Source organism: Diceros bicornis (assembly GCF_020826845.1).
Source record: "Diceros bicornis minor isolate mBicDic1 chromosome 22 unlocalized genomic scaffold, mDicBic1.mat.cur SUPER_22_unloc_1, whole genome shotgun sequence".
Lineage (NCBI taxonomy): Eukaryota > Metazoa > Chordata > Mammalia > Perissodactyla > Rhinocerotidae > Diceros > Diceros bicornis.
The window spans coordinates 782,482-1,359,197 of record NW_026690886.1 but is presented as its reverse complement, the minus strand read 5'-3'; the positions used below and the strand labels follow the sequence as shown (position 1 = coordinate 1,359,197).

Below are 576,716 nucleotides of genomic sequence, written 5' to 3'. Positions count from 1 at the left end.
TATCAATCTGTCCAAAAGTCTTTTTACACAGTATATAGGCATTAAAACACATGTTTACCTGACTTTAAAGTCAGAGCTTATTTCCAAATCTTACGTAGACAAGGAAAGCATTTAGCTCAGATATTTCTAGTGGCAGAATTCCCCATCCTATAAAGAGCGATCACATTTCTGGAAAAATATTAATAAGTGAGGGACGAAGATTTATTAAATGTACTAAGGAAGTATGAACATATATGAAGTATTTATGTGTTGGTGAATGTAGAGGGAACGTGCTATGTTAAGTCTGTACTTTAACAAAACAGAACTATTTGGGATGCATAGAAACAATTATGTCACAACTTTAAAATGGGAAAAAAAGAAAAGATACATTTCCCCATGGTCATGTGATTTTCATCAGAACTATACAATTCAGACCCGCAAGGACTTGCAAAAAATTTTAGCTCTAAAAAGACCAGGAATAAATAAATGAATAACTGCTCAGTTCTACCTCCTGAGAAGGGAGGTTCTGGTCTATGGAAATGGGGAGGACTGGCAACCCACTCCAGAACAAAAAGAAATCATATTTGAGGTGGGTAACTAATCACCCACCACTGACTAGACAAGTACAAATTTTAGAATTCAACTTAATTTACTGTAGTTTTAGAAGCATGTATTTTAATTTAAAATTTCAGTAAAAGTTGATTATCTAATATACACTAAAGAAGAAATATCTGTATTTATGAGTCAGGAATTTCATAGTTTCCAAACTGATTTTCCTTTACATTTAACACTTGTATTGATGATGCAAATTGTGACCCAGCTTGGACCCAGATCCGTTTTTATCGTGTGTGTGTGTGTGTGCGCGCGCGCGCGCACGCGTGTTTAATGATGCAAACACCATTAAAATAAAAGTCTAAATGAAAAGGTATAAAAAAGAAGCATTCCAATTGCAAATTGGCCCTATAGAAAGGGTGTATAAGATGTGATACCAAGACAAGTTGGGGCCATTTTGTGGTCCTTCAATCTCTTGCAGTTACCCTTTAAAAACTTAAAAATTTACTTAAAGGAGAACTAGTAGCCAGTTATTCTGCTTCAATTCACATTTAGCTTACGTTTGAAGACAAACCCTTCTTTTTGCTTTTGCCATTTTACTGCAACAATGTTTTTCTGTTTGCTAGTTCTAGGGTAGCATTCTAATTCTAAAGCATGATCATTAGCACAAAAGAATAACAAAATATTTAATCATTTCTTCCCTCTTGACAACCGCTGTGCTATCTACACCTAAAATAGGACATCCAGTTAGGCTTTTGCTGTAAAAAGGATAAAAACACATCACATGGCATCAAAAGGATCCTAAAGCAAACAACCTACCTGAGATAACTATCAGGGTACATACTTAAAAGTAATTTATTTGCCTTGTTAAAATTTCCCTGGTCAGAGAAAATGTTTCACAGAAACCATTATTTTTTTCTTGCATTCCACTAACCTTACACATTAAGCAAAAAAAATTGTTAATATCAAAAATGCCTATTTTACAAAGCCAACTCTTCAGCATTTTTATTGATCGCATTTGGAAAGCCTTATGCTACTATTTAAAAGGCATCACAGACCAATTCATTTGGCCAAATAATTCTACATCATTAGTTTGAAATAACACTTAATGAAACAGCCACAGCATCAAAAGATTGAAGTTACATTGGAATCCCCAGAAATGATAAAACATTTTGCACTACTTTAAAAAAATATATGGAAAGTTAAGAAAAGAAACCCTGAGAATTACATCAACACTTGCAAGGTAAGCACAGAGCATCACCTGTGAAGTCTGACTAAACTTCAAAAGATCTGTTCACACAGCTTAAAAGCAATGAAATTCAAAATACAATAAACAAAAATAAACTTTTGGTTTCTGTCTGACATGTAAAGAGCTTGGACGTATTCACTCCCATCCTCACAACAAGAATAAAGCTGGACAAAATGAAATCCAACAACTCTTCTCAGAGTCACCCGAGAATTGAGATCATAAGACAAACTGTTGTCCTGAAAACTGACAAACAGACAGGCAATTATAGAGAATCACAGCTTACCGGTATATTTAAACTGTAACTGATAAACTGCTGGAGGCTCAGTGTAGACTAGAGTTAGAGTTAAAAAACTCTGAAGGATCCCAGTCTTAGGGAGGCCCCCACACTTTCCACAGTTTTTCTTGAAAGAACCCTACCAGTTCCTCACTACAAAGATCAGAGAAAAATCCTCCAGTGCCTCCCACAGCGGGGAGGGGAAAGGCCACCATTGTCGAAATATGCCCAGAGGTCTCTCCTCCTTAAACAAGGCCTGCCCTCAAGGGAAACTATTTTACCAGAGCCTAACCTAATGAGATTTTATCAAAGCCTATCCAACCTGGGGAAGGAAAACACCCAACTCCAGCTCAAATACAGAACTCAGGCTCACAAACAGATTGAGACCTAATCATAGGACTACAGAAGGCTTGCCCTCCTCCTACACATTACCCCCAGATCAGTAGCACTCCTGCATAACAGCAAGGGATTATAGCTGAAAGAATTGAAAGCCTCGGACCCTATTTATGGACAAACACAACAGAGGAGACAAAAAACAAGGACACTAGAGGAAGTTTTAGCCTCCGAGCATGTACAGCTACAGCAAACAGTAAATGGCCTAACTCTTAGCCAGATAAACATAAAAGCTCACACTAAAGACCAATCTACTTCAGCTCCTTTTACCTGAGATATCATGTTCATCTTTCAAAATAAAATTGCAATGCATGATAAAACACAAAATCACAGTCTGAAGAAACAAAGCAAGCGTCAGAACTAGACTCAGACTTGGCAGAGATTTTGGAATTACCAGACTTGAAATTAAAGTGACTATGATTAATGTGCTAATGGCTGTAATGGAAAAAGGAAATAACATGCAAGAACAGACGGGTAATGTAAACAGAGAGATGGAAACTCTAAGAAAGAATCAAGTTAGAAAATGTTAGAAATCAAAAACACTGTAACAGAAATGAAGAACGCTTTGATGAGTTCATCAATAGACTGAACATGGCTAGGGAAAAAAAAATCAGTGGGCTTGATGACATGTCAATGGAAACTTCCAAAAGTTAAATGCAAAAAGCTAAAAGAATGAAAAAGATGGAATAGAATATCCAAGAACTGTGGGATAATTACAAAAGGTGTAACATACGCATAATGGGAATGCTAGAAGGAGAAAGAACAGAGAACATAAGAAATATTTGAAGTAATCATGGCTGAGAATTTTCCAAAGTTAGTAACAGACACCAAACTACAGATCTGGGAAGCTCGCAGAACAGCAACTAGGCAAAATGCCAGAGAATCTACACCTAGGCATATCATATTCAAACTTTAGAAAATCAAAGACAAAGAGAATACCTTGAAGGAAGCCAGGGATAGTGGCGGTAGACGGGGAACGTTAGATATAGAGAAATAGGTAAGAATTACTTTGGACTTCTCTCCAGAAACCATTCAAGCAAGAAGAAAGTGGAGTGAAATATATAGTGTTGAAGGAAAAAACCCACTAACCTAGAATTCTGTACACAATGAACAACTCTATGTCCACAAATTTAATAACCTAGATGAAGTGAAACAAAATCTACCAAAACAAACACAAAGAGAAATAGATAATCTGAATAGGCCTATATCTAGTAATGAAATTGAATCAATAATTAATAACCTTTCTAAAAATGCTCCAGGCCCAGATGGGTTCACTGGTGGATTCTACCAAACATTTAAGGTAGAAATGATACTAATTCTCTACAATCTCTTCCATAAAATAGAGCAGAGGAAACAATTCCTAACTCATTCTATAAGGCCAGCATTACCTTAATACTAAAACCAGACAAAGACATTACAAGACAGGAAAAGTACAGAACACATGAATATAGATGCATAATCTCTCAACAAAATATTAGCAAATTGACTCCAAAAATGTATAAAAGCAATCATATACCATAACCAAGTGGGATTTATCCCAGGTACGCAAGGGGCTTTTTCAACACTGAAAATCAATTAATGTAATCAATTGATATCAATGGGCTAAAGAAGAAAAGCACATGATCCTATCAATAGATGCATAAAATGCATCTCACAAAATCCAACACCTATTTATGATGAAAACTCTCAGGAAATAATGTATAGAGGGAACTTCCTCAACTTGATAAAGAACATCTACAGAAAACTGACAGCCAGCATCATACTTAATGCTGAGAAATTAAATTATTTTCCCCAAGACAGAGAACAAGGGAAGGATGTCCCATCATCACTCCTAGTCAACATGCTACTGGAAGTCCTAGCTAACAGAGCAAAACAAGAAAATGAAATAAAAGGCATACAGACCGGGAAGAAAGAAAGAAACTATCTTTGTTCATAGATGACATTATTGCCTATGTCAAATAATTGACCAAAAAAAAAAAAGCCCGGAACTAAAAAGTGATTATAGCAAGGTTGCAGGATACAAAATTATTATACAAAAGTCAATTGCCTTCGCATAAACCAGCAATGAAAAATTGAAATTTGAAGTGAAAAACACAATACTATTTACATTAGCACCAAAACAATGAAATAAATCTAACAAAATACGTACAAGGTCTATATGAGGAAAACTACAACTCAGATGAAGTAAACCAAAGAAGAACTAAGTAAATGGAGAGATGTTCCATGTTAATGGATAGCAACTTTCAATTGTTAAGATGTCAGTTCCAACTAACTTGATCAATAAATTCAACTCAATCTCAATCAAAATCACGGCAAGTTATTGTTTCAGACACCGATAAATTGATTTCAGAGTTTATATGGAAATGCAAAAGATCCAGAATAGCCAACTCAATACAGGCATACCTCGTTTTATTGCATTTCTCAGATACTGAGTTTTTTTACAAGTCCCCCCGCCAGCAAAAAGATTGCCACTCACCGAAGGCTCAGATGATGGTTTGCAATTTTTAGCAATAAAGTATCTTTTAATTAAGGTATGTAGATTGCTTTTTTAGAATAATGCTATTGCACACTTAGACTACAGTGTAGTGTCAACATAACTTTTACCTGCACTGGGAAACCAAAAAATTCACGTGACTCGCCTTATTGCAACATTTGCTTTATTATGGTGGTCTGGAACCGAACCGGCAACATCTCTGAGCAATGCCTGTATTGAAAAAGAACAAAGTCAGAGGACTGACGGTACCTGACTTCAAAAATTACTATAAAGCTGCAGTGGTCAAACCAGTGTGGTACTAGAGAAAGAATCGACAAAAACATTAATGGAACAGAATAGAGAGCCCACAAGCAGACTCACATAAATATTATCAACTGATCTTTGACAAAGGAGCAAAGAAGATAGTCTTTTTAACAAACGGTGCTAGAACAATTGAACATCCACATAAAAAAAAATGTAGACACAGACCTTACATTTCTCACAAATGTTAACTCAAAATGGATCATAAACTTAAAAATATGACGCAAAAGTATAAAACTTCCAGAAGATAACACAGAAGAAAATCTAGGAGACCTTGAGTTTGGCAATGAGTTTGTAGAAAACACCAGGAGCACAATCCATGAATGAACAAAGTGGTCGTTTAAATTCACTAGAATTAAAAACTTCTGCTCTGTGAAGGAACGTCAAGAGAACGAAAAGACAAGCCACGGACTGAGAGAAAATATTTGCAAAAGACATCTGGTAAAGGAATTTTATCCAAAATATATAAGTAACTCTTAAAACTCAACAATAAGAAAATGAACAACCCAATAAAAAATGGGTGAAAGAGTTGAACAGACACCTCACAAAAGAAGATATACTTATGGCAAACAGGCACATGAAAAGAAGTCCGGCATCAGATGTTATTACAGAACCGCAAATTGTGAGATACCACTACACACGTATTAGAATGGCCAAAATCCAAAACACTGACAACACCTAATGCTGGTGAGGATATGGAGCAATGAGAACTCTCATTCGTTGCTGGTGAGAATGTAAAATGATACATCCATTTTTGGAAGGCAGTTTGGCAGTTTCTTATAAAGCTAAATAAACATAGTCTCCACTACACAATCCAGCAATTGTGCTCCTTGGTATCTACTCAGTTGATTTGAAAACTTATGTCAATACAGAAGCCTGCACAACAAATGTTTACAGTAGTTTTATTCATAATTGCAAACACTTGGAAGCAAGCAAGATGTCCTCCAATAGATGAGTGGATAAACAAACCGTGTACATCCATACAATGGAATATTATTCAGTGATAGAAATGAGCTATCAGGCCAGAAAAAGACACGGAGAAAGCTTAAACGCAAATTCTAAGTGAAAGAAGCCAGTCTAAAAAGGCTACTTCCTGTAGGACATTCTGGAAAAGGTAAAGCTATTGAGACAGCAAAGAAATGAGTGGCTGCCAAGAGTTCAGGAGGAGAAAACAAGAAGGGAGAGGTGGAATAGACAGAGCACCGGAGATTTTTAGAGCGGTGAAACTATTCTGTACAATAATGTAATGGTGATTTTACACCATTATAATGACGGATATTACACCAGATGACATTACGCATTTGGCAAAACCCATAGAACTGTACAAGACAAAGAGTGACTGCTAATGTAAACTATGGACTTTAGCAAGTAATAACGTATCATTCATTAAGTGTATAAAATGCACCACACTAATGTAATGTAAGATGTTAATAATAGGAGAAACTGTGTGTGGGGTGAGGAGAGGGGGTATATGGGAACTCTTCGCGCTTTCTGCTCAATCATTCTGTAAACCTAAAACTGCTCTAAAAAAGTCTACTAGAAAAAAATTATGTTATTGTGTCCGTAGGCCTCTAATTTATTAAAAAGTCGACGTGTGCACACATTAATTTTCAAAAAAGGTTTGCTCATGGAAATGCAAAATTGATATAATAATTTTCTTATTTTCAGTTCTATGTATTTTCATGTATTACTTGTGTAAGTTTCAACAGCTAGCTTATTCTCTCTCCCCTCCCAACTACCCGCCCCCACCCCCCTACCCCCCCCACCCCGCCATAAACGCTGCCGGTCACAGATGTTACTCTTTTATGTTAATATTGGCTCCATTTTCTCCTATTTGTTCTATTTCACAGCCGTATTCATAAGAGAGCCTTGGGTGCGCCTTTCCTTCTCTTGGCAGCTTGATTTGAAAAGGTACACTTCTGCAGGGACAGTAAACGCACCCTAACCTCCCTCCATCTCCTCCCCACCCCACCCCCACCTCCATGTCTTCAAACACTCAGAATAGCAGAAATAGTAAAATGAGCATTATATACATGTATTACACAGATTTAATGATTCTTGACCTTTGGCCATATCTGCTTTCTCTAATTGTTTTGCTGAAGTTTTAAAAAGTAAATTACAAATCCATGATTTCATAATTGTAAATGTTTCAGCATGTATCCTTAAAACATAACAATTTCTTACGTCGTCCAAATGTTATCAGTGACCAAAGTAATGGTAATTTTCCTTAATATTTCTAATATCTAGTCCATATTCATATTTCTCCAATTGGCTCCTGCAACTGTTGCTTTTTCCAACCAGGATCCGATCGAGAACCACGCTTTCCAGTGTGTAACGTCATAAAGTAAAAGTCTAACCCATAACCTCTAGGATTCAGGAAAAGTCTCCAGCAGTTAGGTTCAATTGTCACGTCTTCCAACCCGCTCAAGAAGCAGAAAGGCTTCCCAAGCTACTTCCTGCGCTCTCAAGGTGCTATGGGAAATGTAGTCTTGGATGTCGTGGGCGCCCCGCGCAGCACTCTGGGAAGGGTCCTTGGCGCTCACTCTGCGCACGCGCACACCCATCCCGCCTCCTCCCGTCCGCCAGTCCGGCTCGAGACGGGAACGGTGTGGGCGTCTTCGGGTCTAGGCGGGAGCGGAGGCTGCGGCCAGGGGTGAGCGCGCCGGGGACGGGGCTCCGCGCGGCTGAGGCCCTGCCGGGTCGGGTGGGCTCGTGTCCGCGGACGGGAGCGGGGAGTCCTCCCCTCCCCCAGCGCCGTGCGCCCGCCGCGTCCCGGCCCGCAGGGCGGGCTCTCGGTCGGGACTCGGGAGGCGCGGCGCGGCCGGGGCGGGGCTGCGGGCGGCGGGAGGGCTGCGCCCCCCGAGCGTTCGCGGGGAGCGCGGGGCGCCTGGGAGCAGCGCGCGCAGCTCTCCGGGGAACGAAAGGGTGGTCTGGGGACGTTGTGTCCGGGGCTCGTGCTGACCCCTGTGTAGGGGGCTTTCGGAAGACCCCGTTTCCTTCGTCTGGGCTTTCGCATCACCCTCACGACAAGCCTCCTTGTCGGTGTAAACGTGCCGTTGTGCACAGTGGAAGGCAGCTCCTGGCGGCGGCATGGTAGACCCCAGGGCACCAGCCGGCGGGTGGGAGAGGTAGGGTGCCAATACGAATAGGTTTCACTCCCTGCGTCTGGCTCTGCCTCGTCTCCTCCGTGCCCCAAACCCGACGCGGCAGCCCTCGGAGCCCTTAGTAGAGTGTCCTCTCCCCCACATTCCCGGAGGGGTGATTGTGGAGTGCACGCGGACAGAATCTCAGCGCGCGGGAAATGTGTGCTGGGATTTGTGGCTTCTCTCCAGAGCCCCTGGGTCAGACGGCGGCTCTTGACCCTGCCTCGCCGTCCAGGCCGTCTCCGTCCTCAAAGACACCGTCTGGTACCTAATGGAGTGCTGGCCAAGAGAAAGGTAATGCAAACCATACACAATGTAAAGGTTTTCCGTAGCAACGGGAAAAAGAAAGGGATGTGAAGTTAATTTTACTGATGTATTTAATTCAGTACATCCAAAATGTGGTTTTGACTTGTGGCAGTAGCCACACTTGAAGTGTAGTAGTTGCATGCAACTAATGGCAACAGTACTGGGTACTACATTTCTAGTGAATTGCAAAAGAGTCAGGCTTCGAGTGTTAGAGGAAGGTTTCAAATAGAGTGAGTTTGTTTCTCAGGCCCAGGTCCCAGCCCCTCTCGAGCAAAGTAACTCTTTTAAGGCAGGAAAGGGAGTCTCAGGAACACTGCCACTTGGAAGAACAGCCTTTCTGACAGACCCCTCACCGGAGCTTCAGAGCAGAGGCGGAAGGTTCCAGACGGGAGCAGGTCCAGATTTGTTCCACCAGAAGCAGTTCTTGATCCCTGTATAGCATGAATCAGACTGGATGATGTCACCACGTCCAGAAGCCATCACAGACTGTGTGACAGTGGACACTGTGGACCAGCTTGCAGAAGGTGGTAACCGGGCGTTGAGAGGGGTGGGTGACTGTCAGGCTGCCCAGGAAAAGGCAGCTCACTGGATGGCTGGTGAGGACATGGTGTCCGGGGAAGGTGTACCCAGCCAGTGCTGACAAAATCCTCAACAGCACCCTGTTTCCTTCACTCTGCCCTCACTCTTCAGATTCCGAGCTGCCCTCACACCATGTTCATCAGCACGTGTGGCGTCTAGAGTTATGCCGATGCTGCCTCTTTCCTGAACGTAGAGAATAACGAAATGATAGTAGAAGAAGGGTTTTCTACACTGGGCGCCTTTGGAAGCCCAAAACTATCAGGCCTGAAATGAATGGTTTTTGTAGAGTCAGCCAGGACAGAACCAAGAACTAAGCGTGGTGCTGCTGACTTACACGCGTGTGAGTACTATAAGCATCTTATCCGAAGGCCTTTTTTAGAAACTGCAACCAATTTAGAACAAAAAGTTAAACAAATTTATTTCTTGCATGAAGCATCCCATCTGTATCTGGGAGTTTTCTGTGGAAGTTCTAACTCAAGGTGAAAGACAAGAACTTGATTAATAATCCAGCCTGAGTAGTTTTTTGACAACATTAGGTTTAATGAAGGTGGAGGGTTTCACCTCTGGTGCTGCTGACTTTGTTTAATCCTCTGTTGTTTTATTTTGTTGTTGTTAATTAGTCAGAAGAGGATATACATTGTTAATTCGTCAAGAAAAAGCAGTTTACCTTAGTCAGTGAAAATGCAAGGTTAAGTCCACGTAGTCATGTCGAAGATACATATGCACGTTCAGGTGGTGCTACCTCTGTGTGTTCCTTCTTGCCCTTTCTCAAGAATGTCCAAGGGGTATTTTCCCATAGGGAAGGCTTTTCTCCAGCTCGTGTTATGAGAGTTTTAGGCAGATGAATGTAGGAGTTGTAAGACCGACCAGGTTTCTCATGACCCCGTTTCTCTTTCCTCCTCCCCAGCTGAACCTTCACAGTTCTTTACATGCTTCCAGGAGTAGCAGAAAATGAACATAGCTCAGGTGAGTTCGATTTTTGATAACCTGTTTGTGTTACAATGGATTTTATAAGGGCTTAAGTGTCTATACGTTAACGTGGAAAAGTAGAAATAGAAATGGATCAGATGCGTTCAGAGAAGATATAGAAATACAGTTGGAGAGCACAGCAAAGGTGGCGGGTGGATATATGCAGGTCCTCTGACGTTACAAATGTACTATGTTTGGAGTTCCAAATTTATTTCTGAGGTTTTTGATAGCTGTGTCAGGGTATCCGACATGATAATTCTTTAAAGGTTAACATTGGTGAGAAGATAAAGCAAACTGATTCCTCATAGGCTATAAAGACAATTGAAGATAAAAAAATATCTTTGTTGTTTTCGAGTAGGTGATTTAGTTAACAACTTCCAGTAATAACCCTAAAATAATATAGAGTGTTGCCTCTACTTGTTCTTCAGTAAAGGTAGAAGACGTAATGCTGAATGTGAACTCAGTCAATACTATTTTTCGGAAACTCAAACGCAGGGATTGAATGAGACATTTTTCTGATGGATCAAATGACTATCCTTAAAATTACTCTCCATAAATATTTCGAGTACCCGTGATTTTCAGGACGGTTTAAAATCGTCAGCTCAGCAGTTTAAAATCCTGTTAAAATTGTCAGCTCAGCAGTTTAAAATCCTGTTCTCTTTCAAGTGTTTCAACGCTTCCCGTCCCACTCTAAACTTGTGCATGAGGCCTTGGTTTCTCTCCCCACTTGCCTGTGATCTCCAGTGACCAGAGACTTGGTTATAATCAAATCCATTGGGTCTTGTCTAATCCTTTCCTTACTTGACTTTTCTGTAGCACTTGCCTCTACTTCTCACACTGTCCTGGAAAGTTTCTCTGTTACTGTCTGTGACACCCTCCACTGGCTCTGTCCTTCTCCTGCTGATGTCTTCACGGAGTCATCTTCTTTCCCTCGTCCTTTCGCGTGGCTCATCCACAGTTTCCATCTTTGGCCCTTTAATCTTCTCTATTATCTTGGAATGATTTCCTTTTCTCTCATTTTTTCTTTTTTAAACAGCTTTATTGAGATTCAATTCACATACCATGCCATTCACCCATTTAAAATGTAAAATTCAGTGATTTTTTTAGTGTACTCACAGGTATGTGCAAACAGCACCACAGTGGATTTTAGAACATTTTCATCAACTTGAAAAGCAATGCTGGGGGCCGGCCTGGTGGCGTAGTGGTTAAATTCGCGTGCTCCGCTTTGGCGGCCTAGGATTTGCAGGTTCAGATCCCGGGCGCGGACCTACACGCCACTCATCAAGCTGTGCTGTGACTGCCTCCCATGTACGAAAATAGAGGAAGATGGGCACAGGTGTTAGCTCAGGGACAATCTTCCTCAAACAAAAAGAGGAAGATTGGTGAGAGATGTTAGCTCAGGGACAGTCTTCCTCACCAAAAAAAAAAAGAAAAAAGCAGTTCTGTACACTTTCTCTTCTCCCATCATTCTGTTCACCCCCAGGCCCCTCAACTTTTCTGTCTCTGTAGATTTGCTGAACCAGTCCCTGTATTATTTCTCGTAGGGCAGTTTTACCTCTGACAAATTCTGTTTTTTGTTTATCTGGGAAGGTTTTAATTTTTCCACTTTTGCTGGATATAGAATTCTTGATTGACAACCTTTTTCTTTTAGCACTTTGAATATGTCATTCCCCCTGCCTTCTGTCCTCCATGCTTGTAATACTGTTGTATGTGGTGAGTCACTTCTTTCTTACTGCTTTTGAGATTGGTGGTTTGGAGACTTCTTGTCGATTATTTCTTCAAATATTCTTTCAGACCCTTTCTTTGTCTCCTCTCTGTCTGGGACTCTCGTTATACGTATGTCTGTAAACTTGGTGCTATCCCCCGGTTCATTTTCTGTCATTATTTTTTCTTTCTGTTTCTCACTCTGCGTAACTTCAGTGGACCTATGTCCATTTGTTCACGCTTTCTTCCACCCGCTCAAATCTGCTCTTGAATCCCTCTAGTGCAAGTTTGGTTTCAGTTATTGTACTTTTCAACTCTTGAGTTTCTATTTGGTTCCTTTTTATAATTTCTATCTCTTGATTGATATTCTTTGTTCAGTGGAACATTGTTCTCATACTTTCTTTTAGTCCTTAGGCATTGTTTCCTCTGGGTCTTTGACGATATTTAAAATAGCTGATTTAAAGTCATTGCCTAGTAAGTCCAACATCTGCTTCCTCAGATGCAGGAATCAGTTTCTATTGATTACACGTTTTCCTGTGTAGGGGTCTTACTTTCTTGTTTTTTTCTTTGTTTGGCAATTTTTTTATTGATAATTGGACATTTTAAGTAAAACAGTGTGGCAACTTTAGAAATCAGGATTTCTCCCCTCCATAGGGGTCACTGTTGAAATTTATTTGTTCAGTGACTTCTGTGAGCTAATGCTGTGGAGCCTGTATTTCTTGTGATCTGTGGCAGTTGAAGTCTCTGTCCTGAAATGCCTGGAACCAGTAAGTCTCCCAGTCTTTGCTAAGGGGCTCTGTGCGTGTGAGGGTATTCCTACAGCAGTCAGACAGGCAGTTTACAGCTCGGCCTTAGCCGTCACTTCCTTCTTACCCCAAACCTCAAGATCACCCAGAGGTGACAGCTTAGGGCCTTCTCACATCTTTCCTGGACATATGCATGGCTCTCCGCATGTGTGCGGCCTTCTAGATTCTCAGGAATATATTGGAGCTTTTAAAAATCTTTATGGACATCTCATTCTCCAGCTTTTCCTTTTAAACTTTTTGATTAGGACGTTGTTTGCCCCAACTATTATCCACCTCCTCAGGTAGCCACTAAGTTAAGCAAGTGCCTTCAAATGTTTTTGACAAACGCCTCTGAGGATAAGGCTTTTCATTCTCTGTGAGCTCTGAGGTAGCTCAAATAAAGACGTCCTTGCAAGTGAGGTCTTTCAGGGAACCACCCAACAGGCCAAATAAAGAGTTTCCTGGGAGTGGGGCTCTGAGGGAACCTCAGCCCGGTTCTGCCCGCCAGTGGTTGCCACGCTGCTGGTTTCAGCCTTGAGTGCAGACTGTCGGTTCTCACGCCGCCGCCACCACGTTGCAGAGAGAGGAATGGGAACAGGGTCCCTGAAAAGCACACGCTATCACCGCTCTCACTCTGATTCTGCTGTTTTCCTTGTGTAAATGTTCTGTCAATTGCCTTTGTTACCTTCTACAACTTTTGCCGGTTTATTCGTTGCTTTTATGGAGGAGAGAATTTTCTTGGATCCTTATTTCCCCATTTTCACTTAGGTCATTGGTTAGCTTAGGTTTTGTTAATCCGGCTGATTTTTATTAAGCCGGACGTTAGAGAGATTGGCGAAAATGAACACAATGCCGCTTTTCTCACTGATATTTTTGGTTTTTGAAAATATAGTTAAATTTTCTTTACTTTTTTCAGATTAAAATAAATTTCCTTGAGAGGTGTTCCTATTCTTTTACTCATTTGTTTTGGTTACCAGCTCCTAGCACTGATCTTCATGCAGAGTAGGTACTCACTCAGTCATACTGAAGACATGAATGAACAAAGAACTGGATACATAACACTGGAAAAAAGCTTGTTTCTGTCCTCTTGTCTCTTGGTTTGCTTCCTTTCTTTTTATTTTTTATTGTGAAAAGAACACTGAACATGAGATCTACCCTCTTAGAGATTGGGCAGAGTTTTATGTGTACAATATAGTATCGTTAACTATAGGCGTGATGTACAGCAGATGTCTAGAACTTAATGACCTTGCATAGCTGAGACCGAAACTTTGTACCTGCAACTCCTCATTTCCCCCTCCTCCCAGCCCCTTTGAAGTCTTTTGTTGTGGAAACTTTCCCTTTTCTCAGTTTCCAGGACTCCACCCTCTCCTGATCCTATTATTACTTTTCAGAAAACGCCTTCTCTGGCTTTGTGGGCCTTTTTTCTGTCAGCCTCTTCAATTATCATGGTTCCTCAAATTCTACTTTTGGTACTTTTCTTTCCTCAATCCCCTTGTGCTCGGGTTGCTCTCTGATTGCCTCTGATAACTTCAGTTACCGCCTAAATTGCTAGTAATTCCTAAATGCTTGTCTTCGTCCTAGGCCTCCCTTCTATGTTCTAAAACCGTGTGTATACTAGTTTAAGGGACATTTCTAGCTTTATGTTCCGTAGACCCTTCAGTAGCAACCTGAGCAGATCTGTCTCACTACGACTTCTAGCACATTTTTTCCTTTCGTTTCCCAAATATCAGTGTTTGGCACCAGCACTCAAGAAGCTGCGCATGCAGTTAGACTGGGTAGCTGCACGGGAAAGTCGTTGTCAAATTGGTTGCTGCTTCTGCTCTATGATTAAGTCCCTATCCTTGTATCCATTGCTGTTCCATCAGTGTAGATAGTGTTCTCTTATACTGGTCTGTTTGATCGCTCTTAATGAGCTCTAAGAGATTTATATTATATATCTTCAGACATGTACTTATCCATAAGTTTGATCATGTATAATGTCTCCGCAACTTAGTGTATCTCTTCCTTGGCCCCCGTTATTTACAGTGATGATGTCCAAGGAGAGACTGACTATCCTAGAATTCTCTAGAATACCCAGGGTAATCGCTTGGGATGTAGAAGAAGTGTTGCAGGAAGTCTCTTTACATTGAGTTTTTTTTTGTTCTTAAGCAAACCTATAATTCATAAATATATACAAATGAATTATGTTAAGTTAGAAGCCTTTTAAACTAATGGAGTAGCTGTAAAGTTAAAGACAAAATTAGGTCAAAAATTGGCATCTTTTATAGCCATTTGTTTTAGAGCCTTAAGAGTAAACAGGAAAATTAGTAGTTCTCAAAGATATTTTCTTTGTCACGTAATTCTGAACCTTTGCACAAAATGTGCTGTTTCAGGGATCAGTGTCATTTGAAGACGTGGCTGTGGAGCTCACCCAGGAGGAGTGGCGGCAGATGGACTCTGCGCAGAGGGCCCTGTACAGGGATGTGATGCTGGAGAACTACAGCCACCTCGTCTCCGTGGGTGAGCAGACCTTACCATGTGACTCCCTCTAGAGTACATTTCCTTTTGTTAAAATGACCACACATAAACCGTTTTTAGAGATTGGTGGTGTTCCGGCTTTTTATTAAGAGGTCTAAGGTAACTAAAACCTTTAGAGAAACCGAAACGATGTTTGTGTCATTACTTCCGCGTTGAAAATTTCAAATGAGCGCCTTCATTTTGCTGCTCTTGCTGCTGTCTCTTTCTCCACCTTTGGCAACCAAAAGGCCTATGGATCTGGTCTGTTTAGACCCCCAATTGTTATGTTTACAGGGTACTGCATTACTAAACCCAAGGTGATTTTCAAGTTGGAGCAAGGAGAAGAGCCCTGGTCCTTAGAGGAAGAATGCCTAAACCAGAGGTACCCAGGTGAGTGAGCCCTGGCAGAAACACCTGGGTAGTTAGACCTTAGAAGGGAACACTTTTGAAAGTTTTTTTTTTTTTCCTTTTAAACAGCTTTATTGAGATATAATTCACATGTCATACAATTCATCCATTTAAAGTACACAATTCGATGGGTTTTAATATATTCACAGATAGGTGTAAACATCACCACAGTCAATTTTCATCACCTCAAAAAGAAACTCCATACCCTTTAGCTATCACTTCCCTGTCTCCCTGTCGCCTCCAGCCCTGGCAACCACTAGTCACTTTCTGTCTCTATAGATTTGCCTATTCTGGACATTTCATATAAATGGAATCACACATTATGTGGTCTTTTGTGTTGGGTTTCTTTCACTTAGGATTACAAGGTTCATATTGTAGCATGTATCAGTACTTCATGCTTTGTATGGCAAAACAATTTCCTTGTGTGGGTGTACCACATTTGTGTGTCCATTCATCAGTCAGTGGACGTTTGGGATTCCACCTTTTGGCTATTATTGAGTAATGCTGATATAAACATACATTTACAAATTTTTGCGTGGACGTATGCTTTTATTTCTCTTGAGTTTATATCTAGGCATGGAATTGATGCGTTATATGGTAACTCTGTTTGGGGAACTGCCAGACTGTTTTCCAAAGCGGCTGCACCATTTTACATTCCTAATGACAGCATACAAGAGTTTTGATTTCTCCACATCTTCACCAACACTTGTTGTTATCTGACTTTTTGATTCTTGCCGTCCTAGAGGATGTGAAGTGGTGGTATATCACTGAGATTTTGATTTGCATTTCTGTTGTAGTCAGCTGGAGTGGCATAGCACAATACCATAGCCTGGGTGGCTTAAACAACAGAAATTTATTTCTCACAGTTCTGGAGGCTGGAAGTCCAAGATGAAGGTGCCAGCAGGGTTGGTTTCTGGTGAGGCCTCTCTTCCTGGCTTGGAGATGGCTGCCTTCTCACTGTGTCCTCACATGGCCTTTCCTTGGTGCATGCATGGAGAGAGAGAGCTCTGATCTCTCTTCCTCTTTTCGTAAGGACACCAGTCCTATAGAGTTAGGGCCCCACCCTTATGACTTCATTTAGTCTTAATTACCTCCCTAAAGATGTTATCTCCAAATACAGTTACATTGGGGTTTAGGGCTTCAACATATGAATTTGAGGGGAGACACAATTCGGTCTATAACAATTTCCCTGATCACTAATGATGTCAAGTATCTTTTCATGTGCTTCTTTTAGCCTTTGTCTAAACTGGTAAACGATTCCAGGAATTTCAGAAGTTATAGTTTCAATATAATTCCTAGAGCAAAAAAGTACAATCATCTGAAGTAACTGTGTTTACTGAAAGTTTTGTTGTGAAGCCATGTAAACAGATAGCATAACATAAAGATTGACATAATTTAGATCAAGCGTATCTCCCAGTCACTAAATGCAAATGATTGGATCATATTGATTGGCTAAAAAAGATATCCCTAAATGAGGATCTTAGAAAGTTTGTAATAAAATAATAGTAAAGTTATCAAGTTAGTAAAAATAAAATAATTCAGGGTTTCGTGTTCTGTTATTCAGGTTTGAATTTTGGCAATAGATAGATTAATACAGTAAAGGTCCTCTAGCTCAAGAGCGCAGTTGAAGTAAAACTTGAAGCATTTGAATGACTGCACCAAACAAAATGATATCAGTGATCGTAACACACTAAATAAGGAAGTTCTGGGAACTTACAGTTCACTAGGATCAGGAGCTCATAATATATCTCATCTTATTAAATAATAGGTACTGTGGACATTAAAGAAGTATGCCTGTAGAGGAGGATATACATGATATTTGTACTCAAGTGAGTCATGTATTTGTGTATGTGTGTGCTGAAATCAAACAACAAGCCTTCCAAAGTCCCATGGGAGAGTCTTAAATTTGTGAAAATGTAGTGTTAATCTAAAAAGAGAACACCAATAAATCCAACATATTAGAATCACCACAAATAACGTTCTCTCAACATAGTTTGATCCATCTAGAAAATAATGATAAAATGAGTAAACAAAAACACTCTTTCGACATGGTAATTTTAAAAATTGTCTCCCTTAAATGACATATAAAGACGGAAATGAAATCTAAAATTGCACCACATTTATGAAATAAAAAAAGAATGTGCATATTAGAAACCTTGGGATATAGCTAAATGAGTGAACAGAGGTAAATTTGTAGTCTCGTATTTATATTAATAGATTAAGAATTAAGAAGAGTAAAAAATATACTAATGAAAGCAGAAGAATTTAAAGTAAAAGTAAAAATTAGTAAACTAAAAAAACTGAGAAATTGTAGAATGTTTCTTAGAATAAAAAACAATAAAATAGATGAAACTTGAACCCTAACAAAGACAAAAGAAAAGAAGCGCTTACATAATAAATTCAAGTGGGAATATACTTGTAAAGATTTAAAATGCGATATCAGAGTAACTCCGTTCATAAGAGCGATGTGGGACGACTCACTCTACCAGATATCAAGGCTTTATGTAAAGCTCTGAGTAGTTCAGTCCTATGGAGCTGGGGCTGGGATGGTTTAATAAATCAGTGGGGAAAGAATCCTGAGGTAACCTTATGATCAAAACAGAAACTCAGATTCAGGTAGCTTAAAGACCTGATTATCAAAGCAAAATTAGAAATATTCTATGTGATGATTAAGGAGAACATGTTCATGACTCTGCTTAGGGAAGGAATGGGTAAGATCTAAAAAGCATTAACTAGGGAAAAGCTGGAGTAAATGGGGCTTCCTACTCCTCCCACTAAGTATAGTTAAATATGTACTTATGTATAGTACATTTATATAAGACAAACGTAAGATTCTGAAAGATGGAACGAGGAATGAAGATGAGCTAGGGACCTCGGCACCTGATGAAGTACAGGGTGGTTAGTGTCACCGGAAGGCTGGTGGGGAGCCTGATCTCTCAGGTCTGCCCAGTGTTCATGTGGCGGCCTTCTCCTCCAAATCCCAAGGATGTCAGCAGAGGGCTAGTGGGAACCTAGACTTGTCTCCCCACTTGGCAGTAGTGAAGCTGCCCTCCACTTCTTCTGTTGGCGTGGTTTGAGAGGAGACCGGCTAAAACTTAACATTAATTTTGATAAAGTCCAATTCATTAATTTTCTTTTAAGGACCATGTTTTTGTTGTCCTGTCTGGAAACATTGAAACTCAAAGTAAAAACAGATTTCTTCCTATGTTTTCTTCTAGACATTTTTAAATTTCACATTTTACACTTTGTGATCCATTTGGTGTTAATTTGCCTAGAAAGTGTGAGGTATGTGTCAGGTTTAAATTTTTGAAAAGACGAGTGCGGTTACTCTAGCACCATTTGTTGAAAAGATTATGATTTGCCCACTGAAGAGCATTTGCACTGTTCTTGGGAAACGGATATATAGTTGTGTGTGTGTGTGTGTGCGCGCGCGCGCCTATGTACATATATTCCATGTATCTAAGACTTTTTTACTCTAGCTTACTAGTTAGGTCTTGAAATCAGGTAGTGTGAGTCCACCGATTTTCTTTTATATGAATTTTAAAATGAGCTTCTTGATATTTACAAAAAGGCATGCAGGCATTTGAAGTGGGATTGCGTTGAATGTACAGATCAAATTAAAGAGAATCGACGTCTTAACAATATAGAGTCTTTCAGTCCATAAACAACATATACCTCTCCATTTATTTAGGATTTCTTTCATCAGTAGTTTTCAGCATACAGATACCAAGGTTTTCTGGTGTTGTTTTTTTAGTGCTATGGGAAATTATATTGTTTATCTGATTTAAAATTCCAGTTGATTGTTGTTTGTATATGATTGGCTTTGTACATTGGCTTTGTATTTTGGCCTTGCGGAAAACACTTATAGTTTGAGGAGTTTGGGGAAGATCTTCCATGTAGACCTACTCCGTATCTTTCATTTTTGTTCTTGCCTTATTGCATTGGTTGGAACTTCCATTACAGTCTTGAGTAGAAGTGCTGAGAGTAAACACCCTTGTCCTTTTCCCAATCTTAGGTGTAAAGCATTCTGGTTAAAGCATTCTGACTAAGGCATTCATCACTCTTAGGTATGATGTTAGCTGTAGGCTTTTTATAGATTCCCTTTATTAGGTTAATGAATGGATTTTGAATTTTGTGAAATGTTTTTGCCTTAATTGATGTGATTGTGTAATTTTACTTCTTTAGATGATGAATGTGATTGGTTTTTGAATATTGCAACAGTTTGCATTCTTGGGATGAATCCCACTTGATTCTAATTTAATATTTCTTTTTATATATTGCTGTAGTCTTGGGCTACTTTTTCTTTTTTCAGGATTTTTGCATTTTTATCATGAAGGATATTGATCTGTAGGTTTCTTTTCTTGAGCTGTCTTTGGTTTTGCTATGAGGATAATACAGGCCTCATAAAATGATTTAGGAAATAGTCACTCATCTTGTGTTTTCTAGACGAGATTATATAAAATTGGTATTATTTCTTCTTGAAATGTGTGGTAGAATTCACTGTAGTTAAAACCATTTGGTCCTGGAACTGTTTTTTGAAACTGCATATTTTTTGACCACATAAGTCAATTTCTTAAACAGATACTGATCTCTTTGGGTTATCTCTTTCTTCTTGAATGAGTTTGGTAGTTTTTTTTTTTTTCCCCAAGAAATCCGTCCATTTTATTTATATTGTCAAATTTACAGACATAGGGTTTTTCTGTTATTATCTCTTTAATGTCTGTTGTGTCAGTGAGTTACATCCTCTTTCGCATATATCTTTCTGATATTGATAAGGTGTGTCTTCTGTTTTTTCGTCTGTTTGTATCATTAAAGAAAAATCTTTCTAAGCACTAAGCTCAGGTTTGATTGATTTTTCTCTGTTGTTTTCAATTTCATTGTCTAATCTTGGTTATTTTCTTCCTTTTTCTTTCTTTAGATTTAACTTCTCTTTGTCTAGTTTCTTAAAGTGGAAGCTTAAGTAGCTGATTGGGGGTCTTTCTTTTCTCATATAAAAATTTTAAGCTGTAAATTTATCTCTGAGCACTACTTTAGTCGCATCCCACAACTTTCTGTATGTTTTAAACAGTTTTTGTTTTCGTTCACTTCAAAATATGTTAATTTTCTGTGAGACTTCCTCCTTGACCCATGGGTCAATTAGAAGTGTATTAATTTATAAATACTCTGCATTCTCCAGGTAAGTTTGCGCTACTGATTTCTAGTATAATTTCTCTATGGCTTGAGATCACACTTGATATGATTTCTGTTCTTTTATGTTTGTAAAGATGTGGCTTATAGCCCAGAATGTGGTCTGTCTTGGTGAACACTTCATGTGCATTTGAGAATAATGTGAATTCAGCTGTTTTGTAGTGTATTGTGCCCTTGGGTTGTGAGGGTGTGGTTTTCACAAGTGGTATTTCCTCTCTTCTAGCTGTGACTGTGGGCTACCGTGTGTTCCTGCCTCTTTTCTTGTTCCTGTGCTGCCTTTTCTTCCTTCTTTGCTTCCCCTACCTGCCATGAATTGCCACCAGTGCCTTAAAGCAATGGATTTGTTAGAGTAGATAGGAATGTGGTTCTGGGTGGAATTTTGGCTGTGGCTGCTGATACCATCACCCAGAATGTCCTGTGAATGGAACTTTCTCAGGATTTTTGTTGTGAGCTCTTGGTTTGGCTCATGGAGGAAAATTTTGCAAGACGGGACAAATCCTTTATTTCTGTGGGAAGAAAAATCCTTTATTTCACAGGGAAGAGTGTTCCAGGTTTTTTTTGGCTTGAGTAGGGTTGATGCCGTCAGCAAGTTTTTCTGTTCTGTTAGACAACCGTTCTCTCAGACCTTTGGGTAAAAGAAACAGGCTTTTCTTGGAGCTCTTCTGTCTCTGCCTTTTATTGTCTTTGGATTGCAGGCTTCTCCAGCGCCCCATATGGGATATATGAGAAGCAGAAAGAAAAGCCTTGGAATTCTCTGCCATGTCATTTCTTAAGTCCCAAAGTCCACTTTTCCATTTTGTAGCATCTTCATTTGTTAATTTTTCTTTTCTTTGGTCCAGAGATTTTTAATGGTAAGAGGGAGGGACCTAGGAAGATGGGGCTGCTCCATCTTGGCCAGCACTGGAAATAATACCTGTTTTTTTTAAACAACATAGATGAGGAGAGAGAGTATCTGTCTTTCTGTCTGTGTGCATGAAGTATTAATCTTTGGAAACAGGCAAAAGATACGGCTCTAAGCACCTCTTCATAAGTAATGTGAGTCATAGGATGTTTTCAATTTTTCTCATTTTAGGATTTTACCAAGTCGATGTCCACGTTGAGGGGAACCAGGAAAAACAAGAGAAACCTCTGTGGCAAGTACTATTCATGGATAACAAAACATTGAGTACAGAAGTACAGAAAGTTTTAGAAAAACCATTTAATCTGGATTCAACTGCAGATTTTTCGGGAACAATGCCCTATAAATGTGACTCTGGTAGAATGAATTTGCCGGTTGTTTCTGAATTAATTATTAATGATAGAAACTATTCAAGAAAGAAAGCTGATTACCTGAATGTATGTGAAAAGTTGCAGGTTGATGTTAAGCAGGAGAAAACTCATAGTGGAGAGAAGTCTTATGAATGTAATAAAAATGTGAAAGCTCTCAGTTATGAGAAAGATCATCAGAAATTTCAAACTCTGGAGCAATCTTTTGAATGTAATGAATTTGGGAAAGTTTTGCATGATAAGACTGTCGGTGTTACAGCTAAGAGTTCTCTAACAGGAGAGGAATCCTGTAAGAATTTTGAATTTAGGAAAAACTTTGATAAAGCAACTCTATTTAACCACATGAGAAATGGCACAAGGGAAAAGTGCTTTAGTCTTAATGAAGATGGGAAACCCTGTGACAAAACCACCATTGTGGAATACAATAAAGTTCGCATGGCTATGACACGCTATGAATGTCATGAAAGTGGGAATAACTTCAACAGGAATTCACCCCTCACTCAACCTCAGAGAACTGTTATAGGACAGGTTGCTTTTGAAAGCGGTAAATCTGAAGAAAACTTGAGCCAGAGCTCAGCCCATGTAGTACATCAGAAGACACAAACTGGAGATAAATTCTGTGTTTATAATGAATGTACAAATGCCTTCTGTCAGAAATTAGACCTTACAGTACATCAGAGAACTCACACAGAAGAGAAATTCTACCAGTGTGGTAAATATGGGAAATCCTTCCATCAAAACTCAGCCCTCCATGTACTTCAGCAAAGTGACACAGGAGAGAAGTCATTTGAATATAGTGAACGTAGGAAATTCTTTTACCAGAAAGCACACCTCATTCAGCATCAAAAGATCCAGTCAGGGGAGAAACGTTATGAATGTGAGGAATGTGGGGAATCCTTTTCTCCCAATTCACATTCTATTCATTATCCTGGAACTCATATGGGGGTCAATGTCTGTGAATGTAGTGAATGTGGGAAAACTTTCTGTCAGAAATCAAACCTCAGTGAATATCTGTCAGCTGATACAAAAGAGAAACCTAGTGATAACAACGGACGTGGGAAATCTTACAAGAAGTCTTCCCTCACCGTACACCAGAGAACACACAGAGATAGGAAACCCTTTCAAGGTAATGAATATGGGAAAACATTCTCCAAGATGGCACATCTCACAGAATATCAGAGAATTCACACAGGGGAGAAGCTGTATGAATGTATCGAATGTGGGAAAACTTTCTCCAAGACATCGCATCTGAGAGCACATCAGAGAATTCACACAGGCAAAACAGCCTATGAATGTATTGAGTGTAGGAAAACTTTCTCTCACAAGACTCACCTCCTTGCACATCAGAGAATTCATACAGGGGAGAAACCTTGTGAATGTAATGAATGTGGGAAAACTTTTGCTGATAATTCAACCCTCAGAGCACATCAGAGAACTCACACAGGGGAGAAACCCTACGAGTGTAATGATTGTGGGAAGTCTTTTGCCCATATATCTGTTCTCAGAGGACATCAGAGAATTCACACAGGGGAGAAACCTTACGAATGTTATGACTGTGGGAGATCTTTTGCCCATCATTCAGCTCTCAGAGCACATCAGAGAGTTCACACAGGTGAGAAACCCTATGAATGTAATGACTGTGAGAAAACTTTTGCCCATAATTCAGCTCTCAGAGTACATCAGAGAGTTCACACAGGGGAGAAACCATATGAATGTAATCTGTGTGAGAAAACCTTTGCCCATAATTCAGCCCTCAGAGCACATCAGAAAATTCACACTGGGGAGAAACTCTATCAATGTAATGAATGTGGGAAAACTTTTTCCCAGAAGACGCACCTCAGTACCCATGAGAGGATTCACACAGGGGAGAAGCCCTATGAGTGTACTGAATGTGGGAAAACCTTCTCCCAGAAATCATACCTCAGTGGTCATGAGAGAATTCACAAAGGGGAAAAACCTTATGAATGTAACGAATGTGGGAAAACCTTCGTTTATAAGGCAGCCCTCATAGTCCATCAGAGAATTCACACAGGGGAGAAACCGTATGAATGTAACGAATGTGGGAAAACTTTCTCCCAAAGGACACACCTCAGTGCACATCAGCGAACTCACACAGGGGAGAAACCGTATGAATGTAATGAATGTGCGAAAACTTTCGCTGATAATTCAGCCCTCAGGGCACATCAGAGAATTCACACAGGGGAGAAACCCTATGAATGTAATGAATGTGGGAAAACTTTCACCAAGACATCACACCTCAGAGCACATCAGAGGACTCGTGCAGGGGAGAAACCCTATGAATGTAATGAATGTGGGAAAACTTTCTCCCAGAAGTCATATGTTAGTGCACATCAGAGAATTCACACAGGGGAGAAACCCTATGAGTGTAATGTATGTGGGAAATCTTTTGCCCATAATTCCACCCTCAGAGTACATCAGAGGATTCATACAGGTGTAAAATCCTATGAATGTAATGAATGTGGGAAAACTTTCTCCCAGAAGTCACACCTTAGTGCACATCAGAGAATTCACACAGGGGAGAAACCCTATGAGTGTAATGAGTGTGGGAAATCTTTTGCCCAAAATTCAACTCTGAGAGTCCACCAAAGAATTCACACAGGGGAAAAGCCCTATGAATGTAATGACTGTGGGAAAACTTTTGTCCGTAAGGCAGCTCTTAGAGTACATCACACCAGAATGCACACCAGAGAGAAAACGCTGGCATGTAATGAATTTGGAAAGCCCTAAAGGAACTCATATGTTATTAGGTAACACACAGGGGAGAAGCTCGTGTCACATAGACCTGCAGATTATTTCCCTTAACTAATTCCTTTTCCACTAGGCACATACCTTGCCTAAGTTTCCCAGTCTGTCCTTCATCCAGGTGCGGCTGATCATGGAATATGACACTACTACATTTAAGCTAAGTCTGGACTTAAAAAGTCACCTTAGATTCTTCCTGTCCTGTGTTATACTGGAATGGAGAGACTTCCATGCAGACTTGGCTGCTGTGTGTTGAAGATGGTAGAGCACAAGGTGAAAGAGACTAGAATCTGAATAACTGGGTGAAACAGAATTCTCCACTAACATCTTCACCAGTTGGCTTTTTGTTTTTTTAGGCAAGGATTAAGTTTGGCTCTGTTGAGCTCTTACAGATTTTGGTCATTGATTAAATGCAATAGCTTAGCCAATTCTCTGTTAGAGTAGGATGAAAGACTGAATATAATGAATGTCAGAAGACCACCAAGAATTCAACCTGTTATTGTACATCAGAGACTCCACATGAGGAGGAAGAAAACTTCTGTCAATATCATGAATGATCAACCTTCATCAAAAATCAGAGAAATCTCAGGGAAAAACACAAAAGCCTTTTACTGCAAAGTGAACTTCATTAAACATGAAATAATTAAAACTAGACTAAAATCTTATATTTTGATAAGTGAAACTTTTTACAGATACATTTGTGTGTTGCCTAACAATGGTATACGTTCTAAGAAATGGTTGTTAGGCGATTTTGTCGTGTGAACATCATAGAGTACTTACACAGACGTGGGTGGTGTAGCCTACTACACATCTGGGCTGTATGGTACTAGTCTTAGGGGACCACCGTCGCATGTGTGGTCTGGCATTGACTGAAACGTTATGTGTCTTGTGACTGTACTGAGTTTGCTTCAGAGAACTTTTTTCTGAGGAAATAAATCAGTTTCTGAATTGAAGATCAAATCTTCGCCTAGAACTGATGTACCAAAACTTGTGTTTTCCATGTAATACCAAGTTTTATAGAATATAAAAAAGAAAATATTTACCTCTACACAAACTGACTGTGGAATGTGAAGTTTTAAAGATGGAGGAGTAACTTGAATTCTTTGGACAGTACCAATAAATGTTTGTGACTAGTGTCTGAGCTATGTGGTACATCTGTCTGAGTCTCTGTAGCAGAGAATTTGTTATTACTGGTGAGTTCCAGTAGAAGGCAGTAGCCAAACCTGCTCTGGACCTCTCCACTTTCCTTTTCTGTGTGACAGTCTGTGTCCTTCTGTTGGCTTCCCTCAGCTTGATGCTGTGATTTTGGCCTGCCTGCTATGTCTGAATATTAGTCTGGTCCAGTTGTTCTAGGTCCTTGGAAATCTGTGAGATTTCTCAAGCATTCTTGTGTGTATGTGTCTGCGTGTGTTGTGTCTGTGTGTTTGGTGGATGTTGATTTTTGGAAGCTTTTTTGGCCTTCATTTTATGCCACTCTAGTGGTTCATTTTGCACGAGTAATTATAAAGCAAATCCTCCCCTCAGCCATCTTGTATGCATGTAGCCTGAGGATCCTGTCTGGGATCTTTTTTACACCCGTGATGCTTGCTCACGCTGCACTGTTGCAAACCAGTGTTGTTTCTGCCCTGCTTGGGCAACAGGCTTTGGAATTGGGGTGAGAAATCAGGGCTACTTTCATGTCAGAAGCACCGCATTGGTACTGAAAAGCAGACTCACTTTTTGGGAGACTATGTAGTATACATAGTATAGTCTTAGCCAGGAACATATTTGATCAATCTGCCATCATTTCAGGCTACATGGTTTGGTCAGCACAGAGAAGAAAGTAAATGAAACCCTCATTTTTAAAACCTGGACCACTAAAAATTTCTCTGAATCCTGGGCATGTTGCTTTCTGCAAGTGTAAGCTGGTAGATTGAGCATGAGGACAAGTCAGGTGGTTCTCAGGTTAAGTTTTCTATTCCCTATCCTCTGTTGATAACCATGTGAGGGAAAATGATGGTATATCTTGAGCATTAATTGGAGAATAGATATTTCTTCAACACTGGGTTATCACTTAACTTAGTGGCATCACTGCCAGAGAAAGGAGCCAGGAGTAAGAGCCCACCATTGGATGAGGGTTTATCATCGCACCACCGGAGGTGGATCAACACTCCTTGTGGCAGAAAAGTTCCAGCAGCGGAGAGAATATGTTTGCCCCTCCTCAGTTTCTGACACCCTGATGCAACTAGAGCTTATTGCACAGTGCCAAAAGGGAAATGAAAGTCAAGAGATCTCTTTCTACATGCTTGATTTTTCAGAAAACTATAGATGAAAAGGAAACTATCTAACTTGGAGTGCTTTCCAAAAAAAATTTAAAACTAACTTCAGTTTAGAATCGTTTTAGATTTCAAGAAAAGTTACCACCATAGTTCGTGTATACTCCTCACTCAGTTCCCCGTATTAACATCTTATATTGCTCTGGTTCATTTGTCATAACTAAGTAACATTGATACATTACTAACTAAACACATCATTTTTTAGATTTCGCTAGTGTTTCCCTACTGTTTTTGTATTCCAAGATGTCATCTAGGATACCACATGGCATTTAATTGTTATGTCCCCTTAGCTTCCACTGGTCTGTGACCATTTCTCAGACCTTCCATGTGTTTGATTACCTTGACAGTTTTGAGGAGTGCTTGTTGAGTATTTTGTAGAATATCCCTCAGTTTGGGTTTCTGATACCTTTTTTTATGATTGCGCTGGTGTTACGGGTTTTTTTATAGGAAAACCACAGAGATGAGATGCCATTTTCATCACATCAGTAGTATGTCCTGTCAACATGAGTGATCACTGATAATGCCAAGCTTGATCACCTGGTCGAGGTGGTGTCCCTCAACTGAAAAGCACGTGTAGCAAGCACCGTGCTGGCTACTTGGTAAATATTTCTTTTATAAATTATCAATCTATCAAATTGTGCATAAAATAAGATCAGAATCCTTTTTATATGTTTTGATTTCAATGTTGGAAATAATAGAAATGCAGATAGGTTAAAAGTCATAGCACCCAGAATTTAAAAAGAGCCTCAAGCTGATCCTGTTGACAGTCCACATTTTTGGTTTTTAGTGTTTGTTGGAATAAGAATGAATCATTGCTCTCTTCTTTGCTCCCCAGGAATTAACTTCAGGATTTTATGTATCTTCATATCTCATTCTGAGAGTGGTGACCAACTCTTCTATACCTCTTAATCCCTGGCATTTGGACTTTGAGTAATGAAAGGACTGAAAGAAAGTTTGTCTGCATTTCATGAGCCCGTCAACCCATAGATTATTATATTAACTCAGATACCAACAGGAGATAGGAAGAATGACCAGCGGGTTTAACTAAGAAATGTATGACGATAGCAGAAATAAGTCAGAATTGAGAGCAAGGTGGGTTATCAAAAGCCAAATGCCTGTATGGGGTATTTTAAAAGCATTGATAAATTGTGTGGTGCTAGTAAGAATAGTTAGAAAGGAATGGGTGTGTTATCAGACAGAAAGTTAAGTTTAGACATATAGGTTATAGGCAGGTGACATAATGAGAAATATATATAAAAGATGTAGGAGCACATGGTCACTCCCAGGTGGTAGCTTAGTAGCCAAACTGGAAGGGTTATAGAGAAGCAAGAGTTACTGTTGAAGCAAGAACATGTGGGCATATGTTATTGCACATGTACAATGCATATTGTCATCAGACAGTGTAGATGAAAATCTAACAGGAACTCCTACAGAAGTAACACCTCTGGGAGAGAAATATATCGATTGGAGTACATGTGGAGAACACGTGTTAACGGGCAACATGCTCTCAAGACAGGCGTATACCTCTGGTAGAAGATGATAACCCAGCAGCACAGGTAGAATGTAATCGTATCCCTACTGAGAAAGCAGAAGCAAGACTCTATTGTTAGACTGCTCAGGAAACCAGAGGAGATTCTTGGTGGCCAGAGTGCAGGTGGCTCCAAGAGAAGTAGGTCAGAAACCAACAAGCACTGAGAAAGTCATTAGCACAGAAAATAAGGGAAGGGCCAAAAGAGACCACTGAATAAACTGAACTTGAGAAAAAGAACTAGATTATACATGCCTCATGGATAGATAACTTGCAAGGAAGAGAAAAAGTGTACGCATTGAGAAGTAGCCGCAAGGCCGAAAACGACAGAACTGCCACGTTACCAAAAAATGTGGTGCACTAAACAGTGACGGTTAAACAGGGTTGAATGGCTAAAGAAGACTCACAGGACCCAAAATGACAATGCTTATAAATCTACAATTTATTAAGGGGAAAGGGTGCAATATAGCAACAGTATAAAGTAAGGATTTGCCTCACAGCCAGGGGTCTGGATAAGAGGCAGGCATGAGCTCCCATTTTCCTCCATGGTATGGACACAATTTCACTGTCAGAGAAGAACTTACGTGTGCACAGAACACCTCAGAAGCGTAAAATGGATTCACTGCTGGGGTTTTTTGTACCCTGCTGGGCATGTAGGCATGTTCTTGCTGTGTAACCAGCCCCAACAACAAAGGACTCTGAGGGTCTCAGTGAGAACAGGTGCCAGTCATCAATTGCACTGTTAGCAATAAACGCTGCTGATAAGCTGTTAAAAGCTGCCCCCAAAACCTTTTGGACCCGTGGCTACAAGGCAACACTATTAATCAATATATTTCATTCCTTGACCAATGATGTGCAGGATACTTCAGCTCAGGTCTGTTCCAGATCTGCTGGACTTAATTCTCACAGCAAAGTCCAGCCCCCCTGATTTTTGGTGAAAGCCTTTGACAAAAAAAAATCATCACTCTTAGTTTGACGGCAGTCATTTGCCTTTCAGCAGCTTGCAATCAAATAGAGAATCAAAATGCACATACAGACTTCAAAGAGTTGTAATAACAATGGCTCTCCAGAGATATATGGCTATCCCATCCACTAGGCAACCAAACATTTGCATTGTCGGGCCCAATTTGGTGAAATACAGGGAGAAGATTATCCATCCCATTAATCCCTTTGGAATTCTTGCCGTGAGTCAAAGTAGGAGACATAGTCTCTGGTTTTGGAATGTTTCCAGAGTCTTGGACCTTAATTTTAGCCCCATTGTAGAGACTTCCAGATCTGGCATTAAAAAAGAAATTGTTGTGAAGTAGGGATGAGTTGTTTGTAAATTGGAATGCATGTAAATTGGAAAAGAAGTAAAATTGTCTACAGATGACATGAGAGAGAAAATCTGATAGAATCTATGAAAAAGCTATTAAAAACTAAGCAGCTACTATTTATTCTTAATAAGCAAATAAAGCTACTAGTACTAATAAGTAAACTAATCAAGGTTGAAGGATACAGGATGAATATACTGAATGTCTTCCTATATACTAGCAACAAACAACTGGAAATTGAATTTAAAAATTACAGTTTACAATAGCACCAAAAACTATCAAATATCTAGGGAATATGTAAGATCTTTCTACTGAGAACTGTAGAACAATGCTGTGAGTAATTAAAGAAGACCTAAATAAGTTGAGATAAACCATGTTCATTGGTCAGAAGACTCCATCTTGTTAAGATATCAAATCTCCCAAATTATACGTTATTATATGTATTGTATACATTCAGTCCCATCCAATGAATGTATTATATACTTTTAACCCCATCCTTTCAAAAGCCCAAGTGATCCTTTTATGCAGATTGACAAGTTGATACTAAAATTTGTACAGAAACGCGAAGGACCTAGAATGGTAAAACTGCTTTGAAATGTGAATGAAATGAAATGAAATGTAAAGTTAGAGAATTAACATGACCTGATATTGAGACTGCATGTAAAGCTACCGCAATCGAGACAGTGTGGTACTGGTGTAAAGTTACACCAGTATAACAATGGAACAGAATAGAGTCCAGAAATAAACCTGCACACACGTGGACAACTGTCTTTTTAAACTTTGATCCCTACCTTGCGCTGTATTAAAAAATTAAATGGAATGTAGATCTAATCGTAAAAACTAAAACTAAAGAATTTGTAGCAGAAAACATTGGAGAAATGTTTTACCTTGGGTAAGGCAAACATTTCTTAGATACAACACCTAAAGAATGATACATAAAAGAAAAAAATAATTGATAAATTGGACTTCATCAAAACTATAAAACTGCTCTTCAAGAGACACAATTACGTGAATGAAAAGCCACAGCCTGGAAAATTTATATCTGATAAAGGACTTGTACTCTTTTTTAATAATAAGAAAACAGCCCAATTTTTAAAAATACGGACAAAAGAAGATATACAGATGGAAAATAAGCATGTGAAAAGCTGCTTGTGAACATCGTTAATCATTAGGGAAATACAAACTGGAAAGCTCAATGACACATCACCACACACCTATTTGAACGGCAAGGATTAAAAAGAGTGACCATGCCAAGTATTGACAAAGTTGCACAGGAGCTGGAATTCTGGTACATTGCTGATGGTAATTTTTCAATTGGTATAGTTTTAAATTGGTAAATTTTAAAATGGTACAGTACAGACACTTTGAAAATTATTTTGGCAGTTTCCTAAGAAGACAAACATATGCCCACGATTCATTCCAGACATTTCACTCGTGAGTATTTACCCAAGAGAAAAGAAAGCCTATATCTATACAGAGACTTGTACATGAATGTTCATAGCCATTTCATTTGTAATAGGAAAAAACTGGAAGCAACCCGGCTGTCCATCAACTGGTGAATGTGTAATTGTGGTACATCCATAAGATGAATCTCAAAATAATTACGGTGAGTGGAAGAAGCCAGATAAGCAAGAGTACATAAGGATTTCATTTATGTAGCATGCCAGAAAATGCGAACTAGTCTATAGTGATAGAAAACAGATCAGTGATTGCCTGGTTTGGCAGGGAGCAGTAGAAGAGGAGGATTGCCAAAGGGCACCAGGAAGATTTGGGGGGTGATGGATGTTTTTACAATCTTGATTGTTGGTGGTAGTTTCATGTGTTTATTATACATATGTCAAATGTCATCACATCGTGCACTTTCAATATGTGCAGTTTAGTGTACGTCAGTCATACCTCAGTTCTCTTTTGGGATAAGGGACAGATTGACAATACTCACTGAACTCACTCTGTTATTTTCAAGTGCCTCAGACAGAGACGGGGGTGCAAGAGTAGGGGGTGGAGGTGGTTGGCTGTCAACCACAACTCTGATGGCTAAGTTGGCCCAAAGATCTGTTTGAACTCATTGAAGAGGAGGTGTGAAAAGTCACTTTGCTTGTAAGTAATTTCTCTTTTTAACTTCTTTTGTAAACAATTATTAATTTGCCCTTTCCCTCTCTTTTGCCGTTTGATCTCAGAAATATCTTACAGGCAGACTCTGAACATTAACCTTGGTTAGAGTGGCAGGACAGTGTCCTGTAGGGTCTGAACAAACTATGGAACTTATCTCCCCGGCCTTAAAACTCGCCCAGCTTCTTCCTCCTAGGCATTACCTGTGCTACCACACAGAGTCGTTGCCGGCACAGGGAAATTGACGATTCCTCTCAAAGCTGTTAAGGGACTGAAGAATAAGTGAAATTGTTTCTTAAGTACCGAAGAATTTCCTAAAATGTGCAGACCGTCTCATAGACGGCTATTGAATTATTTGTTCAACTGTGTCTGGTGAATGTGTCTTCCAGAACTAGACTTCTTAACATTTCTAATGTAGAGACTAGACTTAAGAGCCACTTTTTATTTCCCGATGACTAATGGCCATAAACTGTGCAAGTAACTAAGGAGCCAGTGGTGAAAATCCTCAGAAATCTCCTTATTTTATTCGAATATGGATGAGACTGATATGGGTGAGGTATGATTCTTCCTGAGGCAAAGTTCCTTTCCAACTGTGAATCTGTGAAACCAAGCAAGTTATGTGCTTCCAAAAACAATGGTGAGACGGGCATAGGATGGACATTCCCATTCCAAAAGGTGGAAATAGGAAGGAAGGAAGGAAGGAAGGAAGGGGTGACGAGTCCCAAGCTCGTCTACAATCTAGCAAGGCAAACTCCAGAGGTCTTAAGCCTCTAGAATCATCCTCTCTGTCTCGATTCTCTGCCTCCCGGACCCACTGGGTGGCAAGGATACCCTCACAGTGGACCGAGTGCCACCCATTCCATAGCTCCCTGCCATGGTCCCACCAAGGCCATTGCTCTCTGCTGGGGCCTTCCCCGTGCCTGAGCTCTGCCAAGTGGGGGTAGGTCCCAGAGGGCCCCACTCCTGTGCCTTTGATTGGAGGCCATCTGCCCTGTTGAAACCTAGGCAGTGGTCCTGATGATCTCTGAATCGCCCTCAGGGTCCTTCCTGCCTTTTCTTGAAGGATAGCACACAATCACAGCCTGCCTTCATTCCATCCCATTTTCTCTGTTTCCTTTAGTCCTAGCTGGAAGTGTTTCTGCTGGTGTAATCCCGTTTCCATTCCTGAATTCTGTTGAGATGGCTGATTACGTCCATGGTTCGCACCCAACTATTCTCCTTATCAAATGCTCAGTCCACCACACCCTTAACTGTTCTCTTCAGGGCACACTTTTTCATTTTTGGTAAGCTGGACAGGCTGAGAATTTTCCACATTTTTCAGTTCTGATTCCTTTTGCTTAAAAATTCTGTGTTCAATTCATCTCTCTCGTCTCACAATTCACTCTGAGTAGTCAGGAGGAGCCAAGCCACTCCTTCACTACTGCTTAGAGAGTTCCTCAGCTAAATATCCAGTGTTATCACGCGCAGGTTCTACCTTCTGCAAACAATAGAACATTAGCACAATTCGGCCATGTGTCTTGCCACTTTATAACAAGGATAGCCTTTCTTCATTGTCCAGTAACATCTTCCTCATTTCCATCTGAGACCTCATCAGAATGACTTTTACCGTCCATATTTCTACCAACATTCTGTATACAGTTATTTGTGTGTTCTCTAAAAAGATGGAAGTTTTCACTACAGCGGCTCTCCTCTTTTCTTTCTCAGCTCTCACCAGAATTGCCTGTAAAAATACTTTCATGACAATATCAGCATTTTCTAGGATGAACTTCAAAACTCTTCCAACCTCTGCCCATTAGCCAGTTCCAAAGCCACTTCCATATTTTTAGGTATTTGTTATAGGAGCATCCCACTTCTCAGTGCCAATTTTTGTCTCAGTTTGGACTGCTACAACAGAATACCATAGACTGGGTGGCTTAAACAACAAAAATTTATTTCTCACAGTTCTGAAGGCTAGCAAGTCCAAGATCAAGGTGTCTGGCGAGAACCTGCTTCCTGGTTTGCAGATGGCCATCTTGTCATTGTATGCTGGCACAGACAGGGGAGAGAGAGAGAAAGCAAGCTCTCTTATATCTCTTCTTATGAGGACACTAATCCCTTTCATGAGGGCTCCACCTGTATGACCTAATTGTCTCCCAAAGGCCCCACCTCCAAATACCATCGTATTGGAGGATAGGATTTCAACATATGAATTTGAGAGAAGGGGGACACAAACATTCAGACCATAGCACTTCCCCAAATTCTAACTGAGCAACTTGGTTGCATTGCTGAAGACACTAGCCTTCTGCAAATTGCATTTAAGATGCCAAGTGTAGAAGACCTTGGCCTCAGGACCTGGCTGGAAAACATTGGCCCCGCTAGAATGTACCCAAAGTTCTCTTCAATATAAGCAAAGAATTGGTTGAGAATGGCTCTTACATAGAGAGATCCTGGGGAGGTTTGATGCCTATGACAAGTGATTATTGGTCCTTTGTTAAGAAGGAGGGAGAAAATTGTAAGGATAGGTAATTGCATTACTGAGATCTATGAACTAACCTAGAATAATTCTCTGCATGAATCGGCTTAGTTTTTTTCCAAATGAGAAAGCAGCTCCACTCCCCAGACCCCCTCACATGTCCTTGAAACATGCCAACAGTCTGGGCATCTGCTGTCTTGATGGGGATTGTTTCTCTTGAATCTTCTGCATCTAATTTAAAACAACAAAATATAGGCCATTTTTATTGTGTTCTGCGTTTGCATCCTGATTTCCTACCTTTCTGTTCTCCTAGTTCTGTATTTTCTCAAGGAAGTAATCAACCACATTCTCCTGTAAGCTGTGATGATTAAGCTAGAAGCTACTTACTCTAGCTGTGCTGATTCCTACCAGGTTTTTTGCACCACCAGTTTTCTTGCTCATGGGCACTATGTTTTCAGTGGTTTGACTTTTGAACTTTGTGTTGATTTTGTACCTGTAAGAGACTTTTTCTGTCTTCATAATTTATTTATTATCCCTTACTATTTCTCTTCATTCCTGCTCATTTTAATCTCCTAACAGTAAAAGTATATAATGATGTACATGGGAGGAAGGAACTCATTGGCTGAGCAGATAACCAGTCAGCTTCAAAGAAAAGAACAGCCCTAAAACCTTCTCGGCTGTTAAGGACACTGTCTATCTAAACATAACGTAGAGTAAACAGAATTGTTTGTTACAAATAGTTTAGGTTAATATGTGGAACTAATTCACACACACACGCACATGCATACATGTGTGTGTCATAGGTCATTTATATCATACATTGTTAGTGTCATGTATTATATTTTTGAAGTTATATGAACTTTAATAATTGAATCACTAGGACTACAGTGGTGTCTGTCATGCTGTGTGTTAAAGCATGCTTAGCCTCTCTATAAGAGAGAGCCCCAGAGACCTGAGGACGTTTATCTATGTAGAACCACAGGGCGTCTGAATGTATGGATTTGTGATACTCTCGAAAATAATCCTGTACTTAGTGAAGGGTACAAGGGACTTCCATGTACGTTTTTGCGACTTCATATGAATCTACAATTATTTCAAAATAAAAAGTGTAAAGAAGAACTCTGTCAAAAGAAATCTGCTGATAAACATGAAACGGTAACTTCATCAGAAACATGCTGATTAGGCTTCTTGTGGTTGCCACCTTGTTGGTTGCTTAACTTGATGCAAAATCCACCTCATGCCAAGTATAACAACTAACGTATCTGTTACATAGTTTACTGAAACAGGTAACATTGATATTTGGGACATAGACAAAACAAGATGAATCATAGCATTTTGATATTCTTAGCTTATCTAAAACAATAATTTATTAAGGGCTAGCTGAAGCTATGGAAAGAGAGGTGTACTTGACAGTAAATGCCTCACCTGCCACCTCTGCCTCCACTTCCTGCAGGGCTCTCTAAAGAAGGACTCCGTGAAGAATTTGGAAGAGCAAGTGCCCCACTTCTACGTATTCATCTCTTTCCACTGATGTGCGGTGCTCCCTCTGTAATAAATCAAGTGTCAGTGGACCCAACGATGGGTGAGTTACTGAGCTTTTATTCTTTTCCAGTAGGATATTCTGTCCATCATGACATCTATATCATGCTGTCTTGATGACCAGTTTTATGAACCTTGATTGATAGTATGGCAATTTCTCCCATCTTTTTTTTTAATTCTACAGTTTTGGTTTTTTTTTTTGTTTTTTTTTACTATTCTTGGACCTTTGCCTTTTGTATAAAGGTAATAATTAGTTGTCAGTGTACTCAGAAAACCTGGTGGAAATTGCGAGGAGAAATGCATTGAGTGTATAGATTAATTTGAGAATTGAAATGCTTACTATAGTGAATGGTAGCATTCATGAACATAGAATAAATTTCCATTTAGCTCTACAAATTGCTGTGTTTCTTGCTCATGTTGATGGGTCAAGGGAATCAATAAATTATTATCTGTCTTTCTCACTGAAGTACTTGAGGAATTTAAGACAGATCAAGGGAGAAAAGGTGAAGGTCAAAACTTGAGCTTCTAATTAAATGGCATGTGGCAGACAGGCTTTAGATGAGTGTCATGTTACAGCAGACATTCCATTAATTACCCCTAAAGTGTTCTAAGGTCTCCATGGACCTCTGAGGCCCACATAAGGCTCCAGAGGAGAGAGTTCTAGGTATTCAGGGACGTGGGCTCTCGGGAGACGTCAGAGGCATTCTGAGACTGGTGGGGCTACCAAGTAAAGGGGATGGTGTGCCGTGAGGGTGAATTTTCTTCTGGTCCCTTGGTGAATAACAACAGGGAACATTTATAGGGGATTTAACTGTGTATCAACCACCATCAGTGCATTTTATACCTATTGTATAAACCAATCATTAATTAATTGTATCAGTTGTATCCTTCGTACCCAGGACACACTTATGATGTGAGGAATATTATTATTCACATTGTAGAAATGATGAAACACTAAATAACTTGCAGAACAACAATCAGTTTCTGGAGGTGCAGCTATCCAAACTCAGAGCTCTGTTCCCATAGCCTGCATTTTTTCCCAATGGCCCTCAGAGTGTGGGAAGGGTGGCCTGAGAAACGCAGCATCTAATTTAGTGGGGCTGTGTGTTTGGTGGAGGCCAAGGGGGAATAGCAGGGTGAAAGGCCCCTGAGTTCCCTTTACCCCCACTAGGCTGACATGAGGTCTACACTGTTCCTGGACATTCCTGCTGACTGTAAACCAGATTGCTCAAGGGAACAGACACCACCTGGGCATGAAGAGACATGCTCCCCATGGCTGCATTTTTTATCATGTAAATTGCCCAGAAGAGCCTTCTTTTCCATATACCTCCCTGGGCATCTTGCAATGGGGAAAATACTTCTGACATTGTTGCTTCCTTCTCCCAAATTTTCTTCTCTCTTGTGCTGGAAAGGTACATATCCTTAAGTAATTCAGTAGTCTGGCAAGTATTAAAACTCTTTGAGAAAGGTGCTTGAATATGCATTCCTCTGCAACTCGCTCTTTTTTCTCTCCAGATTCCATATGTGAGAATCCTATTCTGTGTTCTTTATTTTCTCTCCTGTATGGTATTCTAAGGTAGGCATATACATAGATTATCAGCTGTCAGGTTATTTACGTGTTTATTTTGATCATATAAAGAGGGGTGCTATAAGCTTTCGTGTACAAAATGACCCCAAAAATCTCTTCCACAACAAATGTGTCCATTGTCAATTCTTTTATTTTGTTCCCGTTAGGCCTAGAATCTGAGAGTGTGGAGGGCTGGGGAAAGTGTGTTAAGACAATGGAGGGAGCCTGTGGGTGAATGCTAACTATGATAGCAGACAGACGTCATGCCTGCCCTGTACATGTATTCACGGACACATCCCAGGAAGTTTCTCTGGCGTGTTTATTTGAGGATGAACTGAGTAAAAGAGGGTATTCCTTATCTATTGCTGTATAATACTATTACCATTTACTTAGTGGCTTAAAACAACACAGTTTCCACAGAGGTTAGCCGGGTCGTCTCCAAGACTGCAGTCAAGGTGCTGGCCAGAGCAGATTTCTTGTCTGAAGACCCCAAATGGGGAAAGATTCAGTTCCGAGCTCACCGGGTTGTTGTGTCCAAGCTCACTTCCTTGTGGCTGTTGGACTGAGGGATTTGATTTCTTTGTGGCTGTTGGTCATAGGCTGCCCACAGCTACTTGCCAGTGTGGACCCCTCGACATAGTTGCTGGATTCATCAAAGTCTCCTCACAAGATGGAGGTCACAGCCTATGTGATGGTCATGGAAGTGATACGTCATCACACTTGCTGTATTCTCTTGGTTAAAGGCAAGGGGCAGGTTCCGCCTCCACTCACAGGGAGGGAACCACAAAGGTTGTGAACAATAGGAGGCGGGGATCATGGGAACCACCTAAGAGTCTATCTGCCACAGGGGTTGTATCAATTTCCAGCAATGTATAAAGCTTTGCCTTGTTCAACAGCTTCTCAAAATTTAGTATTGTCAGAATTTGCCAAACTGTTGGGTGGGCAATACCATCTTATTTTAATTTTTTAAAATAGCAATGCAGTGAAGCTTATTTTATATATTTATTTGCCTTTTTGGTAAATGACCAACTTCTGTCTTCCACTTAGTGTTCTATTTATTTGTGTGTCTTTCTCACTGATATTAGAAATTCTTTATATTTTCTGAGTATTCTTTATGGCATCTGGAATATTGCAGATACTTTCTGCCAGTCTGAAACTTGTGACTTTTTGTTTTCTGTAAGGAAGATATTTTTCCTTTCAATGTGGAAGAGTTAAATTATCCCCTCCTGTTGGGGTTTGGTTTCAGACAATATTCATGAGGAAATTCTCTTATTCTTTTTACTAAATGACTGAAATATTTGTGTTTCATGTTTAAGTCTTTAATCGCTCTGGGATGAATTTATTGTAAGGTGTAAGGTACAAATCCGTAGTGTTTCCATATGGATATCTGATTGGTCTAGCTACTTTTTAAATATCCGTATTTCTAAGCTGTCCTGCAGTGCCGCCTCTGTCGTGGATACCTGTGTCCATTTTTCTCTCTTCAGCTTCATTCGGTTGTTTGTCTCTACCTTGCCAAACAAAACTTCCTTAATTTATTTTTATTATAAATCTTAGTATCCAGTACTTAAGTTTCTTCATGTAATTACTGCACAAGAGTGTCTCTTGTCTTTTGGCAGGCCTTTGTTCTTTGATATAAGTTTTATGTCAGCTTATGAGGGTCCTCAGGAAATCCCATTGAGGTTTTGGCTGGAATCACACTGATAATTTGTGTAGAATTGACATTTTTTATGATTTTGGCTCTTTCTATTGATACTTGTCATATAAATCTCCATTTATTTGCTTTTCCTTTTCTCTCTTGTGAATAAGTTCACCTTTGAAATGGTGAGACCATGGTATCTGTTTCGCAGGGTAAGTTATAATAGAAGTGGGGGCTATACTTATTTATATTCTTCAGTCAGTTTGACCCCAAGTTCACAGTATTTCAAGTTGCTATTGAACATTTTATATATTTTAAATTAAATAGTACTTTATTTTACCAATTACTTAATTACCGAGTACCCTAATCCTATGAGTTAAATTATCTTTTCTCACCTCATTGCTATGTATGTTCCCTCTGTAAAAACCAACAAACTGAAAACATGTGGCTGTAAATACTAAGTATGTTTCTAGGGCCTTGATTCTTTTCTTGTGGGCTGTTTTGTCTCTGACTGCACCTACACCATGTTGTCTTGATGATTCTGGCTTTCCAAGCCTTTATTGGTAGCTAGGCACATCCTCCCAATGAATTATTTTCCTCTCCAGAGATTTTGTTAGTTTTCTCGTGCTCACTTTTTTTCTTTCAAATAAATATGAAAATCTAGTCGTCAGTGTCCTCAGTCAACCTGGTGGATATTTTAAGTGGAAAGGCATTGAATATATAGACCAAATTGAGATATGAGATGCTTCATATATGGAATCACCTTACCCATTAACATGGGCCTGATGCCCATTTAGTTTTGTACATTGACAAGTTGGAAGGACATCTTTAGGGTTTGAGGAGAACAATAAAAGACTTCCTCTCTTCCCAGTGGAGTCTCCTAAAAATTGAAACACATTAAGGGAAGAAAGTAGATGAAGTTCCAAATGTTTGAAAAAAAAATGTCTCATTGATAAAGAATGCATGGGATACAACATTTAGCTTTGGATCACAGCTGATTTTAAAGTCCCAGAACTTAAAAGTTCTGCTCAAACCTGAGGCCCTCATGATGCCTGCCAACCTTTGCAAAGTTGGAATGGGTTGGTACTTTGGTCTGGCCACCTTTGCTCCTGGATAGGTGCCCACTTTGCTCTATCAGCCTCATCTGTTCAAAGACCCTATACTGGGCGTATCACAAGGTGCCCGGTACAATGGGAATAGGTTGTGTGGAGTGGAGGAGACAGAGGGCAGTGAGAAGCACTTCAGTATGTGGGACACGTTAGCATCAACTCATTTAGCAACAATACCCTTAGTAACAATGCCTAGAACATGGCCCTTAGCAACAATGTACTTAAAAATCATGCCTTTACCAACAGCATCCTTAACCCCTAGCAACATTACCCTTAGTAGAAATGCCGTTTGTTACAACTCCCTTAGTAACCGTGGCCCTTAGCAACAACAGCCTTAACAACAATCACCTTAGCAACAAATAGCTTGACCTGAACACCCTTGTAAAAAAACTTGTCCTTAGCAACAATCCACTTAGCCACAGTGCTCTTAGCAACCAGGTCGTTAACAAAACTGGTCCTAGAGACAGCACTCATAGCAACAGTATTCTTAACAACAACGCTCTTAGCAACACTGTCCCTTAGCAACAATACCCTCAGCAACAATGTCATGCCCTCAGCATATCACGCTTAGTTAAAACTCCTCAGCGTCGACACCCTTGACAAATAAGGGCCTTAGTAAAATCTTTTATACCAACAATATTCTTAACAAATTCCAGTCCCCAAATTCTCTTAATAAAATTGTCCCTAGCAACAACACTCAGCCACAGTGTGCTTAGCAACAGTTACCTCACAACAGTGGTCATAGCAACAGTGCCATTAACAACAGTACCCTTAGCAAAACTTTCTTTGCAACAGCTCCCTTAACATTAACGCCTTTAAGAACAACATCCCTTTTAAAAGGCCCTTAACAACAACTCTATTAGCCATAACACGCTTGGTCACAATGCCATTAGCAACAACGTTAGCAACAATGGCATTTCTTTTAAAGCACAGCCCTGGCAACATATTCTCTTAGTTTTCTTCACTTTCTTTCCAGGATATTTTCTCTCAATATAGGATTCTGATTTGAGAGTTCCTTCCTTTCAGCACTTTAAAAATGCTTTTCCAGGGGCTGGCCTGGTGGCATAGCAGTTGAGTTTTCACATTCTGCTTTGGAGGCCTGGGGTTCGCCGGTTTGGATCCTGGGCGCAGACCTACTCACCGCTCATCAAGCCATGCTGAGGGGGCATCCCACACAGAAGAACTAGAAGGACCTACATCTAGGATATACAACTACGTGCTGGGACTTTGGGGAGAAAAAAGAAAAAGAGGAACATTGGCAACAGATGTTAGCTCAGGGCCAGTCTTCCTCAAAAAAAAAAAAAAATGCTTTTCCATCGTCTTTTGGCCTCCATACTTTCTGATGAGAAATCTGCCTTAACTTCAATCTTCGTTCCCCTATATGCAATATGTCGTTTTTCTCTGGCTGCTCTCAAGGTATTTTCTTTATCTTGACTGTTCAGCAAATTGACTATTATGTGTTTGGATGTGGTTTTCTTTGAGTGCATCCCGTTCATGAGTTGCTGAGATACTTGGATCTGTAACTTTATATTTGTCTCCAAATTTGGGAAGTTTTCAACCGTTACTTCTTCAGATATATTTTCTGCACCAATCTTTGTCTCCTCTCATTCTGAGATGGATGACATAGTTTTTAGATCTTTTGATGTTGTCCCATGGATTCTTCAGGCTCTGTTCATTTTTTTCAATATTCTTTCTTTGTTTTCAGGATGAATAATTTGTAATAATCTGTCGAGCTCACCAACTCTTTCCTCTATCATTTCATTCTCCTATTAAGCCCCTCCGGTGATTTTTTTAATTTGTGTTATAGTGTTTTTTAGTTCTAGAATTTTCGTCTAGAAATGGATAAATAGCTTGTATTTAATTTCTAAGAACAACTTTCATTCCATTTATTTCAAGAGTGTTTGCTCTCACACATCTTGGAGCAGGTTTATAACAGCTGCCTTAAAAGTTTTGTCTGATTGTTCCAATATTTGGGTCATCTTATGGTTGCCTTCTGTTGATTGCCTCATCCCATGATAAATATTTAGGTTTTCCTGGTTCCTTTTATGCCTAATGATTTTTGGATTGTATCCTGGACATTTTGAATACTATGTTATGAAACTCCAGGTCCTATTTAAATATTCTGGAAATTTTTGTTTTAAAAGTCAGTCATTCTGGCAAGATTTAGACCACAAGTCCTTACGAGGCTTCTGCAGGCTTTTGTTCCACTATTGGCTTAGTTTCCCAAGGCTTCACAATGATATTCTAGTTTGCCCCAGCTGTGTGCCTCCCAGATGCTAGTCTGGGACCTAGGCAGCATCTACACCACAGTTCAGTTCTGAAATCCTTTGCTCTACTTATTCTCATTGTTTTCATGCATGCACAGCTTAGAGATGAGCTTAGGACTTGATAAACACAGGCTCTTCACAAACACAATCTGTGTGTTCCTCCACACACGCTCTTGTTCACAGGGGTACCCTTTCCTGGTTGTCTGGGTAGAAAGCTCTGTGTCACACGCCTCTTGCAACTAGGCTTACCTTGGAGACATGCACTGAGATAAAAGCCTGTGGGGCTACCACAGATGGCCTCACAGCTCCCACTGTCTCTTTTTGGTGTAGGCTGAGGAAAATCAAGGAGAACTTTTCTTCACAGAGACCTCCTTGTTGCCACTCAAGAGTCTAAAAGGTTTCACCCCACAGGGGCTATCTCTGCTTCAACAGTAGAGAGATTTGGAGGCTCTGTCTCATTCCTGGCATTTGAGAGGCCAAAGGACTCTGCCCCATGAGGGCTGTGTCTACTATACTGTTTGGAGTGGTGGGGGGAGCTTCCGTATCTTGCCTCGTGCTAGGGTATCAAAAGGTTTGCTAGCCTTTGAAAGTCAAAACAATTCCATACTGTACAGAACCCCCACTCCTGGTACTCTGAACAGAGATAGTGGGGTTTTATTGGAGCTTCCCTTGTCTGTTTTCAGTTCTGGTTCAGGCTGTTCTAGAGGTCAAGCCCGGATATATAAAAGGAAGAAGAAGGAGGAGGTGGAGGAGGAGGTAGAGAAGAGGAGGAGGAGAAGAAAGGAAGGAAGGAAGGGAGGGTGAAAGGAGACAGGAAGGAGGGAACCAACTCAACACTAGATAATCCTTTTGGAGTCTACCTGCTCTTATGCAACTTTCACAGTCCTCTGATACTTATCTTATGTATTTTATCCAGAATTTTTTGTTGTAATCATTAAGAGAGAGAAGGTGGAGTGTGTTTACTCCGTCTTAACCAGATTGGAACTCTCCAACTGAGATATGTGGAGCTGTGCACTTTCAGTCTGTCCGTGTTGAAATGTTGGAACAAGTGATTGATATGACCAAAACACTTGGAAAAAACATCAAAGCAGTAATTCTAATTATACCATCTATTATTCCTTTTTAATAATGTTTAATGTTTTCATTTCAATAAAATTTAATTTTCACACATATAAATATATATATACATATACAGAGAGAGAGAAATAGTATGTAAAAAATGTATTAACAGGAGAATGCAGTGTTATTTAAAATCACAGTACACATGCTCAGCTCGTACTGTTGTAATTATAGAAAAATCAATTACCTCTTTGTCATTAAAGAGCATTTGATTTTTTTCATATATTTTATCTTTTACTCAGCTACTCAAAACAATATTAAGCTCTCTTCTAAAATGTACTTAGTAGAGGTTTATTTCTTTTCTTTTGTCTAACTAATAGCTTATTATACAATTGAGATCTTTGAATATCGGGAAAGATACATGTCAAAATTGCTTGTGAGGGCCGGCCTAGTGGCGCAGCTGTTAAGTGTGCACGCTCTGCTGCGGTGGCCTGGGGTTCGCAGGTTCGGATCCCGGGTGCGCGCTGACGCACCGATTGTCAAGCCATGCTGTGACGGCGTCCCATATAAAGTAGAGGAAGATGGGCACGGAGGTTAGCCCAGGGCCAGTCTTCCTCAGCAGAAAGAGGGGGATTGGCAATGGATGTTAGCTCAGGGCTGATCTTCCTCACACACGTACAAAAAATTGCTTGTTATTATTCTGTCATGTTAATATTCTTCTGCTATCTGAAATCAAAAGGTCTCTGGTCTTTATAGGTATTAATGGAACCTATTTGTCTGCATTATTACTTTGAAAAAACAAAAAATAAAATTTTTTTCATGGTGTTAACTTTTAAAGAAAGTTTAATTGGCTCTAATTTGTCTGTTGGAATTCAATGCAGTTATTTTATATGTAACATCTTTTAAAAGTCACTATTTTCATTGAGTGTGTGTGGGCCCAGATAACATTGCTATGATAGTCTTCTTTTGCACAGCGCTGAAAAGCTCTGATTATTATGTGGGAAAGGAGTGAGCCAGCACAGTCTTTCAGAAATTAACCAGGCTATACCCCCTCTGCTGGTGGGTGAATGGAGGAAGGCTGCGGCCCTGACTGATGCCTCTGCAATTTCTTAGAAAATATGGACACCCTAGAAAATTACTCTTTTTGACCATACTGCCAGGTGCCTGAAGTAGCTATATCTCTTTACTGAGCTACAACTTGGATCAGACAAAAATGGACCGTCCTTGATGATGTTCAGAAGCAAAGAAAGCTTTGAGGAGAAAGATATGGTTCTTAAGTCCTAAAGGGGCAAGCCCATACCCAGAGGAGATTCCTAGTGACAGAGCCCTGTGAGTATTCCTGTAGAAGTCTGTGTCCACCAGGCTTCCTTGTTTTTATTACAAGATATGAGTCGTTGGAGGAAACAAACTAAGATCGAAAAGGTAAGACCCAATCCTAGAGATACTGTTTGTGCCGTGGATACAGCTGTAACTGAAGCCTGTTCTTGAGCATTCTGTTATGTGAGCTAAAGCCAAGGTTGAAGTATGTCTTTGCCGTTTACATCCAGAAGAGTCCTGGCCATGTTTACTGAATGTACCTATTCTCTGAAAATTCAGGGACATTTATATGGTGACCTGTTGTTTAATTTTTCAATAATATACATGTCAGTTACAAGAAAAGGAAACAAACACTAATAGCTTTCTTTCTCCTAAAAGTTATCCAGAATTTAAAGAAATGAAGAAACTAAACAGAATAAGTACATTGAGTTTATATCTAGTCTGGTCTATATTACCGTCTAGTCAACTATTAGACTAGCAAATATAGTCTCCAGAATGGAAAAATATAATTGTTTTTTTGGGCCAATTTATTTGGAGAAAATTATGAAAACATGCAGGCCATCAATAACACTGATAACTTATTAAATGGACAGTCTGCTGCCAGGTGTTACTATGTTATATTATTATTATTATTATACATTATTGTTATATATGTCATATTATTATATATGTTTATTTCATATGTTTATTTTATAATTCCCTATCTTGTTTTATCCATTGTGTTTTATCCATGAACAGGCAATTATTGTCTTACTGTGTACTTTGCTACATTTTACCTGTAAACCTACTATCCAACATCTTGCACACAAAAGTTGACTTTTCTCCCACTTCTTTCCCTACATCTCAGAATAATCTCGTAGAGACCATAGGTCAGATAGTCTTAGTGCTAAAAGGATTACAAGAACAATTGTTTTATTCCGCGCTCATCTTTGTGAATACAAAACCCTAAATCTCTGAAGTGTTTTGTGTCTATTTCTAACACTATGTTCCTGAGTTATTATTATTTCATTATTAGTTCTGAAATTAAAAACTTGACAAGGTATTGAATAGCTATTGCAGAATACTCCGTGAAGAACTACCATTAAAATAGCACTTATTTTAGTTGTATTTCATCACCTTATTTTGCAGGTCAGTGCACCGTTTCTTATTTCTTTTGAAATGATTGCACTTAACCAGTTCAAGAAGAATAACTATTATCAAGTTAATTGCAGTCCATATATTCATCTTTTGGTGAACTTAGGTTGAGAATTTAGCACTGAATTTCAAAAGATTCAGTTTTTATCTTTTAAAAATATATTTTATGTAATAAAGAATTTTATTATCCTTGATTAAGTCTTATAAGTCTGAAGCTTTCAAGACAGGAAAGAGACAGGGATTTCTGAGTTAAAAAGAACATAAGGATTGAGAAAGGAAATACTAATGTTGTTTTTAACTTTGAGGAAGCCAGTGAGTTAAGACCGTGAATGTGAAGACTGATAGTGAATGTAATGAGAGATTAGCATAGGCCAGAGACCTGTACTAAGTGCTGTATGTAGTATAGGATGCTTCAAGACCATCCCCATAAGGCAGTTTGCAAGTTTTGGGAAACAGGCAAAAGGCTAATTTATTTTTTCGATTCCCAAGTTCATAAGAACAACGAGCTTTCCAAGAGACTACAGTCAACTACGTCTGGCTCTAAGAGAAAAAGTGCTCTAAACGTTACTTAGTTTGTTCTTTCTGTAAACCCTTCAGGAAGGCAAGACTGAATTAGAGAATTGTGGTGAGTTCTTTTCGGAATGTGTGTGTTGCCTGTAATGTCCTTATCTAAGAAGTCACCCCACAGTGGTGGGCCCTGCCTGCCATGTTTGTATCATGTATTCATGCCCAACACCTGAGCTGATTAGTTTAGAGGGAGACAAGTGACCAAGCTGGGCCAGCCACATTTCTTCTCCAGAACTTGGGAATTGGAATTGACGGATACTCGTCTGTCCTCACAGGACGCTTTTTTTTTTTTTTCCAGCTTTACTGCCGTATAATAGACAAATAAAATTGTAAGATATTTAAAGTGTACAACATGATGATTTGACGTACATATACATTGTGAAAGGATTCCTCCCCCGCTATCCAGTTAATTAACACATCCATCACCTCACGTATTTTTTGGGGGGGGTTGAAAACATTTCATTTCTACTCTCTTAACAAATTTCAATTATACAATACAGTGTTATCAACTATAGTTATCATGGTATACATTAGAGCCTCAGACCTTATCATCTTATAACTGAAAGTTTGTACCCTTTTACCAACCTCTCCCTATTTCCCCTACCCCCCAGCCCCTGGCAACCACAATTGTACTCTCTGTTTCTATGAGTTCAACTGTTTTTTTTCTTTTGAGATTCCTTATAAGTGATACCATGTGGTATTTGTCTTTGTCTGGCTTATTTCACGTAGCGTAATGTCCTCCAGGTTTATCCATGTTGTCACAAATGACAGGATTTCCTTATTTTTTAAGGCTGAAAATATTCCATTGTGTGTATATATACCACATTTTCTTTATCTTTTCATCATCTATGGACACTTAGGTTTTTTTCCATACCCTGACTGTTGTGAGAAATGCTGCAGTGAACATGGGAGTACAGATATGTCTTTGGGATAATTGTTTTACTTCCTTTGCATGTGTACCCAGCAGTGAGATTGCTGGATCATATGGTGGCTCTGTTTTTAATTTTTGCGGAAGTCCCATACTGTTTTGCATGGTCGTTGTGCCGGTTTACATTCCCACCAACAGTGCACAAGGGTTCCTCTTCTCCACATCCTCACCAGCACTTGTCATCTCTTGTCTTTTTAATAATAGACATCCTAACAGGTGTCAGGTGATACCTCTTTGTGGTTTTGATATCCATTTCCCTGATGATTAAGTGATGTTGAGCACCTTTTCATGTACCTGTTGGCCATTTGAGTGTCTTCTTTGGAAAATATCTATTCAGGTCTTTTGCCCATGTTTTAATTGGGCTGTTTGTTTTGTTGCTATTGAGTTGTATGCATTCCATGTACATTTGGGGTATTGACCCCTTAGTGGATATGTGGTTTACAGCATATTGTCTCCCATTCCATAGATTGCCTTTTCATTTTGTTGATGGTTTTCTTTGCTGTGCAGAAGCACTTTAGGTTGATGTAGTCACACTTGTTTATCTTTCCTTTTGTTGTCTTTGCTTTTGGTTTCGAATCCAAAAAAATCATTGCCAAGACCAGTGTCAAGGAGCTTACCCCTTATGTTTACTTCTAGGAGTTTTACAGTTTCAAGTCTCATGTTCAGATCTTCAATCCATCTAAGGTTGATTTTTGTGTGTAGCGTGAGATAGGGGTCCAGTCTCATTCTTTTGCATGTGGCTGTTCAGTTTTCCCAACACTGTGTATTGAAGAGACTATCCTTTTCCCATTGCATATTTTTGACTCATTTGTCAAAAGTTACTTGACCATATATTCATGGGTATATTTCTGGGCTATCTATTCTGTTAGATTCATCCATGTGTCTGTTTTTATGCCAATACAATACTCTTTTCATTACTATAGCTTTATAACATAGTTTGAATCAGAAAGTGTGATGACTCCAGCCTCGTTCTTCTTTCTCAAGATGGCTCTGGCTGGTTGGGGTCTTTTGCAGTTCCGTACAAATTTTAGGATTCTTTGTTCTATTTCTGTGAAAAATGGCCTTGGAATTTTGATAGGGATTGCATTGAATCTGTAGATCACTTTGGGTAATATGGACGTGTTAACAATATTATTTCTTCCAATCCATGAACAGGAGTTATCTTTCCATTTATTTGTGTCGTCTTCAATTTCTTTCATTGACATCCTATAGTTTTCAGTATACAAATATTTCACCTCCTTGGCTAAATTTATTCCTACGTATTTTATTCTTTTGATCTTATTGTAAGTGAGATTGTATACTCAATTTCTCTTTCTGATAGTTTGTTGTTGATTTATTAAAATGCAACTAATTTTTGTATGTTGGTTTTGTATCCTGCCACTTTCCTGAATTTGTTAATTAGTTTTAATAGTGTTTTGGTGGAGTCTTTAGGGTTTTCTATATGTAATATCATGCCGTCTGCAAATAGGGACAGTTTTACTCCTTCCTTTCTGATTTGGATGGCCTTTCTTCCTTCCTTCCTTCCTCCCACCCTCCCTCCCTTCCTTTTGCCTATTTGTATTGGCTAGGACTTCCAGTACCACGTTGAGTAAAAGTGGTGTGAGTGGACATCCTTGCCTTGTTCTTGATCTTAGAGGAAAGGGTTTAAGCTTTTCACCATTAAGTACGATGTTAGTTGTGGGCTTGTCATATATGGCTTTATTGTGTTGAAGTACGTTCCTCTATACCCAGTTTTTTGAGAGTTTTATCATGAAAGGATGTTGAATTTTGGCAAATACTTTCTCTGCATCTATTGAGATGATCATATGATTTTTATCCTTAATTTTCTTAATGTGATTTATCACATTGATTTGTAGACATTGAACCATCCTTGCATCTCTAGAGTAAATCCCACTTGATCATGGTGTATAATCCTTTTAATGTACTGTTGAATTCAGTTTCCTGATATTTTTTGAGGTTTTTTTGGATCTATGTTTATCAGAGACGTTGGCCTACAATTTTCTTTTCTTGTAGTGTCCTTATCTGACTTTGGTGTCACACTGATGCTGGCCTCATAAAATGAGTTTGAAAGCGTTCCCTCCTCTTCTTTTTTTTTGGAAGAGTTTGAGGATTGGCATTAATTCTTCTTAAGTGTTTGGTAGATTTCACCAGTGAAGCCATCTGATCCTGGACTTTTTGTTATTGGGAGGTTTTTGATTAATGATTCAATCTCCTTACTAGTAATTGGTGTGTTCAGATTTTCTGTTTCTTCACGACTCAGTCTTGTTGTTTGTTTTTGGAATTTGTCCATTTCTTCTATGTTGTGCAATTTGTTGGTGTATAATTGTTCATAATAGTCTCTTGTAGTTCTTTGTATTTCTGTGATGTCAGTTGTAATGTCTCCTCCTCTGTCATTTATAGTTTTATTTATCTGTGTCCTCTTTCTCTTTTTCTTGGTTAGTCTAGCTAAAGGTTTGTCTCTGTTGTTTGTCTTCTCGGAAAACTCTTACATTGATCTTTTCTATTGTCTTTTTAGTCTCTATTCCATTTATTTCTAATCTGATCTTTGTTTTCCTTTCTTCTACTAATTTTTGGCCTTAATGGTTCTTCTTTTTCTAGTTTCTTAATGTGTAAAGTTAGGTCATTCTGTTGAGATCTTTCTTTCTTAATGTAGGTGTTTATTGCTACAAACATCCCTCTTAGAACTTCTTTTGCTGCATCCCATAAGTTTTAGTATGTTGTGTTTCCATTTTCATTTGCCTCAAGATAAACTTTGACTTCTCTTTTGATTTCTTCTTTGACCCATTGTTTGTTCAGGAGCATATTGTTTAACTCCACATATTTGTGAATTTTCCAGTTTTATTCTTGTAATTGATTTCTAATTTCATACCAATCTTATCACAGAAGCCTTTGGCTGGTTCTTTTTAAGAACCCCAACAGCTTGAGATTCCTCACCTAATATTTTCTTCATGATATTAATAAAATATAAATGCATTAGATTCATTAGCTAATTGTTAGAGTCATTAGATTATCATTCATTTATTTTATTGTCAGTAAATATTTACTAAAGAGCTGTCATATGCCAGAAATTGGGCCAGTTGTTGAGAATTCAAAGATGAAGACAGAGCTCTTGGCCTAGTGTATTTCTCATTTTAGTGATGAGTGTATTAATTCAATTTCTGTTAACAGTGTTTGATTCCCTTCCCCCCAGTATCCTGGCTGGATGCTGGTGATTGTGTTCTTTTATAGTGAAACTACACTGGATCCCTGTTATAACATTAGTTATTGAGCATGAACAATGAATTGACTACTGACAATTCTGTAGAGCAGAATTTACTACTAGCAAAATTGGAGTCCACTAAAGGGAGATCAGTTACTAGAATGTCAAAAGGACTAACCAATCAAGATTCCTCATAATAAGGTGATACAAAGCCTTATATTATGAAAATTATATTATGTTGAGTCTATAATATGACTCTTTATTGTTCTTAACACTGCTTAAAAACATAGTACAAGAAAGTGTAATGATTTTGGCGCTTTTACTTTTCTAGCTTCTCATTGTAGTTTCCTGATTGGCTCCAACTACCCTTCTGACCCCTTTAAACTTTGGGTAATCCACTTAGATTCTCTCTCCCCTCCCTGTCCTTCATAATTGCACAACTACTGTAATCTACATGCCCATTCCCTACCTCACCCACTGAGTTACTAACTATTTTATCTCCCTGTTTTACTTTTCATAGCAATTACCCTTATCTGAAATGATCTTGTTTGTGCATTTAACTTATTTCCTGTCTCCCACACTAGAGTGTAAGCTCCATTAGAGCAGGGTCCTTGTCTGTCTTGTTCACTGCTGTATCTCCAGCACATAATAGGTGCTCAAAAACTATTGTTTGAGTGAGTGAGTGGAGGAATGAATGAGTCAAGAAAGATTTGCTCTGAGGGATACAGACAGAAAACAGGTCATGACTGCAGGATACTAACTATCCAACTGAGGAGACAAGAGGTCTACACATGAAAGGGTGTGATGTGCAGAACAACTGATAGGTGACTACAGTGGGTGATCAGGGGAGAGAGCTGTTGCTGGGGATGGGCCCAATCAGGAACAGCTGCAGAGAGTACATATAACTTGCAGACTTCTCCCACGAAGCTTCCTGAAAGCTGAGATCTATACATGAGTGATTATCTCTGCTTGAGAGACCAGGCAGGTCTGTACAGAAGAAATGTCTTCCATGGCCCTGCCCTCCCAGCCTCTCTAAGAACACTCCAGTTCCCCATAAGTAACTCTTTCCCAGGGACTTTTACATTTGCTGCCTCATTGATCTGGCATGTTCTTCCTCTAGAGACAAGTTGACTCCTTATGTTCCAAATCTCACCCTAGATCACATTCTCTGAGAATATACATCATCTGAAAATTGCTGTCTGTGCTTTTAAAATCTTTATAACTAGAATGGAAGCTCCGTGGAGCACTGAATTATTGTGTCTTGTGCTTTGAATTATTCCCAACACCTAGCACAGTGCTGGGAACTGCGTTAAGTTTTTAATAAATGAATGAATAAATGACTTTGAAGAATGGACTTGGGGGAAAGTGGTGCAGGCAGGAGGAGACTGATGGAAGAAAGATGAGGACATACAAGGAGATGAGAGGGCAGAAGTCAAAGCTTAGAGATAAGAAACAGCTTGGGTAGCCTAGAGTAGGAGCAGCAAGAATGGGAAGGGTGGAGGATAAAGCTGATTACCTGGGAAGGATTGTTCTTAGGTGAATCTCACTATCCTATGGTCTCTTTGGGGGATTGGTTCTCACCCATGTCCAGATGGTAACAGTTGTGTGTGGCATGTTTATGGAACCAGCTCCACATTGGGACTGGGAGCTTCTCCATATGTGCAAACCACAAAGTTAGACCTGGCAAACCTCGTTGGAATCCTATTTCAGCTTTATTTCTGCCTAGTGACAAAGACGCAGAAGGGATGTTAACACGGCTCCAATGCCCTATGGTAATCAGTGGGTCTAGTTTATGTAATTAGGCATAAGTAGTTGCTAACTGCTCCTTTTCTCTAGTATTTGTTTTACAGTTATCCTAATGTCATTTCTTTCCTAATGATGTTAAAAATGTTTAGTACGCTTCAATTGTATTGCAGGTATGAAGATGTTGCCATGGCATCCCCTCTTGTCTGCAGTTGGCAGATCTCACTAATAGTGATTGCTCTCTCTACAGGGCTGAACAGTCATGAACTGAACAGGAATGTTTGGAGGATAGTTGTGATGCTGCGTAAAGGGCGGTACAGCGCTTGAGGTTCCACTTCCACTCAGTATTCAAGATGGTCAGCTTCAGTTGAGATTTTGGGGGGTGATTTCAATGGGCTCTTGTGGTAGATCAGCCATGCCATTGTTTGACAGTAATTTGAGCACATGTCAGGGCATTATTGCTGTTCGTTATCACATTCTGCAGCTGTGTGCATGGAAACTGCTTTGCAGGTCCTCCTGTATCTTTTCTGTTGCAATGTAGTTTCTAATTCTGCATGGCCAGGGACTGTTTCTTTTGTTATTATTGTGTTTTTTTAAATGACTGCAAACACCTCCCCGAAGAGATATTCTTGAACGGCCACCAAGGTGGGTAAGTTTCATTATCCTCATTTTACAAATGGAGATACCGGAGCTCTGTAGAGATGCATTTGCTCATCCAGGGTTTCCAAGCTGGCTCTTCATAGCAATATATTGTCTTCATAGAGCCATAGACTATCCACTGGAAGGCACTGCAGTTGTCAGTGGACATAACTCTCTTCCAGTATGAATTCCTTTTTCATATCCTTTGGTTCTTTATTAAATATATTACTTCTAATATGATGTCAACATTAGCATATATTAAAGAGGAAACAAAGAAAAACAAAAAAATATTTGGTAACAGAAAATGGCTTTGTTCCTTGGGTTGAAACACTAAGTTCTTAACTATAAGTTGTCTATATACATAAACTCTGTGAATCACCCAAACGAAGCCCTTCTGTGTAGATGCAAAAATGACAAGTATAATTCCAGTGGGCAAATGCAGTGAGAATCCCCATAACGTGCATTAATAAAAGTTTCCTGAAATTTACTTTAAGGAATTTTGATCTAATTTTAGATATACTTTATTTTTCAGACTATTTGAGGTACATGAATGATGCTCTTCATTTAAATAATACTAATCTACTTTTTCTGATTATAGCATAATCCATGCATATTATAGGTAATTTAGAAATTCAAGATAGAAAGAACTTTCTATGCATCTGTGTATTTTGTACACTCAATAAATGGTGGTTGTTTCATATATCATTAAATATACTTCGAGATATTTTTAATGGCGCCGTGGCATTTCAGTGTAGTGGTGTATGGACTTGTAGGCTGTTTACACTTTTTCACGGTTATAAGCATGAATGTGTAAAAGATTCATGCTTTTTGTGACTTCAAGATTCTTTCCTCAGTGATAAATCACCAAGTGGAAATTCTTAATGAAGTATGCGCACATTTTAAAGATTTTGATAATATTGTCAAATTGGCTTCCTGGAAATTGCCTCTAAAAGGGTAAAGTGGACACTATCTCAAGCCATCTCTAACACTAGATGTTAACTTTTGTTTATTTTTCTACATATTAATTCATTTTATGGAAAATAGTATCCCTGTTTCATTTTACTTTATATTTTTTGGATTATTAATTTGGCTGAAATTTTTATGTTATATGTGCTGTCTGTATGTCTTCTTTCTATGATACGTTTTGGTACTAAAAATTGCATTCATTCCTGTTATTTTGTGGCAGCTTATCCCCAGCAATAAAAGTATGCATTGCTGCATACTGGCATCATAGCGGCTGTGCTTTGGATTTCATCCCGGCCTTGGAGAGTTGACAAAGTAGTGATCAGAAAGGCTTTGCTAAACCCAGTGTGATGTTTCAGCATTATCTGTGGTGTAGTCACAGCAATATCATAGGCTCTACAGTACCAAATTTGGCAAATGTACAGATATCTTTTTGTGTGTTGGTGAATAAGTATCAGTAGTGGATCAATAGTAGCAGAATCTGTCAGAGGACCCTCAGATGCAATTACAAGATATTTATTGTACCGCTTTAAGGAGATTTTTCTGGCAAGCTAGAATACATTCTATATGCCTATTTAAGAATATAATATGAGTGAACATGTAACTCATTTCAGTAGACCACTGAACAGTGGGAGCTATAGAACATCAAATGGAAGATAAAGTTAGTCTCTTGATATTGCCATTAATATGAGTACTTTGCATTATGCAACAATATATTTGCTTGCAAAGTTCATGAAATAAGCAATGAAAATGTAAAGATATTATAGAATCCCTTGGACTGTATTGCTCAACTTACAGGCCAATGTTAATTTTATCCATATTAATTAAAGAAATCAGTTTTTTATTATGTTACAAAATTATTACAAAATGTGAGAAAGCAATGCTAAAAATTACAAATCAAGAAGCAAAATCACGTGTATTCCAAATGGAATTGCAAACTAACTCTTAAATTACTTAATGTTAAACCTCTAAAATGTGGTTTTGTCTAGTGGATTAAAATTTTACCAGTTATTTCCAATAGCAAGTAAAAGTATTAAAATGCACTTAATATCAATTTTCAACTCTTAGAAATGGGAAAAAATTATGATCCAGGAAAAACTGAGACAGTATTAACTTAAGCTTTCTTTTAAATAAGTACAAAATATTTTCCCCATTCATATAATTGTTAATTAGGCTGCTTTTAAAGAAATCTATATTTGACTTGATGAAAATGGATTTGGAGCATCTTATACGATATGGAATAAAGCAGTTAAATGTAAACGCTTATTTCAAGAGATAATTTTTGATGAATACTTTTCTAGTCTGCTGTGGTCACAGAGGACCTATTAACATGGTTGGGGCTGTGACAGAATTAGAGGAATACAATTGGTACGGCATGCGGAGCCTCCTGGATTCTTTCTCAGTTCCTGCTTCATCCTGTAGGGATCACACTTAGCCTCTGCCCAGTGCAGTCTCCCGTTGAACAGTCTTCCATGTGATTTTGTTCCAGAAGTTCTCGCCCTGGCAGAGATGTCTAAGACAGGGAAGTTCAATTCAGATTTCCCTTTGCCTGCCTTCTTCCCCCTCCACTACGGCCGGCCCACTTACCCTCACCAAGGTGGGGCAGGTCCAGGCTGCTCACTGCCCAACCACACAGCCCGTGAAGGTAATCATGAGAAATTAAAATTGGTCACATCTTTCAGATAAAAGCCGTGTCAATCATTATTTGACTATTTTGTAAAGTTGAAGTGCAGTTTTAAAGGGATAGAAAGGTGACAGTGGTGATTTTAAAGAGTTTGAAATGGCCAAAATGTAAAATAGGGTCTTGCTAGGTCAGCTCAACTTGGTTGAGTACATTCCTCTCCTGTTCTCAAATTTTAGAGAGAACTGAAGTCTAAAATGTATCCTTCTTCTAGTTATAATCCAAATATGTGAAAGTGAAAAGGAATTAAAGTGAGTAAACAAATTCTTGTTTTCTTGCTTTCTTGTGTTCAAGTTGAAGTTCAGGTACAGAATTTACCCTGCCCTCTTATTTGAGAGCTAATGGCAGTCCCTGACTTGTGGATGGCATTATGGCGCACTTTTGGCAGGGGCAGCCTGGGCTGCCTAGAATGATTTTGGACTTTTTCATCTTGGAAGTTGGGTTAATTCAGAGACGTGTCTCTCAAGAGCCTCCTTTTTAAGGAGTCCAAAGTTAATAGGACAAATGAAGTCGTAACTGCTCTGGCTCCGCAGCCATTAAATGCAGAAATTTATCCAATTGCCTGCACCTAGAAGAACTAAACCAGGCAACATTTTGTTCCCCCAACCCATTATGAGGTGTTGCTAAAGGTTATTTCAGGAAGTCGGTGGATCTTAGTGCCGGAGGGAGATGGAGAGACTCTTCTTGGTTTTAGCATTGGCAGGATTCCCATCTGTATTATATATCAGCCTCCACCTCAGACAACTCGCCCAGCAAGAGGTTCCTTTGACACTGTAAATTGACTCCATTAGGATGAGCTCTCTTTCAGAGAGTGGCAGTTAAGCTGTCACTGACTGTCTTCTTGCATAGTTTAAAAACAGACTATGGTGGCAGCTCTAACTTCTTTCCAGTTCAAACCTCTGAACTTCCATTTCCCCCTTTTTGCTCCATCTTTCTGGCACGTTAGTACTGAACTGGACACCAGCTCTAAGTAATGGCACAGTTAATGTTCCGAGTCCTCGAGGGCAGGCGTTTGCGCTCTTGTGCCTCAGTGCTCTTTGAATGCTGTTTTACTGTGGAGTTGCTTAAGCCATTTCACTCATAATCCTGAGTCAACTTGGTGTTGTGTTCTGAGTCCTGAGTCGTGTGGTGGAACATGACTGGATGCTTCCCTGAAACTTAGAGGACTGTACAACCAGAGAGTACATTTTGTTGTATGTAAGACAAAGAGTTAAATTAAATTGCAGACTTACAGACTTGTATTTCTTTTGCTGAAGAGCTAGATTGGGTGTGAGACCCAAGATCTGTCTGTGCTGGCTCAGACACTCCTCAGCCACGCGAGGATTAGATACTCAGAATCACCAGTTCAATCTGATAAATTGTATTTACATATAATAGTGGTCAATTCAGTTGATGAAATCTTTCTCTCAAACTTGTTGGGTTAAGCTTTTACACTGATGGGATTTTTAAAATTTTAAATACCTATTGTTTAAAATAACACTATCCACAGATTACCATTAGTTTATTTATGGAAAAATAATAAGTTTATCAAACAAAAATAATCTTCAGTTTTGCTTTTTTTTAAATCTCTAGATGTAATTTTTTCTTAATTTTCTCATTTTAATATTTCAAATTTCTGTAGTGTTACTGGAACCATTTTTCAGAGATGAAAGTATCTTTGATATTTACAGTAATTATGTTAAATTTAGGTTTATTAACTATTAATACACTAAGAAAAATGCTATTCCTCTGTTGATAAGAAAAATGAGAGCCTATTAACACCGATTATTTTTATTACTCCAGTTCATTAGTTTTCTTGGATAATCAGATCAATATTCAACATATAAAATTACTATTTTTCGTAGGAATGATCCATTGTTTTCTAATTAGTGTCTCGAGGCTCTCCAGGCTGCACACCAAACTAGTTACCATCTTTAAAATAATTCTTTCTGATTTGCAAACTTTTGCACAACAAGCATATAAATATGTAAGACCTTAAATATTATTTTGATAGGGGCAGACAAAGCTCACCTTATCACATAGATAGCCTGCATTTTTCCTGGCACAATGCCGTGTGAAATATACACGATACTGCAATATATACTATAGCTGTAAAAGCCCAAGTGACGCTTCAGTAGAAGTAAATAAATCTTGGCATATTGAATAATTTAAAAGAGTAATACCTGTGAAAAACATTATTTAAATGTGTTTCTTATGATTTTAAAAATTCTTTTAATAATAGATTAACATGTATCTTCACTATTTGTGAAACAAGGACATGCATTCAGTTTGTCCTTCAGCATTCACAGACAAATCCTATGGAATTATTATGTGTTATAAACCCATAGTTGATAAATAAATGAACTAATCAATATCCTCTTGAAAATAAACCTCTTTTTATTTCCATGAAGCCTCGTGATAATTAGGAACCTGAGTGGCAGAGGAGAGTGGCAGATGCTGACAGGGAAGATGCAGGTTATAGAGGAAATTCACCCAATCCAAGGGCATGCAGACCTGGCTGACGCGACTCTTTGGGCTTCAGATTTACTGTTCAGTCCTGATAGGATCCTTGAGCAGTCACGGTATGTAGGAGATGGAAACTGGTCTACATTCAGCATCGCTATGTGCAGGACATAGTGTTTATTAAAGAAAGTAATAGGAATGGGAGAATGTTAAAACATATAGATTGATAATTTAAAGTAATTGAGGCAGTAAGCCTATAGGCATTTTTGTGACCTTTCTTCTTATGTATTTTCATACAGAAAAAAATATTTCAAACAGAAAAAATTACATATAGAATTGTTTGCCACGACACTATTGCATATATCGGTAACATTTTATCATATTAAATTTTAAAGAGAAAAACGAATTGTTACTCCTTATGTTTAGAATCCTCAATTTGCAGTTTATGTAGCTGTCACAATTTGTGATTTTTTTTAGTTTTTAAGGGATTACTTTCTTTGGTACTACTTCTTTGGTAATTTGAATTTGTGGCACAGTAGAACTAGTATTTTGAAGTTAAATTGCTTTTTACTTCATATTTTATAAACAGCTAGCTTTTGCAATTGTTTTTTCCAAAGCTGTAAGGATATTTGTATTTGACCCATAAAATAAAGGCCTTGGATTTAACGATTTGGAAGTTTCTTTATTTCATTTAAATTTGATTATCTTTTCTATTTTACTTTAACAGATTGTTCCCATGGCATTACTTGAAAGTGTTAAAACCTTTCTTATTATATTGGTATAGTTTAGACATAAGGTAGATTAGAGAACATTTATTCATTTATTTGTGAATATTTATAATAATGAGCATTTATTAAACATATACATAACAGACATTATACAAGGTACTGGGAATACACCCTGTCCACATGTTGCTTATAACCCACCTGGAAAAACAATATCAACATATGTGCTGGCTGTCACAGTGAACAAGATACTACTCTCAAATTTAACATAATTTGTTATATTTCAGTATTTTAAAATAACCAAAATGTTGTGCTAGAAGCAGGGCCCCTGCATATGTACTGTGATTTCATGTGCACAGTAAGGCTTGGACTCCCTCACCCTCGCCCACCTTTTCTTCTGTGTATTAAGGTTACAACTTCTATCAGTAGTGGGATTTCTTTCCAGCTATTGACTAAGTATATTGATTCACCTCTCCACTCCCACTACTTCACAGAATCCTACTTTACTAGCAACAACTGAGAGCAAAGGGCACACAGTCACAGAAACACTGCAGGGTGGAGAGGCTGGAATAGCATACAGGACATTCACAAGCGGTTATGGAAGAAAAATGGCAGGTGAGTTAATTTTGCTTTAAAAACCACAGCTCAGAGCCCCCTCACGAAACGGCTGCAGTGTGTAAGGAGGCATCTTTCACAGTGATGAAAAAGCACTGAGCTCAGAGTGGGCCGTATCTGAAAGAACAACTTTCTTTCCAGTATCCCTTCATTTATTCATTGAGAATAGTAGCACAGGCCAATGAAATTTTTCATTTCTGTTGGCAGGGTCTCTGAGAGCAAGTTGCAAGATTTTCAGACCTTCACTGAATCTTCTACTGACATTTAGCTTAATCTTGACAAGCATATCGGAGTACTGCAATGTGTTAATGATCAAGGAATATGTTAAATAATGACATGTCTACTGCAGGAAATTATGGGATAATGCAAACAGCGTGCACTGGATCAACCATTATCTATGCCTAGTACTTAGTACTATGACTAAAAGTGACTGCTTTTGGCATCAAAAATTGAAGCATTCCTCTGGCTCAACTTGTTCTTTGCACATCTTCCTTTACTGTGACAAGCACTGAGAGTTAAGTTGCTGTCTTCAATACAGTCTGTTGATTATTAATTTCAGATACAACATATGCTTAAGATGGCTCCCTGAAGTTGTTCTGCCTGGCATCTGGGACTTGCTCAATATGCCAGTTTGTGAGCATGATTCGATGTTTAATATTTATTCAATGTTTAATTTTATCAAATATTTTTGCAGCGTCCCCTCTGTTTAGTAGTCTAGTCACTACATCTATACATATTAGATGTCAATGACAGTCTACTTTTCTTTTCTCTCCAAAACTGTTTTACATTATCCCAAACAAATAACATCTTCTTGTGGATCTTCCTCATATGTAAAAATGGAGATTTTAAAAATTGGCAAATAAAACTTCTACCTTCAGAATTCTTCCTTTCTTTCAAACCCAATTAAAAAGTTATGAATTTCTATAAAAATGTCAACCATTGCATTGATGTCTTCCATTCATTTCTTGTAAGAAGCTATTGTCAAAATCATGTACAAGTGGCTTTTTGGCCATTCTTTGGAAACATGTCTGGTCAGATCCTTTGCCCATTTTTAAATAGGATTATTTGTCATTTTATTATTGAGTTTTTAAAGTTCTCTATATATTCTGGATACAATAACTTATCAGATATATGATTTGCAAATGTTTTCTCCCAATCTTTGGATTGTCTTTTCACTTTCATGATGGTATCCTTGGAACTACAAAAGTTTTTAATTTGATGATGTCCAATTTACCTATTTTTTCTTTTGTTTCTTGTGCTTTTGGTGTTCTATCTAAGGATATTTGCCTAACCCAAGTTCATGAAGATTTTTTCCTATGTTTCCTCTAAGAGTTTTATAGTTTTATCTATTAAATTTTAGTCTCTGATCAATTTTGAGTTATTTTTTTTTATGTGATATGAGAAAGGGGTCCAATTTCATTCTTTTGCGTGCGGATATCTAGTTTTATCAACGCTATTTGTTGAAAAGACTATTCTTTCCCTATTGAACAATCTGAGCTTCCTTGTTCAAAATCAATTGACTATAAATGTAAAGGTTGATTTCTGGACTCTTAATTGCATCCCGTTGATCTATGTGTCTATCTTCATGCCAGAACCACTCTGTAATGATTACTGAAGCTTTGAAGTAAGTTTTGACATAGAGGAGTGTGAGTCCTCCACATTTGTATTTCATTCACAACATTGCTGTGGCTGTCATGTGTCTCTTGCATTTCTGTATGCATCTTATGATCAGCTTAGCAATTTCTACCAAAAAAGCAGCTGTGATTTTGATAGGGATTGTGGTGGATCTGTAGATCAATTTGGGAAGTATTGCTATCTTAACAATATTGTCTTCCAATGCATGAACATGGATATCTTTCCATTTATTTAGTCCTTCTTTAATTTTTTTCAAGTATGCTTTGTAGCTTTCAGAGTATAGATTTTACCCTTTGTGAATAATTCATTTCTAAGTATTTTATTTTTTTGATGCTATTATAAATGGACTTGTCTTAATTTCATATTTGAAGTCCTCATTGCTAGAGTATAGAAATATAATTTTTGTATATTGACCACGTACCCTGCAGTCTGAATGAACTTGTTTATTAGCTCTAATAATGTTTTAATGAGGTTGTTAGGATTTTCTTATACAGTCAGGTCTTGCTTAAGAACAGGGATACATTCTGAGAAATGCGTTGTTAGGCGATTTCGTCATTGCAAGAACATCATAGCGTACTCACACAGACCTAGCCTACTGAATACCCAGGCTATACAGCACTAATCTTATGGGACCACTGTCCTATACGTGGCCCGTCTTTGTTTGTTTTGTTTTTTTTTTTATAATTTTATTTATTTATTTTTCTCCCAAAGCCCCAGCAGATAGTTGTGTGTCATAGCTGCACATCCTTCTAGTTGCTGTATGTGGGACGTGGCCTCAGCATGGCCGGAGAAGCAGTGCGTCGGTGCGCGCCCGGGATCCGAACCCCGGGCCGCCGGCGGCCGAGCGCGAGCACTTAACCGTTAAGCCACAGGGCCGGCTCGACACGGCCCGTCTTTGATTGAAACATTATGTGATGCATGACTGTACAAGATATCATCTGCAAATAGAGGAAATTTTACTTCTTCCTCTCCAATCTGGATTCTTTTTATTTCTTCTTTTTTAATTGCTTGAGCTAGAACCTCCAGTACAATGTTAAATAAAAGTGTTAAGAGTGAACAGCCTTGTCTTCCTCCTGATCTTAGGCAAGAGCATTTAGTCTTGACCATTTAGTGCTCCACAAGCGTGGCGTGTTGTGACTGCTACTCAGGAACCCACACACTCATGGCCCACCTCCCTCACCCAGAAATGGTTTTCAAAGGCACATTGGCCTTCATCTGAAACTTTAGAAAATGTTTATGAAGTCAATTCAAATCTCAACCTTAAATGGAGAAAAAGTCAGAAAGGGAAGAAGACCTGAAATCGTAGTCATGTCAAATTACAGATCATTCCATGGAAAGCTTGAGTTGAGTTTTTCCTTCTCTGATTCTATGGCTTTTCCTCTTTTCCTTCTGTGAGGAGGTAAATGTTCCTTTACTTGCCTTCTTAGTTATTTCAAAGAAGAAAGTACAATCCCAGCATACACTCATCTATGCTGTTATTCCAGAAAGTGCCGAGTTAAATCTAATTGGCCTCGGTCATATTTAACCATTGCTCTCCTTGACAACTAAAGCTTTATAATGAGAGCAAACTTCTCTCCATTTAGATATTTTCACATTTATACTCATATTGTAAAACCATTAAAATAAAAACCAAACTAATGCAAATGGAGATGAAAATAAATATTGAAAAGTCCCAGACTTATATGGTTTGTGACTGATTATTAAATGTACGAATCTTTCTGGCAGGCTATGCAATTTTTTTTTTTTTTTTTTGAGACAAACTACTGAGGAATTTTACCTCTAATAAACTTTTACCAAAATAACCAGGGGAAGGAGTGATATGCAATAGTTAAACAATGAGAACAATAGTAAATATATAGGTAAATCTAAACAAGCATTGACAGTACTAAAAATATAATAATGACCAATTTTGGAGTTAAACTAAAACACTGGGCAAAAACAACATGGAAGACAAGAGAAGCCTGATTGAATTGAAACAGCTATTTTTAATTGTTTGGATAGGGTATTCAATTTAAATAGTGTCATTAAAATTTTGTCATAATTAAAAGAATAGAAATAAAATAAATATAAAAATAAGTAGAAGAAAACATGGCTGTAACCACGCAATAAAAATGTCTTGCATCTGGCAAAATAATAATCTATATTTACATATTTTATAAATAAAGTAATCCAAGATATTTTGCTAAATGAGTAAAAGAAGACATAGAATAAAAGCTATTGTATAGTATTTATGTGAAAAGATGCCTAAACTGTATGTTTAAGTGAACGTAGATATAAATATGGATATATACTGAGATTTAAAAATATGGGCAAATTTTTCACATCGATTTGGGCTTTTTTCTACTTTATTTTGTTTTATCTGTATTTTATAACAATTATATATATATATGTATGGAATTCAAGTAAGTAATAATTAAAAGAAATACAAAATAGCATAAGCAAAACAGATTAACTAGGCTATGCAATTTTTATTGGTTGATTACAGGAACCATTTTACTCTTCAAAGGAGACACCTGTGCTAAATTTGAAGAATAGTTACAATAGAAGTATTCATATAACTATGTCTTTATGAAGAATGTTCCATAAAACGTTTATGCAATGGAAGCCTGGGAGAGAGGGGACTGTAAAGGCTTAATATCATATTTGGGATAGGTTTGTCGCATGACCACAATGAACTTCCTCCTTCCCCACTTGTGTTCTTGTTAACTGTCCATAAAGAAGTGGTGCTACATAGAGATCTGAGTGTTTGGACCTGAGCACTCACAATGTGAACTATACATATATGGGTGTATGTAGCCAGAGAAACAAAGGAGGAAAGCATTTTCTGCTTTTGATTTCACTTTTTAACAATGACCAAAAATATCCCATATGCTCCCCCCAAAAATCAGTTTTTTATTCTTGTGAGACTAAAAAATGTGGACTGACAATCAGAAGGTAAAAACAGTACAGTGCAACCAGCCTGTGAATCTTTCTGATTGGGTCAGATGGGCCATGGACAATGTCAACACTAGGCAATGCAAAAAGAGCACAGGACTGAATTGGATAGGGAAACATAAAATATGTTATTTTGCCTTTTGGCTGTGCAAATGCAGAGAGATTCTCCACTCCTGCCTCCTGGAGCCCGTGATGGATCCAAAATAAGTCTCACATTGAGAGATTTTTGTTTAAGTGCAACATAAATTCTGTTACAACGTGAGAGTGAAACAGTAGGTTTTCCTGAGCTATATTTTAGTACATAAACGCTAAAAACATCTTGACTGCTAGTGTATCTTAATGATTAGTTTTAAAAATGTTTAGTCTGTTTTCAAATGGCTCCATCATCTGCTGAAGAGCTTTTATGTGTTTTAAGTGACATTTAATTTTGAAAGAGCACCCTAGGCCTTTCTACAAAGACTCAATAGATTTACTTTCTCAAAGAGCTCCAATATTGTAAAGGGAATGTTATTTAGAAAACAAGCCTCCTGGTTGTCACACATGCCTGGTTAAGGTGTTGCTTAAGATAAAAGGGGAAAATCACAGCCAAGGGCTGCCTCATATTCCCCTCTGCGTAGGGACCACGCCATGTGGAAGTAAGTGAATGGCACCACAGGGAGCATCTCAGAATAGTGGTGACTATTTTTCAGTAGCTCTTGCTTCTTTGTGTTGAGTATCTGCTCAACCAAGTGAGAGCAAAAGCAACCTAGGATTAAAGTGAACTCTTTAGTGATCTAGTGCTATATACTTTGCCTTTGGGTATTTTTTTTTCCTGAGATAAAAGTGAGACTTTGGAAATGTTTGTATTCTCAAGTTTTGCCCTCACTATTTTCTGCTGTTTATTAATGAATTACTTCCATTATAGATTTTTTCTGAATTATTTTACCCTGGGAAAGACAAATTTAGAAAAAAATCTGGTAGGTAACCATAAAAAGGAATCTTAAATAAGTATCAGGAATCAAATATACTAAGTTCTTTACCTTTAGAGGCAGTCGACAAGTAAATAACCACTGGGGGTATAGGAGGAATACCTTTTCCTGCCTCTTGTATTTCTCTTGAAAGAAAAAAAATTCAGTAAAAGTGCTTTACTGTACAAAATCATCAAATATTGAAAGAACTATTTTTTCAACATCAAACAAATTTGGGGCAATGTTAGTTTCCACATAGATATAAAACGTTGGCAGCATTATGGATTAACACTGTGAGGTGGGGAACATTATGAAAGCTTTGGTGGTGGTGCAGTTTTCTGTAGGGTCAGGAGAAATGGAGAACAAAGAAAGGAAGGATTGATCAAATCAGGAAATGTGATTCTCTCTAATAGTCTTCTGTCTTGCTTTTTTTGGACTATGAGTCCATTGTTAGATTTTATTTTTATTAAACAACTCTTCCATTTTCTGGAAAACTCTGAGCCATCCTAAAGGAACTTAAGTTGTCACAACTTACAAAGAAGAAGGATGGCTTTAACTTTGTTCATTTCCTATGGTTATAATATAAAATATGAAAAATAGTACAAAAGTCAGAGAAACAATTTATTCCACAGAGAGGTCATGGGGCTCTCTTATAAATCACTTTGTATACCGACAGCCTTGGGTAAGGTGCCTTCAGGTAACGGTCACACAAATAGAGCACAAACCTCTGGGGAGATGATATAAACTGAATGAGGCCCAAGTTTACCAGCTATCACTTCCTATTGAAAAGGCATTTTGATACAAGTCTGCTCTAATCATGTCAGTTAGGAGATAGTTCTAAAGGCCATCCCTGAGGAATCATTACTTCGAGATGCAAACCCCAGGCTGCTTTACTAAAACATTTTAGGATTAATTCTATCCATTGTCAAACAACTCCGGCATTGATATGACCACATCTTTAATACAGTTTACTTCGCTGGATCCTAGATCCTTAACTTTATAGGCCAAAGTCTGTAGTTATGATGTTACGTTATTTTTGGAAATTAAAAGTGTGCTTAATTCAAGGAGAATTCAAAGACATAAGCATCCTGCCACACATTGTTTTCCTCTCACAAAATCCTTCCTGAGATTCCCCTAATGCCTCACCTTAAGCACACACATTATACTGTCTTGGAATTTACACCTTAAGTTGTCAGCTGAAAATATCTTGTCAACTCCTATCAGCTGAAAATAAGCAAACAAACAAACAAAAAAATGGCCACAGGGGCCAGCCCGGTGGCGCAAGCGGTTAAGTGCGCACACTCCGCTGTGGCGGCCCGGGGTTTGCCGGTTCGGATCCGGAGTGCGCACCAATGCACGGCTTGTCAAGCCATGCTGTGGTGGCGTCCCATATAAAGTAGAGGAAGATGGGCACGGATGTTAGCCCAGGGCCAGTCTTCCTCAGCAAAAAAGAGGAGGTTTGGCGTTGGATGTTAGCTCAGGGCTGGTCCCCCTCACAGAAAAAAAAAAGGCCACATTTATAAAGTATGATCATTCACCAATACAAGCACTTTATATGCATTATTTTATCTTCTCAACATGAAATGAGGGAGGTACTTGCATTATCACCATTGTATAGACATGGACCCTAAAGCCTACAGAGGGAAGACCACTTGCCTAATGTCTTCAACTAGGTTCCTTATGGGCAGGAATCATGTGTCCCTCTTCCTTTGTGTTACCATTAGCATCTAGAACGGTCTCAAATCTTTGTTAGCACTCATGAAAAGAGGTTGAATGGCAGATATGCCGGGCCATCCTCAGACCCTTGTTCACGATCCCTTAAGAATGGGCTAAGAAAGCCATATGTTATGATTTAAAGAAGGCATAGACAGAGATATTGTGTTTACTGCATGCTAGAGATTCTCTGATCTTCATTTGAACATTCCTGACACAACAGTGGATGCAGAATAAATACTAGATGAGTGACTAGATGAATAAAGGAATAGACATAGAGTGATAAGGGTTGGCTCTAGGGCAGTGTGGGATCAAGAGAGGGGGTGTATGAATAGGTTAAACTTATAGTTTAACCTGGTCTAGTTTTTTCTCCTGTCACAAATAAGCTTTTTAAAAGAGAACCCACTAGTAGAAACAATTTTTTCCAAAGGTGAAATAACTGCTGTTCAGTGTATTAAAAGCAAATATTTAGGTAATCACATGCCTTGAACACAGGTGCCTGTGGTAACCTGGAATGCTCTTCTTGCTAATTTGTACTTTGGCAGCTCATCTCTCCTCTGTGCAGCTGCAGGGTTCTGGGGCATATGAATGATGAATAAGTCATCAGTGTAGCTTCGTTGATAGAGTTTATTAAAACTGTAAGAGTTATTTGTACATTCCTTCTGGGTAACTTCCTATAAAGTCCAGTATTCTCCAACTAGATGAATAGTGAAGAATGATTGACGTACAAATATATTTGCATGATTGAAACAGTAATTGTTGGGGAAAATTACACCATTATTTATTGCAGACACTGAACAGTTGTCAAGCAATATTAACGTCATTAAATCAATAGACAAGCACAGAACAACTGAAGCAAAGTCATAGATTAACAGATGGCAGCATAATGGAGTTAATTTTTTATTGACTTAACCATTCTCCTATTTATAATGCCCTTTCCATCAAGATTCAGTTCACTTTGGGATGATGTATATATAATGGAATCTCCTCCTATACAGCTGCTGAGGAATAAGTGTTGATGGTTATTATCCGTATTATTTTTAATCAGACGCTTTTCATAGATTCAAGTAGAATGATGACTCTATGGGAAACTGATAAGACATAGCCAAACTTTTCATGTAACTTTTAGAAAAAAATAATCTTCACTAAATAGTTTTGTGGTCAAATGACTGTGGAAAATCTAGGTTGAAACAAGTGAAAAGTCCTTCGTTATCAGAACTGTCGTTATGTTAATGTGCGTGGGTCTCCAAGACGAGTGCTGTGGTGTGCAGCACTATGGTCATGGGGCCTTGTAGAAGCAGATATACTTTTTTAATTACTACTTTAAATATTGGAATTAATGCACTGCTTAATTAAGTGCAGCTTTAGAGAGCTGACATTAGACTTCTCGTGAGTGGGAGCCATTTCACTGTACTAGAAAGATCAAGTGCATGTGCTCTGTCACCCACAGTGAAACAGCAAACCATCGAGCTTCATATTTAGATTTTGGATTAATTGCATTGTATTCGATTAAAGCTTACATGTTATTTTACTTGCTAGGATATACTTTATCTCTTTCATTGCACTGGCTTATCAAATATCTGACTTGAAATTCACACATCAAGCAATATAGTTTTTTTAAATCTACATTTTGCAGGGAGAAATCCTAAGGAAATCACCACTCCTTCTGTTAGCATTACAGTTGCAATAATATGAAGAGTCAGTGCAGTTCCTTCTCCTCCACAGATATGTTTTTGAACATCAGGCAGAGAACTTCCCCATAACTGTGTGTTTCATTGTTTTTTTTCAACCAACCAGCTCAGTGAGGTTCCATCTGAAAAATAAGCATGAGAAAGGCGATTGCTATTTTCCTCCCAACTACGTGCCACCCTAATAGAGTTCCGTCTCCTCCCAGGTCATGAAGTAGGGAAAGAAACTGTTTTGAGTCTCTGCAACAAGATGATATTTCTTTAAGAATACTATTCAGCTTTTTTAAAACTAAAAATGGTTTCTTAGTGATGTTAAACTGGTTTGCTATTTTCCTTTTATTAAAACATAAATAAAGAGTTCTTAATCTGTCGAGTAATTATGTTACACAAATTATCTTCACCATACCAATTATGTAATTTCTTTAAAATAAAATGCAAAGAATGTTTTCATCAAAATGAATAACTGAGTAATGTACACACCGAAGCTAAAATCTGTTTGTGATCATGACATGCCTATTAAAAAACCTAATGCTATGTGGAGATACGATTTACCTCATTATATTCATCAGCTGAAATCACCAGGTGTGGATTGAACATTTAGCATGGTGTGGATCTCCTTCACTGTGTCTTTAACGTCGTGTGGAAGCATGTGCTCGTCCCAAAGTTGTCCAGAGGCATGGCTTGGCTATTTATTTAGAACCGAAGGAAATGACATTGATGGACCTTTCCTGGGGTAGATTTCGCCCTCAACAGCACAGTCTCTCTGAGCCCAGTGTGTGCCTATCTGATGTAGACACACATTATGTCTCCTTAGTGTTGCCCACGAATAAGTGACGCAGTCAGGTGCTGCCTTCCTCAATTCTGCTGTAATTCTACTATTCTTCACGTAAAGTGGAGAATGCTGCCAAAGAACTAGTATGGGGAATGCCCAACACATCTGGGCGAGAGATGTTTTTTAGGAAGGCATACGAGTCATGCAAGGCCTCCACTTTACAAAGGAGGAGAGCAGTGGGAGGTGAGAAGCTCCCTAGGAGGCACAGAAAATCAAAGCACGGAGGAAAGGGAAGTGGCCTTATATCCATTGGTCCCTCAACAATGTTTAGCCACTTTCACATTTTCTTCCCAAACCATAAACTCTCTCCGTAGGTCCCGACTGAATCTGCACACACCTGAACTTCTCCCTAACGTGCACCTGCCACTGCTCATGAAGGCTCCCTGTTGGGTGAGATCTGTGCTTCTGCTGACAACTCTCAGCTTGTAAAGAGATCGTTAAACAGATGGCCACTGGCCGCTGGCCCCAGAGGGGAAGGAAGACAGCAATAACAACAGAATGCAATTCTGGGGACAGTGAGACAGACACAAAGGCATCAATACCTAACAGTTGAAAAAATCATGTTGAAATGTAAAACTAGGTGGTAGAAAAGACTTAAAACAATTATTAGATATTTTTCAAAGACCACTTTCAACTTGATTACTGTGTCATTATATTTTCGGAGATTGAAAAGCCAACATATCATCTGAATGCAAAATTGTTTACGTCTAACTCATCTTCGCCATAAAATAGGAAATAAATTTATAAAGGTACTAAATGTTTCAGGATCCATTCAAGATTTTTAAATGTTCTAAAAGATTTTAGGGGACTGTAATAAAGAGTTAAGAAAATTATGTGGAAAAATTAGACTCTGAAGAAGAGAAATAAGAACAATAAAATGACTTCATCAATTATTTTAGCTTCTGGCTCACAGCCCTCCTCTTTGCCCACAGATACAATCCTTAGGGGCTTTCACAGGCACAGGCTCATTTTCTCATTTGCTGACAGCTCGGTTCCTCAGCATGAGAGGATCTATTTTTGTACGTGCACTTTATGTTGTCTGTTCCTTTTTTAACTACCCACAATCATGACTTAATTTTAGAATGTCTATTGTGCCAACAGGACATTGCTTCTTGCCACAAAGACAATATTATTTGATTGATTCTGCATATTACTTAAAAAAAAAAAAAAGAGCTTTGGAGGTCAATCTTGAACAAAACTGCCATATTTGGAAAGTCAACTCAGCAGAGCTATATGCAATAGAGCCAGATATCACTTCATCGTACAGTGTTGCAAGATGTGGCAGTATCCTCCCATTTCAACTCTACCTTAACCAAGGGCTTCTGGAAATAGTAAGTCTAATGCAGACTTATTTTAGATGTCTGTACAAATTAACTTTGTTTTAAGAATTCTCTAGTGGCAGTTTTGCTGTAGCAGCTGTCAGACATACATCGAGGAAACGTGTATTGAAAGTGCATTGATAAGAGTTGCCTATTGTTTCTGTAGAAAGAGATTTTCAAACATAATTCTTTACATTTCCATCATCCTCTTCCCCAAATTAAAAATATATATATTGTCTATATATTATTCTCTTTAGTCAGTAACTTCCTCATCTCTTTATGCATCTGTTTCTCTCATTTTCAGATAAATTTCCAGGGTATGCATGTTCAGATCATGTGGACTACATGTCATTATAACTCTCTTTGACTAAAAATATGTCCTCCAGTATTGGTAGCTCAAACAAAATGCTTTCAGGTCCCTAATGGTTATGGGAGTGTCAACTGACAAAAATTCTAATATATTTCTGTCACACTGATTACCTACACTTTTTTGGATTAAAAATAAAATAAAATAAAACCTGCTCAATCCTGTAACAGAAGGAAGGATTTTTGGATCCTTTTGTTTTTCGTAGGAGGATTCACCCTGAGCTAACATCCGCGGCCAATCTTCCTCTTTTTTTTTTTTTTTTGCTTGAGCAAAATTAGCCCTGAGCTAACATCTGTGCCAATCTTCCTCTATTTTGTATGTGTGACACCTCCACAGCATGGCTGATGGCTGTACTTTCTCTTAAGTACGGAGAAAAAAAAATTTTTTTTAATGGGTGGAGTAGGTCTGCGCCTGGGATCTGAACCCACGAACCTGGGCTGCCGAAGCCGAGTGTGCGGAACTTAAACCACTTGGCCACAGGGCCGGCCACTCTTGGATCCTTTAATGTTCTAACAAAGACCTAATGACCTCCTGGAGTATTTATGCTGCATTTGTGCCGCATTGTACAAAAGGTCCAAGATTCAGAGGGTAAAAAGTGACTGGCAGTTGTCCTATTTCTACTACATATGTGGTGTCAAGTCACTTAACTTCTATAAAAATGTATTTCATAAAATGCTAAATTTACATGAGTATTTGCCAAATTGGAGGGGGCAGGGAAGAGTCAAATGGAATTTTTTAAAAAAAACTATTACATTTACATTCTTCAGAAATCAAAACAATATATTGAATTATTTACTGAGGAATCCCTTTCTTACCACTACTCCCATCATAGGGAGTTGTGAATGGCCTGACTGCTAAGTTTGCATGAGACGAACTTAACCATCATGGTGCTAGCATATCCCTAACATAACAACAGCAACAGAGAGGCAAAGAAAGGGGATAGAGAGCTACCAGTGCTATAGTAATAACTCAAACTCAGGGTGCCCATGGAGAGCAACCTGTAATATCTAAGTAGGTCATGCAATTTGAAATTGAGAGAGAAGAGGGCTTGTTAGGTCACCATGCTCACTCACTCAGTAGAGAAGGCTGTGAGTGTCCCACAGAAATTTCAACCCAAAAGAGTTTTCCTTTAATCATGTTCTTATATTTTCATGGAAAATGTCTAAAATGTCTAAAATAGACATTTTCCTATGCATTACTCTACTACTCTATATTCACTCTTGGGATTTTCCTCTCAAATGAATCAAATATAAAGGGAACTTTATAGAGTGCTGAGTTGCGCTTTGGAGCTGAACAGTCAAGTGCTATTTTTCTCATGGCTTGTAGCACAGTGGAAAAAATGATGCTCCTGAATAGCTCATATTTGCAGGTGGTCAGTATGATAGACTTCCAGTTACACATGGTTAAAAAATAATAAAAAAAAAAAAATCCTCAGTAAAGAGAAGAGAAGGATTGAGAACACGTCTGTGAAACTTTTTCTTAAGAGGAGAATGATAAGCTGTGGGCAATATGAGAGAAGTGTATGTGTGTAAAATCTCACTGAAGTCTCTGCCTTTTATAAAAATATCAATATTTGAAAGACCCAAGCAAAGACACAGCCAATTATGTTATGTTTCTCTAATTGTTCACAACTTGTTATCTTCCAAGATTATAAGAATATTGGAGCTGGAGAGCAGAAGCAAGACCAAAGAATTATAAGTAACCTGCACAATGGGAAAGTGTATAGTTGATGTTCAGTATCATTTGAATCATGAAATAGACTCGCGGAGATTCATTTGAAGAGAGACTGCATGTGGAACTGGTTTCTCTGGTGTGGTTGAGTCAGACTCTGCAGAGCATGTGTGTCCTGACTCCCTGGAGCCGCTGTGCTCTCACTGGCCCACAGGAGAGTGACTCCTGGCTGACCCTTGTCCACCCTGTAAAGAACACTCACAGAAACATGCAGTTTAGCAAGTTAAATTTTATTATTCGATTGGGTTTAGCAGTTTGCAAACAATAAAATTTAGTGATTATATTATACAAAATCCCACGTTCAGTTCATTTGATAAAAATTACATCCGTTTTGCAATTTTGCAACTCTTTCTTAGACTTCATAACATTCCTGTAAAACTTTGTAAGACATCTTATGTAATCCATCAATTTGATAAGAAAACTGCTTGTTCTATGTAAAAGGAAGATGACCTTGGTTTCTCACATTAGATAAAATCATGCTCATTCCCAAGTTCCCTAGAGAAAAAAACTAAAGAAAATACCAACACCGCTGTAGTTGGTGAGTTCATCATTCATGATTTGGAAATGGACCTCCAAAAAAGTGAGGGAAAAATCTCTCTCAGAGAAGTCAAAAATAATTCCCATTTTTGTCAAAACACTAACTTTAAGAAATGAGGAACACGATTCTGATGATAAAAGGGAATACAAATTATATGGAAATTGGAAAATAACACATAGATTATCTATCCTGTCACATTTTATCTCTGAACTGATCGATGACTTGAGCTCATGCTGGTGAGTAATGAAGGATTGATGTAACAGTAGACACACAGAGATAAACCACATGCTATTTCGTGACTCTGAGAATGTAGTGGCCAAGACAGATAATTTAAGTCCAGAAATATTTCCATTGTACTGCTGTCCAGAGACAAGGACATTGGTTAGCGCCTGTATTTTATCTAGGCCAACCCCCTTGACATAAAAAGGAGGAGACTGAGTCCTAGAGAAATTATTATCACAGAACTATCAAACTGTGCCACACATTTCTGGTTTTGACCTCGGCTGAGTTCTTAGGTTTTGTTCCCAAGAGCAATAACCAGGAATTCTCACTTTAATTTGATTGTTTTGGTTTGAGGATTTTGGAAATAATTAGTGTCTCTTGACAGGTCTTCTGTGTTTCTTTATCTTTAGCACACTGCTGCTCTCTTGGCTCCAAATTTTCAGAACATCCCCATAAAGTTTCAATATTGTTTGGTGATCTTAGCTGAAGCATTTTTACCTCCTAGATACTTTGTGTGTGTATGTGTGTGTGTGTGTGTGTGTGTGTGGCACGCGCACATGCGTGTGTGTGTCTGGGACCTGCTTGGTATTCCACGTCAGTCTTAATTTATATAACCTTAAAACATTGCTCAGCACGCTGAGGGAGAATTGTTTATTTACTCCAAGGTTCTTTATCCTGGAGAATTCTTAAGTCAGGGAGACAAATTTCTGTAAAAACTAATCATCTAAAAGCATTCTAATACAATCTTTTGTTATCAAGTTTCATTTATAATTATTAAAGGAGTGATTTTGAATATTTTCTAAGAAACTATATACATATATTATATATGGTTATAATATATAATATATATTACTAAATTCTTATTTGAAATGTGAAAAATTATTAATAGATGATATTATCACTTTTAGAGCCTCAGACATATCTAATTTTTGAGAATATATGAACTTTAGAATTGGAGATTTATACTTTATCTTGATATATGTGAACAGATAGGGATGTGTTGGGGGTGGAAAGAGCTACAAGTCTGTCCTGGCACAGGGTTAAATCTCACCTACAATTCAGTCTACAGAAACAGAAAAAGCAAGAAAACTGCTTTGACAGCAAAATTAACAAATATATAATACGTCTATTTAGCAATTACACAACTATCAAACTGCACAGCTTAATAAAGCTGCCACCAGGTACATTTCTCCTTGGCCCATTTGATCGTGTATATAAACAGCAGATTTATAGCCTGGTCCCCAGGACGCCACTGCCATCTGCATTGCTATGGTAAAACCTAGGAGGATTCCCGAGGTACTTGTGGGCTTTGCAAGACTACTTGCAAAAAGCTGTAGAACACTGTCCATCAGAAAGAGGGGGAATAGAATGAATCTCTTAATATGTTTTAATTAAGCAGCAAAAGGTTTCCATTTCTGGATTATTAAGTAGAAGAAAATATCGTGGAATTTTTTTAAAATAAAAATTCATTTTTATTACCAAAGGAGAACGAACAGTATTTAGTCACAATGAATATAAATGCCGAATGTTGTTAGGTGTTGAATAAGTATTGGTATCTATTTATATTATGAGAAGGAAACAGTGTATTTGTGTTCAAATGTGAAGGTGTGGTTACAGTGGGAAGGTAACGTGAACATCTAGCGACCTTTGCCAAGTCTTCGTATCATATTTTCTCTAGTTAAGTGTTCTCATTTTATTTTAATTAGGAGGCAGAAGAATTCTGATGCATAGCATAAAAAATCAGAAGAGGTTTCACAGGAAAACCTGTGGATATGAGTCCTACATGCTATAGAAGCACAAGATTCTTCTTAAAGTCATAGTAACTAGACTACAGCATTAAGCACTATAATTACAGAAGTGAATCAGTCAACTGAATATCTGAAGTGCATTTGTTTAACGTCCCTAAATGATCAGTTATTATCCAAGAGACCACTCCATAAGTATTTTTTAAATTATCAGTAATTATACCCTTTGCTTACTTAAAAACAATTTGCAAATGAAAAGCAATTATTTCAAAAGATGGAAATGATCATCAAATGAGCAACTCCTCTTCATGAAAACCACTTAAAGCCAGTTCAAAAAGAAACTTCTTTGACTATTTTGCAAATAAAAATTCAGATAATTAACATCCAGAACCTAAGAGAAAATATTTACATAAAATGTATTTCCACACTATTTTAGTTTGTTCTGAATCATAATTGAATATTTTACTTTGTACAAGTAAATGTTTTACTGTGCACACAATATGGGATTAACATCTGTAGGTGATGGGCATTGCAGATCTTCAGAATCAGTTTAAATGAGAGGTCAGCAGCATGACAGCTCCTGTGCACATGTTGAGCAGCAGGCAAGAAACCACACGAAGACGTAACAGGCAGCTAATGGGTTCCGGGAGAAGCTACATGACTGATGCTGTCACAGTGCATAGGCCCTCTCCCTAACAGCCCTAAGGAGCAGACTTGCCTACTTCAGCCCATTTTGGTATCTTCTCAGACAGGACTTACGTTTGGGGGACAAATATAGTGGAAGGATGAAATCATCCAACAAAAATAAAACCATCATGTGGAGGAAAGGATGAAATATGTTTATGTCATTTATTATCAAGACTTATTTAAACAAAAATTTTCAAAGATTTAAGGGAAACTCAGGAAGGGTTATGAAAATTTATTTCTCTCATTTCAAATAATAAAAAATTTAAAGGAATGTTTCTTTGTATAAAGGAAGATTCTAAGAGTCAACAACTTTTTTGGTAAATATGTACAGGTGCCCAATGAGAGTTGTTTCACAGGAAATTATACCAAATCAATTGTGTGCCTAGTATGAACTTTATAGGCAGAAAGACACACAGATATTCTGCCATGCTTTGATGCCTTTCATGTATACCTTTCTCTACGTACATTCATATGTTCATAAACGCATGGGAAAGAGTCTGAAGGGAAGCCTACAAATGGATTGCATCGCTCCATTTTGTGTGGGGGCGGGGATTTGATAGGGAACATGAATTGAAGAGGGTTGATTAGGGGACTTTTCCTTTACATATACTGCGTGAATAGTTAAGTGACAACATATATACATTAATCGTATAATTAGACTCTTGTTTTTTAAAACCTATACCCACTATTTACCCCCACCAAACAAAAAAACAGGCCCAACCTATTATAATTGGGTGTGTCATTTGGCCTTATGGTCCATTGCTGTGGGTTTGGCAAAATTTTACCTCCCTTTGGTTTACGTGTTTAAGAATTACAATAGAGTCAATTCAATTATTAGATTAATTGTGAGCCACAGTTGAAAAATCCTTTTTATTTATCTTCTGATTTTTTCCACAGGGGTGATTGAAACTATATTCTGGTTACAGTTAATGATCAAGCTTTAGTATGAAAAATTCAATTGCAACACATAAGAGGCGATGCTGAGTGTCATGGGGGATACGAGGAAGTACAAGCTATTGTTCCGAAACCTGCCACGTCACTCAGCCTCCAGCTTCAGGAACTTCAGAGCTCCCGGAAAACACTGAGCAGCTTTAACAACAGGAGCCTTCCTGCACACAGACTCTTACTGGGCGCCTCAGTAGTTAAGAGAGTCGGCAGGGAAGTGCTCTGGGTGAGAGGACAGAGGTGTTTGGAGCTCTCTGGAATGTCACCTCTGCTTGTCCTGCCGAGAGGCTGGAGGCTCCTCTGTGGGCCCAGAGCTGGAGCTCAGGTCCTCATCTTGACCCCACACCAGGCTCTTCAGAGTCAGTGAACACAAGCATCAAGCAGAGTTTTAACAATCTGCACCCTGCCTTCCTCTCCTAGTTTCTGTGAAAATCAAAGTAAATAATTTACCTGACAGAGTTCTTGAAACTAAAAGAATAACCTCAGTGAGGGGATTAAGAGTGGTCCAGTGGCAGACTGTGCATTTAACTCCTTCACTAAAGGCTGAGGGTCTGAAAAGAACGCTAAGGGAGAAGTTGCTCAGAAACAGCACGAGTGAAACACAAAACGCAAGTTAAAGCAGACAAGCAAGCACACATTCAGGAGATCATGGGGATTTCAAGGGGTCTGCCAATTAATTCTGGTTGACAAATTAGTGGTCAATGAAGTGGTACAGATTTTAAACACACAATGAAAGATTACTCAGGAAAGATGTACTATTGGAGAAACACAGTCAAGTGGGCTAGCAGTGGATCTGAGTCAGCTGGTCCAGGGTGGGGTCAGAAACCGGCATTGCTAAGGAGTTCCCAGGTGATGCTTGAGAGCGCAGGCCCGCAGACCCCACTTTGAGTAGCACTGAGCCTGACTTCTGGAGCCTCCTGCCCCCTGCCCAAACCTCACTCTGTCTCTAACTAGCCATGTGTTAACGTGTTGAATTGTGTTGGCCCCCAAATTCAAATGTTAAACTCCTAATGCCAAGTACCTCAGAATCCAGACCATATTTGAAGGTAGAGTCTTTACAGAGGTAACAAGTTAAAGTGAGCTCGTGAGGGTAGGTCCTAATCCAACATGACTGATGTCCTTATAAAAAAGGAAAATTTGGAGACAAGCACGCATACAGGGAAGACAATGTGAGGAGCCAGAGGGAGAAGACAGTGGTCTATAAGCTGAGGAGAAAAGCCTGGAACAGGTTCTTCCCTCACAGCCCTCAGAAGGATCCAACCCTGACGACACTTTGATGTTGGACTATGAAGCTCCAGACCTGTGAGGCAACACATTTAAGTCATCCAGTCTGTGATGCTTTGTTACAACATCACTAGCAAACTGATATACCTCTTGTTCTGTCTTCGCTCATCTGTAAAATGCATTGACGACTCATTTACCTCCTAGGGCTTCTATGAAGATTAGGTGAGTGAATGCATGCAAAGTCCCAGAATAGTACAGATATATTGTAATTTCTCAGTGAATGTTAATTATGATTATTAACGGCAACATCATCATCAAAGAAAATTGGGGGCTGGTGTCTAATCTCCTCAACTATAACTTCACCATCTACTTTTCATGAAAATCTTTTATTTCATTAACCTTGAGAGTTGTAACTGATCATGTTTCAACTTTTCTTTGGCAGAAGACATCTCAGAATTACAATTATTGCCCAACCCAAGCAATTAGACAAAATGTTCACGCATTTGTGTTCACATAGGAATAGGGATCATGCATTTCTTATTTTATTTTTATCCCTGACTCTTTTATTTTCTTATTTTTCCTCTGAAATAAGGTGGAATAAAATTAAAAACCCTATAAAATAATAGGGTGCTAAAGTACTTATTCTTGTGTGTTTTTCCAAATGGTTGTAAACACATGGTGTAAAACGCAACCAATGAAAATGGAGCAATACAGAATCAGAACGGAAACAAGAACCATCAGTGTGTGAGTCCTACAGGAATGGCTGGTCGCTCCCGTGTAAGCAGGGTCTGCACAGTCTCGGCTGAAGATGTTCCAGATTCGTGTTGCTTATGTTCCTGTCAGATGTTAAATGTGTATTTACAGCTACTGCACATTTTTCATAATTGGAAGCGTAACTTGAGCCAATAAAAAGGTGATACATATACTATGCATATAGATGACGTGTCAGTTGATTGACGTGAACCACGACATTCCAATATCAAATACTGCCTTTGCCTCAGCACAGTGTGCCTTGCCCCAGAAGGCAGCATGGCCTGCAGAGTGGGCTGCGGAGTGCAATGGTTAGAGCAGGGCCCCAGAACCAGGGCTGGATCTGAAATCTTGCTCGGCCCCTCCAGAGCAGTGAGACCTCAGTCAATGACTCAGTTTCTTGGCTTGTGTTTCTGCTTTTGCAAGATGAAAAATCCCTAATTGATAGCAGTGTCTTGAACTGAAACAGGTCGTGTGGTTAGCAGAGACCTGCTGACCTGAGTTTTCTCCCTTCACTTTGCTTCTCTTTTCTTCCCTCTTCCTTTCTTTAAGATGATTCTATTTATGGTGTATTGGAAGCCATGTGAATAGTGAAGACATAAATTCAAAGCTAGAATGAAGCTTTTTTACTCCAAAGTAGGAGAACAAGGTAAGAGATGATTTTAGAAGTTAAAACCTAATCCAATGTAAAAGGATATTATTTGTATCACTATCTGTCATCCAAACGGCCTAATGCTATTTTCTTTCCCATTGGGCTAAAGTTTTGATTAAAAAGAATAACTTCTTATCCCACATGTATTCCCAATGTTGGCAAAGATTTCTGAAAATCATTTTTAGGCTTGTTACTTAATTTTTGTTTTTAGTTAAAATAGTTTTGTACTGCAAGAGCTACATGCACAAAGCAGCTATTTGTAAAATGCAGCTTTAGGATATACTCTCATAGCACAAATACTGTAAACATATCTTTGTGAATGAACAGACAAGATATCAAAACAACGTCTTGTTGTGGAGAGAATCAAACACGCATCCCAGAGGAGGTCACAGCCCCTGGGCTCCGTGTGTGCCAAGGTGACCCTGTCCTGCAGGCAGGTCTGCCTCCTGCCCCGCGACCGTGAGCAGGCAGCTGGACGCCTTCCCGACCTCCCTCCAGAGCTGGTGCGGGGACAGCCAGGGAGCGTGGTCACAAGGGCTATGACAAGAAGTCTCTGAGCCCAAAATCAAGACTGAGTGTTACTGGATTAATTCTCACTTATGCATCCATCATCCTTGTGCCAATTTTTTCCTACAAATCAATGAAATGCGTATATGTGGGGAAATTATTCTGTGTTAAAGAAATCAATTTCATATAAGTGAATTTTTAAATTCATAGAAATTATATCCTATTGGTTCAGAAAATGTGGTTTGTAAATTATAACTAATATGGCCGTTATAATTTTTAAGTTAATGTTTAAAATGAGATTGACAGACCCTACTCTACAAAGTAGAAAGATAAAATAAGCTTTTAAGAGGTGCACCATAGTATAGAAAATATTGTTTTTCTGACTGAATTGGTCATAAAAATGGAAAAAGTGTTGTTGTGTGAGTTTGTGGCATTTGTTAATTTATTCAACACCACCACCAGAGGTGAAGGCAATAGATAGGCATGCCATAATATAGAACAAGTTTTGTTTTGTTTTACCTGGTGTGTTAGTCAGAATTCTCCAGAGAAATAGAACCAAGAGGATATATATATCCTTTATCTGCTATCTATATCTATATCTATATCTGTATCTATCTATCTATATCTATCTCTCTCTCTCTCTCTCTCTCTCTATATATATATATAAAATAATTCCTTATGATAAGGAATTCACTTATATATATATATATATATATATATATAGAGAGAGAGAGAGAGAGAGAGAGAGAGAGAGAGAGAGAGAGAGAGAGAGAGAGATATTTATGATAAGGAATTGGATCAAGCAATAATCGTGGAGCCGAAGAAGTCCCAAGATCTACAGTCAGCACGCTGGAGTTCCAGAAGAGCTGATGACAGAGTTCCAGTCTGAGTCCAAAGGCCTGAGAACCAGAAGAGCTGATGGTGTAGCTCCAATCTGAAAGCCAGCAGGCTCAATCAAGGCCCGAGAAGAATGGATGTTTCAGGTCCAGTCTGAATGCAGGAAAAACCCATGTCTAAGCTCAGTGTAGTTAAGCAGGAGGAGTTCCCCCTTACTCAAAGGAGGGTCAGCCCTTTTGTTCTATTCTATTCAGGCCTTCAACTGATTGGATGAAGCCCACCCACATTAGGGAGGGCAATCTGCTTTACTCAGTGTACTGATTCAAATATTAATCTCATCCAAAAACACCTTCACAGACACACCCAGAATAGTTTGACCAAGTATCTTGCACCCTGTGGCCCAGTCAAGATGACACATAAAATTAACCATCCACACCTAGTATGGCCACGTTATTGCGTTTTGCCAAAATAATTGAAGTTACATGGCATGACTGGAAAGATAACTGCAGTTGCAACACTTAATTTTCTCAAGTTTATACAACATTGCTTGTCTTATCTTCTCTATCCATTCCTTTATCTCGTATGGCACAACAGCAGCGAGGCATTCCGCCTATTTCATTGAGTCTAGGTCACGCAAATTGATGCCAAGGCCTAATCCTTTCCCAGAGGAGAGATTCAGTTTTGTTTTCCCTGTGGAAAAGGTAATATGAGTGACCAATGGTGCAAATTAGAATCGCAACCAGTCCGATTCTCCTGCGCCTAAGAATATACTTACAGGGGATGAAGTAGAAAAGAATGGACCAAAGGCATCTTGGACTTCTAGGCCCTAAATAATCTATTTTCCTTTTAGGATGTTCCAATGTGCTTCGTTCAATGATATATGTTTGATACATTGTTAGTTAAAACATCAGCAACATATTTTATGAATTTAATAGCTTTGAGCCACATTAAGATAATATTAATAAATGTCTTCTAAACAGTCTTAAAAAAACCCAATTGTACAAAACTAAAGATGCAATTTCCCATCTTTAAGATGAATATAACTTTTCCCTTCCACGTAGGCTAGACAAGAAAAGAGAGGGGGAGAGAAAGCAGGAGAGGGGAAGGCAAGGAGGAGGGAGCAAGAAGGAGAGGAGGAAAGAGAGAGGGAGATGGAAAGAGGAAGGCAGGAGGGATGGATGATACTTTTCCAATTGTGTATATTTGTTAAATTTGTCATAAACCCTTTGAAAACAGACCCGCCAATGGAAAGCCCGGGATGCCGGGACCTGTTGGTGATGCCACAGGAGTCTGTCTGGAGGTCACTGAAACTCCCCAGTGCCCCCTGCCATCCTGCGATGGGATCCACCGCTGTGTCCCCAATGGAGACGGGTCTCAGGCAGCCCTGAGATGCCCCAGGGGACTTCAGCACCCAGAGCAGAGCCGTCAGGTCAGCCTGGGTGTGGAGACACAAGCGCAGGAGAAAAGCAACCGTTAGGGCCCATAACAATTGCACACACAAAAACTGGCTCTACTGCAATATTATGGCACAGCTCACACGATTTTTAAAAATAGCAAATAGACTATTCCGTAAAAAAGGGAAGAAAATATATATTTTGTTAAAAATTAAAAGCTATTTTTTAAAATCCTATTGCAACCATCTAGTTTCACCCAAATTACAAATGACCATAGCTGGGAAGCAGTTGTCTTTTATTAGTCTGAGATTTGCAGCAACACAATGATCACATAAGAACTCTGAGCAAGGACACGACTTTGATCTTAATCAAGCAAAATTTGCTCTTGATGGTGCTCAGGTCAGGCCACCCCAAGATGCACCACTCTGGTATGCGGATTATTTTGAGCTGAAGACAATAAAGACTCAGAAAACTCAGGAAGAACATTTGAGTTTCCCCTCCCAAACTGCCTAAAAAGAAGTTAAAATAAAAGATCTGTTTCAGGAAGGAGTTATTTTCATGATGGCTGTATATAATGTAAAATAGATGTTACAATAGGAAAGGCACCAAGCCCCTCTTATCAAAAATTCTGTCTCTCCCTGGCCACGTTCTCTATAGGTGGTCCTGAAGAGTTGTTAGACAAACATTTGCATTTCCATCTCCATGTGAATTGCCTTCTTCCCCTCGGAAATCCCAAACCACTACCCCCAACATCTTCCACGCCTTAAGCTACAATACTTAAGCAAGCAGTTTAGACAGAAGGACGAGCTGCTCATTTCTGAGTTTCTCCCATGTATACATGTTATTATACATAACTTACAAAATGGAACTTAGATTTGGTGCTGCAAAATGAGTAACATAAAAGATGAAAATGCACACTCTAGTAAAAAGAAGCTATTTGGCGGAAAAAGTAATGTTGATATAGAACACAGTAACAAGCCATTTATTTAATTAAACATTTTATTTTAATATAGGAATATGAGTCACCTCATTTAATAATAGTTTAATATAAAAACATCATGAGTTAATTTTTATACCATAAAATTTTTGCTTTTAAAAATTTAATTAAATCTTTGCCTGAAGAAAAATCACCACATTTATACTGAGTCCAGAAGAACTATTTTTTTCTAACTCATGGAGTACAATTTCTTACATGATTTTTTTCCTTAGGCCATTTCTACTGTCATTTAATATTAATATTTATGAAATATGATATCCGTATTACTATTTATAACTGAAGATTTGGATTTTCTTGATAATGTCATTTTTTTAATCAAAGTGAAAAAATATTTTAAGAAATATAGAGTTTATCTATTATGCTGATGCATTCTGCATTAATCTTTCTCTTTTTTGTGGTTCTCAATTACTGGTACAATTTCAAAGAGTAGGCAATGAAGATTCAGCCTTTCCTTAGATCCTACAGAATCCACGCTGGTTTTCTCCCTCAGAATTTTTATAACAACCATTTTATTTTCTTTAGATTTTTATATTAACAACAAAGGCCATATCCTGTTAATATCTTAATACTCTAAATTTTAGATTCCTAGAGTAGAAGATTGCATCATATTTAAAATCATTTCCAGGATGCTGAAACCTTATATATGACCTCATGGAAACTTTGAGGTTTCTAATGTAATATCATATTAAAAATTTTTGCACTCTGAAGCCTTTTGTTTATTATTTCTAAAATATATTGAAACTCAGAATCCAGATGCTAAAAAATTCTCCGAACGATGGGATATAGTTAGAATAAACTATATAGAATAAACTATATAGAATAAACATCTCTAAAGGAGACTTCTACTGCACCTCATTAATAATCAAGAACATTGAGACAAAGAGTGAAAGATATTAATTATACATATATATATACATATATATATATAGAGAGAGAGAGAGAGAGAGAATAACTATCATGTTCTAGGAATACCAGTAGTTCTGCTAATCTCCGTTCATCACCCCTCCCACGTGGAAGGGAAACTAAGAAGTAAAGACGAAACCCCCCACTCAATGAATGACATGTGTCCATTACTATTGAGGGAATCAGTGAGGCTGTGATCCTGTGAGGATGGCCAGATAAACTGTCACTGAATATCATTATACTAGAAATGGGATACTACAGTCAGATTTCATGAGAAGGTCGTATCTTACAGAAGTGAATTTACAATTAAATTTTGTGATTGTAATAAATCTACTGAGAACCAGAATACCATGTGTGCTTGTGGTTTGCCCTAAGCTTCCCTCCTTTCAGTTTCATTTTATAGAAATACAGTTTGCCTTTATCTGATGTCAGTCAATTGGTGTTGGTTTGTTTGTCTTTGCCTAGTGTGTTACTTTAGTTTTTAAAATAATCCACATTCTTCCTTCCTGAAAAATGTTGCTCTTATATTGACATAGTATGTCTAGTTTCAATATAGAACTCAAATTAGAGTTTGCAGCTGTGTCATTAAATTTAGGTCATTCTACATTTATATGTTAGTTGGGAAGAAAAAACTGCAAACTGTAAACCTGATTTCCATTTTTGCCTCTCAGTGCCCATATATAACCACTACAGAAAAAGAATTGAAGCGATGAAACAATCTCTTTTATAACAGGATTAATTTTCAACTCTTTGATTTGACTTGTTACTCATAGGAAACTATATTAACATGATAGTTATTTTCAGAATGGCATTGGCACAGTATTCAAGAAGAGAAAATTGGACCTATGGTCTCTCAGGTGCTTGTGCTGGTCATAAGTACCTGTGAACACAAGGTCATTTCTAGGTGCACATGTGACCTGCCCACTGCCAGCGTGTGGACATCAGTTCCACTTCCCCCAGCCTATCTGCTAAAAGGACACATCACACCAGTTGTTCCCCTGTGTCCTCTAATCAAGCTAGTAAACTCAGTTACATCCACTTTGAACAGGAAAATTCAAAAGTCACTCGGAAAAGGAGTCATGAACTGGAATATTCATAGAAGCAATTTTCATAAAAGCCAAGAAATACATGAAAACTATAAAATGGTACTACTAGGTAAATGAAATGTGGTGTATTTATCATATAGTAGTGAACATTAAGGACTTTAATTACATATATCAGCATGCCTGAATCTCAGAAACACAATTTGGACAATGACAGTTTAAAAAAATCACAGAATTCATACATATATTCCAAATATACAGAGTGTTTACAAGGAGGAGATAAGAAAAAAATGTTTTTTAAAGAATCTTACATAAATGACAAATTTATAAATAAAAATAAAGAAATGACTAACACAAAATTTAGGATATGTTTACCTGGGAGACTGATAAATACTAGTGATGTTCAATTTCTTAAGCTAGGAGATGGATATATGTATATTCTTTCATACAAGTTATTATTTTTCTAAATATATGTAATATATATGATAAAAACTAAATATAAACATGGTATAAAATCACTCAAAAGCATTTTTAGTATGTGTGTATATATAGTGTATAGTATATACACACATACTAATAGTATGGATATACTATTAGTACATACTATTAGTACATACAATTAGCATGTGTGTGTGTATATATATATATAGTATTATTTTTGGAAATAAATATACTCTCAAACACGTGGGCATTATTAAATCTGATATGTAGAATATTAAAATATAAATGACGATGTTATATTTATTATTAGACAGTTTTCTCTATTCTATTTTCTTTTGTATCATTTAACAAATTGGTTGAACTCTTTCTTCCTATCGCTTTCAGTGCTTTTAAATATTTTAATTTAAAAATTATAGCTCTTAGGTAATTGCTTTATGTATCATTTTAAGAAATTTGTTCCTATAGATTGCTGGAAATCTATAAGTGGCAAAGCTTTAAAAAAACAATATGAGGCAGAAATGCACAAAGCTCAGAAAATGAGAAAAGGAAATGATCCAACTTTAAGATTGCTAGGCAGAGTTCTACATATCATGGTGACGTTTGCTTGGAGGGAAGGAGGTTAGAGATCAGACAACCTCATTCACGGTTTGTGTGCTTACTGTCTACAGTGGGGAGAAGGGTGGCTTCTGCTCAGCAGGGGCACTCCACGTGCCTTCACATTCAATCAGCCACAGCAAGTCCATGACCAACCCCTACTTCATTGTGTCATGGATGGATAATCTTATTACTCAGAGGGCAGCAAGTAATTGGGAACAATAATATAATCTTCAGAGATTATCCGAGTCAAGAGAAGGGACCGTTCAAGAAAAATTTATTCCCAACTCACAAGAATGTGGAAATAATAATTGTTTGATTTTTTAAAATAATCATGTCTGATATTCTAATAAGCCTTCTTGATCCTAATCTGATGATGTTTACAGAACTATTAAAAAACAGATTATTTAAATAATCTGTGAGTCTAGAGGTCAACCATTATTGAAATTGTTATGACTTTGTAGTCCAGTAGAGTACTTAGCCAGTTAAGAAATATTTTATGGTGAAATAAACCACCAAATAGACCACTGAAATAGACCTCCAAATGACATCCTGGAATCTAGAGAGATGAAGAACTGAAAGATCTATAAACGTTTCTTCCAGAGTCATCATTAGGTGCTTCTATTGAAAGGCTATGAGGGAAAAGATGGCCAAGATCATTCCCTAAACACTGCGACAGAGTTTGATCTATTTCTAACATCTGGTGACATTTTCACAGAATAACCTCCAAAAATTATTTCAGAATATGCTTATAGTACACATTCCTGTACCTAATTGTTAGTAGAGGCCATTTGTCTACATAATGAATGATGCTATATCTCAATAGAATTTATCATTCAAATTTAGAAAATGAAGGGCCTGCATTTATATTCATTTTCTGTATCTTTACATAAAGATGATAATTTTAATTGGATGATTTTCTTTCAAAAGTGTGCAGCCCCTCTTGCTTCTAGATTTGAGAAAGGACAGCATGTTTCACAGTCCATACTACTGCCAAAAATTGGGATTTCGAGAGAGAGAGTGGGAGACTCTATATAATATATTTTTGCTTTTGGTACTCTAGAGATTAAAGCTACCTCCATCCCATCACTCCTCCTCCCAACTCCTGAGACTAATGGTGAGTTGTCGTGGGACGGTTTTGGAATAAAAACAACGAAATGTTACAGAGGCCTGCCTGTCTGACAGCACTGTGCTAAGGGCTGCACAGGAATTCTACTCACCACAAAGTCTCACTGTAAAGATGAAGACACCAAGGCTTCGGGAGGACCAGCTACTCATCCTCTGTGACTCAGAAGCAAAGCATAGAGCCGGCTCAGGAGGTCGTCTGTGCTCTGCCTACCTCAAACCCATGCTCCTGCGTTTCCTTGCAGGGGAGGTGAGTCCTCTCCCCTCACCTCCCGGTTTATGTCAACTCATTAAGTCAATAGCTAAGGAGAGCGTTCACAATGGCCAAGGAAGGGATTGGCGGTGAGGAAGGTGTGGGAAGGTTGAGGAGGAACTTCTCTCTCTCAATCTTTGTGTCTCTCTCTCCTTGTTCATCCATCAGGCACAAGGACACACAGAACACAGTAGGAAGAAAATGGTTTATCTCTATTCCTTAGAACATAAACATTTGTTTCCAGTTCTAAATTTCCACATAAAGTTATTGTGAGAGCTAAACTACCATCACCCTGACCTAAGACTTCACCTGGCAATCCCTAAGGGTGAGATTTCTGAAGGAAAATTATGTTTGCTGTTTAAGGAGACTATTGACAGAGGTGCAAGAGCCAGGTGCTATTATTTAAGGCCTTGTCTATCCCTAAATGTTGCCTTCCCAGGTCTGACGATGCCAGGAATTCCAAAGTTAGGTCATCTGCCTTGACTTAAAGGTGTAGAATTGCTCTTGCCAGGATAAAAATAAGTTTGAGGACTTTCGCTCTTTCAGGGAGCAAGAACCTAAGGAACCAGGTGTGTCACAAGCTGTGAAATGGGAACATTCCACCAGCCAGAAGAGGAAGGGGAGATCAAAGATGGGTTCTCCCAAGCAAGGCAAATCAGAAAGAACCAGACCAGCAGCCATCACTGATTACTTGTGAATGAACAACGCAGAAGAAAAACGTGTTTCGAATTCTGTAATTCTGCCTCAGCCTGACCTGCTGCTGAAATGTTAATCATATGCCTGATCTCCTGTGGGCAAAGGCAGCAGAGTTGCTAAAATCATAGTGGAAAACTGACATTCAAAACCTTTAAGGACAGGTGAGTAGGAAACAGAGCTGGGAGGGATCAGTGTCTATCAGAGGGATTCCTGACTCATTGAAAGAGGGCAGAGGGGATGCCTACCCAGTGTGGCCAGATTGTCTACTTTTTCATAAGAAGCCAGAAATCTCAATTTCTGTGAGATGTCTGAGTTTTAAATCTTGGCAAAACTGTGCTGAGCTGGCCAAATAGAAGGAATCTGAAGGCCAGAGGTAATCCAGGGTAACCATTTACAGAACTAGAACAAAGATTTAGATAGAACAATGACGTGTTTTAACAAAAACAGGGAATATTGTGCTTCATAAATGTCTTCATGCCTTCTAAATGTTCTTTCTCTTGAAATAGATAAGGTGACCTGGGATGGCAAAGTACTTTTTGGCATGAACCACTATACTAGATCTCTAACAGGCTGAAGTAATATGTTAAAATAATTTTTAAATAATCGTATGCAAAGATGTACAGAAAATTAAAATGTTTATTTGAATTTTAACTCAATTCACCCTACATTCAACTCAAAAAATATACACTTTCAAAAGATAATAAAGTCTTTGAGACATTAATGTATATTAGATTATCAATTTACATCCTCAGTAGCTAGGAAAATATTAAGCTGTCCTTCCTTAACGGAAAAATTTATTTTATGATGAAAATAACACATGAATAAAAGTGCTATTATCTTTAGAGAGTCAGTATAATAAATCCTGGTAAATGTGCTCAGAGTCATATATCAAATTTAATTATCAAATGTTGCAGTGTATGTGTCACTTAAGTCAAAAGGCTTTGCTAATAGAGAAATAAAAGCCTACCTGTCGCACAAACCACAGTTTACTTCGTTATCAAATTCAAACTGTACTTGTTTCACTGAATCTGGCAAAAATAAACATTTCAAAAGAATCCAAAAAGAGACGTTAGTAAAGTTGGTAAGAAAATATTTGCTTAGTGAAGAACTAGAGGTTTATTATCTTACCTATACTATTCCTTATATATTTACATTCGCATTAATTGTTATTATTAGCTACCAAGTTAATCATGTTAAAAAATGTGGTACCATAATGCATTGTGTTTGAAGTGGGAACTAAATATTATTTTAAAGATGTAAAAATTACTGAAGGGTATTTTGTATTATCTTACACATACTTGGTAAGATCTTAAAGTCATTTGCTTATAAACTAGTTTAAGAAGACATTAGTTTCATGGGGCTTATCAAAGCAACATTGAATTGATATTTAAGACTAGGCCATGACTGAAGCTGCTGTAAAAGACACTACAATGAACTACCGAGTAATGGCATGTTTACTGTAAACTGTACAATCTGTTCAGTTACTATGAAATCCACATTTTCAGATGTCCCAGGAAGTCTGATAGTCACTCCTGTGGCAATGCACTGCACTGGATTTATTTCCTTTTCAAACCTGCAGTGATATGAATTTGTCACCTTATAAGTGTGCTATCAGTAGTCAGCATAATCTATCTTAAAAATTGAAAAATATTACTAATGTTCTGCTCACTTTAACCTTCAGCAATGTACAAGGCAGAAACTGAGGGACAAGTGACAGGAATGAAAGTACCTATCGCAATACTTGATTTCCTTCATATTTAGCTTCCAAATACTTTTTCTCTCTTTTTTTCCTGTCCAGATCATACCTATATACGCCTGTTGGTCATAGATTAATATACAGGAAAGCAGTGCAGTTACATCTGTACATTTTTCTGTAAAAGATCAGCTATTAAATCGAGAACTATGAGAACCAGAGCCTCCCTTCACTGTCAACATGACCATGACTTTGCTGTTCCACGGTCCCTTAGCATTACGTCACCTTTCCAGGACTGTCCTCACAAAATGGTTTGATTGTTCATTGTAGGAACTTCCCAATGTCCCATCAGCTCCTCAATGGGAGGCATAAACACAGTTTGTCCTCTAAGATTCTCTGAATCTCTCCCCTCAAATCTTCATCTCACTTTTTGTTGCCAATCCTGGACTGTTGTATCACAATTTTTACCCAATCCCAATCAAATGCTCTCCTTAAAAGACCCACCTTAAGCCAAACTTCCAATTCTCAATTAGTTCTGCCCTGACTCTCTCTCCTCTGAGCCCCTGCTGAAGATTTGCAGAGGCCTTCTTTCTCTCATTACAGTGCACTACTTCCCTGTTGCTGCTGTAACAAATTACCTCACACTTCCTGTCTTAAACAATTCAGCTTGCTTATCTTACAGTTCTGTTGGTCAGAAATTTCACATGAGTCTCACTGAGCTAAAATCAAGCTGTCAGGAGGGCTGAATTTCTTCTTGCAGGCTCTAGGCTCCTGTTTCCTTGCCTTTCCAGCATCTAGAGGCTGCCCACATTCCTTCGGCTCCTGGCCCTTTCCTCCATCTGCAAAACCAGCAATGTCACGCTGAGACCTTCTCATGCTGCCATCTGTTGGTTCTCTCTTCTGCCTCCCCCTTCCATTTTTAAGGACTTGTGATTGGGCCCTCCTGAATAAGCCAGGATAATTTCCGTATTTTAAAGTCAGTTGACTAACAACCTTAATTACATCTGCAGCCTTAATTCCCCTTTGTCACGTAAGGTAACACAGTCACAGATTCCGGGGATGAGGACATGGACATCTCTGGGAGGCCATTATTTGCCCACCACATAGATAAGCAATAAACTCAGTTTTCTTTTATCAACAGATTATATCGGTGATATTTGGGGAGCCAGCTTGTGGTGCTGTAACGACTGGACATTCTCGTGCAAAAATATGAATGTAGACAGAGAACTTACACCCCTCACAAAAATTGACTTAGAATAAATCATAGACCTAAATGTAAAACACGACGCTATAAAACTCCTAGAAGATAACATAGGAGAAAGTCTAGATGATCTTGGGTATGGCAATGATTTTCAGATACAACACCAAAGGCATGGTCCATGAACGAAAGAATTAATAAGCTTGACCTCCTTAAAGTTAGAATTTTCTGCTCTGGGAAAGAAAGTGTCAAGAGAATGAAAAGACAAGCCAGAGACTGGAAGAAAATCTTTGCAAAATACATATATGATAAAGAACTGTTATCCAAAGTAGACAAAAAACTCTTAAAACTCAACAGCAAGAAATGAACAACTAGGTTAAAAAATGGGCCGAAAACCTTAACAGACACCTTACCGAAAAAGATATACAAATGGAAAATAAGCATATGCTGAGATGTCCCACATTATATGTCATCAGGGAAATGCAAATTAAAGCAACGATGATGTACCACACACACCTCTTCGAATGGATAATATCAAGAACACTGACAACACTAAATGCTGACTAGAATGTGCAGCAACAGGAATTCTCATTCAGAGCTGGTGGGAATGAAAAATGATACAGCCATTTTGGAAGACAGTTTGGCAGTTTCTTACAAAACTAAGCACACTCTTACCATACAATCCAGTAGTTACACTCTTGGTATTTGCCCAAAGGAGTTGAAAACTTTTGCCTACCCAAAAACTTGCATATGGATGTTCATAGCAGCATTATTTATAATTGCCAAAAGTTGGAAGCAACCAAGATGTCCTTCAGTAGCTGAATGTATAAATTAGCTGTGGTACCTCCAGACAACGGAATGGTATTCCATGAAAAGAATTAAGCAATCAAGCCATAAAAAGACATGGAGGAACCTTAAATGTATATTACTAACTGAAAGAAGTCAATCTGAAAAGATCACATACTGTATAATTCCAACTATATGACATTCTTGAAAAGGCAAAACTATGGAAACAGTATAAAGATCAGTGGTTGCCAGGGGTTGGGGGGAGGGAGAGATGAGTAGGAAGAGCACAGAGAATTTTTAAGGCAGTGAATCTACTCTGTATGACACTATAATGGCAGATATATGTCAATATACCTTTGTCCAAACTCGTAGAAGGCACACCACCAAGAGTGAACCCTAGTGTAAACTATGGACATTGGGTGATGATGTGTCAACATAGGTTCATCAGTTGTAACAAATGTACCACTTGGGTGCATGGTGTCAATAATGGGGGAGGCTGTGTAGGGGCTCGGGGTATAGGGGAAACCTCTGTACCTTCCTCTCAATTTTTCTTTGAACCTAAAACTGGTCTCAAAAATAACCTCTATCTAAACGAAATAAAACAAAACTCTGTTGTCCTTTAGACAATGCCTTGATTTTATCTCCACTGTGATTGCAATCAATTATAAATAGAGATTGAATCATATTATTATATATTTTAACATTAACCCATCCTTCCATTTTTAGACTAAAAGCAGTTGATAACGAAGTATTTTCTGTTATCAAACTTTTTATATTTCATTAGGATTTTTTGCACAGTTAATTGAGATTGGTCTATAATTTTATTTTTTGTGTTTAACCTTTCATTACAAATAATTTGGTTTCAATGTCATACTCATTTCATAGAAATAATTGAAAAGATTTCCCCAGTTTTCAATTCTCTGGAGCAGTTTTTAAAATGCACTGGAATTACCTGCTCTTCAAAGTTGTGGTAGAATTCCCTTAGAAATGTATGGCTATCTAGTATTCTGAGGGGTTGACATCTCTGTTTTTTGTATGGAAGTCAATGTAGATTTTTCTAGTTTTTGTGGGATTAGTTTTGTTAAATTATGTTTTCCCAGAAAAAAATATACTTTTTATTAAGATTATCAAACCAATTTGAATAAACTGAGCTAACTAGATTCTTATGATACTTTTAATTTCTTCCATTTCCATAGTCATTTCCCCATTAGCTGTTCTTGTTTGGTGTATGAGTTTTCTCCATTTTTTTCTTCTCTAATTTAGCTAGTAGTTTATCAATGTTGAAATAGCTCCCCCTGAATTTTCATCATCTCTTCCTTGAGCCTTTTTATTTTTGCCTTGTCAAACATGCTTCACATGTGTTATGAGTTGAATTGTGCCCCTAAATGATGTGTTGATGTGCTAACTCCTGGCATCTGGGAATGTGGCCTTACTTAGAAATAAAGTCTTTGTAGATGTATTCAAGCTAAAGTGAGGTCATGAGGGTAAGCCCTAATCCAATCTGACTGGTGTCCTCATAAAAAGAGGAAAATGCCACGTGAAGATAGACAAGAAGGAGAGAACAGCATGTGGTGAGAGAGGCAGAGATTGAATTACTGCTGCTGCAAGCCAGGGAGCATTGAGGGCACCAGCAAACCAACAGAAGGGAGAGAGAGGCAAGGCGGGATCCTCCCCGCAGGCTTGCCAGGAAGCGTGGCCGTGCTGGCACATTGGTTTCAAACTTCCAGCCTACAGAACTGTGCGAAAAAAATTCTGCTGTTTTAAGACACCCAGTTTATGGTACATTGTTACGACAGCCCTAGGAAACTAATACAACGCTGGTAATCATTTATTAAATTTGGAAAATTTTATACTTAAATGTTTGGTCAAAAATTTCATCCACTCTTTGCCCATAATGTCTTACTTTTTAATCTCTGAACAGTTGCTTCCTTTTTCTTTTGGTATCTTTGTACTGACGCTCTGCCAGGTCATTTTTCATTACTCCTCATGGGAAAAAAATTATATTTTTCTGGCTTGTTTATTTGCAGGAAGTTCCTTCAAGGGTTATAATTTTCCTGGTGTTTTCAGAGACCTATTTTCTCTGAGCTGTTTCATTATTCTCAACTCACCATTCTTGCACTTTCCCCCAGCAAAGTTTCTACTTGATCAAACTCTACCTCGACTCCCAGGTGCCCCAGCTCTTTGTGAAAGTGATATTGGAATATCAGATTGTAGTGAGATCTTCAACCTACAGCAATTCTATCTTGGTGGATTTTCTCAGATCTGCCGACACTAGGTTGATTACTATTCACTTCACTTTGTGTGGCTTTCTACACCTGTCCTAGCTACTTTGGAAATAGTTATATTTTGTTGTTATTTTATTTTGTTTTCTTTGAGTGTAGAGATTGTATCTGTTCCCTGGTTTTCTATGAGTGGAGTCTGTGGCTTGTTTTCCACTCACTTTTTTGCTTTTCGGTGGTGTTGGGGAGAGGGAGGAATCCCCTGCATCATTCCTTCACAACTCTCAAATCTGTTCAATTTTTTCTATTATTTTTCTTCTTCTCTGTCTTTTTGCTTCATTTATTGCTTACTTTGAACTGATAGGTGAGAAAATATGTTCTTATACCATCTTAATTCCGTGGTTTATTTAAAAGTTACTCCTTTATTTCCATTTTTACAGAGGTTATCCTTCAAAAGTTGACAAATATGGTTAGCTCTAAAAAATAGTTGAAATGGATCTTTACTTTCTCCCCAGCACTGTAAAAACTGTGTTAACTCTGCTCACCCACCTACAATTCCTGACTGCCTTCTTTTCTGACTGAGTGATTTTTCTCAGCCTGTCTTTCCCCTCCTAGGCTCACCCGGTTGATTTGGGGTCATTGAGCAGCTCCCCACTTTGTGTGCCTCCCATTCCTCTGCCCACATCCATTCATCCTCAGTGCTCTAGGTTGCTAGGGTAGCTCTTTTCTCTCAGAGTAGCACCAGATTCCTTGTTTTCTGCCACTCTTGTTTCAGTTTAATACTCCCCTGAGTGAACAGGGGGGTGGATCTTATAACTACTTGATTGAAAGCCCATCAGTGTTTTTAAAAGTATATTTGTTGTAATCTATCCAGCATCTGAGTACTTTGTGACATGACACACTTCAGAATATTATGTTCACATGTTATAAGCACTGTATTAGTTTTCTATTGATGCATAATAAATTACTACAAACTTGACTACTTAAAACAATACAAATATACCACCTCACAGTTTCTGTAGGTCAGATATCTGGACACAGAAATTTAGGCTTTCTCTGAGGTGATTTAGGATTTCTGAATCATGCTCCTCACTTTGCTTCCGTCATCCTCCCACTGCCCAATTCCAAAGCCACTCTCACTCTTGATACCAAAATTTGTATTAGTTTTCTCTTGCTGCATAAAAAATTACTGCAAGCTTAGTGGCTTAAAACAATAGCGTTTCTCAGTTGACAGTCTTGTAGGTCAGAAGTCTGGTGTGCCACAGTTGGTTCTCTGTTCAGGATCCTTACAAGGCTGAAATGAAGGACCAGGTTGTGTTCTCATCTGGAGAACTGACTAATGAGGAATCTGCTTCCAACTCATTCAGGTGCTTGGAAGAATCTGGTTTCTTTTTTTCTTTTTACTGAGGAAGATTTGCCCTGAGCTAACATCTGCTGCCAATCTTCCTCTTTTTGTATGTGAGCCACCACCACAGTGTGGCCACTGACAGACAAGTGAAGTCTGTGCCTGGGAACCAAACCCAGGCAGCCAAAACACAGCATGCCAAACTTCACCACTAGGCCACCAGCGCTGGCCTGCGAATTGAGTTTCTTGTGGTTGTAGCAGTGAAGTACCTATTTGCTTGCTGGCCTTCAGCAGAAGCCACTCTCATATCCTGGAGGCTGCCTGTATTCCTTGCCATGTGAGCTTCTCCATCTTCAAAACAGCAACAGCATATTGAATCCTTCTTGTGATTTGAATCTCTGACTTCTTCTGCCATCATCCTGAGAAAATTTTCTGCTTTGTAAGAGCTCATATGATTAGATAATCTCCCTATCTTAAGGTCAATTGATTTGGAACCTTAATTACATCTACAAAATCTCTTCACAGCAGTAGAGATCTATGTTAGTGTTTGATTGAATAATTGAGAGAAGGCGTGTGTATTGCAGGGGTAGGTAATCTTGGACATTGGGGCAGGGGGCATAACTTAGAATTCTGCCTACCATAAACATGTTGTTCTCCAAAATTGTCTCTTGAGTTGATATAATAACACCATGTAATTTTATTTTGGGGGCTATCAAAAGATGTACAAAGTATTACAAATATTAATCTCAATATAAACTTGGACTACCATTAATTATTCCCCATGGCCTACAAAGCCTAAAACCCTGATAATAATCCCACTATAAAACAGTGATTTTGCAATACCCTGAAGTGGTCTATTAACTGTAGTTCAATTCGTATGTTTTCAACATTTAACCACTCAATATAAAATCAGCAAAAGTCTTTATGCTCGACAGAAATGTTGCACAGCCTTGAAGTAAAGCCATTTGTGTATGAGTGTGTATGTGTGTTATCACAAATACCTAGATATATATTAATGTGAAATATTATGGAAGAATATTAGCTTAAGGAAGAGAGAAGAAAAGACAAATGTAGAGACAAAAAGATGGACTTATCCGCATAAGTTTCAGAAGTGAATAGTGTTCTAAATACAACATAAAATCATCATATTCTAGAAAGGGAGAAAAGAGGAAATAAACAGAATTTCCTGTTTTCTTTCGTCTCTACTTTGTTTTCCACGTGCTTTAGGTTGATGCTTGTTTTCTTGACTCAGCAATGCAGAAAAGATATACTGATGGAAGAGGCTACCGCAGCAAACAGTGATTCTCCACTGTGACATCAGACCCTGAATGTCGTTTGAAACGATTTGCAAAGCTAGAAGGATACAAGTTCAGAAGAGAAAATGCGCAAATTGAGTAATGAACTCTGGTCTCAAACTTGAGAGTTCTTCTTGAAGTAGGGAAACTAGATATTCTCCTATTAATTCTCTGAGCACAGCTCCAAATATTTAATAGGAAAAGAATTTTCCCTGATAGGTAAAACACGGATGTTACGTCAACTGAAGGGCAGAACTATGAGCCAAATATTTGTTGGCTGTAACTGAAGTAAACTTTGACCACTAACCATTTTTTATTTTATTCATGATTTCCTGACCATGCCATACAAAGACATGAGAGCCCAAACCTGATTCTAAGTAATAATAATCAGAAAATTATGAAATTATGGAATAATTTGGTAAAAATAATGAAGGATAATGTCTAATGTAGGCACTTTAAATCTACATTATCGGACTGGGATTTTTTCTTTTGGTTTTATGGAGATATAATTGACATACCGCATTGCATAGGTTTAAGGTGTACAGCATAATGACCTGACTTATATATGTTGCAAAATGATTAAGTTTAGTTAACATCCATCACCTCATATAGATACAAAAGAAAAAAGAACTTTTAAAAATCTACTCTTTTAGCAACTTTCACATACACCATACAGCAGTGTTAAGATAGTGATCAGGCTATGCATTCCATCCCCAGGACTGATTTATCTTATAAGTGGGGGTTTGTGTTTGTACCCTTTGACCACCTTCATCCAATTCCCCCACCTCCCACCCTCTGCCTCTGGTAACCACAAATCTGGTCTCTTTTTCTGTGAGTTTGGTTTCTTGGGTCAGGAGGGGTTTAAAGAGACGGAAAGGAGATACAAAGCACTTTAGAAATTGACAAGAACAGATTGTTCTATTTTTGTACAATAACATAAAAGAAAGCAGAGTGATTTAAAGAACTCTGAATTTAAAAGGAATTAAACTTTGTACATTAAAACAAAGAAGGTAGATAACCAAACTGTAAAAACTACTTTAACATCATAGTTTTTAGATTGATTCAGTGACTCATTGTAGAAGATTATGGGAACAGATGTGATGACTGCTAAATAACTATAAAAACAAGTTTTCTGACAGAGTTTAAGTTAGTATCATCTAATGTGCAGAAGACAGTGCCCCTGCCTCTCGTTCAAACCTGCAGCTATTGCAATGTTATGTAGGGCATGTCAACATTCTCAGTTTCTTTATTAGACAATTTGGATAATAAAGCTTACTTTTTCTACAATATGCTACATCAAATGGAAGTATAGATATGACACTGCAATTAAATTAGAAAATTATTATACATGCCATTATTTTTCAAAAACATACACTGCAATCAAATGGTTTCATCCTAAGAGACTGACTCCTTTGTACGAATGTAATAAACTTTTCTAGATGTTCGTTATTTACTCAGTTTTCATGATCTGATCACAGATCAGGTTTTTTTCCTTAATGATTTAGTCTTCCATTTAACAAATAATTGTTGTTCCAAGCTCTTTGCTAGGTGCTGGTGTGACAACAGTGAAGAAAATTCAGCCCTCAGGGATCCTGCTGTGGGAAGAAGGACATCAAGGAACATATAGACACGGGAAAGTGCAGAGTTCTTAGAACTCAGAGATCCAGTTAGGCTCTCAGAAAAGTCATTTCTTGAGAAGTGGCATTTCAGCTAAGACCTAAAGGATGGCGTGTGGCTTTGCCAAAGGAAGAGATCCAGAGAGAGAGAGAGAGAGAGAGAGAGAGAGAGAGAGAGGAAACTATACAAGCAAAGGCCTTGAGTCAGGAAAGAACTTCCTACAAGAGAGGTGTGGGGGGATGACAGTGGAAAGTGAGGTTGGGAAGGCCAGGGGCTAAGTCTGCACAAGGGCCTGAGCCTGGACAAGGAGTTAGATGTTGTCTTTGGAAAAGAGGAAAGCTGTTCAAAAGTTTTAAGTAGGTAAGTGATAAAGTCAGGTTTGTATCTTTAAAAGGTCACTTCAGCATCTTTTAAACAGTCGTTTATGGGAGTCTGCCCATAATGCACTGAATATGCCACACTGATTAACAGCTCCTGGGTCCTATTTCCTACACATAGAAATCACAAAAAGCATGATACACTATGGTGGGGATACTGCAGGACATTGCACATGTAGGAGTATGTAAGAATGACCTTTGACTTGAACATGAGATGTCAGGGAAATTATCAGAAAGGAAGTGACTTCTCTACTGAGATCTGGAGAATGATTAGGAATTAGGTAGTAAGGAAATGATAGGTGGGTGTAGAGGGAATGTTCCAGGTGTCTGGAATATGTGTGCAGAGACTCTGAGTCCAGAAAAATTACATATGTTCAAAGAGCTGGAAATAGGTCAGGGTGTCTGAATAGTCAAGTGTTCTACCTCTCGATCTGTTTCAGAGGGGAGAGCAGCATGGAATATGAGATGAGGTTGAAGGAGTAAACAGACCAGGTCATAAAGAATTTAGAATTGAATCCAAGGGCAATGAGGAGCTCTTGCAATATCTCAGGGGCACCTTCAAGCATAAGAGAGATTATTGTTCAGAGAATTAGATGTACATTTTAGAAAGATACCTCTGATTGCAGTGTGAGTCCAACTAGGAGGGAAGAGGACCCGAGGCAGGTGGCTTGGGTGGAAGGCAGGAACTTAGGCCAAGGATGGCGACACCCTAAGCAAGACAGCAGCCATCAAGATGGAGAAATGTTGGCACATTCAAAACTATGTTTAGACTGTGGTATCCATGGGTCTTGGAGAGAGACAAACATAAGCAGACTCGGGTGCATCGTGTTTGAGTAACAGAGGGGATGTCACTGTCAAGATAGGAGGCACTTAAGAATACACACATTTTGGATGAGAACAAAGAAGACAACAATTTGGTTTCGAATCGATTGAGTTTTAATTGCCTTTGGCCCATCTGAGTGGAGTTGTCTGGCAAGCAGTTTAATGTGAAAGGTTGAGCTCGAGAGATCTCATTTATAAGTTCGGAGTATATTTTACTCAATAGATACGCAGATAAAACTAGAGTCCTGGGATTTTAGAGTCACAAGTGTTGGTGATCTTCTTCCTGAGCACATGCTGGGAGCTCCTCCCCCACAGGAACCCCTTGAGACAGTGCCTGCTCTTGCCATCTTACAGGTTAGAGACCAGCTCACAGAGACTCAGTTAACTGTTCAAGATCAACAACAGGTCAATAGCAGAGCTGGATTTCCACCCAGGGCCACTTACCCCAGAGCCCACAATCTGAGCCATTTTGAGATATAATCACTCAAGATATCTTAGAGCTCATTTGATCCAACTCTCTTCATTTTATTTGATAAATTTGTTTGTTTCAAACTTTGAAGGGTAATAATAGGACAATGATTAAGAACAAAGACTCTGAAACCTTAGAAAGCTCTGCCACTCACTAAACTTGGGTTCTTTGTGAAATTCCTTAACCTACTTGTGCCTCAGTTCCCTCATCTGTAAAGTGATGATAATAGTACTCACTTCAGGGACATGCTGAGACGCACAGTGCCCCACACACTTAGTGCTACATGTTTTAATGTTGTGATTATTATTTTTTTGTAACAACATGAATACATTCTTATCAAAGTTTCAAAGAATATCTAAGTATATACAGTAGAATGTGTAAGTCCTCTTACCTACCTGCCCTCTCTTCCTGCCAGGGTTACCTAAATCAGTGGATGTGCCTCCAGGCCTTGAATGTCATATTTATATACTTTTATATTGAGACAAACACCTCCGTATTGTCTGCCTGAGTTTAGCATGAATGGATTGCCACTTTATGTGTTATTCTCTACCTTCCTTTGTTCCCTTCAGGTATTCATGACTTGGAGATCTCTCCATGTGAGTCATATATAGGTCTCTCTCATTCTTTCCAACAGCTGCACCCCACTATAGAGCAAGGATTCAGAATGATTCACCTGTCTCCTATTGATGAACTTCTAGGGAGCTGTCAGGTTTTTGTTTTGTTATTACAAACAACACAGCAATAAACATTCTGGCACATGTTAGGGGAGGTTTTGTCCTTATTTGAGTATTTCTCTAAGAAAAATTCCTGGTATTGTTGTCCTTAACCCTTCGTGTTTGCCCAAGCCCACACCTTGCCTACGCATGGAGGCATTCTAAGCATCCGTTTGATTCAGTGGTTGATAAGGAAACACAGACTCTGGGCCACAAAATACAGTCAAATTGGCATAATGATGGGTTAAGTAAAAAGAGTTGTTGAAATTCAATGATTTTTACATTAATTGAGATATTTTCCCTAGTTGTGGCAGAGTCTAAGATGGGGTACATAATTTCAAATTCCTTATGTAGTAATAACATGAATAACAATGATTATTATCTCTGTTGCTAATGTTCGTGGAGCACCTCCCTGGGGTTGTGTCAAGCACTTTGTGTAGATGACCTCATTTAATTGCCAGACAAGGTAGTCACTGTCACCTAAATCTAAGCTAAATCGAGCTGGCTGGTTGAAATGCAAGGAGGATTTTGTGGGTGTTCTCTGGTTTATAATCCAAAACTGGCTTTCATTACTTCTCCACTGGATTATTTCATAGCATTAGATTTGCAGTTTTAAAAGTCAATTTCTTGTCTTAATGTGGAAGAATTGATCTTCCTATTGTATGACAATGCTTAGCAACAGAAATTGCAGAAATGCAGATACATTTAGTTATATTCCTTATAAATAATCCCATACTAAAATGTAAATACTCTTTTGTGAGGATTCTTACGGTTTAATAACGTTCATCCATTTCCTCATTTAAAAATATTCTTAAGCCACACTGTGTGTCAGGCACTGTCCTGAGCTCTGTGAAGCAAGTGGATGACAGTCTGACTTGATCCCTGTCTTTGGGAAACTTACCTCTTTGCCTCATTTACACCTGATTGAGAACAACTGCCAGAGATCTAGTTGAAAAATTAAGGACAATGAGAAGGCAAGAGGGAAATTACAAAAACTAATTGTTCCCACTTCACTTTTTTTGCTTCTGGCTCATTCTTGGACAGAACATAAAACACACAGAAAGATGATGCTAGAGCAAGTGGTGCACATAATGAGTGTTTCCAAAATACTGTTATGATTTCATAATTTATTACTTTTATTGTATAACTGCATATTCTCCAAGTACATTCCAGAGGAAAATCTTGAACACACACTTAAGGAAAGCAATAAAAAGTACTACAGTGTGATAAAATGGATCTTTTATCAATTTTTAATTACATTTCTAACATATAAGCTCCATCACACTTCACAAGCTGGGCTTGTCAGGAGTCAGACAAATTCATGAATGTGTGCCATCTTTATTATATTTCTGTCAGGGACTATTTGTTTTAAAAATTGATATCTCAACATTCGTTTCTCAAAGAGAATTAAACACAAACAGCGTCGTCAGCGGATTCTGTGCTAAGGTCTCCTTTTTCTATCATTGAACCTGCCTCACGTCCGTGGTGCCACAAGCAGGATGCAGCCCCTGGCAAGCCCGTTCTCTGTGATTCTTGGTTTCAAAGTTGGACCAGGGAGGAGAGCCCAGGCGGCCAAATGATCTGCTTCACCTGGCTGTCATTGTCACCCCAAGAGAGCAGTGGGAAGATCAAAGGCAGCGAGAATTCTATGGCTGTTGGACTTCCCCAGAGCTGCTCCTCTTGCTTCCTCCCCACAGGCTGAGTCCTGGGCCCCTCTGCACGCCCAGGCAGTGCTGCCTCCCTGGAGGAGTTATGTGTGGCTCAGAAAGCACCGAGTTCTAGGCTTTTCCCATCTCTACTTGACCTACTTTAGCTCAGGGAGGCAGCACTGGATTCTGTGGAGAAAAGAATAATGGCTCTCAAGTTGGAAGATCTAAATCAGTGTGGTTTTTAAGTTTCATTTTACCAAGCTGGATGAACTATAAAACTATGGCCGATCATAGTATCAGTTATTCAGAAGTGATTTATTAATCAGATTAAATGTCAACCTCCTCAAAGAGGATTTAAATGCATCACTGAGCTCTTAGCAACTATAAAGATTTGCTTGTTTATGTCCTTCACCATATGGATAGCTCACATTCAATTCTTCAGTTTTATAATGAATGGCTTTTGTGAATTAAAAATTATTTTGCAAGAAATAAAAACCACAGTTTGCCTTTAGACATTGCTCTGTCGAGGTTATCTTTATGCAATAGTTCAACACCAGGTGATTTAGTACTAGGAATGTCATCTCCCACGAGCATCTCCCAATGTGCACTATACACAGAGAACTATTTCTTTTAAGATTTGCTAGAACAGAGCAGCTAGCTACAATAAATCCTCACATATTTTCTAGAGATTGACTTTGGCGGGCAGCAGAAGAGACATAGAGACCAACTGCGCAGGAACTTGACTCTCAGGATTGTCACAATCTAGTGCCAGACACAAGCGTGTCAACAAAGCAAGGCTGGCAAGTTCAGAAAAGGGAGGAATCACCGTCATGAGGGGAAGTCAGGAGATGCTCCATAGAGAGGTGACAGTTGACCTGAGTCTCAGACAAGACACACGGGATTGCAAAGGGAACTGCATCTGCAAAGGCATCAGAACAAGAATTAATGAAGTGTATTCAGGGAACACAAAGAGTTCCCACTGGAACTTGGCCGTGGTTTAGGGAACATGGGGGTGAGAAGACAAAGATGGGTCTGGAGAGTATGGTTAGGCTCTTAAATATCAAAAGAAGGACCTAGGATTATATTAACCAGGTGTATTCTCTATCGCTGCTGTAACAAATGACAGTGAACTAGGGGGCTCAAAGCAACACAAACGTGGTATCTTATGCTTCTGTACATCAGAACTCTGACACTGGTCTTAGCAGGTTAACATCATTGTGTCACTTGGACTGTGTTCCTTTTTGAAGGCTTTAGGAGAGAATCCTTATTCTTGCTTCTTCCAGCTGCCAGAGGTCACCTACATCCCTTAGCTCATGGCTAATTTTCATTTTCAAAGCCAGCAACCATCTTCAAAACTGTCACATCACTCCAACCTCTGCTTCTGTCATCACACGTCCTTCTCTTTCACTTTTAAGAGTTCTTGTGGGGCCGGCCCCCTGGCTTAGCGGTTAAGTGCACGCACTCCGCTGCTGGCGGCCCAGGTTCGGATCCCGGGCGCACACTGACGCACTGCTTCTCCGGCCATGCTGAGGCCGCGTCCCACATACAGCAACTAGAAGGATGTGCAACTATGACATACAACTATCTACTGGGGCTTTGGGGGAAAAATAAATAAATAAAATTATAAAAAAAAAAAAAAGAGCTCTTGTGATTATATTTGGCCCACCTATATAATCCAGGATAATCTCCCTATCTTCAAATCAACTGATTAGCAAACTTAATTCCATCTGCAGCCTTAATTCCCCTTTGCCATATAAGGTAACATATTCACAGATTCTGGGGATGAGGACATGCACATCTTTGGGGGCCCATTATTCTGCCTACCACATCAGGCCACATGGCATCCACAGAGCATTTGTGGATTTGTTTCATGTGAAGATGGCGGCGGCAGTGGCACAGCAGGTGCTCTAGAAACAGGCAGTGTGGGCCAGCAGAGAGACAAGACAGGGAGTTTTACTTCAAAAAACAGGATAGAAATCTAGTCACATAGGGACTGTCCCATTTTATATGTTGTATTTGAAAGGAAGATAACTAATAAATAAAAATTTAATGACCAAAGAGAGCATTTAATTTGGACTCACAAACTATTTCGTTAAAGGTCTTGAAACTGAAAATTATTTTATCTCCTAGTGCACAGTCAGGTGTTTTTAACCCACCCCCACTTCTTTTCTAAGTAGCTGCAGTTAAATCAAAGTTGTGGTAAGTTTGCAGTAACAATAACTCACATTCACATGTGTGAAGGGTTCAAGTAAGCCACGTTTCACTGTAAGGAAGGTGAACGAGAGCCTTGGAGAGCCTAGAGTGGATGCTGAGCCCCTTCAAAAGTGACTTCTCAGACATTGCTGATTTCATCGGTCCTCCTTCCATTAGCATGAGGTTCGAGTTTCTTAGGTCTTCTCCGCTTCCTCATGGAGTGAGTTGTGCATCTCTCCGAGTCTCTCCTGGAAAGAGGTGTGGGTGTGTGGGGCCTGAGAGGCTGCTCTGAAATGACTTGAGTATCAGCCTTAACAACTCACTTCAGAGGCTGTCAGTGAGTGCCACTGGGTGTTAGAGAATGTCAACCGAGCAGAAATAGTTCCTTTGGGGAGAACACTGGGTGGTAGCAAACACTCAGCATAAAGTATATGTTTTGGGTCTCTGTCATTATTCTAGATGACCCTCAAGGAAAGTCTTGCAGGGTAGTAACTGTGGATGACTGATGAGGGGTCACAGAGGGAAGACGGACTAAAGGGATAGAAGGGGTTGGGGAAGTTGCAGAGTTGAGTGACAGAGGGGCAGAGCAGAAGAAAAGGCCTAGGAGTCAGGAAAAGACATTAAAGAAAAAGAACTCTGAGGCTCAATCTTAATTATAACGTGAGCTACCTAAGGTCCATTTCCTGGTGTTGCTGGCATGAGAGAAGGCTGCTTTAGCTATATCTGTAGATTGTTTACATGTCTCATATTGATCAATATTACACATCGTCCTTCTCCAAGTATCATCTAGTGGAACCAACACCATTCACTAGTGGGAGAAAGCTGAGCTGTTCTGCAGAAGCATCTCCAATTATAAAGAGCTGATTAATGGATTACTTTTTTTTTAAAGTGCCATGCCTGACCACATTCCATCTCAAAGGCACCTCACAGTCATTGTCACATTACAGTTTCTGAATGCAGTGTTTTTTCTCTTGCAATAGCAAGGCTGGTCCTGCAGGGACTAGAGTCTCTTCAATCATCATGATCTTTAGAACATACTTGGAAAGAAGGCATAAAGAATTAAACTAAACTTAAATACAGCCATCAATTACTTTGAAACAGAAGTTTCGGTATTACAAAAGTGACTCAAAAGCATCTTCGGAATCTCAATGAAATTATTAAAATTTAAATTGCAGGATCTATCTTTATAAATGTAGTAGTTGCTGTATTAGTTTTCTATTGCTCCACATTACCACAGATTTACTGGCTTAAAACAGCACAAATTTATTACCTTATGTGTCTCCTGATCCATAGGTCACGAGTCCTCTGCTCAGGGACTCATAAGGCTGAAATCAGGATGGTGTCTGGCTGTGTTCTCACCTGGAGGCTCAACTAGGGAAAGATCCACTCCCAAGCTCCCTCAGGTTATTGGAAGAATTCATTTCCTTGTGACTGTATGAATGAGGTCATCATTGTCTTTCTAGCCACAGCAGGGGATCCCTCTCAGCTTCTAGAGATTAATCTCAGGTCTTCACTACATGGCCCCCTCTACCTCAGTATCAGAGAACCTCCCTGATGCTGTAAATCGATTGCTTCTAATCTCTTTTACTTCCCTAAAGGTCAGATTAGGGCAGGCCCACGCAGATAATATCCATATCTTAAGGACAACTGTACCATAACATAACCTAATTATGGAAGTGAGCGCATTATATTCACAGTTCCAGGGAGTAGGAAGGGTTTGTGCACCAGGGGATGGGATATGCCCTGGGAGAGCCATCTTCAGGATTCTGCCACCACAACTTCCACTAAGGCTCAGACCCATTCTGAAACACGAAAAGCCCTGAGAGTTTCTTAGCCATCACAGCAGGAGGAGTAGATCTTCTGGATACACATGGGTATCTGCTGTCTGTCCCCACTCGATACTCCATCTTCATATCAAGTGGTGAAAAACCAACTAGTCATCCAGCTCAACTGGAAACATTTACCATGGATTTTGTAATTCTAGCTCCTTTTGCTAGATGTTTGAGTGCATACTAGCCAGACAAGTTCATTCATCATCAGCTCCACACAGTGAGATCCTCAAAATGCTCATTATTATCTAGAGTTTACCAATCTCTCTCTTTTAACTGCACTTAAGTCAGCAGAACTCTTATTCATTTCATTAACCCAAGTGGAGAATAGGAAGCTAGAAAATCACACATCAATGTTTCTCTTGAGAGAAAAGAAAAAGACAATTGTCCTCACACCCTCGTTGCACCTTTCAGTGGTTATATTAACCTGTACAGACCTGCCAGTCTTGTTAAACTGCTTCCCAGTGAAGATAGAAAATTTCTTAGGAGACTGCCTATTGGACTGGCTGGCCACTGGCTCCACAGAGAAGAAAGAATAAATTAGTAGTTGTAGCCAAAGTAGCCGCGAGCTTCTAATTAGACATCCGTAGGGTGAGGGTTGGAAATTTGTCTTCAGTACACAAAGAAGAAGCAAAGAAAAGTGTTGATAATAAAACAAAAGTAAAAATTGACAGAAAATTATACTTTGGATTAAATATGGCTAAAATCAAGATATGAAAAAGTGGAAAACAAAACAAAATAAGTTCAAATCCTGAAGCAAGGTTAAATGAGAAAAATAAGTGAAAAAAAATTCATTGGTTCAGCAAATTATGACCAGAAAGAAAATTAATATAGTTAAGTAATTTCACCTCCAGACACGGGATGAAATGAAGACAAAGTATTCATGCTAATTTCAATCTATTTCTGAATGGTAAACTGCTTTCTTCTTTTTCATTCCTCCACTGAGAGGTGGCATCTATTCCTCCAAACCCATGAATCTGGATTTGCCTGCAGAACATGGTGGTGAAACTTCCTGACTTCAAAAACTGGGTCCTAAGGAGCCTTCAGCTTTTGCCTGGGTCTCCTGAAATGCAGGGGACTCCAGAGGAGGCCAGGCTCCACACAAAATGTCTGACTAGACTGAGACTGCCCCGCTGGGAGGAATCCGAAGCTAGTCACATGGCCAGGCTGTGTGGAGCGAGAGCTACAAGAGCAGCTGTTCAGTCCACCCCACTATGAGTGCCACACAGAAGAGTGCAGACGCTTCCAGATCACTCCAGTCTCCACTGCCATCTGAGGGTCTGCAGGTGAGAACTATTCAGTGGAGCTATCAGTCCCTCCACTCCCACTGAGAATCATGAGACATCATCGTGTGGGATAGTCATCCTCTAAATTATGAGACGGTCTGTTACATGCAGCAATAAATCACTGAAAAAACAAAACCTACAGCTCGGGGAATGGGTTGCGGAGGAACACATCCTATAACTGCAGAACTGTAGAGTAGAAGAAACCTTAACAGCCATACGGCGCACTTCCCAGTTTACAGGGAAACCTGATGCTCAGAGAAGCCATGACCTGCCACAGGTCTCCCAGCAAATTAGTAGTAGAAGCAAAACCCCAAGTTTTCTCCATGTGATGTCCTTTCACTACTGAAAAACGCCTCAGCTTCCTCAGTTTGAGTGCTGTCAACACCCCTTCATGAATCAGGGGCACTAACTTTGCAGAAAGACTAAACTTCTCACCTTCTGGCTTCCAAACACGGCTGAGAACAGCTGTGCCACGTCTACATTCTCACTCCCATTCAGAAGACAGACTTCAAGAAGCACAAACCTGTTGGAATCCATGTCCAATGGGGTAACCTGAGCAAAGCTTGTAACAGGCATCTGGGAAACAAGGGCACGGCCAGGGGCAGAGGTTGCAACACCTACTGCAGAGGTCCACTCAGACCTCAGGGCCCATAATTCTCCCCCACACTGTTCATTTCTGTCATCCTCGGGCATTCACTCAAGTCTCAAACCACAATCCCCTCAGGCAAATCTGTCTTTTCCTCTACTGGAGGCAATTCTCTCCTCCTAACTCATCCTCCCACTGCTGTCCTGCCTTGCTTCCAGCTCTTTTCTTCTGTGCCCTCTGGAAATCAGTTACATTTTCAAATAGGACTACCGCACCCTCATCAAAGAATGCCCCCGTAGAGCATAGCATGTGAGAGTGGACTTGGAGTCAACAGCCTGAACTTCTAATCTAGACTCCACCATTTACTAGTTGTTACCTTTAACAAGTCACTTAACCTCTCTGAGCTTCAGTTTCTTCCACTGTAAAATGAAGGTACTCATTGTGAAGACTAAATAAGGCTATGCACACAAACACACCGCTTGGTGCCTGGCACACAACTACCACTAAAAAACAATGTTAACTCTGTATCCTCACCTCCACTGGAATCTAGACCACCACTGCTGGACAGCAGTGCCCTTGTAAGACTCTGAAATGTGATTTGCTCATTGTCCCCAGATTCTATTTACCATAGCATTAGGAAGTATGTTTGGTAACTTTCCATTGATTCCTGATCATTGGTCTTCATAAAAAGAAGCAAGAAAATAAAAGGACAATACCACTTTTCCTTTTAGACAAACATCAGCTGCTTGTAGCAAATTCTACCATTCCTGGCCAGTGTCATCTCCCAAACTCTTGATCATTTTCTTATATTCACCACCATCTTTTCCATTCTTCAACCTTCAATATTCTTGTGGATGACACCTAAGCCCAAGGAACTTGCAATGCCTTCATGGAATGACTTTCATGCTGCTCTACTTCAGGACCCGTTCCCGTGGATCTTCTTAGAATTGCCATCTGGAAGAATCCTAAACGCTTATAAACTACTTGTTGACAGCTCACCTCTAGATCCTTCCAGCATTCTCACTCCCACCTCTGTACCTGCTTGGATCCTCGGGAGCACCTCAACTTCTGATTCCTTCTGATGCCCCTATCAGCCCCTCCCGACCTCAGTGCCCACCCTCCCAGCCCAACTCTGTGATTCATTCTTTCCCTGACTCTCTTACCAGCTTTCTCAGTGTTTCTGCCTGAGGAATTCAAATCAAAATTAAACTTCTATTTGCAGTTCGTTTTTTCAGTTCCATCTACGTTGCATAGATTCAACTCTGAAGGCTATGTCCTAGTACTTTCACTGTTCTCTTCTCATGCTCACAGTCACTTCTGGGTCATGCATAACACCCAAAGATTACTCCACAAGGACATTAATGAAAAAAGTAATATACCAATAATATGATAGAGTATGGCGAAAACCATACTTAAAGGTGGGAGACAGGAATAACCTGGGATAAGCGTGAAGGACAGACTATGTGGGTTTTGTCCCAGCACATATGAAGAAGAGCTTTCCCTGTATTTTTACAGTCTGCTCAGGGCTTGCACCCAGCTCTGTGCTCATGAAGCCTTGGTAGTGTAGTCCAGCAGACTCGTGACTAGACTGTCTTCTTTGGCCAAGAAGAAAGTCATCAAGGAATGTTTCCCTTGAATTGTAATATAATTATTAGTACTTTTTCACATCCATACCCCCAAAAAGCACATATTAGGAAAACACTCCTAATGAAGATAACTTAGATGCCATTCAGCATACTCTAGACAATTCCCTGACTCCCAGGAGCTATCAATTTAAAATAAGAAATGAACTGACTTTTAGTAAAGACAATATACATGGTACATCTTTTAATCATCATCATACAGATATTAGATCTGACATTAATTTATGTCAAGAGTAAAATTTCAGGAGAAAGGGAAGTTTATAACTAGAGTAAATAGAATGGAAAGTAGCTGAGTTCTAAGCACAGGCCAGGAGAAGCTCAGAAAGCCACTTGTAGTTTATAGTCACCCATTTCAGAAGGCATTTTAATGAGAAGTAAGAGATGGTTACATAAATATTGGGGAGGAAGAAGCACTTGTCCAGTGGGTGGTCTGAGGACCAGCAGAAGGATGTGGGCTGGAAATGCTGAGATGGAGCTTGTTCTGCGGGTGTGCTCAAGACATGCGAAGAGCATGACCTGGGAGAGCTAGGATTCTGGGAATGTGGGGCAAGGGAAAACTGTGGTGACTGTCCTACAGCCGAGATTCAGAAACCAAGTCAGGAAGTGTAGAATGAAAGGAGGCCACCCCAGAAAAACATAGCACCAGAGCGGTGGACAGAGCTCTCACCCCTGGCGGCAGAGCTGAGCCTCTCAACCGCACACAGTCATGTGTGGCGTATGCAGGCTGGTGCCCGAGCCTCGCCCAGCAATAACAGTACATGTGTGTCCACTCTTATACAACATATCCTTTCCCCTGGGCCTCACTTGAGATGCTGAGGCTCACCTCTAGAGAGCTCTATGGGGCATTGGAACCCAGGGCTAGGCAAACTCAGCCACAAATATGAGGTTTGGACCTCAGCACATACTTTTTTTTGAATAATAAGTTCTCCGACACAGCCAAGGAGAACATCATTGGGCTCATTCACGTATCATGGTGTCTTTTACCTATTAGTTCAAACTCTAATAGATTTTCCTTTTTAGCACATTGAAGCATTGTCCTTTGCCAACCTTGTACATTTATGAATAGTCGCCTAGGATAAAAAGTCTAATACATATATGCAATTTTTTAAAATGTGGCAGTAGTTATTGTGAATTTAGGTGAGGATTTAAGACCTGAAGTAAAGTTTCCTCAGTGACAAAGTGAAATTATTCTCCCTTCTATATGAGATCATAGCGGAAACCTGCAATTCAGAAACTAGAAGAGAATGAGAGATCACTGAGGCTTGACTCTGGATTCTAGCCCAACTCTCATTTTTTAACCAAAGAAAAAGGAGCTCATGCATGTTGAGCAACTACCTCATGGCGACCTTCTTGTTGGGGCTGGCGTGGAAGCAGAGCCTTGTCTCCCGGCTCTGGGCCCTCTGCTCCATCCACAGAGTCACAGCCTGGGGACATGCGGCTGCACAAATACTGTGCAACCAGTAAATAAACAAACAGCCACGGCTTATACGTCAGCTACTAGGAAAATAAATATGTAAAAATTTCTTTCCTTGATACCTTTAGTAAATGTTACACGGTTATAAATATCATATAATGTTACCTATTTTTACTGTCCTAAATAGTTATATAATTAATATCCTCATTTGGTGGTGGATATGAGCGTGTCTACTCACAGGAATTGCCACTTAGAAAAGAGTGAAGATGCCAGTGGACTTAGAACACCCTTCTAGCTTCCCTGGGGATTGCCGTCTTCCCTTCTGAAAAGTTGTCATTTATTGCATTTATTTGTATAGCTATTGCCAATTTTCCCTCGCATGTCTTTTTTTTTTTACTTCCACCAGCAGTGTAACCGCTTTCCCAGACCCTAAGGCAGTGATTCCTAATTTGGAATCATTGGAATTCTACCTTCACAACTGACTTAATTGAAAGTTTATGTGCCACACACTAAGCGCTCAACAAATGCTAGCTTTACTTGGTTTATTTAGTACTTTAACTTAAATTGATATACATGTTTTTATATTTGTCTTGTACTAAACAGTAGTAGTTATGCTTTTAAATTGCTGGTATGTAATTTATGTGTTACTGTAAGACACATAACTATAAAAATTTTAAAAAATAGTTTGAAAAGTACTATCTTAAACAACAGAATATTTTCAAATATCTGGACAGTTCCAATTTGATAGATTAAGTGAAGTTCTATCTCATTGCTGTGTCCCCTGTTTTATGGTACTGTCTTCAAGGTAACAACAAAATATGTGTCAATGAAACGAAACACTGTCTTATTCTAAATGTTAAATTTACTTTAAATAAATTCTTATTATTTTTCTTCTCAAATAAACATATTCCCAGAACGTTCTAGGAGCTTCTGTTTTGGCAAAAATAAAAATTCTTATCACATGAAGAACCTGCACAGTAAAGAAGAAATTTATTTTAAATTTTAAGTTGTCAGTGAATTTTGAATAGCAACGTCCAACTTGAACCCATGAGAGGTAGTTAACCTTTTAAATAAGAGTTCTGATGAGTTTTTATGTCAGCAGTAAATCCCTAATTATTGTTACAGAAAGCCAAGATTTGGGAAAAAGTATGGTCCTCAAAGTCATGGCTAAATCTAAACTCTTAAGTGCCTGGAAATTATTTATTAATAAAATTAATTGTATAAAAAGATTAGTGCTTTTTTCTACCAGGCTGCCAGAGAAGGAGCTTCTCTCAGCTGCACAGACATTAGGGTGCAGCTGTCTAGGGTGCGTTCTTAAGGCCCATCCAATTGCAGGGAGAGGCAGTGGCTCAGGACAGCATATGGACATAAGTGAAACAATTCCTAAAGCAAGTTGAAAAATTCTGCATAATTTCAGGAACCTGAAAAGAATTAAAAGGTCAAGACTACAATCCCCACGGAAGAGATTTTCTTGTTGCTATTAAAAGGGTACTCAAGAAGTACAAAGCTGCAAACGACTCACTAAATCTACTTCATTCTTCTCCAAGTACCTAAAGGTACAAGGAATTGCAATCTTCTGCCTTCCTTGTGTAGGGGCAGTACCAGAAATAGAGAAAGAGAAGCCCTAAGAGCAGATGGCAGTGGAGGAGAGGGAGGTGGAGAGACCAAAGAGTCTGTTACAAGGAGTGGGAGAGGGGATAGCAGCTGTGGAGGCAGAGTCTGCACAGCCCTCCTCCTTCTTCTCAGATCAGCCCTCGCCTCCCATGCTGTGACTGCAGTGGGAAGTACCTTGGTTTTACCTGACTCCACGTGCCAGCCACAGCTGCTTGGTCAAGAGCATCTGTCCTGAGCTGAGCCCATCATATCTCCTGTCCTCCTCTCTACCACCCTTCATGCACAGCCAGTGGGTCCTGAGGGTGGCGTTGACCTGAGCTAGGCAAGTCAGATTTGTTTCACTAGAAAAGGAAAGTAACAGAGGCTTTTGGTAGCAGAAGTTGTCAGCTATGAAGCTCAGGGGATTCCAGTGAGTTTTGTGCTCTTCACCCTCCTACATGCTCCAAAGCAGGCCTTGGTAACTACATTCCCCAAGCCGCTCGTGCCAAATTTTCCTAGGGTTCTCAAGGGCCCCTGGCTAGAGGGGCGTTGAGAGTGGAGCCTCCTGTCATTAGCTGGCATCAGAGCCCTGTTCTCTTGGTGTCAAACTGCTCATCCTAACTATGATTTGCAGGGCAACAAGAAACCCATTCAGAGAAGGGTGGGCAATCTGAGAAGGCTAATTAGGGCACCCACAGTGAGCCCAGGCTAGCTTTAGAGCATTCTCAGAAAAAGGTGCTGAGCAGGCTGTGCAGGGGCATTACACAAACTGCTCACTCTAAAACATCAAGACCCAGGCCCAGTTTCTGCACACACCACCACACGACTGCTGCAGCTGGCCTACCAGCTTATTTCTCACAGACTCCTGGGACTGAACTGGAACAGCCACTCTCCCAGCCTGGCGCAGAGGCCTCTGGAGCAGGAGCCCGAGTCCTGCCAGGTGCTCCCTTTTTAGTGGGATGGCAGGGGACAGTTTGAGTTACAGTTTAGATTCTACTATGGTAGCCTCAAGGAAATGGCACAGTAATTCAGAATTGTAACAGTTTCTTATAAATTGTTGATTCTTACTTCTTAACAAAACAAGTAGAAAACAGACATCAGGAAAGATTATTTGTCAGTCTCTGAACAGCCACAATCAGTATTTTCAGTACTGACTTCCCTGGTCAACAGAATGTCATTGCATCAGCACCAGGGCCCTGAGCATGTTACTCATGCCACTGGTCCACACGGCAAACCCCTCCAACTCCTCACCCAGCATCGGGGCTGAATACATCAGCGAGTTTCAGTGGGCTACTTGTAGAAAAATCATTGTTGCTCAAAACTCTTATAATATTGTCATTAATTGGCCCCATTCTTTTGACTTTGAACAATAGTATCTTTTCCGATTGCGTTTCCATTAAGAATAATTGCTATGTGTATTAAATAATATTTCTGTCCCATGAAATAATTTTCTTGCCTGAAATATAATATATAATTGTAATTCCTTTTCTTATATTCAGAAAGCCAGCATTATTCTATCATTTAAGTAAAATTGCCCTCTTCTTGAACAAATTTTATATAACATTTGCTTCTAACTTTTGTTTTTCCCAAAAAAAGCAAATGCAGCCTTTGAAACAGTCACTCATTAAGAATAAATATCAACACAAGTATGTAACCAAAAAATGTGGATTTAAAAGTAAATAATTAATTTGGATAATTGGCATTCATTGAGTGGTACTAGTAGTAAATATGATTACCATGGATTTTAGATAGCAATACTTAAAGCACTATAAAAGTGATTTACAAAGTAGAGTGGGAGAAAGACTGAGTAAACATATAAGAATAAAGAATGAATTTTTGTTGGCGCTGTTTTTTAAAGTAAGAGAACTAGGCCTTCAGTAGAGAGAGAATACACAATCTGTTCTCCTAAGGGAAAGTAGTTAAGGCAATGAGACTAGAAACAAGTGAAATGACCATGTTTAAATTTGCTCTAGGACAGAGGAGCTAGGACGAACTCCTGTCATTGTAATGAAAGCTGTGATGTCAACTCTAAGCAAAACTGCCAAACCCCTTGACCACACAAGACATTTATGCATGGAGTCTCGGAGTCAGCTAGAAATGTTTGTTTGATAAGAAGGGATACTCGATTCAAGAAACAAAAATAGATATAATCATAATAAAAATCACAATGATCAACTTTATAGAAAGCATATATGTTTATTAATCAAGAGTGTTTACATAATGAAAAGAAATATTTAAGTTAATTCAAGTTTACCACATATATTTTTATCTGAAAATGAAGACTCGGAGTAGCAGCAGAAGCACTGATAGTATATTTAATTTGTTAAAAGTAGCCATGGTACTTTTCTAAAGTAGGGACAACAAAACTCTACTATAAACTTCAAAATTGCTAAGAGACTAGATCGTCATTGTTCCCACAACAAAAAAGAAATGACAATTATGTGATGTGATAGAGATGTTACCTGACACTACAGTGGTAATCATAGTGCAACATAGAAATGGATCAAATCAACACATAGTATATTGTAAACTTACACAATGTTATGTGTTAATGATATCTCAATAAAAAAATAGCCATGGCAATGTGTGACAGTGATAGTAAGCTGTCAAAATAAACACAATCTTAAAAAATCAAGTACAGGCATATCTCATTTTATTGCACTTTGCAGATATTGTGTTTTTTACAATTGAAGATCTGTGGCAACCCTGCGTTGAGCAAGTCCATCAGCGCCATTTTTCCAATAGCATTTTCTCACTTCATGTCTCTGGTGTCACATTTTGGTGATTCTCACAATATTTCCAACTTTTTCGTTATTATCATATTTGTTATGGTGATCTGCTGTCAGTGATCTTTGATGTTACTACTCTAAGTGTAACACTAGTAATTATCAACCAGTAAGATTTTACTTTTGTAAAAGTCAAGTTAGCGCTGGTAAGAAAGTATTAAGCTACTTTGCTGGAGAGAAGTAAGCAATTGTTTTAGCTCTGATGTCTTAGGAAAAAAATCTTCCAAAATATGTGTATGTGTGTGTGTTTGTGTGTGTGCGTGTAGAATTTCAGGTACTACACATTGATGTTGTATTCTGTATCTTTGATAATGTATTCTAAGGTTAAAAAAAAATACCTCTGAACCTGACACTGTGTACCCTGGTGCTCTTTCAGCCATGCTTTCTGCCATCTTGGCACATCTTGCTGTTGTACCTAATCTCAATTTCTAAAATATATTACATTAAAAATGCACCTAAACCCCTTAATACTTTGATACTAGACAATTTGAAATAAATGGATAGTAAATTTATACCAATCATTTTAACTGACATTAAATTGCAATACTATTGAGGATAAGAAAATAACACTGTGCCGAATCATGTCTGCTCTTCCCTTAAACTCTGTGTTCAAAGTCCCCAGGGACATCACTTAATGTCACTTGAAAACTTGGCATTTTCCCCACAGTGGTTATTTCTTTACTGAAGAAATTGTTAAATATGTGTATTTTACTGCTTTTCTTTTCATGTACGTTCCTGACCAAAAATTTTAAAGAAAACTACAGTAGGAAGGAGTGCCATATACTAATCAGATCTGTATTGCTCCATCTGTTTTCAATTCCAATTTTAAAAGTTAGATATATAATTTTTGTACCTCTGTACTGAAAATATTTTAACAAGAGTTTACTAACACATTAGATCTAAAACAAGAATTATCCTATGGGCCTATAGACAAAGTAGACATGAAGTAAATCTCTCATTAAAATTCAACAATGAGTCCTAGCTAATGCAATAAGACAAGAAAAGAAAAGAAAAGGTATATACATTGGGAAGAAAGAAATATAACTATTTTGTTCACAGATAATGTAATCAATGATTGTCTACGTAGAAAATCCAAAAGAATCTAACACAAACTCCTGGAACTAATAAGTGATTATAGCAAGGTTGCAGGATACAAAGTTAATATACAAAAGTCAATCACTTTCCTATGTACCAGCAATGAACAAGTGGAATTTGAAATTGAAAACATGATACCATTTACATTAATCCCCCAAAATGAAATACTTAGTTATAAATCTAACAAAATATGTGCAAGCTTATGTACATACGAAACTCTGATCAATGAACTCAACGAACTAAATAAATGGAGAGATATTCTGTGTTCATGAATGCGAAGACTCAATATCATCAAGATGCCAGTTCTTCCCAACTTGATCTATAGATTCAGTGAATCTATAGATTCAGTAGAGCTGTCAGCCTTGGAAGATAGAAATAGTGGCCTCCTCTGGAGCAAAGGGCAGGCTTGCTTACTGCCCTGTATAATAGAAATAACACCCCTCCCCAGGGCAAAGGTCAACAGACTTCCTGCCCATTATCAAAGATTTGAGTTCCTTAAGCTCTGAGTTCTTGCAACCCTCTGCGTGTCACCTGGCCTACTGTGTATCACCCTGTAGGAAGTGGGATTTAGTGAACTGGTGCAAATGCTGATACTCTGGCCACTTCTATTGCTGTGTCATTAAGTCGTCTGTTTCTGACCCATGGGTCTCGTGTCTTTTGCCAGCATCTGTAAGACCATGGTAGGCTAACTTATTGGTTTGCAGGTAAGGTAAAATATCAGGCCTTTTACAGTTCCTGACAAACCCTTAAAGTAACTAGTAATCTTAGGAACAGAGAGCTATCCAGAACAATATGCATGGATGGTCTTCATAGAAGACTTCACGCAACCAAAACTTTAATAAGTCTCTCTGACCTCTTTTATTTGTACCCCAAGTAGAAGGAGAGGTACCAAGCTATTACAGACCTACGGCTTGTGCAAGCCACCGGGAGACCTAGTGACCAGAAACTTCCCATGGGGAGCAAAGACAGATGGGCATAATTTCCAAAATGGACCCATGTGCCTCTCGATCATCCAAAAGACAATACATTATCTTAACTTATGGTGATTTGATTCATTAAAAGCTTGTGATGGGCCAAAGATACACTTCTAAGAGGAGTGAGGCACATGGCAGTTGTAAGCAGATTAACACATTTAGTGAATATCAAACTCTGAACTAACTTTTGTGTTCTAATCAATCAAAAGGTACAACAAATTTAATTAAGTAGATTAAATGATATTTAATGGTATGCCTGATTATTACTCTGCAATAATGAACAAGAAGCTCATGTAAATAACTATAATTGGTCTTACTTTAAAATATGATAGTTAGGACTGTTTGAGATAAGCTGGAGAGAAGGAAGGGGAGAAATAGATAAAAGTTAGTTGCTCTGAAGCCACTCTCAAGACTCCTGGATCTACATGTAACCCAGGAGATCGAGGCAGATGGCTGTGTGCCTAGATCCTCCTGCACTGTGGTTCTCAGGGATGCCACAGGGCCGAAGCAGCTTCCTGAGTCGTGTTTACACATCCATGTGTATAATACCCCTGACAGTGGGGATGAACCACCATTCAATCATCCCTTACACCCCTCTAATTAACAATTAGATTTCAAAAGCATTGTATCATTACATGATAATTTATTCCTCAAACCTGTAGGATGCTGAGCTAAAAGAAAATCAAATTTCAATGGCTTCTTTTCTTTGAAGGACCAAGATGTTCTTTCACACTTGTTAGAATCCGGATTAAAGGATAAATCCTCAAATCAATGGAAACAACTTAAGAAATGGAAAGAGAGAGAAATATTTCATTCATATATACACAGTTTGCACTGTGGCAAAAATAGAGTGATATTTTAAAAAATTAGAATTTCTTGAAATTGTATAGATAGTAAAGACTTTGTTCTGCTTACACTCCCTTTGATTTACCAAACCAAACTTGCTCTTAAATGGGCATTTCTAGCATTGAGCGCTAATAACAACAGCTTTTTAAAATTCTTATTTTTCCCAGGTCAAAGACCAAGGACAGAGGTCATCGAGAAGTCAAGTCTAATCTACCTACGTATGTGATAGCCTTAACCATGGATGTTCAAGCCAGACGTTGCCAGCAGAACCACATCTCTTCACCCATGGGTCAGTTTTTACTAATAATCTCAGAGACTTGAGGATATCAAAGGAAATTCTTTATTAAGAACCAAAGTTATAGATTCCTATCTTGGGTTCATTACTTTGAATTTTTGACCCAAATCATATATATCTATTGGACCAAGTTCAATTCTATGATCTTTAGAAGATGCAGCCTACAGCTGGAGAGAAACAGATACAACACCAATATCGTATCCTCTCTGAAGCCCAACTGAGAGCCTCTGGAGTCAGAAGTTTTCAAGACAAGAAAAAGTCATCATTCTTCTGAACAGAGAGAGTAGAGGCTATTCAAACATTCAACTTTAAATTGTTAATATGACTTGTTAGAATGTGATGGAGCAAGCCTCACACCTTCTAAGTTTTATGATTTTTCTCCAGAATAGAGATGGATGACCTTGAAGCCCAGTTTCCTCATAAATGTCTTTATTCAGTGATAAAATTAATTTCCCTGTAAAATAATTCCCATAAAAATGTTAAAAATATGTCATAGTCTCTCACTAAAAGGAAACAAAGCAAATTGAGCAGTTGAATAGCAGTGTAATAAATTCCATAGAAGGACCTTTAGGCAGCATTATGTATAATAGTGAAACTGGATATAATCCCATCTCTATGGAAGAAGAAATAAACAGATCATGGTATTCTTGTTCTTTGGAATACCTCTAAAACTTCTAAAAAGGTAAGTTAGAGTGACGTGCACTGATAAGGAGAGATGTCTATGATATATGGTTTGGGAAACAGCAAACTGCAAAACGATGTAGTTATGTAATTTATGTTAAAAAAAAACTTTGTGTATTTATAAATTCATAGGAAATGTCCAGAAGAATAAGCTGCAACCTGTTAACAATAGTTCCTTCTGAGAAGGGGAGTGAGTTTGCAGGGAAGGGGATAAAAGGAGAAGGTTTCATTTTACTCTATATAGATCGGTGTAATTTGACTTTGTTTTACAGGTTGGTGCAGGGCAACAGTATTATGTTCACCAGTCTCTGTACTGTATGTTACTACACAGTACGGACTGCAGGAGAAAACCCAGAGCAGCAATGAAGATAAAGAAGACATGACACCTGCAAAAAGTCAGTGGAGTATTTCTACATAACAAACCTTCCAGGTGAGTGACCGTCAGTATCTTCCACTGCTCCAGCTCTGGCAATAAACCTAGAACCTGCCCAGGGTAAGGTTCAGAACCTGCCCAGGAGGACCACACCCAACTAGTCCACTCCCCACCAGGGGCCAGTTTGTGCAGGGTGACTGCCATCAAGCAGACAATGGACTCAGGATGGGGCGTGTGCCTTTGGGGAGGCTGGAAGAGAGAGACAAAGTAGAATCCCAGCTAAGTGCACACACCTGAGAGGCAGAGTTCCCGGTGGAGACTCAAAATGTCCCAAGAAACTGTGTGAAGTGAAAGAAGCTACTCGACCAGTCTGAGCCTCAGTGTCCCCCCCTGTAAAATGGGGATCACAGGCCTACTTCACAGAGCTGTTGGGGAAGATACCTAAAAGTGCCTGTGACAGCCAGTGTCCACATTATTAACAAAGTCATATCTGACTTCAGAATAATTGATGAAAAGAATAATGTTGATGAGACCAAAGATGAGATGCCCAGCTTTGTAAGCAGCCCCAGCAGCATGAGAACGAGAGGAGCTCCAAGTAAGCAGGGCTCTTCACAGCTCCACTGGAGAGGAGAAACATGGGCTACCCCAGGATAAGCGGCTATTGTACAGGACTCGTGTAGTGAGGGTGGGTCCCTAAAGATACTGTAAAATACAGTTACACACAGTGGCTCCTAGGAAACAACTACAAAGCAATCAATGCAGCAGACAGGAATGGGAAGGGGGCGAGCAGAGGAGGGTCAGAGCTACAAAATCTGACGGAAAACACTGAACCACGAGCGCCCAGCTCTGTCAACAGCTGCTGTGGTGGCGCCAGGAGATCAAACGTCTGAGACAGCCATTGTGGGGACTGCTGGGAGCACAGTGGTCACTGCAGCCACATCCCAACAGCAGTGCATTGGAGCACACACACCCTGAGACTTTCCTCTCCGTTAATCCTTGTTTTAAGATGATGAATATCCTCACGTTACAATGTCTCCTTCCAAAACTGTGGACGAGTGTCATCAGAACCCCCTGAAGAGGTCACAGGCCAGAGTAGGATGGAACACTGGGGGCTGAGGGAGCAGCGCTGCACCTGACCATATGGACTATCACCTGGGCCTGTTGAACATGAGAGAAGAACCTGAGGATGTGGTCTAACGAGAATTCCCTGTCTTGCCACATTCAGAGACACTACAGAGTTTCTTGTCCTTTCATTACAAAAATGTTAAAGTATTCATGTGTCATTAATTCATAAAGAGGTAAATTCTTGACAAAGTGACAGGGTCCAGTTTCCATGACCAGGTTTTTCAGTTGTTTTGATAATATCCCACATTCAGGAATCAGAAATGAAACTTATTGGAATGTGTAATGTAAACAAGGACTTTTTTTCCTGTAAATCAACGCCCAGATTTTTAGGGACGACATAAATCGTGAAAGATGCTAACCATTCCTCCACAGGTTTCAATAAAACTTTTAAGTTAATTTACCAATCTCATGAAAAGAGAATTTGGCAATTCAAGTTTTTTGTTTCTGCATTCAAGCGTACAGTACAGCCAAGAGAATGAGCAGAAAAAAATTAACAGGAAGGTCTTGCTTGCATTTTATCTTTTGCAAATAATCAGGATATTTTATGTTCTGTTCCTTTCACTACTCTAATCAATTTTTAAAAAATACAGTACATCTGACTATCCCTAGGCGTGTTTATCCTGGAAACTTGCCAGAATCCAAAGCAGAGATGTTAAAGCTGACGAGTTTCAAATGCTGCCCAAGTGCTGTCTACCTTGAACATCCCTCTCCCAAAGCTGGACCACTGGTCTCTTCCTGAGGGATCAGTCACCACCCGTGTCCCTGAGAGACTGGCCACTCAGGCCTGAGCTGAGATTAGGCGATCAATCTAAAGGGCAAAACGCTTAAGCTATTCTCATCTCAAGGATGCTGTTTCGGAGGCCTCTGCACTGGAATGGGTCGGTGAAAACGGCCTACTAGATACTTGTCATTATTGTTCCTGTTATTGTTTTGATTCACACAGAAAAAAATCACTACCTGAGAAAATGAATTTAAAATTTATTTTTAACTTGGGGAGAAAAAAATTGAGAATTTCAAACCTGGAAATGAAAAAAAAGACTATGATAAATATGCTGAAGGCTTTAATGGAAAAAGTAGACAAGCTGCAAGAACAGATAGATAGTGTAAGCAGAAAGATGGAAATTCTAAAAAAACCAACAAAAAAAAAGAAATGCTTGAGTTCAAAAACACTATAACAGAAATGAAGAATGGGCTCGTTAGTAAACTGGACAAAGCTGAGGAAAGATTCTCCGAGCTTGAGGACATAACAATAGAAACTTCTAAAATCCACTGTTGTTCTTTTCTCATGAATTCTTTGTTTTCCATTGATATTAACAGAAAAGAATAATAGTATAAATAGAATAGTGAGGCGGCTGTGCATCCCCAATTATATTTTATTTAAGCTAATCTTGAAGTTAGTTTACTTTGCTTAGTGTAATTTAGTGGAATGGATTAGCCAAACACGATGTGTGGCAGGGAAGGAAGAGGATGGGTCAGATGGTGTGAAAAACTGGTTGCAAATTGGCAGATGTTAATAATAACTGTTGACATCCATTGGGTGTTCAGTCACTGCTCTAAGCACTTCACTGGTAGTTACTCTTTCAGGTCTAACAACACATTCAGGAGTAGATATTAGTATTATCTCCACTTTGCAGATGAAGAAACTGAGGCTCTGAGTGGGTAAACAACTTGCCCAAGATCATACAACTAGTCATTGGTAGAACCAGAATAACGCATTCGTGGATCGTTGACAATTAACTTTACATGGTGAAGAAAACAAGAATGTCATTAATGATCAAAGAATCTTAATTTGAAGGAATTAAAATGTAATCTATTTGAATCACTAGATATTGGTGCCAATTCTATTTCACATGATATTTTTCTTAAAGTTCAAGTACATAAATAACTGTATATAAATAACTGTATGTATAAAATTAATGCAAGACTATTTCAAAAGGAGTGTTTTTTTACAAGGTATGATTTTTTTACTTTTCAGAGATCAGTTAATATTGTCAAGATAACTAGCCATATTTCTGGAAATAGAGGTAAATATTCCTGCTTCTTAAATTAGTCTCTTCTTTGAATTGATGTGTTACTAATAATTTATCATTTGAATGATCTGTCTCTTTTAAGAGTCACTGTAATTGTTTCTTAAGAGTCCTAACTTTGTGTGTGTGTGCGAGTTTTTCTCAACTGGGGACAGTCTCCTCACCCAGGGAATACCAGGCAGTGTCTGGAGACATTTTTGATTGTCACAACTTGGAGGAGAGTGAGGTGCTACTGGCATTTAGTGGGTTGAGGCCAGAGATGCTGCTAAACCTCCTACAGTGCACAGTGCACACGACAGTCCCCCACAGCAAAGAATGTTAATAGTATCAAGGTTGAGAAACCCTGATGTGTGTGTGTGCGTGTGTGGGTGTGTGGGTGGGTGTAATATGTATGTATATCAATGTCATTCTAAAACATAGGGATACAAAAATAAATTAATTTTTAGATGATACTTTGTTTTCAAATGAAATATTTATTCTTTATCATTCAGTTATAATTGATCGCTTCCAAACATAATGTCACTTGATAAGATTCTATAAATATGTATTGAACACCTCTTCTTTGCCAGGCACTATGCTAGACACTAGAGGTAGACATCATTCCCGCCATCATGAATCTTAGTATATCCTTCTAAAGGGACCTGAACATTGTTTTTGTATCAGCCTAGATTAGACTATTTCATATTATGATATTTTCCCAAAAAAGAGGAAAGGAAATTGGCTGTTGACTGTCTCAACTCAAGATACAAATGTAAAATCAAATTAAATGAAAATAAATTAAATGGAATCAATGAAACTGGTCATTGTTGGCTTGAGTAGGTTGTTGGAAAGTGTTGGCAATGTCAAACCACTGATTTTTCTTTTCTCCTGTCCTTTGGGGGTAAAGTTTCACAGATATCATTGCTCTTGCTAAAAGTAGCTGTCTCCTAGGACATAGTGAAAATGACATTTGGAATTTTAAAAAGGTTCTTTTCTAGTCCTACTCTTCCCATTTAGTGACACTGTTACTTTTATGCATAATATGGCAGAACTAACCTTATGGATGAATGAAATGAGTATAGCAACTTAAAAGCACTCAAAATATTTATCCCCATTATGCCTGAAATTGCAGCACTTGAGAATAATTCCTTTGGGTAGGCATTATGTCTTCAAGAGTTTTGTATTAAAATGCAGATGCTCCAGAGAGAAGAAGAGAGAACATAAAAAGTAAAGTTTGTAAAAGATTTTATTTTAAATTTTCCTACTTTGGGGATTTAGAAAAGATACTGACTTGGAAAAATATGAGGGGAGAAAAGCAAATTACAAATTTCAAAATAGCAGGTACAATATAAGATACATATTATATACTTTGTGTATAATATGTGACATATAATACACTCTCAATGGTGTGATGTTAGGGGATTTTTATTATTTACTTGCTCATACACACACATATTTTGTTTCTTTTCCAGTTAACGTGTCCTATTTATGTCAGTTTTTCATAAAGTTAATTATTTAGGTCAAAAAGAAAGCACTGAGTCCTCAGGTAGGTTTAAGCTCAAACTACACAAAGTGTTCTGGAGATCTGGAGGGGGTGGGGCACATTTTGGCACACGAGAACATGTGCAGTCCACGAAGGACCCGGGATGGAATCGCAGAGATCTAACCCTTGACACAGCTCCTGTCGAAGTTAAGCATGTTTCCATTGAGCGGGCCATTGAGCTTACTTACACAGGATATAACGCACGCTGGAGACAGCGGTGTGACTTTGTCTTGGGTCAGGGATGGGTGTCACTACATGAGGAGCAAGAGATGAGATTGTTTTCTTGGCAGATTACAGTTACATTCTGCTCAGCATGAGCCGTAAAGGCACAAGCCCTTTTTCAATATCTATGACACACTGAAAACATTTCATGCTCAATGTAAACAACCAAACCAAATGCACAGACTTGTGCCAGTCTGCCACCATCCTCAAAGGAAGGCTACAGACAGACACACTTCTAACTAAACCACCACATCTAATGGCTGAGAATTCTGCTAATGACATACTTGATTCAAAGAAATGCAATATCAGAACTTCGGAATATAGAAGTGTTTGTTACAGCCAATTTTTGGTTAACAGCTTGTAAAGTACTCAGAAATAAATGGTGAAGGTTGTTTTCTGTTTCAGTGTGATTATATACAATGTGTCCATGCGTTTCACCAAGCATACATGGAGTACCTGCTGTTTCAGCTGTGCTATGTTTGAAGCTAGAAAGATGAATAAGCTATGATCTGTGCACACAGGGCTTAGAGGTCAACGAGGGGCACCAGCCCATATGGTGTGTGTATGATGCCATGGAGCACAGAGAAGGGATGCTGTGGGCATGGGGGTGCTGGGAATGTTTGGGAGGAGATGATGCTGGAACCGAGTCTTGCCAGACAGACAGGGTGGAAAGGAAAGATGTTTCAAACTGACATAAAAGCACAGAGACATGCAAGAGCCCAGAGTTTTAAAAAACTGCAAATATTTCCAAAAGATTGAATTGGACTTTCACTTCTGGCCAAGATGGAGTAACATGGACTGGGTTTACCATCCCATCAGAAACAACTTAAGAAACAGGCAAAATATAGAAAACACTCGTTTTCAGACTCTGCACACCAGGCAGTGAGGACAGTGACCCCTGAGAGAGGGGAAACCAATGAGGTGAACTCTGTGTTTATCCTAGCTTACTGCCCGGAGAGAGTCTCCAGGGTGCAGCTTAGAGAGTGGGAGCCCATGTGGAGCCTGAGTGTCCAGGGAGGCCATGGCATCTTCAGTTCTCAGGCAGAGGAGCAAGGAGGGGAGCACTGCACATTGAGAGAGCTCCAGAGACCCGCAGAGGCCCCCAGAGTCTTCAGGAGAGTACTGATAAGCACCTGAGGGTGGGGGAACTACCCTAGGCTCAAGAAAGAACCATTGGATAGGAGCAGAGGGAATAGTCCTTGAATGAAATACCCGATAATTCACAGGGCATCAGAGAGAGTATTTAAAAGAACATTGCTTAGGTAGTGTGGCAAAATTAGTTCTAGAATAAAGGCCACTCTCATCCTGCGTATCAAAGCTTAACAGAAGCTTCAAAAAGATCAAACTGTTTCCAAGTTTTTTAACTGCTTCCTAGAATAAAGCTCAAGAAAATATTTATAGGAATAGAAAAATATCTAGCACCTAAGAAGTTAAAATTCACAATGTCTGGCATCCAGTGAAAAATGACAAGGTGCGCAAACAAGCAGGAAAATACAATGAATAATGAGGAGAAAAATCAGTCAATAGAAACATACCCAGAAATGACACAGACATTAAATTAGACAAAGATAGACAAAAACACTAAAACAGTTATTATAACTATATTCCATTTGTTTAAGAACCTAAAGGAAAGATTGAGCATATTAAGTAGAGAAATGGAAGATATTGAAAAACAAACTGAAATTTTAGACATGAAAAATACAGTATCTATGGTGAAAAATATACTGGATGGGATTAACAGCAGGTTAGATACAACAGAAGAAAAGAATAGTAAAGTTGAATGTGTAGCAATAGAAACTGTCCAGAATGAAACACAGAGAGAAACAAGGTTTAAAGCAAAATGAGCAGTCAGTGAGCTGTGGGACTTCAAGTTGCATACACTGTAACCCTGTACCTGAGGCCAAAGCTGATTGATTTATGGGTGGACACCTTGACCATGGCTGGGCTCATGACTTTCTTCCTTGGGATTTTGAATTTAGTACCCAGAGAGAATCAAGCCAGTGTCACTCCGTGTGACTGAAGCAGAAACATAGAAACCTTCATTGTTTCCCACCAGGTAGACTGAGAAGCAGAACAAGTTAGTCTATAACAAGTGGAGGAAAGAAACAGACATAGAGAGGAAAGTAGAGGTGTGATATGGAGGGAGAAATCATGGAGTTTTCCAGGTCTTGGTTCAAGTTGTTTCTGAGCTTAATTGTACCCCTGTTCTTTTTTTTTTTTTTCAGGATTGTTATGCACATTTATTCAATTATTGCCTCAGAGCACTAAAAAATACTAATAGATTGAAATACTTTGACTTTCCAAACATAAACTTTTTTTCAAATGGGCTAAAATTACCCTTAGTATTTAATAAATTAATAATATCATCTATGTCCCTACTCTTTTTTTTTTTAATTTTTTGTTTATTGCAGTAACATTGGTTCACAACATTGTATAAATTTCAGGTGTACATCATTATACTTCTATTTCTGCATAGATTACATCATGTTCACCACCCAAATACTAATTACAACCCATCACCACACACATGTGCCGAATTATCCCTTTCACCCTCCTCCCTCTCCCCTTCCCCTCTGGTAACCATCAATCCAATCTCTCTCTATGTGTTTGTTTGTTGTTGTTATTATCTACTAGTTAATGTGTGAGATCATATGTGTACCCCTGTTCTGTTCAGCTTCTCTTTAGATTCCATGAAATATGGTTTTTTGTCATATATAATGAAAAAGGCCTTAAATGATATAGAGGTGATGCATTTGCTTTTGGACTCATGATGGGAGTGTTTATGGGATATCAACATGGAAATATCCACTAGGCGGTGAACAGAGTTCTCTGAAGTTCAGAGAAGAAGTATGCACCCCAAATTTACATTTTTATTCTATCTATCTATAGAATAAATAGACTCTCTAAATCTATAAGTTTATATGAAATTGATAATTGAGAACATATAGAGGGAAACAAAAATAAAGCCAAGGATGGGACCTGGAAAACAACCACATTAAAGAGGCAAAAAGTGCATCCAGAGAAAGACTCTGAGAAGGAAGATTTATCAAAGTAGAATGAGAGCATAATGTTGAGGAAATCAAAAGAAGGGAGAATCTAAAGAAAAGAGAATTTGATAATATTGTCAAATTCCTAAAGGACCTAAGACATTCCTAATTGGCAACCTAATTCCTGATTGGCAACCACCAACTTCCTATATTTCTAACCTTACTTCCTATTTTCTGCCCATATTTACCATACTTGAGTTTATATTTCCCTGTTACTGGCCTCAGCATGCTAACGTAACCGTAGCTATTCATCTATTTAGGATAGTTGGACTTGGCAATCTTAAACCTACATTATTTACAATACCTGACAAGGATTAAAGATCCAGTCAAAGCAGATCCACAGAGAAGAGCTGAGCCTTTCTCCCCAGAAAGACAATTGCATGCCAATAGGATTGGGGGAGGCAAGGCAGGAGCTGGAGGACAACGTATGGTTTCCATAAGAGGAAATCAAGCCTCATCAATCTATTAAAGTGTTTTTAGGAGGCACATATGCATGGGAGACAAAAGCCCATGAATGGTGTCTATTTAGATTTTCAAAAAGCCTTTCACAAAGTTCCACACAAAAGGCCATTTAAAAAATTGAGTTAGCCTGGTATGATGGAGACTGGTGCAATGCACAGGGAAGTTGCTTAGAGACAAGAAACAAAGGTTTAGGATAAAAGGGTACCTCTTGGAGGAAGAAGTCTGAACATTGGCATTTCCCTATGACTACCCTTGTTTAATATTTTTATGTCTTATTTGGAGAAGGGAAGGCACAATGACACCACATTCTTCTGATTATGGAAAGCCCAAGTATATGGGAATAACTTGATGTTAGTGTGAGGCTATGTGAATAGGCATAAAATATTGAATTGTTCTTTATACAGGCAAAAATAAAACATTGAACTTAGGGAAAAATAATCTAAAGTATACTTAGAAGTTTCATTTACTCATTCATTCATTACACAGTTATTGAGGATCTACTATGTGGCCAGATATTGTGCTATAATTTGGGGAGAAAATAATTGAGAAGGGATTTCTCCCTGTTGTTAGAGAACTGAAATGGAACAAGAAGATATTCCTGAATCTTGAGAAAAGCAAATTTAAGGTGAATAAAAGGATGTAGTTCACACAATAGGAAACACATGGAGCTTAGTTTTCTAAGAGTTAAGCTGATAAGGTTGCAAAATGTAGATATACTCAAAATATTGAGATAATTCCTAAAACGCACTGATATGATGGTTCTGTTAAGGGAAGCTAGAATATTTGGGGCTACATCCATAACATCTCTATACATGAGGACCATTTTTTGTTTCAAGTGACAAAAACCCAACTCAAAACTAACTAAAAAATAAAAAGGTAAGCCTGACTTCAGGCGTAGCTGGGTGTGGAGAGGCAGGAGGTGTCACAAGAGCTTGGTGTGGCTCCCTTGCTCTCCACCTCTCAGCTCTCTGTTATTCTGTGTTGGTTTCATCCTAAGAGTTTTTTCACAGGGAGTAAAGGAGGCTTATATATGGGTATGGAAGGTGGAAAAAATTCTGGTTTTCTGTGTTGCCCAGCACCTGTGATCTTAGGAGACATTTTTTCTCCCAGCACCCATGTCAATTCCTGAAAAAGGACAGTGAATGGCCCAGCCCTGAACCACTCACTGTGGCCAGAAAGTTGAAACACTGTTACTGGCCAGGCCAGGGACACCCCAGCTGCCAACCGGAAGAGCCAGGGTGAGGGGGAGCAGTCATCCTCCCAGAACCACACAGACTGAGAATGAGGAGGAGGTCATTTCCCAAGTAGATGGTCGGCAGACAAACAGTAAGAGAGAACAACTATCTGCTTCCTCTCTATAAGTCATCATAGACTGATTATGGTTGTGGCAGGAGCCTCTAAGATAATTCCCCTCTCATTCCTGCCTTCTGTTATTCACACCCCTGTATAATCCCCTCCCTTTCAATGTGGGAGATTTAGTGACTCACTTCTAAAGAAAAGAATGTGGCAGAAGCAATGGAACATCACTTCTGAGATTCAGTTATAAAAGACTTCAAGTTCCAGGGGCCAGCCCCATGGCCTAGTGGTTGAGTTCAGTGCACCCTGCTTTGGTGGCCTGAGTTCATGAGTTTGGATCTCAGGCATGGACCTACACCACTCAGTAGCCATGCTGTGGCAACATCCCACATACAAAATAGATGTTAGCTCAGGGCCAATCTTCCTCAAGTGAAAAAAGAGAAAGATTAGCTCAGGGTGAATCTTTCTTGGCAAAAAAAAAAAAAAGACTGCAAGTTCCGTCTGGGATGCTGTGACTCTTTCTAGCTCTCTCTTGGATTGTTCACTCTGGGGCAGCCAGCTACCATGCTGTGAGCCAGTCCTATGGAGAGGCCCAGGTAAATGAGCTTGGAGGTGGATTTTCTGAGACTGATAATAACCAGATGTTTGAGCTGGATCCTCCCCAGTCCAGTCTTTAGATGAGACTGCAGACCTGGCTGACAGCTCAGCTGCAGCTCCATGAGAGAACTGGAACCAGAGGCACCCAGCTAAGCTATGCCCAGATTCCTGACCCACAAAAACTGAGAGATCATACATTTTTCCTGTTATAAGCCACTAAAGCTTTGGGGCAATTTGTTAAACAGCAACAAATTACTAATACACTGGGGTTGGTACAATAAGGTAATATTTATGTTCTTATGTACAAATGACCAAAAATAGGAAAATACATACAAGATCAGATAAACAAATCTGTTAAAATATCATATGTGATTCTGTCATATGTTTGAATATTTTCTGTGTTGAATGTGAAGAAAATGAACTTTTCCCCCATAGATGAAAATATTGGGTATTATTTTTATGGATAAATAGACTGAATATATGGCAGCTGCATTGTATCTTATTAAATACAAATCTTTAATCAAGAGACAGTAATTACAGCATTCTGTAGCTAAAGTCTAGATACATTATTTGGCTATGTTCTGGACTGTTTCTCTAATTTTTTTATGGTTCAAATGAGATCTTCAATTGTAATTGGAGGTTAAAAAGAATCGTTTTGCCAAGTTTCCTTTGACTCCTTGTTTAAAAGATCTGACATGAATCACCATGAAGGAAAGGTCTACATAAGGTCAAGGTGACTTTATCTTTGAGATCTGTTTATGTCTTCGTGTTTGTAGGTTACCTAAGTACCACTCCCTGATGAAATGTCTAAAAAAATCTCAAGGGAAAAAGAGATAGGACTGAGTCCAAAATCAAAAGGGTGTTTATTAAAGCCAATTTTCTTTAGCAGAAGCCTTACAATAAAATAAAAGATATTTTTAAATTTATAAATTCATAAACCTGAGTATAGACCCAGACTGATGTAATTCCATAAAAAATATCAAGTTGTAACCTCTGAAAACTAAGTAGGTAATAGAACTGTTGATTAACCTCAACTGAAGTGCTTATACCTGTTACTATATTCAGAAGTTAATAGCTACCCTGGGGCATTTTTAACTTATGTGTGACATTAAGTGGGGTTTTCCTCTGATGATTGCCTTAGTGTTTCAGAAAATTCTAATTAGCAACTAATTTCCATTCCACCCTGTCATCACACAACCTTCATGCTGCTGCTGTAACTTTATTTCTTCAAATATGACAGAGGGAGGCTCCAACAAGTTCTGAAGGTGCTTTTGATAATTATATAGCACAGGGAACAACACTACCTTTGCTATTATTTCTGTAAGATACAGTGTATCCAGACAACCAGTGTGTTCAATGTAGAGCCAAAACAAAGTTTATCTGCTTGTGTATTTGGGAGACCAGCGTCTCACAGTGAGCCTGTAATATGCCTCCCACCTTCTTACAGGCTCCAGGTTTTCTTGCAAGAGACTGGAAAGCAGGAGCCTTTACTTGAGATTCATTGGAATTCAATGAATACTTAGAATTCATTACTCATGACCAGTTAACTCATTCCTTGGTGCAAATTTCTTCATGCTAACCAATTCTCACTCATGTGCAAAGAAAATTTCATGTTTTAACATGTAGTATTACATTTGGTTGAGTTTTTTAAAAAAATTTTCCTTCCTTATATAACTTTCAACTACTGTAGAGGACTGTTATGAAACTATTTAATTGTTGTTGTTCAGTCCTTTGAAGCTTAATGAGGAAAGTTGTATGAATATACACATAGTCATGCAAACATACCCCCTTATTGCCTAGGTGCTAGGTAATGCCCAAAGTTATTGAGCCCAAGGAACTGAAGTCGTATTTGTGATGATTGATGCTTTGCTGAGAGCCAAGTCTATCGGAGCTGGAGAAGAAACAGAACTGATGGTTCCATCTTCTCTTCCAGAGTCAAGAACTTTGATACCCCAAGCCCCTGAGAGGTTTAGATCACCTTGGAGCTGTTGAAAAGCTAATCTGGCGCTATCACGTGGAAATGGAGGGGTTCTGTGTACCATCACCTTGATTTCACATTGGAAAGCCAAAGTTTTTATTCCAACTCCAGATAATTCCACAGAGAAATGGTTATTATGTATTATTATTTGCCTACTTAAGGTAGAAAGGTCTTCTATAGACAATAGCAAAGAAAGAAACCATAAAGGAAAGACTGATAGATTTTGCTACAAAAAAGGGAAAACATTTGTAACTAAAAAAAAATACGGTAAATAAAACGAAAAGGCAAATTAAAATAATGGAAGGTATTTGCAAAATGTATGACAGAAGATTAGGGCTAATACACAGAGAGTTCTTTTTAATCTCTATAAATAAAATTAAGTTTCTGTTTCTTTTCCTCTCTGGGGATAGTGTCTAGAGGCATTCAAAATGGTCCAGCACTTGACATACTGTTGTAGGCTATCTTACAATACAGCCTTCAACAATGCTAGGCTGTCCTGAGCCCCTGGTATTAGCATTGTTTACCTTCATGCCAAGAAGGGTGGGACAACACCAAAATCCACATGTCATGTGTGCCCAGGTCAACTTCAAGGGGTTCATGCCATGAGACCTAAAGTTCTCATGAGATTGTCTAAAAAAAAAAGAAAAAATATCATCCGGGCCTGTGGTGCTTCCACAGTTGCTAAATGTGTCTGTGAGAGGATCAAGTATGCTTTTCTAACGGAGGAGTAGAAAATCATTGTGAAAGTGCTGAAGGCACAAACACAGAGTCAGAAAGCTAGATTTAAAAATAGATTTTTTTGAATAATAAAATCAAAAGCCTTCTAAAAAAGTTAGTTTCTTCTGTTACTGCATCGTGGGAAAATGGAAGGGCATATTTTTACCAAATTTGGAGATATATTTGGGGTGACCTGACTTAAAATATAGCCTATGTGTTGTACAAGAGGTCCATTTGGGAGGACCCTGGGGAAAACCAAGGGAGCTGGGCAGTCCTGCTGTAGAGCAGCTGAAGCTGAAGTTCAAAGCAAGGCCATTGGGAGTGTCCATTGGGTCAGACATACTAGCTGAAGGATTAATGGTACTAACACTGGCTAAAGCATAGAGTGTTTTGAGGACTCAATGAGATCATCCATGTAAAGTGCTGAACTCAACGCCCAGCACATTCACTCAATGATTCATTTACTCAGCAAATTTTTATTGAGTGACTGCTGTGTACCAGGTGCTCTGCTGGATGCTAGGGATATAGCAGTGATCCAAACAAGACAGCCATCTCTACCCTCTCAGGGCTTACATTCTACTTACATTCCTTTTTTTCTAAATTATCCAATTTGCTGGCATGTAATTGTTCATAGTAGTCTCTGATAATCCTGTGTACTTCTGTGGTGTCAGTTGTAATGCCACCTTTTTAATTTAAATTTTACCTATTTGAGTCCTGTCTTTTTTCTTGCTTAGTCTAGCTAAAGGTCTGACTATTTTTTGTGTGTGTGTGAAGAAGATCAGCCCTGAGCTAACATCCATGCCACTCCTCCTCTTTTTGCTAAGGAAGACTGGCCCTGAGCTAACATCCGTGCTGATCTTCCTCCACTTTATGTGGGACGCCGCCACAGCATGGCCTGACAAGTTGTGTGTTGGTGCGTGTCCAGGATCCGAACCCCGGCTGCCAGCAACAGAGTGCACGCACTTAACCGCTGCGCCACGGGGCCGGCCCCCTGTCTATTTTTTTTATCTTTTCAAAAAACCAACTCTTATTTTTGGTGATATTTTCTCTTGTCTTTCTAGGCTCTATTTCACTTATTTATGCTCTAATCTTTATTCTTTCTTTCTTTCTGCTAACCTTTGGGTTCGTTTGTTCTCCTTTTTCTAGTTTTTCTAGCTTCTTGAGGCATAAAGCTAGCTTCTTTGTTTGAGATTTCTTTTTTCTTAATTAGCCATTTATCACGTTAAACTTCCCTCTTAGAACTATTTTTGCTGCATCCCATACATTTTTGTATGTTGTGTTTCCATTTTCTTTGACTCAAGATATTTTTTGATATCTTCTTTAAACTATTGATTGTTCAGAAGAATGTTAATTTCCACATATTTGTGAATTTTCCAACTTTATTCTTGCTATTGTTTTCTAGTTTCACGCTTTTGTGTTTGGAAAAGATATCTGGGATGATTTCAATTTTTTAAAATTTGTTAGGACTTGTTTCGTGGCCCAACATTTTGTCTATCCTGAAGAATGATCCATGTGTCCTTCAGAAAAATGTGTATTGTGCTGCTCTTGGATGGAATGTTCTAGACAGGACTTTTAGATCCTTTTCGTCAATAGTGTTTTTCCACTTCTGCTGTGTTCTCATTCATTTTCTGTCTCAATGATCTATCCATTGTTGATAGTGGGGTAATGAAGTCCCCTCCTATTATTGTATTACTCTTGATTTCTCCTCTAATTTCTGTTAATATTTACTTTAGGGGCCAGCCGTGTGGCTTAGCGGTTAAGTGCGCTCGCTCCGCTACTGGCGGCCCAGGCTCGGATCCCGGGCGTGCACCGATACACTGCTTCTCTGGCCATGCTGAGGCCGCATCCCACATACAGCAACTAGAAGGATGTGCAACTCTGACATGCAACCATCTACTGGGGCTTTGGGAAGAAAAAGGGAAAAAAAGGAGGAGGATTGGCGATAAATGTTAGCTCAGGGCCGGTCATCCTCAGCAAAAAAGGAGAATTAGCAGGGATGCTAGCTCAGGGCTGATATTCCTCACAAAATAAATAAATAAATAAATAAATAAATAAATAAATAAATAAATATTAAAAAAAATATTTACTTTATATAGTTAGGTGCTCCGATGTTGAGTGCGGTATATTTACAATTTTTATGTCCTCTTGATGAGTTGCCCCTGTATCAATATATAGTGACCTCCTTGTCTCTTGTGAACAGATTTTGACTGAAAGATTATTTTGTCTGACATAAGTATAGCCACTCCTGTTTTCTTTTGGTTACCATTCACATGTTATTTAGTTCAATTCCTTCATTATTACTCTAAGTATGTCCTAAAAGCTAAAATGAGTCTTTTGTGTGTAGCATACTGTTGGATCTTGTTTATTTTGTCTGTTCAGCCATTCTGTGTCTTTGATTGGAGAATTTAATCCATTTACCCTTAAAATAGATATTGGCAGGTTAGGACTTACTGTTGCCCTTTTTGGTATGTGTGTGAAGAAGATAAGCCCTGAGCTAACACCTGCTGCCAATCCTCTTCTTTTGTACTGAGGCAGACTGGCCCTGGGCTAACATTCATGTCATCTTCCTCTACTTTATGTGGGATGTCTGCCACAGCAGTATGTAGGTCCACGCCCGGGATCTGAACCTGCGTAGCCCAGGCCACCAGAAGCAGAGTGCATGAACTTAACCACAACACCACCGGGCCGGCTCCACTCTTCCCCTTTTTTGGATTTTCTGGTGGTTTTGTAGTTTCTTTCTTCCTCTTGCTGTCTTCCTTTGTGATTTGTTGATTTTTTTTTAGTTCCATGATTTGATTTTGTTCTCATTATCTGTTGTGTATCTACTAGAGAATTTTTCTTTGTGGTTTCCATGAGGCTTATGTAAAATATATCCTACCTACAGAAGTCTAATTTAAAGTGATAACAACTTGACTTTAATTGCATACAGGTCTGTACACTTTTATTTCTCCCCTCACATACATTTTATGCTTTTGATGTCACATTTTACATCTTATTATATTGTGTATCCACTAACAAATTACTGTAGCTATAGTTATTTTAATATTTTTGCTTTTAACATTTACACCATAGTTAAAAGTGTTATGCACCATCATTACAGTGTTGGAATATTCTCAATTTAACTATATGTTACTTTTACTAGTTAGATTTATACTTTCATATGCTTTCATGTTGTTACTTAGTGTGTTTTCCTTCAACCAGAAGAACTCCCTTGAGGATTTCTTGTAAGGCAGGCCTTGTATTGATGAATTCCCTCAGCTTTTGTTGGTCTGGGAATGTCTTCATCTTATCTTCATTTCCGAAGGACAGCTTTACTGAATAAGGTATTTTTGATTTGCAGTTTTTTCCTTTCAGCACTTGGGATAGGTCACCCCACTCCCTCCTGGCCTGCAAGGTTTCTGCTGGGAAAACTGCAACCCCTTTAAATGTGATGAGTCACTTCTCTCTTGCTGATTTCAAAATTCTCTTTTTGTTTTTGATTTATGACAATTTGATTGTAATGTGTCTTGGGGTAATATTCATCACATTGAACTTGGTGAGGTCTTTTGAGCTTCAAGAATCTGAATGTCTATATCCCTCCCACGATTTGGGAACTTTTCAGTCATTATTTCTTTAAATAATCTTTCTGCTCACCTCTCTCTATCTTCTCCCTCTAGGACTTCCTAGTGTGCATATTCCTTCCCATGACAGTGTCCCATAGATCTTGTACACTTTTTCACTCTTTTTCATTATTTTTTATTTTCCTAAGTGGATAATTTCAAATGATGATTTTGAGTTTGCTCATTCTTTCTTCTGCATGGTAAAACCTACTGTTGAAGCTCTCTATTGAATTTTTAGTGTTGTCATTATACCAGGATTTCTGTTTGGTTCTTGTTTATGATTTCTATTTCTCTATTAATCACCTCATTTTGTTCATTCATTATTCTCCTGCATTTGTTTAGTTGTCTGTCTGTGTTCTCTTGCATCTCATTCAGCTTCTTTAAGATGATTATTTTGAATTTTTTGTCAGGCAGTTTGTAGATTTGCATTTCTTTGGGTTAGGTTACTGGAACTTTATTTGTTACTTTTGATGGTGTCATGTTTTCCTGATTCTTTGTGATCTGTGTAGCTCTGTACTGTTGTTAGTACATTTGAAGAAGCAAGTACTTCTTCAAGACTTACAGACTGGGTTCCACTGGTAAAAATCCTTCTCCTCTCAGGTCCGTGATCTGATGGGTTTGCCTCCAGGGTCACAGTCAAGCCTATTGGAGATGGGTCATGTGGCTGTGGCTGGGTCCACAGTGGTGTCCATGATTTGTGGGCCTGTTACTAGGGGCTTCGGCAAGCTGAATCCTATATGGTCCCTCAGTGGATGGGAACACATCCAGGACCTTGGTCAATATGGCTGGCAGTGACAAAGTTCCTCTTCAGGGTTCACATTTGGGTCTGCAGAAGGTGGACCTGTTTCCGGGTGTGTGGATGGTTAAATGGTAAATCTCTTGTCAGATTCCTGGGATGGCCCCACCAGGTCACTAGGTGGATCCCTGGGTGGGAGGACTAGCCCAGTACCACAGCTTAGAGGTGTTATAAATAAGTCACAGGGCTGCTTCAGGATCTGCAGCCAGATTAAGGTCTGCAGGTCCTCCTTAGAGGGCACAGATGGGGTGCCTCCTACCAGGGCCGTGGGTGGGCATGACTGCTCCCTCACTGCTGCTGAGAGGGGCTGGAGCCATGTTACAGGACTGCTTCAGAACCCATGGTTGCACCTAGATTAGTGGACCTGCCTCCAGGGGCACAGATGGGTGTGTCTCCCAGCAGGTCCCTGGACAGGCATAACTGCTACTGGAGTGTGGCTGGGATGGACTGGAGACAGGTTACAGGGCTGATTCAAGATCCACTTTTGGAACGATGTCCATGGGCCATCCTCTGAGGACATGGATGTGTGTGTCTCCCACTGGGTCTCTGTATAAGCTTGTCTGCTCCTGGACCGTGGCTGAGAGAAGCTGTAGCTTGGTCATAGGCCACTTCAGAGTCCACAGCAAGGACCAAGGCAGACAAGCCTGTTACCTAAGACACAGAGAGGAGTAACTCCCTCTGGGTCTCTTGGTGGTTGGTGCTGATGGCAGGACCAAAGCCAAATGGGGCTGTAGCCAATTCAACAAGGAAATGAGGCTTTTAGCATGGCTGCAGCCAGGGATATGGTCAGCAAGCCTGAGACCTGAGTGTGGGGTTGCCCTCTCAAAAGTCCCTCCTCACTCTTGGGCTCCACCAGGGTTTCACAGCTGGCTACTTGGATCTCGAAGCTCCCAAAAAGGCACTTATGTCCATGGATGGCTGCCAAATTATTGTTCCATTATTTGGAATGATCCAAATTATTATCGGGGAGAGAAGGGGAGGAGACCTCCTATCCACTACCTTGCTGTCATTCCCATAGGTATTATCTTTTCAGTTACTGTGAGGATTACATAAAACATCTTATAGTGATAATAATCTTTTCTAAATGGATAACAACTTAACTTCAATTGCATACAAAAACATTACTCCCTTACATTTCCACCCCATGCTTTATGTTATCACTTTCAAATTACATATATTTATATTTTGTATCCATTAACATAGTTTTATTGTTACATTGTTATGGTTACCCTCTGTGCTTTTTACCTTTTAAATGGCATATGAGAATTATAAGTGATTTTTGTTACCATATCACAGGATTCTGTATTTGTTTATATGTTTACCCTACCAGAGAGCCTTCTATTTTCATGTTGCTTTCTAGTGTCCTTTTGTTTCAAGATGAAGGACTCTCTTGCAGTTCTTGTAGGACAGTTCTGTTGGTGATGCTCTTCCTCAGTTTTGTTTATCTGGGGAAGTCTTTATCAAGCTTTCATTTTTGAAGGACAGTTCTGCTGGATATAGTATGCTTGGTTGGCAGGTTTTTTAAAAATCTGACAGCACTTTGAATACGTCATCCCACTCCCCTCTGGCAGGCCTGTAATGCTCCTGCTGAGAAATTGCAGATAGTTTTATAGGTCTTCTCTTGTATCTGATAGGTCCCTTTCATGCTGCTTTCAAGATTTTCTCTTGTATTGGACTTTTGTCAGTTTGACTATAAAGAGTTTAGCTGTGGGATTCTTCTTTTTTTTTTTTTAATCTGTGTGTTTTTTTTCTTTTCTTTCTTTATTTTTTCTGAATTTGCTTTTTTTTTTAAAGATTTTATTTATTTATTTTCTTCCCCCCAAAGCCCCAGTAGATAGTTGCATGTCATAGCTGCACATCCTTCTAGTTGCTGTGTGTGGGACACGGCTTCAGCATGGCCGGAGAAGCGGTACGTCGGTACGCACCCAGGATCTGAACCTGGGCCGCCAGCAGCAGAGCGTGCGCACTTAACCGCTAAGCCACGGGGCCGGCGCTGCTTTTTTTATTTTTTTTTATGACAGTAACATTTGTTTATAACATTGTATAAATTTCAGGTGTACATTGTTATACTTCTATTTCTGCATGGATTACGTCATGTTCTCATGTTCACCACCCAAATACTAATTACAGCCTATCACCACACACGTGCCTAATTATTCCTTTTGCCCTCTTCCCTGCCCCCTTCCCCTCTGGTAACCACCAAGCCAATTTCTGTCTCTATGTGTGTGTTTGTTGTTATTATCTACTAAATGAGTGAGATCATACAGTATTTGACCTTCTCCCTCTGACTTATTTCACTTTGCATAATACCATCAATGTTCATCCATGTTGTCACAAATGGCTGGATTTCATCGTTTCTTATGGCTGAGTAGTATTCCATTGTGTATATATACCACATCTTCTTTATCCATTTCTGATTTTCTTCCTATAGTTGATTTCTAGTTTCATACCGTTGTGGTCAGAAAAGATGCTTGGTATTATTTCAATCTTCTTAAATTTATGGAGACTTGTTTTGTGGCCTAATATGTGATCAATCCTGGAGAATGTTCCATGTGCATTTGAAAACAATGTGTATTCTTCGGTTTTTGGATGGAATGTTCTGTGCATATCTACTAGGTCCATCTGTTCTAGTGTGTCATTTAAGGCCAATGTTTCCTTATTGATCTTCTGTTTGGATGATCTATCTGTTGGTGTAAGTGGAGTGTTAAAGTCCCCTACTATTATTGTGTTACTGTCTATTTCTCTTTTCATGTCTGTTAATAATTGCTTTATATATTTAGGTGCTCCTACGTTGGGTGCATAGATATTTACAAGTGTTATATCCTCTTGTTGGATTGTTCCCTTGACCACTACGTAATGCCCTTCTTTGTCTCTTTTTATGGTTTTTATTTTAAAGTCTATTTTGTCTGATATGAATATTGCTACCCCAGCTTTCTTTTCATTGCCATTTGCATGGAGTATCTTTTTCCATTCCTTCACTTTCAGTTTGTGAGTGTCTTTAGGTCTGAAGTGTGTCTCTTGTATGCAGCATATATATGGGTCTTGTTTTTTTAATCCAGTCAGCCACCCTATGCTGCTTTTTTTTTTTTTTTTTTTTTTTTGTGAGGAGATCAGCCCTGAGCTAACATCCGCCAATCCTCCTCTTTTTTTGCTGAGGAAGACTGGCCCTGGGCTAACGTCTGTGCCTATCTTCCTCCACTTTGTATGGGACCCCGCCACAGCATGGCCTACCAAGCAGTGCGTCGGTGCGCGCCCGGGATCCGAACCAGCGAACCCCGGGCCGCCGCAGCGGAGCGCACGCACTTAACCGCTTGCGCCACCGGGCCGGCCCCCACCCTATGCCTTTTAATTGGAGCATTTAGTCCATTGACGTTTAAAGTAGCTATTGATAAGTACGTACTTACTGCCATTTTTAAAATTTTTTTCCTCGGTGTTTTAGTAGTCCTTCTCTGTTCCTTTCTTCTTCTCTTGCTCTCTTCCCTTGTGGTTTGATGGCTTTCTTTAGTATTATGTTTGGGTTCCTTTCTCTTAGATTTTTGTGTATTTATTAAAGGTTTCTGGTTTCTAATTACCATGGGGTCCATATACAGAATTGATGGTCTCTTTAGTTTGACCTCTGTCTGAAAACTCTACTCTTTAACTCCCCTCCTCCCACATTTTATGTTTTTGATATCATATCCAATCTCTTTTTTGTGCATTTGTATCCATTACCCTCTTATCATGAAAATCGATAATTTTTCCTATTTGTGGTCTTCTCTTTTCCCCTTAAGTAAGTCCCTTTAGCATTTCTTGTAGTACTGGTTTCTTGGTGACAAACTCCTTTAATTTTTGCTTGTCTGGGAAACTTTTTCTCTCTCCTTCCATTTTGAATGATAACCTTGCTGGGTAGAGTATTCTTGGCTGTAAGTTTTTTCCTTTTCGCACTTTAAATATATCGTGCCACTCTCTTCTAGCCTGTAAGGTTTCTGCTGAGAAGTCAGCTGATAGCCTTATGGGGTTTCCTTTGTATGTAACTTGTCTTTCTCTTGCGGCTTTTAGGATTCTCTCTTTATCTTTAATTCTGGACATTTTGATTATGATGTGTCTTGATGTGGGCCTCTTTGGGTTTATCTTGTTTGGTGCTCTCTGTGCTTCCTGTACCTGGATGTCTGTTTCCTTCCTTAGGTTAGGGAAGTTTTCAGCTATTATTTCTTCAAATAGATTCTCTGCCCCTTTGTCTTGCTCTCTTCCTTCTGGGACATCTATAACCCAGATGTTAGTGCTCTTGATGTTGTCTCAGAGGTCTCTTAGACTGTCCTCACTCTTTTTAATTCTTTTCTCTTTTACCTGATCAACTTGGGTGTTTTACTCTAGTCTTTTGTCCAGCTCGCAGATCCGTTCTTCTGTATCCTCTTCTCTGCTTTTGAGTCCCTCTAGTGAATTTTTCATTTCCAGTATTGTGTTCTTCATTTCTCATTGGTTCTTTTTTGTATCTTCCATTTCTTTATTGACATTCTCACTGAGTTCATCCATTCTTCTCCCAAGATCAGTGAGCATCCTTAACGCTCTTTGTGTGAACTCTCTGTCAGGTAGGTTGCTCATTTCTCTTTCACTTAATTCCTTTTCTGGGGTTTTGTCCTGTTCCCTTACTTGGAATTTATTCCTTTGCCTCTTCATTTTGCCTCTTTCCCTGGGCTTGTGTCTATGTATTAGGTAGCTCAGCTACGTCTCCTGCTCTTGGAGAGGTGGCCTTATATAAGTGATGCCTTATGAGGTCTGCAGTGTGCTTCTCTCAGTTCTGAATGTTCCAGGAGTGACCCCTATGTGGGCTATGTGTGTCCTTCTGTTCTGGCGTGTTTGCTCTCCCTGTAGGTGCCCAGGGAGGCTGAGCTATGCTCCAGGCCAGCTGTTGTAATGCTCAGCTGCTTGTAGCTATTGTGGGCCCTTCATTCTCTGTATCGGGTGTGGGGAGCCCCAGCACAGTTGGCTGCAAGTTCTAATACCACATTTGTGTTGCAGTATTTCTTTTAAGTGTGTAGGCCCCCTGTGTTGCAGGTTGTTAAGCTCAGGGGCTTACAAATGCTACAAGCCTACAGCCTTTAGGTCTCTTGTCAGCTCTCTGAGGATTGCAGCTGGGTGGGGCTGGCCTCAGGCATGGGAGCACCAAATTGTTTCAGGCTTTGGAAGGTGGGGCAAACCCCCTATGGGGGTCTTTGAGCAGCACAAGTCTGCAGCTGACAAACTCGGCTGCTCACAGGTCCACACACAGTCAACACAGTCCTACCCTGTATGCATGCCCAGACCTCCTATAGTGGACCCAGTCTCTCCACAGCAGGAGCCCCACACACTCCACCTCTGCTCCACACTCTCCACCCGCTCCTTGTGAATGCCCTGCCCCACTGAAGTGGGCCAAGTAGCCAGGCTGCAGAGAATCCAGTCACCAATCTATGCAGGCCCACAAGTTGCCTGAGGGCTTGTTGTTGGGTGGGGCCAGTCCATAGGGTGGGCTGCCTGCCCTGGCTGAGCTGGATTAAATTGGTACTCTAGTGGGTGGGGCTTACTCTGGGCTAGTAGGCCCCAGGGAGAACTCCAGTGGTGTCTGTGTCAGCACACCCACACCAGGCCACAATAATGGCCACCGCCAATGTCCCAGTCCCTGGAGAGGTCTCACCTCTCACTGGGATACACTCAGAGCCTATCAAGTGAGTCTCTTTTCATGAAAGCACTGTGCACCTTTCTTTCTGGTGATTTTAGGTTGCTTTCTGAAATGGGTGAATTTGTGCATGGGCCCTTTAAGAGCTGGTTTTAATTTCTTTGTGAGCCAGCTTTTCTAGGGGTACTCCCCAATGTTTTAATAGCAGGCAAAGTCAGATATTATGCCACTGGTCTCGATTGTGCTGGGTCCACAAAATGCCTGCAGTGGGAGCGCTCCCTGGCTCAGGGCCCTGCTCCTCCAGGGAGGGCTGCATACCTTTGGGCTGCTCCCAGGTGGCCATGAAGCACTGAGGCTGGTGAAGGTGGTGTTTTTTCTCTCCAGAGGGAATTTCTGCCGCTTCCACCTCAATTAGGATTGTTGTTGGTTGCAGGAGTTCCTCTTATCCAGTTTTCAGTTCTCTCACAGGGGTAATTTTTCCACGAATAGTTGTAAATTGGGAGGAGTGTCCGTGGAGGAGGTGAGTTCAGCCTGCTCATGCCACCATCTTGACTTCTCTTAGGCCTCTTTAGATTCATCATAGTTGGAGCCTTTTAAGCTTCTTGAATTTGGATGTTCATTTCCTTCTTTAGATTTGGGGAGATTTCAGCTGTTATTTCTGAAAAGAAGCTCTCTGCCCCTTTCTCTCTCTTTTCTCTTTCTGGGACTCCCATATGTGTATTGATCTGATTAATGAAGTCCAAAGGCTTTCTTCATTTTTATTTATTCTTTTTGTTCCTCTGACTCAAGAATTTCAAATGACCTGTCTTCAAGTTCACTGATTATTTCTTCTGCTTGATCAACTCTGGTGTCCAACCTCATTTGTGAATTGTCCAACTCAGTTATTTCTATTGTTCAACACAAGAAATTTGAGGTCATTTTTATAGTTTCTATACTTGTGCTCATGAATTTTGCTCATGAATCATTTTCCTGATTTAATTTGTGTATTTCTATGTTCTGATGTAGCATGTTGAACTTCTTTAAGGCAATTATTTTGAAATTTTTTGTGAGACAATTCATAGATCCCTGTTTCTTTAAGATCAGTTTCTGAACATTTATTTTATTACTTTAATTGGGCTTTTTCCTGCAGCCAAACCTGGGCACAGTTCACAAGCAGAAGCCTTGTGCTCTCTTTAACAGTTGGGAGCAAAGGAGGGAATGTGAAATTGTAGGGTTTCAACTTAAGCCATCTGTCTGTGCTGCCCTTCATCCTTGGCAGGTTCCTAGGTGTTATTTATAGTCTCTGAGAGAGTGTGGTACAGAGCTTCAGGAGTGGGTTCTGGAGCCAGACTGCCTGGGTCCAAATCCTGGCCCCACCCATTAGAGCATTGTGACCGTGCATAAACTTACTCATCATCTAGGAACCTTGCAAATAATTGTGCTACCTCAAAGAGGAAACTATAGTACTTGGCAGATGGTAATCTTGTCTGATTCATTCATTCAAAGCTATTCACTCATTGAAGAAACAACATGAGGATAAAGAGATGTTTCCATAGGACCTGCTGTGAGAAGCTACTAATCACTGGAGCCACAGACACAGACATGTAGACTCCAAAGGGTGTGAAAAGGCTACAGAAGAAACACAAATAATGAGGAAGGAGAGGCAGGGTGGTGGATGAGAGGCAGGAGGTAATTCAACTGGAGATGAGACATTTGGGCTGAGGTCAGTAGGGTGGTAGACTTGCTAGAGTCAGAGATGAGGAGAGACCCCCCCACTGTGCAGATGAAGACAAGAAGCCACAAAAGGCAGGTCATGTTAGAAGAAGAGGGGGAACCCAATATGGCAGCCATGTAGTGGCCTTAGATGATCAGGGGCAGGGAGTGGGCACAAAGTAACAAGGCCAGATAGGTCCCTCTCCAAGAGGACCCAGAAATTCAGGATAAAATTTGGGCTTTTATCCCATAGGCAATAGGATACCATGTGATCAGGTGGTCATTTGGGAAGTTTCCCCTGGAGGACTTGAGCAGTTCCAGCTGGGGGCAGGTTACTGTTACAAAACATAGTGGGAAAGCCACAACCTTTGTGATAACCACAAAACCAGCTGTAACCACATGAGATTTCTTCTTGTACAAGAAACCTCAAAACCCAAGGATCCCAGGATGCATTACAGTCCCTGCTAACATTTGTCCTGCTTAGCACCCTCTACACTGTGTCTGAGTTGGTCCTCACACCAGTGCTGTGAGGTGGGAACAATCAGCTCCTGCTTAGAGCACAAGGTCACACAGCTAGGATATGGGAGAGTTAGGGCTTGACCACTAGTCTGGGGAGGTCCTGAGCCGGCCTGCCTAGCCACCTTCTCATAAAAAATGGCGCTGCCCCTCCACAGGAAAGTGTTCCACAGCTGCAACTACTTTATGTTCTACAATGTGATGCTGGGCCTGGGGGCCTTCCTCTCCAGGCTGCTCATCAGCTGCATCCAGGGCACGTGGCTGACTGCCCTCGTAGACAAGACCATCATGCAGAATGGCTATGAGGGAGCAGACATGGGTAAGTGGTCCATCCCAATTGGCCACACATCTTGGGAGAGCTGGTCTTGCACCTTTGTAGAAGCTGCCTGGCGTCAGATATCAGCAGTTCACAGTTCACACTCTTCACTTGTGCTCAGAGCTTATCCTTCCGTGGAAGCTATACAGCTGAGTAGGAAAAACATTCAACCCAGTGGTTAGAAGGGAGTTTAAGTCTACTAAATACCAGCAATTTTGACAGACCTTTGAGGTGTGGTGGAGGGCAGAGAGAGGTAGCAGGATTCTATCTGAACAATTAGAAGTTTAATTTATGGATGCATGGCTTTGAAGTTTTTGAGAAAGGATGCGTCTTAGATTTAATGGTGTTAGTTGGAAACTTATTTAGTCAAGAAAATGGTCTGTTAAGTTGAAAAATTTCAAAATCACAGCCATTTCTGTGCAGCAAAGGTAGTTTTTCTACTTCGGGCCCACATCTATTCATGGAGTCATCCATTTGTCATGTGACTGATGCCTTCTCTCTATTAGCCACAGCAGCTCCCAGCCCCTTTGAGATTCAAATTCCTCACAAGATAGATGGACTAGAATGTGATCTCTATGAACCCTTCCAGCTTTTTGTACCTCATTTTCTAGATTCTCAGCAAAGACACAGGCACCATTTAGGAAAAAATTGATGCTGCTGTTATGTCATAAATGCACTTTCTGGGCCAGCCTGTGACTTACTCCCTGGCTTGACTTGCCTTTGGGATTTTGGGGGCTCTATGTGGACCATTATCACACCAACCCATGCTCAGCAGCTTTTCTCGCATCCTGATTGCAGGCCACAGGCCATCAAATACTGGGGCCTAAATCAGTCAGCAGTAATGCCTGCTGTTTGAATCCACACTGGGGTTGAACTCCAGGACACAAATATGCTGACTTCCCTGGTATCCCTGAGATGCTTCAGGTTCCCCCTTCCCTGCCACCTTTCTCCACACTCCATGCCCTGGGAGCCCTTGTACCTGCAAGATCAGGAGGTTTAGCCCCCTGTCAGGCTGGCTATGGGACCCCTGAAGCCTTGTGTCCTTGTCCTTCCAACTAGGTTCCTCTCTTTTTCCTGGAAATGAACTCTACCTCTGCTAGCTGAGTCCTCCATCCCCCATTTCTTGGAGTCTCTGTCCATATTCCAGGCTGCAGTCCTGCTGCCCTTCAAGATGGGGCTCAGTTTTGCTTTATCTTCCCTCTTGCTCACCAGAAGCTGTCTAGGTCACCAACTCCCGCCTCCTCAAGGCTCTATACTGTCTACTCCCACCCTTTTTACCCCCACTACTCGGCTCTGACTTCTCCTCAGAAGCCCATAGCCATGTCTTTTCTGTGGACATTCAGCGCCAATCGGGACTCAGCTCATTTCTGTTCCCAGCACTGTAGATACCCAGCTCTGTGGGACAAACTCAGATCCCTCCAGCCATCTTCATGTCCCCAGGAGTCCTGGTCCAGCTCCTCCTTTCACATGTCACGCCACCCAGAAAGCTTTTCCAACAGCCTCTGAGAAGAACAGAGACAAGCTTCCCTTTCCCCTGGCCCATCTACTCTGATTCTATCTTAGGTTCCTGCCTCTCAGCTAGGTCCAGGATAAGATGGCTCCTGCTGAAGATTTTGATCCATAACCCCAGACTGGTCATCCTCAGAAAATCAAAACCAGGTCATGCTTCCTGTGAACTTACCCAGACTCTGCTGACATGGTTCAAGAGTTGACACTGTCATCCAACATCTGCTCCAAGGCCACTCCAGGATGTCTTCTGCCGAGAGGCTGTGCAAACTACCCAGAAGTTTTCCCCTGCAGTGTGATAAGGATAGCATAACCACTGTCCATGCAGATAGCATACCGCACTGGTTACTCAGCGCTGGCCACGAGCTGAGCTCAGCTGGGCTGAGTGATCAAGTCTCAGGTCTATTTCACTCCCTTGGCAAAAAGATAAGTACTAAAGAAGAGTTATGTTGATTAAACTTTGCCCAATTGTGATTTCCACCATTCATGGGTAGGATCAGCCTTGGGGAGTTGCATGTTAAGAAACACTTAGTTTGACTACATGGCAGAACTTTGTTTTACTGAAGAAGGTGATAAATTAGCTACATCAGGGCCTTTTAATTCTGTGGCTCTATTTTTCTCTGAAAGAAAGTATGGCCTCAATCCAACAATATTCTCATTGCTTCCTCCTTTCTATGTCTTATAGTGGATGGGATAGAATGTAATTTATGATCCCATCTTCCAATCTGGTAGGGCAAGCAGGAATACACTGAGCTCTCTGTCCCTTGGCCATTGGGATGAGGAAAGGATCAGAAGTGACCTGGCCTTTGTCATGTGGAAGACACATAGATTCTCTCTGACAGGTGGAGTCACCTAGGAAATCCACCTGTCTGAAGAGGCAGAGATAGGGTGGATAGGCATTCTATGTGGGGCACAAGAAGAGCAGAGGTGTGGGAGGAGGAAAGCCCTGGGGATGTTTGAGGAGGGTGATCCATCTGCTGTGTTGAGTTTAAGAGTGTTGGAGGCTGGTTAGGCCATTCTGAGGAGCCCAGAGTGCCAGGCTGGGTGGCCCAGGGCTTACCCAAATTCTTCACATTCAAGCATAAGGTCTGTGATGTCCTGGGACCTGTTCAAAGTCTGACCATTCAAAGTCACTCACAAAGCTTGTGCAAGAGCTATGAGGACCCACCAACAAGATGAGGGATGTCCTGTCCACCTGGTGAGTCCCACAGCCATTGAAATTCAGTAATCATTAGTGAGCACCTATTGTAAACTCATTCATGTTGCTAGGTGTGTTTTCCTCTTTTTTTTTTATTTATTTTTTTATTGATGTTTTAATGGTTTCTAACATTGTGAAATTTTGGGTTGTACATTTTTGTTTGTCCATCACCATATATATGATTCCCTTCACCCCTTGTGCCCAACCCCCACCCCCACTGCCCCTGGTAACCACAGTCCAGTTTTCTCTGTCTATGTGTTGGTTTATATTCCACATATGAGTGAGATCATACAGTGTTTGTCTTTCTCTTTCTGGCTTATTTCACTTAACACAATACGCTCCAGGCCCATCCATGTTGTTGCAAATGGGACGATTTTGTCTTTTTTTATGGCTGAGTAGTATTCCATTGTATATATATACCACATTTTCTTAATCCAATCGTCAGTCGAGGGACACTTAGGTTGCTTCCACTTCTGGGCTATGGTGAATAATGCTGCAATGAACATAGGGGTGCATAAGCCTCTTTGGATTGTTGATTTCAGTTTCGTTGGATAGATTCCCAGTAGTGGGATGGCTGGATCATAGGGCATCTCTATTTTTAATTCTTTGAGGAATCTCCATACCGTTTTCCATAGAGGCTGCACAAGTTTGCATTCCCACCAGCTGTGTATGAGGGTTCCTGTTTCTCCACATCCTCTCCAACATTTGTTGTTTTTTGTCTTGGTGATTATAGCCATTCTAACGGGCGTGAGGTGGTATCTTAGTGTTGTTTTGATTTGCATTTCCCTGATGATTAGTGATGTTGAACATCTTTTCATGTGCCTATTGGCCATCTGTATATCTTCCTTGGAGAAGTGTCTGTTCATTTCCTCTGCCCATTTTTTGATCGGGTTGTTTGTTTTTTTGTTGTTCAATTGTGTGAGTTCTTTATATATTATGGAGATCAACCCCTTGTCAGATGTATGTTTTGCAAATATTCTCTCCCAGCTGGTTGGTTGTCTGTTCGCCTTGATTCTGGTTTCATTTGTCTTATAAAATCTCTTTAATCTGATAAAGTCCCACTTGTTTATTTTTTCTTTAGTTTCCCTAGTCTGGGTAGGCATGTCATCCGAAAAGATTCCTTTAAAACCAATGTCAAATAGTGTGTTGCCTATATTTTCTTCTATGAGTTTTATAGTTTCAGGTCTCACCTTCAGGTCTTTGATCCATTTTGAGTTAATTTTTGTGAATGGCGATAGCACATGGTCCACTTTCATCTTTTACATGTGGCTGTCCAGTTTTCCCAACAGCATTTATTGAAGAGACTTTCCTTTCTCCATTGCATGTTCTTAGCACCTTTGTGGAAAATTAGCTGTCCGTATATGTGTGGTTTTATTTCTGGGCTTTCAGTTCTGTTCCATTGATCTGTGTGTCTGTTTTTGTACCAGTACCATGCTGTTTTGATTACTATTGCTTTGTAGTATGTTTTGAAGTCAGGGATTGTGATGCCTCCTGCTTTGTTCTTTTTTCTTAGGATTGCTTTAGCTATTCGGGGTCTTTTGTTGCCCCATATAAATTTTAGTATTCTTTTTTCTATTTCTGTGAAGAATGTCATTGGGATTCTGATGGGGATTGCATTGAATCTGTAGATTGCTTTAGGTAATATAGACATTTTAACTATGTTTATTCTTCCAATCCACGTGCATGAGCTATCTTTCCATTTCTTTATGTCATCATGGATTTCTTTCAATAATGTCTTGTAGTTCTCATTGTACAGGTCCTTCACCTCCTTGGTAAGATTTATTCCTAGGTATTTTATTCTTTTTGATGCAATTGTAAATGGTATTATCTTTTTGAGCTCTCTTTCTGTTAGTTCGTTATTAGCATACAGAAATGCAACTGATTTTTGTAGATTGATTTTGTACCCTGCAACTTTGCTGTAGTTGTTGATTGTTTCTAATAGTTTTCCAACAGATTCTTTAGGGTTTTCTATATATACAATCATGTCATCTGCAAATAGTGAGAGTTTCACTTCTTCGTTACCTATTTGGATTCCTTTTATTCCTTTTGCTTGCCTAATTGCTCTGGCAAAAACCTCCAGTACTATGTTGAACAGGAGTGGTGAGAGTGGGCAGCCCTGCCTTGTTCCTGTTCTCCGAAGAATGGCTTTCAGTGTTTCCCCGTTGAGTATGATGTTGGCTGTGGGTTTGTCATATATGGCCTTTATTATGTTGAGGTACTTTCCTTCTATTCCCATTTTATTGAGAGTTTTTATCATAAATGGATGTTGTATCTTGTCAAATGTCTTCTCTGAGTCTATTGAGATGATCATGTGGTTTTTATTCTTTGTTCTGTTGATGTGATGTATCACGTTGATTGATTTGCGGATGTTGAACCATCCCTGCGTCCCTGGTATAAATCCCACTTGATCATGGTGTATGATCTTTTTAATGTATTGTTGTATTCAGTTTGCCAATATTTTGTTGAGGATTTTTGCATCAATGTTCATCAGCGATATTGGCCTGTAATTTGCTTTCTTTGTATTGTCTTTATCTTGTTTTGGTATCAGGGTGATGTTGGCCTCGTAGAATGATTTAGGAAGTGTTCCATCTTCCTCTATTTTTTGGAATAGTTTGAGAAGGATGGGTACTAAATCTTCTTTGAATGTTTGGTAAAATTCACTGGAGAAGCCATCTGGTCATGGACTTTTATTTTTTGGGAGGTTTTTGATTACTATTTCAATCTCTTTACTTGTTATTGGTCTATTCAGATTCTCCATTTCTTCTTGGTTCAATTTTGGGAGGTTGTAGAATTCTAAGAATTTATCCATTTCTTCTAGATTGTCCAACTTGTTGGCATATAATTTCTCATAGTATTCTCTTATAATCCTCTGTATTTCCGTGGTATCCGTTGTAATTTCTCCTCTTTCATTTCTAATTTTATTTACTTGAGCCTTTTCTCTTTTTTTCTTAGTAAGCCTGGCTAAGGGTGTGTCAATTTTGTTTATCTTCTCGAAAAACCAACTCTTTGTTTCATTAATCCTTTCTACTGTTTTTTTGGTCTCAATTTCATTTATTTCTGCTCTGATTTTTATTGTTTCTCTCCTTCTGCTGGCTTTGGGCTTTGCTTGTTCTTCTTTTTCTAGTTCTGTTAGGTGTAATTTGAGGTTGCTTATTTGGGCTTTTTCTTGTTTGTTAAGGTGGGCTTGTATCGCTATGAGTTTCCCTCTCAGGACCGCTTTTGCTGCATCCCATATGGTTTGATATGGCATATTATCATTTTCGTTTGTTTCCAGATAGTTTTTGATTTCTCCTTTAATTTCATCAATGATCCATTGGTTGTTCAGTAGCATGTTGTTTAATCTCCACATTTTTGTCACTCTCCCAGTTTTTTTTTTCATGGTTCATTTACAGTTTCATAGCCTTATGGTCTGAAAAGATACTTGTTATGATTTGAATCTTCTTAAATTTATTGAGGCTTGCTTTGTTTCCCAACATACGGTCTATCCTAGAGAATGTTCCATGCGCGCTTGAGAGGAATGTGTAGTCAGCTGTTTTTGGATGAAGTGCTCTGTATATGTCTACTAGGTCCATCTCGTCCAGTTTTTCATTTAAGTCTATTTCTGTATTGACTTTTTGTCTGGATGATCTATCCATTGCTGTAAGTGGGGTGTTAAGATCCCCTACTATTATCATGTTGTTGTTGATGTCTCCTTTTAGGTTTGTTAATAGTTGCTTTATGTACACTTGTGCTCCTATGTTGGGTGCGTATATATTTATAAGTGATATGTCTTCTTGATGGAGTGTCCCTTTTATCATTATATATTTCCCTTCTTTGTCTTTCTTAACCTGTTTTATCTTGAAGTCTACTTTGTCTGATATGAGTATGGCAACACCTGCTTTCTTTTGTTTGCCATTAGCTTGGAGTATTGTCTTCCGTCCTTTCACTCTGAGCCTGTGCTTGTCTTTAGTGCTAAGATGTGTTTCCTGAAGGCAGCATATTGTTGGGTCTTGCTTTTTAATCCATCCTGCCACTCTGTATCTTTTGATTGGAGAGTTCAATCCATTTACATTTAGGATAATTATTGATATATGAGGGCTGAATGTTGCTGTTTTGTCACTTATTTTCTGGTTCTTTTGCATTTCTTTTGTTTCTTGTCCCATTTGTTTTGGACTGCCAATTCAGTTTGGTTGTTCTGTCTTATGAGTCTTCTAGTTTTCTCTTTGTTTATCATATGTGGTTCTGTTTTAATTATTTGTTTAGTGGTTACCTTGAGGTTTGGGAAAAAACTCTTGTGTATGAGATAGTCCGTTATCTGATGGCCTCCTATTTCCTTATACTAAGTCAATTCAATCACTTTCCTCTTTGCCTTCTAAGTCATTCTTGTTATACCTTATTCTATCTTGTGTTGTGGCTGTGTGTTTACAGTGATGCAGTTAAATTTATTTTTGGTGAGTTCCTTCTTTTGATCTTTGAATTTAGTATTTAAATGGTTGCTAACCTATTCCGGTAAAGATCTACTATTTTTCTGAGTTTGTCTACCTACTTTTCTCCTTGTTCCAAGCTTTGTGTTCCCTTTCTCTTCTTTTTTTTCAGGCCTGAGGGCCTTCTTGAGTATTTCTTGTAGTGGGGGTCTCGTGGCCATGAACTCCCTTAGCTTTTGTTTATCTGGGAGAATTACTATTTCTCCATCATATTTGAAGGATATTTTTGCTGGATAGAGTATTCTTGGCTGAAAGTTTTTCTCTTTCAGTATTTTGAATATATCATTCCAGTCTCTTCTAGCCTGTAAAGTTTCTGTTGAGAAATCTGCTGACAGCCTGATGGGAGTTCCTTTGTACGTTATTTTTTGTTTTTGTCTAGCTGCACTTAATATGGTTTCTTTGTCATTGACCCTGGCTAGCCTTACCACTAGGTGTCGTGGTGAAGGCCTTTGTCTGTTAATATATATAGGTGACCTGTTGGCATCGCTTACTGGTATTTCCTGCTCCTTCCCCAGATTTGGGAAATTCTCAGCTATTATTTCCTTGAATAGGCTCTCTGTTCCTCTTTCCCTCTCTTCTCCCTCAGGAATACCTATAATTCTTATGTTACATTTTCTAATAGAGTCAGATATTTCTTGGAGTCTTTCTTCGTTTCTTTTTAGTCTTAGTTCTCTCTCCTCTTCCATCTGGAGTATATCTGTATTCCTATCCTCTAAAGTGCTAATTCTTTCCTCCATATTGTCAGCTCTGTTCTTTAAAGATTCCAGATTCTCCTTTATCTCCTCCATTGTGTTCTTCATCTCCATCAGCACTGATTGGTTTTTCTTTATGATTTCAATCTCTTTTGTGAAGAAACTCCTAATCTCATTGAATTGTTTGTCTGTGTTGTCTCGTATTTCGTTGAGTGTTTTTATGATAGCTATTTTGAAATCTCTGTCATTTAGTTTATGGATTTCTGTGTCTTCGGGGTTGATTTCTGGGTGCTTGTCATTTTGTTTCTGGTCTGGTGATTTCATATATTTTTGTATTGTGGTTCCTGTGTTGGTTTTGTTTTTCCTCATCCTGGAAATCTCTGGTTGCAATTTCCACCTGCCGCCACTGTCTGGTGGTAAGAGGCTGTGTAGTTTAAGCCCCATGCACTCTGCCCCAGTTTTTCTGCTGCGATCCGCAGTTTTGTTTTGTTTTGTTTTGTTTTTTCCCACTGCGATTCACGGGTCTGGTCGTTTGATCAGGTCTGCCGTGGATCGCTTGGTCTGGTCTGTCGCGGATCTCTTGGTCTGGTCTGCCGCGGACCGCTAGGTCTGGTCTGGTTGGTTGAGCTGCAGGGTCCAGTTTGCGGGGAGGGGGGAGCTCTCTCTTTTGCCCTCTGGGTCCCTGACCTGGGAGGCTTCTCATTTGCCCCTCTTTATCCGCTCTCTGGGATGCTCAGATGTTGATGGTAGCCCTGTGGCTCTTCTGAGTCCTCTGTGCGGGAGTTTCCCACTGGCTGAGAGAGTCCAAAGAGCTACGGTTTCCCCGCCGAGGGCCGCCCCTCCCCCCTCTCTGGGAGCCACGCGGACCAGGATCGCTGATCTGATGGGGAGGGAGAGGAGTTCTCCTTACCTCTCCCGGCTTCCTCCGGGGGCCCAGCACATTCCACTCTCAGATGTGCAGCAGTGTGGATCTTTCTGCTCTAGCTTTTCACTGTCTGGGATTCCGTTGTTGGTCTGTGACTGTTCCTTTTGTTGTATCTTCTCGGGGGAAGATTTCATGGGAAAGGTCACTCCACCATGACGCTGATGTCACTCCGTGTTTTCCTCTTTTAACATAACCCGCACAACTAAGTTTTGTCATTCTGCTTTCAGAAACTGAGGAAAGTGGAACTCAGAGTATTGAGATCCCCACACCACCGATTTCTAGTTGTGTGACATCTGCCAAACTACTTTGCCTTTCTGTGTTCCTTTTACCTTATATATAAATAGGGGGTGATACCTACCACATCCAAAATTCTTCTGAGGATAAAACGAGTTTATGCATTCAAACACTGTTAAATCTGGTACGTGACATGTCCTACACTCTCCATAATTATCAGTTATTATTTTTTGTAATGTGACACTTTGTGGTGATCTGATGACTGTCTTCCCACCTCTCACTGTTCTCCCAGATCCATGAAGAAAGAGACCTTCTCCAGTTTTACTCACCATTACTAAGTACGTGCCTGTAATGTAGTAAGGTCTTGGAATGAGTAAAACAAGAAGGCTATGATGAATGAATCTTTCAGCCATGAATTCAATACTGAAATCATTACTGGCATCACGGACAAGTGGGAACGAGAAGAAGATCAGGAACACTGGGTTCTGGTCTGAGCTCTGCCACTAGCACAAATCTGTTTCCCTAAATGAGAGCTAGTGCTGCCATCACAGTCAGTGCTCCTCACTTGCATACAGCCAGTGCTTACCGAGCACCTGCTACATGCATTTGCCATTCCAGGGACACAGGTAACCTAAGGAGATGAGGTCTTGCTGCAACATGTGGTACAGGCCTCTCTCGCAGCTCTTGCTGTGATTGTCTCTCAGTATCTTCCCTAGACTGCTTGTGAGTTCCTCAAGGGAAGCGATCAGGTCTCTCTCATTCATGATGGCATTATGTATTGGTGAAAGGTACAATCCATCAAGACGATGTCACAATTTTAAACACACATATCTAGCAGCAGAGCTTCCAAAATATATGAAGCAAAATCAACAGAATTGAAAGGAGAAATAGACAGTTCTCCAACAATAAAGGAGATTTCAATACTCCACTTTCAGAAAAAGATATTACAACCAGACAGAAAATCACTAAGGAAATAGAGAACTCAAACAACACCATAATCAATTAGACTTAACCTTCCAGCCAAAACAGCAGAATACATATTCTTCCCAAGTGCATATGGAACATTCCCCAGGGTAGACCATATTTTAGGCCCCAGAACAAGTTGTAATAATTTTTTTTAAAAATTGAAATCAAATAAAGTATAATTTGTAATCACAATGGAATGAAATTAGAAATCAAGAACAGGAAGAAAACTGGGAAAAATCACAAATACACAAAAATTAAATAATGCACCATTAACACCCAATGGATGAAAGTTGAAAATATGAGGGACACTAGAAAACACCTTGAAGAAAATGAAAATACAACATACCAAACTCATGGGATACAGAAAAAGAAATGCTCACAGGGACATTTATAGTTGTAAATGCCTACATTAAAAGAAGAAAGATCTCAAAACTATAACCTAACTTTACACCTTGAAGAGTAGAAAAGGAAGAGTAAACTAAACCTGAAACCAGCAAAAAGAGGGTTACAATAAATATAAGAGCAGAGGTGAAATAAAGAACAACAAAACAAAAGGGAAAATCAATCAAACGAAAAGTGTTTTCTGGGAGAAAATCAACAAAATTGGCAAACTTTTAGCTAGACTAACTAGGAAAAAAGAAAATGGACACAATTATCATAACCAGAAATGAAAGTTGGATATTACTACCGACTCTACAGGAATAAAAATGATTATAAGATTGTACAGTCTTCTTTGCCAATGAAGAAGCCCTCCCAGCCTTGTGTGGGCAGGTGAACTCTGCTTTTCCTGAGGACTCTGTAGTGGTCTCCCCCAGGAAGCTGTCTTGCAAATACTGCTCATTCTCCTTAGGACCTACACCCACCAACCCCATTTGCTACTAGATCTATTAGCCTCAACTCCCAGTATGTCCCAAAGACTGAAGAGTAAAATATGACCCATGAGGAGTTGTGCTATGTTCCGAAACAGCTGCATCCTTTCCCCAGTTTATACAGAAACAAATCTAGGAAAACTGTGTGGAAATGGCTATTAAGGGGTATGGATAATGGTGGAAGGAATAAAGTTGGATCCGGTCAAATTTATTGATATGGGCCCACTAAGCAGAGATTCTCTACTCTTTGCTGTGTCTTGAGGAAGTACAAAGAGTTCCAGCAGTTTGTTTGGTTGCCTGGAATACACTAAGTGAGGCTGACCTTCCTTGGTCTCTTGTAGAAGAAGGGATACAAGGCTTAGGTGATTGGAATGTTACAGTGTATTTATCATGTAAGACATGCCTACCCACCCCGACAGGGTCCAGAGGACGCACTTGCCCTACTACTGTGGAAATAAATTCATGAGGGCAGCCCCAGAGTGCGTGAAGATCTCTGTGGCCACTCTTCTCTTTAGGGCAGACATTACAGTGGAACTGCTGCCACTGACCTTGGATCTTGATATGCAGTGAGGATACGTGGATCCCGGGGTGGCAGAGACCAAACGGAGGCACTGAATCTCAAAAGACAAGGTGGTTACAGTTTCTGTAGTGGATAGTGGAGTCAAGGCAATAATGAGAATCCATCTGACTCACAGAGACCTATGGTGGTAGCTAGTCGATAAGAGTATCTGTAGAGGGAAAGAGAAGGCAGTCAATGAAATTCTTACTTGATCTATGTAAGAAGAATAGTTCTAGATCAAGTGAACAGAAGTCCAACTTGAATCACCAAAACAGTTATGGCCCTTCAATCATTTCCCAGACATGAGCCACTTAGATACAGAACCTTTTATGTGAAGGGGAGGCTGATTCCCTTGAGTAAGGATCTAGGTATACTATTAAAAATTAAAACTTTATCTTTCCCCAACCTTCTCCAAAAGGCTGTACAGCCTTTTGTGTTGGTGACCATACATTAAGGAAAAGGAAATAATCAGAATCATAGGGATTATTGAACACAGGTTCTGAAGTAACACTAATTCCAGGAGACCAAAAATATCACTGTGCTCCGTGAATCAGAGTTGGGCTTATAGGATCAAGTGATCAATGTAGTTTAGCTCAGATCTGTCTCATAGTGGGTCTAGTGGGTCCCTGAGTGCATCCTATAGCTTTTCTCCCAGTCCCAGAATGCATAGTGGTAATAGACATACTCAGCAAATGGCAGAATCATGAGATTGGTTCCCTGACCTGTGGAGTGAGGGCCATCATGGTAGGGAAGGCCAAGTGGAACCCACTAGAACTGCCTCTACTTAGGATAATAGTAAAACAAGAGAAATATTGCTTTCCTGGAGACTGCAGAGATTAGGACCACCACCAAGGACTGAAGGATGCAGAGGTGATGAATCCCGCTACGTCTCTATTCAAGTCATCCCAAGGCCTGTATATAAAACAGATGGATCTTGGAAAAGGATGGAGGATTGTCATAAACTTAACCAGATGGTGTCTACAGCTACAGCTGCTTTCCCACATATAGTTTCATCACTTGAGTCCTGGTAACTCATATACAGCTTTTGAGCTGGTAAATGCTATTTTCTTTATCTGATAGGAAAGACACTAGAATTAGTTTGCTTTTGCCTGTCAAGGCCAGCAATAAACCTTCAATGTCCCATCTCAGAGTGTAGCAGCTCTCAATCTCTACGTCATAATTTAGTTCACAGGGACCTTGATAACCTTTCTCTTCCATGAAGCATAACACTGTTCCATTACTTTTTTTTTCTTTGATGAGGAAGGTTGGCCCTGAGCTAACATCTGTGCCAATCTTCCTCTATTTTATGTATGGGACACCATCACAGCATGGCTTAATGAGCAATGTGTAGGTCCATGCCTGGGATCTGAACCCATGAACCCCAGGCCACCAAAGCAGAGTGCATGAACTTAATCATTGTGACACCAGGTCAGCCCTTGTTCCATTACATTTTTGACATCATGCTGATTCAATCTAGTCAGCAAAAGTAGCAACTGTTTTATTGGAAGACATTGGCATGTGAGAAGGTGGGAAATAAATGCAATGAATCAGGGGCCTCTCGCCTCTGTGAAATGTCTGTGAGTCTAGTGGTGTCAGGCATTTTGAGACGTCGCTTTCAAGGGTAAAGATAAGTTGCGGCATCTGGTCCTTCCTACAAATGAAAAAGATGCATACTGCCTAGTGCGCCTTTTTGTATTCTGGAGGCAACGTATTCCTTATTTTGGTGGGCAACTCCGGCTCTTTTACCGCGTGATCCAAAAAGCTGCTAGTTTTGAATGGGGCCCAGAGCAAAGAAGGCCTTGGGGCAGGTGCAGGCTGCTATGTAAGCTACTCTGGCATTAGGGCCGTGTGATCCAGCAGATCCAATGGTGATTGAAGTGTTGGTGGCATTTGGAGATGTTGTTTGGTGGCTTTAACAGCCCCCAAAGATGAATCACAGCACAGACCCTTAGGATTTTGGAGCAAAGCCCTACTATCCACTGAAGACAACCGCTCAGCTTTTGGCTTGCTGCTGAGCCCTAGGAGAACTGAATGCATAACCATGGGCCACCAACTTAGCCCGTGACCTGGGATGCCCGTCATGAACTAGGTGAGGCAGCACCCCACCGTCCCATGAAGTGGTGTCTACGAGGGCAGGCTGGAGCAGGCCCTCAGGCACAATCAAGTCACATGAGTGTGTGTACCCAATGTCCGTGACCCCCAGCCCTGACACATTCCCTTCACTCTCCCAGACCACACCTATGGCCTCATGGAGAATAACTACAATAAGTTGACTGAGGAAGAGAAGACTCAGGTCTGCTTTATATATGGTTCTATGTGATAGGCAGACGCCACCCAAAAGTGGATAGCTAGATTATTACAGTGTCTTTGTGGGACATCCCTAAAAGAAAGTAACAAAGTGAAATCCTCCCAGTGGGCCCAGACTTAAGCAATATACCTGGTTGTTTATTTTGCTTGGAAGGAGAAATGGCCAGAGATATGAGTCAATTTCAGTTCACAGAGGCACGATTGGCTGGCTGGTCAAGAGCTTGGAAGGAATGTGATAGGAACATTGGTGGCAAGGAGGTGTGGAGAAGAGGCATGTGCCTATACTTCTCTGAATGGGCAAAAAAGGTGAATTTCTTTGTTTCCTATAAGAATGCACACCAAAGGGTGACCTCAGCAGAGGAGGATTCTAATAGTCAAGTGGACAAGATGACCTGTTGTGTGGGTGCTACCCAGCTTCTCTTCCTAGCCACTCCTGTCGGGGCCCAAGGGGGCCATGAACAAAGTGGCTGAGAGGCAGGAATGGAGGTTATGCATGGGTTTAGCATCGTGGACTTCCACTCATCGAGGCTGATCTGTCCACAGCCACTGCTGAGTGCCAAATCTGCCAGGAGCCTAGACCAAAACAGGGTCCCTGATAGGGCACTATTCCCCAGGGTGATCAGGAAGCAACCAGCTGGCAGGTGATTACAATGCACCTCTTCTATCATGGAAAGGGCAGTGTTTTGCTCTTAGTGGGTTAGACACCTCCTCTGGATACAGGTTTGCCTTCCCTTCACACAATGTTCCTGTTAACTACCATCTGTAGACTCACAGAATGCCTTATCCACCATCATGGTATTCCACTCAGCATGGCTTCTGATTAAGGAACTCACTGCCCATAAATGAAGTGCAGCAGTGGACCCATGCTCATGGAATTCACTGGTCTTTTCCTGTTCCCCACCATCTGAAGCAGCTGACTTGAGATAAGAATAGGCGTGTGAAGATGGAGTTACAGTACTACCTACGTGGCAATACCTTGCAGGTTTGGGGCGGTGTTCCCCAGGAAGCTACTTCTGCTCTAAATCATTGTCCATTATATAGCACTGATTTTCCAATAGCCAGGATTCACAAGTCCAGTAATCAAAGGTGGAAATGGGAGGGACATCCTTCACTACTACCACTGTTACCCCCCATGATCCACTAGCATAATTTTTTTTCATGTTCATGTGACCTTATGCTCTACTGGTTTAGGGATCTTCATTCCAAAGAGTGAAAACACATTGATTTCATTGGACTGGAAATTAAGACTGCCACCCAGCCCCTTACGGCTCCTCTTGCCTCTGAAGCTACAGGCAAAAAGAAGGGGGTTTCCATGCTGGCTGAGGTGATTGATCCTGATTACCAAGGGGAAACTGGGCTGCTGCTCCACAACGGAGGTAAGGAATACAGGAGATTCCTTAGGGCTTTCTTAGTATCACGTGCCCTGTGATCAATGTCAATGGAAAACTAGAAGAAACCAATCCAGGCAGGACTACTAATGGCTGTGACCCTTCAGGAATGAAGGTCAGGGTCAACCACTGAAATTGAAAAAGTTTTGCAGAGAACCACAACCAGCTAAGGTGCTTGCTGAGGCAAAGGGACTATGAAGTGGGTAATGGAAGAAGGTAGTTATAAACACCAGCTATGAAAGGGTGACTACCTGCAAAAACATGGAGTGATTGTTATATTTCTTCCTTATTCAGGTATGAATAAGTTTGAGTATTTTTGTGTATTTTGTATGTTAGTTAAATTTACATAAGTTTAAAAAAGCAGTAAAAGATTGAGTAATATGTACCGTTGTACAAACGTGATTCTCTTTTGGATGACTGTAAGTGTACTTTTGACAAATGGATGCCCAAAGATGCATTAAGTTGTCCCCCCTCTGATATATCATTGGGCACAAAGGTTATTAAATGTTGCTACATGCAGGATTGGTTCTCAGGAGCCTCACAGTCCTGCAGTAGAAACCTTTCTGGCACCCTTGGCTACCTCCTCATCCTGATTAGACATGGGAGCTGGCGCTTCTCTTTCTATTTGGAGATAAAGTATAGTCTTCCCTATCTTTCCTTTAGCAACTCACTTTCCCGGATGGCTGTGCCATGTCAGGAAGGGCCTGGGCTGCTGGGAACCAGGATGTATGCTCAACCCCTACTTGCACTGTAAAGGCCTCCCTGGCAGAGTCCAGCCTGCTGTGTGTCTGAGGGACACTTGCAGCCTTCTGATGGAGGAGGATAGCTCAGAACTGCCAAGCAATTCATCTAGGCCTTGTCTTACAGGGTGTTTCCAGAGGTAATGTTCAAAATGCCAGGTGGTAACCCTTTAGTTCCTAGTCGTGAGGTGTGTTTTCAGTGTGAGCTCAGAGCAGTGTCTGTTCACCACCAGATGGGAAGCACTTCAGTATTTTCATTGATAAAACTATGTCCATTCATGTCCATGGATCATCAGTGTGGTGGCATTCCCTCAGTGGATCTGCCTACACCCTCCCCTCTCGTGCTTCATCTTTCAAAGCTCCCAACAGGAGAAGTTCACACCCCCTCATGACATGTAACCACAGCACAAGGCTGTGGAAAATAACACAGCCATCCCAGGGGGCTACAAGATCTATGGGTTCAGGCCCATCTACCCCTTTAGGACATGTCAGTAAAAACACGACTGAATGTCTAAACTGGTGAATGTCAGAGACCATGTACTTCAGAACCACACAGACCCAGAAGTCACCTTGGCAAGCAAGTGAGAGTGTGGCAGTTTTCTCTGGCCAAATAGAGGGACTCATACCCTGGGAAATAAAAACCCATCCTTGATCCACCAGATCAACTCTATCAGGGAGGAGTGGCCACAATGTACCTGGCAGGCTGGGGCCTCCAGGGCATTTCCTCCTGAAACAGCATTACATAAGGATGTGCAGGGATGCTGGAGAACCTAGTGTGTAGGCAGCATAGATGTGATGGAACGAGGCCCAGCGGTAGACTTAAAAGCTGCGTCACAAATCTTTCCCCCTGGATACAAAACAAGCAGGAAAAGGAATTCAGAGTCCTGGACAAGGATCCTAGCAGGATTCAAATCTAGGTCAAGGGTGAACACAGAGGTCCTAGAGAGGCCTGAGGAGGGAAAGTCCTGCCTGCCTTTAGTCCATTTGCAAATGACCTTCCTTGGGCCTTGTCCTTTCCACGTGTACGTTTTGATCTTTTTACATTATTTTCCCCACTTAGAGCTGATGCAATTCCAGAAATTGAACTACGAAACTACAAGTTCCTAAAATTTGGTCAAAAGAAACCTCAACAAGAGAAACAGAAAACATTCCATGTTCCTCCAGAATGTAGAAAGGCAGCCCCTGCCTGTGGCATGACATGGTCCTGGGTAGTGCTGTTTTAAAGACACCCACATTTCAGTGGTTGTTGCTTTGCCTGTGAAAGTACCTTCAACCTTTAAATCCCAAGAGAATGGGCGAGGGGCCGGGTCTGCTCCTGGAGCAGCTGAGTGGTACTGAAATGAACTTGTCCTTGGAGTTAGGGGACTTGGAAGTGTCTCCACTAGGCAGGGAAGGGGCTGGCCCTTCTCCCTTCTCCCACATACAATAAGCTGATGAGCCAGAAGAGTTCGTGATTCAAGGAGAAATGTGAGACTCTGTGTCTCACTCACATGCCTACAGAAAGCGACAGAACCACACCACAACTCCCAGGCTGTAAAGGGAACAGGACTTGAATATAGTACTCAAATATGGCATTTATTATTTACAACAAGTAACTACTGTCCCTCCCCAGTGGGTGAATAGGTGCTGGGGTAGAGATGTCAGGGAGCTGGAGTGGGGTCGTCCCCTCTCTCTTGGGCTTCAGGGGACCCCAGGAATCAGCTTACAATTCTCCCCTTCCCATCAGGTGGGAGGAGCTGGCCTGGTGCATGGCAAGCAAACGTCACAGCTTTGTCTCCGCTGCTGAGGATGGGGCTGTGATCGGCCACGGGTACTGGGCTCGGTGTTGGGGCCTGGGGGCTGAGTAGAAGAGTCGGGTTATCCTGGGGGGCCTCCCTCAGAATCATGGCCCCCCACCCTGTCCCCACTGCACTGGGTGCTCCAGACCCTGTGCTCAGTGCTGTTAGCCACCAGTACCACATTTGTCCCTGCCAAGTGAGCGATCATTTAGTATCACCTATTTCACAGAGGAGGAAACGGAGTCTGAGGAAGCTGAAGAGAGTCACCCCAGTCACAGGACTGCTCAGTAGTGGAGCTGGGATCCCAGTGCCAGCTGTCCGACTCCCCAAGGCCACGCTTAGCTCAAAGCCTTACTGAACCCCCAGGAGTCAGTCACCCCGGCCCAGACACTCACTCACCCCTGACCTTGATGATGGCAGGTTCTTCTTAGCCTTGAGTATTCTGCAGGCCAACTAGGTCTGGGGATCCAGCTGGCAGGACAGGCTGTAGCTACAGGACAGAGAAACACCTGTGAGCCTACCAGGAGCCACACCTCAGGTGTCCCCCCACTGCCTGCACAGCAACTGCAGGCTGGGTGTCCCAGATGTCGCCACAAAGTAAGGCCTGGGGCTGACCGGGGAGCCATGAAGACAGGCTCTCTGGACTGGCCAACAGGGAGAGTCCACCCCTGCCCTCACTCAACTCCTGCCCAGCCTCACCTCTCATTCTCGTTGAGCAGCTCTATGTCCTGGGACCAGGCCCAAAACTGCTCCTCGGGGTCTAGGTTGTAATTCTTTGCAGCCACCTGGAGCAGCAGGATCTCCCTCATGACTCGGTATTCCTGGGACCAGAGGGAAAGAGAGGATGCAGACAGGGCCTGGGTGGGGGATGCTGCAGGGGCCTTGTAGGGGGTGAGAAGTGGGGCAGGGGACCAGTCCTGGGAACCCTCCTTCAATCCAGTTCCATCCAGGATCTACCTGTTCTCAGAATGGGAATAATCAGCCCCTCCTCCAGGAAGTTTTCCTTGATGTCATCCTCCCCTCAACCCACCTGTCAGTTGGATAACTTCTCAGTTATCAAACTCTTCCACTCAATGTAAGATAAAAGATGTGGAGCCAGGGACTCTTCTCCCCAGATAGTCTCTGATTTCCACCTCCTTCCCCTCCCCTGCAGGGAGTGCCGCAGCTGCTCACCTTAGTCCTTTACTCAAGGTTGATCTCATTCCCCTGGAAGGCAGACAGCCAGAGTCCATCAGACAGAGCCCCCTAGCTTGACTAGCCCCCTATGCCCACCCCTTCTCATGTTGCCCTACTGCCAGGTCCCCAGAGGGGGCTGGGCATGCAGAGAAAATAGGACTTGGACCCAGGCCGGGGTCTGGGCTCCAGAGAACGAGGACATGTGTGTGAGGCTGAGGGACCTGGCAGCACAACCCTCTCTAATGACAGACTTGGAGGCTGAGGCCTCAGGCAGAGGGGACTGCTCAGCCACTTACGTGCTGCCTGACTTGGGGAGGCCTGACTTCTCTCTCCCTCCATGGGCAGCCTGGGAGAGAGAGGCTGAGTCCAGCTCAAATAAAACCTCATGCAGTCATGCCATCAGGCAGCTGTGAGCTTCCCCAGCCTGGGGAACCAGAATGGGTGTCTCAGGCGGAACCTCTGTTCATTCATCCCTAAGATGGGCCTGATGCCCCAGCTCCCAGGGGCAGTTGCAGGGCTCTCATGAGAGGAGATGTGCCAAGTGCTGAGAGCTCAGAGCTCAGTTTGGGGGCTCCCGCATCCCAAGGCTCAGGATCCTGGTCACCTGCCTGGTCCTCAGGTTCACCCACCTCGAGATAATCACCCATCACCAGACGCAGCATCAGCAGGTCACTGAGAAAAGTGCCAAGATAGGGGACGTCACCCTGTGACATTGGGGTGCAGGTGGGATGAGCCCTTGCTATCAAGTCAACTCCTTGCAGACCCTCCCCTGTAAAGTCCTCACCCTCAGCCTCCTGGCCCACCTCAGGGTTCCCACAGAGAGCAGCCTAGGATCCTTAGCAGCCTCCCCTCAATTCCTCCTCCCTTCACACCCCAAGAACACCACACTCCTCCTCCTCACCTCCCAGGGCCAGCTTCTGGCAAATCACAGGGTATGTGGTCCCTGGCCCTCCCCACAACAAACCCATCCTGCACCAGCTCTTCCAGGCCCTCCTCCTGGCCACTACTACTGGGGGATTCAGGCACTGTGGCAGCAAGAGGAAGGGCCCTCCTCTCTTGATTTGAGGCCTCCAGCTGGGAGGGCAGAGCCCCTCCCCCACAGGCACACTTACCTGCTGCTGCTGCTTCTCCTGCACTGTCTGGGGGCTGATCTCCAGGTGGGCAAAGGTGGAGGGCCCCTCCTGCCAGGGTCGAAGACAGAGTCAGCGAGGCCATACTCCCCTCACCCCATTTCTCTCCAGCACCACTGGCCTCTGACCCTGGACATCTGATTCGAGTCAACTGGTACCACTGCCACTTCATCTTCCAAGGTGTTGTGATTCCAGAACAAGCCCAGCTCCAACTCGCACTCTGGGTGTGAGCTTGGGCTTGTGGCCTGGCCTCCCCGAGCCTGTTTCCTCATCTGGAAGGTGTGAGAACTCCAGCTACCACACAGGTTGTCCTGAGGACTCAGTGGCATATGACTGTCATCATTGTGCTCGCCCTCACCCCTCCAGGTGGAGCAGGCAGAAAGCTCCCACATTCCTTTCCTCCCTCTTACCTCATCACCACCCTGTGAGGCCTGCACCACACAATCACCATCCCTCCATTTCCATGATGAGAGAACAGAGGCCCAAACAGGGGCAATGAGTTGCTCAGGGGCCCACAGAAGAGAGGCTGCTTGCCCCTCCCAGCCAGAGGCCCTGTTCCAACATCCTCACCTAAACCCCAGCCCCACCACTGACAATAGTTCTGTCCCCTGAGCTCCAAAGCTTGGTCCTGGGCTGAGCTGTGGATGAAGAGGATGGGGTGTCTTGGGTGTCTGGTTGAGTGTCTCCTGCTTGCCCCAGTCCCATGGAGTGTCTGGGCCCCAGGCTGGGACAGAGGCCGTGCCAAAGCCTTTTCTTCCCCAAGGAACCCCTCAGGACGTTCCCCTGCACTGAACTCTTTCTTTATCCACTCAGGAATTGGACCCCCAATGTGCCACCTCTTATCCACAGGGAAGGGGGTGACAGGATGCTTTGCTTCCTCATTTACATTAAGGTCCTAACGTCCTTTCAGCAGGATCCACTAAGAATCCATCAGTTGCCTAGTCATTTTTCATAAGCTACCTGGGGCATATGTCATTGCCAACCAGACACTCAGGTGAAATTCCTCTGGTTGACTCAAGTGACTGCTCTAGGGGTCCAGTGGGGTGTCCCAGGATGCACACACATCTGTCTCTGGTCCAGCCATTCAGACCCAAGGATAAGCAGCCTGTTTGTCCACCTGGGCCATGGGAATCCCCTGCCATGCCAGTCCCTAGGGCAGGCAGGGTGCCCTCCCCTTGGAGACGTGGTGAAGACAGAAGGAGCACCAGGGGCCTGGCTTCCTGAGGACAGGTTTAGGCTGAGGCCTAAAGCCACCCCAACCACCCAACAGCCTGGAAGAAGCTACATCCAGCAGGATGGATGTGCATAGAAGCCAGAGACCTGCTGATGGCGCCAGCTCAGCAACTACTTCTGGAACAACACAGCCAACACCATTGTGTCCCATGACCAGGGCCTCCTGCCCACAAATGGCACCCTGCCTGCCCATGGGCCCAACAGATCCCTCTGCTTGTTAACCTGGACAAGATAGATGGGAATGTTTCAGAGAAAGTTCAAGTGAGAAACTATCAAAACCACAGCCTGCCAAGTCCTGCTCCCCCTGTCCCCCCTCCTCTCTTTTCAGACCCCCAGACTCCACTCTACCTTGGTCATCAGTTCTCTGCTCAAGGACTTATCTTGGCTATAGAGCTCCTTAAGTTTTTTGGAGATCTCCCTGAGGGGAGGGGAAAGAGGGAAGGATAAATTTAGGGATAATATGAGGGGTATGAGTGCAAATCCCTTTTCTTTGACAACCCGAAAGATTCAACCTGCCTGGAAGAGTGTTCCCACTGGGCTCCTTTGAGTGTTAAGGTCTTGTGGGACTGGGAGGGGGCTCTCCTGTTGGTCACTGGGGTCTCCATTCCCCAGCTCTACAGAGTAGCTCTCTTTTGACCACTTTGAGTTTCAACTGGGCATAGAGTTCTCCTGCTATAAACTCTTGAAAATCTCCAATGTGGTTCAAGCCAGTACCTGACTTTAGAGAAACCGAGTGCTGAAGCAGAACTGGTGCACTAAGGACACCAGGAGGCTTAGAGACACCCCGCTGAGACCCAGGCCCTGTCTCCAGCATTTGCTGCCACCCAGGATTTCCCAGCTGACTGAGGGTCAATGGCAGACATATGGGAGATCCCCCATCCACCCTGGCCCTCCTATGGAGAGAGGCCTACCCACCAGGAAACTTCCCCTCATGTGTTCTTCAGGTGGCTTATGGAGGTTTTCTGCAGAGCAGAGATGACAGTGCGGGGACAGGAGAAGTTCTTCAGGATCTTGCACTCCTGGGGAAGGGAAGAGAATGAGCTGTGAAGTGGGGCTCTGGAGCCCCTCTTGCTCTAGCTTCATTCCCCTTCTATTTAAATCTCCCCTTCTGGATGAGACAGATGCTCAGGGAGCCCCAGAAGGGCACATTTAGGGCCCAAAGAATAACATTCACAGGGAGGAGGATTTTAGCTCAACCCAGGGAAGGAGCCAGGTAGGAAGTGAGCATCCTACCACTGGGACCTGGAGTCAAGGTCAGCGGGCCCCTGGCAGGAAGGGCCTAGGGACTGTGCAGGGGCTTAGACCACACACTTCAATCTTGGGAGCTGATAAAGGTTGAGAGGCAGTTCCCAAGTCTCCAGAGAGGGGCCCCACTGGGCCTCCCACAGCATATCTGGGCCACCTGGATCGACTGCTCCATCACTCTCGCCCTGTCCTGGGCCTTCATGCTCAGGCCCCCGAGGCAGGTGGTGACGACGAGGCTGGCCACCATTCTGAAGTGGTAGATGGTGGCCTGGACAGTGGGCGCCAGGTGCTCATTGCCGGGCTTGTTCCTCTTGCCCCAGGTGGAGCCCAGGCACTGAGAGGGCACCACCTTCAGGAAGAGCTCCTGGGGAACAGGGGGAGTGTCACCCAGCCCTGCCACACCCCAGCTCTGTGTCCACAGCCCCCAAAGTCCCACACAAGGGTCACAGTTTAGAGCTGGAGCTCAGGAAGCTCAGGATGTGGCCTGAGCCTTGTGAGAGCCCCTGGGTTTTCCTCTCTGTCCACTGAGGGCACCCAGCACAGGATGACCCAGGACCCAGTACGGACAGGGAAGGGAGAGGGGCATTTGCCCCCAGCCTGTCCTGGCTAACTCCAAGCTTCAGATGGTGGCTCAACTCGGTTCATCCTAAGGCAGCATCTTCCACCACACTGAACCCCACTTTGGTCCCACTCCACGTTCTGATGCACATTCCCCCGTGGCAGCTACAACCATGGGCCTTGTCTGTCTCCCTTATAGTGAAGTACACATCAGGTGTCTAATAAGAGCTGAGGCTGTTGAGCCTCATGAGCAGATCGTTGGGCCACCGTGGACCTGGCTGCACACAGTGAGTTCCCCTCAGCCACTGCTGGGCCAGGCCCCACCCAGCTTTCTGTCTCTTCTACCTCATGGAGTTGGCACAGCCACTCTGTGCAGCATCTCCTCTTAATGTCCAACTCTATGGTCTGCAGGTGGACAGAAAAGGCTTGGGGGTTCAGAAAGTTGCCCAGGTCATACGGTTGGCAAGGGGTGGAGCTGGGATTTGGGCCCAGATCATAGGAGTCTGGATCAGGTCTGGGGCAACGATGGCAGAGGGAAGGCCTGCCCCACCCTGCCCTGAGACCCCAGCTGCTCACCACATCCATCACGGTCAACTGCCCCACCACCAGCTTAGGAGGGAATGTCGTGGGGTTGGGCTTCTTCTCATTACTTAACGGCCACAGGTGGAGATGGACTTCCCACTAGAAATGATGGTCCAGGTGACTCCAGCTGAGCAGCTCCCACTCCTGCTAGAGCCCATGTTGGCCCTTGCTCCAGCTCCAACACTGCTGATGGAGGGGACACTGACTCCAGCGCTAGAGGGGGTGATGTCAACGGAGCTGGATCCAGCTCTACCTCCACCACTGCCCACTGCTCTGCTTCTGCCGCTGGCTGGAGCTCTGCAGCTGGCGCTGGAGCGGGATAAAGAGAAAGGTTCACCCACATAGCTGACTTTCCATGTGTCATTCTAAACACAGGAAAGATCCCACTTCCCTTCCAGAAATACCCAGCCCGCAGAACCCGTTGCCCTCTGGCTCTGCCTCAGTGGCCTCCAGAAGCTCACCCTGGGAAACGGAAAGAGGGTCATGGCAGCTCAGCTCCGAACCAAGTAAGATGACATTCATGTACATCCTCTTTAGCTTGAAAAAGGGACATCCCCAGTCTGGTCCTGCCCTAGTTCTGGTCCAACCCCGTCATCTCAAGGTCCTGAGTGTGGAGAACCTCTGCTTCTGCTCTCACCTCAGAGCAGCACTGGACGGAGTTTGTGGCCTCATGCACCTGCCCCTTGTCTAGTGAGTTGGTGGAGTTGAAACCATCTCCTGAGTGGAGTTTGGCAAAGACTGCCCTGGAGCTGGGCCAGAAGGAATCAGGGGCTGCATGCACACTGCCACTGGGGCCAAGCCCTAAGAGAAAGTCTGCTCCTCAGCTCATGCACAGAGGGGCATCCCTGCAAAGAACTGTGGTCAGGGAGGGAAGGAGATGACAGCTCTAGGGCTCAGTAACGTATGAGTAGAGGAGCTCACCTTCTCATGCTGCCAGCCATGACCTGGGGTATGAATATGACAGACTCACCAGGCTTCTGACACCTAACAACCAGCTCCTGCTCAGGAATGACCCGCCCCTCATGCCCTGCCTTCCCCACTCCACACAGACACATGCACACACACACACATGAAGAGGGCCAAGGGGTGTGGGGCTGATCAGGTGGGATCACAGTTGTGCCCTGGCCTGCACTAGCCTTTCCTGGGCTACCCTGTGTTACCTTTCGCTGCCTCCTGCCAGACGCCCAGAGGTGTCGGGGATGAGGGCTGAGCCAACATCGGCAATGACCAAAAAGATTCTCTTTCTGGGCTTTTTTGAGCCAAGATCCTCCAAAAGTTGGGAAACAACAGCAAAATATCTTTTCTGTTGACCTTCTTCCGTCAAGTGAGCTGGATGGGGTCTGTGGGTGCCTGGTTACCAGAGTTCTAAGATCTGTTGAGGTCTATGACCAAGAAAGTGAGGTCATTTTTCAAGAATCCTTTACCTGGGCCCCTTCCCTCAACCAGACTTGCGCAGAGCTTCCCCCTGCCCCCGGGCTGCCCACCCTGCTCCCCCACGTCATCTCCTGAACTGTACACAAGGAGCCACACAGCTCTAGCCACAGCTCCCTGGAAATCTAACTCGTGTCCTAGCTTTGAGGAGACAGAGATGAATGCAGACCTCCTTTTTCTTAAAAGTTTTGCATCCTGGGAAAGTCCCTGTGCCTCTCAGGTCCTCCCCAGTCTCCAAACCTGCACCATGGGGATCAGGCTAGAATCTACTTCCTAGGGACGTCACCCAGTGTATATGAGATAATATCTATTACCCCTGTGGGCTGGTGTCACATGTACCTAAGCCACAAACTTAGAGATGGAAGAATAACAAGGAGGGGTGGAATGTAGTACAGAACACCACTCAAAACAGGCCTGGGTCCCAGGAATGTGATATTGGGACAGTCACTTCCAACTTGGCCTCATTTTCAGGTCAGCATCATAAGGGGGTTGCAGCTAATGGAAATTCAGATATTTCCATCCTGTGGCATAAAACCATTGAATTGTTTCCTGTTTTATGGAGAATGAGACCCAAGTGCCTCATCTTGGCCCATGAGGTGGGCAGCCTCCACAGTGGTACCCAGTAAGCCCCACCCATGGTATACACATCCTCATGGAACCGCTAAGTGGTTAGTAACTGGCTTCTGAACATAATAACAGCCAAAGTGATGTGATATCTTCTAAATATTAACTAAAAAAGTCTCTCACTTCCTCTTAATCCCTCTTTTATGTGCCATCTCTCTCTCTCTCTCTCTCATTCTGTCGAATCCCTGTAACTGAGGAATCAAATGCTGGTGTACTGGGTTTGCCCAATGTGGAGGCCCTTCGAGGAGAAAAGCAAGGGAGTGCCCAGGCCAACAGACAGAAAGGAACTCAGGCTCTCAGTCCAAACTGAATCCTGAACGCTGAGAGTGAACTTGGGGGACAGTCCTCCCCCAGTCGAGCCTCTTTTGAAGCCACAGCCCCAACCTGTTAAACTCACTGAGGCAGAGGCACTCAGCTAAAACGTGCCTGATTGCTGATCCACACAAATTGTGAGATAGTCAACATTTGTGGTTTTGAAATGCAAGGTTGTGATGATGAAGTCAGAGAGGGAAAGGTAACTGACACAGCCTACCAGGTCCTGGCCCTACCTTCCACCCCAGCTCCTGTTCTCTCCTCCCAGGCTCCCTCCAGCCACACTGGCCACCTTTCTAACGTCCTCTGGCCAAACTCACTTCTGCCTGTGAGGCTGAGGACCAATGGTGCCTTCTCCCTGACACACTGCTCCCAGACTCGTGCAGGGTTGGCTCCCTCTTGTCATTCTGGTCCCAGCAAATGTCACCACAGTGAGGCCTTTCAGACTCTCCTACCCAACAACGCCCAGCCCTCCCTCACAGCCCCCTGTTGTGTTTCCCTACAACACTCACTCTTTTCTTTCTCATGTCTTTGTTTTTGTCCATTTCCCCTCTAGAGTGTGAGCTCCTGGCAGGCAGGGACCACTTGGTCATTTTCATCCTGCACTTTGGCCCACCAGGGCACCTGGCACGGGGTGAGTGCTCAGTGCACAACTGCTGAATGAGTACATGGGAAGATCTTGCACCCCTCCCCCTGCTTCTGACCAACTTTGATTGTGGAGATGAACACTAATAATAGGAGGTACAAGTTGTTTCTGAGGCAGGGGGACAGCCAGAAAGACCTCTGCTTGACTCTTCGCTGCTCTAGGAAGTCAAGTAAAGTTCTGTGGACACAGAGTAAATTCCAGGTTTACAGAAGAAGGACTTGTTGTATATGTATATTGTGTAATGGTTACCAAAATAAGTTTAGTTAACATCAATCACCAAACAGAAATAAAAGGTTTTTTCCTGGTGATGAGAAGTTTTAGGATCTACTCTCTTAGAAACTTTCCAATATACCACACAGCAATGTTAACTTGCACAGTTCTGTATATCAAGTATCTCTCAATACAACTGAAAAAAATAAAAACAAAAACTCACTGGCCACCACTGACACAAGAGGCTGCCCGCCTCCTGGTGGCCAGCACTAGCACTGCAGCCCTCGCCAAAACTCCACCAAATGGAAAGGAACCTTTCTTCAGATGTCCTCAAGGCAGAGGCTCTCCAGGGTCCCAAAGGTAAAGGACCAGGACCTGTTGCCTTGGAAGGAGTGGAAGGAATCTCAGGAGCCTACCTTTTCCCCCATCTTGCTGTCCCCCACCAGGTATCCTCTTCACTCTTGAGGCATCCAACCTCAACCAGGATAATGACTCCCCCCTGCCTCCAGATGAGGCCCCCTAGGGTCCAACAAGGACTGGTCTTCTCCCTCATCTCTAGACTTGGTGTCCAGTACTCTGGCATCTTTTTCCTTATCCCCAGTTATCCACACAAGCCCCCAAGCCTCCTCAGTTCTAAATGATCTCAAGTGGGTGGAAAGCATTTTCTCAGCGTTTCAGAGCACAGTAGGTCATCAACAGAGAACCTAGTCCAACAGACACGTTGTGAGTGCATGGAACCCTTGGAGTCGCCTGCTGGATGCACTCCACTTTATACAGGAGGACCCTCACTGAGGTCTTCTCTTCTGTTCCCAATGTCTACACAAGGGAAGTATTGCTCATCACAGTTCTGGGTGCCCACAGAGGTGAACCGCAGGACCCCAGTCCTGTGCTCTCTAAGCTGGGCCAGGGATGGGTCTCGAACAGGTAGAAACCTAGGAACCTTAGGGATTCCTTTGCCCATCTTTGGGCCCCTGGGCACGCATCTAGGAGAACGGATGCTATGGCCCCGTGGGAGTGCCGCCTCCAACCTCTCTCTCTCCTGCCTCTTGTCACTTCCCCAGTGTTGGCTCTTTCTTGACTGCACCTCCATGGCCCCCACATGAGAAGTCAGTGTGAGTGGGTGTGCCTGTGCACATGCGATGATGAGGAGAGGAAAATGACCCCATATGGAGAGGGGTGGGCAGCAATCTCCTAGGATCTTAATGCCTCTCATTGCCAAAGGAAACCTGAGGGAAGGGGCGGAGCCTTGGCCAAGGAAGTTGGAGCTCTCTCTAGTCTTCCGGACCCTGACTACCTCCTGTGGTCTGGGCCAGTACTTGCCTCTTTCTGGGCCAGTTTCCCAACTGTACAGTGAGGGGTAAGATGTGCAACAGCACAAGCATGTGCTCGGCCAGGACAAGTCATGAGGCCCCATCGATACGTTAAGTACACTTTACGTGTATTGAATACATTAATACTGCTGTGCAATCGTCACCATGATCCATCTTCAGCTTTCTTCTCATCCTGCAAAACTGAAACTCTATACCCACTCATGAATAACCCCCCATTCCTCCTCCTCCCAGCCCCTGACAAACACCATTCTACTTTCTGTCTCTCTGAATCTGGCGATTTCAGGAACCTCATAGGAGGGAAATCACACAAGGTTGTATTTTTGTGACTGGCTTGGTTCATCCATGGTGTACCATATCTTAGAATTTCCTTCCTTTGTTAAGGATGAATAACATGCCATTGTATGTATATACCACATTTTGCATATCCATACATCCCTGGACAGATACCATAGCCGGGCCCAAAACCAAGCTCAAAATAAAATGGTACCCCAACAAGATTTTTATCAACTGTCCCATGGAGACTACTCTCTCAAGCCACGTTCCATATGATATTTACTAAGGATCTAGTCTTGGGCCATGAGTTGTTTTTCAGAAACTCCGTTTTTCCTCCTTGAGCAAGTTTCAACTGGTTTGAGCCAGTGAGACCACAATACGGCTGGTAAGACTCAAACTGTGACTGCACAAGTGACTGGAGGATGACCTGGGGGACCAAGAACTCCCCTGTTGATCATGTTAAGGACACCGCCTTTTCAACGTGGGATGTATGACGGAACATGATAATCTTCTTGCGCAAAATGCCTAGGACAGCCCCCAACGATCCCCTACCCACTCCTTTGCCCTTAAAAAGCCCTTTTCAACAGCCCATCTGGGAGAAGGATTTAACCCTTGTCTCCTGTCTCCCTGCTGGCCAACCTCATAATAAAGCTTTTTCCCTTCTACAAAAGCAGGCATCTCATGGTTGGCTTAAGGAGTGCATTGGGCAGTGAGCCCTTCTTTGGTTACAATACTTGGGTGGCTTCCATGTTTTAGCTATTATGAATAATGATGCTATGAATATGAGTGTTGAAATATGTTTTGGAGAACATGATTTCAACTCTTTGGGGGGGGTTATATACCCAGAAGTGGAATTGCTGGGTCCTATATAATTATATTTTTAATTTTTTAAGGAATTTTTATACTGATTTCTACAGCAACTATATATTTTATGTTCCCAAGACAGTGCACAAAGTTTCCAGTTTCTCCATACCTTGGCAAACACTGGTTCTATTCTTTTTCTTCTTCTTCTTTTTATTTTTTGATAGATGCCATCCTAATGAATGTGAGGTGGTCTCTCACTGTGTTTCTGATTTGCATTTCCCTAATGATTACTGCTGTTGAGCATCTTTTCATATGCTTATGGGTCATTTGCAGATCTCCTTTGAGAAAATGTCTACTCGTGTACTTTGTTCAATTTTGATTTGGGTTGTTTGATTTTGTTGTTGAATTTAGGAGTCTGTCTACTCTGTCTACTCTGGATATTAAGGCCTTGTCAGATACATGGTTTGCAAATATGGTCTCCCATTCTGTGGGTTGTGTTTTTACTCTGTTGATAATGTCTATGAATGCGGTATATCACATTCATTGATTTGCATATGTTAAACTTGATCATGTTTGATCTTTATTTTTTTTTTTGAGTTTAGATAGTTTTGTTATAATATGTCTTGGAGAAGAAAGTTTTAGTTTGAAATTTTAGCGTGACAGATCGGCTTCAGGACCTTGGATATCTAAATCTCTCCCCAGATATGGGAATGTGTCAGCTGCTATTTTATTAAGTCAAATTTCTTTTCCTTTCTCACTGTCTTCTCCTCTGGTAATTTAATAATTCTTATCTATTTCTTTTCATGGTATCCTATAATTCACACTGTCTTTCTCCATTCCTCTCCATTCTTTTTTTCTTTTTGCTCCTTTGAGTCGATGATTTCAAATGATACATCTTCTAGTTCACTTCCATACCCCTAATAACTCCATTAGTTACCATTATTAAATATCCCAGCCAACTTAAAATTAACCAATACCCTGATTAATTTAAAAAATTCAAACTTTTTATGGGGGAAAATCTGCTTAACATAGAATACACCGTTGTAAGCATTTAAAGTATACAGTTCAGTGGCTTTTAGTACAATGATTAAGTCTTGTGGTTATCACCACTATCTAATTCCAGAACATTTTCAACACCCCCAAACAAACCCATCCTCATTCACACTCTATTTTCTCCTAACCCAAGCCCGTGAAAACAACCCATCTGTTTTCTCCCCCTATGGATTTGCCTATTCTGGACATTTCATTCAAATGGCATCATGCTATTTGCTGCCTTTGTGGATGGCTTCAGTAAGCACACATGTTTCAAGGCTCACCGATGGCCTAGCATGTAGCAGTACTTAATTCTTTTTTATGGCTCTATAGTATCCGTATTATGAATAGGCCACATTTGGTTTATGCAGTCATAACTGGATAGAAATTTGGGCTTGTTCCACTTTTGGACCATTGTGAACAATGTTGCTTTAAATATCCATGGGCAAGTTTGCTCTTTTAGACATATCAACCATGGGCCTTTCCAGGTCAATGGTAATTCTAGGTTTAAGGTTTTAAAAAATGTCAAGCTGTTTTCGGCAGTGGCTGCCTTAGTTTCCTGATTTTGTGTGGGTAGGGTCACCGCACCTGTGCCCAGTCCAGTCAGTCAATCCTAGTAGAACTGAAACACCCAGTGCTATAGAACTGACATTGTTTCTATGGGTTGATGGTAGACAGTCAGGGCAGCGACCTGAGGGAAGCAGGCCGAGAGAGAAACAATAATTCATTGCAGATTATAGCCTGGAGAAATCTGCTCAGAGGGCTGAGGAAGAGAGATGCTCACTGGGTGAGAGCCTTGTGATATCAGCCCACAGTAAAACCCAAAAGTGGATGCTCCTGGTGTAAAATATTCATTAGGGGTCTTGGAGATAAAACCAGTAATTTGCACCCATTCACTGGTTACCTCTGTTATATGATTTCAGGGGGTATGGTTAAAGTGTTTGTGGGCCAAGAGCTGTTTGGGCCTGGGCACAAAGTCACCAAGGTGGCCTCGAAGGCTACCCCAAAATGACCCCTCAAGGAGCAGTTGGGCAGAAAGTGGGTGGAGCACTTTGAAGGAAGCCTGGGGCAAAGATGATGTTGTTCGATGGAGTTGGCTACAACTGAGTCTCTCCGCTGGGTAAGCCCTTCAGCTGGGGTACAATAGGTGATTGGAGGCCAAGTGACAGACCCTGTTACTCCTGAATCCCAGTGCATGGGCAGCCCTCTCAGACCACTGGACATAAATGGTAGTGGTGTTTGTGAAGTATCTTGCAGGCAGCGTGGAAAGTGAATATAATAAAAGTTTTATATGACAAACCAACAGCTAACATCATATTGAACAGTGAAAGGTTGAAAGCTTTCTTGCTAAGACAAAGAAAAAGACAAGGGTGCCCCTGCTCAATACCACTCTTCAGCATACTGCTGCAAGTCTTAACCAGAGACATTTGGCAAGAAAAAGAAATAAAATGCATCCCAACTGGAAAGGATGAAACAAAGTAGTCTCTGCAGATGATATGATTTTATATAGAGAAATCTCTAAAAACTTCCCCCAAAACTGTTAGGATTAATAAACAAATTCATTCAAGTTGCAGGAGACAAAATCAACATACAGAAATCTGTTTCATTTGTGTACACTAACAATGAACTATCTAAAAAAGATATAAAGAAGAAAATCCTATTTACAATAGCATCAAAGACAGTAAAATACTCATGAATAAATTTAACCAAGAAGGTGAAAGATCTACACACTGACAACTATAAGATATTGATGAAAGAAATTGAAGACACAAAGAAATGGAAAGATATCTTATGTTCTACCCAATGCCATCTCAAGATTCAATGCAATTCCTATTAAAACTCCCATGGCATTTTTCAAAGAAATAGGACAAACAATCCTAACATTCATATGGATTCACAAAAGACCTCAAATAACCAATGCAACCCTGAGAAAGAAAAACAAAGCTGAGGGCATCACAACTCCTGATTTCAAACTTTATTAGAAAGCTATAGTAATAAAAAAGGTATGGTACAGGTATAAAAAGAGACACCTAGACAAACAGAACAGAATCAACTGCCCAGAAATAAAATCACACACATACAGTTTGCTAACAGTTGACGAGTCAGCTAAGAAGACTCCATGGGAAAAGGATAGCCTCTACAATAAATGGGGTTGGGAAAACCAGATAACCACATGCAGAAAAATGAAACCGGATCTCTATTTTACACCACTCTAAAAATGATCCCAAATTGAATTAAAGACTTAAATGTAAGACCCTAACTATATAACAACTAGAAGAACATATAGGGAAAAAAGCCCCATGAAACTGGTCTTGACAATTGTTTTTTTTTGACAAGTGAAAACAACAAATACAAAACTTAACAAGTGGGACGACATCAATCTAAAAAGCATCTGTACAGCAAAATAAACAAGTGGCAAACTAAAGGGGTTAATAGCCACAACATATAAGAAACTCTTACAACTCAACAGCAAAGAAACCAACAAAACAATGTGAAAATAATAAAAGGATTTGAATAGATACTCTTCCAAAGGAGACATAAAAATGGCCACAAGGTACATGAGGAGATGCTGGTAATCACTAATACTCAGGGATGTGAAATCAAAACTACAATGAGATATAAATTCACACCTGCTAGAATGGCTATTCTCAAAAAGACAACAGACAACAAGTGTTGGCAAGGCTCTGTACAAAAGGGAACCCTGTGCACTGTTGGTATCAATGCAAATTGCCTCAGTCACTATGGAAAAAATATGGAATTTTCTCAAAAATTAGAAATACTATATGAATGAACAATTCCACTTCCGGGTGTATATCCAAAGGAATTGAAATCACCTTTCTGAAGAGATATCTGCCCCCCATGTTCATTTCAGCATTATTCACAAACTGAGGACATGGAAACTATCCATGTGTCCATCAATGGACAAATAGATAAAGAAAATGTGAGATATATGTATACATGAAATATATAATGGAATATTATTCAGACATGCAAGAGAATGAAATCCTGCATTTTGTGACAACATGGATGGACCTTGAGGCATTATGCTAAGCAATATAAGTCAGACAGAGAAAGACAAATACTATATATTCTCACTCATATGTGGAACCTAAGAAAAGCCCAATTCAAAGCAATAGAAACTAGAATGGTGTTTGCCAGGGTCTTGGGAGTGGGGGAAATGGGAAGATGTGGGTCAAAGTGCACAAACTTCTAGCTGTAAAATGAATAAGTTCTGGGGATGTAATGTATGGCCTGGTGACAATAATTAACAATAATATATTCTATACTTGAAAGTTGTTAAGAGAGTAGATCTTAAAAGTGATCACTAGAAAAAAACAAGTTAATTATGTGAGGGAATTGAGGTGCTAACTCACCGTATTGTGGTAATCCGTTCGCAAATCATCATCTTGAACACCTTAAATTTACATATGTTGTATGTCACTAATATTTCAGGAAACCTAAAAAAAAATCTCCCAACAAATTAAAACCCAGGACCAGATGATTGCACTGGTGAATTCTACCAAACATATAAAGAAGTATTAAAAACAAGACTTCTTACACTCTGTCAAATATTGAAAAAGAGGGAACACTTCCAAACTCATTTTATGAGGCCAGTATTACCCTGATACCAATACTAGACAAGGACACTAAAAGAAAATTACCCCTGATGAACATAGATGCAAAATTAGACAACAAAATACTAGTAAACTGAATTCAACAGCGTATTCAAAAAATTATACACCACAACAAAGTGAAATTTATTCCTGGTATACAAGGGTTGTTCAACATACAAAAATTGATCAATGTAATATGCCTCATCAATAAAATGAAGTGGGAAAACCATATGATCATCTCAATTAATGCCAGAAAACCACTTGACAAAATTCAACAGCCCTTCTTGATAAAACACTCAAAAAACTAGGAATAGGAGGAAAGTGCCTCAACATAATAAAAGCCATATATGAGAAACATACAGCAAACATAATACTCAATGATGGAAGACTGAAAGCTTTTCCTCTAAGATCAGGAACAAGGAAAGGATGCCCACTTTCACCATTTCTGTTCAACACAGTACTGAAAGTTCAAGCCAGAACAATGAGACAATAAAATAAATAAATAAAAGGCATCCAAACTGGAAAGAAAGAAGTAAAGTCGTCTCTGTTTGAAGATGATATCATCTCATATGTAGAAAATCTGAAAGACTACACAACAAAGCTGTTCAGTCTAACAGATGAATTCAGCAAGGTAGCAGGATACAAAGTCAACACACAAAAATCAGCTGCATTTCTTTGCACAAACTATTAACTCTCTGAAAAGGAAATTACAAAAACAATTCATTTACAATAGTATCAGAAGGAATAATGTGCTTAGGAATTAACTTAACCAACGAGGTGAAAGGCTTGCACCATAAAAACTACAAAACATTTCAGAAAAAAATTAAAGAAGTCAAACATAAATGGACACACATCCCATGTTCATGGATTGGAATGCTTACTATTGTTAAAGTGTTAATTTTATCCAAAGCAGTCTACAGATTAATGTAATCCCTATGAAAATCCTACTGATGCTTTTTGTGGAAATAGAAAAACTCGTCCTAAAATTCACATGGAATCATCTCAAGGGACTCAGAATAGCCGGAACAATCCTGAAAAAGGAGAACAAAGGCCAGCCCGATGGTGCAACGGTTATGTCTGTACACTCTGCTGTGGTAGCCCGGGGTTCTCAGGCTCGGATCCTGGGCATGCACTGATGCACTGCTTGTTAAGCCATGCTGTGGCAGCATCCCATATAAAGTAGAGGAAGATGGGTACAGATGTTAGCTCAGGGCCAATCTTCCTCAAGAAAAAAGGGGAAGATCGGCATCGGATTTTAGCTCAGGGTTAGTCCTCCTCACAAAGAAAGAAAGAAAAAAAGAAAGAAAGAAAAAGAAAAATTTATGTAAAAAAAGGATCAAAGCTGGAGGACTCACGCTTCCTGATCTCAAAACTTACTACAAAGCTACAGTAATCAACAGTATGGTATTGGCATAAAGACAGACATAGAGACCAATGACATAGAATAGGGAGCCCAGAAACAAACCCTCACACGTATGGTAAAATGATTTTTGACAAGGGTGCCAAGACCATGTAATGGAGAAAAGTTTCTTTTCAACAAATGGTGCTGGGAAAACTGGATATCCACATGCAAAAGAATGAAGTTGGACCCTCATCCAACACCATATACAAAAATTAACTCAAAATGGTTCAAGGACAGAAATGTAAGACCTAAAACAAGAAAATTCTTAGAAGAAAACATAGGACAAAATCTTCATGACACGGGACTTGGCAATGATTTCTTGGATATGACATCAAAGACACAGGTAACAAAAGAAAAACGAATAGACAAGTTGGACTTCATGAAAATTTTAAAAAATGCTACATCAATAGGCACTATCTACGGAGTAAAAAGACAGCGCACAGAGTGGGAGAAAATTTTTGCAAATCATATTTCTGAGAAGAGATTAGTATTCAAAATATACAGAGAAGTCCTAAAACTAAACAACTAAAAAGCAAGCTGATTCAGAAATGGGCAAGGGATTTGAACAGACATTTCTCCAAAGAAGACTTAGGAATGGCATATAGGCACATGAAAAGATGCTTAGCACCACTAATCATTAATGCAAATGCAAATCAAAACTATGCGGTACCACCTCGCATCCTTTAAGATGGCTGCTATTGAAAAGGCAGAAAACAAGTGTTGGTGAGGATGTGAAGAAATTAGAACCCTTGTACACGGTTGATAGGAATGTAAAATGGTGCAGTGACCTCTTCATGAGTCTTCCCTGCTCCAATATCTCAAGCAAAGCTCAATGGGCACCATGTAAATTTTAAGTGTACAGTATAATTACTTGATATATACTTGATATATATCTATATATATGCTTACCTAAATCAGATAATTTCTGTTAAAATTATAGAAAAAAGATAAATTGTAATTATTATTTGTATTATTATTAGACATACTGATTTTAACACTAAAACAGTTAATGAAAAACCTCAGGAAAATATAAGAGATTTCCTAAGGAAACTATCCATTGAAGCTCACATAAAAGAAGACAATTGGATAGAGCTACCTAGTCAATTCAGTTTCAGCATGGAACCATCCTTAGGTCATTCTTGGAAAACATTATGTCATGGTACTTGCTCTTTATGGAATCACAAAGGAAAAGCATGAAGGAAAATACACTTTTGGGGAAGAAAGTACAGTTAAGGCAGAGAATAAGAAACAGAGATGAGAAAGGAAATAACGGAGATGGCTTGAGACAAGAAATGAGTCTGAGAGGGAAAGAATAAGTTAGAAAGTCTATACTGTCTCTCCTGTGGACGCTCCAGACATCAAAAAGAAGAGTAGAATACATTTCAGGGGTGGATATTCCCTAACAGTCAGAACAGCCACAGGCTACTGTCAGTAATTTAGTAGAGATGCTAGGTCAAGGACAAAATCCACACCCACAACCTCATGCTCAACCAAAGAGCACGCAATTGCCTATGACAGGTCCTTGTTGGAATCCTCTTATCACGGCAAACATCCTCAGTATTTTAAACAGTGTCATGAAGGAGGAAAAAGGAAAAGTCCTGAGGCTGGGGCACAAATTTTCTGTGGAAACAAGAAAAAAATTAAACAGCTCTACAAGAAACTGTTGTTCATGTGCAAAGATGGTTGTAAATTTTATACACACTATCCATACAAAATACACAGTCTCAGGCATTGCTTCCTAAAAGATAAATAAACAAAGAGACAAAGGTGACTTTTCTCACTATAGAGCAGTCAGTTTTAGTTTAAGGACTGACAGAGAAGATTCCAGAATTAACCCTCCTCTTATTGATTTTGAGCTTGCTAGAAGAACACAAGTACTGGAAAACAGCCAAAATATTGTGTCAACAATGTAGGATTAAACACTATCCAAATTCAGCTACTCAGGCAGCACATTGTTCATTGATAGAGTGCTTAATAACAGAGGAGAACTGAATCCAGTTCACCCATCCTTGGGAGGTATTTACAGAGTGATACTAATAGAGCTTCAATCAATTTATCCAACAAATATTATCTACTGTCTACTAATATGTGCCAGTCATGGTGAGGTGATCAAGTTTTCAATCAAATTGAAGATATGAAAACCATTGTGGCAACTGATCGAATGTTAATCTTCCATGTGGAAACCACCCCAGACTTATTTTACTTCCTATAATGGGCCTCTGTAATATCACCATCAGTCATGTCATTGCCTAGATGTCACCAATGGTGAGACCAGTTAATTGTAAAGTCTACTGTGTGGTTGGAGTGTTGTATATACAACACTGACATGGAGAGTGGAGGTGAGAGCAATCTCAAATAGGAAAGGCAACAAATGATTTAATAATATTGACCTTGAAACATTTGGGGGTCAACTCTGATGATAACCATTACTGTTAATTCATAGAGTGATGCAAACTGCAAACTAGTTGCCTCACTGGCCCCTGGAAAAATTGACAAAGCACAAAAAAAAATTGCACACTGAATTCCCTTTATCATATTGCTTGCCCCATTTATTGTAGAGTAACTTCCTGTTTTATTGTTCATCTTCTCAGCTGTAGCTCCCTGAAAGTAGGACTGTGTTTATATTGGTTACCAGTCTATTTGTAACCAGTAGCATAATGCTTGACTCTTATTCATTCTAAACCTGTATTGAGCGTGTGTTATACGTCATTGTGGTCCTAGCCACTAGAAATGGAGTAGTTGACAAGAAAATTATGGTCCCTCCCTTCCTCATTCTGACAAACTAGTGAGGAAGATGGATATTGATCAAGTGACTTTATTGAGATGAAACTCCAGTGCTGTAGCAATGTACTACAGGGTTACCCTGTGAGCGTAGGGTTAGGGAAATCTTTCTTTAAGGAGATGATATTAAGCTGTAACCAAAAGAATAAGATGATAGCTTGTTGATGTGGAAAAGGAAGAGATGTTCTAGGCAGAAGATAGCACAAAGGCCCAGAGCCTTGGAGGAGTTTAGCACAAAGAATGAAACCAAGGCTCCTCTGTTTGAATCTTAGAGAATAATCATAGGGAGAGTATCCCAGGATGCAACTGGGGTTTTTGGCTAGAGGTGAGCTTATGCAGGGCCTTAGAGATTTTAGAATTTATGACCCGGTCCCAAGAAAGTAAAATAGAGTTTTAAACAGGGGAGTGAGATGATGTAATTTTCATTCATCAAAAGATGAGTCAAGTTACCATGTAAAGAATGAATTAGAGTGGACTAGACTGAATGAGGGAAGACTGATGAGGAGACTTGCAGTGGTTACAATGAAAGAAGTCAGGGAACTGGACTAGAGTGGTGACAGTGTCATCTCCAGACTCAAGGGCACAAACAAGGGATAAATTTAGGAAGTAGAATTTGCAGGACATGGTCATTGATGGAAAGAAGGATGACTAGAGAAGACATCAAGTCAGTGTCTCAAGATTCTAGTTGAGCAACTGAACAGGGTGTTGTCAAGAACTATTTCTGAGCTATTTGTTTGAATATTTGAAATAAGGCACATCAGACACTAAGTGAAATGCTGCCTGTGACAGCATACCTAGAAGCACTAGATACAATACAAGAAATATTTTGTTAAACATATGGATGATCTGGTTTGAAAGTAAAGAAATTCTTCAGAGGCCATGAATAAAAGGAAAGAATAAATCCCCAAAGTAGGAACCAGTTTCTGAGATTTGGCTATTTAAGTAGTATTGGCCAATGCCTAGATGCCTAGAGCCTGGCTTTCTTTTCCTTTTTCTTAATAAAATTTCAAACATATATAAAAGTTGAGAGAAATGTATAATGAGCCCCATGAACCCATAAACCGGGATGAACAATTATCAACTCATGAGTCATTTGATTTCATTTATATCTCTATCCACTATCCCTTCTCCCTACATGGGATTGGTTGGAAGCAAATCCAAGACATTATATTACTTCATCTGTACATATTTCAGTTTTTTATTCTAAAAGATAAGAGTTCTTCATTTAAACACAGCAATAATACCATTGTCACACCTGAAAAATGAGCACAATTCATTAATATCAGTAAATATCCAGTCAGTGTTCAAATTTCCCTAATGGTCTGGCTCTTTTGTTTTGTTTTTTTGATCAGAATCCAAATAAGATCCACGTTGCCACTGATTAATATACCTTTTGTATCTTTTATAACCCATGGGGATTAATTCACTCTCTTTTCCTTGAGGTTTACTTGCTGAAGAAACCAGATCGTTAGTCTTGTAGAGTTTCCCATGTTTGAAAACCTGTAGAGCCCAGATATAATGGGCCACCTATTCAAAGTTCAAGAGACAAATCCCAGTGCAAGGAGGGCAGACACTTGGCACAGACAACCTTGTAAAAAGGCAGAAAACTCAAAGAGTGACATCTTCAGTAGAGGAATTATATAAATATTTTTTAGGGATAGTCAGAAGTGATATTTGCCTGTCTTGTCTTGTGGGGAGAGGAAACTGGCAGAAGAAAAGCAAACATGTTCTGAAGGGATGCACTTTTAATTCAGTCAAAGAATTTCCACAGATAAATTTCCAAAGAATATGAGATCACCATCAAAAATCACCACACATACAAGGAAACAAATCCCATCAATGAGAGTCATTAGAAACAATGGACTGTGGAATCAGACTATCAAAACTGTTGATATGGAAATTATCACATACAGATTTTGAAGTATTTACTATATTAAAAGTAAAGCTACATCAAATTTATGAGGAAGGAAAAATTTATCTTTGCTATTCAATATAACCACTATCTGAATTATTATTAAATTTTTAAAATTAAATTTACATAGTGGTTACTGCTTGGGATAGAAAGAGAAATTTTTTAAACTATCAATTCTGATAGTCTAATTTGACAAGTCTGATTTGAAAAAGAACCAACTGGAACTCTTAAAATTAAAAAAACTGGATTTATGTTAGAAATAAAATGTAGAGACATAAAAAACAAACAAAGCAATTAGACAAAGTAGGAAGAAGTGGTAAAGAGGAGCTAGATCTGAAGACATTAGAGAAGATGCAACTGACCCATTGAATGGAGAGAGATGTTCCATGACACAATTAATGGAAGTTTCAGGAAAAGAGAAGAGAGGCAATGGGAGGAGCTGTGAGTAAAGAGATAAACAGCTGGAAAATGATGAAAGACACTTAGTCCCAGACTCAAGAAGCAGTATCCCCAGAAAAAATCTCAAGTAGGATAAATAAAAGAAATCCACACCTAGAACCAACACAGTGAAGATAGAGAATACCAAAAACAAAGAACAGATGTTAAAAATAGGGAGAAAGTGAGATTACTTATAACGGAACTACAGTGAGATTCACAAGTAACTTGTCAATAACACAACCAAAAAATTTCTCAATAATGTGATTGAGAAAGCCAGGCAAATTATCTTCACAATGTTAGGAGAAAATTGTCATTCTAGAATTCTATTCCCAGTGATTTTTTTCAAGGAAGATTTTCAAGGATGAGGATACAATAAAGATATTTTCACAGAGTAAGAAACTTCATTTATAGGACACTCTTCCTGAAGGAATAGCTATAGTATGTATTCCAAGAATAAGGAAATTAATCTCAGAAGGAACATTAATATGCAAAGAGGAATGGTAAGCAAAGAAAATGATAAAGCCTGTGAGAAAAACTAAACAAACATTGTATAAAACAATAATTCTGATACTTTATAGTAGAGATTTTTAACTAGAGAAACTGGTAAACATGTGCACCAAGAGACATTTACAAAAATGTGCAGAATAGCCTTTTGAATAATAAAATTTCCACACTGATAAATTCTCTGAAAAAAACCAAGTAGGGGCAAAAGAACAGAGAGCGACTTGGGGGGTATTGCTATTGAGGGGAGGGCTGCTTTCTGTTAGAAGAAAAGGAATCTCCTTCTGAAGAGGTGCTCCTGAGTGGTCTAAAAACCCGAACTATTTAAATCTGAAAACTAAGGACAAGACCCTGAGCTTACAGTGATGTGTAAGTTGTAAACTTATATAAGTTTGAGCAATCGGCTAGTATTTCTCTTCCTCTAACAACTTAAGTACAATAGTGGATAGTAGAGGGTTTAAAAAAAGATGTATTAGTCTAACTTACAGAGGTGTAATGGGACTGATATTTGGGAATACTACATTCTAGGGTGAACAAGTTAGGCAATTTTCTCTGTCTTTGATTTTATGGATTATAAAAGATAGAGTTGGATTAGATGATGTTTGAGGCTCTTTCCAGCTCTACAAGTATAGCATGACATAAAGGCCAATTTGGGGCAATATTTTGAAAGAAGTTATCAGAGTAAGTGAAATATGTATATGTATGTGTAAAATTTTTTAAACTAGCTTGTTGACACCTGATAACTGTTAAAACCATTAGTAAATAGCAATATGCCTGTTCAAATATAAAACAAGTTTTTCTTTAAAATAATGGAATTTTTATTGAAATATTTTGTATATTCAAATCACTGGTTCAGATATATGGGTTATCATATGTATAGATGTTGAGGTTCCATTAAATGGATTTTCATATTCGTAATGAGGTGGTCATTTGATGCAGCCAGATACTAATTCTCTATCAAGTGAGGATCTTCTCCAGGATAAAGCAAAGGTGATTGAGGTCCCTCTGAACTGGGCAACAGTTTCTCAGACTCTCAAAAACCCATGGTTTTAGCACTGAATTCTGATAAGAGGGAAAAATGGAAGACAATGTTTTTATTTGTAGCTTGACTGCAATGTCTGATTTTTAGATATAAACTAAGGAACTGGGCCATTTTCCCATCATTTCGTCAGCCAGTTTGTCTCATATAACCAACACAAGGCAGCCTGGGGCAAATTTCAGCTTACTAATTATAAGAATAATGCAGCAGTCTTTGCTTCCTATCATCTTTTTTTTTTTTTTTTTTGTGAGGAAGTTCAGCCCTGAGCTAACATTCGTGCTAATCCTCCTCTTTTTTGCTGAGGCAGACCGGCTCTGAGCTAACATCTATTGCCAATCCTCCTCCTTTTTTCCCCCAAAGCCCCAGTAGATAGTTGTATGTCATAGTTGCACATCCTTCTATTTGCTGTGTGTGGGATGTGGCCTCAGCATGGCCGGAGAAGCGGTGCGTCGGTGCGCGCCTGGGATCTGAACCTGGGCCACCAGTAGCGGAGCACGGGCACTTAATCGCTAAGCCACGGGGCTGGCCCTCCCATCATCTTTGAACATTTTAGTGAGGTTAAACCTAAGTTTTCAAGTGCACTGCCTCTATTGAGTGTCAACATATCACAGTTCAGTTAGAAAATGTGCCAAAAAATCTCTGATACTAGTTTTTCTCTCTTCCCTCCTACCTTGAAATGAGCAATGGAAACATTTTTGTCTATCACTTCACTGTATTGGAAAAAAGATTTGAAGTTGGATTTTTTTAAGGAAAGTTACCTGAAACAAACATATTCTATCAAATCTGATCTGAGTGTGGCTTTAAAAAAAATAAGATTTTCTCTGTAGCTAGAAACAGCTTCAAGGCTACAAATCAACACACTACATTTTATATTTTTAAACTTAAAAATTCTTTGTTCTCTTCGTTTAAATATATACTTACTGTTTTTCTCTGTCTGAAGTCAATATATACTTTGTTTAAATATAGAGGTTGAACTACGTTTTAAGTGTAACTTAAATTAAGGGAGGTTATGTAAAAAGAAAAGACTATGTCTTGGCTACAAGTAATTAACACTCTTTATATTTTTGGGAAATCAAAAATGATGAGCAGGTTGAAGGGTAAGATGTATAAGAGGAAAGATGAAGAGCTAATCTATTAGCAGGTTAATTAAGTAGAGTAAGATTAACATTTCATACAACCACTTGTTTGAATAAATGTACTGAAGCCCATTCTATCTGTCAGTGGGAAAGAATGTGCCTCAGGTTCTGAACTGGCGTGGACCCAGTAGGATTTTCAATGTGTGTTTCCTTGGATATTTGTCCTGGATGATGCTCTGGTGAAAACAGGCTTTCTTTGTCAAATCAATTTGGAAATTTCTCGGTAGTATTTCTATCTCTTAGAGAGTAACACACATTCACATAGGAAAGGCTCCAAGAATTTCTGCTGAAGAAATACCTGTTTAACTTTGCTTAACTGAGGTTTCCCTGCCGTCCTTGTCTATGGATCTCTCTTTATTATGAATCCTTTTGTCATGTAATACCTGTTCCCATTCCAGGACAAGTCCGTCAGTTTTGTTTATAATAATAATAACTAATAGTAATATGACAAATAAAAATAGCTGACATTAAGTGCATTAGTGCCAGATACTGCTCTAAGTTCTTTACGTATATTAACTTGTTTAGGGTTCAAAGAACCACTATGAGTGAAGTGTTTTGGTTTTTCCCATTTTGGAAATGAGGAAATTAACCTCAGAGTGGTGAAATAACTTGCCAAAGACTAGGCAACTCTAAGAGGGGAGTCTAGACTTGAACCCAAGCAGCCTGGGCCCAGAGTCCACACGCTTCACCCCTGTGTCTCAGCCCCTAACTTTCAAGGCCTCAGTTTACTTCTGTTAAAAAAGAGATTTGAGACTATTCCACAATCCAAAAAAAGGTAGAAAAGGAGAATCCAAGAAGGTCCACACAGAGACCCATATGTTTGGGTGGGAGGCAGTCTCTTTGTATTAAACAGTACCGGCAGCCAGTTTTCTGGCCTCCCCATCAGCCAACTTTGTTCTACTGCTTTGCACACACCTAGGGAGAGTCCCCTGAAAGAGGCAGGAGAGGCGGGCTCAGAATTGTTTCTCCTTCGCACATCTGCAAAAGAGAGTGGGCCAAGGGGATGAGGCTGAAAGGCCTCATGGTGGCCAGGATGGGTTTCCCTGAGGAACAAAAAGATCGGACACAACAAAATGTGGCCAGCTAATGCCAAGACCCTCACCTGAAAGGATCTCTTTCCTTTCCGACTACTTCAGGCCCTCAGGAAACCTGGCTGCCTCTAGCTGATTTCCCCACCCCATTTCATCCCCTCTCCCAAGATATCTGCATGGTCCCTGAACCACAGTCGCCCCACTATAACCTTCATCTCTACCTTGTCCAGATACCAGCAGCCCCTCCCCCAGCTCCTCAGGGGACCACGACCTCCTCCCAGCGGCCAACCAGCTGGTGGCCTCCAGCCCGTGCCCTCCTTCCCTTCCCGCCCCTGCCTCCCTGCACGGCCTTAAGCCCCCCCTCTGCTCCCTGCTGGCCGCTTGACCTGGCCGCTCTTTCAGATGGAAACGGGATCCTGGCCCCGGCCACCCGCCCCGCCTACCAGGCACAGCTCCTCCAACTCTAGACTCCTGGTGGTGAGAGGATGTAGTGTAAACAAAAGTTGACTTACAATGATGTCCACCTGACATCTATATAATGCATCAACTAATGTGATCTAAATAAAAAATAAATACAAAAGATGTTTGAATGGAACTACACCTCAGTCCCCTCTTCTTCATTTAAAATTCCATATTTGTTGGAGAATGCTGAAAAATAACACTTCAGCATAATTATTGATACTATGTAGGCAGTGGCTTTTCTTTAAAATCACAAAAAATATCTTTCATATGGAACTACATTTAAGATCTGAAATAATTGACCTTTTATGAGCCTTTCTTGTACAATGAAGTTAACCTAAGCTGTTTAGTATGCATTTTACATATTTGGACAACTACACACAGCATAATTTTCAGATTAAACTTGTCTACAAGTTTATGTTGGAAGAGAGAGTTCTGCATGAGACACTTATGTTTTTTTCCAATCCTGAGATTCTGTGATTAAGCCAATAATGGAATGTAGTCTGACTTGAAAGACTCATCATGAACAGATTAAGGGTAACTACAAAAGATATATTGTAGAAAATATAAGATTTACTCTTAAAATTATCTTAGAAACAAGTAAAAATTGTAACTATCTTTTATTAAGCATCTATAGGCACTATACTGGATTCATAAGTTTCACAATAGTCCTTTGAATAAGGATCAATAAGTATGATAAATATTAATGAAAAACTTAGGTTCAGGGAAACTAAATAAATTGCTCAAAGTCATGGAATTACTAAGTAACAAAGCCAGGATTCAAACCCAGAATTCTTTGATTCCAAATCCTAGACTCTTTCCAATTTACCACTTCTTATGTCAAATCAAATGTTTCAAGAGCATTAAACATTGTTTTAATCAAAAACATACAGGCTTAAACCATAAACGCCTGTTTTTCATATTTATGAAACTCTTTCTATTTCATACAGCCAGAATACTTCATTGTTTTGTACTCAATTTAGTTATAAAGATTTTTTTTTTTTTTGGTGAAGAAGATCGGCCCTGAGCTAGCATCTGCCAATCCTTCTCTTTTTGCTGAGGAAGACCAGCTCTGAGCTAACATCCATGCCCATCTTCCTCTAAAGATTTTTAAAGCAAGTGAAAATTGTCAAACTTTTATATTTTCTGTAACATGCAACATACAGATCTATGGAAGGGGTTTGCTTGCCTGGTAATGTTCACTCTGGGCACCAGAAAGCTGAATGCAGTAGCCAGGTGAAATCTATCTTATAAACTATCTAGAGTGGCATTTATAACAAAATTTTTTGTAGATAATGGCTTAGCTTTAACTCAATGAAATAAATGAATTTTTTTTTGTGTGTGAGGAAAATCAGCCCTCAGCTAACATCCATGATAATCCTCTTCTTTTTTTGGCTAAGGAAGACCAGCTCTGAGCTAACATCTATTGCCAATCCTCCTCCTTTTTTTTTTCCCCCAAAGCCCCAGTAGATAGTTGTGTGTCATAGTTGCACATCCTTCTAGTTGCTGTATGTGGGACGCAGCCTCAGCATGGCTGTAGAAGTGGTGCGTTGGTGCACACCTGGATCCGAACCTGGGCCGCCAGTAGCGGAGCTCATGTACTTAACCGCTAAGCCATGGGGCCGGCCCCAATAAATGAAATTTAGAAACATTTTACTAGAAGGTTTGCCTAAGCATAAGAATATACCACAATTATAAATTATATATAAAATGACATTTTTATAAACATCCTATTATGCTGTACTGAGGAAATCAGGAGAGTCCTAGGTCACTGTGACTAAAAGAATAAAGATCCATACAGTTTTCTCTCATGACTTCACTCACTATCTCTAATCAATGATTTACAAGTTTATAACTCCCATCAATTTTTCCCTTCATAAAGCTCCAAAAGAGAGTATCCAATTTGATACCATTTACTTGACATTTCCCCTCGGATCTTTCATAAGATTGTTAAACTCAACACATTCAAAAGTGGCAACATATCCTATATCCACTCTCCCTTCAGGATTCCCTAACCTGGCACATAGTGATCTATGCAACTGCCCAAGTCAGAAACTTGGACATCATGCTTGATTACTCATTCTCCCCAACCCTCTACACCCAATCCATTCCCAATGCTTCTCTTTCTAGCCTCTAAAAAGCCTTCAGATCAGCCTATTCTTTCCATTCCCATTCCCACCTCCTGAGTCTAAGCCAAGACCCCTTTTTCATGGATGACTTCAATGGCTTCCTAACTAGGCTCACTACATCTACACCTGCCACTCATGCAGTCCTTTCTCTACAGTGTAGCTAGAGAGATCTTTTTAAAATTAAAATTTCTATTCTGTCCCTCTTGTGCTTAAAACTCTTCAATGTCTCCACATTGTTCCTCAGATCACGTCCAAAATTTTAAACATGCCCTACAGGGCTCTGTATAAAATGATCCCTACCTCATCTTGAAACACTTTCCAGTCTCCCGCCTATTCTACTCCATCCAGACTGATCTTTCAGCTCCTGCTATATGCCATGTTCTTCTCTTCTCCAAGGTCACTGCTTATGAAGTTTGTTGGAATAAAGGTCTGCTGTGTGACAGAAAGTCCAATAACACTAACTTAAATAAGAGAGTTTATTTCTCTCTTACATAAAAGTTCAAGCAGGATTTCTGGGGATATGTCAGCTGGGACCCATGATCTTTCTATCTTGATGATCCACCATGCATGGTCTCAACCTCATTATCCATAGTGGCATCTATGACCCAGGAGCAGGAGGGAAGAAAGGACAAAGCAGAAGAGGCACTGGTACTCTACACTCTGAAGAAGAACCCTGTACTCTATCTCTGAATGTTACTAGAAGCTGCCATGTAACATTACTGTGTCCATTCCATTTGTTCTGAATTTAAATGGATGGCCACACTGGGATGTAAGGAAGGCTGAGAAATGTAGTTTTTATTTTGGGTACCTGTGTCCAGCTGAAAATGTGAGCTTAAACAACTTTCTTTAAAGATCATCCCTTCTTCCTCTCGATGTTGTTGTGTCTGAATCTGTCCCCTGAAATATATACAACCATCCTTCTACCTGACAAAAAAGGGAAGATGGATATGGAGAGACAACATAAGCAGAAGCCAGGGATGCATCATCCCATCTCCTTCCACCACTCTTTGTTGCCCACCCTCTAGGCCTGGTAATTCTTAGCCACCTTTTGGGTCTCAGTCTGAAGTCATTTCCTTTAGCAAGCCTTCCCTAACTGTCCTCCACATCTACACATTCTACACTCCTCTCCCACCACCTGATTAGGGTTCCAGTAGTGCTTTTTAAACAGACTTTACGTTTTAGAGCAGTTTAAAGTTCATAGAAAAATTGAGTGGAGAGTACTGAGTTCCTATATACTTGCTGTCCCAACATATGCACAGCCTCCCCCACTATCAACATCTGGAACCAGAGTGCTGCACTTGTTACAATCTATGAACCTATATTGACACATCATAATTCCCCAAAGTCCATAATGTACATTAGGGTTCCCTCCTGGTGTTGTACATCCTATGCATTTTGACAAATATATGATGGCATGAATACACCATAGTATCATACAGAAAAAAATAGTTTCACTGCCCTAAAAATCTTCTGTGCTCTGATTATTCATCCTTGCCTCCCCCCAGTCCCTGGAACCACTAATCCTTTTACTGTGTCCATAGTTTTGCCTTTTCCAGAGTGTGATATAGTTGAAATCATACCGCATGTAGCCTTTTCAGGTTGACTTCTTTCACTTAGAAATGTGCATTTAATGTTGCTCCATATCATTTCATGGTTTGATAGCTCATTTGTTTTTAGCACTAAATAATATTTCATTGATTGGGAGTACCACTGTTCACTATTTATCTATTCATCTACTGAAGGACATCTTGGTTGCTTCCAAGTTTTGCTTATTATGAATAAAGCTGTTATAGACATCTCTGTGCAAGTTTTTGTGTGGACATAGTTTTCAACTCATTTGGATAAATATCAAGTAGCATGATTGCTGGATTCTGTAGTAGGATATTTAGTTTTGTAAGAAAGTGCCAGACTATCTTCTGAAATGACTGTACCATTTTGCATTCTGGTTCCTGTTGCCCAACATCTTCACCAGCTTGTAGTGTTGTCAGTATTTTGGATTTTGGCCATTCTACTAAGTACGTAGTGACATCTCATTGTTGTTTATTTGAACAACATTTCAAATTTCAAAAAAATTCAAACAAATACCAAAAGTTATTTGTTATTGTTGAAATTTGAATTTCCCTGATGACATATGATGTGGATCATCTTTTCAAATGCTTATTTGCCATCTGTATATCTTCTTTGGTGAGGTATCTGCGGAAGTCTTTGGCCCATTTTTTAGACAGGATATTTGTTTTCTTATTGTTGAGTTTTGAGAATTCTTTGTATATTTTGGAAAATAATCCTTTATCAGATATGTCTTCTGCAAGTATTTTCTCCCAGTCTGTGGTTTGTCTTCTCATTCCCTCGACAGTGTCTTTTGCAGAGAAGAAGCTTTTAATTGTAATGAAGTCCAGCTTATCAATTATTTCTTTCATGGTTCATGCCATTGGTGTTGTTATCTAAAATTCATTGCCATACCCAAGGTCATGTAGACTTTCTCCTACGTATTCTTCTAGGAGTTTTATTTATTTATTTTTATTTATTTATTTTTTTGTGAGGAAGATCAGCCTTGAGCTAACATCCATGCTAATCCTCCTCTTTTTGCTGAGGAAGACCGGCTCTGAGCTAACATCTATTGCCAATCCTCCTCCTTTTTTCTCCCCAAAGCCCCAGTAGATAGTTGTATGTCATAGTTGCACATCCTCCTATTTGCTGTATGTGGGATGCGGCCTCAGTCTGGCCAGAGAAGCAGTGTGTCGGTGCGCGCCGGGTATCCGAACCCGGGCCGCCAGTAGCGGAGAGCGCGCACCTAACCACCAAGCCACTGGGCCGGCCCTCTTCTAGGATTTTTATAGTTTGGTGTTTTACATCAGGTTTATGACCTATTTGAGTTAATTTTTGTGTATGGTGTAAGACAATGGTTTACTTTCATTCTTTTGCACGTCCCTGTCCAGTTTTCCCAGCATCATTTATTGAAAACACTTTCCTTTCTCCATTGTATCTTCCTGGCTCCTTTGTCAAATATTAGCTGTCCATAGATGTGTGGTTTTATTTCTGGGCTTTCAATTCTGTTCCATTGATCTGAGTGTCTGTTTTTCTGCCAGCACTGTGCTGTTTTGATTACTATAGCTTCGTAGTATATTTTGAAGTCAGGGATTGTGATGTCTCCAGCTTTGTCCTTTTTCTCAGGTTTAGCTATATGGGGTCATTTTTTGTTCCATGTGAATATTAGGATTCTTTGTTCTATTTCCATGGAGAATGTCATTGGATTCTGGTTAGGATTGCATTTAATTTGTAGATTGCTTTAGGTAATATGGACATTTTTAACTATGTTTATTCTTCCAATTCATGAGCATGGAATATCTTTCCCTTTCTTCCTGTCTTCTTTGATTTCTTCAATAATGTCTTCCAGTGTTCAGTGTATAGGTCTTTCACCTTCTTGGATAAATTTATTCCTAGATATTTTATTCTTCATATTGTGATTGTAAACGGGATTGTATTCTTGACTTCTCTGCAAGTTTGTTATTAGTGTATAGAAATGCAACTGATTTTTGTAAGCTGATTTTGTACCCTGCAACTTTGCTGTAGTTGTTGATAATTTTTAAAAGTTTTCTGGTGGGTTCATTAGGGTTTTCTATATGAAACCATTTCATTTCTATATGATAACCATTTGTGCATGGAAACATCGAATGCTTGCTCTATAAACTCTGTAACTGCTCATATAAACTGCTGGAAACCGAGGCCTGGTGAGAGTCTCACCTGTGGAAGGGACAACTTGCCCAGGACCTCAGATGATTGGATTCCCGCCCAGCCGTGTCAATTGAAGGGACTCTGCTCGGCAGTGGGGTGTGGATGCTGTGAGTAACCAATCTGATGTGTTTTCTCTTTTCCGTCAACCCAGTGTTTCTCTTTCCAGTTGATTTGTGTCATTTCCCTTCAGTCGATGTGGATGTTTTCCCTTTCCAATCGATCTGATGTTTTTCCCTCTCATTATATGATCTATTCGAATCTGCTGCTATCTCAGTCAATGTGGATGTTTTCCCTTTCCAGTCGAGCTGGTGTTTTTTCCTCTTAATATTTGACCGATTCAGATCTGTTTGCAGACTATCGCCTTTACTATCCTCTATATAATAAAATATGTCTTCAGCCCATTTGTTTGGAGTGGAAAGTTTCTTTTACAACTCTGATCGAAACCCCCAGACCTCTCAAAATGCATGGGTTTTAGAGAAAGGGGTTGGAGATTCATATGGGTTGGCATGGGCTATAGGAACAAGGAATGGAGATATTTGAGATGTAGTATGGACAGAGGGGAGAGAAAACCTTGACAACACAAAAGGGCAGACATGGGCTGCAGTCATATGACATGGTGACACTGGACAGAAGATATGAGCTTCAGGTAGAGTGATGGAGACACACAAAGGCTGGCATAGTTTCAGGCTCATGGGCTGGGACCCTATGGGGCAGACATGGCTTGCAGCACAGAGTTTAGAAAAATACTGGGGGGGCTGGTCCCATGGCTTAGTGATTAAGTGCACGCGCTCCGCTGCTGGCGGCCCGGGTTTGGATCCGGGTGTTCATCGACACACCAATTCTCCGGCCATGCTGAGGCCCCATCCCACATACAGCAACTAGAAGGATGTGCAACTATGACATACAACTATCTACTGGGGCTTTGGGGGAAAAAAAAAGGAGGAGGATTGGCAATGGATGTTAGCTCAGAGCTGGTCTTCCTCAGCAAAAAGAGGAGGATTAGCATGGATGTTAGCTCAGGGCTGATCTTCCTCAAAAAAAAAAAAAAGAAATACGCTAGGGAAGACAAGAGGAAAGGGAAGACCAGCTACATCTGTGCTTAGAAGGCAATGTTGTGTAGCCTTAAATGAATGTATGAGGATGGAAGAAAGACAGGAAATCCACAATCTCAGCTTCTGTCTCAAGAATTAAAAGACAATCACACTGAAAAAAACACAGAATGGAAATAATAATAAAGATAAGAATCATTGAAATGGAAAAATACTACAGAAACAAACCAGGCGAAAAGATTTTTTTTTTTTAATATCAATAAAGTTAATAAACCACTAGCAAAACTGATTAAGGAAAGGAAAAAGAAATGAAACACAAATAACCAATATCAGAAATCAAATAAGAAGTATTCTCTACAGAGCCCTTAGATCTTAACGAGATACTTACACCACTTTGTGAAATAGTTAGGGCAACAAATTAGACAACAAATGTCAAAATTCACCTTATAAAAAACCCAATATACTGAAAATGACACAGAAAATAACATAAAATAGGAAAACTCATATATCTACTAAATAAATTGAAGTGTTAAAACGTCAAGCCAACTAACCAACAAAAACAACAAACACTTTCCACAAGCAAAACTCTAGGTCTGGGATTATTAACTATTTCAGACAATAGAGGGAGGAAGGAAGGAAAGGTTCAGATTCCAGATTAGACTGAACACAAAACTAATATAGATTTTATTCACATTGAATACAGTACAAAGATGATTCTTTACCACACAGGACCTCTGAAGTCATCTTTCCACTATACCACCCAACAAATTGAACCTAGAGAAGAACTGGAGAAAAAAAGGACAACATTTACTAAATATTTTTAATACAGTAAAGAAACTGAGGTTATCTAAACAGAAGAGGAAAATGCTAATGGGTGACAATTACCATCTTCAATGTATAAGGAAGTCCATAGAAGGCTAAATTTAAAAAGTGGATATAAAGTGAAAATTATTTTAACTAAACACAGAGAAAAATTTCATGGCAAAATAATATAGCAGACAATCAACCAAACAATAAAAACCAATTAATTAATGCACATCATTGATTAGAGATATTAATAATCAACAGAACTGGTTTCTGGAGGTTATGGAGTCTTTGTCTTCCGAAACTTCTTAGAAACAAACATTAAATCATTTGTCCTGTGTAGACTTTAGACATTCTCCTGCTGGGGGTCAAAACCCATTAAAGATTCTTCTGTAATTTTAATCTACTGCTAAATTAAATGAGAGAAGGCATGGTGAAGTCAAATATGAGTGTGCTCTGGGGGGTTCCTTAGAGGACTGGTGGAGAAACAGTAAACACACCTGGCATGCCATAGGGTTCTGAGAAGCAGAGCAATAAAAGTATACAAAGGGCTTGAGACATATTAGGTCTTCAGTAAATAACCATTGTTATCACTAATAATTCGTTTCAAATAGTGTGGATAAAAGAAAGTTGGCTATTCTGTCAAAAAAATCTTACTCAAAAATATCTTAATTGACTGAGGATTAAGTAATCAAAGCTGGCTTTCTTTTTAATATTCTTTCCTAGCCAGGTAGTGGTCGGGGGAAGCAAGCAAAGGAATTGGGCAACACTTAGGAGAGTCACAAACCTTGAACTCAGAGTAATGTTTGCTTTAGCCCCTGAAAATTCAGGAGCCTCTAGATCCAAATGCCAACACATTCAAGTTGTTGGTGAATCTTGATTAAGATTTTGATAGTTTTGGCTGTCTGCTCAAGCAAAGCATCCTTTGAAACTTAGGGCTTCTAAGCCAGTGGTTCTCAATGTGTGGCTGGTCAGCAGCAGCACCTGGGAAACGGTCAGAGACGTAAATTCTCGGGTCCCCCATCCTACTGGATCACAAACTCTGGGATGGGCTCAGCATTCTGTGTTGTAGGGGACCTCCACACAGTTCTAATGCACACTGGAGTTTGAGAACCACTGCCTTAGGAGAAGCCAGTCCCAGGTACAACATCGGGTTAGCAAGGATTCCTCTGTCATGAGGGCTTCTCCTGAGGCCCCATGGACAAAATGAGGATTTGTCTTTATGGCCATAGGAAGAACTATCAGCTCAAACTCCAGGCAGCCTTCTTCAGGAATTTTTCCAATATGACCAGAAGCTCTGAAATTTGGATTCAAAAATGAAAAAAATTTAAAAAATTGGTTCATCGTTCAAGAAATTTTCCTGCTTCAGATTGAGGGTGGAGAAGTAGCTGAAATAGAGAAAATTTTCCCAGAACACTGATCTATCATTTCTTGATGGAAACCACTGAGTTCATTCAGTGGAACTAAACAATGACCAGGAAGATCATGGTTAGTCTGATGTGTTAGAGGAGAAAGAAGCACAAAGATAAGGAAAAAAACAAAACAAAACAGGAGAGAGGGAGAGTAAGGAAGGGAGATAGAAACAGCGACCGTCAGTCAGAGGTTGTGAGAGGAGGGGGAAGGAATGGAAGATGCAGAGGGAGAGAAGCAGCTGCCACTCGGTAGGAAACGTACCTGTTGACACTGTGCACGTGTGGCTTTCATAGAAAGGTGTAAAGTTTCTAAAAAGCAAAGAAAATAAAAACAAATCCATCCAATATAGTAATTTGTCCTAAATATTAATTGATCAGGTGTGATCACTCTGATGTCTTCTTTCTCCTTTATTTCATCCATATCTCAAATTCTATGTCCTGCCCTTGTCTAAGGCTTCAGAAACACACCACAATTCAAACTGTCACAAGCTGAACTGTTTAAATCATTTCAACTTCTTTTTTTCTTGCCCTTCTTCACATAATAGATGCCCTACAGTGTTAGATTACATTTCAAAAAATTTTTTAAAACTTTATTTTTAAAAGTACAGTTTTAGATTTACAGAGAATTGATCAGATAGTACACAGAGCTCCATACACCCACCACACTGCCCCTTCCCTCTCTCCCAAGCCCCATCTCCCCTGTTATTAACACCTTGCATTAGTATGATACATTTGTTATAATGAATGAACAATATTGATACGTTATTATGAAATACAGTCCCTAGTTTAAGGGTCACACTTTGTGTTGTACAGTTCCATGGGTTTTGACACACACATAGTGACATGTAGCCCCAATACATACAGAACAGTCTCACTATGCTAAGAATCCTCTGAGCATCAGATTAGCTCTTAACGGCTTTTTAAAATATCAACAATTATCAGAATAACGTAAATTTTTACTATGAAAAATGTTCCACAGGTGCTAAGTTTTGTTGGTCTCACTATTATGATCACTATGAGAAATAATGAAAAAAATGAACCCCTATATAAATAGCAAAAATCATAGAACTTTAAAGATAAAAAAGATCTGCAAGATTTGGAAATCCCACATTCTTCAAGACCCTGCCCTCCAGTCTCTCAGCTTTGTGTCATTTATCTGTCGACTCCGCTGAGGATAAAGAAAGAAATGGATAAAGAAAAACAAAGCAAAAAACAAATTTTGGTTCTAAGTAGTCCTCTTGAGCCCAATTTAATCAAACATGGATTCTTTTTTATTACCTCTTTGCGTCAGGAACATAATTACTAGCTAGAGCCAAATTTGAGAATATTCATTATGAATGAAAGATGTCATATCTAAGAACAGAATGGAATTCACTGAGGCTTTATTCTTGGGACGTTTGTAGGATTAAGTCAGGACACGCTGTGAGAGGTTCTGTATATTTTTCTTCTCCAAGACCATGGATTTCAGCCCCACTTTATACCCATGTACTTTGCAACAATGAAAAACAATTAAACGCTGACCTTGAATATTTTGCCCTCAGATTCATTAGTCTTTAAAATATAAATTGAGCAATTTAAATTTAGATGAGTGAAAGACTATGGAGACTTCTAGAATGTCATGTTAGGTCCTTTAGAAGTGAAAATTGACTTTATAAAGCATTTCTATTCCTTGTCATACCTTGATAATAGTGCTACTGTGACTCTGTTTTAAAGAGGATAATGGCAGGCTTTGCTTTAATTTGCACCTTTTTTAAAGTAGATTTACTTAATATTTCTCAGTGTCTTGAAAACTTTTATCATTAAGCTCAACCTTCATTTAAATCACCAGACCTATTAGGTGAAGGCGACATGAACATTTACTTGCAAACTTCTCAGAAAATTACTAATTTAACCTTATTTTGTATGATCCATTGTAGAACTCAAACTGGATTTCCCAGGCCCCGCAAAATGGCTCATAACTCTGTGTTTGTACGTTTATCTGGGAAGATATTATCTAAGGGTAATTGTTCTTCCCAAAAGATTTCTTTACATCAAACAGCAATACTTCCAAAATTTTAAGGAAAATGTAGCCAATTTGGTGAAAACCAAGTGACTTAAGTTTGTTTTAGCATACCAATGAAATTAAGAAAATAAGTATTTTAATTATTGTTATTGATTTGAAAAATCAGAAATGAAGAAAACAAACTTCTTTGTCCAAAGACATTTCTGCAAGTGAAATTGTCTGAAAAACTGACAGCTAGCCTCCCGTTTTAACCACTAAACTGTAAGAAATGAAATACCGTGGGCAAACTCTTGAGCATTGTCAGCTGCAGGAGTCCCCAGCGCTGTCGCCCCATCATGGGGACAGATCAGGGGAAGGAGCCGGCAGAGGGGAGACAGGTGCGCCAACAACGTCCTTCCTCCCTGGGTCAGAACTCGGTCCCAGCTGCTCGCTGTCTAGTCTTCTGGGGAAAAAGAGAATCCTTCTGGGGACATGACACACTGAGTGTTAAGGATGTCATCGTTCTTTTTTAAACAAATGTTAGATCGTGTGACACGCTTCTCAGGACAGGAGGAGCTGCATCAAGGGAAGGCAGATCTTCTCCAGGAGCTGATGGTCATCCAGGGAGAGCAGAGTCAAGGGCTGTGGAGCCCCAGCCCACTCCGCTCTCTGTCTCAGGGACACCTCTGTCCCCTCCCGGCGCCCCCCCAGCTGTTCCCATTGTATCCTTGGAGGCCCGCGCGTGCGCAGGACCAGCGCTCGGAGCAGCAGAGGGACCAAGCGAGCTGGAGAGCTCTGGGCGGCAGCGCACTCAAGGCGGGGTCCCTGGTGTGGAGGCGGCGGCCACTGGGGTTTCTGGGGGGGCATTGGGCAGTTTCTGGATCCTTCCTCAAGGATTTTCAGTGCTGGGGAGCTCTCCTTTCTGCAGTGTGGAGGAGCGCTGGGCAGGAGGCGGCGCCGAGGTAGGCAGTGGGCAGCCGGCTGGGCGTGGAGATCTCCGCGGCAGATGGCGGAAGCGCGGTGGGGGGCGGGGGTTGGATGGGGTTGGGGGCCGGGGCTGCTGGCGGGCTGCCCCAGGCGGGGACCCCAACCTCTGTCCCTTGGAGGAGCAGAGGAGCGCCGCCTGGCCAGCCGGTCCCTCTGCCTTGGCGGGGCCCCACCACCGCGGGGCCTCCTGCCCACCCAGCGGAGGTGCAGGGGGCGGCAGGGAGTCTCCTGCCCTCTGCTCGTGCCCTTGAGTTCTTGCCCCCCAGGCCCCGTCTAGGCCAGGTCGAGACATCTCTGGGTGAACACTTTCCTTCAGAAGATGGACTGTGGTCAGCGCTCCTCTGTCTGACTCCGCTCAGGCTATTGGGCTCCTCACTGCGTTCTTTAAACAAATAAACAGTTCCTACTTCCTTGGGACCACTTTTATAGAAAAGCCTTAATCGCATTCATGGTTTCTGATAATTGACTCTATATTTACAAGGCGAACTTTGAAGCCTGTGAATTGTTGTAAACTGCATTCAATGAAAGGAGCTTTAAACAATCTTTAGTGTGAATTATGTAACTTCCTAATAATAACTCACCTTCTGTTAAGATTGATGATTGATCAGTTGATGATTGACATAATGTGTATGGAATTTAGGTTTCAGTGGAAAGGTTTTTCATGGCAGTTGGTGCTAAAATTAAAATAGGATAAGGATGAATTTATAGAAGCAGTATGTAGTGTGTGTTTTGTCTCCATATGCATTTAGAATTGTAAGAATTTAGATTTAGAAAGCCCATAGAACAAGAATTTTCAAATTTTGATTTGACTGACAAGGTGAAAGGTCAAAAGACCAAATATGGTAGGATTTCATTTATATGATATTCTAGAAAAGATAAACCATAGGGAAAGACAACAGATCATGAGTTGTCATTAATTTTAATATTTAATCATTTAGTTTAATAGTTTAACCATTAGTTTTAATATTTCTGGTTAAAAAACAATTTTTTAAAAATTTTTGTTTATTGCAATAACATTGGTTTATAACATTGTATAAATTTCAGGTGTACATCATTATACATCTATTTCTGCATAGATTACATCATGTTCACCACCCAAATACTAATTACAACCCACCACCACACACATGTGCCGAATTATCCCTTTCGCCCTCCTCCCTCCCCCCTTCCCCTCTGGTAACCACTAATCCAATCTCTGTACTATGTGTTTGTTTATTGTTGTTATTATCTACTACTTAATGAAGGAAATCATACGGTATTTGACCTTCTCCCTCTGACTTATTTCACTTTGCATAATACCCTCAATGTCCATCCATGTTGTCACAAATGGCTGGATTTCATCGTTTCTTATGGCTGAGTAGTATTCCATTGTGTATATATACCACATCTTCTTTATCCATTCGTCCCTTGATGGACACTTAGGTTGCTTCCAAGTCTTGGCTATTGTGAATAATGCTGCAATGAACACAGGGGTGCATGTATCTTTATGCATTGGTGTTTTCAAGTTCTTTGGATAAATACCCAGCAGTGGAATAGCTGGATCATATGGTAGTTCTATCCTTGATTTTTTGAGGAATCTCCATACTGTTTTCCATAGAGGCTGCACCAGTTTGCACTCCCACCAGCAGTGTATGAGAGCTCCCTTCTCTCCACATCCTCTCCAACACATGTTGTTTCCTGTCTTGTTAATTATAGCCATTCTGACGCGCGTGAGGTGATATCTCATTGTAGTTTTGATTTGCATTTCCCTGATAGTTAATGATTTTGAACATCTTTTCATGTGTCTGTTGGCCATCTGTATATCTTCTTTGGAGAAATGTCTGTTCAGGTCTTTTGCTCATGTTTTAATTAGATTGTTAGTTTTTTTGTTGTTGAGATACATCAGTTCTTAGTATATTTTGGAGATGAAGCCCTTATCAGATGTATGGTTTGCAAATATCTTCTCCCAATTGTTAGGTTGTCTTTTCATTTTGTTGATGGTTTCCTTTGCTGTGCAGAAGCTTTTTAGTTTGATGTAGTCCCATTTGTTTATTTTTCTATTGTTTCTCTTGCCCGGTCAGACATGGTGCTTGAAAATATGTTGCTAATACCGATGTCGAAGAGCATACTGCCTAGGTTTTCTTCTAGAAGTTTCATAGTTTCAGGTCTTACATTCAAGTCTTTAATCCATTTGGAGTTAATTTTTGTGTATGGTGTAAGGTAAGGGTCTACTTTCATTTTTTTGCATGTGGCTATCCAGTTTTCCCAGCACCATTTGTTGAAGAGACTTTCTTTTCTCCATTGTATGTTCTTGGTTCCTTTGTCAAAGATTAGCTGTCCACAGATATGTGGGTTTATTTCCGGGCTTTCGATTCTATTCCATTGATCTGTGTGTCTGTTTTTGTGCCAGTACCATGCTGTTTTGGTTACTATAGCTTTGTAGTATATTTTGAAATCAGGGAGTGTGATACCTCCAGCTTTGTTCTTTTTTCTCAGGATTCCTTTAGCTATTCGGGGTCTTTTGTTGTTCCGTATAAATTTTAAGATTCTTTGCTCTATTTCTGTGAAAAATGTTGTTGGAGCTTTGATAGGGATGCATTGAATCTATAGATTGCTTTAGGAACTATGGACATCTTAATTATGTTAATTCTTCCAATCCAAGAGCACAGAATATCTTTCCATTTCTTTGTGTCTTCTTCAAGTTCTTTCAGCAATGTTTTATAGTTTTCCATGTACAGCTCTTTCACCTCTTTGGTTAAGTTTATTCCTAGGTATTTTATTCTTTTTGTTGCAATTGTAAATGGGATGGTATTCTTAATTTCTCTTTCTGCTACTTCGTTGTTAGTGTATAGAAATGCAACTGATTTTTGTATGTTGATTTTGTATCCTGCAACTTTACCATATTCGTTTATTACTTCTAAAAGTTTTCTGGTGGATTCTTTAGGGTTTTCTATATATAAAATCATGTCATCTGCAAATAGTGACAGTTTCACTTTTTCCTTTCCAATTTGGATCCCTTTTATTTCTTTCTCTTGCCTGATTGCTCTGGCTAGGACTTCTAGTACTATGTTAAATAGGAGTGGTGACAATGGGCATCCTTGTCTGGTTCCCGTTCTCAGAGGGATAGCTTTCACTTTTTCACCACTGAGGATGATATTAGCTGTGGGTTTGTCATATGTGGTCTTTATTATTTTGAGGTACTTTCCTTCTATACCCATTTTATTCAGAGTTTTTTATCATAAATGGATGCTGTATCTTGTCAAATGCTTTCTCTGCATCTATTGAGATGATCATGTGATTTTTGTTCTTCATTTTATTAATGTGGTGTATTATGTTGATTGATTTGCGAATGTTAAACCATCCCTGCATACCTGGAATAAATCCCACTTGATCATGGTGTATGATCTTTTTAACCTATTGTTGTATGTGATTTGCTAGTATTTTGTTGAGGATTTTTGCATCGATGTTCATCAGTGATATTGGCCTGTAATTTTCTTTTTTTGCCTTGTCCTTGTCTGGTTTTGGTATCAGGGTAATGTCAGCTTCGTAGAATGAGTTAGGGAGCTTCCCCTCCTCCTCAATTTTTTGGAAGAGTTTGAGAAGGATAGGTATTAAGTCTTCTTTGAATGTTTGGTAGAATTCACCAGGGAAGCCGTCTGGTCCTGGACTTTTATTTTTGGGGAGGTTTGTGATTACTGATTTGATCTCCTTACTGGTGATTGGTCTATTCAAATTCTCTACTTCTTCTTGATCCAGTTTTGGAAGGTTGTATGATTCTAAGAATTTATCCATTTCTTCCAGATCGTCGAATTGGTTGACATATAGCTTTTCATAGTATTCTCCTATAATCTTTTGTATTTGTGAAGTGTCTGTTGTAATTTCTCCTCTTTCATTTCTGATTTTACTTATTTGTACCTTCTCTCTTTTTTTCTTGGTGAGTCTAGCTAAAGGTTTGTCAATTTTGTTGATCTTTTCAAAGAACCAGCTCTTGGTTTTATTAATTTTTTCTATTCTTTTTTTTTGGTCTCTATTTCATTTATTTCTGCTCTGATTTTTATTATTTCCCTTCTTTTACTGATTTTGGGCTTTGTTTGTTCTTCTTTTTCCAGTTCCTTTAGGTGCATTGTTAGATTGTTTATTTGAGATTTTGCTTGTTTGTTGAGATAGACCTGTATTGCTATAAACTTCCCTCTTAGAACTGCTTTTGCTGTATCCCATAAACTCTGGCATGTCGTATTTTCATTTTCATTTGTCTCCAGGTATTTTTTGATTTCTTCTTTGATTTCTTCATTGACCCAGTTGTTGTTCAGTAGCATTTTGTTTAATTTCCCTGTATTTGTGGCTTTTCTGATTTTCTTCCTATAGTTGGTTTCTAGTTTCATACTGTTGTGGTCAGAAAAGATGCTGGGTATCATTTGAATCTTAAATTTATGGAGACGTGTTTTGTGGCCTAATATGTGATCAGTCCTGGAGAATATTCTATGTGCACTTGAAAAGAACGTGTATTCTTCGATTTTTGCATGGAATGCTCTGTATATATCTACTAGGTCCATCAGTTCTAGTGTGTCATTTAAGGCCAATGTTTCCTTATTGGTCTTCTGTTTGGATGATCTATCCGTTGGTGTAAGTGGAGTGTTAAAGTCCCCTACTATTATTGTGTTAATGTCTATTTCTGTTTTTATGTCTGTTAATAATTGCTTTATATATTTAGGTGCACCTACATTGGGTGCGTAGATATTTACAAGTGTTATATCCTCTTGTTGGATTGTTCCCTTGATCATCATGTAATGCCCTTCTTTTCTCTTTTTACAGTTTTTGTTTTAAAGTCTATTTTGTCTTATATGAGTACTGCTACCCCAGCTTTTTTTCCTTGCCATTTGTGTGGAGTATCTTTTTCCATCCCTTCACTTTCAGTTTGTGAGGGTCTTTAGGTCTGAAGTGTGTCTCTTGTATGCAGCATATATATGGGTCTTGTTTTTTTATCCAATCAGCCACCCTATGCCTTTTAATTGGAGCATTTAGTCCATTGACGTTTAAAGTAGCTATTGATAAGTATGTACTTACTGCCATTTTTTAACTTTTTTTTCTGAGTCTTTTAGTAGTTCTTCTCTGTTCCTTTCTTCTTCTATACAGAATTGATGGTCTCTTTAGTTTGACCTGTGTCTGAAAGCTCTACTCTTTAACTCCCCTCCTCTCTCCTTTTATGTTTTTGATATCATATCTAACCTCTTTTTTGTGCATTTGTATCCATTACCCTCTTGTCATGGAAATAGATAATTTTTCCTATTTGTGGTCTTCTCTTTTCCCCTTAAATAAGTCTCTTTAACATTTCTTGTAACACTGGTTTCTTGGTGACAAACTCCTTTAATTTTAGCTTGTCTGGGAAATTTTTGATCTCTCCTTCCATTTTGAATGATAACCTTGCTGGGTAGAGTATTCTTGGCTGTAAGTTTTTTCCTTTTAGCACTTTAAATATATCATGCCATTCTCTTCTAGCCTGTAAGGTTTCTGCTGAGAAGTCAGCTGATAGCCTTATGGGGTTTCCTTTGTATGTAACTTGACTTTCTCTTACAGCTTTTAGGATTCTCTCTTTATCTTTAATTCTGGACATTTTGATTATGATGTGTCTTGATGTGGGCCTCTGGGTTTATCTTGTTTGGTGCTCTCTGTGCTTCCTGTACCTGGATGTCTGTTTCCTTTCTTAGGTTAGGGAAGTTTTCATCTATTATTATTTTTTTTTTTTTTTTGGTGATTTTTATTGATATTTTAATGGTTTCTAACATTGTGAAATTTTGGGTTGTACATTTTTGTTTGTCCATCACCCCATATATGACTCCCTTCACCTCTTGTGCCCACCCCCCACCCCCACTTCCCGGGTAACCACAGTCCAGTTTTCTCTGTCCATGTGTTGGTTTATATTCCACATATGAGTGAGATCATACAGTGTTTGTCTTTCTCTTTCTGGCTTATTTCACTTAACATAATACGCTCCAGGCCCATCCATGTTGTTGCAAATGGGACCATTTTGTCTTTTTTATGGCTGAGTAGTATTCCATTGTATATATATACCACATTTTCTTAATCCAATCGTCAGTCGAGGGACACTTAGGTTGCTTCCACTTCTTGGCTATGGTGAATAATGCTGCAATGAACATATGGGTGCATAAGCCTCTTTGATTGTTGATTTCAGGTGCGTTGGATAGATTCCCAGTAGTGGGATGGCTGGATCATAGGGCATCTCTATTTTTAATTCTTTGAGGAATCTCCATACCGTTTTCCATAGAGGCTGCACAAGTTTGCATTCCCACCAGCTGTGTATGAGGGTTCCTGTTTCTCCACATCCTCTCCAACATTTGTTGTTTTTTGTCTTGGTGATTATAGCCATTCTAACAGGCGTGAAGTGGTATCTTAGTGTTGTTTTGATTTGCATTTCCCTGATGATTAGTGATGTTGAGCATCTTTTCATGTGCCTATTGGCCATCTGTATATCTTCCTTGGAGAAGTGTCTGTTCATTTCCTCTGCCCATTTTTTGATCGGGTTGTTTGTTTTTTTGTTGTTCAATTGTGTGAGTTCTTTATATATTATGGAGATCAACCCCTTGTCAGATGTATGTTTTGCAAATATTCTCTCCCAGCTGGTTGGTTGTTTGTTCATCTTGATTCTGGTTTCATTTGTCTTATAAAAGCTCTTTAGTCTGATAAAGTCCCACTTGTTTATTTTTTCTTTAGTTTCCCTAGTCTGGGTAGGCATGTCATCCGAAAAGATTCCTTTAAAACCAATGTCAAATAGTGTGTTGCCTATATTTTCTTCTATGAGTTTTATAGTTTCAGGTCTCATCTTCAGGTCTTTGATCCATTTTGAGTTTATTTTTGTGAATGGCGATAGCACATGGTCCACTTTCATTCTTTTGCATGTGGATGTCCAGTTTTCCCAACACCATTTATTGAAGAGACTTTCCTTTCTCCATTGCATGTCCTTAGCACCTTTGTCGAAAATTAGCTGTCCGTATATGTGTGGTTTTATTTCTGGGCTTTCAATTCTGTTCCATTGATCTGTGTGTCTGTTTTTGTACCAGTACCATGCTGTTTTGATTACTATTGCTTTGTAGTATGTTTTGAAGTCAGGAATTGTGATGCCTCCTGCTTTGTTCTTTAAATAGATTCTCTGCCCCTTTGTCTCACTCTTCTCCTTCCAGGACACCTATAACACAGATGTTAGTGTGCTTGATGTTGTCCCAGATGTCCCTTAGACTGTCCTCACTCTTTTTAATTCTTTTCTCTTTTACCTCTTCAGCTTGGGTAATTTCTTCTAGTCTTTCATCCAGCTCACAGATCCGTTCTTCTGTATCCTCTACTCTGCTTTTGAGTCCCTCTAGTGAATTTTTCATTTCCAGTATTGTATTCTTCATTTCTGATTGGTTCTTTTTTATGTCTTCCATTTCTTTGTTGACATTCTCACTGAGTTCATCTATTCTTCTCCCCAGATCAGTGAGCATCCTTAACACTCTTAGTTTGAACTCTCTGTCAGGTAGGTAGCTCATTTCTGTTTCACTTAGTTCCTTTTCTGGGGTTTTGTTCTGTTCCCTTACTTGGAATGTATTCCTTTACTTCCTCATTTTTCCTCTTTCCCTGTGCTTGTGTCTACGTATTAAGTAGGTCAGCTATGTCTCCTGCTCTTGGATAGGTGACCTTATGTAAGTCATGGCTTAGGAGACCTGTAGTGTGCTTCCCTCAGTTCTCAATGTTCCAGGGGTGACCCCTATGTGGGCTATGTGTGTCCTTCTGTTGTGGCCTGTTTGCTCTCCCTGTAGGCACCCAGGGAGGCCAAGTTATGCTCCTGGCCAGCTGTTGTAATGCTTAGCTGCTTGTAGATGTTGTGGGCCCTTCAGTCTCTTTATCAGGTGTGGAGAGCCCCAGCACAGTTGGCTGCAAGTTCTAATACCACATTTGTGTTTCAGTATTTCTTTTAAGTGAGTAGGCTGCCAGTGTGGCAGGTTGTTAGGCTCAGGGGTTTACAATTGTTATAAGCCTCCAGCCTTTAGGTCTCTTGTCAGCTCTCTGAGGATTGCAGCTGGGTGGGGCTGGCCTCAGGCATGGGAGCACCCAATTGTTTCAAGCTTTGGAAGGTGGGCCAAACCCCCTATGTGGGTCTTTGAGAAGCACAAGTTTTCTGCAGCTGACAAGCCCTGCCGCCCACAGGTCCACACAGACAGTCAACACAGTCCTGCCCCGTGTGCATGCCCCAATCTCCCAAAGCGGACCCAGTCTCTCCACGGCGGGAGCCCCACAGACTGCACCACCTCCCCACACTCTCCACCCACTCCTTGTGCCTGCTCTGCCCCACTGAAGTGGGCTCAGTTGCCAGGCTGCAGAGAATCCAGTCACCAATCTATGCAGGCCCACAAGTTTCTTGAGGGCTTCTTGTTGGGTGGAGCCAGTCTCTAGGGTGGGCTGCCTGCCCTGGCTGAGCTGGATTAAATTGGTGCTCTAGCGGTGGAGCAGACCCTGGGCTAGCAGGCCTCAGGGAGAACTCCAATGGCATCTGTGTCAGCACGCCCACACCAGGCTACAACAATGGCCACCGCCAATGTTCCAGTCCCTGGAGAGGTCTCACCTCTCACTGAGATGCACTCAGGGCCTGTTAGGTGAGTCTCTTTTCACCAAAGCACTGTGCACCTTTCTTTCTGGTGCTTTTAGGTTGCTTTCTGAAACAGGTGAGTTTGCGCATGGGCCCTTTATGAGCTGGTTTTAATTTCTTTGTATACCAGCTTTTCTGGGAGTACTCCCCGATGTTTTAGTAGCAGGCAAAGTTAGATATTATGCCACTCGTCTGGATTGTGCTGGGTCCACAAAATGCCCCCAGCAGGGGCGCTCCCCGGCTCAGGGCCCTGTGCCTCCAGGGAGGGCTGCATACCTGTGCGCTGCTCCCGGCGGCCGTGACGCTGGCAGCTTGTGCAGGTGGCATTTTTCCTCACCAGAATGGAGTTTCTGCCTCTTCTACCTCAGTTAGGTAGAAGAGATACTGAAACAGAAATACTGATACTGATACAGAAATACTGAAACACAAATGTGTCCATTGTTGCAGGAGTTCCTCTTATCCAGTTTTCAGTTCTGTCTCAAGGGTAATTTTTCCACGAGTAGTTGTAAATTGGCTGTATCTGGGGGTGGAGGTGACTTCAGAGTCTGCCTACGCTGCCATCTTGACTTCTCTCCTAAAAAAATACATTTTAATGATACCATCTTACTTATGCTTTTGGATGATAGCAGAAGTTAACAACCTATTAAATTCTGCAGTAGTAACAAATGAGATGTTGGTTATTGGTGTCTTTGAAGTGTAAGTATTGTTGGTAATGAATCTAAATAAACTTTTTTGGATTCTGAACTACTGATTTTTGTACTAGATCCTGTTGGACATGGCATATTACAAGTTTCAAAAGGCTCTTTAAATTATTGTAGCAGGCTGAAGCTATTAAATTATAATGTAAGATCATTATAGATGAAACAGGCAAACATACAAAAAGCCATTCATCATTTTATCTTTGTTAAAAAATCAAGTGAATCTTACTATATACATGAATGACTTTTGGCTAGACAGACCTGAACTTGACAAGATGGACTCATTAGTATGGTGAATTTGTTTTGGAATGTTAAAATGGGAGAGGACATATATTTTACCTGAGGGTGGCCCAAGTAAATATAGTGGGTTTCACTGTTTATATGCTCTTTCTGAGTTATGATCTTGGTTAAACAGCTCGTCATAGACGTACCAAAAAATTTGGACCATTTTATGTATCAATTTATTAAGAAGCCCTATTTCTCTGATAGTTTCTGATTTCAAGGTGTCTGGGGAAAACAGTTTCTGGACATAGGTACTTTGGAATATAATTTTTGATTGTTGACTTATTGAATCATAGAATTGTTGAGTTGGAAATAATTTTAGTGGTTGTAGAGCCTAAGCTCTTCAATTTCCAGGAAATAGAAAGTGAGGTTTCTCGAGTTAAGTCATCCATAGTCTGACTGCTGCTTAGTGGCAGAGTTGGAACTAAATGCTCGGATGCTTGTCTCCAGAATCCTAGTACAGTGCTCTCTGTGCTGCGTACTATTAAGTAGACAAACCAATGAGTTACCTTCTCAAATCATATTTGTGGCCAGCAGGGTTGATTCTTTCCCATATGCATTTTTTTCCTTTCTTTTTTAAATAACTACTTACCACAATTAATTCATTCCCCTACCATGTTTAATGACTATCTTTGTGCGTGTCTCCTCGAGCATACGTGTGAAGGACTCCCTAGAATGGACACCTGCCTGTGAGTGGATTGCTGGGCCAGAGCCTGACGTGCATCTGTAACTTGACAAGCTGCAACCAAATCATCCTCTGAAGTTTTAACAATTTCCATTCCCGCCAACAGTGTCTGAGTCATCCTTGCCCTGGGAGTTGTCAGATCAGCATTGTCAGATTTTTAAAGTTTTGCCAATCTGATGGGTAAGAAGTGATGTATTTGTTTTCCTCTTTGTACAACTGTTTTGACAAATGCATAGAGCTGTGCAACTACCAAAATCAAGATACAGAACAATCCCACACCCAGAACTCCCTTCAACTGCTCTTTTGTAGTCAACTCTTCCTCCACCCTTAACCCCTGGCAACTAATGATCTGTTGTCTTTCCCTATAGTTTTTCTTTTCCAGAATGTCATATAAATGGAATCCTACAGTATTTGGTCTTTTGAGTCTGGATTCTTTCATGTAGCACAATACATTTATTTGAGTGTTCATCCATGTTGTTGACTGTATCAGCAGTTCCTTCTGTTTTATTGCTGAATGTAGTATCCATTGTATGAATGTACCACAGTTTATCCATCCACCAGTTGAAGGACATTTGAGTTATTTTCAGTTTTGTCTTTTTAGACTATGAATAAAGCTGCTATACATCTTTGCAAACACGTTCTTGTGTGAACATAAGTGTTCTTCTCTTGAGTAAGCACCTAGAAGTGGAATTGCTGGGTCACGTGGTATGTGTATGTTTAACTTTATTTTAAAAACTGTTTGTGGCAGCAAAGTCATGGCCCACAAAGATGTCCAAATCCCTGAACCTGGGAATACATTAGTTTACTTGGCAAAGGTGAATTAAATTTGCAGATGGAATTAAGGTTGCTAATCAACTGACTTTAAAATAGGGAGATTATCCTGGATTATCCAGGTGTGCCCAGTGCATCACAAAGGCCCTTAAAAGGGAAAGAACAGCAGGCAAGTAGGAAAAAGATGCAACAAGAGAAGCAGGGCCAGAGAGATGCAGAGTTCCTGGTTTTGAGGGTGGAGGAGGGGGGTCACAGGCTAAGGAATGTGGTTGTCTCTAGAAGCTTGAAAAGGGTAGGAAATGGATTAACCTTTAGAGACCCCCAAAAAGAACCTAGCTCTGCCAACACCTTGATTTTAGCCCAAGGAGACCTGTGTCAGACTGCTAACCTGCAGAACTGAAAAACAATAGATCTGAGTTGTTTTAAGCCATGAAATTTGTGCTAATTTGTTACAGCAGCATAACAAACTCCGCTTTGTTTTCCAAAGAGGCTGAACCACTTTGTGATCCCACCAGCAATGTAGGAGTGTTCCAGTTACTTTCCATCCTCATTAACACTTGGTATGGTCAACCTCTTTAATTCTAGTCATTCTAATAGGTATGTAGCTGTATCTCAGTGTGGTTTTTATGTGTATTTTTCTCGCGGTTAATGATGTCGAGCATCTTTTCATGTGCTTATTTGCCATATGTGTATCTTCTTTGGTGAAGTGTTCAAATCTGTGCCCATTTTAAACTTGGATTTTCTTATTGTCGAGTTTTGAGAGTTCTTTATAGTCCTGTCAGATATGTGATTTGCAAAGGTCTTCTCCCAGTCTGTGGCTTGCCTTCTCCATCCTCTCGCCAGTGTCTTTGGAAGGTCTGTGTAACGTAACTCGAGAGGTTCCACATGACCTTATCTTCCTTCCTTGGGAAACAGTGAAGTTGGAGCACCTGAGTCCAATCAGACGTTGATCAGAGTTGGGGCTGGGTCTCACTTTTAGTAAACCCAGCCACTTCTGCTTTCCCCCTGTTTGTGTTTGCTGTGCTCCCCTCTCCCGCACAGGGGTTTGGTTCTAAGTCTGGTAGATCTCTGTCTCCTCAGGTTTGGGAGCCCACAGAAAATTCAGCTACGCCCTTCAGACATCTCAGCACAGCTCTCCAGCCTCCTACCTTACATCGCTTCACAACATGGCAAATTCCCTGAAGGTCAGACTAGCAGTATGTTTGACTTAGGCCACTTCCACCACTTCTGGAGGTTTCACTTTGCTTTGTGGAAGCTTTTGGCCTAGTCCCCAGATTTCTGTGTGGCACCAAAACTTAGCACAGGTGCTGTGAGGAAGAGCAGTTGTGTGTCTGAAAGCCCTCAGGTTTCCTCTGCAGCACCAGTCCCGCAGAATCAGTACAAGTTTGGCTAGATTCTCTTTTCCATAGCCGAGGCTCTGACTGAGCAAGCCAGATCCTCAGCAGGCACCCAGAATCAGAAAACTCCTGCAGGGAAAGAAAGATAAAAATCCTTGCTCACATAAAAGAGGTTTTCTTCTTTCTGGAATTTTAGTTGATTGATTCTGAAGTTCTCTGATTCTCTAAACATATATTTATAATTTATCTGGCTTTGTCCAGTTTTGCAGCAAGAGTGCTTTCCCGTCCTAGTCTACTCTAAAACAGAAGTTCCCTTGTCATTAGTTTTTAACTCCATCAGTTACACATTGTCAATATTATTATCGTTCGGTAAAGTCTTGCTTTCAATGATTTATTCAGATGTTTACACTTTTTTATCCTCATGATCCATTTTTACCTCTTAGTATTCCTTCTTTTATCAGTTTCTTTCTTCTTAAAGTATATTCTTTTTTACTTTTTAAGTTTTTTCCTTGAGGAAGATTAGCCCTGGGCTAATATCTGTGCCAATCTTCCTCTATTTTGTATGTGGGTCACCACCATGGCATGGCTGATAAGTGGTGTAGGTCCACACCTGGGATCCAAACCCACGAACCCAGGCTTCAGAAGCAGAGAATGCTGAACTTAAACCGCTACACAAGGTGGCTGGCCCCCTTAAAGTACATTCTTTCGAAGATCCTTAATGAGCATTTGTTGGTGGTAATACTCTTAGTAAATGTTTGCATAAAAATATCTTTAAGTCATCCCAGTTCTTGAGATATGGTTTGATTGGGTATACACTGAAAGTTATTTTCTCTCTGTACCTTGAAGATTTAATCCCACTCTCTCTTGACTTCCATTGTTAAGAAATGTATCATAGGTCTAAATGTAAGTCTCTGTAAGTGTTCTGTCCCTCTGTGGGTCTTTGAATATCTTCTTTTGTATTTGGTGTTCTTTGGTTTCCCTGGATGGTTCTGGCTCTACATTTTCTTTTTTTAATTGTGCTTGAGATGTATTCAGCTGCCTGAATCTAGAATAGAAGTCTTTTATCAATTCTGTAAATTTCTGTTATTATGTCTAAATATTCCTTTAAATCATATATATATTTATATTATTTAATTCAAATATATATACACATTTATACACATTCAATATATATTCATTATATATATTTATATTATTTAATTCAATATATTATATTATTCAATATAGTGATTTGTATTATTCAAAAAATATACATATATTATTTTTATATATAGTTTCCTGTACTTGACCAAACTCAAGCCAGGCTCCTTTGAGCCCTCTTGTTGACTAGGCCTGAATCTTGGTCCATAATAACTACAGCATCTCAGCACAAATGGTTTCACCCCCCCCACACACTCATTATAAGACTTAAACACTGACATGGTTTCTAACAGCTCAAATCCACATCCCTAGGATGACCCCTGCCCCCTTAAAGTGCCTGCTTGAGAAAGCTCAAGGCAGCCAAAAGAGTTGACTTTTTGTTCTGGCCAACACTCGATCATTGGCCCCTGACATCCCTTTCTTAGAGCATTTACCCAAAAGGGCTTACAACTGTGAATCTTTCCTCTGTCCTTTTGAGTTGTATGTGTGTCTCCTATAACTCAGGAGTGCATTTCTCAAGGTCCTGAGAGCCATTCCTTGAGATGAGGACAGGGTGTCTGTCTCCCAGACTTGGTGAGAAGAGAAGTGAAACTTTGATCATTTCCAACCAGCAGACACAACTGGCCAGATCACACTGCACTGACCAACACTCTGTAACTTTTCCCTCCCTCACTCTACTGAGCCCCTGCTCAACCCTCTGCCTGCTCCCTCATTCTCCCTTTCACATGCCCAGTCACCTCTGTACAAATCAAATTGAGTTCAGTTCATCCTGTTCCCTCTTCCCTATTGCAGTGGTATATTACTGATTAAAATCTGTCCTGACTACTTTAACTAGAGTCTGGCTTTGTGTATACTCTATATTTAACACACATACAGATAATCTCATGCATATGCATAGATATGCATATACCAACATAACCACGGGCCCTGCAGGACCAGTTCAACTGACTCCATCTTATCAACAGAGTAGTTAAGAGTTTTCTTTCAGGAACTGAGATCCCTCATCCAGTTCAGGCCAGTTGAGACCACCAACCCATCAACTAGGCCTGCACAAATGCTTTATAAGTGACTTTTTGACATCAAGGAGCTAAAAACTCCATCCTCAGATCATAGTAACACTGCAAATTTGTGAACACACATCTTTTGAAGAGACATGAACTTGACTTTGCTTGTGCATATCATCAATTACCTCAATCCTCCTTACTTCCAATCATGTACCTCCACACTTCAGACCAGCCTGCCCTTCATCCCATAAATTGTGTCCCAAGCCCTGGATCAGGGAGACAGATCTGAGACAGACACATGTCCCCTGTCTCCTTGAAGATCAATCTCACAAAATAAGGCTACAATTCATTTCCAAAAAGCTGATGCCAGAATAATTGGCTTTTTTTAATGTGCATTGGGCAAGAGAACCCCAATACTGTGCAGTAACATCAATACATATATATACACTTAATGGATGTTTTATCTTCTTTTGTATTTTCTTTTCTGAGGAGGATTCAACCTGAGCTAACATCTGTGCCAATCTTCTTCTATTTTCTTTGTGAGTTGCCGCCACAGCCTGGCCGCTGATGAGTGGTGTAGGTCCATGCCCAGGAACTTCACCTGGGCTGCTGAAGTGGAGTTCTCTGAACTTAACCACTAGGCCATGGGACCGGCCCATCTCTAATTGTTTTGAAGATGTTACTAGATATGCAATTGAAGTTTCACTGTGACCTCTGGATTTTCCTGCTGCTCCTTTAGTCCCTCACCTCAGTGTATGTGTTTCTTGCTCCATCTTTCGTGCTAGAGGAATTCCTCAAATATCAAGTGGTCCTTGGCTACCCATTCATATTTCTGTGATAGGGAGGGAACAGCTGAGTAGGATCTCTGTGGGCCTGATGGGGCCTGTGTCTGGACTCAATGTGTCTTCAGGGGTGTTGAGTGTTGAACAGGAAAACGGTGTTGGTGCCCACCCTAATCTCTAACAACGTACTTATTCCACACATTCCCACAATGACAGACATCCTCTGAACATGTGGAAATGCTGACAACACACACTAACGCCCACATACACACTATTTGCAAATGACCATCAGCATTCAGACTGTAAACTACACCTGATAATGCACACTGATACTCAGAACATACACACAAACTCACACACATACAGACCACTCACTGTCTCAGAGCCCACAGTGACTTGAACTCTCTAAACACACACAAACATCAACAAAACACACCTTCACATAGATGCCATCATAGCCATGCACCCTGTGACCATACAGAATTGCTGAACACACACACATCCACACAACAAGGAACGTGGCCTTGCACGTGTGGGCTTGATCAGGGGGTTTTTCACACCTCAGCATCAACATGGACACCCCAGGGCGAGAGGGAGAGGCAGAGGGCACGGGGAAAGAATGTGGGGAGCTGTCAGGAGGCACTTGCATAAAGCAAATATGATACCTGCAAAGCTGGTTGCTAAATGACATATGACTCAAGGGTATGAGGACCCAAGAGGATCTGAAATGGTACAAAGGAGGTGACTGATACAAACCCATCACAAGATATTGAAATGTAAGGGACAGTGATATTTTAAAAGGCACTGAGGAGAGTGCATCAAAGCTTAGATATAATTCCAAACAATGAATGACATGGAATTCTGGCCAAAGAACAGCCATTATTGCTGTTAAAATTCCTGTTTAAATGTTTCTTATAAAATTATAGAAATACTCATTGAAAAATGACAAATATTCATTGGTTTAAAACATTTAAAACATTTCAGGGTAAAATAACTGCAGATTCCACGTTTATTGAGTAGCTTTCTTTGGGCAGCTATAAGAGCTTGACAACGCACACGGAATAGCTGTTTCAAGGGTTGTAGAACATCCTGTGCAGACAGGACTTGGGGGTCTACAATCTCCCAGACGAAGGAAGCGCAAGATTGTGAGCACCAGCTCCATGCGGCTTCTCCCCTAAGGCATTTGCTATTTCCACAGTGAGAGAAGAGAGTCTGAGCAGAAAGAGGAGGAAAAATGAACTGAAATTTGGTTCCAGCCAAGTCCAGTAACTTCTGCTTCCAGTCAGATGTGGTAAAGGCAGAGCAACAATTAAACATTGATTTAATAAATACTGTATATTTGAAAACACCAAAGGGATGTGGAAGCAAAAAGGACTAGATGAAATAAAATTTCAAAAAGGGAAGAGCCTTTTTAGGTGAAATTGCCAGACATGTCCTCACCCAGGGGAATTTGCTGAATCTGGACTCTGATAATCAGACCTATCTCACCAGAAGACAATTGTAAGTACAATCTGTCATAATTGATCTATGTTAGCTTTTAAATATCACAAGCTTTGTTTGGCTGTTAATTTTTTTTATTGATGTTTTAATAGTTTTTAACATTGTAAAGTTTTGGGTTGTACATTTTTGTTTGTCCATCATCATATATATGTCTCCCTTCACCCCTTGTGCCTGCCCCCCACCCCCATTGCCCTTGTAACCACAATACAGTTTTCTCTGTCCATGTGTTGGTTTATATTCCACATATGAGTGAGATCATACAGTGTTTGTCTTTCTCTTTCTGGTTTACTTCACTTAACATAATACCCTCCAGGCCCATCCATGTTGTTGCAAATGGGACCATTTTGTCTTTTTTTATGGCGGAGTAGTGTTCCATTGTATATATATACCACATTTTCTTGATCCAATCATCAGTCGAGGGACACTTAGGTTGCTTCCACTTCTTGGCTATGGTGAATAATGCTGCAATGAACATATGGGTGCATAAGCCTCTTTGGATTGTTGATTTCAGGTGCGTTGGATAGATTCCCAGTAGTGGGATGGCTGGATCATAGGGCATCTCTATTTTTAATTCTTTGAGGAATCTCCATACCGTTTTCCATAGAGGCTGCACCAGTTTGCATTCCCACCAGCTGTGTATGAGGGTTCCTGTTTCTCCACATCCTCTCCAACATTTGTTGTTTTTTGTCTTGGTGATTATAGCCCTTCTAACAGGTATGAGGTGATATCTTAGTGTTGTTTTGATTTGCATTTCCCTGATGATTAATGATGTTGAACATCTTTTCATGTGCCTATTGGCCATCTGTATATCTTTTTTGGAGAAGTGTCTGTTCATTTCCTCTGCCCATTTGTCGATTGGGTTGTTTGTTTTTTTGTTGTTCAGTTGTGTGAGCTCTTTATATATTATGGAGATCAATCCCTTGTCAGATGTATGTTTTGCAAATATTCTCTCCCAACTGGTGGGTTGTCTGTTCATCTTGATTATTTCGTTTGTCTTGTAGAATCTCTTTAATCTGATAAAGTCTTGTCTATTTTTTCTTTAGTTTCCCTAGTGTGGGTAGGCATGTCATCCGAAAAGATTCCTTTATGACCAAGGTCAACTAGCGTGTGACCTATATTTTCTTCTATGAGTTTTATAGTTTCAGGTATCACCTTCAGGTCTTTGATCCATTTTGAGTTAATTTTGGTGAATGGCGATAGCAGATGGTCCACTTTCATTCTTTTGCATGTGGCTGTCCAATTTTCCCAACACCATGTATTGAAGAGACTTTCCTTTCTCCATTGTATGTTCTTAGCTCCTTTGTCGAAAATTAGCTGCCTGTATATGTGTGGTTTTATTTCTTGGCCTTCAGTTCTGTTCCATTGATCTGTGTGTCTGTTTTTGTACCAGTACCATGCTGTTTTGATTACTATTGCTTTGTAGTATGTTTTGAAGTCAGAGATTGTGATGCCTCCTGCTTTGTTCTTTTTCTTTAGGATTTCTTTAGCTATTTGGGGTCTTTTGTTGCCCCATATAAATTTTAGTATTCTTTTTTCTATTTCTGTGGAGAATGTCATTGGGATTCTGATTGAGATTGCATTGAATCTGTAGATTGCTTTAGGTAATATAGACATTTTAACTGTTTATTCTTCCAATCCATGTGCATGGGATGTCTTTCCATTTCTTTATGTCATCATAGATTTCTTTCAATAATGTCTTGTAGTTCTCATTGTATAGGTCTTTCACCTCCTTGGTAAGATTTATTCCGAGGTATTTTATCCTTTTTGATGTAATTGTAAATGGTATTATCTTTTTGAGCTCTCTTTCTTTTAGTTTGTTATTAGCATACAGAAATGCAACTGATTTTTGTAGATTGATTTTGTACCCTGCAACTTTGCTGTAGTTGTTGATTATTTCTAATAGTTTTCCAACGGATTCTTTAGGGTTTTCTCTATATAAAATCATGTCACCTGCAAATAGTGAGAGTTTCACTTCTTCGTTACCTATTTGGATTCCTTTTATTCCTTTTGCTTGCCTAATTGCTCTGGCCAAAACCTCCAGTTCTATGTTGAACAGGAGTGGTGAGAGTGGGCAGCCCTGCCTCGTTCCTGTTCTTAGAGGAATGGCTTTCATTCTTTCCCTGTTGAGTATGATGTTGGCTGTGGGTTTGTCGTAAATAGCCTTTATTATGTTGAGGTACTTTCCTTCTATTCCCACTTTGTTGAGAGTTTTTATCATAAATGGATGTTGTATCTTGTCAAATGCCTTCTCTGCATCTATTGAGATGACCATGTGGTTTTTATTCTTTGTTTTATTGATGTGATGTATCACGTTGATTGATTTGCAGAGGTTGAACCATCCCTGCGTCCCTGGTATAAATCCCACTTGATCATGGTGTATGGTCTTTTTAATGTATTGCTGTATTCGGTTTGCCAATATTTTGTTGAGGATTTTTGCATCTACGTTCATCAGCGATACTGGCCTGTAATTTTCCTTCTTTGTATTGTCTTTGTCTGGCTTTGGTATCAAGGTGATGTTGGCCTTGTAGAATGATTTAAGAAGTGTTCCATCTTCCTCTATTTTTTGGAATAGTTTGAGAAGGATGGGTATTAAATCTTCTTTGACTGTTTGGTAAAATTCACTGGAGAAGCCATCTGGTCCTGGACTTTTATTTTTTGGGAGGTTTTTGATTACTACTTCAATCTCTTCATTTGTGATTGGTCTATTCAGATTCTCCGTTTCTTCTTGGTTCAGTTTTGGGAGGTTGTATGAGTCTAAGAATTTATCTATTTCTTCTAGATTGTCCAATTTGTTGGCATATAATTTCTCACAGTATTCTCTTATAATCCTCTATATTTCCATGGTATCCATTGTAATTTCTCCTCCTTCATTTCTAATTTTATTTACTTGAGCCTTTTCTCTTTTTTTCTTAGTAAGCCTGGCTAAGGGTTTGTCGATTTTGTTTATCTTCTCAAAGAACCAACTCTTTGTTTCATTGATCCTTTCTACTGTTTTTTTTGGTCTCAATTTCATTTATTTCTGCTCTAATTTTTATTATTTCTCTCCTTCTGCTGACTTTGGGCTTTGTTTCTTCTTCTTTTTCTAGTTCTGTTAGGTGTACTTTAAGGTTGCTTATTTGGGCTTTTTCTTGTTTGTTAAGGTGGGCTTGTATCGCTATGAGTTTCCCTCTCAGGACCGCTTTTGCTGCATCCCATGTGGTTTGATATGGCATATTTTCATTTTTGTTTGTTTCCAGGTAGTTTTTGATTTCTCCTTTAATTTCATCAATGATCCATTGGTTGTTCAGTAGCGTGTTGTTTAATTTCCACATTTTTGTCTCTTTCCCAGTTTTTTTTCGTGGTTGATTTCTAGTTTCATAGCATTATGGTCTGAAAAGATGCTTGTTATGATTTCAGTCTTCTTAAATTTATTGAGGCTTGCTGCATTTCCCAACGTATGGTCTATCTTTGAGAATGTTCCATGCGTGCTTGAGAAGAATGTGTAGTCAGCTGTTTTTGGATGGAGTGCTCTGTATATGTCTACTAGGTCCATCTCGTCCAGTTTTTCATTTAAGTCTACTATTTCTTTATTGACTTTTTGTCTGGATGATCTATCCATTGATGTAAGTGGGGTATTAAGATCCCCTACTATTATTGTGTTGTTGTTAACGCCTCCCTTTAGGTTTGTTAATAGTTGCTTTATGTACATTGGTGCTCCTATGTTGGGTGCATATATATTTATAAGTGATATGTCTTCTGGGTGGAGTGTCCCTTTTATCATTATATATTTCCCTTCTTTGTCTCTCTTAACCTGTTTTATCTTGAAGTCTACTTTGTCTGATATGAGTATGGCAACACCTGCTTTCTTTTGTTTGCCATTAGCTTGGAGTATTGTCTTCCATCCTTTCACTCTGAACCTGTGCTTGTATTTAGAGCTGAGATGTGTTTCTTGGAGGCAGCATATTGTTGGGTCTTGCTTTTTAATCCATCTTGCCACTCTGTATCTTCTATTGGAGGGTTTAATCCATTTACATTTAGGGTAATTATTGATATATGAGGGCTTAATGTTGCTGTTTTGTCACTTATTTTCTGGTTCTTTTGCGTTTCCTTTGTTTCTTGTCCCATTTGTTTCAGACTGCCAATTCAGTTTGGTTGTTCTGTCTTATGACTCTTCTAGTTTTCTCTTTGTTTATTGTATGTGATTTTGTTTTCCTTATTTATTTAGTGGTTACCTTGAGGTTTGTATAAAAAATCTTGTGTATGAGATAGTCCATTATCTGATGGCCTTCTATTTCCTTATACTAAGTCAATTCAATCACTTTCCTCTTTGCCTTCTAAGTCATTCTTGTTATACCTTGTTCTATCTTGTGTTGTGGGTGTGTGTTTACAGTGATGAGGTTAAATTTATTTTTGGTGGATTCCTTCCTTTGATCTTGGTTTTGGTTCTTAAGTGGTTGCTAACCTATTCGAGTAAAGATCTACTATTTTTCTGAATTTGTCTATCTATTTTCTCCTTGCTCTAAGCTTTCTATTCCCTTTCTCTTCTTTTTTTCAGGCCTGAGGGCCTTCTTGAGTATTTTTTGTATGGGGGTCTCATGGCCATGAACTCCCTTAGCTTTTGTTTATATGGGAAAGTTACTATTTCTCCATCATATCTGAAGGATATTTTTGCTGGATAGAGTATTCTTGGCTGAAAGTTTTTGTCTTTCAGTATTTTGAATATATCATTCCAGTCTCTCCTAGCCTGTAAAGTTTCTGTTGAGAAATCTGCTGAGAGCCTGATGGGAGTTCCTTTGTACATTATTTTCTGTTTTTGTCTAGCTGCCCTTAATATTGTTTCCTTGTCATTGACTTTGGCCAGACTTACCACTAGATGTCATGGAGTGGGCCTTTGCCTGTTGACATATTTAGGTGACCTGTTGGCTTTGCTTACTGGTATTTCCTGCTCCTTCCCCAGATTTGGGAAATTCTCAGCTACTATTTCCTTGAATAGGCTCTCTGTTCCTCTTTCCCTCTCTTCTCCCTCAGGAATACCTATAATTCTTATGTTACATTTCCTAATAGAGTCAGATATTTCTTGGAGACTTTCTTCATTTCTTTTTAGTCTTAGTTCTCTCTCCTCTTCCATCTGGAGCATATCTGTATTCCTATCCTCTATAAGGCTAATTCTTTCCTCCATATTGTCAACTCTGTTCTTTATAGATTTCAGATTCTCCTTTATCTCCTCCATTGTATTCTTCATCTCCATCAGCACTGATTGGTTTTTCTTTATGATTTCAATCTCTTTTGTGAAGAAACTCCTAATCTCATTGAATTGTTTGTCTGTGTTGTCTCGTATTTCATTGAGTGTTTTTATGATAGCTATTTTGAAATCTCTGTCATTTAGGTTATGGATTTCTGTGTCTTCAGGGTTGGTTTCTGGGTGCTTGTCATTTCCCTTCTGGTCTGGTGATTTCATGTACCTTTGCATTGTAGTTCCTGTATTGGCTTTGTTTTTCCTCATCCTGGAAATATCTGGTTGCAATTTCCACCCACCGCCACTGTGAGGGGGTAAAGGGCTGTGTAATCTGAGCCCCCTGTGCTCTGCCGCAGCTGTTCGCTGTGATCCGCAGGTCGCTTGGTCTGTCCTGGTTGGCTGAGCTGCAGGGTCTGGTTTGTGGGGAGGGGGGACTCTCTCTTTTGCCCGCTGGGTCCCTGGTGTGGGGGGCTTCTCATTTGCCCCTCATTATCTGCTCTCTGGGGTGCTCAGATGTTGATGGTACCTCATGGCAGTTCTGAGTCCTCTGTGTGGGAGTTTCCCACTGGCTGAGAGAGCCCGAAGAGCTATGGTTCCCCCCCAGAGGGCCGTCCCTTGCCCCTCTCTGGGAGCCTCCGGGACCGGGATCACTGATCTGATGGGGAGGGAGAGGAGCTCTCCTTCCCTCTCCGCACTTCCTCTGGGGGCCCAGCATGTTCCACTCTCCGATGTGCGGCAGTGTGGATCTTTCCAATCTTGGTTTTCACTGTCTAGGATTCCATTGTTGGTCTGTGACTGTTCCTTTTGTTGTATCTTATCGGCGGAAGAGTTTACAGGAAAGCTCACTGCACCATGACGCTGAGGTCACTCCTCCTGGCTGTTAATTTTTATTGCCTCCACTAGAAGACTCTGTGAAGGGAAAGACGTTGTATCATTTGCCACATGATCTCCAGAACATTCTTCAGTTGGGACTGTATGACTTCTATAAACATTTGTTAATTGTTGGTTTCATGAATGCTATGGACTGAATGTCTATGTAACCCAGTTTCATACGTTAAAATCCTAATCCCCGACATGATGGTATTTGGAAGTGGGGCCTTTGGGAGTTAATTAGGTTAGATGAGGCCATGAGTGTGAAGCCCCTATGATGGGATTAGTGCCCTTATAAGGAGATGGAGGGCCAGAGCTCTCTGCCAGATGAGGGTAGAGCAAGAAGCTGTCCTTCTGTAAAACAGAAAGAGAGCTCTCACCAAAAACAAATCAGCTTGAACCTAGATCTTGAACATTCCAGTCTTCAGAACTGTAAGTAATGCACTTCTGTTGTTAAAAGTGCCCAGTCTAGGGATGGGCCGGTGGTGCAGTGGCTAAGTGTGGGTGCTCCGCTTTGGCTGCCCGAGGGTTCACATGTTCAGATCCCGGGCACGCACTGACACATCGCTTGTCAAGCCATGCTGTGGCAGCGTCCCATATAAAAAGTAGACGAAGATGGGCACAGATGTTAGCCCAGGACCAATCTTCCTCAGCAAAAAAGAGGAGGATTGGCATCAGATGTTAGCTCAGGGCTGATCTTCCTCACACATACACACAAAAAAACCAAAAGTGCCCAGTCTAGGGCCTGCCCCATGGCCTAGTGGTTAAGTTCAGTGAGCTCCTCTTTGGTGGCCTGGGTTCGGTTCGTGGACACAGACCTATACCACTCATTGGCAGCCATGCTGTGGGGGTGACCCACATACAAAATAGAGGAAGACTGGCACGGATGTTAGCTCATGGTGAATCTTCCTCAGAAAAAATACTAAATAAATAAAGTACCCAGTCTGGTGTTTTTGTTACAGCATCCCATACTGACTAGGACACTGAGTGTGTGAATAAGTTCATTTAGATTGACGATCCTTCTTCTACATGACGTGTTATTGCCAATGATTCCTAAATTGGTGTGAGTCAAATTTCCCTTAAGGATCATAAAGACGTTAGGGCCCTTCTCCCTAGTTATACACATATTGATACACATGAAAACATGTTGCTTCAAGTGCTTTATTGACACCTTAGTCTCACACCTCAGCTCATTGGCCTTCAGGGAACCTCAGTGTTACAGTCAGTGCTTTGGGCAATAAAGAAAAGTCCCTGGACTGAAGAGGGGCCGGTATCCATCGTGCAGCTCCTGTCCTCTGCCCAGCCAGCTCCAGAGCAGGGTCAATTTACAAGATGTGCTTTCCTCCAGACAGCTCTGTCTTCCTTCCAGCCTGTTCTCATTTGGGATGCTCTCACCAGGAGCAATGAGTGGAAATCTGGAGGGAAGAGCTACAGAAGGCATCTCCCAGGGGAAATTCTTTGTGGTTACGTGATCTAGAATATGGACACCTGGCTCTCTAAGGTGTCCTGAAAATGGAACCATTCCCATGTCTGCAATATCCCTCTGTGTCCTCTTTCCCTTCCATCTCTCTGTTCTTGGTGGCCAAATTCCCTTGGCAACAACAATAAAAAAATGAAAGTAGGGAATGGCCCATTTCCAGTCTCAGAATTGTGTGAAATTTTACTGCCTATCCCCAGTCCCCCAGGACTGACACCCTTTTTACTCTTTTAAGATTAGATTACATTTTAATCTCCTTTAATCAAAGTTTTCTCTCATCATTGTTATGTATATACATATTCTAATACATAATATTGAAAACATTATTTTTGGCCCTACAATTTCCAGATTCATTCATAGTTATTTGCATGCCTTTGTAATTATGTTTATAACTTCATTAACTATAGAAATTGACTAAATGATGAGTAGTAATGTACTAATACAGGAAAATGGCCCATTTTTATTCAACATAAAGTTTCATGTTTTCATCAAGACAAATACATGCATACTTAATTGCTCAGCAAAAACTCTTACCGTATACATGTAAGCAATTATAAATCTATTGGAGTTGGTTTATCTTGTCAATTATTGCTTGTTTCTGAATTGTGCATTCAGCATTTCCATGAACACTTTAGAATCCTGCATCCTTATCCTACCATTTTAAATACTAGGTAGTCGATAAAAGTCCAAATTACTTATCCAGTTGTGTGCTAGTGTGTCCTTTGTAGGGTGTCTTCCCAGGTACGTTTTCCAATGTGAACTCCAGTTGATGGCCTTGTGACACTGACGTAAATACTGGTGTCTCCACAGATCATGGGGCCAATGATGTGTGGTCCTTTACGGAGTCATATATAACCTAATATTTTTCATTCTATTAGTGTGAGGAATACTACAGAAAGTAGATTGGGGACAATTAATAAAAGTAGATTGATTATGAACATGTTGTTAGGGAGAAAAATTGAAACTCTGGCTATAAAGGTTTACTTTTTATGCAATCAATCAGCCACCCTAACAAACCCCGTTCATAGGCAGGGCTATATACATATATATATTAGATTAACATTATATCATCTATTAGTTTGAATGTGCTTTTGTAAAGTATGCCTTGTTTCTCTTGCCCTTTCGTACTGGGAGAAATACGGAATAGATGGAAACCGACTGGATTACTCTGGTCTGAACTCAGATCACATAGGACTTGAATCGTTCAACAAATGAACCATTAACAGTGGCTACACCAAGGGATTTCCTGATCCAACATCGCGGTCATACACCCTATTGTGGATATGGACTCTAGAATAGGATCATGCTGTTATCCCGGGGGTAACTTGTTCTGTTGATCAATATTTTGGATCAATATGTGATAAAATATTTTGACTAGCTGGTCTAGATTTTAATCACTCAAAGGTTATTTTCTTCTCTGAGGTCACCCCAACCAAAATTGTTAGTCCATTTAAGTTTTGTTACCCCTTGATTTGGCTTACCTTTGTGTTTTTTGAATTAATTGAAGCTCCAGCGGGACTTCTCATCTTATTTTGTCCTTCCCGCCTCTTCAGGGAACGGTTAATTTCACTGATTAAAAGTAAGAGAGAGTAAAACCCTCGAGTGGCCATTCATACAAGTCCTCATTTAGACAACAAATGATGATGCTGCCTTTGCAGGGTCCAGTCACTGTGGCCTTTACACTGTGTCACTGGGCAAGCAGTGCCTGTAACACCAGAAATGCCAGAGGAGGTGCTTATGGTAAACAAGTGGGGGCTGGGTTTGCCGAGTTTGTTTTACTTTTTTAAAGCTTTCCTTGAATGCCTACCTGTGTTGGGTTAACAATTAAGGTAATAAAGAATTATTGGGTTGAATTTATTTTATTGTTAACTTTCAATGATTATCTGTTCTAAGATTTTGCAAGGACAAATAATTCTTGTTCCTCATAATAACAGTACTACTTCTATGAATTAATAGATTAATGCAGTATTAGATTAGGAGTTAGTTTCTGTGATTGAAATTAAGTATATTGTTGAAGGTGAAGGCTTTCTTAATGGGTGGCTGAATTTAGGCCAACTACGATATTGTTTGTACTCCCTCTCTAAGGAAGGTTGTATCCTGTATCTAAAAGGCTGTATCTCTTTAGAGTTGGGTCTGGGGGAGGGAGGAGGCTGGACAAGTGTGGAGCTGGCTCTGGCCCAGAGGGATGAGCAAGAGACACAGGGCACCTGCTGCCACACACAGCCGCAGCAGACATCACCAATCAGTCACGACATGCTGGGCTGCAGAGCCCAGAGAGCCCCCAATCCTCAACAAGTTTCACTCTGAAGCTACTCCTGGGCAGAGCAGTGGACTGTGATGAACCCATTTGCTGTCCCCGCTCCCCTAAGACGTGCTCCAGGCCTCCTTTCCGCACTTACTCCGCCAGCTCCTCACTGTCCTCGGAACTCAGGCCTTCAAGTCCTGCCAGCAGCTGGCTCCAGCACTTCTCCTTCCTCCCCTCTCTGCTCCCACTTTAGTTCCAGGGCAAGTTACCTGTGGCTCCTGAGTGCTGCTCCTTGGCCCGGAAGGGCCTTCCTTGACCCCATCCACCCTGTGAGCTCCTACTTACCCTTCAAGACTCGACTCCAGTGATGCCTCCTCAGGAAGCCCTCCCTGACGCTCCATCTCCCCAGGCCTGCTCTGGGCCACCACTCTGCCTCCTGCCCACGTCCATCACTGCCTGGAAGCTTGCTGGGCCCCCTTGTCTGGTCGCCACATCGAGCCCAGCCCCGCAGGAGGGGAGGAAATGCTTAGGATCAGGGCAATGGAGCAGACTCCTGGACTGTGGTGACACTGCCCACCCCAGGAGACGTCATCCTTTGGGCCACTTCCAGCTTGGGCCCAATGCAGCTCAGGGGGAGCCAAGACACAGGGAGGCTGGCTCTGGGATCAGCAGGTCACAGGGTTGGCCTAGGGAAAGAGCACAAGAGGCCACACAGAGGGCCTCAGGACAGAACTCCAAGTAGACGATACCCTTGCTAAGGGCAGCAGGGGCCAAAGGCAGCTGCACAGGCCGCAGGACGTGCTGGCGAGCCTTTCATCTGCTCAGAGAGTCCCAGGGCTGGATAGAAGGAACTCAGGAGGCCCATCTGAGGTGGAGGTCACCTCGGGGGCATGCAAGCAGAAGCTGAGGGTCCCACAGCAAGTGGAATCTGAAGAGCTGACCCTCAAACTCCTTGTGGCTCTAACGTCTCTGAGTTGGAAGTCAGTCCCCTCAGTCACAGCCTCTGGCTGCCCCCTCACAGGGCTGTGCCTCTCAAACACTGCTCCCAAGGTGAATGGATGTTGAGGGTGAAGAAACCTCCTACTCATGAGAACCGTTGTGATCACGGCCTCCCAGAAGAGGCCTAGGATGATGAGCAAGGGACAGAGGGACTGACCCACACGACTTCCCCTCGGATGCTGAACATGCTTGTGATTCACGGGGCTGTTCAGTATCTGTCCTTCTCCTCCACTCCTCTCTCCCCAAAAGGACATGTCAGTGTTTACTGTGACATCCACAGACACAGCAAGGGCATCTGGGAAGAATCATGTGTACATCTGGAGAGAAGAGAACTGTGAAAACCAGTAATATCTGCATCCATGTGTGCAGATACTGACATCTACATACAGCTGTCACATTCCTCCAGCAGCCCTGGAATACTTTGCAATTATTTTGGCGGATTTTGGCACATGACAGCCAAACCAACTGGTGGTGTCCCTGAATGCCACCACTGCTGGGGCCTACCTTGAGGTTGAGGGGAGGCAGGGTGCCATGCCCTGTCTCACAAAAGTGTGGCTGGTGTCCAGGGGGGTCTCACAGCCTTCCCTGAACACGCCCTCCATGGCTATGTTTTCCGGGAGGCACTCTGCCTCGTTTACTTCATTGTGCATTATCCTGTGGGGACAGAAATTAAGTCAGAGACAGGCTGCCCCCACCTCTCAGGGAGAAGGGAATGCCGGGCCTCTGGCCAGACCTAGGAAGAAGGCCTGGCACCCAGGATTCTCAGGTGGAGCGTGTGGTCACAAAAGGGGAGAGAACATGCATATTGAATGCCCACTGTGCTGGGCACTCTATGGGCATGATCTCACATCATCCTTCTGACAGCCCAAGGAGACAGGTGTTCTTATTTCAGAGAGAAGGAAATGGAGATTAATAGCTAGAATGCAGGTCTGATTTAAAAGTCTGAGCCACGTGGAACAGAGATGGCAAAACAAGGAGGAGGACGGGAGTACAGGAAACAACCTTTCTTCATTACTTTGCCCCCACCACCACTACTGGCCTTATCTCCATCCATAGAACTCCACTCACTCATCCTGCCTCAGGGCCTTTGCACTTGCCATCTCCGCTCCTCCCCCAACTGTACTTTATACAGTTGCTTCCTTAATGTTTGGGTCCTGGAATGGCTTAGTTTTGGAGCACCTGGCAATCGCGCTGGCTCATGGAAAGACTGACTTCAGTAGGCTCCAGCATGTCTGGGGGGGAGCAGGACACATCTTGTCCCTTAATCTGAGAATAAGGACAACTCTCCTATTTGTCCTGTTCTGACTGCCGCAACACTCCTCCTCCAGGAGGTGGCGCCATTTAACTGCTTTTTAAAAATAGCATTGGTGGGAAAAGAGGCGTGAGTTGCCAACTTTGCTAAGAGCCTTGGTGGGTTTTCAGGAGTCTTAGGAAGTTAGTAATTTTGGAGGGAGAAGTGTTTGGAAAAAGTACCCCACCTACTCCAAGAAAAGCATAAAACCTCTTATTTGTCTGCTGATGCTTCAAATTCTACAACCACGACCAGATCACCAAGAGGGCTGGTTAATATGCGTGGCTTATGAAGTTCTCTAGTAGACACTGTCCAGTTTAACCCTCCCAGCAATGAGAGATGACACTGGTCGAGCTGGATCTGTGATTAATGAACTCAGCGTGATGAGCAAATTACTGGGCCCCTCTGACACTCAGTTTGCTCACCTGTAGAAGGTCGGAGTGAGGATGGAAGAGAACGCATTTCACGTGCTGACCTCAGGCCCAGCACACGGCAGGTGCTTGAGTAAAGGGCCGTGATCACTGTTGCTATTATCACTGGTTGCAAAGTGTTATTATAAAACTACTATTATCGTTGTTTTCTGGTTATCAGACTGGGGCATGGAGATGGGGTCTCTTCCCTAGGAGCCTCAGTCCCTTCCTCCCAGCAATGCTATTCTCAGTAGCCCAGGCCCTAGCCCTCTTCTGGAAGGGACAGGGGACAGGGAGGCACCTTTCAAGGATATGCTAGTTCCCTGGATAGGGATTCATTTTTGGAAGTTAGCAAAGGTAAGCAGAACCATTTCTTTTGACGAGGGTGGGGATTTTGCTGAGGAGGGCTGTATTTGCTACAAACAAGGGGGCGATCCCACAGTAGCAACACTAGTTTCACTGTTAGACAAGTGCCAGCTGCAGCTGCTCAGGACTGCTGCCAGCCCCGGCTGGGGTTTGTGCTGAGAGCCACACTGTCCACGCAGCTGGCGAGGAGTTCCTAGGGACGCAGCCTCCCAGGGGAACTGGAAGTGACGACCTGGGTTACAGTGAGCCCAAGAGATGAGGTTCAGGAGAAAAAGTAGGACAAAGGCCAGAGGTAGGAGAGAGTCAGCCCCAGGGGAGGAGTGTTTCTGAGCACAGCCAGGGAGGGTTTGTTATCTGATGGCTTCCTGCCGGGCTGGGAGCTTTCCTCAGTCCCCAGAGGGAGAGAGGAGGATGAAAGGGCTGCTGTCAGGCCGATAGGAAAACCCTCTTCTGTGCCAGTAGGGCTGTGTTCAGGCCAGGTACAGGTGATCAGGTGGGACAAAGGACGAGTAGGCTGCGGGAAATGGGATCAGAATCTTAAAATAAATGCCTTGGCACCCATGTGCCTTCCTCGCCACTGCCCGCACCGGGACAGGGCATCCCGCAGGGATGAGGAGCCTCGCTGGAGCCCCAAGTCTTCTCCTTGGGGAAGTGTGCAGGATTTGGCTACTTGTGGCACTAGAGGACTGGGGTCCCCACCCCACAATGGTTTTTGTTAGTCTACAATCATGCTCTGATTACATCTGCTCCCTGAAAGAACCTCCACTCTGGGGCCTGTGCCCTGCCCTGGTCCAGCCTGGTCCTCCCTCTGCCCAGCTGGGAGCCGTGGCCCTACTGGCTGCCTCTTGCTGGACTCGGGAAGCCATTTAGGACACTGAGTGGTTGGCAGAGCTGGGGACAGCACCTCACACGCTGCAGACCGACCCTCCTTTGCAGCTTCTGGCAGCCCATCACTGAGTACAAGGCTGCTCATCATCTCTTGGCCTCCATAAGGTGCAGAGCCCAGGGCTCAGCTCCTGGTGCGCATCTCGTTCCTGCCTAAACTCACTCCCCTGGTGATCTCACCAGTCTTGTGACTATAATCCCATCTCCATGCTAATGGCTCTCTAATGGCTCACTCCCTTACACTCCAGACTCAAACGCCCTCCTCCCTTCTTGTCCTCTCCACCACTGTTGTCCATCTCAAGTTCAACATGCCCCCAGTTAAGCTCCAGTGAAGCAAGAAAGACTTCCCCTCCACACCTGCCCCTCCTGCACCTTTCTCCATCTCGGTTAGCAGCAACTCTAACCTTCTGCTTGCTCAGCCAAAAACTCTGGAATCGCCCTTGCCTCCCATTTTCTCTCTCCCCACATCTAGTGCATCAAAAACTCTTGTTGGTTCCATCTTCAAAACACACCCCGAATCTGAACCTCCTCCTCACCTCCACTGCCACCACCTGGTGCCGCCCACCATCAGCTGCTGCCTGGGCTGTTGTAGGAGCCTCGTCCCTGGTCCCTCTGTTTCTGCCCCGGCAGAGGAAGGTTCCCCCTGGGCTTTGGAGACTGAAAGAGGGGCAGCAGAGGGGCCTTGACCAGAGGGCTGGGGCCTCTGACACTGGTGAAGTCATGGGCTTGTCCACCTGTGACACTGCCTGCTGTTGACTGCAGTCTTGGGCTCATGAAGGCCCATCACCCAGGCTCCCCTCTGGGGCTCCTATACCACAGGTTGTGACACACTGACACTGGAGAACAGAGGAAGTTGGTAGAGTGCCTGGGAGTCCCTGGGCGGATCCCCATCATGGCAGGTGGACCCATGTGAGTGCCCAGGGCCCTTCCTCGAACCCCATCTGTGCCAGGGACAGCACACCACCCACACCACCCCACCAACTGCCCCCTGGTCTTCAGCTGTGAACTCCTCAGATGGCTCCGGGGACCCTGCTTCCAGGTGGGGCAGGCTGGGTGTCCCCCAAACCCCACCTCTTGGGATCCTAACCTGAACATGAGATTTACCATCTGGGGTTCAGCAAACTCCTGCTGGGGAGTATCCTCAGCCCTGGCCTGTCCACTGGCGGGGACACCCAGGATCTGGGCTCACCCAGACAACCCCCCCAGTTTAGCCATGGCATCGTCCAGGCTGTTGGCTTGATGTGCTTGTGAAAAGTGGGCCAGAAGCTCGTGCAGTGTCAGAATGTGCCTGGGAATCTGCAGCAGGGAGAGGCAGGGGGAGAGGGACAGAGGCAAGGATGGGGAAGGAGAGAGACTGTGATGAAGCAAGTCAGAGAGAGCAGCAATGTAGAGAGGGAGAGAGAAAGCAGATGGAGAATGGTTCTCTCAGCTCCCAGCACTCCCACGAGCAGGGCTGAGGACGGACACCCACAGCACTTCTGATCTCAGACTCTAATGTGGATGCTTTTCCAGGGTCTTGTCTGGGGCAAAAGCCCAGAGCTTGAGGCTCTAAGCCGGCAAGAGGAAGGGCCTGGAGGTGGGCTCAGGACGCAGGAGATCCTCCTCGCCTTCCCACACTGCCTGCTCTGTGGAGCTGGACAGGCCTGTGGTCCGCTGGGTCAGGGGCTGGCTCTAACCCCATTCTCCAGGCAGCCCAGAGCTGGGGCCTGTTAGGGCTTAGGATCTCCCAGACATGGCCCGCTGGTGCCCCCAGGTGTGGCTTCCTCCCAGCTGTGGCCCTCACTGTCATGGCCCCCAGTGGGCTCCCCATGCATTCGCCCTCAAGGACAGGGCTAGATGCCAGCTGGAACATGGGGTCAGTGAGGAAGATCTCCAAAACTCTCTCCTTGCAGTCAGTTTGGCCTCATAGTGCTTCAGCAGCTTGTCAGTCACTGTTCTGCTTGCAGTTGGCCAGGGTCTGCAGGCTGTACTGCTGGCTGGATACTAGCTCCTGATAGAAATTGAACACGGGCAGCAGGATGGCCAACAGTTCTGCTCGGTGAGATGCCCCACAAACCCTCGGTCACCCAGCCCGACCCACGGAGGTCAAGGCCAGGCTCAGACCTCCCACCCAGAGACACCCTTGCCTTTGGGGATGACTCTGGCACCACTGCCCTATCCAGGGCCAGATAGGTGGCCCCAGGCATTGGGACCACATCAGAGTCACAGATCTTTATAGAGATGGGGCCCCGTCTAGTCTGACTCCTGTGTATTGGAAGGTCGGAGAGGGCTGTTGTGGGTGCTGTGGTGTGCCTCGCCACCTGAAGGGTCTGAAGGGCCGTCCAGCTCTGGAGTTTTGGGGGTTCAGCTGAGGCCTCTGTGGTAACTGAATTGCAGCTCCACGTCCCCCTCAGCCCTGACTCCCCCAAGAGGCCTCCCAGAGTGCCCCACCAGTGACAGAAATGACCCATCCGTGGTCATAAGGTGAGTCAGTAGCTGGCCTGGAACCAGCTCTCTTGAGTCCTCCATTCCAGTGCTTCCCCCACATGACATGCCTTCCCGAGTCATGTCCCCTCAGCTGTCTGTCCCTTTATCTGTGTGTCCCTGTCCTTCCATGCCTCCCCAGGTTCAGCAATGTGGGTCTGCTACTGGTCTGCTCTGTCCCAACCTCCTGGATACACAATACCCTGTCTTCCAGCCCCTGAAATGCCAGCCAATCTCCCCAAACCTGCCCTTCAATACTTGATTGGCAGGGATGAACCCACTGAAACCTCTGCTTATAAACTCCATTAAAAAAGAAAAACGTGCTTCCTTTGCGATAAACTCTCAAGTGGGAGCTCTTACACTACCCAAGGGACAGCCCGTTCAACGACACAACTACAGGAAGTGCAGACCTTTTCCTTCTAGGGCGTCTTCTCATTGTGATCTTGGGGAAAAGCGGGGCTCTCTGACTTAGGAAAGTGAACAATAGAAGAGTCACACTCAGTGTGGGAGAGGCACGATGCAGGGGTCCTGCTGTGCAGCCCTTGGGGCCGTCAGGACGGTGTAGCCAGCTCGGAGAGCAGTGACGCAGGGTGGACGGAGTGGGAGCCTTGACCCTGCTTCTACCTTTTGTTTCAGTCATTCTACTTTTGGAAACCTGTCGCAAGGAGACGCTCTCTCATATGAACATTTCATATGCAGAGATGAGTGTTTCTAGTAACAAAAAGCTGCGACAACTGTAAGAGCCAATGATGGGAGATGGCTGCATGGATGAGGGCATGCTCACAGGTACTGGAGCATCATACAGCCATCGAAAAGCATGTGCTAATCTTAAGTAAAAAAAAAAACACATCAATATTCAAATTCAATATTCATATGTGTGACATTATGTAAATGAAATGGGGGGGGGATCCCAAGATCTGTGTATAGAAAAAAGTTTGAGGAAAACACATCAATGTGTTTACAGTGGTTATCTTTGGGAAGGAGAACTATTGTTGATATAGCTATTAACATTTTCTGCTTTTCTAGATTGTCAAATTTTCTCAAATGTGTTCATATATATTATTTTTAAAAGGGAAAATAGATAAGAAACTAAAAATATATCTCTTCCTCCTAGAAAAACAGCTTTTGCCAACTTGTCTTTCCTCTTCTGCCCCCTCTGAGGGATTATGTAAGTTTTTAAGGGGCCACTGTTACACTCGGGGAGGATGGAAGTGCCGCCAGCCTGGAGGAGTGGGCCCTGGAGAGGGACTTCTCAGGTGGAGACGGGGGCAGGTGGCCTGGGGACCTCTGCCAGGGCTGCCTGCTCACCCAGACCCCAGTGGGCCAGCTGGAGATGCAGGCCTTCAGGCCTTGGCAAAGATCTGGTGCAAACACATGATGGCCTCACTGACAGAGGAGCCACAGGGTAAGCTCCGGCCACGGAGTTCCTGCCCCTTCAATGGGCCCTCGCCCCCAAGTCCAGCAGAGCTGAGGGGCCCAGGGAGAGGGCAGGGGCTGCCACCACCGGTGGGATTCTAGCAACAAACGCCTTTCTCAAGTGACACCTTATGTGAAAACCCCATCAGCAGGATGGACTATGTAACTTGTGGGGCCCAGTGCAGAGCAAATATGCAGGACCCCTTGTTAAAAAATGACAAAATTTCAAGACGGTGACAGCAGAGCTCTACACCAAACACAGGCTTTTCTAAACATGGGTCACATGCCCCGGAAGCTGGCAGAGGACGGGAGCTGCTCTCGCTGCCAGCCTTCCTTGCACCCTCAGTGCCCATCTGCTGGGATGACCCTGAGGGGTCTTAGAGGATCTCAGGTCTCTGGAAAATTCAGAGGAAATGCCACTGATGATGTGAAAAGAGCTAGGGCTTGAGACCCACACAGAGCAGGCTCAAATCTGCCTTATGCTGCTTCTCAGCTATGTGACCTCCAACAAGATGCCTAACATCTCTGAACCTCAGGTCTTTCCTGTAAAATATGAAGGTGAAATGAGGTCACCTGTGCAAGTAGTGGGACAATTTGAGGGCCTGGTGCAGAGAAGGTGCTCAGTAAATGCTAGCTATCCACCACCGCCTTTTGGGGGAGAACTTAGAAAAGCAAAAACACCCAGCATCTTCCAAACACCTGCCCTGTCACCACCTAAAGAGCACTGGGGAACATGCCTTCTCACTGGCAGCTTAGTACCAGGCTGGGCAATGGCCCTCTGAGCACCCCTGGCAGCCACATTTTCCATGGCTCCCCTCCCAGCACCCTCTTCCCCACCCATGCTCCCCAGCCAGCCAGCTCCAGAACACAGCCTGAGTCCCCTCTCCCAGGATGAGCTGTAAGGATGCCAGAGAGACTTCTGCTACTTCCTGCAGCCCCCTCCCCTCCCAACTCTTCGTCCTCTGCCCCTGCTCATCACCCGCAGCTCCTACCACCCTGGAGACCTGGGAACCTCCCCAATGTGTCTGGGGTTTGAGCTGAAAGACAGAGGGGAAGCCAAAGGGACTATGTCATGTACCCCATTTGTGGACAGGAAAACAGGCCCAGAGAGAAACTGTGAAACCCCCAGGAGTCAGGGCAGCCCCAACCTAGGAGCCTGTCCCTCTCTCCCTGCAGCTGTCTCTCTCTTTCTCTGCCACATCAGATGCCCCTCCCTGGTCCCATTGCCCACTTGTGCTCTCTGCTCCCTCCTCTGTGATGACCCAGAACTTTGACTGTTGGAGGCCCCTGCTGTTGTCCTCCTCGGGGATGTGTCACAGGGGGCTGTCCCCTCTCCCAGCAGTTTGTGCCCTGAGGGCAAACCCCCACCCGGGAGTCTCACTCCCTCAGTACAACAAGAGCAGGAGTGGAAGGTGCTGAATGGGCACAGAGACACCCCTAAGCTGTGTGGCACACGTCCAAAGATAGTAGCTCAGGAAATCACAAACATGCCACAGAGTCAGCTCTGCTCCCTTTTCAGGGCACGTGGCTTTGTCCCCTCAAGGCCACTTGCTGAACCGCAGGGGGAATGGGCTCTGACAATAGAGCGAATGGAGCACTTTGAAAGCAAAATGGGACAGTTACCCTCTCTCCACTTTTGGGTTGCTAAAACTACCCCGGCCTGTGCTTGAAGAGTGGCTGAAAATATCTAATGGAGTAATATTCATTGCTGATGCAGGCTTTTCTATTTTTTCGATTCTCTGAGAAAATTGGCACATGAAAAAATGGCTGTTCTTGGATCTGAACTCTAAAGAGCTAAGGGATTCACACACACGGGCTTGTGGAGAGCTCAGAGACACGTGGATGCCCAGTCTGCACCCTCACTGCCCTCATGTCATCACCCCCATGCCAGTCTGCTCTCTTTGCCAGTTCTGGGATTTGCAAGTTGTATCTTTTTCTCTTTAGGATGGTGGTGTGTGTGTGTGTGTAACAGTATGTATGTAAAACTGATGGCGCTCTTCTCAGAGGCATCTACAGGACATCTACTCCCCAGGGACAAGAGCAAAAAGCAGATGCAGTCAGGTGAGACGCTCTGTTCCCAGCACAGGCAGCACTGGCAGTCTGGGAGTCTGATTTAAGGATCGGGCCGGGTGGGCAAAGCTCTGGAAAGCTGTGAGCCTGGGGACCCTGCAGAAGCCTTGGGCCAAGGCCCAACCCTGCTATGAGCCAGTGTCAGGATGGCGGCAGGAGCCCCAGCCCCACTGAGATCGCAGAGGCTGCCTTTCCCTTACCCTGCAGGTCCCTTCTGGGGATGCATTTGCTTTGGATCTGGGTTTGCTTGGCTGACATCAGGGCCTGCTCAGCTGACCCTTGTCAATGATGTCCATGGAGAGTTCGGACTTTGGCTTACACCCCAACTCGCCAGCTAGAGTCCAGCTCTGTCTGCCCAACTGGGTCAATGCTTGGTGTCTCAGCTGAGCCCTGCCCACTTTCCACCCCACAGTCTGACTTTCTTGGCCCATCAGAGGCAAACCCTCATTTGTCACACTCCTTAGCAGCACTGCTCATCGGCTCCTGCCACACCCCAGTCCCCTCTCTGGAGACAGTGTCTTTAATCCAGAATGCATTTAGTCAGTGCAGTCATTGGTGGAGGAATTAGTCCTGGGTTTTCTCTCTTTTGTTAGCAAAGTTTTGCTAAAGATCTCTGTACTTCGTGCTTTTCAAACAGCTGCCACACAACTCAGTTCTCTCTCCTTCCTCCATTCCCTCTGGCCTCTTCCAAGCCTAAGAGATGCCCATCTCTGTCTCCCTTTGTGCCAATCCTGTCAGCATGTCCTGATGGAGTCTCTGTGGTGGGCACCATGCTGGGCACGGGTGAGACACAGCCAGAGGTGGATAAGTCAGATCCCTTCCCTGGAGGAGCTTCCAGCCTAAGAAGAGGGTCAGATACCCACAGAGGTAACTTATACTCCAACAAGGTGCACACCTACTGCAGTGGGAGGGTCTCACCATGGAAGCCACAAGCGCTACCCAGAGGTTTTGCAGGACAAAACAGGAGCCCAACTGCACTGGCCCCGTGGTGTACCAGTTAAGTGTATGAGCTCCACTGCTGGCGGCCCCGGTTCGGATCCCGGGCCTGCACCGATGCACCTCATGTCAGGCCATGCTGTGGTGTCATCCCATATAAAAGTGGAGGAACATGGGCACAGATTTTAACCCAGGGCCAGTCTTCCTCAGCAAAAAGAGGAGGATTGGCATGGATTTTAGCTCAGGGCTGATCTTCCTCACAAAGAAAAAAAGGAGCCCAACAGGTGTGTTATAGAATGGAAGGAATTGGAGCAGAGGGGATGATGTGAACAAAGATGCAGAGTATGACAGGGTGTTGAGTGCAGGACAGCAGGGTTGGGGATGGCAGGAGGAACATGGGAAACAGGACTCAAGGCACAGAGTGGGCCCTGCAGTGGGGCTGCCTGGGGGAGGGGTCAAGGCTGCCCTCTCCATGTCAAAGTTGGTTTGCAAACCTGATTCCATGGCTACAGTTTTACCTTAAACCCTGAACTAAAGATCTCTGCAGTTTCTTACAGAGTTAGGCTTGCAGGATTCTGAGTGCTACCAAGTCAGGAAAATATCACCACCATCTCTAAACTCCTACCCTGCCCTTTAGAGCTGCCTGAGCCATCCCAACTTACTTCCAATCATAAATGGGAGAAAAACAGCTATTAAAACAATGAAATGGTGCCAAACTGAAGATTCTAGAGGAGGGGAGGATTCTTCTCAGAGGCGGATGTTCCCTTTGTTTTAGATGGTCCTTGGAGCTTTTTGGTTACAAAAGATGAGGTCCAAGAGGGCTGTTTAGATGGAAAAGAAGAGACTAAGCAGAGCTGGATAGTTTTGCTTAATAAATTTTGTGCAGACTTTTGTTTGGGTATGCTCTCCCGTTACCTCTAGGGAGACATGGCTGCGGGTGGAGGCTCCAGGGATGGAGCATTGGACAGGGCCAATGTCCTTGATGTGTGACCTGTCCACAGCCCGCTTAGAAGGGCCTAATGCCTGGTTTCAGGCTCTGCTGTTTTTGCCTTGAAATTCTTAAGAGCCTTGCATTTTCATTTTGCACTGGACCCAGCAAAGTATTTAGCTGGTCCTGAAGAAAGTGTAGACAAGGGTATATTGGTAAAGGATTAACGACCAGCTCTCTGAAAAAAAAACTCTGACTGGTAGCACTGGCTGATTTCCATGGTGTAAACATTCCAACCTTGGCCCATTTTAAGCTACCAAAGGGCAAATAACAAGCTTGAAAGAGTCTTGAAAATTTCACAACAAACTTGCAAATTGGTATAAGCCAGCTCCAACACATCACTGGATGGGGGCGAGGGTCTTGGCAGATAAAGAGAATATGAACACCCCCACCACCAACAAAATGGCGTTGGAAGCATGTGGAGAGAGGCCAGTGTGAGGAGAGGTCAGCAAGAAATCCGTGTAGCAGGAAAGGCTGAGTGACAGAAGGGCAAGGATGTCTTCTATTCACCTTTAAGCCATTTTCTGTTTCAGTACTGCAAACCCCTTCTACTGTATCTAAGCCTTTCAGAAAGTCTGGTCTATACTTGGCTGGTGTCAGGGGCTTGGGGACTGAAAGAGGAGCCAGTTGGGTGTCATTAGGTCTTTCCTGGATACTCTGGTTGTCCTCCTGGGACAGGCAGGACTGTACTTCCCAAGCCCCTGAAGTTGAGTGTGTTCAAGTGACTCACTTTGTCCAATGAATTGTGAGCAGTGCTGTCAGGCACCATTTGCCACGTTGCTTCCCCTGCCCTGGGACTGGTGAATTTCCTGATTGTGGGAGACCCATCAGCCTGTGACCCTGACTCTGAGTGAGAATGTTGTGGAGCGGAACCCACAATGGACACACAGTGTGAGAGAAAAAGCAATCTTTGTTGTTTTAAGCCACTGAGACTTGGGGGCTGTTTGTAATTGCAGCAGAATCTAGCTCCACCTGATGGACACAAGGAGTGCCCATACGAGGGTAAGGGGCAGTCAAGACTGAGTGAAGACAGCCACTGTGAGAAGTGATACAAGAAGCCAGGAGAGCAGAATTGGAAGCCAGACGTGGCCATGAAAATGGAAGACCCTGAAAATCCTCAGGAATAAGTGGGATGGGGCTTGAGGAATTTTTCTGGCTATCAGGTGGACCATGAGAGCTTGAGGCCATCCAGCTGACACAGTGGTTCCCGAACATGCACCTTTTATCTGGCTCGTCTCCCCAGCAAGGAAGGAATAAGTTGTGGGGCAGGCACAGGCCAAGGATCTGCAGCCAGGAGACCCAAGGTTGAGCCTGGATTCTAACACTGGAAGTGACCTTGGAGTGACCTTGGATAAGTCCTCCCTCTTCTGTGGACCGCTGAGTTCTCAGATCCCTCCCAGCTCTGACTTTCTAAGACACTCTATCTTTGTCACGGGCGTCACTCATCACTTACTTGGCTTCTCAGTGCCTCCTGCCTACCTGATGGCCTACTTCCTGGGAAATGGGCTCTGTTTCACCCTCCTAAAGCCCCTCCAGAGCACACAGGTGTCCTCTGCCCTGCAGGATGTGGATGTGTGTGTGAGTGAGTGAGAGTGAGAGAGAGTGAGAGACAGTGAGAGAGAGAGACTACAGCCAGAAGCCTTTACCAAGCTGATCTTTCAGTCTTCTTAGAGAAATCCTTTGCCCTGGAGAGTAATGTACTCAGTTGAAAACGTTGCTCCAAATTCCCACCAAACAGGCCTCTGCTGCCACACTGACAAACACACACACACACACACACACACTTTCACTCAAAACTGACCAGTTTTGTGCTCCCCAGCACCAGAGAGGGCCCTGCCTTTTGCACCCACCCCTTCTCTGGCCTACCAACCCCTGAAACCTTTCAAGGTCATATGCGACATGAACCCACACTCTCTATGGCCATAAAATGACTCATTTTCTAGCTGGGTTCACACCGCAAGCTCTATTATGGCACCAATCACACTCTACCCCAATCAGACCTTAAGGGTAGAAACTTCCATCTCTTTACTGCCTACCACAGAGCCTGATGCCCATTCATTCATCAAGCCCTTACAGAGTACCTACTATGTGTGAGTCAGAAGGAACAGAGTGATAAAGGACACCCTTGCTTTCAAGGAGGTCTCACCAGGCCGGGTTGGGGACAGACACCCAAGGACCTGGCTCTGACATGGCATGCTGAGGGTGGGAAAGCCGTGGGAGCAGGGGGCAAGAAGAACATTCTGGGATGAGAGTCCCCAGGAGGAGGCATTCGAGCTTGGTAGGATCCCACCAGGCAGGGAAGCGTGGGGGTGGCAGGGGCACTCCAAACAGAAGCCCCAGCATGTGCAAAGGCCAAGATGTGCACAGCTCATGACCAGGGAGCACTGGCTGGAGCCCCAAGTGATGAGGGAAGAGGAGCCTAGGGAAGAGGATGAGGCAGTGGTCAGCTGATCTTAGGCAGTTAGTGAATGAGTGAGTGAGTGAATGAATGACACCCGACACCCTTGATCATGAAGCCACTAACCTGGTGCTGGTCCCTAGCAAGGACTCAGCTTGGTTTCAGGGATATATGTAGGGCTAGGATAGATCTCAGAATGAACCGTATGGTTTAGACTCGGGACAAGCCCCCATCCCAGGGGCAACATGGGAAGAGGCTACGAGTCGAGTGGGAAGACTAGCAAGTAGACATGGAGACGTGGGTTCTAGTTCTGGCTCTGCCACCTCCCAGCTGTGTGAGCTTGGACAGGTGACTTGAGTTCTCTTAGCCCCCTTCCTCGTTCAATCCTATGATTATAGCTATGGGGACTGACTAAGGAAGCATGTCTGACAGTGCCTGGTGCAGGGTAGAGGAGGTATGTGGAATCTGAAACTTTTGTTCAACCTCAAGTTCTGAGCTGATGTGACCATCAGTTCAGAGCTTGGCAGTGGCACCATAAGGTGGAATTGGCAACTTCAGATCTCTGAACATTCCAGGCAGAGCTGGCTTCAAGGGCGTGTGATGGGGTCCTATGCTCAGAAGGCCCCATGCTTCGGGTTTCAAGTTCCGCAGTTGCAACCTTGAAGTTCTTAACCATTTCTCTTTTAATTTGTTTTCACGAGTAACATCTGACGGAACAATGGAGCACACCCCAAGGGCTTGGAGCCTCAGACCACATGTGTTCCTGCCTCCTGCTGCCTCCCTGGGATGTTCTCTCAGCTACTCGCTCCACATATGTTGGCACCCCAGAACCCATGACCTCCTCTACCCTCTGTCTGGGAGCAAATGGGTCTAGTCAGCAAGGAAAACTCACATCCCTCCGTGAGTCACCCTCAACCCTCTTCAGGAGCCTCGGTGTAGGTGCAGTAAGAGTGGGTGCAGTGCACTCCCGATGGTGTCTCAGGGCAGGGCAAGGAGACAATGCCTGGGCACTAGGTGAGTGACTCAGCATGGGTATCTTGCCCACCCCTCATCTAGGTACCAAGTGTATCATGGCACAGAGGTTAGAGGAGGTTGGAGGTTGAAATTGGGGGGTCGCCTGTCTGCCATGGGTGGGTTGGTGGGCTGTGAGAAGGGGAGGTCGACTTCCCCGACTCCACCCAGGGCCTTGCATTTTTCCCTTGCATCAGGCCCTACAAATCATGCAGCCGACCCTGGTTAGAATCTATGTTTCCACTTTTCCGTCCTCAGCTCAGAGTCCTCGGTCCTTACGTGATGTGGCCAAATGGCTCTGAGCATCTGGTGAGCATGGTGAGATGAGGGGGGAGAGGCAATCAGATCATTCAGCGCTGGGGTAGACAGCTGGTGAGGGGCGTCTAAGGGACAGAGAGCCAGCGCCTCCCAAGCTTTAATGTAAATGGCAATCAACTGGGATGTTGTGAAAGTGCAGATTCTGATTCCGGAGGTCTGGGCAGGGCCTGAGATTCTGCATTTCCAACATGCTCTTGCTTCATGGACCACAGTTTGAGTAGTGAAGTTCTAGAAGGCTTAACCTAACAACAGCATGGCCTCCAGACCGATGAGCCTGGAGCCGGTGAGCCCCTGTAGGAGCTCTTATGACAGGCAGAGAGAACGACTGCTTGGAACTGAGCCAGGAGCCCACACTATAATGACCTACCAGGGACTCTGTGTCGCCGGACTCTTCAGCTGATAATGTGGAGATGCTTAGTCAATGTGGTCATCAGCAGAGTAACTAAAAACTCGCCCATAAATAACCTCACTCAATCCTCACAACCTTGTCAGGCAAGTATAAAAAGACTGTTTTATAGATGAAGGAATGGACGCATAGAGGATGGGGGCGGCGCCTTCAAGTTGCAACTGTCAAGTGGCACATCTGAACTCAGATCTGACTAAGGCCCTTCCCACTCTGCCAGCATCACTAAATTTACTTTTGGAGACTGGCCTAGCTGTGGCTGGAAGTTGGTCCCCCTTGCCGGTCATGTGCCCCCCCGATCCTGCAGGAGCCTGGAGTGTGAGGTGTTGGGTCTTTGCCCTGGGTACCCTGGCCACCCTCCTCTGCACCGCTAGCCAGCAGTCACTTCTGCCTTCAGCCACTCGATATTGATCTCCCCATCCTCAATCTGCTGCCGTAGCTGCTTGGCCAGTGTCTTCTCGTCTCCACGATCTGCAGCAGGTGCAGGTACTCCTGCATCAGCGCTTCGTGTTCCCTGGCCAGGGTCTGGTAGCTGTGGACAGACAGACGTGGTAAGACACTACCTTCTTGTCCCCCAGAGATCCAAGCAGAAGTGGGCCTCCCCCACTGACTGCAATTAGAAGATCCTGACTCCCAGACATGGTGCACAGGGCCTTGACCTGGCTGCTGTGCTGTTACTGACTGCTCTAGCCCCTTCTCCAACTCCTCTCTCACACTCTGACCTCTGGTCCCTCTAACTGAGCCTGTTCTCTCCCCTCCCCCTCCAATCCACCCCCCCCGGGCCTTTGTACAGGCTCGCTCTCTTGTTAGGGGTAATGCATCCGGTGACTTTAACTTAGAGTCAATGCTCAAATGGAACAACAAAGCCTGGATTACAGCACATCTGTTTAGTACATCGTTCACTGAATATTTTGAACTCACTGTTTAGACCTACTGCCCAGAGAAAGAGATTCCTTTCAAAATATGACTGCTCACTGGCAAGTGCTGTGGTTGCCATGGAGAGACTGATGCTGGTGTGTGCCCCCCTCCACACACACACAGAAGTTAGCAAAAGTCTTATGACTCACATAATAGACGTCTCTGAGGGGAGCAGGGCCAAAATCACAAGCAGCTCTGAAATGGCTTGAGGGAGCAAGGAAAGAAGCCAGGCCTGGGTTTTTATCGTGGTTGGGGGTTTTAAAGAAAAAATATTCAATGACACTTGTCAAAAATGGTAAGGCATATTTTATTCAGAACCACTGCAATATGTAGAGGCCACTGTGATGGGATTCACAGCAGGGAAGAAATGAGATTGGGCTCGACTCTGAATGAAGCATGGGCAAGTGAGCATTCACGGCCAGGCAGCATGGTGGGGGTCAGGAGATGGAAAATTACTAAGAGAAAAAACAAGTGTTGGGGTTTCTGGCTAACCTGACATAACAGGATTCTTACCGAAGACAGGCCAGAGTTATCAGACACCACCTGAGGGATGCGGGGGGACGTGGAGGAGCCCAAGCAGATCTCGAGGGTGATCAGATCTACGGGTGTGGGTTCTGCTTAAACTGACTTAGCAAGGTTCTTACTAAAACTGGATTTTACAAGGAAGTGCACAGACAAACCTAGGAGAAGGTTCAGGATCCTGACTAAAGTTTGGTCAAAGCAAGAAATCTTTGCCAGGGGTGAGACCAGGACGAGAGTTCTGCACACAGACAGGGATTGTGTGGTTGGATCCAAAGCCAATGCCAGAGAAGGGAGACTCTGGACTTGCTCTTCAGCTTGTCCAGGTGTGGACATGAGGTGAAGAGGGAGAGGAGAGGCATCAGCTGTCAGCACACATCAAAAAGTGCGGAGTCTGACTGCTCATTACAAGGACAAACATGCAAAGAAAAGCATGCATTCGCAATGGCTTGTTTTTATATAAAGAAACACGAACAGAAGCTCAAGAAGGATCAGAATTGTGCACTGGGGGTGGCTGGAGTAACAGCGCTGGAGGGGACCCAGAAATGTTGGCAGTGACTCTTCTGAGGTTAGACTTTTCTGTCTTACAGATTTATCTAATATAAATAGAGAAATTTACACATACCATGTTTTCCCATTTAATAGTTTTCTTTAATTATAACTTTTGTACATAGGAAACCAATCTAAGATTTAATTCCTTTATCACACTAACGGTTACAAAAGAGTAAATCATAACAAATGAAATTTGCATATCTCTCTCTAACTAAAAGGACAAGTTGCATCCTAGTTTGTCTTCCACTGTGTCTCACACAGGCAGTATTTTCACCAGTCAGTGGCATATTATAATGCCATAGGGGTTTGGGTTTAGCTCCTTAAACATAGTAGGATTAGTTTGATTAGTTTTCTTCACATCAATTAAAATAGAAATTCCATTGCTTTAGCTTTTTAAATCTCTATATTCTCTAGGGACACGCACACGCAAACACTAATGTAAAAATGCAAACTGCACCTGAAAACTTCAACACATTCATTTCACATCTTGAGATTCTCTTGCCTAAAAAGAACAAAAATTCTATTTAGTTCCACAATTTTCTTCCCTTATTGACATTATATCTCTCCATCAATTCACATTTTTAAGCCCAAGAAACTCAAAATGTTATTTCTCATACAGGAAATAAAATTACAAAGAGCCAAGGGAAGCCAGAAGCACAGGGCGGCAGTGTTCAAGCGGTACAGGAATCCAAAGGAAAGAAACACAAATATTGGGATCAGCACAAATAAGCAGCCTGCTTCCCACAGGACAGAGGGAAAGCCACATGCAGAATGTTAAACACATTCTAAAGTCTCCTGGTGGAGACAGAAGCCCTGGAGTGGGTCAGTACCTGGTGCAGAAGTGTGGGGATACCTGAGCAGCCACAGGAATGGACTCTGGGAGCTCACACACCCTCCTCTGCCTGGGGAGGAAGAGAAGGGCTCCTTCTCTCAGCTCCCACTCTCACAAGTGAGGAGACTCTCTACAGGATGCAGTTTAAGGTTGTGACTCAAATGAACCCTAAATTCATAAACCCTAATCCAGACACAGAACTCCTGACATTCACAGACTTTTTCAATGTGCACACATCACACTATGCGGGCACCTACACTGTGGGTGCAAAACTCCACCCTACGTGTGGACACAGGCCAAAGAGGAGCACAGGGACAACCTCAGGAAGGGCAGCACCCCCCAGCCCCTGTGGAGGTGCCTTCCCAGCTTTCCAGGGCTCTGTAGCTTCTCTCAGCAGAAAGCCTCCTTCTGCAGTGGGTATGGGCAGGGAGGACACCCAGGAAGAACGTGTGGGCACTCAAGTACTTCCCTGTGCAGGCTCAAGGGGGGCTTAGCTTAGAGACCCTGACCCCAGGCCTCTGCTCCGAGTCACGTTGCTTTGGACCACAGTGATCATGTAAATGGCACAACCCAGTGTTTGAAGAATCCAGCAAATTCACACGAACCTACAGTTTACGTGGAAAGGAGGGAAGAAAGTTGTAATGCATTTTTCTAGTTCAACAAGAAAAGCCACATGTATTTATCACTTTCAGAAAATAATGTTAATTGTTATTTCCATGGCAAGACCCTGTTTTATAAACAATTAATCATAGTTAACACTTGCTGTTCAAGTGTAAGCACTGGAATTCCATTTGAAAACACTGAATCCCAAAGAAAAGAACAGAACTAACAATATGACTACACACGCTCAGGGGAGGCAGAAAGGGAAACAAGAATTTTTAACACATTCAATGTAATAGTAGAATCTTTTACTTTTTTCTGAAATTTGCCTATTTCTTGCCTCTTTGGAAATATTTTATACTGCTTTTCAAGCCCACTTATTACATAAACTTTAACTTTTGAAAACCTGAGGCTCAACTAAGTGAGTAAATCTTTTCAAGGTGACAAACCCAGGGAGGGGCAATGCTGACAGGCCAGAACACCCAAGAAAGTTTGCACAGAGGAACCTCCACTCCAAGACCTTCCAGTAGGATGTCTGTGCCAGAAGAGAGCCTGGGAGGGGCACAGGGACTTCATACGACAGATTCCAGGTGGCCATTCTCTGCTCTCTCGTGGAAAAGAGCCACAGACAAAATATAAATCTCACAGTCAACTCAGCCAAAACCAAACTCCAAACATCTCCCCACCAAGCAGGACCTCCCCAAGTCTCCCCAGCTGAGTTTCTTATTTCTTGGCTCAGGCCATAAACTCAGCACTGACTTCAAGTCCTCCCTCCCCAGCCCCACCCCACACCACTTCCCATCTGTACATGGTCCTACTGTCTCGACATCCAAACACACCCAGAATTAAACCTCCTCTCCCCACCCTGACCTAAGCCTCCAAGTCCTCTTGCCTGGCTTCTTGCAATAGCCTCCTAACTGGTCTCCTGCCCTCTGCCCTGGCCCCTATGTGGTATATTCTCAGCAGAGCAGCCAGATGGAGTCTGCTAAACATATGCCTGGCCATGTTACTTGTCCTCTCAAAAGATCCAAAGGGTCAACATCTCATTCAGAATAAATAAATGCCCGAGTCCTCACTATGAACAACAAGGCCCCATGATTGGGCCTAAGTCACCACTCTGCCTTCAGCTCCTGCTTCCCTCACCAGCTGTGCCCTGGCCACACAGGCCTCCTTGCTGCTCCCAGAGCAGGCCAGTTGCCCTTCCTCCCGCACTGCTTTCGGGCCTTGTTCAAAACCTACCTCTGTGGTAAGACTTTTCCTGGCCCTCCTGGCTACAACTCCACCCCCATCCAGCCTGGCACACATCACTCTCCCACATGAGCCACACTATTGGTGTCACATCCAGAATGTCACCGAGGGCATCCTTTTTGTGTTTTGTTCTCTGGCCCCAGGGTCTAGGACAATGCATGAACCAAACCTTGCGCTCAATAAGAAATGCAGCTTAATGAATGGATGACTATAAAAACAACCAGGAACAGCCTAACCCTTGGGCAAGGAAGGCCGAATCTGTAAGAACCCCAGGGGCCAGGGGAGGCTGGTCCATTAATGAGCCCTAAAAGGACTTACAGCATCATGTTAGAAAGAAAGCTCCCTACCACATCCTGCAAAAACCATACATGTTCTTATCAGCATCAATAGAGACCTTCAAGTGCCAACACCTTTTCTACTTTGAAGCAGCCTTCAGTGTCCCATTACCACTCATCACATGCCTACTCCTAACTTGAACATGATGATTTTCACATGTAACGTAATATGACTGACTTTAAACTGTTTTCTACCTTAACCAAGTCTCTCCTGGGAATAGTCGTAGGTATGCAAGCAGTAATAACCTGAGAACAGATGGAGAAGTAAATAATTCTATTCCTTCCCCCACCCCGTGCCCCCAGCAAACAGTACAACACTGTCTGATTCTTTTTCTTTTTTAAACAAACTTCACAAGAAATACATCTGCTGAACATGCTCCTTTGGAAGTCAGGGCTACTGTTTCCTCCAGCCACTTAACACATTTAAGTGGCCAGATGACACAAACCATTGAAATATTGCCTACACGTCTACCGTACAGTTCCCAAACTGAGATTTCAGTAAACTTATGTTGCAGCTGCCGGGAAAAGAAAAAGGAAGCAAAAACAACGCCATCCATGAAGACAGGTGGAATTAAACCAAATGGAAGTCTTCCTTGACAGATGCAGGGACACTTGAAAGCAAACCACTCCTTACAAGGAATGAGGGAACTAAAATTGCTGTGGGAAGAAAAAGAGAGCCTGTGTACAAATGCTTTCAAGGCAACTTACAAAATTCCAAAATATCCCACCAGCAGAAATTAATGAACTGTCTCCTCTGGAGCAAAAGCATGCTAGTAACGGTGCTCAGGGCAGGTGACCCCAAGATGCACCTCTGTGGTATGTGGATTATTTCGAGCTGAAGACAATAAAGACTCAGAACACTCAGGAAGAACATATGAGTTTCCCCTCCAAAACTGCCTAGAGAATTTAACATGGAAGACCTGTTTCAGGAAAGAGCCAATATCATATGATGGCTGTAATATAATCTAAAATAGATGTTGCAATAGGAAAGGCACCTACAAGCCCATTCTATCAAAATGTCTGTCTCTCCCTGGCCACAGTCTCTATAGCTTGCCCTGAAAAGAGTTGTCAGACAAACATTTGCATTTCTATCTCCACGTGAATTGTCTTCTTCCCCTCTGAATTCCCAAACCACTACCCCTCCAACACCTTCCATGCCTTTAGCTACAATACAATAGTTAAGCAAGCAGCTTAGACAGAATGACGAGCTGCTCATTTCCAAGTTTCTCCCATGTATACATGTTATTAAACTTGGTATTATTTTCTGCTGCTAACCTGTCTTTTAATTATTTGGCCAGCCATAATGACCTTAAGGGAAAGGGCAGAGGGGAATTCTCCCTCTTCCCCAACACTAGCATTGACCAAAGCACCAATACCCAACCCCTGCCCCCAACACATTGTATTAGGACCCCAAGAAGTTAAGGCCCAACGAGATGGATTCAGTTTCTCTTTTTCATCACACAAAAAGAAGCTTGAATGATCTATCAGTCACTGAAATAATAGAAATACATGCATGTGTTGTGAGCATTGGAGTAGGTTCCTCCCCTCTAGCCTACAACATAACTTCACAGGAGTTACAGAACTTCCACTTCTTAACTTCTGGAGGGGAAGGAAAATTCACCCAAGAACCGACAATGAAGCCCCACCAGCATCCCTCCCTCCCCTCCCGGATGCCCCGCTGCCCCTCCCACTCCACCTGCTGTGGGCCTGCCAGGCCGGTGCCCCAGCCCCACTGGCGCCCTGCCTTCACTCTCTGACACCCTGCTGCCCCTCCTGCTCCAGCAGCCAGACAGGAAAAGCGTCCAGACCTGCAGGGACTGGGCTGTCAGATGCGCTGGTCTCACCATGGGTGCTGCCCCCGCCCACTCCACCTGAGGGCCCCGCTCCGCCCCTCGGTCTCACTGCAAACCACACCTGCGAGTCCCTGCAGCCAAGGACTCAGGTGAGCGCAGCCTCCCAGGCCACCCCGGGTGGGCGTGCCCTCACCCTCATCCCTCTTCCTGCTGCCCGGGAGAATGAGCGCGATGCCACGGGCAGCCGCCAAGTCCAATCTGGCTGAACAAAGCAGGCGGGGCCGGAATTGCGGGCCGAAGTGCATCGGTCGCCATCTTTGCGTATGGAGGGTCCCCTAGCGGAGGGCTGGGCCACACTTTCGGCTCCCCCAGGGTCTGGGTCATTCACTCAGAGCACTGCAGCAGCGACCCATTGGGCAGCAGAACAGAAGTGTTTAGGCAGCGTGAGCCCAGGATGCGTGCGGCAGCAGGCATTTTGCTAGGCCCACAGGCGTGGCCATCTGGCTTTACGGAGGACGGGTGGGCACATGCTGCCATCTTCCTGCCCTGTAGGCCACGGGGACCAGTTCCACATCCCATAGAGTGTTGCCCAGAGCTCTACTCTCGTGGTGGTCCCGCTCAGGTGTGGTGAGGAGGGGCACGGAGCCTGGCGGTGCAACAGCCTGAGGCCTGGGATGGTGATCGTTGCGTGGCCACGAACTGCTCCCATTGGCCAGGCAACGAGGAGAAACCACCTTCTCCTTCCACAGGTACCTGGCCACCACTGCCCGGTCAGCTCCCCATGAGGTCCAGCCCGAGGTGGGCAGCACTTTGTGCTCGGGCCTGTCCAGCAGGTGAGTCAGCGCTGGGTGCTGTGTAGCCTTGGTCTGCACCACCGTCTCTGCTCGGGGCACCTTGGGCAACCATGGCCACCCCACAGCCACCAGAGCCCATCTTATGGCCTCCACCACCCTCTCACCCCCACCCTGCAGCCACCCTGCTCTCCACTGATTTGGGCTAGGGCCAAAAATGTCAAGTAACAGGGTAGTCTGGAAACGCTCTTCCTTAGGTCACTATCTTCTTGGATTTACTGTGACTTTTCTGCTCTTTTGATGGCAGGGAGCCTGCCTTGATCTCTGCAATCAGGAATGTGGCTGAGCAAATGCAGCTTGTACCTGCTGGATGGATACACCTCCCAGATGCTCTGTTGCTAGAAGGTTCTTGGCAGTGCAGGGAAAGGTGGCTCTGCATGTGGAGGTGAGTGCTGGAGAGGCGTATGACAGCATCCTAGGCAGAGCAGGTCAAGGCCCACTCCTCATGGGGAGGCTGACCCTGTGGACTTGGACTTGGACAGCATCCTGGGAGGAGCAGGGTTCAGCCCACTCCTCAAGGAGAGACTTACACTTGGGACTCTGCATCTGAGAGCATCCTGGGTGGAGCAGGGCGAGGCCCACTCCTCAGGGGGAGGCTGACCCTGCAGACTGGGCATCTGACAGCATCCTGGGGGGGCAGGGCACAGTCCACTCCTCATAGGGAGGCTGACCATGTGGACTTGGACTCTGCATCTGACAGCATCCTGGGTGGAGGATGGCACGGCCCACTCCTCACCGGGAGGCTTACCTCGGGGATCGGTGAAGGGGCTCCTCTCTACACATCGTCCTTGGGCTCCCACAGCAGGGTGAGTAGTTTGCCTTCCCCCTGGCCTGGCTCCCTTCATGAGGGCTTCTGGAATTCAGCTAGTTCAATGAGTCCTTTCCAGCGGACTCCACACTGGAGGTCCCAGAACAGTGCACTGAAGACATTCTACTTTGAAAACCTCCTGGCAGATCATTTTGTTTCATGTTGCAGGTTGTTATTGAATTTTGAAAGACCTGAATGCCACTTGTTGTCTGTAGTATTACTGAAGGTTTACAGTGGTTTGTTCTAATTTGGAAGTTGTTACAATCTATCCAAAGAACTAGTAACATGAGCTTGTTTCAGAGGTCAGCCACCCTGCTTTCTTGACGGTTTCCTGCAGAGCCTGTGTCCCAAAAGTTTTGTTACTGTTTTTGAGAATGAGGCAAAGCACTGCAGAGAAGGTTGCTCTTGGCATGTGTCATTGTTTAACGTGGTCTAGGGGCAAAGGAGGTGGTGGTCCTTTGGTAACTAGTCACAAAGCATTGAGAAAGGTTAGAAAGTCATGTTGCTTGGAACTCCCTGAGGACCTAGTATCCACCTGGTCTGGTCCACAGTGGTCTCAGGCGTGTTAGATGACCTCAAGTGGAACAGAAAGCCCTCGGGACAGACCCCCCCCAACCCCCCACGTGCACAGTTTGGTCTAAATAGAGATTTTACCTTAATGAGGAGAAGAGATTATGAAGTGTCTTGGTCAGTACATTGCAGGGGCTGGTTGATTTGTACAGGAAGCAGTTTTCCTCCTGGTAGTGGGAGGACAGGAGTAATACTAATCCACAGCTCTTGGGGCTGACCTCCCCTTAGCGGTGGTCTCGCATCCTCAGCTGCTTGAGCAGAGCTGGGAACAGGCACCCTGCTGAGTGCCTGGGAGGCTCTGCTGGCCAACACCTGGCCTGGCTTTGAAATAGGGGGACCAACCCTCCCCGTTTTAGCACACAAAGTCTTGCATCCTAGGGACAGCAGGAGGATTGTGCAGCCATGAGCTTCTAAGAACTATTTCAGAGGGTTCTTGAAGCCTTTCCTGTTGTCTTGATGTCATCCTGTGTTATCTGCCAGAACGTCTGTGTCCCTACAGGGCACTTACCACAGCCTGGGAGGAGGTCCTCACCTTCCTTCCTTCTCTGTCCTACAGACGGTCACCTCCTTAAGTTAGACAGTGGGTCGTTCATGTTTCTATTCCAGTAATAAGTTGCAAGCAGGTGTTCCTTAAATCTTTACTAAAGGTTTAAGTGGGCAAAGTGGCTACAGGTGTGGATGTTCCCAAAAACACTTGTTTTGCTTTTATAGTTGATTATTTTAGGGGGAAACATTTAATTCTTTCTTTCTAATTACTTTTTCATTTATCCTTGCAGGCTCCACATAATGGGCTCAAAACGTCTGGTCCTATGGTTAAAAGCTGTTCACAGGGATGACTGGACCCCACTAAACATTCTTTCGTCTGTAGTGAACATTTCACCAAAAAAAGCTCCAGGAAAGGCTGGAGGATCAGTACTACGTGCTCAAGCCATGGCCACGCCCTCCATCTTCCACCTGACTGAGAAGAGGCTGCTGAAGGCCACAGCCGCCCCAGGAGAAAGGACACCAGGAAGGCCACCGGGGGCCTGTGGAACATGCGCGTGAAGCAGATGGGAAAGGAGCTCCAGGTTCGTTGTGGTCCTTGAGGGAAAAGCTGAGGGCCCAGCCTTGGTCCCGCAAGTTGAAGTAACCGGCTCTGCAGGGTGAACCCGTACCCAGGGCCGCCCAGGAAGCTGCCAGTCAGGATTGGGCACAGAGTCTCTGGAAGGAACTCCAGGAGACAGTGTGGCCTCCACAACATCAGGCAGCCAAGGAGATGCAAACACATCTGCTGTAGATGCTGGCGATGAGACTCCCTCTTCCCAGCCAGGGCCTGCTGGGTAAGAGTGGCATTTCCGTGGGTGACTTTATCCCTCAGGATCGGGGCGTGCAGATTTATTGGCTGGCTTCCTTCTTACAGTTTCTTCTCAGAGCACACTCAAGAGAGGCCATCTGTCCCTTGAGAGGCTATTGACCAAAAGAGGCTGAAGAGAGATGTGGAGCCCAGCTGCAACAGGACCAGCCTGGGGCCTGATGAGAGCTTGGCCCAGAACCCCCAAGTTCATCATTCACAATGATGCCTCAGAAACCCTCCCAGAGCCCCTCCACCCTCCGACGGATGTCACCCTGAAGCCAGCCACAGAAGCTGTGCGGGGCGAGCACAGCGACACCAGCCCTCCGTCCCTCAGCTGCGTCATCCTGTCAGCACTGGGGGCCCAAGATCTCCTCGACTGCTGCACTCCTACTGCTTCTGCTCCCGGGGGAACAGGAGTACGGGTGCCGCCTGCGAGAGCAGGTGGAGAAGGACAGCGAGCTGAAGAGGGGCAGCCGCCGACAGCCAGGTGCACACGCTGCAGGAGGAGCTGGACGAGCTGAAGGGAGGGGGCTCCCTGCCTTAGCAGCCTGCTGCCCCCAGCCGAGGTCAGTGCTGGTGCTCGGGGCTCCCCCACTGCCTGCTCACCATGAGGGGTTTCCTGCTCTGCAGCAGACGGCCCCTGAGCACTTCTGTGTGCAGCATGCCTGCTGCTGTCTTGGGAGAAGGCTCTGCTGGTAGCTGCCCCTTGCAGACAGGGAGCCCAGGTTGCAGAGCTCACCCCGCCAGTTCTAGGGCACTCGAGAGGCAGCGGTAGTTGTCAGGGTTTAGCAAGTGGGGAAGGAGGCATTGCAGGTCTGCTGGGAAAGCCAGACCTACACAATGAATGGTCCCTGGACGGTTGGTTTTCCACTTGAACAGGAGAAAATCAGCTTCTGTTGCATCCCTCACACAAATGTAAATTCCTATGAGTTAGGATCTAAATGTGAAATAAAATCGACATAGTAAACTATTAGAAAAGTTACAGGAGACTATTAAAGTCATGGGGGGGTTCTTTCCCTTCATGTTTTAATGAATATCCTTGAACTGAAGTCATTTTGAACATTTAAATAATTTCTTTAAAATTTGAAACATCTTTTTGAGTAGAGTACATTCTCTTTTGTAAAAATTATAACACTCCAGAAATATACAAGCTAACAAGTGGTAAAAACTCCTATTTCTCACCTACCTCCCAACTTTTATTCCTTGTTGGTAGTAAAATTTGGTGTGTAATCTCCTAGACTATTTCCTGTGCTTTACATACATATTTCTCTACCTGTACAAATAGGTTGGATATATTGTTGGTGTGTTTATTGGCTATATTTCTGATTTTCCTGCTCTTTTACGGTTTAGTCCTTGTAAACATTGGTTTCTCGATATTCCTTATGTATTGAGGGTACCATCTTTTGCCTGTTATACACCCATGGAAAACATTTCCCTACCACATTGTTCATTTAATCTGGATCAGTGCTTGTCTTCCCAGATGTCAGTAACACTTCAGGCGGGAAACGGCTCGATGTGACAGGCTGTTCAGGAACTCCTGGACCCCCAGGGCAACAACCATTAAGAAAACACAAAGCAAGAAACAAAATCCATCCTGCGTGTTTCCAGATGCATCCCGGGGAAAGGACAGCTCCAGTTGAGGACCGCTGATATCCTGGTCAGAATTATCCCCTATGCTCTCCTATCACGTTAAAGCTGTTTCTGTAGTTTCTTGTACCTGATGGTACAGTTTAGTGCCTTTGTCTGTTCCTTTTGGTCAGATTGTGCAATCTTTCTCACTGTTACAGGTCTTTCCAGACAGTCAGCCCTGACTCCATTGCTCAGGTCTACATTGTTGTTCCTGTCTTGTGAATCCTCACTTCATTCTGCTGATGTTGGTTTTATTGTGGTGTTGTTCTGGCTCCTGGAGGGAAGTGCTCAGCTTCTTCGTGTACTGTTGATATTCCCTGATACTTGCAGTGGCGGCTGTGTCCCTTCGTCTGTCCCTTTGTCCCCACGCCATAGATTTGTCTCATGCTCCTCTAATTGCTGTTCATTTCTAAAGAGGTTGTCCTGTCTGTCTGGATTCCCTCTTTAACCTGAGAGATTTAGAAGGGTTTGGATAGATGTTCTAGTGGATAGGTTGGGGGAGGGGAGCCAATATTTTGTGATTATTTTTTACTTTTATTGCTTTAAGGTCCGGTAATATGGTCACTTATAGATTTCTGCTTTTTGGACTCTTTAGAGATTTCACTGTGGCTTAGCACACAGTCCATTGTGATGACTGTTTCATTGTGGTTTGAGAAGAATGCTTCCTCTCCACTAGTCGCTTATGTTGTTGTCCCTGGGGCTGAGTCTAGATCTAGCTTTTTTGTGTTCATCATCAGATCTGTTTCCTAACTTACTGTATCACTTGACCTGTGGATTTCTAAGAGAGGTAAGGTAGGTGCCTGTGATTCTTGAGGTGCCTGTGTCTTCTTGTTTGTCCAGTTTTTCTTTATGTTTCAAGACCATATTGTTAGGTGTATAAGTGTTCCTGACAGTTATCAACACAGAGAACCCCTGTTTGTCCCATTTAAAGTCTTATTTCTTTATCTCCTTATTTTCAACCATATTATATCCCTTTATTTTATAACTATATTTTAACTCAACTTGAGAGCCTTCATCTTTTTATAGAGCAATTTGATCCATTTACAATTGTGATTATCAATAAATTGGAATTTGAGTCTACCATTTAATTTAATTTTTAATTTGTTAGGCTTTCTCATGATTTTTCTATTCTTCTAGTGGGTGTCTTTCAGCTTTTAGGAACAACCATTTCTGCATCTCTTTCTGTAAAGGCTTAGAGTTGATCAGTTCCTGTGTTCTACACTCCCAACTCATCACCTTCCACTCCCCAGCTCGAGACTGTCTGATCTTACTTAGTTCTATATTCTTATTTTCTCCATCAAGCAACAATCGTTATATGAAGTAGACTTTTTATTGGTTACTTTGTTCACTACTATTTATTGTTGCCAAATTTTTCCTCCTTTATGGAAATATTTGATGCTATTTTTGAACTCACATGACAGTAAAATTTTGAGAGGAATCGAGTCTGAGATACTTCTTAGGTACCGACACTGGGGAGCCAACACCTAACCTCTTAAAGTTGCATCATTGTGTCTGCAGAGTCGGGATGAGGTCAGAGATGTTTAAAACCACGGAATTGAATGAGGTCTCCTGGAGACACTGTAGCTGTAGAAGGGCCCAGGGCCCAGCCTAGGAGCAGGCAGTGTTTGCAGAGGTGCAGCTGAAGAGGGTCCAGGAAAGGGGACTGAAACAGTGGAGCATAGAGTCGCAGGAGCCACGAGGGGAGAAGGGAATTGCAGAAAGAAGGGGTGCTTTGCTGGGTCGGATACAGCTCTGATCAGAATGGAGAAAAGATGGCTGGACTCGGCCACATGGGATCACTGGTGACCTCAGTCTCCTTGAGAGGGTGGGAATGAAGCTGGGTCTAGAGTGGGTGAAGGGGGGCCATGGGAGGGCAGTAGGGATGAGACACTTTACTTAAGAGGTTTAGCCATGAAGGGGAGTCAGGAAAGTGGACAGTAGCCAAAAAGGAGCATGAGTCCAAGGGAGAGTTTTGTTTGTAAAGTGGAGATGAGCTAACAGTTGCTGCAGGTAGGACCGGATGGAGAGGAGGAGCCTCAGGGTCAGGGAGGGGCAAGCTGGGCCCTGAGGAGATGCAGGACTGGGCTCCACTGCCTGGGGAGGTGCAGAGAGCAAGAGGACTGATGTGCTGGTGGAAAGGGCACCCTGTGCCTCTCTTCCTGTGTTCCTGGAGTGTGATGTGGGCAGTGGCTGGGAGTGGAGAGGCAATGCAGGAGGTGTTAGGTGAGCAGCAGGGGGAGGAGGGGGAGAGGGAGAGGGCTCCCTGGCTTGGTTTCCATGGCCCACCAAGAGCTCCCCACTGGGGTCCCCGGTCACCAGCTGCTGTCTCTCTTTGATGTCTTCCTCAAAATGTCGGCTCTCTTGATGGTTCTCAGGGCTATTATGAATTTGTTCAACAATCAAGGAATCTTTGGGTCAGTTTTTAGGGATTTTATGTCAAGGGGGCTCTACATGTGTTTATTCAGTCCATTATCTTTACCCAATACCTTTGTTTTTGGACAGATTCCATATAACAGAACAGCCGGGCCAGTGGCCTGCAAGTTCCCGGGTTTGAGAGGTTTGCCCTCCAGAAAGCCGGTGATGACTGGCCTTCTCACAGGACGTGGTACACTGTCCTTGAGCCCACTCTAACTGTGAGTGTCACAACGTTGTAAATCCTCTGGCAGTTCTGTCAGGGCCCATCGTTGGCATTTCTGTGACCAGTGAGGGCAAAAATTTTTCCGTGTTCATTATCTGTCACTTTCCTGACTGTGCTGTCACCTGCCTTGCTCACTGAGCTCTGATCCTTCCTGGTGGAACCAGGACGTTCACTCTCTATCCAGTGTGATTGCACGTTCCCTCAGTGTACCCCTTGAGCACTTGCTTCAAAAATATCTGTTTTCTTCACATTCTTTGATTCTTTGTACATGTAATCTAGATTTAATCTGGAGCTTTAAAAATGTTTTATTGTGGAAAACCTTGAACATTCACAAATTAAACAGAAAAGTGTGATAGCCCCCCATGTCCCTATTACCCAGCTTCAACATTTATTAATATTCTGATATTCTTGTTTCCTCCATATTTCTACCCACTCCCTACCTTCCATTGATTAATTTTTAATTAATAGATTGTCTTTTAGGAAAGTTTTAGATGGACAGAGAAATTCAGCAGATAGTGCAGAGCGTTTCTCCCTCCTCCCCATCAGTTTCCCCTACTGTTAACATCTTGCATGACCACCTGTGTTAGTGCGGTTCATTCCTTACAAGTGAGGAGCTGATGCTGCTACAGTGTTCGTAACCAAGTCGGTGGTTTACATTAAGGTTCACTGTCTCACTGTCACTTACTTGGATTTTGACAAATGCATAATCTCATGCATCCACCATGACAGTATCTTACAGAAGAGTTGGATTGCCCTAAAATCTCTGTTCTCTGCCTCTTCATCCCTTGCCTTCCAAATCCTGACAACACTGATCTTTATACTGTTTCTATAGTTTTGCGTTGTCTAGAATGTCATGTAATTGGAATATATGAAAACTATGGAACAGTGTATATAGCCTTCTCCAGTTGGGCTCTTTCACTTAGCAATATGTATTTAAAAGTCCACTATGTCTTTTTGTGGCTTGATAGCTAATTTCTTTTTTTTTTCCTTTTTGTATATTGAGTTAAAATATACATAACAAAAAGTGTGATATCTTAACCATTTTTAAGTGTATACTTCAGTGGCGTTAAATACATTTACGCTGTTGCACAGTCATCACCACCATTCATCCCCATAACTCTTATAAATCTGAAACTCTATACCTATTAAACAGTAAGTCTCCCTTCTCCCCTCCCCCCAGCCCTTGGCAGCCACCATTCCACTTTCCATCTCTGTGATTTTGACTACTCTCAGTTCCTTATGTTAGTGGAATCATACAGTATTTTTCTTTTTGTGACTGGTTTATTTCTGTTAGCATAGTGTCCCCAAGGTTAACACACATGTAGCATATTGCAGAATTTGCTTCCTTTGTAACGCTAAATAATATTCTGTTGTATGGATATACTACATTTTGTGTATCCATTCATGTGTCAGTGGACACTGGGGTTGCATCCATGTTTTAGCTATTGTGAATAATACTGCTATGAACATGGGTGTACAAATATCTCTTCAAGGCTCTGCTTTCAGATCTTTTGGGTGTATATGCAGAAGTGGAATTGCTGGATCATGTGATAATTCTATGTTCAATTTTTTGAGGAACACTCATACTGTTTTCCATAGCGGCTGCACCATTTTACATTCCTATCAACAGTGTACATGGTTCCCATTTCACCGCATCCTGGCCAACACATGTTGTTTTCTGTCTTTCCTGTAGCACTCATCTTAGCAGGTGTGAGGTGATGTCTCATTGTGGTTTTGATTTGCATTTCCCTAATGATTAGTGGTGTTGAGAGTTTTTTCATGGGCTTATATGCTATTCATAATTCTTTGGAGAACTGTCTCTTCAAGTCCTTTGCCCATATTTGAATTGGCTTGTTTTTCAGTTGTTCAGTTTTAAGACATCTCTGTATATTCTGGATACCAGTCTCTTGTCAGAAATATCATTTGCAAATATTTTCTCCCACTCTGTGGGTTGCCTTTTCACTCTATGCACAGTGCCTCTTGATGTACCAACTTATAAAATTTTCGTGGAGTCCAATTTGTCCATTGTTTTTCTTTCGTTACCTGTGTCTTTGGTGTCATTTCCAAGAAATCATTGGCAAGTCTGGTGTCACAAAGATTTTGTCTCGTTTTCTTCTAAGAGTTTTCTTATTTTAGGTCTTACATTTATATCCTTGAGTTAATTTTTGTATATAGTGTTGGATGAGGGTCCAAGTTCATTCTTTTGCACGCAGATGTCCAGTTTTCCCAGCACCATTTGTTGACAAGAAACCTTTCTCCATTGCACGGTCTTGGCACCCTTGTCAAAAATCACTTGACCATATATGTGAGGGTTTGTTTCTGGGCTCGCTATTCTATGCCATTGGTCTCTATGTCTGCCTTTATGCCAATACCATACTGTTGATTACTGTGGCTTTGTAGTAAGTTTTGAAATCAGGAAATGTGAGTCCTCCAGTTTTGTTCTTCTTTTTCAGGATTGTTTTGGCTATTCTGAGTCCCTTGAGATTGCATGTGAATTTTAGGACGGGTTTTTCTATTTCTGCAAAAAACATCATTAGGATTTGGATAGGGATTACATTGAATCTGTAGACTGCTTTGGGTAATATTAACACTTTAACAATATTAAACCTTCCAATCCATGGATATGGGATGTGTGTCCATTTATGAATGTCTTCTTTAATTTCTTTCTGAAATGTTTTGTAGTTTTTATGATGCAAGCCTTTCACATCCTTGGTTAAGTTAATTCCTAAGCATGTTATTCTTTCTGATACTATTATAAATGAATTGTTTTTGTAATTTACTTTTGAGAGAGCTCCCGGTTCATGTATAGAAATGCAACTGATTTTTGTGTGTTGACTTTGTATCCTGCTACTTTCCTGAATTCTCTGTTAGATCAAACGGCTTTTTGTGGAGTCTTTCAGATTTTCTACATATGAGATGATATCATCGTCAAACAGATCGTTTTACTTTTTTCTTTCCAATTTGGATGACTTTTATTTATTTCTTTTTATTGCCTCATGGTTCTGGCTTGAACTTTCAGTACTGTGTTGAATAGAAGTGGTGAAAGTGGGCATCCTTGCCTTGTTCCTGATCTTAGCGCTTTCAGGAAAAGCTTTCAGTCTTCCATCACTGAGTTTTGTGTTTGCTGTGCGTTTTTCCTCCTATTCCTTGTTTCTCGAGTGTTTTATCATGAAAGGCTGTTGAATTTTGTCAAATGGTTTTTGTGCATCAATCGAGATGGTCATGTTTTTCCCCCTTCATTTTCTTGATGTTGCATATTACATTGATCGATTTTTGTGTGTTAATCTACCCTTGTATATCAGGAATAAATTTCACTTGGTGGTAGTGTATAATTCTTTTAATACGCTGTTAAATTCAATTTCTTAGTATTTTGTTGAGGATTTTTGCATCTATGTTCATCGGAGCTAATGGTCTGTAATTTTATTTTCTTTTAGTGTCCTTGTCTAGTGTTGGTATCAGGGTAATGCTGGCGTCGTAAAATGAGTTTGGAAGTGTCCTCTCTTTTTCAATATTTGACAGAGTGTAAGAAGGCTTGTTTTTAAAACTTCTTTAAACTGAAAGGTTTTTTTTTATAATTTTATTTATTTATTTGTTTTTCCCCAAAGCCCCAGTAGATAGTTGTATGTCATAGCTGCACATCCTTCTAGTTGGTGTACGTGGGACGTGGCCTCAGCATGGCCGGAGAAGCGTTGCGTCGGTGCACGCCCAGGATCCGGACCCGGGCCGCCAGTAGCGGAGCGCACACACTTAACCACTAAGCCACGGGGCCGGCCCTTAAACTTCTTTATATGTTTGGTAGAATTCACCACTGCAGTCATATGGTCCTGGGTTTTACTTTGTTGAGAGACTTTTTTTTTAGATTTCTTGAAATATTAGTGACATGTAACACATGTAAGTTTTAGGTGTTCAAGATGATGATTTGTGAAAGGATTACCACAATACAGTGAGTTAACACCTCCATTCCCTCACATAATTAACTTGTTTTTTCTAGCGATCACTTTTAAGATCTACTCTCTTAACAACTTTCAAGTCTATAATATGTTATTGTTAATTATGGTCACCATGCTGTACATTAGATCCCCAAAACTTATTCATATTACAGCTAGAAATTTGTGCAATTTGACTTACCTCTCTCCCTTTCCCCCACGCCCAAGGTCCTTGCAAACACCATTCTAGCCTCTATTCCTTTGAGTTGGGTTTTTTTAGATTTCACATATGGGTGAGAATATATAGTATTTGTCTTTGTCTGTCTGACTTATATCACTTAGTGTAATGCCTCAAGTTCCATCTGTGTTGTTACAAAATGCAGGATTTCATTCTCTTGCATGGATAAATAATATTTTATTATACATTTCATGTATATATACATATGTCTGACATTTTCTTTATCTATTTATCCATTGATGGACACATGGATTGTGTCCACGTCCTCAGTTTGTGATTAATGCTGAAATGAACATAGGGGTGCAGATATCTCTTCAGAATAGTGACTTCTTTTCCTTTGGATATACAACCAAAAAGGGAATTGCTCATTTATATAGTATTTCTATTTTTATTTTTTTGAGAAAATTCCATATATTTTCCGTAGTGACTGTAGCAATTTACATTCATACCAACAGTGCACAGGGTTCTCTTTTCTACACAGCCTCGCCAACACTTGTTGTCTGTTGTCTCTTTGAAAATAACCATTCTAGCGGGTGTGAGGTGATATCTCATTGTAGTTTTGATTTTATTTCCCTGATGGTGAGTGATTACAAGCATCTTCTCATGTACCTGTTGACCATTTTTATGTCTTCTTTGGAAAAGTATCTATTCAGGTCTTTTGACCATTTTCATATTGTTTTGTTGGTTTCTTTGCTGTTGAGTTGTAAGAGTTTCTTATATACTGTGGATATTAACCCTTTTAGTTTGCCAATTATTTTCTTTGCTGTGCAGAAGATTTTTAGATTGATGTCATCCCACTTGTTAAGTTTTACATTTGTTGTTTGCACTTTTGATGTTATATCCAAAAAAATCATTGTCAAGATGAGTTTCTTGGGGCTGTTTTCTCTATATTTTCTTCTAGTTGTTTTATATTTGGTGTCTTGCATTTAAGTCTTTAATACAATTTGGGATTATTTTTAGAGTGTTGTAAAATAGGGGTCCAATTTCAGTTTTCTGCATATGGTTATCCAGTTTTCCCAACACCATTTATTATAGAAACTATCTGTTCCCCATGGAGTCTTCTTAGCTGACTCATCAACTGTTAGCAAAGTGTATGTGTGTGGTTTTATTTCTGGGCCTTTGATTCTGTTCTATTGGTCTATGTGTCTCTTTTTATACCTGTATCATTACCGTTTTTATTACTATAGATTTGTAATAAAATTTGAAATCAGGAATGTGATGCCTTCAGCTTTTTCTTTCTCAGGGTTGTTTTGGTTATTGGAGGTCTTTTGTGGATCCATATGAATATTTGGATTGTTTGTCCTATTTCTGTGAAAAATGTCATGGGAATTTTAATAGGAATTGCATTGAATCTTGAGATGGTATTGGGTAGCATGGACATTTTAACAATATTAATTCTTCTGATCCATGAACATAAGATATCTTTTCATTTCTCTGTGTCTTTGATTTCTTTCATCAATGTCTTATAGTTGTCAGTGTCTAGATCTTTCACCTTCTTGGTTAAATTTATTTATGAGTATTTTACTGTTTTTGATGCTATTGTAAATAGGATTTTTTTCTTTATATCTTTTTTAGATAGTTCATTGTGAGTGTACAGAAAGGCAACAGATTTCTACAAGTTGATTTTGTCTCCTGCTGCTTGAGTGAATTCGTTTATTAGTCCTAAAAGTTTGGGGGGGAGTCCTTACGTATTTCTCTATATAAAACCATATCATCTGCAAACAGAGACCACTTTGATTCTTCATTTCCAATTTAGATGTATTTTATTTCTTTTCGTTGCCAAATGTCTCTGGGTGAGACTTGCAGCAGTATGTTGAAGAGTGGTGTTGAGACTGGGCACCCTTGTCTTGTTCTTTGTCTTTGCAAGAAAGCTTTCAACCTTTCACTGTTCAATACGATGTTAGCTGTGGGTTTTGTCATGTGAACCTTTTATTATGTTCAGGTATGTTCTTTCTGTAACATTTTATTTAGAATTTTTATCATGAATGGCTGTTGAATTTTGTCAAACTGCTTTTTCTGCATCGATTGAGATTATTTTGTGATTTTTATCTTTCATTCTATTAATGTGGTGTATCACATTCATTGATTTGCATCATGTTGAACTTGATCATGTTGTTTGATCCTTTTTTTTGAGTTCAGATAGTTTTGTTATAATGAGTCTTGGAGAAGAAAGTTTTAGTTTCAAATTTTAGGTTGACAGATCGGCTTCAGGACCTTGGATGTGTAAATCTCTCTCCAGATTTGGGAAGGTGTCAGCTGCTATTTTTTTTAAGTAAACACTCTTTTCCTTTCTCCCTGTCTTCTCCTCTGGTACTTTAATAATGCTTATCTATTTCTTTTCATGGTATCCCATAATTCACACTGCCTTTCCCCATTCCTATCCATTCCCATTTTTCTTTTTGCTTCTTTGACTGGATGATTACAAATGACACATCTCCTAGTTCACTAATTATTTCTTGTTATAGTTGAATCTGATTTAGAAGCTCTCTATTGAATTCTTCAGTTCAGTCATTGTGTTCTTCAACTCTAGGATTTCTGTTTGTTTTTCCTTAATGATTTCTGTTTCTATAGTGAACTTCTCACTTGTTCATGCACTGTTTCCTTGTTTCATTTAGTAGTCTATCTATGTTTCCTTAGAGTTTTATGAATTTCTCGAAGAGGGTTGTTCTGAAGTCTTTGTCCCATAGTTCCTATATCTCCATTGCTTGGTCAGTCATTGGAGTTTTATTCTTTTTCTTTGGGGGTGTGATGGGTTTTTGATTATTCATGATCCTTGTGGCCTCCATTGGTGTCTGCAAATTTGAGGAAGTAGGCACCTCTTCCACTCTTTACAGACTGGCTTTAGCAAACCAAAGCCTTCACAGTCATCCCATCTAGGGGTCCTGGATAGGCCATCTGGTAGTGTCCAGGGGCAGGCTTGCTGCTGGAGTCCTTGGGCAGCCTGGTACTGGGGTGAGTGGAAAGCTTGGGTCTATGGTATTGTGTCTGGCCCTGGGCACAGCTGGGACCCTGAGTTCATGAGTTGCCCCACTGCAGCCTGTTTTGAAAGGTCCTCTTTGAGAGCCTGCCACCACAGGAATCATCCAGCACCATGAGAGTTCCCCAGTGCTGGGATGAGCTGAGAGCCTTGGTTCACGGCAGACTGCCAGGAGCCTGGCGCCACGAGAGACAGCTTGTGCTGTGGTAGGCCAGAAGTCTGGATTCCTGGGAGCCTGCTGGGAGCCTGGGGCCACAGGAGCTGCCTGAGGCTGCAGAAGCCAGCAGGCACTGGATCAAGATGGAAGCCTGGGTTGATGGGAACCTGCCGGTGCCTGGTGCCATGGGAGCTGCCTGGGGCCGCCTGAGTCAACAAGAACCTGGTTGAGCTGGGAGCCTGGTTTTGTGGGAGCCTGCCAGGAGCCTGGTTCCATGAGAGCTGTCTATGGCTCCTGGAACTGGCAGGTGGTGTGGTGAGCCATGGGCCTGAGTTCCCCAGCAGCCCCTGGGGAGCCTGGTGCCATGGAATCTACCTGAGGTTGCTGGATCCAGCAAGTGCTGGAGTGACTTGGGGTCTTGGGGGTGTGGGAGCCCACTGGGTGCCCTGGTACAGAAGCTGCCTGTGGCTATGAGTGTTGTCTGTGGCTGCCTGGAGTAGGCAGGAACTTGGGTGAACCAGGGTCTGGATTCACCAGAGCCCACCAGGAGTCTGGTGCCAAGGACACCACTTGCGGTCACAAGAGCCACCTTGGGCTGTTGAAGATGGCAGCCCCTAGGCTGAGATGGGGCCCTGGGTTCCCAGGAGCCTGGTGGGAGCCTGGTGTCAAGGATGCTGCTTGAGGCCACCAGAGCTGGCATGCTCCAGGGTGAGCCAGGGGCCTGGATTTGCAGAAACTTACAGGGAGCCAGCTAGGTCCACAGGAGTCAGCCTGGCATTGGGGCAGGCTGGCTAAGGTCAGGCAGAGTGGAGAAGTCCCTTCTCTTTGGGAGGTATTTGATTACTGATTCAGTCTGCTTATTTGTTAGTGATCTGTTCAAGATTTCTATTTCTTCATGATTCAGCTTTCATAGGTTGTTTCTAGGAATTTATCTATTTTGTCTAGGTTACCCAATTTATGAGTGTACACTAGTTCAGAATAGTTTCTTCTGATCTTTTTCTTTCTGAAGCATCAGTTGTAATGCCTCCTTTTTCATTTCTGATTTAGTTTGAGTCATCTATCTTTGTTTTCCTAGATATTTTATCTAAGGATTTCTCAATTTTATTTTTTCCAAAACTCCACTTTTACTTTTATTGATCTTCCATACTGTCTTTCAATTTTTTTCCACTCTCCTCTTAGTGACTTCCGTCCTTCTGCTAACTTTGGGTTTCATTTTTTCTTTTTTTAATGCTGTGTGTTGTAAGTCCGGTTGTTTCTTTGACATCTTTCTTCTCTTATAATGTACAAGTTTATCACTATAAACTGTCCTCTTACTACTACTTTTGCTGCATCCTAGAAGTTTTGGTGTGTTTATTGTTTCTTTCTTTCTTTCTTTCTTTTTTGCTGAGGAAGATTGGCCCTTTGTTCACATCTGCCAATCTTCTTTTATTTTATTTTATTTTTTTTTGCTGAGGAAGACTGGCCCTGGGCTAACATCTGTGCCCATCTTCCTCCACTTTATATGGGACGCTGCCACAGCATAGCTTGCCAAGTGGTGTGTCGGTGCACACCCGGGATCTGAGTCGGCGAGCCACGGGCCGCCACAGTGGAGCACACACACTTACCACTTGCGCCACCGGGCCGGCCCCTTTTGTTTCTTTTTGTATGTTTTGAGCTATTTTCTAATATCCCTTTTGATTTCTTCTTTGATCTACCTTTTTTTTGTGTGAGGAAGATCAGCCCTGAGTTAACATCCATGCTAATCCTCCTCTTTTTGCTGAGGAAGACCGGCCCAGAACTATCATCCTTGCCCATCTTCCTCCACTTTATGTGAAATGCCACTACAACATGGCCTGACAAGCATGCATCGGTGCGTGCCCCGGATCCGGACCCCAGCCACCAGCAGTGAAGCACATGCACTTAACCACTACAGCACCTGTCGGCCCCCTGATCTACTTTTAAGTTTAAGAGTTTTTGTTGAACTTCCACGTATTATGAATGTTCCAGTTTTCCTTCTGTTATTGACTTCTAGTTTCATGCCATTGTGTTTAGAAAAGTTACTTGGTATTATTTCAGTCTTCTTAATCTTGTTAAGACTTGTTTTGTGACCTAACACGTGATCTGTTCTGGAAAATAGTCTGTGTGCCCATGAGAAGAGTGTGCATTTTGTTGCTGTCCAGTAAAATGTTCTGTGTGTGTCTGATAGCTCCATTTAGTATTTAATGTTTTCATGTCTGCTATTTCTTGTTTTCTGTCTGGATATTCTATCCATTGTTAAAAGTGGGTCTTTGAAGTCGCCTACTATTTGCAACTTATATAAGTGAGAAGGCTCTTATTTTGAGAATATATAAAGATCTCTTAGAATTCAATTATAAAAGACAAGTCAATGAAACGGGGTAACCAACTGGAATAGACATGTCTCTAGGAAATACATAGATGGCCAATAAGCACAAGATAGTTGCTCAGTATCATTAATTATTAGGAAAATGCAAATTCAAAGCACAGTTTTCATGCTGAAAATGAAGGCTATATTCAACACAATGGAAAACAACAAGTGTTAGTAAAGATGTGGAGAAAGGGAAACCCACATACATTACTGGTGGGAAAGTAAAATGATGCAGCCACTGCAGAAAACAGCTTGGCATTTTCTAAAATCTTAAACCTAGAATTACCATTGACCTGGAGAGGCCCATGATAGATATGTCCAAAAGAGGAAACTTGCCCATAGACACTCAAAGCAACAGTGTTCACAATGGTCCAAAAGTGGAACAAACCCAAATTTCTATCCAGTTATGACTGTATAAACCAAATGTGGCCTATTCATAATATAGGATAATATAGGCCATAAAAAGGAATTAAGTACTGCTACATGCTCGGCCATGGGTGAACCTTGAAACATGTGTGCCCACTGAAGCCATCCACCAAGGCAACAGATAACATGATGCCATTTGAATGAAATGTCCAGAATAGGGAAATCCATAGGGGGAGAAAACAGATGAGTTGTTTCCATGGACTTGGGTTAGCATAAAATAGAGTGTGAATGAGTATGGGTTTGTTTGGGGGTGTTGAAAATGTTCTGGAATTAAATAGTGGTGATAGCCACACGACATAATCATTGTGCTAAAAGCCACAGAAATGTATACTTTGAAATGCTTAAAACGGTGTATTCTACGTTAAGCAGATTTTCCACATAAAAATTTTGAATTTTTTAAGTTAATCAGGGTATTGGTTAATTTTAAGTTGGTTAGTATATTTAATAAATAAGTGTAATTAATGGAGTTATTAGGGGTAGGGCAGGTTGTAGCCAAGAGAGTAAACATCCGACGAGGGCCATAGTAACAAATCCTATGATTATACAAGCAACAATCTAAAATCCAGTCCATTTCCATTGTCCACAATTTGGAGAGACCAGCCACGAAAATAGGTCAGTGATCTCGGGGCCTTTGGTATCTATTCCAAGATTTGGGTAATATTATGCAATATTTTAACCTCTTGGGCCATTTGGTGGAGGTAGGTTTGAACTTCTCTCTTGATGTACACTCAGCAAGTGGTTCTAGGAAAGGCACCAACCCCTCCTTCCTTGGCCGGTATAGACATTCTAGGGCCCGGCCATTTTCTAAAACCATTTAGGCGAGAGACTCATGAGACTGTTGTTCAAGGGCTAGGATATGTTCTTATGGAGTTGTTGTCCACGTTGTGTTAAGGTTGTTGATAACTCTTAGTTGCCTCAGTTTCCTGATTTTGTGTGGGTAGGGCCACCACACCTGTGCCCAGTCCAGTCAGTCAATCCTAGTAGAACTGAACACCTAGTGCTATAGGACTGACATTGTTTCTATGGGTTGGTGGTAGCTAGTCAGGGCAGGAAACTCAAGGGACCTGCGACCTGAGAGAAGCAGGCTGAGAGAGAAACAATAATGCATTGCACAATACAGCCTGGAGAAAGCTGTTCACGGGGTTGGGGAAGAGAGAAGCTCACTGGATGAGAGCCTTGTGATATCAGCCCACAGTAAAACCCAAAAGTGGATGCTCCTGGTGTGAAATATTCCTTAGGTGTCTTGAGGTAAAACCAGTAATTTGCACCCATTCACTGGTTACCTGTGTTATATGATTTCAGAGGGTATGGTTAAAGTGTTTGTGGACCAAGAGCTGTCTGGGCCTGGGCACAAAATCATCAAGGTGGCCTCAAAGGCGACCACAAAATGACCCCTCAAGGAGCAGTTGGGGCAGAAAGTGGGGGGATAATTTTGAAGGAAGCCTGGGGCAAAGATGTTGTTCGATGGAGTTGGCTACTAGTGAGTGTCTCCACAGGGTAAGCCTTTCAGCTGGGGTACAGTAGGTGATTGGAGGCCAAGTGACAGACCCTGTGACTCCTGATTTCCAGTGCATGGGCAGCCCTCTCAGCCCACTGGACATAAATGGTGATGGTGTTTGTGAAGCATCTTGATGGCTGTATGGAAGGTATAGGGGACGTGTGGTGAGAGATGTCATGATAGTGTCGAGAGGAGCTGTGTGTGAGATTACGGTGTTGAAGGGGAAGGATTGGAGGCAGGTGCACTGGGTGTGTGACCAACAATGGTCAGTGAAAGGACAGCTGGGGTGTAACTGGGGAAATCAGGGACCAACAGAAGTCATGTGTTTAAAACAAGACACCAGGGCCTGCCCAGTGGCTTAGAGGTTAAGTGCGCATGCTCCGTTACTGGGGGCCGGGTTCGGATCCTGGGTGCGCACCGACTGGCACACCCAGTCCTTGCAAATTTCCCACATGCATTTTACATGCATTTTCTCTTCTGTTGATGGTCGATGAGTTCTAAGGAAATGGTGAAGGCACAGTGAGGAGGAATTGTGGGTTTCTGCACGACTACCTCGAGGAGTGCCGCCCCCTCAACCTGAACAACCACCCAGCACTACTAGAAATGAAAGACATCCCATCACCCTGGATCGGAAGACTCCTTATTGTGACGATGTCAACATTATCCAAAGAGATCAACAAATCCAGTGCAGTCCTTACCAAAATCCCAAGGACGTTTTGTGCTGAAATAGAAAAAAACCCATCCTAAAATTCTTATGGAATCTCAAGTAAGCCCAGATACCAAAAATAATCTTGAAAGAAGGTACTAAGTTGGAGGACTGATTCTTCCTGATTGAAAACTTACTACAAATCTACAGTATCAAAACTGCATTGTCATAGCATAAAGACAGACATATTGACCAATGGAAACAGAATTGAGAGCCCAGAAATTAACCCTCACCCATGTGATCAAATGATGTTTGACAAGGGTGCCAAGATTATTCAAAGGGGAAAAGCCCTTTCAACAAGTTGTGCTGGAAAATGTGGATATCTACATGCAAAAGAATCAACTTGGACCCTTACCTAACACCATATACAAAGCTTAATTCCCAATAGATCAAAGACCTAAATGTAAGAGCTAAAACTATAATAATCTTAGAAGAAAACATAAGACAAAACTTTACAAGATAGGATTTGGTAATGATTTCATGGACGTGACCCCCACGGAGCAGCCAATAAAATAAGAAAATACACATGCTGGACTTCATGGATATTAAAAAGTTTTGTATCTCAAAAGACATTATCAACAGTAAAAGCACAACTCACAGGATGGGCGACCATATTTGCAAACCATGTTTCTGACAAGGGCTTAATATCCAGAATAGATAGAGAACTCCTAAACTCAACAACAAAAATCAAACAACCCAAATCAAATTTGAACAAAGTACATGAGTAGACGTTTCCTCAAAGAAGATCTGCAAATAACCAATAAGCATATGAAAAGACGCTCATCATCACTAATCATTAGGGACATGCAAATCAGAAATACAGTGAGAGACCACCTCACATTCATCGATCAAAAAAAAAAAAAAAACAAAGGTGGCATCCAAAAAAAAAAAGAAGAAGAAGAAGAAGAAGAAAAAGAATAGAACCAGTGTTGGTCAAGATGTGGAGAAGTTGGAACCCTTGTGCACTGTCTTGGGAAGATAAAATATATAGTTGTTGTAGAAATCAGTATAGCAATTCCTAAAAAAAATTAAAAATATAATTGTATAGGACCCAGCAATTTCAATTCTGGGTATCTACACCCCCAAAGTGTTGAAACCATATTCTTCAAAACATATTTCAACACCCATATTCATAGCATCAGTATTCATAATAGGTAAAACATAGAAGCCACCCAAGTATCATAACCGAGGAAGGGCTCGCTGCCCAATGCACCCTTTAAGCCAACCATGAGATACCGCTCTTGTAGAAGGGAAAAAACTTTATTACGAGGTTGGCCAGCAGGGAGACAGGAGCCAAAGGTTAAATCCTTCTCCCCAATGGGCAGTTGAAAGGGCTTTTTAAGGGCAAAGGAGTGGGTGCGGGAGGTTGGGGGCGGTCCTACGCATTTTGCGCAAGTAGATTTTCATGTTCTGTCATACATCCCACGTTCAAAAGGCAGTGTCCTTAACATGATTGGCAGCTGAGTTCTTGGTCCCCTACGTCATCCTCCAGTCAATTGACTCAAACAGCACTGACGGTTTGAGTCTTGCCAGCCGTCTTGTGGTCTCACTGGTTCAAACCAGTTGAAACTTGCTCAAGGAGGAAAAACGGAGTTTCTGAAAAACAACTCATGGCCCAAGACTAGATCCTTAGTAAATATATGGAACGTGGCTTAAGAAAGTAGTCTCCAGGGGACCGTTGATAAAAGTCTGGTTGGGGCCCCATTTTATTTTGGGCTTGGTTTTGGGCCCGGCTAGGCTATCTGTTCAGGGATGTATGGATATGCAAAATGTGGTATATACATAAAATGGCATATTATTTATCCTTAACAAAGGAAGGAAAGTCTAAGATATGGCACACCATGGATGAACCTTCAGGATATTACTCTAAATGAAATAAGCCAGTCACAAAAATACAACCTTGTGTGATTTCCCTTCTATGAGGTTGCTGAAATCGCTAGATTCAGAGACAGAAAGTAGAATGGTGTTTGCCAGGGGCTGGGAGGAGGAGGAATGGGGAGTTATTCATGAATGGGTATAGAGTTTCAGTTTTGTAGGATGAAAAGACTTCTAAAGATGGATCGTGGTGATGATTGCACAGCAATATTAATGTCTTCAATACACTTAAAACATACTTAATGTATCTATGGGGCCTGATGACTTGTCCTGGCTGAGCACACGCTTGTGCTGTTGCACATCTTACCCCTCACTGTACAGTTGGGAAACTAGCCCAGAAAGAGGCAAGTACTGGCCCAGACCACAGGAGGGAGTCCGGGTCCCAAAGACTAGAGAGAGCTCCAGCTTCCTTGGCCAAGGCTCCGCCCCTTCCCTCAGGTCTCCTTTGACAATGAGAGGCATTAAGATCTTAGAGGATTGCTGCCCACCCCTCTCCATATGAGATCATTTTCCTCTCCTCATCATAGCATGTGCATAGGCACCCCCACTCACACTGAATTCTCATGTGGGGACCATGGAGGTGCAGTCAAGAAAGAGCTGACCCGGAGGAAGTGACAAGAGGCAGGAGGGAGAGAGATTGGAGGCAGCTCTCCCAGGGGACCATGGCATTCGTTCTCCTAGATACATGCCCAGGGACCCAGAGATGGGCAGAGGAATCCCTAAGGTTCCTAGGTTTCTGCCTATCTGTCTGTTCCAGACCCATCCTTGGCCCAGCCTGGGGAGCACAGGACTGGGATCCTGCAGCCCACAGAGGTGGACTGCATCCAGCAGGTGACTCCAAGTGTTCCATGCACTCGCAATGTGTCCGTTGGACCAGGTTCTCTGTTGATGACCTACTGTGCTCTGAAATGTTGAGAAGATGCTTTCCACCCACTTGAGATCATTTAGAACTGAGGAGACATGGGGGCATAGGTGGATGAGAACTGGGGATAAGGAAGAAGATGCCAGAGCACTGGACACCAAGTCTAGAGATGAGGGAGAAGACCAGTTCTTGTTGGATCCTCGGGGTCCTCATCTGGAGGCAGGGGGGAGTCATTGTCCTGGTTGAGGTTGAATGCCTCAGGAATGAAGAAGACACCTGGTAGGGGACAGCAAGATGGGGGGAAAGGTAGGATCCCAAGATTCACTCCACTCTCTCGAAGCCGACAGGTCCTGCTCCTTTACCTCTGGGACCCTGGAGAGCCTCTGCCTTGAGGACATCTGAAGAATGGTTCCTTTCTGTTTGGTGGAGTTTTGGTGAGGGCTGCAGTGCTAGTGCTGGCCACCAGGGGGCAGGCAGCCTCTTGTGTCAGTGGTGGCAAGTTAGATTTTGTTTTTATTTTTTTCAGTTGTATTGAGATATACTTGATATACAGCACTATGCAAGTTAACATTGCTGTGTGGTACATTTGAAAGTTGCTAAGAAAGTAGATCCTAAAACTTCTCATCACCAGGATAAAATCTTTTATGTTTGCTTGGTGATTGATGTTAACTAAACTTATTTTGGTAACCATTACATAATATACATATACATCAAGTCCTTTCCTTCTGCTGTAAACCTGGAATTTACACGGTGTCCACTGAACTTTTCTTGACCTCCTGGAGCAGAGAAGAGTCAAGCAGAGGTCTTTCTGGCTGTCCCTCTGCCTCAGAAACAACTTGTACCTCCTATTTCTAGTGTTCACCTCCACAATCACAGTTGGTCAGAAGCAGGGGGCGGGGTGAAAGATCTTCCCATGTACTCATTCAGCAGCTGTGCAGTGAGCACTCACCCTGTGCCAGGTGCCCTGGTGGGCCAAAGTGCAGGATGAAAATGACCAAGTGGTCCCTGCCTGCCAGGAGCTCACAGCCTAGAGGGGAAATGGACAAAAGCAAAAACAGGAGCAAGAAAAGAGCAAGTGCTGAAGAGAAACACAGCAGGGGGCTGTGAGGGAGGGCTGGGCATCACTGGGTAGGAGGGTCTGAAAGGCCTCACTGGGGTGACGTTTTCTGGGACCAGAATGACAAGAGGGAGCCAGCCCTTCAGGGGTCTGGGAGCAGTGTGTCAGGGGGATGGCACCACCGGTCCTGAGTCTCACAGGCAGAAGTGAGAGGAGGTTAGAAATGTGGCCAGTGCAGCTGGAGGGAGGCTGGGAGGAGAGAACAGGAGCTGGGGTGGAAGGTAGGACCAGGGCCTGGTAGGCTGTGTCAGCTACCTTTCCCTCTCTGACTTCATTGCCCCTAACCTTGCATTTCAAAACTACAAATGTTGACTATCTCACAATTTGTGTGGATCAGCAATCAGGCACGTTTCAGCTTGGTGCCTCTGTCTCAGTGAGTTGAACAGGTTGGTGCTGTGGCCTCAACTGAGGCTCAACTGGGGGAGGACTAGCCCCAAAGGTCACTCTCAGCCTTCAGGGTTCAGTTTGGACAGAGAGTCTAAGTTTCTTTCTGTCTGTTGGCCTGGGCACTCCTGTGCTTCTCTCCTCTATAGGCCTCCACATTGGGCAGTCCCAAAACACTGGTATTTGATTCCTCAGTTACAGGGATTCGACAGAGAAAGAGAGAGAGATGGAACATGAAAGACGGAGTAGGAGGAAGTGAGAGACTTGTGTAGTTAAAATTTAGACAAGACATCCCATCACTTTGGCTGTTATTATGTTCAGAAGCCAGTTACTAAATACTTAGTGGTTCCACGGGGATGGCTATACCATGGGTGGGGCTTACTGGGTACCACTGTGGAGGCTGCCCACCTCATAGGCCAAGATGAGGCACTTGGGTCTCATTCTCCATAAAACAGGAAACAATTGAATGGTTTAATGCCACAGAGTGGCAGTATCTAAATTTCCATTAGTTTCAACCCCCTCATGATGCTGACCTGAAAATGAGACCAAGTTGGAAGTGACTGTTCCAATAGCACAGTGCTAGAACCCAGGCATGTTTTGAGTGGTGTTCTGTGCTACCTGTCACCCCTTCTTGTTATTCTTCCATCTCTAATTTTGTGCCTTAGGTACATGTGACACCAGCCCACAGGGGTAATAGATATTATCTCATATACACCAGGTGAGGTCCCTAGGAAGTAGATTCTAGCCTGAGCCCCCTGGTGTAGGTTTGGAGACTGGGGAGGACCTGAGAGGCACAGGGACTATCCCAGGATGAAGAACTGGTAAGTTAAAGGAAGTCTGCATTCATCTCTGTCTCCTCAAAGCAAGGACCTGAGTTAGGTTTCTAGGGAGCTGGGGCTAGGGCTGTGTAGGCTCCTTGTGTACAGTTCAGGAAGTGACATGAGAGAGGACGGTGAGCAGCCCGGGCTCAGGGGGCAGCTCTGGAGAAATCTGATTGAGGTAAGGGATCCAGGTATAGGAATCTTGAAAAATGTCCCTATCTCCTTGGTCCTAGGCCTCAACAGATCTTTGAACTCTGGTAACCAGGCACACACATTCCCCCATCCAGCTCACTTGACAGGAGACAGTCAAGAGGCAAAAATGTTTTGTTGTTGTATCCCAACTTTTGCAGGATCTGGGCTCAAAAAAGCCCAGAAAGAGAATCTTTTTGATTGTTGCCTACACTGGCTCAGCCCTCATCCCTGATGCCTCTGGGTGTCTGACAGGAGGCAGTGAAGGGTAACATGGGGCAGCCCAGGAAAGGTTAATGCAGACCAGGACACAACGGTGATCCCACCTGATCAACCCCAAAATCCAGGCCCCTCATCGTGTGTTTGTGTGTGTTTGTGTGTCTGTGTGGTGTGGGGAAGGCAGGGTATGTGGGGCAGGCCATTCCTGGGCAGGAGCTGGTTGTTAGGTGTCGGAAGCCTGGTGGGTCTGTCACCTTCATACCCCAGGTTATGGCTGGCAGCATGAGAAGGTGAGCTCCTCAACTCGTATGTTATTGAGCCCTAGAGGTTTAATCCCCTTCCCTTCCTGACCAGAGTTCTTTGCCAGGATGCCCTCTGTGCCTGAACTGAGGAGCAGACTTTCTCTTGGGGGTTGACCACAGTGGCAGTGTGCAGGCAGCCCCTGATTCCCTCTGGCCCAGCTCCCAGGCAGTCTTTGCAGAACTCCACTCAGGAGGTCGTCGAGTAGCTGCCCAATGGCTTCAACTCCACCAACTCACTAGACAAGGGGCAGGTGCATGAGGCCACCCACACCATCCAGGGCTGCTCTGAGATGAGAACAGGAGCAGAGGGCCTCCACACTCAGGACCTTGAGATGATGGGGTTGGACCAGAACTAGGGTGGGACCAGTCAGGAGCTGTCTCTTTTTCAAGCTAAAGGGGATGTACATGCACGTAACCTTGCCTGGTTCAGAGCTGAGCTGCTGTGACCCTCTTTCCTTTGACTGGTGTGAGCTTCTGGAGGCCACTGAGGCAGAGCCAGAGGGTAAGGGGGACTGCAGACTGGCTATTCCTGGAAAGGAAGTGGGATCTTTCCTGTATTTAGAAGGACACATGGAAAGTCAGCTATGTGAGTGAACCTTTCTCTTTATCTCTCTCCAGCGCCAGCTGCAGAGCTCCAGCCAGCAGCAGAAGCAGAGCAGTGGGCAGTGGTGGAGGTAGAGCTGGCTCCAGCTCCGTTGACACCACCCTCTCTAACACTGGAGCCAGTGACCCCTCCATCAGCAGTGTTGGAGCTAGAGCAAGGGCCGACATCGGCTGCAGCAGGAGTGGGAGCTGCTGAGCTGGAGTCAGCTGGACCATCATTTCTAGTGGAAAGTCCATCTCCACCTGTGGCTAAGAAGCATGAGAAGAAGCCCAACCTATGGCCTTCCCTCCTAAGCTGGTGGTGGAGCAGTTGACCATGATGGATGCGGTGAGCAGCTGGGCTCTCAGGGCGGGTGGGGTAGGCTTTCACTCTGCCATCATTGCCCCAGACCTCATCCAGTCTCCTATGATCTGGGCCCGAATCCTGTCTCCACCCCTTACCAACCATACGACCTGGGCAACTTTCTGAACCCCCAAACATTTGCTGTCCACCTGTAGACCGTAGAGGTGGACACTAACAAGACCTGCTGCACAGAGTGGCTGTGCCGGCTCCATGAGGTAGAAGAGATGGAAAGGTGAGCAGGGCCTGGCACATCACTGGTGGAGGGGAACTCACTGTATGCAGCCAGGTCCCTGGTGGCCCAACCTTCTGCTCAGGAGGCTCAACAGCCTCAGGACTTATTAGACACCTGATGTGTACTTCACTATTAGGGAGACAGACAAGGCCGGTGGTTGTAGCTGCCACAGGGGAATGTGCATCAGAATGGGAAGTGGGACCAGAGGGGGGATCAGGGTGGTGGAAGATGCCCCCTTGGGATGAGCCGAGCTGAGCCACCATCTGGAGCTTGGAGTTAGCCAGGACGGGCTGGATGCAAATGCCTCTCTCCCTTCCCTGCCAGTATTGGGTCCTGGGTCATCCTCTGCTGGGTGCCTGCAGTGACAGAGAAGAAAAACCAGGGACTCTAACAAGGCTCAGGCCACATCATGAGCTTCCTGAGCTCCAGCTCTAAATTGTGACCCCTGTGTGGGACTTTGCGGGCTGTGGACACAGAGCTGGGGTGTGGCAATGCTGAGTGACACTCACCCTGTTCCCCAGGAGCTCTTCCAGAAGGTGGTGCCCTCTCAGAGCCTTGGCTCCACCTGGGGCAAGAGGAACAAGCCCGGCAATGAGCACCTGGCACACACCGTCCGGGCCAATGTCGACCACTTCAGAAGGGTGGCCAACCTCATCCTCACCACCTGCCTCGGGGACCCGAGCATGATGGCCCAGGACAGGGCGAGGGTGGTGGAGCGCTGGATCCAGGTGGCCCAGGTATGCTGTGGGAGGTCCAGTGGAGCCCCTCTCTGGAGCCTTAGGAACTGCCTCCACCTTTATCAGCTCCCAGGATTGAAGTGTGTAGTCTAAGCCCCTGCAAGTCCCTAGGTCCTTCCTGCCAGGAGCACGCTGACCTTGACTCCAGGTCCCAGTGCGAGGATGCTCACTTCCTACCTGGCTTCCTCCCTGGGTTGAGCTAAAATCCTCCTCCTTGTGAGTGTTACACTTTGGGTCCTAAATGTGCCCTTCTGGGGCTCCCTGAACATCTGTCTCATCCAGGAGGGGAGATTTAAATAGAAGGGGACTGAAGCTAGAGCAAGCAGGGCTCCAGCGCCCCACCTCACAGCTCACTCTCTTCCCTTCCCCAAGGGTGCTCGATCCTGAAGAACTTCTCCTCGCCCCGCACTGTCATCTGTGTTCTGCAGAAAACATCCATATGCCACCTGAAGAACACAGGGGGGATGTTTCCTGGTGGGTAGGCCTCTCTCCATAGGAAGACCAGGGTGGATGGGGGATCTCCTGTATGTCTGCCATTGGCCCCTCAGTCAGGTGGGAACTCCTGGGAGGCAGCAAATGCTTGGGACAGGGCCTGGGCCTTGGCGGTGGGTCTCTAAGTCTCCCGGTGTCCTTAGTGCACCAATTCTGCTTCAGGACTCGGTTTCCCTAAATGCCAGGTACTGGATTGAGCCACATTGGAGATTTTCAAGTGTTTATAGCAACAGAACTCTATGCCCAGTTGAAACTCAAAGTGGTCAAAAGAGAGCTGCTCTGTATAGCAGGCGAATGGAGACCCCAGTGACCAACAGGAGAGCCCCCTCCCAGTCCCACGAGACCTCAGCGCTCAGAGGAGCCCAGTGAGAGCACTCCTCCAGGCAGTTTGAATCTCTCAGGTTGTCAAAGAAAAGGATTTGCACTTAGACCCCTCACATTATCCCTAAATTTATCCTTCCCTCTTTCCCCTCCCCTCAGGGAGAGCTCTGAAAAATTTAAGGAGCGCTATAGCCAAGACGAGTCCTTGAACAGAGAACTGATGACCAAGGTAGAGTGGAGGCTGGGGGTCTGGAAAGAGAGGAGGGGCCGGGGGGGAGGGGGACTGAGCAAGCTGTGGTTTTGATAATTTCTCACTTGAACTTTCTCTGAAACATTCCCGTCTATCTTGTCCAGGTTAACAAGCAGAGGGATCTTTTCTGCCCATGGGCAGGTGGGGTGCCATTTTTGGGCAGGAGGCCTTGGTCATGGGACACAGTGGTGTTGGCTGGGCTGTTCCAGGACGAGTTGCTGAGCTGGCGCCATCAGCAGGTCTCTGGCTTACATGCACGTCCATCCTGATGGATATAGCTTCTCCCAGGCTGTTGGGTGGTTGGGTGGGTTTATCCCTCAGCCTAAACCTGTCCTCAGGAAGCCAGGCCCCTGCTGCTCCTTCTATCTTCACCATGTCTCCAAGGGGAGGGCACACTGCCTACCCCAGGGACGGGCACAGCAAGGGATTCCCCTGGCCCAGATGGACAAACAGGCTGCTCATCCTTGGATCTGAACAGCTGGACCAGAGACAGATGTGTGTACATTGTGGGACTCCCCACTGGACCCCTAGAGCAGTCACTCGAGTCAACAACAGGAGTCTCACCTGAGTGCCTGGTTGGCAATGATATAGGCCCCAGGTGGCTTATGAGTAGCGTCTAGGCAACTGATGGATTCTTAGTGGATCCTGCTGAAAGGACGTTAGGAGCTTCATGTAAATGGGGAAGCAAAGCGTCCTGTCACCCCCTTCCCTGTTGATCAGAGGTGGCACCTTGTGGGTCCAGTTCCTGAGTGGATAAAGAAAGAGTTCAGTGCAGGCGAATATCCTGAGTGGTTCTTTGGGGAGCAGAAGGGTTTGGTATTGCCTCTGTCCGGCATGGGGGAGAGACACTCCACGGGACTGGGGCAGGCAGGAGCCACTCAACAACTAGACTCCCAAGACACCCCATCCTCTCCATCCACGGCTCGGCCCAGGGCCAAGCTTTGAGAGCTCAGGGGACAGGACTGTTGTCAGTGGTGGGGCTGGGGGTTAAGCGAGGATGTTGGAACAGGGCCTCTGGCTGAGAGGGGCAAGCGGCCTCTCTGTTGGCCCCTCAGCAACTCACTGCCCCTGTTTGGGCCTCTGTCTCCTCATCAGGGAAATGGAGGTATGGTGATTGTGTGGTGCAAGCCTCACAGGGTGGTAATGAGGTAAGAGGGAGGAAAGGAATGTGGGACGTTTCTGCCTGCTCCACCTGGAGGGGTGAGGGCCAGAACAATGATGACAGTCATGCGACAGTGAGTCCTCAGGAGAACCTGTGAGGTAGCTGGAGTTCTCACACTTTCCACATGAGGAAACAGGCTCAAGGAGGCCAGGCCGAAAGCCCAAGCTCACACCCAGAGTGAGAGTTTCAGCTGGGCTTGTTCTGGAATCACAAGACCTTGCAGGGTGGAGTGGCATTGGTACTAGTTCACTCGAGTCAGATGTTCAGGGTCAGAGGCCAGTGGTGCTGGAGAGAAATGGGGTGAAGGGAGTATGGCCTCGCTGACACTGTCCTCGACTCTGGCAGGAGGGGCCCTCCACGTTTGTCCCCCGGAGATCAACCCCCAGAGAGTGCAGGAGAAGCAGCAGCAGCAGCAGGTGAGTGTGCCTGTGGGGGAGGGGCTCTGCGCTCCCAGCTAGAGGCCTCAAATCAAGAGAGGCGGTCCCCTCCTCCTGGTGCCACAGTGTCTGAATCCCCCAGTAGAAGTGACCAGGAGGGGGGCCTGGAAGAGCTGGTGTAGGATGGATTTGTTGTGGGGAGGGCCAGGGACTGCATACCCTGTGATTTGCCAGAAGCAGGCCCTGGGAGGTGAGGAGGAGGAGTGTAGTGTTCTTGGGGTGTGAAGGGAGGAAGAATTGAGGGGAGGGTGCTAAGGGTCCTAGGCTGCTCCCCGTGGGAACCCTGGGGTGGGCCAGGAGGCTGAGGGTGAGGACTTTTCAGGGGAGGGTCTGCAGGGGGCTGACTTGAGAGCAAGGGCTCATCCCACCCGCACCCCGATGTCACAGGGTGTTGTCCCCTATCTTGGCACTTTCCTCGGTGATCTGCTGGTGCTGCACCTGGCGATGGGTGATTATCTCGAAGTGGATGAATCTGAGGACCAGGCAGGAAGGACCAGGATCCTGAGCCTTGGGATGCGGGAGCCCCCGAACTGAGCCCTGAGCTCTCAGCACTTGGCACATCTCCTCTCATAAGAGCCTCACAGCCGCCCCTGGGAGCTGGGGCATCAGGCCCATCTTAGGGATGAGTGAACAGAGGCTCCGCCTGAGACATCCATTCCCGTTCCTCAGGCTGGGGAAGCTCAGAGCTGCCTGATGGCACGCTGCGTGAGGTTTTATCTGAGCTGGACTCTGCCTGTCCCTCCCATGTTGCCCGTGGAGGGAGAGAGAAGTTGGGACCCCCAAGTCAGGCAGCACATAAGTGGCTGAGCAGTCCCCTCTGCCTGAGGCCTCAGCCTCCAAGTCTGTCATCAGAGAGGGTAGTACTGCTAGGTCCCTCAGCCTCACCCCATGTCCTTCTCTGGAGCCCAGAGACCGTCCTAGGTCCAAGTCCTGTTTTCTCTGCATGCCCCGCCCCCTCTGGGGACCTATCAGTAGTGCCACATGAGAAGGGGTGGGCATAGGGGGCTAGTCAGGCTATGGCTTTCTGTCTGATGGACTCTGGCTGTCTGCCTTCCAGGGGAATGAGATCACCTTGAGAAGAGGACTGAGGAGCAGCTGTGGCACTCCTTGCAGGGGAGGGGAAGGAGGTGGAAATCAGAGACCCTCTGGGGAGAACAGTTTCTGGCTCCACCCCTTTTATCTTACATTGAGTGGAAGATTTTGGTAGAAGTCGAGAGCCATCCAGTTGGAGCGTGGGTTGAGGGGAGGATGGCATCAAGGAAAACTTCCTGGAGGAGGGGCTGATTATTCCCATTCTGAGAACAGGTAGAGCCTGGATGGAACTGGAGGGAAGGAGAGTTCCCAGGACTGGTCCTCTGCCCCAGTTCTCACCCTCCACAAGACCCCTGCAGCATCCCCCTGCCAGGCCCTGTCTGCATCCTCTCCTTCCCTCTGGTCCCAGGAATACCGAGTCATGAGGGAGATCCTGCTGCTCCAGGTCGCTGCAAAGAATTATAACAAGACCCCAAGGAGCGATTTGGGGCCTGGTTCCAGGACATGGAGCTGCTCAACGAGAATGAGTGAGGCCGGGCAGGAGTAGTTGGGTGAGGGCAGGGGTGGATTCTCCCCGTTGGCCAGTCCAGAGAGCCTGTTTCCGTAGCCCCCTGGTCAGCCCCAGGCCTTATTGCATGGTGACCTCTGGGACACCCAGGTCCCAGCTGCTGAGGTTTCTTTTGACCAAATTTTAGGATCTTTTAGTTTTCTAGTTGAATCTCTGGACTTGCATCAGCTCTAAGTGGGGAAACCAATGTAAAAAGATCAAAACGTGCACGTGGAGAGGACAAGGCCCGAGGAAGATCATTTGAAAATGGACTAAAGGCAGGCAGGACTTTCCCTCCTGAGACCCCTCTAGGGGCTCCGTGTTCACCCCTGACCTAGATTTGAATCCTGCTGGGATCCTTGTCCAGGACTCTGAATTCCTTTTCCTGCTTGATTTGTATCCAGGAAGAACGATTTCTGATGCAGCTTTTAAGGCTACTGTCGGGTCTTGTTACATAAACATGACTGCTCCCTGTGAACTAGGATTTTCAGCACCCCTGCCTTCCTTATGCAATTCCCTTTAGGGCAGAAATTCCCTAGAAGGCCCCAAACCTCCTCCCTGACTTGGCCTGATGGATCCCGAGTGAGCTCTGCTTTGCCAGGATAAGGACCATAATCCTGGCCAGTCAGTGACCCTACACTGTCCCTTGCTGTCCAAGGTGAATTCTGAGCTCGTGTCCTTCTGAGGTCCAAGGTCTTGGGCAATCCTCCAGTTTACACACTCAGTGTTGGTGTTCTGAACTCGTCCAAATGGGGTAATTGGGCCCGAGTCATTAAAGTGTGTCACCCCTGGGTGGTTGTGTTTTTTTCCCCAGTCTTGTGCTGTGGTTACATTACAACCACTTGATCGGGTGTGAACCCTGTTTGGAGCTTTGAAAAATGAGGCATGACAGGGGTGTGGGGTGGTCCAGCAGGGAATGCCACGGAAGTGATGATCCATGGTCGTGCATGAACACAGCCTTACCAATTAAAATACTGAAATGCTCCCCATCTGGTGGTGAATAGACACTGCTCTGATCTCACACCAAGAACCCGACCAATGACTAGCAGCTTTCAAAGGGTTACCAAGTGGCATTTTGAACCTCTTCCCTTGGGAACACCCTGTAAGACAAGGGCCAGATGAATCGTGTGGCACTTGTGAGCTATCCCCTCCTTTCTGATGGCTGCAAGTGTCACCCAGACACACAGGCTGGACTCTGCCAGGGAAGCCTTCTCAGGACAGCCAGAAGCTGAGGATGAATCCTGGTTCCCGGCATCCCAGGCCCTTCCTGACACGGCACAGCCACCAGGAAAGTGATTTGGTAATGGAAAGACTGGGAAGGCCGTACTTTCCCTCCAAAGAGAAAGAGAAGTGCCAAAAGTGAAAGCTTGATCCCTCAAATAGACAATTAAATCCCAACAAGCAGTGGGTTCTTGTCAGATTACTGATGCTGAAAAGGCCTCTTTTGATAATAGCACGATCCCCCCACTGCCATGTCCATCTTCATGAATCAAACTTCCAACACATATAGATCTAAAAAACTGAGGGAAATCTGGTATTTCCTTAGATGCAACACTGAATTAGCATGCAACAAAGAACATAAAAATGGAGACTTAGAAGTAAATACCTAATTTGAGTACATAGACATCAAAGTGCTTTTGAAACAATATTTTGGAATCTATTGGAATATTACACAAAAAGAATAATCCACTTTTAGTACGTTTTACTGTGACTGTGAGGGGAAAAACTGAATCATCTCGTGACGTTGATAACTCGCTGCTAACTTGAAAGTAAAAATAAATAATGTACGTAGTAAAAGAAAATGAGAGAACAGCATGAAAAAAGAAGATCTTTCTCTCCTCACCTGAAACTCAACCTGTCACCTCAGAAAGAAACCACTGTCTATATTTTCTATGTCACACAGCAGAGTTTAATAAAAGAAACGTATTGGTATGTTTTAAAGTTTCAAGAGCTCAAAGCAAGGAAACATTAGGGACGCTGCCAAGAGACCTCACTGAGGTGCCTGCTCCATTTCATCTGCTGTCAGGAAGTCCTTCTTGGCCCGTCACTTTCTCTGCCTCGCTAGCAAGTCTGTCCGCCATCAGTGTTACCACCAGTCTCTCTCCTGTGCTCCTCACTGCCCTTTCCTCCTTCCTGATACCTTCCTCAGTCACCAGAAATTGTTGGCAGTGAAGCTGTGGAATGCCCAGATCAGCTCCTGGAATCATCTCTGTCAAATCTGAAGACCGGCAGGAGTGGGCATGGGACCTGGAGTGCAGACCACCTGCGAGCACACCTGGCAAGGATTCGCCTGTGTGACTAGGTGCAAGTTTTTGCAACGCTTTGTCAAGATTGAAAGGACTTACCAGTAGTCCTGCACTGCTGCAGGCCTGGAGTCCTTGTGGTCTCTTGGGCCAGCAGACCTGGTGGGGCTGGTCCAAAGTGTCCTCCTAGAGAACCGTCACTGACAGGATGGGATGGGATTCTAGTAACCGGCCCCTTGACTATGTCACTGGACATCCTAAAAGGGATGGAGGTGCTTAAACCACGCTTTGGTTTGGACTGGTTCCCACAGTCACGCTGCTTCCTCTGTGAAGACATGACTATCATCCTTCTTTTCCTCTTACCCTACAAAAATAAATCATGAAATTGGGTCAAATGATAAAGGAAGCCTGCCATTTTAGGACAATTATCCTGGCTGTTTTGTACTTTCACCCTCCCTCTATCCTCTGGGGATAGATCTGACCTGTGTCCTGGGATGTCATCAGGCAGATTTGCATCAAGAACAGAAAGCTTGGGGCTGGCCCGGTGGCGCAAGCGGTTAAGTGCGCGCGCTCTGCTGCGGCGGCCCGGGGTTCGCTGGTTCGGATCCCGGGCGCGCACCGACGCACTGCTTGGTAAGCCATGCTGTGGCGGCGTCCCATATAAAGTGGAGGAAGATAGGCACAGATGTTAGCCCAGGGCCATCTTCCTCAGCAAAAAAAGAGGAGGATTGGCGGATGTTAGCTCAGGGCTGATCTCCTCACAAAAAAAAAAAAAAAAAAAAAAAAAAAAAAAAAAAGAACAGAAAGCTCAAGGTCAAACTCAAGGCTACTCCAAATCATTTCCCCCCTCCATCCTGTTAATACCCCCTCCTTGTTTGAGTGTGTTTCTATTCTTTTCTTGTCCTTGTCACTCTCAACCGCACAAGTCCTGGCATTCCCTCTCAGGACAGTCGGTCCCCAGTCCTTTACTAAATCCCAAATCCTACCATTTCTGTGTTTTCTGACTACTCGTTTGCTTAATCCATTGACCACTCGGTGTTCATAGAAGTGAAATCAATAATGATAATGTCAACCAGCCCTTGTTAGCGACTTACTCCCACATCCCAGATGTTCACATAATCCAAATGGTTATGTTCAAAGTAAATAATTCAGAAAACATATTCACTCACTACAAATTCCTGATATCTAATACTTTTATTCAAACTCTCATACAGTGGATACCTGTGCCTCATGATCAGAAGTAATGCCAGATCACCGATCCTTACTTTAATTTCCTCCTACACCTATCAATCCTGGATTCCATGGACTATGATCTCAATAATTTCCTTGGAATAATAAAAAATTCCTTACCACTTAGTTATGTTGTAAACCTCCAAACCCAGAAGATCCCGATTATCTGCCATGCCGCAGCTACTGCTGGTCTTATAACAAGCTGAAGAAAAAGCACGAAACATGATCTTTTGGTACCACTGTAAACACAAAACCATCTGCATCAATTGGGAAGCACTCATAATGCCTGAAAATTTTGTTCTCTTTTTTTTGTGTTGGGTCAATAACAAAAAGAAAAATCAATTAAAAAATGGGGAAGGGACCGGAATAGACTTTTTCCAAAGAAGACATACAAGTGGCCAATAGGTGTATGAAAAGGTGTTTGGCATCACTAATCAGGGAATGCAAATCAAAACCACAATGAGCTATCACTTCACATCTGTTAAGAGGGCGATTATCAAAAAAACTAAAGGTGGCAAATGTTGGTGAGGATGTGGAGAAAAGAAACCCTTGAGGGAATGTAAACTAGTACAGCCATTATGGAAAACAGTATGGAGCTTCCTCCGAAAAGGAAAACTAACATATGATCCAGCAATCCCACTTCTAGCATATACCCACAGGAATTGAAATCAGGGTCTCAACGAGATACCTGCTCTCTAATGTTCATTGCAGCTAATTCACAATAGCCAAGACACTGAAGTAACCTAAATGTAACTGATGGATGAAAGGATAAAGAAATGGAATATTAGTCAACTTTGAAAAAAGAAGCAATTCCTGCCATTTTTGACAACATGGATGGACCTGGAAGACATGATGCTAAGTGAAATAAGGCAGACAGAGAAAGGCAAATACTCACTTATATGTGGAATCTAAAATAGTTAAACTCATACAAGCAGAGGTTAGAATGGTGGTTGCCAGGGGCTGGGAGGATGGAGAATTTGGGATCTGACGGTCAAAGGATACAAAGTTTCAGTTATCAAGATAAATAAGTTCTGGAGATGTAGGCTACGGTATAGTGCCTACAGGTAACAAGACTGTCTTGCATACATCACATTTGCTAATAGAGTAGATATTAAGAGATCTTACCACAGAATAATAGTAATAAAGGGGGTGAGAGAAAACTTTGGGAAGTGATGGATATGTTTGTGGCCTTGATGGTGGTGACAGTCTCAAGGGTGTATACTTATGTCCAAATTCATCAAGCTGTATATGGAAAAGTATGACACCATCGTTGATTCTTCTGCATCTTGAAATACGCCATGTTCTCATCACATGAGAAAATTTTGTAACTATATATGGGGACAGATGTTAACTGGACTTATTGTGCTGATCATTTCAACATATATTCAAACATTGAATCATTAAGTTGTACCTCTGAAACTAATATAATGTTGTATGTCAACTTTACCTCATTTAAAAAAACACAAGAGACAAAATGATATGAATATTGTAAATGAGTTCAGTGAATCCCTGAAACTGCCCCATTCCCATATGAGAGTTACAGGAAGCAGAGAGGATGAAGTAAGATGGAAGAAAGTTGTACAAAACATAAATCAAATTGAAATCATTTGATTTGCTATCAGCTCCTTGTGGCAGAGTTCTGTGAGTCCTGATCTTCTTTCACATTTATCTTGGAAAAGTATACTTTCAGATCCAACCCATGATAGTTCATCATTTGCTCTAATACGAAAATCTCAACTTAATAAATAAAACCAAAAGCATCCCTTATGTATGAATAAAGTTAGTGAAGTTTACAGAGAAAAGAGCATATTTGCACAATCTCAATAAAGGAAACAGAAGAGCTGAATGATGATCGAGTCTCAGTCAAGCTTATCTTTGAAAGCCAGTGAAACCAGGTTATCTTTTCAAGGATGTGTGTAGAGCTGTCAGCCTTGGAAGACAGAAATAGTGGCCTCCTCTGGAGCAAAGGGCAGGCTTGCTTACTGCCCAGTATAATAGAAATAACACCCCTCCCTGGGGCAAAGGTCAGCAGACTTCCTGTCCATTATCAAAGATTTGAGTTCCTTAAGCTCTGAGCTCTTGCAACCCTCTGCATGTCAGCTGGCTCACTGTGTATCACCCTGTAGGAAGTGGGATTCAGTGAACCAGTGCAAATGCTGATACTCTGGCCACTGCTATTGCTGTGTCATTAAGTCCTTTGTCTCTGACCCATGGGTCTAGTTTCTTTTGCCAGCATCTATAAGACCATGGTAGGCTGACTTATTAGCTTGCAGGTAAGGTAAAATATCATACCTTTCACGGTTCCTGACAAGCCCTTAATGTAACCAGTACTCTTAGGAACAGAGAGCTATCCAGAATAATATGTATAGATATTCTTCATCGAAGACTTCATGCAACCAAAACTTTAATAAGTCTCTCTGATCTCTTTTATTTCTACCCCAAGTAGAAGGAGAGGCACCAGACTATTACAGACCTAGGGCTTGTGCAAGCCACCTGGAGACCCAGTGACCAGAAACTTCCCATGGGGAGCAAAGACAGATGGGCATATTTCCAAAATGGACCCATATGCCTCCCGATCATCCAAAAGATAGTACATTATCTTAATTTATGATGATTTCATTCATTAAAATCTTGCGATGGGCCAAAGATGCATATCTAAGAGGAGTGAGACACATGGCAGTTGTAAGCAGATTAACACATTTGGTGAGTATCAAACTCTGAACTAAACTTAGTGTTCTAATCAATTATAAGGTACAACAAATTTAATTAGGTCAATTAAATGATATTTAATGGTATGCCTGAATATTACTCTGCAATAATGAACAAGAAACTCATGTAAATAACTATAATTGGTCTTACTGTAAAATATGATAGTCAAGACTGTTTGAGATAAGCTGGAGAGAAGGAAGGGGGGAAAAAGATAAAAGTTAGCTGCTCTGAAGCCACTCTCAAGACCCCTGGATCTACATGTAACCCAGGAGATCGAGGCAGATGGAAATGGACAGAGGGATATTTCATTCATATATACACAGTTTGCACTCTGGCAAAAATAGAGTTATATTTTAAAGAATTAGAATTTTTTGAAATTTTAGAGATTTTAAAGACTTTGTTCTGCTTATACTCCCTTTGGTTCACCAAATCAAACTCACTCTTTAATGGGTATTTCTAGCATTGAGTGCTATTAACAGCAGCTTTTTAAAATTCTTATTTTTCCCAGGTCAAACACCAAGGGTAGAGGTCGTCAAGAGATCAAGTCTAATCTACCTACGGGTGTGGCAGGCTTAACTATGGATGTTCAAGCCAGACATTGCCAGAAGAACTACATCTCTTCACCCATAGGTGAGTTTTTACTAGTAATCACAGAAACTTAAGGATATCAAAGGAAATTTTTTATTAAGAACCCAAGTTATAGATTCCTCTCTTAGGTTCATTACTTTGAATTTTTGACTCAAATCATATATATCGATTGGACCATGTTCAATTCTATGATCTTTAGAAGATGCAGCCTACAGCTGAAGAGAAACAGATACAACACCAATATCTTATCCTCTCTAGCCAAACTGAGAGCCCCTGGAGTCAGAAGTTTTCAAGAAAAGAAAAAGATATCCGTCTTTGGAAGAGAGACAGAAGAGGCTATTCAAACATTCAACTTTAAATTGTTAACATGACTTGTTAGAATGTGATGGAGCACACCTTCTAAGTTTCATGATTTTTCTCCACAATATTGAGATGGATGACCTTGAAGTCCAGTTTCCCCATAAATGTATTTATTCAATGATAAAATTAATTTCCCTATAATTACCATGAAAATCTTATGTCATAGTCTCTGACTAAAAGGAAACAAAGCAAATTGAGCAGTTGAATAGCAGTGTAATTAATTCCATACAAGGATCTTACCGCAGCATTATGTATAATAGTGAAACTGGATGTAATCCCATTTCTATCAAAGAAAAAGTAAACAGATGGTATTCCTGTTCTTTGGAATACCTCTAAAACATCTAAAATGGTAAGTTAGAATGATGTGCACTGATAAGGGGAGACGTCTTTGATATATGATTTGGGAAACAGCAAATTGCAAAACGATGTAGTTATGTAATTTATGTTAAAAAACTTTATGTGTATTTATAAATTCATAGGAAATTTCCAGAAGAATAAACCCCACCCTGTTAACAGTAGTGTCTTCTGAGTAGGGGAGTGAGTTTTCAGGGAAGGGGATGAAAGGGGTGGGTTACACTTTATATAGATCTGTGTACTTTGACATTTTTTGCAATATGTATTTCTTTCATAATTAGAAAAATGAATGATGTGACCATTTGGTGCAGGACAAGAGTATTATATTCACCAGTCTCTGGACTGTATGTTACTGCACAGCATGGACTGTAGGAGAAAGCCCAGAGGAGCAATGAAGACAAAGAAGACACGACACCTGCAAAAAGTCAGTGGAGTATTTCTACATAACAAACCTTCCAGGTGAGTGACGGTCAGTATCTTCCACTGTTCCAGCTCTCGCAAGAAACCTAGTACCTTCCCAGGGTAAGCTGGAGGGCCACGGCCCACTAGTCCACTCCCCGCCCAGGGCCTGTTTGTGCAGGGTGACTGCCATCAAGCAGACAATGGACTCAGGATGGGGCCTGTGCCTTTGGTGAGGCTGGCAGAGAGGCACAAAGTGGAACACCACCTAAGGGCACACACCTGAGAGGTGGAGTTCCAGGTGGAGACTCAAAATGGACCACGAAACTGCGTGAAGGAAGCTACTCCACCTCTCTGAGCCTCAGTGTTCCCCCCTGTAAAATGGGGATCACAGGCCTACTTCACAGAGCTGTTGGGGAAGATACATAAAAGTGCCTGTGACAGCCAGTGTCGACATTATTAACAAAGTCATCTCCGACTTCAGAATAATCGATGAAAAGAGTAATGTTGATGAGACCAAAGACGAGATGCCCAGCTTCATAACAGCCCCAGCAGCATGAGAGTGAGAGGAGCTCCAAGTAAGCAGGGTTCTTCACAGCTCCACTGGAGAGGATGAACATGGGCTACACCAGGATAAGGGGCTGTTGTACAGTGACTCGTGTAGTGAGGGTGGGTCCCTAAAGACACTGTGAAATACAGTTACACACAGTGGCTCCTAGGAAACAACTAAAAGCAATCAACGCAGCAGATAGGAATAGGAAGGGGGCGAGCAGAGGAGGGTCAGAGCCACAAAATCTGAAGGAAGACACCGAACCACGACAAGAGCCCAGCTCTGTCAACAGCTGCTGTGGTTGCACCAGGAGATCAAACATCTGAGACAGCCATTGTGGGGACTGCTGGGAGCACAGTGGTCACTGTGGCCACACCCCAACAGCAGTGCATCGGAGCACACACACCCTGAGACTTTCCTCTCCATTAATCCTTGTTTTAAGATGATGAGGGCCGGCCCCGTGGCTTAGCGGTTAAGTGCTCGCGCTCCGCTGCTGGTGGCCCGGGTTCGGCTCCTGGGCGCGCACCAACTCACTGCTTCTCCGGCCATGCTGAGGCCGCTTCCCACATACAGCAACTGGAAGGATGTGCAGCTATGACATACAACTATCCACTGGGGCTTTGGGGGGAAATTAAATAAATAAATAAAATCTTTAAAAAAAAAACAGGGCCAGCCCCGTGGTTTAGCAGTTGGGTGCGCGCACTCTGCTGCTGGCAGCCCGGGTTCGGATCCCGGGCACGCACCGCTTCTCCGGCCATGCTGAGGCCGCATCCCATATACAGCAGCTAGAAGGATGTGCAGCTATGTAATACAACTATCTACTGGGGCTTTGGGGGGAAAAAATAAATAAAATCTAAAAAAAAAAAAATAATAAGATGATGAATATCCTCATGTTACAATGTCTCTTTCCAACCCTTGTGGACGAGTGTAATCAGAACCCCCTGAAGAAGGCACAGGTCAGAATAGGATGGAACACTGGGGGCTGGGGGAGCGGCACTGCACCTGACCACACAGACTATCACCCCGGCCTATTGAACACGAGAGAAGAACCCAAGGATGTGGTCTAATGAGAATTCCCCATCTTGCCACATTCAGAGACACTACAGAGTTTCTCTTCCGTTCTTTACAAAAATGTCAAAGAATTCATGCGTCATTAATTCATAAAGAGGCAAATTCTTGACAAAGTGACAGGGTCCAGATTCCATGACCAGGTTTTTCAGTTGTTTTGATAATATCTCACATTCAGGAATCAGAAATGTAACCTATTGGGATGTGTAATATAAACAAGGACTTTTTTTCATGTAGATCAAAGCCCAGATTTTTAGAGATGACATAAATCATGAAAGCTGCTAACCATTCCTCCACAGGTTTCAATAAGACTTTTAAGTTAATTTACCAATCTCAGGAAAAAAGAATTTGGCAATTCAAGTTTTTGTTTCTGCATTCAAGTGTACAGTACAGGCAAGAGAATGAGCAGAAAAAAATTAACAAGAAGGTCTTGTGCCTGCCCGGTGGCTTAGCGGTTAAGTGTGCACGCTCTGCTATTGGTGGCCCGGGTTCGGATCCGGGCACACACCGATGCACCGCTTGTCCGACCATGCTGAGGCCACATCCCACATACAGCAACTAGAAGGATGTGCAACTATGACATACAACTATCTACTGGGGCTTTGGGGGAAAAAAAGGAGGAGGATTGGCAATAGATGTTAGCTCAGAGCCAGTCTTCCTCAGCAAAAAGAGGAGGATTAGCATGGATGTTAACTCAGGGCTGATCTTCCTCACAAAACAAAAGAAAAAAACAAGGTCTTGGTTGCATTTCATCTTTTGCAAATAAGCAGGATATTTCATGTTCTGTTCCTTTCACTACTCTAAACAATTTTTAAAGAATATGGTACATCTGACTATCCCTAGGCGTGTTTATCCTGGAACCTTGCCAGAATCCAAAGCAGAGATGTTAAAGCTGATTGGTTTCAAATGCTGCCCAAGTGTTGTCTACCTTGAACATCCCTCTCTCAAAGCTGGACCACTAGTCTCTTCCTGAGGGATCAGAGTCGTCACCCATGTCCCTGAGAGACTGGCCACTCAGGCCTGAGCTGAGATTAGGCTATCAATCTAAATGGCAAAATGCTTAAGCTATTCTCATCTTAAGGATGCTGTTTCAGAGGCCCCTGCACTGGAATGTACTGGTGAAAATGTTCTACTAGATACTTGCCTGGGAATTGGGTTGTTCTCCGATGCTCTTGGTGGATTATGAGGAAACCAATGATGAACCTCACGGATGCCTCAACTTCCACTTCTGCGAAAAAGGCAAGCAACAGCCACTGTTACCACCCTGCAAAGCTCTTAAGTTGTGCTTGCAAGAGGGGCCACAAGGGCGAATTTCTCCCAAAAGCTGATGAAATGATGGCACTTTGGCTGGAGAAGGCAGAGGGCAGCAGGCAGAGGAAAGTTTCTGGGATGTCAAATCAGTTCCCATAAGCACTTTAGAGAAGCACCTGGCACTGGACTAGGTAGGAGGCTGTGGAAAGACCCACAGACATGCAGGTGGGAGGAGGAATCAAGCAACGGAGGGAGGCGGTGTGGAATAGACGTGAGTCCGGCTTCAATTTTGGACAAAAGCAGTTGCACGATGCAGGCCCGCGGCTGCCCATGCAGCCGTCACACCCTCCTAACTCCTTGGTTCCTCTCGTCCTGTCACATCCCTCTGAGACTCAGTCCACGTGGAGCAGGTGCAGGATCACAGTGCAGAGCACACCTCCTTGCTCCTCCCCTCAGGGCTAGGCACCGCCCCGTGCCCAGAGCATCCCGGGAGTTGTAGTCCTGTAGTCCTGCAAGCTCCCAGCCGGGAGCGGTTGAGAAACAAAAGCTCCCAGCATGCACAGCTAGGGGCCCCAACTCCCTCCTTGTCCCTCCACCCCTGGGTCCCACTCCTCTCCTTGTCCACCCCACCCTCTATCCTGCCTCTTCTCTCTACCACGCCCACCCTCCATGCCCTGCCCACCGCCTGGAGTATGCGCAGCGTGGTTGGCCTGCATCCCTTGAGGCCGGTACTCAGGTAGGGGTGGGGCTCAGCAGCCTGGCTGTTGCTGAGGTTGCTTGCAGCCCTCCTTGAAGCTCCCTGGCCAGTATTTGAAATGTAAATTCAATATCTAAAATGGAAATACCGGGTGACTGGGATCCTGGAATTTGCCTTTTCAAGGCCACTTGTCCTACTATCCCCTCCATGCCTCCAGGCTGCCATGATCCTCGCTCTGGACCCTGTGGTCAGGGTCGCTGCAGAGATCCTCCCTTTGGACCCCACCTGCCTGAAGGGCCCATACCTTGGTCAGGCATCTTAGAAGGACTGCCGTGAGCCATGTCATAAAAAGGAAAAAACATCACAGTGGACAGCCCCAATTCCTGCATATACAGACGGGAAACTCAGGTGCACTGGTAAGTGACTCCTAAGCCACTTCAGGGGACCACACGCACGCCCCTTCTCCAACGCTGCACACAGGCTTGTTCACTGGACTTCCTTATCCCAGTGTGGACCTCGTGGCCTCATTAACACAGGCAACAGCACTGAAACTTCCCGTTGGTCCTTCCCACAATGTCAGGGAAGTTTGTGTAGGAAGGTAATATGCAATTTCTGCTCTACTATAGGGCTGGCTCCTTGGGAACCAGTTTTATTATCTCTTTTTAAATATATCCACAGAATCACAAAATAATTAAGCAAAATAATTTGTTGCTCTTCGGGGTTATAGCGATAATTCTCTTGAGTCGTTTTTCCATTTAGCTTCTCTGATTGACTCCAAATACTACAGCACCACACGCTTTTAGACTGGTGGATGTGCAGCTCCACTTCTTTGCAGGGAGGACACACAACAGCAGAATATCCATGGCCCAACTCTCTGGAGCACCAGTATTACTACAAGATTTGGAAGAAGCAAAGTTATGTCATTTCCAAGGTATGGAATTAAAAACTTAAGACTAAGATGAGGTGGGAAAGTCATATACCATTAATATTTGTCAGTAATCTGTGCCTGAAATGTCAGACTTTCTCTGAGAAAGAACTCTGAGACTCTATTTCCCATTGTTTTAAATAGGAAACATTAGAAGACATAGCAAATCTATCGAAAAATCCTACCAATTTCCTAAGTCACGATATGGCACCTAGACATAAGTTATGAACATCATTGCTCCTCGTTTTCTTCCTCATTCAACCCAGTTCCACAGGTCTTGAGTGATTGCTGTGGACACTGCACTGTGCTAGATGTCAAGGCCTTGGTGAGCATCATTATGGGGGTGGACGTTGATGGAAAAAGATTGCATCATAAAAACTCAAAGCCATGACACTTGCCAAATTGAGGCGAAAATGGAAAGACCTAGGGCACCAAGGAAGGGTGAGGGCATTAATAGATACTTGAGAGTATTAAAATCCATGTGATGATGTCATGAGTGAACGTGTTCCACTTTAAAACAAAACACTGCTGTTGATCTCAGATATTGAGTTAGTATCTTTGTGCAAATATACAGGATTTAAAGTGTTTATTGATGTATAACATGCATACAGAAATATATGCAGAGGTCATCCGTGTAAACCTCAAAGAATTATTACAAAGTGAACACACTTGTGTGACCCAGAACTAGCACCAGCTTCATTCAGGCCCCGACAATCCCTTTCTCCCTCCTTCCTCCCCAAAGGTAACCAATATCTTACCAGCAAACACTGTATATCGAGTTTGTCTTCTTATACAAGTGTTTTATTACAGGACAATTTAAACAATATACAAAATAAACAAAATAGCATAGTAGGCCCGTCACCCAACTTCAACAACTACTAATCATCTGCCATTTTTGTTTTATCCAGACTCCATCCCATTCTCACCTCACTTTATTATTCTTTTAGTCCTTTTTGTGTGTGTGGGGGGGTGTAAGATGTACACACACTGAAAGGCACAAATCTCAATCGTACAGTTTTGGCAAATAAACATGCCCATATAACCTTCACCCCTTTAAGAATAAAGTATTTCCATCACCCCCAGAAAACTCCTTCCTGTTCCTTCCCAGGCAATTTTTTCCTTCCCCTGAGGCAACCACTGATCTGTTTTTTTCACCATAGGTTCATCTTGGCAGAAATCAGCCCACGTGTATTGTTTTCTGTCTAGCTTGCATCCCTCAGCACGAGGTAGATGAGACTCACCCAGCACGTGTGTGTCAGCGTTTGCTCCTCAGCACGGCTGAGGGCGTTCTGCTCTGTGGGTGCCCCGAAGTGGGCTTGTCTTCCTCCTGGGGACGTGCAGGTCATCTCCTGTGAACATTCTTGTACAAACACTTTTTGTATGCTGTTTAATTCCTTTATTAGCATTTAAGTGACACACCTTTGCAGCTTTTAGTGGTTGATCCAGATTACAATATGCATCTTTAACATATCACAGCCTACCTAGACTTAATAGTGCACCAGTTTAATCAATGTAAAATATGGAAGCCTTGCTACAGAACAGTTCCATTTACCTCTGTCTGTCCTTTGTGCTATGTTGTCATAAATTTTACATCTACCCATGTTATAAATCCCACAATACAGTGTTACGATTTTTCTTTAAATAGTCATAGGTCTTTTAAAGAAGTTAAGAGAAAAATGTTAAGTATTGGGAGGGAAATGTTTTGAGGATCTGCAAATGTACTGTTTCTTCTCTAAGTTTCAGTCACAGTTTTTGCATTCATCAGTTAGTCTTGCCCACAGTAATTATTACTGTGGTGTTCTAGTGGCGATTTTCTATTTCATGCTATCCAGTCGCGTTTATTATTTGGAATTCTGTGAGGAATATTCCCCCCTCCCTCTCCCTGCCTTCTTCCTGTCTTTCTCTCTTTCTCTCATGCTTCCCCCCCCCTTTTTTCTTTCTTCCTTTCTTATTTAATCTTCTTTATATCAGTATAGACTCATGGATATTTATTTCATTCTCTGGGTAATAATCCAATGCTACCATTATTTATTTTGTTGCTCCTAGTTTTCCAGCTTGAGCCATTGGGAAGTCTTTAAGATTGATTCCTTTTGACACAACTCATCATTTTCTGTGTTTTTTTTTGAAAGCACCTTCCTACTTTCTGGCACTACAAGAAGCTCCAGGCTCATATTGTATTTCCCATCCCCAGATCTAGAATTAGCCATTTCTCCAAGAAAACCTGGTTCTTTTTATTGGAGAATGATATTTAGAAAGCAAAATCTGGTAGCTAGGTGTGCCCATTGATACTAGGGTGTCACTGCTTCTAGACCCTCTCAGCAGAGCTTGGAAATGTATGTATGAATATAAACTCAGGTATACACATCTACCTATCGATATATCAATCTATCAATCTATCTATCTATCTGGATATATATATTAAAAGAGACATGGATTCATACTGATACTTCCAACTCCAATCCAGCACCACAGAGTTTATTCTAGCATTCTCCTTTTGTTTATTTGTAACTTCTTTCACCAACAATGAGAAACTTAACTCCGGTTATCTACAATATATTTACTAATGTGTCAACTAGTTTCAGAATCGCTAATCCATACCCTTATGAAAAACAAATTTACCACCTAGAATAAAGTGTTTGTGTCCAGTACTTTAGTTTTACAGTATCCCATCAAAACACTGTCTTCCAAAGTTACTTAGGTCAGGACCTTTCATCCTCACCCCTTCTGTGTGGTTATGTCACATGCCTGTAATACAGTGAGGTTCATTTGTCACTGCATTCCATCTGAGTTCCCCAGCATCCTGATTGATTTTTAAAATTTGCAGAGTAAAATTCGCTCTTTGTGGTGTACAGTTCTATGGGTTTTGACAACTTTATGGTCATGTATCAACCTCCACAGTACCATACAAGCTGTTTTTTCACCCCTAAAATTCTCTTATACTGTCTCTTTGTAGTCAACCGCTTCCCCCACTCCATCCCTTGGCAACCACTGATCACTTTGCATCCCTGTAATTCTGCCTTTTCTAGAAAGTCATATAAATGGAATTATATACCATATAGCCTTTTGAATCTGGCTTCCTTCACTTAGAGAAATGCATACAAGATTCATTTATCTTGTTGTGTGAATCAAGAGTTTATCCTTTTTATTGCCAATTACTATTCTAATGTCCCGATGCACCGCAGTTTCTTTCTCCATTCACCTGATGAAGGACATTTAGTTTATTTCCAGCTTTTGGCAATTATGAATAAAATGGCTATGAATATTCATGCAAAGATTTTTGTTTAAACATTAGTTTTCAATTTGCTTCAGTAAATCTCTAGGAGTGGGATATCTGAGTCATATAATAAGTGTATGTTTAACTTTATAAGAACCTGCTAAACTGTTTTCCAAATGCAACTATCATGCTGCATTCCCAGTTCTAGTTGCTCCTAAACCTCACCAGCACTTGGTATTTGCAATTTTATTTTTCATTTTAGCCACCTAATAGGTGTGCGGTATCTTATTGTGGCTTCTGCTTCCTTTTTGAAAGTGAGTTCTGCTAAATACAGATCCTGTGTTGACTTTTGGGTTTTCTTTCTGCACTTGAGAGATGTCATTTTGTTGTTGATTTGTCTCTTTTGTTTTTGATAATATATCATCCATCATTCAGATTATTTCTCCCTGTATGTAATGTCTTCCCCTGTACATATGTATTTCCCTGACTGCTTTCAAGATTTTCTTTTTATCTTTGGATTTTAGCAGCTTGACTATCATGTGCCTAGGTATGGTTTTATTTTGTATTTTATTGTGTGGGTTTCCTGTCTTTCTTGGATCTAAAATTTTAGATTTTTCACCAAATTTTGGAAGTTTTATGCTATTACTCATTGATATGCCTTTCTGCTTCATTTAATTTTTTGTCTCTCCCCTCTCTGATGGGGACTCACTCATCTCACAGGTCTTAAGGCTCTCTTCATTTTTCTCAAAAATTTATGTTCTTTTCTTCAGACTGGATAATTTCTATTGCTCTATATTCATGTTTCTTCTACTGTTTCTAATCTACCGGTAAGCTCAAAAATATATTCTGTATTTCATCTTCGTATTTGGTTCTTTTTTGTAATTTCCATTTCTCTGCTGAGTTTCTATATCTGTTCATTCATTATGAGAATATTTTTCTTTACCACCATGATCATCTTTATAAAAGCTGCTTTCTCATCTTTGTCTGCTAATTGCAACACCTTGGGAATAGTTTCTACTGCCCACTTTTGGTCGTATATGGATTATATTTTCCTATTTCTTCAAATCTCATGATTTTTTAAATTATGTACTGGAAACCATGGATGATAGTTATAGAGACTCTGGATTCTATTGTATCTCTTTGAAGAGTGTTGTTATTTTTCTAGCAGGGAGTTAACTTGGCTGGACTGAAACTCCAATCCTATCTCCTTTACAATGGGCATAGCTGAAATCCTCGTTCAGTTCTTTCATCTTCCAACTGCTGTTTTTACACTAGGCCCTCTGGGGTCTACCCTGCATGTGTGTTGTTCAAAGATCTGCCAATTTGGTGTGTGTGTGGGGCAGACTTTCATACATATTTAAAGATTTTCCTCTTTGTGGTTCCCTCCCTTCCAGAATTTCTCCCCTAACTTTCCAGCTACTCTGCCAGCCCCAAAATACATCCTCTAACATTACAAGTAATACTATAGTTTTTCCCCTGTCTGGGCCATGTACAGATTTTGGAATGCTTTGAGGCCAAAGACTCAAGCTTGCAAATATATCCTCGTAAAATTCCCATGATTCAAGGTAAGACTCCCCCTCGGTTCTGCTTGCCTTTGGAAGAGATTTATGCATACATACATATACACATTTATTGTATGTGTATTACATATAGCTACATTATTCTATATAAATATATATAGTATTTCATGCAGATTTTATCATTGTTATTTGTGAGAGTGTTAGTTCAACAAGCTACTCCACTATTACTGGAAGCTAGACCTCGGTTTTGTTTCTTTTTTGCATTTTATATAAATGGAATTATAAAATATATAGCCTTTTGAATATAATTTATGCAGCATTATGGTTGTGATATTCATCCATGTTATTGCATGTAGCTAGTGTTTGTTCATTTGTTGAAAATAATTAATGTTGTTAAATGGTCATAAAATATGCATAACATGAAATTGACCACTTTATCCATTTTTAAGTGTACAGTTCAGTGACATTCAGTACATTCACATAACTGTGTAGTGATAACCTCCAACCATCCACAGATCTATTTTCACCTTGCGCTGAAACTCTGTGCCCATTAAGCAACAACTCCCCGTTGTCCCTCCCTCTTGCCCCTGGGAACCACCATTCTCGTTTCTATTCCTATGAATTTGACTACTCTAAGTACCTTATATGAGTGGAATCATACAGTATTTTTCCTTTCGTGTCTGTCTTTACTTAACTTAGCATAAAGTCCTCAAGGTTCATCCATGTCATAGCATGTGTCAAAATTCCATCCTTTTTATTTTTATTTTATTTTAATTTTTGTTTATTGATGTTTTAATGGTTTCTAACATTGTGAAATTTTTGGGTTGTACATTTTTGTTTGTCCATCACCATATATATGACTCCCTTCACCCCTTGTGCCCACCCCCCACCCCCACTGCCCCTGGTAACCACAGTCCAATTTTCTCTGTCCATGTGTTGGTTTATATTCCACATATGAGTGAGATCATACAGTGTTTGTCTTTCACTTTCTGGCTTATTTCACTTAACATAATACGCTCCAGGCCCATCCATGTTGTTGCAAATGGGACAATTTTGTCTATTTTTATGGCTGAGTAGTATTCCATTGTATATATATACCACATTTTCCTAATCCAATCATCAGTCGAGGGACACTTAGGTTGGTTCCACTTCTTGGCTATGGTGAATAATGCTGCAATGAACATAGGGGTGCATAAGCCTCTTTGGATTGTTGATTTCAGGTTCGTTGGATAGATTCCCAGTAGTGGGATGGCTGGATCATAGGGCATCTCTATTTTTAATACTTTGAGGAATCTCCATACCGTTTTCCATAGAGGCTGCACCAATTTGCATTCCCACCAGCTGTGTATGAGGGTTCCTGTTTCTCCACATCCTCTCTAACATTTGTTGTTTTTTGTCTTGGTGATTATAGCCATTCTAACGGGTGTGAGGTGGTATCTGACTGTTGTTTTGATTTGCATTTCCCTGATGATTAGTGATGTTGAGCATCTTTTCATGTGCCTATTGGCCATCTGTATATCTTCCTTGGAGAAGTGTCTCTTCATTTCCTCTGCCCATTTTTTGATCGGGTTGTTTGTTTTTTTGTTGTTCAGTTGTGTGAGTTCTTTATATATTATGGAGATCAACCCCTTGTCAGATGTATGTTTTACAAATATACTCTCCCAGCTGGTTGGTTGTCTGTTCATCTTGATTCTGGTTTCATTTGTCTTATAAAAGCTCTTTAATCTGATAAAGTCCCACTTGTTTATTTTTTCTTTAGTTTCCCTAGTCTGGGTAGGCATGTCATCCGAAAAGATTCCTTTAAAACCAATGTCAAATAGCGTGTTGCCTATATTTTCTTCTATGAGTTTTATAGTTTCAGGTCTCATCTTCAGGTCTTTGATCCATTTTGAGTTAATTTTTGTGAATGGCGATAGCACATGGTCCACTTTCATTCTTTTGCATATGGCTGTCCAGTTTTCCCAACACCATTTATTGAAGAGACTTTCCTTTCTCCATTGCATGTTCTTAGCATCTTTGTCGAAAATTAGCTGCCTGTATATGTGTGGTTTTATTTCTGGGCTTTCAATTCTGTTTCATTGATCTGTGTGTCTGTTTTTGTACCAGTACCATGCTGTTTTGATTACTATTGCTTTGTAGTATGTTTTGAAGTCAGGGATTGTGATGCCTCCTGCTTTGTTCTTTTTTTTTAGGATTTCTTTAGCTATTTGGGGTCTTTTGTTGCCCCATATAAATTTTAGTATTCTTTTTTCTATTTCTGTGAAGAATGTCATTGGGATTCTGATTGGGATTGCATTGAATCTGTAGATTGCTTTAGGTAATATAGACATTTTAACTATGTTTATTCTTCCAATCCACGTGCATGGGATATCTTTCCATTTCTTTATGTCATCATGGATTTCTTTCAATAATGTCTTGTAGTTCTCATTGTACAGGTCCTTCACCTCCTTGGTAAGATTTATTCCTAGGTATTTTATTCTTTTTGATGCAATTGTAAATGGTATTATCTTTTTGAGCTCTCTTTCTGTTAGTTCATTATTAGCATACAGAAATGCAACTGATTTTTGTAGATTGATTTTGTACCCTGCAACTTTGCTGTAGTTGTTGATTGTTTCTAATAGTTTTCCAACAGATTCTTTAGGGTTTTCTATATATACAATCATGTCATCTGCAAATAGTGAGAGTTTCACTTCTTCGTTACCTATTTGGATTCCTTTTATTCCTTTTGCTTGCCTAATTGCTCTGGCCAAAACCTCCAGTACTATGTTGAACAGGAGTGGTGAGAGTGGGCAGCCCTGCCTCGTTCCTGTTCTCAGAGGAATGGCTTTCAGTCTTTCCCCGTTGAGTATGATGTTGGCTGTGGGTTTGTCATATATGGCCTTTATTATGTTGAGGTATTTTCCTTCTATTCCCATTTTATTGAGAGTTTTTATCATAAATGGATGTTGTATCTTGTCAAATGCCTTCTCTGCATCTATTGAGATGATCATGTGGTTTTTATTCTTTGTTTTGTTGATGTGATGTATCACGTTGATTGATTTGCGGATGTTGAACCATCCCTGCGTCCCTGGTATAAATCCCACTTGATCATGGTGTATGATCTTTTTAATGTATTGTTGTATTCGGTTTGCCAATATTTTCTTGAGGATTTTTGCATCAATGTTCATCAGCGATATTGGCCTGTAATTTTCTTTCTTTGTATTGTCTTTGTCTGGTTTTGGTATCAGGGTGATGTTGACCTCGTAGAATGATTTAGGAAGTGTTCCGTCTTCCTCTATTTTTTGGAATAGTTTGAGAAGGATGGGTATTAAATCTTCTTTGAATGTTTGGTAAAATTCACTGGAGAAGCCATCTGGTTCTGGACTTTTATTTTTTGGGAGGTTTTTGATTACTATTTCAATCTCTTTACTTGTTATTGGTCTATTCAGATTCTCCATATCTTCTTGGTTCAATTTTGGGAGGTTGTAGAAGTCTAAGAATTTATCTATTTCTTCTAGAATGTCCAATTTGTTGGCATATAATTTCCCAAAGTTTTCTCTTATAATCCTCTGTATTTCCGTGGTATCCATTGTAATGTCTCCTCTTTCATTTCTAATTTTATTTACTTGAGCCTTTTCTCTTTTTTTCTTAGTAAGCCTGGCTAAGGGTGTGTCGATTTTGTTTATCTTCTCGAAGAACCAACTCTTTGTTTCATTAATCCTTTCTACTGTTTTTTTGGTCTCAATTTCATTTATTTCTGCTCTGATTTTTATTATTTCTCTCCTGCTGGCTTTGGGCTTTGTTTGTTCTTCTTTTTCTAGTTCTGTTAGGTGTAATTTAAGGTTGCCTATTTGGGCTTTTTCTTGTTTGTTGAGGTGGGCTTGTATCGCTATGAGTTTCCCTCTCAGGACCGCTTTTGCTGCATCCCATATGGTTTGATATGGCATATTATCATTTTCGTTTGTTTCCAGATAGTTTTTGATTTCTCCTTTAATTTCGTCAATGATCCATTGGTTGTTCAGTAGCATGTTGTGTAATCTCCACATTTTTGTCACTTTCCCAGTTTTTTTTCATGGTTCATTTCCAGTTTCATAGCCTTATGGTCTGAAAAGATGCTTGTTATGATTTGAATCTTCTTAAATTTATTGAGGCTTGCTTTGTTTCCCAACATATGGTCTATCCTAGAGAATGTTCCATGCGCACTTGAGAAGAATGTGTAGTCAGCTGCTTTTGGATGGAGTGCTCTGTATATGTCTACTAGGTCCATCTCGTCCAGTTTTTCATTTAAGTCTACTATTTCTTTATTGACTTTTTGTCTGGATGATCTATCCATTGTTGTAAGTGGGGTGTTAAGATCCCCTACTATTATTGTGTTGTTGTTGATTTCTCCTTTTAGGTTTGTTAATAGTTGCTTTATGTACATTGGTGCTCCTATGTTGGGTGCATATATATTTATAAGTGATATGTCTTCTTGATGGAGTGTCCCTTTTATCATTATATATTTCCCTTCTTTGTCTTTCTTAACCTATTTTATCTTGAAGTCTACTTTGTCTGATATGAGTATGGCAACACCTGCTTTCTTTTGTTTGCCATTAGCTTGGAGTATTGTCTTCCATCCTTTCACTCTGAGCCCGTGCTTGTCTTTAGTGCTAAGATGTGTTTCCTGAAGGCAGCATATTGTTGGGTCTTGCTATTTAATGCATCCTGCCACTCCATATCTTTTGATTGGAGAGTTCAATCCATTTACATTTAGGATAATTATTGATATATGAGGGCTTAATGTTGCTGTTTTGTCACTTATTTTCTGGTTCTTTTGCATTTCCTTTGCTTCTTGTCCCATTTGTTTTGGACTGCCAATTCAGTTTGGTTGTTCTGTCTTATGACTCTTCTAGTTTTTTCTTTGTTTATCATATGTGGTTTTGAGGAAGTGGGGAGAGAGGACTCATAAGAGCCACAGGGCTACCATCAACATCTGAGCACCCCAGAGAGCGGATAAAGAGGGGCAAACTAGAAGCCTCCCACATCAGGGACCCAGAAGGCAAAAGAGAGCTCCCCCTTCCCCGCAAACCAGACCCTGCAGCTCAACCGATCAAACCAGACCTAGCGATCCGTGGCAGACCAGACCAAGAGATCTGTGACAGACCAGACCAAGTGATCGATGGCAGACCTCATCAAACGACCAGACCCATAGATCGCAGCGGGAAAAAAACAAAAAACAAAACTGTGGATTGCAGCAGAAAAACTGGGACAGAGTGCAGGGGGCTTAGACTACACAGCCCTTTACCACCAGACAGTGGTGGCAAGTGGAAATTGCAACCAGAGATTTCCAGGATGAGGAAAAACAAAACCAATACAGGAACCACAGTGCAAAAATATATGAAATCACCAGACCAGAAACAAAATGACAAGCACCCAGAAATCAACCCCGAAGACACAGAAATCCATAATCTAAATGACAGAGATTTCAAAATAGCTATCATAAAAACACTCAACGAAATACGAGACAACACAGATAAACAATTCAATGAGATTAGGAGTTTCTTCACAAAAGAGATTGAAATCATAAAGAAAAACCAATCAGTGCTGATGGAGATGAAGAACACAATGGAGGAGATAAAGGAGAATCTCAAATCTTTAAAGAACAGAGCTGACAATATGGAGGAAAGAATTAACACTTTAGAAGATAGGAACACAGATATATTCCAGATGGAAAAGGAGAGAGAACTAAGACTAAAAAGAAATGAAGAGAGACTCCTAGAAATATCTGACTCTATTAGAAAATGTAACATAAGAATTATAGGTATTCCTGAGGGAGAAGAGAGGGAAAGAGGAACAGAGAGCCTATTCAAGGAAATAATAGCTGAGAATTTCCCAAATCTGGGGAAGGAACAGGAAATACCAGTAAGCGAAGCCAACAGGACACCTATATATATTAACAGACAAAGGCCTTCACCACGACACCTAGTGGTAAGGTTAGCCAGGGTCAACGACAAAGAAACCATATTAAGGGCAGCTAGACAAAAACGAAAAATAACGTACAAAGGAACTCCCATCAGGCTGTCAGCAGATTTCTCAACAGAAACTTTACAGGCTAGAAGAGACTGGAATGATATATTCAAAATACTGATAGACAAAAACTTTCAGCCAAGAATACTCTATCCAGCAAAAATATCCTTCAAATATGATGGAGAAATAGTAACTCTCCCAGATAAACAAAAGCTAAGGGAGTTCATGGCCACGAGACCCCCCACTACAAGAAATACTCAACAAGGCACTCAGGCCTGAAAAAAGAAGAGAAAGGGAACACAAAGCTTGGAGTAAGGAGAAAAGTAGGTAGACAAAGTCAGAAAAATAGTAGATCTTTACCGGAATAGGTTAACAACCACTTAAATACTAAATTCAAAGATCAAAGGAAGAAACTCACCAAAAATAAATTTAACCTCATCACTGTAAACACACAGCCACAACACAAGATAGAATAAGATATAACAAAAACAACTTAGAAGGGGAAGAGGAAAGAGAATTCCATCCTTTTTAAGGGTGAATGGTATTCCACTGTGTTTTACACCACAATTTTTGTCAACTCATCCGTTTATGGACACCTGGCCTGCTTCCAGCTTCTGCTTATTTTGAATAATGCTGTTAAGAACACGTGTGTACGTATATGTCTTTATATATGTGTTCAGTTCTTTTGTTTTTATACCCATATATGGTGTTCTGAGATTCATTTTTTCACATGTGGGAGGGTTCCCCACACCTCCAACAAGCAATTCTTGGAATGCCAGCTGGTTGTCAGATAATTCAACTCAATTTGATGCTGTCAACCCAGAGTTACATCAGATTCCACAGTTTAAGGGCTCAGTCCTATAAGACTGCACACTCACCCAACCTCACCTCAACTTCAGATGCCAGTTACAAGCCCAGGCTGTTACCTGTACTTCTGACTGAGTGACTGTAAACCAGAGGTTCCCACAACCTCCTCCTTGGGTTTGATTAATTTGCTAGAGTGGCTCACAAAACTCAGAGAAACATTTACTAGATCACCAGTTTATTATAAAAAGATATAACTCAAGAACAGCCTGATGGAAGTGGTTCAGAGGGAAAGGTATGTGAGAAGGGGCACAGAGCTTTCAAGCCATCTCCAGGTGCACCAGTCTCCAAACAGTCCTTGTCATTGCCAATCTGGAAGCTCTCTGAAACTCATTCTATTGGGATTTTTATGGAGGCTCCCTCACGTAGGCATGATCAATTATTAACTCAGTTTCTAGCCCCTCTCCCCTCTCTGGAGGATAAGGGGTAGGACTAAAAATTCCAAGCTTCTAATCGGGGCTTGGTCTTTCTGGTAACCAGCCCCCATCCAGGAGCCATCCAGGAGCCCACCCAGAGTTGCCTCAATATAACAAATGATTCTCCTAGTGTTCTTATCACTTAGGAAATTACAAGGGTTTTAGGAGCTCTGTGCCAGGAACTGGAGACAGAGATCCATAAATATATTTTCTATTATTTCAGAACCCACAGGTAGAATTTCTAGATCAAATGGTAATTCTATTTTTCATTTTTGAACGAACTGCCATACTGTTTTCCACAGTTTTATATTCCTACCATCCAAGCACAAGGGTTCCAATTTTTCAAAATCCTTGCCAACACTCGTTATTTTCTGATTTTGTGATAGTAAAACTATTTTAATGTGTGTGAAGAGGTATCTCAATGTGGTTTTATTTTGTATTTTCCTGATACTTAGTGATGGTGAGCATCTTTTCACGTGTTTACTGGCCATTTTATATCTTTGGAGAAATGTCTATTCAAGTCCTTTGTGCATTTTTAAATTGGGTTTTTTTTTATTGTTGAGTTGTGGGTGTTCTTTATATATTCTAGATATTAATCCCTTATCAGATATGTGATTTGCAAATATTTTCAACCATTCTGTGGGTTGCCTTTTTACTTTGTTAATAGTATCTTGTGATACAGAAAACTTTTGCATTTTGATGAAGTCCAATTTGTTGTTTTTTTGTTGTTGCTTATGTCTTTGGTGTCAGATGAAAGAAATCATTGTTGGCAATGGCATTTGGACCCAATGACATGCAGCTTTTACCCTGTGTTTTCTTCTAAAGATTTTATAGCTTCAACTCTAATATTAGATCTTTGACCCATTTCGAGTTAATTTTTGTATATGGTGTAAGGTAAGTGTCCAATCTCCTTCTTTTGCATGTGGTCATCTAGTTTTCCCAGCACTATTTGTTGAAAAACTTATCCTTTCTCCAGTGAATGGTCTTTGCACCCTTGTCAAAAATCATTTGACCATATATGCAAAGGTTTATTTCTGGGCTCTCTATACTATTTCATTAGTATATTGTGTGTATTTATGCCAGTACCACACTGTTTTGATTACTTTGTAGTAAGTTTTGAAATCATGAAGTGTGACTTCTCTAACTTTGTTCTTCTTTTTCTACATTGTTTTGGCTATTTAGGGTCCCTTGAGAGTCCACATGAATTTTAGGATAGATTTTTCTATTTTTGCAAAAAACATCATTGGAATTTTTACCTCCTTGAGTGAGTTTATTCTTAAGTATTTTTCTCTTTTTGATGATATTGTAAATAAAAATGTAAAGTTTGTAAATTTCTTTTTCAGATTACTTATTATTAATGTATAGAAGAACAACTAATTTTTGCATGTTGATTTTGTGTCCTACTAGTCTGCAGAATTTATCAGTTCTAACAATTTTTTTGTGGAATTTTTAGGGGTTTCAACATATAAGATATTATTTGTAAACAAATGTAATATTACTTCTTCCCTTCCAATTTGGATGCTATTGCTTTCTTTTTCTTGCCTAATTGCTTTGGCTAGAACATCTAATACCGTGTTGAATAGAAGTGGTGACAGTGGGCATTCTTGCCTTTTTCCTGATCTTAGAGGAAAAGCTTTCAGTCTTTCACCCTTGAATACGATGTTCTCTGTGTATTTCTATATCTGGCTTTTATTATGTTGAAGTAGCTTCCTTTTACTCTGAGAGTTTTCTAGTGTTTTTAACATGAAAACATGTTTAGTTTTGTTAAGTCTTTTTCTGCATCCATTGAGATGATCCTGTGTTTTTTTTCCTCATTCTGTTAATGTGGTTTATTACGTTGATTCATTTTCATATATTGAAACATCCTTGTATTCCAGAAATAAATCCCACTTATAAATCCCACTTAAAAATGATGTATAATCCTTTTAATATGCTGCTGAATCTGGTTAGTTATTATTTTATTGAGGATTTTTGTATCAATATTCATCAAAGATACTGACTTGTAGTTTTCTTTTCTCTTAGTGTCTTTGGCTTTCATATCAGGGTAGTACTAACTCCATAGGATGACTTTAGAAGTATTCTCTCCTCTTCAACTTTTTGAAAGAGTTTGAAAAGAATTGGTGGTAGCTAATTAAAAAAAGGCTTTGGGCCCACAAACAAATTCAGCATAAAATAAATACAAATAAATATTTTTTTTAAATGTGAAAAAGACTTTTTCTTAAAAAAGATTAAAAATTAAGCAAGTGCATCCCTTATCACTTTATTTCTAAAAGCGTTTTTTAACCTAATAGTAAGCAGAAACAAATCATTAAAATTAAAATGACTCAAGTCTTAATTTTCTTCATTGTAAATTTTCTGACAGAAGTATATGGTGCCATCATGTACGACATCTTTTATGAAAAAATGGTCATTTTTTGTAGTATTTGAGAATATTATGAATTTCCCCAGTGGCCTTTGACAATACTCTGATATGCAAAGCTATCTTTTCAACATTTATGTCTTATTATTGTCCTTACCAAATTAAAAAATTTTGTCAGGTGCTAATTAATCAACTACTTTTCATATGATTCAGGTTCTCCGCCACCAACTTCCATAACCATCAGGATATTCTACAACTTCTGCAAGATTAACAATTTTACCATACACTGTATTTGTCTCACGTGGTTTAAAACATCCAGAAATCATTGATAAACTGACCCTGCCCAAACTAAAGCATGGTGAGTTATAAAAGATGGTAACTGTTAAGTGGGGAGGGATTGCAGGTTGAACTTAATTTTATAAGTGGTCAATTTATTACAGTATATTGTTCTATTATCTATTTCACTTCTTTTTTTAAAAAAGTGATATTTGAGGGCACTTAGATAATAAAAAGTTGAGAAGATAAGGAACTGATGTACTCTGTAAGCTTGAAATGTTTTCAAGCATAAGATACAATAAGAACTAAAACTAAGAAATGGCAGAGGAAATAGAGATAGGAGGATGAAATTGCAAAACTGAATCTATAATAATATCTCAATGGCTAGCGCTGTGGTGCCAAGAAGGTGGTGAAGTCAAAGAATTCGTAAAGATGATAATAGACTGCAAAGAAAAAAAGACTGAAATTTTTGTAGAGAGAATTTTTACAGACATATTACAGATAGAGAACAGGGAAGAGAAGTTGGAGTGAGAGACTATCTTCTTCTTAAATTACTTCCACTGTAGAGAACAAAAAACCAATTTGCTGAAATCTTTATTCCCTTCTATGACCCTGTGGAAGATCAAGATTTGGCCACCCTGAAATCTATCTCTTTACCTTGGTTGTTTTCTCTGAGGGCATTTGACCTCCCCCACTAACTGCCTAAAGAATTTAAAACAAAACATCTGTTTCAGGAAGGAGTTATTATCATGATGGCTGTAAATATAATGTACAATAGATGTTACAATAGAAAAGGCACCAAAAAGCCCATCTTATCAGAAGTTCTGTCTCTGGCCATATTCTTTGTATGGCCCTGCAAGGAGTTGCCAGACAGACATTTACATTTATAAGGGAAATCTCCATTTGTAAAGGTATCTGCCTCTCTGTATTGGGAAGAGGGGGAATGACCTCATTTCTAGAAACTTATCAATGTTAAAGGTGAGGCCTTAAATCTGCATAATAACCTCACCCTTGTTTACTGTGCTTTAGTGGTAATCTCCTGTAACTGACTCCCCCCACCCCCAACATCCTCCTCTGTCATTGGCTGAACATGATATTTAAGACGAGAATTCTGCTATTGTGTTGAGAAACGCAGTGTCCCTGTTTTCTCCCATGCATACGTGTTATAATGTCACATCCCTCCTTTTGCATCCCCGGGGAACAGGACAAATAAGCTCATCTGAAACCTCAACTGCCCAGCCTATGAAATAAGGCTGGCCACCCGTTCTCACAGAGGAGCCAACTGGAGGTAGGATTTTTGGTTCTGAATTCAGCTAAACATCTTCAAAGAATTATATCTGGCCTTCCTTATCCAGGGCTATCAGTGAAGGGCTGGCTGGCTTTTAGAGAAGACCAATTCACAGTCAGCTTAGACATTTTCTGTTGGGCTCTCTAGAGAAGGCTGTCGGGCTTGTCAATAAGAGTTTATATCTATGTGGGTTATATATTTTTATTTTATTCAGAGATTTATGAAGAAATTTACATGGTAAGTATTACTTATTATTGTGGGAGATCAAGATTTGGCCACCCTGAAATCTATCTCTTTACCTTGGTTGTTTTCTCTAGGGACATTTGACCTCCCACACTAACTGCCTAAAGAATTTGACATGGTGGCTCCTTCCTGGAACAGATCTATCATGATGGCTGTAAAGATAACGTAGGGTAAATGTTACAATAGGAAAGGCACCAACAAGCCCCTCTTATCAGATGTTCTGTCTCTCTGGCCACATTCTCTGGATGACTCTGCGAAAAGTTGCCAGACAATCATTTACATTTATAAGAGGAATCTCCATTTATAAAGGTATCTTCCTCTCTGTTTGGAGAAGAGAGGGGGATGAGCTCATTTCTAGTGACTTATCAATGTGGAAGGTGAGGCCTTGAGCTATATAATAAACCTTACTCTTGTTTACTGTGCTTTAGTGGTAATCTCCTATAACTGACTCCCCCCACCCCCCAAATCCTCCTTTGTCATTGGCTGAAAATGATATTTAAGACGAGAATTTCTGCTATTGTGTTGAGAAACGCAGTGTCCCTGCTTTCTCCCATGTGTACATGTTACTAAACTTGGTATTATTTTCTCCTGCTAACCTGTCTTGTTGATTATTTGGCCAGCCAGAAGAACCTTAAGGGAAAGGGTAGAGGGAGATTCACTCTCTTCCCCCTACATTATCAAGAAAAATGGTTGTCTATTCTCAGGTCATTTAAGCAAAATCCTCCTCTCAGGGTCCACCCATAGACAAAGCCCAGATTTAATCTCCAAGCGTCTGCCAGGCATTCTGTGGTCAGTGGGAAGCTCTCAAGTTGGCAGCCTGTTCTCTTGTGTCCTTTGCTGGTACTTAATGTTCCATCTCTTCAAGGTACAACTAGACAGAGGCTCAAAGGACTTGACATTGGAGAAATGTACTTTACATTCTCTTTCGACTGCTACACTTTTCCAAAAGACTCTCAGCATTTCCAGTAATTGTGCAGCAGTTTACCCAACACTAAGATTCTCACTATAAAAATTAAAATAAATAAATTTTGGAAAGGAAAAAAGTGATCTTTGCAATTTGGTACAGAATCTATATAATGGGTGCATCCTTATAAATGGAGGAAAAATAACAAATTTAACTATTTTGATTAGTTAACACTGTAAGTAATATACTTTATATATTACTAATTTTGAGATTATTTGTATTTAAAAATACTGTTTCAATCCCCTAAATCATTGTAAGTGGTAGAGTCTGCCATCTGCTTCGGCTGAGCAGTTATATACAACAAGTCAGCCAAAATTCCTCCATTCCTGTATAATCCTATATGTGGGTGGATAGTGTGGGTGGTTAGTTCTTATAGATTGTTTGAACACGTGCATATCACAAAATACAATTGGCCATTAAAAATTAAAATGTTCACCAAATACAAGATTATCTGATTCCCAGAAAAAGAAAACATTACTGTAACATTAAGGCCAAAACTATCAAAAAGGAAGCCAAGATACAGTCAAGTAAAGCTTTTGCTGAAAAGTTAATTGGCTCATCTTTGAAACTTTGTCATGTTTATTATGTAAGCAAGATACTTTCAGAGCCTAGAATATAGAGAGTGCTTATTGGTAAGTTAACATTGTGATCATTTATTTTGTAAATGTTAATATGAGAGATGTAATTCATTTTCTACTATATTCAGATTTTCAAGTTCTGCTAAATCTAAGGCCACATTACTGGCAAGTTGGGATACCTCTAGACATCTGAAAAATATGAGTCCTACACAGAAGCTTATACATTCTCTATTCATCAGATTCTAAATTCTAAAACATTCTAAGGTTTTGGAACAAACCAATGGCATTCCAAATTTACAGTAAGGGTGCACGTGCAATACATGATCGTATAGGAAGAGACATCCAGATTTTAAATAAAGGAGATTGTGGACAAAAATAAAATATATTTTCACATCTGAAAGGGGATTTCAAGAAAGAAGGGACTCTCAGAACATGTGGTAAGTGGTAAATAAGTTACCAAAGGGTCTCTAAAAGAGAACATATTGTGGAAAAAAGACCTTAAACGCAGATAGCTAAAACGGCATCTCTGGAATCCTTACAGTGAAACAGACGCTGAACTACTTTTGCCTAAAATTTAAAATGCATCTTATCCTCTAAACAAATACCACGTCCCTGCCATGCAGCTTACCTGGGCATGGTGACGTGTTTGAATCATTTTCTAATTCATTGGCCCTTAAACTTGATGGGCACCAGAAGCACCTGGAGCCCTTGTTGAAACCCAGATTGCCAGGCCCCACCCCAGAGTTTCCAGTTCTGCAGGTCTGCAGCAGCACATGAGAATTTGCATTTCTACCCAGTTCCCAGGTGATGCTGATGCTGCTGGTCCACGGACCCCACTTTGAGATCCACAGCCTAACTTACACCCTATATATGGTTACCAAATCCATTATTTCATCCTTTGGCTTCTACTTTTCCTTTATCACATCAGCACCTTAGCTCCGAATCTCCTCACCTAACAATGGGAATACTTGGAGAATTTAACAGCTGGTCCTCCTTTCCGGCTCAGTTCTCCCTCTTCCTCTCAATACTACAATCTCTTGCCAGGTAATTGTTCCTTAAACATCAGTTCATCATAGATCTTCCTTGCTCAAAATCTCATGGCTCTTATGCTGAGCACAAGACATTTTAAATTGTCTACTTAGCTCATAAGGTCTGTAATAGCCTGTAGAATATGGACACCCTGTTCCCTGCCCTGCCTACTATAAAGGAGTATGTGAGGATTACATGAGATACAGTCAGTTCTCGTTATGCAGTGTGACATTCTATAAAGTCACTGTGAACAGTGAATTGGTGAATATGACCCACTGCTACTACAGGAAATGCAGGGTTAGGTTGCTGCGAGCCTTAGTTACATTTTCTTCAATTGATCAATACATAACCTTATTTTCTGTGTGTTTCTCTTTAAAGTCACCTTATTTAAGATATATTGTTGATATATTAACATTGAACTCACACCAACAGCACTGTACCTCCTGTCTGAAAGAAGCTTGTTGAACACACATACTTTCTCTGTAAAGGCACAGCCTCTTGCCCTGAGGAACACCAGGCAGCATTGCAGCACTACACATGGGGGACATATTAAACAGCAAAGTCACCAACACAAAGCACAAAAAGATAAGAAATGAGGCACTAAATAGACTGCAAGAAGGACATTTGTTTACAGTATGAGCTGAAACGAGGGCAGAGCGTCACCTGGTTCCCCCTCAGCTGGGAACGTGCACGTCCAGTGAATCAAATTTTTCACCACTTTGTGCATATCTGCAAATGGACATGAAAGCCCTGTGGGTGTTTATTCGGAGGCTGCCAGTACATTTTAGCTAGTGGGCAAGTGTGCAAACATGGAATCCACAAATAATGAGGATCAACTATATTATGAAAGCATCCTTTCAAAACCAGAGTATTGATCAGATATAAGAGCAATAATGATAACATAACAGCTAACATTTAAGTGCCTACTATGTGCCAGCAGCTCTTCTAAGTACTGTACATAAGTTAATGCATTTAAATCTCACTAAAACCCTATGAGACAGGAGTAATCATTAGCCGCATTTTATAGATGAGGAAACTAAGGCTCAGAGAGTAAATACTTTGCACAGGTTCCCCAGTTAAAAGTGGAATAACTGGGATTGGTACCCAGACAAACTGGTCAAAGGTCACAGCCTCAACCACTATGATAGAAATGTGAGCAGATTTTCTACCACTCCCTGAAAAGCCCCTTCTGCTCCAGTCAGTGTAGTCTCCCACATACTTATTCACTCATCAAACATTTTCTGAATGCCCCAAAGGTGTGAGGTACTGTGTTTAGATACTGGAGGGACAAATAGAATGTCAATGCATATAATCCATAACCAATCTATAAATCAAAATTGAAGTGAGTTTATGATAAGCCAAACTTTGAGGGTCATATAGCCCAGGAGAGTCCTTTCACGAAGAAATGGAGCACTCCAAAGAAGTGGGGTGTACAGAGTGGTTATATACCATCAAAGAGCACGTATCACATGTGATTGCAATGTCCCTTTTACAGTAGTCATGACGTTGACCTCTCGGAATGTCAATTGATGGACACAGTGGGTATCAAGTCTGCTGTCTCCATGGGCGTGGCTGTTGTCTGGAGTTGGGTCATCACAGGATGAGAGCAGCAATCAAATTCTAGCCTAGGGAGAAATGCTTATCCTTAAGGAAATGCCAATGTGGGGGAAGTTGCATTTACATCTTAAGGGCGTTGCTTTTGTCTTTGGGACATGTTAATTGCTTAAAGCAGATATACAATGGATGAACAGAGGCTACAGGCCCCTTTTGGAAAAAAAAAAAAAAAAACAAGGTCAGGCCCAGTTAGTTTTACACTAAATGGCTTCCTCATATGCTCCAATATATCCTATTGCTTGCCATTTATTTATCAAGAAGTAGGATAGTCTCAGCTTTAAGGAGCTCACTGTTTATGAGACATGAATAAAACAACAGTTATGGAAAAGTAGATAAGTACAGGGTCCCAGAGTGGGGACATAAAAAGGGGTCTCTGGATGGAGACCTCTCAGGTAAAGTGTCCAAGAGGAAGGAACATTTGACATGAGTTTAGATTAAGAAATAGGAATTAAGTTGATCAAAAAAGTGGGTGGAGGACAGAAGAAACACATATAAAAATACAGATATAAAGGATGCTAAAGATTTCAGAAAATGCTATTTTTAAGGCTGGAACAAAGCGAACATGTAGGAGACAGTGGGTGATGAGGCTCAAGATGAGGACAGCAAGGCAAAGCCTTCGTGTCCAGCTCTTGAGTCTGAATGTTCTCTCAGATGCTCTGAGCAGTCATTGAAGGAGTCTAAGCAGATGTCAGATTTAAGCAAATTTGGATTCTAGGAGGTAACTCTGGAGGCATTGTGGAGGAACGATTAGAAGAAATTAAGACTGGAAGTAAAGGGACCTGTTGGGAGACTAGGCTGCGATCCAGATAAGATAGGCCTTGGCTCAGGCGGGGGGTCTGCAGGTGGAGGAAGCCAGGAGGTGGAAAGCAGTGCTGGGCTCCTGCAGGAGGAAACTAAGCTGCCTCTCAGTCACGGGAAGACTGTGTCTGTCATGGCCTCCCCACCCCCATGCCCAAATGCCATGTTCCTTTCTATGCCTGTACCTTTCCCCTCTTCCCCCATCTGAAATCCTCACTCTTTCTTCCTTCCACCTGCCCAAAAGTGGTCCCTTTGAGGACTTGATCTAGTTCACCTCTCCTAAGAAGCTGTCCTTAATTACAATTTCTGGATAACATTCCCATTTTTTTAAGTTCTATAATACAACATACACTAATACCTTGGTAGAATCTAATTACATCTTGCAAACCATTTCATGTACGTGGAGGAGCTTGGAACCTTATAATTCTTTGTATTTCCCTCAATACCTACCACAGATACCTTGCATATATAGGTCAATAGATGTCCAGTAAAGTTCAATAAAGAAGCACCCTTTATTAGCTAAAAACTTTTATGAGCTCAGTTATTCCTTTAGATCAGCTGCTTGAACCATTTGTTTTTCTCCACAGGTCAACAGTGTTGCCCAGAACAAATGAATTTTACACCTTCTCAAACTCAATAGAGCAAAGATGGAACTTCATTCCCCCTGCAAGCCTTACTGCCCTAGAGAAAAGCAAAAACAACGTGTGACGTCTAATTTTTCCTCCACATTCTCATCTCAAATTGCAACTGTTTTCCAAATGTTAACTGGTTTTCATTCTTAAAACTGACAGAAAAATTTCTCATTATTTCCTTTTCTTTTTTTTTTTTTTGTGTGAGGAAGATCAGCCCTGAGCTAACTTCTGATGCCAATCTTCCTCTTTTTGCTGAGGAAGATTGGCCCTGGGTTAACATCTGTGCCCATCTTCCTCTCCTTTATATTGGATGTTACCACAGCATGGCTTGACAAGGGGTGCATCGGTGCACGCCAGGATCTGAACACTTGAACCTGGGATCTCCGTAGCGGAGCGCGTGCACTTACCCGCTGTGCCACAGGGCTGGCCCCTCTCTTTATTTCTAAAGCTGAAATGTCTAAATCATTCTCTGGGCTAGTTGGAGTTTCTATAAAATGAAAATATACGTTCCAGAATAATCCTTAACTTTCCAGAATAATCCTTAATATATTATGGTAAACACCTTGGCAAAATGTCACTGATTTTCAATGTCAGTGCCTCTACAAGGGTATCCTCGCATTGTTTCCCTTCCAACCACCTCTCACTGTGCCCCTCCCCAGGCTCATGGGCTCAAAGTGTTTACTGAGCACTAAGAATGATCAGAGTCTGAGGGAGACTTCAAGGATGACAAAGCCATGTTTTCTGACCCCAATCATCTCTCTCCATCTCTCCTTTAACCTCTATTTTTCTTATTCTGGTTCCTATTTTAGTTGTTTACTTGTCCTGTGAATTGATGTTTTGTGGTTTATAATTACTATGTAAATTCATATTACTTTTTGCCTTAGAGTTTAGAAAGAACTTACATTAAACAATGTTTTTTCTCAGCCCTTTGATGTGTCTAATATCTTCCAATGCAATTCAAGTGGCTTCTTGTTTTTACATCTCCATAATTATTCCTTCAGAATTATGTTCACCCCACACTTGTGATCTGACCAATGCTGCTTCACTCTTTAAACTTTTCTATGCCGAGACTCACGGGAGGAATCCCTCAAGCACCATCAACTAGGCGAACCCACATTCCTCACATCTGTTTCCTTGATTTGTTCCTAAATAAAGATGTTTCTTTTTTGTGTGTGTGAGCAAGATCAGCACTCAGCTAACATCCATGCTAATCCTGCTCTTTTTCTTTTGCTGAGGAAGACCAGCTCTGAGCTAACATCTATTGCCAATCCTCCTCCTTTTTTTTTCCCCAAGCCCCAGTAGATAGTTGTATGTCATAGTTGCACATCCTTCTAGGTGCTGTATGTGGGACTTGGCCTCAGCATGGCCAGAGAAGCGGTACGTCAGTGCGCACCCGGGATCTGAACCCGAGCTGCCAGTAGCTAAGCGTACGCACTTAACCGCTAAGCCACGAGGCCGGCCCAAGATGTTTCTGAAAATAATAATGAATTGTATAAAAAGCACTATCACAGATACCTTCAAGAGAACAAATGGAAAAGAATATTCAATTCCTCAGATAAGTTTGCAATCAAATGTGGCATTGAGGGGACGAGGGGGCACTGATCAGAGCAGGATCCTAAGAGAAGAGTTTTAAATCAATTTCAAATGAGGTTAAAACTGGAATGAGATAATATTTTACCAGTTAGCTGAAATCATAAGCATTTTCCTGACCTTTGAGAGTTTATTTGCATATAAACTCTACATGTGGGGTAAGAGAGTGCTGATATTGTTTAATTTCTTTTTATTATTCAGCACTTTGTAATAGATGTGGCTATTCACAATGAATAAACATCATAATGTGGAGAGACTCAACTTTCAACTGCCTGATATCATCAATTCTTACACAAAGCTAGAGTTTTAAAGATTAAATTTCATTCTAGTTACCTGTCAACTAGTCCATTTATATCAGAAAGATGCTGAGTTTTATAAAAATACTTCAAAACACAAATTTTATATGTAATTTCAAAAGCAAAAAATGAGGTAAAAACTGGGTGGTAACCCGTTTTGCTACCATATATTAATCTTTAACATGGGAGCAAACATTTTTAGAGAATATAATTGATATTTGCCTATTTGTATATTGTAGAATGTTATTTACAGTTTTAATAGTTTTTCAAATACCAGAGAATAAAAAACAGAATTGTTTCAGTTTTATGAAATAGTTTTTCAGACATAGCAGATTTTCACAGCATATTACTTGAAAATAAAATAATCAGTTAGTGAGGTTTAAGCAATGTGGTTTTATTTTAAACTTGTTCCTTCCATAGGAGCATCAATAAAAGCCCTCCAGGAGTGGCTGATGCTCTTTCCCTCCACACGAGCACCAGCTGCGTTTGCTTTAAGCATCAGACTCTCGGGCAACACCATAGCCCTCAACTCCGTTTAGTTGAGAAAAGGCTTTATGAGTCGTGTGTTTTTTCTAGGGGTATGGAGCTCCCAGACTTATTAACTACAGGGAGAAAGTAAAAGTCAGAACACATTCAATAAACTCCAGTGTGCTCAGGTGAGAGGATAGGTGCCTGAACTCACATCTGAAGAAGAACTTAGAGGATGCTTTCTCACTCTGCTTCGTGCCTCTGACTAAGCTGTCCTGGACTTCCCCGTTACGGCCACAGAATAACACAGGCAGCCTTGATGGACCAGAAATCCTCCTATGTCCATCATTTGTACAGAGTAAACTGGCTTAAGACCACTCGTTTCCTGCTACAGTGGTAATTTACAGACATACAGAACTGCCATCTAGTGACTAAGAAGAAAACAGCAAGGTGCTTTACATGGAAAGTGAAATTGTGAGTTTTTTAAAAAAGAACAGTGCAGCACTAAAGTTGGTAAAGTTCACACAACGTGACGCACGAAAGTTATAGTAAAACTGAAAAATGTGTAGGTGAATTAATCAGTTGTTCTCTCTGCCTCTAAAACATGTCTTGACATCTGACTCATAAATAGTTTAAATATAATAGGATAACTTTGGAAACAAACTTCTCATCTCATCTCATCCAATGCTGTTGGCAGAAACTGGTATTAAATAGCCAGATGGTGAGTACCCATGTTGAAGCACCATTTTTATCACAGTGGAGAGAATAGAGGCATAAACCCAACAAATTGATGTTCAGATCTTCCCTCTTACCCTTGATCAATTTTGTAAACATGGTCTTATTTTGTTTGTGAGGAAGATCAGCCCTGTGTTAATTCTGCCAATCCTCATCTTTTTTTGCTGAGGAAGACTGGCGCTGGGCTAACATCCATGCCCATCTTCCTCCACTTTATACAGGATGCCACCACAGCATGCCTTGCCAAGCGGTGCGTAGGCGCGCGCCCAGGATCCGAACCGGCGAACTCCGAGCCGGCACAGTGGAGCGAGCACACTTAACTGCTTGCGCCACCGGGCAGGCCCCTAAACATGGTTTTCTTTATCAGTTAAATATGAATTATAACAGTTACTTTAAAGGATTACTGTAAGAATTGCATGAGGTAATACAGTAAAGGGACGGGTGTAGAGTGATAGTTAATTCTCCTGCCTTGTCTCTCTTCTATGAAACATACACAAATCATTCAAGGAGAGAACTCGTCTATACAATAAACTTATGACAAAGAGTCAATGGCTCCAGAAGTAAGGGCCACCATTGTTGAGGGCTTAACCTCAACTGCTTCCAAATACTGTTAACTTTCAATTAATTTTATGTATTTTATGTCTTCCAGACACTTCACTGGCTAGAAGGAATGGAGAAGGTGTGAAAATTAAATTGATGTATTTCACCCTTGAATGTCCAAGCTGTAACATCAGGTGTTTTAAATCACCTAGTTTTCTGTTTATTATTATATATTTTACCATGGTTCACAGCCTGAAAAAATAGAAAATCATAATTTTACACACATGAATATATATCTTGACTATTACAGCTGGAATCTTAATGTATAGAGCAATGTTGTACATGTTTTGTCCTTGTTGATAGTACAGAATACTTTGGTCCAGGTTTTCTTTGGCATTATCATATATAATGAAGAACTCAGTAACATATGCCCTGGAGATAAGGATTTAGAAAAATCTAACATGCTATCCTAGTCATGTCTCAAAAAAAATGCTATAAAAATAATGAGAGGCTACTTTGAAGGCGCTATTTTTCTTAATTATTTCCAACTTTATGTCCCTTTACCTGTTTTTAATCATTCTGCATCTTATTTGCTATTGGCTAATCATCTCAAGATAATTAGTAACCCTCAGCTGAGTCCACCATGCCTCTTCAAGTGCCCCAGGCTGATGTCGGTCTCAGCTCTGAAAAAAGAACCTGGGAAAACCTGTTTTGTGGCACTATCCTTAAGGATATCTTTACTCTTACAATAATAGCTATATTTTTGAAAGGCACCAGAGGATTATAAAATCAAGTACTCGACCAATGTCGTATCCTCATTTTCCCTCCAGGGGGAGCACAAATTTCATGTGTAATGCAGGGGTGCTGCTTTATTGGTTTTTCCTTTCAAGATATTTTATTGCTTGTAAAACATGTCAATGTAAATAATCCATAATCAATCTATAAATCAAAATTGGGGTGAGTTTATTATGAGCCAACATTGGGGACCATGGCCCTGGGCCTTCCTTCCCTAAGGAAGGAATGGCACCGCAGAAGTGGAGTGTACAGAGCGGTTATATACTGTGAAAGAGCATGTATCACATGAGATTGCAATGTCCCTTTTACAATAACCACAAGATCGCCCTGCCAGGTTGCCCTGCCAGAATAGCTATTGATGGACACAGTGGGGAGGGCGTGGCTGGTGTCAGGTCTGTTGTCTTGAGCTGGGCGGTCACAGGATGACTGCAGCAGTCAAATCCCAGCCTAGGGAGAAATGCTATCCTTAAGAAAATGCCAAGGAGGGGGAAGTTGCATCCTTGTCTTAAGGGCATTTACTCTTCTCTTTGGGACATGGCAAAGCAGATACACAATGCAGGTGACAGGCCCTTCTGGAAAAAGAAACCCAGGCTGAATTAGTTTTACCCCAAACGGCTTCCTCATATGCTCCAATATATCCTATTGCTTGCCATTTATTTATCATTTTCCCTTTTTGATCTATAATATTTTGATAGAAAGCATTGATGATCAAAATATTGTCCCTTGGCGCCAGGGTGGTTGCTGCCTGCCCTAGGTCCATCATGTCCCTCGGTGCCAGGCTTTTACTTCATTTATTTGCCCAGTTGTCCCCCTTGGGGGGAATTAATTGGATATAGTGGACAAGCAAAGAGGTATACATATATTAATAGAGGAAGCATTTCATGGGTTTTGGATTAATTTTAGGTTGTTGCACAAACATTGTGTATGTGCTTTTTATGACTCCTTGTATTTACGCTATTCACAATTATAGAACAAGTACAATAACAATGATAATAATTTAACATCTTTGAAAAGATTATTTTAAAATGAGTTCTTAGGTGTGGTCCTTATCAAAAAACGAAGTTTATCCTAGGTTATAAGATCAATCGGCCACCTCAAGTTTCATTACTCCAGCTTACATGACAGTCTCACAGCACTGAGTAAAGAAAACAGCAATTAGTTTAAGTATTATGACTAGTACAAGAATTCCAGGAAGTAATAGAAATAGGAATTGCAATCCAGATGGAAAAAGGGAACCAATACCAGAAGGGAGCCAACCAAACAACTCAAGACTGAACGCAGGATTGCTTAAGGCATTCAGCTGCTTTTTCATGGGCTTTAGCAGAGACGACACATTGGAAGACTCGTCAGGTATGAAAACAGAGCATTCAGTTTGAATGATTGTACACGTACCACCTTGGGATGTAGTTAAAATATCTAAGGCCATTCTATTTTGAAGGACAGTCTTTTTATTAAAGACATTTTAGTATTTAATAAGGCAATTCTTGCTTCACTGTCATTAAGGGCTTCCGTATGTAATGTGACATCCTTTAGCCCTAAAAAAGGAACAAATATAGCTAGCTGCTCGGTGGTCATACCAGGGGAACACTGAATGAGCCCACTTGGCCTTAAGCAGAGGAATGTTGGCAGCAGTTTTCACTGTGAATACTTCCCTGCATTTAAGGGAAGGTCGGTTGCAGTGTTTTAGCCATCAGGCCAGCAGTCAAGGCCAGAGATTTGTTCTATATAACCATTAAGTTATATTAGGAGCCACCCGATAGATGCCTGGACATTAAGACAAGTCTGTTCCAAATCCTTAAGTATGATAGTATTCTGAAAATCTTAAATGTAACAATTATAAAATAGGTATACGGTTTAAGCATAACAAAGGTTTAAATGAGTGGATTTAAGGTTGGGAATACAGGCCTGGTCCGGAGTCTTGAGACAGCTGTCTACAAGCGATGTTGTCTTCTTCTCATCCTGGTTTGGAGATATTCGTATTGGCCAGATGAAGTCAGGTTTCAGAAATAGGAACTGTAACGCGCTCAGATGCAAAAGCCTCTTTTTAAAACAAGAAATGTGAATCCATGAGTCTATGTCTTTTGATTCTGCAGCGCACGAACTGGTTAAAAGTACCTGGTATGGTCTATTCCAATAGGGCTGTAGAGTCTTTTATTTGATGTCTTCTCTGATAAATAAATTTTCTAGGTTTTCATCCGTAAGGTCTGGGAGGGATCTGTAAAAAGAATCGGCTACCGACTTGTCATGTGTATATATTTTTAAGTGTCTCAATGAGACCTTGGCAGTAATTAAGATATTTTCTTTAAGCAAAGTTGATTCATACATTTCTTTATCTAATTGCATAGGCTGTCCAGTTATTATCTCAAAAGGAGATAGCCGATGTTTAGCAAAGGGCGTGGATCTAAGATTGAGGAGCAGTAGTGGAAGAGCTTTCAGCCATGAGATGAAATGTTCCTGAAACCTTCGCCAATTGAGTTTTGATTGTGCCGTTAGTTCTTTCCACCAATCCTGAGGATTGGGAATGTTAAGCGCAGTGGAAATGCTGTATCATTGGCCCAATATTACAAATAGACTAATTATTTGTCCAGTGAAATGAGTTCCCTGGCCACTATGTAACTCAGCAGGAATTTTCCAGACAGGAATTATTCTCTCTGATAGTAATTTACCTACTATTAGAGCCATTGCTCTTCTGCAAGGAAAGGCCTCAACCCAATGTGAGAACATGCAGTCATTACAAGATGTATTTATCCTTGAGATGGTGGCATTTGGACACAGTCCGATTGCTATACCTCAAAGGGTCCCTTAATAAAGGGAAAGTGGCCTTGTGATTCATGTAGTAGTGTCCCTAGATGATATTTTGGGCATATAACACAATCAGTATAGCTTTATGAGCCGCTGTGGGAGAAGGTTTTTAAAAGCATTGGTCTTCCCACAAAATTATCTTTTCAGGTGCCCAATGGGTTAATTGGTGTATATGCTGGAGCAGTGGCAATTGTGCTCCAATAGATACTATGGGTTTTTTTTACTGGGTGCAAACCACATCTATGAGGGGGTGTGAAAAACTCCCCCTTTTGACTGCTATATCTGTTTCTCTTCTTCCGTGGCGATTTCTTTCAAGCCTGTGGAAAGAAGTCTTCTATTGGGTTAGCAGAGTTAATAGGAATTAGCAGGTGTGGGAGATCAAGATTTGGCCACCCTGAAATATATCTCTTTACCTCGATTGTTTTCTCTGATGGACATTTGACCTCCCCCAATAACTGCCTAAAGAATTTGACATAGTAACTCTTTACTGCAACAGATCTTCTATCTGATGGCTGTAATATAATGTAAAATAGATGTTACAATAGGAAAGACACCAACAAGCCCATCTTATCAGAAGTTCTGTCTCTCTGGCCACGTTGTCTGGATGGCCCTGCTGAGGAGTTGCCAGACCAACATTTACATTTATAAGGGAAATCTCCATTTGTAAATGTATCTCTCTCTCTGTATTGGGAACAGGGGGTATGACCTCATTTCTAGAAACTTGGAAGGTGGAAGGTGGAACATGGAAGGTGAGGCCTTAAATCTGCATAATAGCCTTACTCTTGTTTACAGTGCTTTAGTGGTGATCTCCTGTAACTGACTCCCCCCACTCCCAACATCCTCCTCTGTCTTTATGTAAAGACGCTATTTAAGATGAGAATTTCTGCTATTTTTTGAGAATCGCAGTGTCCCTGGTTTATCCCATGTATACATGTTATTAAACTTGGTATTATTTTCTCCTGCTAACCTGTCTTGTTAATTATTTGGCCAGCCATAAGAACCTTAAGGGAAAGGGCAGAGGGGGATTCTCCCTCTTCCCCCACACAGGCATTCTTGAGGGTAGACAGCATATCCAGCTTGGTAATATCTTGCTTATCACTTAAGTAAGACCCATCTGTAAACCAAATTAAATAGAATGCAGTCGTGGTCCTTCCTCTTGTAATGTTGGAAGCATAGTGAGTAATATTTACCTACACAGCATAACCTAAGAAGTTTTATCATTTACTTGACAATGCCTCTCGTGCAATTTAGCATAGCAAACTAGCCTAATTAGTTTAGTATCTCCCTCTTTATAGGAAGAGATAAAATTTTCTTGAGAATTGTCAGGGTCCTTTGAAAATTCTCAAAGAAAAAAGTTATAAGACAGACTTTAGGATATGAATTTTAGGGAGATTGTCAAAAATATAGAAGGGTTTTAAACACTTGGTCAGACAAGATCAAGGAGTTGCTGCTCTTGTCGCAGTGAAACCATGCTTAGTTAACAAACAACAGTTAAACAGTCAAAAACACCTTAATAGAGAGACCTCAGTCTTTTGAACATAGGAAATTACCTTAACAAAACAGATCTCTGTTCTTTAGATAAACTTAACTCAAAGGTAAAGAAAAATCTTTTTAAGTAATAACCTCTATCAAGAGTAGATTAAGAGTAGAATAGGGCCGGCCCTGTGGCTTAGCGATTGAGTGCGCAGACTCCACTGCTGGCGGCCCTGGTTCGGATCCCAGGCGCGCACCGACGCACTGCTTCTCCAGCCATGATGAGGCCACATCCCACATACAGCAACTAGAAGGATGTGCAACTATGACGTACAAGTATCTACTGGGGTTTTGGGGGAAGAAAAAAAAGAGTAGAATAAAATTATCCTTTTAAAAGGAAGAAGACCAAATTTGAATTTTGTACCAGCTTACTTTTGATATTAAAAATCATTTACTTAATCGGATTTAGTTTAATCTTAGCCAAGTTTTATACACTTGACCGTGTATAAAACTCCTCAGGGTTTCTCTTCAACAAACCTTCTATAACTTTTGTTTACATTCAGAATTTGTGCCATGCGCTCCTTTTTTTTCCTTCTAGTACTTTTCAGGGCAAATTTATCTTTCCTAACCAAACAAAAATATTTCCATTTTTCATATCTTCTTAATGAAAACACACATCTTACTCTCCTTGAATACAAACATATTTTTCTTAAGTTTTTAGTAGCTTAATCACATCTTAGAAATTTTTAACCCTTAGAAACCTTAATTTTTAAGTAAAAACTAAGTAAGCAATTATAAAGTTTCTTTTACAATAGCATTTTGTGGCTTGACAAATTTATATGGACACTTTTTATAATTTTTGGAAACATGTTACTTTATAGTACAATCCTTTAAATAAAACACAAGACATGTTTACCAATAGACCCAAAACACCTTTTAGTTTTTCTGTAATAAGCCAAAAGTAGATAAACCTATATTTAGCAATCAATGTCTAATATCTTATCTTATTTGGAAATGATCTAGATACTCAATGAATTTTTTTTTTCCTGAGGAAGATCAGCCCTGAGCTAACATCCATGCTAATCCTCCTCTTTTTGCTGAGCAAGACTGGCCCTGGGCTAACATCTGTGCCTATCTTCCTCTACTTTATATGGGACGCCGCCACACCATGGCTTGATGAGCAGTGCATCGGTGCGCTCCCGGGAGCCGAATCCAGGCCGCTAGCAGCGGAGCGTGCGCACTTAACTGCTACGCCATGGGGCTGGCCCCTCAATGAATTTTTATCATAAAATTTGGCAAAACCCTAAAGTTTTAAGTCACCAAAAAGACTTTAGAAGCTATATACACTATAACATATGATTATTGTCTAAAGATCACTTAATGCTCATTTTTTTCACATCTATTTAGTTATCTGTTCTCAAAAATTATTTAGATTGCCTACAAGACTTTATGAGACATTAGATAATATTAGTCAGTGATGGTGCTCAGATCAAGCTACCCCAGGAGACACCACTCTGGTATGCAGATTGTTTCGAGCTGAGGACAATAAGGACTCAGAAAACTCAGGAAGAATATTTGAGTTTCCCCTCCCAAACTTCCTAAAGAATTTTAAAAAAATATCTGTTTCAGGAAGGAATTATCATGATGGCTGTAAAGAAAATGTAGGATAGAGGTTACAATAGGAAAGGCACCAAGCCCCTTTTATCAAAAACTCTATTTCTCCCTGACCACATTATCTGTAGATGACCCTGAGAAGAGTTGTCAGGCAAACATTTGCATTTCTATCTCCATGTGAGCTGTCTTCTTGCCCTCTGAGGTCCCAGACCACTACCCAACCCCAACACCTTCCTCACCTTTAGCTACAATACTTAAGCAAGCAGCTTAGACAGAGGGACGAGTTGCTCATTTCTGAGTTTCTCCCATGTATACATGTTATTAAACTTGGTATTATTTTCTCCTGCTAACCTGTCTTGTTGATTATTTGGCCAGCCATAAGAACCTTAAGGGAAAGGGCAGAGGGAGACTCTCCCTCTCTCCCGACACCATCATTTATTATTTTTAAGACCAGTTTTGTAATAGAAATAACATCAGTTTATTTGACGAATAAAGGCTGCATATCTGCATTATATCCAATGCTGAAAACTAACAAGCTGAAATAAGCTTTTATTTACCAAAGATTATTTCATATCACGTTAACTGGAAAAACATTTGGATTTAGAAACAACTTTTGTAAGTGCTTACTTCAAGTTAATTGAATAGACATCTTGATTTTGACCAAACCCTCTGGAGCTAAAATATCATGCACATATAACATACATGAAAAGACACACACATAAAGAACAGACAAATGCAACAAAGATTTTATAGCCGCTGTTTTAGAAAATTTAGCAGTTTCTATCTGCAGAAAGCTTCTTAACCATTTTTTTCTTTCAGTCTTAGGCCCCCTGCTGTCTTAGCGCTTGCACAAGTCTCCTGGGTTCAGAGGCCAGGCCACCCAGCCGGGAACTGTCCAGCAAACTCAATTTCCCGATTCTCTTTTCTTTTATTTTGCTACAAAGTCTGAACAATTTCTAGGGACTGTGTAGCGGGTCAGGAGTGTACTGCTTGTGAGTGTTACTCGCTAAAGAAAGGTCGTAATCACTCTCTTACGTGCCTCTGTTTCTCCCGCCCGCAGTCTAGGTACTGCCATGGGGGTTTGGACCTCGGGTGACCAACCCTCCTGTGCGCGTCCCCGGACGAACCTGTGATTAATTAACATGAATGGTAGTGGAGCTCCCTATAGGAAGGACCGTTACACGTCGTGGGGTTCCCCTCTGACACCCCCGATGAGATTCTCAGTTGCCTGAGAATGCCCGAAAGGCCGGGAGGAGCAATGTCCCTTTTCTACGGAGCTGAACAGATTCAGTCTCTCATTTCTCTATCAAGCAGTTTTGTTCATACTTTATAAACATAATTCTTCCCAATTTTAAGCCATATTAATAAGTCACCCTGCCCCATTCACTCCAAAAGTGCCCCCTAGGCTCCCCAGGCCTATGAAATTCCCTTTACATTTCTCTTTCCTAGGAATTCCTCCTTAGGTTCCTCTGACCTAGGGAATGTACCAGTACCCCTTTAAGACACCTAGCCTTTAGCCTTGAAAACAGCTCAAATAAATTATTCTTAAAATAAAGTGGTCTAGGTTTCAGGAGAACTCACTGGGGTCGCCTGAAGAATGCAGTGATCTGGGGGGCACAATGAGCCCCTATTGGTACCCAATGCCAGTTCAGTGTAGATTCCAGGTGGTCTCTGGTGGGTTTCTCTGAAATTCTCCCATGACTACACCAACAAATGTCTATGTAAATAATCCGTAACCAATGTATAAATCAAACTTCGGGTGAATTTATTATGAGCCACCTTTTGAGGACCATGGCCCTGGGCCTTCCTTCCATAAGGAAGGAAGGGCACTGAAGAAGTGGGATGTACAGAGCGGTTATGTATCGTTGAAGAGCATGTATCACATAGGATTGTAATGTAACTTTTACATTAGCCACAAGATCACCATGCCAGGTTGCCCTGCCAGAATAGCTATTGATGGACACAACAGGGTGCAGGTCTGCTGTCTCCATGGGCTTGGCTGGTGACAGGTCTGTTGTCTGGAGCTGGGTGGTCACAGGACGAGTGCAGCAGTATAATCCCAGCTTAGGGAGAAATGCTTATCCTTAAGGCAATGCCAATGAGGGGGAAGCTGCATCCTATCTTAAGGGCATTTACTCTTCTCTTGGAGACATGGCAAAGCAGATACACAATGCAGGTGGCAGGCCCTTTTGGAAAAACAAACTCAGGCTGAATTAGATTTACCTCAAATGGCTTCCTCATATGCTCCAATATATCCTATTGCTTGCCATTTATTTATCAAGCTCAGGGCATGTCTTTCAAACAGAAATCATGGAGAATAGCATGAAGTAGTCACTTACCAACAGATGTCACTGTGGCAACAGAATATTAACAAGTGGCCATCAAATATAACCATTTTCCCAAATATTGTATTTCACTGAATTAATCAAAAAGGGATTCTTCTTTCTTATACTCACAAATCTCAACTCTGAACTTAACACTAGAGGTAGCCAATTTTGAATAAAGACCTTTAACATCAAAGCCAGCCAATAGATCTTGTTAAAGCAAATCCAAACTTGGGAACACTTTGTTTTCAGTCACATGCAAATCCTCTCAAACTCAAGACAAGGTCCCAGTTTTCTGCAGATGGAGAAAAGCTTCTCTTCCTCTTTTTCTATTCAGATAGTGCAGGGAAGAGCCCAAAAGATCTCCTGGTGGAACACGAACAGTTCTTTACAATAGAAATGCAGGCAGTGTTTCCTAGCTTCTTTTCTATAGGCCAAGCGAGACCTGCTGACCTGCCCAGAGGAGCAAACTTCTGGGCTCCAACAGTAAATAAGACTGTGTGCACTTTACTACACCAATGAACTACAAAGATGTATCAAGAAATATTTTGAACACCCACACCTAAGCTCTCCGTTTCCCTCTGTCTAATTCCATGGCTACCTGAACTGAATTCATTCTCCATCCCCATCCCTTTCATGATAGTTTTTATCTCCTTGAATCAGCATGTTATAACATCTAAGAGAAATTTATCAAAACACTTTCTTCAAAATAGCTAGCTGAAGTATAAAAGTTGTAGAGGATCAAGATTTTAAGATGAACGTGATGTACAGAGTAACTGTACTACAAAGTAAAAAGAAAATGAATGAGAACAATAAGAGAAGGAAGAAAAAATTGATAAGGAGAAGGAATATAATAGAGACTAAAATTAAGAAAGAGAGAAAAAAGAAGAAAGAAGGTGTAGGAAAGAGAAAGAGTCAGGAGAAGCATGAGAAATGGCAAAAAGGGGCACGAGCAGAGGGTAGACACCATGTTCAGAGAGAATGACAAGTCAACTGGCTTTTGTGCTGGGCTCAGGTCTAGAGTCACTGGGCTGCATTTGAGAACTCCACTCAGTTCTAACATCCACGGAATGACCACGCCTCATCCAAACTCTGACGACACTGATTACCAGCGCTGTCCTCTCCCGGGACCTGCTGGAGCTTTGGGAACTGCCTCTGTCAGCAGCTCTGGGACTGACAGAGTCCCCATTAAATATTCATCAACTAGGATGGTGGTTTTTGTTCTGAATTACTTTTTTTTAAATTTTATTTATTTATTTTTTCCCCCAAAGGCCCAGTAGATAGTTGTGTGTCATAGCTGCACATCCTTCTAGTTGCTGTATGTGGGATGCAGCCTCAGCATGGCCAGAGAAGCCGTGCGTCAGTGCAGGCCTGGGATCTGAACCGTGATATTTTAAAAAGAATAGGGCCGGCCCCATGGCTTGGCGGTTGGGTGCGCGCGCTCAGCTGCAGGCGGCCCAGGTTCGGATCCCGGGGGCGCCCCTACGCACTGCTTTTCCGGCCATGCTGGGGCCGCGTCCCACGTGCAGCAACAAGAAGGATGTGCAGCTGTGACATACAACTATCTACTGGGGCTTTGGGGGAAAAATAAATAAATAAAAATTAAAAAGTAAATAAAAAGTAAAATGAATAGACACAGAGGTAAATGAAAAAGCATGGAAAGTCCACACATAGACCTCTGCAAATACAGACAAATTGATCTTGGTCAAGACAATAAATGCACTCCAACATAAAAAATAATAGTCTTTTAGGTCTTTAGTCTTTTAGTCTCTGGTCATCATCAACCATGGTGATGATGCAAAAGGATGACCCTATGGAAATAAATGAACAAAGACACAAACTTTGCACCTTAGACATAAATTTACTCAAAATCACTCATCAACTTAAATATAAAATGCAAAACTATAAAAATCATACTGGGAAACAGGAGAAAATCTTCATGATTTATAGTTTGATGATTAGTTTTCATATACAAGACAAAAAGCACAATCCATGAAGAAACTAATTGATCAGGTGGACTTGGTTAAATTTAAACTGTCCAATCTGGGAAAGACAGCATTCACAGAGTGGAAATACAAACTTCTGATTAGGATAATACATTTGTAAAACACATATCTGCAGAAAGACCTGCATGCAAAATATTCAAAGAACCAATCAAATACTGCAATAAGAAAACAAACTCCCCAAATTAAAATAAATAGACCAAAATATGAATAGACAAGTTACCAGAAATATATATATACATGGGAAATAAACAAATATAAATTTCTCAACAACAAGAAATTATTGGAAAATAAAATCCATTGTGCATTAAGAAAAAGCAAAATTAAAACACCAATGAGATACTCTACTCTTCTTGTAAAATAGCTAAAAACCAAAAACTGACAATACCAATTACTGGTGAGGACGTAGGACAATAGGAAATCTCATTGATTGGTGATGGGAATACACACAGTACAACCACTTAAGAAAACATCTTGCTAATTCTTGTGAAGCTAAATATAGTGTCACTATACGGTGCACCAATTGTGCAGCAGTGTATTTCTCCAACTACTGTGAAAATATACATTCACACACAGACCCCTAAGAACATCTAAAAAGCAGCTTTATTCACAATGGCCAAAACCTAGAAGGAACCAATATGTCCTTTAACAAGTGAATGACACCCAAGCGTGGGACACTGAGTGAAGACACTTGAGGCACACATGGGTTACAGGCACAGGGTAAGGAAACACACGAGTTCAGACAGGGGCTAGAGGAACAGTAAATGAAAACACTGGTTGTCTAGATAGGCTGGAGGCACAGAGAATGTAGACAAACACGAGCTGGCATGGGCTGAAGCACAGCGGACAGGCACGCTCAGGGATGGAAAGGGATGCAGACACATGGAATGAGAGAGACATGTGAGGTCTGGTATAAAATGTGGGCACAGGAGATACAGACACTCGAGGAAATGTATGCGCTGCAGGTACGTGAGTGAATTACATTAGTTGTCTGACATGGGTTTTAGAGAGAGTGGATGGAGACCCATATGGGTTGGCAAGGGCTACAGGAACAAGGAATGGAGACTTTTGAGAGGTGGTATGGACAGAGGGGAGAGAAAATCTTGACAACACAAAAGGGCAGACATGGGCTGCAGTCATATGAGATGGTGACACTCGACACAAGAGATGAGCTTCAGGTAGAGGGATGGAGACACACAAAGGCTGGCATGGTTGCAGGCTCATGGGCTGGAGACACTATGGGGCAGACATGGCTTGCAGCACAGAGTTTAGAAATACACTAGGGAAGACAAGAGATACCAGCTACATCTGTGTGTAGCCTTAAATGAATGTATGAGTATGGAAGAAAGACAGGAAATCCACAATCTCAGCTTCTGTCTCAAGAATTAAAAGAGAATAACACTGGAAAAAATACAGATAGGAAACAATAATAAAGATAAGAATCAATGAAATAGAAAAATACTAAAGAAATAAATCAAGCTAAAAGTTATTTTTAAAATATTAATAATGTTAATAAACCACTAGCAAAACCGATTAAGGAAAAGAAAAAGAAATGAAACACAAATGACCAGTATCAGAAATCAAATGAGAAGTATTCTCTACAGAGTGCTTAGATCTTAACAAGATACACCATTTTGTGCAATACTTAGCACTATGAATTAGACAGCAAAGGTCAAAATTCACTTTATAAAAAATCCATATACTGAAACTGACACACACAAAAAAACATAAAATAGGAAAACTGACATATCTACTAAATAAATTGAATTGTTAGATGGTCAAACCAACTAACCAACAAGAACAACAAACACTTTCCACAATCAAAACTCTAGGTCTGGGATTATTAACTATTCCAGACAATAGAGGGAGGAAGGAAGGAAAGGTTCAGATTCCAGATTAGACTGAACACAAAACTAATATAATTTTATTCACATTGAATACAGTACAAAGATGATTCTTTATCACACAGGACCTCTGAAGTTACCTTTCCATTATACTACCCAATAAATTGAACCTAGAGAAGAACTGGAGAAAAAAAGCACAACACTTATTAAATATATATATATATTTTATAATTTTATTTATTTATTTTTTTCCCCCAAATCCCCAGTAGATAGTTGTATGTCATAGCTGCACATCTTTCTAGTTGCTGTATGTGGGAAGAGGCCTCAGCATGGCTGGAGAAGCTGTGCGTCGGTGCGTGCCTGGGATCCGAACCCGGGCCGCCAGCAGCAGAGCACACGCACTTAACCGCTAAGCCATGGGGCCAGCCTTATTAAATATTTTTAATATAGTAAAGAAACTGAGGTGATCTAAACAGAAGAGGAAAATGCTAATAGGTGACAATTACCATCTTCAATGTATGAGGAAGTTCAGAGAATGCTAAATTTAAAAAGTGGATATAAAGTGAAAATTATTTAAATAACACAAAGAAAAATTGTATTATATGGCAAAGTAATATAGCAGACAATCAACCAATCAATAAAAAACCAATTAATTAATGTATATCATTGATTAGAGATATCAGAACTGATTTCTGGAGGTTGTGGAGTTTTTGTCCCTGGAAACTTCTCAGAAACCAACATTAAGCCATTTGTCCTGGATAGACTTTAGACCTTCTCCTGCTGGGGCTCAAGACTCCTTCAAGTTTCTTCTTTAATTTTAATCTACTGCTAAATTAAATGAGAGAAGGCATGGTGAAGTCAAATATAAGTGTGGTCTGGGGGGTTCATTAGAGGAGTGGTAGAGAAACAGTAAACACACCTGGGATGCCGTAGGGTTCTGAGAAGCAGAGCAATAAAAGTCTGTAAAGGGCTTGAGACATATTAGGTCCTCAGAAAATAACCATTGTTATCACTAATAATTCGTTTCCAATAGTGTAGATGAAAGAAAGTTGGCTATTCTGTCAAAAAAATCTTCCTCAAAAATGTCTTAATTGACTGAAGATTGAATAATCAAAGCTGGCTTTGTTTTTAATATTCTTTCCTAGCCAAGTAGGGGTCGAGGGAAGCAAGCAAAGTAATTGGGCAACACTTAGGAGAGCCATAAACCTTGAACTCAGAGTAATCTTTGCTTTAGTCTCTGAAAATTCAGGAGCCTCTATATCCAAATGCCAACACATTCAAGTTGTTGGTGAATCTTGATTAAGATTTTGATAGTTTTGGCTGTCTGCTCAAGAAAAGCATCCTTTGAAACCTAAGGTTTCTAAGCCAGTGGTTCTCAATGTGTAGCTGGTCAGCAGTATCACCTGGAAAATGATCAGAGATGTAAATTCTTGGGTCCGCTATCCTACTGGATCACAAATTGTGGGATGGGCTCAGCATTCTGTGTTAGGGGACCTCCATACGGTTCTAATGCACACTGGAGTTCGAGAACCACTGTCTTAGGAGAAGCCAGTCCTAGGTACAACATAGGGTTAGCAAGGATTCCTCTCTCACGAGGGCTTCTCCTGAGGCCCCATGGACAAAATAAGGATTCTTTTGTATGGCCATAGGAAGAAGTATCGGCTCAACTCCAGGTAGCCTTCTTCAGGAATTTTTCTAATATGACCAGGAGCTCTGAAATTTGGATTCAAAAAAGAAAAAAATATTAAAAATTGGTTCAACGTTCAAGAAATTTTCATGCTTCAGATTGAGGGTGGAGAAGTAGCTGAAATAGAAAAATTTTTCCCAGAGCACTGATCTATCATTTCTTGATGGAAACCACTGAGATCTTTCAGTGGAACTAAACAATGACCAGGAAGGTTATGGTTAGTCTGATGTGTTAGAGGAGAAAGAAGCACAAAGAGGGGGGGGAAAAAAAAGGAGAGAAGAAGAGTAAGGAAGGGAGATAGAAACAGCGACCATCAGTCAGAGATAGTGAGAGGAGGGGGAAAGGAATAGAAGATGCAGAGGGAGAGAAGCAGGTGCCACTCGGTAGGAAACATACCTATTGACACTGTGCACGTGTGCCTTTCATAGAAAGGTGTAAGGTTTCTGAAAAGCAAAGAAAATAAAAACAAATCCATCCAATTTAGTAATTTGTCCTAAATATTAATTGATCAGGTCTGACAATCACTCTGATGTCTTCCTTTTCCTTTCTTTCATCCATGTCTCAAATTCTATGTCCTGCCCTTGTCTAAGGCCTCAGAAACACACCACAATTCAAAGTGTCACAAGGTGAACCTTTTAAATCATTTCAACCTCTTCCTTGCCCTTCTGCACAAAATAGATACCCTACGTGTTAGCTTACCCTTCGGTGCCTGTCAAAAAAACTTTATTCTTAAAAGTAGAGTTTTAGATTTACAGATAATTGAACAGATAGTACATAGAGCTCTATACACTCACCGCACTTCCTCTCCCCTCTCTCCCAAACCCCATCTCCCCTATTAATACATTTCATTAGTATGATACATTTGTTATAATGAATGAACAATATTGAAACGTTATGAACTACAGTCCCTAGTTTAAGGGTCACTCTTGGTGTTGTACAGTTTCATGGGTTTTGACTCACATATAGTGACATGTAGCCACCATTACGTACAGAACAGTCTCACTACCCTAACAATCCTCTGAGCATCATATTAGCTCTTAGTGGCTTTTTAAAATATTAACAGTTGTCAGAATAACGTAAATTTTTACGATGAAAAATGCTTCACAGGTGCTAAGTTTTGTTAGTCTCCCTCTTATGATCACTATTAGAAATAACGAAAAAAAATGAACTCCTATATAAATAGCAAAAATCATAGAATTTTAAAGATAAAAAATATCTGAAAGATTAGGAAATCCCACATTCTTCAAGACCCTGCTCTCCAGTCTCTCAGCTTTGTGTGTCATTTATCTGCTGACTCCGCTGAGGAGAAAAAAAACAATCAATAAAGAAAAACAAAGCAAAAAACAAATTTTGGTTCTAAGTAGTCCTCTTGAGCCCAAGTTAATCAAGCATGGATTCTCTATTATTGCCTATTTGCATCAGGAACATAATTATTAGCTAGAGCCTAATTTGAGAACATTCATTACGAATGAATGATGTCATATCTAAGAACAGAATGGAATTCACTGAGGCTTTATTCTTGGGACATTTGTAGGATTAAGTCAGGACATGCTGTGAGAGTGATAAATAAGTTCTATACATTTTTCTTCACCAAGACCATGGATTTCAGCCACACTTTATACCCATGTACTTTGCAACTATGAAAAACAATTAAACACTGACCTTGAATATTTTGCCCTCAGACTCATTAGTCTTTAAAATATAAATTAAGAAATTTAAATCTAGATGAGTGAAAGACTATGGAGACTTCTAGAATGACACGTTAGCTTCTTTAGAAGTGAAGAATTGACTCTATAAAGCATTTCTATTCCTTCTCATACCTTGACAATAGTGCTACTGTGACTCTGTTTTAAAGAGGATAATGGCAGGCTTTACTTTGATTTGCACCTTTTTGTTTTAAGCACACTTACTTAATATTTCTCAGTCTCTTGAAAACTTTTATCATTAAGCTCAACTTTCATTTATATCACCAGACCTATTTGATGAAGGTGACATGAATATTTACTTGCAAACTCCTCAGAAAATTACTAATTTAACCTTACTTCAGATGATCCATTGTCGAACTCAAACTGGATTTCCCAGGCCCTTCAAAACAGCTCATAACTCTGTGTTTGTACATTTATTTGGGAAGATATTATCTAAGGGTAATTAATCTTCCCAAATGCTTTCTTCATCTCAAACAGCAATACTTCCAAAGTGTCGGGGGAAGAGGGAGACTCTCCCTCTGCCCTTTCTCTTAAGGTTTTTATGGCTGGCCAAATAATTAACAAGACAGGCTAGCAGGAGAAATTAATACCAAGTTTAATAACATGTATACATGGGAGAAAGCAGGGACACTGCGTTTTTCAACACAATAGCAGAAATTCTCGTCTTAAATACCATGTTTAGCCAATGACAAAGGAGGATTTGGGGGGGGGAGTCAGTTACAGGAGATTAACACTAAAGCACAGTAAGCAAGTGTAAGGTTTATTATGCAGCCCCAAGGCCTCACCTTCCACATTGATAAGTCTCTAGAAATGAGCTCATCCCCCCTCTTCCCAATACAGAAAGAGAGATACCTTTACAAATGGAGATTTCCCTTATAAATGTAAATGATTGTCTGGCAACTCCTCGCAGGGTCATCCAGAGAATGTGGCCAGAGAGACAGAACTTCTGATAAGAGGGGCTTATTGGTGCCTTTCTTATTGTAATCTCCATCCTACATTATCTTTACAGCCATCGTGATAGATCTGTTCCAGGAAGGAGCCACCATGTCAAATTTTTTAGGCAGTTAGTGGGGGAGGTCAAATGTCCCTAGAGAAAACAACCAAGGTAAAGAGATAGATTTCATGGTGGCCAAATCTTGATCTCCCACAGTCCCACCTTTGAAACTAAAAGTTTCACAGGCCTTTTGAAACTTAAAGAAGTTTCATAGTCTAGAAGCTGAGTTGGTAGGCTGTTTTATCTCACTGAACACATTTTTTTTTGTCCTGATAATAGATCAGTTTAATTAAGTTTATTTTGGAAGGTGGTGATGCAGGTGGGCTCTCAAGGTTATCCCTATATTATGGAAGTAAACAATCAAGTATTTAATGGAAGTATTTTTATGTAAACAAAAAGAAAAACAAGGTTAATGGTTGGAGCAAATTGTAAACCAGTTTCTGAAGTCAGAGGACAGTCACTTAAGATGATTTTTAGATGTCAGCGTCAAAGTATCTCTTGTAGTTTAAAATGTCTCTGATGGTGTCGTCAGGTCATCTCTTAAGTTTATATCAAGTCTATCAGCTTCAGTTTGTAGAGCTTTAGGAAAAAAGGGCAGGTTCAGTTTTCAGGATTTTAAATGAAAATGATGGAAAAAATTAAAAACATTAGTTTGGACATCTGTAGCCAGATATTTTAGGAGACTAGAAGAAATCAAGATCCAGTCTAGTCAACAGATATAAAACAAAAACCTTAAAAGACAATTAACAAAACTAGGATCTAATATCTGCAAATGTATATTATAGTTTTTACTGAAATATAATTTTTTTAAAATCACCCTCATTTTTATTAAGATAGCCAAATTAAAACTAACTAGTTTGTAAAATAAGTCTAGTTCCAATAGAGTTGGCCCAATTATTTATATAAGTACAGCAAGAATAGCAATTGATCACATAGGCTCTTTTAAATCTGCTTTGTTGGATCTTTTTATAAAGAATCTTAGATTGAACTTTAAAGGCCTCTCCAGGCCAGGAAAGCCAAGTCAAGGATTTTGTCATCAGACTTCGCCTGTAATATCTACAGATTTGGGTGAATTTTTTTTTTTGAGGTTTTTTCAAAATATTTTGAGGTTTTCTGTACCTGCCAGATAAGTGACATTTTTTACTTATCTTGGTAAGTGTTGCTTGGAACTTAAGGTACCAGGCCAATAGTTGTACGTGGCTTTATTCTATAAAGTCCAATCTTTATTTTTCAAAAGCTGTATGGTTATATCGCAAATATGATGTTCTAGTCACAACCTTGGTAATATAACCAGTGTTTCTAATTGTGTCTTGTTATAAGGAGAACAGATTCTTATTGAACTTGTGCAAATAACTATATTGCCATGAAAACAACAATATTCACTTACTAAGAGTTTTTAAATTTGAGGGATCAGATAGAGAGAAAAAGATAAATATTTTAATTTTACTTATAAAAGTATAAGTACCAAATTGTTATAAGTCATAGTTAGTTCAGGAGAAAAGAGAAAAAGTTTTTTTTAAATCTGAAAAAACAAAACATTAAAAATTCAGTAATATTTCAAATGAAAAATCATAAAAATTATAATTTTTAATTATTATCTTTTTTAATCAATCAAACAAAATATTTCTATTCTTTGTTCCTTTTTTATATATCTTATTTTTCCTGTACACAGACATTTTTTTTTAATTTTTAGTAGCTTCAATCATATATATTAATTAGAAATTTTAACCCTTATAGACTTTGACTTTTAAGTAAAAACTAAGTAAGCAGTTATAAACTTTTTCTTTATTAGCATTTTGTGGATTGGAAAATTTATGAACACTTCATAACTTCTAGAAATATGTTACTTTATAGTACAATCTTTTAATAAAACACATGTTTACCCATAGACCCAAAACACCTTTTAGTTTTCTTGTAATGAAAAGCCAAAAGTAGACAAATGTACATTTAGCAATCAATGTCTAATATCTTATCTTATTTGGAAATGATGATATTCAGAGAATTTTTATCATAAAATTTAGCAAAACTCTAAAGTTTTAAGTCACCAAAAAGAGTTTGGAAGCTGTAACCACCATAACACATAATTATCATTTAAAGTTCATCCAACATTTATCTTTTTCACAACTATTTAGTTACTTATTCTCAATAATTATTTAGATTGCCTACAAGACTTCATAAGACTTCAGATAAAATTAGCCATCATTTAAATTACTATTTTTGTTAACCAGTTCTGTAATAGAAATAACATCAGTTTTTTTCTTACAAAATTTCATGTAAATTTTATCACCTCTTATACCTTTAAACGTAGTTATCATTAAGACTTTTATCAATAAGTCTTGGTCTTATAATTTTGGACAAGGGAAGCATTCCCAGTCAGACATTTTAAAACATACTCAGGCAAAGTTGATGTAACCTCTATATAAAATTAGCTCAAACATTCCAACCTTTATAATCTTATCAATACTTACCCTTTTACATGTTCTCAATTTAATTGTAACCTGAGTCAAGGTCTTAAGGCTAGTCAAATTTTTCTGTTCCTTTTTTCTGGCCTTTTCTTTGGTACCAATTAAACAATTATGTGAGAGCTTTCAAAACAATTTTTTTCCCCCAATTTAAAAGTTTTTCCAATTTAAAGGATCCGTCGTCTGGCCATTGACGAGTAGGATCTTCTTTTGTATATTTATTCTAATAGTGACTCAAACCAATAAGCCTTTTTAAGGAAAGACCCGGAGGTAACTTTCCACGTTTAGAATAAATCTACCATGGACGCAAGAGGCATCTCTGGTGAGGGCGCAGATGATGTAGCCCCCATGATCTACAGAATTTACTCTCAAAGATATTCAGAAAAAGTAAAGACCTTCATTGCACAGGCGGTAAGGATGGTGTAGTGAAAACGGTGTCTCCGGTCTCCCACAATAGTGTGGGACGCCTCCAGTCACAGACCCGCTAATCTGTGACACCGGGCAGGCGATACTGGAATGAGATTTTTCCAGCACTAACAAACAACGAAGTTTAAGACGACAAAAGCCCTTATGGACTGGGCCCTTTATGACAAACTCCCCTGAGAGCTTGGCACAGCCGGACAAAGAGACAGTTCGGAACCCCAGTCTACTCGACTGGCCACCAAGGGGCACCTCGGTAAACGTACCTTCCATATGGTGGAGACCAAGGAGAATATTTTCACTGGTCACAAAGCCAAGTTTTCTCAGGACACAGAACAAGACAGAGACTACTCTGGGAGGAAAAGGGATCAAGATCAAAACCAAGAGTACTCTACCAAATTTAAACCAAGAGTCACTAAAAGCCCAAGAAACTAGTTTCCCAAATATTTTCTCCTGCCAATCTAAATTTAGAAAGAGAAAAAATTCTCACCATTTCCTTCCGTCAGACTCCGCAGATAGAGATTCCGGGAGGCTGACATGGTAAGAAGTCTTACCTTTTGCTGGCTTTCGTCAGGCGTTCCCGTATCTCACCATCTGCAGTAGTCCAGGGAGAAGGCAGGTCTTCCAGCCAGAGAAGGCAACTTGCCAGCCAGTGTGGATCCTGCTGACTACACCAAAACTCTTGAGAAAAGAGGGAGAATCTCCCTCTGCCCTTTCCCTTAAAGTTTTTATGGCTGGCCAAATAATTAACAAGACAGGTTAGCAAGAAAAAATAATACCAAGTTTAATAACATATATACATGGGAAAAAGCAGGGACACTGCGTTTTTCAACACAATAGTAAAAATTCTCGTCTTAAATACCATGTTTAGCCAATGACAAAGGAAGATTTTGGGGGTGGGGGGAGTCAGTTACAAGAGATTACCACTAAAACACAGTAAACAAGAGTAAGGTTTATTATACAGCCCCAAGGCCTCACCTTCCACATTGATAAGTCTCTAAAAATAAGCTCATCCCACCTCTTCCCAATACAGAGAGAGAGATACCTTTACAAATAGAGATTTCCCTTATAAATATAAATAATTGTCTGACAACTCCTCACAGGGTCATCCAAAAAATGTGGCCAGAGAGACAGAACTTCTGATAAGAGGGGCTTGTTGGTGCCTTTCTTATTGTAATCTCCATCCTACATTATCTTTACAGCCATCATGATAGATCTGTTCCAAGAAGGAGCCACCATGTTAAATTTTTTAGACAGTGGGGGAAGTCAAATGTCCCTAGAAAAAACAACAAAGGTAAAGAAATAGATTTCAGGGTGGCCAAATCTTAATCTCCCACAAAAGTTTTAATGAAAATGTGGCCGATTTGGTGAAAACCAAGTGAGTTGTTTGTTTTAACATGCCAATGAGATTAAGAAATAAGTATTTTAATTATTGTTATTGATTACAAATATCAGAAGTTAAGAAAACAAACTTCTTTGTCCAAAGACATTTCTGCAAGTGAAATCATCTGAAAAACTGACAGCTAGCCTCCCGTTTTAACCACTAAACCATAAGAAATGTAATACCACGGGCAAACACTTGAGCCTTGTCACCTGCATGAGTCCCCAACGCTGTGGCCCCATCAGGGCCACAGATCAGGGGAAGGAACCGGCAGAGATGAGACAGCTGTCCTCTCAGTGTCCTTCCTTCCTGGGTCAGAACTCGGTGCCAGCTGCTCGCTGTCTACTCTTCTGGGGAAGCAAAGAATTCTGGGGACACGACACATTCAGTGTTAAGGATGTCATCATTCTTTTTTAAACAAATGTTAGATCATGTGACGAGCTTCTCAGGACAGGAGGAGCCGCCTCAAGGGAAGGCAGATCTTCTCTAGGAGCTGACGATCATCCAGGGAGAGCAGAGTCAAGGGCTGCAGAGCGCCAGCCTGATCCCGCTCTCCCTCTGACCCCCTCCCAGCGCCCCCCCAACAGTTCCCATTGTATCCTCCGAGGCCCGCGCATGCGCAGAACCAGCGCTCTGAGCGGCAGAGGGGCCGGTGAGCTGGAGAGTGCGGGGGCGCGTGCACTGGAGGTGGGGTCCCTGGTGTGGAAGTGGCTGCCTCAGACGTTTGTGTGGTGGGGGGATTGGAGGTTTCTGGATCCTTCCTCCAGGATTTTCAGCGCTGGGGAGCTCTCCTTTCTGCAGTGTGGAGGAGCGCTGGGCAGGAGGCGGCACCGAGGTAGGCGGTGGGCGGCGGACTCTGTGTGGAGATCTCCACCCCAGATGGCGGGAGCGCGGTGTCGGGGGCGGTGGATGGAGTCGGGGGCGGGGCTGCTGGCGGGCTGCCTGAGGCGGGCGAGCCCAACGTCTGTCCCTTGGAGGAGCAGAGGAGCGCTGCCTGGCCGGCTGGTCTCTCTGCCTTGGCGGGGCCCCACCCAGCGGAGGTGCAGGGGGCGGCAGGGAGTCGCCTGCCCTCTGTGCGCGCCCTTGAGTTCGTGCCCCCGGGGGCCCCGTCTAGGCCAGGTCTCGACATCCCCGGGTGAACACTTTCTTTCAGAAGACGCCCGTGGTCAGCGCTCCTCTGCCTGACTCCACTCAGGCTACTGAGCTCCTCATTGCGTTCTTTAAACAAATAAACATTCCTACTTCTTTGGGACCACCGTTATAGAAAAGACAATCCAATTAATGGTTTCTGATAATTGACTCTATATTTGCAAGGCAAATTTGATGGCTGTGAATGGTTGTAAACGGCATTTAATGAAAGGAGCTTTAAACAATCTTTGGTGAAAATTATGTAAGTCCCTAATAATAACTCACCTTCTGTTAACATAGACTAATGACTGATCAATTGATGATTGACATAATGTGTATGGAATTTTGGTTTCAGTGGAAAGGTTTTTCTTGGCAGTTGGTGCTAAAATTAAAATCGGATAAGGAGGAGGTTTTTAGAAGTAGTATGTAGTGTGTGTTTTGTCTCCATACTCATTTAGAATTGTAAGAATTTAGATTTGGAAAGCTCATAGAACAAGAATTTTCAAATTTTGATTTGACTGAGAGGGTGAAGGGTCAAAAGGCCAAATACGGTAGGATTTCATTTATATGATATTCTAGAAAAGATAAACCATAGGGAAAGACAACAAATCATTAGTTGCCATTAGTTTTAATATTTAGTTAATCATTTAGTTTAATAGTTTAATCATTAGTTTTAATATTTCTGATTTAAAAAAATACATTTTAATGATAGCATCCTAATTATGCTTTTGAATGATACCAGAATTTAACAACCTACGAAATTCTGCAGGAGGAACAAATGACATGTTGGTTATTGGTGTCTTTGAAGTGTAAGTATTGTTGGTAATGAATCTAAATAAGCTTTTTTGGATTGTGAACTACTGATTTTTTTACTAGATCCTGTTGGACATGGCATATTACAAGTTTCAAAAGGCTCTTTAAATTATTGTAGCAGGCTGAAGCTATTAAATTATAATGTAAGATCTTTATAGATGAAACAGGCAAAAATACAAAAAGCCATTCATCTTTTTATCTTTGTTAAAATATCAAGTAAATCTTACCATATACATGAATGACTTTTGGCTAGACAGACCTGAACTTCACAAGTTGGACTCATTAGTATGGTGAATTTGTTTTGGAATGTTAAAATGGGAGAGGACATATGTTTTTCCTGAGGGTGACTCAAATCAATATGGTGGGTTTCGCTGTTTATACGCTCTTTCTGAGTTACGATCTTGATTAAACAGCTCGTCATAGACGTACCAAGAAATTTGGGCCATTTTATGTACCAATATTTTAAGATGTCCAATTTCCCTGATAGTTTCTGATTTCAGGGTGTCTGGGAAAAACAGTTTCTCAACATAGGTACTTTGGAATACAATTTTTGATTGTTGACTTATTGAGTCATAGAATTGTGGAGTTGGAAATAATTTCAGTGGTTGTAGAGCCTAACCTCTTCATTTTCCAGGAAATGGAAAGTGCGATATCTCAAGTTGTCATCCATAGTCTGACTGCTACTTAGTGGCAGAGTTGGAACTAAATGCTCAGATGCTTGTCTCCAGATTCCTAGTACAGTGCTCTCTGTGCTAACTACTATTAAGTAGACAAACCAATGAGTTACCTTCCCAGATCATATACGTAGCCAGCAGGGTTGATTCTTTCCCATATGCATTTTTTCCTTTCTTTTTTAAATAACTACTAACCACAATTAATTCAGTCCCTTATCATGTTTAATGACTATCCTTGTGTGTGTCTCCTTGAGCACATGTGGACTCCCTAGAATGGACACCAGCTTGTGAGTGGATTACAGGAGCAGAGGCTGATGTGCATCTGCAACTTGACGAGCTGCAGCCAAATCATCCTCTGAAGTTTTAAGAATTTTCATTCCCGCCAACAGTGTCTAAGTCATCCTTGCCCTGGGAATTGTCAGATCGGCATTGTCAAATTTTTAAAGTTTTGCCAATCTGATGTGTGAGAAATGATGTATTTGTTTTGTCTTTGTACAACTGTTTTGACAAAGCACAGAGCTGTGCAACTACCAAAATCAAGATACAGAATAGTTCTACCACCCAGAACTCCCTTCAGCTGCTCTTTTGTAGTCAACTCCTCCCCCACCCTTAACCCCTGGTGGCTAATGATCTGTTGCCTTTCCCTGTGGTTTGTCTTTTCTAGAATATCGTATAAATGGAATCCCACAGTATTTGGCCTTTTGAGTCTGGTTTCTTTCATTTAGCAAAATACATTCATTTTAGTGTTCATCCATGTTGTTGCCTGTATCAGCAGTTCCTTCTGTTTTATTGCTGAATGCAGTATCTATTGTATGAATGTACTACAGTTGATCCATCCAGCAGTTGAAGGACATTTGAGTTATTTTCAGTTTTGTCTTTTTTGACTAGCAAAAATCTGATATAAATATTTGCAAACAAGTTTTTGTGTGAACATAAGTCTTCTTCTCTTGGGTAAGCACCTAGAAGTGGAATTGCTGGGTCACATGGTATGTGTATGTTTAACTTTATTTGAAAAACTGTTTGTGGTAGCAAAGTCATGGCCCACAAAGATGTCCTAAACCCTGGAACCTGGGAATATTTTAGTTTACTTGGCAAAGGTGAATTAAATTTGCAGATGGAATTAAGGTTGCTAATCAACTGATTTTAAAATAGGGAGATTATCCTGGATTATCCAGGTGGGCCCAGTGCATCACAAAGGCCCTTAAACGGGAAAGAGAAGCAGTTGAGTAGAAAAAAAGATACTACTAGAGAAGCAGGGCCAGAGAGTTGCAGAGTTCTTGGTCTTGAGGGTGGCAGAGGGGGGCCATAGGCTAAGAAATGTGGTGGTCTCTAGAAACTTGAAAAGGCTAGGAAATGGATTAATTTTTAGAGTCCCCCCAAAAAGAACCTAGCTCTGCCAACACCTTGATTTTAGCCCAAGGAGACCCGTGTCAGACTGCTAACCTACAGAACTGTAAAACAATAAACTGAGTTGTTTTAAGCCATGAAATTTATGGTAATTTGTTACAGCAGCATAACAAACTCCACTTTAAAACTGTTTTCCAGGGACCAGCCCCATGGCTTAGCGGTTAAGTGCTCGTGCTCCGCTACTAGCATCCGGGGTTCAGATCCCGGGCGTGACCGACACACCGCTTCTCTGGCCATGCTGAGGCCACGTCCCACATACAGCAACTAGAAGGATGTGCAACTATGACATACAACTATCTACTGGGGCTTTGGGGGAAAAAATAATTAATTAATAAAAAAAATTTTTATTATAAATAAAATTATAAAAAAAATTTATTGATAAATAAAGTTATTAAAAAAATTTATTTATTTTTTCCCCCAAAGCCCCAGTAGATAGTTGTATGTCGTAGCTGCACATCCTTCTAGTTGCTGTATGTGGGACGCGACCTCAGTGTGGCCGGACAAGCGGTGCATTGGTGCGCGCCCGGGATCCGAACCCGGGCCACCAGCAGCGAAGCGCCCGATCTTAACCGCTACGCCATGGGGCTGGCCCAGGAGTGCACTTCTAAAGGTCCTGACAGCCATTCCTTGAGATGAGGACAGGGTGTCTGTCTCCCAGACTCTGTGAGAGGAGAGAAGTGAAACTTTAATCATTTCCAACCAGCAGACACAACTGGCCAGATCACACTGCACTGACCAACACTCTGTAACTTTTCCCTCCCTGACGCTACTGAGCCCCTGCTCACCCCTCTGCCTGCTCCCTCATTCTCCCTTTCAAATGCCCAGTCACCTCTGTACAAATCAAATTGAGTTCAGTTCACCCTGTTCCCTCTTCCCTAGTGCAGTGGTATATTACTGATTATAATCTGTCCTGACCACTTTCACTAGAGCCTGGCTTTGTTTATACTCTAGGTTTAACACACATACAGATAATCTCATGCATATGCATAGATACGCATATACCAAGACAACCATGGGTCCTCCAGGACCAGTTCAAGTGACCTCATCTTATCAACAGAGTAGCTAAGAGTTTTCTTTCAGGAACTGAGACCCCTCATCCAGATCAGACCAGTTGGGACCACCAACTCATCAACTGGGAGTGCACAAATGCTTTATAAGTGACCTTTGGACATCAAGGAGCTAAAAACTCCATTCTCTGATCATGGTAACACTGCCAATTTGTGAACATACATCCAATGAAGAGCCACAAAGCTTGACTTTGCTTGTGCAGATCATCACTTACCTCACTTCTCCTTACTTCCAATCATGTACCTCAACACGTCAGACCACCCTGCCCTTCATCCCATAAATTGTGCCCCAAGACCTGGATCAGGGAGACAGATCAGAGACAGACACATGCCCCCTGTCTCCTTGCAGATCAATCTCACAAAATAAAGCTACACATCATTTCCCAAAAGCTGATGCCAGAATAATTGGATTTTTTAATGTGCATTGGGCAAGAGAAACCCAATATTGTGCAGTAACATCAATACATATATATGCACTTACTGATTGTTTTATCTTTTTTATTTTCTTTTCTGAGGAGGATTCACCCTGAGCTAACATCTGTTGCCAATCTTCTTCTTTTTGCTGAGGAATATTCACCCTGAGTTAACACCTGTGCCAATCTTCCTCTATTTTGTATGTGAGTGGCCACCACAGCCTGGCCACTGATGAGTGTTGTAGGTCCACGCCCAGGAACTGAGCCAGGACCACTGAAGTGGAGTTCTCTGAACTTAACTACTAGGCCATGGGACCGGCACATCTCTAAATGTTTTAAAGATGTTACTAGATATGCAAATGAAGTTTCACTATGATCTCTGGATTTCCTTTCTGCTCCTTTAGTCCCTCACTTCAGTGTATGTGTTTCTTGCTCCATCATTCATGTTAGAGGAATTCCTCAAATATCAAGTGGTCCTTGGCTACCTGTTCATATTTCTGTGATGGGAAGAAAACAGCTGAGTAGGATCTCTGTGGGCCTGATGGGGCCTGTGAATGTCTGGACTCAATGTTTCTTCAGGGGTGTTGAGTGTTGAACTGGTAACAGGCAAACAATGTTGGTGCCCACACTGATTAATAACATACTTATTCCACACATTCCCACAATGACAGACATCCTCTGAACACGTGGAAATGCTGACAACACACACCCACATACACACTATTTGCAAATGACCATCAGCAGTCAGACTGTAAACTACATCTGATAATGCACACTGATACTCAGAACATACACACAAACTCACACACACATACAGACCACTCACTGTCTCAGAGCCCACAGTGACTTGAACTCTCTAAACACACACACACGTCAACAAAACACACCTTCACATAATGACATAATAGCCATGCACCCTGTGACCATACAGAATTGCTGAACACACACACATCCACACAACAAGGAACGTGGTCGTGCACCAGTGGGCTTGATCAAGAGGTTTTTCACACCTCAGCATCAACATGTACACTCCAGGGCGAGAGGGAGAGGCAGAGGGCATAGGGAAAAAATGTGGGGAGCTGTCAGGAGGCACTTGCATAAAGCAAATATGATACCTGAAAAGCTGGTTGCTAAATGACATGTGACTCAAGGGTAGGAGGACCCAAGAGGATCTGAAATGGTACAAAGAAAGTGACTGATACAAACCCATCACAAGATATTTAAATGTAAGGAACAGTGATATTTTAAATGGCACTGAAGAGAGTGCATCAAAGCTTAGATATAATTCCAAACAATGAATGACATGGAATTCTGGCCAAAGAACAGCCATTATTGCTGTTAAAAGTCCTATTTAAATGTTTCGTATACAATTATAGAAATATTCCTTGAAAAATGACAAATATTCATTGGTTTAAAATATTTAAAACATTTCAGGATAAAATTACTGCAGCTTCCACTTTTATTGAGTAGCTTTTCTTGGGCAGCTATAAGAGCTTGACAAAGCACACAACAGCTGTTTGGAGGGTTGTAGAACATCCTGTGCAGACACGACTTGGGGCTCTACAAGCTCTGAGACAAGGGAAGCACAAGATTGTGAGCACCAGCTCCATGCGGCTTCTCTCCTAAGGCATTTGCTATTTCAATGGTGAGAGAAGAGAGTCTGAGCAGAAAGAGGAGGAAAAATGAACTGAAATTTGGTTCCAGACAAGTCCAGTAACTTCTGCTTCCAGTCAGATGTAAAGGCAGAGCAACAGTTAAACATTGATTTAATAAATACTGTATGTTTGAAAACACCAAAGGGATGTGGAAGCAAACAGGACTAGATGAAATAAAATTTCAAAAAGGAAGGAGCCTTTTTAGGTGAGATTGCCAGACATGCCCTCACCCGGGGGAATTTGCTGAATCTGGACTCTGATAATCAAACCTGTCTTTCCAGAAGACAATTGTAAGTACAGTCTGTCATAGTTGATTTATGTTAGCTTTTAAATAACACAAGTTTTCTTTGTTAATTTTTACTGCCTCCACTAGGAGACTCTATGAAGGGAAAGACATTGTATCATTTGCCACATGATCTCCAGAACATTCTTCAGTTGGGGCTGTATGACTTCTATAAATATTTATTAATTGTTGGTTTCATGAATGCTATGGACTGAATGTCTATGTAATCCAATTTCATAAGTTAAAATCCTAATCCCTGATGTGATGGTATTTGGAAGTGCAGCCTTTGGGAGTTAATTAGCTTAGATGAGGCCATGAGTGTGATGCCCCCATGATGGGATTAGTGCCCTTACAAGGAGATGGAGGGCCAGAGCTCTCTCTGCCAGATGAGGGTAGAGCAAGAAGCTGTCCTTCTGCAAAACAGGAAGAGAGCTCTCATCAAAAGCTACTCAGCTTGAACCTAGATCTTGAACATCCAGTCTTCAGAACTGTGAGGAATGCACTTCTCTTGTTAAGAGTGCCCAGTCTAGGGATGTCCCAATGGTGCAATGGCTAAGTGTGGGTGCTCTGCTTCGTGGCCCCAGGGTTCATAGGTTCAGATCCCAGGCATGCACCGATGCACTGCTTCTCAAACCATGATGTGGCAGCGTCCCATATAAAAAGTAGAGGAAGATGGGCAAATACGTTAGCCCAGGGCCAATCTTCCTCAGCAAAAAAGAGGAGGATTGGCATCAGATGTTAGGTCAGGGCTGATTTTCCTCACACACACACACACACACACACACACACACACACAACCCAAAGATGCCCAGTCTAGGGGTCTGCCCCATGGCCTAGTGTTTAAGTTCAATGAGCTCCTCTTCGGTGGCCTGAGTTCAGTTGCTGGACACAGACCTATAACACTCATCAGCAGCCATGCTGTGGGCATGACCCATATACAAACTAGAGGAAGACTGGCACGGATGTTAGCTCATGGTGAATCTTCCTCAGAAAAATATAAATAAATAAAGTGCCCAGTCTATGACTAGGACAATGAGTGTGTGAATAAGTTCATTTAGATTGACGATCCTTCTTCTACATGACACGTTATTGTCAATGATTCCTAAATTGTTGTGAGTCAAATTTCCCTTAAGGATCATAAAGATGTTAAGGCCCTTCTCCCTAGTTATGCACATATTGATACACATGAAAACATGTTGCGTCAAGTGCTTTATTGACACCTTAGTCTCTCACTAGATCCTATTGGCCTTCAGTGAACCTCAGTGTTACAGTCAGTGTATTCCCCAAAGGGCAATAAAGGAAAGTCCCTGGACTAGAGAGGGGTCGGTATCCATCGTGCAGCTCCTGCCCTCTGCCCAGCCAGCTCCAGGGCAGGGTCAATTTACAAGATAGGCTTTTCTCCAGGCAGCTCTGTGTTTCTCCCAGCCTGTTCTCATTTAGGATGATCTCACCAGGAAGAATGAGTGGAAATTTGGAGGGAAGAGCTACAGAAGGCATCTCCCAGGGGAAATTCTTTGTGGTTACATGACCTAGAATGTGGACACCTGACTGCTCTAAGGTGTCCTGAAAATGGAACCCTTCTCGTGTCTGCAATATCCTTCCATGTCCTCTTTCCCCTCCATCTCTCTGTTCTTGGTGGAAAAATTCCCTTGGCAACGAGAATAAAAAAATGAAGGTAGGGAATGGCCCATTTCCAGTCTCAGATTTCTGTGAAATTTTACTGCCTATCCCCAGTCTCCCAGGACTGATACTCTTTTTATTCTTTTAAGATTAGATTACATTTTAATCTCCTTTAATCAGAGTTTTCTCTCATCCTTGTTATGTATATACATGTTCTAATACATAATATTGAAAACATTATTTTTGGCCCTACAATTTCCAGATTCACTCATAGTTGTTTTCTGATGGATGCATGCCTTTGTAATTATGTTTATAACTCCATTAACTATAGAAATTGACTAAATGATGAGTAGTAATGTACTAATACAGGAAAATGGCCCATTTTTATTCAACATAAAGTTTCATGTTTTCATCAAGACAAATACATGAATACTTAATTGTTCAGCAAAAACTCTTACTGTGTACAAGTGAGCAATTATAAATCCATTGGAGTTGGTTTACCTTGTCGATTATTCCTTGTTTCCGAATTGTGCATTCAGCATTTCCATGAACCCATTAGAATCCTGCATCTTTATCCTACCATTTTATTTTTTTTGTTATAATTTTTATTTATTTATTTTTTCCCCCAAAGCCCCAGTATATAGTTGTATGTCATAGCCGCACATCCTTCTAGTTGCTGTATGTGGGACTTGGCCTCAGCATGGCTGGAGAAGCGGTGTGTCGGTGTGCGCCTAGGATCCGAACCCGGGCTGCCAGCAGCGTAGCTCACACACTTAACCACTCAGCCACGGGGCCTGCCCTATCCTACCTTTTTAAATACTAGGTCATTGACAAAAGTCCACATGACTTGTTCAGTTGTGTGCTAATGAGTCCTCCGTAGGGTGTCTTCCCGGGTACGTTTTCCAGTGTGAACTCCAGCTGATGGCCTTGTGACACTGATATAAATACTGGTGTCTCCACAGATCATGGGGCCAATGATGTGTGGTCCTTTACATAGTCATATATAACCTAATACTTTTCATCCTATTAGTGTAAGGAATGCTATGGAAGGTAGATTGGTGACAATTAACAAAAGATGATTGATTATGAACATGCTGTTAGGGAGAAAAATTGGATCTCTGGGTATAAAGTTTTACTTTTTATGCAATTAATCAGCCACCCTAACAAACCCCGTTTATAGGCAGGTCTATATATATATATATATATATATATATATATATATATATATATTAGATTAAGATTATATCATCTATTAGTTTGAATGTGCCTTTGTAAAGTATGCCTTGTTTCTCTTGCCCTTTTGTACTGGGAGAAATATGGAATAGCTAGAAACTGACTGGATTACTCTGGTCTGAACTCAGATCACGTAGGGCTTGAATCGTTTAACAAATGAGCGATTAATGGCGGCTACACCACTGGGATCTCCTGATCAAACATCGCGGTCATACACCCTATTGTGGATATGGACTGTAGAATAGGACTGTGCTGTTTTCCCGAGGGTAACTTGTTCTGTTGATCAATATTTTGGATCAATAAGTGATAAAATATTTTGACTAGCTGGTCTATATTTTAATCACTCAGAGGTTATTTTATTCTCTGATGTCACCCCACCCAAAATTGCTAGTCCATTTAAGTTTTGTTATCCCTTGATTTGGCTTACCTTTGTTTTTTTTTAATTAACTGAAGCTCCATAGGGTCTTCTCGTCTTACTTTGTCATACCCGCCTCTTCAGGGAAAGGTCAATTTCACTGATTAAAAGTAAGAGAGAGTAAAACCCTCGAGTGGCCGTTCATACAATTCCGCATTTAGACAACAAATGATGATGCTGCCTTTGCAGGGTCCAGTCACTGTGGCCTTTACACCATGTCACTGGGCAAGCAGTACCTGTAACACCAGAAATGCCAGAGGAGATGCTTTTGGTAAACAGGTGGGGGCTGTGTTTGCCGAGTTTCTTTTACTTTTTTGAATCTTTCCTTGAATGCCTACTTGTGTTGGGTTAACAGTTAATGTAATAAATAATTGTTGGGTTGAATTTATTTTATTGTTAACTTTCGGTGATGATCTGTTCTAAGATTATGCAAGGAGAAATAATTCTTGTTCCTCATAATAACTGTAATACTTTTATGAATTAATAGATTAATGCAGTATTAGATTAGGAGTTAGTTTCTGTGATTGAAATTAAGATAAGTATATTGTTGAACCTGAAGGCTTTCTTAATTGGTGGCTGAATTTAGGCCAACTAGGGTATTGTTTGTACTCCCTCTCTAACGAAGGTTGTATCCTGTATCTAAAAGGCTGTACCTCTTTAGGGCTGGGTCTGGAGGAGGCAGGAGGCTGGACAAGTGTGGAGCTGGCTCTGGCCCAGAGGGATGAGCAAGAGACACCCGGCACCTGATGCCACACACAGCCGCAGCAGACATCACCAATCAGTCACGACATACTCGGCTGCAGAGCCCAGAGAGCCCCCCAGTCCTCAACAAGTTGCACATGGAAGCCACTCCCGGGCAGAGCAGGGGGCTGTGATGAACCCATTTGCCGCCCCCGCTCCCCTAAGACGTGCTCCAGGCCTCCTTTCCCCACTTACTCCTCCAGCTCCTCACTGTCCTCGGGACTCAGGCCTTCAAGGCCCGCCAGCAGGCTGGCTCCAGCACTTCTCCTTCCTTCCCATCGCCTCCCCTCTCTGCTCCCACTCTAGTTCCAGGGCAAGTTACCTGTGGCTCCTGAGTGCTGCTCCTTGGCCTGGAAGGGCCTTCCTTCACCCCATCCACCCTGTGCACTCCTACTTACCCTTCAAGACTCGACTCCAGTGATGCCTCCTCAGGAAGCCCTCCCTGATGCTCCATCTCCCCAGGCCTGCTCTGGGCCACCACTCTGCCTTCTGTCCACGTCCGTCACTGCCTGGAACCCTGCTGGGCCCCGTTCTGTGGTCTTCACGTGTACCCCAGCCCCTCAGGTGGGAAGGAAATTCTTAGGCTCAGGACAATGGAGCAGATTCCTGGACTGTGGTGACACTGCCCACCTCAGGAGAGGTCATTCTTTGGGCCTCTTCCAGCTGTGGCCCATTGCAGCTCAGCTGGAGCCAGGACACAGGGAGGCTGGCTCTGGGCTCAGTAGATCACAAGGTCGGCCTAGGGAAAAGGCACAGGGGGCCACACAGAGGGGCTCGGGACAAAACTCCAAGTCAACGATACCCTTGCTAAGGGCAGCAGGGGCCAAAGGCAGCTGCACAGGCCACAGGAAGTGCTGGCGAGTTTTTCGTCTGCTCAGAGAGTCCCAGGGCTGGATAGAAGGAACTCAGGAGGCCCATCTGAGGTGGAGGTCACCTCGGGGGCATGCAAGCAGAAGCTCAGGGTCCCATAGCAAGTGGAATCAGAAGAGGTGACCCTGAAACTCCTTGCGGCTCTAACATCTCCGAGTTGGAAGTCAGTCCTCTCTGTCACAACCTCTAGCTGCCCCCTCACAGGGCTGTGGCTCTCAAACACTGCTCCCAAGGCAAGTGGAGGCTGAGGGTGAAGGCAACCTCCTATCCGTGAGAACCGCTGTAGTCACGGCCTCCCACGAGGGGCTAAGGATGATGAGCAAGGGACAGAGGGACTGACCCACATGACTTTCCGTCAGATGCTGAACATGCTTGTGATTCACAGGGCCAATCAGTATCTGTCCTTCTCCTCCACTCCTCTCTCCCCAAAAGGACATGTCAGTGTTTACTATGACATCCACAGACACATCAAGGGCATCTGGAAAGAATCATGTGCACATCTGGAGAGTCAGGAAATGTGAAAACCAGTAATATCTGCATCCATGTGTGCAGATACCGACATCTATATACAGCTGTCACGTTCCTCCAGCAGCCCTGGAATACTCCACAATCATGCTGGCAGGTTTTGGCACATAGTAGCCAAATCAACTGGTGGTGTCCTCATGTGCCACCACTGCTGGGGTCTACCTTGAGATTGGGGGGAGGCAGGGTGCCATGCCCCATCTCACAAAAGTCTGGCTGGTGTCCAGGAGGGTCTCACAGCCTTCGACAATCATGCCCTCCATGGCTATGTTTTCCCGGATGCTCTCTGTCTCGTTTACTTCATTGTACGTTATTCTGCCGGGACAGAAAATGTCAGAGACAGGCTGCCCCCGTCTCTCAGGGAGAAGGGAATGCCGGGCCTCTGGCCAGACCTAGGAAGAAGGCTTGGCACCCAGGATTCTCAGGTGGAGCCTGTGGTCACAAAGGGGGAGAGAGCATGCATATTGAATGCCCGCTCTGCCAGGCACTCTATGGGCATGATCTCACATCATCCTTCTGATAGCCCAAGGAGACAGGTGTTGGAAATGGAAATGGGGATTAATAACTAGAAAGCAGGTCTGATTTAAAAGTTTGAACCACGTGGAACAGAGACGGCAAAACTGGGAGGACAGGAGTATAGGAAACAACCTTTCTTCATTACTCTGCCCCCCACACCACTACTGGCCTTATCTCCATCCATAGAACTCCACCTACCCATCCTTCCTCAGGGTCTTTGCACTTACTGTCTCCACCCGCCCCCCATTGCACGTTATATAGTTGCTTTCTTAATGTTTGGGTCCTGGAATGGCTTAGTTTTGGAGCACCTGGCAATCCAGCTGGCTCACGGAAAGTCTGACTCCAGTAGGCTCCAGCATGTCTGGGGGGAGCAAGACACACCTTGCCCCTTAATCTGAGAATAAGGACAACTCTCCTATTTGTCCTGTTATGACTGCCGCAACACCCCTCCTCCAGGAGGTGACGCCATTTAACTGCTTTTTAAAAATAGCATTGGTGGTGGGGCCGGCCCCGTGGCTTAGCGGTTAAGTGTGCACGCTCCGCTACTGGCTGCCCGGGTTCGGATCCCGGGCGCCCACCGACACGCCGCTTCTCTGGCCATGCTGAGGCCACGTCCCACATACAACAACTAGAAGGATGTGCAACTATGACATACAACTATCTACTGGGGCTTTGGGGGGAAAAAGGAGGAGGATTGGCAATAGATGTTAGCTCAGAGCCGGTCTTACTCAGCAAAAAAAAAAAAAAAGGATTAGCGTGGATGTTAGCTCAGGGCTGATCTTCCTCACAAAAAAAAAAATAGCATTGGTGGGAAAAGAGGCCTGTGAGTTGCAAACTTTGCTAAGAGCCTTGGTGGGTTTTCAGGAGTCTTAGGAAGATAGTAATTTTGTGGGGAGGAGCGTCTGGAGAAAGTACCCCACTTACTCCAAGAAAAGCACAAATGTCTTATTTGTCTGCTGATGCCTCAAATTCTACAACCACGACCAGATCACCAAGAGGGCTGTTTAATATGCATGGCTTCCAAAGTTCTCAAGTAGACACTGTCCAGTTTAACCCTCCCAGCAATGAGAGATGACACTGGTCGAGCTGGATCGGTGATTAACGACCTCAGCGTGATGAGCAAATTACTGGGCCTCTCTGACCCTCAGTTTGCTCGGTTGGAGTGAGGATGGAAGAGAAGGCATTTCACGTGCTGATCTCTGGCCCAACACACAGCAGGCGCTTGAGTAAAGGGCCGTGATCACTGTTGCTAGTATCACTGGTTGCAAAGGTGTTATTATTCAACTATTATTACCTGTTGTTTTCTGGTTATCAGACTGTGGCGTGGAAACGGGATCTCTTCCTTAGGAGCCTCATTCCCTCCCTCCCAGCAATGCTCTTCTCAGCAGCCGAGGCCCTAGCCGTCTTCTGGAAGGGACAGGGCACAGGGAGGCACCTTTCAAGGATATGCTAGTTCCCTGGATAGGGATTCATTTTTGGAGGTTAGCAAAGGTAAGCAGAACCATTTCTTTTGACGAGGGTGGGGATTTTGCTGAGGAGGGCTGTATTTGCTACAAACAAGGGGGCGATCCCACAGTAGCAACACTAGTTTCACCGTTAGACAAGTGCCAGCCCCGGCTGGGGTTTGTGCTGAGAGCCACACCGTCCACGCAGCTGGGGAGGAGTTCCCAGGGCCACGGTCTGCCGAGGGAGCTGGAATTGACGACCTGGGTTACAGTGAGCCCAAGAGATGAGGTTCAGGAGAAAAAGCGGAACAAAGGCCAGAGGTAGGAGAGAGTCAGCCCCAGGGGAGGAGTGTTTCTGAGCACAACCAGGGAGGGTTTGTTATCTGATGGCTTCCTGCTGGGCTGGGAGCTTTCCTCAGTCCCCCAAGGGAGGGAGAGAGGAGGATGAAAGGGCTGCTGTCAGGGCTATAGGAAAACCCTCTTCTGTGCCTCTAGGGTTGTGTTCAGGCCAGATGCAGGTGATCAGGTGATCAGATGAGTAGGCTTCGGGAAAGGGGATCAGGATCTTAGGATAAAGTCCTTGGCACCCATGTGCCTTCCTTGCTACGGCACGCACCGGGACAGGGCATCCCACAGGGATGAGGAGTCTCGTTGTAGTCCCAAGTCTTCTCCTTGGGGAAGTGTGCAGGATTTGGCTCCTTGGGGCACGAGAGGACTGGGGTCTCCACCTCACAATGGTTTTTGTTAGTCTGCAAACACACTCTGATTACATCTGCTCCCTGAATGAACCTCCACTCCATGGCCTGTGCCCTGCCCTAGTCCAGCCTGGTCCTCCCTCTGCCCAGCTGGGAGACGTGGCCCTACTGGCTGCCTTTTGCTGGACTCGGGAAGCCATTTAGGGCACTGAGTGGTTGGCAGGGCTGGGGACTGGACCCCACATGCTGCAGACCGACCCTCCTTTGCAGCTTCTGGCAGCCCATCATTGAGTATGAGGCTGCTCATCATCTCTTGGCCTCCATAAGGTGCAGACCCCAGGGCTTAGCTCTTGGTACGTACCTCGTTCCTGCCTAAACCTACTCCTTTGGTGATCTCATCAGTCTTGTGACTTTAAATACCATCTCTGAGCTGATGGCTCCTGAATGGCTCACTCCCTTACACTCCAGACTCAAACGCCCTCCTCCATCTTGTCCTCTCCACCACTGTTGTCCATCTCAAGCTCAACATGCCCTCAGTCAAGCTTCAGTGAAGCAAGAAAGACTCCCCCTCCACACCTGCCCAGCCTGCCAGTTTTTCCATCTCGGTTAGCAGCAACTCCAACCTTCTGCTTGCTCAGCTAAAAACTCTCGAATCACTCTTGACTCCCATCTTCTCTCTCCCCACATCTAATGCATCAGAAACTCCTGTCGGTTCCATCTTCAAAACACACCCAAAATCTGAACCTCCTCCTCACCTCCACTGCCACCACCTGGTGCCGGCCACCGTCAGCTGCTGCCTGGGCTGTTGTAGGCGCCTCCTCCCTGGTCCCCCTGCTTCTGCCCTGGCAGAGGAAGGTTCCCCCTGGGCTTTGGAGACTGAATGAGGGGCAACAGAGGGGCCTTGACCAGAGGGCTGGGGCCTCTGACACTGGACAAGTCATGGGTTTGTCCATCCATGACACTGCCTGCTGTGATGCAGCCTTGGGCACATGAAGGCCCGTTACCCAGGACCCCCTCTGGGGCTCCTATATCACAGGTTGTGAGACATTGACACTGGAGAACAGAGGAAGTTGGCAGAGTGCCTGCGAGTCCCTGGGTGGATCCCTGTTTTGGCAGGTTGGCCCACGTGAGTGCCCAGGGCCCTTCCTTGAACCCCATCTGTGTCAGGGACAGCACACCACCCACACCATCGCACCAACTGCCCCCTAGTCTTGAGCTGTGAACTCCTCAGATTGCTGGGGGACCCTGCTTCCAGGTGGAACAGGCTGGGGGTGCCCCAACACCCACCTCTTCGGATCCTAACCTGAACATGAGATTTTAGCATCTGGGGCTCAGGAAACTCCCACTGGGGAGCATCCTTAGCCCTGGCCTGTCCACTGGTGGGGGCACCCGGGAGCCGGGCTCACCCAGACAGCTCCCCCAGTTTACCCCTGGCGTCCTCGAGTCTGTTGGCTCTATGTGCTAGTGAAAAGTGGGCCAGGAGTTTGTTCAGTGTCAGAATGTGCGTGGGAATCTGCGGCAGGGAGAAGCAGGGGGACAGGGACAGAGGCAAGGATGGGGAAGGTCAGAGGGACAGGGAGACAGAGGCAAGGAGAGAGACAGTGATGAAGTAAGTCTGAGAGAAAACAGCAATGTAGAGAGGGAGAGAGAGTGACCAAGTGGACGGAGAATGGTTCTCTCAGCTCCCAACTCTCCTATGAGCAGGGCTGAGGACGGACACCAACAACACTTCTGATCTCAGACTCTAATGTGGAGGCTCTTCCAGGGTCTTGTCTGGGGCAAGAGCCCAGATCTTAAGGCTCTAAGCCAGCAGGAGAAAGGGCCTGGTGGTGGGCTCAGGACTAGGAGCTCCCCCTCACCTTCCCACACTGCCTGCTCTGTGGAGCTGGACAGGCCTGCCATCGGCTGGGTCAGGGGCTGGCTCTAACCCCATTCTCCAGGCAGCCCAGAGCTGGGGCCTGTTAGGGCCTGGGATCTCCCGGCCATGGCCGCATGGTGCCCGGAGCTGTGGCTTGCTCCCAGCTGGGGCCCTCACTGCCATGGACCCCCAGAAGGCTCCCAAGGTATGTGCCCTCAAGGACAGGGCTAGGTGCCAGCTGGAACATGGGGTCAGTGAGGAAGATCTCCAGAACTCTCTCCTTGCAGTCAGTTTGGCCTCATAGTGCTTCAGTAGCTTGTCAAAGTCACTGTTCTGCTTGCAGTGGGCCAGGATCTGCAGGCTGTACTGGTGGCTGGAGACCAACTCCTGATAGAAATTGACCATGGGCAGCAGGATGTCTAATGGGTCTGCACGAGGAGTGGCTCCACAAGCCCTTGGTCACCCAACCCCACCCACAGAGGTCAAGACCAAGTTCAGAGCTCCCACCCAGAGACACCCTTGCCTTTGGGGATGACTCTGGCACCACTGCCCTATCCAGGGCCAGATAGGTGGCCCCAGGCATCAGGACACCATCAGAGTCACAGATCTTTATAGAGATGGGGTCCCGACTAGTCTGTGTCCTGTGTATTGGAAGGTCGGAGAGGGCTGTTGTGGGTGCTCTGGTGTGCCTCGCCGCCTGAAGGGTCTGAAAGCCACCCAGCTCCGGAGTTTTGGGGGTTCAGCTGAGGCCTCTGTGGTCACTGAATTGCAGCTCCACATCCCCCTCAGCCCTGGCTCCTCCAAGAGACCTCCCACCCAGAGTGCCCCACCAGTGACAGAAGTGACCCATCTAAGGTCATAAAGTGAATCAGTAGCTGGCCTGGAACCAGGTCTCCTGAGTCCTCCATTCCAGGGCTTCCCTCCACAAGACATGCCCTCCCGAGTCACGTCCCTTCAGCTGTGTGTCCATTTATCCACATGTCCCTGTCCTTCCATGCCTCCCCAGGTTCAGCAACTTGGATCTGCTGCTGGCCTGCTCTGTCCCAACCACTTGGAAACACAATACCCTGCCTTCCAGCCCCCGAAAGCCCAGCCAATCTCCCCAAACCTGCCCTTCAGTACTTGATTGGCAGGGATGGGTCCACTGAAACCTCTGCTTATAAACTCCATTAAAGAAAAACATGCCTCCTTTGCGATAAACTCTAAGTGGGAGCTTACACAGGGCATTCCACTACCCAAGGGACGGCACCTTCAACCACGCCACTACAGGAAGTGCAGACCTCGTCTTTCTAGGGCCGCTTCCCATTGTGACCTTGGGGAAAAGCAGGGCTCTCTGACTTAGGGAAGTGAACAGCAAAATGTCACACTCAGTGTGGGAGAGGCGCGATGCAGGGGTCCTGCTGTGCAGCCCTCGGGGCCGTCAGGGCGGTGCAGCCAGCTCGGAGAGCAGTGACGCAGGATGGAAGGAGTGGGAGCCTTGACCGTGCTTCTACCCATTGTTTCAGTCGTTCTACTTTTGGAAACCTGTCCCAAGGAAACGCTCTCTCATATGAACATTTCAGATGCAGAGATGAGTGTTTCTAGTAACAAAAATTTGCAACAACTTTAAGAGCCAATGATGGGAGATGGCTGCATGGATGATGGCATGCTCACAGGTACTGGAGCATCATACAGCCATCAAAAAGCATACTTTCAGCATGAGAAAACACTTGTGCTATAATGTTAAGTAAAAAAACAAACATATCAAGATTCAAATTCAGCATTCATATATGTGACGTTATGTAAATAAAGCGGGGGGAAAAAAACCTAAGGTCTGTGCATAGAAAAAAATTTGAAGAAAACACAACAAAGTGTTTACAGTGGTTATCTTTGGAAAGGAGAACTATGGTTGATATAGCTTTTAACATTTTCTGCTTCTCTAGATTGTCAAATTTTCTGAAATGGGTTCATATATATAATTTTTAAAAGGGAAAAGTAGATAAGGAACTAAAAATATATTGCTTCCTCCTAGAAAAATAGCTTTTGCCGACTTGTCTTTCCTCTTCTGCTCCCTCTGAGGGATTCTGTGTGTTTTTAAGGGGCCGCTGTTACACCCCGAGAGGATGGAAGTGCCGCCAGCCTGGAGGAGTGGGCCCTGGAGAGGGACTTCTCAGATGGATTTCAATGCAGGTGGGTCTGGAGACCTCTGCCAGGGCTGCCTGCTCACCCAAGCCCCAGTGGGCCAGCTGGAGATGCAGGTCTTCAGGCCTTGGTAAAGATCTGGTGCAAACACCAGATGGCCTCACTGACAGAGGAGCCACAGGGTAAGCTCCGGCGACGGAGTTCCTGCCCCTCCAAAGCCTCGCCCAAGTCCAGCAGAGCTGAGGGGACTAGGGAGAGGACAGGGGCTGCCACCACCGGTGGGACTCGAGCAACCTTTCTCAAGTGACACCTTATGGGAAAACCCCATCAGCGGGATGGACTATGTAACTTGTGGCCCAGTGCAGAGAAAATATGCAGGACCCCTTCTTAAAAAATGACAAAATTTCAAGATGGTGACAGCAGAGCACTAAATCAAACATAGATTTTTCTAAACATGGATCACACGCCCCAGAAGCTGGCAGAGGATGGCAGCTGCTCTTGCTGCCAGCCTTCCTGGCACCCTCAGTGTCCACCTGCTGCGGTGACCCTAAGGGATCTTAGAGGAACTCAGGGCTCTGGAGAATTCAGAGGAAATGCCACTGATGATGTGAAAAGAGCTAGGGCTTGAGACCCACGCAGAGCAGGCTCAAATCCACCTTATCCTGCTTCTCAGCTGTGGGACCTCCAGCAAGATGCCTAACATCTCTGAACCTCAGGTCTTCCCTGTAAAATATGAAGGTGAAATGACGTCACCCCTGTAAGGGGACAATTTGAGGGCCTGGTACAGAGAAGTTGCTCAGTAAATGCTAGCTCTCGACCACCCCCTTTTGGGGGGACAACTTAGAAAAGTAAAAACACCCAGATTCTCCCATGCACGTGCCCTGTCACCACCTAAAGAGCCCTGGGTATCATGCCTTCTCACTGGCAGCTTAGCACCAGGTTGGGTAATGGGCCTCTGAGCGCTCCTGGCAGCCACATTTGCCGTGGCTCCCCTCCCAGCATCCTCTTCCCCGCCCATGGTCCCAAGCCAGCCAGCTCCAGAACACAGCCTGAGTCTCCTCTCCCAGGATGAGCTGTAAGGATGCCAGAGAGACTTCTGCTACTTCATGCAGCCCCCTCTCCTCCCAACTGTTCCTCCTCTGTCCTTGTTCATCACCCTCAGCTCCTACCACCGTGGAGACTTGGGAACCACCCCACTGTGTCTCGGTTTGAGCTGAACGACAGAGGGAAAGCCAAAGGGACTCTGTCATGCACCCCATTTGTGGACAGGAAAACAGGCCCAGAGAGAAAGAGTTAACCCCCCTGGGAGTCAGGGCAGCCCCAGCCTAGGAGCCTGTCCTCACATCCCTGCAGTGGTATCTCTCTTTCTCTGCCACATCAGATGCCCCTCCCTACTGCCATACTCCACGGGTGCTCTCTGCTCCCTCCCTCTGTGATGACCCAGCACTTTGGCTGTTGGAGGCACCTGGTGCTTTCCTCTTCTGTGAGCTGTCACAGGGGGCTGTCTCCTCTCCTAGCAGTTTTTGCCCTGAGGGCAAACCCCCACCCTGAGTTCTCACTCTCTCAGTACAACAAGAGCAGGGGCGGAACGTGCTGAGTGGACACAGAGACACCCTTGAGCTGTGTGGCACACGTCCAAAGATAGTAGCTCAGGAAATCACAAACATGCCACAGAGCCAGCTCCCCTCCCTTTCCAGGGCATGTGGCTTTGTCCCCTCAAGGCCACTTGCTGAACCACAGGATGAATGGGCTCTGATTGAAGGAATCGAGCACTTTGAAAGCAAAATGGGACAGTTACCCACTCTCCACTTCCGGGTTGCTAAAAGTACCCCAGCCTGTGCTTGAAGAGAGGCTGAAAATATCTAATGGAGAAATATTCAGTGCCAATGCAGGCTTTTCTATTTTTTCCATTCTCTGAGAACCTAGGCACATGAAATAATGGCTGTTCTTGGATCTGAACTCTAAAGAACTAAGGGACTCACACACAGGCTCATGGAGAGCTCAGAGACACGTGGATGCCCAACTAGCACCCTCACTGCCCTGATTTCATCACCCCCATGCCAGTCTGCTCTCTTTGCCAGTTCTGGGATTTGCACGTGGTATCCTTTTCTCTTTAGGATTGTGGGGTATGTGTGTGGGAGTGTGTGTGTGGGTAAATGTAGTCTGTATGTAAAACTGATGGCGCTCTTCTCAGAGGCATCTACAGGACATCTATTCCCCAGGGACAAGAGCAAAAACCAGATGCAGTCAGGTGAGACGCTCTGCTCCCTACACAGGCAACACAGGCAGTCTGGGAGTCTGATTTAAGGATTGGGCTGGGTGGGCAAAGCTCTGGAGAGCTGTGAGCCTGGGGACCCTGCAGAAGCCTTGGGCTACGGCCCACCCCTGCTAGAAGCCAATGTCAGGATGGTAGCAGGAACCTCTGAGCTCACAGAGCCAACCTTTCCCTTATCCTGCTGGTCCCTTCTGAGGATGCATTTGCTTTGGATCTAGGTTGGCTTGGCTGACATCCAAGACCTGCTCAGTTGACCCTTGTCAGCGATGACAATGGACAGTTGGGAATTTGGCTTATTATCCCAACTCACTGGCTAGAGTCTAGCTCTGGCTACCCAACCTGGCTCAATGTCTGGCGTCTCAGCTGAGCCCTGCCCACTTGCCGCCCCACAGTCTGGCCTTCTTGGCCCATCAGAGGTAAACCCTCATTTGCCACATCCCTTGGCTGCACTGCTCGTTGGCTCCTGCCCCACCACAATGCCCTCTCTGGAGACAGTGTCTTTAATCCAGAATGCATTTAGTCAGTGCAGTCATTGATGGAGGAATTAGTCTATGTTTTCTCTCCTTTGTTAGCAGTCAAGGTTTTGCTAAAGATCTCTGTATTTCTTGTTTTTCAAACAGCTGCCACACAACTCAGTTCTCTCTCCTCCCTTCTCCATTCCCTCTGGCCTCTTCCAAGCCTAAGAGATGCCCATCTCTGTCTCCCTTTGTGCCAATGCTGTCAGCATGTCCTGATGCAGTTCGTGTGGTGGGCACCATGCTGGGCATGGGTGAGACACAGCCAGAGGTGGATAAGTCAGATCCCTTCACTGGAGGAGCTTCCAGCCTAAGAAAGGGGTCAGAAACCCACAGAGGTAACTTATACTCCAACAAGGTGAGGCCAGAACAGAGGGGTGCCCCTACTGCAGTGGGAGGGTCTCACCATGGAATCCACAAGCGCTACCCAGAGGTTTTGAAGGACAAAACAGGAGCCCAATTGGTCTGGCCCCGTGGTGTGGCAGTTAAGTGCATGAGCTCCGCTGCTGGCGGCCCAGGATCCAAACTGATGCACCGCTCGTCAGGCCATGCTGTGGTTGTCTCCAATATAAATGTGGAGGAAAATGGGCACAGATATTAGCCCAGGGCCAGTCTTCCTCAGCAAAAAGTGGAGGACTGGCATGGATGTTAGCTCAGGGCTGATCTTCCTCACAAAAAATAAAAAGAAGGAACTCAACATGTGTGCTAGAGTATAGAAGGAATTGGAGCAGAGGGGCTGATGTGAACAAAGATGCAGAGTACAACAGGGTGTTGAGTGCAGGGCTGCAGGGGTGGGGATGGCAGGAGGAACATGGGAAACAGGACTCAAGGCATAGAGTGAGCCCTGCAGAGGGGCTGCCTGGGGAGGGGTCAAGGTGGCCCTCTCCATGTCAAAGTTGGTTTGTAAACCTGATCCCAAGGCTACAGTTTTACCTTGAACTCTGAACTAAAGATCTCTGCAGTTTCTTGCAGAGTCAGCCTTCCAGGATTCTGAGTGCTCCCAAGCCAGGAAAATACCACGACCATCTCTAAACTCCGACCCTGCCCTTTAGGGCTGCTTGAGCAGTTCCAACTTACTTCCAATCATAAATGGGAGAAAAATAGCTATTAAAACAATGAAATGGTGCCTAACTGAGGATTCTAGAGGAGGGGAGGATTCTTCGCAGAAGAGGATGCTCCCTTTGTTTTAGATGGTCCTTGGAGCTTTTTGGTTACAAAAGATGAAGCCCAAGAGGACTCTTTAGATGGGAGAGAAGAGACTGAGCAGAGCTGGACAGTTTTGCTTAATAACTTTGCTTTTGTTTGGGTGTGATCTCCCCTTACCTCTAGGGAGAGTTGGCTGCTGGTGGGGGCTCTGGGAGTAGAGGGTATAGAGGGACTAGAGACAAGGTAGTGTCCTCGATGTCTGACCTGTGCACAGCCTGCTAAGAACGGCCTAATGCCTGGTTTAAGGCTCTGCTGTTGTTGCCTTGAAATTCTTAAGAGCCCTGCATTTTCAATTTGCACTGGACCCAGCAAAATGTTTAGCTGATCCTGAAAAAAGGTGTAGACAAGGGTATATTGGTTAAAGATTAATTACCAGCTCTCTGAAAGAAAAACTCTGACTGGTAGCACTGGCCAATTTCCATGCTGTAAACATTCCTACCTTGGCCCATTTTAAGCTACCAAAGTGTGAATAACAAGCTTGCAAGATTCTTGAAAATTTCACAACCGACTTGCAAGTTGGTGTGAGCCAGCTCCAGCACATCACTGGATGTAAGGCGAGGGTCTTGGCAGATAAAGGGATTATGAACACCCCCCCCACCACCACCAAAATGGCAGTTGGGAGAGTATGGAGAGAGGCCAGCGTGCGGAGAGGAGGTCAGCAAGAAATCCCTGTAGCAGGAAAGGCTGAGTGACAGGAGGGCAAGGATGTCTTCTATTCAGCTTTCAGTTGTTTTCTGTTTCAGTACTGGAAACCCCCTCGACTGTATCTAAGCCTTTCACAAAGTCTGGTCCATACTTGGCCCATGTTGGGGGCTTTGGGAGTGAAGGAGGAGCCAGTTGGGTGTCATTAGAGCTTTCCTGGATACTCTGGTTCTCCTCCTGGGACACGGCAGGACTGTACTGCCCAGGCCCCTGAAGTCGGGTGTGGTCATGTGACTCGCTTTGTCCAATAAAACGTGAGCAGAGTTGTCAGGCATCATTTGCCATGTTGCTTCCCCTGCCCTGGGACTGGTGAATTTCCTGATGGTGGGACCCCTGTCAGCCTGTGTCCCTGACTCTGAGTGAGAATGTTGTGGAGCAGAACACACAGTGGACACACAGGGTGAGAGAGAAAGCAATCTTTGTTGTTTTAAGCCTCTGAGACTTGGGGGCTGTTTGTAATTGCAGCAGAATCTAGCTCCACCTGACGGACACATGGAGCGACCACAAGGGGGTAAGGAGCAGTCAAGACTGAGTGGAGACTGGCACTGTGAAAGGTGATACAAGAAGCCAGGAGAGCAGAATTGGAAGCCAGATGTGGCCAGGAAAATGGAAGACCCTGAAAATCCTCAGGAATACGTGGGATGGGGCTTGAGGGAGTTTTCTGGCTATCAGGTGGACCCTGAGAGCTTGAGGTCAGCCAGGTGACACAGTGGTTCCTGAATATGCACCTTTTATATGGCCCGTCTCCCCAGCAAGGAAGGAATAATGTGTGTGGCAGGCACAGGCCATGGATCTACAGCCAGGAGACCCAAGGTTGAGCCTGGGTTCCAGCACTGGAAGTGACCTTGGAGTGACCTTGGATAAGTCCTTTCCTCTTCTGTGGACCTCTCAGTTCTCAGATCCCTCCCAGCTCTGACGTTCTATGACCCTCTGTCTTTGTCATGGGCATCACTCATCACTTACTTGGCTCCTCAGCACCTCCTGCCTACCTGATGGCCTGCTTCCTGGGAAATGGGCTCTGTTTCACCTTCCTGGAGCCCCTCCAGAGCACACAGGTGCCCTCTGCTCTGCAAAGTGTGTGTGTCTGTGTGTGTATGTGAGAGTGAGAGAGAGTGAGAGAGTGAGGGAGTGAGAGAGAGAGAAAGACTACAGCCAGAAAGTTTTACCAAGCTGATCTTGCAAAGTCTTACTTAGGGGCCGGCCCCATGGCTTAGTGGTTAAGTGCACCCGCTCCGCTACTGTCGGCCCGAGTTCGGATCCCGAGCGCGCACTGACGCACTGTTCGTCCGGCCATGCTGAGGCAGCGTCCCACATACGACAACTAGAAGGATGTGCAACTGTGATATACATTTATTTACTGGGGCTTTAGGGAGAAAAAGGAGGACTGGCAATATATGTTAGCTCAGGGCCGGTCTTCCTCAGCAAAAAGAGGAAGATTGGCATGAATGTTAGCTCAGGGCTGATCTTCCTCACACACACACAAAAAGTCTCACTTAAAAAAATTGTTTTCCCTGGAGAGTAATGTACTCAGTTGGAAACGTTGCTCCAAATTCCCATTACAAAGGCCTCTGCTGCCACGCTGACACACAAACACTTTCACCAAAACTGACCAGTTTTGTGCCCCCAGCACCAGAGAGGGCCCTGCCCTTTGCACCCACCCCTTCTCTTGCCTACCAACCCCCGAAAACGTTCAAGGCCATATGCGACTTGAACCCATACCTTCTTTGGCCATAAAATGACTCGTTTTCTACCTGGGTTCACACTGCAAGCTCTATTATGGTGCCAGTCACACTCTACCACAATCAGACCTTAATGCTTGAAACTTCCATCTCTTTACTGCCTCCCACAGAACCTGATGTCCATTCATTCATCAAGTCCTTACAGAGTACCTACTATGTGCAACACAGAAGGGACAAGTGATAAAGGACACACCTGCCCACCAGACCAGGTGAGGGACAGACACCTGAGGAGCCGGCTCTGCCATGGCATGCTGAGGGTGGGAAAGCTGTGGCAGCAGGGGTCATGGAACACATTCTGGGATGAGAGTCCCCAGGAGGAGGCATTTGAGCTTGGTAAGATTCCACCAGGCAGGGAAGCGTGGGAGTGGCAGGGGCACTCCAAACAGAAGCCCCAGCATATGCAAAGGCCAAGGTGTGCACAGCTCATGACCAGAGAGCACTGGCTGGAGCCCTGAGTGATGGGGTAAGAGGAGCCTGGGGAAGAGGATGAGGCAGTGGTCAGCTGATCTTAGGCAGTTAGTGAACGAGTGAGTGAGTGAATGACACCCTTGATCATGAAGCCACTAACCTGGTACTGGTCCCTAGACCTATTCCTTTGTCCCTAACAAGGACTCAGCTTGATTTCAGGGATATGTGTAGGGCTAGGATAGATCTCAGAATGAACCAGATGGTTTAGACACGGGACAAGCCCCCATCCCAGGACCCACTAGTAGTGTGGCAAGACTGGCAAGGAGACACGCAGACCTGGGTTCTAGTCCTGGCTCTGCCACCTCCCAGCTGTGTGAGCTTGGGCAGGTGCCTTGAGTTCTCTGAGCCTGCTTCCTCGTTCCATCCTACGAGGGTGGTTATGGGGACTGACAAATAAAGCATCTCTGACAGTGCCTGCTGCAGTGTAGAGGAGGTGTGTGGAATCTGAAACTTTTGTTCAAGCTGAAGTTTCAAGCTGATGTGACCATTAGTTTAGGGCTTGGCAGCGGCACCATAAGGTGGAATTGGAAACTTCAGATCTTTGAACATTCCAGGCAGAGCTGGCTTCAAGGGCGTGTGATGGGGTCCTATGCTCAGAAGGCCCCATGCTTGGGGCTTCAAGTTCTGCAGTTGCAACCTTGAAGTTATTATTTCTCTTTGAATTTGTTTTCATGAGAAACATCTGATGGAACAATGGAGCACACCCCAGGGGCTTGGAGCCTCAGCCCTCATGTGTTGCTGCCTCCTGCTGCCTCCCTGGGATGGTTTCTCAGCTGCTCGCTCCCCACACGCCGGCACCCCAGAACCCATGACCTCCTCTATCCTCTGTCTGGGAGCAAATGGGTGGAGTCAGCCAGGAAGACTCACATTCCAGAGTGAGTCACTCTCCACCCTCTGAAGGGGCCTTGGGGTAGGTGTAGACAGGACGGGTGCAGTGCACACCCGATCGTGTCTCAGGGCAGGGCAAGGAGACAATGCCTGGGCACTAGGTGGGTGACTCAGCAGGGACATCTTGCCCAACCCTCATCTAAGTACCAAGTGTATCATGGCACAGAGTTTAGAGGAGGTTGGAGATTGATATTGGGGAGTCTCCTGCCTGCCATGGGTGGGTTGGTGGTCTGTGAGAAGCGGAGATCGACTTCCCCGACTCCACCCAGGGCCTTGCATCAGGTCCTACAAATCATGCAGCTAACCCTGGTTAGATCTGTTTCCATTTTCCCATCCTCAGCTCAGAGTCCACGGTCCCTATGTGATGTGGCCAAATTGCTCTGAATATCTGGTGCGCACTGGTGAGATGAGGGGGGAGAGACAATCAGATCATTCAGCGCTGGGGTAGACAACTGGTGAGGGGCGTCTAAGGGACAGAGAGCCAGCACCTCCCAAGCTTTAATGTAAATGGCAATCGACTGGGATGTTGTGAAAGTGCAGATTCTGATTCCGGAGGTCTGGGCAGGGCCTGGATTCTGCATCTCTAACATGCTCTTTCTTCATGGACCACAATTTGAGTAGTGAAGTTCTAGAAGGCTTAACCTAGGAACAGCGTGGCCTCCAGACCAATGCCTGGCGAGCCCCTGTAGGAGCTCTTATGACAGGCAGAGGGAACGACTGCTTAGAACTGAGCCAGCAGCCCACACTATGATGACTTACCAGGAACTCTGTGTCCCCGGACACTTCAGCTGATAATGTGGGAATGCTTAGTCAATGTGGTCATCAGCAGAGTAACTAAAAACTCGCCCATAAATAACCTCACTCAATCCTCACAATCTTGTCAGGCAAGTATAAAAAGGCTGCTTTATAGATGAAGGAATGGAGGCACAGAGGACGGGGGGATGTACTCTAGGTTGCAACTGTCAAGTGGCAGAAGTAGGATCTGAACTCAGATCTGACTAAGGCCCTTCCCACTCTGCCAGCATCACTAAATTTAAGTTTGGAGGCTGGCATAGCTGTGACTGGAAGCTGGTCCCCCTGCCCGTCATGTGCCCCCTGGTGCTCCCTGCAGGAGCCCAGAGTGTGAGGTGTTGGCCCTGTGCCTTGGGCCCCCTGGCCAGCCTCCTCTGCACCCCTAGCCAGCAGTCACTTCTGCCTTCAGTCACTCGATATTGATCTCCCCATCCTCGATCTGCTGCCGTAGCTGCTTGGTCACTGTCTTCTTGTCTCCACGATCTGCAGCAGGTGCAGGTACTTCTGCATCAGCATTTCACGCTCCCTGGCCAGGGTCTGGTAGCTGTGGACAGACATAAGTGGCAAGACACTGTCTTCTTGTCCCCCAGAGATCCAAGCAGAAATGAGGCTCCCCCACTGACTGCAATTAGAAGATCCTGACTCCCAGACATGGTGAACAGGGCCTTGACCTGGCTGCAGTGCTGTTACCGACTGCTCTGGCCCCTTCTCCAACTCCTGTCTCACACTCTGACCTCTAGTTCCTCTAACTGATCCTGTTCTCTCCCCTCCCCCTCCAATCCACCCCCTGTGCCTTTGTACAGGCTCACTCTCTTGTTAAGGGGAATGGATCCGGTGACTTTAAGTTAAAGTCAATGCTCAAATGGAACAACAAAGCCTAGATGACAGCACATCTGTTTACAACACGGTTCACTGAATATTTTGAGTCCACTGTTGAGACCTACCACTCAGAGAAAGAGATTCCTTTCAAAATATGACTGCTCACTGGCAAGTGCTGTTGTTCCCATGGAGAGACTGATGCTGGTGTGTGCCCCCCTCCACACACGCACCGAAGTTCGGAAAAGTCTTATGACTCACATAGTAGAGGTCTCCGAGGAGAGCAGGGCCAGAATCTCAAGCAGCTCTGAAATGGCTTGAGAGAGCAAGGAAAGTGGCCTGGCCTGGTCTTTTATTGTGGTTGGAGGTTTTAAAGAAAAATTATTTAATGACACTTGTCAAAGTCGGTAAGGCATATTTTATTCAGAACCACTGTGATACGCAGAGACCACCGTGATGGGATTCACAGTAGGGGAGAAATGAGATTGGGCTCGACTCTGAATGCAGCATGGGCAAGTGGGAATTCATGGCCAGGCAGCATGGTGGGGTTCAGGGGATGGAAAATTACTAAGAGAAAAAACAAGAGTTGGGGTTTCTGGCTAACCTGACCTAACAGGATTCTTACCAACGAGAGGCCAGAGTGATCAGACACCACCTGAGGGATGGTGGAGGAGGAGGAGGAGCCTGAGCAGATCTCGATGGTGATCAGACATACGGGTGGGGGTTCTGGTTAAACCGACTTAGCAAGATTCTTTCTAAAACTGGATTTTACAAGGAAGTGCACAGACAGGCCTACCAGAAGGTTCAGGAGCCTGACTAAAGTTTGGTCAAAGCAAGAAATCTTTGCCAGGGCTGAGACCAGGGTAAGAGTTCTGCGTACAGACAGGGATTGTGTGGTTGGATCCGAAGCCAATGCCAGAGAAGGGAGACACTGAACTTGTTCCTCAGCTTGTCCAGGTGTGGAACCGAGGGGAAGAGGGAGAGGAGAGGCGTAAGCTGTCAGCACACATCCAAAAGTGTGGAGAGCAAACATGCGTACAAAAATATGCATTCACAATGGCTTGTTTTTATAGAAAGAAACACCAACAGCAACCTCAAGAATGATCAAAACTATGTACTGGGGGTGGCTGGAGTAACAGCGCTGGAGGGGACCCAGAAATGTTGGTAGTGACTCCTCTGAAGTTAGACTTTTCTATTTTACAGATTTATCTAATATAAACAGAAATTTACACATACCATGTTTTCCCATTTCACAGTCTTTCTTTAATTTTAACTTCTGTACATAGGAAACCATTCTAAGATTTAATTCCTTTAGCACACTAACGGTTACAAAACAGTAACCATATGAAATGACATTTTCATATTTCTCGCTAACTACAAGGACAAGCTGCATCCTAGTTTGTCTTCCACTGTGTCTCACACAGGCAGGATTTTCAGGAATCAGTGGCATATTATAATGCAATAGGCGTTTGGGTTTAGCTCCTTAAACATAGTAGGATTAGTTTGATTAGTTTTCTCCACATCAATTAAAATAGAAATTCCATTACTTTAGCTTTTTAAATCTCAATGTACTCTAGGGACATGCACACGCAAACAATGATGTAAAAACGAAAAACGCACCTGAAAACTTCAACACATTCGTTTCACACCTTAAGATTCTCTTGCATAAAAAGAACAAAAATTCTCTTTAGTTCCACAATTTTCTTGCCTTATTGACATTATATCTCTCCATCAATTCACATTTTTCAGCCCAAGAAACTCAAAATGTTATTTCTCATACAGGAAATAAAATTACAAAGAGCTAGGGGAAACCAGAAACATAGGGCTGCACTGTTCAATCCATACAGGAATCCAAAGCAAAGAAACACAAATATTGGGATCAGCACAGATAAGCAGCCTGCTTCCCACAGGACAGAAGGAAAGCCACATGCAGAAAGTTAAACACATTCTAAAATCTCCTGGTGGAGACAGAAGCCCTGGAGTGGGTCAGTTCATGGTGCAGGAGGGTGGGGACACATGAGCAGCCACAGGAATGCACTCTGGGAGCTCACACACCCTCCTCTGCCTGGGGAGGAAGAGAAGGGCTCCCTCTCTCAGCTTCCACTCTCACAAGTGAGGAGACTCTCGACAGGATGCAGTTTAAGGTTGTGACTCAAATGAACCCTAAATTCATAAACCCTAATCCAGACACAGAACTCCTGACATTCACAGACTTTCTCAATGTGCACAAATTACCCTATGCAGGCACCTACTCTGTGGGTGCAAAACTCCACCCTGTGTGTAGACATAGGCCCAAGGAGAGCACAGGGACAACCTCAGGAAGGGCAGCAACTCCCTCCCCCTGTGCAGGTGCCTTCCCAGCTTTCCAGGGCTCTGCAGCTTCTCTCAGCAGAAAGACTCCTTCTGTGGTGGATATGAGCAGAGAGGACATGCAGCAAGAAGGTGTGGCCCTCAAGTACTTCCCTGCGCAGGCTCAAGGGGGGCTTAGCTTAGAGACCCCAGGCCTCTGCTCCCAGTCACGTTGCTTTCGGCTACAGTGATCTTGTAAATGGCACAACCCAGTGCTTGAAGAATCCAGCAAATTCACACAAACCTACACTTTAATGGAAAGGAGAGAAGAAAGTTGTAAAGCATTTTTCTAGTTCAACAAGAAAAGCCACATGTATTTATTACTTTCAGAAAATAATGTTAATTAACTGTTGTTTCCATGGCGAGACACTGTTTTATAAACAATTAAATCATACTTAACACTTGCTGATCAAGTGTAAGCCCTGGAATTCCAGTTGAAAACACTGTATCCCAAAGAAAAGAACAGAACTAACAATATGACTACACACGCTCAGGGGAGGCAGAAAGGGAAACAAGAATTTTTAACACATTCAATGTAATAGTAGAATCTTTTATTTTTTCTGAAATTTACCTATTTCTTGCCTCTTTGGAAATATTTTGTACTGCTTTTCAAGCCCACTGATTACATAAACTTTAACTTTTGAAAACCTGAGGCTCAACTAAGTGAGTAAATCTTTTCAAGGTGACAAACCCAGGGAGGGGCAGTGCTGACAGGCCAGAACACCCAAGAAAGTTTGCACAGAGGAACCTCCACTCCAAGACCTTCCCGTAGGATGTCTGTGCCAGGAGAGAGCCTGGGAGGGGCACAGGGACTTCATATGACAGATTCCAGGTGGCCATTCTCTGCTCTCCTCTCGTGGAAAAGAGCCACAGACAAAATATAAATCTCACAGTCAACTCAGCCAAAAGCAAACTCCCAACAGCTCCCCACCAAGCAGGACAGCCCCCAGCCTCCCCAGCTGAGTTTCTTATTTCTTAGCTCAGGCCATAAACTCAGCACTGACTTCAACTCCCCCCTCCCCAGCCCTCACCATTTCCCATCTGTACACAGTACTACTGTCTCGATCTCCAAACACACCCAGAATTCAACCTCCTCTCTCCACCCTGACCTAAGCCTCCAAGGCCTCTTGCCTGGCTTCTTGGAACAGCCTCCTAACTGATCTCCTTGCCTCTGCCCTGGCCCCTCTGTAGTATATTCTCAACAGAACAGCCAGATCAAGTCTGCTAACCTTTTGTCCAGCCATGTTACTCCTTCTCTCAAAACCTTCCAAATGGTCACCATCTCATTCAGAATAAACGCCCAAGTCCTCACTATGACCAACAAGGCCCCATGATTGGGCCCAAGCCACCACTCTGCCTTCAGCTCCTGCTGCCCTCACCGGCTGTGCCCTGGCCACACTGGCCTCCTTACTGCTTCCAGAGCAGGCCACTTGCCTTTCCTCCTACACTGCTTTTGGGCCTTGTTCAAAACCTACCTCTGCAGTGAGACGTTTCCTGGCCCTCCTGGCTACAACACCATCTCCCTCCAGCCTGGCACACAGCACTCTCCCACAGGAGTCACACCATTGGTGTCACATCTAGAACATCACCCAGGGCACGCTTTTTGTGTTTTGTTCACTTCTCTGGCCCCAGGGTCTAGAACAATGCGTGACACAAACCTTGCACTCAATAAGAAATGTAGCTTAACGAGTGGATGACTGTAAAAACAACAAGGAACTGCCTAACACTTGGGCAAGGAAGGCCAAATCTGTAAGAACACCAGGGGCCAGGGGAGGCTGGTCCATTTATCAGCCCTAAAAGGACGCACAGCATCATGTTAGAAAGAAAACTCCCCACCATATCCTACAAATACCATACATCTTTTTAGCAGCATCAACAGAGCCCTTCAAATGTAAACACCTTTTCTACTTTGAAGCAGCCTTCAGTGTCCCATTACCGCTCATCACATGCCTACCGCTAACTTTAACATGATAACTTTCAGATCTAAGGTAATATGACTGACATTAAACTGTGATTTCTACCTTACCCAAGTCTCTCTTGGGAATGATTGTAGGTATGCAAGCAGTAATAACCTGAGAACAGATGGAGAAGTAAATAATTCTATTCCTTCCCCCACCATGTGCCCCAGCAAACAGTACAACACAGTCTGATTCTTTGTCTTTTTTAAACAAACTTCACCAGAAATACATCTGCTGAACATGCTCCTTTGGAATTCAGGGCTACTGTTTCCTTCAGACACCTAACGCATTTAAGTGTCCAGATGCCACAAACCATTGAAATATTGCTCACATGTCTACCGTACAGTTCCCAAACTGAGATTTCAGTAAACTTACGTTGCAGCTGCCAGGAAAAGAAAAAGGAAGCAAAAACAATGCCATCTGCGATGACAAGTGGAATTAAACCAAATGAAAGTTTTCCTTTACAGATGCAGGGATACTTGAAAGCAAATCACTCCTTACAAGGAGTGAGGGAACTAAAATTGCTGTGGGAAGAAAAAGAGAGCCTGTGTACAAATGCTTTCAAGGCAACTTGCAAAATTCCAAATTATCTTGCCAGCAAAGATTAATGCACTGTCTCCTCTGGAGCAGAAGTGTGCTGGTGATGGTGGCCAGGGCAGGCCACCCCAAGATGCACCACTCTGGTATGTGGATTATTTTGAGCTGAAGACAATAAAGAGTCAGGAGACTCAGGAAGAACATTTGCTTTTCCCCTCCAAAACTGCCTAAAGAATTTAACATAGAAGACCTGTTTCAGGAAGGAGCCAATATCATATGATGGCTGTAATATGATGTAAAATAGATGTTACAATAGGATTGGCACCAACAAGCCCATTTTATCAAAATTTCTGCCTCTTCCTGGTCACATTCTCTATAGCTTGCCCTCAAAAGAGTTGTCAGACAAACATTTGTATTTCTATTTCCATGTGAATTGTCTTCTTCCCTGTAAAATCCCAAACCACTACCCCTCCAACACCTTCCACGCCTTTAGCTACAGTACAATACTTAAGCAAGCAGCTTAGACAGAATGACGAGCTGCTCATTTCCGAGTTTCTCACATGTATACATGTTATTAAACTTGGTATTATTTTCTCCTGCTAACCTGTCTTTTAATCATTTGGGCAGCCATAAGATCCTTAAGGGAAAGAGCAGAGGAGGATTCTCCCTCCTGCCCAACACTAGCATTGACCAAAGCACCAATACCCCACCCCTGCTCCCCCAACACATTGTATTAGGACCCCAAGAAGTTAAGGCCCAACGAGATGGATTGTTTCTCTTTCTCATCACAGAAAAAGAAGTTGGAATGACCTATCAGTCAACAAAAACATGCATGTGTTGTGAGCATTGGAATATGTCCCTCCCCTCCAGCCTACATCATAACTACAGAGGAGTTAGAGAGCTTCCACTTCTTAAGTCCTAGTGGGGAAGGAAAAAGCCTCCCAAGAACCATTGCCCCAGACCCACCCAGTGCCCCCCCCTCCCCTCCCTGACTCCCTGCTGCCCTTCCCGCCCCAGCAGCCATGGGCTTGTCAGGCCAGCGCTGGAGCACCAAGGCTGGATGGAAAGTGCGTCCAGACCCACAGGGACCTGGTTGTCAGATGCACCCGTCTCACTATGGGAGCTGTCCCCCGCCTGCTCTGCCTGAGGAGCCACTCCCCACAATGGCCCTGCCCCAAACTGCTCCAGCCAGTCCCAGCTGCTAAGAGCCCAGGCGAGCACAGTCTTCCATACCGACCAGTGCAGGTGCACTTACCCGTGTCCCTCTCCCCGCTGCCCAGGAGAATGAGGACAATGTGATGCTCAGCCGCTGAGGCCAATCCAGGTGAGCAACGTGGGTGCGGCCAGAAGTGCGGGTGGAAGTGCATCAGTCGCCATCTTGGCGTCCGGCAGGGCCCCTCTCGGAAGGCCGGCCACATTCTCCCACCTCCTCGGTCTGTGTCATTTGCTATGAATACCGCAGCAGTGACCCATCAGGGCAGCGGAACAGACGCGTTTTGGCAGCGTGACCCCAGGGTGGGTGCATCAGGCAGCAGTTTGCCTAGGCCCACAGACGTGGCCATCTTGCTTTACGGAGGACAGATGGGCACACGCCGCCATCTTGCCATCCTTTGGGGTCTGGGGACCAGCTTCCACTTGCTGCACAGTGTCGCTTTGAGCCCTACTCTTGTGGCAGTCCCACTGTGGGACAGAGAGGAGGGGGATGGAGCCTGGCAGCATGACAGCCTGAGGCCCGGGATGGTGATCACTGCACTGCCACGAACTGATCCCACCACTGGGCAACGAGGAGAAACAGCCATCTCCTTCCACAGGTAACCAGCTGCTGAGGCCCAGTCAGCCCCCCTGGTGTTCCAGCCCAAGGCAGGCAGCACTCTGTGCTTGGGGCCTTGGGGCCGGTCCAGCGGGTGAGTGAGCACCAGGCGCTATGTGGCCTTGGTCTGTGCCACTGTCTCTGTTCCAGGCACCTCGGGCCACCACGGCCATCCCATGGCTACTGGCGTCCACCTTATGGCCTCCACCACACTGTCACCCCCACCCCCTGGCCACTCTGCTCTCCACTGATTCAGGCTGGGGCCAACAATGTCAAGAAACAGGGTATTCTGGAAACACTCTTTCTTAAGTCACTATGTTCTTGCATTTGCCGTGAGTTTTCTGCTCTTTTGATGGCAGGGAGCCTGCCTTGATCTCTGCGATCAGGAATGTGGCTGAGCAGATGCAGCTTCTACCTCCAAATGGACACGCCTCTCAGATGCTCTGTTGCTAGAAGGGTCCTGGCAGTGCAGGGAAAGGTGGCTCTGCACTGGAGGTGAGTCCTGGAGAGGCGTCTGACGCTGCAGACTCTGCATGTGACAGCATCCTGGGTGGAGGAGGTTGTGGCCCACTCCTCACTGGGAGGCTTACCCTGGGGACTCAGGGAAGGGGCTCCTCTCTTCACTTCTTCCTTGGGCTCCCGCAGCGGGATGAGAGGTTTGCCTTCCCCTTGGCCTGGCTCCCTTCATGAGGGCTTCTGGAATTCAGCCAGTTGAGTGAGTCCTTTCCTGCGGGCTCTGCAATGGAGGTCTCAGAACAGTGCACTGAAGATATTCTACTTTGAAAACCTCCTGGCAGATCCTTTTGTTTCATGTTGCAGGTTGTTATTGAATTTTGAAAGACCTGAATGCCACTTGTTGTCTTTAGTCTTATTCAAAGTTAACAGTGGTTTTTTTAAGTCGGAAGTTGTTACAATCTATCCAAAGAACTAGTAATGTGAACTTGTTTCAGAGGTCCGACAACATGCTTTCTTGATAGTTTCCTTCAGAGTCTGTGTCCCAAAAGATTTGTTACTGTTTTTGAGAATGAGGCAAAACACTGCAGAGAAGGTTGCTCTTGGCATGTGTCATTGTTTAACGCGGTCTGGGGGCAAAAGAGGTGGGGGTCCTTTGGTAACTCATCACAAAGCATTGAGAAAGTTTAGAAGGTCAGGTTGTTTGGAACTCCCTGAGGACCTAGTATCCACCTGGTCTGGTCCACAACGGCCTCATGGGGGTTAGATGAACTCAGGAGGAGAAGAAAGCCTCGAGAGAGACCCCCTACGTCCCCATGTGCATAGTTTTCTCTAAATAGAGATTTTACCTTAATGAGGAGAAAAGATTATGAAGTGTCTTGGTCAGTACATTTCAGGGGCTGGTTGCTTGGTACAGGGAGCAGCTTTCCTCCTGGTAGTGGAAGGACAAGAGGAACAACGAGACACAGCTCTTGGGGCTGACCTCCTCTTGGCGGCAGTCCCGCATCCTCAGCTGCTTGAGTAGAGCTGGGGCCAGGCGCCCTGCTGAGTGCCTGGGAGGCTCTGCTGGCCGACACCTGGCCTGGCTTTGAAATAGGGGGACCAACCCTCCCCGTTTTAGTACCCAAAATCCTGCATCCCAGGGACAGCAGGAGGGTTGGACAACCATGAGCTTCTAGGAACTATTTCTGAGGCTTCCTGAAGCCTTTCCTGTTGTCTTGGTGTCATCCTGTGCTCTCTGCCCGAGCATCTGTGGCCCTACAGGGCACTTACCACAGCCTGGGAGGAGGTCTTCACCTTCCTTCCTTCTCTGCCCTACAGATGGTCAGCTCCTTAAGGTAGACAGTGGGTCTTTTATCTTTCTATTACAGTAATAACTTGCAAGCAGAGGTGTTCCTTACATCTTTCCTAAAGGTTTAAATGGGCAAAGTTCCTAAGTGTGGGTGTTCCCAAAAACACTTGTTTTGCTTTTATAGTTGATTATTTTAGGGGGAGACATTTAATTCTTTCTTTTTAATTACTTTTTCATGTATCCATGCAGGCTCCACATAAAGGGCTCAAAACTTCTGGTCCAGTGGCTAAAAGCTGTTCACAGGGATGACTGGAACCTACTAAGCATTCTTTCATCTGTAGTGAACATTTTACCAAAAAAAACTCTTGGGCAGGCTGGAGGATCAGTACTACGTGCTCAAGCCCACGGCCTTGCCCTCCAACTTCCACTTGACTGAGAAGGAGGAGCTGAAGGCCGTGGCCACCCAGGAGAAATGACACCAAGATAGCCGCCGGGGGCCTGAGGAACATGCGAGTGAAGCAGAGGGGAAAGGAGCTTCAGGTTCATCCTCATCCTTGAGGGAAAACCTGAGGGCCCAGCCAGGGTCCCGCAAGTTGAAGCGAGCCCTTCTGCAGGGCGAACCCGCACCCAGTGCCACCCAGGAAGCCACCAGTCAGGCGCGGGCACAGAGTCTCTGGAAGGAACTCCAGGAGACAGTGTGGCCTCCACAGTGTGTGGCAGCCTGGGAGATGCAAACACTTCTGCTGTGGATGCTGGCGATGAGACCCCCTCTGCCCAGCCAGGGCCGGCTGGGTAAGAGTGGCATTTCCGTGGGTGACTTTATCCCTCAGGATCTGAGGCATGTACATTTATTGGCTGGCTTCCTTCTTACAGTTTCTCCTCAGCACACACTCAAGAGAGGCCATCTGTCCCTTGAGAGGCTGTTGACCGAAAGAGGCTGAAGAGAGATGTGGAGCCCAGCTACAGCGGGACCAGCCCTGGGCCTGGTGAGAGCTTGGCCCAGAGCCCCCACATTCATCATTCACAATGATGCCTCAGAAACCCTCCCAGAGCCCCTTCACCCTCCAACAGATGTCACCCCCGAGCCAGCCGCAGAAGATGTGCAGGGCAAACACAGCGACACCGGCCCCACGTCCCTCAGCGGGGTCATCCTGTCAGCACTGGGGGCCCAAGAACTCCTCGACTCGCTGTCTCCTACTACTTCTGCTCCCGGGGGAACCGGAGCACGGGTGCCGCCTGCGGGAGCAGGTGGAGAAGGACAGCGAGCTGAAGAGGTGCAGCTGCCGACAGCCAGGTGCACACGCTGCAGGAGGAGATGGACGAGCTGAATGAAGGGGGCTCCCTAACTGAGGAGCATGCTGCCCCCCACTGAGGTCAGTCCCGGTGCTCGGGGCTCCCCCACTGCCTGCTCCTCATGAGGGGTTTCCTGCTCCGCAGCAGACGGCCCCTGAGCACTTCTGTGTGCAGCATGCCTGCTGCTGTCTTGGGAGAAGGCTCTGCTGGTAGCCGCCCCTCGCAGACAGGGAGCCCAGGCTGCAGAGCTCACCCTGCTCGCTCTAGGGCGCTCGAGAGGCAGCATTAGTTGTCAGGGTTCAGCAGGTGGGGAAGGAGGCATTGCAGGTCAGCTGAGAAAGCCACACCTACCCAATGAATTGTACCTGGATCGTTGGTTTACCACTTGAACAGGAGAAAATCAGCTTCTATTGCATCCCTCACACAAATGTAAATTCCAATGAGTTAGGATCTAAATGTGAAATAAAATTGACATAGTAAACTATTAGAAAAGTTATAGGAGACTCTTAAAGTCATGGGGAGGTTCTTTCCATTTGTGTTTTAATGAATATCCTTGAACTGAAGTCATTTTGAACATTTTAATAATTTCTTTAAAATTTGAAACATCTTTTTGAGTAGAATACATTCTCTTTTGTAAAATTTAAAACACCAGAGAAATATATAAGCTAAGAAGTGGTAAAAACTCCTATTTCTCACCTACCTCCCAACTTTTATTCCTTGTTGGTAGTAAAATTTGGTGTGTAATCTCCTCGACTGTTCCCTGTGCTTTACATACATATTTCTCCACCTGTACAAATTGGTTGGATATATTTTTGGTGTGTTTCTTGGCTATGTTTCTGATTTTCCTGCTCTCTTACAGTTTAGTAGTTGTAAACATTGGTTTCTCGATATTCCTTACATATTGAGCGTACCACCTTTTGCCTGTTAGACATCCATGGAAAACATTTTCCTACCACATTGTTCATTCAATCTGGATCAGTGCTTGTCTTCCCAGATGCCAGTAACACTTCAGGAGGGAAACGGGTCTATGTGACAGGCTATTCAGGATCTCCGGGACCCCCAGGGCAACAACCAGTAGGACAACCCAAAACAAGAAACAAAACCCATCCCTCGTGTTTCCAGATGTATCCTAGGGAAAGGACAGCTCCAGTTGAGGACCACTGATGTCCTGGTCAGAGTTATCCACTATGTTCTCCTATCACGTTAAAGCTGTTTCTGTAGTTTCTCGTATCTGATGGTACAATCTGGTGCCTTTGTCTGTTCCTCTTGGTGCCTTTGTCTGTTCTTCTTGGTCAGACTGCCCAAGGTTTCTCACTGTTACAGGTCTTTCCAGACAACCAGCCCTTGACTCCATTGCTCAGGTCTATGTTTTTGTTCCTGCCTGGTGAATTCTCACTTCATTCTGCTGTCATTGGTTTTATTGTGGTGTTGTTCTTGCTCTTGGAGGGAAGGGCTCAGCTTCTTCGTTTACAGGTGATATTCCCTGATACCTGCAGTGGAGGCTGTGTCCCTTCCTCTGTCCCCTTGTCCCCACACCATGGATTTGTCTCATGCTCCTCTCATTGCTGTTCATTTCTAAAGAGTTTCTCCTGTCTGTCTGGACTCCCTCTTTAACCTGAGAGATTTAGAAGAGTGTGGACAGATTTTCAAGTGGATAGGTTGGGGGAGGGGAGCCAATATTTTGTGATTACTTTTTACTTTTATTGCTTTAAATTCCAGTAATATGGCCACTTATAGATTTCTGCTTTTTGGACTCTTTAGAGATTTCATTGTGGCTTAGCACACAGTCCATTGTGGTGACTGTTTCATTGTGGTTTGAGGAGAATGTTCACTCTCCACTAGCTGCTTACATTGTTGTCCCTGGGGCTGAGGCTAGATCTAGCTTTTTTGTGTTCGTCAGCAGATCTGTTTCCTAACTTACTGTATCACTTGACCTGTGGCTTTTTAAGAGAGGTAAGGTAGGTTTCCCTGTGGAAAGGGAAGGCATCTCCCTTGGGGTGCCTGTGTCTTCTTGTTTGTCCAGTTTTGCTTTATGCTTCAAGACCATATTGTTAGGTGCATAAGTGTTCCTGACAGTTATCAACACAGAGAACCCCTTTTTGTCCCATTTAAAGTCTTATTTCTTTATCTCCTCATTTTCAACCATATTATATCCCTTTATTTTATAACAATATTTTAACTCAACTCGAGAGCCTTCATGTTTTTCTAGAGCAATTTGATCCATTTACAATTGTGATTATTGATAAATTGGAATGTGAGTCTACCATTTAATTTAATTTTTAATTTGTTAGGTTTTCTCATGATTTTTCTCTTCTTTTAGTGGGTGTCTTTCAGTTTTTAGGAACAACCATTTCTGCCTCTCTTTTTGTAAATGCTTAGAGTTGATCAGTTCCTGTGTTCTACACTCCCAACTCATCACCTTCTGGTCCCCAACTTGAGAATATCTGATCTTAGTTTTGTGTTCTTATTTTCCCCATCAAGCAACCATGATTGGATGTAAGTATAAGTTTTATTGGTTACTTTGTACACAACAATTTATTGTATCCAAATTTTTCCTCCTTTTGGAAAGATTTGATGTTATTTTGAAACTCATATGACAGTAAAATTTTGAGATGAATCGAGTCTGAGATACTCCTTAGGTGCTGATGCTGGGGACCTAGCACCTAAACTCTTAAAGTTGCATCAGTGTGTCAGCAGAGTCGGGATGAGGTCAGAGATGTTTAAAACCGTGGAATTGAATGAGGTTTCCTGGAGACACTGTAGCTGTAGAAGGGACCAGGGCCCAGCCTAGGAGCAGGCAGTGTTTGCAGAGGTGCGGCTGAAGAGGGTCCAGGAAAGGGAACTGAAATGGTGGGGCATGAAGTTTCAGGAACCATGAGGGGAAAGGGTATTGCAGAAAGGAGGGGTGCTCAGCTGGGTAGGATACAGCTCTGATCAGAATGGAGAAAAGATGGCTGGACTCGGCCACATGGGATCACTGGTGACCTCAGTCTCCTTGAGAGGGTGGGAATGAAGCTGGGTCTAGAGTGAGTGAAGGGGGTCCATGGGAGGGCAGTATGTATAAGGCACTTTATTTAAGAGGTTTAGCCATGAAGGGGAGTTGGGAAAGTGGACAGTAGCCAAAAGGGAGCCTGGGTCCAAGGGAGAGTTTTGTTTGTAAGGCGGAGATGAGCTAGCAGGTGTCTGTGCTGCAGGTAAGACCAGATGGAGAGGAAGAGTGTGCTGGGCCCTGAGGAGGTGCCGGGCTGGGCTCCTGTTATGAGCGGTTTGGGGATTCGATTGGAGACGTAAAAGAAACTTTCCACTCCAAACAAATGGGTTGAAGGTATATTGTATTATAGAGAGGATGGTAAAGGTGATAGTCCACAAACAGATCTGAATAGGTCAAATAATAAGAGGGAAAAAACACCAGCTCGACTGGAAAGGGAAAACATCCACATCAGCTGAGATAGCGGCACATTTGAATAGGTCATATAATAAGAGGGAAAAACATCAGTTCTATCCGATAGGGAAACACCAGATCGACTGAAGGGAAATGACACAAATCAACCAGAAAGAGAAATGCCAGGTTAACTGAAAAGAGAACACATCAGATCAATTATTTCACAATAAATCAATTACTCACAACATCCACGCCCCACTGCTGGAAGAGTCCTGTCAATTGATACGGCTGGGCGGGAATCACATGTCCTGGGCAAGGCGTCCCTTCCACAGGTGGAACTCTCACCGGGTCTCAGTCTCCAGCAATTTATATAAGCAGTTACAGAGTTTACAGAGAAAGCATTCAGTGTTCCCATGCACAAATGGTTATCAGTGGCGTACATTCACTGAGCCCCACACTCTGGCTATCGTCCCAGCCCAGTAGTTGTGTACGTGCATTGTTTACCCTGTTTATCCTCCCAGCCCAGCTCAGACGGCCAGTCTGCCCCAGGCTGCAGTGCCCGAAGGGCCTTGAATTTTTTACACATTGCAACTATCTCCATGGGAGAAGGGCCGGTTCCCACCATGCAGAAAGCAGCTTTTATATTTCTTTTTGTACTGGTGGCTGTAGGTCAATGGAGCGGCCAAACATGGCTGTACTCATGTCAAGACAGCTCCGCTGCCTGGCGCCGTGCAGAGAGCAAGAGGACAGATGTGCTTGTGGAAAGGGCGCCCTGTGCCTCTGCTCCTGTATTCCTGGAGCGTGAGGTGGGCAGTGGCTGGGAGTGGAGGGGCGATGCAGAGGGTGTTAGGTTAACGGCAGGGGGAGGAGGGAGAGGGAGAGAGGACACCCTGGCTTGGTCTTCATGGCTCACACGGAGCTCCCCACTGGGATCTCCGATCACCAGCTGTTGACTCTCTTTGATGTTTTCATCAAAATGTCGGCTCTCTTGATGGTTCCCAAGGCTATTATGAATTTGTTCATCAATGAAGGAAACTTTGGGTCATGTTTAAGGGATTCTATGTCAAAGGGGCTCTACATGTGTTTATTCAGTCCATCATCTTTACCCAATCTCTTTGTTTTTGGACAGATTCCATACAACAGAGCAGCCGGGCCAGTGGCCTGCAGGTTCCACGGTTTGGGAGATTTGCCCTCCAGAAAGCCGGTGCTGATTGACATTCTCACAGGACGTGGTGCTCTGTCCCAGAGCCCGCTCTAATTCTGGGTGTCATGACATTGCAAATCCTGGGGCAGTTCTGTCAGGGCCGATCGTTGGCATTTCTGTGATCAGTGAGGGCAAACATTTTTCTGTGATCATTATCTGTCACTTCCCTGACTGTGTTGTTGCCTGCCTTGCTCACTGAGTTCTGAACCTTCCTGGTGGAACCAGGACGTTCACTCTTTATCCAGTGTGATTGCACGTTCCCTCAGTGTGCCCCTTGAGTACTTGCTTCAAAAATATCTGTTTTCTTCACATTCTTTGATTCCTTCTATATATAATCTAGATTTAATCTGGAGCTTTAAAAATGTTTTATTGTGGAAAACCTTGAACATACACAAATTAAACAGAGAAGTGCGATAGCCCCCCATGTCTCTATTACCCAACTTCAACATTTATTAATATTCTGATATTCCTGTTTCGTCCATATTTCTACCCACTCCCTACCTTCCATTGATTATTTTTTAATTAATAGATTTTTTTTAGGAATGTTTTAGATGAACAGAGAAATTCAGCAGAGAGAGCAGAACATTTCTCCCTCTTCCCCCACAGTTTCCCCTACGGTTAACATCTTGCGTGACCACCTGTGTTAGTGCAGTTCATTCCTTACAAGTGAGGAGCTGATGCTGCTACAGCGTTCGTAAGCAAGTCCGTAGTTTACATTAAGGTTCATTGTCTTGCTGTCATGTACTTGGATTTTGACAAATGCGTAATCTCATGTATCCACCACAAGAGTATCCTACGGAAGAGTTGGGTTGCCCTAAAATCCCTGTGCTTTACCTCTTCATCCCTTGCCCCCCAACTCCTGGCAACACTGATCTTTATATTTAAGTCCACTATGTCTTTTTGTGACTTGATAGCTCATTTCTTTTTTTTTCTTTTTGTATATTGAGTCAAAATATACATAACAAAAAATGTTTCATCTTAACCATTTTTAAGTGTACACTTCAATGACGTTAAATACATTTCCACAGTTGTACAGTCATCACCATCATTCATCCCTATAACTCTTATAAATCTGAAACTCTATACCTATTAAACAATAACCCTCCCTTCTCCCCTCCCCCCAGCCCTTGGCAGCCACCATTCTACTTACTCTCTCTATGATTTGACTACTCTCAGTTCATACAGCATTCGTCTTTTTGTGACTGGCTTATTTCAGTTAGCATAATATCTCCAAGGTTAATCCATGTATAGCGTATTGGAGAATTTGCTTCATTTTTAAGGCTGAATAATATTCCATTGTATGGATATACTACATTTTGTGTATCCACTCATGTGTCAATAAACACTTGGGTTGCTCCCACGTTTTATCTGTTGTAAATCATACCGCTATGAACATGGATGTACAAATATCTCTTCAAGGCTCTGTTTTCAGATCTTTTGGGTGTATATGCAGAAGAGGAATTGCTGGATCACACGATAATTCTATGTTCAATTTTTTGGAGGAACATCAATACTGTTTTCCATAGCAGCTGCACCATTTTACATCCCTATCAACAGTGTACAAGTGTTCCCATTTCACTGCATCTTGGCCAACACTTGCTGTTTTCTGTCTTTTCAATAGCACTCTTCGTAGTGGGTGTGAGGTGGTGTCTCATTGTGGTTTTGATGTGCATTTCCCTAATGATTAGTGGTGTTGAGCATCTTTTCATGTGCTTATATGCCATTTCTAAGTCCTCTTTCGCAAAGGAGTCTTCAAGTCCATGCCCATTTTTGAATTGGCTTGTTTTTAGTTGTTTAATTTAGGACTTCTCTGTATATTCTGGATACCAGTCTCTTGTCAGAAATATGATTTGCGAGTATTTTGTCCCATTCTGTGAGTGCCTCTTGATGTACCAACTTATAAAATTTTCATGGAGTCCAATTTTTCCATTGTTTTTCTTTTGTTACCTGTGCCTTTGGTGTCATATCCAAGAAATCATTGCCAAGGCTGGTGTCATGAAGATTTAATCTTGTGTTTTCTTCTAAGAGTTTTCTTGTTTGAGGTCTTACATTTATGTCCTTGATTCATTTTGAGTTAATTTTTGTATATAGTGTTGGATGGGGTGCAGTTTCAAGCTTTTGCATAGGGATATCCAGTTTTCCCAGCACCATTTGTTGAAAAGAAACCTTTCTCCATTCCATGGTCTTGACACTCCTGTCAAAAATCACTTGACCATATATTTGAGGGTTTGTTTCTGGGCTCGCTATTCTATACCATTGGTCTCTATGTCTGTCTTTATGACAATACCATACTATTGATTACCGTAGCTTTGTAGTAAGTTTTGAAATCAAGAAGTGTGAGTCCTCCAGTTTTTTCTTCTTTTGCAAGATTGTTTTGGCTATTCTGAGTCCCTTGAGATTCCATGTGAATTTTAGGACGGGTTTTTCTATTTCTGCAAAAAACATCATTAAGATTTGGCTAGGGAATACATTGAATCTGTAGATTGCTTTGGGTAATACTGACACTTTAACAATAGTAAGCCTTCCAATCCATGAACATGGGATGTGTGTCCATTATGAATGTCTTCTTTACTTTCTTTCTGAAATGTTTTGTAGATTTTATGGTGTAAGCCTTTCACCTCCTTGGTTAAGTTAATTTCTAAGCATGTTATTCTTTCTGATACTATTATAAATGAATTGTTTTTGTAATTTCCTTTCCAGAGAGCTCATGGTTCGTGTCTAGAAATGCTGCTGATTTTTGTGTGTTGACTTTGTATCCTGCTCCTTTTCTGAATTCATTTGTTAGATCAAACGGCTTTTTTGTGGAGTCTTTTGGATTTTCTACATGCGAGATGATATCATCTTCAAACAGAGACCATTTTACTTATTTCTTTCCAATTTAGATGCCTTTTATTTATTTATTTTTATTGCCTCATGGGTCTGGCTTGAACTTTCAATACTGTGTTGAATAGAAGTGGTGAAAGTGGGCATCCTTGCCTTGTTCCTGATCTTAGAGGAAAAGCTTTCAGTCTTCCATCATTGAGTATTATGTTTGCTGTGTGTTTTTCATATATGGATTTTTTTATGTTGAGGCACTCTCCTTCTATTCCTAGTTTGTTGAGTTTTTTATCATGAAAGGGCGTTGAATTTTGTCAAATGGTTTTCTGCATCAATTGAGTTGGTCATTTTTTCCCCTTCATTTTCTGGATGTGGCTTATTACATTGATCAATTTTTGTATATTGAACTCCCCTTGTATACCAGGAATAAATTTCACTTGGTGGTAGTGTATAATTCTTTTAACATGCTGTTGAATTCAGTTTGCTAGTATTTTGTTGAGGATTTTTGCATCTATGTTCATCAGGGATAATGGTCTGTAATTTTATTTTCTTTTAGTGTCCTTGTCTAGTGTTGGTATCAGGGTAATGCTGGCCTCGTAAAGTGAGCTTGGAAGTGTTCCCTCTTTTTCAATATTTGACAGAGTGTAAGAAGTCTTGTTTTTAATACTTATTTATATGTTTGGTAGAATTCACCAGTGCAGTCATCTGGTCCTGGGTTTTACTTTGTTGAGAGATTTTTTTTTAGATTTCTTTAAATATTGGTGACATATAACATAGGTAAGTTTTAGGTGTTCAAGATGATGATTTGTGAAAGGATTACCACAATACGGTGAGTTAACACCTCCATTCCCTCACATAATTAACTTGGTTTTTCTAGTGATCACTTTCAAGATCTACTCTCTTAACAACTTTCAAGTCTATAAGAATATAGTATTGTTAATTATGGTCACCATGCTGTACATTAGATCCCCAAAACTTGTTCATTTTACAGCTAGAAATTTGTGCACTTTGACTCACATCTCCCCATTTCCCCCAACCCCGCGACCCTGGGAAACCCATTGTTGTCTCTATTCCTTTGAGTTGGGCTTTTTTAGATTTCACATATGAGTGAGAATATATAGTATTTGTCTTTCTCCGTCTGACTTATATCACTTAGTGCAATGCCTCAAGGTCCATCCATGTTGTCGCAAAATGCAGGATTTCATTCTCCTGCATGGCTGAATAATGTTCCATTATATATTACATGTCTACATATATCTCACATTTTCTTTATCTATTTATCCATTGATGGACACCTGGATTGTGTCCATGTTCTCTGTGAATAATGTTGAAATGAACATGGGGGTGCAGATATCTCTTCAGAATAGTGATTTCAATTCCTTTGGGTATACAGCCAGAAGTGGAATTGCTCATTTATATATATTTCCATTTTTATTTTTTTGAGAAAATTCCATATTTTTTCCATAGTGACTGTAGCAATTTACATTCATACCATCAGTGCACAGGGTTCTCTCTTCTATACAGCCTCGCCAACACTTGTTGTCTGTTGTCTCTTTGAGAATAATCATTCTAGCAGGTGTGAGGTGATATCTCATTGTAGTTTTGATTTCATTTCCCTGATGGTGAGTGATTACGAGCATCTTCTCAGGTACCTGTTGACCATTTTTATGTCTTCTTTGGAAAAGTATCTACTCAGGTCCTTTGACCATTTTCATATTGTTTTGTTGGTTTCTTTGCTGTTGAGTTGTAACAGTTTCTTATATACTGTGGATATTAGCCCCTTTAGTTTGCCAATTGTTTCACTTGCTATGCAGAAGCTTTTTAGATTGATGTCATCCCACTTGTTAAGTTTTGCATTTGTTGCTTGCACTTTTGATATTATATCCAAAAAAATCTTTGTCAAAACCAGTTTCATGGGGCTTTTTTCTCTATATTTTCTTCTAGTTGTTTTATATTTGGTGTCTTACATTTAAATCTTTAATTCAATTTGGGATCATTTATAGAGTGGTGTAAAATAGGAGTCCAATTTCAGTTTTCTGCATGTGGTTATCCAGTTTTCCCAGCACCATTTGTTGTAGAAACTATCCATTCCCCATGGAGTCTTCTTAGCTGACTTGTCAACTGTTAGCAAACTGTATGTGTGTGGTTTTATTTCTGGATCCTTGATTCTGTTCCATTGGTCTAGGTGTCTCATTTTATACCTGTATCATACTGTTTTTATTACTATAGATTTGTAATAAATTTTGAAATCAGAAATTGTGATGCTTTCAGCTTTTTCTTTCTCTGGGTTCCTTTGGTTATTGGAGGTCTTTTGTGGATCCACATGAATATTAAGATTATTTGTCCTATTTCTCTGAAAAATGCCATGGGAATTTTAATAGGAATTGCATTGAATCTTGAGATGGCATTGAGTAGCATGAACATTTTCAAAATATTAATTCTTCTGATCCATGATCATAAGATATCTTTTCAATTCTTTGTGTCTTTGAGTTCTTTCATCTGTGTCTTATAGTTGTCAGTTTCTAGATCTTTCACCTTCTTGGTTAAATTTATTCATGAGTATTTTACTGTTTTTGATGGTATTGTAACTAGGATTTTTTCTTTATATCATTTTTAGATAGTTCATTGTTAGTGTAGAGAAAAGCAACCGATGTCTATATATTGATTTTTTCTCCTGCAGCTTGAGTGAATTTGTTTATTAGTCCTAACAGTTTGGGGAGGAGTCTTTAAGTATTTCTCTACATAAAATCATATCTGCAAACAGAGACCACTTTGTTCCTTCATTTCCAATTTAGATGCTTTATATTTCTTTCTCTGGCCAAATGTCTCTGGGTGAGACTTGCAGCAGTATGTTGAAGAGTGGTGTTGAGACTGGGCTCCCTTGTCTTGTTCTTTGTCTTAGCAAGAAAGCTTTCAACCTTTCACTGTTCAATATGATGTTAGCCGTGGGTTTGTCATGTAAACCTTTTATTATGTTGAGGTATGTTCCTTCTGTAACCCTTTCTTGAGAGTTTTTATCATGAAGGTGCGTTGAATTTTGTCAAACTGCTTTTTCTGCATTGAGACATTATTTTAGGATTTTTATCTTTCATTCTATCAATGCGGTGTATCACATTCATTGATTTGCATCATGTTGAACTTGATCATGTTGTTTGACCCTTTTTTTGAGTTTAGATAGTTTTGTTCTAATGTGTCTTGGAGAAGAAAGTTTTAGTTTGAAATTTTAGGGTGACCAATCGGCATCAGGACCTTGGATGTCTACATCTCTCCCCATATTTGGGACGCTGTCAGCTGCTACTTTTTTAAGTCAACTTTCTTTTCCTTTCTCCCTGTCTTCTCCTCTGGTACTTTAATAGTGCTTATCTATTTCTTTTCAAGGTATCCCATAATTCACACTGCCTCTCCCCAATCCTATCCGTTCCTTTTTTTCTTTTTGCTCCTTTGACTGGATGATTTCAAATGACACATCTTCTAGTGCACTAATTATTTCTTGTACATGGTTGAATCTGATTTAGAAGCTCTCTATTGAATTCTTCAGTTCAGTCATTGTGTTCTTCAACTCTAGGATTTCTGTTTGTTTTTCCTTAATGCTTTCTGTTTCTATGTTGAACTTCTCACTTGTTCATGCACTATTTCCTTATTTCATTTAGTAGTCTATCTGTGTTTCCTTAGAGTTTTATGAATTTCTCAAAGAGCATTGCTCTGCAGTCTTTGTCACATAGTTCCTATAGCTCCATTTCTTTGTCGGTCATTGGAGTTTTATTCTTTTTCTTTGGTGGTGTCATGGATCTTTGATTATTCATGATCCTTGTGGCCTTCCGTTGGTGTCTGCAAATTTGAGGAAGTAGGCACTTCTTCCACTCGTTACAGACTGGCTTTAGTAAACCAAAGCCTTCACATTCAGCCCATCTAGGGGCCTTGGGTGGGCCATCTGGTGGTGTCCAGGGGCAGGCTTGTTGCTGGAGTCCTTGAGCAACCTGGTACTGGGGTGAGTGGAAAGCTTGGGTCTATGGTATTGTGTCTGGCCCTGGGCAAAGCTGGGACCCTGAGTTCATGAGTAGCCCCACTGGATCCTGTTTTGGCAGGTCCTCATTGAGAGCCTGTGACCACAGTAGTCATCCAGGGCCATGAGATTTGGCCAGTGCTGGGATTATCTGAGAGTCTCAGCTCACGAGAGCCTGCCAGGAGCTTGTGCCATGAAAGACAGTTTGTGCTGGTGTAGGCCAGAAGTCTGTATTCCTGGGAACCTGGGGCCACAGGAGCTACCTGAGATTGCAGGAGCCAGCAGGTGCTGGGTCAAGATGGAAGCCTGGGTTCATGGGAACCTGCCGGTGCCTGGTGCCATGGGATCTGCCTGGGGCCGCCTGAGTCAGCAAGCACCTGGGTGGGCTGGGGGTTTGGTTCTGTAGAAGCCTGTCGAAAGCCTGGTTCCATGAGAGCTGTCTACGGCTGCTGGAACTGGCAGGTGGTGTGGTGAGCCATGGGCCTGAGTTCCTAGTAGCCCCCGGGGAGCATGGAGCCATGGAATCTACCTGGGGTTGTTGGAGCCAGTCAATGGTAGAGTGACCTGGGGTCCTGGGTTTGTGAGAGCCCACTGGGTGCCCAGTTATGGAAGCTGCCTGTGGCTGTGTGTGCTGCCTGTGGCTGCCTGGAGTAGGCAGAAACTTGGGGGAGCCAGGGTCTGAATTCATCAGAGCCCACCAGGAGCCTGGCGCCAATGACACCACTTGTGGTCACAGGAGCCGCCTTGGGCTGCTGAAGATGGCAGCCCCTAGGCTGATATGGGGGCCTGGGTTTCCAGGAGCCTGATGGGAGCCTGGCGTCAAGGATGCTGCTTGGGGCCGCCAGAGCTGGCATGCTCCAGGGTGAGCCAGGGGCCTGGATTTGCAGAAGGCTGCAGGGAGCCAGCTAGTTCTACAAGAGTCAGCCTGGCGCTGGGGCAGGCTGGCTCAGGGATCTGTGGTAAATTCGAGCATTCACTTTACTCTCCTCTCGTTGGGAGGTTTTTGATTACTGATTAAGTCTGCTTGTTTGTTACTGGTCTGTTCAAGATTTCTGTTTCTTCATGATTCAGCCTTCATAAGTTGTTTCTAGGAATTTATCTATTTTGTCTAGGTTACCCAATTTGTGAATGTACAGTTCAGAATAGTCTCTTCTGGTCTTTTTCTTTCTGAAGCATCAGTTGTAATGCCTCCTCTTTCATTTCTGATTTACTTTATTTGAGTCATCTCTCTTTTTTTCCCTAGATATTGTATCTAAGGGTTTGTCAATTTTATTTTTTCAAAAAGTCAACTCTTACTTTTATTGATATTTCATACTGTCTTTCATTTTTTTCCACTCTCCTCTTGGTGACTTCCATCCTTCTGCTAACTTTGGGTTTCATTTTTTCTTTTTCTAATGATGTGTGTTGTAAGTCAGGTTGTTTCTTTGACATCCTTCGTCTCTTATAATGTACAAGTTTGTCACTACAAACTTTCCTCTTAGTACTACTTTTGCTGCATCCTATAAGATTTGGTGTTTTTATTTTTTCTTTTTGTATGTCTTGAGCTATTTTCTAATTTCCCTTTTGATTTCTTCTTTGATCTAGTGGCTGTTTAAGAGTTTGTTGTTGAACTTCCATGTATTATGAATATCCCAGTTTTCCATCTGTTATTGACTTTTGGTTTCATGCCATTGTCTTTGGAAAAGATACTTGGTATGATTTCAGTCTTCTTAATTTAGTTAAGACTTGTTTTGTGACCTAACACGTGATCTGTTCTGGAAAATAATGTGTGCCCTTGAGAAAAGACTGCATTTTGTTGCTGTTCAGTAAAATGTTCTGTGTATGTCTGATAAGTCCATTAATGTTTTCATGTCTGCTGTTTCCTAATTTTCTATCTGGATATTCTATCCATTGTTAAAAGTGAGGTACAGAAGACCCCTACTATTTGCAAGTTATATAACTGAGAATGCTCTAATATTGAGACTATATAAAGATCTCTTAGAACTCAATTATAAAAAACAAAGAAGTTTGAAATGAAACTTCATTCAAAGAAATTTGAAATGAAACCATTTTCATTGGGTAACCAATGAAAATGGGTAACTAGCTGCAATGGACATGTCTCCAGGAGAAACATAGATGGCCAATAAGCACTAGATAGATGTTCAGTATCATAAATTATTAGGAAAATGCAAATCCAAAGCATAGTGTGATACTATTTCACACTCAAAATGAAGGCTATACTCAACATAATGGAAAGTAACAAGTGTTAGTAAAGATATGGAGAATGGGAAACCCACATACATTACTGGTGGGAAAGTAAAATGATGCAGCCACTGCAGAAAACAGTTTGCCATTTTTTAAAATCTTAAACCTAGAATTACCATGGACCAGGAGAGTCACAAGGTAGGTATGTCCAAAAGACCATTGGAAACATATGTTCAAAGAAATACTTTTCCATGGATATTCAAAGCAACATTATTCACAATGGTCCAAAAGTGGAACAAACCCAAATTTCTATCCAGTTATGACTGCATAAACCAAATGTGCCCTATTCATAATATAGGACATTATAGAGCCATAAAAAGGAATAAGCTACTGCTACACGCTCGGCCATGGATGAACCTTGAAACGTGTGCTCACTGAAGTCGCCCACAAAGGCCACAGATAGCATGATGCCATTTGAATGAACTGTCCAGAATAGGCAAACCAATAGGGAGAGAAAACAGATGAGTTGTTTTCATGGGCTTGGGTTAGGAGAAAATAGTGTGAATGAGAATGGGTTTGTTTGGGGGCATTGAAAATGTTCTGGAATTAGATAGTGGTGATAACCACACGACATAATCATTGTACTAAATGGCACTGAACTGTATACTTTAAATGCTTACAACAGTGTATTCTGTGTTAAGCAGATTCTCCATAAAAATTTTGAATTTTTTAAATTAATCAGGGTATTGATTAATTTTAATTTAGTTAATTTAAAGTTGGTTGGGATAGTTAATAAGGGTAATTAATAGAGTTATTAGGGGTAGGGCACATTGTAGCCAAGAGAGTAAATATCCGATGATGGCTATAGTAACAGATCCTATAATTGTACAAGCAACAGTCTAAAATCCAGTCTGTTTCCATTGTCCCCAACTTGGAGAGACCAGCCATGAAAATATGTCAGTGATCTCGGGGGCCTTGGGTATCTTTTAAAAGATTTAGGTAACATTACGCAATATTTTAACCTCTCGGGCCATCTGGTGGAGGTAGGTTTGAACTTGTGAGTTGATGTACATTCAGCAAGTGGTTCTAAGAAAGGCAAAAACCCCTCCTTCCTTGGTTGGTATAGACAGTCTAGGGCCAGGCCATTCTCTAAAACCATTTAGACGAGAGACTCATGAGACTGTTCCACAAGGGCTAGGATAGGATCTTATGGAGTTGTTGTCGATGTTGGGTTAAGGTTTTCGATACTTCTTGGTTGCCTCAGTTACCTGATTTTGCGTGGGTAGGGCCACCGCACCTGTGTCCAGTCCAGTCAGTCAGTCCTAGTAGAAATCAACACCCAGTCCTATAGGACTGACAATGTCTCTATGGGTTGGTGGTAGCCAGTCAGGGCAAGAACCTCGGGGGACCTGCAACCTGAGGGAAGCAGACTGAGATAGACACAATGATGCATTGCAGAATATAGCCTGGAGAAATCTGCTCAGAGGGCTGGGGAAGAGAGAAACTCACTGGGTGAGAGCCTTGTGATATCAGCCTACAGTAAAACCCAAAAGTGGATGCTCCTGGTGTGAAATATTCATTACGGCCCTTGGAAGTAAAACCAGTAATTTGCACCCATTCACTAGTTACCTATGCTATATGATTTCAGGGGGTATAGTTAAAGTGTTTGTTGGCAAAGAGCTGTTTGGGCCTGGGCACAAAATCACCAAGGTGGCCTCGAAGGCTACCCCAAAATGACCCCTCAAGGAGCAGTTGGGACAGAAAGTGGGTAGAGCATTTTGAAGGAAGCCTGGGGCAAAGATGTTGTTGTGCGATTGAGTTGGGTACAACTGAGTGTCTCCGCAGGGTAAGCCCTTCAGCTGGGGTACAATAGGTGATTGGAGGCCAAGTGACAGACCCTGCGACTCCTGATTCCCAGTGCACAGGCAGGCCTCTCAGCCCATTGGACATAAATGGTGGTGGTGTTTGTGAAGCATCTTGATGGCAGTGTGGAAAGTATAGGGGGCGTGTGGTGGGAGACGTCATGATTGTGTCGGGAGGAGCTGTGTGTGAGATTATGGTGTTGAAGGGAAAGGACTGGAAGCAGGTGCAGTGGGTGTGTGACCAACAATGGTCAGTGAAGGGACAGCTGGGGTGTAACTGGGGAAAGCAGGGACCAGCAGAAGCCATGTGTTTAAAACAAGACACCAGGCCCAAATGGAGCCGCTTAGGCTATGACTCACATAAACAAGTCGAGACTTAATTAGACTTTTGGCCCTCCCAGGAATAGAATCTTAAACCAGTCAATCAGGAATCACCTGAGGCACAGCAGGTAGGTCATCTTCCTGATAGAGCCCTGCCATCCTCTAAAGGAAGGTAACCTTGCAGTAACCAACCCGCTTTTTTATCTAGTGTAACTTCCTTGTTCTTGCTCCCTTCTGCCTATAAAATCCTTCATTTTGTAGAACTCCTTGGAACTCCTTTCTCTCTGCTAGCCTGGACGCTGTCTGATTCATGAACTGTTGAATAAAGCCAATAAGATGTTTAAAATTTACTCAATTTTATTTTGTTTTGTTCCAGTTTGGTGGCAACAGTGGGATCCAAAGGAGACACCTGATGGCTTCAAGGATGAGAAACACAGTCATTGGTACCCTCAAAACCTTTGAGTTCTCCATCTTTTTCGCTGTTTCTGAGGGCTGTGGGTAAGTTCCTCTTGGATATGAGATCCACTCTGTTTGCCTTGAGCTCCTGATCTAACTGGCTTTCCAGTCCAGGGTCAGTGGGTCATCTAGACTGACAGGATGCTCTAAGAGAGCATCAGTCTTAGCACTTGGTTAGTCAGCAGTGCCAGGCAAAGGCTTAGTGGTTCAGCTTGAGCTGCCAGATGGTTCTGCCAGGAACCCGAGTCCCTGGCCCTTAGTTAGTCCACAGTCCCCCTTTGTTGGGGTCTGCTGGTTGAGTCTGCAGTCTCCATGTGTTAGGGTCTATTGCTTCAGTCCGTGGTTCTTGCTAATGGAGAGGAGTGGAAGAAATGTGTGCTCCATGCACATCCAGTCTTTGAAAACTTCCCACGTGCATTTTACATGCATTTTGCCCTCTGTTGACTGTCGATGGGTTCTAAGGAAATGGAGAAGGCACAGTGAGGAGGAACTGTGGGTTTCTGCACGACTACCTCGAGGAGTGCCGCCCCCTCAACCTGAACAGCCACCTGGCACTAGTAGAAATGAAAGACATCCCATCACCGTGGATAGGAAGACTCCTTATTGTGCCAGTGTCAACATTATCCAAAGAGATCAACAAATGCAGTGCAATCCTTATCAAAATTCCAAGGGCGTTTTGTGCTGAAATAGAAAAAAACCCATCCTAAGATTCTTATGGAGCCTCAAATAAGCCCAGATACCAAAAATAATCTTGAAAGGAGATACTAAATTGGAGGACTGATTCTTCCTGATTGAAAACTTACTATAAATCTACAGTATCAAAACAGCATTGTCATGGCATAAAGACAGACATATTAACCAATGGAAACAGAATTGAGAGCCCAGAAATTAACCCTCACCCATGTGATCAAATGATGTTTGACAAGGGTGCCAAGATTATTCAATGAGGAAAAGTCTTTTCAACAAGTTGTGCTGGAAAAAGTGGATATCGACATGCAAAAGAATCAACTTGGACATTTACCTAACACTGTATACAAAACTTGATTCTCAGTGAATCAAATACCTAAGTGTAAGAGCTAATGCTATAATACCCTTAGAAGAAAACATAAGGCAAAACTTGACAAGATAGGATTTGGTAATGATTTCATGGTTCTGACACCCAAGGAGCAGCCAATAAAATAGGAAAATACATATGCTGGACTTCATGGATATTAAAAAATTTTGTGCCTCAAAAGTCATTATCAACAGAGTAAAAGCACAGCCCACAGGATGGGCGACCATATTTGCAAACCATGTATCTGACAAAGGCTTAATATCCAGAATAGATAGAGAACTCCTAAATTCGACAACAAAAAACAAACAAATCAAAATTGAACAAAGTATATGAGTAGACATTTGCTCAAAGAAGATCTGCAAATAACCAATAAGCATATGAAAAGATGCTCATCATCAGTAATCATTAGGGACATGCAAATCAGAAACACAGTGACAGACCACCTCACATTCATTAGGATGGCATCTACCAAAAAAAAAAAAAAAAGAAGAAGAAGAAGAAAAAGGATAGAACCACTGTTGGCCAAGATGTGGAGAAGTTGGAACCCTTGTGTACTGTGGTGGGAATATATAGTTGCTGTAGAAATCAGTATAACAATTCCTAAAATAAATTAAAAATATAATTATATAGGACCCAGCAATTCCTCTTCTGGGTGTATACCCCACCAACGAGTTGAAAGCATGTTCTCAAAGACATATTTCAACACCCATGTTCATGGCATCATTATTCATAATAGCTAAAACATGGAAGCCACCCAAGTATTGTAATCAAGGAAGGGCTCACAGCCCAATGCACCCCTTAGCCAAAAGGTATACGCGTTCTTGTAGAAGGGAAAAAAGCTTTATTATGAGGTTGGCCAGCAAGGAGACATAGGTTAATTCTTTCTCCCCAATGGACTGTAGAAAAGGGCTTTTCAAGGGCAAAGGAGCGGGTGCAGTAAGTTTGGGAGCAGTCCTAGGCATTTTGTGCAAGCACAGATTTTCATGTTCGGTCACACATCCCACGTTCAAAAGGCGGTGTCCTTAACATGATTGGCAGGGGAGTTCTTGGTCTCCCAGGTCATCCTCCAGTCACTTATGCAGTTGCAGTTTGAGTCTTGCAAGCCGTCTTGTTGTCTCATTGGCTCAAAGTAGTTGAAACTTGCTTAAGGAAGAGAAATAGAGTTTCTGAAAAGCAACTCTCGGCCCAAGATTAGATCCTTAGTAAATATCATATGTGATATGGCTTAAGAAAGTAGTCTCCAGGGTACTGTTGAGAAAAATCTGGCAGGGGCCCCATTTTATTTTGGACTTGGTTGTGGGCCTTGCTATGGTATCTGTCCAGGGATGTATGGATGAGCAAAATGTGCTATATACATACAATGGCATACTATTCATGCTTGAAAAATGAAGGAAAGTCTAAGATATGGCACACCATGGATGAACCTTCAAGATATTACTCTAAATGAAATAAGCTAGTCACAAAAATACAACCTTGTGTGATTTCCCTTCTATGAGGTTCCTGAAATCACCAGATTCAGAGACAGAAAGTAGAATGGTTTTTGCCAGTGGCTGGGAGGAGTGGGAATGGGGAGTAACTCATGAACGGGTATAGAGTTTCAGTTTTGCAAGATGAGAAGTGTTCTGAAGATGGATCATGGTGATGATTGCACAGCAATATTAATGTCTTCAATACCCTTAAAGCATACTTAATTTATCTATGGGGCCTGATGACTTGTCCTGGCCGAGCACATGCTTGTGCTGTTGCACATCTTACCCCTCACTGTACAGTTGGGAAACTGGCCTAGAAAGAAGCAGATACTGTCCCAGACCACAGGAGGTGGTCAGAGTCCTGAAGACTAGAGAGAGCTCCAGCTTACTTGGCCAAGGCTCCACCCCTTCCCTCAGGTTTCCTTTGGCAATGAGAGGCGTTAAGATCCTAGAGGATTGCTGCCCACCCCTCTCCATATGGGGTCATGTTCCTCCCCTCATCATCACATGTGCACAGGCACACTCACTCACACTTGAATTCTCATATGGAGAACTCGGAGGTGCAGTCAAGAAAGAGCTGACACCGGGGAAGTGACAAGAGGCATGAGGGAGAGAGGTTGGAGGCAGCTCTCCCACGGGGCAGTAGCATCCATTCTCCTAGATTCGTGTGCAGGGGCCCAGAGATGGGAAGAGGAATCCCTAAGGTTCCTAGGTGTCTACCTGTTCCAGATCCATCCCTGGCCCAGCCTGGGGAGCACAGGACTGGGGTCCTGCAGTCCACCTCTGTGGGCACCCAGAACTGTGATGAGCCCATCCTCCCCTTGTGTAGGCATTGGGAACAGGAGAGAATACCTCAGTGAGGGTCCTCCTGTATAAAATGGAGTGCATCCAGCAGGTGACTCCAAGTGTTCCATGTACTCACAACATGTCTGTTGGACTAGGTTCTCTGTTGATGACCTACTCTGCTCTGAAACCCTGAGAAAATGATTTCCAGCCCCTGGAGATCCTTTAGAACTGAGGAGGCTAGGGGGCTTGGGTGGAGGAGAACTGAGGATAAGGAAGAAGATGCCAGAGCACTGGACACCAAGTCCAGAGTCCAGGGAGAAGACTAATCCTTGTTGGACCCTTGAGGTCCTCATCTGGAGGTAGGGGGAACCATTGTCATGGCAGCAGTTAGGATGCGTTAGGAGTGAAGAGGACACCTGGTGGGGAACAGCAAGAGGGGGGCACGGTAGGCTCCCGAGACACCTCCCACTCCCTCGAAGCTGACAGGTCCTGCTGCTTTACCCCTGGTACCCTGGAGAGCCTCTGCCTTGAGGACACCTGAAGAAAGGTTGCTTTCTGTTTGGAGTTCCTGCGTGGGCAGCAGTGCTACTGCTGACCACGAGGGGGCGGGCAGCCTCTTGTGTCAGTGGTGGCCAGTGAGTTTTTGTTTTTATTTTTTTCAGTTGTATTGAGATATACTTGATATACAACACTAAGTTAACATTGCTGTGTGGTATATTTGAAACTTGCTAAGAGAGTAGATCCTAAAACTTCTCATCATCAGGAAACAATCTTTTATTTCTGTTTGGTGATTGATGTTAACTAAAATTATTTTGGTAACCATTACATAATATATATATATCAAGTCATTCTGCTGTAAACCTGGAATTTACTCGGTGTCCACTGAACTTTTCTTGAGCTCCTGGAGCAGCGAAGAGTCAACCAGAGGTCTTTCTGGCTGTCCCCCTGCCTCAGAAACAACTTGTACCTCCTATTACTAGTGTTCATCTCCAAAATGAAAGTTGGTCAAAAGTAGGGGGCGAGGTGCAAGATCTACCCATGTACTCATTCAGCAGCTGTGCCCTGAGCGCTCATCCTGTGCCAGGTGCCCTGGTGGGCTGAAGTGAAGGATGAAAATGACCAAGTGGTCCCTGCCTGCCAGGAGCTCACAGTCTAGAGGGGAAATGGACAAAAGCAAAGACATGAGAAAGAAAAGAGCAAGTGCTGTAGAGAAACACATCAGGGGGCTGTGAGGGAGGGCTGGGCATCACTGGGTAGGAGGGTCTGAAAGATCTCACTAGGCTGACAATTTCTGGGACCAGAATGACAAGAGGGAGCCTGCCCTGCACAAGTCTGGGAGCAGTGTGTCAGGGAAATGGCACCACTGGTCCTGAGCCTCACAGGCAGAAGTGAGTTTGGCCAGAGGAGGTTAGAAAGGTGGCCACTGCAGCTGGAGGGAGGCTGGGAGGAGAGAACAGGAGCTGGGGTGGAAGGTAGGACCAGGGCCTGGTAGACTGTGTTCGTTACTTTTCCCTCTCTGACTTCATTGCCCCTAACCTTGCATTTCAAAACATCAAATGTTGACAATATCACAATTTTTGTGTATCAGCAATCAGGCATGTTTTAGCTGGGTGCCTCTGCCTCAGTGAGATTAATAGATTGGGGCTGTGGCCTCAACTGAGGCTCGACTGGGGGAGGACTGGCCCACAAGGTCACTCTCAGCCTTCAGGATTCATTTTGTATTGAGAGCCTGAGTTCCTTTCTGTCTGTTGGCCCAGGCACTCCCTTGCTTCTCTCCTCAATGTGCCTCCACATTGGGCAGCCCCAATACACCGGTATTTGATTCCTCACTTCCAGGGATTTGACAGAGTGAGAGAGAGAGAGATGGCACATGAGAGAGGGAGCAAGAGGAGGTGAGAGACATTTTTAGTTAAAATTTAGACAAGACATCCCATCACTTTGGCTCTTATTATGTTCAGAAGCCAGTTACTAACCACTTTGTGGTTCCACGGGGATGTGTATAACATGGGTGGGGCTTACTGGGTACCACTGTGGAGGCTGCCCACCTCATAGGCCAAGATGAGACACTTGGGTCTCATTCTCCATAAAACAGGAAACAGTTGAATGGTTTTATGCCACAGGATGGCAATATTTGAATTTCCATTAGTTGCAACCCCCTCATGGTGCTGACCTGAAAATGAGGCCAAGTTGGAAGTGACTGTCCCAATATCACATTCTTGGAGCCCAGGCCTGTTTTGAGTGGTGTTCTGTACTACATCCCACCCCTCCTTGTTATTCTTCCATCTCTAAGATTGTGCCTTAGGTACATGTGACACCAGCCCACAAGGGTAATAGATATTATCTCATATACACTGGGTGATGTCCCTAGGAAGTAGATTCTAGCCTGATCCCCATGGTGCTGGTTTAGAGACTGGGGAGGACCTGAGAGGCACAGGGACTATCCCAGGATGAAGAATTAGTAAGGAAAAGGAGGTCTGCATTCATCTCTGTCTCCTCAAAGCTAGGTCCCTAGTTAGGTTTCCAGTGAGCTGTGGGTAGGGCTGTGTAGGCTCATTGTGTACAGTTCAGGAGATGACATGGGGTCATAGACCTCAACAGATCTTAGAACTCTGGTAACCAGGCACCCACAGCCCCCCATCCAGCTCACTTGATTGGAGACAGTCAACAGGCAAAGATGTTTTGTTGTTGTTTCCCAACTTTTGGAGGATCTGAGCTCAAAAAATCCCAGAAAGAGAATCTTTTTGGTAGTTGGCGATGTTGGCTCAGCCCTCATTCTTGACGCCTCTGGGCGTCTGGCAGGAGGCAGTGAAAGGTAACACGGGACAGCCCAGGAAAGGCTAGTGTAGGGCAGGGCACAGCTGTGATCCCACCTGATCAGCCCCACACCCCTTGCCCCTCTTTGTGTGTGTGTGTGTGTGCATGTGTCTGTGAGGAGGAGAGAAGGCAGGACATAAGGGGCGGGTCATTCCTGAGCAGGAGCTGGTTGTTAGGTGTCGGAAACCTGGTGAGTCTGTCATGTTCATACCTCAGGCCATGCCTGGCAACATGAGAAGGTGAGCTCCTCTAATCATATGTTCCAAGTACTAGAGGATTCATCTCCTTCCTTCCCTGACCACAGTTCTTTGCAGGGATGCCCCTCTGTGCGTGAACTGAGGAGCAGACTTTCTCTTGGGCGTTGGCCCCAGTGGGAGTGTGCATGCAGCCCCTGATTCCTTCTGGCCCAGCTCCCAGGCAGTCTTTGCAGAACTCCACTCAGGAGGTTGTCGAGTAGCTGCCCAATGGTTTCAACTCCACCAACTCACTAGACAAGGGGCAGGTACATGAGGCCACCCACACTTTCCAGTACTGCTCTGAGATGAGAGCAGGAGCAGAGAGTCTCCACACTCAGAAGCTTGAGATGACGGGGTTGGACTAGAACTAGGGTGGAACCAGACTGGGGCTGTCCCTTTTTCAAGCTAAAGGGGATGTACATGAATGTCACCTTGCCTGGTTAGGAGATGAGGTGCCGTGACCCTCTTACCCTTGTCTGGTGTGAGCTTCTGGAGGTCACTGAGGCAAAGCCAGAGGGTAAGGGGGACTGCAGGCTGGGTATTCCTGGAAGGGAGGGGGATCTTTCCTGTGTTTAGAAGGACACATGGAGAGTCAGCTATGTGGGTGAACCTTTCTCTTTATCCCGCTCCAGCGCCAGCTACAGAGCTCCAGCCAGCGGCAGAAGCAGAGCAGTGGGCAGTGGTGGAGGTAGAGCTGCCTCCAGCTCCGTTGACACCACCCCCTCTAGCACTGGAGCCAGTGTCCCCTCCACCAGCAGTGTTGGAGCTGGAGCAAGGGCCAACATGGGCTCCAGCAGGAGTGGGAACTGCTGAGCTGGAGTCACCTGGACCATCATTTCTAGTGAGAAGTCCATCTCCACCTGTGGCTCTTAAGGAGCGTGAGAAGCTTAATCTCACGGCCTTCCCTCCTAAGCTGGTGGTGGAGCAGTTGACCGTGATGGATGTGGTGAGCAGCTGGGCTTTCAGGGAGGGGTGGGGCAGGCCTTCCCTCTGCCATCGTTGCCCCAGACCTGATCAAGACTCTTATGATCTGGGCCCAAATCCAGGCTCCACCCTTTACCAACCATAAGACCTGGGCAACTTTCTGAACACTCAAGCCTTTGCTGTCCACCTGCAGACCGTGGAGGTGGACATTAAGAGGACCTGCTGCACAGAGTGACTGTGCCAACTCCATGAGGTAGAAGAGACGGAAAGCTGGGTGGGCCCCGGCTCATCTGTGCAGGGAGGGGCTCACTGTGTACAGCCCGGTCCCTGGTGGCCCAACCGGCTGCTCAGGAGGCTCAACAGCCTCAGGACTTATTAGACATCTGATGTGTACTCCACTACAAGGGAGACAGACAAGGCCTGTGGTTGTAGCTGCCACGCGGGGATGTGCATCAGAATGTGGAGTGGGACCAGAGGGGGGATCAGGGTATTGGAAGATGCCCTCTTGGGATGAGACGAGTTGAGCCACAGTCTGGAGCTTGGAGTTAGCCAGGACGGGCTGGGTCAAAAGCCCCTTTCCCTTCCCTGCCAGTATTGGGTCCTGGGTCATCCTGTGCTGGGTGTCCTCGAGGGACAGAGAAGAAAAGCCAGGGACTCTCACAAGGCTCAGGCCACATCCTGAGCTTTCTGAGCTCCAGCTCTAAACTGTGACTCCTGTGTGGGACTTTGGATGCTGCGGACCCAGACCTGGGGTGTGGCAGGGCTGGGTGACACTCCCCCTGTTCCCCAGGAGCTCTTCCGGAAGGTGGTGCCCTCTCCGTGCCTGGGCTCCACCTGGGGCAAGAGGAGCAAGCCCGAAATGAACACCAGACACCCACCGTCCAGGCCACCGTCGACCACATCAGAAGGGTGGCCAGCTTCGTCATCACCCCCTGCTTCAGGGACCCGAGCATGACGGCCCAGGATAGGGTGAGGGTGGTGGAGCGCTGGATCCAGGTGGCCCAGGTGTGCTGTGGGAGGCCCAGTGGAGCCCCTCTCTGAAGCCTTGGGAACCGCCTCTCCACCTTTATCAGCTCCCAGGATTGCAGTGTGTGGTCTAAGCCCCTGCACAGTCCCTAGGCCCTTCCTGCCAGGGGCCCGCTGACTTTGACTCCAGGTCCCAGTGAGAGGATGCTCACTTCCTACCTGGCTCCTTCCCTGGGTTGAGCTAAAATCCTGCTCCCTGTGAGTATTACTCTTTGGGTCCTAAATGTGCCCTTCTGGGGCTCCCTGAGCATCTGTCTCATCCAGGAGGGGAGATTTAAATAGAAGGGGACTGAAGCTAGAGCAAGCACAGCTCCAGCGCCCCACCTCACAGCTCATTCTCTTCCCTTCCCCAGGAGTTCGAGATCCTGAAGAACTTCTCCTCGTCCTGCACTGTCATCTCTGCTCTGCAGGAAACCTCCACAAGCCACCTGAAGAACACACGGGGGAAGTTTCCCGGTGGGTAGGCCTCTCTCCATAGGAGGGCCAGGGTGGATGGGGGATCTCCCGTATGTCTGCCATCGGCCCTCAGTCAGCTGGGAACTCCTGAGAGGCAGCAAATGCTGGGGACCGGGCCTGGGCCTTGGCAGGGGGTCTCTAAGCCTCCCGGGTCCTTAGTCACCAGCTCTGCTTCAGGACTTGGCTTCCCTGAGTGTCGGGTACTCAGTTGAGCCACATTGGAGATTTTCAAGTGTTTATGGCAACAGAACTCTATGCCCATTTGAAACTCAAAGCAGTCAAAACAGAGCTGCTCTGTAGAGCTGGGGAGTGGAGACCCCAGTGACCAACAGGAGAGCCCCCTCCCAGTACCATGAGACCTCAGCGCTCAGAGGAGCCCAGTGAGAACACTTCTCCAGGCCGTTTGAATCTCTCGGGTTTGCAAAGAAAAGGGATTTGCATTCAGACCCCTCACATTATTCCTAAATTTATCCCTCGTTCTTTCCCCTCCCCTGAGAGAGAACCCTGAAAATCTTAAGGAACTCAATAGTCAAGACAAGTCCTTGAACAGAGAACTGATGATCAAGGTAGAGTGGAGGCTGGGGTTCTGGAAAGAGAGGAGGGGTGCGGAGGAGGGGCACTGGGCAGGCTGTGGTTTTGATAGTTTCTCACTTGAACTTTCTCTGAAACATTCCCATCTATTTCATCCAGATTAATAAGCAGAGAGATCTGTTCTGCCCATGGGAAGGTGGGGTGCCGTTTGTGGGCAGGAGGCCCTGGTCATGGGACACAATGGTGTTGGCTGGGCTGTTCCAGGAGGAGTTGCCGAGCTGGCGCCATCAACAGGTCTCTGGCTTCCATGTATGTCCATCCTGCAAGATGTAGCTTCTTCCATGCTGTTGGGTGGTTGGTGTGGGTTTAGCCCTCAGCCTAAAACTATCCTCAGGAAGCCAGGACCCCTCTGCTCCTTCTATCTTCACCACATCTCCAAGGGGCTGCAGCCTGCCTGCCCCAGGGATGTGCATGGCAGAGGATTCCCATGGCCCAGGTGGACAAACAGGCTGCTCATCCTTAGGTGGCAGATGTGTGTGCATTGTGGGACTCCCCACTGGACCCCTAGTGCAGTCACTTGAGTGAACCACAGGAGTCTAACCTGAGTGCCTGGTTGGCAATGACATAGGCCCCCGGTGGCTTATGAGAAGTGTCTAGGCAACTGATGGATTCTTAGTGGACCCTGCTGAAAGGAAGTTAGGAGCCTCATGTAAACAGGGAATCAAAATGTCCTGTCATCCCCTTCCCTGTTGATCAGAGGTGGCACCTTGGGGGTCCAGTTCCTGAGTGGATAAAGAAAGAGGTCAGGGGCCTGCCCGGTGACGCAAGTGGTTAAGTGCGCGCACTCCGCTGCAGCGGCTCAGGGTTCACCGGTTCAGGTCTCCGGCGCGCACCGACGCACCGCTTGTCGACCTATGATGTGGCAGCGTCCCATATAAAGTGGAGGAAGATGGGCATGGATGTTAGCCCAGGGCCAGTCTTCCTCAGCAAAAAAAGAGGAGGATTGGCAGATGTTAGCACAAGGCTGATCTCCTCACACAAAAAAAAAAAAGGATTCAGTGCAGGGGAATGTCCTGAGGCGTTCCTTAGGGAGCAGAAGGCTTTGGCTTGGCCTCTGGCCCAGCCTGGGGGCCAGACACTCCACATGACTGGGGCAGGCAGGAGCCACTCAACCAGACTCCCAAGACACCCCATCCTCTCCATCCATGACTCGGCCCAGGACCAAGCTTTGAGAGCTCAGGGGACAGGACTGTTTTCAGTGGTGGGGCTGGGGGTTAGGCGTGGATGTTGGAACAGGGCCTCTGGCTGAGAGGGGCAAGCGGCCTCTCCTCTCTGGGCCCCTGAGCACCTCTCTGCCCATGTTTGGGCCTCTGTCTCCTCATCAGGGAAATGGAGGGATGGTGATTGTGTTGTGCAGGCCTCACAGGGTGGTGTTGAGGTAAGAGGGAGGAAAGGAATGTGGGAGCTTTCTGCCTGCTCCACCTGGAGGGGTGAGGGCCAGAACAAGGATGACAGTCTTGTGACACTGAGTCCTCATGAGAACCTGTGTGGTAGCTGGAGTTCTCACACTTTCCGGATGAGGAAACAGGCTCAAGGAGGCCAGGCCACGAGCCCAAGCTCACACCCAGAGTGAGAGTTGGAGCTGGGCTTGTTCTGGAATCACAAGACCTTGGAGGATGGAATGACATTGGTACCAGTTGACTCAAGTCAGATGCCCAGTGTCGGAGGCCAGTGGTGCTGGAGAGAAATGGGGTGAGGGGAGTATCGCCTCGCTGACACTGTCCTCGACCCTGACAGGAGGGGCCCTTCACGTTTGCCCCCCCAGAGTGCAACCCCCAGAGAGTGCAGGAGAAGCAGCAGCAGCAGTAGGTGAGTGTGCCTGTGGGCCAGGGGCTCTGCGCTCCCAGCTGGAGGCCTCAGATCAAGAGAGGAGGGCCCTTTCTCTTGGTGCCACAGTGCCCAAATCCCCCAGTAGAAGTGACCAAGAGGAGGGCCTGGAAGAGATGGTGCAGGATGGGTTGTTTTGGGGAGGTCCGGGGAAGGCACACCATGTGATTTGCCAGAAGCCGGCCCTGGGATGTGAGGAGGAGGAGTGTGGTGTTCTTGGGGTGTGAAGGGAGGAAGAATTGAGGGGAGGCTGCTGAGGATCCTAGGCTGCTCCTCGTGGGAAACCTGTGGTGGGGCAGGAGGCTGAGGGTGGGGACTTTTCAGGAGAGGGTCTACATGGGGTCTACTTGAGAGCAAGGGCTCATCCCACCCCACCCCGATGTCACAGGGTGTCTTCCCCTATCTTGGCAATCTGCTCAGTGACCTGCTGATGCTGCACCTGGCGATGGGTGACTATCTCGAGGTGGGTGAACCTGAGGACTAGGCAGGAAGGACCAGGATTCTGAGCCTTGGGATGCGGGAGCCCCCAAACTGAGCTCTGAGTTCTCAGCACTTGGCACATCTCCTCTCATGAGAGCCTCGCAGCTGCCCCTGGGAGCTGGGGCATCAGGCCCATCTTAGGGATGAGTGAAAAGAGGCTCTGCCAGAGACACCCATTCCAGTTCCCCAGGCTGAGGAAGCTCAGAGCTGCCTGATGGCACAGCTGTGTGAGGTTTTATCTGAGCTGGACTCAGCCTCTAACTCCTATGCTGCCCATGAAGGGAGAGAGAAGTCGGGCCCCCCCAAGTCAGGCAGCACATAAGTTGCTGAGCAGTCCCCTCTGCCTAAGGCCTCAGCCTCCAAGTCTGTCATCAGAGAGAGTTGTGCTGCCAGGTCCCTCAGTCTCACCCCCATGTCCTCCTACTCTGGAGCCCAGAGCCCAGCCTAGGTCCAAGTCCTCTTTTCTCTGCATGCCCGGCCCCCTCTGGGGACCTGGCAGTAGTGCAACATGAGAAGGGGTGGGCATAGGGAGCTAGTCAGGCTAGGGGGCTTTGTCTGATGGACTTTGGCTGTCTACCTTTCAGGGGAATGAGATCAACCTTGAGAAGAGGACTGAGGAGCAGCTGTGGCACTCCCTGCAGGGGAGGGGAAAGAGGTGGAAATCAGAGACCTTCTGGGCAGAACAGTCCCTGGCTTCACCCCCTGTATCTTACATTGAGTGGAAGAGTTTGATAACAGAGGAGTGGGAGACCCATCCAATTGGCGGGTGGGTTGAGGGGAGGATGGCATCAAGGATATCTTCCTGGAGGAGGAGCTGATTATTCCCATTCTGAGAACTGGTAGAGCCTGGATGGAACTGGAGGGAAGGATGGTTTCCAGGACTGGTCCCCTGCCCCACTCCTCACCTCCAACAAGGCCCCTGCAGCATCCTCCACCCAGGCCCTGTCTCCCTCATCTCCTTCCCTCTGGTCCCAGGAATACCGAGTCATGAGGAAGATCCTGCTGCTCCAGGAGGCTGCCAAGAATTACAACCTAGAACCCGAGGGAGCAATTTGTGGCCTGGTTCCAAGACATGGAGTTGCTCAACGAGAATGAGAGGTGAGGCCGGGCAGGAGTTGGGTGAGGGCAGGGGTGGACTTTCCCTGTTGGCCAGTCCAGAGAGCCTGTCTCCATGGTCCCCCACTCATCCCCCGGCCTTATTACATGGCGACCTCTGGGACACCCAGACTCCAGCTGCTGGGCAGGCAGTAGGGGGACACCTGAGGTGTGGTTCCTGGTAGGCTCACAGGTGCCTCTCTGTCCTGTAGCTACAACCTGTCCTGCCAGCCAGAGCCCTAGACCTAGTTGGCCTGCAAAATACGCAAGGCCAAGAAGAACCGGCCATCATCAAGGTCTGGGGTGAGTGAGTGTCTGGGCCGGGGTGACTGACTCCTGGGGGTTCAGTAAGGCTTCGGGCTAAGCGTGGCCTTTGGGAGTCGGATAGCTGGCACTGGGATCCCAGCTCCACTATTGACCAGTCCTGCGACTGGGGTGACTCTCTTCAGCTTCCTGAGACTCCGTTTCCCTCTCTGTGAAATAGGTGATACTAAATGATCGCTCACGTGGCAGGGACGAATGGGGTACTGGTGGCTGACAGCACTGAGCACAGGGTCTGAAGCACCCAGTGCAGTGGGGACAGGGTGGGGGGCCATGATTCAGAGGGAGGCTGCAGAAGATAACCCGACTCTTCTACTCACCCCCAGGCCCCAACGCCGAACCCCGTACCAGTGGCCGATCACAGCCCCATCCTCAGCAGCGGGGACACAGTTGGGATGCTTGCGATGCACCGGGCCAGCTCCTCCCACTTGATGGGAAGGGGAGCATTTTAAGCTGATTCCTGGGGTCCCCTGAAGCCCAAGAGAGAAGGGACGACCCCATCCCAGCTCCCTGACATCTCTACCTCAGCACCTACTCACCCATTGGGGAGGGTCAGTGGTTATTTGTTGTAAATAATAAATGACATATTTGAATATTATATTAAAGTCCTGTTCCCTTTACAGCTTGGGAGTTGTGGTGTGGTTCTGTAGCTTTCTGTAGGCATGTGAGTGAGACACAGAATCTCACATTTCTCCTTGAATCAAGAACTCTTCTGAGTCATCAACTTATTGTATGTTGGAGAAGGGAGAAAGGCCAGCCCCTTTTTTGGCTAGTGACATCACTCCCAATTCTCCCTAACTCCGAGGGCAAGATCATTTCAGTATCATTCAGCTGCTCCAGGGGCGGACACTGCCCCCCGCCCGTTCTCTTGGGATTTAAAGGTTGATGGTACTTTCCCAGGCAAAGCAACAACCACTGAAATGTGGGTGTCTTTAAAACAGCACTACCCAGGACCAGGTCGTGCCATAGGCAGGGGGTGCCTTTCTACATTCTGGAGGAAGAGGGAATGTTTTCTGCTTCTCTTGTTGAGGTTTCTTTTGACCAAATTTTAGGAACTTGTAGTTTTCTAGTTCAATCTCTGGAATTGCATCAGCTCTAAGTGGGAAAAACAATATAAAAAGATCAAAACATGCACATGGAGAGGACAAGGCCTGAAAAGGTGATTTGCAAATGGACTAAAGGCAGACAGGACTTTCCCTCCTGAGACCCCTCTAGTGCCTCCATGTTCACTACTGACCTAGAATTGAATCTTGCTGTGATCCTTGTCCAGGACTCTGAATTCTGTTTCCTGCTTGTTTTGTATCCAATGGGAAAGATTTGTGATGCAGCTTTAAGGCTACCACTGGACCTCATTCCATAAATACGACCACTCTCTGTGAACCAGGATTTCCAGCACACCTGCCTTCCTTATGCCATTCACTTTAGGGCAGAAATTCCCTAGAAGGCTCCTCCCTGGCTTGGCCTGATGGATCCCGGGTGAGCTCTACTTTACCAGCATAAGGGACCATAATCTTGACCAGTGAGTGACCCCACACTGTCCCTTGCTGTCCAAGGTGACTTCTGAGCCCATGTCCTTCTGAGGTCCACGGTCTTGGACAGTTCTCCAGTTTACACATTCAGTGTTGATGTTGCCAACTTGTCCAAATGGGGCAATGGGGCCCGAGCCATTAAAGTGTGTCACCCCTGGGTGGTTGTGTTTTTTCCCCCAGTCTTGTGCTGTGGTTACATTACAACCACCTGATGGGGTGTGAACCCTGTTTGGAGCTTTGAAAGATGAGGCATGACAGGGGTGTGGGGTGGTCCAGCAGGAAAAGCCACGGAACTGATGATCCATGGTCGTGTATGAACACAGCCTTACCAATTAAAATACTGAAATTCTTCCCATCTGGTGGTGAATAGACACTGCTCTGAGCTCACACCGAGAACCCACCCCAGGACAAGGGCTTTCAAAGGGTTACCAAGTGGCATTTTGAACCTCATCACTTGGAAACACCCTGTAAGACAAGGGCCAGATGAATCACTTGGCACTTGTGAGTTATCGCCTCCTGACTGATGGCTGCAAGTGTCACCCAGACACACAGGCTGGACTCTGCCAGGGAAGCCTTCTTAGGACAGCTAGAAGCTGAGGATGACTCCTGGTTCCCGGCATCCCAGGCCCTTCCTGACATGGCACAGCCACCCAGGAAAGTGGTTTGGTAATGAAAAGACTGGGAAGGCAATACTTCGCCTCTAAAGAGAAAGAGAAGTACCAATAGCGAAAGCTTGATCCCTCAAATAGTCAATTAAATCTCAACCAGCAGTGAGTTCTTGTCAGATTACTGATGCCGAAATGGTCTCTTTTGATAAGAACATGATCCCCCAGCTGCCATGTCCATCTTCATGAATCAAATTTCCAACACATATGGATCTAAAAAACTGAGGGAAATCTGGCATTTCCTTAGATGCAACTCTGAAGTAGCATGCAAGAAGGAACACAAAAATGGAGACCAAAAGTAAATATCTAATTTGAGAACATAGACATCGAAGTGCTTTTAAAATAATATTTTGGAATCTATTGGAATATTACACAAAAAGAATAATCCACTTTAAGTAGGTTTTACTGTGACTGTATGGGGCAAAACTGAATCATCCCGTGACGTTGATAACTCGCTGATGACTTGAAAGTACAAATCAATAACATACATAGTAAAGGAAAATGAAAGAACAGCATGAAAAAGGAAGATCTTTCTCTCCTCACTTGAAACTCAACCTCTCACCTCAGAAAGAAACCACTGTCTATATTTTCTGTCAAGCAGCAGAGTTTAATAAAAGAAACATATTGGTATATTTCAAAGTTTCAAGAGCTCAAAGCAAGGAAACATGAGGGACGCTGCCAAGAGACCTCACTGAGGTGCCTGCTCCATTTCGTCTGCTGTCAAGACGGCCTTCCTGGCCCCTAACTTTCTCTGCCTCGCTAGCAAGTCTGTTCACCATCAGTGCTATCACCAGTCTCTCTCCTGTGCTCTTCACTGCCCTTTCCTCCTTCCTGATACCTTCCTCAGTCGCCAGAAGTTGTTGGCAGTGGAACTGTGGAATGCCCAGATCAGCTCCTGGAATCATCTCTGCCAAATCTGAAGACCGGCAGGAGTGGGCATGGGACCTGGAGTGCAGAACACCTGCGAGCACACCTGGAAGGGATTCACCTGTGTGACTAGAGGCAAGTTTTTCCAACGCTTTGGCAAGATTGAAAGGATTTACTAGTTGTCCTGCACTTCTGCAGGCCTTGAGTCCTTGTGGTCTCTCGGGCCAGCAGACCTGGTGGGGCTCATCCAAGGTGTCCTCCCAGAGACCCTTCATTGCCAGGGTGGGATGAAATTCTAGTAACTGGTCTCTTGAATATGTCACTAGACATACTCAAAGGGATGGAGATGTTTAAACCAGGCTTTGGTTTGGACTGGTTCCCACAGTTATGCTGCTTCCTCTGTGAAGACTTGGCTATCATCCTTCTTTTCCTCTTACCCTACAAAAATAAATCATGAAATTGGGTCAAATGATAAAGGAAGCCTGCCTTTTTAGGACAATTATCCTGGCTGTTTTGTACTTCCACCCTCCCTCTATCCTCTGGGGATAGATCTGACCTGTGTCCTGGGATGTCATCAGGCAGATTTGCATCAAGAACGGAAAGCTCAAGGTCAAAACTCAAGGCTCCTCCAGATCATTTCTCCCCCTCCATCCTGTTAATACCCCCTCCTTGTTTGAGTGTGTTTCTATTCTCTTCTTGTCCTTGTCACTCTCAACCTCATAAGGCACTCCCTCTCAGGACAGTCGGTCCCCAGTCCTTTACTAGTTCCCAAATCCTACCATTTCTGTGTTTTCTGACTACTCATTTGCTTAATCCATTGACCACTTGGTGTTCATAGAAGTTAAATCAATAGTGACATTATCAACCACCCCCTGTTAACGACTTACTCCCATATCCCAGATGTTCACATAATCCAAATGGTTATGTTCAAAAGTAAATAATTCAGAAAACATATTCACCCACCACAAATTCCTGATCTCTAATATTTTTATTCAAACGCTCATACAGTAGATACCTGTGCCTCATGATCAGAAGTAATGCTAGATCACCGATCCTCACCTTAATTTCCTCCTACAACTATCAATCTTGGATTCCATGGACTATGATCTCAATAATTTCCTTGGAATAATAAAAAATTCATTACCACTCATTTATGTTGTAAACCTCCAAACCCAGAAGATCCCGATTATCTGCCATGCCGCAGCTATGGCTGGTCTTATAACAAGCTGAATAAAAAGCATGAAACATGATCTTTTGGTACCACTGTAAATACAAACCCATCTGCATCAACTGGGAAACATCCATAATGCCTGGAAATTTTGTTCTCTTTTTTTGTGTTGGCTCAATAAGAGAAAGACAAATCAATTTAAAAAATGAGCAAGGGACCAGAGTAGACTTTTTCTAATGAAGACATACAAGTGGCCAAGAGGTGTATGAAAAGGTGTTCAGCATCACTAATCATCAGGGAATGCAAATCAAAACCACAATGAGCTATCACTTCACACCTGTTAAGATGGCCATTATCAAAAAAACTAAAGATGGCAAATGTTGGTGAGGATGTGGAGAAAAGGAACCCTTGTGGGAATGTAAACTAGTACAACCATTATGGAAAACAGTATGGAGCTTACTCCAAAAATGAAAACTAGCATATGATCCAGCAATCCCACTTCTGGTATATGCCCACAGGATTGAACTCAGGGTCTCAAAGAAATACCTGCACTCTAATGTTCATTGTAGCTAATTCACGATAGCCGAGATATGGAAGTAACCTAAATGTCACTGATGGATGAATGGATAAAGAAATGGAATATTAGTCAACCTTGAAAAAAGAAGGAGATCCTGCCTTTTTTGACAACATGGATGGACCTAGAAGACATTATGCTAAGCGAAATAAGGCAGACAGAGAAAGGCAAATACTCACTTATATGTGGAATCTTAAATAGTCAAACTCATACAAGCAGAAGTTAGAATGGTGGTTGCCAGGGCTTGAGGGGATGGAGAAATGGGGAGCTGATGGTCAAAGGATACAGAGTTTCAGTAATCAAGATAAATAAGTTCTGGAGATCTAGCATATGGCATAGTGCTTACAGCTAACAAGACTGTATTGCACACATCACATTTGCTAATAGTGTAGATATTAAGAGTTCTTACCACACAATAATAGTAATAAAGGAAGTGAGAGAAAACTTTGGGAGGTGATGGATATGTTTGTGGCCTTGATGGTGGTGACAGTCTCAAGGGTGTATACTTATGTCCAAATTCATCAAGCTGTATATGGAAAAGTATGACACCATCGTTGATTCTTCTGCACCTTGAAATATGCCGTGTCCTCATCACAAGAGAAAAAAATTTGTAACTATGTATGGGGACGGATGTTAACGGGATTTATTGTGGTGATCATTTCAACATTTATACAAACATTGAATCATTATGTTGTGCCGCTGAAACTAATTTAATGTTGTATGTTAACTTTACCTCAATAAAAAAAAAAACACACAACAGAAAAAAACATTTTAATATTGTAAATGAGTTCAGTGAATCCCTGAAACTGCCCCATTCCCATATGAGAGTTACAGGAAGCAGAGAGGATGAGGTAAGATGGAAGAAAGTTGTACAAAACAGTATTCAAATTAAAATCATTTAAGTTGATATCAACTCCTTGTGGCAAAGTTCTGTGAGCACCGATCTTCTTTCACATTTTTCCTGGAAAAGCATACCTACAGATCCAACCCATAATAGTTTCCTCATTTGCTCTAATAAGAAAATTTTAACTTAATAAATAAAACCAAAAGCATCCCTTATGTATGAATAAAGTTAGTGAACCTTACAGAGAAAAGAGCATATTTGCACAGTCTCAATAAAGGTAACAGAAGAACGGAATGATGATGAAGTCTCATTCAAGCTTATCTTTGAAAGCCAGTAAAACCAGGTTATCTTTTCAAGAACGTGTGTAGAGCTGTCAACCTTGGAAGATAGAAATAGTGGCCTCCTCTGCAGCAAAGGTCATGCTTGCTTACTGCCCAGTATAATAAAAATAACACCCCTCCCCAGGCCAAAGGTAGGCAGACTTCCTGCCTGTTATCAAAGATATGAGTTCCTTAAGCTCTGAGATTTTGCAACCCTCTGCATGTCTCCTGGCCCACTGTGTATCACCCTTTGGGAAGTGGGATTTAGTGAACCAGTGCAAATGTTGATACTCTGGCCACTGTCATTGCTGTGTCATTAAGTCCTGTGTCTCTGACCCATGGGTCTCGTGTCTTTTGCCAGCATCTGTAAGACCATGGTAGGCTAACTTATTGGTTTGCAGGTAAGGTAAAATATCAGACAATTGACAGTTCCTGACAAGCCGTTAAAGTAACTAGTAGTCTTAGGAACAGAGAGCTATCCAGAACAATATGCATGGATGGTCTTCATAGAAGACTTCATGCAACCAAAACTTTAATAAGTCTCTCTGACCTCTTTTATTTCTACCTCAATTAGAAGGAGAGGCACCAAGCTTTATAGACCTAGGGTTTATGCAAGCCACGTGGAGACCCAGTGACCAGAAACTTCCCATGGGAGCAAAGACAGATGGGCATATTTCCAAAATGGACCCATATACCTCCCGATCATCCAAAAGACAATACATTATCTTAATTTATGATGATTTGATTCATTAAAATCTTGTGATGGGCCAAAGATACACTTCTAAGAGGAATGAGGCACATGGCAGTTGTAAGCAGATTAACACATTTGGTGAATATCAAACTCTGAACTAACTTTAGAGTTCTAATCAATCAAAAGGTACAACAAATTTAATTAGGTAGATTAAATGATATTTAATGGTATGCCTGATTATTACTCTGCAATAATGAACAAGCAGCTCATGTAAATAACTATAATTGGTCTTTAAAATATGATAGTCAGGACTGTTTGAGATAAGCTGGAGAGAAGGAAGGGGAGAAATAGATAAAAGTTATCTGCTCTGACGCCACTCTCAAAGCCCCCGGATCTACATGTAACCCAGGAGATAGAGGCAGATGGCTGTGTGCCTAGATCCTCCTGCACTGTGGTTCTCAGGGATGTCACAGGGCTGAAGCAGCTTCCTGAATCGTGTTTACACGTCCATGTGTACAATACCCTTGACCAAGGGGATGAACCACCATTCAATCATCCCTTACACCCCTCTAACTAACAATTAGATTTCAGAATCATTGTACCATTACATGATAATTTATTTCTCAAACCTGTAGGATGGCGAGCTAAAAGAAAATCAAATTTCAATGGCTTCTTTTCTTTGAAGGACCAAGATGTTCTTTCACACTTAGAATCCGGATTAGAGGATAAATCCCTCAAGTCAATGGAAACAACTTAAAAAAATGGACAGAGGGATATTTCATTCATATATACACAGTTTGCACTGTGGCAAAAATAGAGTTATATTTTAAAAAATTAGAATTTTTTGAAATTTTATACATATTACTGACTTTGTTCTGCTTATACTCCCTTTGGTTTACCAAATCAAACTCACTCTTTAATGGGCATCTAGCATTGAGTGCTAATAACAGCAGCTTTTTTAAATTCTTATTTTTCCCAGGTCAAAGACCAAGGGAAGAGGTCGTCAAGAGGTCAAGTCTAATCTACCTATGGATGTGGCAGCCTTAACTATGGATGTTCAAACCAGACATTGCCAGCAGAACCACATCTCTTCACCCATAGGTGAGTTTTTACTAGTAATCACAGAGACTTGAGGATATCAAAGGAAATTCTTTATTAAGAACCAAAGTTATAGATCCCTATCTTGGGTTCATTACTTTGAATTTTTGACCCAAATCATATGCATCTATTGGACCATGTTCAATTTTATGATCTTTAGAAGATGCAGCCTACAGCTGAAGAGAAACAGATACAACACCAATATCTTACCCTCTCTGAAGCACAACTGAGAGCCCCTGGAGTCAGAAGTTTTCAAGACAAGAAAAAGTCATTCTTCTTCCGAACAGAGAGAGTAGAGGCTATTCAAACATTCAACTTTAAATTGTTAACATGACTTGTTAGAATGTGATGGAGCAAGCCTCACACCTTCTAAGTTTCATGATTTTTCTCCAGAATACTGAGAGGGATGACCTTAAAGTCCAGTTTCCCCATAAATGTCTTTATTCAGTGATAAAATTAAATTCGCTATAAAATAATTCCCATAGGGCTGGCCCCGTTGCTTAGTGGTTAAGTGCTCTGCTACTTGTGGCCCGGGTTCAGATCCAGCATGCACTAACACGCTGCTTCTCCGGCCATGCTGAGGCCACATCCCACATACAGCAACTAGAAGGATGTGCAACTATGACGTACAACTATTTACTGGGGCTTTGGGGGAAAAAAAGGAGAAGGATTGGCAACAGATGTTAACTCAGAGCCGGTCTGCCTAGGCAAAAAGAGGAGGATTGGCATGGATGTTACCTCAGGGCTGATCTTCCTCACACACACACAAAAATAATAATAATAACAATAATAATAATAATACCCATAAAATTGTTAAAAATATATCATAGTCTCTGACCAAGAGGAAACAAGGAAAATTGAGCAGTTGAATAGCAGTGTAATAAACTCCATACAAGGATCTTACTGTAGCATTATGTATAATAGTGAAACTGGACATAATCTCATCTCTATCAAAGAAGAAATAAACAGATCATGGTATTCCTGTTCTTTGGAGTACCTCTAAAACTTCTAAAAAGCTAAGTTAGGGTGGCGAGCACTGATAAGGAAAGACATCTATGATATATGGTTTGGGAAACAGCAAATTGCAAAATGATGTAGTTATGTCATTTATGTTAAAAAAAACTTTATGTGTATTTATATGTTCATAGGAAATGTCCAGAACAATAAGCTGCAACCTCTTAACTATAGTTCCTTCTGAGTAGGGGAGTGAGTTTGCAGGGAAAGGGATGGATGAGGGAGGTTTCACTTTACTCTAAATAGATCTGGGTAACTTGACTTTTTTTATAGTATGTAATTCTTTCATAATTAGAAAAATGAGTGATGTGACCTTTTGGTGCAGGGCAATACTATTATGTTCTCCAGTGTCTGTACTGTATGTTATTGCACAGCACGGACTGTAAGAGAAAGCCCAGAGGAGCAATGAAGACAAAGAAGACATAACACCTGCAAAAAGTCAGTGGAGTATTTCTCCATAACAAACCTTCCAGGTGAGTGATGGTCAGTATCTTCCACTGCTCCAGCTCTCACAATAAACCTAGAACCTGCCCTGGGTAAGCTGGAGGACCACGCCTGACTAGTCCACTCCCTGCATGGGGCCGGTTTGTGCAGGGTGACTGTCATCAAGCAGACAATGGACTCAGGATGGGGCGTGTGCCTTTGGAGAGGATGGCAGAGAGGCACAAATTGGAATGCCAGCTAAGTGCACACACTTGAGAGGCGGAGTTCCAAGTGGAGACTCAAAATGTACCAAGAAACTGTGTGAAGTGAAGGAAGCACTCGACCACTCTGAGCCTCAGTGTTCCCCCCTGTAAAAGGGGGATCACAGGCCTGCTTCACAGAGCTGTTGGGGAAGATACATAAAAGTGCCTGTGACAGTCAGTGTCACATTATTAACAAAGTCGTCTCCGACTTCAGAAAATCAATGAAAAGAATAATGTGATGAGACCAAAGACAAGATGCCCAGCTTCGTAAGCAGCCCCAGCAGCATGAGAATGAGAGGAGCTCCGAGTAAGCAGGGTTCTTCACAGCTCCACTGGAGAGGATGAACATGGGCTACACCACGATAAGGGGCTGTTGTACAGTGACACGTGTAGTGAGAGTGGGTCCCTAAAGACACTGTGAAATAGTGTTACACACAGTGGCTCCTAGGAAACAACTACAAAGCAATGAATGCAGCAGATAGGAGTGGGAATGGGGCAAGCAGAGGAGGGTCAGAGCTACAAAATCTGACGGAAGACACTGAACCACGACGAGTGCCCAGCTCTGTCAACAGCTGCTGTGGTTGCGCCAGGAGATCAAACGTTTGAGACAGCCATTGTGGGGACTGCTGGGAGCACAGTTGTCACTGTGGCCACACCTCAACAGCAGTGCATCGGAGCACACACACCCCGAGACTTTCCTCTCCATTAATCCTTGTTTTAAGATGACGAATATCCTCATGTTACATTGTTTCCTTCCAACACTTGTGGACGAGTGTCATCAGAACCCCCGAAGAGGGCACAGGCCAGATTAGGATGGAACGCTGGGGGCTGGGGGAGGGGCGCTGCACCTGACTACACGGATTATCACCTGGGCCTATTGAACACGAGAGAAGCACCCAAGGATGTGGTCTAATGAGACTTCCCTGTCTTGCCACATTCAGAGACACTACACACTTTCTCATCCTTTCTTTACAAAAATGTTAAAGAATTCATGTGTCATTAATTCATACAGAGGCAAATTCTTGACAAAGTGACAGGGTCCAGTTTCCATGACCAGGTTTTTCAGTTGCTTTGATAATATCCCACATTCAGAAATCGGAAATGTAACCTATTGGGATGTGTAATATAAACAGGGACTTTTTTTCCTGTAGATCAACGCCCAGATTTTTAGGGACGACATAAATCATGAAAGCTGCTAACCATTCCTCCACAGGTTTCAATAAGACTTTTAAGTTAATTTATCAATCTCAGGAAAAGACAATTTGGCAATTCAAATTTTTTGTTTCTGCATTCAAATGTACAGTACAGAGAATGAGCAGAAAAAAATTAACAGGAAGGTCTTGCTTGCATTTTATCTTTTGCAAATAAGCAGGATATTTTATGCTCTATTCCTTTCACCACTCTAATCAATTTTTAAAGAATATGGTACCTCTGACTATCCCTAGGCATGTTTATCTGGGAACCTTGTCAGAATTCAAAGCAGAGATGTTAAAGGTGACGGGTTTCAAATGCTGCCCAAGTGCTGTCTACCTTGAACGTCCCTCTCCCAAAGCTGGACGACTGGTCTCTTCCTGAGTGATCAGAGTCGCCACCCGTGTCCCTGAGAGACTGGCCACTCAGGCCTGAGCTGAGATTAGGTGATCAATCTAAAGGGCAAAATGCTTAAGCTATTCTCATCTTAAGGTTGCTGTTTTGGAGGCCACTGCACTGGAATGCGTTGGTGAAAACGGCCTACTAGATACTTGCCTGGGAATTGGGTTGTTCTCCTCTGCTCTTAGCGGATCCTGGGGAAACCAATGATTAAGCTCACAGATGCCTCAACTTCGATATCTGCAAAAAAGGCAAGCAACAGCCAATGTTACCACCCAGCAAAGCTCTTAAGTTGTACTTGCAAGAGCGGCCACAAGAGCGAATCTCTCTCAAAAGCTGATGAAAGGATGGCACTTTGGCTGGAGAAGGCAGAGGGCAGCAGGCAAAGTGGAAAGTTTCTAGGATGTCAAACCAGTTCCCATAGGCAGTTTAGAGAAGCACCTGGCCCTGGACTAGGTAGGAGGCTATGGAAAGACCCACCGGCACGCAGGTGGGAGGAGGAATCAAGCAATGGAGGGAGGCGGTGTGGAAGAGGCAAGAGTCCGACTTCAATTTTGGACAAAACCAGTTGCACGCTGCAGGCCCTCGGCTGCCCATGCAGCCTCCACATCCTCCTAACTCCCTGGTCCCGCTCATCCCGTGGCATCCCTCCGGGACTCAGCCCACGTGCAGCGGGTGCAGGACCAGAGTCCTGAGTCAAGGGCGGTGTGTCCCTCGGCCAAGCGCACACAGCCCTGCTCCTCCCCCCAGGGTTAGGCACCGCCCCATGCTCACAGCCTCCTGGGATTTGTAGTCCTGCGGTCCTGCAAGCTCCCAGGTGGGAGCGGTTAAGAGACAAAAGCTCCCCGCATACACAGCTAGGGGCCCCAACTCCCACCTTGTCCCCCCGCCCCTGGTCCCCATCCCTCTGCTTCTCCACCCCACCCTCTACCCCGCCTCTTCTCTATACCTTGCCCACTCTCTATGCCCTGCCCACCCCCCAGAGTATGCGCAGTGTGGTTGGGCTACATCCCTTGAGGCCGGCACTCAGGTAGGGGTGGGGCTCAGCAGCCTGGCTGTTGCTGAGGATGCTTGCAGCCTTCGTGGAAACTTCCTGGCCAGTATTTGAAGTGTAAATTCAATACCTAAAATGGAAATACTGGGTGCTTGGGATTCTGGAATTTGCCTTTTCAAGGCCACCTGTCCTACCATCCCCTCCATCCCTCCAGATTACCATGATCCTCCCTCTGGCTTCCGTGGTCAAGGTCGCTGCAGAGATCCTTCCCTTGGACCTCGCCCACCTGAAGGGCCCATACCCATCATAAAAACTCAAAGCCATGACACTTGCCAAATTGAGCCAAAAATGGAAAGACCCAGGGGACCACGCAAGGGTGAAGGCATTAATAGATACTTGGAAGTATTAAAATCCATCTGATGATGCCATGAGTGAACATGTTCCACTTTAAAACAAAACACTGCTGTTATTCTGAGATATTGAGTTAGGATCTTTGTGCAAATATGCAGGATTTAAAGTGTTTATTGATGTATAACATGAGTACAGAAATATATGCAGAAGTCATCCATGTAAACCTCAAAGAATTATTACAAAGTGAACACACTTGTGTGACCAAGAAGTAGCACCGGCTTCACTCAGGCGCTGACAATCCCTTTCTCCCTCCTTCCTCCCAAAAGGTAACCGATATCTTACCAGCAAACACTGTATATCGAGTTTGTCTTCTTATACGAGTGTTTTATTACAGAACAACTTAAAAAATATACAAAATAAACAAAATAGCATAGTAGGCCCGTCACGCAGCTTCAACAACTACTAATTGTCTGCCAATTTTGTTTCATCCACAATCCATCCCATTCCCACCTCACTTTATTAATCTTTTAGTTCTTTGTGTGTGTGGGGGTAAGATGTATGCACACAGAAAGACACAACTCTCAACTCTACAGTTTTGGCAAATAAACATGACCATATAACCTTCACCCCTTTAAGACTAGAATAGTTCCATCACCCCCAGAAAACTCCTTCCTGTTCCTTCCCAGGCAATTTTTTCTTTCCCCCGAGGCAACCACTGTTCTGGTTTTTTCATCATAGGTTCATCTTGGCTGAAATCATCCCAAGTGTTTTGTTTTCTGTCCAGCTTGCCTCCCTCGGCACGAGGTTGATGAGACTCACCCAGCATGTGTGTGTCAGCGTTTGCTCCTCGGCACGGCTGAGGGTGTTCTGCTCTGTGGTTGCCCTACAGTGCGCTCGTCTTTCTCCTGGGGACGTGCAGGTCATCTCCTGTGAACATTCTTGTACAAACCCTTTTTTTTGCTGCTTAATTCCTTTATTAGCATTTAAGTGACACACCTTTGCATTTTATAATGGTTGGTCCAGATTACAGTATGCATCTTTAACATATCACCTACCTAGACTCAATAGTGCACCAGTTTAATCAATGTAAAATATGGAAGCCTTGCTACAGAACAGTTCCATTTACCTATGTCTGTCCCTTATGCTATTGTTGTCATAAGTTTTACATCTACCCATGTTATAAATCCGACAATACAGTGTTATAATTTTTGCTTTAAATAGTCATAGGTCTTTTAAAGAAATTAAGAGAAAAAAATTAAGTATTTGGAGGGAGATGCTTTGAGGCTCTACAAATGTACTGTTTCTTCTTTAAGTTTCACCCACAGTTTTTGCATTCATCAATCAGTCTTGCTCACAGTAATTTTTTTGTGTGTGTATGAGGGAGATCAGCCCTGAGCTAACATCCATGCTAATCCTCCTCTTTCTGCTGAGGAAGACCGGCTCTGAGCTAACATCTATTGCCAATCCTCCTCCTTTATTTTTTGCCCCAAAGCCCCAGTAGATAGTTGTATGTCATAGTTGCACATCCTTCTAGTTGCTGTGTGTGGGACGAGGCTTCAGCATGGCCAGAGAAGCGGTGCGTCGGTGGGTGCCCGGGATCCAAACCCGGGCCACCAGTAGCGGAGCGCGCGCACTTAACCGCTAAGCCACCAGGCCGGCCCTTGCTCACAGTAATTATTACTGTCGTGTTTTAGTGGCGATTTTCTATTTCATGCTATCCAGCCACATTTATTATTTGGAATTCTGTGAGGAAGATTCCGCCCCTACTTCTCCCTTCCTTCTTCCTCTCTTTTTCTCTTTCCCTCATTCTTTTTTTTTTCTCTTTCTTTCTTCCTTTCTTATTTAATCTATTTTATATCTGTATAGACTCATGGATATTTATTTTGTTCTCTGGGTAATAATCCAATGCCATCATTATTTATTTTGTTGCTCACAATTTTCCAGCTTGAGCCATGATTCCTTTTGACACATCTCATCATTTTCTGTGTTTTGTTAAAACACTTTCCGACTTTCTGGCACTACAAGATGTTCCAGGTTCATCTTGTATTTTCCATCTCCAGTCCTAGAATTAGCCACTTCTCCAAGAAAACCTGCTTCTTTTAATTGGAGAATGATATAAACCCAGATCTGGGAACTAGGTGTGCTCATTGATACTAGAGTGTCACTGCTTCTAGACCCACTCAGCAGAGCTTCGAAATGTATGTATGAATAGAAACTCAGGTATACACATCTATCTATTGATCTATCACTCTATCTATCAATCTAACTATCTATCTGGATAGATATATTAAAAGAGACATGGATTCATACTGATACTTCCAACTCCAATCCAGCACCACAGAGTTTATTCTAGCATTCTCCTTTTGTTTATATGTAACTTCTTTTACCAACAGTGAGAATCTTAACTCCGGTTATCTACAATATATTTACTAATGTGTCAACTAGTTTCAGAATTGCTAATCCATACCCTTATGAAAAACACATTTATCACCTAGTATACAGTGTTTGTGTACAGTACTTTAGTTTTACAGTATCTCATCAAACCACTATCTTCCAAAGTTACTTAGGTCAGGACCTTTCATCCCCATCCCTTCTGTGTGGTTATGTCACATGCTTGTAATACAGTGAGATTCATTTGTCACTGCACTCCATCTGAGTTCCCCAGCATCCTGATTGATTTTTAAAATTTGCAGAGTAAAATTCACTCTTTGCAGTGTACAGTTCTATGGGTTTTGACAACTTTATGGTCATGTATCCACCTCCACAGTACCATACAGAGCTGTTTTTTCACCCCTAAAATTCTCTCATACTGTCTCTTTGTAGTCAACCGCTTCCCCCACTCCATCCCTTGGCAACCACTGATCACTTTGCATCCCTGTAATTCTGCCTTTTCTAGAAAGTCATATAAATGGAATTATATACCATATAGCCTTTTGAATCTGGCTTCCTTCACTTAGAGAAATTCATCCAAGATTCATCCATCTTGTTGTGTGAATCAAGAGTCTATCCTTTTTATTGCCAAGTACTATTCTAATGTCCCGATGCACCACAGTTTCTTTCTCCATTCACCTGATGAAGGACATTTAGTTTATTTCCAGCTTTTGGCAATTATGAATAAAATGGCTATAAAGATTCACACAAAGGTTTTTGTTTAAACATGAGTTTTCAATTTGCGTCAGTAAATCTCTAGGAGTGGGATATCTGAGTCATATAATAAGTGTATGTTTAACTTTATAAGAACCTTCTCAACTGTTTTCCGAATGCAACTATCATGTTGCATTCCCAGTTCTAGTTGCTCCTAGTCCTCACCAGCACTTGGTATTTACAATTTTATTTTTTATTTTAGCCACTAATGGGTGTGTGGTATATTATTGTGGCTTCTGCTTCCTTTATGAAAGTGAGTTCTGCTAAATATAGAATCCTGTGTTGACTTTTGAGTTTTCTTTCTGCACTTGAAAGATGTCATTTTGTTATTGATTTGTTTCTTTTGTTTTTGATAATGTATCATCCATCATTCACATTATTTCTCCCTGTATGTAATGTCTTCCCCTGTATATATCTATTTCCTTGACTGCTCTCAAGATTTCCCTTTTATCTTTGGATATTAGCAGCTTGACTATCACGTGCCTAGGTATGGTTTTAATTTGTATTTTATTTTGTGTGTTTCCTGACTTTCTTGGATCTAAAATTTAAGACTTTCCACCAAGTTTTGGAAATTATGCTATTACTTATTGATTTGCCTTTCTGCCTCATTTAATTTTTCTGTCTCTCCCCTCTCTGCTGGGGACTCAATCATCTCACAGGTTGTAAGGCTCTCTTCCTTTTTCTTCAAAATTTTTACATTCTTTTCTTCAGACTGGATAATTTCTATTGCCCTATCTTCATGTTTCTTCTACTGTTTCTAATCTAATGGTAAACTCAAAGGTACTTTTTTTATTTCATCTTCCTATTTGTTTCTCTTTTGTAATTTCCATTTCTCTGCTGAGTTTCCACATCTGTTCATTCATTATGAGAATATTTTTGTTTACCACCATGATCATCTTTATAATAGCTACTTTCTTATGCTTGTTTGCTAATTGCAACACCTTGGGGATAGCTTCTACTGCCTGCTTTTGCTCATATATGGATCACACTTTCCTATTTCTTCAAATCTCATGATTTTTTAAATTTTTTCCTGGAAACCATGAATGATAGTTAAAGAGCCTCTGGATTCTATTGTATCCCTTTGAAGAGTGTTGTTGCTTTTCTAGCAGAGAGTTAACTTGGCTGGACTGAAACTCCAATCCTATCTCTTTTACAGTGAACATAGCTGAAATCCTCATTCAGTTCTTTCATCTTCCAACTGTTTTTACACTAGGCCCTCTGGGGCCTACCCTGCATGTGTGTTGTACAAAGATCTGCCAATTTGGTGTGTGTAGGGGGGAGACATTCATACTTATTTTGAGATTTTCCTCTTTGTGGGTCCCTCTCTTCCTGAATTACTCCCCTAACTTTCCAGCAACTCTGCCAGCCCCAAAATACATCCTCTAACATTACAAGTAAGACTGTAGTTTCTCCCCTCTCTGGGCCCTGTAGAGATTTTGGAATGCTTTGAGGTAAAAGACTCAAGCTTGCAAATATCTCCTGGTGCAAATCCCATCATTTAAGGGAAGATTCCCTCTCAGTTCTGCTTGCTTTGGAAGAGATTTATACATACACACATATACACATTTATTATATGTGTATTACATATAGATACATGATTCTTTATAAATATATAAAATATTTTATGCAGATTTTATCATTGTTATCTGTGAGAGTGTTAGTTCAACATGCTACTCCACCATTACTGGAAGCCAGACCTCGGTTTTGTTTCTTTTTTGGATTTTATATAAATGGAATTATAAAATATATAGCCTTTTGAATATAATTTCTTTTATGCCACATTATGGTTTTGATATTTATCCATGCTATTGCATGTAGCTAGTGTTTGTTTATTTGTTGAAAATAATTAATTTTTTTAAATGGTCATAAAATATGCATAATGCTAAGGAGTTCTGTGCCAGGAACTGGAGGAAGAGACCAATAAATATATTTTCTATTATTTCAGAACCCATAAGTGGAATTGCTAGATGATATGGTAATTCTATTTTTAATTTTTGAAGGAACTACCATACTGTTTTCCACAGTTTTATATTCTCACCATCAGAGTACAAGGGTTCCAATTTCTCAACATTCTTGCCAACATGTTATTTTCTGATTTTGTGATAGTAACTATCCTAATGGGTGTGAAGATGTATCTCATTGTGGTTTTATTTTGCATTTTCCTGATACTTAGTGACGTTGAGCATCTTTTCATGTGTGTACTGGCCATTTTTTATCTTCTTTGGAGAAATGTCTATTCAAGTCCTTTGTGCATTTTTAAATTGGGTTTTTTTTTATTGTTGAGTTGTGGGAGTTCTTTATATATTCTAGATATTAATCCCTTATCAGATATGTGATTTGCAAATATTCTCAACCATTCTGTGAGTGGCCTTTTTACTCTGTTGATAGTATCTTGTGATACAGAAAACTTTTGCATTTTGATGAAGTCCAATTTGTTATTTTTTTTGTTGCTTATGTCTTTGGTGTCATATTAAAGATATCACTGTTGGCAATGGCATTTGGACACAATGACACACAGATTTTACCCTGTGTTTTCTTCTAAGGATTTTATAGCTTCAACTCTAACATTCAAATCTTTGATCTATTTTGACTTAATTTTTGTATATGGTGTAAGGTAAGCATCCAACCTCATTCTTTTGCATGTGGGTATCCAGTTTTCCCAGCACCATTTGTTGAAAAACTTATCCTTTCTCCAATGAATGGTCTTTGCACCCTTTTCAAAAATCATTTGACCGTATATGCAAAGGTTTATTTCTGGGCTCTCTATACTATTTCATTAATATATTGTGTGTATTTATGCCAGTACCACACTGTTTTGTTTACTTTGTAGTAAGTTTTGAAATCAGGAAGTATGAGTTCTCTAACTTTCTTCTTCTTTTTCTGGATTGTTTTGGCTATTCAGAGTGCCTTGAGAGTCCATAGGCATCTTAGGACAGATTTTTCTATTTTTGCAAAATCATCATTGAAACTTTTATCTTTTTGAATAAGTTGATTCTTAAGTATTTTACTCTTTTTGATGATATTGTAAATAAAAATGTAAAGTTTGTAGATTTCTTTTTCAGATTACTTATTATTAATGTATAGAACAACTAATTTTTGCATGTTGATTTTGTATCCCACTACTCTGCAGAATTTATTAGTTCTAACAATTTTTTTGTGGAATTTTTAGGGGTTTCAACATATAGGATAATATTTGTAAACAAATATAATATTACTTCTTCCTTTCCAATTTGGATGCTATTTCTTTCTTTTTCTTGCCTAATTGCTTTGTCTGGAACTTCTAATACCATGTTGAATAGAAGTGGTGAATGTGGGCCTTCTTGCCATATTCCTGATCTTAGAGGAAAAGCTTTCAGTCTTTCACCCTTGAATGTGATGTTCTGTGTGAATTTCTATATATGGCTTTTATTATGTTGAAGTAGCTTCCTTTAACCCTGAAGGATTTTTAGTGTCTTAACATGAAAGCATGTTTAGTTTTGTCAAACGTTTTTTCTGCATCCATCGAGATGATCTTTTTATTTTTTCCTTCATTTTGTTAATGTGGTTTATTACATTGCTTCATTTTCAAATATTGAAACATCCTTGCATTCCAGGAATAAATCTCACCTAAAAATGATGTATAATCCTTTTAATATGCTGCTGAATTTGGTTTGTTACTATTTTATTGAGGATTTTTGTATCAATATTCATCAAAGATATTGTAGTTTTCTACAATAGAAATTGTACTTTTCTCTTCTATTGTATTCTATTGTAGTTTTCCATTTCTGTAGTTTCAAAGACCTGTCATTTTATTTTCTCTTAGCGTCTTTGGCTCTGATATCAGGATAGTGCTAACCCCACAGGATGAATTTAGAGGTAGTTTCTCCTCTTCAACTTTTTGAAAGAGTTTTAAAAGAATTGGTGTTATTTAATTTAAAAAAACGGTTTGTGCCCAGGAATAAATTCAGCATAAAATAAATACAAATAAATATTTTTTAAAAATGTGAAAAAGTTGTTTTCCTAAAATAAGTTAAAAATTAAGCAAGTACATCACTTACCACTTTATTTCTTAAAATTTTTAACCTAATAATAGGCAGGAACAAATTGTTAGAATTAAAATGACTCAAGTGTTAATTTTCTTCATTGCAAATTTTTTGAGAGAAGTATATGATGCCATCATGTATGACATCTTTTATGAAAAAAATGGTCATTTTTTGTAGTATTTGAGAACATTATGAATTTTCCCAGTGGACTCTGATATGCAAAGTTATCTTTTCAACCTATATGTCTTATCATCATCCTTACCAAATTAACAAACTCTGTCAGGTGCTAATTAATCAACTACTTTTCATATGATTCAGGTTCTCCACCATTAATTTCCCTAACCATCAGGAAATTCTACAACTTCTCAAGATTAAGAATTTTACCTTATACTCTATTTATCTCATATAGTTTAAAACATCCAAAAATCATTGATAAAATGACCCTGCCCAAACTAAAGCATGGTGAATTATAAAAGATCGTCTCCGTTAAGTGGGGAGGGATTTCAGGTTGAACTTAATTTTATAAGTGGTCAATTTATTACAGTGTATTGTTCTCTTATGTATTTCAATTCTTTTTTTAAAAAAGTGATAGTTGAGGGCACTTAGATAATAAAAAGTTGAGAAAATAAGGAACTGATATACTTTGTAAGCTTCAAATGTTTTCAAGCATAAGATACAATAAAAACTAAAACTAAGAAATGGCAGAGGAAATAGAGATAAGAGGATGAATTTGCAAAACTGAATCTATAATAATATCTCAATGGATAGCATTGTGGTGCCAAGAAGGTGGTGAAGTCAAAGAATTCGTAAAGATGATAATAAACAGACTGCAAAGAAAAAAGATCGAAATTTTTATAGAGAGAATTTTTACAGCGATATTACAAATAGAGAACAGGGAAGAGGAGTTGGAGTGAGAGACTATCTGCTTGTTAAATTACTCCCACTGTAGAGAACAAAAAACCAATTTGCTGAAATCTTTGTTTCCCTCTATGACCCTATCTTTATCTGTAAAATCTCAGCTCTGAATCAAAGTCACAATCCAGCTTTTCCATCACTGGGGAACAGAGCATTTACGCTCATCTGAAACCTCATCTGCCCAGCCTGTGAAATAAGGCTGGCCATCCATTCTCACAGAGGAGCCAACTGGAGGTAAGATTTTTGGTTCTGAATTCAGCTAAACATCTTCTAAGAATTGTATCTGGCCTTCCTCATCCAAGGCTATCAGTGAAGGGTTGGCTGGCTTTCAGAGAAAACCAATTCACAGTCAGCTGAGACATTTTCTGTTGAGCTTTCTAGAGAAGGCTGTGGGGCTTGTCAGTAAGAGTTGAATCTGTACGGGTTATATTTTTTAAATTTTATTCAGAGATTTATAAAGAAATTTATATGGTATTACTTATTATCAGGAAAAAATGTTGTCTATTCTCTGGTCATTTAAGCAAAATCCTCCTCCCAGGGCCCACCCATGGACAAAGCCCAGATTTAATCTCCAAGCGTCTGCCAGGCACACTGTGGTCAGTGGGAAGGCCTCAAGTTGGCAGCCTGTTCTCTTGTGTCCTGTGCTGGTACTTAATCTTCCATCTCTTCAGTGTACAACTAGACAGAGGCTCAAAGGACTTGACATTGGAGAAATGTACTTTTCATTGTCTTTAGACTTCCACACTTTTCAAAAAGACTCTCAGCATTTCCAGTAATTGTGCAGCAGTGTACCCAACACTAAGGTTCTCACTTTAAAAATTAAAATAAATAAACTTTGAAAAGGAAAAAAGTGATCTCTGCAATTTTGTACAGAATCTATATAATGGGTGTATTTTTATAAATGGAGGAAAGATAACAAATTTAACTGTTTTGGTTAGTTAACACAGTATTATATTTTATATATTACCAATTTTGAGATTATTTGTATTTAAAAATACTGTTTCAAACCTCTAAATCATTGTAAGTGGTAGAGTCTGCCATCTGCTTTGGCTGAACAATTATATACAATAAGTCAGCCAAAACTCTTCCATTCCTGTATAATCTTATATGTGGGTGGTAATGGTTAGTTCTTATAGATTGTTTGAACACGTGCATATCACAAAATACAAGTGGCCATTAAAAATTAAAATGTTCACCAAATACAAGATTATCTGATTCCTAGAAAAAGAAAACAATACTGTAACATTAAGGCTAAAACTGTCAAAAAGGAAGCCAAGATACACTCAAGTCAAGCTTTTGCTGAAAAGTTAATTGGCTCATCTTTGAAACTTTGTCATGTTTATTGTGTAAGCAAGATGCTTTCAGAGCCAAGAATATAGAAAGTGCTTATTGGTAAGTTAACATTGTGATCGTTTATTTTGTAAATGTTAATATGAGAGATGTAATTCATTTTCTACTATATTCAGATTTTCAAGTTCTGCTAAATCTAAGGCCACATTACTGGCAAGTTGGGATACCTCTAGACATCTGAAAAATATGAGTCCTACACTGAAGCTTATACATTCTCTATTCATCAGGTTCTAAATTCTAAAGCATTCTAAGGTTTTGGAACAAACCAATGGCATTCCACATTTACAGTAAGGCTGCATGTGCAATACATGATCTTATAGGAAGAGAAATCCAGATTTTAAATGAAAGAGATTGTGAACAAAAAATAAAGTATATTTTCACGTCTGAAAGGGGATTTCAAGAAAGAAGGGACTCTCAGAACATGTGGTAAGTGGTAAATAAGTTACCAAAGGGTCTCTAAAAGAGAACATATTGTGGGAAAAAGAGCCTAAAGACAGAGAGCTAAAATGGCATCTCTGGAATCCTTATGATGAAACAGACGCTGAACTACTTTTTCCTAAAATTTAAAATGCATCTTATCCCCTAAACAAATACCACCACGCTGCCAGGGAACTTACCTGGGCATGGTGAAGTGTTGGAATCATTTTTCTAATTCATTGGTTCTTAAACTTGATGAACACCAGAAGCACCTGGAGGCCTTGTTGAAACCCAGATTGTCGGGCCCCACCGCAGAGTTTCCAGTTCAGCAGGTCTGTGGTGGCACCTGAGAATTTGCATTTCTACCCAGTTCCCAGGTGATGCTGATGTTGCAGGTCCAGGGACCCCACTTTGAGAACCACAGCCTAACTTACACCCTATATATGGTTACCAAATCCATTATTTCATCCTTTGGCTGCTACTTTTCCTTTATCACATCAGCACTTTAGATGCGAATCTCCTCACCTAACAATGGGAATACTTGGAGAATTTAACAGCTGGTCCTCCTTTCCAGCTCAGTTCTCCCTCTTCCTCTCAATACTACATTCTCTTGCCAGGTAATTGTTCCTTAAACATCAGTTCATCATAGATCTTCCTTGCTCAAAATCTCATGGCTCTTATGCTGAGCACAAGACATTTTAAATTCTCTGCTTGGCTCATACGGTTTGTAATAGCCTGTAGAATGTGGACTCCCTGTTCCCTACACTGCCTACTATAAAGAAGTACGTGAGGATTACATAAGATACAGTCAGTTCTCGTTATGCACAGTGTGACATTCTATAAAGTCGCTGTGAACACTGAATTGGTGAATATGACCCACTGCTCCTATGGGAAATGCAGGGTTAGGTTGCTGCAAGCCTTAGTCACAATTTCTTCAACTGATCAATACATAACCTTGTTCTCTGTGTGTTTCTCTTTAAAGTCACCTTATTTAATATATATTGTTGATATATTAACATTGAACTCACACTAACAGCACTGTACCTCATCTGAAAGAAGACTGTCCAACACACATACTTTCTCTGTAAAGGTACGTCACAGCCTCCTGCCCTGAGGAACACCAGGCAGCATTGCAGCACTACACATGGGGGACATATTAAACAGCAAAATCATCAACACAAGGCACAAAAAGATAAGAAATGAGGCACTAAATAGACTGCAAGAAGGACACTTGTTTACGGTGTGGGCTGAAACGAGGGCAGAGCGTCACCTGGTTCCCCCTCAGCTGGGAACGTGCACGTCCAGTGAATCAAATTTTTCACCACTTTGTGCATATCTGCAAATGGACATGAAAGCCCTGTGGGTGTTTATTCGGAGGCTGCCAGTACATTTTAGCTAGTGAGCAAGTGTGCAAACACGGAATCCACAAGTAATGAGGATCAACTATATTATGAAAGCATGTTTTCAAAACCAGAGTATTGTTCAGATATAAGAGCAATAATGATAACTTAAGATAGCTAACATTTTAGTGCCTACTATGTCCCAGGAGCTCTTCTAAGTACTTTACATAAGTTAATGAATTTAAATCTCACTAAAACCCTATGAGACAAGAGTTATCAGTAGCCGCATTTTATAGATGAGGAAACTAAGGCTCAGAGAGTAAATACTTTGCACCTGTTCCCCAGTTAAAAGTGGAATAACTGGGATTTGTGCCCAGACAAACTGGTCCAAAGCCCACAGACTCAACCACTATGGTAGGAATGTGAGCGTATTTTCTACCACTCCCTGAAAAGCCCCTTCTGCTCCAGCCAGTGTTGTCTCCCACATATTCACTCATCAAACATTTTCTGAGTGCCCCAAAGGTGTCAGGTACTGTGTTTAGATACTGGAAGGACTAATAGAATGTCGACGCAAATAATCCAACCAATATATAAATCAAAATTGGGTTGAGTTTATGATGAGCCAACCTTTGAGGGCCATAAAGCCCAGGAGAGTCCTTTCACAAAGAAATGGAGGCCCAAAGAAGTGAGGTGTACAGAGTGGTTATAGACCATCAAAGACCATGTATCACATGTGATTGCAATGTCCCTTTTACAGTAGTCATGATGTTGACCTGTCAGCACGTCGATTGATGGACACAGTGGGTATCAGGTCTGCTGTCTCCATGTGCGTGGCTGTTGTCTCGAGTTGGGTGGTCACAGAATGAGCACAGCAATCAAATCCTAGCCTAGGGAGAAATGCTTATCCTTAAGGAAATGCCAATGTGGGGGAAGTTGCATTTACAACTTAAGGACATTGCTTTTGTCTTTGGGACATGTTAATTGCTTAAAGCAGATATACAATGGATGAACAGAGGCTACAGGCCCCTTTTGGGAAAAAAAAAAAAAAACAAGTTCAGGCCCAATTAGTTTTACACCAAATGGCTTCCTCATGTGCTCCAATATATCCTATTGCTTGCCATTTATTCATCAAGAAGAAGGATAGTCTCAGCTTTAAGGAGCTCGCTGTCTATGAGACATGAATAAAACTACAGTTATGGAAAAGTAGATAAGTACAGGGTCCCAGAGTGGGGACATCCAAAGGGGTCTCTAGATGGATACCTCTCAGGAAAAGTGTCCAAGAGGAAGGAACATTTGACACGAGTTTAGATTAAGAAATAGGAATTAATAGATCAAAAAAGGGAGTAGGAGGACAGAAGAAACACATATAAAAAGACAGATATAAAGGATGCTAAAGCTTTCAGAAAATGGGGGTATTTTTAAGGGTGGAACAAAGCGAACATGTAAGACACAGTGGGTGATGAGGCTAAAGATGAGGACAGCAAGGCAAAGCCTGCGTGTCCAGCTCAGGAGTCTGAATGATCTCACGGATGCTCTGAGCAGTCATTGAAAGAGTCTAAGCAGACGTCAGATTTAAGCAAATTTGGATTCTAGAAGGTAAATTTGGAGGCATTGTGGAGGAAAGATTAGAAAAAATTAAGACTGGAAGTAAAGGGACATGTTGGGAGACTAGGCAGCAATCCAGATAAGATAGGCCTTGGCTTAGGCGGGGGGTCTGCAGGTGGAGGAGGCCAGGAGGTGGGAAGCAGTGCTGGGAACCTGGAAGAGGAAACTGAGCTGCCTCTCAGTCACGGGAAGACTGCCTGTCGTGGCCTCCACACCCCCATGCCCAAATGCCATGTTCCTTTCTACGTCTGTACATTTCCCCTCTTCCCCCATCTGAAATCCTCACTCTTTCTTCCCTCCACCTGCCCAAAAGTGGTCCCTTTGAGGACTTGATCTAGTCCACCTCTCCTAAGAGGCTGTCCTTAATTACAATTTCTCAATAACATTCTCATTTTTTTAAGTTCTGTAATACAACATACACTAAATACCTTGGCAGAATCTAAATACATCTTGCAAACCATTTCATGTATGTGGACGAGCTTGGAACCTTATAATTCTTTGTATTTCCCTCAATACCTACCACAAATACCTTGCACATATAGGTCAATGGATGTCCAGTAAAGTTCAATAAAGAAGAATCACCTTTTATTAGCTAAGAACTTTTATGAGTTCAGTTATTCCTTTAGATCAGCTGCTTGAACCATTTGTATTTCTCCACAGGTCAACAGTGTTGCCCAACACAAATGAATTTTACATCTTCTCAAACTCAATAGAGCAAAGATGGAACATCATTCCCCCTGCAAGCCTTGCTGCCCTACAGAAAAGCAAAAACAACGTGTGACATCTAATTCTTTCTCCACATTCTCATCCTAAATTGCAACTGTTTTCCAGATGCTAACTGGTTTTCATTCTTAAAACTGACAGAAAAGTTTCTCATTATTTCCTTTTCTTTCTTTTTTTGTGAGGAAGATCAGCCCTGAGCTAACTTCCGATGTCAATCTTCCTCTTTTTGCTGAGGAAGATTGGCCCTGGATTAACATCTGTGCCTATCTTCCCCTACTTTATATGGGATGCTACCACAGCATGGTTTGACAAGCGGTGCATCGGTGCGCGCCAGGATCCGAACCTGTGAACCCGGGACCGCCGCAGCGGAGCATGTGTATTTAACCGCTGTGCCACAGGGCTGGCCCCTCTCTTTATTTCTAAAGCTGAAATGTCTAAATTGTTCTCTGGGCTAGTTGGAGTTTCCACAAAGTGAAAACGCACATTCCAGAAAAATCCTTATCTTTCCAGGATAATCCTTAATATATTATGGTAAACACCTTGGCAAAATGTCACTGATTTTCAATGTCAGTGCCTCCACAATGGTATCCTTGCATTGTCTCCCCTCCCAACCACCTCTCACTTTGCCCCTCCCCAGGCTCATGGGCTCAAAGTGTTTACTGAGCACTAAGAATGATCAGAGTTTGAGGGAGACTTCAAGGATGACTCAGCCATGTTTTCTGACCCCAACAATCTCTCTCCATCTCTCCTTTAACCTCTATTTTTTTTTAACTCTGGTTTCTACTTTAGTTGTTTACTTGTCTTGTGAATTGTTGTTTTGTGGTTTATAATTACCATGTAAATCCATATTACTTTTTGCCTTCGAGTTTTGAAAGAGCTCACATTAAACAAGTTTTTTTTCCCAGCCCTTTGATGGGTCTAATATCTTCCAATGTAATTCAAGTGGCTTCTTGCTTTTACGTCTCCATCATTATTCCTTCAGAATTATGTTCACCCCACACTTGTGATCTGACCAATGCTGCTTCACTCTTTAAACTTTTCTATGCCAAGATTCACGTGAGGAATCCCTCAAGCACCATCAGCTAGGCGACCCCACATTCCTGACATCTGTTTCCTTGATTTGTTCCTAAATAAAGATGTTACATTTTTTGTTTTGTTTTGTGAGGAAGATCAGCCCTGAGCTAACATCCATGCTAATCCTCCTCTTTTTGCTGAGGAAGACTGGCTCTGAGCTAACATCTATTGCCAATCCTCCTCCATTTTTTTCCCCAAAGCACCATTAGATAGTTGTGTCACAGTTGTACATCCTTCTAGTTGCTGTATGTGGGACACGGCCTCAGAATGGCCAGAGAAGCGGTGCATCAGTGCGCACCCGGGATCCAAACCTAGGCTGCCAGTAGCGGAGCGCACGCACTTAACCGCTAAGCCACGAGGCCGGCCCAAGGTGTTTCTGAAACTAATAATAAATTGTACCAAGTGGTCATTGTATAAAAAGCACTATCACAGATACCTTCAAGGGAACAAATGGAAAAGAATATTCAATTCCTCAGATAGGTTTGCAACCAAATGAGGCATTGAGGGGACCAGGGGGCACTGATCAGAGCAGGATCCTAAGAGAAGAGTTTTAAGTCAATTTCAAATGAGGTTAATACTGGAATGAGATAGTATTTTACCAGTTAGCTGAAATCATAAGCATTTTTCTGACCTTTGAGAGTTTATTTGCATATAAACTCTACATGTGGGGTAAGAGAAAGCTGATATTGTTTAATTTCTTGTTATTATTCAGCACTTTGTAACAGATGTGGCTATTCACAATTAATAAATATCATAATGTGGAGAGACCCAACTTTCAACTGCCTGATATTATCAATTCTTACACAAAGCTAGAGTTTTAAAGATCAAATTTCATTCTAGTTACCTTTCAACTAGTCCATTGATCAGAAAGATGCTGAGTTTTAGGAAAATACTTCAAAACACAAATTTTATATGTAATTTCAAAAGCAAAAAATGAGTTAAAAACTGGGGGGTAACCAGTTTTCCTACAATATATTAATCTTTAACATGGGAGCAAACATTTTTAGAGAATATAATTGAAATTTGCCTATTTGTATATTGTAGAATGTTAAAGGATTTACAGTTTTAATAGTATTTCAAATACCAGAGAATAAAAAACAGAATTGTTTCAGTTTTGTGAAATAGTTTTTTAGACATAGTAGATTTTCACAGCATATTACTTGAAAATAAAATAATCAGTTAGTGATGTTTAATCAATGTGGTTTTATTTTAAACTTGCTCATTCCATAGGAGCATCAATAAAAGCCCTCCAGGAGTGGCTGACGCTCTTTCCCTCCACATGAGCACCAGCTGTGTTTGCTTTAAGCATCAGACTCTCGGGCAACACCATAGCCCTCAACTCCGTTTAGTTGAGAAAAGGCTTTATGAGTCGTGTGTTTTTTCTAGGGGTATGGAGCTCCCAGACTTATTAACTACAGGGAGAGAGTAAGAGTCAGAACACATTCAATAAACTCCAGTGTGCTCAGGTGAGAGGATAGGTGCCTGAACTCACATCTGAAGAAGAACTTAGAGGATGCTTTCTGACTCTGCTTCGTGCCTTTGACTAAGTAATCCTGGACATCGCCGTTACGGCCACAGAATAACACAAGCAGCCTTGATGGACCAGAAATCCTCCTTTGTCCATCATTTGTACAGAGCAAACTGGCTTAAGATCTCTCGTTTCCTGCTGCAGTGGTAATTTACAGAGATACAGAACTGCCATCTAGTGACTAAGAAGAAAACAGCAAGGTGCTTTACATGGAAAATGAAATTGTAAGTTTTTTAAAAAAGAACAGTGCAACACTAAAGTTGGTAAAGTTGACACAATGTGACACATGAAAGTTATAGTAAAACTGAAAAATGTGTAGGTGAAGTAATCAGTTGTTCTCTCTGCCTCTAAAACATGTCTTGACATCTGACTCATAAATAGTTTAAATATAATAGAATAACTTTGGAAATAAACTTCTCATCTCATCTCATCCAATGATGCTGGCAGGAACTGGTATTAAACAGCCAGATGGTGAGTACCCATGTTGAAGCACCATTTTTATCACAGTAGAGAGAATAGAGGCATAAACCCAACAGACTGATGTTCAGATCTTCCCTCTTGCCCTTGATCAATTTTGTAAACATGGTCTTATTTTGTTTGTGAGGAAGATCAGCCCTGTGCTAACATCTGCCAATCCTCATCTTTTTTTGCTGAGGAAGACTGGCCCTGGGGTAACATCCATGCCCATCTTCCTCCACTTTATACAGGACGCCACCACAGCATGCCTTGCCAAGCCGTGCATCGGCATGCGCCCAGGATCCGAACCAGTGAACCCCGGGCCGGCGCAGCGGACCGCGCACACTTAACCGCTTGCACCACCGAGCAGGCCCCTAAACATGGTTTTCTTTATCAATTAAATATGAATTATAATAGTTACTTTAAAGGATTACTGTAAGAATTGCATGAGGTAATACAGTAAAGGAACCGGTGTAGAGTGATAGTTAATTCTCCTGCCCTGTCTCTCTTCTATGAAACATACACAAATCATCTAAGAAGAGAACTCGTCTATACAATAAACATATGACAAAGAGTCAATGGCTCCAGAAGTAAGGGCCATCATTGTTGAGGGCTTAACCTCAACTGCTTCCAAATACTGTTAACTCTTAATTAATTTTATGTCTTCCAGACACTTCACTGGCTAGAAGGAAAGAAGGTGTGAAATTTAAATTGATGTATTTCACCCTTGAATGTCCAAGCTGTAACATCAGGTGTTTTAAATCACCTAATTCATCAGGTTTTCTGCTTATTATTATATATTTTACCATGGTTCACAGCCCGAGAAAAATAGAAAATCATTATAATTTTGCACACATGAATATATATCTTGACTATTACAGCTGGAATCTTAATGTATAGAGCAATGTTGTACATGTTTTGTCCTTGTTGATAGTACAGAATACTTTTGTCCAGGTTTTCTTTCGCATTATCATATATACTGAAGAACTCAGTAACATATGCCCTGGAGATAAGGATTTAGAAAAATCTAACATACTATCCTAGCCATGCCTCAAAAAAAAAAAAAAAAAAAAAGCTATGAAAATAATGAGAGAATATTTTGAAGGCGTTATTTTTCTTAATTATTTCCAACTTTATGTCCATTTACCTGTTTTTAATCATTCTGCATCCTATTCGTTATTGGCTAATCATCTCAAGGTAATTAAATAACCCTCAGCTGAGTCCACCATGCCTCTTCAAGTGCCCCAGCCTGATGTTGGTTTCAGCTCTGACAAAAAGTAGCTGGGAAAACCTGTTTTGTGGCACTATTCTTAAGGATATCTTTACTCTTACAATAATAGCTATATTTTTGAAAGGCACCAGTGGATTATAAAATCAAGTACTCGACCAATGTCGTATCCTCATTTTCCCTCCAGGAGGAGCACAACTTTCCTGTGTAATGCAGGTCTGCGGCTTTATTTTTTCCTTTCAAGATATTTTATTACTTGTAAAACATGTCGATGTAAATAATCCATAATCAATCTATAAATCAAAATTGGGGCGAGTTTATTAGGAACTAACTTTTGAGGACCATGGCCCTGGGCCTTCCTTCCCTAAGGAAGGAATGGCACCAAAGAAGTGGAGTGTACAGAGTGGTTATATACTGTGAAAGAGCATGTATCACATGAGATTGCAATGTCCCTTTCACAATAGCCACAAGATCGCCCTGCCAGGTTGCCCTGCCAGAATAGCTATTGATGGACACAGTGAGGAGCAGGTCCGCTGTCTCGATGGGCATGGCTGGTGTCAAGTCTGTTGTCTAGAGCTGGGCTGTCACAGGATGACTGCAGCAGTCAAATCCCAGCCTAGGGAGAAATGCTTATCCTTAAGGAAATGCCAAGGAGGGGGAAATTGCATCCTCATCTTAAGGTCATTTACTCTTCTCTTTGGGACATGGCAAAGCAGATACACAATGCAGGCGACAGGCCCTTCTGGAAAAACAAACCCAGGCCGAATTAGTTTTACCCCAAACGGCTTCCTCATATGCTCCAATATATCCTATTGCTTGCCATTTATTTATCATTTTCCCCTTTTTGATCTATAATATTTTGATAGAAAGCATTGATGATCAAAATATTGTCCGTCAGCCCCAGGGTGGTTGCTGCCTGTCCTGGGTCCCTCATGTCCCTCGGTGCCAGGCTTTTATCTCATTTATTTGCCCACTTGTCCCCGTTGGGGGGATTTAATTGAATATAGTGGACAAGCAAAGAGGTATACATATATTAATAGAGGAAGCATTTCATGGGTTTTGGATTTATTTTAGGTTGTTGCACAAACATTGTGTATGTGCTTTTTATCACTACTTGTATTTACGCTACGCACAATTATAGAACAAGTACAGTAACAATGATAATAATTTAACATCTTTGAAAAGATTATTTTAAAATGAGTTCTTAGGCGTAGTCCTTATCAAAAAGAGAAGTTTGTCCAAGGTTATAGGATCAATCGACCACCTCAGCTTTCATTACTCCAGCTTACATGACAGTCTCACAGCACTGAGTAAAGAAAACAGCAATTAGTTTAAGGATTATGGCTAGTACAAGAATTCCATGAAGTAATAGAAATAGGAATTGCAATGCAGATGGGAAAAGGGAACCAATACCAGAAGGGAAACAACCAAACAACTCAAGACTGAGCGCAGGATTGCTTCAGGCATTCACCTGCTTTTTCATGGGCTTTAGCAGAGATGACACATTGGAAGACTCGTCAGGTATGAAAACACAGCATTCAGTTTGAATGATTGTACATGTACCACCTTGGGATGTAGTTAAAATGTCTAAGGCCATTCTATTTCGAAAGACAGTCTTTTTATTAAAGACATTTTAGTATTTAATAAGGCAATTCCTGCTTGACTGTCACTAAGGGCTTCTGTATGTGATGTGACATCCTTTAGTCCTAAAAAAGGAACAAATATAGCTAGCTGCTCGGTGGTCATACCAGGGGAACACTGAATGAGTCCGTCTGGCCTTAAGCAGAGGAAGGTTGGCAGCATTTGTCACTGTGAATCCTTCCCTGCATTTAAGGGAAGATCGGGTGTAGTGTTTTAGCCATCAGGCCAGTAGTCAAGGCCTGAGATTTGTTCTATACAACCATTAAGTTATATTAGGAGCCACCCGATAAATGCCTGGACATTAAGACCAGTCTGTTTCAAATCAAGCACCTTCCTTAAGTATGATAGTACTCTGAAAATCTTAACTGTAACAATTATAAAATAAGTATACAGTTTAAGCATAACAAAGGTTTAAATGAGTGGATTTAAGGTTGGGAATACAGGCCTGGTCCGGAGTCTTGGGACAGCTGTCTACAAGTGATGTTGTCTTCTTCTCATCCTGGTTTGGAGATAGTCGTATTGGCCAGTTGAAGTCAGGTTTCACAAATAGGAACTGTAACGCGCTCAGATGCAAAAGCCTCTTTTTAAAACAAGAAATGTGACTCCATGAGTCTATGTCTTTTGATTCTGCAGCGCACTGTGGGATATCAAGATTTGGCCACCCTGAAATCTATCTCTTTACCTTGGTTGTTTTCTCTAGGGACATTTGACCTCCCCCACTAACTGCCTAAAGAATCTGACATGGTGGCTTCTTCCTGGAACAGATCTATCATGATGGCTGTAAAGATAACGTAGGGTAAATGTTACAATAGGAAAGGCACCAACAAACCCCTCTTATCAGAAGTTCTGTCTCTCTGGCCACATTCTCTGGATGACCCTGTGAAGAGTTGCCAGACAATCATTTGCATTTATAAGGGGAATCTCCATTTGTAAAGGTATCTCCCTCTCTGTTTGGAGAAGAGAGGGGGATGAGCTCATTTCTAGTGACTTATCAATGTGGAAGGTGAGGCCTTGAGCTACATAATAAACCTTACTCTTGTTTACTGTGCTTTAGTGATAATCTCCTGTAACTGACTCCCCCCACCCCCAAAATCCTCCTTTGTCATTGGCTGAAAATGATATTTAAGACGAGAATTTCTGCTATTGTGTTGAGAAATGCAGTGTCCCTGCTTTCTCCCATGTATACATGTTATTAAACTTGGTATTATTTTCTCCTGCTAACCTGTCTTGTTGATTATTTGGCCAGCCAGAAGAACCTTAAGGGAAAGGGCAGAGGGAGATTCATTCTCTTTCCCCTACAGTTTTGGCGTAGTCAGCAGGATCCACACTGGCTGGCAAGTTGCCTTCTCTGGCTGGAAGACCTGCCTTCTCCCTGGACTACTGCAGATGGTGAGATACGGGAACGCCTGAAGAAAGCCAGCAAAAGGTAAGGCTTCTTACCATGTCAGCCTCCCGGAATCTCTATCTGCAGAGTCCGGCGGAAGGAAATGGTGAGAATTTTTTCTCTTTCTAAATTTAGATTGGCAAGAGAAAATATTTGGGAAACTAGTTTCTTGGGCTTTTAGTGACTCTTGGTTTAAACTTGGTAGAGTACTCTTGGTTTTGATCTTGATCCCTTTTCCTCCCAGAGGTAGTCTCTGTTTTTCTCTTTTGTCTGTGTCTTTTGTCATAAGAAGGAAATACCATAGGGTAGGACGCAGGCATAGGCCCTATAAGCCTGCTGTCTGGGCCGGCCCCACAGACTGGTAAGTTTGCGGGTCTCACCAGACCGGCGTCTACAAACTTTGCTGTGGGTTAATATGCACGTGAAGTGAAGGTCATTGCCAAGGGCATCTTGGAAGCCAAAAAGGCCGCAAATTTGATGGGCGTGGGTTGAGCATTTAAGAGCCATTGGGGCGCTCGCCACTTTCAGAAGACTCCCATGTCAGGATATGTTGGGTCACGGAACGGGGTAGATGACACAGGTCCCCCGCCAACTGCAAGAAAATGTCCGTGCAACGACCAGGTACTCTGTAAAGCACACAGTCCCCAACCCCGTGGCACCTCCCCCTCTAGGTATTATTCTGGCTCCAAGAGACCTAAGGCGTGGCTAAAGCTGTCATTGTGCACATAAGAAAAAAAAAAAACCGGATGAGGTTTTTCCTTCTGTCTTGTTCTGTGTCCTGAGAACTTGGTTTTGTGACCAGTGAGAATATTCTCCTTGGTCTCCACCATACGGAAGGTGTATTTACCAGAGTGCACCTTGGTGGCCAGTCGAGTAGACTGGGGTTCCGAACTGTCTCTTTGTCTGGCTGTGCCAAGCTCTCAGGGGATTTTGTCATAAAAGGCCCAGTCCATAAGGGCTTTTGTCGTCTTTACCTTCGTTGCTTGTTAGTGCTGGAAAAATCCCATTCCAGTATCGCCTGCCCGGTGTCACAGATTAGCGGGTCTGTGACTGGAGGCGTCCCACACTATTGTGGGAGACCAGAGACACCGTTTTCACTACACCATCCTTACCGCCTGTGCAACGAAGGTCTTTACCTTCTCTGAATATCTTTGGGAGTGAATTCTGTGGATCATGGGGGCTACATCATTTGCGCCCTCACCAGGGACGCCTCTTGTGTCCATGGTAGATTTATTCTAAGTATGGAAAGTTACCTCCAGGTCTTTCTTTAAAAAGGCTTATTGGTTCGAGTCACTATTGGAATAAATATACAAATGAAGATCCTACTCATCAATGGCCAGACGACGGATCCTTTAAATTGGGAAAACTTCTAAATTGGGGGAAAAAATTTTTTTTGAGCGCTCTCACATAATTGTTTAATTGGTACCTAAGAAAAAAGGCCAAAAAAAAAGAACGGAAAAATTTGACTAGACTTAAGACCTTGACTCAGGTTACAATTAAATTGAGAACATGTAAAAGTGTAAGTGTTGATAAAATTATAAAGGTTGAAATGTTTGAGCTAATTTTATATTAAGAGGTTACATCAACTTTGCCTGAGTATGTTTTAAAATGTCTGACTGAGAATGCTTCCCTTGTCCAAAATTAAAAGACCAAGACCTATTGATAAAAGTCTTAATAATAACTATGTTTAAAGGTATAAGAGGTGATGAAATTGACATAAAATTTTGTAAAAAGAAAACTGATGTTATTTCTATTACAGTACTGGTTAACAAAAATAGTAATTTAAATGATGGCTAATTTTATCTGAAGTCTTATAAAGTGTTGTAGCCAATCTAAATAATTATTGAGAATAAGTAACTAAATAGTTGTGAAAAAGATAAATGTTAGATAAACTTTAAACAATAATTGTGTGTTATGGTGGTTACAGCTTCCAAACTCTTTTTGGTGACTTAAAACTTTAGAGTTTTGCTAAATTTTATAATAAAAATTAAGTTGAGTATCTAGATTGTTTCCAAATAAGATAACATATTAGACATTGATTGCTAAATGTACATTTGTCTACTTTTTACTTTTCGTGACAGGAAAACTAAAAGGTGTTTTGGGTCCATTGGTAAACATGCGTTTTATTAAAAGATTGTACTATAAAGTAACATATTTCTAAAAGTTATAAATTGTTTATAAATTTTCCAAGCCACAAGATACTAATGTAAAAAAAAGTTTATAATTGTTTACTTAGTATTTACTTAGAAATTAAGGTTTCTAAAGGTTAAAATTTCTAATTAATATATGTGATTAAAGCTACTAAATATTAAAAAAAATATGTCTGTGTACAAGAAAAATAAGATGTATAAAGAAAGAACAAAGAATAAAAATGTTTTGTTTGTTTAAGAAAAATAAATTTGTCCTCAAGTACTAGAAAGAAAAAAAAAGACATGGGACAAATTCTGAATGTAAAAAAAAAGTTATAAAAGGTTTGTGGAAGAGGAATTCTGGAAAAGGAGTTTTTGCATGGTCAAGTTGGTTAAGATTGAAATGAATTTAATTAAGTAAATGAGTTTTAATAGCAGAAGTAAGCTGGTGCAAAATTGAAATTTCTCGTAAAAAGATAATTTGCTTAAACTTGATAAAGAGGTTATACAAAATTTTTCTTTCCCTTTGAGTAAGTCTACCTAAAAGACAAAAAAAAAAAACAACTGTTAAAATAATTTCTTACGTTCAAAAGACTGAGGTCTCTCTATTAAGGCTTTTTAGACAGTTAATGCTCTGTTTCCTTTATTGTTTATAATTTTGACAAGCTCCCCAAAATTCATATCTTAAATAAAGTCTTTATTTTTACTTTTTTTCTTTGAGAATTTTCAAAGAGCCCTGAAAGTTCTCAAAGAAATTTGCTCTCTTCCTATAAGGAGAAAGATACTAAACTTATTAGGCTTATTCAGTATGTTAAATGACATAGAAAACATTGTCAGACAAGTGATGATAAGTCTGCTTAGGTGCTATTATGTGGGCAAATGTTATTGATATAGGCATTTTAAAATTGTATAACATTACTAAAATTCTTATCTGTCTTGGTTATCAGTCATAATTCTGGTTATTATTATTTTAAAGTGTTGTATGTCACAAAATTAACCAAATTTCTTTGTCAATTGCCATTTTGAGGTCTTGTTTACAGACTTATTTCTTTGCTCTAATGCTTTTACAAAATATGTTTCAACTTCAGAAAAATTCATAAAAAAGACTCTGACATTTACACTAGAACACAGTGACAAACTTTCTGACATACTTTCTGATCATAAAACTGAACTTGGTAAAAAACAACTACAAAAATCTGATAGAGAGACTGATAACTTCATGAAGCTGCTAACAAAAAGATTGGGATCAATAATAGATTACACAGGACTGAATGAACTGATAAAGATGATTATAATTTTTATGATTGTTCATTTAAAGTATTGCTAAATTTTTAATGTTTTGTTTTTTCAGATTTAAGAAAAACTTTTTCTCTTTTCTCCTGAGCTAGCTATGACATAACAATTTGGTAAATGATACTTTTGTAAACAAAATTAAAATATTTACCTTTTTCTCTCTACCTGATCCCTCCAAGATTTAAAAACTCTTAATAAGTAAATATTGTTTTCATGGCAATATAGTTATTTACGTAAGTTCAATAAGAATCTGTTCTCCTTATAACAAGACACAATTAAAAACACTGGTTATATTACCAAGGCTGTGACTAGAACATCATATTTGCGATATAACCATACAGCTTTTGAGAAATAAAGATTGGACTTTATAGAATAAAGCCACGTAGAACTATTGGCCTGGTACCTTATGTACCAAACAACACTTACCAAGATAAATAAAAAATGTCACTTATCTGACAGGTACAAGGAACCTCGAAATATTTTGAGAGAACCTCAGAAGAGAGAAATTCACCTAAATCTATAGATATTACAGGCGAAGTCTGATGACAAAATCCTTGGCCTTGTTTTCCTGGCCTCGAGAGGCCTTTAAAGTTCAATCTAAGATTCCTTATAAAAAGTTCCAACAAAGCAGATTTAAAAGAGCCTATGTGATCAATTGCTATTCTTGCTGTACTTATATAAATAATTGGGCCAACTCTATTGGAACTAGACTTATTTTACAAACTAGTTAGTTTTAATTTGGCTATCTTTGATAAAAATGAAGGTAATTTTAGAAAAAAAAATTATGTTTCAGTAAAAACTATAATATACATTTGCGGATATTAGACCCTAGTTTTGTTAATTGTCTTTTGAGGTTTTTGTTTTATATCTGTTGACGAGACTAGATGCTGATTTCTTCTAGTCTCGTAAAATATCTGGCTACAGACGTACAAACTAACGTTTTTGATTTTTTCCATCATTTTCATTTAAAATCACTAAAAACTGAACCTGCCCTTTTTCATGAAGGCTTACAAACTGAAGCTGATGGACTTGATACAAACTTAAGAGATTACTTGATAACATCATCAGAGACATTTTAAACTGCAAAAGATGCTTTGACGCTGACATCTAAAATTCTTCTTCACTGGCTGTCCTCTAAACTCAAAAACTACTTTACAACTTGCTCTAACCATTAACCTTGTCTTTCTTTCGTTTACACAGAAATGCTTCTTATTAAATACTTGATTGCTTGCTTCCACAATATAGGTTTAACCTTGAGAGCCCACCTACATCACCACCTTCTAAAATGAACTTAATTGAACTGATCTATTATCAAGACTAAAAAATGTGTTCAGTGAGATAAAACAATCTACCAACTCAGCTTCTGGACTATAAAACTTCTTTAAGTTTCAAAAAGATTGTGAAACTTATAGTTTCAAAGGCGGGACTGTGGGAGATCAAGATTTGGCCACCCTGAAATCTCTTTACCTTGGTTGTTTTCTCTAGAGACATTTGACCTCCCCCACTAACTGCCTAAAAAATTTGACATGGTGGCTCCTTCCTGCAACAGATCTATCATGATGGCTGTAAAGATAATGTTACAATAGGAAAGGCACCAAAAAGCCCCTCTTGTCAGAAGTTCTGTCTCTCTGGCCACATTCTCTGGATGACCCTGCGAAGAGTTGCCAGACAATCATTTACATTTATAAGGGGAATCTCCATTTATAAAGGTATCTCCCTCTCTGTTTGGAAAAGAGAGGGGGATGAGCTCATTTCCAGTGACTTATCAATGTGGAAGGTGAGGCCTTGAGCTACATAATAAACCTTACTCTTGTTTACTGTGCTTTAGTGATAATCTCCTGTAACTGACTCCCCCCGCCCCCAAAATCCTCCTTTGTCATTGGCTAAAAATGATATTTAAGACGAGAATTTCTGCTATTGTGTTGAAAAACGCAGTGTCCCTGCTTTCTCCCACGTATACATGTTATTAAACTTGATATTATTTTCTCCTATTAACCTGTCTTGTTGATTATTTGGCCAGCCAGAAGAACCTTAAGGGAAAAGACAGAGGGAGATTCACTCTCTTCCCCCTACAGCACGAACTGATTAAAAGTACCTGGTATGTTCCTTTCCAATAGGGCTGTAGAGTCTTTTATTTGATGACTCTTCTGATAAATAAATTTTCTAGGTTATCATCCTTAAGGTCTGGGAGGGCTCTGTAAAAAGAATCAGCTACCAACTTCTCATATATATATATTTTTAAGTGTCTCAATGAGAACTTGGCAGTAATTAAGATATTTTCTTTACGTGAAGTTGATTCATACATTTCTTTATCTAATTGCATAGGCTGTCCAGGTGTTATCTCAAAAGGAGACAGGCGATGTTTAGCAAAGGGCGTAGATCTAAGATTGAGGAGCAATAGTGGAAGAGCTTTCAGCCATGAGATGAAATGTTCCTGAAAGCTTTGCCAATTGAGTTTTGATTGTGCCGTTAGTTCTTTCCACCAATCGTGAGGATTGGGAATGTTAAGCGCAGTGGAAATACTGTATCATTGGCCCAATATTAAAATAGACTAATTATTTGTCCAGTGAAATGAGTTCCCTGGTCACTATGTAACTCAGCAGGAATTCCCCAAACAGGAATTATTCTCTCTAATAGTAATTTACCTACTATTAGAGCCATTGCTCTTCTGCAAGGAAAGGCCTCAACCCAATGTGAGAACAGGCAGTCATTACAAGATATATTTATCCTTGAGATGGTGGCATTTGGACACAGTCCGATTGCTATACCACAAAGGGTCCCTTAGTAAAGGCAAAGTGGCCTTGTGATTCATGTAGTAGTGTCCCTAGATGATATTTTGGGCATATAACACAATCAGTATAGCTTTATGAGCCACTGTGGGAGAAGGTTTTTAAAAGCATTGCTCTTCCCACAAAATTATCTTTTCAGGTGCCCATGGGTTAATTGGTGTATATGCTGGAGCAGTGACAATTGTGCTCCAATAGGGACTATGGGTTTTTTTACTGGGTGCAAACCACATCTGTGAGGGGGTGTCAAAAACTTCCCCTTTTGACTCCTATATCTGTTTCTCTTCTTTGGTGGAGATTTCTTTCAAGCCTGTGGAAAGTCTTTTATTGGGTTAGCAGAGTTAATAGGAATTAGCAGGTGTGGGAGGTAAAGATTTGGCCACCCTGAAATATATCTCTTTACCTCGATTGTTTTCTCTGACGGACATTTGACCTCCCCTACTAACTGCCTAAAGAATTTGACATAGTAACTCTTTCCCGTAACAGATCATCTATCTGATGGCTGTAATATAATGTAAAATAGATGTTACAATAGGAAAGACACCAACAAGCCCATCTTATCAGAAGTTCTGTCTCTCTGGCCACATTGTCTGGATAGCTTTGTGAGGAGTTGCCAGACAAACATTTACATTTATAAGGGAAATCTCCATTTGTAAAGGTATCTCTCTCTCTGTATTGGGAAGAGGGGGTATGACCTCATTTCTAGAAACTTATCAAAGTGGAAAGTGAGGCCTTAAATCTGCATAATAACCTCACTCTTGTTTACAGAGCTTTAGTGGCAATCTCCTGTAACTGACACCCCCCACCCCCAACATTCTCCTCTGTCTTTACATAAAGACGGTATTTAAGATGAGAATTTCTGCTATTGTGTTGAGAAACGCAGTGTCCCTGGTTTCTCCCATGTATACATGTTATTATAGTTGGTATTATTTTCTCCTGCTAACCTGTCTTGTTTTTTATTTGGCCAACCATAGGAACCTTAAGGGAAAGGGCAGCGGGGGATTCTCCCTCCTCCCCCACACAGACATTCTCGAGGCTGGACAGCATATCCAGCTTAGTAATATCTTGTTTATCACTTAAGTAAGACCCATCTGTAAACCAAATCAAATAGAATGCAGTCGTGGTCCTTCCTCTTGTAATGTTGGAAGCAAGATAGCAGGGTTAAAATAGTGAGTAATATTTACCTACGCAGTATAACCTAAGAAGTTTTATCATTTACTTGACAATGCTGCCCGTGCAATTTAGCATACTTAACAAGCCTAGTTAGTTTAGTATCTCCCTCTTTATAGGAAGAGATAAAATTTTCTTGAGAATTGCCAGGGCCCTTTGAAAATTCTCAAAGAAAAAGGTTATTAGACAGACTTTATTTAGGATATGAATTTTGGGAAGATTGTCAAAAATATAGAAGGGTTTTAAACACTTGGTCAGACAAGATCAAGGAGTTGTTGCTCTTGTCGCAGGGAAATCATGCTTGGTTAACAAACAGCAGTTAAACAGTCAAAAAGACCTTAATAGAGAGACCTCAGTCTTTTGAACATAGGAAATTACCTTAACAAAACAGATCTCTGTTATTTAGATAAACTTAACTCAAAGGTGAAGAAAAATCTTTTTACGTAATAACCTCTATTGAGAGTAGATTAAGAGTAGAATAGGGCCAGCCCCGTGGTTTAGCGGTTGAGTGAGCACGCTCCACTGCTGGCGGCCCTGGTTCGGATCCCAGGCGTGCACCGACGCACTGCTTCTCCAGCCATGCTGAGGCCACATCCCACATACAGCAACTAGAAGGATGTGCAACTATGATGTACAAGTATCTACTGGGGCTTTGGGGGAAGATAAAAACGAGTAGAATAAAATTATCCTTTTAAAAGGAAGAAGACCAAATTTGAATTTTGTACCAGCTTACTTTTGATATTAAAAATCATTTACTTAATTGGATTTAGTTTAATCTTAGCCAACTTGACCATGTATAAAACTCCTCAGGTTTTCTCTTCAACAAACCTTCTATAACTTTTTGTTTACATTCAGAATTTGTGCCGTGCGCTCCTTTTTTTCCTTCTAGTACTTTTCAGGGCAAATTTATCTTTCCTAACCAGACAAAAATATTTCCATTTTTCATATCTTCTTAATGAAAACACACATCTTACTCTCCTTGAATACAAACATAGTTTTCTTAATTTTTTAGTAGCTTAATCACATCTTAGAAATTTTTAACCCTTAGAAACCTTAATTTTTAAGTAAAAACTAAGTAAGCAATTATAAAATTTCTTTTACCATAGCATTTCGTGGCTTGACAAATTTATGTGGACACTTTTTATAATTTTGGGAAACATTACTTTATAATACAATGTTTTAAATAAAACACAAGACATGTTTACCAATAGACCCAAAACACCTTTTAGTTTTTCTGTAAAAAGCCAAAAGTAGATAAACCTATATTTAGCAATCAATGTCTAATATTTTATCTTATTTGGAAATGATCTAGATACTCAATGAATTTTTTTTTTTCTGAGGAAGATCAGCCCTGAGTTAACATCCATGCTAATCCTCCTCTTTTTGCTGAGGAAGACTGGCCCTGGGCTAACATTTGTGCCCATCTTCCTCCACTTTATATGGGACACTGCCACAACATGGCCTGACAAGTGGTGCATTGCCGCGCACCCAGGATCCGAACCCGAGTCACCAGCAGCAGAGCGCGCGCACTTAACAGCCAAGCCACGGGGCCCGACCCTCAATAATTATTTAGATTGCCTAGAAGACTTTATGAGACATTAGATAATATTAACCATCATTTACTATTTTTGAGACCAGTTTTGTAATAGAAATAACATCAATTTATTTGACGAATAAAGGCTGCATATCTGCTTTATATCCAATGCTGAAAACTAACAAGCTGAAATAAGCTTTTATTTACCAAAGATTATTTCATATCACGTTAACTGGAAAAACAACTTTTGTAGGTGCTTACTTCAAGTTAATTGAATAGACCTCTTGATTTTGACCATACCCTCCGGAGGTAAAATATCATGCACATATAACATACATGTAGAGACACACACATAAAGAACAGACAAATGCAACAAAGATTTTATAGCCACTGTTTTAGAAAATTTATTAGTTTCTATCTGCAGAAAGCTTCTTAACCATTTTTTTTTCTTTCAGTCTTAGGCCCCCTGCTGTCTTAGCACTTGGGCAAGTCTCCTGGGTTCAGAGGCCAGGCCACCCAGCCGGGAACGGTCCAGCAAACTCAATTTCCCACTTTTCTTTTCTTTTATTTTGCTACAAAGTCTGAACAATTTCTAGGGACTGTGTAGTGGGTCAGGAGTGTACTACTTGTGAGTGTTACTCGCTAAAGAAAGGTCGTAATCACTCTCTTACATGCCTCGGTTTCTCCCACCCGCAGTCTAGGTACTGCCGTGGGGGTTTGGAGCACGGGTGACGAACCCTCCTGTGCACGTTCCCGGACAAACCTGTGATTAATTAACATGAATGATAGTGGAGTTCCCTATAGGAAGGACCGTTACACGTCGTGGTGTTCGCCTCTGACACCCCCGATGAGATTCTCAGTTGCCTGAGAATGTCCGAAAGGCCGGGAGGAGCAATGTCCCTTTTCTTCAGAGCTGAACAGATTCAGTCTCTCATTTCTCTATCAAGCAGTTTTGATCATACTTTATAAACATAATTCTTCCCAATTTTAAGCCATATTAATAAGTCACCCTGCCCCATTCACTCCAAAAGTTCCCCCTAGGCTCCCCAGGCCTATGAAATTCCCTTTACATTTCTCTTTCCTAGGAATTCCTCCCTAGGTTCCTCTGACCTAGAGAATGTACCAGTACCCCCTTAAGACACCTAGCCTTAAGCCTTGAAAACAGCTCGAATAAACTCTGGACCGTCGACTTAAAATAAAGAGGTCTAGGTTTCAGGAAAACTCACTGGGGTCACCTGAAGAATGCAGTGATCTGGAGGGCACAGTGGGCCCCTATTGGTACCCAATGCTAGTTCGGTGTAGATTCCAAGTGGTCTCTGGTGGGTTTCTCTGAAATCCTGCCATGACTACACCAAGAAATGTCTATGTAAATAATCTGTAACCAATGTATAAATCAAAATTGGGATGAATTTATTATGAGTCAACTTTTGAGGACCATGGCCCTGGGCCTTCCTTCCATTAGGAAGGAAGGGCACTGAAGAAGTGGGATGTACAGAGTGGTTATGTATCATCAAAGAGCATGTATCACATAGGATTGTACTGTCCCTTTTACAATAGCCACAAGATCACCCTGCCAGGTTGCCCTGCCAGAATACCTATTGATGAACACAGCAGGGAGCAGGTCTGCTGTCTCGATGGGCATGGCTGGTGTCAGGTCTGTTGTCTGGAGCTGGTGGTCACAGGATGAGTGAAGCAGTAAAATCCCAGCCTAGGGAGAAATGCTTATCCTTAAGGCAATGCCAATGAGGAGGAAGCTGCATCCTTATCTTAAGGGCATTTACTCTTCTCTTGGAGACATGGCAAAGCAGATACACAATGCAGGCGACAGACCCTTTTGGAAAAACAAACTCAGGCCGAATTAGATTTACCCCAAATGGCTTCCTCATATGCTCCAACATATCCTATTGCTTGCCATTTATTTATCAAGCTCAGGGCATGTCTTTCAAACAGAAATCATCGATAATAGCATGAAGTAGTCACTTACCAACAGATGTCACTGTGGCAACAGAAAATTAACAAGTGGCCATCAAATATAACCATTTTCCCAAATATTGTATTTCATTGAGTTAATCAAAAAGGAATTCTTCTTTCTTATACTCACAAATCTCAACTCTGAACTGAACACTAGAGGTAGCCAATTTTGAATAAAGACATTTAACATCAAAGCCAGCCAATAGATCTTGTTAAAGCAAATCCAAACTTGGGAACACTTTGTTTTCAGTCACATGCAAATCCTCTCAAACTCAAGATAGGGTCCCGGCTTTGTGCAGATGGAGAAAAGCTTCTCTTCCTCTTTTTCTATTCAGATAGTGCAGGGAAGAGCCCAAGAGGTCTCTTGGTGGAACATGAACAGTTCTTTACATTAGAAACGCAGGCAGTGTTTCCTAGCTTCTTTTCTATAGGCCGAGCGAGACCTGCTGACCTGCGCAGAGGAGCAAAATTCTGGTCTCCAACAGTAAATAAGACTGTGTGCAGTTTATCACACCAATGAACTACAAAGATGTATCAAGAAATATTTTGAACACCCACACCTAAGCTCTCAGTTTCCCTCTGTCTAATTCCATGGCTGCCTGATCTGAACTCATTCTCCATCCCCATCCCTTTCGTGATAGTTTTTATCTCCTTGAATCACCATGTTATAACATCTAAGAGAAATTTATCCAAACACTTTCTTCAAAATAGCTAGCTGAAGTATAAGAGTTGTAGATGGTCAAGATTTTAAGATGAACATGATGTACAGAGTCACTGTACTACAAAATAAAAAGAAAATGAATGAGAACAATAAGAGAAGGAAGAAAAAATTGATAAGGAATATATAAGGAATATAATAGAGAGTAAAACTAAGAAAGAGAGAAAAAAGAAGAAAGAAGGTGTAGGAAAGAGAAAGAGTTAGGAGAAGCATGAGAAATGGCAAAAAGGGGCACGAGCAGAGGGAAGACACCATGTTCAGAGCGAATGACAAGTCAACTGGCTTCCGAGCAGGGCTCAGGTCTAGAGTCACTGGGCTGCATTTGAGAACTCCACTCAGTTCTAACATCCACGGAATGACCACGCCTCATCCAAACTCTGACGACACTGATTATTAGCGCTGTCCTTTCCCGGGGCCTGCTGGAGCTTTGGGAACTGCCTCTGTCAGCAGCTCTGGGACTGACAGTCCCCATTAAATATTCATCAACTAGGATTGTGGTTTTTGTTTTGAATTACTTTTTTTTAATTTTATTTATTTATATTTTTCCCCCAAAGCCCCAGTATATAGTTGTATGTCATAGCTGCACATCCTTCTAGTTGCTGTATGTGGGATGCGGCCTCAGCATGGCTGGAGAAGCTTTGTGTCTGTTCGCGCCTGGGATCTGAACCAGGGCCACCAGCAACGGAGCGCGTGCACCTAACTGCTAAGCCACGGGGTCAGCCCACGATGGTTATTTTGAAAGAGTAACCCAGAAAGAGATCTCTCAAGGGTACATTTAATCCTGCCAACTCCTTCACTCACCCATCTGAAGAATTAAGACACTAAACTTTTTTTTTTTTTAATTACTGTGAAGAAATTTAGGAGAAAATTTTTCTGGCTAAATTTTAAATGTTCCATCTTCTTTGAAGTTACCTCACAAAATTCTGAGCATAATCTAAAATTCTGGGCTCCCTACAGTTCCAAACATGTTTCAGAAATGATCTCTTTATCCTCACAACGTAAGCCTATGCCTTATAAAACAAAATAAACTTGGATGAGTTTTATCTTGTAGAGAGAAGGCAGCAAGAAAAAGAGTAGGATGTGCCTTTCTACTATGAAGGAAAATAAATAAAATCATCAAAATATACAAAATATGCCTCTAAAACTGAATGAAGCAGTCTCTAAACAGTTTTACATTTTAAGTAAAAATGCACCTATATAAAATTATACATCAGTTTGTCTGAAATCTAGTCAACTTGATAGAAGAAGAACTCATTAAGTTTCATTTAAATAGCATGACTTATGATTAGCTGCATAATAAATGGCAGATATTTTTATTCTGGTATACCATGTCCTTCCACCAATGAACGTGGGTTTAACCTGTAATTTTCCTAAAAGGGTCCAACCGGATGTTCTGCTTATTTGATTATTTAATAGTATGGATCTGCTCCTCATTGCCAACGAAGGATGTCTACACACAGGCTTTAGCTTGCATATGTAATGGGAAATGCAGACTGAGTTTACAAAAAGAAAAATTGAAAATGGAGCATTGTCTTGAGGAGACGTGGTCAATCTGTTCAAGAACATTTTCTCCTTTGGTCAAGTGAGAAGCTGAGAGAGAATGCTGTCGGCTTCTTCCTTGGCCCCTTATAGAATTCTGCATTACCTCAATTGAACGTGTCCTAAAATGTTTGAACTAAACTTGGAAATGAGTTGATGATACTGTATTTGCATCATGTCACACAGAATCTCTTTCATTAGGCACCATTCAAAACACTTTTTGGGACATTAGAGGCCAGAAAGGTTCACTTCTCTGAGAGACTGTTGCTTTTAATCTCATGGACATGAGATAATAGAGAATTGTTCCCATTTCCCTTTCTACTTTAAACCTGAGGGATACATTTCCAACTACCTTTAAAAACTGCGGGTCCTTCCGAAACACATTTCAGTGCGCTGGCTTACTTCAGCTTCATCTCATTGTTCCAGCCTAAATTCCTTTCAGTTTGATCTATTTTCCTTTCTAATCCTTTTGTATACCTAGATATTTAAAAGCTGCTCAAATCTATATTGGAGAAAAGTTGGGTTACAGTTCTTTCAGACAGCATGTAAACCCAATTTTTAGGGTTTCTACACAAAAAGTTTCTGCCATGTTTCTACCAGTTCTTCTTCTATATTTTTTCCTCCAAGATTTCCTGTGACAAAATTGCCTTTCTAAAAGCCAATCCTCTGTTCTTTCTCTTGGACAGTCACATTTTCATAGAAAAATAAAGGATTGGATTTTCCAAAGATGCAACAAGAATGATCAAGTCCTGATCCACACCTAGATATGCTGTTCCTGTTCTCCAAGAATTTTAAAACTAAAGTTAATTATCTCTTTCATTTTATCTAAATCTATTGAGTAACCTTGGCACTGAGCCCCTAAACTGGTCCACAGCCTGCTTCAGCAGACACAAAACTCTCTCTCAAATGCTTGCATTCATGTGCTTAGTAGGTATTTTATTTATTTTTATCTTATTCCACAAAAGAGCATCATTTATTCATTCAAATACTTAAGTATACACTATGTGCCAAAAGGTCTTGAAATGTTGGCAGTCTGCAAGGAAGACAGATATGTATGAACAGATAAATTACAATACAGAAATAATTTGAATGAAAGAGGTATGAATAAACTGCCGTGGGACTCCAGGAAAAGAACCACCATGGGGGGTGGACATGGTTTGTACCATCTAAGTAAAGGAAAATGAAGATAGAGAACATAAAGAGAAAACAAGATAAATGGAAACGTGTTTTTCTTATTAATGTTTCTGCCACCAACTTTTGGAGCACACTGCTTGCTGATGTCCTTTCTAGCCAATCTTATCCTTCAGCAGGCTTCTACAGACTTCAAAAATTCGATTGTACCAAGCTGGGCTCCTCTGTGGAGACAATGCCAAATATGTAGAGAGTCAGGAGGGGATCAGAAGATTCACAGGAATCTGCAGGCCTTCTGCAGCTCACTGGTGGGGAGGGGCACCAAGGCTTCACCTTGGCCTCTGTCTCCAAGTTCACATAAATGATGGTCCGTACCTTCCTCCACGTTCGAAGGTGGAGATAAATATCTTTCACAGACGGGATTATAGAAAAACTAAAGTGAGAGCCATGAAAGAGGCAGAGGACGTAGCACCATGAATCTGAAGTAACTGGACATGTGAATTAGTAACCAATATAACGAAGAGCTTAGGACAAAAAAAAGAAGGCAAAAAACAAGTTCTCAATTTTCTAAGATGGAAATGCACGTCTTTCTTCTTCTTCAAAAAAAGTCATTGAACGCTTTCCTTTAAAATAAAATTGAAAGGGGTCACATGTTGCAAATAACGGTTTTAACCATGATGTCACTACACAATAATGTGTAGCAATCAGTTGTTACGTGCACTGCAAATAGTTCATTGCTTAATAATTATGTTATCAAAGTTTGCTATTGATATATATATTTTAGTAAATAGTAGACTGTGTGCAAAGTTGTCACTATATTATTGACAGTGTCACTCTTACAAGTGAAAACATGACTAGGAGGGAAAAGATGGTGTGACCTCAGATTGCTAGAGTCACAGCAAGAAAAGTGAAGAAAGTGCCATCAGGTCATTTGGACAAAAGGATGCTATATGGCTGTTGGGTTTATAACAGATCAACTGGAGAAAAACAAGTCATTACATTAAATTACTCTCTACTTACCTCCATCACCCTCTCCAAGGACACATATTTTAAAATGACACAATATATTACATGAAAAATTGCTTGCTCTGTCATTTTGAAAACTACATCAAATAATGAAGAAGAAACTAGGTTACAAACATCCTGTTATCAATTCCAACTACCATCTTTTACCAAACTAAAACTCTATCACTAATTAACATGCAATCTAGAGCTCCTCTAGTATACAAAATCAATAACTTAAAATGTTTCATAACTTTTTTTAAATTGTCCTAAAATTTTAGAGAATGATATAAATATATCTCTTGGAAAAGTTGAGAAAGATAAAGACACTAGGAAAGGAAATGATGAAAATATTACCATAATCAATGATGTAAAACACAAGATATGAACAACTGTTAAGAAGAATTCTCTATGAAAATGATCAATTCTACTATCTCCACACCTGGCTATTTCCTATCAGTAATTTGATGCATAAACAAATAGAATAGTGTATTTAATGGGATCAATTCTTTTAGTTGTGTGCTTTTCCTTTTAAAACTTCATATGCTTTTATGTGCTTGCTTTATTTTCAGGTGGTGTCACATTAGAACACCCTCATCTCTGAAGATCTTTGCATTAAGGAACTCTACCTTTGCCCTTGATCAACTGAACTCAGAGTTATGATAAACTCAGAGACCTACATGGAACAATGTTTTCTACGTCTTATCTCCCATGAGTTGTTCATGTCAGGGAGTATAGTCCACCAAGTAAACACTAAGCAGTGTCTCAAAAGCATCGGATACTAAAAGGAGGACATGCAGGGCTGGGTGTGGACCGCCATTCAGTGCCTTAGTGCAAAGAAGAAAGAGGTAAATGTATCCCTCTAGAGACTGGGATAAGAACAGGAGGTTAAAAGCACGAGGCTCCCTTTGTAGGTCTTTAAGCAGGGACGTGGAATAAAACTGTTGACACTGTGGATCATTGTTGGTTTTACAGGGAACTCATGAGGAAGATAAGGACATGAAATAATGATAATTATAATAACGACAGCAAACACTTCTACTGAACCAGGCACTGCACTCTGAATGTTAATTCTGTGCTTGAACATACATTAACTCCCATAACCCTCAAAATATCCTGACGCAGTCAGTGTTGTGCTTCTCATCATTTCATAGATGAAGAGACTGGGTACAGTGGCTGGAAAACTCAGCCAGGTTACAAAGCGGATAAATGGCCGAGCCCAAGCTCAGTGCTCTTCTGTGATGCTCTTGGACTACAACTCCAAGTGAAGTCTCTAACGACTATCTTTCTCTCTATAATCCAATGGGGGAAACATCAAAATTCTTAACTCTAACACCCATGCTATCATTTAGGAAATGTTAGTGAGGAAGAGATTTATGAATAGTAATAATGCCCTTCTATTTACTCTTCACTTATAGATCAGACATCAATATTCCTGATCAGTCCACCAAGAAGAAACTGGGACATTATTATGCCAAAAAGAAGAAAAAACAAGGAATAAAACAACCAAATTCCTTTAAACATCATTACACAAATGTGATTCTTAATTCCATATGACAAATATAAAGTGCTTTCCTGGTTTGGGGCTCCATAAAAAGCTGATGTTAATATCATGTTATCTTCCCAGCCAATAACACAAAATACTTTAAGACAACAAAAGGGAGAAAGACAAAAAACAACCCAACAGAAAAATAAATATTACATCTGAACGCTGTACACTTTTTTAAAGATTACTTAAGTGTTAGATTTAGTAAAATTTGTATCTCTATCTTGCCTCTCCCAGTTATCTCTGAAGGTAAAGAAAAGGACTAAGAGAGGCACAACGAAGCCAGTTAGGGAAGCGAGTCAGCGGGAAGAGGTGAGGTGGCCGCCCCTCTGCAGACGACAGACAGAAATCTCCCCTGCGAGCCGTCTCAGGCCTCACAACATGTGGAGGTTTGACCTCGGGCAGTGGCTACAGCTGGACGCCAGCAGCAGTGCTTCTCAGACTTCAGTCTACACGATAATAACTGGACAAGTCCAGTGTCCCTTCCCCGGAATTCTAACTCAGCAGCTTTGAAGTTGGGACATGAGAATTTTCCATTTAACAAGCCTACCAGCGATTTTCCTTGAGTTATTTGCAGATTATGACCAAAGGCACACCTTGAAGAGAAGCACAAACTCACTACCCAGTATGCACTGCACAGACACTTTGTGTCACACACTCTCAGAACATTCCCTGCTCCAGGGCTCCCACCTGCTTCAGCATCTTTGGGTCTGTGTTCTTCATCAGGAGGTTCCGAGGGTGGCAAAGCAGACAGGACTCACCTGGGAAACTGCCCTTCTGTGTAATTCAGTGAGTGCGTGGGCTGCCTGCAGCCCAGGTATAAAGTGGGTCTTGCTATATTTAAAAATAAATTTCTTTTCAATTTTATTGAGGTCATATGGCTTATAACTGTGTAAATTTCAGGTGTACATTACCATATTTCAGTTCTGTATAGACTGGATCATGTTCACCGCCAATAGTCTTGTTTTCATCTGTCACCATACATATGTGCCCCTTTACAGCTTTCCCTCTTTCCCTCTGGTAACCACAATCTGTACTCCTTATCTATGTGTTTGTTTATTTATTTTCCCAATATGAGGGAAATCAATCAGTATGTTTCTTTGTCTATATGACTTGTTTCACTTAGTATAATACAGTCAATGTCCATCCATACTGTCACAAATGGCATGATGTTGTCTTCTTTATGGCTGAGTAGTATTCCATGGTATATATGTATATATATCACATCTTTATTCATTCATCCATTGATAAGTACTTGAGTTGCTTTCCAGTGTTGGCTATTGTGAATAATGCTGTGAAGAACATAGGGACACATACATTTTTTTGAATTACTGACTTCATATTCCTTGGATAAATATCCAGAGGTAGAATAGCTGGATCTTATGGTATTTTTATTTTTAATTTTTTGAGTAATCTCCATCCTTTTTTCCATAGTGGCTGCAGCAGTTTGCGTTCCCACCAGCAATGTATGAGGGTTCCCCTTTCTCCACATCCTCTCCAACACTTAATATTTTTTGTCTTTTTAATAATAGCCATTCTGATGGGTGTGAGGTGATATTTCATTGTAGTTTTGATTTGCATTGCCCTAATAATTAGTGACGTTGAACATCTTTCATGTGCCTTTTGGCCATCTGTATACCTTCTTTGAAAAAATGTCTTTTCATAACCTCTGCTCATGTTTTGATCAGGTCGTTCATTTTTTTTGTTGTGGAGTTGTTTGTGTTCTTTATATATTATGGAAATTAACCCCTTGTCAGATATATGATTTGCAAATATTTTCTCCCAGTTGTTAGGTTGTCTTTTCATCTTGTTGACAGTTTCCTTTGCTGTGCAGAAACTTTTTAGGCTGATGTAGTCCCACTTCGTTATTTTTTCATTTGTTTCCCTTGCCTAACAAGAGACAGAGACAGACATTATATAATGATAAAGGGGACATTCCACCAAGAAGACATAATACATTAATATACATGCACCTAACACAGGAGCAACAAACTATGTAAAGCAACTATTAACAGACTTAAAGGGAGAAATTGACAGCAACACAATAATTGTAGGGGACTTCAACACCCCACCCACATCAATGGATTGATCATCCACACAGAAAGTCAACAAGGTAACAGTGGCCTTAAAAGAAACATCAGACCAGATGGTCCTAATAGATATATAGAGAACATTTCATCCCAAAACAGCAGAATATACATTCTTCCCAAGTTCACATGGAACATTCTCAAAGATAGACATATGTTGGGAAACAAAGCAAGCCTCAATAATTCTAAGAAGACTGAAATCAGATCACGCATTTTTCTGACCACAATTGTATGAAACTAGAAATCAACTACAAGAAAAAATTGGAAAAGTCACAAATATTTGGACAGTAAACAACATGCTACTGAACAACTATTGTATCAATGAATAAATCAAAGGAGAAATCAAAATATACCTAGAGACAAATGAAAATGAAAAATAATACATGAAAACTTATGGGATGCAGCAAAAGTAGTACTAAGAGTGAAATTTATAGCAATAGAAGCCTAACTCAAGGAACGAGAAAAAGCCCAAATAAACAATCTAACACTGTACCTAAAAGAACTAGAAAAAGAAGAATAAACAAAGCCTAAAGTCAGTAGAAGGACAGAAATAAAAATCAGAGCAGAAATAGTTGAAAGAGAGGCTAGAAAAAGAATAGAAACGTTCAATCAAAGTAAGAGCAGTTTCTTTGAGAAGATAAGTCTCTTCCTTTTGAGGTAGAGATGGCATGTGGGCAGAGATTATAAGATCAGAAAATCCAGACGCTCAGTGAGAGAACTCCCTGAACTTTAAGCATCTTTTAAGCAATTTTTTAGAATCTTTAATACATTCAAATATGCTGTCCCTTTAACATCTGTTTGAATACATGTGGCAAAGTCAAAGGACAGGCTGTACTAGGCACCAGAGGATGATAATACCTTCCCTGCCTTCAACAACAAAAGGTCCAGGAAACTGACTTATCTTAGGTCCAAGTTGGGAACTGTTTGGGAGAAATATAGTGAAAAAGTAAATAAACCAGACAAGAATAAAAGAATTGGACAGAGATCTGCTAGCAAAGAAAACTTTTCTCAGCTACAGACAAATAGAATCTGGACAGAATGAGAAGGCTCATAACTACACCTGGCACCAGGGAGTAAAGTGGAAATCTCACAAAGGAGGCCACTTTGAGGCCTATAAACACCTTGCAAAACTACTCATTAGTATTTCAGAACAACAACATGTTTAGGATGTATGTGTTCAATATATGCATGTCCTGGGTTCTCCCTATGATATTTTCCTTACTTATATGTATATTTCGCTAAACCTTTGTTGATTATAAAGCAAAGCAAAGAGAATAAGAGTGTGGCAGAGGTAAAGAGCAAATTAAAAACAAAAAACATACTGTAGTTATCATGTTGAGACTATAAAGTAAACTGAATTGACTGATGGACAGGAGATGTTTTTTCTGTAATTTTTTTAACAAATTAAGAGATTCATAATATATTCTTCAGCATTGGCGGTAATATACAACGCATAGATGAGTTAGTTCAAGCTTTACCTTCAGGGACAGTCATTGACCCTTATAGAGAATTCAGATTCCAGGGGTCAGCTAGTCTTATATCAGAAAGTGTCACAATTCAGAGCTGGCTGTGCGTTTCAGCTATTCACGTCCCTTTAAGCTAGTCATATCATGATAAGCACCACAGGCTTTGCTACTTAGCTTACTGAATATCAGAAATAGCTTTTCATTGGTGAAATGAGTGGTTCGTTTAATTAGCACGAATTTGGAAATAAGCTCTCATTGGTGAAACTGAAAGAATTCTGTATATGTGGATTGGCGAAAATATCAGAGAATATCCTCATACTTAGAGGAAGAAGGTAAGACTCGGGCAAGAGAGGATGTCAGGCGTGATGTCCTGACAGTGCTGCACCAGCTGCTGGTTTAGGAAAATGTCTCCCTGCCTGTTGCCAGCCATTAGGCACAGGATCTTGCCTCCTTCATATCTGTATCATGTGAACCTTTCATGGAAGTTGTAGCCGGGCATCTATCAGGGTAGCAAACTGCACATCCCCTGATGAATGCAGTCTTGCTTAGAGCGCTTCCTCATCCTAATACAATGATTCCACTCAGTCTTGGACATCGCTGGCTCCATACAAAACAAGCGGCACCAACAGCCAAAGGGATAAATGGTTTCACTTAGGATTCCACGTTCACCCCAATACAATGTATGCTATAAGCACTCTATACAACCCCATGTAAACTATATATATACGGAAAGTTCAGTTGGTCCTCCAGGCTTTCAGCCACACCCCGGGACTCTCACACATTACAATGCTGTGATGTAATCTCAAAACCTCTCCTTCACCGCATGGCTCCAGTAGCAGAAAATAAGGAAAACACAATTTCTTTCATGGCTTTTTAGTGTCTACAGATGCCATCCCTTCAACCAGACTATCATTTATATTTTTCTACATGCCTCTCGTCCACCCCCGAAATTCGTCTCTCCCTGTTTCTTGAGTCAAACTCCACTTCTCTAGAAGGCCCTCCCTGGTCCTCCCCTCACAGAGTCTCATCAATCACTAAAGTCTGGTTGATGGCCCAGCTCACCTGGACCCCTCTGGAATCAGCACACAGACACGGCACACCTGCACCCCTCGTTTTGACAATAATGTTGTGCTTTCTGGAAGGGTGGCGGCTTAACACTTTCCTGAGTGTATCTCATCTTCCCTCAAATGCACTGAAAGTCTCTTCAGCACGAGAAGTGTGCACACTTGTCCTGTCAATTCCCCACTCTTGACAATGTGATGATGACTGTATAACAGCCACTTAATATCTATTGAATGAACACGCTTGTCAGGTAGAAAAATAAAGGAGATGGCTTGTCAATATGAGCAGCAACTGTAGCTGGTAATCTCATATTTTCATCATTTGCTTAACAAGGGACCAAAAGATACCCACAAACTTTGTGGGTTTCATTTGAAAAACCAAGGTAGAAAGTTATCAGTTATATTGAAATAATGGCAATTACAGAAGATAAAGAAAAATATTGAGTAGACAAAAATCCTAGGATATCATCAATACCGGCGCCCAGACAGGTCTCCTAACTTTACAAGGCCTCAGCGTTCTCATCAGGAAATCAGGAATGATACCCGCTCTGGCCCTGTTCATAGGGCTGGTGTGAGGCAGGAGCAAACACTATGCGGAAAGAGCTAAGACGATGACAGCTGTTATTCAGAAATAACACACCAGGAGTACCACTCGTTTTGACATTTTAAAAATCTATGTTTAGGGCCGGCCCCGTGGCTTAGCGGTTAGGTATGCGGGCTCCGCTGTTGGCGGCCGGGGTTCGGATCCCAGGTGCGAACCAACGCACCGCTTCTCGGGCCATGCTGAGGCCAGGTCCCACATACAGCAACTAGAAGGATGTGCAGCTATGACATATAGCTATCTACTGGGGCTTTGGGGGAAAAAATAAATAAATAAAACAAAAAAAATCTATGTTTAGTTAGAATAATCACACATTATTTCCTGTGTTTAAAAATTTCTCCTCAGAGGAATTCAAAGTCATCACCATATGTCCACATCAAGGCCTCTCCAGAACCAGTGCTGAATCTTTGCTTTATTGTGAGAAGCTAGTTGAGCTAGCTTGAGACTCCAGAGCTTTCTTGACATTTGTGTTGATTGTCACTGTTTTGCATTCACTTAATAAATTTGCTGTGGCATTTCCTCGACCATTGAGGCATGTCTTTTTCTCTGCTGTGTTTCTGTTTAGCATTTCAGAAATGTAGTTATTGGGGCCGGCCCCAATAACTGCTCAGGTTTTGGGGGGGAAAAAAAAGGAGGAGGACTGGCAATAGATGTTAGCTCAGAGCTGATCTTCCTCAGCAAAAAGAGGAGGATTAGCATGGATGTTAGCTCAGGGCTGATCTTCCTCCCAAAAAAAAAAAAAAAAAGAAATGTAGTTATTTTCCAAGTAGGGTGATAAGCTCCTTGTCTGCAGACACTATATCCTATAACCCCTGTTTTCCCCAGGATATTACATATTCTGTATACATAACAGACACACAATGAGTACTAAGGAACTGATAAGTAAATGGCAAGCAATTGGATATATTGGAGCACATGAGAAAGCCATTTGGGGTAAAACTAATTTGGCCGGAGTTTGTTTTTACAAAGGGGCCTGTCGCCTGCATTGTGTATCTGCTATCCCATGTCCCAAAGAGAAGAGAATATGCCCTTAAGATAAGGATGCCCTCATTGACATTACCTTAAGAATGAGCATTTCTCCCTAAGCTAGGATTTGCTTGCTGCTCTCATCCTGTGACCACCTAGTTCTAGAGAACAGACCTGACACCAGCCAAGCCCATTGAGACAGCAGACCTGCTCCCTGCTGTGTCCGTCAATAGCTATTCTGGCAGGGCAGTCTGACAGGGCGATCTTGTTGCTATAGTAAAAGGGACATTACAATCCTATGTGATACATGCTCTTTGACAGCATATAACCGCTCTGTACACCCCACTTCGTTGATGCCCTTCCTTCCTTAGGGAAGGAAGGCCCTGGGCCATGGTCCTCAAAAGGCGGCTCATAATAAACTCACTCCAATTTTGATTTATACATTGATTATGGATTATTTATGTAGACATTTGTTGGTGTAGTCATGGCAGGATTTCAGAGAAACCCACCAGAGGCCACCTGGAATCTACACTGAACTGGCATTGGGTACCAATAGGGGCCCACTGTGCCCTCCAGATCACTGCATTCTTCAGGTGACCCCAGTGAGTTCTCCTGAAACCTGGACCTCCTTATTGTAAGTCAACAGTTCAGAATTTATTTGAGCTGTTTTCAAGGCTTAAGGCTAGGTGTCTTAAGGGGGTACTGGTACATAATCTAGGTTAGAGGAACCTAGGGCGGAATTCCTAGGAACGAGAAACCCAGGGGGAATTTCCTAGACCAGGGGAGGCTAGGGGGCAATTTTGGAGTGAAGGGGCCAGGCTGACCTTTTTAATTTGGCTTAAAATTGGAAAGAATTGTGTTTATAAGGTCTGAACAAAACTGCTTGATAGAGAAATGAGAGACTGAATCTGTTCAGCTCCGAAAAAAAGGGACATTGCTCCTCCCGGCCTTTTGGGCATTCCCAGACCTGAAGCTGTAAAACTGCTAGAAGAAAACATAGGCAAGAGGCTCCTCCACATTGGTCTTGGCAATGATTTTGTGGATATCCCACCAAAACTGCAAACAACAAAAGAAAAAATCAACAAATGGGACTACATCAAACTTAAAATCTTCTACCTAGCAAAACAAACAACCAACAAAATCAAAAGTCTAGGAGAAAAGTTTTACAAACCATGTATCAGATAAGGGGTTAAATATCTAAAATTTATAAAAAATTTATACAACCCATAACAAAATTTATAAAGAACTCATACAACCCAATAACAAAAAAGCAATCCAATTGAAAAATGGGCAAAGGATTAAATAGACATTTGTCCCAAGAATATATCCAAATGGCCAACATGTACATTAGAAGGAAATCAATGTCACTAATCATCAAGGAAATGCAAACCAAAACCACAAAGATCTATCCTCTCACGCCTGTAAGGATGGTGATCATCAAAGAGACAAGAGATAATAAGTGTTGGCAAGGATGTGAAGAAAAGGAAACCCTTGTGTGCTGTTCATGAGAATTTAAATTGGTGCAGCCACTATGGAAAAGACAGTGGAGGTTCCTGAAAAAATTAAAAATTGATACACTTCAGTATATTTATCCAAAGAAAATGAAAACACTAACTTGAAAAGATATATGCAACCCTGTGATTATTACAGCATTATTTATAATAGCTAAGATATGGAAACAACCTAAATGTCCATCAATAGATGAGTGGATAAAGAAAACGTGGTATGGGCCGGCCTGGTGGCATAGTGGTTAAGTGTGTGTGCTCTGCTGTGGCAGCCCGGGGTTCAGATCCCGGGTGTGCACTGCCTCACAACTTGTCAGGCCATGTTGTGATGGAGTCCCATATAAAGTTGAGGAAGGTGGGCACGGATGTTTGTCCAGGGCCAGTCTTCCTCAGGAAAAAGCGGAGGATTGGCACATGTTAGCTCAGGGCTCATCTTCCTCACAAAAAAAAAGTAAAGAAAATGGGGTATATATTTACAATGGAATATTATTCAGCCATAAAAATGAAAAAATCTTGCCATTTGCAATGTCATGGATGTACCTTGAGGTCATTACGCTAAGTGATATAACTGAGACAGAGAAATATAAATACCATTTGCTCTCAGTTATACATATAATCTGGCTCTGCAGTTTCTCACCAAACTGCCACTGGCAGGCTGAGTCAAGTACCAGTTTTCTTTAGTGAATCCAAGCGAATGCCTCTCAGAAAAGGCTTTTAATTGCAGTGTGTCTTGGAATTTATGTGTGAGACAGTCTTAATTCGTAGAGCTGAGGAAGGTTCTGCACAGTTTCAGATCCAGAAATGGAAGACAGAGATAGTTTGGCTCAGCTCTAGGGACAAGCCTCTAAGGGCTCTGCAGTTTCTTGCCAAACTGCCACTGGCGGGCCGAGTTGAGAACTGGCTTTCTTTAGTGAATCTGAGAGAATGACTCTCAGAAAAGGTTGGTAACTGCAGTGTGTCTGGGAAGTTATGTGTGAGAGAGCCTTAATTCCTAGAGCTGAGGTAGGTTCTGCACAGACTCAGTTTCAACAATGGAAGACAGGGAGAGTTTGGCTCAGCTCTAGGAATAAGCCTGTAAGGGCTCTGCAGTTTTCTTGCCAAACTGCCACTGCCAGGCCGAGTGGAAAACAGGCATTCTTTAATGAATCCGAGGGCATGTCTCTTGGAAAAGGCTTGTAACTGCAGTATTAGTGGTGGCTGTGTGCCTTGGCAGTTCTGGTGAATGGCTGAAATTCAGTATTCAGATTATTCAATGCCATGATTTGGGATGTTCAAACAGAAACGGAGCCCCCTGTTCTGTGCCCAGATGGGAATTTATAGAGATATCATGAAGAGAGGTTCAAATTCAGTATACAAAATTCAGTTGATTTTCTATATACCAACAAATAATTGGAATATGAAACAATACCGTTAACAATACACACACATACACAAAGAAATCCTCAAGTGTAAATCCAATAAAATATTTACAGATATCTGTGGAAAAAAATATGAGACACTCTTAAAAGCAATAAAGGAAAAAATAAATCAATTGAGATATATTCCTTGCTCATGATCAAAAGTCACAATTTTATTAAGATGTCAATTCTTCTTAAATTGATCTAAAGATCCAGTGCAATTCCAATAAAAATCTCACCAAGCTATTTTGTAGATATTGAAGAACTCATTTGAAACCTTGAGTGGTCTAGACAATCCTGATGAAGAACAAATTGATGAACTCACACTTCTCAATTTCAAGATTAATTACAAAGTCAAGAGACTGCGATATTTTACAATACTACAATAATCAAGAGACCGTGATTTTTTTTTTATAATTTTATTTATTTATTTTTTTCCCCCAAAAAACCAGTAGATAGTTGAATGTCATAGCTGCACATCCTTCTATTTGCTGTATGTGGGATGCTGCCTCAGCATGGCCGGAGAATCCGTGCTTCGGTGCACGCCCGGGATCTGAACCGTGATATTTTAAAAATAGGGCCGGCCCCATGGCTTGGCAGTTGGGTGTGCACGCTCCGCTGCAGGTGGCCAGGGTTTGGATCCCGGGCTCGCCCCGACGCACTGCTTTTCCGGCCATGCTGGGGCCGCGTCCCACGTGCAGAAGCTGGAAGGATGTGCAGCTGTGACATACAACTATCTACTGGGGCTTTGGGGGAAAAATAAATAAATAAAAATTAAAAAATAAATAAAAAAATAAAAAGAATAGACACAGAGGTAAATGAAAAATCATGGAAAGTCCACACATAGACCTCTGCAAATACAGACAACTTGATCTTGATCAAGACAATAAATGCACTCCAACATAAAAAATAATAGTCTTTTAGGTCTTTAGTCTTTTAGTCTCTAGTCATCATCAACCATGGTGATGATACAAAAGGATGACCCTATGGAAATAAATGAACAAAGACACAAACTTTGCACCTTAGACATAAATTTACTCAAAATCACTCATCAACTTAAAATAAAATGCAAAACTGTAAAAATCATTCTGGGAAACAGGAGAAAATCTTCATGATTTATAGTTTGATGATTAGTTTTCATATACAACACAAAAAGCACCATCCATGAAGAAAATAATTGATCATGTGGACTTGGTTAAGTTTAAACTATCCAATCTGGGAAAGATGGCATTCACAGAGTGGAAATACAAACTCCTGACTAGGATAATATATTTGTAAAACACATATCTGCAGAAAGACCTGCATGCAAAATATTCAAAGAACCAATCAAATACTGCAACTAGAAAACAAACTCCCCAAATTAAAATAAATAGACCAAAATATGAATAGACAAGTTACCAAATATATATATATACATGGCAAATAAGCAAATATAAATTTCTCAACAACAAGAAATTATTGGAAAATAAAATGCATTGTGCATTAAGAAAAAGCAAATTAAAACACCAATGAGATACTCTACTCTTCTAGTAGAATAGCTAAAAACCAAAAACTGACAATACTAGTTACTGGGGAGGATGTAGGACAATAGGAAATCTCATTCACTGCTGATGGGAATACACATAGTACAACCTCTTAAGAAGACATCTTGCTAATTCTTGTGAAGCTAAATATAGTGTCACTATATGGTGCACCAATTGTGCAGCAATGTATTTCTCCAACTACTGTGAAAATATACATCCACACACAGACCCCTAAGAATATCTCAAAAGCAGCTTTATTCACAGTGGCCAAAACCTAGAAGGAACCAATATGTCCTTTAACAAGTGAATGACACTCAAGCGTGGGACACTGAGGGAAGACACTTGAGGCACACATGGGCTACAGGCACAAGGTAAGGAAACACAAGATTTCAGACAGGGGCTAGAGGAACAGTAAATGAAAACACTGGTTGTCTAGGTAGGCTGGAGGCACAGAGAATGTAGACAAACACGAGCTGGCATGGGCTGAAGCACAGCGGACAGGTATAAAATGTGGGCACAGGAGATAGAGACACTCGAGGAAATGTATGCGCTGCAGGTACATGAGAGAATTACATTTGTTGTCTGACATGGGTTTTAGAGAGAGGGGATGGAGACTCATATGGGTTGGCAAGGGCTACAGGAACAAGGAATGGAGACTTTTGAGAGGTGATATGGACAGAGGGGAGAGAAAATCTTGACAACACAAAAGGGCAGACACGGGCTGCAGTCATATGAGATGGTGACACTCGACACAAGATATGAGCTTCAGGTAGAGGGATGGAGACACACAAAGGCTGGCATGGTTGCAGGCTCATGGGCTGGAGACACTATGGGGCAGACATGGCTTGCAGCACAGAGTTTAGAAATACGCTAGGGAAGACAAGAGATACCAGCTACATCTGTGTGTAGCCTTAAATGAATGTATGAGTATGGAAGAGAGACAGGAAATCCACAATCTCAGCTTCTGTCTCAAGAATTAAAAAAGAACACTGGAAAAAATACAGATAGGAAACAATAATAAAGATAAGAATCAATGAAATAGAAAAATACTAAAGAAATAAATCAGGCTAAAAGTTATTTTTAAAATATTAATAATGTTAATAAACCACTAACAAAACTGATTAAGGAAAAGAAAAAGAAATGAAACACAAATGACCAGTATCAGAAATCAAATAAGAAGTATTCTCTACAGAGTGCTTAGATCTTAACGAGACACACCATTTTGTGAAATTCTTAGCACTACGAATTAGACAGCAAAGGTCAAAATTCACTTTATAAAAAATCCATATACTGAAACTGACACACAAAAAAACATAAAATAGGAAAACTCACATATGTACTAAATAAATTGAATTGTTAGATGGTCAAACCAACTAACCAACAAGAACAACACTTTCCACAAGCAAAACTCTAGGTATGGGATTATTAACTATTCCAGACAATAGAGGGAGGAAGGAAAAAAAGTTCAGATTCTAGATTAGACTGAACACAAAAGTAATATAGATTTTATTCACATTGAATATAGTACAAAGATGATTCTTTACCACACAGGACCTCTGAAGTCATCTTTCCACTACACTACCCAACAAATTGAACCTAGAAAAGAACTGGAGAAAAAAAGCACAACACTTATTAAATATATTTATATATTTTTTATAATTTTATTTATTTATTTTTTTCCCCCAAATCCCCGGTAGATAGTTGTATGTCATAGCTGCACATCTTTCTAGTTGCTGTATGTGGGAGGAGGCCTCAGCATGGCTGGAGAAGCTGTGCGTCGGTGCGTGCCTGGGATCCGAAGCCATGGGGCCGGCCTTATTAAATATTTTTAATACAGTAAAGAAACTGAGGTTATCTAAACAGAAGAGGAAAATGCTAATAGGTGACATTTACCATCTTCAATGTATGAGGAAGTCCAGAGAAGGCTAAATTTAAAAAGTGGATATAAAGTGAAAATTATTTAAATAACACAAAGAAAAATTTTATTATATGGCAAAGTAATATAGCAGACAATCAACCAATCAATAAAAAACTAATTAATTAATGTATATCATTGATTAGAGATATCAGAACTGATTTCTGGAGTTAGTGGAGTATTTGTCCCTGGAAACTTCTCAGAAACAAACATCAAGGCATTTGTCCTGGATAGACTTTAGACCTTCTCCTGCTGGGGCTCAAGGCCCCTTCAAGTTTCTTCTGTAATTTTACTCTATTGCTAAATTACATGAGAGAAGGCATGGTGAAGTCAAATATAAGTGTGGTCTGGGGGGTTCATTAGAGGAGTGGTGGAGAAACAGTAAACACACCTGGGATGCCGCAGGGTTCTGAGAAGCAGAGCAATAAAAGTCTGTAAAGGGCTTGAGACATATTAGGTCCTCAGTAAATAACCATTGTTATCACTAATAATTCATTTCCAATAGTGTAGATAAAAGAAAGTTGGCTATTCTGTCAAAAAAATCTTCCTCAAAAATGTCTTAATTGACTGAAGATTAAATAATCAAAGCTGGCTTTGTTTTTAATATTCTTTCCTAGCCAGGTAGGGGTTGACGGAAGCAAGCAAAGGAATTGTGTAACACTTAGGAGAGTCACAAACCATGAACTCAGAGTAATCTTTGCTTTAGTCTCTGAAAATTCAGGAGCCTCTAGATCCAAATGCCAACACATTGAAGTTGTTGGTGAATCTTGATTAAGATTTTGATAGTTTTGGCTGTCTGCTCTAGCAAAGCATCCTTTGAAACCTAAGGTTTCTAAGCCGGTGGTTCTCAATGTGTAGCTGGTCAGCAGCAGCACCTGGGAAATGGTCAGAGACGTAAATTCTCGGGTCCCCCATCCTACTGGATCACAAACTCTGGGATGGGCTCAGCATTCTGTGTTGTAGGGGACCTCCACACAGTTCTAATGCACACTGGAGTTCGAGAACCACTGTCTTAGGAGAAGCCAGTCCTAGGTACAACATAGGGTTAGCGTGGATTCCTCTCTCACGAGGGCTTCTCCTGAGGCCCCATGGCCAAAATAAGGATTCATTTTTATGGCCATAGGAAGAAGTATCGGCTCAACTCCAGGTAGCCTTCTTCAGGAATTTTTCTAATATGACCAGGAGCTCTGAAATTTGGATTCAAAAAAGAAAAAAATATAAAAAATTGGCTCAAGGTTCAAGAAATTTTCCTGCTTTAGATTGAGGGTGGAGAAGTAGCTGAAATAGAGAAAATTTTCCCAGAACACTGATCTATCATTTCTTGATGGAAACCACTGAGTTCCTTCAGTGGAACTAAACAATGACCAGGAAGGTTATGTTTAGTCTGACGTGTTAGAGGAGAAAGAAACACAAAGATAAAGGAAAAAAAAAAAATAGGAGAGAGGAAGAGTAAGGAAGGGAGATAGAAACAGCGACCATCAGTCAGAGGTGGTGAGAGGAGGGGAAAGGAATAGAAGATGCAGAGGGAGAGAAGCAGGTGCCGCTCGGTAAGAAACATACCTGTTGACACTGTGCACGTGTGGCTTTCATAGAAAGGTGTAAGGTTTCTAAAAAGCAAAGAAAATAAAAACAAATCCATCCAATATAGTAACTTGTCCTAAATATTAATTGATCAGCTCTGATCACGCTGATGTCTTCCTTCTCCTTTATTTCATTCCCGTCTCAAATTCTATGTCCTGCCCTTGTCTAAGGCTTCAGAAACACACCACAATTCAAACTGTCACAAGGTGAATTTTTTAAATCCTTTCAACTTCTTCTTCCTTGCCCTTCTGCACAAAATAGATGCCCTACAGTGTTAGCTCACCTTTCGGTGCCTTTCAAAAAATCTTTAAACACTTTATTCTTAACAATACTGTTTTAGATTCACAGAGAATTGAACAGATAGTATGTCGGGAGAGGGAGAGAGTCTCCCTCTGCCCTTTCCCTTAAGGTTCTTATGGCTGGCCAAATAATTAACAAGACAGGTTAGCAGGAGAAAATAATACCAAGTTTAATAACGTGTATACATGGGAGAAACTCAGAAATGAGCAACTCGTCACTCTGTCTAAGCTGCTTGCTTAAGTATTGCAGCTAAAGGGGAGGAGCGTGTTGGGGGCGGGTAGTGGCTTGGGACTTCAGAGGGCAGGAAAACAATTCTTTTCAGGGTCATCTATAGATAATGTGGTCAGGAGACACAGAGTTTTTGATAAAAGAGGCTTGGTGCCTTTCCTATTGTAACCTCTATCCTACATTATCTTTACAGCCATCATGATAGAAGATCTGTTCCAGGAAGGAGCCACCATGTATAAATTCTTTAGGCAGTTAGTGGGGGAGGTCAAATGTCCCTCAGAGAAAACAATCAAGGTAAAGAGATATATTTCAGGGTGGCCAAATCTTGATCTCCCACAGTACATAGAGCTCCATACACCCACCGTACTGCCTCTCCCCTCTCTCCCAAGCGCCATCTCCCCTGTTACTAACACCTTGCATTAGTGTGATACGTTTGTTATAATGAATGAACAATATTGAAACGTTGTTATTGTTGGGGAAGTGAGAGAGAATCTCCCTCTGCCCTTTTCCTTAAGGTTCTTATGGCTGCCCAAATAATTAACAAGACAGGTTAGCAGGAGAAAATAATATCAAGTTTAATAACATGTATACATGGGAGAAAGCAGGGACATTGCGTTTCTCAACACAATAGCAGAAATTCTCGTCTTAAATACCATGTTCAGCCAATGACAAAGGAGGATGTTGGGGGTGGGGAGAGTCAGTTACAGGAGATTACCACTAAAGCACAGTAAACAAGAGTAAGGTTATTATGCAGATTTAAGACCTCATTTTTCACATAGATAAGTTTCTAGGAATGAGGTCATCTCACCTCTTCCCAAATACAGAGAGTGAGATACCTTTACAAATGGAGATTTCCCGTATAAATGTAAATGTCTGTCTGGCAACTCCTTGCAGGGCCATCCAAAGAATGTGGCCAGAGACAGAACTTCTGAGAAGATGGGCTTGTTGGTGCCTTTTCTATTGTAACATCTATTACACATTATATTACAGCCATCAGACAGAAGATCTGTTCCAGGAAGAAGTTACTATGTCAAATTCTTTAGGCAGTTAGTGGGGGAGGTCACATGTCCTCAGAGAAAACAACCAAGGTAAAGAGATAGATTTCAGGTGGCCAAATCTTGATCTCCCACATTATGAACTACAGTCCCTAGATTAAGGGTCACTCTTTGTGTTGTACAGTTACATGAGTTTTGACACACATATAGTGACATGTAGCCACCATTATGTACAGAACAATCTCACCACCCTAATAATCCTCTGAGCATCAGGTTATCTCTTAGTGGCTTTTTAAAATATTAACAGTTGTCAGAATAAATTTTTACGACAAAAAATGTTCCACAGGTGTTAAGTTTTGTTAGTCTCACTATTATGATCACTATGAGAAATAATGAAAAAAATGAACTCCTATATAAACAGCAAAAATCACAGAATTTTAAAGATAAAAAAGACCTGGAAGATTAGGAAATCCTACATTCTTCAAGACCCTGCCCTCCAGTCTCTCAGCTTTCTGTGTCATTTATCTGCCGACTCCACTGAGGAGAAAGAAAAAAATCGATAAAGAAAAACAAAGCAAAAAACAAATTTTGGTTCTAAGTAGTCCTCTTGAGCCCGAGTTAATCAAACATGGATTCTTTTTTACTGCCTATTTGCATCAGGAACATAATTACTAGCTAGAGCCTAATTTGAGAATATTCATTAGAAATAAAAGATATCATATCTAAGAACAGAATGGAATTCACTGAGGCTTTATTCTTGGGATATTTGTAGGATTAACTCAGGACATGCTGTGAGAGTGATAAATAAGTTCTATATATTTTTCTTCTCCAAGACCATGGATTTCAGCCACACTTTATACCCATGTACTTTGCAACAATGAAAAACAATTAAACACTGACCTTGAATATTTTGCCCTCAGATACATTAGTCTTTAAAATATAAATTGAGAAATTTTAATCTAGATGAGTGAAAGACTATGGACATTTCTAGAATGTCACGTTAGGTCCTTTAGAAGTGAAGAATTGACTTTATAAAGCATTTCTATTCCTTCTCATACCTTGACAATAGTGCTACTGTGACTCTGTTTTAAAGAGGATAATGGCGGGCTTTACTTTGATTTGCACCTTTTTGTTTTAAGTACATTTACTTAATATTTCTCAGTCTCTTGAAAACTTTTATCATTAAGCTCAACCTTCATTTAAATCACCAGACCTATTTGATGAAGGCGACGTGAATATTTACTTGCAAACTCCTCAGAAATTACTAATTTAACCTTACTTCAGATGATCCATTGTAGAACTCAAACTGGATTTCCCAGGCCCCTCAGAACGGCTCATAACTCTGTGTTTGTACATTTATCTGGGAAGATATTATCCAAGGGTAATTGTTCTTCCCAAATGCTTTCTTTACCTCAAACAGCAATACTTCCAAAGTTTTAATGAAAATGTGGACAATTTGGTGAAAACCAAGTGACTTGTTTGTTTTAGCATGCCAATGAGATTAAGAAAATAAGTATTTTAACTATTGTTATTGATTATAAAAATCAGAACTTAAGAAAACAAACTTCTTTGTCCAAAGACATTTCTGCAAGTGAAATTGTCAGAAAAACTGACAGCTAGCCTCCCATTTTAACCACTCAACCATAAGAAATGTAATATGGTGGGCAAACATGTGAGTGTTGTCACCTGCACGAGGCCCCAACGCTGTGGCCCCATCACGGCCACAGATCAGAAGAAGGAGCCGGCAGAGGGGAGACAGCTGTGCCCTCAGTGTCCTTCCTTCCTAGGTCAGAACTCAGTCCCAGCTGCTCACTGTCTAGTCTTCTGGGGAAGCAGAGAATTCTTCTGGGGACACGACACATCAGGTGTTAAGGATGTCATTGTTCTTTTTTAAACAAATGTTAGATCATGTAACGTGCTTCTCAAGACAGGAGGAGCCGCCTCAAGGGAAGGCAGATCTTCTCCAGGAGCTGATGGTCATCCAGGGAGAGCAGAGTCAAGGCCTGCAGAGAGCCAGCCAGCTCCCGCTCTCCCTCTCAGGTACACCTTGGGCCCCGCACACCCATCCCCCTCCCGGTGCCCCCCAGCGGCTCCCATTGTATTCTTGGAGGCCAGCGCATGCGCAGGACTGGCTCTCAGAGCGGCAAAGGGGTTGGCGAGCTGGAGAGCCCCGGGGCGTGTGCCCTGGAGGTGGGGCCCCAGGTGCGCAGGTGGCTGTCTCGGAGGTTTGTGTGGGGGGATGGGCGGTTTCTGGATCCTTCCTCCAGGATTTTCAGCACAGGGGAGCTCTCCTTTCTGCAGTGTGGAGGAGCGCTGGGCAGGAGGCGGCGCTGAGGTAGGCGGTGGGCGGCGGGCTGGGTGTGGAGATCTCCGCCGCTGATGGCGGGGAGCGCGGTGGGGGGGTCGGCGGATGGGGTCGGGGGACGAGGTTGCTGGCGGGCTGCCCCAGGCGGGGCAGCCCAACTCTGTCCCTTTGAGGAGCAGAGGAGCGCCGCCTGGCCGGCGGGTCCCTCTGCTTTGGCTGGGCCCCACCCCGGCGGGGCCTCCTGTCCACCCAGCGGAGGTGGAGGGGGCGGCAAGGAGTCGCCTGCCCTCTGCTTGAGCCCTTGAGTTCGTGCTCCCCGGGGCTCGTCTAGGCCAGGTCGCGACATCCCGGGGTGAACACTTTCCTTCAGAAGACAGCCAGTGGTCAGCGCTCCTCTGCCTGACTCCGCGCAGGCTATTGGGCTCCTCACTGCGTTCTTGAAACAAATAAGCGTTCCTACTTCCTTGGGACCACCTTTATAGAAAAGCCTAATCCCATTAATGGTTTCTGATAATTGACTCTATATTTGCAAGGGGAACTTTGAAGCCTGTGAATTGTTGTAAACTGCATTTAATGAAAGGAGCTTTAAACAGTCTTTGGTGCAAATTATGTAGCTTCCTAATAATAACTCACCTTCTGTTAACATAGACTGATGACAGATCAATTGATGATTGACATAATGTGTATGGAATGTTGGTTTCAGTGGAAAGGTTTTTCTTGGCAGTTGGTGCTAAAATTAAAATCGGATAAGGAGGAGGTTTTTAGAAGTAGTATGTAGTGTGTGTTTCGTCTCCATACTCATTTAGAATTGTAAGAATTTAGATTGGGAAAGCTCGTAGAGCAAGAATTTTCAAATTTTGATTTGACTGTGTCGGGGGAAGAGGTGGAATCTCCCTCTGCCCTTTTCTTTAAGGTTCTTATGGCTGGCCAAATAATTAACAAGACAGGTTAGCAGGAGAAAATAATACCAAGTTTAATAACATGTATACATGGGAGAAAGCAGGGACACTGCGTTTCTCAACACAATGGCAGAAATTCTTGTCTTAAATACCATGTTCAGCCAAAGACAAAGGAGGGTGTTGGGGATGGGGGGAGTCAGTTACAGGAGATTACCACTAAAGCACAGTAAACAAGAGTAAGGTTATTATGCAGATTTAAGGCCTCACCTTTCACATTGATAAGCCTCTAGAAATGAGGCCATCCCCCCCTCTTCCCAAAACAGAGAGGGAGATACCTTTACAAATGGAGATTTTCCTTGTAAATGTAATTGATTGTCTGGCAACTTCTCGCAGGGCCATCCAGAGAATGTGGCCAGAGATTAAGACTTTCCCTTAAGATGGGCTTGTTGGTGCCTTTCCTATTGTAACATTTATCCTACATTATCTTTACAGTCATCATGATAGATCTGTTCCAGGAAGGAGTAACTATGTCAAATTCTTTAGGCCGTTAGTGGGGGAGGTCAAATGTCCCTAGAGAAAACAACCAAGGTAAAGAGATGGATTTCAGGGTGGCCAAATCTTGATCTCCCACAACTGAGAAGGTGAAAGGTTAAAATGCCAAATACAGTAGGATTTCATTTATATGATATTCTAGAAAAGATAAACCATAGGGAAAGACAACAGATCGTTAGTTGCCATTAGTTTTAATATTTAGTTAATCATTTAGTTTAATAGTTTAATCATTAGTTTTAATATTTCTGATAAAAAAATACATTTTAATGATAGCATCCTAATTATACTTTTGGATGATACCAGAATTTAACAACCTATGAAATTCTGCAGGAGGAACAAATGACATGTTGGTTATTGGTGTCTTTGAAGTGTAAGTATTGTTGGTAATGAATCTAAATAAGCATTGTTGGATTGTGAACTACTGATTTTTTTACTACATCCTGTTGGACATGGCATATTACAAGTTTCAAAATGCTCTTTAAATTACTGTAGCAGGCTGAAGCTATTAAATTGTAATGTAAGATCTTTATAGATGAAACAGGCAAAAATACAAAAAGCCATTTATCTTTTTATCTTTGTTAAAAAATCAAGTAAATCTTACCATATACATGAATGACTTCTGGCTAGACAGACCTGAACTTTACAAGACGGACTCACTAGTATGGTGAATTTGTTTTGGAATGTTAAAATGGGAGAGGACATATGTTTTTCCTGAGGGTGACCCAAGTCAATATGGTAGGTTTTGCTGTTTATATGCTCTTTCTGAGTTACCATCTTGATTAAACAGCTTGTCATAGACGTACCAAGAAATTTTGGCTATTTTATGTATCAATATTTTTTTAAAATAATTTTATTTATTTATTTTTTCCCCCAAAGCCCCAGTAGATAGTTGTATGTCATAGTTGCACATCCTTCTAGTTGCTGTATGTGGGACGCCGCCTCAGCATGGCCGGAGAAGCAGTGCATTGGTGCGCACCTGAGATCCGAACCCGGGCCATCAGCAGTGGAGCGCGCGCACCTAACTGCTAAGCCCCGGAGCTGGCCCTGGAAATTTCTATTATGTCTGAATATTCCTTGAAATCATATATATATATTTATATTATTTGTGAATAGCTTCTGTTGGACTATGAATGTCCTTTTTGTTGTGTCTTAGACGAGGAGAGTTCAATAGGGGAAGCTCACTCTGCCATGATGTTGATGTCACTCTCTTCTATATATTTATATTATTTAATTCAAATATATGTACACATACTTATGTTATTTATACACATTCAATATATATTCATTATATATATTATTTAATTCAATATATTATATTATTCAATATAATGATTTATATTATCCAAAAAATGTACATATCTTATTTCTATATATGATCCTGTACTTGACCAAACTCAAGCCAGGCTCCATTGAGCCCTCTTCTTGACTAGGCCTCAATCTTGTCCTATAATAACTACAGCCTCTCAGCACAAATGGTTTCACACCTCCACACGCATTATAAGACTTAAACACTGACACAGTTTCTAACAGCTCAAATCCACATCCCTAGGATGACCCCTGTCCCCTTAAAGAGTGTCGGCCTGAGAAAGCTCAAGGCAGCCAAAAGAACTGACTGTTTGTTCTGGCCAACACTCAATCATTTGCCTCTGACATCCCTTTCTTAGAGCATTTACCCAAAAGTGCTTACAACTGTGAATATTTCCTCTGTCCTTTGGAGTTTTATATATATATATATATAATATATATATATAAATATATATTTAGAGACACTTATATATATAAGTGTCTCTAATAACCAAGGAATGCATTTCTCAAGGTCCTGAGAGCCATTCCTTGAGATGAGGACAGGGTGTCTGTCTCCCAGACTCTGTGAGAGGAGAGAAGTGAAACTTTGATCATTTCCAACCAGCAGACACAACTGGCCAGATTACACTGCACTGACCAACACTCTGTAACTTTTCCCTCCCTGACTCTACTGAGCCCCTGCTCACCCCTCTGCCTGCTCCCTCATTCTCCCTTTCAAATGCCCAGTCACCTCTGTACAAATCAAACTGAGTTCAGTTCACCCTGTTCCCTCTTCCCTATTGCAGTGGTATATTACTGATTAAAATCTGTCCTGACCACTTTCACTAGAGCCTGGTTTTGCATATATTCTACATTTAACACACATATAGATAATCTCAGGCATATGCATATATATGCATATACCAACATAACCATGGGCCCTCCAGGACCAGTTCAACTGACCCCATCTTATCGACAGAGTAGTTAAGAGTTTTCTTTCAGGAACTGAGACCCCTAGTCCAGTTCAGGCCAGTTGACACCACCAACCCATCAACTACACCTGCGCAAATGCTCGATAAATGACATTTTTGACATCAAGCAGCTAAAAGCTCCATCCTCAGATCATCGTAACACTGCCAATTTCTGAACACACATCCGATGAAGAGCCACAAAGCTTGACTTTGCTTGTGAAGATCATCAATTACCTCACTTCTCCTTACTTCCAATCATCTACTTCCACATGTCAGACCGCCCTGCCCTTCATCCCATAAATTGTGCCCCAAGCCCTGGATCCGGGAGACAGATCTGAGACAGAGACATGGCCCCTGTCTCCTTGCAGATAAATCTCGCAAAAATAAAGCTACAATTCTTTTCCCAAAAGCTGATGCCAAAATAACTGGTTTTTTTAATGTGCATTGGGCAAGAGAACCCCAATATTGTGCAGTAACATCAATACATATATATATACACTTAATGGATGTTTTATCTTCTTTTTTTTTTCCTTTGCTGATGAGGATTCACCCTGAGCTAACATGTGTGCCACTCTTCCTCTATTTTGTATGTGGGTTGCCACCACAGCCTGGCCACTGATGAGTGGTGTAGGTCCATGCCCAGGAATGGAGCCTGGGCTGCTGAAGTAGAGTTCTCTGAACTTAACCACTAGGCCTTGGGACTGGTCCATCTCTAATTGTTTTGAAGATGTTACTCGATATGCAATTGAAGTTTCACTATGATCTCTGGATTTCCTTCCTACTCCTTTAGTCCTTCACTTCTGTGTATGTGTTTCTTGCTCCATTTTTCATGCTAAAGGATTTTCTCAAATATCAAGTGGTCCTTGGCTACCTGTTCATATTTCTGTGATGGGAAGAAAAAAGCTGAGTAGGATCTCTGTGGGCCTGATGGGGCCTGTGAATGTCTGGACTCAATGTTTCTTCAAGGGTGTTGAGTGTTGAACTAGGAACAGGCAAACAGTGTTGGTGCCCATGCTGATCTGCAACAACATACTTATTCCACACATTCCCACAATGACAGACATCCTCTGAACACATGGAAATGCTGACAACACACCCACACCCACATACACACTATTTGCAAATGACCATCAGCAGTCAGTCTGTAAACTACACCTGATAATGCACACTGATACTCAGAACATACACACAAACTCACACACTTACAGACCACTCACTGTCTCAGAGCCCACAGTGACTTGAACTCTCTAAACACACACAGACATCAACAAAACACACCTTCACATAGATGCCATAATAGTCGTGCACCCTGTGACCATACAGAATTGCTGAACACACACACATCCACACAACAAGGAGCATGGCCGTGCATGTGTGGGCTTGATCAGGAAGTTTTTCACACCTCAGCATCAACATGGACACCCCGGGGCGAGACGGAGAGGCAGAGGGCACAGGGACAAAATGTGAGGAGCAGTCAGGAGGCACTTGCATAAAGCACATATGATACCTGCAAAGCTGGTTGCTAAATGACATACGACTCAAGGGTAGGAGGACCCAAGAGGATCTGAAATGGTACAAAAGAGGTGACTGATACAAACCCATCACAAGATATTTAAATGTAAGGAACAGTGATATTTTAAAAGGCACTGAGGAGAGTCCATCAAAGCTTAGATATAATTCCAAACAATGAATGACATGGAATTCTGGCCAAAGAACAGCCATTATTGCTGTTAAAATTCCTATTTAAATGTTCTTATAAAATTATAGAAATACTTATTGAAAAATGACAAATGCTCATTGGTTTAAAACATTTCAGGGTATGGGCCGGCCCTGTGGCTTGGTGGTTAAGTGCGCGCGATGCGATGCTGGTGGCCCGGGTTCGGATCCCGGGTGCGCATCAAGGCACCACTTCTCCGTTCATCCTGAGGCCGAGTCCCTCATACAGCAACTAGAAGGATGTGCAGCTTCGACATACAACTATCCACTGGGGCTTTGGGGGGAAAAATAAAATAAAATAATAAAATCTTTAAAAAATAAATAAATAAATAAAACATTTCAGGGTAAAATTACTGCAGCTTCCACTTTTATTGAGTAGCTTTCCTGGGGAAGCTAGAAAAGCTGTACAGTGCACACAGAACAGCTGTTTGAAGGGTCTTAGGACATCCCGTGCAGACAGGACTTGGGGGTCTACAATCTCTGAGATGAGGGAAGCAGAAGATTGTGAGCACCAGCTCCACGCGGCTTCTCCTCTAAGGCATTTGTTATTTCAACAGTGAGAGAAGAGAGTCTGAGCAGAAAGAGGAGGAAAAATGAACTGAAATTTCATTCCAGCCAAGTCCAGTAACTTCTGCTTCCAGTCAGTTGTGGTAAAGGCAGAGCAACAATTAAACTTTGATTTAATAAATACTGTAAGATTGAAAACACCAAAGGGATGTGGAAGCAAACAGGACTAGGTGAAATAAAATTTCAAAAAGGAAAGAGCCTTTTTAGGTGAGATTGCCACACATGCCCTCACCCAGGGGAATTTGCTTAATCTGGACTCTGATAATCAGACCTGTCTTACCAGAAAACAATTGTAAATACAATCTGTCATAATTGATCTATGTTAGCTTTTTAATATCACAAGCTTTGTTAGGCTGTTAATTTTTATTGCCTCCATTAGAAGACTCTGTAAAGGGAAAGACATTGTATCATTTGCCACGTGATCTCCAGAACATTCTTCAGTTGGGGCTGTATGACTTCTATAAATATGTCTTAATTGTTGGTTTCATGAATGCTATGGACTGAATGTCTACGTAATCCTATTTCATAAGTTAAAATCTTAATCCCCGAAGTGACTGTATTTGGAAGTGGGGCCTTTGGGAGTTAATTAGCTTAGATGAGGCCATGAGTGTGAAGCCCCCATGATGGGATTAGTGTCCTTATAGGGAGATGGAGGGCCAGAGCTCTCTCTGCTAGATGATGGTAGAGCAAGAAGCTGTCCTTCTGCAAAACAGGAAGAGAGCTCTCACCAAAAACAAATCAGCTTGAACCTAGATCTTGAACATCCCAGTCTTCAGAACTGTGAGGAATGCACTTCTGTTGTTAAAAGTGCCCAGTCTACAGATGGCCCGGCTGTGCAGTGGTTAAGTTTGGGTGCTCCGCTATGGTGGCCCAAGGGTTTGCAGGTTCAGATCCTGGGCACACACCGATGCACAGCTTGTCAAGTCATGCTCTGGCTGCGTCCCATATAAAAAGTAGAGGAAGATGGGCACAGGTGTTAGCCCAGGGCCAATCTTCCTCAGCAAAAAAGAGGAGGATTGGCATCAGATGTTAGCTCAGGGCTGATCTTCCTCACACACACAAAAGGAACCCCAAAAGTGCCCGGTCTAGGGGCCTGCCCCACAGCCTACTGGTTAAGTTCAGTGAGCTCCTCTTGGTAGCATGGGTTCAGTTCCTGGACACAGACCTATACCACTCATCAGCAGCCATGCTGTGGGGGTGACCCACACACAAAATAAAGGAAGACAGGCATGGATGTTAGCTCATGGTGAATCTTCCTCAGCAAAAAAAATAAAGTACCCAGTCTATGGTATTTTTGTTACGACATCCCATACAGACTAGGACACTGAGTGTGTGAATAAGTTCGCTTAGATTGACGATCCTTCAGCTACATGACACATTATTGCCAATGATGCCTAAATTGGTGTGAGTCAAATTCCCCTTAAGGATCATAAAGATGTTAGGGCCCTTCTCCCTAGTTGTGCACATATTGCTACACATGAAAACATGTTGCATCATGTGTTTTATCGACACCTTAGTCTTACACCACATCCCATTGGCCTTCAGCGAACTTCAGTGTTACAGCCAGTGCTTTGGGCAATAAAAGAAAGTCCCTGGACTGAAGAGGGGTCGGTATCCATCGTGCAGCTCCTGTCCTCTGCCCAGCCAGCTCCAGCGCAGGGTCAATTTACAATATGGGCTTTCCTCCAGGCAGCTCTGTCTTCCTCCCAGCCTGTTCTCATTTAGGATGATCTCACCAGGAGCAATGAGTGTAAATTTGGAGGGAAGAGCTAAAGAAGGCATCTCCCAGGGGAAATTCTTTGTGGTTAAATGGTCTAGAATATGGACACCTGGCTGCTCTAAGGTGTCCTGAAAATGGAAACCTTCTCACGTCTGTAATATCCTTCCATGTCCTCTTTCTCCTCCATCTCTCTGTTCTTGGTGGAAAAATTCCCTTGGCAACGACAATAAAAAAATGAAAGTAGGGAATGGCCCATTTCCAGTCTCAGATTTCTGTGAAATTTTACTGCCTATCCCCAGTATCCCAGGACTGACACCCTTTTTACTCTTTTAAGATTAGATTACATTTTAATCTCCTTTAATCAAAGTCTTCTCTCATCCTTGTTATGTATATACATGTTCTAATACATAATATTGAAAACATTATTTTTGGCCCTACAATTTCCAGATTCATTCATAGTTGTTTTCTGATGGATGCATGACTTTGTAATTATGTTTATAACTCCATTAACTATAGAAATTGACTAAATGATGAGTAGTAATGTACTAATACAGGAAAATGGCCCATTTTTATTCAATATAAAGTTTCATGTTTTCATCAAGACAAATACACGAATACTTAATTGTTCAGCAAAAACTCTTCCTGTGTACATGTAAGCAATTATAAATCTATTGAAGTTGGTTTACCTTGTCGATTATTCCTTATTTCTTAGTTGTGCATTCAGCATTTCCATGAACACTTTAGAGTCCTGCATCTTTATCCTACCATTTTAAATACTAGGTCATCGACAAAAGTCCACACGACTTGTTCAGTTTTGTGCTAGTGGGTCCTTTGTAGGGTGTCCTTCCAGGTATGTTTTCACAGGGTCATCGACAAAAGTCCACATTACTTGTTCTGTTGTGTGCTAATGGGTCCTTTGTAGGCTGTCTTCCTGGGTAAGTTTTCCAGTGTGAACTCCAGCCGATGGCCTTGTAACACTGATGTAAATACTGTTGTCTCCACAGATCATGGGGCCAATGATGTGTGGTCCTTTACGAAGTCATATATAACCTAATACTTTTCATTCAATTAGTGTAAGGTATGCTATGGAAAGTAGATTGGGGACAATTAATAAAAGATGATTGATTATGAACATGCTGTTAGGGAGAAAAATCGAACCTCTGGCTATAGAGGTTTACGTTTCATGCAATTAATCAGCCAGCCTAACAAACTCCGTTCATAGGCAGGGCTATATACATATATATTAGATTAAGATTATATCATCTATTAGTTTGAATGTGCTTTTGTAAAGTACGCCTTGTTTCTCTTGCCCTTTCTTACTGGGAGAAATACGGAATAGATAGAAACTGCCTGGATTACTCTGGTCTGAACTCAGATCACATAGGACTTGAATCATTCAACAAATGAGCCATTAACAGTGGCTACACCACTGGGATTTCCTGATCCAACATCGCAGTCATACACCCTATTGTGGATATGGACTCTAGAATAGGATTGTGCCGTTATCCCGAGGGTAACTTGTTCTGTTGATCAATATTTTGGATCAATAAGTGATGAAATATTTTGACTAGTTGGTCTAATCACTCAGGGGTTATTTCCTTCTCTGAGGTCACCCTAACCAAAATTGTTAATCCATTTAAGATTTGTTATCCCTTGATTTGGCTTACCATTTTTTTTTTTAATTAATTGAAGCTCCACAGGGTCTTCTCGTCTTATTTTGTCATTCCCGCCTCTTCAGGGAAAGGTCAATTTCACTGATTAAAAGTAAAAGAGAGTAAAACCCTCGAGTGGCTGTTCATACAAGTCCTCATTTAGACAACAAATGATGATGCTGCCTTTGCAGGGTCCAGTCAGTGCGGCCTTTACACCGTGTCACTGGGCAAGCAATGCCTGTAACACCAGAAATGCCAGAGGAGATGCTTTTGGTAAACAGGTGGGGGCTGTGTTTGCAGAGTTTACTTTTTTAAATCTTTCCTTGAATGCCTACCTGTGTTGGGTTAACAATTAATGTAATAAATAATTATTGGGTTGAATTTATTTTATTGTTAACTTTTGGTGATTATGTGTTCTGATATAAGATTATGCAAGGAGAAATAATTCTTGTTGCTTATAGTAACAGTAGTACTTCTATGAATTAATAGATTAATGCAGTATTAGATTAGGAGTTAGTTTCTGTGATTGAAATTAAGATAAGTATATTGTTGAACCTGAAGGCTTTCTTGACTGGTGGCTGAATTTAGGCCAACTAGGGTATTGTTTGTATTCCCTCTCTAAGGAAGGTTGTATCCTGTATCTAAAAGGCTGTACCTCTTTAGGGCTGGGTCTGGAGGAGGCAGGAGGCTGGACAAGTGTGGAGCTGGCTCTGACCCAGAGGGATGAGCAAGAGACACAGGGCATCTGCTGCCACACACAGTCGCAGCAGACATCACCCATCAGTCACGACATGCTGGGCTGCAGAGCCCAGAGAGCCCCCCAGTTCTCAACAAGGTGCACTCAGAAGCCACTCCCGGGCAGAGCAGGGGACTGTGATGAACACATTTGCCATCCCCACTCCCCTAAGACGTGCTCCAGGTCTCCTTTCCCCACTTACTCCGCCAGCTCCTCACTGTCCTCGGGACTCAGGCTTTCAAGGCCCGCCAGCAGGCTGGTCCAGTACTTCTCCTTCCTTACCATTGCCTCCCCTCTCTGCTCCCACTCTAGTTCCAGGGCAAGTTACCTGTGGCTCCTGAGTGCTGCTCCTTGGTCTGGAAGGAGCCCCATCCTTCACCCTTCCACCCTGTGCACTCCTACTTACCCTTAAAGACTCGAATCCAGTGATGCCTCCTCGGGAAGCCCTCCCTGACGCTCCATCTCCCCAGGCCTGCTCTGGGCCACCACTCTGCCTCCTGCCCACATCCATCACTGCCGGGAACCTTGTTGGGCCCCCTTGTCTAGTCTTCAAGTCCAAGCCCCTCAGGAGGGGAGGAAATGCTTGGGCTCAGGACAATGGAGCAGATTCCTGGACTGTGGTGACACTGCCCACCCCAGGAGAGGTCATTCTTTGGGGCACTTCCAACTTGGACCCAATGCAGCTCAGGGGGAGCCAGGACACAGGAAGGCTGGCTCTGGGCCCAGCAGGTCACAGGGTCAGCCTAGGGAAAAGGCACAGGGACCACACAGAGGGGCTCAGAACAGAACTCCAAGTCAACAATACCCTTGCTAAGGGCAGCAGGGGCCAAAGGCAGCTGCACAGGGCGCACGAGGGTCTGGCGAGCTTTTCATCTGCTCAGAGAGTTCCAGGGCTGGATAGAAGGAACTCAGGAGGCCCATCTGAGGTGGAGGTCACCTCGGGGGCACGCAAGCAGAAGCTGAGGGTCCCACAGCAAGTTGAATCTGAAGAGCTGACCCTCAAACTCCTAGTGGCTCTAACGTCTCCGAGGTAGAAGTCAGTCCCCTCAGTCACAGCCTCTAGCTGCCCCCTCACAAGGCTGTGCCTCTCAAACACGGCTCCCAAGGCGAGTGGAGGCTGAGGGTGAAGGCAACCTCCTACCCGTGAGAAGTGCTATGATCACGGCCTCCCGCAAGGGGCTAAGGATGATGAGCAAGGGACAGAGGGACTGACCCACACGACTTCCACTCGGATGCTGAACATGCTTGTGATTCACGGGTACAATCAGTATCTGTCTTCATCCTCCACTCTTCTCTCCCCAAAAGGACATGTCAGTGTTTACTATGACATCCACAGACACATCAAAGGCATCTGGGAAGAACCATGTGTACATCTGGAGAGAAGGGAACTGTGAAAACCAGTAATATCTGCATCCATGTGTGCAGATACTGACATCTACATACAGCTGTCACGTTCCTCCAGCAGCCCTGGAATACTCCACAATCATGTTGGCAGGTTTTTGGCACAAGGTAGCCAAACCAACTGGTGGTGTCCCCGAATGCCACCACTGCTGGGGCCTACCTTGATGTTGGGGCGAGGCAGGGTGCCATGCCCTGTCTCACAAAAGTCTGGCTGGTGTCCAGGTGGGTCTCATAGCCTTTGATGATCATGCACTCCATGGCTATGTTTTCCTGGATGATCTCTGTCTCGTTTACTTCACTGTGCATTATCCTGTGGGGACAGAAAATAAGTCAGAGACAGGCTGCCCCCACCTCTCAGGAACAAGGGAATGCCGGGCCTCTGGCCAGACCTAGGAAGAAGGCCTGGCACCCAAGATACTCAGGTGGAGACTGTGGTCACGGAGGGGGAAAGAGCATGCGTATTGAATACCTGCTGTGCTGGGCACTCTATGGGCATGAGCTCACATCATCCTTCTGACAGCCCAAGGAGACAGGTGTTCTTATTTCAGAGAGAAGGAAATGGAGATTAATAGCTAGAAAGCAGGTCTGATCTAAAAGTCTGAACCACGTGGAAAAGAGACGGCAAAACTGAGAGGAGGACGGGAGTACAGGAAACAACATTTCTTCATTACTCTGTGCCCCACACCACTACTGGTCTTATCTCCATCCATCGAACTCCACCCACCCATCCTGCCTCAGGGCCTTTGCACTTACTCTTTCCACTCCTCCTCCAATGCACTTTATACAGTTGCTTCCTTAATGTTCGGCCCTGGAATGGCTTAGTTTTTGAGCACCTGGCAATCGCACTGGCTCATGGAAAGACTGACTCCCGTAGGCTCCAGCACGTCTGGGGGGGAGCAGAACACACCTTGCCCCTTAGTCTGAGAATAGGACAACTCTTCTATTTGTCCTGTTCTGACTGCCGCAACACTCCTCCTCCAGGAGGTGGCGCCATTTAACTGCTTTTTAAAAATAGCATTGGTGGGAAAAGAGACCTGTGAGTTGCCAACTTTGCTAAGAGCCTTGGTGGGTTTTCAGGAATCTTAGGATGTTAGTAATTTTGTGGGGAGGAGCGTCTGGAAAAAATACCCCACCTACTCCAAGAAAAGCACAAAACCTCTTATTTGTCTGCTGATGCCTCAAATTCTACAACCATGACCAGATCACCAAGAGGGCTGGTTAATGTGTGTGGTAGTAGACACTGTCCAATTTAACCCTCCGAGCAATGAGAGATGACACTGGTTGAGCTGGATCCGTGATTAATGAACTCAGCGATGAGCAATTACTGGGCCCCTCTGACTCTCAGTTTGCTCACCTGTAGAAGGTCAGAGTGAGGATGGAAGAGAACGCTGATGGTGCTCAGGGCAAGCTACCCCAGGAAGCACTGCTCTGGTATGTGGATTATTTCGAGCTGAAGACAATAAGGACTCAGGGAACTCAGGAAGAATATTTGAGTTTCCCCTCCCAAACTGCCTAAAGAATTTAAAACAAAAGATCTGTTTCAGGAAGGAGTTATTATCATGACTGCTATAAAGATAATGTAGGATAGAGGTTACAATAGAAAAGGCACCAACAAGCCCATCTTATCGGAAGTTCTGTCTCTCTGGCCACATTCTCTGGATGGCCCTGTGAGGAGTTGCCAGACAATCATTTACAAGGGAAGTCTCCATTTGTAAAGGTATCTCCCTCTCTGTATTGGGAAGAGGGGGGATGACCTCATTTCTAGAAACTTATCAATGTGGAAGGTGAGGCCTTAAAACTGCATAATAAAACTTACTCTTGTTTACAGTGCTTTAGTGATAATCTCCTGTAACTGACACCCCCACCCCCAACATCCTCCTTGTCTTTGGTTGAACATGGTATTTAAGACAAGAATTTCTGCTATTGTGGAGAAACGCAGTGTCCCTGTTTTCTCCCATGTATACATGTTATTAAACTTGGTATTATTTTCTCCTGCTAACCTGTCTTGTTAATTATTTGGCCAGCCTTAAGAACCTTAAGGAAAAGGGCAGAGGGAGATTCTCCCTCTTCTCCCGACAACGCATTTCACGTGCTGACCTCAGGCCCAGCCCACAGGGCAAGTGCTTGAATAAAGGGAAGTGATCACTGTTGCTATTATCACTGGTTTCAAAGTTGTTATTATAAAACTATTATCATCCGTTGTTTTCTGGTTATCAGATTGGGGCATGGAGATGGGGTCTCTTCCTTAGGAGCCTCAGTCCGTCCCTCCCAGCAATGCTCTCAGCAACCCAGGCCCTAGCCCTCTTCTAGGGAGGCACCTTTCAAAGATATGCTAGTTCCCTGGATATAGACTCATATTTGGAGGTGAGCAAAAATAAGCAGAACCATTTCTTTTGAAGAGGGTGGGGATTTTGCTGAGGAGGGCTGTATTTGCTACAAACAAGGAGGCGATCCCAGAGTAGCAACACTAGTTTCACTGTTAGACAAGTGCCAACTGCAGCTGCTCAGGACTCCTGCCAGCCCCGGCTGGGGTTTGTGCTGAGAGCCACACCGTCCACGCAGCTGGGGAGGAGTTCCCTGGGCCGCAGGCTCCCGGGGGAACTGGAAGTGACGACCTGGGTTACATTGAGCCCAAGAGATGAGGTTCAGGAGAAAAAGCAGGACAAAGGCCAGAGGTAGGAGAGAGTCAGCCCCAGGGGAGGAGTGTTTCTGAGCACAGCCAGGGAGGGTTTGTTATCTGATGGCTTCCTGCCGGGCTGGGAGCTTTCCTCAGTCCCCGGAGGGAGAGAGGAGGATGAAAGGGCTGCTGTCAGGCCGATAGGAAAACTCTCTTCTGTGCCAGTAGGGCTGTGTTCAGGCCAGGTACAGGTGATCAGGTGGGACAAAGGACGAGTAGGCTGCGGGAAAGGGGATCAGGATCTTAGAATAAATGCCTTGGCACCCATGTGCCTTCCTCACCCCTGCCCGCACCAAGACAGGGCATCCCGCAGGGATGAGGAGCCTCGCTGGTGTCCCAAGTCTTCTCCTTGGGGAAGTGTGCAGGATTTGGCTACTTGTGGCACGAGAGGACTGGGGTCCCCACCCCACAATGGTTTCTGTTAGTCTACAGTCACGCTCTGATTACACCTGCTCCCTGAATGAACCTCCACTCCGGGGCCTGTGCCCTGCCCTGGTCCAGCCTGGTCCTCCCTCTGCCCAGCTGGGATCCGTGGCCCTACTGGCTGCCTCTTGCTGGACTCGGGAAGCCATTTAGGGCACTGAGTGGTTGGCAGAGCTGGGGACAGCACCTCACACGCTGCAGACCGACCCTCCTTTGCAGCTTCTGGCAGCCCATCACTGAGTACAAGGCTGCTCATCATCTCTTGGCCTCCATAAGTTGCAGAGCCCAGGGCCTAGCTCCTGGTGCGCATCTCGTTCCTGCCTAAACTCACTCCCCTGGTGATCTCACCAGTCTTGTGACTATAATCCCATCTCCGAGCTGATGGCTCCCGAATGGCTCGCTCCCTTACACTCCAGACTCAAATGCCCTGCTCCTTTCTTGTCCTCTCCACCACTGTTGTCCATCTCAAGTTCAACACGCCCCCAGTTAAGCTCCAATGAAACAAGAAAGATTCCCCCTCCACACCTGCCCCTCCTGCACCTTTCTCCATCTTGGTTAGCAGCAACTCTAACCTTCTGCTTGCTCAGCCAAAAACTCTGGAATCGCCCTTGACTCCCATCTTCTCTCTCCCCACATCTAATGCATCAAAAACTCCTGTTGGTTCCATCTTCAAAACACACTCCGAATCTGAACCTCCTCCTCACCTCCACTGCCACCACCTGGTGCAGGCCCCCCGTCAGCTGCTGCCTGGGCTGTTGTAGGTGCCTCCTCCCTGGTCCCCCTGCTTCTGCCCCCACAGAGGAAGGTTTCCCCCTGGGCTTTGGAGACTGAAAGAGGGGCAGCAGTGGTGCCTTGACCAGAGGGCTGGGGCCTCTGACACTGGACAAGTCATGGGCTTGTCCACTCGTGACACTGCCTGCTGTTGACTACAGTCTTGGTCTCATGAAGGCCCATCAACCAGGCTCCCCTCTGGGGCTCCTATACCACAGGTTGTGAGACACTGACACTGGAGAACAGAGGAAGTTGGCAGAGTGCCTGTGAGTCCCTGGGCCGATCCCCATCCTGGCAGATGGGCCCACGTGAGTGCCCAGGGCCCTTCCTCGAACCACAACTGTGCCAGGGACAGCACATCACCCACACCATCCCACCAACTGCCCCCTGGGCTTCAGCTGTGAACTCAGATTGCTCCGGGGACCCTGCTTCCAGGTGGGGCAGGCTGGGGGTCCCCCAAACACCACCTCCTGGAATCCTAACCTGAACATGAGATTTACCATCTGGGGCTCAGCAAACTCCCGCTGGGGAGCATCCTCAGCCCTGGCCTGTCCACTGGCGGGGGCACCCGAGATGCGAGCTCACCCAGACAACCCCCCCAGTTTAGCCCTGGCGTCGTCCAGGCTGTTGGCTGGATGTGCTTGTGAAAAGTGGGCCAGGAGCTTGTGCAGTGTCAGAATGTGCCTGGGAATCTGCAGGAGGGAGAGGCAGGGGGAGAAGGACAGAGGCAAAGATGAGGAAGGAGAGAGACTGTGATGAAGCAAGTCAGAGAAAGCAGCAATGTAGAGAGGGAGAGAGAAAGCAGATGGAGGATGGTTCTCTGAACTCCCAGCACTCCCACGAGCAGGGCTGAGGACGGACACCCACAGCACTTCTGATCTCAGACTCTAATGTGGAGACTTTTCCAGGGTCTTGTCTAGGGCAAGAGCCCAGAGCTTGGGGCTCTAAGCCAGCAAGAGGAAGGGCCTAGAGGTGGGCTCAGGACCAGGAGGTCCCCCTCGCCTTCCCACACTGCCTGCTCTGTGGAGCTGGACAAGCCTGCGGTCCTCTAGGTTAGGGGCTGGCTCTAACCCCATTCTCCAGGCAGCCCAGAGCTGGGGCCTGTTAGGGCTTGGGCTCTCCCGGCCATGGCCCCCTGGTGCCCCCAGGTGTGGCTTCCTCTCAGATGTGGCCCACACTGTCATGGCCCCCAGTGGGCTCCCCATGCATTCGGCCTCAAGGACAGGGCTAAATGCCAGCTGGAACATGGGGTCAGTGAGGAAGATCTCCAAAACTCTCTCCTTGCAGTCAGTTTGGCCTCATAGTGCTTCAGCAGCTTGTCAGTCACTGTTCTGCTTGCAGTTGGCCAGGGTCTGCAGGCTGTACTGCTGGCTGGATACTAGCTCCTGATAGAAATTGAACACGGGCAGCAGGATGGCCAACAGGTCTGCTCGGTGAGATGCCCCACAAACCCTCGGTCACCCAGCCCCACCCACGGAGGTCAAGGCCAGGCTCAGACCTCCCACCCAGTGATACCCTTGCCTTTGGGGATGACTCTGGCACCACTGCCCTATCCAGGGCCAGATAGGTGGCCCCAGGCATTGGGACCACATCAGAGTCACAGATCTTTATAGAGATGGGGCTCTGTCTACTCTGACACCTGTATATTGGAAGGCCGGAGAGGGCTGTTGTGGGTGCTGTGGTGTGCCCCACTGCCTGAAGGGTCTGAAGGGCCACCCAGCTCCGGAGTTTTGGGAGTTCAGCTGAGGCCTCTGTGGTAACTGAATTGCAGCTCCACATCCCCCTCAGCCCTGGCTCCCCCAAGAGGCCTCCCAGAGTGCCCCACCAGTGACAGAAGTGACCCATCCGTGGTCATAAGGTGAATCAGTAGCTGGCCTGGAACCAGCTCTCTTGAGTCCCCCATTCCAGGGCTTCTCCCCACATGACATGCCCTCCCGGGTCATGTCCCCTCAGCTCTCTGTCCCTTTATCTGTGTGTCCCTGTCCTTCCATGCCTCCCCAGGTTCAGCAAGGTGGGTCTGCTGCTGGCCCACTCTGTCCCAACCTCCTGGATACACAATACCCTGCCTTCCAGCCCTGAAAGCCCAGCCAGTCTCCACAAACCTGCCCTTCAATACTTGATTGGCAGGGATGAACCCACTGAAACCTCTGCTCATAAACTCCATTAAAAAAGAAATACGTGCTTCCTTTGCGATAAACTCTTAAGTGGGAGCTCTTACACTACCCAAGGGACAGCACCTTCAATGACGCAACTACAGGAAGTGCAGACCTTTTCCTTCTAGGGAGTCTTCTCATTGTGACCTTGGGGAAAAGCGGGGCTCTCTGACTTAGGAAAGAGAACAATAAAAGGGTCACACTCAGTGTGGGAGAGGCGCGATGCAGGGGTCCTGCTGTGCAGCCCTCGGGGCCGTCAGGACGGTGCAGCCAGCTCGGAGAGCAGTGACGCAGGGTGGACGGAGTGGGAGCCTTGACCGTGCTTCTACCTTTTCTTTGTCATTCTACTTTTGGAAACCTTTCCCAAGGAGACGATCTCTCATATGAACATTTCAGATGCAGAGATGAGTGTTTCTAGTAGTTGTGACAACTGTAAGAGCCAATGATGGGAGATGGCTGCATGGATGAGGGTATGCTCACAGGTACTGGAGCATCATACAGCCATCAAAAAGCATGTGCTAATCTTAAGTAAAAAAAAAAACACATCACTATTCAAATTCAATATTCATATGTGTGACATTATGTAAATCAAATGGGGGGGCAATCCCAAGATCTGTGTATAGAAAAAAGTTTGAGGAAAACACATCTATGTGTTTACAGTAGTTATCTTTGGGAAGGAGAACTATGGTTGATATAGCTTTTAACATTTTCTGCTTTTCTAGATAGTCAAATTTTCTCAAATGTGTTCATATATATTATTTTTAAAAGGGAAAATAGATAAGAAACTAAAAATATCTCTTCTTCCTAGAAAAACAGCTTTTGCCAACTTGTCTTTCCTCTTCTGCTCCCTCTGAGGGATTATGTGAGTTTTTAAGGGGCTACTGTTACACTCGGGGAGGATGGAAGTGCAGCCAGCCTGCAGGAGTGGGCCGTGGAGAGGGACTTCTCAGGTGGTGGCTGGGGACCTCTGCCAGGGCTGGCTGCTCTCCCAGGCCCCAGTGAGCCAGCTGGAGGTGCAGGTCTTCGGGCCTTGGTAAAGATGTGGTGCAAACACACGATGGCCTCAGACAGAGCAAGCACAGTGTAAGCTCCGGCCATGGAGTTCCTGCCCCTCAAAGGGCCTCTGCCCCCAAGTCCCAGCAGAGCTGAGGGGCCCAGGGAGAGGGCAGGGGCTGCCACCGTCCATGGGACTCTAGCAGCAAACACCTTTCTCAAGTGACACCTTATGTGAAAACCTCATCAGCGGGACGGACTATGTAACTTGTGGGGCCCAGTGCAGAGCAAATATGCAGGATCCCGTCTTTAAAAAATGACAAAATTTCAAGATAGTGACAGCAGAGCTCTACACCAAACACAGGCTTTTCTAAACATGGGTCACACTCCCCAGAAGCCGGCAGAGGATGGGAGCTGCTCTCGCTGCCAGCCGTCCTGGCACCCTCAGTGCCCACCTGCTGGGGTGACCCTAAAGGATCTTAGAGGAACTCAGGGCTCTAGAGAATTCAGAGGAAATGCCACTGATGATGTGAAAAGAGCTAGGGCTTGAGACCCACGCAGAGCAGGCTCAAATCCGCCTTATGCTGCTTCTCAGCTGTGTGACCTCCAGCAAGATGCCTAACATCTCTTAACCTCAGGTCTTTCCCGTAAAATATGAAGGTGAAATGAGGTCACCCCTGCAAGTAATGGGACAATTTGAGGGCCTGATGCAGAGAAGGTGTTCAGTAAATTCTAGCTCTCCACAACCCCATTTTGAGGGAAAACAGAAAAGCAAAAACACCCAGATTCTCCCATGCAAGTGCCCTGTCACCACCTAAAGAGCACTGGGGAACATGCCTTGTCACTGGCAGCTTAGCACCAGGCTGAGTAATGGCCCTCTGAGCACCCCTGGCAGCCACATTTGCTGTGGCTCCCCTCCCAGCATCCTCCTCCCCACCCATGCTCCCCAGCCAGCCAGCTCCAGAACACAGCCCGAGTCCCCTCTCCCAGGATGAGCTGTAAGGATGCCAGAGAGACTTCTGCTACTTCCTGCAGCCCCCTCCCCTCCCAACTGTTCCTCCTCTGCCCCTGCTCATAACCCCCAGCTCCTACCACCCTGGAGAACTGGGAACTTCCCCAGAGTGTCTGGGGTTTGAGCTGAACGACATAGGGGATGCCATAGGGACTCTGTCCTTCACCCCATTTGTGGACAGGAAAACAGGCCCAGAGAGAAAAAGTGAATCCCCCCGGGAGTTAGGGCAGCCCCAGCCTAGGAGCCTGTCCTCATCTCCCTGCCGTGGTCTCTGTCTTTCTCTGCCACATCAGATGCCCTTCCCTGGTCCCATTGTCCACGTGTGCTCTCTGCTCCCTCCTCTGTGATGACCCAGCACTTTGGCTGTTGGAGGCCCCTGGTGTTGTCCTCTTCGGGGATGTGTCACAGGGGACTGTCCCCTCTCCCAGCAGTGTGTTGCCTGAGGGCAACCCCCACCCTGGGATCTCACTCTCTCAGTAAAACAAGAGCAGGAGGGGAAGGTGCTGAATGGGTGCAGAGACATCCCTGAGCTGTGTGGCAGACGTCCAAAGATAGTAGCTTAGGAAATCACAAACACGCCACAGAGCCAGCTCTGCTCCCTTTTCAGGGCACGTGGCTTTGTCCCCTCAAGGCCACTTGCTGAACCGCAGGATGAATGGGCTCTGACAATTGAGTGAATGGAGCACTTTGAAAGCAAAATGGGGCAGTTACCCGCTCTCCACTTCTGGGTTGCTAAAACTGCCCCGGCCTGTGCTTGAAGAGCGGCTGAAAATATCTAATGGAGAAATATGCATTGCTGATGCAGGCTTTTCTATTTTTTCGATTCTCTGAGACCCTTGGCACATGAAAAAATGGCTGTTCTTGGATCTGAACTCTAAAGAGCTAAGGGATTCACACACAGGCTCATGGAGAGCTCCGAGACACGTGAATACCCAGTCAGCACCCTTACTGTCCTGATGTCATCACCCTCATGCCAGTCTGCTGTCTTTGCCAGTTCTGGTATCTGCACGTGGTATCCTTTTCTCTTTAGGCTGGAGGGATGTGTGTGTGTGTGTGTGTGTGTGTGTGTAAGACTAGTCTGTATGTAAAACTGATGGCGCTCTTCTCAGATACGTCTACAAGACATCTACTCCCCAGGGACAAGAGCAAAAACCAGATGCCTTCAGGTCAGGCACTCTGCTCCCTGTATAGGCAACACTGGCAGTCTGGGACTCTGATTTAAGGATTGGGCCAGGTTGGCAAAGCTCTGGAAAGCTGTGAGCCTGCGGACCCTGCAGAAGCCTTGGACCATGGCCCAACCCTGCTACAAACCAGTGTCAGGATGGCGGCAGGAGCCCCAGCCCCACTGAGATCGCAGAGGCCTCCTTTCTCTTATCCTGCAGGTCCCTTCTGGGGATGCATTTGCTTTGGATCTGGGTTTGCTTGGCTGACATCAGGGCCTGCTCAGCTGACCCTTGTCAATGATGTCCATGGAGAGTTCGGAATTTGGCTTACACCCCAACTCGCCAGCTAGAGTCCAGCTCTGTCTGCCCAACTGGGTCAATGCTTGGTGTCTCAGCTGAGCCCTGCCCACTTTCCACCCCACAGTCTGACCTTCTTGGCCCATCAGAGGCAAACCCTCATTTGTCACACTCCTTAGCAGCACTGCTCATCGGCTCCTGCCACACCCCAGTCCCCTCTCTGGAGACAGTGTCTTTAATCCAGAATGCATTTAGTCAGTGCAGTCATTGGTGGAGGAATTAGTCCTGGGTTTTCTCTCTTTTGTTAGCAAAGTTTTGCTAAAGATCTCTGTACTTCGTGCTTTTCAAACAGCTGCCACACAACTCAGTTCTCTCTCCTTCCTCCATTCCCTCTGGCCTCTTCCAAGCCTAAGAGATGCCCATCTCTGTCTCCCTTTGTGCCAATCCTGTCAGCATGTCCTGATGGAGTCTCTGTGGTGGGCACCATGCTGGGCACGGGTGAGACACAGCCAGAGGTGGATAAGTCAGATCCCTTCCCTGGAGGAGCTTCCAGCCTAAGAAGAGGGTCAGATACCCACAGAGGTAACTTATACTCCAACAAGGTGCACACATACTGCAGTGGGAGGGTCTCACCATGGAAGCCACAAGCGCTACCCAGAGGTTTTGCAGGACAAAACAGGAACCCAACTGCGCTGGCCCCGTGGTGTAGCAGTTAAGTGCACGAGCTCCGCTGCTGGCAGCCCGGGTTCGGATCCCGGGCCTGCACCGATGCACCTCATGTCAGGCCATGTTGTGGTGTCATCCCATATAAAAGTGGAGGAACATGGGCACAGATGTTAACCCAGGGCCAGTCTTCCTCAGCAAAAAGAGGAGGATTTGCATGGATTTTAGCTCAGGGCTTATCTTCCTCACAAAGAAAAAAGGAGCCCAGCAGGTGTGTTATAGAATGGAAGGAATTGGAGCAGAGGGGATGGTGTGAAAAAAGATGCAGAGTACGACAGGGTGTTGAGTGCAGGACAGCAGGGTTGGGGATGGCAGGAGGAACATGGGAAACAGGACTCAAGGCACAGAGTGGGCCCTGCAGAGGGGCTGACTGGGGAGGGATCAAGGCGGCCCTCTCCATGTCAAAGTTGGTTTGCAAACCTGATTCCATGGCTACAGTTTTACCTTAAACCCTGAACTAAAGATCTCTGCAGTTTCTTGCAGAGTCAGGCTTGCAGGATTCTGAGTGCTACCAAGTCAGGAAAATATCACCACCATCTCTAAACTCCTACCCTGCCCTTTAGAGCTGCCTGAGCCATCCCAACTTACTTCCAATCATAAATGGGAGAAAAATAGCTATTAAAACAATGAAATGGTGCCAAACTGAAGATTCTAGAGGAGGGGACGATTCTTCTCGGAGGAGGATGCTCCCTTTGTTTTAGATGGTCCTTGGAGCTTTTTGGTTACAAAAGATAAGGCCCAAGAGGGCTGTTTAGATGGAAAAGAAGAGACTAAGCAGAGCTGGATAGTTTTGCTTAATAAATTTTGTGCAGACTTTTGTTTGGGTATGCTCTCCCGTTACCTCTAGGGAGACATGGCTGCGGGTGGAGGCTCCAGGGATGGAGCATTGGACAGGGCCAATGTCCTTGATGTGTGACCTGTCCACAGCCCGCTTAGAAGGGCCTAATGCCTGGTTTCAGGCTCTGCTGTTTTTGCCTTGAAATTCTTAAGAGCCTTGCATTTTCATTTTGCACTGGACCCAGCAAAGTATTTAGCTGGTCCTGAAGAAAGTGTAGACAAGGGTATATTGGTAAAGGATTAACGACCAGCTCTCTGAAAAAAAAAACTCTGACTGGTAGCACTGGCTGATTTCCATGGTGTAAACATTCCAACCTTCCATTTTAAGCTACCAAAGGGCAAATAACAAGCTTGAAAGAGTCTTGAAAATTTCACAACAAACTTGCAAATTGGTATAAGCCAGCTCCAACACATCACTGGATGGGGGCGAGGGTCTTGGCAGATAAAGAGAATATGAACACCCCCACCACCAACAAAATGGCGTTGGAAGCATGTGGAGAGAGGCCAGTGTGAAGAGAGGTCAGCAAGAAATCCGTGTAGCAGGAAAGGCTGAGTGACAGAAGGGCAAGGATGTCTTCTATTCACCTTTAAGCCATTTTCTGTTTCAGTACTGCAAACCCCTTCTACTGTATCTAAGCCTTTCAGAAAGTCTGGTCTATACTTGGCTGGTGTCAGGGGCTTGGGGACTGAAAGAGGAGCCAGTTGGGTGTCATTAGGTCTTTCCTGGATACTCTGGTTGTCCTCCTGGGACAGGCAGGACTGTACTTCCCAAGCCCCTGAAGTTGAGTGTGTTCAAGTGACTCACTTTGTCCAATGAATTGTGAGCAGTGCTGTCAGGCACCATTTGCCACGTTGCTTCCCCTGCCCTGGGACTGGTGAATTTCCTGATTGTGGGAGACCCATCAGCCTGTGACCCTGACTCTGAGTGAGAATGTTGTGGAGCGGAACCCACAATGGACACACAGTGTGAGAGAAAAAGCAATCTTTGTTGTTTTAAGCCACTGAGACTTGGGGGCTGTTTGTAATTGCAGCAGAATCTAGCTCCACCTGATGGACACAAGGAGTGCCCATACGAGGGTAAGGGGCAGTCAAGACTGAGTGAAGACAGCCACTGTGAGAAGTGATACAAGAAGCCAGGAGAGCAGAATTGGAAGCCAGACGTGGCCATGAAAATGGAAGACCCTGAAAATCCTCAGGAATAAGTGGGATGGGGCTTGAGGAATTTTTCTGGCTATCAGGTGGACCATGAGAGCTTGAGGCCATCCAGCTGACACAGTGGTTCCCGAACATGCACCTTTTATCTGGCTCGTCTCCCCAGCAAGGAAGGAATAAGTTGTGGGGCAGGCACAGGCCAAGGATCTGCAGCCAGGAGACCCAAGGTTGAGCCTGGATTCTAACACTGGAAGTGACCTTGGAGTGACCTTGGATAAGTCCTCCCTCTTCTGTGGACCGCTGAGTTCTCAGATCCCTCCCAGCTCTGACTTTCTAAGACACTCTATCTTTGTCACGGGCGTCACTCATCACTTACTTGGCTTCTCAGTGCCTCCTGCCTACCTGATGGCCTACTTCCTGGGAAATGGGCTCTGTTTCACCCTCCTAAAGCCCCTCCAGAGCACACAGGTGTCCTCTGCCCTGCAGGATGTGGATGTGTGTGTGAGTGAGTGAGAGTGAGAGAGAGTGAGAGACAGTGAGAGAGAGAGACTACAGCCAGAAGCCTTTACCAAGCTGATCTTTCAGTCTTCTTAGAGAAATCCTTTGCCCTGGAGAGTAATGTACTCAGTTGAAAACGTTGCTCCAAATTCCCACCAAACAGGCCTCTGCTGCCACACTGACAAACACACACACACTCACACACACACACACTTTCACTCAAAACTGACCAGTTTTGTGCTCCCCAGCACCAGAGAGGGCCCTGCCTTTTGCACCCACCCCTTCTCTAGCCTACCAACCCCTGAAACCTTTCAAGGCCATATGCGACATGAACCCACACCTTCTTTGGCCATAAAATGACTCATTTTCTAGCTGGGTTCACACCGCAAACTCTATTATGGCACCAATCACACTCTACCCCAATCAGACCTTAAGGGTAGAATCTTCCATCTCTTTACTGCCTGCCACAGAGCCTGATGCCCATTCACTCATCAAGCCCTTACAGAGTACCTACTATGTGTGAGGCAGAAGGGACAGAGTGATAAAGGACACCCCTGCTTTCAAGGAGGTCTCACCAGGCCGGGTTGGGGACAGACACCCAAGGACCTGGCTCTGACATGGCATGCTGAGGGTGGGAAAGCCGTGGGAGCAGGGGGTAAGGAGAACATTCTGGGATGAGAGTCCCCAGGAGGAGGCATTCGAGCTTGGTAGGATCCCACCAGGCAGGGAAGCGTGGGGGTGGCAGGGGCACTCCAAACAGAAGCCCCAGCATGTGCAAAGGCCAAGATGTGCACAGCTCATGACCAGGGAGCACTGGCTGGATCCCCAAGTGATGAGGGAAGAGGAGCCTGGGGAAGAGGATGAGGCAGTGGTCAGCTGATCTTAGGCAGTTAGTGAATGAGTGAGTGAGTGAATGAATGACACCCGACACCCTTGATCATGAAGCCACTAACCTGGTGCTGGTCCCTAGACCTATTCCCTGGTCCCTAACAAGGATTCAGCTTGGTTTCAGGGATATGTGTAGGGCTAGGATAGATCTCAGAGTGAACCAGATGGTTTAGACTCGGGACAAGCCCCCATCCCAGGAGTGACATGGGAAGAGGCTATGAGTAGAGTGGCAAGACTAGCAAGTAGACAAGGAGACGTGGGTTCTAGTCCTGGCTCTGCCACGTCCCAGCTGTGTGAGCTTGGGCAGATGACTTGAGTTCTCTTAGTCCCCTTCCTCATTCAATCCTATGATTATAGCTATGGGGACTGACTAAGGAAACATGTCTGACAGTGCCTGGTGCAGGGTAGAGGAGGTGTGTGGAATCTGAGACTATTGTTCAACCTCAAGTTCCGAGCTGACGTGACTATCAGTTCAGAGCTTGGCAGCGGCACCATAAGGTGGAATTGGCAACTTCAGATCTTTGAACATTCCAGGCAGAGCTGGCTTCAAAGTCATGTGATGGGGTCTTATGCTCAGAAGGCCCCATGCTTGGGGCTTCAAGTTCCGCAGTTGCAACCTTGTAGTTCTTAACCATTTCTCTTTTAATTTGTTTTCATGAGTAACATCTGATGGAACAATGGAGCACACCCCAAGGGCTTGGAGCCTCAGCCCCCATGTGTTCCTGCCTCCTGCTGCCTCACTGGGATGGTCTCTCAGCTGCTTGCTCCACACACGTTGGCACCCCAGAACCCATGACCTCCTCTACCCTCTCTCTGGGAGCAAATGGGTCTAGTCAGCAAGGAAAACTCACATCCCTCCGTGAGTCACCCTCAACCCTCTTCAGGAGCCTCGGTGTAGGTGCAGTAAGAGTGGGTGCAGTGCAATCCCGATGGTGTCTCAGGGCAGGTTGAGGGACAATGCCTTGGCACTAGGTGGGTGACTCAGCAGGGACATCTTGCCCACCCCTCATCTAGGTACCAAGTGTATCATGGCACAGAGGTTAGAGGAGGTTGGAGGTTGAAATTGGGGGGTCGCCTGTCTGCCATGGGTGGGTTGGTGGGCTGTGAGAAGGGGAGGTCGACTTCCCCGACTCCACCCAGGGCCTTGCATTTTTCCCTTGCATCAGGCCCTACAAATCATGCAGCCAACCCTCATTAGAATCTATGTTTCCATTTTCCCATCCTCAGCTCAGAGTCCACGGTCCTCGTGTGACGTGGCCAGATTGCTCTGAGCATCTGGTGAGCATGGTGAGATGAGGGGGGAGAGGCAATCAGATCATTCGGCGCTGGGGTAGACAGCTGGTGAGGGGCGTCTAAGGGACAGAGAGCCAGCGCCTCCCAAGCTTTAATGTAAATGGCAATCGACTGGGATGTTGTGAAAGTGCAGATTCTGATTCCGGAGGTCTGGGCAGGGCCTGAGATTCTGCATTTCCAACATGCTCTTGCTTCATGGACCACATTTTGAGTAGTGAAGTTCTAGAAGGCTTAACTTAGCAACAGCATGGCCTCCAGACCAATGAGCCTGGAGCCGGTGAGCCCCTGTAGGAGTTCTTATGACAGGCAGAGGGAACGACTGCTTGGAACTGAGCCAGGAGCCCACACTATGATGACCTACCAGGACCCTGTGTCCCCGGACTCTTCAGCTGATAATGTGGGGATGCTTACTCAATGTGGTCATCAGCAGAGTAAATAAAAACTCGCCCATAAATAACCTCACTCAATCCTCACACCCTTGTCAGGCAAGTATAAAAAGGCTGTTTTATAGATGAAGGAATGGACGCATAGAGGATGGGGGGGGCACACTCCAAGTTGCAACTGTCAAGTGGCAGATCTGAACTCAGATCTGACTAAGGCCCTTCCCACTCTGCCAGCATCACTAAATTTACTTTTGGAGACTGGCTTAGCTGTGGCTGGAAGCTGGTCCCCGCTGCCGGTCATGTGCCCCCCCGATCCTGCTGGAGCCTGGAGTGTGAGGTGTTGGGCCTGTGCCCTGGGCACCTCGGCCACCCTCTTCTGCACCCCTCGTCAGCAGTCACCTCTGCCTTCAGCCACTCGATATTGATCTCCCCATCCTCGATCTGCTGCCGTAGCTGCTTGGCCACTGTCTTCTCGTCTCCACGATCTGCAGCAGGTGCAGGTACTTCTGCATCAGTGCTTCGTGCTCCCTGGCCAGGGTCTGGGAGCTGTGGACAGACAGACGTGGTAAGACACTGCCTTCTTGTCCCCCAGAGATCCAAGCAGAAGTGGGGCTCCCCCACTGACTGCAATTAGAAGATCCTGACTCCCAGACATGGTGCACAGGGCCTTGACCTGGCTGCTGTGCTGTTACTGACTGCTCTAGCCCCTTCTCCAACTCCTCTCTCACACTCTGACCTCTGGTCCCTCTAACTGAGCCTGTTCTATCCCCTCCCCCTCCAATCCATCCCCCCGGGCCTTTGTACAGGCTCGCTCTCTTGTTAGGGGTAATGCATCCAGTGACTTTAACTTAGAGTCAATGCTCAAATGGAACAACAAAGCCTGGATGACAGCACATCTGTTTAGTACATCGTTCACTGAATATTTTGAACTCACTGTTGAGACCTACCGCCCAGAGAAAGAGATTCCTTTCAAAATATGACTGCTCACTGGCAAGTGCTATGGTTGCCATGGAGAGACTGATGCTGGTGTGTGTCCCCCTCCACACACACACAGAAGTTAGCAAAAGTCTTATGACTCACATAATAGACGTCTCTGAGGAGAGCAGGGCCAAAATCACCAGCAGCTCTGAAATGGCTTGAGGGAGCAAGGAAAGAAGCCAGGCTTGGGTTTTTATCGTGGTTGGAGGTTTTAAAGAAAAAATATTCAATGACACTTGTCAAAAATGGTAAGGCATATTTTATTCAGAACCACTGCAATATGTAGAGACCACTGTGATGGGATTCACAGCTGGGGAGAAATGAGATTGGGCTCGACTTTGAATGCAGCATGGGCAAGTGAGCATTCACGGCCAGGCACCATGGTGGGGGTCAGGGGATGGAAAATTACTAAGAGAAAAAACAAGTGTTGGGGTTTCTAGCTAACCTGACCTAACAAGATTATTACCGAAGCCAGGCCAGAGTTATCAGACACCACCTGAGGGATGGTGGGGGACGTGGAGGAGCCCAAGCAGATCTCGAGGGTGATCAGATCTACGGGTGTGGGTTCTGCTTAAACTGATTTAGCAAGGTTCTTACTAAAACTGGATTTTACAAGGAAGTGCACAGACAAACCTAGGAAAAGGTTCAGGATCCTGACTAAAGTTTGGTCAAAGCAAGAAATCTTTGCCAGGGTTGAGACCAGGGCGAGAGTTCTGCACACATACAGGGGCTTGTGTGGTTGGATCCGAAGCCAATGCCAGAGAAGGGAGACTCTGGACTTGCTCTTCAGCTTGTCCAGGTGTGGACATTGGGGAAGAGGGAGAGGAGAGGCGTAAGCTGTCAGCACACATCAAAAAGTGCGGAGTCTGACTGCTCATTACAAGGACAAACATGCAAAGAAAAGCATGCATTCGCAATGGCTTGTTTTTATATAAAGAAACACTAACAGAAGCTCAAGAACGATCAGAACTGTGCACTGGGGGTGGCTGGAGTAAGTGCTGCCATCTTGCTGTCCTGTAGGCAACAGGGACAAGTTCCACATCCCATAGAGTGTTGCCCAGAGCTCTACCCTCGTGGTGGTCCCACTCAGGGGTGGTGAGGAGGGGGACGGAGCCTGGCGGTGCAACAGCCTGAGGCCTGAGATGGTGTTCGCTGTGCGGCCACGATCTGCTCCCATTGGCCAGGTAACGAGGAGAAACCACCGTCTCCTTCCACAGGTAACTGGCCGCCACTGCCCAGTCAGCCCCCCATGAGGTCCAGCCCGAGGTGGGCAGCACTTTGTGCTCGGGGCCTGTCCAGCAGGTGAGTCAGCGCTGGGTGCTGTGTAGCTGTGGTCTGCACCACCGTCTCTGCTCGGGGCACCTCGGGCCACCATGGCCACCCCACAGCCACCACCGCCCACCTTATGGCCTCCACCACCCTCTCACCCCCACCCTGCAGCCACCCTGCTCTCCACTGATTTGGGCTAGTGCCAACAATGTCAAGTAACAGGATAGTCTGGAAACGCTCTTCCTTAGGTCACTATCTTCTTGGATTTGCTGTGACTTTTCTGCTCTTTTGATGGCAGGGAGCCTGCCTTGATCTCTGCAATCAGGAATGTGGCTGAGCAAATGCAGCTTGTACCTGCTGGATGGATACACCTCCCAGATGCTCTGTTGCTAGAAGGTTCCTGGCAGTGCAGGGAAAGGTGGCTCTGCAGGTGGAGGTGAGTGCTGGAGAGGTGTCTGACAGCATCCTGGGCAGAGTAGGTCAAGGCCCACTCCTCATGGGAAGGCTGACCCTGTGGACTTGGACTCAGACAGCATCCTGGGAGGAGCAGGGTTCAGCACACTCCTCAAGGGGAGACTTACACTTGGGACTCTGCATCTGACAGCATCCTAGGTGGAGCAGGGCGAGGCCCACTCCTCACGGGGAGGCTGACCCTGCAGACTGGGCATCTGACAGCATCCTGGGGGAGCAGGGCACAGTCCACTCCTCATAGGGAGGCTGACCATGTGGACTTGGTTTCTGCATCTGACAGCATCCTGGGTGGAGGAGGGCACGGCCCACTCCTCACCGGGAGACTTACCTCGGGGACTCGGTGAAGGGGCTCCTCTCTACACATCGTCCTTGGCCTCCTACAGCAGGGTGAGAGGTTTGCTTTCCCCCTGGCCTGGCTCCCTTCATGAGGGCTTCTGGAATTCAGCTAGTTCAATGAGTCCTTTCCTGCCGACTCCACACTGCAGGTCCCAGAACAGTGCGCTGAAGACATTCTACTTTGAAAACCTCCTGGCATATCATTTTGTTTCATGTTGCAGGTTGTTATTGAATTTTGAAAGACCTGAATGCCACTTGTTGTCTGTAGTCTTATTGAAGGTTTACAGTGGTTTGTTCTAATTCGGAAGTTGTTACAATCTATCCAAAGAACTAGTAACATGAGCTTGTTTCAGAGGTCAGCCACCCTGCTTTCTTGACGGTTTCCTGCAGAGCCTGTGTCCCAAAAGTTTTGTTACTGTTTTTGAGAATGAGGCAAAGCCCTGCAGAGAAGGTGGCTCTTGGCATGTGTCATGGTCTAATGTGGTCTGGGGGCAAATGAGGTAGGGGTCCTTTGGTAAATAGTCACAAAGCATTGAGAAAGGTTAGAAAGTCATGTTGCTTGGAACTCCCTGAGGACCTAGTATCCACCTGGTCTGGTCCACAGTGGCCTCAGGGGGGTTAGATGACCTCAAGTGGAACAGAAAGCCCTCGGGACAGACCCCCCCCAACCCCCCACGTGCAGTTTGGTATAAATAGAGATTTTACCTTAATGAGGAGAAGAGATTATGAAGTGTCTTGGTCAGTACCTTGCAGGGGCTGGTTGATTTGTACAGGAAGCAGCTTTCCTCCTTGTAGTGGGAGGACAGGAGTAATACAGATCCACAGCTCTTGGGCCTGACCTCCCCTTGGCGGTGGTCTCACATCCTCAGCTGCTTGAGCAGAGCTGGGGCCAGGCGCCCTGCTGGGTGCCTGGGAGGCTCTGCTGGCCAACACCTGGCCTGGCTTTGAAATAGGGGGACCAACCATCCCGTTTTAGCACCCAAAGTCTTGTATCCTAGCGACAGCAGGAGGATTGGGCAGCCATGAGCTTCTAAGAACTATTTCTGAGGCTTCTTGAAGCCTTTCCTGTTGTCTTGATGCCATCCTGTGTTATCTGCCAGAACGTCTGTGTCCCTACAGGGCACTTACCACAGCCTGGGAGGAGGTCCTCACCTTCCTTCCTTCTCTGCCCTACAGACGGTCACCTCCTTAAGTTAGACAGTGGGTCTTTCATGTTTCTATTCCAGTAATAAGTTGCAAGCAGGTGTTCCTTAAATCTTTACTAAAGGTTTAAATGGGCAAAGTGGCTACAGGTGTGGGTGTTTCCAAAAACACTTGTTTTGCTTTTATAGCTGATTATTTTAGGGGGAAACATTTAATTCTTTCTTTCTAATTACTTTTTCATTTATCCTTGCAGGCTCCACATAATGGGCTCAAAACATCTGGTCCAGTGGTTAAAAGCTGTTCACAGGGGTGATTGGACCCCACTAAGCATTCTTTCGTCTGTAGTGAATATTTCACCAAAAACAGCTCTAGGAAAGGCTGGAGGATCAGTACTATGTGCTCAAGCCATGGCCACGCCCTCCATCTTCCACCTGACCGAGAAGTGGGGGCTGAAGGCCACGGCCGCCCCAGGAGAAAGGACACTAGGAAGGCCACCGGGGGGCCTGAGGAACATGCGCGTGAAGCAGATGGGAAAGGAGTTTCAGGTTTATTGTGGTCCTTGAGGGAAAAGCTGAGGGCCCAGCCGTGGTCCCGCAAGTGGAAGTAACCCGCTCTGCAGGGTGAACACGCACCCAGTGCTGCCCAGGAAGCTGCCAGTCAGGATTGGGCGCAGTCTCTGGAAGGAACTCCAGGAGACAGTGTGGCCTCCACAGCATTAGGCAGCCAAGGAGATGCAAACACGTCTGCTGTAGATGCTGGTGATGAGACCCCCTCTTCCCAGCCAAGGCCTGCTGGGTAAGAGTGGCATTTCCGTGGATGACTTTATCCCTCAGGATCGGGGCATGCAGATTTATTGGCTGGCTTCCTTCTTACAGTTTCTTCTCAGAGCACACTCAAGAGAGGCCATCTGTCCCTTGAGAGGCTGTTGACCAAAAGAGGCTGAAGAAGGATGTGGAGCCCAGCTACAGCGGGACCAGCCTGGGGCCTGATGAGAGCTTGGCCCAGAACCCCCAAGCTCATCATTCACAATGATGCCTCAGAAACCCTCCCAGAGCCCCTCACCCTCCGACGGATGTCACCCTGAAGCCAGCTGCAGAAGCTGTGCGGGGCGAGCACAGCAACACCGGCCCTCCGTCCCTCAGCTGCGTCATCCTGTCAGCACTGGGGGCCCAAGATCTCCTCGACTGCTGCACTCCTACTGCTTCTGGTCCCGGGGGAACAGGAGCACGGGTGCCGCCTGCGGGAGCAGGTGGAGAAGAACGGCGAGCTGAAGAGGGGCAGCCGCCGACAGCCAGGTGCACACGCTGCAGGAGGAGCTGGACGAGCTGAAGGGAGGGGGCTCCCTGCCTTAGCAGCCTGGTGCCCCCCGCCGAGGTCAGTGCCCGTGCTCGGGGCTCCCCCACTGCCTGCTCATCATGAGGGGTTTCCTGCTCTGCAGCAGACGGCCCCTGAGCACTTCTGTGTGCAGCATGCCTGCTGCTGTCTTGGGAGAAGGCTCTGCTGGTAGCTGCCCCTTGTAGACAGGGAGCCCAGGTTGCAGAGCTCACCCCGCTCGCTCTAGGGTGCTCGAGAGGCAGCGGTAGTTGTCAGGGTTTAGCAGGTGGGGAAGGAGGCATTGTAGGTCTGCTGGGAAAGCCAGACCTACGCAATGAATGGTTCCTGGATGGTTGGTTTTCCACTTGAACAGGAGAAAATCAGCTTCTGTTGCATCCCTCAAACAAATGTAAATTCTAATGAGTTAGGATCTAAATGTGAAATAAAATCGACATAGTAACTATTAGAATAGTTACAGGAGACTCTTAAAGTCATGGGGGGGTTCTTTCCCTTCATGTTTTAATGAATATCCTTGAACTGAAGTCATTTTGAACATTTTAATAATTTCTTTAAAATTTGAAACATCTTTTTGAGTAGAATACATTCTCTTTTGTAAAAATTAAAACACTCCAGAAATATACAAGCTAACAAGTGGTAAAAACTCCTATTTCTCACGTACCTCCCAACTTTTATTCCTTGTTGGTAGTAAAACTTGGTGTGTAATCTCCTAGACTATTTCCTGTGTTTTACATACATATTTCTCTACCTGTACAAATAGGTTGGAATATTGTTGGTGTGTTTATTGGCTACATTTCTGATTTTCCTGATCTTTTACAGTTTAGTCCTTGTAAACATTGGTTTCTCGATATTCCTTATGTATTGAGGGTACCATCTTTTGCCTGTTATACACCCATGGAGAACATTTCCCTACCACATTGTTCATTTAATCTGGATCAGTGCTTGTCTTCCCAGATGTCAGTAACACTTCAGGAGGGAAACGGCTCTATATGACAGGCTGTTCAGGACCTCCCGGACCCCCAGGGCAACAACCATTAAGAAAACACAAAGCAAGAAACAAAACCCATCCTGCGTGTTTCCAGATGCATCCCGGGGGAAGGACAGCTCCAGTTGAGGACCACTGATGTCCTGGTCAGAGTTATCCCCTATGTTCTCCTATCACGTTAAAGCTGTTTCTGTAGTTTCTTGTACCTGATGGTACAGTTTGGTGCCTTTGTCTGTTCCTTTTGGTCAGATTGCGCAAGGTTTCTCACTGGTACAGGTCTTTCCAGACAGTCAGCCCTTGACTCCATTGCTCAGGTCTACATTGTTGTTCTTGTCTTGTGAATCCTCACTTCATTCTGCTGATGTTGGTTTTATTGTGGTGTTGTTCTGGCTCCTGGAGGGAAGTGCTCAGCTTCTTCGTGTACAGTTGATATTCCCTGATACCTGCAGTGGAGGCTGTGTCCCTTCTTCTGTCTCTTTGTCCCCACACCATAGATTTGTCTCATGCTCCTCTCATTGCTATTCATTTCTAAAGAGGTTGTCCTGTCTGTCTGGATTCCCTCTTTAACCTGAGAGATTTAGAAGGGTTTGGATAGATTTTCAAGTGGATAGGTTGGGGGAGGGGAGCCAATATTTTGTGATTATTTTTTACTTTTATTGTTTTAAGGTCCGGTAATATGGTCACATAGATTTCTGCTTTTTGGACTCTTTAGAGATTTCACTGTGGCTTAGCACACAGTCCATTGTGGTGACTGTTTCATTGTGGTTTGAGAAGAATGTTTCCTCTCCACTAGTTGCTTATGTTGTTGTCCCTTGGGCTGAGTCTAGATCTAGCTTTTTTGTGTTCATCATCAGATCTGTTTCCTAACTTACTGTATCACTTGACTTGTGGATTTCTAAGAGAGGTAAGGTAGGTTTCCCTGTGATTCTTGAGGTGCCTGTGTCTTCTTGTTTGTCCAGTTTTTCTTTATGTTTCAAGACCATATTGTTAGGTGTATAAGTGTTCCTGACAGTTATCAACACAGAGAACCCCTTTTTGTCCCATTTAAAGTCTTATTTCTTTATCTCCTTATTTTCAACCATATTATATACCTTTATTTTATAACTATATTTTAACTCAACTTGAGAGCCTTCATCTTTTTATAGAGCAATTTGATCCATTTACAATTGTGATTATCAATAAATTGGAAGTTGAGTCTACCATTTAATTTAATTTTTAATTTGTTAGGCTTTCTCATGATTTTTCTATTCTTCTAGTGGGTGTCTTTCAGCTTTTAGGAACAACCATTTCTGCATCTCTTTCTGTAAATGCTTAGAATCGATCAGTTCCTGTGTTCTACACTCCCAACTCATCACCTTCCACTCCCCAGCTCGAGACTGTCTGATCTTACTTAGTTCTATGTTCTTATTTTCCCCATCAAGCAACGATGGTTATATGCAAGTAGACGTTTTATTGGTTACTTTGTTCACTACTATTTATTGTTGCCAAATTTTTCCTCCTTTTTGGAAATATTTGATGCTATTTTGGAACTCATATGACAGTAAAATTTTGAAAGGAATCGAGTCTGAAATACTTCTTAGGTGCTGACACTGGGGAGCCAGCACCTATCCTCTTAAAGTTGCATCAGTGTGTCTGCAGAGTCAGGATGAGGTCAGAGATGTTTAAAACCATGGAATTGAATGAGGTCTCCTGGAGACACTGCAGCTGTAGAAGAGAGGAGGGCCCAGCCTAGGAGCAGGCAGTGTTTACAGAGGTGCAGCTGAAGAGGGTCCAGGAAAGGAGACTGAAAGGTTGGAGCATGGAGTCGCAGGAGCCACGAGGGGAAAAGGGTATTGCAGAAAGGAGGGGTGCTCTGCTGGGTGGGATACAGCTCTGATCAGAATGGAGAAAAGATGGCTGGACTTGGCCACATGGGATCACTGGTGACCTCAGTCTCCTTGAGAGGGTGGGAATGAAGCTGGGTCTAGAGTGGGTGAAGGGGGGCCATGGGAGGGCAGTAGGGATGAGACACTTTACTTAAGAGGTTTAGCCATGAAGGATAGTCAGGAAAGTGGACAATAGCCATAAAGGAGCATGCGTCCAAGGGAGAGTTTTGTTTGTAAGGTGGAGATGAGCTAACAGTTGCTGCAGGTAGGACCGGATGGAGAGGAGGAGCCTGAGGGTCAGGGAGGAGCATGCTGGGCCCTGAGGAGATGCAGGGCTGGGCTTCACCGCCAGGGGAGGTGCAGAGAACAAGAGGACAGATGTGCTGGTGGAAAGGGCACCCTGTGCCTCTGTTCCTGTGTTCCTGGAGTGTGATGTGGGCAGTGGCTGGGAATGGAGGGGCGATGCAGGAGGTGTTAGGTGAGCGGCAGGGGGAGGAGGGGGAGAGGGAGAGGGCGCTCTGGCTTGGTTTCCATGGCCCACCAGGAGCTCCCCACTGGGGTCCCCGGTCACCAGCTGCTGTCTCTCTTTGATGTCTTCCTCAAAATGTCAGCTCTCTTGATGGTTCTCAGGGCTATTATGAATTTGTTCAACAATCAAGGAATCTTTGGGTCATTTTTTAGGGATTTTATGTCAAGGGGGCTTTACATGTGTTTATTCAGTCTATCATCTTTACCCAATACCTTTGTTTTTGGACCGATTCTGTACAACAGAACAGCCGGGCCAGTGGCCTGCAAGTTCCAGGGTTTGAGAGGTTTGCCCTCCAGAAAGCCAGTGATGATTGGGTTTCTCACAGGACGTGGTACACTGTCCCTGAGCCTGCTCTAACTGTGAGTGTCACAACGTTGTAAATCTTCTGGCAGTTCTGTCAGGGCCCATCATTGGCATTTCTGTGACCAGCAAGGGCGATCATTTTTCCGTGTTCATTATCTGTCATTTCCCTGACTGTGCTGTCCCCTGCCTTGCTCACTGAGCTCTGAACCTTCCTGGTGGAACCAGGACGTTCACTCTCTATCCAGTGTGATTGCACATTCCCTCAGTGTACCCCTTGAGTACTTGCTTCAAAAATATGTTTTCTTCACATTCTTTGATTCTTTGTACATATAATCTAGATTTAACCTGGAGCTTTAAAAATGTTTTATTGTGGAAAACCTTTAACATACACAAATTAAACCGAAAAGTGTGATAGCCCCCCATGTCCCTATTATCCAGCTTCAACACATTAATATTCTGATATTCTTGTTTCCTCCATATTTCTACCCACTCCCTACCTTCCATTGATTAATTTTTAATTAATAGATTGTTTTTAGGAAAGTTTTAGATGGACAGAGAAATTCAGCAGACAGTACAAAGCGTTTCTCCCTCCTCCCCTACAGTTTCCCCTACTGTTAACATCTTGCATGACCACCTGTGTTAGTGCAGTTCATTCCTTACAAGTGAGGAGCTGATGCTGCTACAGTGTTCGTAACCAAGTCAGTGGTTTACATTAGGGTTCACTGTCTCACTGTCACGTACTTGGATTTTGACAAATGCATAATCTCATGTATCCACCATGACAGAGCCTACAGAAGAATTGGATTGCCCTAAATTCCCTGTGCTCTGCCTCTTCATCCCTTGCCTTCCAACTCCTGGCAACACTGATCTTTATACTGTTTCTATGGTTTTGCCTTGTCTAGAATGTCGTGTGATTGGAATATATGAAAACTATGGAACAGAGTATATAACCTTCTCCAGTTGGGTTCTTTCACTTAACAATATGTATTTAAAAGTCCACTATGTCTTTTTGTGCCTTGATAGCTAATTTCTTTTTTTTTCTTTTTGTATATTGAGTTAAAATATACATAACAAAAAGCGTGACATCTTAACCATTTTTAAGTGTATACTTCAGTGGCGTTAAATACATTTACGCTGTTGCACAGTCATCGCCACCATTCATCCCCATTACTCTTATAAATCTGAAACTCTATACCTATTAAAGAGTAAGTTTCCCTTCTCCCCTCCCCCAGCCCTTGGCAGCCACCATTCCACTTTCCGTCTCTGTGATTTTGACTAATCTCAGTTCCTCGTGTTAGTGGAATCATACAGTATTTTTCTTTTTGTGACTGGCTTATTTCTGTTAGCATAATGTCCCCAAGGTTAATACACATGTAGCATATTGCAGAATTTGCTTCCTTTGTAATGCTGAATAATATTCTGTTGTATGGATATACTACATTTTGTGTATCCATTCATGTGTCAGTGGACACTGGGGTTGTTTCCACGTTTTAGCTATTGTGAATAATACTGCTATAAACATGGGTGTACAAATCTCTCTTCAAGTCTCTGCTTTCAGATCTTTTGGGTGTATATCCAGAAGTGGAATTGCTGGATCATGTGATAATTCTATGTTCAATTTTTTGAGGAACATTCATACTGTTTTCCATAGCGGCTGCACCATTTTACATTCCTATCAACAGTGTACACGGATTCCCATTTCACCGCATCCTGGCCAACACATGTTGTTTTCTGTCTTTCCTGTAGCGCTCATCTTAGTGGGTGTGAGGTGGTGTCTCATTGTGGTTTTGATTTGCATTTCCCTAATGATTAGTGGTGTTGAGCGTCTTTTCATGTGCTTATATGCCATTCATAAGTCTTTGGAGAACTGTCTCTTCAAGTCCTTTGCCCATATTTGAATTGGCTTGTTTTTTAGTTGTTCAGTTTTAAGACATCTCTGTATATTCCGGATACCAATCTCTTGTCAGAAATATGATTTGCAAATATTTTCTCCCACTCTGTGGGTTGCCTTTTTACTCTATGCACAGTGCCTCTTGATGTACCAACTTATAAAATTTTCGTGGAGTCCAATTTGTCCGTTGTTTTTCTTTCGTTACCTGTGCCTTTGGTGTCATATCCAAGAAATCATTTGCAAGTCCGGTGTCATAAAGATTTTGTCCTGTTTTCTTCTAAGAGTTTTCTTATTTTAGGTCTTACATTTATATCCTTGAGTTAATTTTTGTATATGGTGTTGGATGAGGGTCCAAGTTCATTCTTTTGCATGCAGATATCCAGTTTTCCAAGTACCATTTGTTGACAAGAAACCTTTCTCCATTGCACTATCTTGGCACCCTTGTCAAAAATCACTTGACCATATATGTGAGGGTTTGTTTCTGGGCTAGCTATTCTATGCCATTGGTCTCTATGTCTGCCTTTATGCCAATACCATACTGTTGATTACTGTGGCTTTGTAGTAAGTTTTGAAATCAAGAAGTATGAGTCCTCCAGTTTTGTTCTTCTTTTTCAGGATTGTTTTGGCTATTCTGAGTCCCTTGAGATTCCATGTGAATTTTAGGACGGGTTTTTCTATTTCTGCAAAAAACATCATTAGGATTTGGATAGGGATTAGATTGAATCGGTAGACTGCTTTGGGTAATGTTGACACTTTAACAATACTAAACCTTCCAATCCATGAATATGGGATATCTGTCCATTTATGTATGTCTTCTTTAATTTCTTTCTGAAATGTTTCGTAGTTTTTATGGTGCAAGCCTTTCACCTCCTTGGTTAAGTTAATTCCTAAGCATGTTATTCTTTCTGATATAAATGAATTGTTTTTGTAATTTCCTTTTCAGAGAGCTCCCGGTTCATGTATAGAAATGCAACTGATTTTTGTGTATTGACTTTGTATCCTGCTACTTTCCTGAATTCTCTGTTAGATCAAACGGCTTTTTGTGGAGTCTTTCCGATTTTCTACATATGAGATGATATCATCGTCAAACAGAGATCGTTTTACTTCTTTCTTTCCAATTTGGATGACTTTTATTCATTTATTTTTATTGCCTCATGGTTCTGGCTTGAACTTCAGTACTGTGTTGAATAGAAGTGGTGAAAGTGGGCATCCTTGCCTTGTTCCTGATCTTAGCGCTTTCAGGAAAAGTTTTCAGTCTTCCATCACTGAGTTTTTTTTTTTTTATTATTGATATTTTAATGGTTTCTAACATTGTGAAATTTTGGGTTGTACATTTTTGTTTGTCCATAACCCCATATATGACTCCCTTCACCCCTTGTGCCCACCCCCCACCCCCACTGCCCGGGTAACCACAGTCCAGTTTTCTCTGTCCATGTGTTGGTTTATATTCCACATATGAGTGAGATCATACAGTGTTTGTCTTTCTCTTTCTGGCTTATTTCACTTAACATAATACGCTCCAGGCCCATCCATGTTGTTGCAAATGGGACGATTTTGTCTTTTTTTATGGCTGAGTAGTATTCCATTGTATATATATACCACATTTTCTTAATCCAATCGTCAGTCGAGGGACACTTAGGTTGCTTCCACTTCTTGGCTATGGTGAATAATGCTGCAATGAACATAGGGGTGCATAAGCCTCTTTGGATTGTTGATTTCAGGTGCGTTGGATAGATTCCCAGTAGTGGGATGGCTGGATCATAGGGCATCTCTATTTTTAATTCTTTGAGGAATCTCCATACCGTTTTCCATAGAGGCTGCACCAATTTGCATTCCCACCAGCTGTGTATGAGGGTTCCTGTTTCTCCACATCCTCTCCAACATTTGTTGTTTTTTGTCTTGGTGATTATAGCCATTCTAACGGGCGTGAGGTGGTATCTTAGTGTTGTTTTGATTTGCATTTCCCTGATGATTAGTGATGTTGAGCATCTTTTCATGTGCCTATTGGCCATCTGTATATCTTCCTTGGAGAAGTGTCTGTTCATTTCCTCTGCCCATTTTTTGATCGGGTTGTTTGTTTTTTTGTTGTTCAATTGTGTGAGTTCTTTATATATTATGGAGATCAACCCCTTGTCAGATGTATGTTTTGCAAATATTCTCTCCCAGCTGGTTGGTTGTTTGTTCATCTTGATTCTGATTTCATTTGTCTTATAAAAGCTCTTTAGTCTGATAAAGTCTCACTTGTTTATTTTTTCTTTAGTTTCCCTAGTCTGGGTAGGCATGTCATCCGAAAAGATTCCTTTAAAACCAATGTCAAATAGTGTGTTGCCTATATTTTCTTCTATGAGTTTTATAGTTTCAGGTCTCACCTTCAGGTCTTTGATCCATTTTGAGTTAATTTTTGTGAATGGCGATAGCACATGGTCCACTTTCATTCTTTTGCATGTGGATGTCCAGTTTTCCCAACACCATTTATTGAAGAGACTTTCCTTTCTCCATTGCATGTCCTTAGCACCTTTGTCGAAAATTAGCTGTCCGTATATGTGTGGTTTTATTTCTGGGCTTTCAATTCTGTTCCATTGATCTGTGTGTCTGTTTTTGTACCAGTACCATGCTGTTTTGATTACTATTGCTTTGTAGTATGTTTTGAAGTCAGGAATTGTGATGCCTCCTGCTTTGTTCTTTTTCTTTAGGATTTCTTTAGCTATTCGGGGTCTTTTGTTGCCCCATATAAATTTTAGTATTCTTTTTTCTATTTCTGTGAAGAATGTCATTGGGATTCTGATTGGGATTGCATTGAATCTGTAGATTGCTTTAGGTAATATAGACATTTTAACTATGTTTATTCTTCCAATCCACGTGCATGGGATATCTTTCCATTTCTTTATGTCATCGTAGATTTCCCTCAATAATGTCTTGTAGTTCTCATTGTATAGGTCCTTCACCTCCTTGGTAAGATTTATTCCTAGGTATTTTATTCTTTTTGATGCAATTGTAAATGGTATTATCTTTTTGAGCTCTCTTTCTGTTAGTTCATTATTAGCATATAGAAATGCAACTGATTTTTGTAGATTGATTTTGTACCCTGCAACTTTGCTGTAGTTGTTGATTGTTTCTAACAGTTTTCCAACAGATTCTTTAGGGTTTTCTATATATACAATCATGTCATCTGCAAATAGTGAGAGTTTCACTTCTTCGTTACCTATTTGGATTCCTTTTATTCCTTTTTCTTGCCTAATTGCTCTGGCCAAAACCTCCAGTACTATGTTGAACAGGAGTGGTGAGAGTGGGCAGCCCTGCCTCGTTCCTGTTCTCAGAGGAATGGCTTTCAGTCTTTCCCCGTTGAGTATGATGTTAGCTGTGGGTTTCTCATATATGGCCTTTATTATGTTGAGGTACTTTCCTTCTATTCCCATTTTATTGAGAGTTTTTATCATAAATGGATGTTGTATCTTGTCAAATACCTTCTCTGCGTCTATTGAGACGATCATGTGGTTTTTATTCTTTGTTTTGTTGATGTGATGTATCACGTTGATTGATTTGCGGATGTTGAACCATCCCTGCGTCTCTGGTATAAATCCCACTTGATCATGATGTATGATCTTTTTAATATATTGTTGTATTCGGTTTGCCAATATTTTGTTGAGGATTTTTGCATCAATGTTCATCAGCGATATTGGCCTGTAATTTTCTTTCTTTGTATTGTCTTTGTCTGGTTTTGGTATCAGGGTGATGTTGGCCTCATAGAATGATTCAGGAAGTGTTCCATCTTCCTCTATTTTTTGGACTAGTTTGAGGAGGATGGGTATTAAATCTTCTTTGAATGTTTGGTAAAATTCACTGGAGAAGCCATCTGGTCCTGGACTTTTATTTTTTGGGAGGTTTTTGATTACTATTTCAATCTCTTTACTTGTGATTGGTCTATTCAGATTCTCCATTTCTTCTTGGTTCAATTTTGGGAGGTTGTATAAGTCTAAGAATTTATCCATTTCTTCTAGATTGTCCAATTTGTTGGCATATAATTTCTCATAGTATTCTCTTATAATCCTCTGTATTTCCATGGTATCTGTTGTAATTTCTCCTCTTTCATTTCTAATTTTATTTACTTGAGCCTTTTCTCTTTTTTTCTTAGTTAGCCTGGCTAAGGGTTTGTCTATTTTGTTTATCTTCTCGAAGAACCAACTCTTTGTTTCATTAATCCTTTCTACTGTTTTTTTGGTCTCAATATCATTTATTTCTGCTCTGATTTTTATTATTTCTCTCCTTCTGCTGGCTTTGGGCTTTGTTTGTTCTTCTTTTTCTAGTTCTGTTAGGTGTAATTTAAGATTGCCTATTAGGGCTTTTTCTTGTTTGTTAAGGTGGGCTTGTATCGCTATGAGTTTCCCTCTCAGGACCGCTTTTGCTGCGTCCCATATGGTTTGATATGGCATGTTATCATTTTCGTTTGTTTCCAGATAGTTTTTGATTTCTCCTTTAATTTCATCAATGATCCATTGGTTGTTCAGTAGCATGTTGTTTAATCTCCACATTTTTGTCACTTTCCCAGTTTTTTTTCCTGGTTCATTTCCAGTTTCATAGCCTTATGGTCTGAAAAGATGCTTGTTATGATTTCAATCTTCTTAAATTTATTGAGGCTTGCTTTGTTTCCCAACATATGGTCTATCCTAGAGAATGTTCCATGCGCGCTTGAGAAGAATGTGTAGTCAGCTGTTTTTGGGTGGAGTGCTCTGTATATGTCTACTAGGTCCATCTCGTCCAGTTTTTCATTTAAGTCTAATATTTCTTTATTAACTTTTTGTCTGGATGATCTATCCATTGCTGTAAGTGGGGTGTTAAGATCCCCTACTATTATTGTGTTGTTGTTGATTTCTCCTTTTAGGTGTGTTAATAGTTGTTTTATGTACATTGGTGCTCCTATGTTGGGTGCATATATATTTATAAGTGATATGTCTTCTTGATGGAGTGTCCCTTTTATCATTATATATTTCCCTTCTTTGTCTTTCTTAACCTGTTTTATCTTGAAGTCTACTTTGTCTGATATGAGTATGGCAACACCTGCTTTCTTTTGTTTGCCATTAGCTTGGAGTATTGTCTTCCATCCTTTCGCTCTGAGCCTGTGCTTGTCTTTAGTGCTAAGATGTGTTTCCTGAAGGCAGCATATTGTTGGGTCTTACTTTTTAATCCATCCTGCCACTCTGTATCTTTTGATTGGAGAGTTCAATCCATTTACATTTAGGGTAATTATTGAAATATGAGGGTTGAATGTTGCTGTTTTGTCACTTATTTTCTGGTTCTTTTGCATTTCCTTTGTTTCTTGTCCCATTTGTTTTGGACTGCCAATTCAGTTTGGTTGTTCTGTCTTATGATTCTTCTAGTTTTCTCTTTATCATATGTGGTTTTAATTTGATTGTTTGTTTAGTGGTTACCTTGAGGTTTGGGCGAAAAATCTTCTGTATGAGATAGTCCATTATCTGATAGCCTCCTATTTCCTTATGCTAAGTCAATTCAGTCACTTTCCTCTTCCCCTTCTAAGTTGCTCTTGTTATACCTTATTCTATCTTGTGTTGTGGCTGTGTGTTTACAGTGATGAGGTTAAATTTATTTTTGGTGAATTTCTTCCTTTGATCTTTCAGTTTAGTATTTAAGTGGTTGCTAACCTATTCCGGTAAAGATCTACTATTTCTCTGATTTTGTCTACCTACTTTTCTCCTTACTCCAAGCTTTGTGTTCCCTTTCTCTTCTTGTTTTCAGGCCTGAGGGCCTTCTTGAGTATTTCTTGTAGTGGCGGTCTCCTGGCCATGAACTCCCTTAGCTTTTGTTTATCTGGGAGAGTTACTATTTCTCCATCATATTTGAAGGATATTTTTGCTGGATAGAGTATTCTTGGCTGAAAGTTTTTGTCTTTTAGTATTTTGAATATATCATTCCAGTCTCTTCTAGCCTGAAAAGTTTCTGTTGAGAAATCTGCTGAGAGCCTGATGGGAGTTCCTTTGTACGTTATTTTTTGTTTTTGTCTAGCTGCCCTTAATATTGTTTCTTTGTCGTTGACCCTGGCTAGCCTTACCACTAGGTGTCGTGGTGAAGGCCTTTGTCTGTTAATATATATAGGCGTCCTGTTGGCTTCGCTTACTGGTATTTCCTGCTCCTTCCCCAGATTTGGGAAATTTTCAGCTATTATTTCCTTGAATAGGCTCTCTGTTCCTCTTTCCCTCTCCTCTCCCTCAGGAATACCTATAATTCTTATGTTACATTTTCTAATAGAGTCCGATATTTCTCGGAGTCTTTCTTCATTTCTTTTTAGTCTTAGTTCTCTCTCTTCTTCCATCTGGAGTATATCTGTATTCCTATCCTCTAAAGTACTAATTCTTTCCTCCATATTGTCAGCTCTGTTCTTTAAAGATTCCAGATTCTCCTTTATCTCCTCCATTGTGTTCTTCATCTCCATCAGCACTGATAGGTTTTTCTTTATGATTTCAATCTCTTTTGTGAAGAAACTCCTAATCTCATTTAATTGTTTGTCTGTGTTGTCTCGTATTTCGTTGAGTGTTTTTATGATAGCTATTTTGAAATCTCTGTCATTTAGTTTATGGATTTCTGTGTCTTTGGGGTTGATTTCTGGGTGCTTGTCATTTTGTTTCTGGTCTGGTGATTTCATATATTTTTGCATTGTGGTTCCTGTGTTGGTTTTGATTTTCCTCATCCTGGAAGTCTCTGGTTGCAATTTCCACCTGCCGCCACTGTCTGGTGGTAAAGGGCTGTGTAGTCTAAGCCCCCTGCGCTCTGCCCCAGTTTTTCTGCTGTGATCCGCAGTTTTGTTTTGTTTTGGTTTGGTTTTTTCCCCACTGCGATCCACGGGTCCAGTCCAGTTTATTCAGGTCTGCCTCGGACCGCTAGATCTGGTCGAGCTGCAGACTCCGGGTTGCGGGGAGGGGGGAGCTCTCTCTTTTGCCCTCTGGGTCCCTGACGTGGGAGGCTTCTCGTTTGCCCCTCTTTATCCGCTCTCTGGGTTGCTCAGATGTTGATGGTAGCCCTGTGGCTCCTCTGAGCCCTCTGTGCGGGAGTTTCCCACTGGCTGAGAGAGCCCGAAGAGCTACAGTTTCCCGCCGAGGGCCGCCCCTCCCCCCTCTCTGGGAGCCGCGCGGACCGGATCGCTGATCTGATGGGGAGGGAGCGGAGTTCTCCTTACCTCTCCCCACTTCCTCCGGGGGCCCAGCACGTTCCGCTCTCAGATGTGCGGCAGTGTGGATCCCTCCGCTCCAGCTTTTCACTGTCTGGGATTCCGTTGTTGGTCTGTGGCTGTTACTTTTGTTGTATCTTGTGGGGGAAGAATTCACGGGAAAGCTCACTCCGCCATGATGCTGACGTCACTATCCTTCCATCACTGAGTTTTGTGTTTTCTGTGTGTTTTTCCTCCTATTCCTTGTTTCTCGAGTGTTTTATCATGAAAGGGTGTTGAATTTTGTCAACAGGTTTTTGTCCATCAATCGTGATGGTCCTGTTTTTTCCCCTTCATTTTCTTGATGTTGCATATTACATTGATCGATTTTTGTGTGTTAATCTACCCTTGTATATCAGGAATAAATTTCACTTGGTGGTAGTGTATAATTCTTTTAATACGTTGTTGAATTCAATTTGTTAGTATTTTGTTGAGGATTTTTGTATCTATGTTCATCAGGGGTAATGGTCTGTAATTTTATTTTCTTTTAGTGTCCTTGTCTAGTGTTGGTATCAGGGTAATTCTGGCGTCGTAAAATGAGTTTGGAAGTATTCTCTCTTTTTCAATATTTGACAGAGTGTAAGAAGGCTTCTTTTTAAAACTTCTTTATATGTATGGTAGAATTCACCACTGCAGTCATATGGTCCTGGGTTTTAATTTGTTGAGAGATATTTTTTTTATATTTCTTGAAATATTAGTGACATATAACACATGTAAGTTTTAGGTGTTCAAGATGATGATTTCTGAAAGAATTACCACAATACAGTGAGTTAGCACCTCCATTCCCTCACATAATTAACTTGTTTTTTCTAGCGATCACTTTTAAGATCTACTCTCTTAACAACTTTCAAGTCTATAATATATTATTGTTAATTATGGTCACCATGTTGTACATTAGATCCCCAAAGCTTATTCATTTTACAGATAGAAATTTGTGCACTTTGACTTACCTCTCCCCGTTTCCCCCACACCCAAGGTCCTGGCAAACACCATTCTAGCCTCTATTCCTTTGAGTTGGGCTTTTTTAGATTTCACATATGGGTGAGAATATATAGTATTTGTCTTTGTCTGTCTGACTTATATCACTTAGCATAATGCCTCAAGTTCCATCTGTGTTGTTACAAAATGCAGGATTTCATTCTCTTGCATGGCTAAATAATATTCCATTATATATTTCATGTATATATACATATGTGTGACATTTTCTTTATCTATTTATCCATTGATGGACACATGGATTGTGTCCACGTCCTCAGTTTGTGATTAATGCTGAAATGAAATAGGGGTGCAGATATCTCTTCAGAATAGTGACTTCATTTCCTTTGCATATACAAGCAGAAGGGGAATTGCTCGTTTATATAGTATTTCTATTTTTATTTTTTTGAGAAAATTCCAAATTTTTTCCATAGTGACTGTAGCAATTTACATTCATACCAACAGTGCACAGTATTCTCTTTTCTACACAGCCTCGTCAACACTTGTTGTCTGTTGTCTCTTTGAAAATAACCATTCCAGCAGATGTGAGGTGATATCTCATTGTAGTTTTGATTTTATTTCCCTGATGACGTGTGATTACGAGCATCTTCTCATGTACCTGTTAACCATTTTTATGTCTTCTTTGGAAAAGTATCTATTCAGGTTCTTTGACAATTTTCATATTGTTTTGTTGGTTTCTTTGTTGTTGAGTTGTAAGAGTTTCTTATATACTGTGGATATTAACCCCTTAATTTGCCAATTATTTTATTTGCTGTGCAGAAGATTTTTAGATTGATGTCATCCCACTTGTTAAGTTTTACATTTGTTGTTTGCACTTTTGATGTTATATCCAAGAAAATCATTGTCAAGATGAGTTTCTTGGGGCTGTTTTCTCTATATTTTCCTCTAGTTGTTTTATATTTAGTGTCTTGCATTTAAGTCTTTAATTCAATTTGGGATTACTTTTATTTATTTATTTATTTATTTATTTATTTATTTATTTATTTTTCCCCCAAAGCCCCAGTAGATAGTTGTGTCATAGCTGCACAGAGAAATCCTTCTAGTTTCTGTATGTGGGACACAGCCTCAGCATGGCCAGAGAAGCGGTGCGTCAGTGCGGGCCAGGGATCCGAACACGGGACGCCAGCAGCGGAGCTCATGCACTTAACCACTAAGCCACGGGGCCTGCCTGGGATTACTTTTAGAGTGTTGTAAAATAGGGGTGCAATTTCAGTTTTCTGCATGTGGTTATCCAGTTTTCCCAACACCAGTTATTGTAGAAACTATCTGTTCCCCATGGAGTCTTCTTAGCTGACTCATCAACTTTTAGCAAAGTGTATGTGTGTGGTTTTATTTCTGGGCCTTTGATTCTGTTCTAATGGTCTATGTGTCTCTTTTTACACCTGTATCATTACCGTTTTTATTACTATAGATTTGTAATAAAATTTGAAATCAGGAATGTGATGCCTTCAGCTTTTTCTTTCTCAGGGTTGTTTTGGTTATTGGAGGTCTTTTGTGGATCCATATGAATATTAGGATTGTTTGTCCCATTTCTGTGAAAAATGTCATGGGAATTTTACTAGGAATTGCATTGAATCTTGAGATGGCATTGGGTAGCATGGACATTTTAACAATATTAATTCTTCTGATCCATGAACATAAGATATCTTTTCATTTCTCTGTGTCTTTGATTTCTTTCATCAATGTCTTATAGTTGTCAGTGTCTAGATCTTTCACCTTCTTGGTTAAATTTATTTATGAGTATTTTACTGTTTTTAATGCTATTGTAAATAGGATTTTTTTCTTTATATCTTTTTTAGATAGTTCATTGTGAGTGTACAGAAAGGCAACAGATTTCTACATGTTGATTTTGTCTCCTGCAGCTTGAGTGAATTCGTTTATTAGTCCTAAAAGTTTGGGGGGGAGTCCTTACGTATTTCTCTATATAAAATCATATCATCTGCAAACAGAGACCACTTTGATTCTTCATTTCCAATTTAGATGTATTTTATTTCTTTTCGTTGCCAAATGTCTCTGGGTGAGACTTGCAGCAGTATGTTGAAGAGTGGTGTTGAGACTGGGCACCCTTGTCTTGTTCTTTGTCTTCGCAAGAAAGCTTTCAACCTTTCACTGTTCAATATGATGTTAGCTGTGGGTTTTGTCATGTAAAACTTTTATTATGTTCAGGTATGTTTCTGTAACACTTTATTAAGAATTTTTATCATGAATGACTGTTGAATTTTGTCAAACTGCTTTTTCTGCATCGATTGAGATTATTTTGTGATTTTTATCTTTCATTCTATTAATGTGGTGTATCACATTCATTGATTTGCATCATGTTGAACTTGATCATGTTGTTTGATTCTTTTTTTGAGTTCAGATAGTTTTGTTATAATGTGTCTTGGAGAAGAAAGTTTTAGTTTGAAATTTTAGGTTGACAGATTGGCTTCAGGACCTTGGATGTGTAAATCTCTCTCCAGATTTGGGAAGGTGTCAGCTGCTATTTTCTTTAAGTAAACACTCTTTTCCTTTATCCCTGTCTTCTCCTCTGGTACTTTAATAATGCTTATCTATTTCTTTTCATGGTATCCCATAATTCACACTGCCTTTCCCCATTCCTATCCATTCCCATTTTTCTTTTTGCTTCTTTGACTGGATGATTACAAATGACACATCTCCTTGTTCACTAATTATTTCTTGTTATAGTTGAATCTGATCTAGAAGCTCTCTATTGAATTCTTCAGTTCACACATTGTGTTCTTCAACTCTAGGATTTCTGTTTGTTTTTCCTTAATGATTTCTGTTTCTATAGTGAATTTCTCACTTGTTCATGCACTGTTTCCTTATTTCATTTAGTAGTCTATCTATGTTTCCTTAGAGTTTTATGAATTTCTCAAAGAGGGTTGTTCTGAAGTCTTTGTCACATAGTTCCTATATCTCCATAGCTTGGTCAGTCATTGAAGTTTTATTCTTTTTCTTTGGGGGTGTGATGGGTTTTTGATTATTCATGATCCTTGTGGCCTTCCATTTGTGTCTGCAAATTTGAGGAAGTAGGCACCTCTTCCACTCTTTACAGACTGGCTTTAGCAAACCAAAGCCTTCACAGTCATCCCATCTAGGGGTCCTGGATAGGCCATCTGGTAGTGTCCAGGTGCAGGCTTGCTGCTGGAGTCCTTGGGCAGCCTGGTACTGGGGTGAGTGGAAAGCTTGGGTCTATGGTATTGTGTCTGGCCCTGGGCACAGCTGGGACCCTGAGTTCATGAGTAGCCCCACTGTAGCCTGGTTTGGCAGGTCCTCATTGAGAGCCTGTAGCCACAGGAGTCATCCAGGGCCATGAGATTTTGCCAGTGCAGGGATGAGCTGAGAGCCTTGGTTAATGGGAGACTGCAAGGAGCCTGGCACCACGAGAGACAGCTTGTGCTGTGGTAGGCCAGATGTCTGGATTCCTGGGAGCCTGCTTGGATCCTGGGGCCACAGGAGCTGCCTGAGGCTGCAGAAGCCAGCAGGCACTGGGTCAAGATGGAAGCCTGGGTTCATGGGAACCTGCCGGTGCCTGGTGCCATGGGAGCTGCCTGGGGCCGCCTGAGTCAGCAAGCACCTGGGTAAACTGGGGGCCTGATTTTGTGGGAGCCTGCCAGGGGCCTGGTTCCATGAGAGCTGTCTATGGCTCCTGGAACTGGCAGGTGATGTGGTGAGCCATGGGCCTGAGTTCCCCAGCAGCTCTTGGGGAGCCTGGTGCCATGGAGTCTACCTGGGGTTGCTGGAGCCAGCAAGTGCTGGAGTGACTTGGGGTCTTGGGGGTGTGGGAGCCTACTGGGTGCCCTGGTACAAAAGCTGCCTGTAGCTGAGTGTTGCCTGTGGCTGCCTGGCATACGCAGGAACTTGGGTGAGCCAGCGTCTGGATTCACCAGAACCCACCAGGAGCCTGGTGCCAAGGACACCACTTGTCAAGGACACCACTTGCCAAGGACACACCAAGGACACCACTTGCCAAGGACACAAGAGCCACCTTGGGCTGTTTAAGATGGCAGCCCCTAGGCTGAGATGGGGCCCTGGGTTCCCAGGAGCCTGGTGGGAGCCTGGTGTCAAGGATGCTGCTTGAGGCCACCAGAGCTGGCATGCTCCAGGGTGAGCCAGGGGCCTGGATTTGCAGAAACTTACAGGGAGCCAGCTAGGTCCACGGGAGTCAGCCTGGCATTGGGGCAGGCTGGCTAAGGTCAGGGAGAGTGGAGAAGTCCCTTCTCGTTGGGAGGTATTTGATTACTGATTCAGTCTGCTTATTTGTTACTGATCTGTTCAAGATTTCTATTTCTTCATGATTCAGCTTTCATAGGTTGTTTCTAGGAATTTATCTATTTTGTCTAGGTTACCCAATTTATGAGTGTACACTAGTTCAGAATAGTCTCTTCTGATCTTTTTCTTTCTGAAGCATCAGTTGTAATGCCTCCTTTTTCATTTCTGATTTAGTTTGAGTCATCTATCTTTGTTTTCCTAGATATTTTATCTAAGGGTTTCTCAATTTTATTTTTTCCAAAACTCTACTTTTACTTTTATTGATCTTCCATACTGTCTTTCAATTTTTTTCCACTCTCCTCTTGGTGACTTCCGTCCTTCTGCTAACTTTGGGTTTCATTTTTTTCTTTTGTTAATGCTGCGTGTTGTAAGTCAGGTTGTTTCTTTGACATCTTTCTTCTCTTATAACGTACAAGTTTATCACTATAAACTGTCCTCTTACTACTACTTTTTCTGCATCCTAGAAGTTTTGGTGTGTTTATTGTTTCTTTCTTTCTTTCTTTTATTTTTTTGCTGAGGAAGATTGGCCCTGTGCTCACATCTGCCAATCCTCTTTTATTTTATTTTATTTTTTTTTTTGCTGAGGAAGACTGGCCCTGGGCTAACATCCGTGCCCATCTTCCTCCACTTTATATGGGACGCTGCCACAGCATAGCTTGCCAAACGGTGCGTCGGTGCACACCCGGGATCTGAGCCGGCGAACCACGGGCCGCCACAGTGGAGCACACACACTTAACCACTTGCCCCACCAGACCGGCCCCTATTGTTTCTTTTTGTATGTTTTGAGCTATTTTCTAATTTCCCTTTTGATTTTTTCTTTGATCTACCTTTTTTTTGTGTGTAAAGAAGATCAACCCTGAGCTAACATCCATGCCAATCCTCCTCTTTTTGCTGAGGAAGACCGGCCCAGAGCTATCATCCTTGCCCATCTTCCTCCACTTTATGTGAGATGCCACTACAACATGGCCTGACAAGCATGCATCGGTGCGTGCCCAGGATCTGAACCCGGGCCACCAGCAGCGAAGCACATGCACTTAACCGCTACAGCACCTGTCAGCCCCCGATCTACTTTTAAGTTTAAGAGTTTTTGTTGAACTTCCACGTATTATGAATGTTCCAGTTTTCCTTCTGTTATTGACTTCTGGTTTCATGCCACTGTGTTTAGAAAAGTTACCTGGTATTATTTCAGTCTTCTTAATCTTGTTAAGACTTGTTTTGTGACCTAACACGTGATCTGTTCTGGAAAATAGTCTGTGTGCCCATGAGAAGAGTGTGCATTTTGTTGCTGTCCAGTAAAATGTTCTGTGTGTGTCTGATAGCTCCATTTAGTATTTAATGTTTTCATGTCTGCTATTTCCTGTTTTCTGTCTGGATATTCTATCCATTGTTAAATGTGGGTCTTTGATGTCTCCTACTATTTGCAACTTATATAAGTGAGAATGCTCTTATTTTGAGAATATATAAAGATCTCTTAGAACTCAATTATAAAAGACAAGTCAATGAAACGGGGTAACCAACTGGAATAGGAAATACATAGATGGCCAGTAAGCACAAGATAGTTGCTCAGTATCATTAATTATTAGGAAAATGCAAATTCAAAGCACAATGTGATACTATTTCATGCTCAAAATGAAGGCTATATTCAACATAATGGAAAATAACAAGTGTTGGTAAAGATGTGGAGAAAGGGAAACCCACATACATTACTGATGGGAAAGTAAAATGATGCAGCCACTGCAGAAAACAACTTGGCATTTTCTAAAATCTTAAACCTAGAATTACCATTGACCTGGAGAGGCCCATGGTAGATATGTCCAAAAGAGCAAACTTGCCCATAGACATTCAAAGCAACAGTGTTCACAATGGTCCAAAAGTGGAACAAACCCAAATTTCTATCCAGTTATCACTGCATAAACCAAATGTGGCCTATTCATAATATAGACTATTATAAGCCATAAAAAGGAATTAAGTACTGCTACATACTAGGCCATGGGTGAACCTTGAAACATGTGTGCTCACTGAAGCCATCCACAAAGGCAATAGATAACATGATGCCATTTGAATGAACTGTCCAGAATAGGGAAATCCATAGGGGGAGAAAACAGATGAGTTGTTTCCATGGGTTTGGGTTAGCAGAAAATAGAGTGTAAATGAGTATGGGTTTATTTGGGGGTGTTGAAAATGTTCTGGAATTAAATAGTGGTGATAGCCACACGACATAATCATTGTGCTAAAAGCCACACAAATGTATACTTTGAAATGCTTAAAACGGTGTATTCTACGTTAAGCAGATTTTCCACATAAAAATTTTGAATTTTTTAAGTTAATCAGGGTATTGGTTAATTTTAAGTTGGTTAGTATATTTAATAAGTGTAATTAATGGAGTTATTAGGAGTATGGCAGGTTGTAGCCAAGAGAGTGAACATCCGACGAGTGCTATAATAAGAAATCCTATGATTATACAAGCAACAATCTAAAATCCAGTCCATTTCCATTGTCCACAACATGGAGAGACCAGCCATGAAAATAGGTCAGTGATCTCGGGGGCCTTTGGTATCTATTCAAAGATTTGGGTAATATTATGCAATATTTTAACCTCTTGGGCCATTTGGTGGAGGTAGGTTTGAACTTCTCTCTTGATGTACACTCAGCAAGTGGTTCTAGGAAAGGCACCAACCCCTCCTTCCTTGGCCAGTATAGACAGTCTAGGGCCAGGCCATTTTCTAAAACCATTTAGGCGAGAGACTCATGAGACTGTTGTTCAAGGGCTAGGATATGTTCTTATGGAGTTGTTGTCCATGTTGTGTTAAGGTTGTTGATACCTCTTAGTTGCCTCAGTTTCCTGATTTTGTGTGGGTAGGGCTACCACACCTGTGCCCAGTCCAGTCAGTCAATCCTAGTAGAACTGAACACCCAGTGCTATAGGACTGACATTGTTTCTGTGGGTTGATGGTAGCTAGTCAGAGCAGGAAACTCAAAGGACCTGCGACCTGAGAGAAGCAGGCTGAGAGAGAGACAATAATGCATTGCACAATATAGCCTGGAGAAAGCTGCTCACGGGGTTGGGGAAGAGAGAAGCTCACTGGATGAGAGCCTTGTGATATCAGCCCACAGTAAAACCCAAAAGTGGATGCTCCTGGTGTGAAATATTCCTTAGGTGTCTTGAGGTAAAACCAGTAATTTGCACCCATTCACTGGTTACCTGTGCTATATGATTTCAGAGGTTATGGTTAACGTGTTTGTGGGCCAAGAGCTGTCTGGGCCTGGGCACAAAATCACCAAGGTGGCCTCAAAGGCTGCCCCAAAATGACCCCTCAAGGAGCAGTTGGGGCAGAAATTGCGGGGATAATTTTGAAGGAAGCCTGGGGCAAAGATGTTGTTGTTCGATGGAGTTGGCTACTAGTGAGTGTCTCCGCAGGGTAAGCCCTTCATCTGGGGTACAGTAGGTGATTGGAGGCCAAGTGACCGCCCCTGTGACTCCTGATTCCCAGTGCACGGGCAGCCCTCTCAGCCCACTGGACATAAATGGTGATGGTGTTTGTGAAGCATCTTGATGGCTGTATGGAAGGTATAGGGGACGTGTGGTGGGAGATGCCATGATAGTGTCGGGAGGAGCTGTGTGTGAGATTACGGTGTTGAAGGGGAAGGATTGGAGGCAGGTGCAGTGGGTGTGTGACCAACAATGGTCAGTGAAAGGACAGCTGGGGTGTAACTGGGGAAATCAAGGACCAACAGAAGTCATGTGTTTAAAACAAGACACCAGGGTCTGCCCAGTGGCTTAGCGGTTAAGTGCGCATGCTCCGCTACTGGGGGCCCAGGGTCGGATCCTGGGTGCGCACTGACTGGCACACCCAGTCCTTGCAAATTTCCCACATGCATTTTACATGCATTTTCTCTTCTGTTGATGGTCGATGAGTTCTAAGGAAATGGTGAAGGCACAGTGAGGAGGAATTGTGGGTTTCTGCACGACTACCTCTAGGAGTGCCGCCCCCTCAACCTGAACAACCACCCGGCACTGCTAGAAATGAAAGACATCCCATCACCATGGATTGGAAGACTCCTTATTGTGACGATGTCAACATTATCCAAAGAGATCAACAAATCCAGTGCAGTCCTTACCAAAATCCCAAGGACGTTTTGTGCTGAAATAGAAAAAAACCCATCCTAAAATTCTTATGGAATCTAAGTAAGCCCAGATACCAAAAATAATCTTGAAAGAAGGTACTAAGTTGGAGGACTGATTCTTCCTGATTGAAAACTTACTACAAATCTACAGTATCAAAACTGCATTGTCATAGCATAAAGACAGACATATTGACCAATGGAAACAGAATTGAGAGCCCAGAAATTAACCCTCACTCATGTGATCAAACGATGTTTGACAAGGGTGCCAAGATTATTCAAAGGGGAAAAGCCCTTTCAACAAGTTGTGCTGGAAAATGTGGATATCTACATGCAAAAGAATCAACTTGGACCCTTACCTAACACCATATACAAAGCTTAATTCCCAATAGATCAAAGACCTAAATGTAAGAGCTAAAACTATAATACTCTTAGAAGAAAACATAAGACAAAACTTTACAAGATAGGATTTGGTAATGATTTCAAGGATATGACCCCCACGGAGCAGCCAATAAAATAAGAAAATACACATGCTGGACTTCATGGATATTAAAAAGTTTTGTATCTCAAAAGACATTATCAACAGTAAAAGCACAACTCACAGGATGGGCGACCATATTTGCAAACCATGTGTCTGACAAGGGCTTAATATCCAGAATAGATAGAGAACTCCTAAACTCAACAACAAAAATCAAACAACCCAAATCAAATTTGAACAAAGTACATGAGTAGACGTTTCCTCAAAGAAGATCTGCATATAACCAATAAGCATATGAAAAGACGCTCATCATCACTAATCATTAGGGAAATGCAAATCAGAAATACAGTGAGAGACCACCTCACATTCATCGATCAAAAAAAAAAAAAAAAAAGATGGCATCCAAAAAAAAAAAGAAGAAAAAGAAGAAGAAAAAGAATAGAACCAGTGTTGGTCAAGATGTGGAGAAGTTGGAACCCTTGTGCACTGTCTTGGGAAGATAAAATATATAGTTGCTGTAGAAATCAGTATAGCAATTCCTAAAAAAAAATTAAAAATATAATTATATAGGACCCAGCAATTTCAATTCTGGGTATATACGCCCCCAAAGAGTTGAAAGCATATTCTTCAAAACATATTTCAACACCCATATTCATAGCATCAGTATTCATAATAGATAAAACATAGAAGCCACCCAAGTATCATAACCGAGGAAGGGCTCGCTGCCCAATGCACCCCTTAAGCCAACCATGAGATACCGCTCTTGTAGAAGGGAAAAAGCTTTATTACGAGGTTGGCCAGCAGGGAGACAGGAGCCAAAGGTTAAATGCTTCTCGCCAATGGGCAGTTGAAAGGGCTTTTTAAGGGCAAAGGAGTGGGTGTGGGAGGTTGGGGGCAGTCCTACGCATTTTGCGCAAGTAGATTTTCATGTTCTGTCATACATCCCACGTTCAAAAGGCAGTGTCCTTAACATGATTGGCAGCTGAGTTCTTGGTCCCCTACGTCATCCTCCAGTCACTTGACTCAAACAGCAGTGATGGTTTGAGTCTTGCCAGCCGTCTTGTGGTCTCACTGGTTCAAACCAGTTGAAACTTGCTCAAGGAGGAAAAACGGAGTTTCTGAAAAACAACTCATGGCCCAAGACTAGATCCTTAGTAAATATATGGAACGTGGCTTAAGAAAGTAGTCTCCAGGGGACCGTTGATAAAAGTCTGGTTGGGGCCCCATTTTATTTTGGGCTTGGTTTTGGGCCCGGCTAGGCTATCTGTCCAGGGATGTATGGATATGCAAAATGTGGTATATACATAAAATGGCATATTATTCATCCTTAACAAAGGAAGGAAAGTCTAAGATATGGCACACCATGGATGAACCTTCAGGATATTACTCTAAATGAAATAAGCCAGTCACAAAAATACAACCTTGTGTGATTTCCCTTCTATGAGGTTGCTGAAATCGCTAGATTCAGAGAGACAGAAAGTAGAATGGTGTTTGCCAGGGGCTGGGAGGAGGAGGAATGGGGAGTTATTCATGAATGGGTATAGAGTTTCAGTTTTGTAGGATGAAAAGACTTCTAAAGATGGATCGTGGTGATGATTGCACAGCAATATTAATGTCTTCAATACACTTAAAACATACTTAATGTATCTATGGGGCCTGATGACTTGTCCTGGCTGAGCACACGCTTGTGCTGTTGCACATCTTACCCCTCACTGTGCAGTTGGGAAACTAGCCCAGAAAGAGGCAAGTACTGGCCCAGACCACAGGAGGTAGTCCGGGTCCCAAAGACTAGACAGAGCTCCAGCTTCCTTGGCCAAGGCTCCGCCCCTTCCCTCAGGTCTCCTTTGGCAATGAGAGGCATTAAGATCTTAGAGGATTGCTGCCCACCCCTCTCCATATGAGATCATTTTCCTCTACTCATCATAGCATGTGCATAGGCACCCCCACTCACACTGAATTCTCATGTGGCGGCCATGGAGGTGCAGTCAAGAAAGAGCTGACCCGGAGGAAGTGACAAGAGGCAGGAGGGAGAGAGATGGGAGGCAGCTCTCCCAGGGGACCATGGCATTCGTTCTCCTAGATACATGCCCAGAGATGGGCAGAGGAATCCCTAAGGTTCCTAGGTTTCTGCCTATCTGTCTGTTCCAGACCCATCCTTGGCCCAGCCTGGGGAGCACAGGACTGGGATCCTGCAGTCCACCTCTGTGGGCACCCAGAACTGTGATGAGTCCATCCTCCCCTTGTGTAGGCATTGGGAACAGGAGAGAATACCTCAGTGAGGGTCCTCCTGTATAAAACGGAGTGCATCCAGCAGGTGACTCCAAGTGTTCCATGCACTCGCAATGTGTCTGTTGGACTAGGTTCTCTGTTCATGACCTACTGTGCTCTGAAATGTTGAGAAGATGCTTTCCACCCACTTGAGATCATTTAGAACTGAGGAGACATGGGGGCATAGGTGGATGAGAACTGGGGATAAGGAAGAAGATGCCAGAGCACTAGACACCAAGTCTAGAGATGAGGGAGAAGACCAGTTCTTGTTGGATCCTCGGGGTCCTCATCTGGAGGCAGGGGGGAGTCATTGTCCTGGTTGAGGTTGGATGCCTCAGGAATGAAGAAGACACCTGGTGGGGGACAGCAAGATGGGGGGAAAGGTAGGATCCCAAGATTCACCCCACTCTCTCGAAGCCGACAGGTCCTGCTCCTTTACCTCTGGGACCCTGGAGAGCCTCTGCCTTGAGGACATCTGAAGAATGGTTCCTTTCTGTTTGGTGGAGTTTTGGTGAGGGCTGCAGTGCTAGTGCTGGCCACCAGGGGGCAGGCAGCCTCTTGTGTCAGTGGTGGCAAGTTAGATTTTGTTTTTATTTTTTTCAGTTGTATTGAGATATACTTGATATACAGCACTATGCAAGTTAACATTGCTGTGTGGTACCTTTGAAAGTTGCTAAGAAAGTAGATCCTAAAACTTCTCATCACCAGGAAAAAATCTTTTATGTTTGCTTGGTGATTGATGTTAACTAAACTTATTTTGGTAACCATTACATAATATACATATACATCAAGTCCTTTCCTTCTCCTGTAAACCCGGAATTTACACGGTGTCCACTGAACTTTTCTTGACCTCCTGGAGCAGAGAAGAGTCAAGCAGAGGTCTTTCTGGCTGTCCCTCTGCCTCAGAAACAACTTGTACCTCCTATTTCTAGTGTTCATCTCCACAATCACAGTTGGTCAGAAGCAGGGAGAGGGGTGCAAGATCTTCCCATGTACTCATTCAGCAGCTGTGCCCTGAGCACTCACCCTGTGCCAGGTGCCCTGGTGGGCCAAAGTGCAGGATGAAAATGACCAAGTGGTCCCTGCCTGCCAGGAGCTCGCAGCCTAGAGGGGAAATGGACAAAAGCAAAAACAGGAGCAAGAAAAGAGCAAGTGCTGTAGAGAAACACATCAGGGGGCTGTGAGGGAGGGCTGGGCGTCACTGGGTAGGAGGGTCTGAAAGGCCTCACTGGGGTGACGTTTTCTGGGACCAGAATGACAAGAGGGAGCCAGCCCTTCAGGGGTCTGGGAGCAGTGTGTCAGGGAGATGGCACCACCGGTCCTGAGTCTCACAGGCAGAAGTGAGTTTGGCCAGAGGAGGTTAGAAATGTGGCCAGTGCAGCTGGAGGGAGGCTGGGAGGAGAGAACAGGAGCTGGGGTGGAAGGTAGGGCCAGGGCCTGGTAGGCTGTGTCAGTTACCTTTCCCTCTCTGACTTCATTGCCCCTAACCTTGCATTTCAAAACTACAAATGTTGACTATCTCACAATTTGTGTGGATCAGCAATCAGGCACGTTTCAGCTTGGTGCCTCTCCCTCAGTGAGTTGAACAGGTTGGTGCTGTGGCCTCAACTGAGGCTCAACTGGGGGACGACTAGCCCCAAAGTTCACTCTCAGACTTCAGGGTTCAGTTTGGACTGAGAGTTTAAGTTTCTTTCTGTCTGTTGGCCTGGGCACACCCGTGCTTTTCTCCTCTATAGGCCTCCACATTGGGCAGTCCCAAAACACTGGTATTTGATTCCTCAGTTACAAGGATTGGACAGAGAGAGAGAGAGAGATGAAACATGAAAGACGGAGTAAGAGGAAGTGAGAGACTTGTGTAGTTAAAATTTAGACAAGACATCCCATCACTTTGGCTGTTATTATGTTCAGAAGCCAGGTACTAACTACTTAGTGGTTCCACGGGGATGGCTATACCATGGGTGGGGCTTACTGGGTACCACTGTGGAGGCTGCCCACCTCATAGGCCAAGATGAGGCACTTGGGTCTCATTCTCCATAAAACAGTAAACAATTGAATGGTTTAATGCCACAGGGTGGCAGTATCTAAATTTCCATTAGTTTCAACCCCTTCATGATGCTGACCTGAAAGTGAGGCCAAGTTGGGAGTGACTGTTCCAATATCACATTGCTAGAACCCAGGCCTGTTTTGAGTGGTGTTCTGTGCTACCTGTCACCCCTTCTTGTTATTCTTCCATCTCTAATTTTGTGCCTTATGTACATGTGACACCAGCCCACAGGGGTAATAGATATTATCTCATATACACCAGGTGAGGTCCCTAGGAAGTAGATTCTAGCCTGATCCCCCTGGTGTAGGTTTAGAGACTGGGGAGGACCTGAGAGGCACAGCGACTATCCCAGGATGAAGAACTGGTAAGTTAAAGGATGTCTGCATTCATCTCTGTCTCCTCAAAGCAAGGACCTGAGTTAGGTTTCTAGGGAGCTGGGGCTAGGGCTGTGTAGGCTCCTTGTGTACAGTTCAGGAAGTGACATGAGAGAGGAGGGTGAGCAGCCTGGGCTCAGGGGGCAGCTCTGGAGAAATCTGATTGAGGTAAGGGGTCCAGGTATAGGAATCTTGAAAAATGACCCCATCTCCTTGGCCCTAGGCCTCAACAGATCTTTGAACTCTGGTAACCAGGCACCCACAGTCCCCCATCCAGCTCACTTGACAGGAGACAGTCAAGAGGCAAAAATGTTTTGTTGTTGTATCCCAACTTTTGCAGGATCTGGGCTCAAAAAATCCCAGAAAAAGAATCTTTTTGATTGTCGCCTACATTGGCTCAGCCCTCATCCCTGACGCCTCTGGGTGTCTGACAGGAGGCAGTGAAGGGTAACATGGGGCAGCCCAGGAAAGGTTAGTGCAGACCAGGACACAACGGTGATCCCACCTGATCAACCCCAAAATCCAGACCCCTCATCGTGTGTTTGTGTGTGTTTGTGTGTCTGTGTGGTGTGGGGAAGGCAGGGTATGTGGGGCAGGCCATTCCTGGGCAGGAGCTGGTTGTTAGGTGTCGGAAGTCTGGTGGGTCTGTCATGTTCATACCCAGTCATGGCTGGCAGCATGAGAAGGTGAGCTGCTCAACTCGTATGTTATTGAGCCCTAGAGGTTTCATCTCCTTCCCTTCCTGACCAGAGTTCTTTGCCAGGATGCCCTCTGTGCCTGAACTGAGGAGCAGACTTTCTCTTGGGGGTTGACCACAGTGGTAGTGTGCAGGCAGCCCCTGATTCCCTCTGGCCCAGCTCCCAGGCAGTCTTTGCAGAACTCCACTCAGGAGGTCATCGAGTAGCTGCCCAATGGTTTCAAGTCCACCAACTCACTAGACAAGGGGCAGGTGCATGAGGCCACCCACAACATCCAGTGCTGCTCTAAGATGAGAAGAGGAGCAGAGGGCCTCCACACTCAGGACCTTGAGATGATGGGGTTGGACCAGAACTAGGGTGGGACCAGTCAGGGGCTGTCTCTTTTTCAAGCTAAAGGGGATGTACATGCAGGAAACCTTGCCTGATTCAGAGCTGAGCTGCTGTGACCCTCTTTCCTTTGACTGGTGTGAGCTTCTGGAGGTCACTGAGGCAGAGCCAGAGGGTAAGGGGGACTGCAGGCTGGCTATTCCTGGAAAGGAAGTGGGATCTTTCCTGTATTTAGAAGGACACATGGAAAGTCAGCTATGTGAGTGAACCTTTCTCTTTATCCCGCTCCAGCGCCAGGTGCAGAGCTTCAGCCAGCAGCAGAAGCAGAGCAGTGGGCAGTGGTGGAGGTAGAGCTGGCTCCAGCTCCGTTGACACCACCCTCTCTAGCACTGGAGCCAGTGTCCCCTCCATCAGCAGTGTTGGAGCTGGAGCAAGGGCCGACATCGGCTGCAGCAGGAGTGGGAGCTGCTGAGCTGGAGTCACCTGGACCATCATTTCTAGTGGGAAGTCCATCTCCACCTGTTTCTAAGAAGCATGAGAAGAAGCCCAACCTACGGCCTTCCCTCCTAAGCTGGTGGTGGAGCAGTTGACCGTGATGGATGTGGTGAGCAGCTGGGCTCTCAGGGTGGGTGGGGTAGGCCTTCACTCTGCCATCATTGCCCCAGACCTCATCCCGTCTCCTATGATCTGGGCCCGAATCCTGGCTCCACCCCTTACCAACCATACGAACTGGGCAACTTTCTGAACCCCCAAACATTTGCTGTCCACCTGCAGACCGTAGAGGTGGACACTAACAGGACCTGCTGCACAGAGTGGTTGTGCCGGCTCCATGAGGTAGAAAAGACGGAAGGGTGAGCAGGGCCTGGCACATCAGTGGGGGAGGGGAACTCATTGTGTGCAGCCAGGTCCCTGATGGCCCAACCTTCTGCTCAGGAGGCTCAACAGCCTCAGGACTTATTAGACACCTGATGTGTACTTCACTATGAGGGAGACAGACAAGGCCCGTGGTTGTAGCTGCCACAGGGGAATGTGCATCAGAATGGGGAGTGGGACCAGAGGGGGGATCATGTTGTTGGAAGATGCCCCCTTGGGATGAGCCAAGCTGAGCCACCATCTGGAGCTTGGAGTTAGCCAGGACGGGCTGGATGCAAATGCCCCTCTCCCTTCCCTGCCAGTATTGGGTCCTGGGTCATCTTCTGCTGGGTGCCTGCAGTGACAGAGAAGAAAAGCCAGGGACTCGAACAAGGCTCAGGCCACATCATGAGTTTCCTGAGCTCCAGCTCTAAATTGTGACCCCTGTGTGGGACTTTGTGGGCTGTGGACACAGAGCTAGGGTGTGGCAATGCTGGGTGACACTCCCCCTGTTCCCCAGGAGCCCTTCCAGAAGGTGGTGCCCTCTCAGTGTCTGGGCTCCACCTGGGGCAAGAGGAACAAGCCCGGCAATGAGCACCTGGCACACACCGTCCGGGCCAATATTGACCACTTCAGAAGGGTGGCCAACCTCGTCATCACCACCTGCCTCGGGGTCCCGAGCATGATGTCCCAGGACAGGGCGAGGGTGGTGTAGCGCTGGATCCAGGTCGCCCAGGTGTGCTGTGGCAGGCCCAGTGGAGCCCCTCTCTGGAGCCTTAGGAACTGCCTCCACCTTTATCAGCTCCCAGGATTGCAGTGTGTGGTCTAAGCCCCTGCAAGTCCCTAGGTCCTTCCTGCCAGGAGCACGCTGATCTTGACTCCAGGTCCCAGTGCGGGAATGGTCACTTCCTACGTGGCTCCCTCCTTGGGTTGAGCTAAAATCCTCCTCCTTGTGAGTGTTACACTTTGGGTCCTAAATGTGCCCTTCTGGGGCTCCCTGAACATCTGCCTAATCCAGGAGGGGAGATTTAAATAGAAGGGGACTGAAGCTAGAGCAGGCAGGGCTCCTGCGCCCCACCTCACAGCTCATTCTCTTCCCTTCCCCAGGAGTTCGAGATCCTGAAGAACTTCTCCTCGCCCCGCACTGTCATCTCTGCTCTGCAGAAAACATCCATATGCCACTTGAAGAACACATGGGGGAAGCTTCCTGGTGGGTAGTGCCCCTCTCCATAGGAGGACCAGGGTGGATGGGGGATATCCTGAATATCTGCCATTGGCCCCTCAGTCAGGTGGGAACTCCTGGGAGGCAGCAAATGATGGGGACAGGGCCTGGGCCTCAGCGGTGGGTCTCTAAGTCTCCCGGGGTCCTTAGTGCACCAGTTCTGCTTCAGGACTCGGTTTCCCTAAATGCCAGGTACTGGAGTGAGCCACATTGGAGATTTTCAAGTGTTTATAGCAACAGAACTCTATGCCCAGTTGAAACTCAAAGTGGTCAAAAGAGAGCTGCTCTGTATAGCTGGGGAATGGATACCCCAGTGACCAACAGGAGAGCCCCCTCCCAGTCCCACGAGACCTTAGCGCTCAGAGGAGCTCAGTGAGAGCACTCCTCCAGGCAGTTTGAATCTCTCAGGTTGTCAAAGAAAAGGATATGCACTTAGACCCCTCACATTATCCCTAAATTTATCCTTCCCTCTTTCCCTTCCCCTCAGGGAGAGCTCTGAAAAATTTAAGGAGAGCTATAGCCAAGATGTGTCCTTGAACAGAGAACTGATGACCAAGGTAGAGTGGAGGCTGGGGGTCTGGAAAGAGAGGAGGGGCTGGGGGGGAGGGGGACTGAGCAAGCTGTGGTTTTGATAATTTCTCACTTGAACTTTCTCTGAAACGTTCCCGTCTATCTTGTCCAGATTAACAAGCAGAGGGATCTTTTCTGCCCATGGGCAGGTGGGGTGCCATTTTTGGGCAGGAGGCCTTGGTCATGGGACACAGTGGTGTTGGCTGGGCTGTTCCAGGGCGAGTTGCCGAGCTGGCGCCATCAGCAGGTCCCTGGCTTCCACTCACGTCCATCCTGCTGGATATAGCTTCTTCCAGGCTGTTGGGTGGTTGGGTGTGTTTATCCCTCAGCCTAAACCTGTCCTCAGGAAGCCAGGCCCCTGCTGCTCCTTCTATCTTCACCATGTCTCCAAGGGGAGGGCACACTGCCTGCCCCAGGGACGGGCACAGCAGGGGATTCCCCTGGCCCAGGTGGACAAACAGGCTGCTCATCCTTGGATCTGAACAGCTGGACCAGAGACAGATGTGTGTGCATTGTGGGACTCCCCCCTGGACCCCTAGAGCAGTCACTCGAGTCAACCACAGGAGTCTCACCTGAGTGCCTGGTTGGCAATGATATAGGCCCCAGGTGGCTTATGAGTAGCGTCTAGGCAACCGGTGGATTCTTAGTGGATCCTGCTGAAAGGACATTAGGAGCTTCATGTAAATGGGGAAGCAAAGCATCCTGTCACCCCCTTCCCTGTTGATCAGAGGTGGCACCTTGTGGGTCCAGTTCCTGAGTGGATAAAGAAAGAGTTCAGTGCAGGCGAATATCCTGAGTGGTTCTTTGGGGAGGAGAAGGGTTTGGCATTGCCTCTGTCCGGCATGGGGGCCAGGAAAAGAATGTGGGAGCTTTCTGCCTGCTCCACCTGGAGGGGTGAGGGCCAGAACAATGATGACAGTCATGCGACAGTGAGTCCTCAGGAAAACCTGTGAGGTAGCTGGAGTTCTCACACTTTCTAGATGAGGAAACAGGCTCGGGGAGGCCAGGCCAAAAGCCCGAGCTCACACCCAGAGTGAGAGTTGGAGCTGAGCTTGTTCTGGAATCATAAGACCTTGCAGGGTGGAGTGGCATTGGTTCCAGTTCACTCGAGTCAGATGTTCAGGGTCAGAGGCCAGTGGTGCTCGAGAGAAATGGGGTGAGGGGAGTATGGTCTCGCTGACACTGTCCTCGACTCTGGCAGGAGGGGCCCTCCACGTTTGCCCCCCGGAGAGCAACCCCCAGAGAGTGCAGGAGAAGCAGCAGCAGCAGCAAGTGAGTATGCCTGTGGGGGATGGGCTCTGCCCTCCCAGCCGGAGGCCTCAAATCAAGAGAGGAGGTCCCTTCCTCCTGGTGCCACAGTGTCTGAATCCCCCAGTAGAAGTGACCAGGAGGGGGGCCTGGAAGAGCTGGTGTAGGATGGATTTGTTGTGGGGAGGGCCAGGGACCGCATACCCTGTGATTTGCCAGAAGCCGGCCCTGGGAGGTGAGGAGGAGGAGTGTGGTGTTCTTGGGGTGTGAAGGGAGGAAGAATTGAGGGGAGGCTGCTAAGGGTCCTAGGCTGCTCCCCGTGGGAACCCTGGGGTGGGCCAGGAGGCTGAGGGTGAGGACTTTTCAGGGGAGGGTCTGCAGGGGGCCGACTTGAGAGCAAGGGCTCATCCCACCCGCACCCCGATGTCACAGGGTGTTGTCCCCTATCTTGGCACTTTCCTCGGTGACCTGCAGATGCTGCACCTGGAGATGGGTGATTATCTCGAAGTGGATGAATCTGAGGACCAGGCAGGAAGGACCAGGATCCTGAGCCTGGGGATGCGTGAGCCCCCGAACTGAGCTCTGAGCTCTCAGCACTTGGTACATCTCTCATGAGAGCCTCACAGCCGCCCCTGGGAGCTGGGGCATCAGGCCCATCTTAGGGATGAGTGAACAGAGGCTCCGCCTGAGACATCCATTCTCGTTCCTCAGGCTGGGGAAGCTCAGAGCTGCCTGATGGCACAGCTGCGTGAGGTTTTATCTGAGCTGGACTCTGCCTGTCCCTCCCATGCTGCCCGTGGAGGGAGAGAGAAGTTGGGACCCCCAAGTCAGGCAGCACATAAGTGGCTGAGCAATCCCCTCTGCCTGAGGCCTCAACCTCCAAGTCTGTCATCAGAGAGTGTTGTGCTGCCAGGTCCCTCAGCCTCCCCCCATGTCCTACTACTCTGGAGCCCAGAGCCCATCCTAGGTCCAAGTCCTGTTTTCTCTGCATGCCCCGCCCCCTCTGGGGACCTGGCAGTAGTGCCACATGAGAGGGGCAGGGCATAGGGAGCTAGTCAGTCTAGGGGGCTCTGTCTGATGGACTCTGGCTGTCTGCCTTCCAGGGGAATGAGATCAACCTTGAGAAGAGGACTGAGGAGCAGCTGTGGCACTCCCTGCAGGGGAGGGGAAGGAGGTGGAAATCAGAGACCCTCTGGGGAGAACAGTTTCTGGCTCCACCCCTTGTATCTTACATTGAGTGGAAGATTTTGGTAGAAGTCGAGACCCATCCAGTTGGCGCGTGGGTTGAGGGGAGGATGGCATCAAGGATATCTTCCTGGAGGAGGGGCTGATTATTCCCATTCTGAGAACAGGTAGAGCCTGGATGGAACTGGAGGGAAGGAGCGTTCCCAGGACTGGTCCTCTGCCCCAGTCCTCACCCCCCACAAGGCCCCTGCAGCATCCCCCACCCAGGCCCTGTCTGCATCCTCTCCTTCCCTCTGGTCCCAGGAATACCGAGTCATGAGGGAGATCCTGCTGCTCCAGGTCGCTGCAAAGAATTATAACAAGACCCCAAGGAGTGATTTGGGGCCTGGTTCCAGGACATGGAGCTGCTCAACGAGAATGAGTGAGGCCGGGCAGGAGTTGGGTGAGGGCAGGGGTGGATTCTCCCTGTTTGCCAGTCCAGAGAGCCTGTCTCAGTGGCCCCCTGGTCAGCCCCAGGCCTTATGGCATGGCGACCTCTGGGACACCCAGACCCCAGCTGCTGAGGTTTCTTTTGACCAAATTTTAGGAACTTTTAGTTTTCTAGTTGAATCTCTGGAATTGCATCAGCTCTAAGTGGGGAAACCAATGTAAAAAGATCAAAACATGCATGTGGAGAGGACAAGGCCCGAGGAAGATCATTTGAAAATGGACTAAAGGCAGGCAGGACTTTCCCTCCTGAGACCCCTCTAGGGGCTCCGTGTTCACCCCTGACCTAGATTTGAATCCTGCTGGGATCCTTGTCCAGGACTCTGAATTCCTTTTCCTGCTTGATTTGTATCCAGGAGGAACGATTTCTGATGCAGCTTTTAAGGCTACTGTTGGGCCTTGTTACATAAACATGACTGCTCCCTGTGAACTAGGATTTTCAGCACCCCTGCCTTCCTTATGCAATTCCCTTTAGGGCAGAAATTCCCTAGAAGGCCCCCAGTCTCCTCCCTGGCTTGGCCTGATGGATCCCGAGTGAGCTCTGCTTTGCCAGGATAAGGGACCATAATCCTGGCCAGTCAGTGACCCTACATGGTCCCTTGCTGTCCAAGGTGAATTCTGAGCTCGTGTCCTTCTGAGGTCCAAGGTCTTGGGCACTCCTCCAGTTTACACACTCAGTGTTGGTGTTCCAAACTCGTCCAAATGGGGAAATTGGGCCCAAGTCATTAAAGTGTGTCACCCCTGAGTGGTTGTGTTTTTTTCCCTAGTCTTGTGCTGTGGTTACATTACAACCAGCTGCTGGGGTGTGAACCCTGTTTGGAGCTTTGAAATATGAGGCATGACAGGGGTGTTGGGAGCTCCAGCAGGGAATGCCACGGAACTGATGATCCATGGTCGTGCATGAACACAGCCTTACCAATTAAAATACTGAAATGTTCCCCATCTGGTGGTGAATAGACACTGCTCTGATCTCACACCAAGAACCCGACCCATGACTAGCAGCTTTCAAAGGGTTACCAAGTGGCATTTTGAACCTCTTCCCTTGGGAACACCCTGTAAGACAAGGGATAGATGAATCGCTTGGCACTTGTGTGTTATCGCCTCCTTTCTGATGGCTGCAAGTGTCACCGAGACACACAGGCTGGACTCTGCCAGGGAAGCCTTCTCAGGACAGCCAGAAGCTGAGGATGAATTCTGGTTCCCTGCATCCCAGGCCCTTCCTGACATGGCACAGCCACCCAGGAATGTGATTTGGTAATGGAAAGACTGGGAAGGCCGTACTTTCCCTCCAAAGAGAAAGAGAAGTGCCAACAGTGAAAGCTTGATCCCTCAAATAGACAATGAAATCCCAACAAGCAGTGGGTTCTTGTCAGATTACTGATGCTGAAAAGGCCTCTTTTGATAATAGCACGATCCCCCAGCTGCCATGTCCATCTTCATGAATCAAATTTCCAACACATATGGATCTAAAAAACTGAGGGAAATCTGGTATTTCCTTAGATGCAACACTGAATTAGCATGCAACAAAGAACATAAAAATGGAGACCTAGAAGTAAATACCTAATTTGAGTACATAGGCATCAAAGTGCTTTTGAAACAATATTTTGGAATCTATTGGAATATTACACAAAAAGAATAATCCACTTTTAGTACGTTTTACTGTGACTGTGAGGGGAAAAACTGAATCATCCCGTGACGTTGGTAACTCGCTGCTGACTTGAAAGTAAAAATAAATGATGTACATAGTAAAAGAAAATGAGAGAACAGCATGAAAAAAGAAGATCTTTCTCTCCTCACCTGAAACTCAACCTCTCACCTCAGAAAGAAACCGCTGTCTATATTTTCTATGTCACACAGCAGAGTTTAATAAAAGAAACGTATTGGTATGTTTTAAAGTTTCAAGAGCTCAAAGCAAGGAAACATTAGGGACGCTGCCAAGAGACCTCACTGAGGTGCCTGCTCCATTTCATCTGCTGTCAGGAAGTCCTTCTTGGCCCGTCACTTTCTCTGCCTCGCTAGCAAGTCTGTCCGCCATCAGTGTTACCACCAGTCTCTCTCCTGTGCTCCTCACTGCCCTTTCCTCCTTCCTGATACCTTCCTCAGTCACCAGAAATTGTTGGCAGTGAAGCTGTGGAATGCCCAGATCAGCTCCTGGAATCATCTCTGTCAAATCTGAAGACCGGCAGGAGTGGGCATGGGACCTGGAGTGCAGACCACCTGCGAGCACACCTGGCAAGGATTCGCCTGTGTGACTAGGTGCAAGTTTTTGCAACGCTTTGGCAAGATTGAAAGGACTTACCAGTTGTCCTGCACTGCTGCAGGCCTGGAGTCCTTGCGGTCTCTCGGGCCAGCAGACCTTGTGGGGCTGGTCCAAGGTGTCCTCCCAGAGACCCGTCACTGCTAGGATGGGATGGGATTCTAGTAACCCATCCCTTGACTATGTCACTGGACATCCTAAAAGGGATGGAGGTGCTTAAACCAGGCTTTGGTTTGGACTGGTTCCCACAGTCACGCTGCTTCCTCTGTGAAGACATAACTATCATCCTTCTTTTCCTCTTACTCTACAAAAATAAATCATGAAATTGGGTCAAATGACAAAGGAAGCCTGCCATTTTAGGACAATTATCATGGCTGTTTTGTACTTCCACCCTCCCTCTATCCTCTTGGGATCTGACCTGTGTCCTGGGATGTCATCAGGCAGATTTGCATCAAGAACAGAAAGCTCCAGGTCAAAACTCAAGGCTACTCCAGATCATTTCTCTCCCTCCATCCTGTTAACACCCCCTCCTTGTTTGAGTGTGTTTCTATTCCTTTCTTGTCCTTGTCACTCTCAACTGTACAAGTCCTGGCACTCCCTCTCAGGACAGTCGGTCCCCAATCTTTTACTAAATCCCAAATCCCACCATTTCTGTGTTTTCTGACTACTCATTTGCTTCATCCATTGACCACTCGGTGTTCATAGAAGTCAAATCAATAGTGACATTGTCAACCAGCCCTTGTTAGCGACTTACTCCCACATCCCAGATGTTCACATAATCCAAATGGTTATGTTCAAAGTAAATAATTCAGAAAACATTCACTCACCACAAATTCCTGATATCTAATACTTTTATTCAAACACTCATACAGTGGATACCTGTCCCTCAAGATCAGAAGTAATGCCAGATCACCGATCCTCACCTTAATTTCCTCCTACCCCTATCAATCCTGGATTCCATGGACTATGAACTCAATAATTTCCTTGGAATAATAAAAAATTCCTTACCACTTAGTTATGTTGTAAACCTCCAAACCCAGAAGATCCCGATTATCTGCCATGCCGCAGCTACTGCTGGTCTTATAACAAGCTGAAGAAAAAGCAGGAAACATGATCTTTTGGTACCACTGTAATTACAAAACCATCTGCATCAACTGGGAAGCACTCATAATGCCTGAAAATTTTGTTCTCTTTTTTTTGTGTTGGGTCAATAACAAAAAGAAAACTCAATTAAAAAATGGACAAGGGACCAGAATAGACTTTTTCCAAAGAAGACATACAAGTGGCCAATAGGTGTATGAAAAGGTGTTTGGCATCACTAATCAGGGAATGCAAATCAAAACCACAATGAGCTATCACTTCACACCTGTTAAGATGGCGATTATCAAAAAAACTAAAGGTGGCAAATGTTGGTGAGGATGTGGAGAAAAGAAACCCTTGTGGGAATGTAAACTAGTACAGCCATTATGGAAAACAGTATGGAGCTTCCTCCAAAAATGAAAACTAACATATGATCCAGCAATCCCACTTCTAGTATATACCCACAGGAATTGAAATCAGGGTCTCAGCGAGATACCTGCTCTCTAATATTCATTGCAGCTAATTCACAATAGCCAAGACACTGAAGTAACCTAAATGTCACTGACGGATGAAAGGATAAAGAAATGGAATATTAGTCAACCTTGAAAAAAAGCAATTCCTGCCATTTTTGACAACATGGATGGACCTGGTAGACATTATGCTAAGTGAAATAAGGCAGACAGAGAAAGGCAAATACTTATATGTGGAATCTAAAATAGTTAAACGCATACAAGCAGAGATTAGAATGGTGGTTGCCAGGGGATGGAAGGATGGAGAATTTGGGATCTGACGGTCAAAGGATACAAAGTTTCAGTTATCAAGATAAATAAGTTCTGGAGGTGTAGGCTACGGCATAGTGCCTACAGGTAACAAGACTGTACTGCATACATCACATTTGCTAATACAGTAGATATTAAGAGTTCTTACCACAGAATAATAGTAATAAAGGAGGTGAGAGAAAACTTTGGGAATTGATGGATATGTTTGTGGCCTTGATGGTGGTGACAGTCTCAAGGGTGTATACTTATGTCCAAATTCATCAAGCTGTATATGAAAAAGTATGACATCATCGTTGATTCTTCTGCATCTTGAAATATGCCAAGTTCTCATCACATGAGAAAATTTTGTAACTATATATGGGGACAGATGTTAAATGGACTTATTGTGCTGATCATTTCAACATATATTCAAACATTGAATCATTAAGTTGTACCTCTGAAACTAATATAATGTTGTATGTCAACTTTACCTCAATTAAAAAAAAACAACAGACAAAATGATTTGAATATTGTAAATGAGTTCAGTGAATCCCTGAAACTGCCCCATTCCCATATGGGAGTTACAAGAAGCAGAGAGGATGAAGTAAGATGGAAGAAAGTTGTACAAAACACTATTCAAATTAAAATCATTTGAGTTGCTATCAGCTCCTTGTGGCAGAGTTCTGTGAGTCCTGATCTTCTTTCACATTTATCTTGGAAAAGTATACTTTCAGACACAACCCATGAAAGTTCATCATTTGCTCTAATACGAAAATCTCAACTTAATAAATAAAACCAAAAGCATCCCTTATGTATGAATAAAGTTAGTGAACTTTACAGAGAAAAGAGCATATTTGCACAATCTCAATAAAGGAAACAGAAGAACTGAATGATGATCGAGTCTCAGTCAAGCTTATCTTTGAAAGCCAGTGAAACCAGGATATCTTTTCAAGGATGTGTGTAGAGCTGTCAGCCTTGGAAGATAGAAATAGTGGCCTCCTCTGGAACAAAGGGCAGGCTTGCTTACTGCCCAGTATAATAGAAATAACACCCCTCCCTGGCGCAAAGGTCAGCAGACTTCCTGTCCATTATCAAAGATTTGAGTTCCTTAAGCTCTGAGCTCTTGCAACCCTCTGCATGTCAGCTGGCTCACTGTGTATCACCCTGTAGGAAGTGGGATTTAGTGAACCAGTGCAAATGCTGATACTCGGGCCACTGTTATTGCTGTGTCGTTAAGTCCTTTGTCTCTGACCCATGGGTCTAGTTTCTTTTGCCAGCATCTATAAGACCATGGTAGGCTGACTTATTAGCTTGCAGGTAAGGTAAAATATCATACCTTTCACGGTTCCTGACAAGCCCTTAATGTAACCAGTACTCTTAGGAACAGAGAGCTATCCAGAACAATATGTATGGATATTCTTCATCGAAGACTTCATGCAACCAAAACATTAATAAGTCTCTCTGATCTCTTTTATTTCTACCCCAAGTAGAAGGAGAGGCACCAAACTATTACAGACCTAGGGCTTGTGCAAGCCACCTGGAGACCTAGTGACCAGAAACTTCTCATGGGGAGCAAAGACAGATGGGCATATTTCCAAAATGGACCCATATGCCTCCTTATCATCCAAAAGACAGTACATTATCTTAATTTATGATGATTTCATTCATTAAAATCTTGTGATGGGCCAAAGATACATATCTAAGAGGAGTGAGACACATGGCAGTTGTAAGCAGATTAACACATTTGGTGAATATCAAACTCTGAACTAAACTTAGTGTTCTAATCAATTATAAGGTACAACAAATTTAATTAGGTCAATTAAATGATATTTAATGGTATGCCTGATTATTACTCTGCAATAATGAACAAGAAACTCATGTAAATAACTATAATTGGTCTTACTTTAAAATATGATAGTCAAGACTGTTTGAGATAAGCTGGAGAGAAGGAAGGGGGGAAATAGATAAAAGTTAACTGCCCTGAAACCACTCTCAAGACCCCTGGATCTACATGTAACCCAGGAGATCGAGGCAGATGGCTGTGTGCCTAGATCCTCCTGCACTGTGGTTCTCAGGGATGTCACGGGGGTGAAGCAGCTTCCTGAATCGTGTTTACACATCCATGTGTACAATACCCCTGACCATGGGGATGAAACACCATTCAATCATCCCTTACACCCCTCTAATTAACAATTAGATTTCAGAATCGTTGTATCATTACATGATAATTTATTCTTCAAACCTGTAGGATGTCGAGCTAAAAGAAAATCAAATTTCAATGGCTTCTTTTCTTTGAAGGACCAAGATGTTCTTTCACACTTGGAATCCGGATTAGAGGATAAATCCATCAAATCAATGGAAACAAGTTAAGAAATGGACAGAGGGATATTTCATTCATATATACACAGTTTGCACTGTGGCAAAAATAGAGTTATATTTTAAAAAATTAGAATTTTTTGAAATTTTAGAGATTTTAAAGACTTTGTTCTGCTTATACTCCCTTTGGTTTACCAAATCAAACTCACTCTTTAATGGGTATCTAGCATTGAGTGCTAATAACAGCAGCTTTTTTAAATTCTTATTTTTCCCAGGTCAAACACCAAGGGTAGAGGTCTTCAAGAGATCAAGTCTAATCTACATATGGGTGTGGCAGGCTTACGTATGGATGTTCAAGCCAGACATTGCCAGAAGAACTACATCTCTTCACCCATAGGTGAGTTTTTACTAGTAATCACAGAAACTTAAGGATATCAAAGGAAATTTTTTATTAAGAACCCAAGTTATAGATTCCTCTCTTAGGTTCATTACTTTGAATTTTTGACTCAAATCATATCTATCAATTGGACCATGTTCAATTCTATGATCTTTAGAAGATGCAGCCTACAGCTGAAGAGAAACAGATACAACACCAATATCTTATCCTCTCTAGCCAAACTGAGAGCCCCTGGAGTCAGCAGTTTTCAAGAAAAGAAGAAGTCATCCGTCTTTGGAAGAGAGACAGTAGAGGCTACTCAAACATTCAACTTTAAATTGTTAACATGACTTGTTAGAATGTGATGGAGCACACCTTCTAAGTTTCATGATTTTTCTCCACAATATTGAGATGGATGACCTTGAAGTCCAGTTTCCCCATAAATGTATTTATTCAATGATAAAATTAATTTCCCTATAATTACCATGAAAATCTTATGTCATAGTGTCTGACTAAAAGGAAACAATGCAAATTGAGCAGTTGAATAGCAGTGTAATTAATTCCACACAAGGATCTTACGGCAGCATTATGTATAATAGTGAAACTGGATGTAATCCCATTTCTATCAAAGAAGAAGTAAACAGATTATGGTATTCCTGTTCTTTGGAATACCTCTAAAACATCTAACATGGTAAGTTAGAATGATGTGCACTGATAAGGGGAGACGTCTTTGATATATGATTTGGGAAACAGCAAATAGCAAAACGATGTAGTTATGTAATTTATGTTAAAAAACTTTATGTGTATTTATAAATTCATAGGAAATTTCCAGAAGAATAAACCCCACCCTGTTAACAGTAGTGGCTTCTGAGTAGGGGAGTGAGCTTTCAGGGAAGGGGATGAAAGGGGTGGGTTTCACTTTATACAGATCTGTGTACTGTGACTTTTTTTACAATATGTATTTCTTTCATAATTAGAAAAATGAATGATGTGACCATTTGGTGCAGGACAACAGCATTATGTTCACCAGTCTCTGTACTGTATGTTACTGCACAGCACGGACTGTAGGAAAAAGCCCAGAGGAGCAATGAAGACAAAGAAGACACGACACCTGCAAAAAGTCAGTGAAGTATTTCTACACAACAAACCTTCCAGGTGAGTGACGGTCAGTATCTTCCACTGCTCCAGCTCTCGCAAGAAACCTAGTACCTTCCCAGGGTAAGCTGGAGGACCACGGCCCACTAGTCCACTCCCCGCCCAGGGCCTGTTTGTGCAGGGTGACTGCCATCAAGCAGACAGTGGACTCAGGATGGGGCCTGTGTCTTTGGGGAGGCTGGTAGAGAGGCACAAAGTCGAACACCAGCTAAGGGCACACACCTGAGAGGTGGAGTTCCAGGTGGAGACTCAAAATGTACCAAGACACTGCATGAAGGAAGCTACTCCACCTCCCTGAGCCTCAGTGTCCCCCCCTGTAAAATGGGAATCACAGGCCTACTTCACAGAGCTGTTGGGGAAGATACATAAAAGTGCCTGTGACAGTCAGTGTCCACATTATTAACAAAGTCGTCTCCAACTTCAGAATAATTGATGAAAAGAGTAATGTTGATGAGACCAAAGACGAGATACCCAGCTTCATAACAGCCCCAGCAGCATGAGAATGAGAGGAGCTCTGAGTAAGCAGGGTTCTTCACAGCTCCACTGGAGAGGATGAACATGGGCTACACCAGGATAAGTCGCTGTTGTACAGTGACTCGTGTAGTGAGGGTGGGTCCCTAAAGACACTGTGAAATACAGTTACACACAGTGGCTCCTAGGAAACAACTAAAAGCAATCAACGCAGCAGATAGGAATAGGAAGGCGGCGAGCAGAGGAGGGTCAGAGCCACAAAATCTGAAGGAAGACACTGAACCACAAGAGCCCAGCTCTGTCAACAGCTGCTGTGGTTGCACCAGGAGATCAAACGTCTGAGACAGCCATTGTGGGGACTGCTGGGAGCACAGTGGTCACTGCGGCCACACCCCAACAGCAGTGCATCGGAGCACACACACCCTGAGATTTTCCTCTCCATTAATCCTTGTTTTAAGATGATGAGGGCCGGCCCCGTGGCTTAGCAGTTAAGTGCTCGCGCTCCTCTGCTGGTGGCCCAGGTTCGGATCCTGGGCGCGCACCAACACACTGCTTCTCCAGCCATGCTGAGGCCGCGTCCCACATACAGCAACTAGAAGGATGTGCAGCTATGACATACAACTATCCACTGGGGCTTTGGGGGGAAAATAAATAAATAAATAAAATCTTTAAAAAAAAAAAAGGGCCAGCCCCGTGGCTAAGCGGTTGGGTGCGCGCACTCTGCTGCTGGCAGCCCGGGTTCGGATCCCGGGCACGCACCGCTTCTCCAGCCATGCTGAGGCCGCGTCCCACATACAGCAGCTAGAAGGATGTGCAGCTATGACAGACAACTATCTACTGGGGCTTTGGGGGGAAAAAAATAAATAAAATCTAAAAAAATAAAATAAAATAAGATGATGAATATCCTCATGTTACAATGTCTCTTTCCAACCCTTGTGGACGAGTGTAATCAGAACCCCCTGAAGAAGGCACAGGCCAGAATAGGATGGAACACTGGGGGCTGAGGGAGTGGCGCTGCACCTGACCACACAGACTATCACCCGGGCCTATTGAACACGAGAGAAGAACCCAAGGATGTGGTCTAATGAGAATTCCCCATCTTGCCACATTCAGAGACACTACAGAGTTTCTCTTCCGTTCTTTACAAAAATGTCGAGGAATTCATGCGTCATTAATTCATAAAGAGGCAAATTCTTCACAAAGTGACAGAGTCCAGATTCCATGACCAGGTTTTTCAGTTGTTTTGATAATATCCCACATTCAGGAATCAGAAATGTAACCTATTGGGATGTGTAATATAAACAAGGACTTTTTTTCATGTAGATCAACGCCCAGATTTTTAGAGATGACATAAATCATGAAAGCTGCTAACCATTCCTCCACAGGTTTCAATAAGACTTTTAAGTTAATTTACCAATCTCAGGAAAAAAGAATTTGGCAATTCAAGCTTTTTGTTTCTGCATTCAAGCGTACAGTACAGGCAAGAGAATGAGCAGAAAAAAATTAACAAGAAGGTCTTGTGCCTGCCCGGTGGCTTAGCGGTTAAGTGTGCACGCTCTGCTATTGGTGGCCCGGGTTCGGATCCAGGCACACACCGATGCACCGCTTGTCTGGCCATGCTGAGGCCACGTCCCACATACAGCAACTAGAAGGATGTACAACTATGACATACAACTATCTACTGGGGCTTTGGGGAAAAAAAAGGAGGAGGATTGGCAATAGATGTTAGCTCAGAGCCGGTCTTCCTCAGCAAAAAGAGGAAGATTAGCATGGATGTTAACTCAGGGCTGATCTTCCTCAAAAAACAAAAGAAAAAAACAAGGTCTTGGTTGCATTTCATCTTTTGCAAATAAGCAGGATATTTTATGCTCTGTTCCTTTCACTACTCTAAACAATTTTTAAAGAATATGGTACATCTGACTATCCCTGGGTGTGTTTATCCTGGAACCTTGCCAGAATCCAAAGCAGAGATGTTAAAGCTGATGGGTTTCAAATGCTGCCCAAGTGCTGTCTACCTTGAACATCCCTCTCCCAAAGCTGGACCACCAGTCTCTTCCTGAGGAATCAGAGTCGTCACCCGTGTCCCTGAGAGACTGGCCACTCAGGCCTGAGCTGAGATTAGGCTATCAATCTAAATGGCAAAATGCTTAAGCTATTTTCATCTTAAGGATGCTGTTTCAGAGGCCCCTGCACTGGAAAGTGTTGGTGAAAATGTTCTATTAGATACTTGCCTGGGAATTGGGTTGTTCTCCGATGCTCTTGGCGGATCCTGGGGAAACCAATGATTAACCTCATGGATGCCTCAACTTCCAAATCTGCGAAAAAGTCAAGCAACAGCCACTGTTACCACCCTGCAAAGCTCTTAAGTTGTGCTTGCAAGAGGGGCCACAAGGGCGAATTTCTCCCAAAAGCTGATGAAATGATGGCACTTTGGCTGCAGAAGGCAGAGGGCAGCAGGCAGAGGAAAGTTTCTGGGATGTCAAACTAGTTCCCATAGGCACTTTAGAGAAGCACCTGGCCCTGGACTAGGTAGGAGGCTGTGGAAAGACCCACAGACATGCAGGTGGGAGGAGGAATCAAGCAACGGAGGGAGGCGGTGTGGAATAGACGTGAGTCCGGCTTCAATTTTGGACAAAAGCAGTTGCACGATGCAGGCCCGCGGCTGCCCATGCAGCCACCACACCCTCCTAACTCCTTGGTCCTTCTCGTCCCATCACATCCCTCTGAGACTCAGTCCACGTGGAGCAGGTGCAGGACCACAGTGCAGAGCACACCTCCTTGCTCCTCCCCTCAGGACTAGGCACTGCCCCGTGCCCAGAGCATCCCGGGAGTTGTAGTCCTGTAGTCCTGCAAGCTCCCAGCCGGGAGCGGTTGAGAAACAAAAGCTCCCAGCATGCACTGCTAGGGGCCCCAACTCCCTCCTTGTCCCTCCACCCCTGGGCCCCACTCCTCTCCTTGTCCACCCCACCCTCTATCATGCCTCTTCTCTCTACCATGCCCACCCTCCATGCCCTGCCCACCGCCTGGAGTATGCGCAACGTGGTTGGGCTGCATCCCTTGAGGCCGGTACTCAGGTAGGGGTGGGGCTCAGCAGCCTGGCTGTTGCTGAGGTTGCTTGCAGCCCTCCTTGAAGCTCCCTGGCCAGTATTTGAAATGTAAATTCAATATCTAAAATGGAAATACCGGGTGACTGGGATCCTGGAATTTGCCTTTTCAAGGCCACTTGTCCTACTATCCCCTCCATCCCTCCAGGCTGCCATGATCCTCCCTCTGGACCCTGTGGTCAGGGTCGCTGCAGAGATCCTCCCTTTGGACCCCGCCTGCCTGAAGGGCCCATACCTTGGTCAGGAGTCTTAGAAGGACTGCCGTGAGCCATGTCATAAAAAGGAGAAAACATCACATTGGACAGCCCCAATTCCTGCATATACAGACGGGAAACTTAGGTGCACTGGTAAGTGACTCCTAAGCCACTTCAGGGGACCACACGCACGCCCCTTCTCCAACGCTGCACACAGACTTGTTCACTGGACTTCCTTATCCCAGTGTGGACCTCGTGGCCTCATTAACACAGGCAACAGCACTGAAACTTCCCGTTGGTCCTTCCCACAATGTCAGGGAAGTTTTTGTAGGAAGGTAATATTCAATTTCTGCTCTACTATAGGGCTGGCTCCTTGGCAACCAGTTTTAATATCCCTTTTTAAATATAACCTCAGAATCACAAAATAGTTAAGCAAAATAATTTGTTGCTGTTGGGGGTTATGGTGATAACTCTCTGAAGTTATTTTTCCATTTAGCTACTCTGACTCCAAATACTACAGCACCACATGCTTCTCAGACTGGTGGATGCACAGCTCCACTTCTTTGCAGAGAGGATGCACAACAGCAGAATATCCGTGGCCCGACTTTCTGGAGCATCAGTATTACTACAAGATTTAGAAAAAGCAAAGTTAGGTCATTTGCAAGGTAAGGAATTAAAAACTGAAAACTAAGATGAGGTGGGAAAGTCATATACCATTAATAGTTGTCAGTAATCTGTGCCTGAAATGTCAGACTGTCTCTGAGACCCTATTTCCCATTGTTTTAAATAGAAAAAATTAGAAGGCATAGCAAATCTATCGAAAAATCCTACCAATTTCCTAAGTCACGATATGACACTTAGACATAAGTTATGAACATCATTGCTCCTTGTTTTCTTCCTCATTCAACCCAGTCCCACAGGTCTTGAGTGATTGCTGTGAACACTGCACTGTGCTAGATGTCAAGGCCTTGGTGAGCATCATTATGGGGGTGGACGTTGATGGAAAAAGATTGCATCATAAAAACTCAAAGCCATGCCACTTGCCAAATTGAGGCAATAATGGAAAGACCTAGGGCGCCAAGGAAGGGTGAGGGCATTAATAGATACTTGGGAGTATTAAAATCCATCTAATGGTGTCATGAGTGAATGTGTTCCACTTTAAAACAAAACTCAGCTGTTGTTCTCAGATATTGAGTTTATCTTTGTGCAAATATGCAGGATTTAAAGTGTTTATTGATGTATAACATGCATACAGAAATATATGCAGAGGTCATCCGTGTAAACCTCAAAAAATTATTACAAAGTCAACACACTTGTGTGACCAAGAACTAGCACCAGCTTCATTCAGGCCCTGACAATCCCTTTCTCCCTCCTTCCTCCCCAAAGGTAACCAATATCTTACCAGCAAACACTGTATATCGAGTTTGTCTTCTTATACAAGTGTTTTATTACAGGAAAATTTAAACAATATACAAAATAAACAAAATAGCATAGTAGGCCCATCACCCAACTTCAACAACTATTAATCATCTGCCATTTTTGTTTTATCCAGACTCCATCCCATTCTCACCTCAGTTTATTATTCTTTTAGTCCTTTTTGTGTGTGTGGGGAGGTAAGATGTACACACACTGAAAGGCACAAATCTCAATCGTACAGTTTTAGCAAATAAACATGCCCATATAACCTTCACCCCTTTAAGAATAATGTATTTCCTTCACCCCCAGAAAACTCCTTCCTGTTCCTTCCCAGGCAATTTTTTCCTTCCCCTGAGGCAACCACTGTTCTGTTTTTTTCACCATAGGTTCATCTTGGCAGAAATCAGCCCACATGTATTGTTTTCTGTCTAGCTTGCATCCCTCGGCATGAGGTAGATGAGATTCACCCAGCACGTGTGTGTCAGCGTTTGCTCCTCAGCACGGCTGAGGGCGTTCTGCTCTGTGGATGCCCCGAAGTGGGCTCGTCTTCCTCCTGGGGACGTGCAGATCATCTCCTGTGAACATTCTTGTACAAACCCTTTTTGTATGCTGTTTAATTCCTTTATTAGCATTTAAGTGACACACCTTTGCAGTTTTTAGTGGTTGATCCAGATAACAATATGCATCTTTAACATATCACAGCCTACCTAGACTCAATAGTGCACCAGTTTAACCAATGTAAAATATGGGAGCCTTGCTACAGAACAGTTCCATTTACCTCTGTCTGTCCTTTGTGCTATGTTGTCATAAATTTTACATCTACCCATGTTATAAATCCCACAATACAGTGTTATGATTTTTCTTTAAATAGTCATAGGTCTTTTAAAGAAGTTAAGAGAAAAATGTTAAGTATTGGGAGGGAAATGCTTCGAGGATCTGCAAATGTACTGTTTCTTCTCTAAGTTTCACTCACAGTTTTTGCATTCATCAGTCAGTCTTGCCCACAGTAATTATTACTGTGGTGTTCTAGTGGCGATTTTCTATTTCATGCTATCCAGCCGCGTTTATTATTTGGAATTCTGTGAGGAAGATTCCCCTCTCCCTCTCCCTGCCTTCTTCCTGTCTTTCTCTCTTTCTTCTCCCCCCCTTTTTTTCTTTCTTCCTTTCTTATTTAATCTTCTTTATATCAGTATAGACTCATGGATATTTATTTTATTCTCTGGGTAATAATCCAATGCTACCATTATTTATTTTGTTGCTCCCAGTTTTCCAGCTTGAGCCGTTGAGAAGTCTTTAAGATTGATTCCTTTTGGTTTTTTTTTTAAAGATTTTATTTATTTATTTTTTCCCCACAAATCCCCAGTAGATAGTTGTATGTCATAGCTGCACATCTTTCTAGTTGCTGTATATGGGACATGGCCTCAGCATGGCCAGAGAAGTGGTGCGCGCCCGGGACCAAACCCAGGCTGCCAGCAGCGGAGCACGCTCACTTAACCGCTAAGCCACAGGGCCAGCCCAGATTGAGTCCTTTTGACACATCTCATCATTTTCTGTGGTTTTTTTTGAAAGCACTTTCCTACTTTCTGGCACTACAAGAAGCTCCAGGCTCATATTGTATTTCCCATCCCCAGATTTGAATTAGCCATTTCTCCAAGAAAACCTGGTTCTTTTTATTGAAGAATGATATTTAGAAACCAAAATGTGGGAGCTAGGTGTGACCATTGATACGAGGGTGTCACTGCTTCTAGACCCTCTCAGCAGAGCTTGGAAATGTATGTATGAATGTAAACTCAGGTATACACATCTACCTATCGATATATCAATCTATCAATCTATCTATCTATCTGGATAGATATATTAAAAGAGACATGTATTCATACTGATACTTCCAACTCCAATCCAGCACCACAGAGTTTATTCCAGCATTCTCCTTTTGTTTATTTGTAACTTCTTTCACCAACAGTGAGAAACTTAACTCCAGTTATCTACAATATATTTACTAATGTGTCAACTAGTTTCAGAATCGCTAATCCATACCCTTATGAAAAACAAATTTACCACCTAGAGTACAGTGTTTTTGTACAGTACTTTAGTTTTACAGTATCCCATCAAAACACTGTCTTCCAAAGTTACTTCGGTCAGGACCTTTCATCCCCACCCCTTCTGTGTGGTTATGTCACATGCTTGTAACACAGTGAGGTACATTTGTCACTGCATTCCATCTGAGTTCCCCAGCATCCTGATTGATTTTTAAAATTTGCAGAGTAAAATTCACTCTATGCGGTGTACAGTTGTATGGGTTTTGACAACTTTACGGTCATGTATCCACGTCCACGGTACCACACAGCGCTGTTTCTTTCACTCCCAAAATTCTCTCATACTGTCTCTTTGTAGTCAACCCCTTCCCCCACTCCATTCCTTGGCAACCACTGATCATTTTCCATCCCTTAATGCTGTCTTTTATAGAAAGTCATGTAAATGGAATCATATACTATATAGCCTTTTGAATCTGGCTTCCTTCACTTAGAGATATGCATCCAAGATTAATCCTTGTTGTTGTGTGAATCAAGAGTTTATCCTTTTTATTGCCAAGTAGTATTCTAATGTACTGATGCACCACAGTTTCTTTCTCCATTCACCTGATGAAGGACATTTAGTTTGTTGCCGGCTTTTCACAATTATGAATAAAATGGCTATGAAGATTCATGCAAAGAGTTTTGTTTAAACATTAGTTTTCAATTTGCTTCAGTAAATCTCTAGGAGTGGGATGTCTGAGTCATATAATAAGTGTATGTTTAACTTTATAAGAACCTGTTAAGTGTTTTCCGAATGCAACTATCATGTAGCATTCCCAGTTCTAGTTGCTCCTAGTCCTCACCAGCACTCTGTAGTTGCAAATTTATTTTTTATTTTAGCCACCTAATAGGTGTGTGGTATCTTATTGTGGCTTCTGCTTCCTTTTTGAAAGTGAGTTCTGCTAAATATAAAATCCTGTGTTGACTTTTGGGTTTTCTTTCTGCACTTGAGAGATGTCATTTTGTTGTTGATTTGTCTCTTTTGTTTTTGATAATATATCATCCATCATTCACATTATTTCTCCCTGTATGTAATGTCTTCCCCTGTACATATGTATTTCCCTGACTACTTTCAAAATTTTCTTTTTATCTTTGGATTTTAGCAGCTTGACTATCATGTGCCCAGGTATGGTTTTATTTTGTATTTTATTTTGTGTGTTTCCTGACTTTCTTGGATCTAAAATTTTAGATTTTTCACCAAATTTTGGAAGTTTTATGCTATTACTCATTGATTTGCCTTTCTGCTTCATTTAATTTTTTGTCTCTCCCCTCTCTGATGGGGACTCACTCATCTCACAGGTCTTAAGGCTGTCTTCATTTTTCTCAAAACTTTTATGTTCTTTTCTTCAGACTGGATAATTTCTATTGCTCTATATTCATGTTTCTTCTACTGTTTCTAATCTACCAGTAAACTCAAAAATATTTTCTGTATTTCATCTTCCTATTTGGTTCTTTTTTGTAATTTCCATTTCTCTGCTGAATTTCTACATCTGTTCATTCATTATGAGAATATTTTTCTTTACCACCATGATCATCTTTATAAAAGCTGTTTTCTCATCCTTGTCTGCTAATTGCAACACCTTGGGAATAGTTTCTACTGCCCACTTTGGTCGTATATGGATTATATTTTCCTATTTCTTCAAATCTCATGATTTTTAAAATTATGTACTAGAAACCATGGATGATAGTTATAGAGACTCTGGATTCTATTGTATCCCTGTGAAGAGTGTTGTTATTTTTCTAGCAGAGAGTTAACTTGGCTGGACTGAAACTCCAATCCTATCTCCTTTACGATGGGCATAGCTGAAATCCTCATTCAGTTCTTTCATCTTCCAACTGCTGTTTTTACACTACGCCCTCTGGGGCCTACCCTGCAGGTGTGTTGTTCAAAGATCTGCCAATTTGCTGTGTGTGGGGGGGGCAGACTTTCATACATATTTTAAGATTTTCCTCTTTGTGGTTCCCTCCCTTCCAGAATTTCTCCCCTAACTTTCCGGCTACTCTGTCAGCCCCAAAATACATCCTCTAACATTACAAGTAATACTATAGTTTTTCCCGTCTGGGCCATGTACAGATTTTGGAATGCTTTGAGGCAAAAAACTCAAGCTTGCAAATATCTCCTGGTAAAATTCCCATGATTCAAGGGAAGACTCCCCTTCAGTTCTGCTTGCCTTTGGAAGAGATTTATGCATACATACATATACACATTTATTATATGTGTATTACATATAGATACATGATTCTATATAAATATATATAATATTTCATGCAGATTTTATCATTGTTATCTGTGAGAGTGTTAGTTCAACAAGCTACTCCACTAGTACTGGAAGCTAGACCTCGGTTTTGTTTCTTTTTTGCATTTTATATAAATGGAATTATAAAATATATAGCCTTTTGAATATAATTTCTTTTATTCAGCATTATGGTTGTGATATTCATCCATGCTATTGCATGTAGCTAGTGTTAGTTCATTTGTTGAAAATAATTAATGTTGTTAGATGGTCATAAAATATGCATAACATGAAATTGACCACTTTATCCATTTTTAAGTGTACAGTTCAGTGACATTCAGTACATTCACATAACTGTGTAGTGATAACCTCTAACCATCCACAGATCTATTTCCACCTTGCACTGAAACTCTGTGCCCATTAAGCAACAACTCCCTGTTGTCCCTCCCTCTTGACCCTGGGAACCACCATTCTCCTTTCTATTCCTATGAATTTGACTACTCTAAGTACCTTATATGAGTGGAACCATGCAGTATTTTTCCTTTTGTGTCTGGCTTTACTTCACTTAGCATAAAGTCCTCAAGGTTCATCCATGTCATAACATGTGTCAGAATTCCATCCTTTTTAAGGGTGAATGGTATTCCACTGTGTTTTACACAACAATTTTGTCAACTCATCCATTTATGGACACCTGGCCTGCTTCCAGCTTCTGCTTATTTTGAATAATGCTGTTAAGACCACGGGTGTACGTATATGTCTTTATGTATGCGTTCAGTTCTTTTGGGTTTATACCCATATATGGTGTTCTGAGATTCATTTTTTCACATGTGGGAGGGTTCCCCACACCTCCAACAAGCAATTCTGGGAATGCCAGATGGTTGTAAGATAATTCAACTCAATTTGATGCTGTCAACCCAGAGATACATCAGATTCCACAGTTTAAGGGCTCAGTCCTATAAGACTGCACACTCACCCAACCTCACCTCAACTTCAGATGCCAGTTACAAGCCCAGGCTGTTACCTGTACTTCTGACTGAGTGACTGTAAACCAGAGATTCCCACAACATCCTCCTTGGGTTTGATTAATTTGCTAGAGTGGCTCACAAAACTCAGAGAAACATTTACTAGATCACCAGTTTATTATAAAAGGATATAACTCAAGAACAGCCTGATGGAAGTGGTGCATAGGAAAAGGTATGGAGAAGGGGCACAGAGCTTTCATGCCATCTCCAGGTGCACCACTCTCCAAGCACTCCTTGTCATTGCCAATCTGGAAGCTCTCTGAAACTCATTCTATTGGGATTTTTATGGAGGCTCCCTCACGTAGGCATGATCAATTATTAACTCAGTTTCTAGCCTCTCTCCCCTCTCTGGAGGATAAGGGATAGGACTAAAAATTCCAAGCTTCTAATCGGGGCTTGGTCTTTCCGGTGACCAGCCCCCATCCAGGAGCCATCCAGGAGCCCACCCAGAGTTGCCTCAATAGAAGAAATGATTCTCTTAGTGTTCTTATCACTTAGGAAATTACAAGGGTTTTAGGAGCTCTGTGTCAGGATGGGGTCAAAGACAAATATTAGAACAAGAGATGCTCCTAGTGTTCTTATCATTTAGGAAATTACAAGGATTTTAGGAGCTCTGTGCCAGGAACTGGAGACAGAGATCCATAAATATATTTTCTGTTATTTCAGAACCCATAGGTAGAATTTCTAGATCATATGGTAATTCTATTTTTCATTTTTGAAGGAACTGCCATACTGTTTTCCACAGTTTTATATTCTCACCATCCAAGCACAAGGGTTCCAATATTTCAAAATCCTTGCCAACACTTGTTATTTTCTGATTTTGTGATAATAAAACTATTCTAATGTGTGTGAAGAGGTATCTCAATGTGGTTTTATTTTGCATTTTCCTGATACTTAGTGATGTTGAGCATCTTTTCACGTGTTTACTGGCCATTTTATGTCTTTGGAGAAATGTCTATTCAAGTCCTTTGTGCATTTTTAAATTGGATTGTTTTTTTATTGTTGAGTTGTGGGAGTTCTTTATATATTCTAGATATTAATCCCTTATCAGATATGTGATTTGCAAATATTTTCAACCATTCTGTGGGTTGCCTTTTTACTTTGTTAATAGTATCTTGTGATACAGAAAACTTTTGCATTTTGATGAAGTCCAATTTGTTGTGTTTTTTTTGTTGCTTATGTCTTTGGTGTCAGATGAAAGAAATCATTGTTGGCAATGGCATTTGGACCCAATGACATGCAGCTTTTACTCTGTGTTTTCTTCTAAGGATTTTATAGCTTCAGCTCTAATATTAGATCTTTGATCCATTTTGAGTTAATTTTTGTATACGGTGTAAGGTAAGGGTCCAATCTCATTCTTTTGCATGTGGTCATCTAGTTTTCCCATCACCATTTGTTGAAAAACTTATCCTTTCTCCAATGAATGGTCTTTGCACCCTTGTCAAAAATCATTTGACCATATATGCAAAGGTTTATTTCTGGGCTCTCTATACTATTTCATTAGTATATTGTGTGTATTTATGCCAGTACCACACTGTTTTGATTACTTTGTAGTAAGTTTTGAAATCAGGAAGTGTGACTTCTCTAAATTGTTCTTCTTTTTCTACATTCTTTTTGCTATTTAGGGTCCCTTGAGAGTCCATATGAATTTTAGGATAGATTTTTCTATTTGTGCAAAAAACATCATTAGAATTTTTACCTCCTTGAGTAAGTTGATTCTTAAGTATTTTTCTCTTTTTGATGATATTGTAAATAAAAATGTAAAGTTTTTAAATTTCTTTTTCAGATTACTTATTATTAATGTATAGAAGAACAACTAATTTTTTCATGTTGATTTTGTGTTCCACTACTCTGCAGAATTTATCAGTTCTAAAAATTTTTTTGTGGAATTTTTAGGGGTTTCAACATATAAGATATTATTTGTAAACAAATATAATATTACTTCTTCCTTTCCAATTTGGATGCTATTGCTTTCTTTTTCTTGCCTAATTGCTTTGGCTAGAACATCGAATACCATGTTGAATAGAAATGGTGACAGTGGGCGTTCTTGCCTTTTTCCTGATCTTAGAAGAAAAGCTTTCAGTCTTTCTCCCTTGAATACGATGTTCTCTGTGTATTTCTATATCTGGCTTTTATTATGTTGAAGTAGCTTCCTTTTACTCTGAGAGCTTTCTAGTGTTTTTAACATGAAAACATGTTTAGTTTTGTAAGGCTTTTTCTGCATCCATTGAGATGATCCTGTGTTTTTTTCCCTCATTCTGTTAATGTGCTTTATTACATTGATTCATTTTCATATATTGAAACATCCTTGTATTCCAGAAATAAATCCCACTTAAAAATGATGTATAATCCTTTTAATATGCTGCTGAATCTGGTTAGTTATTATTTTATTGAGGATTTTTGTATCAATATTCCTCAAAGATACTGACTTGTAGTTTTCTTTTCTCTTAGTGTCTTTGGCTTTCATATCAGGGTAGTGCTAACTGCATAGGATGACTTTAGAAGTATTCTCTCCTCTTCAACTTTTTGAAAGAGTTTGAAAAGAATTGGTGGTAGTTAATTAAAAAAAGGCTTTGGGCACACAAATAAATTCAGCATAAAATAAATACAAATAAATATTTTTTTTAAAATGTGAAAAAGACTTTTTCTTAAAAAAAATAAAAATTAAGCAAGTACATCCCTTATCACTTTATTTCTAAAAGGGTTTTTTAACCTAATAGTAAGCAGAAACAAATAGTTAAAATTAAAATGACTCAAGTCTTAATTTCTTTCATTGCAAATTTTCTGACAGAAGTATATGGTGCCATCATGTATGACATCTTTTATGAAAAAGTGGTCATTTTTTGTGGTATTTGAGAATATTATGAATTTCCCCAGTGGCCTTTGACAATACTCTGATATGCAAAGTTATCGTTTCAACATTTATGTCTTATTATTGTCCTTACCAAATTAACAAATTCTATCAGGTGCTAATTAATCAACTACTTTTCATATGATTCAGGTTCTCCGCCAACAACTTCCATAACCATCAGGATATTCTACAACTTCTGCAAGAGTAACAATTTTACCTTACACTGTATTTGTCTCATGTGGTTTAAAACATCCAGAAATCATTGATAAACTGACCCTGCCCAAACTAAAGCATGGTGAGTTATAAAAGATGGTCGCTGTTAAGTGGGGAGGGATTGCAGGTTGAACTTAATTTTATAAGTGGTCAATTTATTACAATATATTGTTCTATTATCTATTTCACTTCTTTTTTAAAAAAAGTGATATTTGAGGGCACTTAGATAATAAAAAGTTGAGACGATAACGAACTGATATACTCTGTAAGCTTGAAATGTTTTCAAGCATAAGATACAATAAGAACTAAAACTAAGAAATGACAGAGGAAATAGAGATAAGAGGATGAAATTGCAAAACTGAATCTATAATAATATCTCAATGGCTAGCGCTGTGGTGCCAAGAAGGTGGTGAAGTCAAAGAATTCGTAAAGATGATAATAGACTGCAAAGAAAAAAGACTGAAATTTTTGCAGAGAGAATTTTTACAGCGATATTACAGATAGAGAACAGGGAAGAGAAGTTGGAGTGAGAGACTATCTTCTTAAATTACTTCCACTGTAGAGAACAAAAAACCAATTTGCTGAAATCTTTATTCCCTTCTATGACCCTGTGGAAGATCAAGATTTGGCCACCCTGAAATCTATCTCTTTACCTTGGTTGTTTTCTCTGAGGGCATTTGACCTCCCCCACTAACTGCCTAAAGTATTTAAAACAAAACATCTGTTTCAGGAAGGAGTTATTATCATGATGGCTGTAAATATAATGTACAATAGATGTTACAATAGAAAAGACACCAACAAGCCCATCTTATCAGAAGTTCTGTCTCTGACCATATTCTTTGGATGGCCCTGCAAGGAGTTGCCAGACAGACATTTACATTTATAAGGGAAATCTCCATTTGTAAAGGTATCTGCCTCTCTGAATTGGGAAGAGGGGGAATGACCTCATTTCTAGAAACTTATCAATGTAAAAGGTGAGGCCTTAAATCTGCATAATAACCTCACTCTTGTTTACTGTGCTTTAGTGGTAATCTCCTGTAACTGACTCCCCCCACCCCCAACATCTTCCTTTGTCATTGGCTGAACATGATATTTAAGATGAGAATTCTGCTATTGTGTTGAGAAACGCAGTGTCTTTGCTTTCTCCCATGCATACATGTTATTAAACTTGGTATTATTTTCTCCTTCTAACCTGTCTTGTTAATTATTTGGCCAGCCATAAGAACCTTAAGGAAAAGGGCAGAGGGAGATTCTCCCTCTATCCCGACAACACTATCTTTACGTGCAAAATCTCAGCCCTGAATGAATGTCACATTCCTCCTTTTGCATCCCTGGGGAACAGGGCAAATAAGCTCATCTGAAACCTCAGCTGCCCAGCCTGTGAAATAAGGCCGGCCATCCATTCTCACAGAGGAGCCAACTGGAGGTAGGATTTTTGCTTCTGAATTCAGCTAAACATCTTCAAAGAATTTTATCTGTCCTTCCTTATCCAGGGCTATCAGTGAAGGGCTGGCTGGCTTTTAGAGAAGACCAATTCACAGTCAGCTGAGACATTTTCTGTTGGGCTCTCTAGAGAAGGCTGTGGGGTTTGTCAGTAAGAGTCTATATCTATATGGGTTATATATTTTTATTTTATTCAGAGATTTATGAAGAAATTTACATGGTAAGTATTACTTATTATCAAGAAAAATGGTTGTGTATTCTCTGGTCATTTAAGCAAAATCCTCCTTTCAGGGTCCACCCATAGACAAAGCCCAGATTTAATCTCTGTGGGAGATCAAGATTTGGCCACCCTGAAATCTGTCTCTTTACCTTGGTTGTTTTCTCTAGGGACATTTGACCTCCCCCACTAACTGCCTAAAGAATTTGACATGGTGGCTCCTTCCTAGAACAGATCTATCATGACTGCTATAAAGATAATGTAGGATAGAGGTTACAATAGAAAAGGCACCAACAAGCCCATCTTATCGGGAGTTCTGTCTCTCTGGCCACATTCTTTGGATGGCCCTGCAAGGAGTTGCCAGACAATCATTTACAAGGGAAGTCTCCATTTGTAAAGGTATCTCCATCTCTGTATTGGGAAGAGAGGGGGATGAGCTCATTTCTAGTGACTTATCAATGTGGAAGGTGAGGCCTTGAGCTACATAATAAACCTTACTCTTGTTTACTGTGCTTTAGTGGTAATCTCCTGTAACTGACTCCCCCCACCCCCAAAATCCTCCTTTGTCATTGGCTGAAAATGGTATTTAAGACGAGAATTTCTGCTATTGTGTTGAGAAACGCAGTGTCCCTGCTTTCTCCCATGTATACATGTTATTAAACTTGGTATTATTTTCTCCTGCTAACCTGTCTTGTTGATTATTTGGCCAGCCAGAAGAACCTTAAGGGAAAGGGCAGAGGGAGATTCTCCCTCTTCCCCCGACAGTTTTGGCGTAGTCGCCAGGAGCCACACTGGCTGGCAAGTTGCCTTCTCTGGCTGGAAGACCTGCCTTCTCCCTGGACTACTGCAGATGGTGAGATACGGGAACGCCTGACAAAAGCCGGCAAAAGGTAAGACTTCTTACCATGTCAGCCTCTCAGAATCTCTATCTGCGGAGTCTGGCGGAAGGAAATGGTGAGAATTTTTTCTCTCTAAATTTACATTGGCAGGAGAAAATATTTGGGAAACTAGTTTCTTGGGCTTTTAGTGACTCTTGGTTTAAATTTGGTAGAGTACTCTTGGTTTTGATCTTGATCCCTTTTCCTCCCAGAGTAATCTCTGTCTTGTTCTGTGTCCTGAGAAAACTTGGCTTTGTGACCAGTGAGAATCTTCTCCTTGGTCTCCACCATACGGAAGGTGCATTTACCGGGGTGCACCTCGGTGGCCAGTCGAGTAGACTGGGGTTCCGAACTGTCTCTTTGTCTGGCTGTGCCAAGCTCTCAGGGGAATTTGTTATAAAGGGCCCAGTCCATAAGGGCTTTTGTCGTCTTTACCTTCGTTGCTTGTTAGTGCTGGAAAAATCCCATTCCAGTATCGCCTGCCCGGTGTCACAGATTAGCGGGTCTGTGACTGGAGGCGTCCCACACTATTGTGGGAGATCGGAGACATCATCCTTACCGCCTGTGCAACGAAGGTCTTTACTTTCTCTGAATATCTTTGGGAGTGAATTCTGTGGATCACGGGGGCTACATCATCTGCGCCCTCACCAGGGACTCCTCTTTGCGTCCATGGTAGATTTATTCTAAGCGTGGAAAGTTACCTCCGGGTCTTTCCTTAAAAAGTCTTATTGGTTCGAGTCACTATTGGAATAAATATACAAATGAAGATCCTACTCGTCAATGGCCAGACGATGGATCCTTTGAATTGGAAAAACTTCTAAATTGGGGGAAAAAAAAATGTTTTGAGAGCTCTCACATAATTAGTTATTTGGTACCTAAGAAAAGGCCAAAAAAAAAAGGAAGGGAAAAATTTGACTAGCCTTAAGACCTTGACTCAGGTTACAATTGAATTGAGAACATGTAAAAGTGTAAGTGTTGATAAGATTATAAAGGTTGGAATGTTTGAGCTAATTTTACATAGAGGTTACATCAACTTTGCCTGAGTATGTTTTAAAATGTCTGACTGGGAATGCTTCCATTGTCCAAAATTATAAGACCAAGACCTATTGATAAAAATCTTAATGATAACTATGTTTAAAGGTATAAGAGGTGATAAAATTTACATGAAATTTTGTAGGAAAAAACTGATGTTATTTCTATTACAGAACTGGTTAACAAAAATAGTAATTTAAATGATGGCTAATTTTATCTGAAGTCTTATGAAGTCTTATAGGCAATCTAAATAATTATTGGGAACAAGTAAATAGTTGTGAAAAAGATAAATGTTGGATGAACTATAACAATAATTATGTGTTATGGTGGTTAGAGCTTCCAAACTCTTTTTGGTGACTTTTAGAGTTTTGCTAAAATTTATGATAAAAAATTCTCTGAGTATCATCATTTCCAAATAAGATAAGATATTAGACATTGATTGCTAAATGTACGTTTGTCTACTTTTGGCTTTTCATTACAGGAAAACTAAAAGGTGTTTTGGGTCTATTGGTAAACATGTGTTTTATTAAAAGATTGTACTATAAAGTAACATGTTTCTAGAAGTTATGAAGTGTTTATAAATTTTCCAAGCCACAAGATACTAATGTAAAAAAAAGTTTATAATTGTTTAGTTTTTACTTACAAATTAAGGTTTCTAAAGGTTAAAATTTCTAATTAATATATGTGATTGAAGCTACTAAATATTAAGAAAAATATGTCTGTGTACAAGGAAAGTAAGATGTATAAAGAAGGTGCAAAGAATGGAAATATTTTGTTTGGTTAAGAAAGATAAATTTGTCCTCAAGTACTAGAAGGGAAAAGAAAGACATGGGACAAATTCTAGATGTAAAAAGAAAGTTATAGAAGGTTTGTGGAAGAGGAATTCTGGAAAAGGAGTTTTTGTATGGTCAAGTTGGCTAAGATTGAAATGAATTTAATTAAGTAAATGAGTTTTAATAGCAGAAGTAAGCTGGTGCAAAATTGAAATTTCTCGTAAAAAGGTAATTTGCTTAAACTTGATAAAGAGGTTATAAAAGATTTTTCTTTACCTTTGAGTAACTCTACCTAAAAAAAAAAAAAAAAAAAAAAACCTGTTAAAATAATTTCCTACGTTCAAAAGACTGAGGTCTCGCTATTAAGGCTTTTTGGACTGTTAATGTTCTGTTTGCTTTGATTATATTTTTGACAAGCTCCACCAAAATTCATATCTTAAAATAAGTCTTTTTTTCTTTGAGAATTTTCAAAGGGCCCTGAAACTTCTCAAAGAAATTTGCTTTCTTCCTATAAGGAGGAAGATACTAAACTTATTAGGCTTATTCAGTATGTTAAATTACATAGAAAACATTGTCAGACAAGTGAAGATAAAACCTTCTTAGGTGGTATTATGTGGGCAAATGTTATTGATATAGGTGTTTTAAAATTGTATAACATTGCTGAAATTCTGATCTGTCCTGATTATCAGTCATAATTCTGGTTATTATTATTTTAAAGTGTTGTATGTCACAAAATTAACCAAATTTCTTTGTCACTTGCCATTTTGAGGTCTTGTTGTTTACAGACTCATTTCTTTGCTCTAATGTTTTTGCAAAATATGTTTCAACTTCAGAAAAATTCTTGGAAAGGACTCTGACATTTACACTGAAGTACAGGCTTCTGGTAAACTTTCTGATCATAAAGCTAAACTTGGTAAGAAATTACAGACATCTGATGGAGAGACTGATAACTTCATGAAGCTGCTAACAAAAAGATTGAGATCAAGAATGGATTACACGGGACTGAATAAACTGATAAGGATGCTTATAATTTTTATGATTTTTCATTTGAAGTATTGCTGAATTTTTAATGTTTTTTCAGATTTAAGGAAAACTTTTTCTTGTTTCTCCTGAGCTAGCTATGATGTATAACAATTTGATAAATGATATTTTTGTAAGTAAAATGGAAATATTTATCTTTTTCTCTCTACCTGATCCCTCCAGGATTTGGAAACTCTTAGTAAGTGAGTATTGTTGTTTTCATGGCAATATGGTTATTTGCATAAGTTCAATAAGAATCTGTTCCCCTTATAACAAGACACAATTGGAAACACTTGTTATATTACCAAGGTTGTGACTGGAACATCATATTTGCGATATAACCATATAGCTTTTGAGGAATGAAGATTGGACTTTATGGAATAAAGACACGTGGAAATATTGGCCTGGTACCTTATGTTCCAAGCAGCACTTACCAGGATAAATAAAGAATGTTACTTGTCTGGCAGGTACAAGGAACCTTGAAATATTTGGGGGGAACCTTGGAAGAGAGGAATTCACCCAAATCTGTAGGTATTGCAGGCAAAGTCTGATGACAAAATCCTTGGCTTGGCTTTCCTGGCCTCGAGAGTCTTTTGAAGTTCAATGTGAGATTCCTTACAAAAAGTTCCAGCAAAGCAGATTTAAAAGAGCCTATGTGATCAATTGCTATTCTTGCTGTACTTATGTAAATAATTGGTCCAACTCTATTGAAACTAGACTTATTTTGCAAATTACTTAGTTTTAATTTGGCTATCTTTGATAAAAATGAGGGTGATTTTAGAGAAAAAAAATTATGTTTCAGTAAAAACTATAGTATACATTTGCGGATATTAGATCCTAGTTTTGTTAATTGTCTTTTGAGGTTTTTGTTTTATATCTGTTGACGGGACTGGATCCTGATTTCTTCTAGTCTCCTGAAATATCTGGCTACAGATGTCCAAACTAACGTTTTAGATTTTTTCCATCATTTTCATTTGAAATCACTAAAAACTGAACCTGCCCTTTTTCCTGAAGCCTTACAAACTGAAGCTGATGGACTTGATACAAACTTAAGAGATTACTTGATGACATCATCAGAGACATTTTAAACTGCAAAAGATGCTTTGACGCTGACATCTGAAATTCTTCTTCACTGGCTGTCCTCTGAACTCAGAAACTGTTTTACAACTTGCTCCAACCATTAACCTTGTTTTTCTTTTGTTTACATAGAAATACTTCTATTAAATACTTGATTGTTTGCTTCCACAATATAGGCGTAACCTTGAGAGCCCACCTGCATCACCACCTTCCAAAATGAACTTAATTGAACTGATCTATTATCAGGACTAAGAAATGTGTTCAGTGAGATGAAACAATCTACCAACTCAGCTTCTGGACTATGAAACTTCTTTAAGTTTCAAAAGGACTGTGAAACTTTTAGTTTCAAAGGCGGGACTGTGGGAGATCAAGATTTGGCCACCCTGAAATCTATCTCTTTACCTTGGTTGTTTTCTCTAGGGACATTTGACCTCCCCCACTAACTGCCTAAAGAATTTGACATGGTGGCTCCTTCCTAGAACAGATCTATCATGACTGCTATAAAGATAATGTAGGATAGAGGTTACAATAGAAAAGGCACCAACAAGCCCATCTTATCGGGAGTTCTGTCTCTCTGGCCACATTCTTTGGATGGCCCTGCGAGGAGTTGCCAGACAATCATTTACAAGGTAAGTCTCCATTCGTAAAAGTATCTCCCTCTCTGTATTGGGAAGAGAGGGGGATGAGCTCATTTCTAGTGACTTATCAATGTGGAAGGTGAGGCCTTGAGCTACATAATAAACCTTACTCTTGTTTACTGTGCTTTAGTGGTAATCTCCTGTAACTGACTCCCCCCACCCCCAAAATCCTCCTTTGTCATTGGCTGAAAATGGTATTTAAGACGAGAATTTCTGCTATTGTGTTGAGAAACGCAGTGTCCCTGCTTTCTCCCATGTATACATGTTATTAAACTTGGTATTATTTTCTCCTGCTAACCTGTCTTGTTGATTATTTGGCCAGCCAGAAGAACCTTAAGGGAAAGGGCAGAGAGAGATTCTCCCTCTTCCCCCGACATCTCCAAGTATCTGCCAGGCATTCTGTGGTCAGTGGGAAGCTCTCAATTTGGCAGCCTGTTCTCTTGTGTCCTTTGCTGGACACAGCAATCTTCCATCTCTTCAAGGTACAACTAGACAGAGGCTCAAAGGACTTGACATTGGAGAAATGTACTTTACATTCTCTTTCGACTTCTACACTTTTCCAAATGACTCTCAGCATTTCCAGTAATTGTGCAGCAGTTTACCCAACACTAAGATTCTCACTATAAAAATTAAAATAAATAAATTTTGAAAAGGAAAAAAGTGATCTTTGCAATTTGTACAGAATCTGTATAATGGGTGCATCCTTATAAATGGAGGAAAAATAACAAATTTAACTATTTTGATTAGTTAACACAGTAAGTAATATACTTTATATATTACTGATTTTGAGATTATTTGTATTTAAAAATACTGCTTCAAATCCCTAAATTATTGTAAGTGGTAGAGTCTGCCATTATATACAACAAGTCAGCCAAAACTCCTCCATTCCTGTATAATCCTATATGTGGGTAGTAATGGTTAGTTCTTATAGATTGTTTGAACACGTGCATATCACGAAATACAAGTGGCCATTAAAAATTAAAATGTTCACCAAATACAAGATTATCTGATTCCCAGAAAAAGAAAACAATATTGTAACATTAAGGCTAAAACTATCAAAAAGGAAGCCAAGATACACTCAAGTAAAGCTTTTGCTGAAAAGTTAATTGGCTCATCTTTGAAACTTTATCATGTTTATTATGTAAGCAAGATACTTTCAGAGCCTAAAATATAGAAAGTGCTTATTGGTAAGTTAACATTGTGATCATTTATTTTGTAAATGTTAATATGAGAGACGTAATTCATTTTCTACTATATTCAGATTTTCAAGTTCTGCTAAATCTAAGGCCACATTACTGGCAAGTTGGGATACCTCTAGACATCTGAAAAATATGAGTCCTACACAGAAGCTTATACATTCTCTATTCATCAGGTTCTAAATTCTAAAACATTCTAAGGTTTTGGATCAAACCAATGGCATTCAGAATTTACAGTAAGGTTGCACGTGCAATACATGATCCTATAGGAAGAGACATCCAGATTTTAAATAAAGGAGATTGTGCACAAAAATAAAATATATTTTCACGTCTGAAACGGGATTATAAGAAAGAAGGGACTCTCAGAATATGTGCTAAGTGGTAAATAAGTTACCAAAGGGTCTCTAAAAGAGAACATATTGTGGAAAAAAGAGCTTAAACGCAGAGAGCTAAAATGGCATCTCTGGAATCCTTACGGTGAAACAGACACTGAACTACTTTTGCCTAAAATTTAAAATGCATCTTATCCTCTAAACAAATACCACGTCCCTGGCATGCAGCTTACCGGGGCACGGTGACGTGTTTGAATCATTTTCTAATTCATTGGCTCTTAAACTTGATGGGCACCAGAAGCACCTGGAGGCCTTGTTGAAACCCAGATTGCCAGGCCCCACCCCAGAGTTTCCAGTTCTGCGGATCTGCAGCAGCACCTGAGAATTTGCATTTATACCCAGTTCCCAGGTGATGCTGATGCTGCTGGTCCACGGACCCCACTTTGAGAACCACAGCCTAACTTACACCCTATATATTGTTACCAAATCCATTATTTCATCCTTTGGCTGCTACTTTTCCTTTATCACATCAGCACCTTAGCTCCGAATCTCCTCACCTAACAATGGGAATACTTGGAGACTTTAACAGCTGGTCCTCCTTTCCGGCTCAGTTCTCCCTCTTCCTCTCAAAACTACATTCTCTTGCCAGGTAACTGTTCCTTAAACATCAGTTCATCATAGATCTTCCTTGCTCAAAATCTCATGGCTCTTATGCTGAGCACAAGACATTTTAAATTCTCTACTTTGCTCATAAGGTCTGTAATAGCCTATAGAATGTGGACACCCTGATACTTACCCTGCCTACTATAAAGGAATATGTGAGGATTACATAAGATACAGTCAGTTCTCGTTATGCACAGTGTGACATTCTATAAAGTCACCGTGAACACTGAATTGGTGAATATGAACCACTGCTACTACAGGAAATGCAGGGTTAGGTTGCTGCAAGCCTTAGTTACATTTTCTTCGACTGATCAATACATAACCTTATTTTCTGTGTGTTTCTCTTTAAAGTCACCTTATTTAAGATATATTGGTGATATATTAACATTGAACTCACACCGACAGCACTGTACCTCCTGTCTGAAAGAAGCTTGTTGAACGCACATACTTTCTCTGTAAAGGCTAAGCCTCTTGCCCTGAGGAACACCAGGCAACATTGCAGCACTACACATGGGGGATACATTAAATAGCAAAGTCACCAACACAAAGCACAAAAGATAAGAAAGGAGGCACTAAATAGACCGCAAGAAGGACACTTGTTTACAGTATGAGCTGAAACGAGGGCAGAGCGTCACCTGGTTCCCCTCCGCTGGGAACGTGCTCATCCAGTGAATAAATTTTTCACCACTTTGTGCATATCTGCAAATGGACATGAAAGCCCTGTGAGTGTTTATTCGGAGGCTGCCAGTACATTGTAGTTAGTGGACAAGTGTACAAACACGGAATCCACAAATAATGA

General features: G+C 42.4%; 1 protein-coding gene, 9 long non-coding RNA genes and 1 pseudogene across 33 annotated transcripts; all 11 read left to right on the top strand.

The window, feature by feature from the left end:
- The first annotated feature begins 7,819 nt into the window (after window positions 1-7,819).
- On the top strand, window positions 7,820-25,242 carry LOC131401924 (zinc finger protein 658-like). 11 transcript variants are annotated; one of them, XM_058536978.1, is made up of 7 exons: window positions 7,820-7,894; window positions 8,574-8,678; window positions 8,980-9,609; window positions 10,177-10,235; window positions 15,100-15,226; window positions 15,518-15,613; window positions 21,891-25,242. In XM_058536978.1, exons 4-7 carry the CDS (start codon window positions 10,221-10,223, stop codon window positions 24,830-24,832), a joined length of 3,180 nt encoding a protein of 1,059 aa, XP_058392961.1. In that variant the 5' UTR covers window positions 7,820-7,894; window positions 8,574-8,678; window positions 8,980-9,609; window positions 10,177-10,220; the 3' UTR covers window positions 24,833-25,242. The 11 variants fall into 11 exon arrangements, with proteins under 11 accessions (XP_058392961.1, XP_058392965.1, XP_058392968.1 ...); XM_058536981.1 differs by lacking the exon at window positions 7,820-7,894 and having other exon boundaries at window positions 7,914-8,678; window positions 8,980-9,214; window positions 9,381-9,609; XM_058536982.1 differs by lacking the exon at window positions 8,574-8,678 and having other exon boundaries at window positions 7,828-7,894.
- A 10,797-nt stretch (window positions 25,243-36,039) lies between these two features.
- On the top strand, window positions 36,040-60,587 carry LOC131401923 (uncharacterized). Of its 4 annotated transcripts, none has more exons than XR_009218136.1 (5): window positions 36,040-36,146; window positions 44,902-45,070; window positions 55,721-55,876; window positions 58,303-58,473; window positions 59,902-60,587. It is a non-coding gene; the product is annotated as an uncharacterized LOC131401923 (long non-coding RNA). The 4 variants fall into 4 exon arrangements; XR_009218134.1 differs by lacking the exon at window positions 55,721-55,876 and adding an exon at window positions 59,574-59,694 and having other exon boundaries at window positions 44,902-45,163; XR_009218133.1 differs by lacking the exon at window positions 55,721-55,876 and having other exon boundaries at window positions 36,042-36,146; window positions 44,902-45,163.
- A 72,284-nt stretch (window positions 60,588-132,871) lies between these two features.
- LOC131401925 (large ribosomal subunit protein eL34-like) lies at window positions 132,872-133,269 on the top strand (annotated as a pseudogene).
- A 71,268-nt stretch (window positions 133,270-204,537) lies between these two features.
- On the top strand, window positions 204,538-278,342 carry LOC131401917 (uncharacterized). Of its 2 annotated transcripts, none has more exons than XR_009218127.1 (3): window positions 204,538-204,552; window positions 254,733-255,855; window positions 278,237-278,342. It is a non-coding gene; the product is annotated as an uncharacterized LOC131401917 (long non-coding RNA). The 2 variants fall into 2 exon arrangements; XR_009218126.1 differs by lacking the exon at window positions 204,538-204,552 and adding an exon at window positions 252,770-252,963.
- Window positions 278,343-295,624: 17,282 nt separating this feature from the next.
- Window positions 295,625-510,916, top strand: LOC131401910 (uncharacterized). Of its 6 annotated transcripts, XR_009218113.1 has the most exons (6): window positions 295,625-295,639; window positions 309,330-309,411; window positions 310,720-310,864; window positions 507,862-507,946; window positions 508,212-508,349; window positions 510,117-510,916. It is a non-coding gene; the product is annotated as an uncharacterized LOC131401910 (long non-coding RNA). The 6 variants fall into 6 exon arrangements; XR_009218116.1 differs by lacking the exons at window positions 295,625-295,639; window positions 309,330-309,411; window positions 310,720-310,864 and adding an exon at window positions 343,878-343,897; XR_009218115.1 differs by lacking the exons at window positions 295,625-295,639; window positions 309,330-309,411; window positions 310,720-310,864 and adding an exon at window positions 478,609-478,640.
- On the top strand, window positions 378,022-381,084 carry LOC131401916 (uncharacterized). Its single transcript, XR_009218125.1, has 3 exons — window positions 378,022-378,107; window positions 378,953-379,088; window positions 380,587-381,084. It is a non-coding gene; the product is annotated as an uncharacterized LOC131401916 (long non-coding RNA).
- On the top strand, window positions 406,109-407,307 carry LOC131401919 (uncharacterized). The gene is made up of 3 exons (XR_009218130.1): window positions 406,109-406,147; window positions 406,522-406,624; window positions 407,121-407,307. It is a non-coding gene; the product is annotated as an uncharacterized LOC131401919 (long non-coding RNA).
- Window positions 410,467-418,942, top strand: LOC131401915 (uncharacterized). 2 transcript variants are annotated; one of them, XR_009218123.1, is made up of 3 exons: window positions 410,467-410,620; window positions 410,830-410,920; window positions 418,576-418,942. It is a non-coding gene; the product is annotated as an uncharacterized LOC131401915 (long non-coding RNA). The 2 variants fall into 2 exon arrangements; XR_009218124.1 differs by lacking the exon at window positions 418,576-418,942 and adding an exon at window positions 418,282-418,314.
- Window positions 431,412-461,239, top strand: LOC131401918 (uncharacterized). Of its 2 annotated transcripts, none has more exons than XR_009218129.1 (3): window positions 431,412-431,644; window positions 460,002-460,277; window positions 461,213-461,239. It is a non-coding gene; the product is annotated as an uncharacterized LOC131401918 (long non-coding RNA). The 2 variants fall into 2 exon arrangements; XR_009218128.1 differs by lacking the exon at window positions 461,213-461,239 and adding an exon at window positions 460,848-460,894.
- A 40,948-nt stretch (window positions 510,917-551,864) lies between the features above and the next one.
- LOC131401914 (uncharacterized) lies at window positions 551,865-557,467 on the top strand. 3 transcript variants are annotated; one of them, XR_009218121.1, is made up of 4 exons: window positions 551,865-551,934; window positions 552,891-553,068; window positions 556,792-556,990; window positions 557,407-557,467. It is a non-coding gene; the product is annotated as an uncharacterized LOC131401914 (long non-coding RNA). The 3 variants fall into 3 exon arrangements; XR_009218120.1 differs by having other exon boundaries at window positions 557,334-557,463; XR_009218122.1 differs by lacking the exon at window positions 556,792-556,990 and having other exon boundaries at window positions 557,334-557,463.
- An 8,852-nt stretch (window positions 557,468-566,319) lies between these two features.
- LOC131401920 (uncharacterized) lies at window positions 566,320-569,198 on the top strand. The gene is made up of 2 exons (XR_009218131.1): window positions 566,320-568,074; window positions 569,019-569,198. It is a non-coding gene; the product is annotated as an uncharacterized LOC131401920 (long non-coding RNA).
- Window positions 569,199-576,716: the final 7,518 nt, after the last annotated feature.

Bases quoted from the DNA above. Each gene is read 5' to 3' on its own strand.
- LOC131401924 (XM_058536978.1), top strand. The intron at 15,227-15,517 runs GTGAGCAGACCT...TTATGTTTACAG, and splicing joins CAGCCACCTCGTCTCCGTGG to GGTACTGCATTACTAAACCC. The intron at 15,614-21,890 runs GTGAGTGAGCCC...TTCTCATTTTAG, and splicing joins CCTAAACCAGAGGTACCCAG to GATTTTACCAAGTCGATGTC.